At 33.0% G+C, this 530,067-nt stretch overlaps 51 protein-coding genes and 2 long non-coding RNA genes across 87 annotated transcripts; 27 read left to right on the plus strand and 26 right to left on the minus strand.

Moving 5' to 3' along the window:
• Positions 1-14,011: 14,011 nt before the first annotated feature.
• LOC109594315 (chitin deacetylase 1) lies at positions 14,012-17,458 on the minus strand. The gene is made up of 5 exons (XM_020009525.2): positions 17,307-17,458; positions 16,681-16,829; positions 16,356-16,605; positions 15,281-15,602; positions 14,012-15,151 (listed from the first exon to the last, which is right to left on the minus strand). Exons 1-5 carry the CDS (start codon positions 17,359-17,361, stop codon positions 14,323-14,325), a joined length of 1,605 nt encoding a protein of 534 aa, XP_019865084.1. The 5' UTR covers positions 17,362-17,458; the 3' UTR covers positions 14,012-14,322.
• An 8,195-nt stretch (positions 17,459-25,653) lies between these two features.
• LOC109607702 (chitin deacetylase 1) lies at positions 25,654-29,384 on the minus strand. Of its 2 annotated transcripts, none has more exons than XM_020024177.2 (5): positions 29,228-29,384; positions 28,384-28,504; positions 27,875-27,987; positions 27,012-27,161; positions 25,654-26,945 (listed from the first exon to the last, which is right to left on the minus strand). In XM_020024177.2, exons 1-5 carry the CDS (start codon positions 29,277-29,279, stop codon positions 25,789-25,791), a joined length of 1,593 nt encoding a protein of 530 aa, XP_019879736.1. In that variant the 5' UTR covers positions 29,280-29,384; the 3' UTR covers positions 25,654-25,788. The 2 variants fall into 2 exon arrangements, with proteins under 2 accessions (XP_019879736.1, XP_019879735.1); XM_020024176.2 differs by lacking the exon at positions 27,875-27,987 and adding an exon at positions 28,141-28,274.
• A 1,846-nt stretch (positions 29,385-31,230) lies between these two features.
• LOC109594257 (general transcription factor IIE subunit 2) lies at positions 31,231-32,330 on the minus strand. Its single transcript, XM_020009463.2, has 5 exons — positions 32,253-32,330; positions 32,100-32,201; positions 31,880-32,042; positions 31,625-31,825; positions 31,231-31,572 (listed from the first exon to the last, which is right to left on the minus strand). Exons 1-5 carry the CDS (start codon positions 32,312-32,314, stop codon positions 31,246-31,248), a joined length of 855 nt encoding a protein of 284 aa, XP_019865022.1. The 5' UTR covers positions 32,315-32,330; the 3' UTR covers positions 31,231-31,245.
• A 2,269-nt stretch (positions 32,331-34,599) lies between these two features.
• On the plus strand, positions 34,600-35,840 carry LOC109594258 (ionotropic receptor 75a-like). The gene is made up of 4 exons (XM_049966275.1): positions 34,600-34,612; positions 34,656-34,939; positions 35,123-35,397; positions 35,510-35,840. Exons 1-4 carry the CDS (start codon positions 34,600-34,602, stop codon positions 35,787-35,789), a joined length of 852 nt encoding a protein of 283 aa, XP_049822232.1. The 3' UTR covers positions 35,790-35,840.
• Positions 35,841-35,929: 89 nt separating this feature from the next.
• On the minus strand, positions 35,930-38,175 carry LOC109594279 (hsp90 co-chaperone Cdc37). Its single transcript, XM_020009485.2, has 5 exons — positions 38,025-38,175; positions 37,293-37,580; positions 36,956-37,234; positions 36,594-36,818; positions 35,930-36,526 (listed from the first exon to the last, which is right to left on the minus strand). The coding sequence occupies exons 1-5, from the start codon at positions 38,055-38,057 to the stop codon at positions 36,245-36,247; spliced, it is 1,107 nt and encodes a 368-aa protein (XP_019865044.1). The 5' UTR covers positions 38,058-38,175; the 3' UTR covers positions 35,930-36,244.
• A 264-nt stretch (positions 38,176-38,439) lies between these two features.
• LOC109594284 (exocyst complex component 8) lies at positions 38,440-41,743 on the plus strand. The gene is made up of 13 exons (XM_020009490.2): positions 38,440-38,702; positions 38,756-38,911; positions 38,990-39,183; positions 39,236-39,378; positions 39,453-39,606; positions 39,701-39,818; positions 39,937-40,136; positions 40,191-40,328; positions 40,451-40,631; positions 40,747-40,877; positions 40,934-41,156; positions 41,217-41,404; positions 41,465-41,743. Exons 1-13 carry the CDS (start codon positions 38,642-38,644, stop codon positions 41,651-41,653), a joined length of 2,076 nt encoding a protein of 691 aa, XP_019865049.2. The 5' UTR covers positions 38,440-38,641; the 3' UTR covers positions 41,654-41,743.
• Positions 41,744-41,798: 55 nt separating this feature from the next.
• LOC109594259 (transcription termination factor 3, mitochondrial) lies at positions 41,799-43,087 on the minus strand. Its single transcript, XM_020009465.2, has 3 exons — positions 42,422-43,087; positions 42,151-42,365; positions 41,799-42,092 (listed from the first exon to the last, which is right to left on the minus strand). The coding sequence occupies exons 1-3, from the start codon at positions 42,988-42,990 to the stop codon at positions 41,815-41,817; spliced, it is 1,062 nt and encodes a 353-aa protein (XP_019865024.2). The 5' UTR covers positions 42,991-43,087; the 3' UTR covers positions 41,799-41,814.
• A 3,579-nt stretch (positions 43,088-46,666) lies between these two features.
• Positions 46,667-48,480, minus strand: LOC126265332 (uncharacterized). The gene is made up of 2 exons (XR_007547837.1): positions 48,295-48,480; positions 46,667-46,868 (listed from the first exon to the last, which is right to left on the minus strand). It is a non-coding gene; the product is annotated as an uncharacterized LOC126265332 (long non-coding RNA).
• Positions 48,481-50,940: 2,460 nt separating this feature from the next.
• LOC109594328 (WD repeat and FYVE domain-containing protein 2) lies at positions 50,941-53,142 on the minus strand. The gene is made up of 5 exons (XM_020009541.2): positions 52,942-53,142; positions 52,542-52,889; positions 51,962-52,208; positions 51,346-51,677; positions 50,941-51,215 (listed from the first exon to the last, which is right to left on the minus strand). The coding sequence occupies exons 1-5, from the start codon at positions 53,094-53,096 to the stop codon at positions 51,080-51,082; spliced, it is 1,218 nt and encodes a 405-aa protein (XP_019865100.1). The 5' UTR covers positions 53,097-53,142; the 3' UTR covers positions 50,941-51,079.
• A 187-nt stretch (positions 53,143-53,329) lies between these two features.
• LOC109594326 (histone H4 transcription factor) lies at positions 53,330-56,100 on the plus strand. 2 transcript variants are annotated; one of them, XM_020009539.2, is made up of 7 exons: positions 53,330-53,765; positions 53,910-54,103; positions 54,158-54,314; positions 54,369-54,692; positions 54,753-54,905; positions 54,960-55,288; positions 55,344-56,100. In XM_020009539.2, the coding sequence occupies exons 2-7, from the start codon at positions 53,942-53,944 to the stop codon at positions 56,031-56,033; spliced, it is 1,815 nt and encodes a 604-aa protein (XP_019865098.1). In that variant the 5' UTR covers positions 53,330-53,765; positions 53,910-53,941; the 3' UTR covers positions 56,034-56,100. The 2 variants fall into 2 exon arrangements, with proteins under 2 accessions (XP_019865098.1, XP_049822341.1); XM_049966384.1 differs by lacking the exon at positions 53,330-53,765 and having other exon boundaries at positions 53,794-54,103.
• A 247-nt stretch (positions 56,101-56,347) lies between these two features.
• On the plus strand, positions 56,348-60,573 carry LOC109594260 (sodium channel protein Nach-like). The gene is made up of 12 exons (XM_049966276.1): positions 56,348-56,564; positions 56,615-56,821; positions 56,883-57,197; positions 57,243-57,519; positions 57,577-57,763; positions 57,820-57,967; positions 58,018-58,118; positions 58,189-58,268; positions 59,841-60,027; positions 60,100-60,244; positions 60,303-60,400; positions 60,458-60,573. The coding sequence occupies exons 1-12, from the start codon at positions 56,458-56,460 to the stop codon at positions 60,571-60,573; spliced, it is 1,968 nt and encodes a 655-aa protein (XP_049822233.1). The 5' UTR covers positions 56,348-56,457.
• Positions 60,574-60,929: 356 nt separating this feature from the next.
• Positions 60,930-63,849, plus strand: LOC109594283 (ADP-ribosylation factor-like protein 5A). The gene is made up of 4 exons (XM_020009489.2): positions 60,930-61,331; positions 61,392-61,600; positions 62,731-62,966; positions 63,444-63,849. The coding sequence occupies exons 1-4, from the start codon at positions 61,286-61,288 to the stop codon at positions 63,490-63,492; spliced, it is 540 nt and encodes a 179-aa protein (XP_019865048.1). The 5' UTR covers positions 60,930-61,285; the 3' UTR covers positions 63,493-63,849.
• Positions 63,831-65,171, minus strand: LOC126265371 (uncharacterized). Its single transcript, XM_049966544.1, has 3 exons — positions 64,738-65,171; positions 64,503-64,681; positions 63,831-64,447 (listed from the first exon to the last, which is right to left on the minus strand). The coding sequence occupies exons 1-3, from the start codon at positions 65,123-65,125 to the stop codon at positions 64,076-64,078; spliced, it is 939 nt and encodes a 312-aa protein (XP_049822501.1). The 5' UTR covers positions 65,126-65,171; the 3' UTR covers positions 63,831-64,075.
• Positions 65,172-65,819: 648 nt separating this feature from the next.
• LOC109594308 (voltage-gated potassium channel subunit beta-2) lies at positions 65,820-88,544 on the plus strand. Of its 3 annotated transcripts, XM_049966271.1 has the most exons (12): positions 65,820-65,955; positions 71,612-71,938; positions 73,254-73,417; positions 79,582-79,820; positions 79,876-79,986; positions 80,043-80,139; positions 80,295-80,422; positions 80,850-81,211; positions 81,269-81,478; positions 81,538-81,668; positions 82,829-83,861; positions 88,284-88,544. In XM_049966271.1, the coding sequence occupies exons 2-10, from the start codon at positions 71,936-71,938 to the stop codon at positions 81,637-81,639; spliced, it is 1,416 nt and encodes a 471-aa protein (XP_049822228.1). In that variant the 5' UTR covers positions 65,820-65,955; positions 71,612-71,935; the 3' UTR covers positions 81,640-81,668; positions 82,829-83,861; positions 88,284-88,544. The 3 variants fall into 3 exon arrangements, 2 of the variants coding, with proteins under 2 accessions (XP_049822228.1, XP_049822229.1); XM_049966272.1 differs by lacking the exons at positions 65,820-65,955; positions 71,612-71,938; positions 73,254-73,417 and adding exons at positions 74,978-75,550; positions 76,177-76,456; XR_007547824.1 differs by lacking the exons at positions 65,820-65,955; positions 71,612-71,938; positions 73,254-73,417; ... (6 more) ...; positions 81,538-81,668; positions 82,829-83,861 and adding an exon at positions 87,018-87,300.
• Positions 70,597-71,382, minus strand: LOC126265302 (E3 ubiquitin-protein ligase SIAH1B-like). Its single transcript, XM_049966277.1, has one exon. It carries the CDS (start codon positions 71,380-71,382, stop codon positions 70,597-70,599), a length of 786 nt encoding a protein of 261 aa, XP_049822234.1.
• Positions 88,545-88,955: 411 nt separating the features above from the next.
• LOC109594281 (RNA-binding protein 45) lies at positions 88,956-92,265 on the plus strand. Its single transcript, XM_049966546.1, has 8 exons — positions 88,956-89,273; positions 89,333-89,447; positions 89,500-89,694; positions 90,454-91,049; positions 91,107-91,230; positions 91,304-91,460; positions 91,514-91,620; positions 92,084-92,265. Exons 1-7 carry the CDS (start codon positions 89,099-89,101, stop codon positions 91,616-91,618), a joined length of 1,467 nt encoding a protein of 488 aa, XP_049822503.1. The 5' UTR covers positions 88,956-89,098; the 3' UTR covers positions 91,619-91,620; positions 92,084-92,265.
• A 194-nt stretch (positions 92,266-92,459) lies between these two features.
• LOC109594307 (cdc42 homolog) lies at positions 92,460-97,253 on the minus strand. Of its 2 annotated transcripts, none has more exons than XM_049965968.1 (5): positions 97,018-97,253; positions 95,208-95,284; positions 95,034-95,146; positions 94,871-94,980; positions 92,460-94,243 (listed from the first exon to the last, which is right to left on the minus strand). In XM_049965968.1, the coding sequence occupies exons 2-5, from the start codon at positions 95,270-95,272 to the stop codon at positions 93,956-93,958; spliced, it is 576 nt and encodes a 191-aa protein (XP_049821925.1). In that variant the 5' UTR covers positions 95,273-95,284; positions 97,018-97,253; the 3' UTR covers positions 92,460-93,955. The 2 variants fall into 2 exon arrangements, with proteins under 2 accessions (XP_049821925.1, XP_019865076.1); XM_020009517.2 differs by lacking the exon at positions 97,018-97,253 and adding an exon at positions 95,575-95,699.
• An 86-nt stretch (positions 97,254-97,339) lies between these two features.
• On the minus strand, positions 97,340-98,852 carry LOC109594294 (cdc42 homolog). The gene is made up of 5 exons (XM_020009504.2): positions 98,560-98,852; positions 98,169-98,281; positions 98,002-98,111; positions 97,747-97,944; positions 97,340-97,689 (listed from the first exon to the last, which is right to left on the minus strand). The coding sequence occupies exons 1-5, from the start codon at positions 98,634-98,636 to the stop codon at positions 97,558-97,560; spliced, it is 630 nt and encodes a 209-aa protein (XP_019865063.1). The 5' UTR covers positions 98,637-98,852; the 3' UTR covers positions 97,340-97,557.
• A 1,201-nt stretch (positions 98,853-100,053) lies between these two features.
• Positions 100,054-100,448, plus strand: LOC109594312 (uncharacterized). The gene has a single exon (XM_020009520.2). The coding sequence runs from the start codon at positions 100,159-100,161 to the stop codon at positions 100,393-100,395; it is 237 nt and encodes a 78-aa protein (XP_019865079.1). The 5' UTR covers positions 100,054-100,158; the 3' UTR covers positions 100,396-100,448.
• Positions 100,449-100,610: 162 nt separating this feature from the next.
• LOC109594310 (tyrosine-protein phosphatase non-receptor type 11) lies at positions 100,611-111,776 on the plus strand. Of its 4 annotated transcripts, XR_007547798.1 has the most exons (10): positions 100,611-100,830; positions 101,011-101,133; positions 101,190-101,384; positions 108,252-108,420; positions 108,480-108,795; positions 108,857-109,477; positions 109,533-109,684; positions 109,741-109,964; positions 110,107-110,216; positions 110,635-111,776. XR_007547798.1 is itself a non-coding variant. In XM_020009519.2 (9 exons), exons 1-9 carry the CDS (start codon positions 100,817-100,819, stop codon positions 110,732-110,734), a joined length of 1,914 nt encoding a protein of 637 aa, XP_019865078.2. In that variant the 5' UTR covers positions 100,626-100,816; the 3' UTR covers positions 110,735-111,776. The 4 variants fall into 4 exon arrangements, 3 of the variants coding, with proteins under 3 accessions (XP_019865078.2, XP_049821913.1, XP_049821914.1); XM_020009519.2 differs by lacking the exon at positions 110,107-110,216 and having other exon boundaries at positions 100,626-100,830; XM_049965956.1 differs by lacking the exons at positions 100,611-100,830; positions 101,011-101,133; positions 101,190-101,384; positions 110,107-110,216 and adding an exon at positions 104,943-105,125.
• Positions 111,777-111,984: 208 nt separating this feature from the next.
• LOC109594313 (actin-binding Rho-activating protein) lies at positions 111,985-114,783 on the minus strand. The gene is made up of 5 exons (XM_020009521.2): positions 114,643-114,783; positions 112,960-113,099; positions 112,652-112,841; positions 112,476-112,568; positions 111,985-112,396 (listed from the first exon to the last, which is right to left on the minus strand). The coding sequence occupies exons 1-5, from the start codon at positions 114,673-114,675 to the stop codon at positions 112,250-112,252; spliced, it is 603 nt and encodes a 200-aa protein (XP_019865080.1). The 5' UTR covers positions 114,676-114,783; the 3' UTR covers positions 111,985-112,249.
• A 5,006-nt stretch (positions 114,784-119,789) lies between these two features.
• Positions 119,790-123,286, minus strand: LOC109594261 (transmembrane protein 26). The gene is made up of 7 exons (XM_020009467.2): positions 123,093-123,286; positions 121,923-122,082; positions 121,670-121,820; positions 121,040-121,133; positions 120,892-120,981; positions 120,449-120,835; positions 119,790-120,396 (listed from the first exon to the last, which is right to left on the minus strand). Exons 1-7 carry the CDS (start codon positions 123,284-123,286, stop codon positions 120,024-120,026), a joined length of 1,449 nt encoding a protein of 482 aa, XP_019865026.2. The 3' UTR covers positions 119,790-120,023.
• Positions 123,287-128,411: 5,125 nt separating this feature from the next.
• On the plus strand, positions 128,412-132,718 carry LOC109594305 (sorting nexin-13-like). The gene is made up of 12 exons (XM_020009515.2): positions 128,412-128,515; positions 128,572-128,733; positions 128,783-129,106; positions 129,215-129,603; positions 129,661-129,833; positions 129,933-130,049; positions 130,102-131,145; positions 131,200-131,415; positions 131,480-131,647; positions 131,704-131,918; positions 131,972-132,084; positions 132,138-132,718. The coding sequence occupies exons 2-12, from the start codon at positions 128,621-128,623 to the stop codon at positions 132,347-132,349; spliced, it is 3,084 nt and encodes a 1,027-aa protein (XP_019865074.2). The 5' UTR covers positions 128,412-128,515; positions 128,572-128,620; the 3' UTR covers positions 132,350-132,718.
• A 359-nt stretch (positions 132,719-133,077) lies between these two features.
• On the minus strand, positions 133,078-136,507 carry LOC109594262 (nucleolar protein dao-5). 3 transcript variants are annotated; one of them, XM_049966919.1, is made up of 6 exons: positions 136,354-136,507; positions 135,101-136,204; positions 134,850-135,044; positions 134,614-134,793; positions 134,441-134,530; positions 133,078-133,647 (listed from the first exon to the last, which is right to left on the minus strand). In XM_049966919.1, the coding sequence occupies exons 1-6, from the start codon at positions 136,453-136,455 to the stop codon at positions 133,495-133,497; spliced, it is 1,824 nt and encodes a 607-aa protein (XP_049822876.1). In that variant the 5' UTR covers positions 136,456-136,507; the 3' UTR covers positions 133,078-133,494. The 3 variants fall into 3 exon arrangements, with proteins under 3 accessions (XP_049822876.1, XP_049822875.1, XP_049822874.1); XM_049966918.1 differs by lacking the exon at positions 134,441-134,530 and having other exon boundaries at positions 133,413-134,268; XM_049966917.1 differs by lacking the exon at positions 134,441-134,530 and having other exon boundaries at positions 133,413-134,274.
• Positions 136,508-137,521: 1,014 nt separating this feature from the next.
• Positions 137,522-143,407, plus strand: LOC109594285 (uncharacterized). The gene is made up of 5 exons (XM_020009492.2): positions 137,522-137,825; positions 141,954-142,102; positions 142,171-142,331; positions 142,711-142,880; positions 142,936-143,407. The coding sequence occupies exons 1-5, from the start codon at positions 137,799-137,801 to the stop codon at positions 143,140-143,142; spliced, it is 714 nt and encodes a 237-aa protein (XP_019865051.1). The 5' UTR covers positions 137,522-137,798; the 3' UTR covers positions 143,143-143,407.
• A 308-nt stretch (positions 143,408-143,715) lies between these two features.
• Positions 143,716-145,734, minus strand: LOC109594286 (zinc finger protein OZF). The gene is made up of 2 exons (XM_020009494.2): positions 145,491-145,734; positions 143,716-145,438 (listed from the first exon to the last, which is right to left on the minus strand). Exons 1-2 carry the CDS (start codon positions 145,623-145,625, stop codon positions 143,981-143,983), a joined length of 1,593 nt encoding a protein of 530 aa, XP_019865053.2. The 5' UTR covers positions 145,626-145,734; the 3' UTR covers positions 143,716-143,980.
• Positions 145,735-145,795: 61 nt separating this feature from the next.
• On the plus strand, positions 145,796-148,288 carry LOC126265419 (uncharacterized). Of its 3 annotated transcripts, none has more exons than XR_007547905.1 (4): positions 145,812-145,970; positions 146,031-146,062; positions 146,140-146,409; positions 146,469-148,288. It is a non-coding gene; the product is annotated as an uncharacterized LOC126265419 (long non-coding RNA). The 3 variants fall into 3 exon arrangements; XR_007547906.1 differs by having other exon boundaries at positions 146,153-146,409; XR_007547904.1 differs by having other exon boundaries at positions 145,796-145,970; positions 146,031-146,409.
• Positions 148,289-148,300: 12 nt separating this feature from the next.
• On the minus strand, positions 148,301-150,194 carry LOC109594288 (cysteine desulfurase, mitochondrial). Its single transcript, XM_020009497.2, has 6 exons — positions 150,022-150,194; positions 149,889-149,962; positions 149,581-149,835; positions 149,110-149,437; positions 148,733-149,029; positions 148,301-148,673 (listed from the first exon to the last, which is right to left on the minus strand). The coding sequence occupies exons 1-6, from the start codon at positions 150,119-150,121 to the stop codon at positions 148,387-148,389; spliced, it is 1,341 nt and encodes a 446-aa protein (XP_019865056.1). The 5' UTR covers positions 150,122-150,194; the 3' UTR covers positions 148,301-148,386.
• Positions 150,195-150,671: 477 nt separating this feature from the next.
• Positions 150,672-154,295, plus strand: LOC109594276 (gamma-tubulin complex component 3). Its single transcript, XM_020009481.2, has 10 exons — positions 150,672-150,822; positions 150,877-151,040; positions 151,101-151,355; positions 151,468-151,857; positions 152,001-152,165; positions 152,222-152,534; positions 152,601-152,793; positions 152,847-153,184; positions 153,263-153,483; positions 153,542-154,295. Exons 1-10 carry the CDS (start codon positions 150,723-150,725, stop codon positions 153,893-153,895), a joined length of 2,493 nt encoding a protein of 830 aa, XP_019865040.2. The 5' UTR covers positions 150,672-150,722; the 3' UTR covers positions 153,896-154,295.
• A 150-nt stretch (positions 154,296-154,445) lies between these two features.
• LOC109594290 (ras-related protein Rab-30) lies at positions 154,446-156,026 on the minus strand. The gene is made up of 3 exons (XM_020009498.2): positions 155,830-156,026; positions 155,533-155,777; positions 154,446-155,479 (listed from the first exon to the last, which is right to left on the minus strand). Exons 1-3 carry the CDS (start codon positions 156,007-156,009, stop codon positions 155,278-155,280), a joined length of 627 nt encoding a protein of 208 aa, XP_019865057.1. The 5' UTR covers positions 156,010-156,026; the 3' UTR covers positions 154,446-155,277.
• A 118-nt stretch (positions 156,027-156,144) lies between these two features.
• LOC109594277 (activating signal cointegrator 1 complex subunit 1-like) lies at positions 156,145-157,829 on the plus strand. Of its 2 annotated transcripts, none has more exons than XM_049966860.1 (5): positions 156,145-156,519; positions 156,572-156,966; positions 157,076-157,233; positions 157,290-157,465; positions 157,550-157,829. In XM_049966860.1, exons 1-5 carry the CDS (start codon positions 156,414-156,416, stop codon positions 157,801-157,803), a joined length of 1,089 nt encoding a protein of 362 aa, XP_049822817.1. In that variant the 5' UTR covers positions 156,145-156,413; the 3' UTR covers positions 157,804-157,829. The 2 variants fall into 2 exon arrangements, with proteins under 2 accessions (XP_049822817.1, XP_049822818.1); XM_049966861.1 differs by having other exon boundaries at positions 156,584-156,966.
• A 387-nt stretch (positions 157,830-158,216) lies between these two features.
• On the plus strand, positions 158,217-161,331 carry LOC109594278 (uncharacterized). Of its 3 annotated transcripts, none has more exons than XM_049966864.1 (2): positions 158,217-158,231; positions 159,488-161,331. In XM_049966864.1, the coding sequence occupies exon 2, from the start codon at positions 159,499-159,501 to the stop codon at positions 160,807-160,809; it is 1,311 nt and encodes a 436-aa protein (XP_049822821.1). In that variant the 5' UTR covers positions 158,217-158,231; positions 159,488-159,498; the 3' UTR covers positions 160,810-161,331. The 3 variants fall into 3 exon arrangements, with proteins under 3 accessions (XP_049822821.1, XP_019865043.2, XP_049822820.1); XM_020009484.2 differs by lacking the exon at positions 158,217-158,231 and adding an exon at positions 158,978-159,130; XM_049966863.1 differs by lacking the exon at positions 158,217-158,231 and adding an exon at positions 159,172-159,382.
• A 791-nt stretch (positions 161,332-162,122) lies between these two features.
• LOC109594316 (eukaryotic initiation factor 4A-I) lies at positions 162,123-165,803 on the plus strand. 2 transcript variants are annotated; one of them, XR_002191205.2, is made up of 5 exons: positions 162,123-162,277; positions 162,819-163,570; positions 163,756-164,098; positions 164,448-164,653; positions 165,718-165,803. XR_002191205.2 is itself a non-coding variant. In XM_020009526.2 (4 exons), exons 1-4 carry the CDS (start codon positions 162,258-162,260, stop codon positions 164,590-164,592), a joined length of 1,260 nt encoding a protein of 419 aa, XP_019865085.1. In that variant the 5' UTR covers positions 162,123-162,257; the 3' UTR covers positions 164,593-165,803. The 2 variants fall into 2 exon arrangements, 1 of the variants encoding a protein (XP_019865085.1); XM_020009526.2 differs by having other exon boundaries at positions 164,448-165,803.
• Positions 165,804-167,074: 1,271 nt separating this feature from the next.
• LOC109594323 (profilin) lies at positions 167,075-170,957 on the plus strand. The gene is made up of 4 exons (XM_020009536.2): positions 167,075-167,350; positions 170,177-170,348; positions 170,620-170,719; positions 170,791-170,957. The coding sequence occupies exons 1-3, from the start codon at positions 167,240-167,242 to the stop codon at positions 170,715-170,717; spliced, it is 381 nt and encodes a 126-aa protein (XP_019865095.1). The 5' UTR covers positions 167,075-167,239; the 3' UTR covers positions 170,718-170,719; positions 170,791-170,957.
• A 3,522-nt stretch (positions 170,958-174,479) lies between these two features.
• On the minus strand, positions 174,480-281,562 carry LOC109594264 (uncharacterized). 4 transcript variants are annotated; one of them, XM_049966889.1, is made up of 18 exons: positions 281,282-281,562; positions 258,641-258,697; positions 210,945-211,002; positions 184,674-184,767; positions 184,440-184,623; positions 184,224-184,377; positions 183,706-183,883; positions 183,402-183,605; positions 183,131-183,329; positions 182,572-182,947; positions 182,156-182,518; positions 181,774-182,096; positions 181,327-181,587; positions 181,024-181,272; positions 180,433-180,633; positions 180,185-180,379; positions 179,082-179,150; positions 174,480-175,500 (listed from the first exon to the last, which is right to left on the minus strand). In XM_049966889.1, the coding sequence occupies exons 3-18, from the start codon at positions 210,995-210,997 to the stop codon at positions 175,415-175,417; spliced, it is 3,189 nt and encodes a 1,062-aa protein (XP_049822846.1). In that variant the 5' UTR covers positions 210,998-211,002; positions 258,641-258,697; positions 281,282-281,562; the 3' UTR covers positions 174,480-175,414. The 4 variants fall into 4 exon arrangements, with proteins under 4 accessions (XP_049822846.1, XP_049822843.1, XP_049822844.1 ...); XM_049966886.1 differs by having other exon boundaries at positions 182,572-182,959; XM_049966887.1 differs by lacking the exon at positions 258,641-258,697 and having other exon boundaries at positions 182,572-182,959.
• Positions 281,563-282,083: 521 nt separating this feature from the next.
• On the minus strand, positions 282,084-286,205 carry LOC109594301 (major facilitator superfamily domain-containing protein 1-like). Its single transcript, XM_020009509.2, has 9 exons — positions 285,825-286,205; positions 284,840-284,990; positions 284,662-284,787; positions 284,401-284,606; positions 283,651-283,861; positions 282,974-283,187; positions 282,802-282,899; positions 282,533-282,745; positions 282,084-282,476 (listed from the first exon to the last, which is right to left on the minus strand). Exons 1-9 carry the CDS (start codon positions 285,976-285,978, stop codon positions 282,353-282,355), a joined length of 1,497 nt encoding a protein of 498 aa, XP_019865068.2. The 5' UTR covers positions 285,979-286,205; the 3' UTR covers positions 282,084-282,352.
• A 728-nt stretch (positions 286,206-286,933) lies between these two features.
• On the plus strand, positions 286,934-287,842 carry LOC109594302 (chromatin complexes subunit BAP18). Its single transcript, XM_020009510.2, has 4 exons — positions 286,934-287,036; positions 287,086-287,177; positions 287,354-287,452; positions 287,521-287,842. Exons 1-4 carry the CDS (start codon positions 287,019-287,021, stop codon positions 287,738-287,740), a joined length of 429 nt encoding a protein of 142 aa, XP_019865069.1. The 5' UTR covers positions 286,934-287,018; the 3' UTR covers positions 287,741-287,842.
• LOC109594265 (probable RNA methyltransferase CG11342) lies at positions 287,840-288,818 on the minus strand. The gene is made up of 2 exons (XM_049966890.1): positions 288,576-288,818; positions 287,840-288,524 (listed from the first exon to the last, which is right to left on the minus strand). The coding sequence occupies exons 1-2, from the start codon at positions 288,804-288,806 to the stop codon at positions 288,000-288,002; spliced, it is 756 nt and encodes a 251-aa protein (XP_049822847.1). The 5' UTR covers positions 288,807-288,818; the 3' UTR covers positions 287,840-287,999.
• Positions 288,819-302,764: 13,946 nt separating this feature from the next.
• Positions 302,765-316,217, plus strand: LOC109594317 (tribbles homolog 2). The gene is made up of 5 exons (XM_020009527.2): positions 302,765-302,936; positions 302,998-303,369; positions 305,872-306,161; positions 313,311-313,499; positions 314,958-316,217. The coding sequence occupies exons 2-5, from the start codon at positions 303,073-303,075 to the stop codon at positions 315,205-315,207; spliced, it is 1,026 nt and encodes a 341-aa protein (XP_019865086.1). The 5' UTR covers positions 302,765-302,936; positions 302,998-303,072; the 3' UTR covers positions 315,208-316,217.
• Positions 316,218-319,845: 3,628 nt separating this feature from the next.
• Positions 319,846-321,036, minus strand: LOC109594266 (sperm-associated antigen 1). The gene is made up of 2 exons (XM_049965960.1): positions 320,753-321,036; positions 319,846-320,705 (listed from the first exon to the last, which is right to left on the minus strand). The coding sequence occupies exons 1-2, from the start codon at positions 321,017-321,019 to the stop codon at positions 319,902-319,904; spliced, it is 1,071 nt and encodes a 356-aa protein (XP_049821917.1). The 5' UTR covers positions 321,020-321,036; the 3' UTR covers positions 319,846-319,901.
• A 70-nt stretch (positions 321,037-321,106) lies between these two features.
• LOC109594321 (uncharacterized) lies at positions 321,107-322,175 on the plus strand. The gene is made up of 4 exons (XM_020009533.2): positions 321,107-321,246; positions 321,295-321,491; positions 321,545-321,692; positions 321,745-322,175. The coding sequence occupies exons 1-4, from the start codon at positions 321,175-321,177 to the stop codon at positions 322,081-322,083; spliced, it is 756 nt and encodes a 251-aa protein (XP_019865092.1). The 5' UTR covers positions 321,107-321,174; the 3' UTR covers positions 322,084-322,175.
• Positions 322,176-322,269: 94 nt separating this feature from the next.
• Positions 322,270-325,035, minus strand: LOC109594320 (NADH dehydrogenase [ubiquinone] flavoprotein 1, mitochondrial). The gene is made up of 7 exons (XM_020009532.2): positions 324,758-325,035; positions 324,398-324,625; positions 324,052-324,344; positions 323,249-323,479; positions 322,961-323,193; positions 322,737-322,909; positions 322,270-322,682 (listed from the first exon to the last, which is right to left on the minus strand). Exons 1-7 carry the CDS (start codon positions 324,834-324,836, stop codon positions 322,447-322,449), a joined length of 1,473 nt encoding a protein of 490 aa, XP_019865091.1. The 5' UTR covers positions 324,837-325,035; the 3' UTR covers positions 322,270-322,446.
• A 142-nt stretch (positions 325,036-325,177) lies between these two features.
• Positions 325,178-326,450, plus strand: LOC109594322 (immunoglobulin-binding protein 1b). The gene is made up of 3 exons (XM_020009534.2): positions 325,178-325,341; positions 325,397-326,105; positions 326,161-326,450. Exons 1-3 carry the CDS (start codon positions 325,192-325,194, stop codon positions 326,379-326,381), a joined length of 1,080 nt encoding a protein of 359 aa, XP_019865093.2. The 5' UTR covers positions 325,178-325,191; the 3' UTR covers positions 326,382-326,450.
• A 256-nt stretch (positions 326,451-326,706) lies between these two features.
• Positions 326,707-328,016, plus strand: LOC109594292 (protein D3). Of its 4 annotated transcripts, none has more exons than XM_020009501.2 (3): positions 326,707-326,832; positions 327,318-327,655; positions 327,706-328,016. In XM_020009501.2, the coding sequence occupies exons 1-3, from the start codon at positions 326,743-326,745 to the stop codon at positions 327,908-327,910; spliced, it is 633 nt and encodes a 210-aa protein (XP_019865060.2). In that variant the 5' UTR covers positions 326,707-326,742; the 3' UTR covers positions 327,911-328,016. The 4 variants fall into 4 exon arrangements, with proteins under 4 accessions (XP_019865060.2, XP_019865058.2, XP_019865059.2 ...); XM_020009499.2 differs by having other exon boundaries at positions 326,716-326,832; positions 327,315-327,655; XM_020009500.2 differs by having other exon boundaries at positions 326,831-326,971; positions 327,315-327,655.
• Positions 328,017-332,854: 4,838 nt separating this feature from the next.
• Positions 332,855-340,063, plus strand: LOC109594282 (uncharacterized). The gene is made up of 3 exons (XM_020009488.2): positions 332,855-332,964; positions 338,032-338,592; positions 339,731-340,063. The coding sequence occupies exons 1-3, from the start codon at positions 332,944-332,946 to the stop codon at positions 339,746-339,748; spliced, it is 600 nt and encodes a 199-aa protein (XP_019865047.1). The 5' UTR covers positions 332,855-332,943; the 3' UTR covers positions 339,749-340,063.
• Positions 340,064-343,371: 3,308 nt separating this feature from the next.
• On the minus strand, positions 343,372-399,818 carry LOC109594267 (whirlin). The gene is made up of 14 exons (XM_049966279.1): positions 399,497-399,818; positions 399,073-399,435; positions 397,762-397,892; positions 392,281-392,508; positions 389,680-389,805; positions 387,660-387,832; positions 387,175-387,364; positions 385,621-385,749; positions 384,867-384,926; positions 383,976-384,088; positions 383,626-383,686; positions 383,047-383,166; positions 344,775-345,035; positions 343,372-343,888 (listed from the first exon to the last, which is right to left on the minus strand). The coding sequence occupies exons 1-14, from the start codon at positions 399,816-399,818 to the stop codon at positions 343,667-343,669; spliced, it is 2,499 nt and encodes an 832-aa protein (XP_049822236.1). The 3' UTR covers positions 343,372-343,666.
• Positions 399,819-406,892: 7,074 nt separating this feature from the next.
• On the plus strand, positions 406,893-408,737 carry LOC109594268 (uncharacterized). Its single transcript, XM_020009474.2, has 8 exons — positions 406,893-407,106; positions 407,165-407,319; positions 407,372-407,580; positions 407,640-407,705; positions 407,762-407,913; positions 407,966-408,139; positions 408,196-408,408; positions 408,469-408,737. Exons 1-8 carry the CDS (start codon positions 406,946-406,948, stop codon positions 408,677-408,679), a joined length of 1,341 nt encoding a protein of 446 aa, XP_019865033.2. The 5' UTR covers positions 406,893-406,945; the 3' UTR covers positions 408,680-408,737.
• A 4,270-nt stretch (positions 408,738-413,007) lies between these two features.
• Positions 413,008-435,556, minus strand: LOC109594318 (ral guanine nucleotide dissociation stimulator-like 1). Of its 6 annotated transcripts, none has more exons than XM_020009531.2 (7): positions 435,207-435,556; positions 419,897-420,007; positions 416,658-416,917; positions 416,067-416,373; positions 415,186-415,472; positions 414,171-415,126; positions 413,008-414,110 (listed from the first exon to the last, which is right to left on the minus strand). In XM_020009531.2, exons 1-7 carry the CDS (start codon positions 435,225-435,227, stop codon positions 413,974-413,976), a joined length of 2,079 nt encoding a protein of 692 aa, XP_019865090.1. In that variant the 5' UTR covers positions 435,228-435,556; the 3' UTR covers positions 413,008-413,973. The 6 variants fall into 6 exon arrangements, with proteins under 6 accessions (XP_019865090.1, XP_019865089.1, XP_019865088.1 ...); XM_020009530.2 differs by having other exon boundaries at positions 419,897-420,010; XM_020009529.2 differs by lacking the exon at positions 435,207-435,556 and adding an exon at positions 429,163-429,535.
• A 38-nt stretch (positions 435,557-435,594) lies between these two features.
• Positions 435,595-437,751, plus strand: LOC109607199 (protein ITPRID2). 2 transcript variants are annotated; one of them, XM_020023719.2, is made up of 5 exons: positions 435,595-435,730; positions 435,798-435,867; positions 436,187-436,476; positions 436,530-436,597; positions 436,785-437,751. In XM_020023719.2, the coding sequence occupies exons 2-5, from the start codon at positions 435,855-435,857 to the stop codon at positions 436,831-436,833; spliced, it is 420 nt and encodes a 139-aa protein (XP_019879278.1). In that variant the 5' UTR covers positions 435,595-435,730; positions 435,798-435,854; the 3' UTR covers positions 436,834-437,751. The 2 variants fall into 2 exon arrangements, with proteins under 2 accessions (XP_019879278.1, XP_019879277.1); XM_020023718.2 differs by having other exon boundaries at positions 435,604-435,730; positions 435,783-435,867.
• A 180-nt stretch (positions 437,752-437,931) lies between these two features.
• LOC109607198 (maternal protein tudor) lies at positions 437,932-445,970 on the minus strand. Its single transcript, XM_049965920.1, has 14 exons — positions 444,954-445,970; positions 443,279-444,249; positions 443,086-443,220; positions 442,850-442,918; positions 442,566-442,793; positions 442,422-442,493; positions 442,091-442,367; positions 441,668-442,032; positions 441,302-441,607; positions 440,807-441,245; positions 440,455-440,754; positions 440,020-440,276; positions 439,071-439,957; positions 437,932-438,760 (listed from the first exon to the last, which is right to left on the minus strand). Exons 1-14 carry the CDS (start codon positions 445,881-445,883, stop codon positions 438,114-438,116), a joined length of 5,883 nt encoding a protein of 1,960 aa, XP_049821877.1. The 5' UTR covers positions 445,884-445,970; the 3' UTR covers positions 437,932-438,113.
• A 1,492-nt stretch (positions 445,971-447,462) lies between these two features.
• Positions 447,463-463,675, minus strand: LOC109594298 (polyhomeotic-like protein 2). Of its 6 annotated transcripts, none has more exons than XM_049966963.1 (15): positions 463,494-463,675; positions 453,851-454,404; positions 453,442-453,788; positions 453,127-453,384; positions 452,658-452,807; positions 451,712-451,928; positions 451,477-451,652; positions 451,131-451,291; positions 450,604-450,857; positions 450,333-450,547; positions 449,803-450,070; positions 448,606-448,938; positions 448,379-448,523; positions 448,178-448,316; positions 447,463-448,117 (listed from the first exon to the last, which is right to left on the minus strand). In XM_049966963.1, exons 1-15 carry the CDS (start codon positions 463,526-463,528, stop codon positions 447,905-447,907), a joined length of 3,465 nt encoding a protein of 1,154 aa, XP_049822920.1. In that variant the 5' UTR covers positions 463,529-463,675; the 3' UTR covers positions 447,463-447,904. The 6 variants fall into 6 exon arrangements, with proteins under 6 accessions (XP_049822920.1, XP_049822919.1, XP_049822918.1 ...); XM_049966962.1 differs by lacking the exon at positions 463,494-463,675 and adding an exon at positions 456,353-456,522 and having other exon boundaries at positions 450,333-450,544; positions 451,131-451,276; XM_049966961.1 differs by lacking the exon at positions 463,494-463,675 and adding an exon at positions 456,353-456,522 and having other exon boundaries at positions 451,131-451,276.
• A 3,187-nt stretch (positions 463,676-466,862) lies between these two features.
• On the plus strand, positions 466,863-468,518 carry LOC109594270 (uncharacterized). The gene is made up of 2 exons (XM_049966285.1): positions 466,863-467,194; positions 467,408-468,518. The coding sequence occupies exons 1-2, from the start codon at positions 466,863-466,865 to the stop codon at positions 468,462-468,464; spliced, it is 1,389 nt and encodes a 462-aa protein (XP_049822242.1). The 3' UTR covers positions 468,465-468,518.
• Positions 468,519-492,589: 24,071 nt separating this feature from the next.
• On the plus strand, positions 492,590-529,448 carry LOC109594299 (D-2-hydroxyglutarate dehydrogenase, mitochondrial). 2 transcript variants are annotated; one of them, XM_020009508.2, is made up of 9 exons: positions 492,590-492,833; positions 526,825-527,004; positions 527,348-527,495; positions 527,705-527,902; positions 527,955-528,148; positions 528,330-528,498; positions 528,551-528,837; positions 528,892-529,057; positions 529,112-529,448. In XM_020009508.2, exons 2-9 carry the CDS (start codon positions 526,885-526,887, stop codon positions 529,360-529,362), a joined length of 1,533 nt encoding a protein of 510 aa, XP_019865067.1. In that variant the 5' UTR covers positions 492,590-492,833; positions 526,825-526,884; the 3' UTR covers positions 529,363-529,448. The 2 variants fall into 2 exon arrangements, with proteins under 2 accessions (XP_019865067.1, XP_019865066.1); XM_020009507.2 differs by lacking the exon at positions 492,590-492,833 and adding an exon at positions 505,635-505,810.
• The last annotated feature ends 619 nt before the right edge of the window (positions 529,449-530,067 follow it).

Consider the following 530,067-nt stretch of genomic DNA (forward strand, 5'->3'; position numbering starts at 1 on the left):
ACCTAACCTAACCTAACCTAACCTAACCTAACCTAACCTAACCTAACCTAACCTAACCTAACCTAACCTAACCTAACCTAACCTAACCTAACCTAACCTAACCTAACCTAACCTAACCTAACCTAACCTAACCTAACCTAACCTAACCTAACCTAACCTAACCTAACCTAACCTAACCTAACCTAACCTAACCTAACCTAACCTAACCTAACCTAACCTAACCTAACCTAACCTAACCTAACCTAACCTAACCTAACCTAACCTAACCTAACCTAACCTAACCTAACCTAACCTAACCTAACCTAACCTAACCTAACCTAACCTAACCTAACCTAACCTAACCTAACCTAACCTAACCTAACCTAACCTAACCTAACCTAACCTAACCTAACCTAACCTAACCTAACCTAACCTAACCTAACCTAACCTAACCTAACCTAACCTAACCTAACCTAACCTAACCTAACCTAACCTAACCTAACCTAACCTAACCTAACCTAACCTAACCTAACCTAACCTAACCTAACCTAACCTAACCTAACCTAACCTAACCTAACCTAACCTAACCTAACCTAACCTAACCTAACCTAACCTAACCTAACCTAACCTAACCTAACCTAACCTAACCTAACCTAACCTAACCTAACCTAACCTAACCTAACCTAACCTAACCTAACCTAACCTAACCTAACCTAACCTAACCTAACCTAACCTAACCTAACCTAACCTAACCTAACCTAACCTAACCTAACCTAACCTAACCTAACCTAACCTAACCTAACCTAACCTAACCTAACCTAACCTAACCTAACCTAACCTAACCTAACCTAACCTAACCTAACCTAACCTAACCTAACCTAACCTAACCTAACCTAACCTAACCTAACCTAACCTAACCTAACCTAACCTAACCTAACCTAACCTAACCTAACCTAACCTAACCTAACCTAACCTAACCTAACCTAACCTAACCTAACCTAACCTAACCTAACCTAACCTAACCTAACCTAACCTAACCTAACCTAACCTAACCTAACCTAACCTAACCTAACCTAACCTAACCTAACCTAACCTAACCTAACCTAACCTAACCTAACCTAACCTAACCTAACCTAACCTAACCTAACCTAACCTAACCTAACCTAACCTAACCTAACCTAACCTAACCTAACCTAACCTAACCTAACCTAACCTAACCTAACCTAACCTAACCTAACCTAACCTAACCTAACCTAACCTAACCTAACCTAACCTAACCTAACCTAACCTAACCTAACCTAACCTAACCTAACCTAACCTAACCTAACCTAACCTAACCTAACCTAACCTAACCTAACCTAACCTAACCTAACCTAACCTAACCTAACCTAACCTAACCTAACCTAACCTAACCTAACCTAACCTAACCTAACCTAACCTAACCTAACCTAACCTAACCTAACCTAACCTAACCTAACCTAACCTAACCTAACCTAACCTAACCTAACCTAACCTAACCTAACCTAACCTAACCTAACCTAACCTAACCTAACCTAACCTAACCTAACCTAACCTAACCTAACCTAACCTAACCTAACCTAACCTAACCTAACCTAACCTAACCTAACCTAACCTAACCTAACCTAACCTAACCTAACCTAACCTAACCTAACCTAACCTAACCTAACCTAACCTAACCTAACCTAACCTAACCTAACCTAACCTAACCTAACCTAACCTAACCTAACCTAACCTAACCTAACCTAACCTAACCTAACCTAACCTAACCTAACCTAACCTAACCTAACCTAACCTAACCTAACCTAACCTAACCTAACCTAACCTAACCTAACCTAACCTAACCTAACCTAACCTAACCTAACCTAACCTAACCTAACCTAACCTAACCTAACCTAACCTAACCTAACCTAACCTAACCTAACCTAACCTAACCTAACCTAACCTAACCTAACCTAACCTAACCTAACCTAACCTAACCTAACCTAACCTAACCTAACCTAACCTAACCTAACCTAACCTAACCTAACCTAACCTAACCTAACCTAACCTAACCTAACCTAACCTAACCTAACCTAACCTAACCTAACCTAACCTAACCTAACCTAACCTAACCTAACCTAACCTAACCTAACCTAACCTAACCTAACCTAACCTAACCTAACCTAACCTAACCTAACCTAACCTAACCTAACCTAACCTAACCTAACCTAACCTAACCTAACCTAACCTAACCTAACCTAACCTAACCTAACCTAACCTAACCTAACCTAACCTAACCTAACCTAACCTAACCTAACCTAACCTAACCTAACCTAACCTAACCTAACCTAACCTAACCTAACCTAACCTAACCTAACCTAACCTAACCTAACCTAACCTAACCTAACCTAACCTAACCTAACCTAACCTAACCTAACCTAACCTAACCTAACCTAACCTAACCTAACCTAACCTAACCTAACCTAACCTAACCTAACCTAACCTAACCTAACCTAACCTAACCTAACCTAACCTAACCTAACCTAACCTAACCTAACCTAACCTAACCTAACCTAACCTAACCTAACCTAACCTAACCTAACCTAACCTAACCTAACCTAACCTAACCTAACCTAACCTAACCTAACCTAACCTAACCTAACCTAACCTAACCTAACCTAACCTAACCTAACCTAACCTAACCTAACCTAACCTAACCTAACCTAACCTAACCTAACCTAACCTAACCTAACCTAACCTAACCTAACCTAACCTAACCTAACCTAACCTAACCTAACCTAACCTAACCTAACCTAACCTAACCTAACCTAACCTAACCTAACCTAACCTAACCTAACCTAACCTAACCTAACCTAACCTAACCTAACCTAACCTAACCTAACCTAACCTAACCTAACCTAACCTAACCTAACCTAACCTAACCTAACCTAACCTAACCTAACCTAACCTAACCTAACCTAACCTAACCTAACCTAACCTAACCTAACCTAACCTAACCTAACCTAACCTAACCTAACCTAACCTAACCTAACCTAACCTAACCTAACCTAACCTAACCTAACCTAACCTAACCTAACCTAACCTAACCTAACCTAACCTAACCTAACCTAACCTAACCTAACCTAACCTAACCTAACCTAACCTAACCTAACCTAACCTAACCTAACCTAACCTAACCTAACCTAACCTAACCTAACCTAACCTAACCTAACCTAACCTAACCTAACCTAACCTAACCTAACCTAACCTAACCTAACCTAACCTAACCTAACCTAACCTAACCTAACCTAACCTAACCTAACCTAACCTAACCTAACCTAACCTAACCTAACCTAACCTAACCTAACCTAACCTAACCTAACCTAACCTAACCTAACCTAACCTAACCTAACCTAACCTAACCTAACCTAACCTAACCTAACCTAACCTAACCTAACCTAACCTAACCTAACCTAACCTAACCTAACCTAACCTAACCTAACCTAACCTAACCTAACCTAACCTAACCTAACCTAACCTAACCTAACCTAACCTAACCTAACCTAACCTAACCTAACCTAACCTAACCTAACCTAACCTAACCTAACCTAACCTAACCTAACCTAACCTAACCTAACCTAACCTAACCTAACCTAACCTAACCTAACCTAACCTAACCTAACCTAACCTAACCTAACCTAACCTAACCTAACCTAACCTAACCTAACCTAACCTAACCTAACCTAACCTAACCTAACCTAACCTAACCTAACCTAACCTAACCTAACCTAACCTAACCTAACCTAACCTAACCTAACCTAACCTAACCTAACCTAACCTAACCTAACCTAACCTAACCTAACCTAACCTAACCTAACCTAACCTAACCTAACCTAACCTAACCTAACCTAACCTAACCTAACCTAACCTAACCTAACCTAACCTAACCTAACCTAACCTAACCTAACCTAACCTAACCTAACCTAACCTAACCTAACCTAACCTAACCTAACCTAACCTAACCTAACCTAACCTAACCTAACCTAACCTAACCTAACCTAACCTAACCTAACCTAACCTAACCTAACCTAACCTAACCTAACCTAACCTAACCTAACCTAACCTAACCTAACCTAACCTAACCTAACCTAACCTAACCTAACCTAACCTAACCTAACCTAACCTAACCTAACCTAACCTAACCTAACCTAACCTAACCTAACCTAACCTAACCTAACCTAACCTAACCTAACCTAACCTAACCTAACCTAACCTAACCTAACCTAACCTAACCTAACCTAACCTAACCTAACCTAACCTAACCTAACCTAACCTAACCTAACCTAACCTAACCTAACCTAACCTAACCTAACCTAACCTAACCTAACCTAACCTAACCTAACCTAACCTAACCTAACCTAACCTAACCTAACCTAACCTAACCTAACCTAACCTAACCTAACCTAACCTAACCTAACCTAACCTAACCTAACCTAACCTAACCTAACCTAACCTAACCTAACCTAACCTAACCTAACCTAACCTAACCTAACCTAACCTAACCTAACCTAACCTAACCTAACCTAACCTAACCTAACCTAACCTAACCTAACCTAACCTAACCTAACCTAACCTAACCTAACCTAACCTAACCTAACCTAACCTAACCTAACCTAACCTAACCTAACCTAACCTAACCTAACCTAACCTAACCTAACCTAACCTAACCTAACCTAACCTAACCTAACCTAACCTAACCTAACCTAACCTAACCTAACCTAACCTAACCTAACCTAACCTAACCTAACCTAACCTAACCTAACCTAACCTAACCTAACCTAACCTAACCTAACCTAACCTAACCTAACCTAACCTAACCTAACCTAACCTAACCTAACCTAACCTAACCTAACCTAACCTAACCTAACCTAACCTAACCTAACCTAACCTAACCTAACCTAACCTAACCTAACCTAACCTAACCTAACCTAACCTAACCTAACCTAACCTAACCTAACCTAACCTAACCTAACCTAACCTAACCTAACCTAACCTAACCTAACCTAACCTAACCTAACCTAACCTAACCTAACCTAACCTAACCTAACCTAACCTAACCTAACCTAACCTAACCTAACCTAACCTAACCTAACCTAACCTAACCTAACCTAACCTAACCTAACCTAACCTAACCTAACCTAACCTAACCTAACCTAACCTAACCTAACCTAACCTAACCTAACCTAACCTAACCTAACCTAACCTAACCTAACCTAACCTAACCTAACCTAACCTAACCTAACCTAACCTAACCTAACCTAACCTAACCTAACCTAACCTAACCTAACCTAACCTAACCTAACCTAACCTAACCTAACCTAACCTAACCTAACCTAACCTAACCTAACCTAACCTAACCTAACCTAACCTAACCTAACCTAACCTAACCTAACCTAACCTAACCTAACCTAACCTAACCTAACCTAACCTAACCTAACCTAACCTAACCTAACCTAACCTAACCTAACCTAACCTAACCTAACCTAACCTAACCTAACCTAACCTAACCTAACCTAACCTAACCTAACCTAACCTAACCTAACCTAACCTAACCTAACCTAACCTAACCTAACCTAACCTAACCTAACCTAACCTAACCTAACCTAACCTAACCTAACCTAACCTAACCTAACCTAACCTAACCTAACCTAACCTAACCTAACCTAACCTAACCTAACCTAACCTAACCTAACCTAACCTAACCTAACCTAACCTAACCTAACCTAACCTAACCTAACCTAACCTAACCTAACCTAACCTAACCTAACCTAACCTAACCTAACCTAACCTAACCTAACCTAACCTAACCTAACCTAACCTAACCTAACCTAACCTAACCTAACCTAACCTAACCTAACCTAACCTAACCTAACCTAACCTAACCTAACCTAACCTAACCTAACCTAACCTAACCTAACCTAACCTAACCTAACCTAACCTAACCTAACCTAACCTAACCTAACCTAACCTAACCTAACCTAACCTAACCTAACCTAACCTAACCTAACCTAACCTAACCTAACCTAACCTAACCTAACCTAACCTAACCTAACCTAACCTAACCTAACCTAACCTAACCTAACCTAACCTAACCTAACCTAACCTAACCTAACCTAACCTAACCTAACCTAACCTAACCTAACCTAACCTAACCTAACCTAACCTAACCTAACCTAACCTAACCTAACCTAACCTAACCTAACCTAACCTAACCTAACCTAACCTAACCTAACCTAACCTAACCTAACCTAACCTAACCTAACCTAACCTAACCTAACCTAACCTAACCTAACCTAACCTAACCTAACCTAACCTAACCTAACCTAACCTAACCTAACCTAACCTAACCTAACCTAACCTAACCTAACCTAACCTAACCTAACCTAACCTAACCTAACCTAACCTAACCTAACCTAACCTAACCTAACCTAACCTAACCTAACCTAACCTAACCTAACCTAACCTAACCTAACCTAACCTAACCTAACCTAACCTAACCTAACCTAACCTAACCTAACCTAACCTAACCTAACCTAACCTAACCTAACCTAACCTAACCTAACCTAACCTAACCTAACCTAACCTAACCTAACCTAACCTAACCTAACCTAACCTAACCTAACCTAACCTAACCTAACCTAACCTAACCTAACCTAACCTAACCTAACCTAACCTAACCTAACCTAACCTAACCTAACCTAACCTAACCTAACCTAACCTAACCTAACCTAACCTAACCTAACCTAACCTAACCTAACCTAACCTAACCTAACCTAACCTAACCTAACCTAACCTAACCTAACCTAACCTAACCTAACCTAACCTAACCTAACCTAACCTAACCTAACCTAACCTAACCTAACCTAACCTAACCTAACCTAACCTAACCTAACCTAACCTAACCTAACCTAACCTAACCTAACCTAACCTAACCTAACCTAACCTAACCTAACCTAACCTAACCTAACCTAACCTAACCTAACCTAACCTAACCTAACCTAACCTAACCTAACCTAACCTAACCTAACCTAACCTAACCTAACCTAACCTAACCTAACCTAACCTAACCTAACCTAACCTAACCTAACCTAACCTAACCTAACCTAACCTAACCTAACCTAACCTAACCTAACCTAACCTAACCTAACCTAACCTAACCTAACCTAACCTAACCTAACCTAACCTAACCTAACCTAACCTAACCTAACCTAACCTAACCTAACCTAACCTAACCTAACCTAACCTAACCTAACCTAACCTAACCTAACCTAACCTAACCTAACCTAACCTAACCTAACCTAACCTAACCTAACCTAACCTAACCTAACCTAACCTAACCTAACCTAACCTAACCTAACCTAACCTAACCTAACCTAACCTAACCTAACCTAACCTAACCTAACCTAACCTAACCTAACCTAACCTAACCTAACCTAACCTAACCTAACCTAACCTAACCTAACCTAACCTAACCTAACCTAACCTAACCTAACCTAACCTAACCTAACCTAACCTAACCTAACCTAACCTAACCTAACCTAACCTAACCTAACCTAACCTAACCTAACCTAACCTAACCTAACCTAACCTAACCTAACCTAACCTAACCTAACCTAACCTAACCTAACCTAACCTAACCTAACCTAACCTAACCTAACCTAACCTAACCTAACCTAACCTAACCTAACCTAACCTAACCTAACCTAACCTAACCTAACCTAACCTAACCTAACCTAACCTAACCTAACCTAACCTAACCTAACCTAACCTAACCTAACCTAACCTAACCTAACCTAACCTAACCTAACCTAACCTAACCTAACCTAACCTAACCTAACCTAACCTAACCTAACCTAACCTAACCTAACCTAACCTAACCTAACCTAACCTAACCTAACCTAACCTAACCTAACCTAACCTAACCTAACCTAACCTAACCTAACCTAACCTAACCTAACCTAACCTAACCTAACCTAACCTAACCTAACCTAACCTAACCTAACCTAACCTAACCTAACCTAACCTAACCTAACCTAACCTAACCTAACCTAACCTAACCTAACCTAACCTAACCTAACCTAACCTAACCTAACCTAACCTAACCTAACCTAACCTAACCTAACCTAACCTAACCTAACCTAACCTAACCTAACCTAACCTAACCTAACCTAACCTAACCTAACCTAACCTAACCTAACCTAACCTAACCTAACCTAACCTAACCTAACCTAACCTAACCTAACCTAACCTAACCTAACCTAACCTAACCTAACCTAACCTAACCTAACCTAACCTAACCTAACCTAACCTAACCTAACCTAACCTAACCTAACCTAACCTAACCTAACCTAACCTAACCTAACCTAACCTAACCTAACCTAACCTAACCTAACCTAACCTAACCTAACCTAACCTAACCTAACCTAACCTAACCTAACCTAACCTAACCTAACCTAACCTAACCTAACCTAACCTAACCTAACCTAACCTAACCTAACCTAACCTAACCTAACCTAACCTAACCTAACCTAACCTAACCTAACCTAACCTAACCTAACCTAACCTAACCTAACCTAACCTAACCTAACCTAACCTAACCTAACCTAACCTAACCTAACCTAACCTAACCTAACCTAACCTAACCTAACCTAACCTAACCTAACCTAACCTAACCTAACCTAACCTAACCTAACCTAACCTAACCTAACCTAACCTAACCTAACCTAACCTAACCTAACCTAACCTAACCTAACCTAACCTAACCTAACCTAACCTAACCTAACCTAACCTAACCTAACCTAACCTAACCTAACCTAACCTAACCTAACCTAACCTAACCTAACCTAACCTAACCTAACCTAACCTAACCTAACCTAACCTAACCTAACCTAACCTAACCTAACCTAACCTAACCTAACCTAACCTAACCTAACCTAACCTAACCTAACCTAACCTAACCTAACCTAACCTAACCTAACCTAACCTAACCTAACCTAACCTAACCTAACCTAACCTAACCTAACCTAACCTAACCTAACCTAACCTAACCTAACCTAACCTAACCTAACCTAACCTAACCTAACCTAACCTAACCTAACCTAACCTAACCTAACCTAACCTAACCTAACCTAACCTAACCTAACCTAACCTAACCTAACCTAACCTAACCTAACCTAACCTAACCTAACCTAACCTAACCTAACCTAACCTAACCTAACCTAACCTAACCTAACCTAACCTAACCTAACCTAACCTAACCTAACCTAACCTAACCTAACCTAACCTAACCTAACCTAACCTAACCTAACCTAACCTAACCTAACCTAACCTAACCTAACCTAACCTAACCTAACCTAACCTAACCTAACCTAACCTAACCTAACCTAACCTAACCTAACCTAACCTAACCTAACCTAACCTAACCTAACCTAACCTAACCTAACCTAACCTAACCTAACCTAACCTAACCTAACCTAACCTAACCTAACCTAACCTAACCTAACCTAACCTAACCTAACCTAACCTAACCTAACCTAACCTAACCTAACCTAACCTAACCTAACCTAACCTAACCTAACCTAACCTAACCTAACCTAACCTAACCTAACCTAACCTAACCTAACCTAACCTAACCTAACCTAACCTAACCTAACCTAACCTAACCTAACCTAACCTAACCTAACCTAACCTAACCTAACCTAACCTAACCTAACCTAACCTAACCTAACCTAACCTAACCTAACCTAACCTAACCTAACCTAACCTAACCTAACCTAACCTAACCTAACCTAACCTAACCTAACCTAACCTAACCTAACCTAACCTAACCTAACCTAACCTAACCTAACCTAACCTAACCTAACCTAACCTAACCTAACCTAACCTAACCTAACCTAACCTAACCTAACCTAACCTAACCTAACCTAACCTAACCTAACCTAACCTAACCTAACCTAACCTAACCTAACCTAACCTAACCTAACCTAACCTAACCTAACCTAACCTAACCTAACCTAACCTAACCTAACCTAACCTAACCTAACCTAACCTAACCTAACCTAACCTAACCTAACCTAACCTAACCTAACCTAACCTAACCTAACCTAACCTAACCTAACCTAACCTAACCTAACCTAACCTAACCTAACCTAACCTAACCTAACCTAACCTAACCTAACCTAACCTAACCTAACCTAACCTAACCTAACCTAACCTAACCTAACCTAACCTAACCTAACCTAACCTAACCTAACCTAACCTAACCTAACCTAACCTAACCTAACCTAACCTAACCTAACCTAACCTAACCTAACCTAACCTAACCTAACCTAACCTAACCTAACCTAACCTAACCTAACCTAACCTAACCTAACCTAACCTAACCTAACCTAACCTAACCTAACCTAACCTAACCTAACCTAACCTAACCTAACCTAACCTAACCTAACCTAACCTAATTAAAAAAAGACGTTAGACCATGGTACAAAATAACTGAGTCCATCCCAGATATTACCTGAGACCACATCATAAAAAGTATACCTGGGACAACACCGAAAAACGCCCGAGACCACAACAAAATATTGCCCGAGACCACACCTGGCAAATACCTGAGACCACACCAGTAAAAACCTGAGACCACGGTACAAAAAACAACTGACAAGACATCAGATAATACCTGAGAACACTCCACTGAACACCTGAAACTTCACCATTAAAAAGAGTCATATCACCACATTACATAATATCTGTGACCACACCGAAATATACCTGAAATCTCCACCAGATGATACCCGAGACCACACCAAGTTCACACCTGACAATCACACATGAAACTATATGAGACCACACAAAAAACAATTATTTATCAATAATATACATCATAGAATTCATTTTACAATAAATGATGGCTTATCAACCAATAATAATGTTTATTTATTATTAATGTACAACATTTTACAATAAATAATAGTTTATTATCTAATATTAATCCTTAATTGTTATTAATGTACAACATATAATCAATTTTACAATAAATAATAATTTATTATCTAATAATAATGCTTATTTGTTATTAATGTACAACATATAATCAATTTCACATTAAATAGTTCTTTATTATCCAATAACAACGTTTATTTATAAATGTTTACTGAGCAACACATTCAAAACACTATTCTATAATGGTCACAGTCACCATTAATTCAGATGGCATTCATAATTTATTTTTAAAATATATAATAAAATATTAATTTTATTAAAATCCATAATACATTCTTGTTTTATTTGACAGTTAGTTACACTAATATAACAATCATTTAACATTTTAAAACTAATTGATAACACTTTTCTAACAGCCAATTCAACAACTCAACAATTCAACAATTCAACAATTCAACAATTCAGCAATTCAACAATTCAACAATTCAACAATTCAACAATTCAACAATTCTACAATTCAACAATTCAACAATTCAACAATTCATATATTTCTTACCGTTTCATTTGTTTGCTTCTTTAAACAAACAAGCGGAGGTGAGGTTGTTTAAGAACTAATCCTCTCGTGAAATATAAATTTCACAAACAAACTCTAACCTAAAAAATAAATTTCGATTTAATTCTTCTATTAAATATACTTAATTCTGATACTAATACATCAATAACACTAACACTAAAACTAAACTCAAATTATCCTTCATTATTACTATTATTATTACTAAAAAAACTTCTGAAATATTATATATGAACACACAGAACAAAATTTATTAATAAAATTACCAGCGCAAATTCATCACATACAACAAACCGTCTGTGACACCACACTTCAGTCATTTCAACTGGAAAAATCATTTATATTAAATCTCCACTTACTTACTTTCTTTCTGCAACAATAGTGTTTTAAACAAATTATTATAATCACTTCTAAATACTACTCAAATATATAAATAATTGTAACAATAGATGTCGTTGCCGTAAAATATAGAAATGTTTAAGTTCGCTGCACGGCCAAAAAATGTTCAGGTATCTTCATCGTTAGATGGCGCCGGCAGCAATAGGGAGGACAGGGCGGGGGAGGATGGGCGGCTGAGGCCGGTGGTTTTATTAACACGCTCCAAAAAAATTCATGATTTAAGAGATTTTTCCTGCACAGATTGTACTCATTTTTCACACACATATGCATAAGGACCTTACTCACGTTATGGTCTTTGAACGAGATAAATCCCTTCAAAATTCAATGAGTTTACTTACTTTATTCTTCCCTATCTGTACATAACCTATACATCATGGCATGGCGGCTTCTCGTTTCACAAATCATTCCGTTATTAATCATGCACCTTGCTATTTTCGTTCATTTCTTATTCAACTTTACTTTACTGATATTAATCAATCACTTTTTCATCCTTTTCAATATCTACCCTTATTGCACGTCAATTATGGCATACATAACCTATTTGACGTGTCACATTAAATTTCTTTTACGACGTATCGTACCTTTATTTATTCATCTTACTATTTTCGATTATAATATGGTCAATTTTGCCTTACTGACTTTAAACCAATACATATTTCTTACTTAAGACTTTCCTCTTTTCATTTACGTCGATTATTCCATACATAACCTATAAGTCTTGTCATACATACACATAGTGCCTGTGTTTATCAATTTTTATATGTTTTTATTTAAATTGTCATACTCACATTAAATTATCACATTTTACTTCAATTAGACTTTCTCGTTTTCATGTACTTTAATTAATTGCATTTAACAACCATGATATTCCTTAATACTGTATCAAATATTTACAATCACTTTGTGTTTATCAAACTGCATGCTTTATTATTAATACATTCATTTTAAATTAATTATAATTCTGATACTAATATTTATTAAATTGACAAATGGCTGTGAATTTTTCTTTTATGTATTATAGGCAACCCAGATTACCTCTTGTGTTGCTTAAGTATTTATTGTATTTGTTACATTTGTTCTATTTGTTGTTTTAATGTAAAACAAGCAAAATATTATATATTAATTATTTCATTTATTTATTATATTGTATTTATTCTTAATGCGTTTAGATTCATTGAAATACGATTTTGATACAGTTACTATGTGGTTTTCATAATAATTTATATACCACACCAAGCATTTATTTATAATCTTTTAAATATGATGTGATAATATTAAAATATTACAAATTCTTGAAATTCATTACATGTTCCCTTGAATTGAAAATTTAGATATTCTGCTCTTATCATGAGTTTTATTTGTCACTTTCCTATTTTATTCATTTAACAGACTATTGCTTCTTTGATGCCGCTTATAATTATGATTTTTCTAATCAATCCATTATCTCATGGTTAGTTTCTCTTAATAAATGTTAAAAACTACATCACTGCTACAATATGTAGTGTTTTCATCTATTTATTTTAACATTTTATTAATTAATGGCTCTCTATATCCATATAACAATATGTTTATCTATCACCACTTGTCATATTCAAAATTTAATCTTTTTATTGATAAATTACATTATTTACAATTACAATTACAATTATAATAATTCAATCACATATCTTTATTAGTTAATGCCTTAATTAAACTTCTTATATCAGTAACAACATGCTTATTATACAACGATCTTATGAGTCTCTATTTCTTTCATCATGACACTTTCTTCAAATTACCAAATTACCAAAATACCAAACTACCAAATTACTCTATTAATTTAAGAGAAAATCTTTAAAATCACTAATAATTAGATGACCATTGTTTATTTATTATTTATTATTTATGATATTATATACATTTTATTTAAAATGAAAAATATATTTTATTACAATATTTTTTTATTAAAAACCTTGCTATATTGATACACTATTGATTTACATATGTCAGTTATGAGGTATTTTACATTTACATAACGTAGTGAAAGTCAAATTTTGACTATCACCTAGGATATTAACAGTCTAATTTGGTATTTCAAGTATTTTTATTACAAAAAAAACAACAAAAATAGATCACTCATACAGTCATTAAAATAATAAATATAGTATGTAAGGTAAAATCACTAAACCCGATCTTCAGCCTAATATTTCTGTCGAAACTATTTTTAAACATTTTCTTCTTTAACTTCAACTTCCTTTTCTTCATAGTCGTGGTCGTCCGTCATTGTCAAATAAACATAAACATAAACATAAACATAAACATTAACATAAATAAATACGATAATAGGCCGGGCTAATGATTTACAGTTCCATATAAATTAAACTAAATTTTGTGACTTAGAAGAAACCGTCCCCTGTGGGATCGTTCACCCATGGGTAGTTGTTTGGACACCTCACGCATGTTTGTAGATTTATAGTTTCTCCGGGAACCTCCTTTGACGTCAGTTTGCAGGAGTGTGGTACCCAACAGTGTGGAATTCCTTCGACGACACATTTTTCCCTCCACGGTTCGAAGTTCTTCGATTCTGAAATTGTTCTTGGGTTTTGAATCCATTGAATTACTTGGGTCATCGTCACGAAGTATACGTCGTTGTGGTTCGCCAGAATTTCGTCCATCCAATAAAGGAAAGCGTCCAAGAATTCGGGGTTGTTCTTTAGCCAGGCGGCGTGGAAATATAAACCGAGAGGAGCTCTGTTTTCTTCGTAATGACGATCGAAATTGTGGTTCAGGAAGTTGTAGAATTGATCTCCGGTTAATATGTTTGAACAGGAGTCCACCATGGCACATCCTGGCAAGTATTCGTCGTTTGCCGGATCCTCACGACGATCCAGTTCGTTCAATACCATTTCCCATACGGCGTGAGATCTGGTTGGACAACTTTGCAGGTTTCCGTGACATCTGTGTGGCATACGGAAGTACATGGTGTAAGGCCATAGTGGAGGGTTGCTTAAAGGAGCGGTAATGGTGGAATCGTACAGGAACGCCTCCTCTTCCATCATCGTGAATTGATTGTTTCCACCGACTCGCAAGTAAGGTGCCCGAACGCCCACCACGCTGTTGTCAGTGATGTTTGCAAACTTTTCTGTAATTATTCTCATGCCACCCATCTCCTTGACCCAATCGTTCACTGTTGCGTTGGACCAGAAACGTTCGTCGTCGTTGTGACTGTAAATATAAATAAAAAAATATTCATTTATTTCAATCCTTCTCCCTACTTTCGAATACCCAAACCAAGGAACTCGACTTAATTAAATTGCACCTACGTATTAAATGATTTGCTCAATAACTACTTACGTTATCGAGTGAACAGCAATTTCGTGACCTTTACGGTGCATTTCTTGCACTGCTGAATAGTTGGTGTACTTGTGGGATACAAAGAAGGTGGATTTAATGTCACAACCGTTTGGATTTTTGCGTTTTCCGTTAAATATTTCCTTGTATAATTCGATATTGTTGTTGTTGATCGCGTCGTCGAACGTAACAGTAATCATTTGAGGCACGTCCTTGGCTGGTAGATCTCCAGGAATGGTGGTACCATCTTCGGAACAGAAACAATCGGGAAGGTTGCAAACAGATGGATCGCATGGTGGCGCACGATTCGGGTCGTTATCGATATCTAGAAAAAAAAAAACAACAACAACATTCAACAATCGCATCCTTTAAATAATATACTAATAAAAAGTTAAAGTTAAAGTTAAACTTAAAGGGCGTTAGTTGTGTTGCAATAACAAGATGCTGTAGTTTTAAGGCGTAATGCATTCTTTGGTTGGAAAGTGGGCCGGCAACTTGAGAGCCGCACCCGGTGTAGTCGGACTCGGTACGATACATCAAGGACAACGAAAGTTATTTCTTAATATTCACTTTCGTATTAAAAGTGTAACCTCTCAAGGTCCATATGTAGATTCTTATACCACTGTAAAATACCACTAGAAAACATTATCGAGTCTCTAACCAAATTTATTCACTCTTAAATCTTGCTGTTGCTGAACTCGCTTCATTCACTTTCTAAATTTTACTAACTTTTATTAAATATTCTTCTCCCGACTTTTATACATGTTTAATCTAAATTTAATCTGCTCATCAAGAATTTGCGACGCCATTGTAAACAACATGCATAATTGATCTGCATTCCGATATATGAAAGGGAAAGTACGCACCGAATAACAAGTTTGCTAATACTTGATTATAGAGAAGCACCTGATGATATTATGCCATTGTGCACACCTTTACCATATTGTGACGTTAATCACATTAATTAATTCTTCATCTTTTATTTTTTTAATTATAATATTTCAATATTAAATGAGATAATGGCAATAATTGTAAGTGCGGTGTAAGTGGAATGAGTGGAATAAGTGGGAAAACTTACCGCATGTGTTTTCATCTGATCCATCGGAACAATCCTTTTCTCCGTTACAGAACAATCCCCTTTCGATACAATTTCCATCTCCACATGCCAAGAATCCATCTTGACACAATGGTTCGTCTGTTACCAGAAGAGGCTTAACTTTTCTTTCTTTGTTCTTCAGTTTGCAATTTTTTACGGAATCTTTCCAATCGCACGTCTGTTTGTCAATGTCAAAGTATAAACCTGCTGGACAACGGATGGCTTGAAGACCCTGTGAAATGAAGAAGTGAATAGATGAAAATGTAGTGTGCAGGTCAATTTGTCTTGGGCAGATCGTTTAACTTACGGAAGATGTACATTGAATTACATCACGGCAATTATCACCTTCACCGGCGACTAGTCTGAACCATTCACCAGCGTCTTTGTCTTTACACAATTCAGCCTCAAAACTGTCTTCTTTCTTTGGCGCAGCATCTTCACTTTGTTGTGCATATGCTGCAAAAATAGAAAAATTATGTAATCCCTCTTCGATTATAAATATGTATGTGCATAAAAATACGCGCTGCAAATGTATCTTACATAATGATTTAAAAATAATTTCAATTTCGTTAACTCGAGAGAAAGTTGTGTTGTGTTGTGTTGACCACTTAAAACAAGAACATCATGGGAAACTGATTGACTGACTGACTGACTGACTAATAAATAATAACATATAGACGCATAACAATGCCCATTATATTCAATGATTTATTGCACTGCTTCCTACTGATTTTTAATTACGACAATAAAACTATAATAAACTTTCACACGCCTGATTTACACTTTGCAATCTCTTTTTATTAGAATTTAAGTAAAAAAGGTGTTAAAAAATGAATAAAAACTATCGTTTGTGTGAACGTTTGAAGAATGACCGATTGATTGACTGACTGACTGAGTGAGTGAGTAAGTGAAGACAGAATTGTTTTGACTTACCATGGCATGCCAGAAGTGCAACGAGTAACAAAAGCGCTGTGTTAGAGCGCGCCATCACAAACAAGCTACAAGAACACGCGCACACCGCCGTTCGAACGAAATGACAGACCGTCAGCAATGCAGAGAGTACCTTTTATACTCGGCCTACATACCAGTCCCCCATTGGTCGCTTAACGCTCGACGGTTACCGTGGAACCGAAGACTTCTTCTCAAACACGATCAACGTCACTTTATATTCTAAGAATACTGGGATGATCATTTTTTTTTCTTCCTTTTCTTAAATATGTTAATCATATTCTAAACTATATAAATTAGATACAAATTCACATTTACATACTATGTATATTAATACGTTTGACGAATAATATTAATTTGCTCGCTGTCAAAATACTTTCGTTTGGAAAATTTAGAAGAGTCTCGTCGTCTCTTCCAACGATTTAATTAATTTAATTTCATTACTTTTAATATGTATCTAAATACATACAAAATCTCCGTGACATGTTTTTTCTACTTCAATTCCTCCTTGTCGAGACATTTTATCAATGACAACTGCTAAAATAATTCGCTAATATATGGAAGAAACTTATTTTATTGAAAATAAATTAATAACGTTTCTTTGAGAGATACAATCAAAGATTTCATTCAAGGTGACACATTATGTATTCGCAATCGTCTTTGTTGTTGATGCATCGGCCTTTTGTATACTTCCTTTGTTTTCCAACTATCGAGTTTTATCTCATATAAAAATATTTTAATTATTGCCTTAAATATCTTAATTCTAATTTTATATAAAGCGTGTATGAAATTTCTCAAATGCTTTTGAAATATTTAACCAATATCAGAATAAAAAATTATATATTTTATTCAGGGCTAATTTAATCAATTAAATATGTTTTTATTTGTTTATTTGAAGTTGAACGTTTTTTGTATTTTTTTTTTAATCTATTATTATTTAAAGGTAATTAATTCTATTAATATTTGTGAATAAGTGATATTTGTGAATTATTTTTAATTTAATACAAGTGCTTGTTATCATTTAATAATTATAAAGAAAATATAATGAGTTTTCAATGGGTGCTTTAAAATTCATTTTAGTCATTATTAAATCACGAAATATCCTCTATTAGTCATTTCAATATGAATAAATATATTATAATATAATACGTTCTTTCCCAAAATTTATATCTATATCTAATATATTTCTTTGGGCGCATTCACCAGATTACAGAATGGTGGTGGAATCATTCGTACCAAAGAGAAGTGGGAAAATGTCTTTAATATTACTGAAAACGTGAACTGAACTTCACATTTGTATAACGTACAGTGAAATAGAAATTAATTATAGAATTTGTACATCATTTTTTTCAGCCATATAATAATATAATTCATTAATATTGAATTTACTCATGTAAGTAGTAGAGGTGTTTGTTTTTCTTCTTCAGCGTACGTTTGATGGGTCGATGGACTTGGAAAACAGTCTTCTTGCTGTGGATCTTCCTTACGATATTTTATTAATATCACTTTGTTATTAATAAATTTATTCTATTGTTAATATGGTCTTGTAGTACCTAAAAAATTAATGTACTGATTGTAGATTAATATTTACAATTACTAGTCATTAAATAAATATAAAAAGTAATTTAATTTTAATTATTTTGATTATTCATTTTAAAAATATAAACATATAATATTTATATAATAAAATGAATTGGTAATATAAGAATATTCAATGTATAACATTATTATAACAATAAATAAATTTAAGTTAATTGAAAATTGCAAATTAAAAAAAAAATGAGTTTTATAGAATATCTTGATACGTCCGGAAAAAAGTGAATTAGGTACAAGTTGCAATTTCGTTTAATCAGGAGTCAGATCCTGTATTTGATGGAGTCGATGCAACATTTGTTCTGATCGATAACTATTGTTTGGCTACTGTTGCGGTTCTGAATAAATTATACATGTGAATTGTAACATTCTTGTATTTTAGAATTGTCACGTATGATAAATAATTATCAGAAATAATTTTAATATGTTTCAATTAAATGTTTAACGAATATTATATTACTTTATAATCAGTCAATAATGGTAATGGTAATACTTGGTAATTAGTTTAATTTTCAGTGCAAATCTTTTATAATATTTATAAAGTAACGTTTCAAACTTTCAGGTGTTCTTCATTTCTTGTGTGATTTTTAAGAAATGTGTGATTAGTAAGGTTTGGGAGTTGGAGTGGGCAATTAAAATTTATTGCATTCTTATCTGGTATGTCACCGATACATTTTGACACTCCTGTTATTTTTTAATGCAATATTAGTGTTCTAAATAAGTGTATAAGAAGAATAAAAGAGGGCGTGGTGAAGCAGGATGACTCTGATTTTCTGCTTTCAGGCAGAATTGACTTTTACCAAATGTAATTTATACTGAAAACACAATGTGTGAGTGATGTTTAAAATTAAACAATTTCTTATCGTAGATTAACATTTGAAATCAAATGTCGTGCGGAGTATAAAGTTTTAATGGTTACGAATTGCTGCTACATGCTAATTAAAAAACTTAGAAAATGACTGGAACAAAATATCATTCTATTGAAATAATCTAGTGAGGCAAATTTTAGAACTGTGAATGTACTTTTAGTCCTAATTTTAGAAAACGTGGTATTTTGAAAATGGACTTAAACTTTAATTGTTTTGAAGGTTAAAGATCATTAACATTTATGAACAAACATAAATGAACATATTTTCCTCTATTGCATATGAAAGTTGCCTTCGTGTAGCACCAAGCAGGAAGGTGCTGTTTATTATTCGACTTTTAATTTGATTTCGTATTTTAATCATGAATGTGAGACGTGACCGGGTTTTATTCTATCGGTAAACTGACATTTCTGTATTCTTTCATTGTTGTCCGTCAACACGGCATTCTAGAATTATTATTTTATGGAAAATTCACTGAAATATAAATTAAAAACTTCTGCTCTTGAGTTGTGCGTACGTAACTATGTAACTTGAATTGTATATTAAGACTGTGTTCTTTTGAGGATATGAAAAAATACAATACAACTGTTTGATGTTAAGTATAATATTAACATTGTAGGTGTGTTGTTTATGTTTAATAGGAATTCTTAAACGACAGTGAAAGTAACTAAATTAACGTAAATAAATTTAGTCGAAAGAGAATTTAAGTGAACGATTATGAGTAATATTTACTGTGTTATATTAAAAAAAAAAAAAGATTATTAACTTTCATTAGACAAAAAGATGAATGATATTGAAGAATATGTAATGATTTTTCTGTGATTATTAGAAATATAATAACAAATAAATAAACTAATAATTTATTGTTATTGTAGTGATATTACCAAGCTAAATAATGACTAAAATTTTAATTAAATAGTTGAATATTGAGTGTTATAATAAAAAAATGTTATAATTCTTTGCATGTTTTTAAAAAATTGACATAATTGATCGAAGAGTATTTGGAAATTAGAAAAACAGAGTATGTGGTCGAGTAATGTGCCAGTAGCTTTCCCGGAAAGGGGAAAGTTGAGTGGAATTTAGAGAAATTATAAGAAAGAATTTGAAGAACAATGAACAATATCGAAAAAAATAAGTTGAAATAATTTTTATATTCAGGAGATGTTTGTAAAGATAAAAAACATCAACTATCTGGTTATCATCTGTCGAATAGAATTTTTTAAACAAATGTTCCTCTCGATTTTTATGAAATTGATTCGTCATTAGAAGTAGAAGCAGAAGTCATGTGTATAGAATATATCGAAAGAGTGATTCGTATATTTTCGATAATTTCAGTTTGTAGAGCAATCGTGGAGCAGTCTCATGTTTAAGCAATTCGCATTTCGCAAATTGCAAATCGAAAATCAGAGAATCAAAAAGTATTTATGATCAACGATGAGACGAGAAAGGCAATATGACCTTGCGATTTTGTCATTAGAAAGAGAAATCGCAGATGGTTGGGATTTTAACCATATTGAAAAGTTTATTATTATGAAAAGTAGAAAAATGCATTTCAAACAAACACGTTGCAATTCGTTTTGATGCTGAATTCATTGTCTATTATGTATACTGACTAATTAATTCTAATTAAATAAAATTAGAAAAATGAGCTGTGTTTAATTCTAAAGTTAAAAATGAATTAGTTTTACTAAAGAAATAATTACGCCGCCTCTGTTTATAAGTAATTCTATTTATTTATTAGTGTTCATAGTGCAAACTGTTCGCACCGTTATCCTGTCCTAAAAATTACTGTCAAAATGGCCAATAATGTAAATGATATTCTTATTATTTTCTCCCTATTAATTCATGTAATTTTTTTTAAATTATATGTTGTAGATTATTGAAGTCAGTATCAATTACACTGACTCGTAAAATTATAAAAGATTCATTAATAAATTGGCACTTAGTCATGATTCCGTTATCAGAAGGAACATATAATGAATATAAAATGCGAATAAAATTGAACAAATTTATGGTCTATGAAGGATATTTTTATCAATAAATAAGTAAAGAATTTAGGACCGTCACCAGTTTTATATATTTATTCTGCCACACGTAAATTATGGTATAAATTACGTTTGACAGTGGTGTGAGTATGTGATTACTTCCGCAGAAGTAACCGGTTGTAGTTTAAACGGAAGGTGGCACAGATTGTCTATTTGGGTGCGTTACGGACTACGATATATTTTGCTTGTGCAAATTGAGAAAAGCTTTCACTCAATAAAAGTAACTAGAGAAATAAGACTTAGATTTCGTCAGTGGAAATATAGTCAGAATAGAATGATGAGATGCGATTGACTTTCTGCAAAGAAATAAAAATGAAGAAATATCACATACATACTGACCAAAACACAAAAATATATATGAATAATGCTTATTTAACAATTATTTTACAGCTCAATATTCTGCCAATTTATTTTGACACCCCTCAAGATGGTATAATATAAATCTCTCTATGTTTTGGTTGGTCTCTTCACATAGAAACGCTAAAAAGTATGTTGCTACAAGTTTTCTCTCTTTGGAATGATTGATTTTAAAATTAATTTTCAAGCTAAAGTTTCATTTAAAAAATGTGTTGAATATAATTGAAAAGTACATTCATGTCAATTAAAAGCTCAGATGAATTATCTTCTGAGACGTGTATAAAAATGTTATTTTTATACACGTTTGTATACTTTCAATAAACTTTCCAATCACATTAAGGTGTTGCATAATTTAGGGATTTTAATATAGCTATCTCTTATGTCATTTCAACTTTTTTCATGCTATTTGGATGGAAAAATGTCGAAAAAAAGCTGCAAAAATTATGTGTATACACATTTCTCTTAAAATACACATCTGTGGTGTCTGTCTGAAAATTAATGGAGTGGATTTATATTCGGTTTGAAAGAAAATAAGGCCGGTTTGCCTTCGCCAAAAAGTCGCAACAGAAATTCCCACTTTAGACCATGAACTCACATGACCGTTCCGGAATTATTTTATTTTCACGTTTTTAAATATTATCCTGGAAATAATCTGGTAAGATATTGATACATTTAAATTTGTTGCAAATTTAAAAGTAAATCCAGTGAAGAAGATTGAAAGTAACCAAAAACGATTCACGTGTTTGGTATAAATAAATAAATAAACGAGGAGGGCGGAGAGGAGAAGACACCAACAGTGGAACAATCAATTTAAGAGCCATTCCCAGAAAAAACCCGTTCAGGAATTCCAACAAAGTGAACCATCGTATTTTCGAAGAACTAGGAGTGCGGCCTTCAAGGTCAGTGAGCAGTAAGTAAATGGGTGGATCAGACAAACAACACAAATATCCTTTTGCAGTGGGACAGAAACAGTCCTTCGCTGGTCAGGCGTGAACCAACGGAAGGGCTGTTTCCAATTTCGGTGGTACGTATTTGCCATTCGAATGTTGACGTGTGGGACTGATTACATACGCAATCTTGTTTCGCAACTTGTTGAAAATAACAGTTTTCTAATCAGCTGAATCGTAACGAAGGGAAATTAATGTTGTCAATGAAATAATATGGAATAATTATTTAGATAATGCACAAAGCGAAGGAAAAAACGTGAAAACACAGCATAAATGAAATAAGAATGGCAACAGTGGATTATTTGCATTCTTTTCACAACCACTTTCCATATTAAACAAGATTAACACAACAACGCGCCGGAATGTACCTCCTTTTAGAACCTCATTAACAGATCATTTGAATACAATTTATTATATACAGTTATTTTAGTAAATAATGCGTTTCCAATTGCACATTATTTTTTGGTGACCATACTATTCTATACCATCCCGTACAATTCACGACATACCCGTTCATTACAATATTTTCGAGGCAACATAAAAAATGTTTAATATGTGTCAGATACAAAATAATATTAGGTATATTATAAAACTGTATTATATAAACACATTTTTTAGCTTGATTTAAATAACTTTACATAAATTATGCAAATATTAAAATTTTCGTATATGACATTTGGCATTATAAAAAACTTTAGTAAGTAATCGATTTGTAATAGAAACTGTTTTATTTGTTGCTGAAGTACTAATTTCTATATTCTCAATTTAATAAATGTGTAAGAAATTATCAGTAAAACATTTTACTTTCAGCCAAAGGAAGAAATGTGTTACTGGAAAAACATGTTTCTAATGTCAATGTCAGATATATGAAGGAGCTTTATACTTTTACTTCCATTAACTTGTATACAAATATGTCTCACTATATACAAAAATACTATATACTAATTATCAAGGACCAGAGGAAGTGACATATTTTGGACATCTCAGAATATTCAGTACTTATTCTATTTATGATGCTATTTTTTAAAGCCACTTGACCTTGAGACGGTATTAAGTTTTATTTTTCATCAAATTATTTTTATCGCTAACATATTTTAGATACTTTATACCATCTTAGTTTAGTGCAGCAAATAAACTTAAGGCTTTTTAAACTTTTGAAATTGCGATTATACGCGAAATATATAATGACTAAATTCAATAGAAAGTAAAACGAGAAAAAGGTTTCATTAATATTGGATACTTTCGAAGATATATTTAATACGTAATTCGTTTTGAGTCGAGTTATTTTAAGTGATTTATGAGCTTCTCAAATGTTAAATCGCATTTATCAGGACTGATAAGCGAAGAAAATGATTGAAATGCAGAAAGTGCCGAAAAGAAACACTTGTTCCAAAATACGATTGTAATTACCATATCGTAAGTAGGTAACTTTTTTCGTAAATCGTTAGTTAATAAGGTAAAAGTCATTAGCAAAGAAGCATTAAATTTGAATGAAATTCTCGTTGAATTTAAAATTAACGACACTTTAAATATTCAAAGTGACAGATAGATGATATCTTCAGATTTAATCGATACCGATAGAAAAGTTTTAATCTTAAAAAGAATTTCGTGGATATAAAAAATGTCAAGGAATCTAAGATAATAGACAATCTCTGTAATTTCACTTTCCGCAACTTTTATTGGTTTATATCAAGGTAAACTGGAAATGCTATGAAATATTATAGAACACTGCCATCAGGTTGAGGGGGGCTTAAAGGATTTACTCTCCGTGAGTGACATTAAAAGCAAGGTTGCATCAAATCGATTAAGACATGATCTTTCATTTTCGGTGACTTGTTAACCGACTCCATTCTTACTTCCTTCTAATCTCTCATGTTTACATTTCATGCACTGTTACTTCTTTTAACATCCTGCTTTTTTACAAGACTGCAGTGATAAATTGATAATTAAACTACGCAAAAATTCAAAGAATCCAACGACACACAATTAATCAAATTAATAATTGTAATAAAATCTAATCGACATAAATAATAATAATACAGCAATGAAGGATTGTTAGTTGGGGGCAAAAAATATGAGGAAATATTTAAACAAGGTAGATATTGCTAAAATTGGTAATATGATTTCCAATATCGCCGATAACCTTTCATACTAACAAGGTCAGCTAAAAATCCTCGAAATATGTGAATCATTTATGGAAAGCTACAGCCCGTGATATTTTAATATAATTTTAACATTTTAACACGAACATTGGCCAAGAGGTTTATATAATCCCCACGTAAAAAATTAGGATTTGTTGAATTTCAATTTGACGACCAATTATGTTGTAACTGATCTTAGATTTGTGCAACAAAAATGTTACACTGCTGATTACTATGCTAATGCTTCAATCGACAACTGGTTTCTAATATTCTCATAAAACATTACTTATTCATTTATTTATTTATTTGTTTCATTTTACATTACAGTGATACTTTCTTACACATGTAAACTTTTACGTACGACTCTGTTAATGAAACGATGGTTAAATTTTTCTGGTTTTTTATTTAATTACATAATAACATTGTGGTAAAAATGCGTGTAATGATTTTGTGATTCAGTTATAAAATTCAATTCAACTATTTACAAAGTCTTTTAGAGAAAATTAAAATAAATTAATTTACTTCCTAGTGTTAAAACCATCTCCTGTGGGATCCAGAATCCAGGGATAATTGTTGGGGCACTCCATACATGTGAAGAGACGCAGAGTTTCTCCCGGGAGTTCTCTGGTGGTCAAAGGACACGAGTTGGGAAGAGAACAGAACGGCTGTCCCTTCACGTCGCACTTCTCTTTCCATTCTTGGAAGTCGCGGAGTCCGTTCAGTTCGGTTGGATTCTGCATCCATTGAATGACTTGCAAGTTGGTCACGAAGTAGACGTCGTTGCGGCCCAACATCTCCTCGATGAACTTGATGAGCTCCTCTTTGAATTCTTTCTTGCTCTTCAGCCAAGATGCGTGGAAGTTGAGTCCCAAAGGAGCACGGTTGCTGTTGAAGTGGCGGTTGAAGTTGTGTCTGAGGAGACGGGCGAATTGTTCTCCGGTTTGGATGTTTGAGCAAGAATCCACCATGTGACAACCGGGAAGAGATTCGTCGAAGGTGGGATCGTCTCTTCTGTCCAATTCGTTCATGACCATTTCCCAGACGGGGTGAGATCTGGACGGACAGTTGTGTGCGTTGCCGTTGCACTTGTGTGGCATTCTGAAGTAGAGAGTGTACGGCCAGATTGGGACACGGCCCAGAGAGGCGGTGATGGAAGCATCGTAAACGAAGAACTGGTCGGCCATCATTTCGAATTGTTTGTTGCCTCCGACACGCAGATATGGGGCACGAACTCCAATGATTGAGCCGTCGGTGATGTTGGCGAAGCGTTCGATGATTAATCTGGCTCCGGCCATCTCAGCTAACCAGTCGTCGTAAGAACCTTGAGTCCAATAGTTGGGATCTTCCTTGTGAGTGAGAGAAAAGACGGAAATTTCATGGCCACGTCTGTGCAAGTCTTGGACGGCCGAGTAGTTGGTGTATTTGTGCGAGACAAAGAAGGTACCCCTGATCTGACATCCGTTGGGATTGGCACGTTGCCCGTTGAATATTTCTTCGTACAAATCGATGTTGTCTACATTCACTGCTCCGTTAAAGCTAAGAGTGATCATTTGTGGGACGTTGGCAGGTTCCAATTGTCCGGGAATTCTGGTGCCGTCGGCGGAACAGAAGCAATCCGGGAGGATACACTGGTTGGTGTCACAGTCGGGGGCGCGGTTAGGGTCGGTTTCGACGGCTAAACAACAGGACATTACCAAAATATAATGTAATAAATTCATGAAACAAGAGTCGGACAACTTACTGCAAGAGTTTTCGTCTGATTCGTCTTTGCAGTCAGGTTTGCCATTGCAGAAAAGATCTTTGTCAACACATTCGCCGTTTCCGCAAGAAAGCTTACCATCTGGACATACGGGTTCGTCAGTCTTCAAAATTGGAAGTACTTTTCTTGGCTCTAAAATTTGTCAAGTGCACATGACGTTATTGTTTAGACTACAAACCACATTTTATGTACAAGGTGTATATTGTTGTATGATTGGCGTTTTGTACACTTAAATTAATATGTATATACAATAATCCAATTTAAATTTATACCAAACGTACGAAAATAAAAACAGACAGAAACAGTAGAAGAAATTGAAAAAGTGTGTTTATGTGAGAGTATAAAAAAAACTAAAGTGTTAACTGTTAATTAGACAAAACATGTTGAGAGTAATAAAAACACCTGAGGAAGAGAAGTCAGGAATCATAGTGTTTGTTTGTATGTAAAATAATGGTTAGTAATAAATTAAATGTTAACTTTGGGTTAGTAGAGTATATATAGACGATTAGTAGAAAGTCGATGTTAGTACGAAGCAGTATAATTTTGGCTAAATACAAAACTACTAAAGCAATAATAGAACTCGTTTAAAATACTATCAAGTAAAAATTCAAATTATATTTTTGTCCCCAATTTTGAATTGAACTCGAATTGAAAAAATCTGACTTAAATTTTTAGACTAATGACTAAATTGTTCGTAACTCGAAACGGTCGTCATTCAATCAATTCGCATCATCACGATTTAGTATTAATATAAAAACTTCAGATTTTTCCTCGACTTGTTCGAATCCTAAAACCATCATCCATCACCGCACGACGCAGGAATGTGTGCTGCGTCTGCGACTTACTCTCTAGTTTATCACAGTTTGTTACTTTTCCCTTCCAGTCGCAAGTTTGTTTGTCGATATCAAACGCCAATCCACTCGGGCAAGTAATCTGTTTTAGACCAGATTTTGTACACCTGTACATATCAAAAATTTCTCCTTAATAATATTATTTTGACCGAGGAATACTGACGATATTAAAAAGGAAACGGATCGGTGTGTGGTTCAGAGAAAATGAGCTGTGTCTGTGATTTTTAATATCGGTCAATATTCCTCCAACATCCACTTACTTTCTAAGCGATCACAATTTTTAACGTTTGTTTTCCAGTCACAGGTCTGTCTATCGATGTCGAAAGCAAGACCTACTGGGCAACGTACTGACGCTAATCTTGTGACGCCATTGTTATCAGAATTCATATCACACCTAGATCACATAAACATATCACATGTAATGAACGGTAATTGAGATTGGTACTAAGTATATATATATATAAAAGTGAGAGAGTGTCAGTCATGTGAACGCCTCGTCTTACCTAACAACATCTCTGCAGTCCCCTTCCGTCGTCAATCGGAAGTATTCATCTGCAGGTCTGTTTTCGCAAAGTTCTTCCGCAGATGCGTCGTCTCCTCCTGCATCCTCATCTTGGGCGCGGACTGCAATTTTAAATCATTCTTTTGTTCAACAACAACAACAACAACAACAACAATCATCAGGAAACAACGATGTTTATTTATTAAATGTTAATCGTATTACAAAATTTCTCCAATTAGATCTTTAAGGCATCTGGGTCAAACGAAAGTGATTTTTCAAAGGATGTGGAACGAGTTTCTACAATATTGTTTACATAAGAAATCAGCTTATGGCTGCTTTTTACGTTCGATTAATTACAAAGAAACAATAGTTATACACGTAAATTTATACACCGTTAATAAGAGAATATATTCAAATATATGCAGACTCGAAAGTGAAAGGGATTCCTCACTTAGAAAACGAGAAGGTCAACAGGTGTAACACCGATCCTGATGTTTCTTCGAAAGTAGTTTTCATCTTGAATATTCGTTACATGTTTAAGATTTGTACAGAATATCAAACGTGCTGTTGCTGCTGCTGCTGCAGCACCTATAAAAACTGACATTTGACCTTAAAATGGTGCCACTTTAATTTTAAGGCTTGGCAAAAGGGTGAGGTTCTAATTTAAATATCTAAGGATATCAACTTAATCAACGACACTCTGCAAAATTGTGCAACAATTAATCTCGTGTTAGTACACATATACCGTTTGCGAAACCTGCAAAACATCCTGCTGCGCTTTGGAGACACATGAAATGTCGTTGTTAAATAAAAAATAATGTTAGTGGACAATCTGAAGTACATACCTGCGCCAAGAATGAGAGCTGCAAAACACAGCCACAGGAATTTGTTAGCCATGCTACGTATGTCTACACTACTTAAGAAACGACAAAGAGTCAAGTTATATATATATAGTCGTCCTTTTGGAGGTGCGCATGCGCCGGATTTAGTTCTTCGGAACTGGCGCTAAATGACTACACACTTTCACTGCAAGAACACTACTGACTCTCATTTACTACAATCTACTTATATATTTCATTATTTTTGCCATTTTCTTATCAAACTTTTCTATCTAATGACTCCTTAGCTTTACTTTCTATCATTCTCGGAATTATTTAAGCCTACTTAATTGTTCCTTAACCACCTAAAGGATTACCCAAATACCTTCCAACTAAATAACAATCATTTCTAAATTAACAGTTACCTGAATTTTTGCAAACCAATTTCCCAATACCATACATTAATCTATCATTGTTTTCTACATATCGATATTACAATTAATATTATTAGAAACAGAAAGAATGGACAAAATTAATACTGATTCATAATAATATAACAGAATTATAACATTGTATGTAAATACTCGAGCTATTCACGAAACGAAGAAATTGATTTAAAAAACTACTCAGTGATGTTCCTGCCGAAGTATGTGTTAAGTAAATTAATATGTGAGACACGTCCGACGCTCTCTCACTGACGAGTCTCAATTAAAACTTGCAATTTTACCAATTGAAAAAAAACTAGAGAAAAATTTGTTTAGAAATTTCAAAAAATATTGAATTCATTAAATTTAGGAAGATCTTTCAAATATTAAAAATACTTTAAATAAAATAAAATCAAATACTGTGAGTTATCAAAATAATGAATTTGTTTCATTTTGTTATTCCAAACTATGAAATTTTATTTTATCTTTTATTGAACACGTCTACAAAACGTCCTTTTCTCCGTACAAAATATAAACCACAGAAACCATGATGAAAGTCACAAAATGTCAACAAGTATTACTGCAAGAATTTAGAATTGTAATCACTTCCAAATTGAATAAAAAAATTAAAAAATAAATATCTCTTAATTTATTCTCTATGGCGAATCCAGTCAAAGTCCAATTTGGACATTAATAATTTTCTATTCACAGTATTGACCAACGCAAAAACAAATTGCTAAGTTTGGTAACAAATACAATTGACGTCAACTGATATTCAATCATACCAAAATATTCAATTTCGAATTCCAGTTTGAAAGATTCATAAATATTCAATTACAGATCAAGGATGCTTTCCAAGTATGAATTCTCCTCCAATGACCGAATTGAAGACAAGAATTAATCTGAAGGATAAAAAATCATCACTTCTCTGAAACAGAGATGGTTATTGAAGAAATGAAGCTTTAAGTGAACGAAACATGTTGGATGGACTTAAAAAGCTTTAGAAAGACTTTTCGACAATTCACAGTCTGACGTAATTGGGATTGGTTTAGGAAGAATTTTGTTATAATATGATGAGAATGCGAAAAGAAACAAATCTGTAAGCCTGCTGAATTGTAAATAGGTTCAGGACCCACTAACGGGACTGTTCGGTCGATGTTAGACGTAACATACACTCCAAAATAAATGTACTAAATTTATTATAACAACATAAAATCAAATCACACATAAGTATGCTTTTTCAGAATTTCTTTTTTCTACTTCTTATGTACAACCAACCTTTATTAGTAATTTTTTAAAAAGACATCACACAAAAAAATTCAAATGTGTGGTTCCCCTTTTCTCTCTATAAACTTTCGATCAGTTTATTAAAAAAAAAGAAAAACATATTTCAATAAATGGTGAATGCTCTTTACATACTTCTTGGTCCTGTTCCACACAACACGGAGTTACTGCATAAGAGGGATGATACCATTGTATTAGACACAATAATTTTACAAATTGACATGAATAAAGATGAAAAAAGTAAAAAACTTATACTCACTAAAACAAAGCATTTTATTCATGTGAAAAATAGTACAATCATAATTGTGAGAATAATCTCAAACAAATTACTTTGCTTCACTGCATATCCTCATAAGTTTCCAGGACGTTCGCCAAATGCTCGTTGTCTCTCGGTTTCCTATATTTCCTTTTCCTTTGAACCGCTTTCTTTCTTTTAGGTGTCACCAGTTTTTTAGGGCAGTAATTCTTTACCGAACAGATCCCCTGTTTTTCTAAATACTCATTAATTTTTTCATCGTCCATCGCATCCACTGCAACAGATCTCCACAGTTTTTGAAAATCTTCATCTATATACAAATTTGCAGTTCGGTCGTTATAAAATAAAACATTCTTTTTATCAATTGGTCTGTTGATTAAGAATATTTCATTTTGGTTTTGCAACATCTAAAATAATATCGGTCACTTTTGAATAACTAATTCACCTCTCGATGCTGACCTTTAATGCTTTCTCGCACTGAGGCAGTGACTCTTGTACGTCATCTAAAAGAATCCCTCCCAATCCCTTCAAATCCTGCTGTTTCAATAACTTCAACAAACTCTTTCTATCTTTAAGTTTGTATAAAGGTTTAAATTGAAATTTCCCATCAAATGACACTTCAATTTTAGGATTATCTGTTAATGCCTCGGTGGCCAACCACTGTGTAAAACGTCTATTAACATTATTTCTATATAAAATATGAAAGTTTTAAACCTGCTTCAGCTTATTTCCCACATCTAATTGATTGGTTTCATCTAATATTTCTTCCAACGACAATGGATGAGTCTCTCCTTCGAGATGTCTCGTTTTCATATGTTTAACGATTTTTGTGAGAACACCAAATCTATACTGTGAACTTCCAGATGCGCTTTTATATCTTCAAAAAGTAACGTACGCTGTAGAGAAACAACAAGTACTCGTAAACAGAACTTACGCATTTAGGTCTTGTGTGGCTGTGCTATTCGTGTTGCTTCTCTTGCGATCTTTAGATTCTCTTTTCAGTCCTGATTTTATTTCTGTTTTCCTTTCTTTCACACTAAAACAAATTCGGCATAAAACCTTAAAACTATTATCATTTTATTTTTACGTAGGTATTTTCAAAAGTTTTCGTTTAAATAATTCTTGTTCTTGTAAGAGAGCTGGATCCATTTTTGTGACAATTAGACCTGCGATGACAATTCTGACAACAGGTCTGCATAAATCAGTTGGTATTATAATACTCGTAATACCAACCATGAGTTATTTAACAATATACAAACAACATTGGATAAGTAGAACAAATAGAGAACAACCTTAGAGATACATTGCCACAAGAACTATTTTTCAGTTAGGACGTTAACTGCAATCAGTTTCTTCTTTTTGAAGTAACAGTTGAATGTCTTCTCTAATTAGAATATTATTAACTTGGTTTTATAGATTTAATCTTATATGTTACATCAAGATATTTAGAATCATTAATTATCATGAGAGAATATTTAAAGGTGTATTCACAGCTACACTTTTAAAATAAATGTTTAACTCAGAATGAAAATTATATAGTCATTATGATTTCAATAAAGCTTTATTTTTTATAGAAATTAATTATGTTTAATTAATTTATAGAAACAAAATTCCCCATACAAAGATTGAATGAATCTCTTATATAAATCCTACATTTCGGGATATGGTCTTTGAACATTTATATTAGGTGCTAATATTCATAGTCATTTTTTATTTCACGTTATAACTGACTCCTGAAAAAAATGTTAAATTTTTGATTTTGTAAACGTGGGAATAATTTCAGATGATAACAAAAACGAAAAGATTAAATATGTATGTTCTTTAGACGTCGTAAATTCCAACTTGAAAATAGTATAAAACATGTATGAAAAAATACATATTTCTAGAGGCAATTTGTGGTTAACGAAAGTAGTTGAATCACGAAACTGATATACTTAAGTTACATGTTCCAAATAAATATAAATAAATGTTCAGTTCATGATTACTGCTGCGTATATCCGCTTAATAAGTTGGTCCAAAATATTCATGGGAAAACTATTACTAATAATCCTTATGATGAATGTAATATTTAACGTAAATGGAACTATAAATTTAAAACTTCTAGATGCATATTTTAAAGAAAAAATGGTATCATTTGGAGTGGTTATTGGTTGTTTTTCGAAATCAGGTACACTTGTTTGATTTACTTAATATTAAACATTTTAAACAGACACATTTTTAGAGAAAATTGAATTGTTACAGTCTTTAGCAACTGATCAACGTCTGATAACTGTTTTAAACATGAACAAAATCAAAATAAAAATGGCTTTAGCCAAAAATTATAATGTTGGAGTAATAATAGATGGTGACTGTCATGATGCTGAAACGATTATAAAAATGGTAATTATTAATAAACGTCTCCACTGTAATTACTCTATTAGCTATAATGCATCATAATTAAATTTTAGATTGGAGATTTAAGATATTTTGATGTTACTCATCACTGGCTTGTAATGACTTCGTCCAATAGCATTCCAGAAATATTTAAACACGCCAAAATTTATGTAAATGCCGATATAAATGTTGCAACATTAATATCCAACGATACTCAAACATATCAACTTTTGGATTATTACAATCCTTCATCTGAATACGGTGGCCAATTTATTCGTACCACTCTTGGATTCTTTGATAAAAACAACAAGTATGATATACAACGTCAAACACCGAAATATTGGCTTAGGAAAAATATGACTGGAATAACATTTAAAACTATGATTGTGGTAAAATAAATATTTAATGACATTATTATCCTCGTCAACCAGTTCAATCTTTTAGCTTCCGGAACATTTTAAAGGAACTCTTTCAGATTACTTAAAAAACGATGAGCATAGGGAAGTAAATACATTTAATAGATTTCACAGCAGTGTATTACATGTATGCAAATCTTATTATAACTTTTCGTAAGTATACATGTACAATGCGATTAAAATAGCAACTCCATTTCGTATGATTGTAGCATGAATATACGCCTGTCTAATTCTTGGGGTTACATGGATTCAGAGGGTACTTTTGATGGTATTGTTGGAGCACTGGAAAATAGAGAAATTGATTTTGGTTTATCTCCACTCTTTGTTCGATCAGATAGAGCCCAACATATGGAATATGGGAGATTGACTTGGGTATTAAGGTACTTTCTCAATAATGCTTGACATCCGCAAAAAGCAAATCAAAATCATTTTAGAGCTGCTTTTATTTTCCGTAATCCTAAAACAAAAACTTCAGTAGAAATATTTTTGGAACCGTTATCTGCATCTAGTTGGTTGTTAACTTTGTTAGCTGGCACAGTAGGGGTGCTGGCACTACGAGTTATTATTAAACAAGAAAAACTTGTTAATAATGATAATACATTGGATTATTCCTGGAGTTTGCTTCTGATATCTGTAATTGGTGCAATGTGTCAACAAGGTAAACTATTTTTAATTTTTTTTATTAATTTAAAATTTATCAGTCTTAATTTGGGACGTGGTCGATATGATAAATCATACACTCTTAAAATATGAACTCAAAATATCTGTTTTAGGTTTAACCAAAACGCCAACGTTAATATCTGGAAGAATCCTCACACTTTTTATTTTTCTATTATTTTTGTTAATATATCAATTTTATTCTGCCAGTATTGTTTCACATTTACTTATGAAAGATACAACCACAATAAAAACAATTCATGATATATTAACATCTTCGTTGGAAGTTGGTTGTGAAGATATATTGTACAACAGAGATTATTTTACGGTAAGACGTTTTGTAAGACTTCTAAAATATTGAATTAGGAAAGTCGGAGGTCGCACATTCTGTAAATTCCACGTTTGATATGTCTCGATTAGAATCCCTAATTAAAAAATGTAATATTATTTAAAAAACAATTTCTTAAATCATAGTAACAATCAACAGTATGTCATATGTCATATGTTGTAGTACACAACAGACAGTGCCTCCAATGAATTATACCTAAAAAAGATATTTAAGAAAAACAATAAATCCAATTTTTTATCGGTGGATGATGGTATTAGATTAGTGGAAAAAGGAAATTATGCATTTCACGTCGAGTTGGCCACTGCATATCCTATAATTGAACATACTTTTGGATTAAAAGAAATTTGTCAATTAAGAGAAGTTCAAATGTATAAAACCCAACCGATGCATGCAAATTTTCAAAGAAATTCCCCATATCGTGATCTAATAGACACCTGGTAAGTTCTCAACATTCAGTTTCAATCACAGTTTCACTGTTACTGGAGAACAATTTTAATACATACTCTCAACATTATATACACCTATTGATTATTGATTTATAAATTTCAGTCTGCAAAAACTAGCAGAGGAAGGTATCTTGTCCAGAGAACTTCAACATTGGCATCCAAGAAAACCAGGATGTACCCAGTCTTCATTATCCCGACAGTTTAATGTTGGATTGGAAGATTTTTACCCAGCCCTAATGACAATGGGAATTGGCATTTGGTTAAGTCTCACAGTACTCTTTTTAGAAATTTATACATACCGAAAATTCAAATCCTCTTTCCCAGTAAATTTTACCAATAGAATTCGAAAACGTCATTTTACCTATTTGAACTTTAAATTGTAAATTATACTTGTTAATTGCACCGCTTCTATTATATCACAGTACAAAGGTTTATATTCTTTTCTTATGGTAAATAATCCGTAAAAATTGATTGAAGCACTTTTACTACAAAAATAAAAATCATATTAAAAATGAAAACAATATTGATAGTTCATATAATGTTTATTTAATACCAATTTTTATTTATAACAACCAAATTGCAGTCATGTAACAATAAGTATAAATATATAAATTTTCTATTTTCCTTCAGACACATAGCAGCAAAGATTAGTTATTCAAAATTGGTTACAAAACAATGATTCGTTAAAATAAATTCAGTGAAATTACTAATAATATGTATGAATGAATACGCCAATATTAATTAAACATAAAACACTGAATAAAGATCTAAATGTAAATAGATATAGTATCATATAATAATATAATAAAATACAATAACTGATTGCAAAATGCTTTAATTACGCCTCGTTTTTTTCATTCTCCTTTTCCTTTATTGAAGAATCGGATGCGCCCGCTTCATCTTTCTTTTTAGCATCTGGAACCCAAAGGCCAGAATCTATGCATCTTTTCATATGGTATTTGGCGTCTTCTTCATTCATTTTTTGAATAGTGTCTTGTAATAATTGAACATCTTGGCTTTCAAAACATTTTTGGAGTTCTTCAGGAAGGCTCTCAAAAACTTCTAGAGGATCTAGACCACCTGGTCCTAACCTTTTTTCTCTTTCTTCCTCCTCAACTTCCTAAAATTTATTAAATAATTATCAAGTTTATTATCATTTATTATTAACTGCGTGTGCGAATGAATACCTTGATTGCCTCTTCTATTTTTTGTGCAGCACGCTTCCTAATGCGCTCCTTAAACTGATTTAATTCATCTTGGAATGATTCTTTGTATTCAACTTCAGCAACTTGAATTTTTGAGAAAAATGCATCCACACATGCACGAGGATCAGTATCCAATTGTTTTGCCAATTCAAGGATATACTGCATGCAGATGGTTTGGTGGGCAACATGTTCCATAAGATCATGTTTCTGAAATATTATTCATATATTAGCAGTAGCACTATAAATTTGTAATGATAATTCCTAATAGAGCAAGAACAAATGTGCATCAGCCTATGCACCTTCTTGAGCTTAGTTATTTATAACATAAAATATGTCCAACATACTTCTTCCATTTCTAAATTGATGCACCAAATGACAAGATAATTGGCTGTATCTTCACAAACCAGATAGTTGTGATCTTTCAAATAATTTTTAGAATCATCATAACGCCTCAACATTCCAAAATGCTTTAGTTCCTTTTCATGTTCCTTTATAAATTTCTTCATTCTACTTTCACGTGCCTCCTCTGACAAAGATTCATCTTTTGGGTAAGCTGGTTTCTTATTAATAACAGTTTTTTGAAAACCTGGTTTACTAATGGTGTCAACATTCCATGGGGTTAACTAAAACAAATCCAATTTTTCAATACAAATTATTATAACTTAACGTTAATTAAATTACTTTATCTTTCTTTCTTAAAGCCTCTTCCTCTGACTTTATCAGCTCAGATTGTTTTTCTAATTCAGCTAATGATGCTTTTAGTTCATTTAGAGTGGCCAAATTATCCTTTTCTGCTTCTATTTTCGATTTGACTTCACGTATTTTTTCACTGTTCTCATTTTTCTTTTTGAGTATTGCATCTTCTTCCTTTTTTCTCTCTTCCATACGTTCTATTCTTGCTTGATGCCTCCAACGAAACAGCGATGGTGTGTCAATGTTTGGATGCGTTTCATCCTCATCATCGGATATCTATATTTATATATATATATATATACATTAAAAGAATTTAAAAGTTGACAGCAGGACAACGTCTTAAAACAATATTACAAACAACAATCAACAAGTTTATGACAAATGATTGCCAGGGAAGGTATTACTTCTATTATGTCAATCAAACTCATCATAATTACAAGAGTTTAATACAGCCTATTCATTATATATTTGATATTGTAATGATATGTACAAACAGTGAAATAGCTGAGAAACTGAAAAGTACATACATACATTTTAATATGGACAATATAATTTTTTAATTACTAAACAAAAACTTATTTGTTAGAAAAAACTAATAATAATTATTACTTAAAACCTATCTAATCTGCAAAAATATTCCGGAAGAATATATGAGAAGTTTAATAAAAATAAAGTAATTTACTGCATAATATGTACCGTAAAAACAATGAAATTACATACCTCAATGTTCTTCCACTTACTATAATCTACCATTTTTCAAAATTGAAATTTTTCACTACGTAATTTTTTTCCTTTAAAAATACGGTTTCTAGAAACCACTAACCTGCTGTCAATTTCATTTAGTGACAACGGCTAATACCAGTGTTAACAATCGTAAATGTTTCACCGCCCTAAATATACAATACAGGAAACTGTACAATTTAAATATGTAAATAAAAAATATGAGTACATGCAAGAACTCTATAACTCTCTCTACGAAAGAAGATTTCATTTTTTGTTTTAAATGAGTTTATCCATAAGTCCCGATAGATGACATCTAAAAAAATATTAAACTTTTTTTAGAATTATCAAAGTACAAATAAAATACAAATATTTTGATATATATATATATATATATATATATATATATATATATATATATATATCTGTTACAACTAGGAAAATATAATTTGCTAAAAGCTAAAAAGTCAAAATTGTGTCTGTGTATGTTTGATATTGATAATTTTTTTATGCTGACAGCCAATCTAACCTTACTATAAAAGTAGTTGGGTGTATTCTGATTCATATTTATTGCGTGTCATAACATTTAATATTTAAAGAAAATCATAAACATCTAAATGGATAATAAAGAACCATCACTACACTTACTCAGCTCAGAGGAATTTTCTCCTGATAGATGTAAGGTAATTAATTTGTGATGATTCTGGTTTGTTTATATATGTAAGTTACAGATGTTAAATGCTTGTCACAAAACTATGTGGGAGGATCTGAACTACAGGCAGTAAGGAAGAAAATACAATCACTTTCAGAAGATACAAACACAAATCTTAAAAAAAATGTTTACCAAAATTATGTGCAATTTATCGACACTGCAAAGGAAATTTCTCGTATCCTTTTTTAATCTAATACTTGGCTTGCTAAATAAATTAATATTCAATTATATATTTCTTAATGATTATTAAAAGATTTGGAAAGTGAAATATATCAATTATCACATCTGCTGTCTGAACAAAAGTCTCTGCTCAATTCATTAGCGACCACATCAGTAATAAAGGATTCAAATCATTTAAACACAGATAAAGAAGAAACTGAAGAAAAGAATGTAAAAGAAAATAAACAAAAAATAGATAGCATTTTAGAGAAAGTAGAAGGTTGTAAAGTATGTAAATATTCAGGTTATTTATTCATATAATTTACAAACAATTCTATAGGGTTCTCTAGATATTCTTGATAGAAAGTTCTTATTTGAAGGTGATCTAACTGAATTAGATCCTGTTGATAATGTCCCATTGAAATCTGTCCATGCATATTTGTTCAATGACGGCTTTATGTTGTGTGACAAGAACTCCAATATGTAAGTATTCCGTATATGTATATGCATAAAGCAAAATGTGAAACCTATTAAAGAATAATTTATTAAAATTGTAGGCATGGTTTAACTAAATATTCATTTGAAGTTATCTATGAATTGGGAAGTTTGGCTGTAGTAAATGTAAAAGATCTTGGAAATATTAAACATGCTTTTAAGCTTCTTATTTTTCCTGACACCAGAGTTTTTCAATGCATATCAAATTCAAATAAAGCAAGTATATGTATTTCATTATAAAATCCAAGTAATTTTAATCTATAAATCACAAAATTCCTAGCTAAGGTAATATATATTTTAATATTTTTAGAAAGAGTGGCTGGATCAATTTGATCAAGCTAAAAAAATAAGATTTACCCAAGATTGTCAAAGAAGAGAATCAATTATTGAAAAGTCACCAACAAAATCACTGGGTGATGGAAATGCAGGTTTGTTATCGCACGTTTTCGTATAAATTAAAAATACATATCTGCATTAAATTGGTATTTAATATTATTTTAATATATTTACGTTAACCGAAAAAATAAAATTTCATTTTTAATATAGGAATGGTGGAAGCTGAAGAAGATGTAAGTCCTATTCACCCAGAATGGTTTTTGGATTTACCTGAGGAATTAGATGTTTGTGTTGCTCAAAGACATTTTGAAGATGCAATTGTACTTCTACAGAAAGGAAAGGATTATATAACTCAATTGAATACACAAACTTCAAAAGTAGATCACATACTTATGGATGTACAGAGAAAGGTAAAGAAAAGTAACCAAATATAATTGTAGATAATAAATTATACTTATTTGAAGATTAATACTAGACAAAATAATTTAACTGAAGTTTTGATGAAAGAGTTAGAGTTAAATCCTGACAAATCTTTGCAAGGTGGATTAAGAGCGGCGAGAAGAGCAGTTCGGTTGCTGAATAAATTAGGTCGTTCGACGCAGGTAAATATGTTTTGAAAATGTGTAAGACACGACATTTTGGGTACTAAAAATCAAAACACTAATTTCTATTCACTATTATATATTTTTGGAGTGAACTGTTTAATTTAATGTGTATTTTTTAGTCTTGTGACCTATTTCTGAAACTTTGTACAAGCATGTTAAAAATTCAATGTAAAAGAGTTAAACGTGAGGGTTCAACGACAACGTACATCAGACTTTTATCCAGTGTTGTTTTCACAAATATGTGCCACATGACTGAGGAATTTTTGAGGGCTTTTGCAGAATCATCAGTATGTACATCAGGTGAGATCATCATACAAGTACTATTATTAGTATAATTAGGAATTTGACAAAACCTTTTAATATTCTAAATCATGTATCATGTATTATTATGTAGAAAATTTGTTTATTATTTTAGCGTATATTGTATGGGCATCCAGCGAATTATCCGTATTTTTAACCCACTTTATGAAGCAGGTGTTTGTTCCTCAAACTTCTCTTCCTACAATAACCGACTGCGTTTTGATTGTTAAAACACAATGTGCTCGCGTAAGTACAATTTATTTATTAATTATCTTTTTAAAAATGTTTTGTTTATTTTTCAGTTATGTTCATATGGTATAGATTTATGTTATCAATTAGATGGCGTTTTAATTACACCTTTAATAAAAGCTTTATTGGATACTAGAGATAAATTAATTGATTCAGTTAAAGTTCGAGCCCTAGAAGATAAATGGATTCCAACAAATTTGAACTCAAAAATAGGTTTAAATAGATGTTTAAGTGAACACAAGGAAATGGGTCTTGAGCTTGAACTTTATATTACTGGTAAATATTCTAAAATATATTCAATTCTTTAGAAATAATTGTATGTTTAAATAACTTCAGGTGATACTTGGCTTCAGCTTACACAAAATACTCTTTCATTTACAAAGGTGATTTTGGCATTACTTGAGTGTTGCCTTAGATTAAAAACTACGGAGCTACTTTACACAATAGATATTATAATGTGTGAAATATACACAGCACAATTGAAACATTACGAAAATTCATTATCATTGGATGTAGGAACTGATGTAAGAATTTGTCCGTATTATTTATTTCCTATTTTATTTTGTGAAATGTTTCTGTTTCAGGAAAAACATTTTATTGTAAAGAATTTAGAATTTTTGTTAACAACCCTATATAATCTAATGCAGAAGAAATATATGAAAGCTAATGGATTTGAATGTAAATCTCTTAGCAAAGTGAACTCACAATATTTATCTTTAATTAAAATGAGTTCAAGTACTAGAAGGACCAAATACTCCTCCGATTTACTTTAATCATTTTATTCTATTTAATAATTTATTATTTAGTTAGTATTAGTATGTATAAAGATGTTATCTATGTTAATATTTATATATAATAATAATTTTGTAACTGAAATGGGAGTTTTATTTTATAATAATATATTCCTAAAAAAAAGACTATTTTTCAAATATATCTATATTGATTTAAGAAACATGTTAAATATTTGAATAGAAGATTTTGCTATATCAGTGCTAAATTCTGAATCTGTCGCATGTACCAGACTATTTAAACTAACATAGTTTGGTTTTAAAGGGTTAAATTGGTCTCGTCCTAGTTTCTGTAAAAATCTGTGACGTTGTCTGAGACGGTTAAATCTACACAATAAAATTCCAGGATCTTGAATTATTTGTTTAGGTTCAATGGACATTTCATTCACCAGATATTCAAATGTCTTTAATACACATCTTTGATCTGAAAAAAATATATATGTATATATGTGAGACAACAAGTAACAAGTAAAAAATTTTACCCTTCATAAATAACTTTGGAACATCTAGTAATAATTGTTTTACATCAGTTAATTCAAAACCCATTTCTTCCATCAATGTGAAAGTATTCAATTTAATTTTGCTCTGGTCATATGTAATTAATTTGGGATTTTTAACAGTTAAGATACGAACATCATCTCCACTTAAATTAAATCGTTTTTGGAAGAATCCTAACCTTTTATCCACATCCTGTGTGCTAAAAAATTTAAATTTCTCTTAAACAAACCCTAATATGTTCCATGTCTTAATTACCTGTATGATAACCAGAAAGGATTCCTTTGTATTATGCTTAATATCATTTCTTGATTAAATTTTTTACACATTAAGTAATTTATACGAATTTTGAGTGATTCAGGATCTTCTTTAAGAATTAGTGGATTTCTTGTTAAAATATAAGCTATTTCTTCTTGAATCAATCCTAGTTCTTCAAAAAATGAAATGTACTTTTTGACATCATTTTCAAAATTTAGAGACAATATAAGATTCACTGCTTCTGGATTTTTTTCAATTTTATGCAAATTTACTCCTATGGTTACCAATTGTTTTAGTGTTTCTGATTTATTTATATATGCTGCAAAGTTGAAGGAAGGTTTTAAGTATGGAGCAATATCATTTAAATCTTCATCCGGCTTTGTATATATTACATTATTCGGGTCATAATCTTCTAAAATGTTATTATATTGTTTTTCTTGCAAATTGTCAATGCCATCCGTCTTCTTAGTAAGTGAATTCTCTTGCGAATGCAACGTATTGTTTATAAATAACGTTCTTGAAGATACTGGAATTCTGTATATAATTCTGACTTTTGATAACATTTTCATTACATTAGTGAACAAATTTTGTATTTAGTTCGACATACAATATTTAATATGAAACAATTAATGAGATGGACATCACCTGAACACAGCAAAAGCAGCAATCTAATAACAATGTAATCTAACCTAACAATCTTCTTCTTCAGTCATTGTTGCGTCCACAAAGGTCATACTTAGTTTTCTAAGCCTATAACATATGGAAAATAATATTTATCATAGAGGATTATGATAAATTTATCAAATATGGTTTTTCTCAAATTATTATCATTATTAACACATTTTAATTATTAATTATATCACAATTTTTTATGTGTGTGAATGTAAAATTAAGTTTATTAAAAAATAAATAGAATAAATTATCAATTACATCCTTTTTATTTCAAAGACAACAGTATAGACTACGCAGGTCAGAGTCTCGATACGGCCTAATGTCTGGGATAAAAAGTGAACTGGCCACCAACGAAAGAGGAAATTGATCCGGAGTGGATCATAAATTATTTTAAGGATTGTAGAGCTAACTTAAATGAAGAAAGATTTAATTTTTCAACAACTTTGAATCTATGAATATTATCTTGCAAAGGTTTGGTATTAAAGATACCAGCTGTTATCATTGGAAGATGCAGACAACTTGTCAGGGTGTTCTTGTTATTGTGTTTAATGTTGTTTGCCCGACTCTTGCGCCATAAGACAGCTAAGTCTCAGAAAGGTCTGCTTCTCAGTATCTTAGTGGAATGAATGGAGATCGCGCCGTGGTAACGGAACTTGTTGTGAATTCTACCTAACATATGGACCGCCTCAAACATTAGCCAAGTAGCTTGACGAAAGCAAATATGGTTAATATAATACACTGTTGAGAATAAATTTCTTAAAGAAGATGTTAATTAAAATATTTGAATTTGAAGTAATCTATGTATATAATTGGGTTGGGTGTCTATATATACCATTTCTTACGGATTAATATATTCCAAAGATTAAAGTATTAAAATTTTAAAAACTCACATATAAAAATGTTACAACCGCATCGAAATATGTTTAATATTTAGTATATCCACCGTTAGAGTCTTTTACGACTTGGAGACGTCGGCCCATGGAGGCAACAGGTTAGTCTCGGTAATTGCGCCTTCTTGCTTTTTCTCAGGCCTTCGGGCTGTAATTCTGCGTCGCCTGGGAAATACGCAAATTACTATTTTCCCATAATCAAATCATTAATTGACAAAAATTCTCGACCGGGTTTAAAAAGGGAGATTTTGGGAGCGACGACTTCAGCCACGAATGGAGTTGAAACTAATTTTTCAATTGTAAGAGTCTTAGTCGATTGTTGGTGGTGAATGCCCTTTATTCTAAAAGCACTTCAAATAATCCTGAAAGAAGTTCGTCTTAATTAATTGCCATAAGAATAACCATAGAGAATTTGGCAAACGATGATTAAACATCTTAACATTACATTACACGTATCGTAAAAAGATTACGTTAACAAAATTTTAGAAAACCGAACAGTTTCGTTAAACTTCCTCTTTTCTGTTTCAGTACGGAGCATATTAAGAGGTATGATAATGATCTACCTGAATGAAATTCATCCTTCTTTGCCATACCGAGTCTGAGACATTTTGGATGAGTTTTAACCCAAGGGTCGTCAAAACCTGCATAATGACATTCCACATTCAGGTCACAACACTTGGCCCTTATTCTAGTAATTTAAGAAATTCTGCTTACACATTATCTTTGGATCGTACGTTAAATGAGAATTTCCACTTTTCTTCTTCTTACTGTATGGCAAAGATGGTTCTAGTGTGTATTTACTATAGGAAATGAGCTTGGAACAATTTTCGCGCGTAATGAGATGTCAAGGGAGATATGCTCCAGTGAATTGGAAGAAGCAATGGCTTAATGCCTTTAGTTAAGATTGTATCTAGTATATGCACCATCGACAGAGCGTCTTAGTCTCACCCCAGAACCAACTGTCTATGATTTTAACATGAGTAAAAAGCACGCAATTCCTGCCGTCAAAATTACATAAACACATCACAATCGTTGCTAAAAACGAACTTATTGATCTCTGTCGATGTCGAAAGTGTTGAAAAAGCAAAATAATTGTTCAGCTGGTAAAGGAGACTCATACAAAAGTGGACCTTTTCACACAGCTTAATTCTCAAATTTGAACAACATAAATTAAATTAATTACTAAGGCCTTGGGAAATGCATGTTGGTATGTACAATACAAGACACGAGTTTTGTTTTAAAGAAAGTAATATAAAAAGTCAACGACTTCTAACTTGCTACAAGAAGTATAACTAGTTACCCAACAATATAATTAAAATGCCGACTTTTATATTTTTTACTTTGTGTGTTTCAACCCTTTACATTTCCACTGTACCACTTGAAGGTATTTCACTTTGTAATTAATGGACTATCTTTAAATATTTCAATTCATATTTTAAAACAATTCAGGAGAGTATTAAAATGTGTATTAATTTTATTATTTTATTCTTCTATAGTAGAATAAAGTTTGGACAGCAACTTATGGTGGGAGCTATAAATATAAATTTGATTTCATTTAATTTAATTTATTTAACACACACACATTTATTTACAAAAAATGATCGACATTTAAAAGATATTTATTTGTTATATAAAAATTGTGGAGCAATTGTATTTTTATTAGTAATAGAATGAACTTTTCATCTTCTGTTTGGCACATAAATAAACAATTGATTTGTGATTTTATGTATTTGCTAAAAGTTTTTTGTCAATAATCAATTATATTTGTATAATTGCAGTAAAATGTTAAATTAACTGTATTATTTACATAGTCGTTTCAAAAACGTGGCAGTACTTTTTTGTTCAGACTTCGTCTAGATCTTTAACTCAAAACATTCGGTTTGTAGCATAATTCTCAAAGACTAACCTTACAATGTTCAATAATCTCTTGTTAGCAGCATCTCTATTATCTGGTGGCATGAGTTTCCCTTTCAATGACGTCTCAAGTTAATAATAAGTCGACATCATTTCAGTCACATCATATCCATACTTTTTCTTTCAATCGGGGTCTGATAGACAATCAAGATGAAAAATTGACTATATAAAAAGTCTAGTTGTTAAATTGATATGTGGGAAGTTACAGCGCAAATTAGAAAAACTTATTATTTTAAGTTATTTAAAAATTCCTTGTTATATTTCTGAAGAAATCATGCATCGATTTCAATCAATACAAATTTTATTTCGAATTCATCAAATTTATCAATACTTGATAAAGAGTTTATTTTAGTTACTGACACACATTAGCGAAAACATTCTGAACCATCTAACTAATTTCAACAGTAAAAAAGGAAGGTTCGTTACAAGGATCGGTTGTTTAGTTACAAATAGTTAATAGTTTAAGGGAAGCCACTAAACACTTTATATTCGCACCAGGATAGAAATTGTAGAATAAGTTACCTCAAAATTGTTTTCACATTAATATAATATTTAAAATTATGCTTTTGTAAGTAGATCAGAAATATTGGTTCTACCTACATCTTCGTGTATCTATAGAGGGAGATGATGACCGACTTAATCAATTCAGAAGTATCCATTCATAAAGCTTATTCATGTAAGAAATGGAATTCCTTAATATTATTAGGTTATCAAGAAACAAATACAGATTTATCAAACCTTTTTAAAAATTTAATAAAAAATAAATTAATTCAATAAATGTATTTAATGGTTAATATTTTTTACACAATTTATTTTATTTACAATAATCGTTGTTTATATATAAAATTTTTGCGATTCTAAATTGGCATCGATAATAAATGTTTGTTTGTTCCTTTTTCTTGATGTTCGTCTGGATCCACCAAATGAAAATCCGAAGGGGTCTCCTGAGAAGTTGACTGATTTGTCGTCAGCTTAAACAATAACATTCATAAAATAAAATTACAAAAAAATGTAGGAACAGTAGAATGAAATAAAATGTATAGAAGCTGCACACAGACCGAAAGCAGTGTTCAGCCAACCGAGTATAATAATGGATAATGTGTGGAAGCCAATCACAAACCGTGAAATTACAGTTGACCGAAAAACCAGAATATTCAGCCCGTAGAATATTCCCAACACTCGATTAGACATCCTAAAACTAATTGAAATGTCGCATGATGAACATGCCGTTTTAAAATTATGAGCCAATATGTAATTAGTTAATTATTGGCCTATGATGTATTGTTCTAAAACTGTGAATTACATATTAGAAATGTCGAATGCAAAGCTAAGGTCAAGACTACCACCGAGGTTCTAAGGAATATAGTCATCTGAAGGAACTCTTTGAGACTGATATATTTACCTCTTGCACTTTGCCAGCGACCGGTGGGAGAATGAAACTATCAACTTAAACAATAGTTTTCTATGTTGTAGCTCGAGATCTTCAAACCTAATACACACAGAAAATATTTACATTCATCAAATAATTGCAGAAGTCTAATATTTATTAGTTCTTTTGGAAGCCTCTTTCAATGAACTTTACTCGAATCTCCAATGTTACTTTTTGATTATGTGGTCGTGTTGAATTGCCAGAGGATATCGGTTCATAAACATTTTGAAAGGTTGTAGAGAATTGAAATGTCACGTGTCGGAACAAATGTTTATGAAAGTATACATTAAAAATATTTAGCTCATTTTGATAAGATACATATTCATACGTAACATGATCGTGTGGAATTGCTGAGCGATTTCTCACCGACTACTTAAGTAAAATATTCGATTTTTAACTTGACAAGAATGGTAATTAAGTTTATTATAGAAATATTACGGCATAATCCCTTATTTCTGTCTGCCAAGGAGTACCCAACCTTACTGAAAAGTACCCGACAAAATAGAAACCAACGCGTTTTACTTCCATGTGTGTTACATAAAGAGAAACATCAAATTAACATCGCACAGCAATTAAATTTAATATTTAGTTGGTTGCGATGGCATCTGAAAGAAAATAATTCAAATACTTTTAGCGGTTACAATTTTAAATATATACATGCGAAAATAGTTTTTTACAATTCCATGTAATACAAAATTCATGTCTGACAGCAATAAAACATGTCGGCAGTGGTATAAGCAGATAATTACTTCCTGTGCATGTTACATGTGTAAGGTTATTGAAATTTGGATGGCCACACAATTATCCCAAGCTCGAATCACAAACGGAATAGATGGATAACTTACTGTTACTGCACATCAGTCTCAGTCCGTTAGTTACAATAAAAGTGAATAATAAAGCCCATCTGGCGTTAGATAAAATAATAGTCCAACCTGAAGATTGTGAGCAAATAGTATCTCTTGTAGTACCTTGTGCAGATGGCCACATCACGTATACACTCACCACAGTTCCTAGAACAAGCGGCAACAAATTCTGACGTCAGTTAATCATGAATATCACACGTATTTCAGATTTGCAAAATAATCTTAATGCAGCAGTAGGTAACAATGGCTCCGTGGATGGCACTCAAAGTCCACGAGAGACCTAAACACCCCGTGAATTCTTCCAGTGCCATTCTCAGACCAATGTTCAACACTAATTTGGACATGCACACACCACAGCGTATTGACTCATACTGTATGTTGTGGCTATTGCCAGAGCGACAGGTAGGTTCCCCTGCCCCGCACCTGCGAGGACATTGCACCTGTAGATCCTTTGGTCGGTACCATGACACTGCTCTGATGGGTTATTAGTCATCCACTCGTAACAACACGATTGTGACAAGTCGCTCGGAACAGTACCATCATCAGGTGCCAATGGTTTTGCCTGAACTGTAAAAATAATATAATTCTTTAGTGTTCATGATTGATTCGAAAGAACGTTATTAACTGGAAACAGTAAATGGAAATTATTACGGATTTCAATTTTCACCGCTCTGCATCACGGAACTATCCAGAAGGGGTTATAATTCTGCGCTAGCACCACAAACTATTTTTTCCATTCTATCTTCACTTTAATATTTTATTCCATCTATTCCTTTTATAAGAATCATGATAGTGCTAAAAATGAAAATAATTTATGATTATAATCCCCTGTTTCTTCTATACAATAAAAAACTTGAAATGCACATAAAGATCAAGTTTCACATTTAATTTAGAATATTATAAAAAATCATTGTTGCCATGTCTGACGTCTTTTGATTCCCACATAAATAATTAATAATGTTAAGTGTTAAAGGTAGTACTCATAAGTATAATCGTAAGAAAACAACACTGACTAAATTTTGCTGGCTTCTCTCTCATTTAAAAAAAATGTATATCGCCTTTGGGTTTTTAAGAGACTCCGGATTGTATAAGAAATTTGATCCTTAACCCATTATAAGAAACAACTATCATAATAGAGCCAAAAATTAATTAAACTTTGGGAGCTCGAAGCTCTCATAGAAAACTTTTCAATGTGTTTCGGAACTATTAGAAAAATTGTGTTTATTATAATGGAGAAATATTAAGTGAATTTAAAAGTCTTTATACGTAGACCTGGTTCCAAGAGTCAGTGGCGTGCGCTTAGAATACCAGCATTAATTATTTACTAGATCATGTACTCACAAGACCAACAGAGCGTTACATGGCGGGGAGCTGGTTGTTACGGACTGACAACTTCGAGTTGTGCTTCCCGGACGTTCACCGAACGAAGCGTAACGGTTGAATCAAGTACCAATGCCAAGACCATACTTTCTTACCTCTGACATGTTTTCTTCTAATCATTTCAAAAATTATAGTAATATTATATTTAATACAGATATCAAAGTATCTCGTTTAACAATTTCGAAAAAATGTAGATCGCCACGTTAACCATTAACCATTAGTGATGATCATTAAAAATTAATTTCTTTCATTTTAATATTATATGAAACCAGCAAAAATGTTTTAATAATACTGTATATAAGAAATAATAAACATATAAGTATCCATAAGAGATACTGATATAGTTTGAAAACATTTTTTGGGATAAGTGGAGCAAAAATTTGAGAAATTAATTAAAAATTTTATTTTGTAATTAGATCATCATTTTATTCACACTAAATTTATTTGAATTGTTTAACACGATTATTATTATGTATTTTTTTAATCTCAAAATTATAAAACATATAGCTTCTAAACAATCCCAATAATTATAGTTTCTATAACTTTATCTAACAAAATAAATAGATCATTCCAAATCCTCTAATTACTCCACTTTTTAACTTTTAACCAATAATTTCATTAAATGCAGAATAAAAAACACCTTTCAAATGAGTTATCACAAGACCACCCTTTCCATTAAAAAATAGTTGATAGTGCCCATATAGTACTAGACAATTTGTCAATTTTATGGCAAAATTTACCTAGATTAACAACATATTACATTTTTATTTGAGGTCGGTATCTTGTTCCACCCAAAGCATATTAGAGGGGACTTTTAACGACCTCACGTTGCTCTCACGAATAGAAAAGCAAATTCTTGTCAAAAAAAAAAAATAGTAAAACATTATATTATAAAACGTTTTTAATGACAAGTTCTCAGTTATTTTGATTCACGAATCTGGAAGACTGCAAACATATCCCCGTATATGATATGATCTAAGATTTTAATAGCTCTTAGACTAAATCACCCCAAGCTATAGTCTTCGCAACCACGCTTACACCTGCAACAGTTTCTGTAATACTTTAGTACTAGAGGCAATACTATTACTAGGATGTATCTATAATATTGGAGTTAAATAGTCGAGGAGTCCAGTAGATTCACGCTGTTGAAAAGCAATCAGCAAATGAAGCTTTACTTTCATAGTAATTAGGAGCAGAAAATAAATCTCAACAAATGAACAGGATGTAGGATGTCTTTTGTGTAAGTTGCCAATGTGGAATTTATCGTCAACTCCGGCGGGATAAAAGATATTTTGTCTCCTAGATATAGAAAGTTAATCTAAATAATAGAACAATGCAATTTAAAAAAAAAAAAATAAAAATAAATACAAGTTAAATTAGACAGTACTTTAATAATGTTTATTAAATATTATCATATAACATATACATAACAAATCTATTTTAACAAATCATGACTGATATTAAATATTATTAATAATAACATAAATCACTTATGAACAAAATAGTATATTTAAATTAATGAAGAAATATCCCATATTTTAATTAGACGGTCCTGTCCAACTGTGATAAGTTTTTTAGATGGTTCATCTAAATCCATTGCTACCACAGCATGTTTAACATCATGGAATGTAGCTAACGACGGTCGCCTGAAAAAGACCACCTTTATACAAACAAAGATTTAAACATCTACTTATCAATAATCCTAATAATATTAGAAATTGGTAAAAGTATGAAATACGAAAAAACTAAATCATTTTCCACTTGACATTTACTTACTCTTTGTCTTTTAATAAAGCATTACACGTGTCGCATACTCTAACAGCAAATTCAAAACCCATAGAAGGAATAGTTAATCTATGTAATGAACATTTTTCACACACAGCTTTTCCACAGTGACGGCAGTGGTGCTGTCGCAGACCTAGTTGGCGTTGATCCATCATGGCACGGAAATTCCAGAAGAAAGGTCGCCCACACAACTGACATAAATCAGATTCTACCCATTCAGGTGTTTCCTTTCTGTTCTTAACCATATCCCAGAAAACTAACACACTGTCTTCTCCAGCACTTATTAATTTTTTTGAAGTTCTAAGGTAACATAGAGCAGAGACCTTAAAAGTATTAAATATTATTAATAATAATTAATAAATTCAAGACTGCAAAAGTTTGATATAACAATCTACAGTTCTAGCAGAACTTTGAACAGATGTAGCTTGTAAGACATGCATTTCAAGACACTTATTTTTAGGAACTTTTCATTAAAATTCCACTTCAATATTTCCAAAAGAAATTTCCTTTAATACAAGTACTAATATTATCTCTAATATTTCTTTTTCCAGAAATGGCACTTGAAACAGTTTCTACAACCATTTCAAATGATGTAATATATTCTCACTTTGTTATGATGTCCCTGTAGTTCATAAGCATTTCCTTGTTGGCCTCCAATGTCCCATATTATTATAGTTTGATCAAAAGATCCGCTAAATAACATCTGTCTTTCCATATCCCAGGCTATAGATCGTACAGAACCAGAATGTCCTTTTAATGTTGTAATAACGCTTGCGCCATTGTTATCTAGTTTTAACATTGTAATTTGCCCGGAATAATCTCCGATGAACGCATGTTTGGTTTGACTATCAAATCTGAAACAAGACAAATATGTATTTTTAAAATATTTTTTTATTTAATAATAAGTAAATTTAACAATTTTCAAAATCTCGTTCTACACTATGAAATTTAATGTTGAAATAATTATTTAAATTGATCAAGTTTAATAAAAGTATTTGATATTTCAAAAGGAACAAGAACATGGATATCTCCAATATGATAATGACATGACATGATAATTTAAGAAGCTATAAACAATTTTATCTTCCACTTGTTTACTATAAATAAAATAAACTGTCCAACTGGACATGTAAATTGGCAGATAAATTGTCTAATTTAAAATTACAAATAATATATTAAACACTTACTCTAATGATGTACACCAGGCCTCTGGCGTGTATGTACCAATATTACGTCCTGTCTGTGTGCAGTTATAAGAAAACATCTTATCACAGCTGACACTTAAAACCCATTCGCAGGTGATTGCAAATATAATTTGCGTAACTCGAGCTTGATGAGCCAAGTATTCTCTTACTGGCATCATACGATTAAAATCAGAAGCCAAAGAAAACTCTGATATTGTTCCATTTTCTTGGCCTATAAACAGTTGTCTTGTTTCAACTGTATAATAAACTGATGTTGCTCCACTAGGCATATATTGACAAATACTTGGCCAATATTGTCCCGAATCTCTTTTCAGCCATACTCGAACAGTTCTACAATAATGATTATTATTACATTATTAAATTGCATACGAAAAATACGAACTTGTCATCTGATACACTAATAACTCCATCTTCTCCAGGGATTAGAACTGCTGCATTGACGTCGTTGTTGCATCCATCTAGCTTTGCTAAAAGTGCGGGCTTTTTCGGACTAAATTGATCGTTTGATTGTACAGCAGGTTTAATCTCGGCTGCCATTTTCCGAATCGTTGTTAAATTTCAGACATCTGTCAATTTTGTTTTTCTAAAAATGCCTTCCTTACTCTGTTGCCAGATTGCAGTGGTACAAAACAAAAATAAAGATAATTCAAGTTCTTCAAAGTTGTTAGGTATGTCTATTTATATATAATATATATATATATATATATATATATATATATATATATATATATATATATATATATATATATATATATATATTAAATCAATCAATTAAATTAAAAAAAATAATTGACAACATTGGATCGGTGTAGTTCTATATGAACATTCTGCGTGGTAGTTCAAATAACCACTATAGTACATACAAACGACCCATAGTAGCTACATAGAAAATCTAGTAGATACTGCTCACCAACATAACCATAAACTAATTTGAAAATACTAGAATAATCTGTTTAACATTTCATATGATAAGCAACATAAGTTTTAGTTTTAGTATTTCACATTAAGTGTAAAGCTACTTACAATCCATCCATGCTGCTACCAAATTATGGCGCGATCGATTCTGTGAACCTGCAAGAGTTGTGATAAACATTGGTGTTTGATACAAGTTATGTATCTTTTTAAAAATGTATAATTAAGTCTCGCAAATTGTTGTGATATGTTTTAAAACACTTTTGAACATGTGAGACAGGAGGAATTTTTACTGTAAGTAAAATTATTTATTTAAAAATGACTGACTGATTACAATCAACAGTTTACATCAGCTTTTTGAGCACTATTTTACACATACATTCGCATTCGTCGTGTCAATTACTTTGGTAGAGTAATAAATGAATTACTTATCCGTAGTATTAATATAACAGAAACAAAAAAGTTTTGCGATGGCTAAATTGGATTGCGGTATAAAAAGGAACAGTACAATAGCTGTGTTTGAGCATGTCGTTGAGAAGAAGAAGGAGCAGAAACCAAAAAGATTTCGTACAAATAGATTCTTAGATGACGATTCGCCCTCAGAGTCGGAACTCGTGATTGATGAAAAACCCGTAAATTTTTCTATTTCGGTTGTCTGTACACTTTTTGAGAAAATTTGATTTTAGGCAAGAAAAAAAAAGTCTGATGCCATTAAATTGTCTGAAGAATCTTTAACGTTGATTTGTCAGTGGGAAAATTGCGAGGAAGTTTTCACGGATTATCAAAAATTTCAAAAACATTTGATGTTTCATTGTAGTGAGTTTTTCAAAGTTCATAAACAAGGTAAGAATTTGAAAAAGTAAATTTGTGTATTCGTTTAACTCACCACGTACACAGATATCGCAGATTGCCAATGGAATGACTGCGCCCACAAACAATTAGCAAAGGCATATTTTACGCAGCACATGTCTTATCATGGTTACATATCCAAGTTAAAAAACATTGGCAACAATGAACTGAGCAGAACCAGTCTTCCCGACTGCAAGAAAATAATAGCAGACGACGAAATACCAATCAAGTACAATTGGTACATGTGTGAATACGAAGATTGCGACAATCAGTTTGAAACAATATTTGAATTTCACAATCACATCATTGCTCATGTTAAAGCCAATCCCAGAGTTGCATCCAACGATGAAATAATTAAGTGTTACTGGAAAGGTATAAACTATAATTTAATATTCATTCATGATAAATATGTGCGTCTCATTGTTTTTACAGGTTGTAATAATAAATTTCCCAACCAGTATAAATTAGCAGAGCATTTAAGAGTCCACACAAAAGAAAAAATTCTAGCTTGTCCAACATGTCTTAAACAATTTTCAACTAAAACCAAGTTTCGCGATCACAGAAAGCGTCAACTCTCGACGGATCGTAAGTATAATAATAATGCCGCATAATTTATTATTTTATTATTGGTCATTTCAGTTCAGAGCTACCAATGTTCCCAGTGTTTAAAATTATTCGCAACGGAGCGATTGCTTCGAGATCACATGAGATCGCACATCAACCATTACAAGTGCACAATGTGCGACATGACTTGTCCGAAACCATCAAATCTAGCTACACACATACGCCTCAAACACATCAAGGCTAAGCCATTCAAATGCGTGACGTGCGATAAGTCTTTCTTTTTCAAAACAAATCTTCGACAACACATTTTAACACATAACAATAGCAGTTATTCTTGTAACGAATGCGATTTCAAGTGTAAAAGCGCCTACGCCTTCAAACGGCACTGTGCCAAACATAAACAGGTAACAGATCCCAAAAATTGTATTTTCATTCATTTAATTTTGATGAGATTTTTAGAAAGTGGCTGTCTATGAATGTCACAACTGCAAAGATAAATTTAACAGAGGCGGACATTTAACGAAGCATTTGATGAAGAAGCACAATTATCATTGGCCTTCAGGTCACACCAGATTCAGATATCGCCAAGATCAGGATGGTATTTATCGATTGCAGACTGTAAGATATGAAAGTTTGGAAGTGACTGAGGAAATGATACGGAGTGAGACTATGCAAAGTTCATCAATACCTCAGTCTACTAGTTACAAGATCCAGTATGAGGAAAACAATGAGACAATTGTTATGTCAGTTGCCGCAACTGATATTGAACCGGTGGATACAGATGCAGATACTACAAACAGAACGAGCAACAGTGTTTTGATTACGATTCAAGATGTAGATGAGCACGGAAACGTTCTGAAATCAGAAACTATAGAATCATCTGAGATTTTTCTAAATGATGAAATAAAGAAGTCTTTGAGAAATAAGTCGAAATCCAAGTGGAATGGCGAAGTGAAAGAAATTATTAAGAAAGGTGCTAATAAAAAACAAAAGGTTAAAAAAATGAAGTCTAGTGGTACTGTTAAAAAAGACAAAGATGAAGAGAATACTAAGAAATGTCAAGTAACAAATGATATCCATTATTTTTCGGAGGATATAATTTTAAATTCAGATATATTCAACATTACGTCCACTACGAATTCACAGTAACATTACGATTTTTATTATATTATTTGTATTTCTTTTTGCTTTTAATAAATAACTTACTTAATTTAAACTTTTTTGTTTTATTACATTACAATTATACAATCAGGTTAAATATTAAAAGAATTCAGTAGTTTAATTCCGTTTCATAAATATATAAAAACTACTATTTTCGACATGTTAAATTGAAAACAATTATAATAAATAAAATAAAAATTAAATATTGTATTTTTAAATAGGCATTTACGTGTTATTCTTAAAGATAATTATCAAAGTAGTGCAGGCCACAACATGTTTTATATTAGTTATAATAGATTAACTGCAACCATTTTTTATATTTCCTGTTTTCAAAACAAATTAATTATTTATACAAGTATATGAAATGATTTAATGCATATTTATTTACTTTGATAAACAGACACACAACATTATGAGTTATTCTAAAGGATTCTCAAAAGCAATGCAACTTTTTTTCGTCAATAGTTCTTTAAGTTCTCTAAAATACATTGCTGAAAAAAAGAGAAACAAATTTGAGAGGTAAGTTTATTTTTTTATTAATTCATTCATTAGAATTCTATTTTTGGTAGATTTCTATGGATAATATGCAATGTTGTATTCCTAATCGCCACATCATTAATGATTAAAGAGCTGTGGCTGAATTTCGCAACGGCTCCAATAGTCACAACGTTGGAAACTCACCAATTTCCAGTGGAAAATGTACCATTTCCTGCTGTTGGTATTTGCAATATAAATAAAATGAGTCTACAAAAAGCAAAAAGTTATGCTAACTGGCTGTAAATTCGTTGTAAATCTATCATTATGCGGATTAGTTTTCATCACTAATAACTATTTTAGTTCTTCAGTCACAAATCTATCTTCAGAGATGTTGTGGGAAGATTTAAAATTATTAGGACAACTGAATAATTATGAAATCGACGACGTGGAAAATATATTCAGGTTCCAAGCGATATTGGACAGGGTTGCAGTGCAACATAAGAAAAGGGTACATCCCCGAAAAATAATTGAGGAAACATCTCTTTCTTGCGAAGAATTACTTGATTCTTGCTCATGGGGCGGGAAAGTCGTTAACTGTTCAACAATATTTCAACAGAGATATACTTACGAAGGCTTTTGTTGTACCTTCAATTATATCAAACCGTTTTACGGAATGTAAGTGAATTGGTTTTAAAATCTTCCTCTGATTTATGATTTTAGGCGGAAAGAAGTATTTTTTAATAAAGCTCAAACTCAAAAACCTGGATACGAAGTGGGTTTAAAATTAGTCATCAACAACCGACCCGAGGACTACTTCTATTCCACACTTTCGACCATGGGTGTCCAAGTGCTGATATTCCAACCAGGAGATTACCCAGACAAAGTCAGTGGTAGTTTGGTAGATTTAATAGCTCCGATAGAAACTGCGACTTTTGTTGAAGTTACCAGCAGTATTGTAAAATCTGAGGACTCTATTAAAGCTTATCCACTTGAAAAGGTTTCAAATTGTTGTTTTTTAATAAAGTTATAATTATCCTTATAAGTGTGGTTTTAGAGAAAGTGTATTTTTTCAGAAGAAATAAAGACGAAATTAGGAGAGTACTCACAAAGTGATTGCTTTGTTGATTGTGTAATGAAAAGCATGAATTCATTATGTGAATGCATTCCATATTATATGCCTCCAGCTTACCAGGAAAATGTTTGCACGTTAAGTGATGTACCTTGTTTAAACAAATACATGGGTACATTGGTATACAAAAGTAAAGTTTATTATTTAAAAATGCGTTAACATTTGTAGAAAAATGGACCACTTCAGTACCGACAGATACGGTACATCTAAGTCTGGTAAAAGAGAAAGAGAGTGGTAGAACTTGTTCACCAATTTGTTATCCAGCTTGTGACTATGTTAATTACTACGTTTCTTCAAATTCATTTCCACTCGAAAGGTGACATATTAAAAAACAGATAATTCAAAATGACAAATATTGTTTTTCAGTAATTCATATCCTAATAAAAGCATTGTACGAATTTACAACAAAAATCGTTTTGTCAATGTCTATAAACAGGACGTACTATATTATTGGTTTGAAATGTTTAGTAAGTAAAAGATATTATTACATTACGTTACATTATTAGTAAGGTATAGAATAAGATTATGAAATTTTAGGTAATTTTGGTGGAATTTTTGGTCTCATGCTTGGAATAAGCTTTACTTCGATTATCGAATTAATTATGTATTGCACTTATAAATTCTATTTATATTCCAATGAGAAATAGAACGATAAAAGTTTTAGAAATTGTATGTTAAGGAAAATAAATTGCTCTTAATGAATCATATAGATTTTTTAATTATTACTCTGACTGAATTAATACAATGTGTATGTAGTACATTAGATGACAATCAACAACAAATAATTTATTTAAGTAGACCGGATATTTGAACATATAGAAAATTAATTCAGACACATTATCTATTCATAAGAGAAATCATTTCCGCCAGCAATAATTCTAGAATGTTGTTTCCATTCGAAGGATTGCTGAAAGATGGTTTATGATTTAGGCAATGGAGCCGAAAAATCAATCAAAACACTATTTAAAAACACCGATCTTCATGGATTTAAATACATTGTTGAAAGTACAAGAAAATCTTATGAGAGGTGAGTTACATATTACTGAAAATAACGTTCAATTAAAATGATTCTCTTTAGAATATTGTGGTTCGTCCTCCAGACTCTTGTAATATCTGTTTCTGTATATTTAATTTTGAACTATTGGTATGGATTTATGGAAAATCCCACTTTCACGGCCAGACTAAGTCGCGATTTGCCTATTCAAAATGTACCGTTCCCGGCTGTTTCTATTTGCAGTCTCAACAAAATTAGCAAGAGAAAGCTTGCTCAATTTACTGATTTTTTGTAAGTTTACAACAAGTTTTACAAAACGTCTTAAATGTGTTAAGCATTTGTAGGAAAACTCAAAATTTGAATTCTACAGCCGTTGATAATTATACAAAGCTGTTGGGATTGTTTTTTGTATATGACGTGCTACAAACGAACGATTTGTTTCCATTGCAGCAGCTTTTAGAATTGTATATTAAAAATGTTCAAAATAAAACTACAAAATTTAATTCTGAGGAATTTTTATATGAGGCATGTAAAATATTTAACTTGTCTTACTATTGAAACTAGTTTCTTGATTAACGTTTCAGTTAACTCTGCCTTGTGATGACTTACTGCAGACTTGTCGTTGGGGTAACGAAGATGTAAATTGTAACGTACTTTTTGAATTACGATTAACTTTTGAGGGCCATTGTTGCACTTTTAACTACCAGAAACCGTTAAGTAATGCAGAAAAGTAAAAATAAAAATAGCTACACATATATATGTAAAATTTAATTGTTAAAATATGTCCTAGGAAATATGCAAACATCAATAAAATTCGAACAGATTATTATCAACAAGGAGGAATTAGTGAGGGCCTTACAGTTTTAATAAAAAATAATGTAAGCGATTATTCTTACACAATTCTGGCCGGCGTTGGAGTTAATGTATTGTCGTATTTATATATGGCATCTGTGTTTGTTGCTATTGCTGAAGTTTTAGGTACATGTTTTCCACCCAGAAGATTATCCTGATAAAAATAGCGGTAGTTTAACGGAAGTTTTTGTAAGCCAAGGAAACGAAGCTTTTATTGAAATATCACCAACCACTATTTTGGCTGAACGAAGCATCATGAAATTTTCTTTTGAAAAAGTAATCATGTTAAAATCAGTTTTATATTTGTATACTTTATTATTATTAAATGCATTATTGTTTCTAGAGGAGATGCGTTTTTGCAGACGAAATACTCACAGAATTGGGCAACTACACTCAAAGTGACTGTTTCGTAGACTGCAGAATAAAAAGTTTCCTCGGTATTTGTGAATGTGTACCCTATCAGATACCGGTTTACAAACATTTCGATTTTTGCACCTTATCTGACACGGCATGTCTCAGTAAATTCAATGGTAATGAGAAACATGTGGTGGTATACTCCTAGATATATGTATTCATCATTTTTCGATTGTTTTATGATTTAGATAAATGGAAAACTGCTTTTCCGTATGATACAGAAGATGATGACTTGTCAAGAGAGCTACAAAATAGTTTAAGATGCGAGAATATTTGTTATTCAGCTTGTGAGAATACTATATATAGAGTTTCATCTCATTACTTACCATTAAGGTAAATGATAACTCAAAGCACACAAAAATTTTTCGTAACTATTGTCCTATTTTCTTAGGAAAAATTCGAATGATACATTACTTCATGTGTACTATCCAGTTCAGAAAAGTAGCTTGTATAAAATTGATGTAATGTACCATTGGTATGAGATTTTAAGTGAGTATTTATTAACATATAATCTTTTCAAATTAGTACATAAGACCGAGTATTCAGGTAGTTTTGGAGGACTTTTTGGTATAACGATGGGGTTGAGTCTAATCTCAGTGGTTGAAGTGATTTTATTTTTATCATACAAGTGGATATCATATAGTAAAGAGGGTAATCGTTAAATGAGATCATATTATATATCACGCACTATAATATATAATGTATAATAAATCAATATGAATTTTTTTGTTATTTTAAATGTAATTAAGGTAATTTATTTAAATTTTTAATTAATAAAAATAAAAGGATTATTTCACGTCTATGTTTCGTTCCCCACAACTTCCCTACTCCTCGGTAACGTGGGTTGCGTTTAAAAGTACTCTGAAAGATACAGACCCGTTTTAAAGAACATTTTAACCTAGATCCGACTCTGTGTTGAAGGTTCAATCTGTCACCAATAGAAAGCAGTACTTGGCACTAATTTTATTTAAACATTTGGATTTTAAAGCTCAATGTTAACCATGTAAAAAGAATTGTCTAACACTTGGAATCACGTTTGAACCGATATTCCAACCCAAGGTTGAATCCATGACGTATATAGATTAAACGTCGTGGGAAAGTGCAGTGACGTCACGTCGAGGCGCGTCATTCCATATGATCCCGATCAAATTATGAGCTTTCACAAGTGCAAAGTATGACAGCAGATTGTCAGTAGATTAGTGACCGCAAGGCGACTCAATTAAAGAAAACAGTAAATGAATTAATTGTGGTGTGACAGTGTGTGTATAGTATGTTGCAGAGAACCAGTTAAAATTGTGTGATCAAATCATCAATTTGTGATATTTTTGTTAATAAAGACAGTTGAAACAATCATTGTTAAAACAACTTTCCAAAATGGGATTATTGTTTGCTAAATTGTGGAGCCTTTTTGGCAATGAAGGTAACAACACTTTTTTTAGGTTATATTATTAATTGTACTATTATATTGCATTTTCCCTAGAGCACAAGATTGTTATTGTTGGACTAGACAATGCGGGAAAAACCACAATATTGTACCAATTCTTGATGAACGAAGTAGTTCATACAAGTCCAACAATAGGCTCAAATGTAGAGGAAGTTGTATGGAGAAACATACACTTCTTAATGTGGGACTTGGGTGGACAACAAAGTCTTCGGGCAGCTTGGAGTACTTATTATACTAATACTGAGGTATGCTCCATTTTCGTGATTTTGTTTCCTTCTTGTGCTTCTATTCATACACCAAAAATATACTTAAAATGTGAAATTGAACGAAAATTATAGTTAATTTTAAACCTTGCATGTGAACTCAAACGTATTTTCGACTACAAAGCAAACATATCATTTTTATTCTTTGTTCTAACATAGTAGATGCTGAATATACTTTATTTTAATCTCTCTTCTTAAAATAAGATGTTATTTGAGAACAAATTGGTAAACATGTTTGAGAATTCTTAAGATTAACTTTTTTCGTTATTCGCATGTCTTTGTTTATGAATCACATTATCATTTTTAAACTTACTGATTAATCATGTTTCACTTGTGTCGTGATCCGCAATGGAAATACGTGCACACTGTTTACAGTTCATTAACTGTCAGTGATTAGTTTAATTGTATAATCGAAAAAAAAAAAAAAAAAAAAAATAATAGATTAGGTGAGGTATAAACCAAAAGTATATGAACTTTAGTTAAGATATGTAAGTTTATAACATGCATAGAACTCATTTGATAAAACAAATTAATAATATTAGTAAAGTTTAATTGAAATTGTTGTTTAAAGATCTCAGAAAAACCATTACTAATAAGCAGGTCATGTACAAGGTTAGTTCTTATGGAATTTATAGAAATACAGTTAAATTGTCTAAGGCTTCTGACTTGATACAATTGTAATTGTGTTAGCTCTAATCTTGCTACGTAAAAAATTACAATACGAATTGATAAAAACGTATAAAAAAGTTAGTTTTAATTAAATTTTACGTATAAATGCGACAAAACAGGTTGAATGCAGGAAACACATTTTGACTAGAGTGTGACCTTTAGCATCATCTCTCTGTTTAGGATAGAAAATAGGTTACTACGATTTTATCACATGTGTATCGCAATAAGGACTTGTTAATGCTCTTTTGCTGTTTGAGTATCAATATTTACCATTAGCATAAATATACCTAAATAGATGAATAATGAATTAGTCCTGGTTAATCAATATAGACATAAAATAAGTTTAAATAAATAAAGCTTTCGAATAAATTAAATGAACACAAAATTAGAAATGAAGAAACGAAATGAAACACTGTACGTAATTGTTATTATTACTTTTTTAGTTTGTAATCGTGGTGATAGACTCGACGGACAGAGAGCGACTGTCCATCATCCGCGAGGAGATTTACAAAATGTTGGCGAACGACGAACTTTCGAAAGCGGGAGTTTTAGTGTACGCCAATAAACAGGACGTTAAAGGGTCGATGACGGCCTCAGAAATTTCGAAGGAGCTCGATCTGACATCGATCAAAAAGCAACAGTGGCACATCCAGTCTTGTTGTGCGCTTACAGGAGAAGGGTAAGTAAAACGCACGCGGTACTCAATTGCTTCCACACACTGACTTGATTATGGGAAATATCGTGTACACATAAAGTCAATTTACATTTATGGTCAGTTGTTGCAATTATAACTTCCTATTACTTGCTGAGCTACATACTTCTGGAATGTAAGCAACTTTCTAAATTTCGTCCACTTATACAATTACGTAGACCACTTTTTCTATTTATTATTACATGATTTATGTAATTTGTTTAAAATCAACTTATTCTATAAAATAAATATCGAGATGTATCGAGGTAAGTTGAGTAAAACCAAGAGAAAATGAATATACGTGTTTCAATGACGCTTTTATTACTTAATCTAGCTCGTATGAATGACGTCAATTCGTCGAGTAAATTTTTATGAAATTGCTTATGCAAAAAATGTATCATTATCGCTTTATGTTTTCCATGTGATTTGGTATTGAATAAAATTTAATTTCCTTTTCTTTTTCAGATTATATCAGGGACTGGAGTGGATAGTGAGCAGATTAAAGAAGAAATGACAACATTAGAATATTAGAGAAATAAGGTGAACTTTAAAATTGTAATATAAAGATCATGATAATGGAACAACATATTCTCACATTGAGAATTATTATTACTATTTCCTTATGAAAGGGCAAATAATTCATAATTTCGGCATGTTTATAAAAATTATACATTCTTTTGCTTTTGTAAATATATAAATATATTTTTCGACATTTCGTAATTTAAAATGTAATTTTGTTATCCTGCAATTGTAATTCGTTTACCTCCATTTAATATTCTTTTTGTAAAGTGTTTAGATTTAAGAATATTTTTTTATTTAAGGCTAAAATTGTAAAATAAAAAATACTATTAATAAATTGTATATAAAACAATATATTTTTTATTTAGACCCATTTTTATTGTCTTATTAGGACATCTCTTCCTTCCCCTTAACTCGATAAGAAGTCTAAGTCTACGAAAATAATTAAACTAACAGATCCAGTACATTAAACAAGCAACCGACAAACATTCTAGAGTGGATATGGATGGAGTATCTGACTGACTGACATATAGTAATATTTTTAGATATATTAATCGTTATGAAATAATAGAAATCTACTACTGATCCGTGAAACTTAAATTACAAATAACATTATTAACACTTTGTAAGTTGTTTAGTGTAAAAATATGTATGTCGGTAAATTCATTGAATAAACTTGTAATCAAGTCTTGAGCTAATTTAATTCCATACATTGTGTTGTTTGTATTGTCATCATTTTTGTGTGTTTCCATATTTTTGAGAATGTCATTCGGTACTTTAACACCACAAAAAGTAACCATAGCCAAAAGAGATTTATACGAATTAATTATGAATATTCCTGGAATAATTGGGGTATGTATGTTATAAGATTTGCACGATAATGCAAAGTTTTTGAATAGGTCTTGCGAAAAGCAAGCTTGTGTGAGAACGAAATCAGCACCAGCATCAACCTAAAATTAATAACATTGTACAGTCTAGTACGGATATAATCTTGGTACAAACCACCTTATTTTTAAGATGTAACAAATCTTGATGCTTATTTATGGAATTGGGGTGAATTTGAGGATAACCTGCAACTCCAACACAAAAAATATTCTTATATTCGTTTTTAATAAATTTAACGAAATCTGCGGCGTAAGGAAAATCGCATTTTGAATCGTCCTTTTCCAGAATTTGTGATGGATCTTAAAACAACAACGTGAAGCAAGAGAATCTATCAATAATTTATTGAAAAACTCACCACCTTGCAAGGCTAAAATATTCACAATTCCCACGTCTTTGACATAATTCAAAATTATTTCAGCTTCAGTTCTATTTAAATTTCTTCCAGTAATATGTAAAAGTACATTATAACCCAAACATCCCAAGTGATTTGCTAATGAAATCGCTGGAATAGTATTTGGCGTATTGAAATTCTCTTTAGAGTTTCCCAACCAAGTTACTGAACAAAATTTAACGTTTAGCTTTGACAACAACTCAAAGTCTATTTCTCGATCGGGGCATAACTCCACGGAAACGCTTTTTCCGTCCAAAATTGTTGTTATACTCTTTTGCGCCTTCAATTTTGTCATTCTACTGTTTGATTTTATTGATGGAGATGATTTGTGATCTATTAAAAGTTCTCTCATTTTACCACGGTTGTTTACTGTTCACTTTATGACAATATTATAGACCAAGTAAACTTGTCAGTCAGTTCTTTATATAAATAACGATGATCGATTTAAAGAATGACGTACGCATGTCTGATTTAAAGTAGTACTTTGGGTTGTATACAACCACTGGAGTTTAAATCATTCATCTTAAAAATTGCTTATTATAATAAAGTTTCTGTTGAAGAACTAAGTATAGTAATTATACGCCCTCTCCCCTCCCCTTTAATGTCTACAATATTTAATGCAAGTAGTGAGCTGCCTCATTTTTGTTATGTTATCATTTCTAAATATTCGCATATCGATTAGAATTTAGAAAAATATTTCTCTTGTTCGAGTCACGAGGACAAATTGATTAGGATCAGGACAGGAATAGGGAGGCTAAGGAAAGCCAAGAGGAATTCACTCCGTTACCTGCCTGTCCACAGTCAACTCTCCAGAACGGTCGCGAGATTGCAGTGGCCGCGACTCGCGACGATAGTGGCCTACATCCCTCCTGAAGCCATTGTTCCCGAAGTGACCGGGACGGGCGCTCGCATCGCTCTCCTGCAGCCGACACCGATCCGCAGGAACAACCTGAAAATGAAAATTAGTTATTTTTGAACCCCACAGCGGTAGAGACGTTACACCAACTAAAGCCTACATTTACCCACAATGACGCTAAAGCATTGCCCGTTGCTTAGATCAGACTTTACCGGTGTTGGACCCAATCCCGTGTAATTTTTTCATGTGTTTGTTTTATTTGACAACCTTGACCCTAGAGACCCGACTGTTTCTAACCTATTTGTCGAGCCATGGACAAGACTAAGGTATATGGGTGTTGAGTGTTTCCCACCGTACTTGAATCTATCCCTGTTTAAATGAATGTTCCATTTTTCAGTTTGATTTTTGACCCATATTTGATTTTACTAATGCATGAAAATAAATGTTGTATGCATTCTCTAGATTTGTTTCATTTTTTGCATTTTACATTTTCCATTTTTGTGTAGTTCTTAGTCTTGTTGTTGTTGTTGTTGTTGTTACTGTTGTTGTCATTAAGTACCACATGTAACTGAAGAATAAAGCAAATCAAATGAAAATGTTCCCATGGTCAAAGTCGTGACAATATGTCTGTTTTCTGAAAAGAAACTTGATAATCAAAATAAAAAACGGCAGATTAATATGAATGTCGTAAAATTGTCGTGACTTTATGTGAAAAAAACGCTGAAATTCGAAAATCATCAACAGGTCATGACAAAAAGGGTTTGTAATTATTTAATGTTATTATTTGTTACATAAAATAAAAGAAATTTGTTGTTTCAATCATAGCAAAAATTTTGGCAATTATATATAAAAGTTGCGTGTAAAATGGTGTCTTGAGGTTCTAATTTAGAATATGTTTATATGTATATAAATCTGATTAAAACTTAGATAATCAACAACAAAATGCATCAGGATTGTTAAGAGTATTGGTGAAAGAAAATTACACTACAAAAGTTTTAGTATATTTTAGAGAGTGATTTGAATACTTAGTAGAATATAAAATTTTGAAGAAAATAAACAATATGAAAATTATTGTTTTTGTTACATAATTTGCACAGGTTTGACCGTATTAATTTACAAAGGACAAAATCTTGTAACGGATATTTCCTTTCTGCATCGGATTTGTTGACCTGGTGTAAAGCATTGAGGTGTATAGGCTTGGGTACGATGACCATCAATAAAATTAACATGGAAATAATAAAATCCATCCGACTACGTTTGAAGAATATGAAAAAGAAGCAGGAGGGGCGGCGAGAGACAAAAAAGAAGAGGAACGTTTTTTTTTTTTAATATTTTTAATCGAAACGTCGATGACACTGTGGCTACTAAATAAATAAATGTCACTCGTGTGTTCTTGGTCCAAAAGTGAGAAAACATTGAACGTCGTAATCCTTAAAATTAGGAAAATCATTAAGATTTATATATACAATTTTGTATTATGGGAATATCTTGTAAGTATAAACTATTGTGACTCAATATTCTTAAAATAGTAATGTGTTATTGAATTTTCAATCTCTTTCTTATTCATTGTGTGTAGTTGTGTGAACACGCGAGCCCAACTTTTTCAACATCATTGCGTGGAAAAATAAATGATACTTTCAAAGTGACGTGTTTAATCAGTTCTCCTGTAACATTCATTTCTACCAATATTAAATCCTGTTTTAAGGCTACACTTGTATGTTAAATATAATTTAAATTGCTCATCTAATGTCAAATTAAAGCACTACCAAAATATCTTGAGAAAAACAATATTATTAATGTTACACTTTAGGCTTGGCATGATCATCCAAGAATAGAGTTATTTAAAGTCACGTCCTTCGTTTTAAGCATGGGATTTTCTCTTCGAATAATAGACAAATGAAATGTGTGAAGAAATAAAACATAAAAAATGTTTAAGGAACAGCGGTTCAACATTACATTGAGAACGTCCAACGCGTCAGAAAGTTTGGAACATAGTCAAATAATTGTATTACAATGCTAATTTTGCGAACGCTAATGACTCAATTTATACCACGAAGGTTGTAATAACAAATAAGTTAATGCTCACCAAATTACATTGCCATTGACGTGTGCTTTCGATAAACATGAAATGTGTGATGCACATATCAAAAAATGAAGTTCAAATTATTATCCGATTTTAAGCACCAAAGCAATATTGAATAGAGGACCTTTTATTAAAAAAATGTTGATTTCGATAAACGGAATCGATTCGTAGTGGTTCACTTCAATGCCTGTCCAATTAATAAAAATAAACAAATAATTAATTAAATGAAAAGTAATTGCAGCACTTTGTTACGTGACACTTGAAAAATTTGTTTGTTTCCAACGTTGAGAATAAAAAAGACCTTTCCAATTGTATGAGTTATTTTCCTATGACGATTTATTACTGCTATTTATAAGACTACAATACACCTCTATTTTTTGTCACAAATATATTTTCTAATATTTTTAGAATCACAAATATTTATGTTTATTTTTATATTTTGTTTACCTACTTCAAATACTGTTTCGCTGGAAAAGTATAGTAATACCCATGTGGGTAAGACGTATTTAAATAGGTGTGTGCAATGGTCTCACGTTATATGGGTTAGTGTTTACGTATCGATTAGACAACTGACCAACAATGCCCAGATCAAAAGTGGAACATAAAATGTAAAGTAACCAAATTTTTATTGATCTTTTAGAGACGTGGACCATTAGAATTGTCATAAAATGAAAAGTTGGCACACCTTCAAAAAATTGTCCTTCAGCAAAGAGTTGCTTGAATTATTTTACTGCGTTATAAAATAGTTTTTCAATAAATTATTATACCATTTGTACATAAGGTGATTCAGACTTTGTCAAATCACAATCATCATTGAGATGAAGATGTTGTGGAAACATCAACAAGAGAGATGGAGTTGAATGATATTTATTTATCCATAATAAGGTTTTACTGATCTTTAATGTCCAACTCGTTTGATAGAAGAAGTTTTTAAATGAAATTGTCATAAGTGACTTTTGTCTAAAAATATATTATTTAGGTTGTAGTTTTGTCCAAAGACACGTATAGAATATCAAGTGGGATAAACAAATGATGGTCAAGGGTCTTTCGAATCCGTCCCTTTATATATCCTCGGGTTAGTTGAACGAGAAATGGATATTGCGTGAAATACGTGAAATTGTCGCAGAATCTTTGACCACATCAATATATCAAAACTAATGCTGCAAAAACGATTTGAATATCTGAGAAGATTTCTTTTCGTATAATTCTATTGAGAGGATGAGTGGAATAAATAGTTTATCACAATCATCACTGTACAGATTAAAATAATAGAATACGGGAGCAGTTCTAAAGGACTTAATGAATTTTCTAAAAATGGATAAACACTAAAATATTGAGTTGGTTGAGAATTGGTTAAAAAAATTCAAGTGGTTTCAAATGATCGTTGACTGAATGTGTGTGGGTCATGAGTACATTTTAATCAAGTGTTTGGTCATGTTTTGCCATAACAAAACCAAATTTTTACATCGACTCGTACTATTGAAAAAACAGTTAATGTTTCATATTTGAGAGTAAAAAGCTAAAACAAAGAAGATTGGGTCCAGTTTCAAATAAAATAAAAATGAAAGGATAATTTTTATTGTTTCATTCTACTGTTAAAAATTAAAGTTCGAACTGTTTCCTCGTTCATTTCAAAGTTAACTTGTCGGATTATTCAGTGGTAAAAGATTTGTTGACAATAAGGAGAAGAACTAAATATGTTTAGTGGCAACTATAAATAAATAATGTAACAATTCATTTAATTAATATTTCAGTAGACATTATCGATTTGTTGAAAAGAATTCATTTTGCACAATGTTTTTAATTCAATTTAAATATTCCGAAATTCCTTTACGACTTTGCAGGATCGAACGAATATTGGATTGGAAATTTGTCTGAAACTTTCGACGTTTCACAAAAATTAACCTTTTTCAAGGAAAATATTTCTTTTATATTTCTCATGTTTGAGCATTAAATTAGATACATATAAACTAAATTACACACGACATATATTAATCTGAAAGAAATTCAGTAACAATTCATAAAACAACAACAACGTAGAATAGAAAAAATAGAAGTAAATGGAGGGTCATAGGTTGGTTAGAACGTTTGGAATACCACTGTTAAATATCAAACCATAATCGTTGGTGAAGAGAAGTTGTAGTCGTTAATTAGAATTTCAAATTAACTTAATAAGAGTAATTCCTTAGAGCAGTTCGCAGTGTCATATTCGTGCAGAGCCATTATATTAAAACATTGTTAAGAGGAGTTACTTGAAATTTATTACTTTGAAAATGTGTGTTGGCGTAAACGTGGAATTTATTTCCCTGTCCTGACTTCTCTCGTTTTGCAGAGGTCCTTTCTAGTTAAACAACTCGATCATGTCCACTCTTAAGTACCACTACAAAGTACTGTCATTTGTTATTAACAATCAATTCTCATTCTGCCGTTGTTATTTTAAAATCATGTGAAAGAAGTAAAACAAGTACAAAATGTCGAAGTTTCCTGCAGTAATGTGGCAGTGGCGGACTGAAGTTAATGCAGAAAGACAAAGGACGATATTTGAATAGTTGGATGGAAATTCCACAGTCGCATTTTCCGTCAGATTAAAATGTACATAATCAGGATAAATTGTCACTCAAAACAGTGGCTTTGACTGGAACCCGGATTACGATTATAAGCAGTGAGAATGTACGACAAAATGTCCCACAAATCAGACATCTCTCCTATTTCAGTTCTGTTAACAATATAAAAATTGTAACACAATTTCTAATTATTTTATTTATGAATTTGTGTAGGCACATTTATATTATCTATGCTTGATTGAATAGCACATTTAAAATAAAACAATCAAATGTGTATGTAATAAAAATGTATTTAAAAGTCGTGCACAATGAAAAGATCTTTAATACATTCCACCTTGGAAAAATCTTTCGTTTTGATATATATCAAACTTATAAACTAGAGAATAGTTGCAGGCAGCCTGCTGATCTAAAATGTGAATTGGGAATCCAACGGCATTATTTGACGCATGATTAGTTGTAAATTCCCGAAAGGTGATGCATTTGCCAACGGCTCCCATAATTTTCAAATTGGTGCAACTTAATATATCGATTTTAAAAGTGTAATCAAGTTTGGAATCGAAGAACGACACCACATCCACTCCTACACTTGCAATCGACTTCTCAATTACAAGAATGAAGTAATTCCCAAAGGCTGTGTACACGTATTTCCAAATGTTGTTGTTGTTGTCTGTCCAATTATCTAGATATTGAAGTTCCGCAACATCAAGTTGTTTCACTGTGTGGGATTCAGTGTGCAGCAGATGATCGCTGAGGCTGTATCTGTTCCCGACCCATTCACACTCGGGACCAAAAGGGCATCCTGTCTCGACACTTGCTGGTCGGAAGCTGCAGCTTTTCTCGTGCAATACTATTTTGGCTCCTAATTGTTGAACGTCACATCCGAGATCGTTAAAATTACATCTAAATGTTAATTTATCGTGAATGGCTTCCAGGGGAAAGTTCCTTGTGAACACTTTGTGGCCCTTACACAAAGGGCACTTCTTTACAATGTGAAAGCAGGAGTCGCACAAGTTGTGGCCGGTTGCACACATCCTTATGGGCGGTCGCATATAACAAATGCAGATGATGCATTCGAATTTCGCAGCAATTTCTGAATTTAAGTCCATGTCTGGTTGAATTTGCGTTATTTTCGTAACACGACGAAGGGAGATGTGCGTACAATAAATAGTCCAAACGCAGGTGCTCCAGGTATTATAATAATATGAGTAAATCTAATCCTTTTATTACTTCTTAGTAAACGTAATTGCTTTTCCTTTGGTAATTTAATAGTATTAAGGTGTAATGTGTAATGTGTAATGAAGTGAGAAGGATAACGAAAAGTGTCCTCTATTCCAGAGACTCGTATCGTGGTAGAGCGTTGAGCGTCGCCACCCTTCCAAACTGGCCCATCAATTTTGGATATCGTACCCGCCGCCGGGGGCGGGCAGCTCCACCGGTTCCAAAGACAAGGAGAAGGACAAGTTGCAGGAGGAGGAGAAGCGTGCCACCAGCAGGGAGCAACGCCAAGCTGAGTACGACGCCGCTGTTAAGGTTAGAGCACCTCCACCACCACACCACACTGCACCACCTGAGCGGTCGGCCACTAACATTACTACTTCTATGACTACTTCTACTTCTACTTCTGTCTAAACTCTCTCACACTCACTGGCTTTGCGGTCCATGGTATGTTCGCTTCGAATTCTCTGTGTACGTAGTGTTGCTGCTAGAGTAGGCTTTCAGCTTCGACTTTAGGTCCATGTTTAGTATATTATGCTCCACATTTTATTTATTTCGGATAAATCGGTTGAAGCATTAAATATGTGCATTGAGAATTTTGATAAAAATGTAATTATTAAATCTGTCTTATTCAAAAATTTGATTTCTCCATTAATATTTAGTTTGGAAATAAAAGTACGACATGCGCAATACTGTTAAAGCATATAAAACATTAACGAACTCTCTGTCTCTGCATACAAACTAGTCCGTTAATGTGATATTCACAAATGCGCATGAAATTACTACTTATTTATTCACGTAACAATTATACGGTTACGCAACGCGATCTATATTTCCGCTCACAATGGAGCTGTTTTTTCAAAAATTCAGCAGTGCAGCTCCGTCCTGCTAAAACTAACAAAAATGTCTGTCTGACATGTTTGGTACGGTGCTTTGGCTGTGTATGAAAGATTTAAGCTGCAAACAAAGAATACTGTTTCGAGTCGCGACTTGTTTACACTTTTGGGACGCGATCAAAGTGACTCAATGTATGAATCGGTCCTGTTGCATTGCAGGAGCAGCACAGATCTCAACGGGAACACAACGAGATCAGACAGCTGGATAACGACCTTCTGCTGCAGAGACAATCCAATCGGGACAGGGAAACGAAACACAAAGTAAATTAGTCTAACTAATAACCGTTTTAATGTTGTATGAACGAACGAACGGGATACTCGTACTGTATTCTTCCACCTTTGTTCCCGGACAATCGAATACATATCGTTACTTGTTAGAATAAAAGAACTTTTCGTTCCTCCCTTTAGGACGAGACTTTATGGACAATAGGGCATGTCTGTAGTTACACGCACTTCTGCTCGAGCAAACCTTGGTGTAGATTTAGTGCTTCATTTTAATCGTTTAAAAAGCATCTGTAGAAATGAACAATTAATATTATTAAGAAAAACATTGTAGGAATAAATTGATGTTGAATATTGAGAAATATTCTTCATCTTCAGTAATATTTAGAAAATAAAAGCCAGTTAAGCAGTTTAGAGGTAAATGTCAAAGCACAGAAATGGACAACGGAATTTTGCATCAACGATTTGGAACAGGATTAGGATTTATAGTATTTTTCTGTGATTAGAATGCGAATTTGTGAATAGCATGTTGAACCCCTTAATCATAGATAGATATAAAAGATCGTAACTGAACCCGCAAACTATACAATCAATCGGTGTTTTTAATCGCATAGTTTCCTGAAACGAACGGTGTTACGTTGCAGGAACACCACAGGTCTCAGCGGGAACAGTGGGAGATCAGACAGCTGGATAACGACCTGCTGCAACAGCGACAATCAGAGCGGGAACGTGAAACGAAACAAAAAGAATTAGCGGAACAGAGACTTCTTTTAGCCGACGACCACGATGACCCCACTCTGAAATCTCTGTAAGTCACTTTTAATTTTATACCTCAATAATAATACTCTCCTCCAATCTTAAAATAATTATAATAAAACCAAACAAATTTACTTTCATTTAAATTATCTCTACTAAACCCTTATAAATCCTTATAAAAAAATAACATATAATATTAACAGTTTCAATATTTCACCGATGAATTTTTCTAATTTTACAACATCCCTTCTTTCTTTTACAAAGACGACTGACGTTTACTTCAACAGGGTATATTTGAAGTGGAAGAGAATAAGTGTTGTTGCGACGTATGAAATGTAACACACCCATCTATGTTTTCACGTGAATATAAAAGTGTCGCCAAGTTATAAACAGTTCATCTTTAAATTGAAAATAAATAGAAATCGATCACACTTTTATGTGTTTTCATTTCACTCATATTTAGGTATTTACGTAACAAATATTTGCTTACTTTTCACCAAATCTATCCACGAAATAGCAAGAAAATGTCTCGAGGAGCGTTAAATGCAGCTCATTTCACTTTATGTTAATAATTAATCATTAACGAATTTATACAAAATGAACTTAGTCTTTTTCATTTTTATAACAAAAATTAGGTAATATTATCGGCACTGCTGCACCGCTACTTTAAAATTGATCGTGATCTGAGCATTGTCAGAGAAAATAGAATCCATCGGGCTCAACTCGTATTATAACGTCGATGTTGGAAAGCAATTTATTTTATAATAAGTCTTCTTCCCTTTATGGCTCGATGCCACGATTGGAAAGTCGTCTTCTTGATAAAAATTATATATTGTATTAGGAGACTGATCAAATAACACCTCCTTGGCCCTTTCTTTATCGTTTCCACAATGAGTCCGTTGATAAGCTTTTTGCTGACTCAGAAACAGTATTGCAATAAATGTGACGAACCGTTCCAAAAATGTTAATTTTGGGGAAAACGTATTTCCCTATTGGGCACAGCATCTCCGGCATCGAGATGTCCCGCTTACCGGTTCCGCAGCAGTTTGCAAACTGCAGTGCGGCGGCCTGTAAAGGCGTATCGATGCCGGTTTGCCGTCTTGACGTCACGCGTCGCTCCGTGACGTCACCAGGCGGTCCCTTAAGTGGCATCGTGTTCACGCAACCCTTCTTCGCCTGTCCACGTCCGGAGTGCCTCGCTGCGGATGCTCTTCAGAGCTCCACTAATGCTGATGGTGATGTTATGTACGGTTCATAACTTTTTACTTACTTACATCAGTATGAACGTGAACGAATGAAAATACATTTATCAACAATGTGTTTAACATTACCACGACATTTATCATAATTATGATATTTTACACAAAAACTAATAGTAAAAATATACGCAACTTATTTCAGGAAATTTGAACAAACAGACCTTGACACAAAATCTGCCACCAAGTGTACTTACTTCTTCACACATTCAAATAAATGATTCTGAAAATGACTGACTCCATTGAAACTTGAATTATCTTAAAAGTAGTTTATTATTTATAGAGTACTCAGTGTCGGAAAAGAGCGTTGAATTAAATTATAAAGACGCGTCGAACATACATACCTCCATCAGATTCAAAAGATCGCGCCGTCTCCTCCCCATAGAGCGGCATCGTGTCATCGTGCAGCTTACAGAGCGCCGAACAGCGCAAACGGCGAACGGCGCGTTTCAGCGTCAGCGGGAGAGAAGAGTCCTGACAAGCTGAAAAGCTCTCGGAACCGGTTCGGCCTTAGTCGTGTCGCGCAGCGTATAACTGCAATGACGACACACAACTGCCCATATTATAACATCGTCCCTGTAACAACAGTTAATTTTATTATTAAAATGGTGTGATTAATATTATGTTTTCAATAAATTAACGAAACGACGAAGGTTGTGAGAAGGGAAGAAGTTCGCGAGTTCATATTTCCCCGTATAGGTTATAAAGGTTTAAATAATTAGCTAACGACTAGTGAAAGAGTAGTGATAAAGATATTTTAAGTTAAGCAATAGCGACCGTTCTACTCCATTTACCATAGTTCTTCCGTTTAAAAGATAGTGTGATATTCGTAGTTCCAGTTTTCTACCCGAAATCTCTCTCGTCATTCGATAAAGGATTCGTGTCAAACTTTTACAATGATATGTTTCATTTCAGTACATAAGAATGAGGTTAGTTAGTTAGTTAGTTAGTTATTATTTTTGTTTGTATTTTGAATGACTGCCAAACGCCATCAAAAATAACCAATCCAAAATACCACTTCGACTTCCTAAATTTGTTAAAATGTATTCTTGTCCTGCGACATGGTCCTTTCCAGCAAGTGCTTCAGCTTTCAACTTGCAGGTGTTGTTTTTGTTTACTAATTAAAATCAATAATCCTCAAGTCACCCTATCTACCCTAACGATCTCTAACATAAATGAAAAATGACTTCAAATCAAAGAACTTTGCCAAACCCTTTGTCAAAGTTCTTTGATTAATGTGCACACGAAATGTTTCACTTTTATACTGTTGTTTTTAGATAGACAAGTTAGATATTTATAAAATGTTGGATTAAAAATTTAATGCCATATTATTTTAAATGGATTATTAACATGTTCATAAACAAATTTTATGTCAATGAATCGGAGGCATTAGTTCATTATTTTTGTTTATTTGAAAATCAAACAACGATTCTGCAATTGTAGTGAAAGAGTGAAATAAAAATATCCCTCCAATAAAATGTTATGGGCTCAAGAATACATTTGCTCGTTTCAAGTTGGCAGTTAGTTAGCGTGTTAATGGGTTTCTCTCTTTTAGTGGTATTTGATCCAGAAGAAGGACGAAAATTGCTTGCCTTATTCAAAAGATACCTTGTAGTGCCTACTGCTGCTTTAAAAAGACAGATTTAAACGATTCCGCAATAAGTCGTCAATACCAATAATCCTGAGTGATATTATTATTAGTTAGAAAAATCGAGCTATTACCAATTCTAAGTACATAAGATGTCTCACGTTGCTTTATGTAATTATACCAACAACGATAATAATAATAATGACAACATTAGTGAAGATTCCAGCCAATTGCCCACAATTTATAGGTAAATGTTACAATCCTTTTATTTGCATGCTCTTCTCATTTCTATTTGCATATTATGATTATTTTCTTTTCGACTTGAATAATTTCACATTTCTCTTCCCAATTTTAACACTTCTATTTTAAGACTTGACCACAAATCTATTCATAGCTCACACTTAATATCCCAATTTATTTTTATTTCTGCCAATTTTATTTTTCAACAATTCTTCATATTTCTTTTGTATTTCTTCAATTAGGTAAATAGAAAAATATGGAGTAGACAATTTAATATGAAATGAAACATTCATGAGACTATAAAGCACATGTAAAAACGAGCTTTCACATTAGATAGGTAGATAGATTTTTACTTTCTAATTTATTTCATTAACTATAAATGTAACAAAGTCCCAGTTTTCCAAAGAAAAAGTGACGGGAGACAGAAAATTTCATTAAGCGAGTAGTGAAAGGTTTGAGACAGTGGATACCAAATAAAATACATGTGTTGTATGGTAACAGTCGATATTTACACTGTGTTGAAGGAATTGATCTGATATGTTTGATTTGGAGATACGCTGATCTAAATCACTTGTAAGACATTTAACGTTAAACAAATAGTCAGTGTTTTGTTTGGAAGATTAATCTGTTTGCAGGAATTTCTTTTACAATACAATATCGTGAAAATATTGGTTTTTCATTAATAAATAAAACATTGAGTGTGTTATAAATATCTTCTTTGAACAGAATTGGGTCTATTCTTGAAATACTTGTTTGTATTTATTATTAGAGTGTTAAATATTCATTTATTCTTTCATAATTGACCGTTTATCAATTTGGAATATTCATTGCAAAATAAATAATTCTATAGAAGGACAATAATAGAAATAAGTTTGGTAAATTTCAAAGAATAAATTCATTCTTCATTAAAAGTATTCTATTGAATCTCGTAAGACATAAACTGTTGAAATGAACCACAGCACAAATACAATAAAATAATTCTTCTCAAACAAATACAAATTAAGGTTGGCTTTCGTATTGATTTTACACATTAATAAATGCAATAGATTACATTTAAACAACACAAATAATCAATATTTATTATCATTGATCCTTTTCCGTCTTTAAAAGGAAATACACAACGTAAATAACAATGTGACAACAGTGAGTAAAACATAGCAATGGCATCAGGTAATATTATTTGTAGAGTGTGCAAATAAACCATATTTGTGGAGAGAGTTGGAGAATTGCACCGTAGTGAGCTTTGTATTAAGTAAAGTATATGTGTAAGCATGTTAATATTCTATAAATTGAAATTAACATAATGCCCTGTTAAATATCCTGATATGATATTCTTTTATCAAGTTGTGCAGAAAGAAATTGTTTCCATTGTGAGTAGCAAGCAACGGCAGGAAATATAAAGCAAGAATATTTAAATTTCCGCTGATGTTTTATGAGCAGTATGCCATTGCCAAACCGCAGTACAGTATGTTAAGTTAATCCAGACTATTAACATTTTCGATCAGTGCCATCCTGGTCGGTTAGGACTCAGTGTTCGGTTCATTTTAATGAACTGCACCAACATTTGTGGAACATTTCGAATAAATAATTATCGCTTTAAACTTCATTTTAAGTTTGTTCTCGGTTCTTCTCTTCTTTTATAAAAAGTAAGTGTAAAATCCTATTTCTATTTATTGTTATTCAGCAACAGAACTGTTACTCTCAATGCGGTTATTTTCAACTGAAATAGTTTTCATTAATAAGTTTCAGATTGGAAAATAAATGAGGTGCACATCTGCTGTTTAAAATTATATTACTCTAAATTATGAGCTGCACGTTTAAATGCGACATTTCAATTTAAATGGACTTGATTTAGTTTTATTTTTCACATATAAATTTAATAAAATAGAAGAAGAAGCATAAATGAACAAATAACCATTTAATACGTAATGTGTAAAGCTTTAAAAACATTTATTGAAGGGACTATTTGACGTGAAAGAAACGATGTAAATTTAGAAAAATGGTTGTCATTAAAATAACAAGTCGCGTTTCAGAATGACACCGCTAACACGGCTTGAAAAAGTTATTCATATTGAAATGGTCGGAGGAGAGTATGCAATAAAAACGAAAAGATTGAAATAAATAAACGCGAAGCTTTACATGAAGAACGCTTGAACTGATATAATGACCTCGTCCTGAGGAGTAATTATTTTCAGGTGTCGGGCACAGATAGCGGTGCTCCCGACTCAAGAAGGTGTGTGTCATCATATTCTTCCTAATTGCTGCGAATTTAACATCCGACTGGCTTCAATTACTTTGACCCTTGATTGCTGCCTTAATCGCTTCTGACCGAAATCACTGAAATAATTTATTAAAATTAGTAAAATTACATATTATGTAAAAAAGTAGAAAGATATTCAATATAAAATTAATCAAAATAAATAAAATATTCTACTTTGATGTTCGATATTTCATCAAAAAGATATTAGAGGTGAAATTTTATCAGAATCTATGTTCATTCAATTCCTGAATTTACCATCTGAAACCATAAATGATTTCATAAAAATGTTGATGACGTGAATGTGATGTTACATTCGGAAAAAGCCAAAGTTTTAAAAATATTTGATGAGAACCGAAACCGGCCCTAATCTTGGCAAACATTCTTTCCAATTTATAATCCAATCAGGACACGCGTAGATAACGCAGTTTTATTGCACTCCGCAGACACAGAATTTTGATTCGCTACATTTAGTCCCATCATTTATTCTTTCGAACAGTAAATCACTGCCGATAAAAATAGTGTGTTGGATGTCGCGAATTAGAGCATATAATTAAGAGATACGAGTTGGGAGGCTGCTTTAAATTCATCCCAATCCAATCAATATTTTTAACCACTTTTCAAATTATACGCAAGAAAAAAGGAAACAATTTCAAAGTAGTAAATAATTGATAAATGGACTGAATTGACTGTCACAACTAATGGGTTATATGGAGAGAAGATAGACGAGCGTTGAATTACAACACATAAGAGGATTAAACAGAAACCTTCCAAACAGATTTTGCACGATCCAATTTGAGTGCCTTACTTAAATCTTTGGTTGGCAGTAAAGCATAAAATTTCACGATCATCAGGGTGTTTATTTGTAATTTCAGGTGTCGGGCGCCGATAGCAAGTTTGGACTGCATGGAGGAATTTAGCGCCGGAAGCGCTCTGAGCGCACTGGGCGATCGACCCGGTGACGGCATTTCCAAGGAGCAACTGCTGCTCAGCGGTCTGACCCACACCGCCCCTGCGGCACCCCTTCAACTGGCGCGACAGACCTCCGTGACACCCGGTCTCAGGTACAGAAACATGGGCAAGAGCGGACTCAGAGTCTCCAACATCGGATTAGGTACATTAGATTCGATCGTTCAGTTACATCGTTTCATATTGATGATCTCTTTCAGGGACTTGGCCCACGTTCAGTCCCAATGTGACTGAGGAACAGGCTGAGCAGATCATCACGTTGGCTGTGGAAAGCGGGATTAACGTGTTCGACCTGTCCGAAGCGCACTCAGGTGAGATTTGTGTTGCTGTCGACGCGACTTTGTTTCACATTTATGTTCAACTGCAGGTACAAGAGCAGAAGTGGAACTTGGCCGGATACTGCAGAGAAGGGGATGGAAACGAACCAGCTTTATCGTCACCACCAAGATTTATTGGAGTACCAGGTGAGTGTCTGTCTGTTTTACTATTTTACATATTTCTTTCTTATTTCACCTGTTTTTATCTATTTTCATTTTTACCTCTATAGACGTGGAAACGAAGTACCAGTGAAGGTATTTTGTAAGAAAAATGTATGTAACGTAAAATTTGTTGGTTACAGGTCTGAGGAAAGGGGCCTCTCTCGGAAACATATCATAGAAAGTGTAAAGGCGAGTCTCCTACGTCTGCAGCTGTCGTACATCGACGTCGTCATCGTCCACAAAGCTGATCCCATGTGTCCCATGGAAGGTACATATTAAATCACACTTTTATTTTACACTTTGATAATAGACAAAAATTACAAATTATCGAAATAGAAACGTTATAATAATCTGCAATTATTCTTAAACACATTATTTTGTATTGATGAGAAATGAATTCCTAATGAATCTCACATTTACCATAATGAACAAACAGTCCGTTTAATGGGACCACCAAAATCCGCACTGCGACCGAATTCTCAACATTGCCTTGCGTGGGTGGGATTCATGAAAGATCCCATCCAATTCAATTAACTTCTGAGGATCTTGATAATTAATTCGTGATTAGGAAATTTCTATTAAATTTTTATAAATTTATTATAAAAATATCTTTGTGTTTATAAAGAAAGCTTAATTGAAATGTTTTTTATAATGATTCATCACTTCACCACCGTTGGTATTAATTGAATTTTTAGAAGTGGTGCGAGCCATGCACTATGTGATATCTCAGGGATGGGTAATGTATTGGGGGACGGCCCGATGGTCGCCGGTGGAAGTCATGGAAGCCTACACCAACTGTCGCCAGTTCAACTGCGTAACACCAATTGTGGAACAAGCCGAATACCACATGTTCTGTCGCGAAAAAACGGAACTCTACATGCCCGAACTGTACAACAAAATCGGTGTGGGTCTCATGGCTTGGTCGCCCATCTCCATGGGCTTCTCTCAGGGTAAAGACGACGGGAGCAGCATCCAGCTGTTTTCCAGAGCCAGTTTCCGGAACAAGTACAGCTCCTTCTCTTGGACCGAAGATGAAACTGCGGCCGCAAACAAAGAAGTAACCGCTACGAAGCTGTGCACCGCAAGATAATATAACAATTTCGGTTTTTTTCAGGGTTACAGTTGGATGAAGGACAGAATTCAGCCGGAGGAGACCAGAAGACACTCGGAGCGAATCAGAGAACTGAACGCGTTGGCCGAAAGACTCGGCTGTTCCCTCACCCAGCTTGCTGTGGCGTGGTGCTTGAAGAACGAATCCGTGCAATGCTTGTTGTTGGGAGCCAGTTCCACCGATCAACTTTACGACAGTATACAGTCATTACAAGTGAGTGCAGTCTGTTGAATAGTTGTCGTTATTCACATGTACAACAACTTATGTTTCAGTTAATTCCTAAGCTTAACACCAACATGATTGCCGAAATCGAACGCATCTTAGAAAATAAGCCAACTCGACCTCCCATGGTATCAACGTTGGCGCTTAGATGACAATCAATGTGCCCCCCTGGATCCATCAGGTAATTTATGGTCAATTCTTTCATAGACGTCAAACAGGAATTGTATCAATAGTATATATACAATTACATATATTTTCATTTTATACTAATCATGTCAAAACTAAATGAGTTTATTCATTTTGAAGAGTAAGTATCTTCTTGATCTTGAAAATTACTCAAAATGTCTCGATTCTTTTTAAAAATTCACTGCATTAACTTTAAAATAGGTAGAAAAGGTTAGGTTCAGTTTTGGTGAATTTTTAAAAAGAATCGATGTTGTTATTTACTAGAGTAGAAGTTGCTGATACTGATTTGATTTTGTACTACATACAAATGTTGAGAAAAAAATAGTGAAGATACTTTTATGGTATGTACAGTTTATTGCTCGACACTTAAAACGCTTTTGGAAGAATCCCGCAGAAATTAATTATTTAATTGTTTGTTACGATCAAGGTACGCATATCAATGTACTAAATGGACAATCAATCAGAGGTGTCAATCCTCTGTTCATTTGAGTTGATAAATGTTTACCTTGAATTTTGCGAGCGCAGATGCTTTTAACATAAAGCTTAAAACTTCATTCAAACTTTAAGGACATCGTTCTTTAGTATTTACTCCATTGACTCGAGTTTAAGAAAGCGAAGGCTTCGAATTGTAGAATTTTGGCAGTGGTAAACTTTATAAAAACTCACAAAATACATCGCTTGGTTAACACGTGCTACATTGTATCTACTCCGATTGTTTAACATCATTGCATGTGTATTTGATTGAGACAAAATTATAATTATATTCCTTTTACAAATTCGACGTTCGAGTTTGTCAAATACACAAAAATACACTCTTGAACAACAATTATTGAAGTGTTATTCGATTTTTAGTCATATGAAACAAATTTAATAGAGGATGGATAGAAGAAACCTAATGAACTTTAAGTGTTATATTCATCAGCAGTAAATGAATCAAAGTTGCATTTAATTATGAAATTCGTCACGTTGTATTGTGTCTCTCTGTATGAAATAATAATAACAACAATAATTTTGTTCAGGAGATTACGATCAGGACTTTATTTTGTAATTACTTATTCAAAATCACGATTGTAACAATTATATCACAAACAAAAGGATAATTACAAAATAGGAAAGGATTGTCTACCGTTTATAACGAAGCCTTTGCCTTTGCAGCGGTGGACAGGGAGGCACGAGCAACGCGGAGAGCCCGAAAGGAGACGATCTGAGCAACGCGGACACGGAACCAAAAGAGAGCCAGAAACTGCCGTTCTGTGAGATTCAGTGACAAAAGGTTACCGAGTTTGTAAAAACTCGTAAAATAAAAACTCCAGACGAAAAGCCGGCCAAAGAGAAGGTGCGGTGGTCGTACAGTCCGGAAGAAGGGCCCAAGTGCACCACGGAGCCGTTCGTCAGCAAAAAGAAGGACAAGAAAGCGGCGCACAGTCCGGTGCAAGTATGAAACTCACAAATTCACGAAATCCTGATCTGAGGTGACTCTTTTGCTGGAATACGCACGTATTCCCTTTGTCTGTGCGTCCAAGTCGCGGACAGGACCGACTTTCGCTACATGGCATCCTCCTCCCCACAATATCAATATCTTATTCGGTGCTCGTAACACTCATACACAAACATCTAATTTATATTTATTCTGTATGTGTACTTCCAGTTTGACAAGAAATGATCGATTCTTTACCATTTCCTTACTACATTAAACAAACACTTACTGAAGAATGAAAAAGTATCGCTTCGAAGAGCAAATCAGTATTAATAATAAGTTTGTGGGTAAATAGTTGAACAGCTCTGTTACATTTCCATTTGGCAAATTATTCTAGTCATGGTAGTAAACATAATAAGTTATATGAAAGACGAATGAAAATTAATTTTAAGTGAAGCGGACGGAATACATCAAACTTGGGTGTAAAACTCGTGAGGAGCGTTTGACAGAATGTTTTTACTGTTACTACTTCAACTAAATCACCAACGCAAAGTGTTTTGCTTTGAAATCACTTTCACAACAGTGATTACCTTAATACGTTCCGTACTAATTTGGAAAAGAACAGAACCAATATTCAATTGCAGACAATAATTAAAAGTATATTCAAATCGTACTGTTGTACTGTTGTACTGTTGTGCTGTCGACTCGAGTGAAGATCAAAACTTAGAAAGTACTAAGTACTAGAACAACAACTGTGATTTTGGATGTGAGGTATGGACTTTTATAAACGTTAGTGTGCATTAGTTGTAAGCATCAAATGGAAATGTAAGAGACATCGTAGAGTAAAATACTTCCAAAAGACCATGTTGCCTAACGTAAGTTGCAAATTAGAGTTTTCTGAAAGTATGGCGTGTAAATTTTGCACAAGAAATACGAAAGCATACCGTTTCAAGAAACACTGCGCCGCAAAATGGACCAAATCTTTTGATCGTGTGTGAGTTAAAATTTCCGAGTGGCGTTCGAACGGTATGCTTGGAAGTTTCGAGTAGAGCTTGAAATGCTTCTAAAACTGTGACTTAAATAAAATAGTGCAAAAAGCGGCCATATCTCGAATTACCTATGTTTTAAATTAAAACTTAACAGCGATATTTGTACATAGAAAATCGTATAAAGCATTTAAATTGTATAAATGAAAGTCTCTACAATATTTTCTCGCAATACTTTATACATATATATATATATATATATATCTAACGATAATAAACTTTTTAATTCACATGACCAACATTTCTGTTGAGAAATACGTCATTTAGTACTTAAGAAGCGTTTACAATATGAATGCACGTCTCAAAAATTTTACTATATACTATACAATAATGTATAATATTCACTTCGACTTAGAACTAAAGATGTACAACTTGAATTCGGTGACTATTGCGTCGGTCGACTCGACTCTGCTCTCCTCTTCTCTTCCCCCAATTCAATTTGATTACGTCCATTCCACTGTTGGGCTGAATCGATGCGATGCATTGGTCGATAATAATGCGGATTGTTAATATTTCTTTTGACTATTCATTTGTTTTCGTACGATAGTGCCAAGAAATATTCGCAACAGTAATATTATGGTAGGCATATTTTTAAGTAGCATTAGTTTCTTGTTAAGGAATTTTATTTAGGAGCTGTCCAATTTACGGTTACCCCTCGAATTTAGCGTACGCTGAGACACTTGAACAATGTTTGTTGCTTCGCAAGTAACGCAAGAAAATGTCCCCATTTCCTGCTGAAGGAAACAATGGCAACGCTTAATAATAGTGAGATTATATTTTACAGAGCGTCCCCAAAGTGCTCAACGTTTAATGAACGGTTTTAAAACAAAATTATATTTACATTCAACAAGAACAAAATCTATATTTACTAATTTCAATATGTCTAAAATTGTGTCTAAAACACCAATAAAATTTTGCTTAATCTTCATAGTTTCTACATCAGTTTTCAGATGTGATAATTTTTAACGTCTGAACGTTATTTAGAAAGACGAAACTGAAATCAAAATATTGAATTGTTAGTTCATTATAATAATTTGAATGGTTGTGTTCCTTTAGTGCATTCGTTATTATTCTACGTGCCTTAATATTTCTCTAGATGACGACGTTCAGTATTTTTGTAGAATTCGACTCATTCCTAATAGCAATGAGCAATGAGCAATGAGCAATGAGCAATGAGCAATGAGCTAAATTTCGGGGGACAAGCTTGCAAGCTTTTGTAGTCTTAGATAAAATTCCAGTTATCGATTTTTTAAAACGATATATTGTATCTAATCTCTATTACGCTCAGTCTGTTATACATTGTATATTTTATTTTTTAGAGTTACATCACATTGTTAAATTTTCTAGTTATTATCATTGTTTTATGCGGAAAGCATACTACAATATGTGATTACACTACTCTTAGACTTTGTAGATACATTTACTATCGATCCTGACAGGTCAGGAATTAAATAATCCCAAATCGGGGCTTTACACCAACAAATCTGTCACATATCTAGACCAGCAATAATCTGACTTGACGAGTGATTGTTGATTGTTTTTCACTCTGCTTTAGGCGGGAGTCACAACATCGGGAACGTTCCAAACATATCAGTAAACCGTGTCAATTTCCTAATAATTCCTAAATAATCAGAACATTTTCAGAACGAGGAGAATTTAAAGTAACATTCCTCGATCTCAGCTTTCTACTCACTCTAATTGGGCACATTCTAATTTTCGACGTACACAACGTCTTACTTTCATATAATGGAACATTGATCAGAGAACGTTACAACGATGTAATTGGCAGATCTCGGACGGACGGAGTCTGTAATTATTGGTAAATATATTTGCACAAATTGCCCAAATGTTTGTACAAAGTATCCATTATCGAAGAGAAAGCCTCAACTCCACCATGTTGTGACTGTCTGTCTGTTACAAGTGCTTTCGTAAACCATTTTAATCCCGATAATAAGTCGTAAAACCCCGATTTGTACCACCAATAAAAATGGAATCTGGTAAAATAAATATGTCCTATTGTTACTGTTGACTTATGTACAATCCATATAGTTTATGTCAGCCAAATTCTCGTCATCCTCATTTCCAATCAGATATTTATTTTACCACGACTTGTAATAAAAAGGGGCGCAAAGGCCTATTTGTTATGTACATAAATTCTAGCCAGAATATAGCTCAATCATGACGTCTTGAGAAACAGTTGTTTTTAAGAGTTTTTTAATCTTGTAAATACGTTCAAGGCTTTTAGACAATTTTAATACCTAATACTAATGGAAATTAAATTATAAAACTACGTCTGGAGTTCGTTGTTCGGAAACCAGTATCGAACAAAGAATTATATTATTTCGTTTCCATTGTTGTAGTAAATACGACAAAATCACCTTCGCCTGTTTTCGAAACGCAATAAATTCAAAATTCAATGCAACTATGCGAGACGCAAATACTTTTACACGTTGCGATACGTTTCCTACTTTGAAACAACAATATGTTTTCGATATTTTTTGGAACCGTAAAGATATTTTCGTCGGAGCAACTGTTATCGAGTCCACCAATTCATTTACACAAACATATTAGATAATTTATTATCCACCGAGTAAAAAACGGTGGAACTTTTCAAGACGTTATCTCGTTTGATTATGAACAAAACTGCGATTTCAATCTACGTCTGAGTTTTTCCAAAACCTCAGATGCATTGTGCAATACTGTAAGCTTATTTTTTTTCTTAAAAAATATTAACCAATTGAATTACAGTTGTTATTTTTATTACCCAACCCAACCCAACCCAACCCATTTCTTCTTACCTTTTTTATAACAAATGGACAATTTAAATCAAGTTGAGCATTTAATAAAAAATAAAAGGCAGGTTTATGTTTTTAAGGTGACTTCCGGAAGACCGGAAAGGCACGGATTTTATTGTTACCGGCGACCAGGAAGGAAACAAGCAGTGATACAATTAAAAAGAAGTGCGAAGCGGTGCGGCGCGGTGAATGTTCAGCCTCGATCGTAATTTTGATGTATTTTCGGTCAGTCGAGCGACGACGTTCTTCTCAGATGGACACATCGATACCGATCCATTTGTAAAATGTTGCGCGTTTTCGGCATAGTTTGTCTTCTCCTCTTAATGATGGTTTATTGTGTGTGTGGATACTCAATCGCCTCTGATCACAGTAAGTATTATTCCGCACTCTCTTTGAATCAACTGAACCTATTTTATTATTTCTTTCCTCCTTCTTTCTCCTTAAACACAAACTATTCACTCGAACTAGAACTGGAACTGATGTTACCTCACTTCACAAATGTGTTAATTTTATAAGTATAGAACGTCAATTGAGAACATACGCATAATTATCTATGGTACGTATAAATTTTGTACTCTACGTTGCCTTCTTGTGAATATTATAATAATATGCTGACTGTTAACGTAAATTTCGATAAGAAGAAAACAAAACATGAATAATAAAAATAATCTAAATATCCCACATATAATTTTTACATTGATTCCTTAAAAACAAACTTGTAACAATTAATTATTCAGAATATTTAAAAATGGATGTGAATACATCAAACTGTTGTGATATACAGAAATAACAAAATTCATCGAGAATATTCTGTGGTACGTGGATGGGATAAACCGGAATTAATTATAATTTTTTCCGCGATACACATTTCGAAAATATTGAAGTAAATTCCAAATGATGCAATTGTGTATAAAACCATTTCAAAAGTGTGACCTTAAGATATGTATTCGCCAACGTAGTACATAAATCTATTGCTCAACGATAAGTTTTACATTCGGGTCTGTTGTAAACGCTTCTTGACAATTTATTTATTGTATTTCCCCATCCGTTTCAATATGATACTCATATTCTTATCTTTCTAAGAACGGATGTTGTTTCTGTCTGTCTTCAGTGGTTTCTCCAACAAATACACCCACTGTGAAACACCGTGTTCTTAGAACTCATTCTGCTAGTTTAATTATTATTTTTGATTTCATTTTTAAAAGATATAAACACTTTTATTTTTGTAATTTACTTACAAATATATATATATATCGGTTATCATGTTTATTCATACATGCTAATATGTGTACACATTGCTCAAAAACGATACGTTTACATTAAACCAATCAACTTAATTGCATTTGTTTCAGTTATAGATACGAATTATTTGAACCAGGCCAACAATCCTTCGATAGAATATAAATACGTGGTAAAAGCAATCGTCCCGAAGGACAACCGATGGTGGAGAAGAGGAACGCACAGATTGTACGCCGACGTTTCTGAACCGAAAATTATAGAAGCATAATATATGTCTAGTACGATCGTTTTATAAAAACCTAGTCGAGATTTTGGACTGAATAAATTATTGACTTAATTTTATTTTATTTTATTTAATAAATGTGTCTTTTGTATGTTGACGTTTCATTTTAATTGTTATCCCTTTTCCTTGCTCCTGTCCTGCTCCTGTCCTCCAACTACATATTAAAATTATTTCATTGATTATAGATAATTCATTCATAATGTTAATAAATGTTTAATTATTCAAATTCACTATTACAGTATACGAGTGATTTTCAAGTGTATGTAGCTTGTTTGTTTCATTTAACGCCCAATATAATGACGGATTTCATAAATCCATTTGGTAAAGTACCTCGGGGAATGAAAAAAGACGAATTAATTCACAGTGAAACTAAACGAAAGTTGTTCTTCACGTTTTACCACATCAACCATTTTTCTCCTAATTACTTTTTCTATTTTTTTCAACACGTAATTAACGTGAAAATTATTTTAAACACGTAACACTCATCACACCCAAATAAATTTTCTCTTGGATGCGATTTTTAAATTTAGCGCCTTGTAGTTCGCAATTTTACCACCAGTGGCTAAGAACAAAAAACAAATGTCAATAAACTCACATATTTGTGAGTTGATTTTTAATACTCGCACGACATAATAAACAATTACTATGGCAGATAGAAGGTCTTATGGTTCTTCTTCGGGCGATGATCCACCGAATTCGAGGTTGTTCATTGTAGGTAGTAAAATGTTAAAAGAGGAAGATTTTAGAAATGCATTTAGTAAATTTGGAACTATAGAAGAATTGTGGGTGGTAAAAGACAGATCTACAGGTGAAAACAAAGGTAGAATAATTATAAAATAATATTATACTACAAGATTTAAGTCACCAAAAATGTTTCAGGAGTCACTTACATTAAATTTTCCAAAACTTCAGAAGCAGCAAACGCCCTAGAAGGTTTAAATGGCAAACATATAGGAAATTCCAATAGGACTATTAAAGTTATGATAGCAGCAAGGTATATTCATAAAAATACATTATTATGCTGAAATTAATTTGCCATATTTCAGTCGAGAAGAAGGAGCCAAAAGGGAATCAAATGAAGAAGAAAAAATGCTGAGATTATTTGTGGTGGTTCCCAAAACAATGACAGATGAACAATTGTATGAGGAATTTAAAGTATTTGGCAGTATTGACTATGCAACTACCATTAAAGACAAAGAAACAAAAGAGAGTAAAGGTTTTGCTTATGTTAAATTTCACAAGTAAGAAAAAATCATATTAACTCATTACCTAACACTAAACTAAATCACATCACACATAACAAAAACCCACCCAAAAAATAATAATACATGATATTTTACTTTGCAACTTTTAACTGCAATCCTTTTGAAAATACAATATTATAAAAAACAAACCTAACATAACCCAAGATTTAATTTCAATTTTAGATTAAATGTTCTTATCAATATTTGTTACTACATTTTTTATATCTTAATGAAAAAATAATGTTTATGTACACAATCATGGCTGTGTTATGTCTTTTGAGACCTCCAGATTATTTTACCTTGGCCAAAAGTGACCTTAGTGATAGTAATTTACTTGGAAAAAATATTATTAATTCAATTATTGATAATGCAAGACAAAATAATTTTGTAAATAGTGTTAATGTTCACTTTGTAAATAATCATTTGTATTATTAATAATTAATCATCATTAAAATCAGTAAAGTATTTTTTTAACTAATCTTATCCAAATTTAGTACAAACTTACTGTGTGACATCTTAATTTCAAATTATTACATTAAAGATTTTCAATAAACTCAATCTCCAATCAAATCATTGCTTTGGGTCAGAAAATTTGCATAAACTTTCATACTTTTCCACTGTTATCTGTATGGAGTAGTAAATAAATAAATTTTAATTAATAATTTAATTGTTGATTATGTATCATGTAAAAATTGAGTGAATTTATAATTTATGAAAGTTTTTTATTTGCGCCATTGTAATTATGTAAATTTCCAGGTTTTCTCATGCTGCAAAAGCATTTGAAGAGTGCGACAGAAAATATCGACCTGTCTTCGCCGAACCTAGAAAATCTCAACAAGAACGAATGGCGGCTCAAGAAACATTCGTGAAAGGGACCAGCAACACAACCTTGAATCTCTTGGATTTACCTGAAGAAGGTTACACACGTCTGATCGTGATTGGTAGCCCTTTCATCAACCAAGACCAATTCTGGAGACTGTGCGATCTTATTCCCGGTTTGGATTACTGCCAAGTTAACTATGAAGGCAGACCTAGGCCTACTCAGGCAGTTGCAGAAGTGGTTTACACGTCGTCACAAGCTGCGGCTTATGCCAAAGAGAAACTGCACGGTTTCGAGTATCCGATCGGTCACAGGTTGATCGTTAGACCTGATCATAGCAGTAGAGCTAATTTGGATGTAAGATCGTCGGGTTTCGATAGCAAGCAAACCTTCGATAGTCGGAATTTGATAGACAGGCCCGGTTTCTCAAATAGCAGCAAAATAATGGATAAAACCAAACCCGATATTTTACAGATTGCCGAAACAATAGCTCACGCTTCTAGTATTATCCAAGCTGCAGCCTTATCTCCAGGTAAACTATAACTGAGACATAATAAACCTATTATTACTATTAACAATAAAACTACAGATCTTCTTCAAGCAAAACTAGGCTTTGGAAATCTAGGAATAAGTAAAGAAGTTGAATCTAAATGCAGTGTGGAATTACCAGAGGTGCACCAAATGGCTGGGGCTGATGATTCTGTTGTCGCTCGGTAATCCCAACTAATATTTCACATACACATACACACACACACACAAACAATGTTTTATCTTTTCAACTTTTAGATGTTTTATAGTCTGTTATCCAACTCCTCTTCAAAAAACCGTTCTGAAAGATGTGTTCTGTAGATTTGGAAATCTTATCGACGTGTACCTGTTAAATAACAGAAACTGCGGTTACGCAAACTACGCAAGCAAAAAATCGGCAGATGATGCAATTAAAGTAAACTTTTACCAAACACGTCATTATTTTTCTTATTTTTCGTACACTTTTAGTGTTTACATGGGTGTGAGATAATGGGCGTGCGATTAAAAGTAATGGAAGCGGAGGAGAAGCCGGATCCGCAAAGAAAACGACAAAGGATAGAGAGCCCCTTTTGAAGGTAATTAAAGCAATCGTTGATTTGATTTTAGCTCACAGGACAGGATAGGACAGGTAAAAGATTTGTCTCTGGTTCGTAACTGAATGAAATTTGCACGTTAACTTTTGGTAAAGGGTGTATTTTGTTTATTTTTTCGTTTGAGTAATCAATAGGTTTGAAGCAAAAAATAAACGTACATTTGAAAGTGTCTGATATCCAAATGATTGATATGTAGTTTTTTGAATAGATAGTTTGAGGTGTCACGCGAAAGTTGCGAACCCTTAGAAAAAGCCTCGTATTTAATTTATTTTAATGAAATTATATATTATTGATATACATACAAACCACTGACTGAGAATTAAACCGACCAACGACAAATGTGTTACTTTAGAATCTTGACTGTTCAGTTTATAAGACATTTTCAACACACCCACAGCAAAGGACAATACCTCCAAATTAATACAAGTTTATTTTTCCCCCACAGTTTGACCTATTTGACGTTGGACAGAGACTTACCAAGTTTTATATGCATTATTTTAATTTGGTACAACGTATGACAAGAAACAATACGAACAATACCCATTTTATTTACTTTTAGATAGGATCTTTGCCTTTTGTATAGTTTTTGTTTGTGTGTTGTTTTTAAAAATAAATTTCTTTAATGTATTCGTAAAGTTTTAATTATTATCCCTTTCCCTTACTCCAAAACATTTAACATTAAATACAAAAACAATAGAAATATAAATAATAGAAACTCACCATCTGTAAAACAAAGCAAAGCATATTACACAAATAGAAAATTTTTACCACAATCTGGCAAAATAATTAATTTAATTAAAGAAGAAGAAAAAAAAACACTATTACATATAAACGTTTATTTCATTAATTTGATATTAAATAATATTTTATTAATCTATTTTCCCCTTATGGTGCGTCCAGAAATCGTCTGTTTAAGCAACAAATAAACATATTAACAAATCTAGTAAATACTAATAAAATAATAAGTACTTACTAAATTTTAATGCATGTTCAGTTATCAAAGGTTTGGGTATTAATGCACCACTAGGAGAGAATGTTTGTTTTAAACTTCTCAGTCACTCTTTACGAATACTTAAAACATATATATATATATATATATATTAGTAGTTATTTTTGAAACAAACATATCCAAATCGATTTGGAAAACTTAAATGCAATAATTGTAACCCATGCACTCACTAACAGTCATTCATATATGTATATATACAATTATGCCGGTGTAAAAAATTATTAAATATATTAGTTAAAACTCATATTTTATATTGGTTAAATTTAACTGGAGATACAAAGTGAACAAGATGAGAGTTAACTATATTAAAATTGTTTTAAACATACTTGTTTACTTCATTAACATTTAGCACCATTTTCAAAATTTAATGAAACCCAACATGGTAGGCAAAATGAAGCTATAAAAAATACAAGGCAGGCCCATATCGCTCTCAATACATTTAAAACAATTTTCAAGTAGAGTTTGATATACTTATTACGACTTTCTTCTCTACACTTATAAAAACCTATTTACAATAATATTCCATTTATTAATTTGGCAGTTACACTTCCTTGTGCTCTTAAAGCCTGTTAAATATACACGTTGTTTGTTATAATCAAAAAATTGGTTTACATTTATATTAAAGCTCATTAATATTGACATTTTACTTAAACAAAAATCTTTGCTGTGTACCATTTACCACTAAAATTTCCAGGGAATGTTTGAATACGTAGACAAGTTGTTCCCGTTAATGTGTTTCCGAATAAATTAAACAAGACCAATTAGACTACCATACTGTATATTATTTAGAATGATTATTATTTTTGCGTTGTTTAAACACAACGCGAATAGCCGAACAACAATAATAATAATACTCTTGGCCTTAAAAAACCAAATTTACTAGATTAAACTCTTACATCTTAGTGTACAATAATGAGCATCGTTTGTCACTAGCAGTGTGGACAAGACCATTAAATACATCACACATTAAGGCCAACCTGATAAATATCACGTTGCTAGTAATAACTGTCCGAATACTTATTTTCTTTTAAAAGCATTGGTAAATAATGATTTTATAAATGCAGACAGGTTATTTTGAGCTTAGAGAGTGGAAAACTTTGTTATGGTGTTTTTTTTTTTTTTTAAATCAATTTGACGAGACTTGAAACTAAACTCTGAAAACGAATCTAACAGCTCCGAAGAATCGGCGCCGTTAAATTCCGGCCATTAGTGTACATCAATAAAATAAATAGTAGATAATTAGTTAAGTCTTCGTCATACTTTACATTTTTTTTAGAATACTAGCATATATCTCACGTCCTCCCCAACTTACAAGATGACGCACTTTTTGCGCTTGACCGGCTCTGGCGGCTCCAATGCCGCCAAGATCGCCTCGTCAAACACGTTCTTGAGACCCTTCTGCGTCAGGGCAGAACACTCTACATACTTGACTGCCTTCAGTTCTTTGGCGAGCTTTTCACCCATTTCTATCGAAATCGGTTTCTGTTTGTTCTTGGCCAGTTTTTCGATGGTTGCGCCGTCGTCCCTTAGATCCACTTGCGTGCCTACCAGTAGAAACGGTGTCTTCTGACAGTGATGCGTGATTTCGGGGACCCACTATTAATGATATTAAATTTTAATCTTTTCTTCATTCGACTTGCAATTTTCATTAAAACTTGGACAGTTTGAACTTGATGTTTGGTAATTTGAATGAAATACCGTTCATCCAGATCGTGTTTGTCGTTCATTCTCGACATTATATATCGTTTCTTAGACCCAAATGATAATAAAATATATGTTTAAAATTAAAATTTGTAAAGCAGGGTCCTTGAAATTGTAAATAAACTCAATTAATATAATTGACTATGTGTTACACATAATATCCATAGTATAAAGTATAAAAATTGTAAAAATTATTCCGATTCCGAAAATTCTTCTAAAAACAATAAATATTGAATTATTAACCTATTGTACTTTAGATAGTAGCAATAGTAAACATGATTATCATGAGAAATAATAATAATCAATATTATTTACATGTTCTATAAACATTACAATATTTACATAATAAATGTAATATCCATTACAATCCTATTGGTTTGAATTTATTCATCATAATACAAAGAATGCAAATATAAACAAATACAAACAATATGTATTTGGATTATGATCCAATCTATCAGAAGCAAATTTGTTCGTTTAATAAATTATTCAGTAACTCAACAATTGAATTAAATCACTTACTTTTTCTTTGACGTTTTCAAATGAGGATGGACTTACGACGGAGAAACACACCAAGAAGACATCAGTTTGGGGATAACTTAATGGACGTAATCTATCATAATCTTCCTGTCCTGAAAATACAATTATGTGACCCAAAACTTTTCTCAATTTACAGAAAATTTACCTGCTGTATCAAATAAACCCAAAGTGTAGGGTTCTCCACCAATCATAACAGTTACAGCATAGTTATCAAAGACAGTCGGTACATACTCTGAAGGGAATTTGTTTGTCGTATAGCTGGAGAAGACACAATTTATATGTAAAGATGATAATGGGGGCAAAAACAGGAAATCGTTACCTGATTAAAAGGCATGTTTTACCGACAGCTCCATCTCCTACTACCACACATTTAATGGTCTGCATTTTGTCCGCGTTCTGGAAAAAATACAAATGTCAGATGCAAATGTCAAAATTGACAACATATTTTCGGTCAATATTCGTTGCAGTCGTTCTTAAAACGCACAAATACATGCTCAGTTAAGTAAGAGTGAACCTCAAAATTAGTTCATACGCATTTAATGTACCGATTAATCTTTATATCAATTTTTGCTGCCATTTTTGTATAATCAAGCGTCAGTCTCACTTGTAGATGCACCCGGATATCGAACAACCCCGTATGCATATAATTTTACACGAAACAGAACAATTCTATAACCGATACGCACCTGATAATCTAAAATATCGTTCAAACCAACATAAATGTCGCAAAAAACTATAACAAAACCTACACTTTTGGGTTGGGTTCACGTACACACTTTGGAATGCAAGTACGGAAGCGACATCTTTCCGTTTTTTTCACAACTACGATGGTTACTTATTCAATGCGTACAGTTTAAGAAGTATTGACACTTGGCTTTAAAATTTCTTGTTATAATTGTAAAACATTAACTTGTGCCTTATAATTATAAAATAGAAACAATAATTAATGACGGAGATGGGTAGTGTAATGAAATATTTGAAAAATAGGTTTAAATTTATTTTAAACAATTGTTTATTTGTTCTAGTAGTACTTATGGTCAACAGAGTCAAGTAATTTTTAATCATGAAATTTTCATCATATAACAATAATAAGATATTTAAATCCAATTTTGGATATATTTGAAGATTTTCTCCTTTTTATTAAGATTTCTGAGTTTAACTTACACCTATATGTTCCTGTTGGTCACGACTCGTTTAAGTCGCTACTCTAATCAGGAGATGCCTTTTGAAGATTTTACGCTATTAATTACAAAAATAATATTTTGAGGAAGTATTCATTAAAAATTAGACATAAACTGATGTAAGATGTCGCCCTCTCTCAACCAATATTTCTCACCGTCGTTGAGCGCAAAATTTACAAGACATAGGGGACATAGAGAGTAGTACAGTTTCTATTTTATCGAATCAAATCCGGGAAAATCTAATAAACGCCTTTGAGATGAAGTTCAGAGGCAAGTGTGAGATTTACACAGACTAAAAACCAACCCTTCTCCGAGCACCGATCCAAAGATATAGCGAAAAATGTGTAAAACATATGGGGGAAAAACACTACGTATATTGTGCAGGGGCATAACGGGTTTACTGAACCAGAGAAGTCGCAAGGATGTCAAGGCCCGAAAGAGCAAACAGAGATCCGAGAAGGGGAAAAAGGATTTTGGACTAGCGCGGTTGGACCGTTAGCTTCACACAGTTCCCATTCTGGTTTGTGGAATGGTTTTAGCTGCTTTAGCTGGACATCATACTCATAGCGGAAACCTTCCTCAGAGGACCTTCCAGGACCTGGGGCACGGACGCCATCTCCGTAGTAGAGTCATCTTCAGAGGATCCCCCCAGGACCTGGGGCATGGACACCATCTCCAGAGAGTCCCCCAGGACCTGGAGGATGGACATCATCTCCGTAGTGGAGCCATCTGCAGAGGATCTCCCAGGACCTGGGGCATGAACACCACCACCCACCATAGTAGGGTCTCTCCGTAGTGGTGGCCGCCTTCAGCGGATTCTCCAGGCCATCAACCTTCGACCTTCGGCAAGCCCTCCAAGATCCTGAGCGGATGGCCACACCATCCTTAGCGTGAACCTCTTCACCAGGTCTTGGGGAAAGGGCCTTAGAATAAAGGTATGGGACCTACCTGCGAGGGGTGAGGGCCAGAGGAAGTGGAACTGCAATGGTTCACAATCACTTCACATGTTCACTCCGAAACTTGTAAAGTGGAACAACTCCTCCACTGGCTTGCGGAGTCGCACCGAGCCCATGACCACGACAAGGTGGAGCCACCCAGGTGATGCATTTCAACTTTTTGTTTTTTCAACAATTCCAGCCTTTTATATATATTTGTCACAGCAACATGAGTGAGATGTTTCTATTGTGGTTAACAACTGTTTTACTTTGAAATTTTATTAATAACACATTTATAAGTTTACACATTCCTATATAAATAATAAATATACTAATAACATACAAAGCTTTACTTTAATCCATAACCATTAAACAAAACAGTTTTCCCATTTGGTTGAGATTTCAATTCTTTCATTGAAAAATGAGTTTTTTAAGGTAAGAAATTTGTATATTCAAACATTAATTATGTATCACCATTGAATATTCTATGGATTATCAAAATCCTGACTTAGAGTAATATTTATAGATACACATAATTTATTATTAGATCTTTTTAATATCTTCTGCAACAATTAACTTTTTGAAGTAGCCATGAAATCCATGTGGGATGAGTAATGCATGTATTCCGTGCGACATTCCTTTCGAACAATTTTATTATGGTCTCCTTTAGTAAATTAATGTTTTCCTGCAAAAGAAAAGCAAATTACTATCGATACTCTACTGTTTACAGTAGAGAAATTACATTTTTTAAAGCTGATGTTTCTACATAATCAATTTTTTTCTCTCTAGCGAAATGAGCAATTTCCTCATTTGACACGAAAGCCTCTTTGCTTATATTCAACCTATCTATGGTTTCATTATCAGTTCTTAAATCACTTTTTGTTCCAACCAGTATAATTACAGCATTTTTGGCAATGTAGTTGGTTACTTCGGAATACCACTGGAATTGAAAATTAATTAATTAAATCCTCCAACTGTTGTACAGTAAAATACTTACCAGTGTCCGAACGTTATCGAAAGAAGTAGTATTTTCAACTGAGAAACATATCAAACACACATTTTTATCGTTGTAAAATTGTTGTCTGAGTTGGGCATAATCCTCCTGTCCTACAATAATGAAATATTCATAAAAATATTTGAAAATGTTTGTTGTTCAATACCCACCTGCCGTATCAAATAAGTGAAGATTGTACTGTTTTCCATTATGCGACACAGTCACAGCAGTATTGTCGAATACAGTGGGTATGTAACCATCTTTCATTTTCTTCCCTTCAATCCTGCAAATGTATTATTGTCAAATGTTGTTCATATCAGGTGCATGATAAATCGTTATTTCAATAAGTTGATCACTTTTATCCGGATTAAATGTCTTGATTCGCGTTCGTGATAAAATTCTAATTATATCTGAAGCATTTTACTTTTTATTTCAGTTACGTCATTGTGCAAAATGTAAACTGTACTATGACAGACATTAAATATTCGTAAAAATAAGGTTGATATTGCTTTAAATTCAATATGTTATTATTTGTGAGATGAGATGTCAAAAAATTGATACCTGCACAACAGGGATGATTTTCCGGTGCATCCGTCACCAACGACGATACATTTTATTTCTTGGAGAGCGTCACTCATTTTTACACAGCAACAAAAATGCGTTAAAAAATCCAAACGTTATCGATCACGTCTTCATCACAGCAACTGTTCTAAATACCTAGTGCTTTTAATTTAGACTGTTATCATTCTATTATCACTATATAAATGGAGATAGCACGTAAAAACAAAAGTTTTGGTATATATGTATTAGTTCCCTCTTATCTCATCTTGATAACAGATACATTGATTGCGATCGTAATTTGTAATAAAATATTTTACAATAATATTTAGTGGCGCTCCAAATAGGTTTTATTTTATTTTTCAATTTAACTACAACTATTATAAGTTTTCCTCTCGCTGTTAGCAACTGCCTAGATGGAAGCTAACAAATTATTTCCCTATAATCATAATACTACAACAATAATCTGTCTGGTTTATTGTCATTCCGAAGCAACTCAAATATCATGTTACATAGATTAACAATAAGAGTATTATTTTAATTTCCTATGATTTGAACATTAGAATAATCCGAATATTTACATTATAATCATTATGATAATAAAATTCATTGATAGATTACAGGTATTCAAGATAATTATTATATAAATGCAGTGCTTTCATTCATTCATTCATTCATTCGTTCGTTTTATTTTACATTTACTTCGACTTTACGTTTACAATATTTGAGTGAATTTTTATAAAATAAAAGTATGAAACTAGTAAAAATAATATTCAATCTAACTATAATAAATTTCTACCTGGAGAACATTGTAGGATTAAGTTTAGGTGAGTTTTTAAATATAATTTTGATAAGAGGGTTTATTTAACTCATCTTTAATAACAAATTAATTAAATTAAAAATCTTTGTGTGTGCAGATCAAAATTGTAGGAGGACTTATTCTTGCGTGGGAATAAGAGACTGCGAACCCATCATGAATTTACTGAATGAACTGGAAAAACCATTAAGGTCTTCAGTTGTGGAATTCCTGAAAGCTCAACAATGCGGATTATTGAATGGGAGTCCCAAAGTTTGTTGTGGTCCATTTCCAAAAAACTTGAATACTAAATTAAAACAAGCTTCTCATCAGATATCTGGACGACTGAAGATAAATACTGTTAGAAAAAGAATTTCGGAGGAAGAAAAGAGAAGACGAGAGGAAACACTGACTCGGGTCTTAATTTCGGACCATCTGGACGACGGATTTGACCTTTTTAGGAGAAGAAAACGAGACAAAAACGATCAATTAGATATTGAGATAAGGTGAAGTTAAACCATTAATTTTTTAAACGATTGATTTGTATGTATGTATATGTAAATAAATGTTTTAATATAAGATAATGTGTAGTAGCGATAATTATTCTTATTATACGTCTGAAACGGGAATATTATATTCAAATGGTCCAATTATTTCAGTGTTGCCAACTCCTATATATTTAAATATATTACCAACTTATTTTGGCATAAATGTCAAAATTTTAGGTTAACAGAAGAAAAATAAAAGGAATTATAACTACTATAATCTATGATTATAGGTAAACTGGCTTATACATTAGTTACAATATGAAGAAAACACCATCCAGAAATAGCGCGTTAGTGGACAAGTTGCATAAAGGTTTCGTATTGACATGTATTGGCGTTACCATCTATGGGTTTTCCATGTTGGGTCTGAAGTATTATAATTATTTGACGAAAACAAAACCTCTATTGGATCAACAAAAGCTAAAAGAAGCGGAAGGTCTTCTAGCCGAGGGTTCTTCCGATTTGTTATATGATACTGCAAAAACGATGAAAATGTGAATTTTAATAGGTTATGTTGTAAGATTGTAGATAATAAATTTGTTATAGACTGACGTTTAGTTTAATTAGTGAACACAGTGCAGTTATAAGCGAAGGGTTCGGCATCAGAGCCGGTATTAAAATAATTAGTTTGTGCACCTAGGTGGGGTATTTATAGGGATTACTCGTTAAAGTCTAAAAATATTTTCAATTTTTCTATGCATTTCTAACGAACAATTAAATAAGTGCAATTAAAAAACAAGTTATCCTTCAATAAATTATACATGTTCATTGTCAGAAGGCGACAATGAACAAATCATTTATCCAATAAAAATGTGTTCAGGTAATGTGATGAGTTCTCGTACAATTCAAGATGGCGTAACTTATCCGATATAAGAATTTTATTTATTTCCGACGGAACTAGGCAGCTAAATGCGGAAAAATGAGTTCCCGAAGGTAAGTTAACAAGTCTGTAATTCATTAAATATAAAATTGTGTAGTACTGAATCGAATTCAGCAGGATTTTTATAAAAATATGTGTGCTGTCAAAAAGTCAAATTTACACAGCAACAAAGGCAATTTTGTTTATTTTTTATTTACTACGAGAATAAATCCATGGTTAACTGATTTTTTCAGGTGGTTTTGGCCCTCGATCAACGGCATAGAAGCCGAAAAATTGCTCTTAGAAAGAGGTGTCGATTGCAGTTTTTTGGCGCGACCCAGTTTCTCTAGTCCGGGAGACTTTACACTTTCCGTCAGGTAAAACAACCCTCGGATCGTTCACAAAACGTTCACTTATCGTCTTGAAATTGCAGGAGAAATGGGAAAGTGACACACATTAAGATCCAAAATTCAGGAGACTTTTATGACTTGTATGGGGGTGAGAAATTTGCTACACTGTCTGAATTGGTGCAGTATTATATGGATAAGCAGGGACAGTTGAAGGAAAAGAATGGAGAAGTGATCGAACTCAAGTATCCTTTGAATTGTGCTGACACCACCAGGGAACGGTGAGTGTTTAATTTATTTGTACATGTACATTTCGTATTCTTTGAATTACTTTGATAGAATAGTCTGTTATTCAACAGGTTGTCAAAAAAGATTTATTAACATTAATTAATATTTAATTTAATATTTGTATCTAATTTTTTATAAACAGTATTAAAAAATGTTTTATAAAACTTAAATATTGGACTATTAAGTTAAAAGTGTTAAAAATTTGTATTTTTAAATACTTGAATATAATATAGAATATAATTGTGGATTAAATATATTGATAAATATTCAATCAATCAATCAATTTAAATAAAATGTGTTTGTATTCTCCTTAGATTATGCAAGCCAAATTACAACTTTGGTTACAAGAGCAGTTTAAATTTAAGTGAATATTATAATTAAAAACTAATAAGGTGTAATTATTATTCCATGTTTCAGAAGATATTAACCACAATAGTTTAAGTTGTGTGTGTAGATTATTAAGTTTTCGTCACGTAATTATTATTTTTTTTTTGGTTTAATAAAACAAATTTGATCCTCCAAGTGAAGGACTTTAAGTTATTTTAATAAATATCAATTGAATGATTAATTAGACCAAAACCGCAACCTTCTATTATGTTAATTATGAAAAGTCATGATTGTGGTTGGAAGTTCTTCGTATTATTTGAACCGTATCGCAACATTTGTTGCGATATACATTTATTATCTTTGATTGTTTTATTAAATGTACATAAAATTTGAACTATATTTAAAATGTCCTTGGAAATTTTATTTATTATTTATTGTTTGTTATTTAGAAAAATTATGTACACACAATCAATTAGAAATGTGGTCGTTCGTCCCACTTAATCGGACCATATTCATATGGATTTGTTTACAGTTTTTGTTTTGAAAACCTGTTGATTAACTCGTTACCAAAAATGTCAGAGCAGTGCAATAACGTATTTTCTTAAGATCAATAGTCGATTAATTAATTGTAAATTTGCGTCGTTTATTTTGTTGAAATGAAAGTAAGGTTTTTTAATCGCATGTTGCGTAATTATTAATTATGGAAAGGTAATTAAAAATCTTGTTTGATGTTGCCAAAAATTAAGTGTAGTTGAGAATTGCATAATTTTGAAAAATTAGTGCTGATCGGAAAGATATTTTCTACTAAGTGTGTATAATACAATTGTGGTTAAAATATTAAATAATATTAATAACGTTTAGAGAACGTCTTGTATAAATATATAAACAACAATAAATATTGTAATATCTAGGATATAATCTAAGTATGTATTGTATTAATCAAGTCAATGATTGTTATAATTTTAAACGAGTATAATTTCCAAGAGAGCAGATTAAACGGATCTATAAAAAACAATAGGTATGCATTTGTTTATAGAATGATGCAATCGATATCAAATTTTAAACGATGCGAAAAGGTTTTTTACTTTTTATGAGTTTATTATAATAAAATCCCTGACTGACCACTAATATAAATTATTGTTTGACCTCAGATCAGACATTTGCAACGTTTTTGCTCAGTTGAGAAATGTTTAATACGTCGTTTCTTAAATAAATATGTTGGATATTTAAATATTCAGTTATTGATAGTGTCAATTGAGTTGGCTGTCCATATTAGGATGGAAACGTAACATGTGGGTGGGTTCAATACGAAGAAAGATTACGTTGAATGTATTATAGTTACGTCAATTTGTAAATTCGGTCAGAAAAATAGATACGGAATAGGCAGCAGCGTTTAGCAGGAAAAGTGCAACGTTTAAAATGTCAGGTGCGAACAGTTGATTTTTTAGAAATTCGAAAGAATTATATTCAGAGCACACGTCGGATTCAATGTCACCGTAACAATACGTTGCAACCTTCGACAAGGTTTTGTGTCGGGTAAATACCGGGAAAGTTCAATGCGGAAATGTAAATGAAAAATACGAGAAGTCAACAAACACATTTATTCTTTAAATGTTGTTAATTTGACGGCGAGGCGCCAACAATGGAGTATTCATTTTTTTGAATCCTCCTGATAATAAGTAAGTAGCGTAACTAAGAATTTAGAAGTAATTTAGATATGAGATAGCTGTCTTTTGAAGGAAGACTTTTTAAGATCTTTTTATCTGATAAAATATTTCGAGTTAAAATAATGCAGATATCATCTGAAGTTTATTCGTTGATTTCGATTTCGTTTGCTGATCGTGTTCATTCTATCCTTCAATAGCGACAACACCTGTATAAATTTTCAATTCCGGTCTCGTATACGTTTCCTCGACGAATTTAGATGTTTTCGTGCGTGTCACATTCAAACAAAACAATGTCAAGGATTGGTTCAAGTCACATTATACGTTTAATTCGAAATGAATTTTTTGCACATTTTCTGTTGTGTGTCGACTCATGATTTATTGCAAATTACAAAATTATTCAAATTTTCTTTCATTATTACCCACGTGTTTGTTAGTGGATATTTAAAATCCATCGCTAGATATTTTATAGTGTGTATTGAATTAATAATGTGGTTAAAACAATATTCATATCTGATTATCGTTTCTTACTTTTTATCAGCAAGTAATCAGTAATTTTTTAATTAAGGCTGCACAACAGATGAATATTCAATTACAAATTGTAAAGTGGATTGGGACAACGTGGTGTGTCCGCGGAAGTGACTAAGCTCAACGAAACTAACCTAAGACTAAGACTAAGACAGGAACCAAGTGTGAATCATATTCAGCATGGCACACCGGCGGCATACCAAAAACGCCGTCACCCGATTCCACCCACACTCATTAGTACTAAGCACTCTTTGGTCGGTTGCAACTCAGGTATTTTTAGAAGATATGGAAACTGCATCTTTTCTTAGAACCGTAATACGAAAATGGTTACAGATTGTGATCCGATGATTTCATCGTTAACGTAAAACTGAAAATGATTCAAATTTGAGTCGTGAGAGAAGTTGAACAATAAACATGTTATTTGTTATTGAAAGATTTTAAATTCTCGTCGCACGATTAATATTCGTCTCTTGAAATTTATATTTGAAACAATTGCTATATTCATTTATCAGTCACGACTTGAAAGTTGTACGTTTTGAACATACAATAGAGCTGAGCACGTGGCTCGTTATTTAACGGAAGGAAGGAAGGAAGATGAAAAGATGTTTAGTATTTATGAGTGCCATCAAATAATGATTAGAAGTGTTATGGTTTGTGGTGCACTCGGTCAGTAACCGTGAAACCGCCAAAGATAAATGCTTCTTGTTTTCAATATATATATATATATATATATTTATCATTGAGGCGACTGAAAATAAAATTTAAATATGTTAGAAAATAAGGTCAACACTGACCGGCTTTGTAAAGGTTTATGTGGTTTTGTGTGTGGTACATTTACCGTTGTTGACTCAATTCTTTCTCGATGAAAATGATAAAAGGAAAAGGAAAAAGTGTCGCATTTTGGAGGATATTCAGCAGTCAGGTGGGGAAGTGGACGAGGTCTTCGCGGGGAGCACGCAGGTGGGTGCCGGCCGGTTCAGTCAGTCTTAATCGTTGTTTTGAGCGAGTCAGAGTCAGAGTTAAGAAAGTCTACATTAATTTCTACTTCAGAGTAGTAGTAATCGTAGAGTTTGCAGTAATTGTTGTTGTTGTTGTTCATGTTGAGATGACGAAGTCCACGTTACATTCGGCGGCGGTTTTGGCGGTGCCCACGGCGCAGATCCTCATTTCCACTGCCATCGGGGAGTTCAAGAAGGCTCTTTACTCCAATTTCAAGTGAGGCAATCGGCGCATCCACCATTATTTATTTTAGTAACATTCAAATGCTTTTTGATTTAGTAATTTTAGTAATTAACTATTTTTAATCGCACACATTAAGGTGACCCCCACTTATTCGAACAAGTGACGAAAGTTTCTGTGGCCAGACTACAGATTCAGTTTTGTTTGTTCGTTCGTCGTTTACGAATCCGTTTAATTGGTGTGAATTGAGATGAAAATCATGAAGAAGACACCGTCATCTTCGACGTCAATTGCTCAAATGTTAATTGTTAGTGCCATTGGGGAATTTCGAAAAGCGATTTATTCAAATTTCAAGTGAGTACAAATCGTCGAATTAATTCGATCGGAAGTGATTAATTAATTCAATCGATTTACGGACCATCATTTGTCCTGTAAAATTATGGTTCGTGCTGACTGGAATAATAAGATGGGTTTGCCTTGTTTTCAACTTGACAAGTATTTGGGGTAAATAATTATAAAATTGTTTTATTTTTATTGTATCCCTTCGCAGCAACAATAAAACATTTCTTGTGCAGGATATGTATTCTTTAAAAAATTGTTCAAAATTAATAATTTATTATTTCATATATTTACCCATAAATAATTAATAAACATTTAACATTTTCAAAATATTGAGATTACATAAAGACGTGTGCAAACATTAAGTTTAGCAAATTTCTCTCCACTCTTCCATACAACAGACAAATATGTTCGATTATCATTTATGTAGTTGAATTTCAAATGATTCGATTCAATACATATTTATAAGATAAAATAAAATGGGGATTTTCAATAAAACAATGGAAACAATCATATCCTGTTACGATTGTTACGATACTTTTCACGAACAGATTATAATTATCGACGAATGGTTAATTAGTTCGGTAATTCGTATAATTGAATAAACGCTGCGATTATGGATTTTAAAATGTGATAATTAGAGGTAACGCAATTACGCCTTTGTTATGTCGCGAATGTGACCCACGATGTTGGTCTTATTGATTATCGGTCACAAAATGCCCACGTAAACACTTTTTATTAAAAAATAATAATATACATTTATTTTTCAAGTTATTACCTCTAATTATAAATGATATTAAATTGAACATTCACAGAATGAATAATATTGAAATTTTAATGGGTAAAAGGTAAAAAACAAGTTGTATTATTTATGAGTATTTAGGAAAAAGATAGATTTACGTCTCATAAGTTGACCATGAACACATTTTTATCTAACCTATTTTGTTTATGCATTCCGTCGCCACACGTGGATTTTTATTTGCCCCACACACTCCTTTTTCTTTTCATCATTCTCAGGTTCTCTCATTTTGGCAATTACTAATCGTTTCCCTATACCTGTTTCAAAGTTTACAACGGACAATGTTCATGCAAATCAGATGCAATTAAAAGTTTTCTTGGAATTATCCAATCAATGTAAATCTCTTCTCATCCATTTTATGAACAGTTGCAAATAAATACATTGCAAACTTTTAATTAAAAAATAGTTTCTTATTCTCATATGTATGGAATGTGACCGAATTAAATAAATAAAGTTATATCATTGAGAGAGAACAGCAATAAAAGTGCGGCCGTCGTTGAAATTAGAATTTCTAATCGCCAACTAATATGTAAATATTGTTTTTGCCGCAACTTCGAACAATCAGTCGCTATAATGGTTTTAATCGCGGCGGTGTTCGACCGACGCTGCTCAATTGGGTCAATGCGTAAGTACCTCCGTTTCATTTGCGTTTTATTGCTCCTCAGATTTTGGTTCAAGGATCGCGAGGATATATAAATAAATCACTTCTTAAATGTTACATTTATACACAAACGGAAGTCGCATCACTACAACTGTTTCATGGGTGTTCCTCAAGGTCTCCAAACCACTTCAGGTTTTTGCAAACTTACAACGCCATTTCATTCCCGTCGGTTGACCCAATTTACCGAATGGGATGCCATTTTAATATTAATTCATGCGTGATATTGACTTTGTTGTTTCTTTTCCTCGAGACATTTAAGGCATAACTAATACACATTTTACGTAATGCTTCCACAGACGGTCCGAATAAGGCTCTGGAATTTCCTAAACAAATCAAACACTCCGTAATATCTTTGCGTTACTCTTTTTTATTATACAGACTGGTTATAATATACGGTGTAATTTAAATTGTTTAAAACTATTTTCTAGAAAATAGTTTATGTAATGCAAAATTGTTTTGTTTGTTTAAAATATCACATGTCTCTAACGTTTATTTTTTATTTGCCTACTTAAACAGGAGACCTGTTTTTTACAAAATATCTCACCAATTTTTTTTCATTACTATTATTAAATTTTACATTTTAGATAGGAAAGTGGCAGTTATAACTGGTACAGTTAATTTATTTGAAACGTGTTTTCAACAAAATGGTTTGTTTAATATTACACCTATTTCAAATCAATACCAACAATTTACTAACTACAATCTGAATGAATTCGTTACACATTAACACAGATATTTTAAAAATCATTCGTTTTTGAATTGCTTCTTATTTTCTAATTTGTAGTAATACTTTTAAGTGTGTTTTCTAGAAAATGGTTTATGTAATGACAAATTGGTTTGTTTGTTTAGAAATTACATGCCTGTAATATTTCTCTATAACTACCGACAATTTATTAATTGGAATCTAAATAAGAATAATAAATAGAAAATTCCCAGTTTAGTCTATGAAATGTTCCATAACATGATTAACACATTAATATTTAAATACAAACCTCTATTTACTTCACTTTTAAAATTCGCCACCTCAATTTTCTATATTTAAACATCAGATTACTCACAGGGATGTCCATGTGACCCGACCGCAACTTGTTTTTAGAGGCTGACTAGTAATGATTCCAATAGACAAACGACAATCACCTCGATTATAATAAACAGACGTGACACGAAGTGCTTTCATTTCTCATTCTCATGTTTTCTACTCAAAATACGAATTTTATCAAGGTATTTGCATTGGAAATAAAGCAAATTTATTTTTAGACACGATTATGTGTAAGAAACTCACATTTTAACATCTATAATTTTATCCACTCAATCAATACATACTGGAAACACGTAAATAACTAATTTTCATTGTTTGTTACAGATGGTTCCACGGACATTTGTCTGGAAAAGAAGCGGAAAAACTGTTACTTCTAGATAGAGGAAAAAATGGAAGCTTTTTAGTCAGAGAGAGTCAATCCAAACCAGGTGATTACGTACTCTCTGTGCGGACCGACGACAAAGTAACCCACGTTATGATTAGGTGTACACCAGTAAGTACAAATCAATTATATATCATTCAATTATTAAAATTACTTTGCTTATGTTTTAGGATAACAAATACGACGTTGGGGGAGGAGAAAAATTCAACACACTTGCGGATCTCATAGACCATTACAAGAAGAATCCGATGGTTGAAACATCCGGAACGGTCGTCCATCTGAAACAGCCCTTCAACGCCACCAGAATTAATGCCTCCGGCATAGATTATAGAGTTACGCAGTTGCAAAATGATAAGCATGGCAAAGCGGGATTCTGGGAAGAATTCGAGTCGCTGCAACAACAGGAAGTTAGAAATTTGTACAGCAGAGACGAGGGCAGTAAAAACGAAAACAGGCACAAAAATCGATATAAAAACATTTTACCTTGTAAGTAATGGTGTTTTACATTTTTCAAACGCAAATCACTAACCCTTAAAAACTGTTACAGTTGACGACACGAGGGTTAAACTGAAAGACGTCGACCCAAAAGAATCAGGCGCAGACTACATCAATGCCAACTACATTCGATGGAAGGCAGACGAAACAACCGTCGACTTGGGCTCCGATCCTAGCGGCAAGTTATACATAGCAACGCAAGGCTGTCTGCCCGGCACCATCAACGACTTCTGGCAGATGGTATGGCAGGAAAATTGCAGAGTAATAGTCATGACCACCAAAGAAATTGAAAGGAGCAAGAATAAATGTGCGAGATATTGGCCCGATTTGGACGACGTCAAAGACTACGGCAAAATCAAGGTGAAAAACTTGTCCGAGACGCAGAGGCCACATTACACGTTACGCGAATTCTCGGTGTCAATGGAAAACGACGAAACCGAAAGAAAAGTCTTCCATTATCATTTTACGGCCTGGCCCGATCACGGTGTGCCCTCCGATCCAGGCTGTGTATTAGAATTCCTGCACGAAGTCAACAAAAAACAGGAATGCCTACAAATCGAACTGCCCGCTAACCAACCCCCCGGTGCCATTTTGGTCCACTGCTCCGCCGGCATCGGCCGAACGGGCACATTCATAGTTATAGATATGATATTAGATCAACTTAAAAAGAATGGTAATCAACGCAGTAACTTATAATGAAACATTCACATCATTTAACGTGATTTTAGGTCTGGATTGTGAAATTGATATTCAGCGAACAATACAAATGGTTCGATCTCAACGTTCTGGAATGGTACAGACTGAAGCCCAATATAAATTTGTGTATTTAGCTGTACAACATCATATACAGGCTATTCTAGACAGACTGAAGGCTGATCAGGTATATCCTTAATAATATTTTTTAAACCGTTCGAATGAATATTTTTCTTTGCCCAGAAATCGATGCAGTTCGGAAGAGAATACACAAACATCCGGTACAACAGCGATTTTGGAAACGCGACGCTGCCAAATCCTTCTACCAATCCGACACCGTTTGGTAGCGTCCTGAGTTCGTCGCGGTGCAACAGCGTATTCTTTCCCCCATCGACCCCCAACAATCTCACCACCATACGAAGTCAAGAGGTCAGAAAACCACCTCGAGCCGTCTCCGATTTACCACGGTAAGTTTCTCCTCAAACTTATTACGGATACGGTGATAGTCGAATTAAACGATTCAAATTTGAAAAAATTGAAACAAGATGACGAATGAATTCACTCGTTTTTTTGGTTATAAAAATACTGTAACGCGGTGTGTTGTTGCAGGCTCATACTAGACGTTGAGTGTAGTGTGTAGTGTTCGCTAGCTTAGAACAAATGAGAATAAACGTAATTGACGACTTTGAACCCGCCGGGGTGGCCGACTGTTTCGCTTTGTAAGTTTCCCACATTTTTTTCTAAATCAAAAATCATCCGAATCATTTTGACCATCAACCATTACTCTGTGTCTTGATTAATTATCATTGAGTGCAAAGAAAAAAAATTAGTGACCTTGAAATTGTGCTAATTAGTGGTTTTTGAGGGGTTTAAAGTTGTCAATTACATGAATAAATATTTGTGTCAATGTCCTCATAACTGGATTATTAAATGTGACAATATTTTTAACAATTTAATTTATACAAAAACATATTTACTGCATTCCTTTATAAACAAACAGATTCTAACAGTGGATTACCTTTATTCATTTTTTAATGTAAAAAAACTATTATATTATTGTTTCATTACTATTAATTTATATAACAATAATATTTAATGATATTGTTAAAACAACTCTGTTATTATTATTTTTTTCAGACCACCTGCAGAATTAATGACCCCGACACTGTACGCAAACATTCCGGGCAACTCGAACCCGGCAGTGGCACCGACGCCACCCCCGAGGAAACCCACGTGACGTATGAGCCATGCCTACCAACAATCTATTCCAAAATTTACTGTGTGTACCTTCTAAATGTGTTAAACGTAAACTGTGTTAAGATGTTAATCATAGAAGATGATAGTAATTAATATATTTAAAAATGAAAATTGAAAAATGGTGCTGATGTATCTGAGTCGGAATCTCGGGCAATTTCAATAGGTGGTTCAATTCCGCGTGGTTAGGCCTATTGAAAAGTGAACTGAACTGAACTGAACTGAACTGAACTAAATGTACATTGTGTTAAGAGGAGAAATCGCAATATAAATGTTATTATAATTACGCCGTAAAATCCAAATGAATGGAAGATTCTATTGAATTTTATTTGAAATTCTAAATAATTATTACATGGTTGTAGAGAGTTTATTAAATAAATATTACGTTTAATAAAAACAAACAATAGATTCTTCAGAAGGTACTTTTATGTGAAATATTTTAATTATACGCACATCAACACTTTTAATTTTAAGCTCCTGTTATTATATAAATAATGTATTTGTAATATTGCTGTGCACTATTTTAAGTTGTGTTTATAATCGCTGTAATAATTTAAAAAGAATTCCATTATTATTATTATTATTATTATTATTAATATGTTGTTCACAGTTTAATGTCAGTATTTCCAAAGAACAAAAATAAAACACTTTGTTAAACTTTGAACGACGCATGGTGATTTTAAATTTCGTGATTTGTTTTTAAGTAAATTTTGTGTATTTTTATATTTTTGCTAAATTATTTATATATTTTGCACATATATTGTAAGACTTGACAGGTTTTCATTTATTTGCGTTGCCTGTACGAAATATTTTAAAACTGACAATATTGTTAACGATCGAGTGAAATATATATATATATACAATATATTGTACAATTTCTAAATGCCTTTTTTTCTTTGTATGTCCAACATGCATTGGTGCTAATATTTTCGCTTATTGGCAGTGTGATTATTATACGCACAGAATTGCATTTCGTGTAATGATTTGTCACATTTTGTTTAAATTAAACGTTTATGAAATGGTTACTAATTGTCTTTTTTTTTTATAATCAATATTCTGAATGAAATTTATTCGGATGATAATGAGATCCGATTAAATTTAAAATTGATTGATATACACACATCCTAAAAAACATCATAGAATTAAATCTTTTCAGATTGATGTTTTCCACAGAACCACAAGTTTTTATTTGTAAAGTTGTATTTAATGTAATTTAAAAAAAAAAAAATAAACATGAATTTTTTTTATTAAAAATGATATGTGCAAGAAGACATTTTCACATGAATACAAAACAAAATTTTGAACAACAATTTTAGGTATTACAATTAAAACAATAAAAATGTCACCTTCCAATATAAAAAATATGTACAACTTAAAAACTAGCTTAATACTAATTACATGTACGGAATTGTTTTAGAAAAATACGTTTATATTTTATTTACATGTTTATATGATTATAGAATGGTCCTTCTTCCTTATTTATTAGATTCATACACATTTATTCCAAGTATGGAGACTTCTCCCTTTCATACATCTCTTCATTCTCTTTCAATCCTGCTTTTGCCACTTCAATTTTTTCGTTAAGGATCTTTCTTATTTCACTAATTGGCTTAACCAGAATGATTGGTACATGATCATCTCTTCTCTGAAACAGAATAGAAATTTTAGAAAATGATCTGATGGCATGAAATTATATTGTTTAAAAAGATAATATAATAACTTACTTGGAAAAGACATTCTCCCTCGAAATCTACCAATTTGTGTTTCCTGGCACGGATAAGAATTCCTACAACTTTGTCAGAAATTGCAGTGTATATCTGAAAGTAAAAAATATCCGGTCATCACTCCGATATTAGAAGAGGACGACATGTATGTAATATGTAAATAAAACTCTACTTACGGCGAATAAATTTCCGAAGCTGATAACAATTCTAGGATCGTTTGCCAGAGTGGGATTTTTTCTAACTTCTTCTTCAGTGAACAAAGGTTCACCACATTGATTAATAACGTCACAAAGTTCCAACATTTCGCGACTCACAGCAATGGTAGCTTTAAAAGCACGGGTTTCCGACAGTGAACCTTTTGCTGGTCTAAAAAAATACACGAGATACGAATTAACTTTAAAATTGCATAAACAGCACTAGTAGTAATTAAAAATTATTTTCATCGTAGGTGAATAGAAAACAAACGAAATTGACTCCGACTCACTTTCCGTAATCTTCTTTAGAGATCACCGGCTTGGGCATCAGTCCAACTTTCCCCTGGGAAAAGGGGTTGACTGCCTGACCAGCCATATGTTTGTCGGCGACTTTATTGAAAAGTGCCACTTTTCCTTTCAATCCGGCATCCTGTAAAAGCAAATAATGTATGAGAAAATTATAAACGAAATACTAAATAATACTAAATTAAGATGAAATGGGTTATTTCTTCTTTTAATTTCTTAGCCTGATATTCTTGGTAAATATAGTATACTAATTACTCATGCAACAAATGTAGTTTTAAAATCGTCAATTGACGTAAAGTATTCGTTGGCATAGGAATATTGTGCGTCTTTTCCACCGATTTAATTCTGGTATCAGACCGTCATTAACCACACTTGATAATGACCCGTGTCGCAATCCAACATTGAAAACTGGAAACGTACGCGCCGCAATTTTGGACCGGTGCCAAGGAATGCTCGGACTTTTACTTTGTCATCACCTTTACGTCACCGGATTAGTCAACCAGATTTGGGCTTCGGGTGTGCGGGGATAAATATAAACAGCAAGCCCCATTTATTTTTTATCGCAAAACAAAATATGCGACTGTACGTCATGAATGGAAGCTATTCTTAGGATGGATGGTACTCTGTTTTAAGGAACGTGTAAGCTGAGGAGTCGAAAAATTGCATAATTCAGCGTGGCAGTAAATATTTAGGAATATTTATTCAATAGATCAACAACAGATGTTATTCGTCTGTTTGGATGTTCTTCATTTAATGATCCATCTGTTTAACCTCTCATTAAGTTAATTACCTCCGAAAGCGAATTAGTGAATTTGGCACGGTGCGAAGATCGGGTCCGGAAAAAGTGAAGAGGGAATAAATAAATAGTTTCGTTTTGGAAGCGTGTCAAAATCGTAATTTATTGCACAGTTGTAAACTATTTTGTCTTTGAGATTCGGTCGGTAGGCGCAGCTTTTTCGATTTGTATATTTCCGACGACCTTTTTCAATGTCAAGTGTGTCGAAAATAACTATAGGCCGACATGCCAAACAAAGTGCAAATTTGGAGTTGTGCGAAACATTTAACTATTAACCGGACGGAACATTTTTAAATATTTTACAAAACAATTTTCAATTGTGTAAAAGAAATTTTAAGTCTGTGCTGTACCAACAATATAATTCTTTCATTATAGAGATTTTGTCATGAGTCATAAGTAACAGCATTAATTCGGCAACTTTTATAATAATAGTTTATTTATTTTATAATAAAATCTTTTTGGCAATTTAAATATCCACTTAAGAAAGAATAAAGTATTTGATTTGATTATTTTGAAGATATTTGTAATTTGAAATAATGGTGGATGCGCCGGGTAAGTAAAAATAAATTAATAGTCAATCAATTGTGACTTATTTATTGATAAACAATTATTATTACATATTTAAAATAAACTTAATGTTATGTAATATCCTGATTAATGTTATAATAAAATTAAGATGTTTAATCATTTAAATTGTTATTTTACCTTTTAGTCATTCATTAAAAAATTCAAATAACATGAAATTATGTGTGGTATTTAAAATATTTGTGTAGTCCATTCAATTCAAGAATAGATTAGAATTCAATTAGATATTTAAATGATGTATTAGCAGTATTTTTAAGTCAATGTTAGTAAGTTTTAAGTAAATTACCAAATATTGCCTATTGGCTACGTTGACAGACATGTTGGAGTTGTGGCACGTCAACCGACAACACTGATCACAATCACTGTATTACTATTACTGCACTTGAAGGAATAAGCGGTGAATGGATCGGCGAGCGGAAAGTATTGGAAGCATTCGGGAGTTGGCGCTTATATTATATCGGGACGTAACGCACCAACTGATCCGACGCTAAGCGTCTTGACACTACGTCACACGCCCATGCAGATTTACGATATTTTTTAATGTTTCTGAGCCGATCCACGCTCCAATTGTGACTTATCAATCACTATCGCTTTTAACGATCCTTCGTTGGGAGTTCACAGTACCCAGCAGCAATGAAAGCGCCAAAAATATCCGTTTTTTAAAAGTCTATTGTCAACATTCGATATAATTAGCTTAGATAGTGCTTAGTGTTAGATAATAAATGCTGAGCGTTCCAACCGATTTAGGATTCACAGATAAAAATATTTCAATGCTCAATTGGTTGGCAGAAAAGACGAAAAATCTAAATAAACTGATGCAATTTTAAATATGTTCTTAGATAAACACCAAATTTTCCTATATTTTATAAAGTTGAATTTAAATTTTAGTGAAAAAAGTAAACACGATCATTATCAAGTGAAATGTGAGCTCATCAAAATGGGAAACCTTGTTGGCTTGGGTATTTATCTGATAAATAAGAATAGTTATTTAAATCTTAAAAATATAACAAAGAAATCTCTTAATACTGGCTGAATGATGCACATCATCACCAAATGGCACATGGTATTGTATACACCTAAAAAGATTAGTTGAATACGACCAGAAGCAGACCCCAACAACAAAAGGAATACTAGTACGGCAACAGAATCAATAAAATAGATCCTCTATGGTTGAGTCTTGAACCTGAGATGGAAATCCCTTTCTACACTCTGAATTGATCATAACAAAGAATCAAACTGACTAAACCAAAAAGAAACAAACTAAGCATACAGAAACCTAAATAGACAGATCTAATATAAGAACTAATTTAATCTGGATTCTGAGGAAGTTTTTGGATTATCCACAGAAAGAAGATATTTTAGTTGGAAAACACATAAAGTTAAGACAAGGTCACATACAACATAAAATCATATTTTTATTATTAGTTTATTATCAAAATAAACATTTTGAAGGAATAAATCAAATTGTTCACAAAAAGAATGTTGATAAATTACATCCTGTGTTGGCGCAGCTTATTTTTGGAGCTCAATTAATGTATATGCAACTAGACACGTGTAATTTCAGTTACACGCAGTGACACCGGCGTATTTCAACTATTCAAATAGCTGCGCAGTTTAGAATTCGTTGCAGCTCTGTGGTAATAAATCTTTGCTGAATTAATAATAAATCGGTTTTGTAAGAGTTCATCGAACAACTGTTTTTTGTTTTTTTAGTCTGGTTCTCACCAGTTTTGTTTCGCAATTTTATTTGATTGTTGTCCAAAATGTGGACAATATATCAGATGCACATGCAGCGTGCACGCGTTCACATGTACACACATGTGTTTTCTCAAACACATCAACTGCAAAGACAGAGTTTGCGACGCATTCACCACCTGAGAAAACCTAATTACCCGAACAAATATAGAACTGTTTATTTTTACAATTGTGAATCATTTAGGATGAGACTCACAAAAGTGCTACTGATGATTAAGTAACATTGTTTTTGAACAGCCTCAAACTGCAAACCACATATTATACATTAATACGCTCTCCATTATCTCCTGGAATTCCTTCCTCCTCCTGCCAACTCAGACAGACACCCTGTATAATGTAAACAAAACAAAACGTAAAAATGTTGTGTGGGCATATAACATTTGAAATGAAAAAATAAAAAGGTGTTATTGCGTGTTTTGGTTTTGTGTGATTTATGTAAAATATTTATAGTTGAAACTTTGGCCAAGGCCATCTTTTGTGTAACGTGAAAATTGAACAGTTCGTTCGGTCCACAATTAAAACTAAAGACAGCAAAGAGCAAAGGGAGCTTATATTAATACAAACGTTTGGTCAGCTATATTTAGCAGAGACAAACTTGAAATTCCGCGCACTTTTTGATCTCTTTTCAATTCGGTGCATGTCTGTCTCTAATTTTCCTTTTCCTTTTGCCTTTTCTTTCAATTAATGAGGTCAAGTCGCTTTTATTTTAATCTTGTTTAATGGGGAGTTTACTTTACGGAGTGTTAAGAAAAGGCCACTTTTAAATAGTCCGGCTAATTTGTTTACATTATTAAAAGCAATGTCACTGCATTGCATTTATTTTCTGACACAACAAACTCGGAGGAATTGTTAAAAGAAACATTTTTAAACTTATTTAAACAAAAAGGTGTTTTTAAATCCTTTTGCTTAACGCATCTAAAATGAAACTAAAGATATAAATAAAAAACATTTAGGGGTTACATCAATAAACGCTCAAAGGCATTTTTAAGCGTAATTATCCAAAAATTTGTGGTCTTAAATTTAGCATATCGATGCCAAATATATTTTGGAATTATTTCAGTAACTCATATATTTAAAATTAGAATTTACCGGCAAAGATTATATTTAAATAGCGTCAATATTTTGCTCACATCCTGTTTTGATAAACCATAAATCATTTCTTACCACGAATTATGAAACAACCAATATTATTTGGGAATGGTATGAATATGGGGCAGTTCACAATTTAAAAATAACTTATCTTCTGAAGACAATTAAGATCTCATAAGGATCTCCAAATTCCGCCGTTATTTGCACAATTATCTAAATAGACTTTATATTTCCTTAATTAATTGTTATGACTGACTTAAAAACTGGCGCATCCGCCAATTTTAAAACTAAAATGTCCATATGCAAAAAGTCTCACCTGTTTTTCATTATTTAAAATATTTTTTCAGGTTAAATGAACCAAATTGTGTAAAAGACATTCTTTTATCTTCCCAATGTCGTCATTAGCAACCGTTATCAAAATATAACCTTGACAATCAAAACAATAGAATATTGTGACAGAAAAGTATATATAAAAACTAATTGCCATAGAAATTGATCATTCGTGTGATTTTTAAATTCATAAAAAATTTATAATAACTTATATAATTATGCAATATTTTATCAATGTTTTAAGATCACAAATATCAAAAGTACCTTCAAATTGCTGGATTTTGGTATTCAATTATTTATTTTTCATTTTTGTAATTATTTAATAATATGTTTAAAATTGACATTTTAACAAAAACTTCAACAATCGTGACCATTCCAATCACATTTGATAAGTAGAAAACTTTTGTTCAATAGAATTTAGCCATCAGGTATTTAGCAAAATGTACATGTAATAATAATAATAAAAATAACAATCAAGATAAAAGTTTTAAATCTTTTCGTAAATTAATGTTATACGATGCTGAATCAGAGGGAAAAAAGTAATAAGAAAATGTTGGCTTGTAAACATATGCTGTGTGGTTTAATGTTACTCTTTTAATAGCCACAGTGATTATCATTCACATTTGTTTCATTGTTCAAAAAAACGTTTTAGGTCATAAATAAGAAAATTCAAAATCTTTCCTCCTACTTCTGTTTTTTTCTATCAAAAATGATATTGAATATAACTATCACAAGAGAAGTTGTAAATGTTCTGTGATAGTTCATTTATCTACAATGCCATACTGAACCAGGTGAAATACCAACTAGAACAGTCGAATAACACCACACAAAAGTTTTTGGTAGTGGCAATAAACATCGAATTCGAATCAGAAGATGAAATGATGAATGAAAGTGAGGCAATGGAATTTCTTTATAACGACGGAAAACAGCTTTTTCCCCAGTTTGATGACATAGAAAAACTGACATCCAGTTTTTCAATGCAAGAGGACGTCGTATTATTGAAAATTAATGGCACTAAATATGGAGAAATTTATAATATTGAAACTCAGAGAGACGACCAGAATGCAATAGAAGAAGAAGAAGAAGGAGAAGAAGAAGGAGTTATTTTTGTAAGGAAATATAAAGATTTAGATGAGCAAAACGGTGATCCCAAAAGTATGTCGAAAGAAAGTGCCCCCATGCCATTAAGGAGAAATCCAAAAAGAAAGGCAAGAACATGCAATATGAAGGAAAATCTCTATTTGGATGATACTGATCTTCTCGACGGAATGGAATATGTTGACAAGAATTACAAAATAACTGATTTACCTCGTAAAACACATACAGTAAGTACATTAACAAGGTTAAGTAACTAAAAGTTATAACCCTACTTTAATCCACAGTCTACATGTCACAATACTCCGATTAAAAATTTGTCAATGGACGCACAAAAAGGGTCCGAATATATTGAAGTTACTGAACAACTTGGACCACTTGATTCCCCCACGAGAAAAAGTGAAGAACATCCGTCACACAAAAAATCAAAGTTAGTCGAACCAACAGTGAAGAAGAAACCAGGTAGAAGGGGCAGAATTCCTAAAAACGTTAAAGTTCCCCTAAGTGATTTAAAATCTGTAGTAACCGAAACATCAAATCTGATGAGAGAGTTTGAATATCAGCAATCATTAATGATTGACAAGAATTCAACGGAGTCAGGAGCAGCAATTAAACTAGAAGAACATAAAGGCAAATTTGTAGATGTGTCGTATTTTCAATCAATTTTACACGCTGTCGTAAATAATACTGACGAAGATGATTTAATATCCAAGTTCAACGAAGGGATATTTTGAATGGTTATTGTTATTTTTAGTGTTTTTGTAAGAGTTGAAGTTTATTGTTGTTTAATACAAAAAATAATACGAAAATTGTGTATCAAATTGACATTGGCAATGTGCGATTGTTAAAATTTGTATTTGTTAATAGCAAACTCGTCCTCCTGAGATTTACTTCTTCAGTCTTTCGTAAATATCAAAAAATCTACTTACATTCGTAAAATCATGTTTAAGGACTTTTCAGCACGACACATTGACTTTCCGAAACTGACATAAGCATATCGATAATATCAATTGATAGTAAATGTCAATTATTTAAATTTCATTTTCATGATCTTGTCAATTTATTTAATATTTGAAATAACATTTTAACTTCGTTTTCTAAGATATCATCATGTATCCCAGAATCGATCACCGCAAAATAAAACAACTTTAATGTTTTGACATCACGAATTTCAAACATTTTATTGACGTCGATACAAATCCACAACACATAGACATATTTTCTAGACAACGAATTGCTATTGTGTACTACGAAAAGTTACACTTGTGTCTTATTAGTTCTGTGCACCTTTGCTATAACTAATCCTTCGGAATTAATTCCGCAATATATGAAAAACAGGCAACAAACAAAGATAAACAAATACAAGCAGAATATAGCCATAATGGCTAGTTGATGGCGTCATTCCGATGAAGCATCACTGCTAGACACTGAAACTGTGGCTTCCCTTCCGTAGTTCTTCGATTTACCACTCTTCTTTTTACTCTTCTCCTTTTTAACTTCGGTTTCCTCTTCTGCACACGACAATATCTCACTTTCACTTTCTTCAGAAAAGGCGTCCGCGACTTTTCTTCTGCCCTTAGTTTCTTTATCCGTTCGTGTCAGTTTTTTCTTCGATGATTTTTTCTCGTCCAAACGATCTTTGGAGTTTTCGCGACTTTTCGAATTTTCTCGGCTTGATTTTTTTATTTGATTTTTTTTGTTCATGTTTCTGGTGCTGTTGTGGGAACTGGCAGTTGAATAACCTGTATCTTTCCTGCTGTTCTTCATCTTCCTGAAACGGTAGCACGTAATTAACGTATTTTATATTTTGGATGATTACCCACTTCGTTTTGCTCCTATAATCGCCGTTGCTGTCGTCACTGCTAAAACTGTCCGAATCATTATAACTTCTGTTCTCTTTACTTCCGTTTCTTCTTCCTGTCCTGCGTTTTCTTCTGTCATCAAACAACTCAGATTTTGATATTATGGATATGTTAGTCAGTTCGAAATTGTCTTTCTTCTTCGACTTACGGTGTTCACTATAAACGACATACAATCTGTAAATCTGGAGCAGTATGACCAAAGTGTTTTTGCACGTGAAGAAGATATTCATATAAGATATTATTTGGAAATGAGTTATCAATAACAATCTGAAGACCAAAAATGGTGCATCTTGAAGACCAATATTCAAAGCAATTCCCCAAACGTCAATGGAACAACAACTTTGTGATCTGGAGGAACACTATGTTAAAACTATTTGATCTAAATTGAAATATAATATTCTTACTGCTTAATAATAGATCCCGTCGTGGTTAAGCGGGACTTCCTAGACTTTGTAGCAGTTAGAACGACAGTAAATTGCATTAAGCTCCACGACCTGAAATATACTCATACTTGTTTGGTCTACATTTTCAAATGAACATTTATGGTAATACCAAATGGCCAATGTTAATAGAACTAGAACAGGTTCTGCAGCAATTTTATCATCCTTAAATGAATCGAAGAACTCAATTATATCTGCAGCTGTACCTATAAGTAACAAATGTATCGTTAGAATAATAATCAGAATTATATTGGACTTCCATTCTGCTTTTGATTCATGAAAACGTCGCACAGAAAAACATATCAATGAGTTAAAATAGGTATATAAACTAAGGAATTCCATTCATTTTGGCAACTGAAGCATTGAAAAAATACACGTCGATCTGTTTAATTAAACTAGGCTAATAATAAAACTTTTCATGCGTAGTATCTGATCACCATTCATGCTTAGAAACACATAATTTGTTATTGTTCTCGCTTATGTCAGAATCGCGTCAATTGGGCCAAATTTCGGTGCCAATCCCAGAGCCTATTACCTATACACATACCAACACCCCCGAAAGTTCATCATTCAACATGATTCACATTTTATTATTAACGTATCCGTACTAGAATGTTTAGATCAGGTAAACAAGTTGTACGTGGGCGATGGATAACATCAGTTTAATTTCGTTTAGTTAATTCTTGCCTCCACAGCGATTACATAATGATTATTACCGAAAATAGTAGAGCGCCACTCTTACCAATATAGACGAGCAAGAGTTGGCTTAGTTGGTCCCGGGTGAGATCGCCTTTTGGCAACATCCACCTTCCAATAATAAGAATTAACATTAAAAACTGTTCTATTAATGTAATCCATGTTTCGGTGCTGAGAGAAATTTCTGGCAATTTATACTGAAACAAAAGTTGCTCACATTATTCATTTGTTTTTCACAATTTCTGAAAACATTTATCAAAGTGGATTTAAGTGTGACACACACTTTATATTAAACGTACCCCAATTAGATTGTTGAGTTCTTTGAGGTTTGCTCCTGCGGCCGATGTTAAATTGAACGTTTCTTCTTTTACTTTGAGACGTCTATCGACTTTGTCCAACTCCAGAAGCCAAATGGCAGGGACTATGCTGGATAAGTATAAAAATACAGAAGGGCAGAACCTTAAACAAAGAGTTTGTATTTATTCAACTCGAACCCACAATGTGGCTTACTGCAGCACATTCAAAATTCGGAGATAACCCACGTACGTACAGAAAAAATCCTACACTTTTATGATTGTTTAAACAACCCTCCGGTTAAACATTCTATTTGAAATCTCGTTGAGAAAGTAGTTCTATTTAAATAAAGAATGTGCCCAATCCCAAAATAGCAGTTTAGAAAAACAGTCATTACTAATAAGCATCCTACTAGTATTTGCCAAAAGAAAAATACACATTAATCTAAAAATTTATCGTGTCGCAGACGAGGATTTATAAAAGCACAATTTATATAATATTCGCCCCAAATTCCAACATAAAAGCATTGAAATTAGGACTCGAGGTTGTAAAAGCCACATTTCATTTGTATATCATTCGGAAATGAGTTGAAAAATGACGGTGGTGCGACCACTTAACGCCGCCACCGACGTCAATACCTTATTATTTCCAACAGTTATGGGCCCGACCCACTTTGTTTTGTTATTCAGGTGTGAGGATGACGAATTTTTGTCTTTCAAACTGCGTTATTGTCACTTGGAAACGTGCCTTCCGTTTTTTTTAAATTGCGACTGATTCATTAGGTGTTTACCGGTTTAAGACGATCCAAATCTCGTCATACACGTGTTCCTTCATTGAATTTATTTAATTTTGGGTTTATGTAATCACAAAATTGTTCCTAATATAGACTAAAATTTATGTAACAGACTTAAATTTGGCAATAATTATTTAATTCAATTATTAAATGTATACTAAACGTTTATATTTAATTATAATTTACATATGGAATTTTATCTAATTGTCATGTTTATCATTTTGATACCTAACTAACTAACAAATTTTTACAAATAAGACATGCTCGTAAATAATTACGAAGAAAACTAAATTAACAAAATTTATTAATTTAACTATGGTCACTTACGTTTAATCATTAAAATTAATTTAATTTTTAAGATTTATTAAATAAATTTTCATACCATTTCCACTCCTGGTTCTCCTTAATAGTGAGGGTGAAAATACCTTCAAAAAATAACAACAAAATAGGTGAACTTAGGTACCAATAAAAAGAATTTTTCTTAAAAATCGTGACCTGCCATATACCAATAAAACCATGTGCGGCAAAAACTAAACGCGTAATAATGGCTTTAATTGTAGCTAAAAACTTTGCCATATTTTTTAAACACTCCACGTGCTGAAAAACAAACATCAACTGGGGGTAAATGCTGGCTCATCTGCGCAACCCCATAGATACATTCAATTCATATTTTCACCCCATCAACTGCTGCTATCTATGTGGGGGTTTAAAAACCACACACACACACACATATATATATATATATATATATATATATATATATATGTTAGCTTACGTCATCACCTTCACCGATGGACCGATGCGACGTGCTCACATCTATTTAGACTAGTTTTGTTTTATAAGCAAATCTGAAGTATTTGTTTACATTTAATAATCGGGGCAGTTCTTAAGAAAGAACCAGGCAGTCAAGCTTTAGATGTCGAGGGTTAAACTACGTTTGTTGTAATAAAGCGTATTGTTGTGAATTTAGTGTTTTAATCCAACTAAAAAGACAGATTAACAGTCGCTAATCTATCATCAGAAGTGGGATATCTTCTCGTGAATTATTTCCGGAAGAAAGGACCTAAAATTTTTTTTTTTTTTGTGTTTCTTTGTGAACGAACAGACAATAGTGAAAAACACAAACGCGCAGTGAGTCCGAACGTTGTGAACATTACCGAAAGTGCATCGGAGAGAGACTAGCAGCAAGAAAGTAACAACAGATTCCAAAAACAAAACATGGAAATTTTATCGACAATGGCCAACGCCCAAACTACTCAAGCAACATTGAAGATGACTGCGCAGAAGGTTTAAGTGTGGCTGCAGCGCAGTTTCGACTTTTAAGATTTAGAAATTGCATTTGAGGAATATGACTTGAATTTGTCAGGAATGGACGAGTGGGTTACGAAAGAAATAAAAGAACAACCGAATGCCGTTTGATCTCATAAACTCTTCATCAGATTATCAGAGCGCCATCGTTAAAGCCCTTGGACCACTTAAAGACGATATTGCGTTTGTTTATGTTGATGATGTGTTGTGCCCTGCTCGACCCATTCAAGAATGTCTTAAGAATTTAAGAAAGGACATTGACGCCCTTAAATATACAAAAATGTAACTTTTTCCAAACATCTGTGAAATATTTAGGTGTGATCGAAAAAGGACTGGCTGGATATTTTAGACATCTTGTGAAAAACTTTGCAACTTTAACAGCACCGATATCTGCACTGTTACGTGAGGGAAAATCTTTTGAATGGACATATAAATGTGAAAATGTACGATTGACTTCTTATCCTATTTTCAACATTTTTGATCTGGAATTGTCAACCGAACTACATACAGAAGCAAGTTCGTTAGGATTAGATGTCGCTATTAGCTGTCGAATGGAGGAAAGTTGAAACCAAAGTATCACGGACCCTTTGAGGTAACGCATTGTTTACCTAATGAGAGGTACGCACTCCGAAGGATTGGCAGCCGAGGTAGAACTACAATAGCAGCGCATGAACAGTTACGAACCTGGCCAGATACAGAAATTCTATAAGGTATGATGGATATAGATTTATTTAATAAGATTGATGTGTGAATGTGTGTAAAGGTCCCTGCTTAGTAGGCTGTTTAAGGTCCCTGTGTATCAGGCTATGTGTAAAGGTCCCTGCTTAGTAGGCTATGATTAAGGTCCCTGCTCGGCAGGCTATTTTTAAGGTCCCTGCGTCGCAGGCTATGTTTGAGGTCCCTACTTTGCAGGCTATGTTTAAGGTCCCTACTTTGCAGGCTATGTTTAAAGGTCCCTGCTCGGCAGGCTATTTTTAAGGTCCCTGCTCTGCAGGCTTAGATTGTTGTGTTCTGGGTCTGTGAGACAAGCGGGTAATAGACCTGGTAGTGGTTGAACCGCCTCTGAGCTCCTGGCTAGAATATGGTATCTTTTGATAGCACTTGAGAGTCATGGGTGTAACAGACCTGTTGATGGTTGAGCCGCCTCTGAGCTTCTAGTGGTTGTTAACTGTGCCACATAACAGTCTATTTTGTTAAATGAAATAAGGTTTAGACTTAGTTCTTCGAATATATTTTGAGCTTGTACTGCTGTTATAATGTTTACAGATTACCGGTGTCAGGTGAATCTTTGCAAAACTGTGGAAGGGTCGAGGACGCCCCACATGTCAGGAAGGCCGTGTTAGCTTACGTCATCACCTTCACCGATGGACCGATGCGACGTGCTCACATCTATTTAGACTAGTTTTGTTTTATAAGCAAATCTGAAGTATTTGTTTACATTTAATAATCGGGGCAGTTCTTAAGAAAGAACCAGGCAGTCAAGCTTTAGATGTCGAGGGTTAAACTACGTTTGTTGTAATAAAGCGTATTGTTGTGAATTTAGTGTTTTAATCCAACTAAAAAGACAGATTAACAGTCGCTAATCTATCATATATATATATATATATATGATAGATTAGCGACTGTTAATCTGTCTTTTTAGTTTGATTAAAACACTAAATTCACAATAATACGCTTTATTACAACAAACGTACTTTAACCCTCGACATCTAAAGCTTGACTGCTCGGTTCTTTCTTAAGAACTGCCCCGATTATTAAATGTAAACAAATACTTCAGATTTGCTTATGAAACAAAACTAGTCTAAATAGATGTGAGCACGTCGCATCGGTCCATCGGTGAAGGTGATGACGTAAGCTAACACGGCCTTCCTGACATGTGGGGCGTCCTCGACCCTTCCACAGTTTTGCAAAGATTCACCTGACACCGGTAATCTGTAAACATTATAACAGCAGTACAAGCTCAAAATATATTCGAAGAACTAAGTCTAAACCTTATTTCATTTAACAAAATAGACTGTTATGCGGCACAGTTAACAATCACTAGAAGCTCAGAGGCGGCTCAACCATCAACAGGTCTGTTACACCCATGACTCTCAAGTGCTATCAAAAGATACCATATTCTAGCCAGGAGCTCAGAGGCGGTTCAACCACTACCAGGTCTATTACCCGCTTGTCTCACAGACCCAGAACACAACAATCTAAGCCTGCAGAGCAGGGACCTTAAAAATAGCCTGCCGAGCAGGGACCTTTAAACATAGCCTGCAAAGTAGGGACCTTAAACATAGCCTGCAAAGTAGGGACCTCAAACATAGCCTGCGACGCAGGGACCTTAAAAATAGCCTGCCGTGCAGGGACCTTAATCATAGCCTACTAAGCAGGGACCTTTACATATAGCCTGATACACAGGGACCTTAAACAGCCTACTAAGCAGGGACCTTTACACACATTCACACATCAATCTTATTAAATAAATCTATATCCATCATACCTTATAGAATTTCTGTATCTGGCCAGGTTCGTAACTGTTCATGCGCTGCTATTGTAGTTCTACCTCGGCTGCCAATCCTTCGGAGTGCGTACCTCTCATTAGGTAAACAATGCGTTACCTCAAAGGGTCCGTGATACTTTGGTTTCAACTTTCCTCTATTCTACAGCTAATAGCGACATCTAATCCTAACGAACTTGCTTCTGTATGTAGTTCGGTTGACAATTCCAGATCAAAAATGTTGAAAATCGGATAAGAAGTCAATCGTACATTTTCACATTTACATGTCCATTCAAAAGATTTTCCCTCACGTAACAGTGCAGATATCGGTGCTGTTAAAGTTGCAAAGTTTTTCACAAGATGTCTAAAATATACAGCCAGTCCTTTTTCGATCACACCTAAATATTTCACAGATGTTTAGAAAAAGTTACATTTTTGTATATTTAAGGGCGTCAATGTCCTTTCTTAAATTCTTAAGACATTCTTGAATGGGTCGAGCAGGGCACAACACATCATCAACATAAACAAACGTAATATCGTCTTTAAGTGGTCCAAGGGCTTTAACGATGGCGCTCTGATAATTTGATGAAGAGTTTATGAGATCAAACGGCATTCGGTTGTTCTTTTATTTCTTTCGTAACCCACTCGTCCATTCCTGACAAATTCAAATCATATTCCTCAAATGCAATTTCTAAATCTTACAAGTCGAAACTGCGCTGCAGCCACACTTAAACCTTCTGCGCAGCCATCTTCAATGTTGCTTGAGTAGTTTGGGCGTTGGCCATTGTCGATAAAATTTCCATGTTTTGTTTTTGGAATCTGTTGTTACTTTCTTGCTACTAATCTCTCTCCGATGCACTTTTGGTAATGTTCACAACGTTCGGACTCACTGCGCGTTTGTGTCTTTCACCATTGTCTGTTCGTTCACAAAGAAACACAAAAAAAAAAAAAAAAAAAAAAAAATAATAATTTTTTTAGGTCCTTTCTTCCGGAAATAATTCACGAGAAGATATCCCACTTCTGATGATAGATTAGCGACTGTTAATCTGTCTTTTTAGTTTGATTAAAACACTAAATTCACAATAATACGCTTTATTACAACAAACGTACTTTAACCCTCGACATCTAAAGCTTGACTGCTCGGTTCTTTCTTAAGAACTGCCCCGATTATTAAATGTAAACAAATACTTCAGATTTGCTTATGAAACAAAACTAGTCTAAATAGATGTGAGCACGTCGCATCGGTCCATCGGTGAAGGTGATGACGTAAGCTAACATATATATATATATATATATATATATATATATATATATATATATATATATATATATATATATAATTATAACTCCAGAGAATGTTAAAAAGGCTTTTCTTTAACATTGTCGTTAAAAGAATTATTAACGACTAATTTGGTTAAATGAGTTATGATAAAGTGATTTCAGATGAATGAGTCCTTTCATTCTTCTGAAATTGTTTTTGTTGAAAAATTACTGCATTTAATATCGAAATTAAATACTTTGCTATCAAGTTAAGATAAAGGATAAATAAAAATTAAATTAAATTAAAATTTTTATTATGAATTTAGGATATACTACTTAACAAAATCTATCAAGGCAAATTAAAATTTTGTTTTTCTATTTCTCATAGATTTAATTTTGAATTTAAACATAGAAAGAATTTAAACATAGAAAACCATAGAATTTAAAAATGTTGCCATCATTAAAAAAATTACATACAAATTCTTATTAAATTTCTGCATCAATAGTTTTTAATAAGAAATGTTTCATCATTTATTCATTGTTATTACTGATAATATAAAAAAAAGGGAAATATATAAAACTAAACAAACGTTTATTTATCACGTGGTGGTAAGCCTGAGTTTCGTATATAACCTCCAAACAATGACGTTTCAATAGAATATGATAATGATCTTATTGGGATTTAATTTAGTTGTACAACTTAATAATAAATTGTTTGTTTACGGAAACTAACCAGAATGTTCTGTAGATAAGTAAGTCGTTAGTCAGATTTCATTAATATATCTGTACACACTTGTTTGATTTTTAGACCTAATAAATAATAATGAACTAAAACTAATACATTTAATAATAAAGTAATGGAAACCACAACACTGGGATGGATTGGCCTGATTTTTATTCTTTTCGTAACGACCTTTGGTCTATTTTGGTTATTAACTGCTTTAACAGGTCTCCTGTTGCTATTGGCAGGGTAAGACTTTATAAACTTGTCTAGGGGTACTACTAATACATAATTTTAGGGCCTTATCATTTCTTTATATCCAGCAGGGTGACATTATCAGTTTCTCTAACAGATGCTCTGGTAATCCATTAACAACTGATTGCACACCAGAAGGAGGTTTACAACAGTTTATAAAACAACTTGGCAGTCCTAAAAAGATTCAAAAATCTGATAGTAGAGTCACAGGTAGTGAACTAATAGATAGTTCACTGCAAGAAATTCTAGGTTACATTTTAAGAGATTACATCTCAACATGGTATAATGTTATATCTAAAGACAAAGAGTTTCCACAAACAACAGTGAGAAAAACAGCACAAACTTTTGCTATTAATATTTCTAATAAGTAAGTAATAAAGAACAATAAAACATTAACCAAAAGTTTACAATTTTCTATATTTATAAACATGATTTATTATACTAAACTGAAATATTGGTAACTTTGTTTTTCTAGAATTAAAGAGATAGATTGGATCCCCTACATAACGACACGATTGGTGGACGATGCCGCCACTCATTTGAAACTATTTAAGCAAGCTCGAACAAAAATGAAACTAATGGAGAAGCCAAAATCGCCTCGAAATTCCCCAATGCGCGAGAAAAATTCCCCCAAGAAACCTGCTCACAAACGTAATAAAAGTGAAACTGACATTACCTGGTACCATGGAAAAGCAATGGAATTAAAAAGGGGAGATACTGAGAAAGCAGTTGGAAATTCCAAATTCTATTCAGGAGATAAAATGGCAACAACACTGGAGGACCACTTTTTTTATTTAGAATGTCAGATGGAGAATAATTTAGTTTGTAGAGATTATTTATGTACTGATACCACAACTGAAAAAGGTACTTGTTTCAAAGTAAATTTAATAACATTGGTTGTTTTTATTTATGTAATTGTAGAGTTTTTATCAGAAGTAATAGAAGTTTTGTTGTATATTTTATTGCCAGAAGAAGATTTTGACTGCAAACCCCTTACATTTGTATTAAGAGAAATATTTGCCAACTGTGTAGTTTTACCATTGTTTTCAATGATGTCTGATCCTGATTATATTAATCAAGTGATTATTTGGCTGGTAAGACCTCTTTATGCAAATCTCTTCCCAAAAAATTATATTTTTAATTAAAGTGTTGAATTTTTTTTTGTATTTTAAACATAACTTTTTGTATTTTAGTGTCTACGTGAAGTATCTTTGCCAAGTGAAATTTTCCTAACAACTCTGAGACTTACAGATAACTGTGATGAACTAAAATGTACCAAAGATTTGGTTCTAAAAGAGATCCAACTTTTGGTATGTTTCCTTCACTAATGTACTGTATAAATTGATAGAGTCCTTCTTGCAGAGATCACGTGATTCGGGTGGTGAAAGCGATTTGTCGATTAAGCAACAACTCAGCAGCTTGTACTACTTGCAAAAACTAATAGAAACCAGACTATCCAAGATGGAGAATCTGGATTCGTCAGAAAGTCACAGTTCATTGGATTACATACAGCTGGAGACTGTAAAAAGAATCGACCTAAAACTCGACCAAATATTAAAAAACAATGTAGCACTGTCATACTTTATAGATTTCGTTTCTAGTCAGGGAAAACATGCGGAACTATTTTTTTATTTAAATGTCGAAGCTTGGAAGATTTGCGTGGAACAACAGCTTATGGACTTGGCCAAATCCAAAAGTTCTGCAGATACTTGTTCAATCTATGAAACGATTCGATCTACAGCTTCTAGTATTTTTGAACAGTACTTGAGCGATAAAGCCGAAGAAAAGATACAAGTTAAACAATCTTTAGTACAGAGTCTCTATTTTAAAATTATCAATTTGAGTGAAACACCAAACAGACAGTGGTTTGACGAAATTCAAAGATCCGTGTACGAAAAAATGAATAACCACGAGGATTACCTCACAGCTTTCAAAAGAAGTAAGGCTTATGTTAAGCTGCTTCAGGAGTTGGATTTAATCCAACAGAATAACGTAGATGAGGATAGTGTAAGTCTAAATAGTAATGATGGTCTTGAAGCAACTGAATCCACAGTGCCCAAAAAAAGTGATTATTTAATGGTGGAAACAATCCAGAAAGGCGTGAAACACGCGAGATCATTTAGTGATGTGCCTCTATTTTCCGCCAAAAATGAAGACTTAAGTTTCCAGTTAACCAGTGAAGAGTCTCAGCTGAAGGCGGCACAGGATGCAAAGAAATGTAAAACGGGAAATTTTTCCCTGCAAGTTAATATAATTGAAACTGGTATTGTTTGCGAAAAAGGCAAAACTTTCGGGATTTATGCTATAAGCGTATCTAGACAATACGAAACGGATTTTTTAGAAGAGTGGCATATTTATAGAAGATACAGCGATTTCCACGACTTGTACACGAAAATTAAGGATAAAGTATGACCTAAGTTACATATTTTAATAAAAATACTAATTGTTTTTTTGATGCAGTATCCTGATCTTGGGAAGATACCATTCCCTGGTAAAAAAACATTCCATAACATGGATCGCGCAGTTTTAGAGAAACGAATGAAAATGTTGGGCTACTATATGCACCAAGTTTGCCAAAGCACGGTTTTAAGTTCTCATCCAAAATTGCGAGATCTTCTGATGACATTCCTTGAGCAAGGGGAGTACGACCGAACTGGGGGGCCTATTTCTGGAGCCGTAAGTTAATAACATTTTTTTCCTGAAAATATTTATTAATATTTAATATATTAACATTTTCTAGATTGAGACCATCGTTAATCCTTTGAAAACGGGCATGAAAACGATAAAAAATATGCCTGAACAACTCATCAATACAATGGATGAAGTGGTGGAAAGCATAAACAAAGTTTTTCATCCGAAACCGGTTAATTTGCCGGAAGCCAGCAAAGTTGGAGCTTCTATTGAAGAGGTCTTTTATCTCATTTCTATTTAATTATTATAATATATTATTATTTGTTATTTTAGACTGAAAATAACATTCCCTTAAGAATCATGCTGCTATTGATGGATGAAGTATTCGACTTAAAGTCGAGAAATCAGTGGCTGAGAAGACGTATTGTAACTTTACTCAGACAAATAGTTAGAACTATGTTCGGCGATATAGTAAATAGAAGAATTTTAGATTATGTTTCCGTAATAACCAGTCCCAAGAACGTTGCACATTATTTATCTGTTTTTAAGTAAGTTTAATTTTAATTTTTAGTTAGTAACACTTTTACATGTACCCTTGCAGACAATCATTTTGGCCAAATGGAGCTCCATGTGAGAAAAAACCCCACAGAGATGATGATGTAAAAATACGTACCAGAGTCGCAGCAAAAGTAGCGTTGTTATCTTGTTTGTCAGGTAAGCTGTATAAGACAACAAAAATTGCAGTCTTACAAATATTTTTTTTTTAGATGAACTGAAACATATAATAGGGTCTGAGACGACGAGGAGAGGATTGCTTACAATTTTTGAACTTTTTCAGAGACCAATTTTAAATCGCCGATTATTGTATGTGTTGCTTGAAGGTGTCTTGTGCACCTTGTTTCCTGAAAAGGACATGGTAAAACTTTTTCAAACTTTACATTCTAAGTCAAAACGGATACAGGATAATAAAAGTAGGTGATTTATATAGTAAAAAGATGTTTCAGATTTATTCTATTTTCTTATCTACAATTTCATTGGTCCTAATTTTAATTAAATTATTAAATTTTCTCATAATCATAAATATGCGAAAAGATAAGAAACACACGTGTTTTTAAATGGATAAAGTCTCAAAAATTACAGTATTATGTATATTAACTACTTTATCTATAAGAATTATTAAATATGAAGCATCTTATACATACTTAGTGCCATTAATTTATTTCGTTTTTATTCCACAAAAAAGATTTATATATTTATATGAAATATTTATTTTCTTACATGCATTGTTCCCTGTGCTTACGTTTTATTATTTGTTACGCATTGTTTTAAATAAAATATGTAAATTCTACTTCTGATTTCATTTCTTTACCCTTCTTGTTATGTAAAGAGGAATACAAAAAGGTATTATTATCGGTAATCGACACAGGTAATACCAAATTCCTTCTTCATCTCCTGAATATGACGATCTTTTTTTAATTTTTGAATCGTCATTATCCATCCGTCGTCGTTAAAAGATGGCAATGGTTTTTGATGTAGGTATGTTGTATATTTTTATACTTGTAATGCACAGGAATTTTGGTTGAAATTTTATGATGGGACGAAATATTTTGACATACTGTCAGTCAGATATTTATTTATTCATACCCAGTATACTCCAAGTAAATTGACTGTACCTACCTGTTTAGTAAACAATAAAATAAAAAAGGGTTAATGGTTTATAAACATTTTATTAAAATTTACTAACCAAATAATGCAATACTTTTTTCAATATAAACTGAACATGAATACACAAACTTATGTCAAGTTAGGTTCTTCCATTAGGTTATCACAGATTTATTTGAATCTTAAACACTAAAAAGACCACCCACATTTTTATAAACATTTAGAATCAAAATATTTACAAAAAGTCAAATATTAAAAATATGACTGGTCTTATACAATACGCAAATCTATGAAGATCTAACAGAAGTAATTGTATTTGAAGAATCTGTAAATTATTCTGCATATGTAATTCATTTGACATCATTTATACAAAAATATACTTAAAATTATAAAATCGAAAGTTATCAAAATTAGAATACCTACGTTAGGTAATGACAATGAAACAACAATTTGGATAGGAAATTATTCGAATTTGATTGAATTTACAGACGTGTCAATAGCTCCGCCGCGATACGAACCTCGCTTTTTCTTCGTCTTTTCATGTCGGAACGACTTCCCACGAGTGTGTTTAAGATCTATATTGGCTCTTTCGCCCCAAGATCCACGTGCATTACGCTGAAATATTAAAGATGAACATGACAGGATTTACCAAAAGAAAAAAGTTAAAACTAAATTGAAAGTTTGTTCCAGATGGTTCTTTAAATTTCGGCGATTATATCCATTACATGAAAAGGAAACAGAAATCTTCACTTGCTCTTGATACAACTGTAGAAAAATGTTTTCCAAATAACTCCAGTCTCAGAACAGTAAACTTACAACTAAATAAAAAACGATAGATATCTAATCAAAAGTAATTTTCTTGTTTTCAGCAGGCTTCTGTCCGCCAAAACTATCTCTCTTGTTAAAACCTCCTCCGCCGCCACTTCCAAATCCGCCGCGACCACCCCTGAAGCCACCCCTTCCGCCTCTATCACCTCTATCGCCACCATCGAACGACTTTCTGAAGCCACCGCCTCCGCGACCACCCCCGCGTCCTCCTCTACCGCCGCGATCGTTACCCCCGAAGGATCTTCTGAACCCACCACCTTCACCGTCTCTGTCCCCTCCCTTATTGAAACCGAAACCGCCGCGACCGCCGCGACCACCGCGACCTCCTCTGAAGCCGCCGCCGCCGCCGCCACCTCCACCGCGGCCTCCAAACGAGTTTCTACGTTCTTGCCAACTATCATTTCCGTTCTGTTTCTGGACAGGAACAAACATGGAAAAGAAAACAGAGAATTAGTACAACTGGCAGGCGATAAACGTTTAAACCAAAGAAACGTGCAAAATCCATCAATCAGAATATATTTTAAATTGAACCGCGTGCCCGTTGCACCATTTCTCATCTGGGAATGAAATTGCACGTTACCTTTGCTTCAAACGAATTGTTGTTTAAGCGTGGATCTATCTCTACTTCCTCGTCTTTTACTCGACGGAATGGTGTGTTACGATTACCGTTCTACAACATTCAAATTTATTTATTGATTAATGTAGAAAGAGGTCCATTATTTGTAATCTGGTAATATTGTAAATTACTCATACCTGCTTTCCATTGAAGCTGTTATTTTGTCCAGCTTTAACGAAGTTGTCATAATTGGGTTTTTTAATTTTTAATTCTGACGCTTCATCTTCATTATCCTCTGCTTTCCTCTTTGTTCCTTGAGGAGCCTTTACTGTTTCATCTGAATCTTCTTCTTCAGATGATTTTTCCTTAGCAGCAGCCTATAAACAAAATAAATTGTAACTACACATTTTCAAAAACTCGTAAAATTACATACTTTTTTCGCAGGTGCTGGCTTTTTAGGTGCCTTTTCCTCCTCTTCACTACTGTCTTCTGAAGAACTCTCCTCTTTTTTCTGAACAGGTTTCTTAGCATTTACTTGTGGCTTGGGTGGCACTTTTACAGTGTTATCATCTTCATCACTAGAATCTTCTGAACTGCTTTCTTTCTTTGCTGCTACCTTAGCAGGAGCCTATACATAGATGATTGTAATGAGAACATATCCTGAATAATAATTTTAAATATTACCTTTGTTGGAGCAACTTTTTTTGGTGGTTCATCTTCATCAGATGAATCTTCTGAACTACTTTCTTTTTTCTTGGTTGCTGCAGGTTTTACTGGTGTTTGATTAGGTTTGGCCACTTTAGACTTAGGCTCATCATCAGATGAATCCTCTGAGCTACTCTCAGCCTTCTTCTTAGCAGCCACAGGTTTTGCAACTGGTTTCTTGGGGGCTTCATCTTCTGAACTATCACTTTCACTATCCTCAGAACTGGCAGGTTTCTTGGCAGCAACCTTTGCTGGTGTTGGTTTAGCAGGAATCTTTTTGGGGGCCTCATCCTCAGAACTGTCTTCTTCAGAACTACTTTCCTGCTTTTTCTGAGCAGGTTTGGCAACAGCTTGTGCAGGTTTAGCAGCAACCTTCTTGGGTGCCTCATCCTCAGAACTGTCTTCTTCAGAACTACTTTCCTTCTTTTTCTGTACTGGTTTGGCAGCACTTGGTGCCGGTTTTGCGGCAACCTTTTTTGGGGCTGCCTCCTCCTCTGAACTGTCATCTTCAGAACTACTTTCCTGCTTTTTCTGAACTGGTTTTACTGGAGCAGCCTTCTTGGGTGCAGGTGCTTCATCCTCTGAACTACTTTCCTCAGAACTGCTTTCTTTTTTAGGCGTTGATTTGGCAGCTGGTTTGTTAATGGCTGGTTTTTGTGGAGCTTTCTTAGGAGGCTCTTCTTCATCTGAACTATCTTCAGAGCTACTTTCCTTCTTCTGAACTGGTTTCACAGGAGTTTTAACCTGTGCTGGTTTTTTTACAGCTTCCTCTTCCGAACTGCTTTCTTCCGAACTACTTTCAGCTTTTTTCTTAACTTGTTTTGCTGGTGTTGGTTTTGCCACAGGCTTGGCTGGTTCTTCATCTGATGAATCTTCTGAAGAACTCTCCTCTTTTTTAGCCTTACCATTGAGTACTACTTTCGCTGCCGGTTTTCCATTTACAGGTTTTGCTTTGGGTGCTTCATCCTCTTCACTACTACTATCACTGTCACTTCCTTCTTTTAGTTTTATTGCTTTGGGGTTTGTTTTTAGATAGTTACTTAGAACGTCATTGAATGTCGGGGATCCTTTCACCAGTGGGACCTAAAATATAATATTGAATTAAAAATTACAAATAACTCATTGAACATGGTTAATGTCGGACCACGTGGGGCAACACGCCGCTTATAGATATTTCGAAACGTACGCACTAATAAACAATTACAATACAAACAAATGATTGTGGTACTTACAGAGTTAGTCTTAGTTTGAAATACTTGTGCAAGGCTCTTGTCAAGTTTCAATAAAGCATCATATATCAGAGAATTCACCACAGCACTCGTGTTGGCCGCCATGTCTGAATGTAAAAGAAGTGCGGCAAATGCGAGAGTACACAATTTCAAGCCAACTTCATGCGCATGCGCCAAAATTCAAGATGAGTTGATTTATATTTTATTTATAAGTTTTTTTTATTAGTAGATTTTTTTTTGAATGTTTAGAAGATTTTGTTTTGTTATTTTCTCGTTGTCAACAGTTTTATTATATAATCTCAGTGTTCATTTTAAATAAAAATTTATTAGGCAACCCACATTACTCTGTACAATATTTACTAGTTAACTGGAAATTATACATATATATATATGTATATGTTTCGGCTGGCTTCAACCACATAGTTTTCAATGCTGCAAAATGTATCTACAAATATTGTCTAAACTGTGGTGCAATTTCCCCGTTAAATTTTAAATTATAATCACATACGTTATGCATCCCATAATACACAGGTGCATTAAGATTATATATAAATAGTACCATGATTCGGATATATATATATATATATATATATATATATATACATATTTGTTTTTTAAATTTTTCATTTTTTTGTGTGTTAATACCCGTTAATACTATTTAATAATTTTGGGATCTGCAACACCCCTGAAAACTTCCTGAAGATCTTCCACCCTTTGGTCTTTTCATTATACTCCTGTAGACGGAGATGAAGAAACTATATTTAATAATATAGTACGATTATTAGATTAAATAGATTAACATTATTGTGTTGTCAAATCTTCAAAATTTATCATTAACAATTGATTGATTGCCCTATAATTAAAAGAAAGCAGTTTAATATATAATATAATACCGTTTTTTAATATATAACAATATGATTTTTGTCAATATTTATTTATTATTTATTTAATTATGTAAAATATAATTGATGTGAATATAAAAATGATAAAAAATTAAATTCGTTGATTAATTTATAAGAATGTGTGTTTATTTTCCTTCCTTTTCCTTTACCATCCCTGAAGCACAGTTTTGGAAAAATAGGAGAAGCATAGAAGAAACTGTCGTTATAATCGTAAGCCTAGTTTATGAGCCCCAGTCATAATTATAGAGAAGAGGTGCCGATGTGAGTTCTCCCACCCATCTTCACCTGGTATACCCGTTCTTTCGGCTCCCACCAGGTACTTCGCATTATATCATTTGCTCCTAACAAGTTCAAGAACAGCTCGGGCATTCTACTGGCACAGTTCGTATCACGGAAAATCGAATCAGGAACGCGAAGAACAAGAAGAAACGGAACGGTGCCGCAAAGTGGTCATTGTGTAATATGGATTGGATTTGATTTGTTCGGAGTTGTGGAGTTTAAGCTTCTGTAAAGTTAACATTTTGGTACTAGAAAATCACAGTGAAAATGGCCCGTAATACAGTATTAATCACAGTAAGTACTTGATTTGCTCTGGTCGGGTTGGGTTTGTGATTAGTTTAGAAGGTCCAGGTGAATGGTAATTGGTCTAATTCGATGGGGCACGATTTATTGATATTCAAAATAATATTTGCCCTCCGTCAGCCCACATAATACTTCCCATTTACAGTTATTCACCGAGGTCAATGATCAGCGATTGCTCTTGGACAGGTGGCCAATATATAAGATATGGGTATAAAGTGAGATGTTTTAATTGACATTGCAATTTCTATAAGAAAATCGAAAATAATCAATTTAAAAGTCTATTTATGAGCCACATTTTATGGCCAATTCAATCAATCTGTCTTGGTGGTTTTAGTTCCACCAGTACTCAACAGACTGAATCCACAGGAAATGGATGAGAGAATTAATTCATAATCATTAATCAGTTTTGACTATTTATGGTAAATTTGATTCATTTACTTCATTTTTTTTCAATAATTTTCTTAATAAAAAATAACATAAACTGACCATACCCACGAACAAGATCATAAAATATTATTATTTTAAATTATTTTTATTCATACGTTTGAAATTAATTTCTTTATGACAGCATATGGCTTACATACTAAATAATATAATTAAAAATGTTTGCTTAACTTTCTAATAACACATTTGCAACTTTACAATTGTTTGCATTTAATTAAAAGTATGTTTAACTTGACAAGAAATAATTAATAGAAAATTAACACAGTTTTAGGAACAGTGACACCTTTTTGAGATAAGTAAATCGACTTATAATTTGTACCATTAATAATCCGAGGTTTATCAACCTAGGAAGAACAGTAAATGGTACACTCATTTTATAAATGTGTCACTAGGATAAACATTAATGGAATTCCGGCCGTACAAAAAATACCGGCGACGAATATTAAGCAGCAAAAGTTGTTTGGGTATGAATTAATCCGATTTGCCGATTGCAAATTTGCAAATGACATTTCATGTTTAAATTGCTAAACTAGGTCTATATCATTCTGTTTATAACAATTATATTTTATTATTTTCCACTAAAACGAAATGATATATTGGAGGATTCTCAAAGCAAAATATTGCAATAAAAATACAAACATTTTAAAATTTAGTTATTAAAAATAAATAAACGTTAAATTATTAAATGTATTTTTTGTGTCAATAGGATGCATTCAAGGAAGCGTACTGCTGAAGTACCACTGCAGAATACTAAATGACTTCCTCTTCAAATGCATTCTGTAGTTATTAATATGGTCAATTACCCTCTTGATTAACAAAAACAATACAAATCCGTTGACATTGTACCAATCAGAGAGGAATGGAAATTCAATTTAAGAATGTACAGTTAGTTGTTAAAAAAATAAATGGAGATAACTAAATCATAAAAGTTTTTTATATTTATAACTGTATTTGACTCTCAAGATGAATGTTTATAACTTGCCAATGTGCAATACAAATTATGAATATATTTGTATTTCAATAGATTAATTAAGTCATCTTTCTGGTATAAATATAAAGCAAGCAGTTTTTGTGAACAGAGTAATTTCCATGTTAATTAACTATGACAACGTTTATAACAACTTAATTGTGGCAATTAAAAATTTGACAAGTCTAATTTTTTAATTAAGATGAATTACACAAAAGAAAAAATGTTGAATTACATAGAAACATTGCAATCTTGAATAAATTCATAATTTAGCCAATTTATTGTATCAAAAAACATGTAATGACTTGAGGTATGCGAAGCAAATATTAATCCACTGTAATTGACCGCTCTTGAACTTCAAAGCTACAAAATTCATTGTGTCGAAGTAGTTGAATGATCTGTTCACAATCAGACGAAAATCACGAAACACTATTTGTTTTACTAATCACTATTTGATTAGAGAAGAATAATTTAGAATTGTAAGTAACAATACAAGGACATTACGGAAATTTTAACAAAGAACTTGATATTGTCATATGTAATTTGTATTTTACAGTAAAATTTTCTGAAAAACTATTTCAACAAATGTCTTTTGTTCACGTAAATAGTCAATGAGTCACTACTGCCAGAAGGTTTTTAATTAAACAAATTGTTAAAAAGTCTGACATCTTTTGGAACATTTAATTTCACTTTATTTATTCTAATCTAATTGCATTACAAAAAATTTCACTACTAAACACATACAAAGACAATGTACAATTGATCTAGTAAAACACAAAACTGAAAACTATGACACTTTCTTCGCTTTATTAAAAACAGCATGAAATGACAATTAATTAATATTCCACGACCAAAAATCCGTGTAACTGTACCAGTGGCCAAAACCAGTATAAGAGACTGTCACAAGATTTACCGACTTCAGGATTTAATGCGAATCTTTGTTATTTCTGTGGTATTATTCATTAGGTGTACCGTTTTCTGTAACCTCATTCCACTCGTCTGACGCATACCAAAGACGCATTTCAGCTAATCAAAAGACAAATAGATGGTTTTAAATACCATCCTCACGACCCAATTTTAATATGTACACTTTGACAAAATTACAAATTCCATAGTTACAATTAGAGTGTAATGAGATCTGAAAGTAGAGATCAATCAAACCGCAAAACAGATTTTCCTGCGTGTCACATTCATTCTTTCCGAATATCTAGGCAACGAAAGTCATTTCCTTTCAATACCGGCACATGAAACCACCGTTCCAATTTCATTTATTTCGACTATTGTTTTTTCCTTTTGTTTCGCATGCACCAGGCTCGGTGGCATTGGAAATCCTGCTCCATTCTCAGACAGATTCTTTTGTCCCCGATCAATGGTTAAATAAGTATCGAGTATTTTACTTTCAGCGCTAAGAAGAACGGAAATTTGCATTAGTAACGCAAAACCGATGGTTTCGCCCGATACTTTAATCATACGTTTCCATTTTAATTAGTTCCTTGAATGATGACTGGAGGAGAGTGGACTGAGAAAAAAGAGAGATTACCTTAGAATTTCTTCCCTCTTTATTTATCTATTATTGAGAATTGGCAGAACCTCTCATGGATAACGAGTCGACTTATAACCGTATTAACGCCATCGCGATAAAGTAAGTCGAAAAATGCCAACTAGAAATAGGCATGATTAACATCGATCAAAGAAAATAAGAGAACCGTTAATGCCATGCCCTCACCAAATACATCTACTACGTAACCGGCACGACTTGCTCGATGTTTTTGTCAAATTGCTTGAAATGCATTCGGAACGATCTTCAACGTGGAAACCACATACTAATTCGTTTTGATTGAAGGTTGATGCACCGTTTTACATCGCCATACATTATGCATTATTTCAAATTGTGTATGCCTTTAAGAACTTTTGATTTGCTCACGGAATGGCATTGTGTGAAAATAAACAGAGGCATTGATAAACATAAAAATAATAGGATTCCCATGGACATGAAATGAAAATAACTTCGAGAGGAAACATGGTATAACTAGCGTTATGTCGTTATCTGCCATTGCAGAATGTAGGCTAATGGAACATGAACCTATTAATAATTCTCAGTTTTACACTCCGTCTTCTGAAATTATCGCGGATACCTAAACAAGACTTTGTATACTACGAAGACGAAGACGACACCGACGACGGATCAGACAATATCCTACTTAGTCAGTGAGTGTGTTGGATGACATTTAAAAACCTTTTGGTTTTCCATTTAATTACTCTTGAAATTACTTCCTCATTTTTATAATCATAATTATTAATTTTAGCTGTTGGCTACAAATGAATTTAGCATCCTATACTGTATATTATACATTTTTAATAACGAGTATGTGGACATAACATGTGTTAGGGTCAAACGCATCATTTTCCTATGCAACTTCCTTGCAAAAATTACCTCGCAACTTTAAGACCTGTTTACTATTAATATACATAAGTACCGATAGCTAATAAAACTACTAACACATTTTACTAAGACACGCATACTTGAACATATTAGGAATAACGTTATATTTATAGATATGCTAATTAAAATTGAAAGTACCCACTGAATTCGTATCATCAATCTAATATATATTTTTTTAAATGTAGCTGTAGAAAGTTTAATGTAAATTGAAAATAGAAAATAGGCGGAAAAACGAATATAATTAACAGTTTCATTTTTATTACAGATTACAACCATATTGTGTTCGCTATTCAGCTCTAGTTTATCTAAAATACCATCGAAATGTGAAGGCGGTGGACAGTTGAAATATTTATGGGGAGACGCCCTAACAGACAGTCCAGACTGTATGGGTCCAAATAACATGCCCTATCCTACGTATGTACATCTCACTTTACCTTTTAATTCATTTAAATCATAAAATGTTATTTATTGGTTAATGTTAGTGCAGCCATTGAGAGGTCGTTCAGAAGTTCGAACGTATGGACTGGTAACCATCGAACGGGGAGGGCGAAGAAAACAATAGACCCATTTTTGACTAGAAAGGCCCTTCTGGCAGCCCACGAGAGCAGTGCCGGGATGGAACCTTCGACCATTTCCAGGATGGGTAAGTACCCTAATTACACGTGGATCTTTCAAAAATTAACAATGCAGAACAGTAAGGTACTCATTGTTCGTAAGGTTTCTCACTATTAACCATACTAAATTACGAGTTAAGCGAGAAAGCACACAATGCTTAACTTCTTCGTAACGGATTTTAGGTGAGAACTTAATTTATAACAGTTTTATTAACGAAACAGGTCGTGCGGTTGCACTTGGCTAGACAAAACATAAATAAATATTGTTTCCAGCCATGAAAAATTATAAATCAATTAATGGCCTTACTTTAATCTAATGGAAAATCATTTAATTATTTATTTAAGAGAATGGTTTAATTTTTAGTCTTTTTCTTGAATAAAAATAATACAATATTTTTTGTATTTTAGGTCGAGCTGTTAATGTATCGCCAGCCAATACATGCAAAGGTACGCCTTCCAGACTATGTAAAACTAGATACAACACCACAGCTCCAATGTACGGGGTTTCACTTACTTCTGGACAACCAGTCACTATTGTGCAGAAGTTTCCTGATCTCCTCCAACAAGTAGTTTTCGAGGTACGTATTTTTTGAAATTTGAAAGGATTAATTATAAAAATATTCTTTTCCTTAGGTTTGTGAAAGTTCAGAATGTGATGTGGTTCGGGGCGAATGCACCCAAACCTACGTTCCGTACCTGTTCCTGGTGATTCCCCTAGGACCAGTCACATTGACCGGCCAAGATTACGTTCTAGTGGAGAGTGGTTGCGTGTGCAGACCGAAATACGCGTCGCAAACTAACCAGGAGGCAAGTGCAATGTCGACGATACCCAGACTATGATAAAACTGGTGGAGATTGTTGTGTAAATGAGTGGGTTTTAAAGTCATGTGCACAAAAGTTTACGGGACGCGTGCCTGGTTATTGTCCGAAAAATATATGCATATATCATAATATGAGAGGATAAATTTGTGTTCATGAATTCCCCAATGGCAACGCAAAAGTGCTCATAATTATTTAAATTAAATTTGTAAGATATTTATTATGATTATTTTTATAGAAAATTTAGTATTTAAATGTATTTATAATATATTTAATAAATTGTTTTATTAAAATATGCTATTTATTATATTAATTTACCCAATGATTAATAATATTAATAAAAGGTTTTTGAAGTTGCAAGAAACTAAGAAACACAGGTAACGGTGCGCTTAGCCGTTACCTTGGGGTCAAGGTCTGTGGATACTTAAAGGTCAATTTGATAATTTTCATTTGATTTTCACCTTATTTTTGGACGATTCGTTTTTATTCACTCTTACATACTCATATTTGTCTCTCTATACTTTTTGGTAAGATCTAACAAATTGGATAAACTGGATTAAAAGTATATAGATTAGTGAAGAAAATAAACAATACTTCAGATATGAAAACTTTATTAAAGTGGAATGTAAAGTGTATATCCCTACTATAAGAGAAAAAACATAAATAAGTCGGAAACAATCAGAACAAAGATGTGAACGATTATTTTTTCAAAACAATAATTAAAATATATGTTTAATTTATTACTTGCTAATATTAATTAAACTCTGACATTTGCATTTAATCAGATCATTTAATAAATCAACACAATCGTGATATTAAGGAAAACGTTTAACGATACTATTGAAACATAATGAAATTGTTATTCATAATTTACAAAAATATTATTACCCTCTTCTCTATCTACAATCACTTCCTCAAGATATTCAACATCTTTCACATGCTTATTTTTTACATGTTTGTTTAAAATATCCAAAGTACTAAATCTCTTATGACAATCTGGACATGTATATGCCTTTTCATGTATCTTTAAATGTCGCGCCAATCTGCAAGCATGGTAAAATCTCATTTTACAAGATGGATAAGTACAAACGTAAGGCCTGTCCTCCTTTTGCTGACCTGTGGTACCTACATGAAGCCTGATATGACTTCGTAAGTCGTTCAAATTGGAATATGCCTTTGTACAATGCTGACACTGGTATGGTTTAAAACCAGTATGTACCCACATATGTCTTGTCAGACGACTTGAACTTACAAAACCCTTACCGCATACGTTACATAAATAAGGCCGCTCTTTTGTGTGGTAACTGCGTATATGCAGAAGTAAATTATCTGACTGACTGAAAGTCTTCCCACAATAACTGCAACAGTAGGGTAAAATATCCATATGCAAGACTTTGTGTCTTTCTAAATTTGAGGAGATTTTAAACGTTTTTCCACAGGTTTCACACTTGTAGGGCTTGTGGGCTTCATGTGTTTTCATGTGGCCTAGAACTCCACCCCATCTCACAAATCCCTTATTACATTTCTCACATTTAAATGGTTTTTCACCAGTGTGTGATCTCATGTGTACCTGGAAAGTACTATTGTTTGGATAACACTTGCCACAAAGTTTGCATTTGTAATCTTTCACAACCATGTGACCCTTTAAATGACCTATTAATTTTTTTGATTCTTTGAACTCTTTTCTACAGATATTGCACTGCAACGAATTTTGTTGACAAACCTTAGACTTGTGCTCTTTCAATTCTGATAGGTTGTCAAATAATTGCATGCAATTATTGCACTGCAATTTTAGAGGATTAGGGTCAATAACATTGGTTAAAACAGTACTGACATCCAGAATAGGTTTAATTGGAATTAGTGGAGGAGTATCTTTGGGAAGTTCTAGTATTGTATTGGTTTCTCCAGTTTTATTAACAGACTCCAAAGGTATCAAAGGTGGAGGTTCTGCAGTGAAAATGTCACATATGTTGTTTTGATGTATTTGTTGTACTTTTATTATTTCTGTATCTGACAACTGCATTTCACGAACCCCACAGTCATTCGATGGATTACTTTCAGTTTTTCCTTGCTGTAAAGGTTTCTTTTCTGAAGCAGTATCTTCATTGCATTGTTCCATTTTCATTTCTATAATTTCTTCGATTTGAGCGTCGTTTAAAGCCATATTCAAAATATCACATTGCTTTGTTTTCTGTTTCAATGAGTTTCGTAATATTTTATCACTATGTTCAATTTTTTTCTTTAGAGTATACAACTTAGCAATGAGATGAAAACAAGATACACAAATTCTTTTTGGAAGATTGTCGTCTTCAGATATCTAGAACAATTGTTATAGGCAGAAGAATAATTAGTTGTAAGAAACTTATTACCTTTATTGATGTAAAGCTTTCAATCATTTTCGGTATCTTCGTCGAAAATATTTCTCGCAAGTGGCCTTTATCACTTAAGCATGTTCTGCAAAGGTTATTAAAATTTCTTTTTCCTAATTTCAAAGATTTTGCCATTATTTTGGGTAAAATGCAAATCGTAAACAATTAAACGTCAAACGAACATAACCTCAACATAGTTGACAATTCGACTCTCCCCAAACGATAGTCAAGGGTATTTGATTATTTGAATGGTAAAACTGCATTATAGCGGCCTAAGATTAAGTTGGCAATTCTGGAACCTCGAAATTGGACGCAACGTTGCCGCTGTGACTTTTTATATTTTCATTCAATATTTTGTTTCTAACCTGTGTTCGTGTTTATCCTTTTGTGTAGTTTTATCTTCGTGTTTATTAATTTGTGTTAGTTTGATTTATAGACAATTTTTATTGTGTTTGATTTGGTATTATATTAAATTTGTTGGTAAGTAAAAAATTAATTTAAATATATATTATATTATTAATCTTATTTCAACTATTTCAGATTGTGCTATAGCTTTAGTTTAGTATTTTTAGGTATTCATATATTTATTTTAATTATAATATTAGCTATTAGCTATGAATAATAATAATTTTGAAACAAAATTGTTTAGTTTTTTTTTTAAGGATTTGAATATAATGGCGCCAACAGAAATTGTTGACGAAGTCCTCACTGTTGAGGAAATTAAAATTGAAAATCATTGTTTAAGAGATTTCCCCGAATCAAAAAAAGAGATGATGGAGTGGTTGGCCAGAAGAGGCTTAATAAAAAACCATTTCACGTGCGATGTGTGTGACATTCCTATGTCTCTAAACAAATATTCAGGTGGAATAGACGGTTTTCGGTGGAAATGCCGATTATGTACCACCCGAAAATCGATAAGGTGAAACTGGTTCTTTTTTTACTGAATCTTATTGTAAATTATTAATAATTTTTATTTAGGCATGGCTCATTTTTTGCTAACAGCAAACTTAGTTTGCTGCAATCAATGATCATTATTTATTGTTGGAGCATAGAAATGCCACACGAAGACATTAAGAGGGAGGCCCACCTTGGTTCAAATTCCACCCACACAATAGTGGACTGGTGTTCGTTTTGCCGGGAAATTTGTGAGGTGGACCTCATAAATAATCCGGACGTTATTGGGGGTTTTGATGAGGAAACTCTCGAGCCCAAAACGGTGGAGATTGACGAGTCCAAGTTTTTCCACCGCAAATATAATAGAGGTCGGTGGACTGAGGGACAGTGGGTATTTGGAGGAATTGAAAGGGGAACAGGGAAATGCTTCCTTGTTGAAGTTCCTGATAGGACAACTGCAACCCTCCACGAAATGATTCAGAGGTTTGAATGTATTTCTGATTAGGGCTTTGTAATAGCTTATAATTGATGAATGCATGCTCATTTCCAAATAAATCGCAGATTTTCCATGGAAATTTCTCGATTTATAAGGAAAATTGCACTGTAGTTACTATTTTTAGACAAAAAACAATTTATGGTAAGTGATGTTTTAAACAAATATATGCCAAACCAGATGGATGACAGGTAACATTAAGACAGGTAGTATTAAGATTTTATCAATTATGATTTATTATTATTTTACAGAATACCTTTTGAGTTTATTTTATTATTATCTTACAGAATACCTTTTGAGTTATTTTTATTTATAGTTTCCTTTTTAAAATTAAAAGTGTCATGATTTAATAGGTATATTTTACCCGGATCCCATATTATATCAGATGGATGGAGGGCATATGATGGGGTAGATACAATTAGGGATGGGATCTACACTCATGATAGAATTATTCATGAGAGAAATTTTGTGGATCCTGATGATGCCACCATCCATACACAAAACATTGAAAACATGTGGATGAGGGCCAAAAGAAAGTTGCGGCGCCAATTTGGAACGTCTGAAGCATTATTTGTTTCCCACCTACATGAATTTGTGTGGCGGAATAAATATAGAAGAAACGGAAATTTTTTTAGTTCAATTTTAGTTTGTCTTAGGACACAATATGTTTTTAATTAGAGTGTTTTATTTTATATTTTTATTTATGTTATGAAAAAATTTTTCTATATTATATGCCTATTTTTTTCAAAATTTCGTTAAAAACCCACATTTTCCTTTCTTATATTTTTTTAAATGTTTTATTTTTATTCGTAATGAGAACTCGGTGTTGGTCAATCAAATAATTTTAAATTTGAACAATACTTATTTTTAAGGTTTTCCCTTGAAATTTTTGTAGAAAAAAATTTCCACTGTATGCCTATTCTTTTTTCAGAAAGTTTATTTAAAAATTGAATGTTTTCAAAAAAAAAAAGAAATACCTAACCGAACCTAACAGTTCATCAAAAAGAAAGAATATTTTTAAAATAAATAAACAAGATAATAAAATTCCAAAAATATATCATAAAATAAAACAAACAAGCACCAACGGATATCTCGTAAACTTTCAGTAAATTTAATCGATAATAAATGTAACTTTATCTGTGATGGTAAAATTGGTAAAACGGAAGTTTACATATTTGATTTTTTTTCAATCAAAATTTTCCGTAAATTATTGAAAATATAAATTAAAAAAAATTAGGTTACGTTATAATGTACATTTTTTGCTCGTCGGAATGTTACAAAATATCTCACTAAGTAATAAAATATCAGATACGGCAACGTTGTGAGAATTCTTGACGCTAATGCGCCTGCGGGAACTACCAACATAATTTCAGGCCGCTATAATGCAACTTTACCTAAAACTGTATGCATATAAAAATAAAAGTTAAGCATAACATGATTTTATTAATATTTCATTTATCTAATAAAATAATAATTTTGAGTATATACAATTAAAAAACAAAATACAAATTAATGTTGCGACCATTGAATCGTTTTAATATCAACCCCTTCCTGGATCATTTCCCAAAGTGGGCTCATCTCCCTTAACCTTGTAACATGCTGAATACATTTCTTAGCAGTGTAATCAACTTCTTCTAACGTTGTAAATCTACCTAAACCAAACCTAATGGAACTATGAGCCAAATCCTCGTCCGTTCCGATGGCCCTCAACACATACGACGGTTCCAAAGACGCTGAAGTACAAGCTGATCCACTAGATAACGCTACGTCTTTCAACGCCATCAACAGAGATTCACCTATAATACAAAATAAATTGGTCATTTAATATAATCAACCACGACATTACGTTACAAACCTTCAACATAAGCAAATGATAAGTTGACACAACCTGGATATGTATGAATTGGATCTCCATTCCTTATAACATGAGTAACTTTGCTAGTAATTTGATCAATTAAATGTTTGCTAAGTTTTTCAACCCAAGCGTGATCATAGGCCATTTCTCTTTCGGCTATTTCACATGCAGCGCCCATTCCCACAGCTAATGGTGTAGGAACGGTACCACTTCGAATGCCGCGTTCCTGACCGCCTCCACTTTGTATAGCCTCCACACGGACACGAGGTCTTCTTCTAATGTATATTGCACCAACACCTGAATTTCATTTAAATTTGCTTAGTCAAAAATAATTTGCATAAAAAAGAACAATTCACCAAATGGGAAAATAAGTGTACCTTTTGGTCCATATATTTTGTGTCCACTAATGGACATTAGATCAATATTCATGTTTTGAACATTTAAAGGAATCTTGCCAACAGCTTGGGCTGCATCTGTATGGAAAAACACTTTTTTGCTCTTGCACAGAGCACCAATTTCGGCGACGGGTTGTTTCACTCCAATCTCATTGTTGACAGTCATAATAGAAACTAAAGAAGTTTCTGGTGTTATTGCTTTGTCCAATTCTTCTAATGAAATTATTCCATTGCTTTGAACTGGTAGATAAGTCACTTTGAAACCTTCAGCTTCTAGAGACCGACAGGAATCCAAAACACATTTATGTTCCTAAAAATACAGGATTTTTCATTTCAATTCAATGTGCAATTAAAATTTTAAAATTTTCTATCAAACAATCTTATGAGAATTGTTTCCTTTTAAATTCTTAATATTAAGATGCAATATGCATATAAATAAATTCATAAACTTACTGTCTGTGTGGTTATAACATGCTTCTTTTTTGAACCATAGAATCTAGCAACTCCTTTCACTGCAATATTATTACTTTCAGTTGCCCCTGATGTAAAAATAATTTCCTTTGGATCAGCCCCAATAATATTTGCAACTTGTTCTCTAGCTTTCTCCACTGCAGCTTCTGATTCCCATCCATAGGCATGGGTTCTTGAATGTGGATTTCCATAATATGAAGTTAAATAGGGCAACATTAAATCCAAAACCCTGGGGTCCTAAAAATTTAACATTTAAATTCAGTTTATTTTGTCCAAATCATATGTTATACCAATGGAGTTGTGGCCTGTGCATCCAAATACAACGGTCTGCCTTCAAATTCTTCCCGTATGTTATATTTCGAATCTAAAATTAAAATAAAAATTGTATATGAAATATTAACCTCAAATATGATGAATCGTTACCGGTAGTTAATTTTCGGAAATTCGATGATGACACCCCTTTATTAACATTTATTATGCATTTTGGTATATTTAAATAGGTTTTGAATGCACTACGAATCATTGTAACTGTTTAATAACAACACCAATTAAAATATAAAAATAAATTATCGCATATTTTAACTCTTGTCTTCTTCTTCTTCTCAATCTCATGTCATAACCTCTCTCATGGCGATAAACATCAAATACGGTAGAGGTCCGTGGTTGCCAAGTTGTGTATAAATAGCACAAAGTAAATAAATTGTTTCTTTCTTGTATCACGCAAGTCGAATTGTTAGAATTTGATATTAAATCATGTTTTATAACAAATAGAAAAGTATTCTTAATTATTGCTATCATTATCTATTCACTGTATATTCGTCTGAAGTTCCATCATCAATGGTGGCCTGGCAACAAACATTACATTTTTAATTTTTTCCAATAAGACTAGGTTCTATGGCCGATCGTTCCATTTATATTAAATAAAAAGGTCCACAAACAAATTAACATATTAATAAAACTGGGACATATTTATAATAAATAAATAGAAAATTGACACCAGGTGGCAGCAATTTAAAATTTAAATGTCAGTTGTCATGTAGTGTAAAATGTATAATTAACAGATTATACTTTTTTAAAAAAGGTCCAAATTTATATTGAAACTCGATAATAACAAATTAACAAAGATGAGCTCTCAGGGCTCCAACGCGTTGAGCGGCGTTGATTTGAACAACGTGCCCGAATTAATTTTGGCACTATGCAAACATCTTAGTCGCAATGATCCAGGTAAAAAGTCTTCTTATCTTCTAGGAATGTAAGTTTTCATTAATTATTTTTTAGTTTTAGTGTCGAAGTTGTATAAAAATGCCTCTTTTATAATTAATTCATCTTCATATACAACAGAGCCCACTGAAGAGTTTCTCATAGCTAATGCAATGAGAAAATTGTTGCCAAGCGAAAATTTACAAAAATTTGAGCTACAGTATATCACTATTTGCAAGACTGTAAGTTGTGAATAATTTTTTTGATGATTGTTCTTTCCAATTGATTGTTTACTTTTTTAGAATATCTTAAAGCAGAGGGCATCTGTCCTATCTCTGCTTTTGTCCCTGGCTGAAAAACCAAATGATCCTATGAAATCAACATCAACTTTTGATGTCTCAAGTGTCAGTCAAACAAATTTGAACACCAAATCTCAAGGGGATTCAAAGGACAGTTTAGTCTCGACAATACTCTCAAAAGATAGTTTAGGACCAAATGAGCCATTAGTCAAAGATACTAAAAGAAATAATGTTCTGCAATGTCCTGCGAAACCTACTGTAAGTTTTGATAATAATTATTTAATTAATTAGTAATTTAGGTGATGCACAGTAGATATAACCATTTTTTTGTGTCTGTATAACCAAGTTTGTTGTGCTCCTTTTCTTTCAGATGTCTCAAGCTACATCCTTATTATCTACTGATGTTTGGTCTCATGAAACCATCCCTTTAACAAGCAAATTAGAATGTTTCCACCCCATCTCCGAGTCTGAACTATTACAGGGAATAATTTACGCCCTGCAAGGCATTGAGAGCAAGTACATTAAAAAAGAAGTGGGAAGCACTGGATTTGTAGTCGATTACAAGGCTGGGAAAAGTTTAACGGCCGTACAAAAGGGCCTGGTCGATCGATTGCTAGGCACCAGCTTCCTGTACTCTCAGCTAAAGCAGTATTGTGAAGAAAACCATAAGCAGAGTGGGATCATTTGTCAGGCTGTTGTTACAGCACTCAGGGTGGAACTGTGCGAGTATTATAGAACACTTGCCATTCTTCGGGCTAATGTAAGATTTATCAATAGCGAAATTCAGGATTGCGATGCTCCCTCCAAGTTACAATTGAAACAATTTTGAATATTCCTGTTTAATCACAAATCCGTAAATATACATATTTAGAGTAAGTATTTAATGAACTAATGTTGTTGTAGATGCCAGATATGACTATGAGAAAGGCGATTTACATTATGTTTGATCACCATCAAAAATTTGAATGGCTTGCTTACATGGCTGAGCAATGTTCTGATAAAAAGGGTGGAGCGATAATTTCCGCCATTCATGGTTTCCTTCAGCACGGCTCGCCAACGGTTCAAGAGGTAGAATTATTATATATTAATTATATTAAATACTTAATTTAATTTAAATTTATTAGGCAGCAACAAAACTTTTAACAGCTGTATGCAAGCCATTATATACCATGCTAAGTCGCTGGCTTTTGGATGGCGAAATAAACGACCCTTTTAACGAATTCTTCATTGAAATTAAATCAATATCTAATGCTGAAGAGTTGTGGGATAACAAGTACTTTGTGAGAAAAAGTATGGTTCCTTCCTTTATACACATGAATCAAGCCCATAAAATTTTGGCAACTGGCAAAAGCATAAATTTTCTTAGACAGATTTGCAAAGATAGTGGGCAATTACCGGGTAGAGAATCGTTACAAAAATTGTTCAAAACTACAACAGGTAAGAAACAATTTTTTTTGTATTTTTTCAAAGCCATAATTGTGATTTCTTTTTGTTTTATTGTAGCTGAGGCGCTGTTCGCTCCAGAACAAAACTTGGATTTTCACGAGACGTTGGAGGATGTTTACAGAGAGACATCACTCAGGGTTTTAGATCTGCTGAAATATAAATTCAAGCTTTATCAACATTTGCAGTCGCTTAGACGATATTTATTATTAGGACAGGGTGATTTCATACGGCATTTAATAGAATTATTAGAGTAAGTACATGGTAGTAATTATTTCCGAATAATATAATACATAATTGTTTCAGTCCGGAACTGAGCAAAAACGCAAGTGACATTTACGGTCACACCTTAAGCGGAATATTGGAATCCGCCATCCGAGTGACGAATGCCCAATATGAGGATGTTGATACGTTGAGGAGGTTGGTCGTAAATTTCGGAGGCAGTTCTCATGGCGACAAGGGTTGGGATGTGTTCAGTTTGTGTTACGTGATAGACGGACCAGTTGGAACCATATTTCAGCAAACGTTGCCGACATACAAGGCCCTTTTTGGGGCGTTATGGAAGGCGAAACGTATGGAGTTTGTGTTGGCCAACATGCGCAAACAGCAAATTACTATGGCAAAATTGTTTAAAAAATTAAAAGGTAACAATGAAAATTATAATCTATATATATTGAATATTAATATAAAGAATTTTCTATAACCATAAATTATTGTTACAGATCTGAGAGTAGTAACACATAGGATTCACATTTTAACTGGAGAAATGATACACTTCCTCCATCAGACTCAATACTATTTCTTGTTTGAAGTTTTAGAATGCTCTTGGGCAGACATGCTCAATCAGCTGGAGAAGGCGGAAGGTTTGGACGACGTTATCATTGCTCATCGCACCTTCCTGAACTCGGTAAAGAAAGGCGTTCTGCTTGAACCTGAATATAGAGTAAGTAATATTGTATATTGTTACTCAACAAATGTTTTATGTGCACTTAATTTTTCAGGAAATTTTCATGGAATTAAACAGCATTTATACATTGATCGTTGAGTTCGAAACCTACCAATCGAGTTTGTATGTTGCTTCGTTAAAAGAACATAAAGCGTACACGGAGTATTGCGAAAAGCGTGACTCCACAGAAAATTTCGGCTTGACACAAGATGACGAGAGAAAAGAAACCCAACGTAGGATGGCTTTCCAAGCGTACCTCAAAAACATAAAATATAACGTGATCTCGGTTTCGGACAGGTACACTACATGCATACAAAAATATCTGAACCTTTTGTCGTCCAGTTCCAACATGAATTTGCAATTGTTGAGTGTTAGGTTGAGTTTTAATGACTATTATCGAGTTACATGACAACGTTTAGACATTGCGCCAGTAAATAAAAGTGATTACGGTTCAGGTAATGCAATCACTAATGTTGAAGTTGTCTCGAATAATTTTTTTGTTGAAAGTGTCTCTTCGTCCAGTGAACTAACTCCCACGTTTAGCTTAATGAATGATTTCGAATCTTCCAGTAAATATGGCAGCGTCAATTCTCTTTTGCATAATAACGAGAAAAAGAAAACCAAGCAAATATGATGTTGTATTGGATGAAGGGTGTTATTATCACAAGTATATCTTTTTTCTAGACACCTTTCATCCGCCATTCCTATTTAGTATACAATCAATTATAATTTTAGACTGCTTACATTATTTACATTTACTTTTACATTTTATGTTAATTATTGGAATAAATATAAATATGCTCTCTGTATTGCATTATTTTTATTTTCTTGGAGAATTTATCCGACGACTTTTGAGTGTCATAATTTTAAATTTATGATTTTTCTTCACAAAAGGTTCCCATTCTTGGAACACTGTGTATTTAGTAGGTAAATATACGACTAATACTGAAAAAAATTGCCACAATGAAAATTAATATATTTGTAAATAATTACATCATATTAAAATATGTATACTACTTAAATAGTGTAGTTATATTTCAGCATATATACATAATAAATATGAATCATATACAGAAGGACAAATATTGTCTTAAAAAAAGTCCATAATAAATACAATCTCAATCAAAATTAAAAAAAGATACCACTTTCAAATTATATTGTATATATGTATATGTATTGTATAACACAAGCTTAATATACATTGTTTATTCTTTGGCAATACTCACAATAAATATTCAACTACAGTGTTTCACTTTTGAAAATTTTCAGTCTCCAAAAAACATCATTGTATATTTATTTATCTTATATAATTAACTTAATACATCATTAAAAAAAAATCGAATTCATAAAAAAACAAAAAGCAAATGTCACAATATTTGTATCTGAGGTATTCCACACCAAGTCGGATAGTTCAGAAAATACTTTATTTCAATTCCTAAAATTCTTTAATATCTTTCTGTATATAATTTGAAAAAAGGCCCCAAATATGTTTGTTAAACCATTAAATAACATGCTTTATTAGGATTTTTCTCAAAACTTTAACAATAATTAAATCTTATTATTTGTATATATCCTTAATTAATAATTAAATAGGGCTTAAAATTTTAAAACATAGAAAGACATTAAAAAAAAAGGATTTCATAAAATATAGATTTTACAAACCATCTGAGAAGGGTTGAAATGTTCAATATGTAAATCACTACCTTAAATCACAGATTAAAATAACTAATAAGTTGGTAGTTGAAATTGAGTTTTCAAATTAATCTTCTTCAAGGACTAGACTACCAAAAATTAACACAAACAACTATCCTCATCTGGAATCTCCTCACCGTTAGTAATTTTAAATCCATGTTTGTCCATGGATTGTAACTCCAAACGAGATCTGTTTGAATGAACCAACTGAAAGGCAATATCTGAGAACATGTCTTCTATCCCCTCATTTGTTTTGCAAGATGTTTTATAAACTCCAGATATGAGATTGTGACATTGTTCACTGAAAACCATTCGTTGAAAAGAAAATTAAAATACTATTAAGATTTTTCTTACCAAAATGCTTCAATTTCAGAGTCTGTTACTTGAGGTACTTCTTCCAATAAATCAGATTTGTTCCCACATAAAAAAATTTTGGCGTTTTCAGCATATGTTACTATGTCTAATAAATGCTGAGACAGAATGTGAAATGATGTGGAATTATCTAATGAAAAGACCAAAATTGCGGCCTCTGCAAACTTGTAGTAACTTGATGTAATAGATGCCACTCTTTCCATACCTCCTGTATCCCATAATTGCAACTGGAACAATAATTATGTAACAGTTGTTAATTGTAAGAAAGTCTAATTTTACTTTAACATCTCTATCACAAACATGATATGTTTTATCATAGTGATCCAATCCAAGTGTTGATTTTCTGTCTGTTGCTGTTACGAATGTATTGTTGGTGAACCGACGAAATATCGAACTTTTTCCAACTCCATATTCGCCACAAAGTATAACTTTTTGTTCTGGTATTCGTACTGTTGCCATTGTAAAAATAAACAAGACTTATTTAGGTCCAGTGTTGCCAACATTTGATACAAAAACTAATTAACAGGGTTGGTTATTTACAAAACCTAGTTTGCTCTAAAAGTAATTTAGGATTTTGTATCTGTTCAGGAATCATGTTAAAATAGTTAAGAACAGATGATGCTTTTATATATACTGTTAAAAGACTTCTGTTATTTATTTATTTTTTCTGGCACCGAAATAAAGTTTCCCATTCTGTGCCATGACGTTTTGTAACACCCATGTCAAGAATTTGTTTACAAACATAGAAAAAATAATAGAAACGACGCAATAACTCTTTTTAATGAATTTAAACAATCACAAAGTTACAAAAAGATTTTACAGGAAAGTTATATTATCTAACAGAACATTAAAATTTAGCGACGATGTTTAAAAATATAAGCAATAAAAAACCGATTCGCATGTGGATTGATGGAAAATGCTTCAACATTAAAGAAATTAAGCGAAAATCTAAAGAAACTACGGTGACAGGTAATTAAAAATAAAACTATTCATTTAGATTGTAGACCACCTAATTTTTCAGCCTTACATTCAGATACAACATCCAGTTCAAATGAAACAAACACACAAAGCATACAAGAAAATGAGGAATTCAATGGAAACATGCAAATAACTTGTGATAATGGAAAATTTACTACCAGTTTTTGTTTACCCAAGTTATATTATGAAAAAATATTCAAATTTCCTGAACTTAATCTGAAGTCATTGTCTGATGAAACAGAAACAGAAATTCATATTCCAACAAAAAGTGAAAATGGCAAATTAATGATCAGTGGAGCAAGTGAGGAGAATATTAAATTAGTATTGAAAGAATTACTCCCTTGTATTGGACAAATTCGTAAACAAACTGGACCAGTGCAATTTTTGGCCATAAAAACCACAAATGAAGAAATTATATGCAACTTTGAGAAATTTAAAGTTAGTAAATTAATTTTATAGAAAATTTTTTCATTTATACAACAAGCTTTGGGCAAAAGATTTGACACAATTTTTTAAAAATGGTAAATAATATTTATACAATTTGTAGAGTGAAGTTTTATCACTTGATGGAATAAAAGGCATGCATGAATCTATTTTTCAAAAAGCAGAAAAATTACATTTGACTATTGATGTTTTATCTTTGCTCAATGAACAAGAGATAAATGAAGCCATAACTGCTTTAAATGAATATAAACATAAATTGAAGTAAGTTATAATACAGTTTAGTCAGTTTCTAATATTGTTTTTATAATATATTTTAGTGAAATAATTGAAAAGTTTGGTCCCTTAAAAATACGAATTTCTGGATTGGATTGCATGAATAACACCACAAATAATGTACATGTCATGTATAGCAATGCTGAAATTGTGAGTGATAATCAGGAAGCTAGTCTGCAAACAATTGTAAATAATATTGCAGAATATTTTTATGAAAAAGGTAAATATTTAAAAATAAGTAATTTACCCTTATATAAAAGTAGTATAAATATGCCAGAATAATTTCAAATTATATGGTTTATAGGTTTGCTTAAATCATATTCAAACCCAGTAAAACTGCATATGACTGTAATAAATACAAAATACCGACAAGGAACGCCAAAAAAAGGATATAATAGAAAATGGCAAAAACGAATACCCTTTGATGCTACCAAAATAATGGATAAATATAAGGATTTCTACTTTGGAGAGTGCATTTTTGATTCTGTATATTTATGTCTCATATCGACAAAGGGCGACGATGGATTTTATAAACCTATACATGCAATACATATTTAATAGAATAAATTTCTTTTTTTTTTTGAGTATGTCTTTTAATTTATGTAAATTTTCATTTCAATACTTAGAGTAATCAAAAGACGACACAATTTTAAGATCGTTAAGAATTTCAATATATAATAAATATATTTTTCAATTTTGGTTAACTAATAGTATATCTTGGTAACATGTTTTTCACAGTATCTTAATTATAAAATGTGTACAAAAGATAACACTATTTAAATTTTACTTAAAACGTCATTATGTTACATGTTTGGAATATTTTAAATTAATTTTTCTTTAATATTTTTAAATGTGATCATCTAGAATAATTGTATATTTGATGTGTACTTTAATTTCATTTAATCTATTCTATTAAATTTATACATGTTATAATTTATAATTTCTTACCTTTCAACTCAGTTTCTGCAGCAATATCAAAAAATAAGGTACTTTCAAACACTGTAGAATTTCCAGACATCATAAAAATATATATTTTGAAAACTATTAGCATAATTTCGTTGTAATATGTAAATTCTTCAAAACATCCTAGAAATAAAATATTTACAAAAGATTACTTCAGTTCAGACGTATTATAAGTTACCTGTGTGGAAGATTTTGAGCTAATCTTCGAACTTTATTGATTTTAAATGTGCTTTTCGGACCCTTAAACTTAATGACCGGATCAGGAATTATACTATATATTTAAATAATTCATAACAGTTCCATAACATTGTATATTTGTACGATTTAATTGAAAAATAATATTTTTTTCTAATTTATTTTATTTAAGAGGAGCTTTAATATTTTTATGTTACTGTTATCGCATCGAGAAATGACTCGGACTATATCTATTATTTAGTTAGTATTAATGAAAAATACGTCTTTGTTGCTTGTTTAATTACGTCACATGCATATTGTAAAATTTGTAGTTTTCATAAGTGAATTAGGTAGAAAATTTTCCTTTGATGTTGAATGCATTTTTATAATCTACTAATGAAATGAAATCTCTGCGTGTTGTCCATTCATTAATTTGTTTATTATAAATCTGCTTAAGCAGAACTTATGCTTATTATCAGTTGTTGATACAGTAATTAATTAAAAAGTAGTTAGTGGAGACAACAAGTTAAATATAGCGATATCTACCACACAACAGAAAAAACTCTACGAGTAAATATTTAACTTCTTATATTGATAATTCAAACAATTCAATATAACAGTGCGTCAATCAGAGTCACAAGTGAAGAGTATAATTAAAGATCTCAAAAAATGGTTTTTACAGAACAAACTAATGATATCCAAATTGGCTATTACAATGCATATTCTAGTTCTTATTCCGGACTTCACAGTAAGTGTTATTTTTGATTTTTCGAACATAAGATAAGACTCAAGGCAACTTTTTAATTGCTTAATCTTTATCAAAATTATTAGTAAACATTTTAATAACCAAATTGTAGTTTTACATTTGTAATTTTAAATTTGCCGGAATTTCGCAAGGGTGTCATCTATATTAAACTGTAAGAATTATTGGATAAAAATCATTTAATGTGCCTAATTAAACGTGCACATATAAAATGCATGAGAAAAACGTAAATCACAGGTGATAATCACACTAATTCGTTCACATGACATTTTTGAGTCGTGTGCTTTTCATTATAAAGCATTAACAAATCGCAGTTTTAAGGTTATATTGTTGTTGTTTCAGAAAAGCGCAAAATGCACGGAGTCAAAAGAGTCATTGTCTTCTGCTTAATGACGGTTATCATGCCTACAATTCTTATCACAACACCGCTCTACTTGAGACACAGTGTCTTTGCTGATGTGATTTATAAGGTGGCAGAATCTGATGTTCTACCAATTGAGGATGGGATTTCTTCGGTGTTTTGTCAGAGTCATTCTCTTAAAATGAATTCATCATTTAATGCTTTCCAAATAAAAGGAGTGCCGCAATTAAGCAAGAAAAGAAAGCACATTAGATTGAAGAAATCAATGACTTTGCCCGATGATACCTTGGAATATTGGGGGTTTTACTTATTGTCTGGTGCATTGGTGAAACTAAAAGTGTGTTCCAGATATAGCGGATCACGACTACTGGTAGTGAAGGGGGATAAAAATCTCAGAACTTGTGGATTATTAGAACATAACTTGAAAAAAACTGGGGCAAAGTATGATGCTGATTTCAGAAGAGTTAAAGTTACATTTGAGAATGCAGCTGAGGTCATAGGACTTGTTGATGATAATTCAACTGACAGAAATACTGCAGCTGAAGATTTAACCATTGAAAAGACTGATTATATCAAAAGAAGAGTGGAGAAAAGCAGAAAACGTCTACTTGTACAAAATACCACGACAAAAAATCAAAATTCACACAATAAACGACATGTCCATAAAAAATTGGAACACAATAAACAAATAAAGAATTTACAGTCAATACTTGAGACAGACAGTGATATAATACCTGAAAGGAAGATCAAAAAACGAGCAATTGGCCCTTTTGATGCACATATTGCTCATGGAGGCAATGCTTTTAACATAACTAATGTGGAAGATGAAGAAAACAGTGTTTCAAGTTTTGAAACTGATTTGTGGGCTTGTTATACTGGACAAATACTTTTGGCAGAAGGTTTTCCACACAGTAATCAATGTGATGGTGTTGATTATTTACAAAAGGGACATCACATGATCACAACTCATGAAGTTGCATCAGATGGTTACTACTATTACATCTTTTATTCTGATAATGATCTGACTTCTAATAGCATACATGCTATTTTTGACATATACAAGCCAACATACCAATATGCAAATTCGTCTTCCAAAGAATGTGTAAATCAAACAGAATGCAAATTTGACTTGAGTTTTATGTCAGATGAAAAAATAATTGTTGAAGTTACCACAAGAGATGGAATAGAACATGAGACTGATGATATAACATTGTTGACAAGTACTTGTCATCCTAGGATGGCTGTATACATGTTGTTTCCAATATCAGTTTTGTTTTTGATATTGGGTTGTGCCTTTTTGTAATATTATGATGTGATATTAATGGGTTTGTTGGGTTGTCCAATAAATGCTGTATAGAACAATTTATTTAAGACTGGCTGTTTTGTTTTTTATCAGTATACAGGGTGAATTATACTAGAATTTAGTAAATTAAGTTTTTAAATAATGAAAAATTTTGTATTGCAAATTGTTTTGTTTTTTTTTTTTTTAATTTACATCCTGTATATTTAGACAGTGTATAAATGGATATTTATTTATGTATATTACATAGTTGTTATGTATTTTATGTCAAGATTGTTGTTAATGTGTAATTTTTTATAATACGATTGTACTTATTGTATTAATTTAAAGAAATTTGTGCAATACCTATAAATAATTTTTCGACTTATTATTTTAAATAATAACGTTTGTACTAATATTTTTTGTAGAATAGAGATAAAAAGATATTTTTATATATCACATACGTTATATGTAACTAAATAAGTTGTTTTATTTATATATATGTATTTTTTTTTGTTGCGTTATAAAATAAAACATTTTATTATACTTATTTGTATTTTTAATCTTTTCCTTTCTATAATATATGCCTATTACATTAAAAAACTAAATTGTTATTAGTTGTAATTACCCATTTTTTTCTTGCAAATTTGATATTAATGTTAAAGAGAAAAGATTTATGATAACATTTAAAAGTAAAGCTAAAATATTTAATTATTGTTGTTTTTATACACTCATATGTAACAATTATCAAAACTATATTTATTATGGTTCAAATACTGTACAGTACATACATTATACAAAATAGAAAAAGTAAAACATACATACAAATGTTTTCATTTTTTCAATTGCTTTTTTTTTTTGACATCACAAGAGAAATTAAGATATATATTAATACTCATTTACAAAATTATAAAAACCATAACACAAGTAAATAATAATATTACTATAGATTATTAATGTTTAAAATGAAAAATAATACTTTGTTTGATTAGTCAGCAATTGATAAAATAGTCCGGATTAGGAAATATTGTATGAACCGGATAAAATATATTATCTCAAAAATTTTTAGTGTTTTGCTGCCTCAATAAAAAATTGTTATGTCAAAAAATTGAAGTTAATCAAAATTCCAGTGTCAAACCTACAGTACACCCGAAATCCACTATTTCAAACCTTGGCGCGAAAATTGACAGAGTACCCCTACTTCCGGAGAGGACCCGACCAGCCATGTTAATCCGCCATATAAATAATCACCATTTTCAAACGTAATCAGCATAGTCACCAGACCATTCATTGTTACCTGTTGTACAGTTCAACAAAGCTCACTGTCAGAACTTTTGATATTTGCATGCAACATTTCAGTTTGTAAACAAGCATCCAGAGGTTATTTCATTTGAAGTTTACCTCGCGTAGGAATATAACACCTTGCAGCCGACATTAGCAGTCTTTTCCGTTTAGCAAACGCGGAGTGAATCATGTCCGTACCCAGTACAAGGTAAGTTTTGTTTTTTTATATGAAATTAGTGTGTGTTTTTACCTAAATTCTGAAAGGGAAGATGTCAGTGTTCATGCTACTTTGAATTTGTTCTAAATCAACCCTGGTGTGTGTGTACTTTAACAAAAAATCGAGTGGTTTATCGGCGAGAAGTCGCACAATTTCTTTGCCAACATGGCGCGTGGAATTCGGGGTATTAAATTTAGATTTACTGTGCTTTTCCGGGCGTATTCGACCGGCCGCATAAGAGGAAAACGCCGCGTTGCATTTATAAATAGATATACACGTTAAGTTTTAAATGGGTATGCCATAAAATGGCAATTTTCATCGGGACGTATTCATGAAGTTTCCACGTGAATTTCGCACGTTACATTATATAATATTTAAAGTTGTGGGGAATTTGTTGCAGTGCCAGTTGTGTTTACACAACGAATCCGACCAGTGGTCGATTTAAAGCAATTATTCGTTGAAAACTAAAAGCATATGTCAAAAATTAAATATCTACATTTGAAGGTTATCATGAGAAACTTTGTTATTTTAGGAATGAAGAGTGGGAAAAAAATGGCCCGGCTTCAGACATCGACTCAAAACCCTACGAGGGCACAGTTCGAATGGACCCTGATGGTGTCATTGACTCGAACTGGGAAGAAGTTGTGGACAACTTTGATGACATGAGCTTAAAAGAAGAATTATTGAGAGGTATCTACGCTTATGGTTTCGAGAAGCCCTCTGCTATTCAGCAAAGAGCCATCATTCCATGCATCAAGGGTCACGATGTGATTGCCCAGGCACAGTCAGGTACTGGCAAAACTGCAACCTTCTCTATCTCAATCTTGCAACAAATCGACACCAATCTCCGCGAGTGTCAAGCCTTGATTTTGGCCCCAACCAGAGAATTGGCCCAACAAATCCAGAAGGTCGTAATCGCCCTCGGTGATTTCATGTCAGCCCAGTGCCATGCTTGCATCGGTGGTACCAATGTTAGAGAGGACATGCGAAAATTGGAAACTGGCGTCCATGTGGTCGTTGGCACTCCCGGCAGAGTGTTCGACATGATTACGAGACACGCCCTCCGCACCACCCACATCAAAATGTTTGTTCTGGATGAAGCCGATGAGATGTTGTCTCGAGGTTTCAAGGAACAGATCCACGATGTGTTCAGAACCCTTAACTCAGAAGTGCAGGTTATTTTGTTGTCTGCCACAATGCCACAAGATGTCATGGAAGTGACTCAATCATTCATGAGAAATCCAATTAAGATTTTGGTCAAAAAGGAGGAACTCACCCTTGAAGGTAAATAAATGTCCAATTCTCAAGTTGAACATAAAATAGTAAATATAATAAGCTAAGAATGTATTAGTTTATATTAATATTGAGTGGTATTTAAATTTTATTTTAAATTTTATAAATAATCAAAAGAAATCATTTAAATCATTTGTGTAATATTTGTCACATATTTATAATATTTTGTGTTTCAGGTATCAAACAATTCTATGTGTTTGTGGAAAAAGAAGAGTGGAAATTGGAAACTTTGTGCGATTTGTACGACACTCTCTCCATCACCCAGGCCGTTATTTTCTGTAACACGCGCCGCAAGGTCGACTGGCTCACCGAGAACATGCACAAGCGGGACTTTACTGTTTCGGCGATGCACGGAGATATGGAACAAAGGGAGCGTGACGTGATCATGAGGCAATTCAGGACCGGATCGTCCCGTGTCCTCATCACCACAGATTTGTTGGCCAGAGGTATCGACGTCCAGCAGGTTTCGTTAGTTATTAATTATGACTTGCCATCCAACCGGGAGAATTATATTCATAGGTAAGAAATAAATTATGTCGGATGATGATGATGATGATCAGCAATCATTAATTAATTAGATGTGATAATCATATCTAGGTCATTTTTCTTTATCTCAACTTGTCGAAATTTATCTGTTGTTAAGTAAAGTCGTCCTTATAAGTTGAGTATTTTTAATTTGTAACAGTCTAATTGCTTGATTTATGATTATTATTGAGGAGAAGTGCGCATTGTATATGATGATATTTTACCACCAAGATCTCTGAAGATCCTGAAGACAATTTACAAGTCTGAGTAGCAGTGTTGTAAATTTATATTTGTACATGTGTAAAATTGATCGATTATTTAACGAGTCTTGTTTTCTGTTTAGGATTGGACGTGGCGGTCGATTCGGTCGTAAAGGTGTAGCAATAAACTTCGTGACGGATGATGACAAGCGCGCGCTAAGTGACATTGAACATTTTTATAACACAAAGATCGAGGAAATGCCTATGAATGTTGCCGACCTGATCTAATAGAGCGTGGTGGGTGCGTGTGAGCCGGACGCTTCGAAGGCGTTCTCGACCTAGAGTTGGTGTGAGTATTAAGAGTGCCACTGGTCTCCTATCGGTGTCTTCTAAATGCGAATTCTGTGCGCCCATTAAGTTACTTTAGGTTGGCGCCGCGTGAGTGTGTCGACTCACAATACGTTATCCAAAACAGCAAACAAATTTAACCATAAACTATTCTGTGTGTATTTTATATATAAATATTTATCATTTTTTTTTTTTTACCATAATTTTGATTCGGTTGGTTAACCCTCATTAATTAATATCTGTATTTACGGCATAGATTTAGTTGTGTATCCAATATTGTAGTTAGTGATATTTATAATTCAGGAGGCGTGTTACTGTTTGGAGGGCCGGAGCGGGCTCCAGGAAGGCCGGCCCTTTCTTTGGGGCCCCTTACGGCCGCCGCGAAATGCCTCCCACCAGTACGTTCGTCTCTACAGGGGTTTAGTTGGATTCTGGAAAGGTTATTATATTTATAAGAGGTCTCGAAGGAAATTCCTCACTCCCTCTCCACCTATTTTTATTTACTACTTTTTTGACTTTTTTGACTTTTGTATATTTAAATATTAACTAATAAAAAGTGGTAAATTATAATATTGACGGCTTTTTCTTTTATATAAAGTCTACTAGTGTGTGTGTGCGTCTATTATTTGAAGTAGAAGTTGAAGCAACAAGGCTATTGTAAAGACTGAAACGTTTATTCCTCCCGTCACTACAAATTTTCACACCTCTCCAAGAACCCAAACCCTGTATTGAGAACTGAGGTGATTCATACACATTACACCACCAGTCACTTGCTGCGGAAACATTGTATGTTGAGATGTTCAGATGTTCAGACGTCACCTTGTCGTTCTTTGATATGTGGGGGTTCAGTTGGAAAGGTCAATTTAGAACAATTAGTTTTAGTTTAATTTTGTTTTTCTCCGACTCGGAAGTTAAATGAATAATTTTAGATTTATATTATTATTTTTATAATAAAATGATGAAATAACGAAAAATGAAAAAGTTGTTTACGGTGTAATGTATATGACCCACTATATATGAGCTGCATTGTCGGATTTTAGTTTGACTTTGTTATTAATTTTCCAGGCAGCATCATACAATTACAATCAACTATCAGCAAATCTGTGGGCACCATAAAAATGATGGAAATAAAGATCTTTATTCCATTTTAATTATTGTTGAGTGGTTTTCGTTCTCTCGATCCTATTTTCCATTTTTCCATAATCCTTGACACTGTATCATTATTTTATAATTTGATCTTCCTCACACGCAATAACTTTGCAACTTGTAGCATTTAGAACTATCTATCTTTGAGCAGTTTGATTTACAAAAGAGTTTGGCTTAAGATATTGACATGTGAGCGAGAGCTCTGGAGTGCTCAATCGATCTTGTTGATCTCACAAGCCAAATTTTAAATATTAGATAATTTTAAATTTTGTACAGTTACGAAAATAATTGAGTATTATAATTTAGTTTTTAAAAAATAAGTTAAATTGTAATTATTTTTGTTAAATAAATGTTTTTCAATATTTGATATCTTTATTTTTTGAGATCGAGTTTGTTTTCTATTTAGTCAGTCGGTTGTTAACGTTTTGCTACAAGTGATCCAGGTGAGTTTTTAAAATGATCTTTCGAGTATAAATTTAACTGTTCAATTGGAATACGTTGAAATTTTCTGGAACGATGATTAATTCCGAATTTGGTGTGATGAGTCATGCCTGGTCATTTTAAAATTTTATTACGAAGAGAAATATTTAATTATTTTTTACGAAACAGTTGAATAGTAATAGTACACGAAGTGAATCATGATTTGAAAATTCTACGAGGATGAATAATAATAATAATTGGCATAAAGAGTGCGCATAGAAACAGGTACGTACATATAATGATAATCATTTATTACTAATTCGATAGTTAATTTGTGATTATTAGGTTTCTCTCGTCACAAAAATATAATGTTTCAAATACTTGTAAAAAGTAATAAAAGATGGAATGTTATGGAATTTTCTAGATGTAATCAAATTAATATGATGTTTATTAGTTTATAATGTGTATGTGTGTTTATGGAAGAATAGTTAATACGTGATAAATTGTATATTAATGGATATTTCTGTGTTGTTGTTCTTAGTTTGTAATAGTACTAAATCTGTTTATTAATGTAAATAAATGAAATTAATGTATATAGTATATTATTATTGTTTACATGAATATATTAAAGTTGAATAAAGTGTAAAGATAAATTGAAATGTTAGATAAACGTGATAAGATGTCAAGGATGACTTTTGAAAAGTCATCATTTCGGTCATCGTAGCCGTGCAATTGAAAGGCGAAAAAAAAGACAAATGAAACAAATCAAATTTGAAATTGTTCTAAATCTCCCGCGTTACATAGTGTCATCGATGCGCGTCACGTTGGCACCGGTCGGTTTGAATGCGCATAGTCAGTTGTCAGCGAACGGCTTCCGCTACTGAAATCCTGCCAGACCAGTATTCGGCATCAGTTCAGCTGTGGCTGTGCGGCAATAACTTGAAATCGCTGCCCTCAAGTGGTTCAGGCTCCGTGTGTGAGTGCATTTTTAATTAATTTTTCACAAGACCATTTTGCAAACATGAGCTGGCAGGATTACGTTGACAAACAGCTCTTGGCCACCCGATGTGTGACCAAAGCGGCCATCGCGGGCCACGACGGAAATGTATGGGCCAAATCGGAAAACTTTGATGTAAGTGCCATTCGATATTATCACTTTGTTCGATTTATTGTGTGGCTGTCCTGTTGTGTGGGTGTTTGAGTGTCGCCTGGCGTCGCACTTTTCGCACTTTTTGCCAAAAGTTGCAACAAAAGACGAGTTGGGCTTGGTCACTTTTAGCGACGTTCCGCCGCCGGTTTCCAATTGGACAAAGTCCAAGTGGTTGTTTTTGGTCGGGAGGAAAGGGAATGTTGTACGTTTTGTGGGCGAAACGGCGTATTTTGCCGGTTTGCAACAAGATTTCGTGGAATCTGCCGGCACAAAAACAAGATGGCGACCGGCCTAGCGACGTGTAGCAATTATCAGTAGCGATCGCGATTTTGTCAATAAAAATTTATAGGTGCCAAGCCAACCGCGTCCGTCTTATCACGTTTGATCGCGGAACGCATATTGACATGCCGAAAATGACATGTTTGCTGTTGAAAAGTGACTTATCAACGACGGACGGACGGACGATTAGTCATCAGAGTTTGAGTCAATAAGATTTTGGAGGTAGTCGCCGCCTCCTTTGTTCGCACCGAACCAGTTCTCGAATTCGGTACGGTACGGTACGGTGGAAGGCAAGAGTCGTTGCAACGTCGCACACGCCTCATCGTCGGCAGCTTCAGCCGCCCCCGACCGACGCATATGAATGAACAACCGAAACGTCAATGGACAAAAGGGGGGTTGTTGAACGGTTACTACATGTACAGTCTGAAGGGTAGTTCGGAGTATTGATCCGGGAACGGTTTTCTCTCGACGGGGGAGACTGCGTCGGTTTCCCTGTCGCTCGCGCTGTTCAATGAACGGAAAACCGATGACGGCCTTCACCTTCGCGACCGATTCCATTCGCTTTTTTATTCTAATCTTGTCTATGGTTTTTCGGGAAACGGAAATCAAACTGACATGTTCGATGTGTGATGTACAGGGTGTCGTGTATTTCTTTAATCTTTTGTTCTGATCTGTCAAAATTTGTTCAGAGCCTTGACAGTTTAAAGTTGATTTTATTTTAATTTAAGTAACTTTTTTTTAATAATAGAAATAAGAAAAGAAATTTATTTCTTTTTAATTAATTGAATTGAATAATTGGTATTTGTTTTGTGACGGTAATTAAATATTGTCTTATTTGAATCAGAAAGATTACTGTTGTCACTTTTTCTTTCTCGAGTTTAAAACTATTAGTTTAATTTATTTGAGCTTAATATTGGTAAAGTTAATTTAACAAATGTGTTGAAAAGAAATGAATGATGAATGGCATAAATATTTTTTCATTCTACAATGGAAAGGGAAGTTTAACATGAGTGAGACAGATATTCTGTCTATGACAGGATTGTTTAATCATTCGCAAATGTTTAAAATAGTTGTGTTAGTAACGTAATGTTTATTGCATTGTAGGAATATTTTGGACAAATGTTATTTTAGCACATTTTTCTCAAATTGGATAAGTTAAAGGCGCCTTCCGTAATCGGTATGTTAATCCGACGCCCACATCATCCAGAAATTCGTGGTGATAGGCACTTTTAGGAAGTATCTGCCGACAAAACAAACACATAACAAATGGACGACACGTTTGTTATGTCTATATTCGTCTATTTGTATATTGGAAGTATTGCAACTATTCGTTACACAATTTTCGGTTTTATTTTTAGGTTTTACGTCGGCTAATGTGCCAATTTCACTCTAGTTGAAATATTTGTTTTTTTGCACTCTTTTTCACTCATCTAATCGAAATTTGGAACATTCCTCTTAAACTTTGGTTAATTAATTAATTTGAGCACAGCAGAATGAATAAAGTCGATGTTGTAGATGCGTACGTCTCTCGGCCCTTTAATGAGGCTGGAGAGGATGTAAACTGGTTAGTTCACTCACACTCACATTGATTTAATTTATTATAAATAAACGCCTCACTTTTGTTAACGATACGCTGCGGAACGTATTTGTAAATAAACATAAACACACAGACATTGTGGCGTTGGTCGTTGGTTGTTGTTTTCGAAGTGTTATCGCCAGACTGGAGACGGTTCACTTGCGATAATGAAACTGGGCCCCCACCTTAATGTTTCCTCTCTGTCTTTTGAACAAAACCTTTGAACAAGGAAGCAAATTATTAAGGAGTTGCAGTAACTAACGGTTGTTTAAAAATGTTATTGCTCGGGGTTTATCCTGCTGAAGAGTCGGAGCCATTGTTTCAAACCGTGTTAACGTTACCGGTTTTACAGCAGGACTTTTGCACGTGGTTTACATACGAGTGCAGCTCTCTTTCTGTGTCTGCGTTCCAGATGTGTGATTTATTTTAATGCCTTAAATATATTCAGACAATTAATTACTTTTAATCTGATTTGAAAATGAGGCTTCGTATTTCACATCGGCATCGAACCAATAGGTCAGTCGAATTGGGTGACCTTTTGGCTTCGCACGATGTGAGTGCGCCTTCCATTTCTATTCTACGTTTCCAATTCCGGGGAGCGGTGGCGGTGGCGGTGGCTGATCAATGGGACTGACGTTGGAATTGTGAGGCGGTTGTCAAACAGAAAGTGAGAATGCAGACCATGAATTCAAGGTCGTCGACGAGGCCTGCTTGGCATTGTTTAAACAAACGACCGACACATTGGGAAAGTGTCTCGTCCGAGAGATTATCTGAAAATGTGATGGCAATGCAAATTTGCCTAATATGGGTGTGGACCTTGAGTCGCGTAGGTCTGTATTTGGGAAATTGTGTTGGTGCTTTCCAAAAAGGGAAGGGTGCTTGTGTGGCTGATGTGGCTGAATGTGTCGAGTGTTGTCATCAGAGGTATGACCGTTGGTTCCATTGCGTTGCAGGTTTCAAAAGAAGAGCTGGCAAAAATCGTGCAAGGCTTCGAGAAGCAAGACATCCTCACCTCCTCTGGCGTGACGTTAGCCGGAAACAGATACATCTACCTTTCTGGCACAGACCGCGTCATTCGCGCCAAATTAGGCAAAGTCGGCGTCCACTGCATGAAAACGGGACAAGGTTTGTACAGCACCGCTCTTCTCTCTTTATCCTTATCACGGTGGTGACGTGAACGAGGCAGAGATAACTCATTGTTTCCAATTTTATTAACATTCATCCTGAGTCACGGACACATTGGTGACTCATTGGAGGAATTTTAATGAGGCGCAGCCATTGTCCAAGCTGGTGTCTCTTATCTTAACCCATTGTAACTGCCAATTTCCGCGTCACGCACTTTTCCGAGGATATTGAGATGTGATGCATCGTCTGAAATGTGTTGGTTCTGTTGCAGCTGTCGTAGTATCTCTGTACGAAGACCCGATCCAACCTCAACAAGCGGCGTCAGTAGTGGAGAAGTTAGGAGATTACTTAATTGGCTGCGGATACTAGAGGTAACAACCACCCATCCGCGGATCAAAGTGACCATGCGAATTAACACTTGTCGTTGTTTGGTTTGTTGCAGGTAGTGTGGGGCGCTGCGTGACCCAAAAATCGCCGCGCAGCGACAAAAATATTACTATAAAGTTGTATTTTTTTTCATTAATTGTAACAGCGAAACAGCAATGTGTATATTATCGAATGCATCATCATTAATATGTATAATTAACATAAAGTTTTTTGAGTAAAATACATCCAAGTTTTATTAGACGTTGTTCAACATTCATGTTCTGAATCATCGTTGCGTACATTACTTACCATCAATCAAATCGGTTCCTCTCCTGGAACCCATTTTTAGACTGTGGTCTCAATTTTTTTTGTTTTGTTTTTAGAAATCTAGGATATTTTAAGTTTAGGATGTGTGTCTTCGGATTTGCGGTGTTTTAAACGCTGTGCGTCTCAAATCGCAGGATCCACGTCTGTATTTTTTTATTTGATTTTCGTGTCTAGCTTACTATACTTATACCATTGCTATCTCTTATAAAACAAACAAACTATTTGATACTGAAACAATTACGTTAGGGTTTTTTAATAAAAAATCTCTAGTCCCACAAATACTTTTCTTTTCTCTCCTTTTCTGTCCCTCGAGATGCCAAAATAAAGCACAACAGCTTCTCTCGACTTTCTTTCACTTCGGTTGCTTAATGTGAGAACAAGAGCAATGATTGGTGTGTACTAGTCTGTCAAAAGAAACCGCACTAGTTTTTGTCAAACACACTTTCGAAAATTTGTGATATAGAATCGCCAGTATTGTGTACTTCCTACGTTCAAGCGACAGTTGCACCAATCAAAATTGACTTGGCAACAGTTTTTGTTGTCCGCTGGCTGTAATATTGTTGTAACGCGTTTTAAAAATGCTCAGAATTGTCTCTATTAATAATAATAATAATAATAATAATAACAATAAAGTGACATATTTTACCTCTTTAATTTTTAAACAAGTAAATAGTAGCTTTGTAAAATTTTTCTGATTATTCGCAAGGGATTTTGTGTATCTAAAATGAAAACATAATAAATTTGTATTATAAATTTACACGTTTTATTTTATCATCAATCCAATCCCAAACTAAAACAAGAAGGTAAGTCCAAATTGTTTGTTCAGTGTTCCGCTGAACGTAAAATAAATAAATCAATTATTGTTTTTATCTGACCAAAACGTTCCCCTGGTCTCGATCTTGAGCACGTCTCGAGTGTAAAGCACGTGTGAACCACAATCCAATTCCCATCAAAAAAGCGATGGCTGAATTTGACATGTGTCCCACGGAATATTGGTCGGAGGCGGCCTCGCCCCAAGTCGGTGGTGTCTGTGAATAAGAATTGGTCGATTGCAGGGTACGGAAATGCAAATGTGATTACTCATTTATTTTACATCCGGTTGGCCAAAAAGGAAACGTGTCTGGGGTTTTAACTTTCGACTTTGGTTTAACGGAAAATTTTATATTTTATTTTAAATTATTATATTGCAATAATACTCAAAAATAACTTTTTTACAACCATTTATCTAAAGTGATTTCGATAAATCGTTGTGTACATACTTAAGTACACATAAATAAAAAAATTCTAATCAATACTTCTTATCTAAAAGTTGAATCAAAAATAAAATTCACCTCATCACTTTTAGCAGCACTGCATCTAGATATAATACTATAATAAGAAATTAACGGAATTTTTTTAAAATATGATGAAAAATAACTCTCTTGTAAACATTTACACTAATTAAAAACCTTTTAATACAATACAATTAATAATACATCAGTTTCCATCTATTCAAATTAAAGTAAATACAAACAAGTCAAATATTTTAAATAGATTTTTAAGCTTTAAAAATTTTAGAAAATGGAATTAATACAACAATTTTTGTTGTTGTTACATTTGCAAAAAATCCTTTTATATTGTTTATTTAATTCAATTTCAGTATTTAATAAATATCGTACTAATTTATTCGTAAATTGGATTACGATCTTCATAATCAAAGTTTATTCAAGTTTCTGCTTTTAATTTTCAACACAAGTCATTAATAAAAATTGTAAAAGAGTATGATTACAAATCATATTAATTTAAATCGTCAAGGTCCCCTTACAACTAACTGTTGGTGACCAAAAGTTCACCGACCTACCTTTCAAACCTGATCTAGACAAAGTCTTGAATCGAACAAGAAATCACTCTGTAACTGTTCACTAGTTATTCATTTCGAGATCCCCGTCGCCATCCTTTTATTTGGGATTCCATCTGGAATCTGTAAATCGATAATTGAAACGTTGTGTACTTTTTGTGTTTTTAGCCAAAACGAAGCTAATTAAGACGGATTCGTTTCCGTTATATTGCTACAAGACAAACAACGGTTAATCCGCAGTTCAATCAGTCGATAATCTAAAACAATTCAACAACTTTACCGTTTAATTCGTCCCGTACCGACGACGAGACAGACTTAAAACAAGAAACGTCTGGGGTCGCCCATCAAAATAAACTATTAATTCATTTATTTTGCCAAACTTCAATAACTGCGTCTAGAGAAAGTGTAATAATAATAATTCCTCTTCGGGAACACATCTGTACACAAAAGGCAGTCACCGTGATCGATCCAGACTGGATTTTACACAGTTGGGCGTAGTCTTTCTCGCTTTTCCTCCTGTTCTGTCACTGACCCTTTTCCACCCGCGTTTCTCGTCGCTCATTCAGAAATTTACGCCCGACGTGTGTTCAGTTAAGTGAGGCGGCTTAATCGCTTATCACCTGGGTGATTCACTCCGAGATTATTTCATCTTGTAATTCACGGTGAATTTTAGAACGGGGACAAAATTCTCCTTCATATACGTATACGTGACTTAACATCAATAAAACTATTTGCGTTACTTTTCTAGAAAATTATATTTGGACTTCACCAAGGGGTTGTTTTATTGATTTTAATTAAAATGACAACGTGACATTTGATAGTCATCATGCCACTCACTCTTACTTTTGTGACTCACATTTGGCAACATTAAATTAATCAAGAGGGGTACACAGATATCATCAAAAATTGAGCACAAACTTAGATTAAAAATACTATTTTTAATTTATATATAAAATTTATTTTTAACTGTTCTAATATTACCATCAAACTACTTTTAACATATCAATTGCTTAGTAATCACACACACAAAGAAATTCATACTCCGTATCACGTTGTATGCAATGTAATTTCATTAATTTAATAAATTGACCACAAAAAATTAAGGAAAATATTCGTTCTTATTAAATATACGATGATGTTAAACATTTTAATTAAAAAATGATTTGATATGGTCATTGACTGTTGTAAAATTTTAATTGCTATAAAACAAATTTATACGCCTTTAATGTTGTAACTAACTCATTGACATTTTTATATTAAATTTGTTTCGATATCAACATTGTTTATTCATTGATATGAAAATGTAAGTTTGGTTTGTTAAGGGATTTCCCAGTTTTATTTGTTGGATTAAAATGATATAAAAACTCTTAATAACATGATAAACTTACCTTGATGGAACTCTAAATACAAATAATATTTTATTATTAAACAAATTTTATTTGCTGAAATATCAAATTCCTCTAAACGATTACACAGAAATTATTTAAATACATTTCCAATTTTCTCTATTACATAAAATATTTCTAAAAAATAAATTGAATTAATGAATTTTATAAATGGTTTAAATAGAAATTGAAATTATAAAACAAAAACAATACATATACTGTTAAATAAACTTTATTAACTGAAACACTCATTCACAAAAAATATTTGCATAAATTAAAAATCAATATACAATTATACATGGCTTTAATGAACAACATAATAATGAATAAAAGAACAAATGAATAAAATCTGCAAATCCACAACGTACACAGAAAATTCTAAAATTTGTCACACTTAATATATGTAATAAATTAGTTTGTTTATCTACACCTATGTACTGCCTGTAACTATATATTGGCGAAAATTATTTCCCTAAATCAATCTAAATCCGTAATTCCCGAAACATGTTTGCAGACTCGTTCCCAGATAAAAAGACAAACATGTTTGGAGGAATACTCCCAAAATCTGTCTGTTGGTTTGATTGTCAATGTGGAACAGAGGGAACGCCAAAACCGAAGAAACCGCTGAGAAGTTTAGTATAATTTTTTAATGCCTCGTACAATCTAAATATTCACACAAAGCCCAACACTTACGCATTCTCTATTGACATGGTTAAGTTAGATTCGCCGGATACATTATAAGCCATCACCTTTATTACGGGTATACGATAGTTCAGAAGTTAGATAGAGGTATAAATATTTAGGTAATATAAAAATAACAAATGTTTCCAATTTTCTAAACTAGTCAAACGGGTACGATTACAACAATTTGGATACATCGGATTTCTTATTACTTTTGTTAGTTTTACCGTGGTTAATAACATTGAGTATGGAAACTAAATGCTCTACGAATAACATATTTTTCGCCAAAATAATATATACAGACGACGAATATTAAGGGAGTGCTTTCATTTTCTGTTAACCGTATAAATAATAGTAATACTAGTTCGGTTAGAATTGTTATCGTTAATATTATGGTGAATTATTTATTGTAGATGTTATATAAAATGTACACAAAAATTATAATTATTCTAAAAGGGTGACGACCTGTCTTATTGTTGCTCTAAGGAGTAATGTCTGGACCTCTTCCAGAAGTTCTTGAAGAAGCCTTTCTTTTTCTGCGTTTCTTCCCCGGAAACTGAAAAGATAAAATTGCACGTTAGGCTTTTAAGCATGTTACATTTAAAAAAATAAACAACTTCTCAGGATTTATGAATAATTGAAATGAATGATGGACGCGATAAAATCTCAATAGGCAATCTTCCCCGTTTATTGCGTCGATAATAAGCAGAAGTCATAAACGTAATTGTTTATCGAATATATTTATGAGGCGTATTTACGGCATTGTTTATTAATTACATTTGCTAAAGAACATTTCGAGGAATGTTGTTTTCAATATACCGTCATTAGTTTATTTCATGCCTCGATGACACATATCCTGCTGGCAACCAGTTGTTATCCAGATAAGATAGCCACGGACACTCGAACCCGAATATGGATACTTCCAATTCCAATAAACGTTGAACAGGGATGAACATTATCTTGACCACTGCACTCTATTTCTATTTAAAAACGGAAATATGTGCGTTATGGTGAAGTTCTTTGGCAGAATTTATCAGCCCCGTTTCCGGATGTCCATTAAAACCGTCTTATCGCACCAACACGAACGACAATTCGTGGTGGCATATTTCTTGAACAAAACAAACAGTCGGCAATCACGAAAGAGAAAAATGCAGGTACAGTTAGTGAAGACACGCCATATGGGACAATAGCTGAGCTTCGGTGCGATTTATCAGACGGCACTAAAACTAAATACAAAAACGTCAAAAGTTCCAATGGACCTAACTGTAAAACCACACGGTTCACATTCGATTCGATTCGGAGCCAAATAATTTGTCTGTCTGTGGTAACAGCTATATCTAAGGAATTCCCACACAAACTGTACTGTGTTGTTTTATAAATTTTATATTTAGTATCATCCTTAAACTTCAATTTAGTTGGTTAATTCTAAGAAAATGATGCATTTTTATGTTGATATTTATCTAATCTTGCATTAATCGCAGTTTAAATCAAATATAAAATCTAATGTTCCAATTTACAACTTTATTAATTGACAGTTGCCAATAGAAAGGTCAATATTTCAAATGAATTTAATTAACGTTGTCTATAACACCACCATAACAAGGAGATGATTGTTTAAATAGCAATGGACACGTTGAGGGAATGTAATTCAAACCTGCCATAATTAAACATATGTTATGTGGAGAAAAAAATGAAATATTGCTACCGAATTTACATATTATTAGATAATTAACTTTTTACAGTTGTCAGATTTTAGAAAGCAACACAACTGCTTTTATAAATCAATTCGAATTGAACTTTGCTTTGTTTTGATGCAGTTTATCAGATAAAAACTATTAATAAAAGAAGATATCGAAAATGAATACAACAGTCTGGCAGCGAAGTTTTAAATTGAATTTGAGTCGAGTGATTAACAAATGATACGAAGCGGACATTTTCCAATAAAGGGCCGTTCGAATGCGGCATTTTCTTCCGACAACGGCGTAAGCATTGCGAATTATCTTGCCATCAATTTTCTCATTCGTTCCCTGTTTTCGTTGTACGTGAGTCGCCGCGGGATCAATAGAAGGGACTGCTTCATGTTAAACTCTCACTCCTACTTTGTATTTAAAGTACGCTGCTCATGACTTTAACTTCGAATAATGTATTTCGATAGAAGAAAATTGGATTTTATAATTTGAAAGACTCTATGAAAATATTTGTATAATTAATTGATTGATTAGTCTGTGGGCGGAACAGACTAATTTCCAAATTAATTTACCTCAGGTGAGACAGAGGGTAACTTGAAATCTTACTACTCTTACTTTTTTCTGAAAATTAGGATTGTACGAATGTGACTAAAACATTTGAATTCATGTTTTTGATTTTTTATTTACATTTAGGTTAATTTAAAGAAAAAGTATAATGTTTGATAAAAACATAATTAAATTTGTTAAGTTTGTGCTACACTTTAAAAGCGAAGGAATAATCAATTTGTTTTTTATCACCAGCCGGAAATTATGATTAATAAACTTTTTGGAATCATTATGTGGACATATTATCATTAATAACTTGCTCAGAGCGGTTAAAGAGTCAAACAAACAGCGTTATTGTTAAATTGGCCAGTAGCAGCAATTAAAAGCAAGATTCTCTAACGAATGGCTTTTTGGAATAACTGTAGAAACCGATGCGTTTTCCAATTATTGCTAAACCGTGCGGGTTCTTCGTAACAAAGTAAAAAGCGGTTCGATCACGGACCTTACTCGCGTGAATTGCGAACAATGTGTATTTGAAACTGGGTCATTTGCATAATAATGTTAAATATAAAAGTGTGTGTTTATCGTGACATTTGGCACAAGTGTATTCTTTAGCGTTATAAATATAAAAACGGAATGTTATCTTTAGATTGTCAAGATGTGGGACCCCCGCATGGAGTGCGCCTATTTTTATGAACCATCTCCCGAAATAGACTTCATCACGGGGCGATCTGAGTCACGGTATTTCCGACTTTTCAGAAATAATAGTTTTGGATATGGCCGGTGTCTGTTTAACACTCCCACTTTTGGGCGGATGCAGACGGAATTGATTTGGCAATGGGGATGGTGTGCGGTTGTGGGGTATGTATGTGCGGGAGAGATGCGGAAAGGGCGAGAAAATCGATCGTTGCGAACCGGCGTTGGTCGCATTCACTCTGAAAGGATAATCACAACGTGTATCCAATGGGCTAGATAAACACAATGGGCTATTTGCTTCCTCATTATGGATTTTACGCATAATACAGGAATAGAACTCGTGACGGACGCTTTTGCTTTGTTTGGGCTATTTACGTCTGTCTGTCTGTCTCTACACGCGACATTTATGATGAAAATGTACTTATTTTAATTAACGGTTTTAAAATAGGTAAATTATAGACATTTTTCTTAATACAATGTAACATTTAAAGGGTCTAAGAGAAGAGTGTCTATGCGAGGGTTAACATACAGCTGTTTGGGTCCCTCTAGATTGCCTGAAATTATCTAAACATTCTGCTGGGCATTAAACCATGACAAATACTACCACAGCACATATAAAATCTTGTCACGCACAACAAAATGAGTTAGACCATAAAAATGTCTAGCACTTAAGAAGTTCATTTAGAAAATACTCCAAGACGATGTTCATTTTAAATATTATAAGGTAATTAATTTTAATTGGTATGTGATATTATCAATTATTATTATTAACGCACTGTTCCTCTTTAAAATAATTATTTATATGTCGAAATTGCATCGTTGCATATCGAATGTAATTTGATGAATATGCCAAATTTCATGCAGACAAGTTTTACTGTATTAAACTGTATTATTTGACTTTTCAGTCTACAAAAAATAAACGGACGTTTTTTTTATAATAATAAGCACATGATTTAAAAAATAAAACTATACAATACCAAATATAAAATATAATTTTGGTATTTTTTTTTTAATATTTTTTACAAGCCAATTCAAATTTCAGTAATAACACCTATAAGAGATAAAAATATTGATAATACTATATTTATAAATGTTATATATATAATGTAGGTCAAATAAAAAAATATAGATAATACGTATGCGATATAGATAAACATAAAATAAAATAATAAAACATAATACGTATAAAATGGAATTGTTTTCTTACCATTGGCGTTTTCGTGAATCGTTGGAGATACTATCTCTTTCTCTTTCTTCGGTTCCTTACCATTGTTTCCTGTAACAATGATTAACAACTGATAAAACAACCTCGATTTTACACGAGTTATATTCTACTTCCTTTCCTCCTAATATGAATTTATCCTCGACTCAATATTTAATTTTAAATACTACGAAATATATTTATTTTATTTATTATTTACAGACTTAAAGTAGGTAAATAAACGAATCCCAATAGTAATAGAGAATTTTCTTTATACATAGAACGGTTAGTCATTTTTGAAATAAGACCACATTGTCAAGGTTAAACATGCAGATGTCTGACAAATTTTCTGTTGTAGATAAGATATAAATATCAAGTTAAGTTTGTTTATAACAATACAAATTGCACTAGGTGTGTACTTTTGATATACATATCAGAATATTTTTCTTACAAAACGGAAAAAAAACGTAATAATAATAATAATAATATCAATTAAACACTATTTCGAATATCCTAGTTCTATAATTTATTAAATATAAATGTATATATTATTCCAAAAATATTGTGTTGTTTTATAATATTAATAATAAAAAGTAAAAATAAAGTATTTCTGAAAATATATACAAAATAGTACATTGTGGTGCCATCTGTTGGTGGTTTAAGGAACTACTTATAGAGTAGATTTGGTTTCTGTCTTAGCTTCATATCGTATTTCTCCTCCATAGATGGAAGCAATGTAGCAGAAATATTCCCACTTTTCTATAAATCTTTGAATTTGAACATTTACTATTTAAAATAATAACTCATTCATTACTAAATTTGAATAAATTTCACAATGTGTGGCAACTGATGTTATGTTATCTGAATATCTGTGACATTCTATATTGTTTAAAGATAACATAAATAATTGAATATCATATTATATAGAGTCAAGAGCGTCTATCATAAACACATTAATAATAAAATAATCTCAAAACAAATTCAAATTAAAAGATATAAAATCTTAATTATAATTCTAATTATCCAAATAAAATTAATTTGTATGAAATTCAATGCATTATATATTTGAGTCCACGTTTTGAGTGTTAAACATTTACATTAAAACTCACCTTTTCTAATCAATAAACTTGTTACTCTTCTAAGAGCGTCTCTGGGGGACCTTTGAAAGAACTTTGGGGTTAAATTCGGTGGGAGTGTAAGCGGCTTCCTGTTCGATTCCCAAGGATTCTGGCCAGGAGCTAACCTATCTAAATGTTCAATAGATGCGGGTCTCCTGTGTCTTTGCTTCGGGTACCATCCTCGACCTAATGAAAATACATTTAGATAACAGAACTACATATTAATTATATTTTCATACCGGGTCCTCCTGCGAGCCGCAACAATTCCGCTCCAACCATGGCTTGTTCGAGTCCGGAGTGGGACATGCCTCTTCTGTAACCGCCGGTCGACAAGTTACCTATGGTGTTTAAACTACCCATAGTGTTGCTCTGTCTGGGGGCTGTCTGACTGCCCGGAATATCTGGTGCCCTTCTATGGGGTGTTCTTGGAATGTCACAACCTAAAACAAAAAGATTTTGTTATTTCAATTAACTTTCTACAGTATTATTATTATTATTATTATTATTATTGTTATTTACCAGTACTATCTAGGAAATGTACTGATTTCGAGATTTGTTGGTGTCTAAACATAGTTATCAGTGGAAAGTGAATAAGTCAAATGCATGTTTTTAAATTAACGCATTTTAAGTAATTTATTTATTTATTTGTCGCCTCGAATACTTGAGTCACGGTCAAAGCGAGTAACAATAATCAGTATTTGCAAGTACTGAATGTAATTATTTTACTTTTAACCCATTGTCTTTGTTCAAGTGTTTAATGTTTAGTGATCTAATTTTAATTCAAATGATAACAATCTTTAACTAATGGTATTGCTGTATTTAATGTATACCTCTAGCAAATATCGGCGTTTCGGGTAAACTGCAGGAAGTCTGCATGTGCAGCTCCTCTTGTGGTGAATGTGATGACCTCTTTTGATAGGCTCTTCGTTTCTCCTGTGGATCATTTGGCAAAGTTCTTCGTTCTGGCGGTATATTTCTATTCGAACTGTTGTAATAATTGCTTCTCCTACCACGGTTATAATTAGCGTCCATCGAGCGGGTTTTTAAACTACTTGAACTAGGTTCACGATGGGGAGGCACTGCAAAAATCGCATTTAAGACATATGCAATTCAATGGATTCACGAAAATATACCTAAGGGTGCTTCATGGTTTTTGGGAAGGCTTTCAGACTGGACTTTCTGACCTGGAGCTAATATCTCCGAATATTCATCCTCATCTTCTTCGACAGGCGACGGAGGAAGGGGAGGGAATTCATGCTGGTGGATTTCCACACGAACAGGAAAATCGGCAGAAGTGGACGTGGTTAAAGGACGATTTTCTCTATGGGCAATCAACATTTCCTTGGCGCTTTCTGATTTCTGGATGCCGTTACGTTTCGGAAATGGTGTACCACCTAGAAGAAAAGTGAAGTTTAACAGTTCTAAAAAAGGTTTGAGGCAACTAAAAGGAGAGACTTACTGCGGATTTTTATAAAGATATTATTGACAACGACTTGAGGTGCACAGGGGTTAGTTTGGTTATGGTAACTTTTAAAAAAAGGTTAAACTTTAATTTGAGGTGCTGTAAACCAGTTGTTTACCTTCTATCAGTAGTTGCCTATAATAATCCTCCGTCTTCTGTATCTCATTATTACTGCTACTCTTTTGTAAATCGTGCATTTTGTGTCTATCTGCAATTTTTGATTCCCTCACGGGTTTGGACGGAGCTTTCTTCTTACCCTTTCTATCTTTAGACAAGTTCTCCACTCCATTTAAAATAAATTTGTCACCCTCCACCACTTCGATATCTCGTCGTTCCAGCAGTTCCGAGATGTTTTGTTCGATTTTTCTCAGAGGAGAAATTTCGGCGCTTTGCTGGGACGTTTCCGTGTCCTCTTCCTCTTCCACTGTTGTATCCAGTTGCCTAGAACATGTTTTGAATGTTAATGTTATGTGTATTTTCTAATATAGTACCATATATACCTGGTAGGAGTAAACTCCTCAGCATTGAGACTGGGCAATGACACAACTCTAACAATGGGTGTAATCTGAGGCGATAATTCTGTCACTTTTTCCTCATTAGGCGAAGAATAATTCTCGATTTTCCCTTCTCTTATCAGCGATTTTATGTTATCGAACGTAGTGCTGTGTTTCTTGTTCTCGCCGTGTTTACTGTGGGGAGTGCTTGATCTAGAGCTAGATAAATCTATGCTTAGTCGTGAGGGAGAACTGCTTAGTTCTTGGCTCAGTTGACGTGCATTTGTTAAATCCAGGCTCAGTCTTGACTTTGGGGAGTTCAGTTCCTGACTCAATCTGAAATGAGGTGTGCCTAAATCTACGCTGTACCTAAAAGTTGCACGAATTAAAAAATTGTAAAAAACCAAATATGGAAAAACTACCTAGAATTTGGAGTGTTCAATTCACGACTCAGCCTCGAGTTCAGATCAGTGCTGTACCTCGAAGCTGGTATACTGAACTCAGAACTCAACCTCGAATTGATGCTTGAATTCGAAGTACAGGAACCGGCTACATTTCCCAACGACTTCCTATCTTTTTTCCCCTTTCGTATCACATATGTACTGGTACCACTCAGATTTGAATTAACCTCCGGAGGGAGTATCACGTGATCGTCGGAATCCGAGAAGGGCGACGTGACTTCATCCTCTGTGGTACAGTTTGGAGGCGGATCAGGCCAGTCATCCAATTCTTTAAGTCTGTTCGGTATGGAACTGGTACTCGAACAACTTCCCGATTTTCGTCTCCGACGACCTATAACTTTAGTACTTCCTACAATTAAATGCATAGGCTAGTACTTCATGCATCACAATCGGGTCATGATCTTTAAATTACTACAATGAAATGAGGGGAAGAAAGCAATTATGATTGCTGAATAAAAGGGGAAGGATATGGAAGGTAATGATGTTGAAAATGACTCTCGATATGTGATTGAATAATTACCTGGGCGAAGAAGGGGATCGTCATCCAACGGAACTTCCCAGGCAATGCTTGCTCTTTTATTACAATTGGGAGGAGGTGGTGGTAGCATTTCCTCCAACGAATCGTCGGAGAAATGTTCGTCATCCGCTAATTCACTCAATGGTCGCAAAACATTGTCTTCGGTATCACTTGAAAGATCTTCACTACAACTTCTCTTAACCTGAAATGTTGTGTGTGTGTGTGTGTGTGTGTGTTAATTGATGATTATTGAATCAACATTTTTAATAAATACCTCTCGCCTTCTCTCCATAGAACTTCTTTGAGATATTCTTTGAGATGGTGATATTCTTTGGGGTCCTCTTGTGGGAGAAGTAAGGGGATACATGCCATGTTGAAAAGGTAAACTACCAAAACGATAACCTGGCGGAGGTGGAGGAGGACTCAACGTAAAATCGTTGTTTTCCCACCCATATGGACGTTGATGTCTCGTTTTTGGCTGAAATTGTAATAAATTGAAATTTTTCTAATCAATTGGACATGTGATATGGGATTATAACGGATTTCAGTCGGGGTAGATTATTATACTGGTGGCTTACCAATGTCGTTTGTGTGGCAGTGTGGATCGGATCGGGCAGTCCATTGATAATTGGATTATAGTCCCCAATGTTCTGGAATTTTTGCGGCGGCGGTATGGTATCCATGCGGACCGGCAACTGGGACATTTGGAAACCCTTGTTCCTGCTAGTTGATTTGGGTTTATGTGATGGAGATATACTAAAAAAGATTAAGTTAAAATAATATATTTAATTATAAATCTTTGTTTAAGTGTGTGAATAGGAGTAATATAATTGCTTTATTATTTTCAAGTGATAAGTTTAGATCTCCAGATAAGACTCTCTCGGCTGGAATATCCTCTTGGACATTGTATGAGGTTAAAGACACTTTAAAAGAGAGTAAACCCACGAAACAAGAAATAGGATTAATAAGAGTTGAGCACAGCAACGTTGAATGATACTTGTAAACGGTTCCCGAACGATCTTTATCAAAGCACAATGCTTTTAACAGAACAACTAAAAACTATATAAAAATATTTGAAATTTAATAAATAACTTACTTGGGCAGGAGTGTTGCTATTAGTCTTTCTGCTTCCTCCGGTGGTGGAGGAAAATCATCTGGAGGATAATCATTTATGTCAATTATGTTGCCGACAGTTTGAACCTGTTGAATGGTCTCGTGGTGCACTGGTATTTCTGCTAGTGCTTTGAAACCTACAAAAGGAATTATCGATTTGATATGGTAATGTTGTCAAGTTGCACAACGACTGATTTACCCAGGTTGAATTTAGCCTTTCTCCCGTTCATACTCATGTAGCCGTCGTCTTCAGATTGGTGGCCCAGAGATGGACTCTCGTCGTCTGGCGTAGAGTTGATGGCCGCCGTGTTGGTACTAGAATTTGGTGTGTTGTTTTCGTTGCGGAGTTGTGGAGTCGACGTTGATGTGGTAATTTGTTGAATCTGTTAAATTAACCGTATAAATGAATTATCCAAAAAGAAATGTGACTTACATTCTGAACTTGATTCGCATTTTCGACGTCATCAAACTCCGAAAGCACCCGATCTAAAAGTTCAATAGAACGTTGAACATCATCGGTACCACCACTGAAAATAAAAACATCTTATTAATTGTCTGTGTTATTCAATTTTAATATTGCAATATAAAAGTGTGAAATTTCTTATATCAGATATTTCTCAAATCTGAAATAGTTTCATTTCGAATGGCATTACGTGAGGAAATAGGTATCATAAGTTATAATATCTTCTCTCACTTCGTTATAATTTATAATTTGTTGAGAAGTTTACAAAAATATTTTCCTTTGAAAATACCAATAAATTTAAAGTTATATATATTTTACAAATCTTTTCAACTTTAAATTTATACGAAATTGAGTTAAGAAAGTTATTTCGCATTAATCGCATTACATGAAAAAGATTCAAAGAATTTGGAGTGTATTTGAGCTGTTTAAGAAAAGGAAATTTAATCTTTTATTATTAGGTAAGAAAATTCAAATTTGTTGTTGGATTTACCAAAATAATATATTGCATATCTATATTTTTGATGCATTTAAAGTTGATGTTGATGGAATTTCGATGCAACTGTTAGTTGTAAGTAAATAATAAAAATTTCGTTTTAACTGAAGGTGTGAATTGCTCAAATTAAATCATCGCATTTATTTTACGTTTATAATCTGCAAAGTGTACAGAGTCTATTTGCAGATTCGTTCGTGTGATCGCTTCTCAAATAGACAGTTGTTTGAATGTTAACAAACAATGGCTAATCACAAAACCGCCAATGCGCCATTTCCCGTCTCGTATCGTTGTCCCAAAACATGTGCACATTCTGGTGCCGACATGAGGGCAGCATAAATCGAAACGGTACATCATAAACGCACTATTGCGGCAGATTTTCCGATAACTAACTTGCTAATAATGTTGTGGTCTGTTAGAAACTGTAATTGGTAACCATGTTGTGAACTTGGGATGTATCGACAGTCCCGTATAATGCAATTTTATAATCAGCGATCACGGCTCAAAGCAATTTCACCTCTCATTACGACAATTATCTAAAGGGGAACCGTATTATTAAAATTTCGCATTCGCCATAATATACACTCTTTAAATTTTGGTGAATGCGCGGTTTAAGAATAACGTTAAGTGTTGTAATACATGAGTTACATTATTATACAAAGTTATGCGGTATTTTACGCAAAACCAGTATGTGTTTGTTAGGGAGTGTAGCCAAATAAATCATGAATAATGCACTAGTAACTAAATTAAAACTCGCACTCGAATTATAGATGCATTACTGCACAACATGAAAATTCAGTTAAAATTAACAAATACTCTAAGGATTATATGTGTTTTCGGTGGTTAATAATGTTCCCTTTATACACCATTACATTATCATTTGTTCTTCTTTCGAAATCTGTTAAAGCTAATACACATTTGTGGAAATCAATGAATTAAAAAATGAAATTAAGATATCAAAACGGTCAAAATCAAACAAAACCACCCTAATCGGAAAAGCAATTATCAAGACATTAGTATTAGTGTCACAAGACACATTCACCGCAATAAAATGCAACGAATCCGAATAAACAGACATCCCATTAGCATCCGGGGCGGTTTTGCGTGTTTAAAACGCGATTAAGTTTATTTTGTAATTCACCGGAAAATGTATGTCTCAAACACTGATGAAATCCACACGAACCTATCGTTTGATTTACATGTGTTTCAAGGAACATTTTCTGAATGTGAAATGAAATCAGTATTTAATTTTAATTATTTTATTCAAAATAATCTAACTTTTAGTGTTACTTGTGAATAGAAGAATATAGGTAAAAATAAAAGTAATCTGTAGCACACACATTTGTCAATCGACCAATGCCATGTTAATAAAATAATAACCGGCGACGATAAAAATAAACAAGTAATGCAGCAGCTGCTGAAGCTACAGCTGAATGAACATTTTAGCCGCATACATCGAACAATTTAGATGATTTATGAGTTGAGTTGATAGATTCAATTATGACGATTAATTGCTCGACGACCAATCCCAATCACAACTTGTAAACATTTCCGATGCTGTTGGATTAAGGTTATGATTACGACGAATCTTGACGCTCCAAACAACAAACTTTAATGAATCTAATAGTCAAGATTATTCCATTTACACTGTGTCGTAATATAATGAGTGAAGTATTGGAGGCTATCTCTGAAAAAAAACTCAGAAAGATTTGGTTTCTAAATTAAATCATGTTGAGTTAAATTAATTTAAAACATTGATTGATTACACAGTTTTTTTTTTTAATTAATCGGAGTTTACAACCCGAACGAATAAAAACTAAGTTGTCATCGTAAATAATGACATAACTGAAAACGTTATAAATTTTCCTCGCGTTCTGGTACTGAAATTTCCCCAGACACCCAAAAAAAAACCATGCACAAACATTGATCGCAGTGGAAACGACACGATCATTAGTCCGGCCTTTCTCTATTTAATTACTCGACCGCTTACATTTTTTTGGCGATTTTTTATGGTTTTTCAGAAGAAAAACTGAGCTCGAGATTGATGGCACACGAATACCGCATGTGGTTTGAAGTCTCATCTTGTTTCAATAAAGAAATATAATTATGTTATGATTTTCATCAAATTAGCAGTTGGTTGGATTAAAAATTGAAAGAAGAACGTAAAATCGAAATGTTGTTTCAGTGGAAGTTCGGCGAGCGACACAAACAAGTCGGAGGCAAACAAAAAGGCTTTCGAATGACACTGCAATCGTGGGCCAAAGCAGAGCACTTTATATTTGTTTGCCAATACTGTTATATTTCTGTTCAGCTTTCCGTGCAACTTGTTGATTCAAATATGATATTCCCGACGTGCACAAAGGTTCGCCGGATAGATTCTTGTTATCTGAAAGTGATTCATCACGGTTCCCGTCACCGACACTGACGCGACCATCTGAATTATCTTAACCTGACAGTTGAGTTCGATTTATTTCCAAGCACATTTCTACTTTTAGTTGGTGGTTATGCGGCATCTGGATCATCAAGAACGCATCCGAGGAAACGGTTTAATCTTATAATTCGTTCAAGCAAACTCTAATGGAATAAATCTCTTGGTGGTGGGAAAGCTCTAATCTGCGCCGCGAGCATATAATGCAGATATAATGAGATACATCGAGATGCACTGCCTCAACCGAGCCAACTAGAAGAGATGCAACCTTTATTAGGCAGTTTGTGCATCGTCTTCATCGCACTGACATACACTGAGTTAAGAGGTAATTGTTCAGCCGTCTATTAATAATGCTCAAAACCTCCGAGGCAATATTCGTCCTCATCGTTATTAGCCAATTTCAATCCGCCGAACACAAAATGAAATTAAAGTTACCGCGACGATTGAAACATCCAGAGTAAAAGATTTGTTTCGCAGTCAGTGCCAGGTCAGTTCACTCGAGGGATTAGTCAAAGGGGCGGCAAAAGGATCCGCAATTGCCTCGGGCCTCCGAAAAGTATTCCTTTTTATCGGTGCATCTGCGGCTTTATCTCGCCGACTCATTTATTGCACTCAGGTCGGATCGGTGAAATGATCCGCGCTGACTCATCGTGGGAATTTGAATAACGTTTTCCTCAATTTTTAATATCGGATCTTAATATATTTTAATGGGTATCGGATGATTCGAGGAAGAGAATAAACTTAATTTAGAAGTACAAATGTAAACTGAATTAATTCTTTGATACATTTTAAAAATCTATTAATTTTACGCAATAAATACTTCAATACTAAATAATAGTCTCTGACACGTCTGTAATTCATGTTTTGGCACAAAACTGTGCAATCTAAATGTAACATTAAGGAATGAAAGGGAGTCGGCAGCGACAATGAAATTCATTAATAAAATAATTCATCATCCTTTTAACTGTGATCTTATAGATGGTGCAGCTTATTCGGAAATTTGGGGCATGTTCATCAGCATTAATAGGATTCCAGTACGAGATAAATGAACTTGGTGAACATATTTAATCGCTTAAATGGTTTAGTTCATTCAGAAAGAAAGGGTTAAGTGTATTATTATTATGATTATAAAAAAGCGACATTTAAGAAATATTACAAAATTTAATAACAGTTTTAGTTTTTCTGTGTTATATGACAAATAATAGAAATAATGGCGTATCTTATGTTGTAATAAATCGAGGGTCCTCGTACAAAACGCAATAAATTGTCCAAGTGACACGAAGAGGTCGTGACCATGTCTGGAAAAAAGGAACATGCGAAATAAATTGTAAAAACTACACAGGGGGCGAAACAGACTGAACGTCAAAAAAAGAAAGGAGGAACAGAATAGCGAGTACACGGTAGATTCGATCAATCTTTTGGGGATGGGTATGGTACACCATATGCGGCCTTTAATATGCTAAATAAATAAGGCAACATCGAATCGCATTGAATATTGCACGTCAGAATGAAAAATGGGCGCTCAACGTTTTGCTCTTTTCCGAATTCATCAATTACCATTTATTCAATAAGGACGAAGAAGGCCGTGAATTAATTAATATTAATTCTATGTAAATTTTATTTTAGGAAACAATACATATTTTATACAAATATATGTCCCAAATATGATTGATAGTGTAAATTTAATTATCTAATATTTTATATTAGCTGTCACAGAATTGTAATTGTTATAATATAATTATAATTCTCTTTTGTTAATATTGATTAAATTCATTCGTATGTATTAATAATATTAAATTGATTTTATGATAAATTTGTTGGTTTTGACTTAATGTTAAACACTAATTATTAAAAATGATACAGTTTAAAGCAAGAATTGTTTATAATTTCCTGTTACTTAGTTTAAGTAGAATAAATGATGAAATAATGATTGGTTAAAAGTGGAAATAGGGCATCACGCAGAGCCGCAATTCATAATGGCAATTTTCTTTGGAATTAACACAACCCGTATAACGGCCGTTAATATTTCATACACAATACACGAGCGGGGTCGGGAAAAAACTGCAATTTCTAGTTTCATAAATATTTCATTGCGTTTTCCGTATTCCGTAATAAATAGTGCGCCGACAAAAAATCCGGGAGCATTTTGTCCGGATTTTAATTCGAAACACGTACCAGGTGAGCGTCCCCGATCCTCCTGCTGAAGATTAAAAACTTTAAAAAACATTTTTTCCATTTACTTGAGACTTTTCTTGGAGAAAAATGAAACATAAAGATTTAACGGTGCTATGAAAGACGGCTTCTTATCCAGTTTCCATAAAGGAAAGTTTATGGGGCGCCGAGGCCAACTTTCGATCCTGCTCTCCGGATTACTTCTTCATTCATAAAGGACGCCACAATTTTACAGGAGACACATTATAAGTTATTTTTATTGCAACGACATTTTTTGATTGATTCTGTCTTTTCTATTATGTATTGGACTAATTGCGCATTCGCCATTTTTACAACAGATACAAAAATGGCGAATGCGCAACAAAAAACTTGATTAAAATATTCAGTTGAATTAGGATAAGATATTTGAAAACATAAAATGAATTGCCTTTTGGATGTAGATGTAATTAAACAATTTGTTTGCGTATTCACGATGTTTAAACATTTATTAAACATCAAAAACATGTTTTTTATAGTATTTTGATGGTTATTTTACTGATTAATTGAGAAAATTTAAATAGTTCCTGTTAAAAATGGATCGAACAGTGGATAAAATAAATTACTTTTAATATAATCAACTTATTCTTAGAATTTGTTTAATAACAACTAATTATTGAATTGGTGGCGCATCCGCCATTTTTAACAACAGTTACAAAAATGGCGAATGCGCAACAGAAAAATTGATTAAAATATTCAAATGAATTAGGATAAGATATTTGAAAACATAAAATGAATTGCCTTTTGGATGTAGATGTAATTAAACAATTTGTTTGCGCATTCACGATGTTTAAACATTTATTAAACATCAAAAACATGTTTTTTATAGTATTTTGATGGTTATTTTACTGATTAATTGAGAAAATTTAAATAGTTCCTGTTAAAAATAGATCGAACAGTGGATAAAATAAATTACTTTTAATATAATCAACTTATTCTTAGAATTTGTTTAATAACAACTAATTATTGAATTGGTGGCGCATCCGCCATTTTTAACAACAGTTACAAAAATGGCGAATGCGCAACAGAAAAATTGATTAAAATATTCAAATGAATTAGGATAAGATATTTGAAAACATAAAATGAATTGCCTTTTGGATGTAGATGTAATTAAACAATTTGTTTGCGCATTCACGATGTTTAAACATTTATTAAACGTCAAAATCATATTTTTCATATTATTTTAAAAGATACTTTACTGATTAATTAAAAAAATTTAAATAGCAACTGTAAAAAATGGATCTAAGTTTTGCATATATTTATGTAACAAAACATAAAAAATAATTCAATTAATGAATTATTCAATTAATATGGTTTCATAAAATAAATTTCTTAATGCAATAAATAATCAATTTTATTTATAGTTTTCTGAACGAGTTCCATTCATATGCAGAGAATAACAGAAAAATAGGAAAACCACTCCAGAAAGGATCGTTCCTGCGTACGTCCTTGTCAGCGCCGCTTAATTCTGAGACAAATAAAATTTGCATAAAAATGCAGTCCCCCATTGGAACTTGAGCAATTTTCTCTCCCGTTTTTTCTGTTTTCTCCGCTCCACTCACAAAGAAGAAAAAGTGTATGCTGCGAACCATTTAGTCGAGAGATAGGACCAGTAAATCTATCAAGGACCATCAGACGTCCGAACTGCAACGAACAAAACCAGAATGGATGAATGGTTATTAGTCGTTCTTGCGGACTCTCCTTTTGTTGATCAAATACACTTCGAATGAATATTCACTTTTCACGATAATTTAAATAAATGATAAATAAATAAATATATATGGTGAATTGTATGTATGTAAATTGAATGAAGCAAGATACAATTCTGAATAGGCAAATATAATATGTATATTTATTGATTAAAGATATATATTTATATTATTTTTGATTGATTTAAATGTAAAGAATTTTAATGAAATAAATAAGTAAAGTAAAAAATGAGTAATTTTCTTAAAATAACATTTCGATTTTCAATTATTGTTTTTAACGTCGGAGAAACCGTTGGATTTCGTATTAAGATATTCCAATTCAGTATAATCGAAATATCAACAGGATTTGATTTACGTGTGTGTGGTTCGTGAATCGAATAATCTGATCATTTCCTATTTTAGCTAACAGCTTCCTTTTCCCCTGCGCCCAGAATCAATCCTGGGGAATTTTAAACTTAGACTTAAATTAAGATTTATCATTTTATATATTTAATTAAGTAATTCATTATTTTTTAGAAAAAATCAAATAACAAATAATAAAAGAAAATGAAACTTATATGATTAGTTAGTTATCTTAGGAATTCAACATCAAATATAAAATTGACGTTTTTCTTAAGATGCTCATAAAAAGTCTCCTTATCCCATATTCAGGAGAATACATCTCCTGTGGATACACATCAATAATATGATATGCCGCAGGAAGTTAAATATAAGGATAAATTGATGGTCCTATTTTTAGAATGGAAGGAAAAGTTTCCATCAGTGTGAGGTTTCGTAATCCCTCAAATCTGCTTTTCCGATACTTCTAAAATAAATTTCGAGACATATTTATGCAAGAAATGATGTTTGAAAACATAGTTGGAGACATTGGAATCGGGTACAGTGAGAATATGCGGCAATAGTGTATCCCATAAATCGCATCTCCATTGTCTTGGCATAGTGAAGCGGCTTCCAATTGTTTTCATTGTTTGCCGAGTTTATTGTACTTGTTGCGACACGAATTTCATATGATTTAGGTGTTCCGATGCTGGTCGCCGCCGGTCTAGTTAAATATTTACTGAACTGACCGTTTAATGATTCGAGAATCGTTCGTCAATAATTGAGTCAAAGTACGTACTTGTTCGGGGGTGGATATTTCGTTAACGCCGCTCATGTTTTGTTTGATATTAACAAATAACGATGTATCGCATTTCCATTGTCTCCATGCTGTCCAGTGATTAATAAGCAACGAATTTCAGGAGTGAAAAATATATTTATTTGATTAGTAACTACTGAAAATTGTATCGAATAAACGTTTACGAGTTCAACAAACAGTTTTATCACGTACATATTTTAAAGGCTAGACTATTTCTTTGAGTAAATAGCACGTTTTATGTTCAATACAAGCTGTAAACACGCACACTGCAAATGTGGTTATTATTTCTTCATTAGTTTGAAAACAATTTATTTATTCATGTTTAAAATTGGTGCACGTCATATTTCAATATTTAGTTATTTTTTAATAAGATGAGATTTACATAAAAAATTCTATGCTCGTAATAGAGGGTAAGTAATTGTCTTAGTTATTAACATAAAATTCACTAATTTACCATAAATTATGATTGTCTTAAAGACAAAAGGGCTGTGTATAACCTTTAACCCTCTCTCTCACGAAGGACACCTTAATTGTCCTAAATCGCAGGGAAAAACATTACGGTACAGATGTTTCGCGGTGCTTTTAGTAATATCAGATTTCGTTGAAAGAGTGAAAAAATTGATCAAGACAGTATTAGTAATTACCAATAAATAATTTTTATACATATTTTTATTATCGATTTACTGATGATTACAGTTTACGTTAACTTGATGAACTGATTAATTCTCTTTCACAAAAGATTACACAGTTTGAAACTTTTATAATATGTTTACGAAATGTTCAACTAACTAACTATTTGAATCACTTCATTGTTTAACAAACACAAAACCCTTTTTCTGTATTAGTTGAATAATTTTAGTTAATGTTAATGTTGGTAAATAGAAACACATCGATTTTAACAAATAGAAATAGATGTAAAATGGGAAAACATTATTCACCACAAAAAGCAATAATGCAATTCAATAGAGTGCATTTGCAGTATTTTCTAAACAGGCCATTTCGAAAAGAAATTTATGCAATTCACTTTTAAATTGAATACCTGCATTGCTGGAATATGATACACGCTTCCAACATGTGACACTGTTACAATTTCTTTTATTATAGAAACCTCTAGTCACAGTCACAGTTATTATCATGGGGGTATCTGAAATTGAAAGCGTCGTCCACTTACGCAGTTGCAGGAACCAAAATAATTTGTTTTTTTTGGTAGAAATAAAATAAATTCAGATGGGTGTCATACGTCGCATGGGCGGATATATCGGATCATGTTGCTGCATCAGAAATACATTGTCGTAACGTTTTTCATAGCTTCCGGTTATCCCTATTACTCCATCTAAATAGCACGAATGTTAACCAATGGACTAGAAACATGCATCGTTGTTTGTTTAGTTCTGTTTTGTTGTTATTTCACATAATAATTTGTTGTTGGTGCAGAACGTTGAACCAGACCAAGCCTAGCTAGAGAAGCTTGTCAATAAAATTGGAATTTAAACTAAGTAACTTACACGATAATATTTTTTTTTTAATTAGTTTTGTCTGGAAATTTGGTGTAATCCATTTTAATAAAGTTTTCGTTGGAAAAACCGTCACTCAAAATATTTATACCCTTCATAAAATTGGCTGAAACTTGATTGTATCCCAACAAGTTGAGAACAATTAAGTTTTGATGTTTGTGTTGATTTATCTGAGAAAATCACAAACTAAAAAGAGTTTAAAGTTTCTTTGGGCAGAGTGTGATTAATTAAAGTTCGAGAACTGTTTGATAACTTTTATCAAATTAGAGCCAAAGTTTTGATTCGTTTAATGCGAGCAATGATTTCGGAGCGATGGCTTAATAAACAGTTCATTTTCACCACAAACTAAAACTGAAATTGGTGCTTAATTAAAAATAATAATCATAATAACAAGTAGTTGGAAGCAATGGAACGTTTAAACTAACCAAACGAAGCTGAATTCAATGAGTGATTATAGAATATATTTTAAACCAATATTCAGTTAACAACAAATAACGAACGAATTATATTAATAAAATTGTATTTATATTTAATGAATGGAGATAATAAAAACAAACATGAATTTGAGTGTGCATAATAACTGACTAAATAAAGATTAACGATTAATCAGGGCCTGTTTGTTGGTCGAAATTTCGCCAATTAATAATAATACCGTAAAACGAATAGTTATTACGTTACAGAATCGCGCCCACAAATTTGATTAATTAATGTGGTGCTGATAATGCGCACTTTGACACGGATTCGCTAATTATTCAGTTTCATGCTGTCGACTCCGAAATCCGCCTCGCTTTGTGAATGGTCAAAGGCACATTTCCACTTTCTGCTCATTTCCAAACTTAACTCTTTTCTAAAGGATTAAATAGAAATTTAACTTTGGTTCTTCTTAAAATTTTTCCAATTATTTTATTTAAATTAATTGTAACAATATAATAATGGAGAGATGTCACGAGAGAATTATGTTAAGTTGAATAAAATTTAATATTTATCTCAATTTTAATATTGTTATCAAAGAAAACAAAGTCTAAGTCATAGTTAAAAGCATTAAATTTAAATTGATGTTTTCATTTAAATTACCAATTGTTACGACATAAAATGAATTTAGTATGATTTCCATGTTAATTGATGTTAGGTTAAAATGTCACAAGTGCACATTCACATTAATAAAACGAAAGTAGAGAATGAGAATGCATTTAAAATATGTTCTGGTGTTTCTTTAGAAGAGCACATCTGTTTACAGATGCAATATCTGAGTGTTTACCAAACGTTTCCAATATTCCGTCATTTTCATACACATGTGCAACATGCACCCACATTGTGCCACTACTATGATTTTCTATTTTATATGCAAATACAAAGAGGGACATTTTTCAACCAAGTCGCATCCCATAATATTATCTATCCTTTTTTGACATTTAATTTGTAGAAAATAAATTGGATGGCGTATCGTGTTCTCATCGTGTTTAATCGCATATAAAATGGCAAAGTGTGCGCCCATTTTTGAGGGGTTTCGTGGGGGGAAATAGAAATAGTACCTCGAAACGGGAAACCTTGTTATAAATTATACCGTCCTGAGGGTGGTTATCTATTGTCGAGAAGGGGAACTAGGCCCTAGTGGAGAATAGATTTTAGTGTCGATACTATTCAGTGTTTAAGGAGAGTATATTTCACGTAAGCACCGGAGGAAGCCAATCATTACCTGGATAACGCCAGTAATGGCCAATAACAACTACAATTTCAAATTTTGATGGGCTTATTATACTTCATCCACACTGTTTACTCTTCTGGTTCTAGTGCTATATGGGATGTTGCTGTTTCAGAACGTTGCCACTTCCTGAACACAGCTTTTCACTCTTCTTTTCACTTCGACAACTATTAATATTAATTTATATTGGTAATTCTTCTTCCATGGTACACTTACTTTGTAATGATTACACATATCATTTTGCCATTTTGTAAAGAAAAAAGGTTTCTCTCACTAGATGGAATGCAGATAGAAACAATGGGATTATGATCGCCGAAACTCCTGTGTGATTGATGACTTTCGTCACATGTGCCATTCGAGATGAAAAACAAAGCATTCACATCAACATTACGCAAAAATCTCTTTGGATGGGAAATATATTCACGATCGAGCTTTTGTGAAGGACAAAAGAATCATTTTATGTATTCATTTTATAGGTTAAATGTGTTTTATCTAAAAAAGTTAATTTGTTGCAGCTTCCGGACGAAAATAATAAACTGTTTGAATGATAGATAACTAAATAATTTGTTTTTTATCGAATAATGTTCCAATTTGGGCAACAGGCCCAGTTCAAAGACCTAATATAAAATTGTTGTACGTTTCCAATCGAAACATTACAATACAGAATCCTTTGATGTGACTGGCAAAGAAAGGTCCTTGATGCAGCACGTATGAGTTAATGTTTTTAACCTAAAACAGCGTAATTTTCGCGTACTACACAACAATGTACTTTGGCGTAATGGTGAAACCTGCTTTTATCCAGATTCAAATGTAAAATTTTAAACGGTTCACTTCGTCGGGCACGTAACCCGCAGAATGAGCCACGTTTTAAAGACCACTCAAGAACACGGCGGCACCGACAAACGGCTGCTTTACACATTAATTCTACCTTCAAATTTTCAAATAAAAACAAAGGAATAGGCTGCAAAATAGTTTAAAATAATTTCAAAGTCTCTAAGCTTATTCTTTAGTAAATAATTAATTCAAACCAAATGTACTTAGTTGCATTGAATTTAACATTTGATAAAGTTTGAAAATGTCGGTTAAATTTCTGAATAAAACATCATCTTGTGAATAAGCCTCAATCAAAACAAGACGTTTCAATTTTATCCTCGGTTCGTTCGCTTTATATTTCGACTAACATTAACTTTAATTTCCTTTCTCAGCCATCAAAAGCAGACTTTCGACGTTCAGAGGTAGATTAGAATCAAGTCGCACTTTCATATTTTAATTCGCCGCACAAGATGATATTTTAAAACATTTCGGCTCATTCCTGTGTAACTCGGGAACTTTTTCCTGCCGTAAATCAGGAATAGAGCACAAACTTCTGTTCTGTTTTGTGTATGGGGCACCAGATGTGCCCCTTTTTTAAACCTTAGGCAAATGCGGAGCCCTTGTTGATTTTCCTAAGAAAAAGCGTCATACATTTTCATTTTGTATGGTACAACATGATAAATTAAGTTTTCCTTTAGTATCAAGGGTGGAAACTGGGTTGAATGCAGACGCAGTTTACAAAAAATATGGGACACGTTACGGAATACTTTATGATAACGTGCGGACCCTTTTTAACACTATAAAATAAATTTAACTTAATATAATAAAGATTTGTTCTCTCTTTTATGTTTCATCGTTCTTTATTAATGTTTTGTAGAAAAGCCAAATCGACCAAACTGACATTTTGTCCATAATTCTAAAGAGAGATTAAGTGATTAGTAGTTTGTTTGGTTAGTTAGGTAGTTTCGCTGACAATTTCGTTGCACGAGAAAATGATAAAGCTTAAAAAAGTTCGTCATTGTAATAGATTATAATCACGTGGAAAAGTGGGAGTTTGAATGAGATTTCCAGGCATGAAAATCTCGTTGTCCAACTAATACAATAATATTGTCGGCGCAGTTTTCAGTTTGTTTAGTTAACAAACTGGGCTGCGGGAAGTGCATGTTCCAACAGTTTTGTTTTTCAATTTCACTAATGTATTAATTGTGGCTGCGCAGGAATTTTACTCTAAAATGTTTCGCAACTTAATTACCGTATTAATGTGACAAAATAAATTGCACAGAGCAGAAATTATTAAACTATTTTATCTAATTATGTGTGCACTTTGTCTTTTAAATGCTTTGTTATTCTATTACGGCACTTTAAATCAGATTAATGATGTAACATAAATAATATTGAGAAATATGATGCTTGAAGAGAACCGCAGCATCGCAGCATCGCAGCATCGCAGCACCGCAGCAAAATCCAAATATAAATTAAGTGGCACTCCAGCTTTTAATTATAGATACTTAAACGTTAAACACTTTGCTTTGACACATAAACTTCGTGATATGATTGACGATTATTGATGTATTTTGCTGCAATTTCTTTGAAAATTTAATTAGATGCGATTAACAAAAGTAATACGTGCTCAAAATTTATTGTCTATGGAAATTTAGTTGTTTTCAAAACATGATGTCACAATTAAACGTTACATTGTTTCAGACATACCGTAAATTATTGATAATAATCATTGAATTGATTGAACATTGACCTGCAATTAAATTATTCTCTAAGGTCTCAAGAAACAGTTAATTTTACCTGTTGTTTAATGATTTTAATTTGAAATTTTGGACAGTCTAATAAAGAAAATATTGTATGAAACAATGGCAATGTCAATTATTAGTTACTCACTATCGCAAATTGGAGATTCGATGCTTACCTGCAAAGAGAAATATGTAATTAGCATCTAACAAATGTAAATTGGTTGTAACGTTTATTGATTTCGTGAGTGGGTGTTGAGGTATGTAAAAATAACGGCGGTCAAAGTAAACGTACCGGTATTTAAAAAGTATACACAAACCCACGGTTTATTCATGTAGAATATGTGTTAATTACATTCTGATCGATTTAACAAAAATACAAATCGAATTTCTGTCACTATGTAGGAGGGAGGTCATTAATCTGTGCTAAAAAATTTAATCACACGAAAAAGAACTAATCGGCGTTTATGGAACGGTCAATATTGCAATTATACGATGGAAACGAAATGATTACTGTAATTATGTGCTGTGTTTTTATGTAATGGAACACTCGAAATTGAGTTCTTAGAATGTTAATTATAAAACACCCATTATCCACCACATAATTATTATTAGAAATGTTTTTTGCCTCACTCCTATTATTATTATTATTATTATTATTATTACTATTAAGTATTGTTGGAATTTTACCGATCAATATATTCTTTCAATAAATATTTATAAAGGAAGGACTTGTTTTTATATAAAAACGAGAAGATTAATGAAAAATGTGTGCGTGTGTGGAAAGAAAATCATTGCAACGCGTTGACAGGATTCGATATTTTCGGTCGTAAAACATTTCTCAATAAGAAGATTAGTTTTTGGGTTTGGCCGACGAGATATAGAAAAGTTGAATATAAAGACAAGTACATGATGGGATTTGCTCTTGGCATGTTTAACAACGATGTGAATACGCGAGTTTTATTGCCTGTTAAAAATGATGTGTAATCTTTTATGTGGGAGAGATGAAAGAGCTAATCCTGCGACAAATATGTGCTAAAATGGTAAAACGGTGGAATGGCTGAGTTATCACATAAAAATGAGAGATTAACGAGTACGAATTGCCCCGAGGCAATAAAATCTTGTAGTCTACGATCCAGAAATGAATAAAAATGACCAATAAAATAGCTCAGGAAAAGGGAATTGGTCAATAGTGACGCGAGTTAACCAAGTTATGATTTCATATAAAATTATAAAAGATGGAATTTATTTTCGAATCATTCGAATTCGAGTTATTGAACTTTTCTCGGAGCTCATAAGTAAAATGCGGTGACATTAGTTACGTGGTTGATACATGTAGGTGTACCTTATCCAACGAGTGCACTAAAAGAATGCTGAAAAACGAGTTGCTCGTATGAAACGCATTTAATAGTAATGAAAGCCACTTGATTTAATTAATTTATTGTAATTGTCTCAATTAGATATAGATGCGATCAATTACATTTATGTATGCCAATTAAGCAGTTTTTGAGTCAATTGTGGTTCAATTTACTTTACTCGTTTCGTAACGGGTCATGTTGGAGGAAACAACGATAAATATTATCTTTAAATTACATCTCAGTCCGTCCATTGTTATCAGATGAAGTGTGCGATTGCAAAATGGCAAAACGCGACCCAGAAAGGTAAAAAACAATTAACCGATGTAAATCCGAAAGGAACAGTGAAACAATGGCCATATATTCAAATAAGGTCGATCCGAATGGCGAGAGGAAAAAGTTGAGGAAACCATTTGTACTGGAATCACACTTTCTGCTCATTTAAAAACGATTTGGTCCGCCTACGGCGTGTTGCCTCTGCAGGAACATTACCATAATATCTTGACTTCATTTAGCAATATCAGAACAATCGGGCACCCGTGACACATATCTTTAAACAGACTTAAAAGCTGCCAAACATGTATGGGGAGTAACAAAATATTTATTTTTAATGAACCATCATGAATCACAATTAAATACATGGCCTAACTGTCAGAAGAAAAATTATAACATCTCCACTCCCATATTAGAACAGATTTCAGACGTACCCCACGTCCTGCAGTCAGCTAAATGGTAGGCAAAGGCGAAAGTCAGTGAATCCAACCCAAAACCGGATGAATAATGTATGCTGACGACGGGGGATACTCCTTAACAGAAATTTATCGATAGTGATTTTACTTAATTATTCTCCTGCTAACGATATAGCGCGGATAGTTCGTGTATTCCTGCGATCAATATTTCTTAGCCCCGAAGGACTTTCTCCCGCGTCTGGGGCCATCGTAAATCGGACGGGGGAGAACGAATAACAGACGAAAACACGGCTGTTGACTTTATAGTGGACGTAAAAAAAGGAAAATTAAATGGACAAATGAAATGGAAGTCCTGAGGTTTGGACGCACGGATATTTTTAGCTAAATGACCAGGGAAGAGATTAAGAACAACAATCAATATCAATCAAATCTTTTCGTTTGTGAATTACAATGTAAAATAAACGTGGAAATGAAGGGATTCCTTAATTTAATTTAATAACCAAAAACACATAAAGAGTTTCATCGCGTTTGAAATTCAGGAAGCAGCAGGAATACCTTGAAATACAATAAACCTATATATTAAGGGGAGTGGAAAAGTATATGAAAATGATTAGCATATACTGGGGAGCATTTGAAACGCTCTACTTCGGTCCCGACACTCATCTCATCGAGTGTATCAACATTTTTATGCAAATACGACTCAAATTTAATAAATCTCGTCTATATTACCACACGCTTTAGGTCTTTTTTGATTGATTGCGTGAAATTTTGGCTAGTCAATATTGCGCCCCTGAATAAATATGTAAAACATTTTTTCCAACTTAAAATGCACCTGGAAAGCTTTCAGATGTTTAAGTAAACATTATTTTTTAAATAATTGTAGGACTCAATTTACTAAGAAGAAATGTAAAAACATTATTAATTCCAATAAAACTCTAAACTAAATAGTCCGTTGGAGGGTATAATTGAGTTATAAATAAGATGAGTTTTCTAAATGTTCATTTTACAAATAAAAATAACGAATTTAGGAGGGGGAAATGTAGCAAACTAGTTATAGTCAGGATCGTGCTTCGAATACAAAGTCCTTTTATGACGGTCAGTGTACGGAATTAGTCCTTAATAGAAAGTCAAGTCTGTTGGCGTGCTTATCTGCATTTTAAGCACTTGAACCATCCAATCGCGTTCGACTTCTGGACCGTCGTCTTTCCTAAATCTTATTGAATAAATTTTGGTCAGGTGTTCCGCAAAATCCGATTAAATTCGCCCGATTATTATTGTTCGATAACTTCCAGATTGATAAAGTGGACGTTTCCTAACTGGCCATTATCATTCTCTGAAAATTTAAATTGTGCCTAACAATAAAATAGTGTTTGGTTAAAAATGATATTTTATACAAAGGATCAATAATGTTGATTAAAAATAACGAACACATTTATTATCCACAGTTGTTGGGGATGTTCGTGATAATTGGGCTGTCAATTTTGGTGTCTACTTTTTTATTGATCTGGGGGAATTAAATAATATATGTGATGTGAAAACTTTATTGGGGAAGATCACGTCACATACAGAAAATTAGACGATAATTTTATTAATCTTAAACTTAAGCCGTAAATTTGCCAACACATCAGAAATATCAATATTAATATTATATTAAGTAAAAGTACTTTCAAAACGTTCCAGTTTTTATAGGCTCGTAAAATTTGTAATAAGTGAAGTTAGGAAATACATTTTAGAAACGTTTCCTGATGAATGTGAAATGTGAAATATTGTGCAGTTCAATTCTTGAATCTTTGGAGAATTTTGCAAGAAGACGATTATATTAGGAATTCCAGACGGGTGATGGTGTTCGGGGCAATTTGATACTTCAGCAGATAGGTAAAATCGACTAGATAATGTATGCGTCAGTTACTGCAGTTCAGCCTCTGTCTGCATGTTTTTGCATGGATACCAATCTGAACTGTACATTTTAACAATAACGATTTTTTAGATGCTTTTCTTGTATTTATAGATTTAAATAAACCATATTATTAGAGGGAATACAAAAGTTTCATTTGTTCAGTCCTTTTAATACACAATAAAATTGTGGCTATTTACATCATGATCTTGGTGGAGTTAAATATTCGTCGCAGCGTGACGCCTACACGAACCAATATTTGCCATAGATCGAGGATCACTAAAAAGCAGCTCCCAGCTCCCTCTTTTTGCCAAGTGGCAGCTTATAGTGCAACAACCCTATGTTCAGTAGCATTAACAGAATTTCAGTGGTTTCTTGTCGAGCTCAATGAATGCCTCCTTCAGCCGCTCTCACTAGTGTCGTTCACTCGTCGATTTTTACACCCTCTAAACTCCATATTGATACTCGCATTTACAAAATATCGGTCACATTCTTTTCCTCTTCATCTTTTTTCTCATCAAGCAATGCATTGAGAATTCAGTTAAACGTATGATTTTCTATGTTTTATTCGTTAACATTTCTTATGAGAAAAATGGAGATAAACAGAAGATGAAAATGAGAAAAGGAAAGTGTGAATAATACATATACACATACGAATTTCGGTAAAAGTCATAAAACAAAGTCGTAAAGATGTTTCACCTTTTTGAATGAATTTTATCTTCGTACCCTCGATACTCCCATTTTCTTTTATTCACGTGGATACTTTTCAATAATAATAAAATAATTGTATTAATTTTTAAATTAAAATTGTGGATTATTGGGAAGTAAAATATTTATGGAATGTACCCGAAAATACCGTCGATGACAACATAGAATTTCCATTAAATTAGTTATGTATGTGCTTTTATTATTAATTAAATAATAATTTAATTACATTAGATAAATATATATATATATATATAAATTGTCACATATTTCCCTTCATCATTGTAATTTAGATTTAATGAAAATAATATCCAGCTCGTTCTGAAGTCTGAATAAAATTAATTATTAATAAAATTATTACAAGTAACAATTAATAACAAGAAAATCAATCTATCCTTTGTCGTTAATAGTTAATAATGTTGATAACGTCGTAAAAGTTGATTTATTGTCAGTGTTGATTACTCATTTGTGTTTTTATTAGTGAGATTTGAATTTGACAAGCGATCCTCACGCAACATAAACACGACAAAGCAAAAATAAAGGCAGTAACGAGTTGCTTTTATATTTACGATCTGCAATTTGCGGTACCGTAAAATGTAATGAAACGAACTTAAACAATATTACACATATACTTTTTTTATTAAATATATTACTTTAGGGAAATTTAGACTTCCTTTTTCCATTGCTTTTCGTGATTCTACATGTTGTTCTTTAAATGCTCTCCAAAGCCTATTTGCTATTTTTCAACAAATTTGTTTAAACTATTGCCGAAAGTTATTAAATTTTATAAAAACCAGGCAGAATTAAATTATTAATTGTTAATGATGTCAAAACTATTATGATGTATCATGTCAAACGAATCTCGTAAACTTTTCATGTAAGGTCTGTCTAATCTCATGAAAATTTAAACCTGACTCATATTTCATTTCCTGCCGACACTTTTGTTAAAAGATCTTTTATTTTTCAGTTTCCTCTGTCCAATTGAGGGCAACTTTACAATATAAGAACGATCAATCAAAAGGAAATGTAATTAAAAAAGCTTTTTTCAATTTACATTCTAAACGATACCGATGAATAATTTTATTGTCTGCTACCTTAGAGGGAATAATTTGAAACGAAAAACTATTCAGGCAAGAAGTGATTTTGTAAACTGTTTAATATCAAAATATTACATTATACGAAAACACAAGATTCTTGGGGGTTTCAGCTTTTCCTTTTCTTTTATATATAGAATGTTCGTTTATATGTTGTAATTCTCCTTTGAAACTATGAAATTCAATTGAATTCAATAAGCCATTAAAACAAGAAAAAGTTCCTTTTCCAGATTCAAAATAAGTCTTAAATAAATCTTATTATTGATAGAACACTTCCTGAAAAAGATTTCTGGTTGTAATTAAATGGTATTATTGATTAGTAATTAAATTAAAATAAATTAGATAGAAGCTATAAAAATTATTCTCTTCTTTACTCATTTCCAAATTTGATTTGATTTAAAATATAATGAATTTAATTTTTTAAAAGTAGACAAAAAGTCATTTAGTTTTAGGATATCGTTTCAATAACAGGATGTGATTGGAACATCCACAATGGTCACCAATCTTACAACAAACGAGCACGACGGCTAATTAAATGCGGTACCGAGAGATTCGATCCGAATTGTTACAAACAAAAGCTGTGTGCAATAAAAGCTTAATTATATAGGACAGTATAGATCGATAGTAAATAAATAAAGTGGATTACGCAATTTGACCTATATAGAGCGGAACGTGCAGGCCTGGATTCCTGCAGGGCTGTGTAATGTAGGTCAAATTCCATTCCTGTACGTGTCATTCAAATTGATAGACACATGGATTTTTCAAATTTCATTCATCCTGAATAATCCACGTGTTAATTAAAATAAACATTCGGTATTTTCTAATTTGACAATTCCAATTTCAACAGTTTTAGATATACACACATTCTCCGAAACAAACAAATATTTCATCACATGTTAATCCTTAAAAATAAAACATTTTATGAAACTGTGCTCTAAAAATATATTGACAACAACACAAGTTAAGATAAAGAACGACAACAGAGTCCAATAAGATACAAACCCTATTTCAGTCAATGACCGAATTTCTTTCCAGAAAATCCGAGGCCTGGATTTCTAATATGAAATCTTGTTCTATTATATTCCTGATTCCCCAAAGAAATACAATGCAATTCTCTCGTGTTTCCCCCGAGACAACGGTAAATATTTAACACCCAATCTCATATTCTATTAAAACATATTGGATATTAATTTTCTGTCACCACGTCGACTGTCTTCGTTGCTCCACCATAAATCCATACGAGCAAAAACATCAAATTCCGCCTGTATGAAATTTAACACACGAGTTTTCCCATTGAAAAGTGTCCCGCTTTTGTGTAAGCTGTAATGGAAAGAGATTTCTGTTAAGAAAAGAATTGGAAACAATAAGCATCTGCACCGAGGCCCAGAGAGCTACTTCCTTTCTGATTTTTTTCTAAACGACAACGAAGACAAAACGCCAAGTAGCAGTAGCAGCAGCGAACAAGAAAAAATGAGAGGATGTGAACATGTGATAAGCCGAGACAATGTCTTTAAAAATAGTCACTATTTTAACTCTGATGTGTTAGTTTAAATGGGAGCGTTTCAAGTGCACTCGTTAGGGAAATTATTTTAACGGCTTAGAAAGTAAAACGGCCTTTCGGAATGATTCCCAGGATGAACTTGCAGAATTGCCGAATGCACATTAATTTAACATACAAATAGCTTTTTAATGAATACACGAATCCATATTAAAAAAATATATAAATTAACCTGCTAATTTGCATGAGCATAAACTTTAGTTGGTGAAACCTTCGAACGTTCACTTTAATTCAACGTTTTCGTTTTAATTTTTCACACCGATTTGCTTAATTCATAATGGAAGTGTAAAAGACGTTACAATGAAAGTTTCGTTAGCGTGTCAGCAACAATAAAAAGGCAACGAACGTCTGCGAAAGGTTTAAAGTTACAGTTTCTGACATCCAATTTCGCTAATTGGTCACATTAAATAAAGTGTTGCGATAAATTTATTCCTATAATATGGTCCTATCACACGATAGCACTTCCAGCCTCTATCAGCCATAAGAAATATTTGGCACACTCATGAAATAACTTAATTAAAAATTCGTTAATAATTTATTAGAAATATAAAAGATGAATTTATAAAATTTTATGATTTATGTATCACAAAGGATTTAGAAATTTATAGAGTAAATTTTATTATCTCTTTTATGTAGTAAATTAACAATGAAAATTTTATTATCTGATCCTGCTAGATTTTCAAATTAATTTTTAATTGATATTTAAGAAATTTATTTCAAAATTAATTATTCCAGACTGAACTGGGAATTGATATATTTAATATATACACCAAAAATTATTATTTCCATTATTTAATTAAATTAAATGAAATCCAAATTAAGTGAAAGTAATAAAATTGATTTAGACTGTCGTTAGAGCGCAAAAACCAAGGGGAGAAACAATTTACAACCCTTAAATCTTATTAAGGCACCATGTTAAATGCATGACCAACCAATTGTATTGATTTTATTTTTTCTCACGGCCAAAAATCAGATCGTCAGTCTTTCATGGCATTAGCCACTTATTTATGGGAAGAGAACGTATTGGATGATGTGTTTATGACATCTCTCTCTCTCTCTCTCTCTCTCCCCCACTTTCCAATAGATTTATGCACTCCACATTAAAATAGTCCATATCTGTTGAAACAACTCCGAGAAGTTATAATTTAAAATAACACTAGGGTAAGTCACTTTCAAATCCGCCAAGATTTATACTTTTTATTCAGGACAAATTGCTACAAACAAGGAAATAAACTGGGTTAGTCTCACATCATTTAACGTTATTTGACCTAAAACTCAACTACCTAGATCTATTTATTCCGTTTGCCCTCCGTTTTACAGCTGGAGGGGCAGAAGTTTTGCAAAGGAAATTTTAAGCAAACAATAATTTAAGTGTAATATAATAATAACAATTTGTTTTAAATTTGTTATTTATTTAATTCAAGTATTTTTTGAATAAATTTTAATGTATAAATCATATTTTCAATAATTATTTTTAAATCTTTTTTATAGTTTATTGGACATTATAATTTATTATTATATTCAGAATAATAAGCAAGGCTTTGTATCTTCTGTAAAATATCACCAAAAACTTTATGAATTATGTTTCCTGTAATAAAACGAGTTTCTTTAAGGACACATTTCCAATTCTTTTCACATCTGTACAACCTTTGAAAATGAATTGTGAAACTAATAAAGTAACTTCTTAGAGTAAATCTCTGTTAAAATAACAAATAAACTTTACAAGTTAAGCAAGCAGTAAAATAATATTTTCAACAGAACCTCCCTCTTATCATCACAAACTTTAGTTTGTACTGTGTATCTGCATAGATTCGAGTTTGCACAATATTATTAACGAAGCCGGAGACCTGTCTCTAATTTTCATACAGTCCCGTATTTAAACAGAGTGAGGGCGAACTTATGCAAATAATAACTAAGGATTTGCGCAGATTTGTACGGGATCCGCAGATGGTCGTGGGGATTTGTCTGTCTGTGTCTGTGTCTGTGCCTGTGCCGGATTCGTTCAGCTGCGACACCATCTCTCGTCAATCCTATTACTATTTGGTGGCCGAACGATAATAGTATAAGGAGTCATGGAAGATAATAAGTAACACCTGAGTAATCGAATGAGAAAAGTAAAATGTACCTCAGGGAAGCTACGTCAAATTTTTACCAAATGACAATATTAAAGAATGTTGTATATGATTTCTTGAAAAGTGTTCTGCAAATTGAATATTAAAAAGTAGAAAGAGTCGCCTTTCATTTCAGTCCTAATTAGGAGTAAATGAATTCATCATTATTTAAACTTTGTCACCCCGTGGAGTCGTGAGACGGCGATATTTTAAGCAATTATTTATGTAAATTTTGCGGGCCAACTATCACGAACTAGTAAAGTTTAATTGGTAACTTTCACGGCAGAAATGGCATGAGTCCCCGTGTCACTGTTATTAATTCCGGCGGAGTTTTAGGGAGCTGAACGCGATTAAAACAAAGCAACTCGCCGCTCACCGCTCACAGCTCACGGTCGCTGTTTACGGGGCTGAATTAGACACTAGATTATGCACACGTTGTTACGTAACCCCGATTATATTTATAAAGGATACGGTTAAGACCCGGACCAAAAATAAATCACTGTTTGTGAGATTAGTCTAAAGTCTGATAAAATGACAATTAAAAGACATGCGTAGAGCAGGAGTGGATGAAAAGAAAAAGTGGGGGTGGAGTTGGTGAATTTCATTGAGGAATCCTCGTTAAGGAATAATTCGCGAAAGAGCGAAACAGAACGGGTCTCATTTAAAGTTTTCGTTCTGGATAGTAAATTGTGGACGAAGTTATGTTAACACAATTTTCCAGAGGTAATTTATTTTTCGCCGTCTAGACGTTTATGCCATTCCCATTTTTACGTTTTATTCTCAATCTTGTCGCTGCGCCAGATAGGGTTAGATAAGGTACAAATCAACCAATAAAATATCTCGATGGATCTTTCAATATTCTCTATTGCACGACGAATTGACGCATTGACGGCATATCGGTTTTGTGTTCACTGTGTTTCTTTACTTGACACCAACATTACACAACAAATTTCTCAATTTCACCATTTACAGTCTCCAAATCATAAACTAACTCACCAATATTAATATTATTTAATTAAAAATATAGATGCGACATGTCACAAAATATAAAAAGCTTTTATCTAACTAAAATGGGGAGACTTTATGTATTTTTACCATTCTTTTATAAAAAACAGATGTGTGCATTATTTAATTTTCATTTATTTGGAATTTGGCAGATGGCGAAATTGGAAATATGTATGTACATTATTTGATGATTTGCACTCCTCGTAAATAGAGTATTTAACACACCGACAGCAGAGTAAGAATTTTTCCCCCAGGGCCAGACAATTACTCAGTAACAGAATATTTAGGGGACCGGATGAATTCGTAGTGAATATCAGCTGTCGCGGTGCCGCACACGTGGGGAGTCAAGGACGTTTGGCACGCGTCGAAATCCATTGTGCGTCGACAGCCCTTGGCGACTTGGAATTCGCACGGATCGTTTATTAAAAACGGCCCTAATTGGTGCTCACAACAGTAATTCGTGAACGTTTTGGGCGAATGAGGAAACACCTCAAATACACCTCGTTCAGTATTTATCAAGTTGTATTGAATTTCGGAGATTAAATAGAGCTCATTCATTAAGCATTAATCATAATTAAATACAAATAATTGAATTTTGCATTGTATCTCAGACTAAAGCTTTTTTGGATTGTTTTATATACAATAATATTATTTTTAGATGAGTAGTAGTTGTTGGGAATCATAAAATAAACCAGCTAATCAATTAATAAATTATATTTTAATGTTGACTTTATAATAATAAATGAAATTTAATGTGGAATGATTATTACTAACTCAAATTAGAAGAGATACATTATTTTTTTAAATAAATAATGACTGACAGGTTTTATGAGAAGAGTTGTTTCATTTACATTCCTGAATAGACACTATTAAGTTGAACAGCCATCAGAAAATATTCATGTGTGCCATGTTTTATTCATCAATAGGAGACTTGAATTGAGAACACATCTTCCAACGGAACATGTAACATAAAAACATTCATATCTCGCGATTATCTGCGTTGCAGCGAATATTCATTTTACATTTCCATAAACGGATTTTGAATTGGCGCCAGACCATTTTGATTTCCAACGCTCGAACAAAATGGCATGCAACCCATTTTTACGGCGTCTAATGCTGCGTTTTATTCCTTCAATTTCTACGTTAAATACTTAATATCGTCACACATCAAAACCGGGAAACGTACACGTTGTTTACCGCTCGTGTTTCGGATACGGTCGTTTATTTGGTCTTGTTCTATTTCAGGTTGTCGCCCGCGAACTGAAAAACGAATAAATGTCAAGAGCGTTTCAAAGCAGGAAATGAGTTTTCAACGAAAAAACCAATCTTATTACGCTACGTAAGAAAGTAGTGCTCTTTTTAAACAGGTAATTCTTCATTTCGATCCGAATCGCAACAAGTAATGCTTGGAGGGTCGTACAATTAAAGTATTCCGGCACAAAGTGCGAATAATTGAATATTCGACACGGCTATGCAAATGTATTAATTAGAGTTTGTTAAGGGAACACAAAAATTTAAATGATTAATTAGCATTGGGAGACGTGCGAATTTTATATTCATACGGGAGGACGGTGCTTTGTATCTGCAAAAAGAGGAACAGGTCCTTTCGACGTGTCTGCATGCACTGCATTTATATGAATACATTATGGACCTTTCATCTTTACACGAGGGCAAATAAACAAAAAAAACATTGCCTCTTTTCGTTCCTAGGATAGATGAAATTAAAACAGTTATCGGTAATTTATTGAAAGAGGTCTGCTTTTAATGGTTTATGAATAGGAAGGTAAGAAGGTAAAGAATATTAATGGGCGAATATAAGGAGATCAAAACATCACATTTGTCAGATGTTTACAAATTGGCGACGCAGGAACGTATGTCAGAGAGGTCTTAAATAATGATAGATATTCATGATCTGAAACTGATTACGTTGTTTCCGCAAATGTTATTACTGTTTGGAACAGACAGGCCTCTATTTATCACGTAACTCAATTCGTTTCAAGAAACCGGATTCGTAAAAATGTCTGCTACATGTAGACAAATGATGATTTAGTTTCTAAATAGATTCGTTGTAAAATTTAGTCCTACTTACTCTGTATTTCCTTGATTCTGACCCCTTCTTAATGCCATCCCGGCCCTAGCCATCACACCTGCAACGCAAATACACCAATGAATGACTGACATTCAATATTAATTACAGGTTTCATAAAAATAGAAATAAAAAGATACTTTCATAATTAACAGAATTAGAACTTGCTTATTTTCAATTCATCAATAATTGATTTCGTTTTCATATCCTCTTTTAATATTTATGGGTCGCCTATTTCTCGATCTGTCGATCCATTCGTCCTTGCTGGTATCTTTGGTATAATTTGGACATACAACAACGCGTAGACACAAATCCGATCTTTCAGCAGTGCTAAATATTTAATTGTGCACTTTTGGTCGGTGATCGACCGAGAAGACAGACGGACGTGTGGTTTTTGTATCGACGGCATATTTGTGTGTTTGGGATGGAGAAGCATCGACCCGTTAAATGTTTTAAGTACGTGTCGGTCATTTCCCGACTTAACATGTTTGTTAGTTCCGTCCGCTTTTGACTCGACGAGTTTGTCTGTTTTGTGTGTGAATTTAACGTGGCGAATGCGAAAAGGGAAATAAATAATTTCGAAATTACCTTTCGCTAACAAAGTCCACTCACTTAAATCACTCAAACACTAACTCATTTCAAAACGGTTCAAACAAATTGTATTAAACACACACAGAGGACACAAAGAGTGTGTTGGTGCGTTGGAAGTGTGATTTTCGGCATGGCATGGGAGTCCGAGTTGACTTCAACCCTGTCAAAAGCACGCTTCCAGTCATGCTTCATCAATTTGTGATGGTAGGTCAGTACGTGAAAAATGGGGTCCAATCCCCCAACCACTTTTTTCAGCTTAATCACAATAGGACCCCATCCCTCTAAAATATCGGTCCTGCTTTGTAATTCTGCATTGAATATTTAGCGTTTGTCAAGTGTGTTACGATTTTGTTACGAACGGTCCGTCGATCTAAGCGCTTTTGGGTGTGCAGGTGGAACTTTTACAACACTTCCTGCTTCCTGAATATACACCTTAATATTCTCAGTCGGATAAAACTTTTCAAAACGGATTAAATGTGGTGTGGCGGTTTAATCTTACACGTATCGTCGATAATCAATAAAGGAATTTAATTAAGACAGTTGTAAAAGAAAGTTTTTCGATAAAAGCGATTGATTTATGTGTGGCAGTACATAAAGAAGTTTGGAAGTAGTTTTATTACAAAGTAGAAATTGGCATCAGCAATGAAAATAGTGCACGAATCCCGCAACACATTCAATATTCCACTCTGCTGAATTAGAAGAAAATCTATTTTGGGATGCAAATACCAAAACATAAAATCTTGCGTGATACGCAAATAAAATATACGACTTGTTCTCTTTCGGGATTTACGTGACATTTTACAAATTTCTTTAGAAAATGTAACAACTCAATTACATTTGTGATTATTATGTTTCTAAAGATATCACAAAAAAGAAAATAAATCACTTAAAAAAATTCTTTAAAAGAAATCAGTGTCTATTTACTATTTTACATAAAAATGTGGTAAATATCTAAAATCAAGTTTTATTTTTAATTTAATATTTATTGTATAAAATATGAACAATCATCAGGATCAATATTAAACATAGGGTATTTTACAAAATATAATTATGTACTATAATTAATTAAATTATAATGAATAAAAATTTAATAAAAAATGCTTTAATACTTAATATTTTAAAAGGTTTTAATAGCTAAATGATAATGTAAACATCAAATATTGCTTAGTGTTATATGAAATTTGAATTCATGTTATAATGTATGTATATTACGGTAAATTAGTTTAGGACTTTGTAAAATATTTATTTTAATTCCCTCTATGTTGTGGTATTGTAATTAATTATAAACGTTTTAAGTTTACATAATTTTATTGTAATTTTGTCATTTGTTTGGAAATTTATTTATAATTAGTAAAAATCATATCGGTGATAATGTAATTTTGAGTTTGACACAATATCAACCTGTCCGAAAATTCACTAAACATTTAATCCATTAATAAAATGTATTTTTATTCCGACACGTTTATCGACGTTTGAATAAAACGCACCCTCCTCCCGATATTGGGGCAGACGCCGTACATTTTGGGTTCGCAGTACGTACCGCCGACCCGCCGCAACTCACCCTATTCCGTCTGAAAGACCGCCGAACTCCGGGCGCTCCGGTCGCTCCGGTCGCTCCGGTCGCTCCGGTCGCATTCTTCCTAGCCCGCTTACAACACCGACGAGACAATTTTTTTCCAGGCTCCCGCACTCGAATGGCCACCAGCCCCGATGCGGCCGCTTTTTTTCCTTTTCGGTCTGATCCAGGATAGGTGCATGATTTATGGCGTCCTCCATCAAACTATTGCTGCTGTTACACGTAAGTTACGTGTGATTTTGGTCATTACGTAAAGAAATGATAGTTTTTCTTCTCCTATTTGTGTAGTTCAACGGCAAAAGTCACCATTTGCAATAACGATTATTTCCCGAAGCGTTTTCGGCAAAGTTTGTAACGATTTAAACAATAAAAATTTATTAGGGCCATCAAATCGATGAATGGTGGAGTGTAGGTACACCTGGGGAATTCCCCGGACAAAAATACTCTCCCGTACTCGATCTGCCGGATACTTAAATTTAATAACTTGTGCACAACTTTATTGCCTCCTGTTTCGTATCGAGAGCTTCTGCCAAATGAAAAGAGTCGAGACTGACCGAAAATATTCAATTTACGAGGCTGCTAATGGCTTTTCAAATGGAAAATCAATTAAATTATGTGATGGGGCATTAAAATTAATATTAATTCCTAAGTATTTAATTTTATGTATAAACCAAGCCAAACGTAAACAAGTTGCTAATATTAAGTAAAATTCTGTATTATAAAGTGGAAGGATAATTTTGCAAATGATTTTGACAGAATAATAAATTGGACAATTTCACGGGGGTGCACTACAAATCATCAGGCAAATCCATAGTTAACAACGTCTGCAAACTCCTCCGTGCCGTGGTCCAGACTCCCCCACACGATCCCCGAAAACGTTCACACAGACCCGCCCCGAGGCAGCGGCGCCCCACGAAAGAATTACGATGTGAAAGAAACAAAGTTTGCGAATTAAAACGGCCGTTTTGTGCGCGCGGTGTATTAACCGCATCAAAATGATGAATTTATGGCGGAGGTGGGACGACGCCAACAAGATAATTTGCTTTAAAAACAATCCGAAGTTAATGTTCGGTGGAACGGGACACGCGGAACATGCGTCGCATAAATTACTCCATCCATACTCGATTTAATCTCCGCAAAATTATCGTTTTTTGAGATTAGGTATTTCATACATGGTTATTTAATGGGAATACTTGAATCCTTTTATATATATATTATTTAGGCTTTACTAATTTCATACATTTTTAGGGGAATTTGGAGTGCTTAACTCATGAAAAACATATTATTTCTTGTATCAAATTAATCCCTTTCAGAATGAAGAATAATTAACTTGATTTGCTGAAAGTTCCAATCTTATTCAATGTTTGATAATTTTCAGTTTCTTTCTTATAGAAACTAACAATACCAATTTGCCAAGTTTTACATTTTTAAATGATATTTTTTTTAATTTTCAACATGTCCAAATGCTATTTAGAAAAAAGAAATTAATATATATATAATTTGTTTGATAAACATTTCCTGTAATTTCCTGTAGTAGTTTAAATGATGGACTTCAATAACATCTGTCTCCCAAAAAATAAATAAATGTAAAGCTTTGTCATAAATTGGTAACAGCCATATCTTAAACGTAGAAAATTCAGTTCCACCCCAGTTACTTGTTCGACACACACGAAATAAATACAACTAATACCAAAACTGTCAGTCCACATTGGCAAACTTTGCTCTGGCGTAACGAAATCACAAAAATATGACAGGCCAGAGAACAACGTTCGGGTATAAACACAGAGTTACCATTCCTATTACGTGACCACATTTACAAACCACTCCACAATAAAATACGAACAACTGCTTTTCCACTATTGTGCGACTAAAATTAAATGGCTTCAATAAATGTGATATTCTAATGATGTTTACTGAATAAAATGTATAAAGAAAAAAGCACTCTGATAAATGAGGAAAGGGAATATTTTGTCAATAGATTTTTATTCAAAAACAGTTTATAAAGAATGTAAATTAAGTTATTTCGTGAAACAAACTAAGATGCTTTATCTGAAGAAACGTATAACAAAAGTAACATCAAATAAAGAAATTCTTAAGAATCCTTTCAAATTCTAATGAATCGAGAGAATTTTTCATCACGTCGCTTAATGATACCACAATATAACCATAATTACCGGACGAATACCTGTTAAAACTATTGTTTGCATCACTGACAAATAACTAGACAAAAATTTAATAGTTATTGTACTCGAGTACAATCAATTGTTTTTAGTTAATTAATAGGTAGAATTTTCATTCAGAACGATCCGTCGCATTGGATGAGAATCTAATTGAATTTTGTTTTTGGAACGATAATGAAAAAACTTTCCAGAAACATCCAGAGCTATTTGCGATGACAGCAGACACTAAAGTGAGTTTATGACATTTTTAATTACTGACACAAAGCTATTTTACTCCAATGCGAAGAATCTCTTTTTTCAATTAGACTAAATTCCATTCCTTAATACACAAATACACCAAAAGAGCTTTTAATCATTACAATTATGAAAAAAGGTAATTAATTAAAAGAATAATTTCTCAAGTTGTCCCAAGGAATTTAGATTAAAAATTTAAATCTGTGCCAAATATATAATTTGGCGTGTAGGGGACTCCCGAAAGAAATATTAAATTCCGCGTCATTTAAAATACTTGAGTTATGTTTTATGATTAATAACGGGAAATTGCTGTCGTATTTGAACGACTAAAACAGTTTAATCAAACGGGGAGAACGCGAATCAGTGGTGACCCGGTGATATTAAATGGGGGGAGGAAACTAGTTATAAAATTGAGACCGCAAAAATTGGGAATTGGGGCTTGTAAATTAATATTTCGCGGGCTTAAATGCTAAACATTCCAGAAGTTAATGTTATTATAGGAATAAATCATTTTTTCGGGGCAATAGAAAAATTTAATAAAGCTCCTGATCATTCTAAACTGCTGCATGCGTCGACATGTAATGCCCCCCCGGAGGAATATGAAACTTGTTCATGACTGCCGTGCAAAACTAAATCAAATTATGCCGTCTACAAAGTTTGTCGGACATTAAAATGTAGTTCTGAAAGATTCCATTGCTGTTTTTCTGCGATTCTGTTTACTTAATTCACTTATAAAGTTTTTGATTTAATAACGCGTCGGATTTGCGTAGAACGCTTACCATTAAACGGATGAGGATTTTTAATTAAGAAATTTACCCGCACATTATTTTAGGGTGTTTGTTGGTGAGGAATTTTGAATTTTCTGCATTCCTTAGGCACTCCTTGACGTTGTACACGACTTTTTAATGGGGTTCTTTTGTATATTTGTACGAAGACGCTCTTTATACATTCCTGAGGACTTGGTTGAAATTTTACAAGATGTCCAATTTATTAGCAGGCTGCTTTAACTAGAATTATGATGTATTTTCAGGTATCTGTAGGGAATTAAATTGGCCTGTTTCAATTTAAATCTGCGCTCCGTGACTCGAATTTAATTTACCACTCTCTACACTAATAATATTTTAATCTTTCAAACGTGAAAAATAGAGAATCCTCTTAAAATACCCGGCGCATCCACCCATATCGTAAATGTTTTAACATATTTATTTCAATAATAATGATGATTTCGTTAATTAATTACTAAATTTATATGCCAATATCAATCAACTGAATATAAATAAAATTTGAAACAAGTATTTATATTCTTAATTTTAAAAATAAAAGCCAATTTAGTAAATAAACATAGGATTGGAGACCACAGCCGGAAGGCCAAATAACTGTTTTGGGTAAATTACAAGTTTTACGACTAATTTGTAGTTTGGCAGTGATATTTCCACGGCCGTAAAAAGCACATCGAAAGCATGCGAGCGATTTAATTTCAGATAAACTATCGGCATATATCTGCGGGTCTGGCATTAACTTATTCTCCGATTGGGCCTAAAAGCTCGCCAACTCACCAACCCACCGTGCTCTACACATTCCAGCTAATAATCTTAAATGAGATTGTGTTGCGTCCAAGAATCCTGCAGCACCCCGAAACAATCTACGAACACTAATCATTACGAACATCTCTATTTATCTATCTCTGGATTAGTTGTGATCACTGGCCGGATAATTGTGTTGGGAAAAAAATATGCCGAAGAGACTGAAGGTTCAAATAGATTATGGAGACGGGATTATTGCTTTTCCTGTTCGAGGATGGCAGAATTAATGGCTCGTTCCTACGATATTTTATGATACATTAGGAGAAAACATCAAAACTTTTATCTCAATAAATTAGGTCGGTATAAATAAAACGTTCGTCTTGAAGAAGAAATATATTTAATGTCATTTTTAATATTAATACTGCGAAGTTATTAGTACGTGTATGATAGAAGGAGGGCTTGGAGGCATCTGGTGCAATATTTACCGAACTGATTCCAATTTCACCTGTCTGGATACATTGACGGTGGGGGGAATCATACCGTCATTCCTATGACGATGACGTGGGAGTATGAGAATCGTCTGGCTCCGGTTGGCGTTTCTAATTTGGGCTGGCTCACCCTAAATTATGCTCGGTTCGACAAACGTAATTATCATTTATTCCTGTCGGGCGTTAAGAAACACGTCGGGGCGCCACCCCCAACGAAAACGGCTTCGGTAATTGACCCGGAAATGCTAATAACGAATGCCGGAACTTGCGAATATAAAATTTATTTGGAAAAATGAGACTTCCATCGGGGCTTTCAAAATATATTTTAATATCGGAATGAATTTCAAAAGTTTTATCGTGTTTTCCATAAATTGATTGATCATTTTTAATTATTCATAACAACAACAATAACATGTATGTTGTATGTTATGTAAGTGTAAATTATTCATTTACATGAACATTTGAAATGTCTGTTCGAACGAATTCATAAATGTGAAATTAATAAATCAAAAAGCAGTTTCCGTTGAGCAGTTGATATGATTATTACGATAGAAATAATGAATTTCTGAGATAAAGGAACAAACATGACTGGTTAAAATAAAGTGATGTAGGTGCAAATTACAGAAAATTGATTGCGTGCATTGAAAAACCAGATTTTCAGTGTGGCATCACGAAAAGAGCGAAGATCAGTAACCCCGATTAAAATTGTAGGCCCGTTCAATCATTCATAGAGATATCGACTTATCGATCCATGATTAGAAGAGCCACACTAAACTCAGTTTGGTGTTCGAAGCCGACACGAACATTGACTTTCATTCAATTTAGGACGAGCGATTCCTTTTAATTAATTTTATGTTTTACGAAAGATTACACCTGATCAGAGCTTTATCTGACGTCGAACACGTGACATAAGGAAAATTGTTTTAACTTTTTTTCAAAGTTGTGCACAAATTCAAAGTGTGAGTGTGCGTGTCAACACTTTGCAATGGCAGATTTCCATCGTCACGTAACTAAAGATCAACAACCTGAATCGCTTAAAATTCATATTTTTGCAGACAGATCGATTATCACACAACGAATTTCATTCAGTTTGGGATGTGGCATTATTTTTAATTAAATTTTTCAAATCCTGCATATTCCACGTACATATCCAACTAAAATCAAACATTTTCCTCCAAAATTCTATTATGTTAAAAGCACGTGTTTACTAATTATTCTAAATAATGTACATAGTTTAAATTCCAAAAGCCCATAATGATTATATATTAATATTTAAAGTATGCTATGTAGAAATTTAACAAATATTTCTTTATGATGTACATATACAAGAAAAATGTGATATTTGTGAATGGTTTATACATTATTTATATCAAAAGTCTTACTACTTTCAAATTTTTCTGAATAGATAAAATATTTAAACATACTGAACAAAAAACGTAAGATAAAAACATCCTGTTCATATTTAACAACTCTCTGAATTTGTTTCCTTATAACAATTTTGTAAATTGAAAAGCTATTATCGAATAAAATAACAAATTGATTTGGATATCATAACTGTTTTCTGTGAATCAGTTTCAACTAAAAGCATTGCTGGCTTTTGTTCGTGTTTAACAAATGAGTCGTCTATTTGCTCAATCGCTTTCAATTACCACGAGCTTGCATGTCTAACAACTATTGAAAAAATATGCTTTTTTATCAGTTAAATTTGAGGCACGTGTATGCAAGTGGAAGGAAAAAAGACAGCAAGACAGAATTGATAGGTAACAAAGTTTACTAATAACGTTTTTGTCTTTGGTCCTGTGGTTTCCGGTGTCGTTGGATGTCGAAATTGGTGCCCGTGGGCCGCACACGGCACATTAAACTGGCTGATGCCCCACCAAATTGTGAATCATACGCAACGGTGAATCTGCGGCGTCGATCCGGCTTCGAATATATATGCCATCATCTTCGGATCACGGATTGCTTGTGATCCAATTGCTGTCACTACGGTTAAATGGTGATTGGTAATTTCGGTGATGGAATCTGCGTACCAACCCGGTAATAATTAAAATTACATTTTTCCCAATCCTGTTGTGCCAACTATACTGGATCCACTTTATTTTATGTATTATGATGTTTGAGTTTTATTAGGGAAAGTAAAAATAGTCACAAATATTTATTTATTGAAATTGATTTCAGGACATAAACGCAGAAGGAAAGCCACAAACATTTGCAGGACTTAATACAGTTGTACATATGTTGTGGTGAATGATCCAGAAAATTATTCATGAATATCATTAATAAGGTAAATATTTGCGTTTTGCTTCTGAGCCTCCGCAAAACAGAGGCCTTGAACTTTGAGTCGATTTGCTTTTTCCATTTAGCATATGTAAATATTTTCGCAATTATCCTGAACATTCTTCAAGTAAAATATATGAAACACAACGAACAGAAAGAAACCTGACTGTTAATCAGAAAATGTAACATGGCTGAGGGGATATTTTTGGCAAGTTTTCGGAGCGAGAATTCAACCCTTATCAAGACGGTGTTTAACAAAGCAACAAACGGACCTCAAGGGAGTGCATCGGAAACGGTTTCGTATGTGAATTTCTATTAAATCGATGGACGAAACTCCCCGAGCAGCTTTTAAACAACGAAAAACACTATAAATGATTCCGTTTTAATGTCGAATATTAAATTCTGTTCATCACACACTCACCAGAGTGAAAAAAGACATAAAAGAAGGAGGAGAGCTTTTTAATCCATAAACAAATTTACATCTCCGTTTTGGACACATTTACGGGACGTTTAATTTACGATCCGAAATATTTTATTTGCAGGCGTCTAGACAAATACACATTTCAATTGGACAATCCACCTTTTAGTTCTGCTCAAATGTTTATACTGTCGCTTATTGGGACGATCCGTCCTTCATATTTTTTATTATTAGATGTGACATGCGGGAAATGGAGGAAACTGTCTATATTAAATATTTTCCTTTCTCTCGACATATGAATTTTTTATCTTATTATTACTTATTATATTTTATATGGAGCTAGTGGAAGTTCTATGCAGTAAATTTAAAATATATTTAAAATACAATTGAATTATATTAACATGTAATTTATTTTGAGGATTTATAAGTGAGTTTTACTGTACAGTTTAAATATAAATGGAAAATTAAAATAATCGTTTAAATTTTATTATTTTACAACTTTTATTTCAATTTTATATTTGTAATTAAACAATTCACTGAAACGAGCTTATAAATCCCAAAAATAAATTTCATATAGTTAAAATGGATGTTCCTGTATATATATTTTTTTGTTATTTAACTTAAATGTATAAAATTCCCGAAATATTAATGGCATGCGTTTTATAAAGAGTTGAACTAACGTTTAGATACATATTCCGTTAGGCAGAATAATTTATAGACTATGTACATTACGTTATTATATCTTATCTAGAGAAAAGTTAGCAAAGTCCGGCAATAACAAGCAAAGCCGTACGTGCCGCAACAACTCCGGCACCGACTGCGTACTTTCCAGACAGTTACAGTTACACCTTTTTATTTTACTGGTTTATTGCCCGGACTTTATGGCGACTCTAACACGGCAATTAATCAAATTCGTACGTGTCTTAACAAGTTTTCTTATTAACGCCGTCCAGACTCACAACTGAATTATCCACCCTCGGCCATTAACACCCGCTAACACGGTTCCTTTGCTTCCTTACTAAATTACAACACTGGACTCGTGGGATTATGCCACTAAAACACCACACCACACCACTGCCCCGACTAACAGGAGAGTTTGTCCGGATTATGGCCCATAAACACAAAACGGCTATTTTATGTCATGTACAGAAAACATGCCGTGTACTGTCTTATTTTTGGTTAACCGCATTATTTCGATTATCGATTGACAACGTGTGCAGACTTAATCCTCCCTATTGGGATTCGCTACATGAAATTAAGTTACAAATTGTGGTACATATCAAACACAATTACCTAATTATTTTGGATATTACTCTCTAATGTTCACAAAGGAATTTACGTAAAGGGAGTTAATCCTTTTTGCATGTAACTGTGTGCTCAGATTATTCGAGGTGTCTTAACTTAATTATTAAGCTGTGGGATAATTTTAGGTCCGAACAACTATATTCTACATAACTTATTGTTTATATAATACATGTTTCTAACAATTGACAAGTTGACGTTTGCGAATAAAAAGAACAGTTTACTTGTGAAAAATTTAATTATCATAAAGGACGGTTCAATTACTTTACATACCCAGAAGTGGTTATCTGTAGCTTCTTGTTGTCTCCTCTTGATCGTGATTTACTGAATATTTTTCGTTTGTTCTCTTTAGAATGCAATAAATCTTGTCATTTATGTAAATGTAGTTGCGAAGTGGTTATTGATTTAAATGGCAAACGGTCAGATGAAAGACCGAAGAGAAAATAAAGGGTTCACCGTCGTCCTCTGTCACAAATCTAACATCAGTACCGACTATTTCGACCATTACCGTGGTAATTATTGTGTAAAGTAGAACAATAATTGGATTAGCATTTCGTAGGATAAATGTGTTCGGAATTAATTGACAAGTTTATATTAATAGTATAACATGTTCGTACCAATTTTGGAACCGATGCATAATGCAGTTAACAGGTTTTTATTGACAAGGACGAATATTTTTTTAAATGTAAATTGTGGGTGACAACTTTTTGCAAAGCCCAATATAATGTCTTCCTTATTAATGTAATAAATCTTCGTGGTCAATTTTAAAGGTCATTATTGTTGGCCGTACATGGAAATAATATTGCAGTGTTAGCCTTCTCTTCGGGAGGATAAAGAGCAATAATTCTTTCATCGTGGACATTTTTCCGTCCAATCATTGGCGGCTGGACGTGTGAAATACTGCTGTTCACTGACACACGACCTATCTCGAATGAAATAATGAAAAACTACTCATTTATTAGGTATCTCGCATCGACCATTTATTTACACCTGCTTTGACAAAAAATTAAAATGTGCATATGTGCAACATTTAGTTTTGTTGTTTCACACATAAATTCATTAGCCTTCCAGATACATGTACCATTAATCAATCAATTTTTAATCTGCTGCTTTTCACACACAGTTTTTAAAAAATATATGTTTTTTCTTCATGATTATAATGAAAAAACTGATTTGTTACACATAAACTTGTTACCATTGACTATCTAATCAAAGCAGAACGTCTTAATCCATCAGTCTCTGTTTGGAATACTTTCAAATTTAGTCCTCGCAATTTCGGCGACGTTTGCAAGTGTTAATTCAGAAAAGTTTGAGCAGGAGTGAAGAGAAAGCGGCATAAAGTATCTGCAGTGACAAATGAACGTCATTAGACGTGTAACGCATTCCCCGAAAAGCTAAAGGAACTGCGAAAGATCGAGATGTCGTTAAATCGGAGATAAGAACCATCGTCTTAAGCGAAGACAAGAGGGAGTTTTGCGTGATTTATTCAAATTAGTCTCTGAGAGGTGTCATTAGTTATGTGCATTTTACACCTAAAATAGTTCGATATGACGTTTATTTAAATTAAGAAGGTGCAACAAGAATTTAAAACAATTATTTTATAACAACATATACACCACAATGTATATGTTACTTCGAGAGATTGCTTTTTAAAACAAGACTGCAGTGTTAACCTATTAAGAAGTCTTTCAAAAAGGGAGATACAATGAAATTTAAGGGTAAGACACGAATTGATAAGAAATAAATAAAAAATTAAATTAATTAAAAAATTTCAAAAGCATATGTTTTATTAGAGAAATCGTTAAATGAAATGTCAATTCAATGGATTAAAAGGTATGCAAATAAAGTAAAATGCAAATATATTTGTTTAATGAAAAGCTCGTTTATTAAATGATTATAACTTTAGTTATTACGAGATAAAAAATAAAAACATGAAATTGAAATGTAAAATATGCAAATAAATTTATATGTTGCGGAATTGATCATTCAGAATCACACTCAAAATGATTTCAATACAACAATTAAATTATTATTTACTTTTTTATTAATTAAATTCAGTCAAAATGAAAGTATTGCAATTTTTAATTTTGAGGAGAAGTCATCTTTCTTTGCGTTTTCTAATAACATATAATTTTAATGATATAAAATATTAATCATTTTATTATAATTACTTTTCAATAAAATACATAAAATTGTCATGTTATTGTCTTGAGTTTCTCATATAAGTAAAAAGTGACTGCTTTACTCATTTAATATATAAATTATTAACTTTTGAACGAACATAAAATAATCTGAAAGTACGTAATGTAATATTTACTTCGCTCTCAGAGTCACTGAGATAATTACAACATTTGCTTTGTGTATATTAACCATTATTACACGCTCGTTGAATAATATATTATTATATGAAACAAATTTGATTTAAATTGTGAGTGAGAAACGTTCAAATTTGGAGTTTAACTTTATAAGTGAATGTAAAAGGAAGTTGGCTAATTAGTAATGTGCACAACCTGCATTATTATTATTAGTTTAATTGCACCTAGACGTTACATTCAGGTTGACATTTCGGTAATTATATTATTTTTGCATGACTGAATTGAAAAGCGTGAAACAGTTTCTCTGATATCTGTTGATTTTCCCAACATGTATAATTTCAGAATTAAGCATCCTTACGAAATTATAAATAGACAATTCCATACAGCTGTAACTGTGTGACAATACTTTTAATTGATTTTTTATTTAAAACTTTTAAATTTATGATAAATTTAAAAGCCATTATTTAAGTCATTTACAATGAGATGAAAAAATTTAAATCAAAATTAAATATAAAATTTGCATAGTGCTCCACTATTTTTCGGAATAAAAAGTTTTAATTGGGTTGCGGTTAATTAATTTAAAACCTTTTAATCCACTAAAATTAAATGCTGTAATAGAATAAAACAACTTCCAATAATTAGTTTAGTCAACCAAAAAAATAAAATAGTGGAAAATTAAAGGACGTTTCACAACCACAATATTCACATCGTTATAACGTGTTATGTATATACGTATAGTTTCTTTAATAAATTCCCCGATTATGTTCCTATATTAGAAGATTACGTGTATTAAATCAGGAGATTACACGTAATAAAAACGTTATAAGCTCACCATTCTAATTAGAGGTCTTTTATATGAATGTTTCTACATCAAATATTAATTTTTAAAGTTGGTGAACGTACGGAAGACATTTATGTAGGAAAAGTTTGAAGTAGAAATCTGTTTAGCAGCCTCGACACCCGTTAAGTGAAGTGGACGTGGCGTTATCTGCGACGACGTCTGGAAGAAGTAGATTTTCGCGACTTTCCACAGCGATATTTTAGACTGCAGTCGACATTTCATTTAGCCATTATGCCCCGTCAAAACGGATTCCTCCAACTCTTGCAAGGAGAGAGTTTGGGGGTTTAGGGGGGCCGAAGTTAATCCGGTGTTTATAGACCGACGTTATAGATTGCGCCGTTAATCCGACGCCGTTCTCAAAGGACAAAAGCGCCGTTATATACAATTGCTTTAATTGAAACTGCTTTATCAAATCAAAGGTAGTTGCCACTTGGCACCGCGGTGCTGAATCTCCGTGTCTCCGCTGTCAGATGCATTCCGCCTTGTCTTCCTAATTAAAGGGAAAGCACTGGATAAACAATGCCGAGATGCAACTTTATCACAACTTTAAGCGACACTCTCTTATCCGAGATCTCGCTAAGACGCTGTTGGCTTATTTCAAAATTTAATTGGACCATTTAAACTACTGTTTACACATTTAAACTCCGACGCTCCTAAATTACGATTTATCCAAAAATTATTTTATGGCTAAAATTCTCACGAAACGTTATTTTTAGTTAATGCAAAAAATGAATTAATTAAGGAGAAGGGCAGGGCAAATAGAAGGGAGTTAACAAATTTGTTTAATTGGCTCCAACTAAACGGAATAAATATAATTTACATACAAAGTATTTATACAGTTTCACGCCGCAAGATTCTCCTTGCGTTTAGGCAAATTAGATGTTTTTATGCTTTGACTTGATGAATGAATGTTAATTAACCATTGGTAAATGTTTGAATTGCGAAACTGTTAAGTGACAAGCCATATTATATGTAACTTTTTATTACTGAAATACTGAATTTCTAAGATAATGTGATCAACAAATCAAGTAGAGACAATAAATTGCAGACAGTTTAGTTTATGAAATTAAACACTTAAACGCAACTTAAAGTGAAAAATGAGTAAACATTCGAGTAATGAATTAATTTTTCAATTTAATGCGGTGTAGTTTCAGCACGACACACACTCGGAGGATTAATAGGGGCAATTTCGTTAGAAAAGTGCAGTTGTGGAATTTAAAACGACATCCGTCATTGTTTTATTGCTTTTACCATTGAAAGTTGCCGGGAGGCAAATAAGTTCGGTTCTTCTTTGCGGGTATAATGAAAGGCCGTATCTGTACAAGTTTCCGCTCCCGCCAGTCGATACTTTTTCTATCACGCGGTGCCACAACTAAACTTATGTCGTGAAGAAATAGCGACTTAATGGACGCGGTGCGTGACTGTCACCAACACTGTCACACCTAAACACTCTTTTTTCGATCAATCTGAATATTTCAAATGGATATTTTTATTTCTATTGTTTTAGCATTTAACAGGAATTTATAAGTATCTCTTCATTTCATTTCGTTCTGTTTGGCCATTCGTTTTTGTGTTTATGAATAATAATCCGGAGCGTGGGTTCCATTATGAAAACCATAATTTAATCCCGAGCCGTACAATAGCATAATTAATTTCTTACAGGTATTCTGATAATTAATTTAGGCGAATTTCATTAGTTCGCTAAGAAGGAGAATTAATTGTTTTGCTGCTTTACGCCCGCCACAATGTTCCACAGAAGTAACGGACGCTTTGTTCCCAAAGGACGTCTTCGAATAAATGAGATTCAATGTAATACACTGAATTCAATTATGATACAGTCGTGTGGCGATGTCCAAAATTTACTCTTTGACTGTCACGTAAATTAGATGGTTATCGAGGTTTTCGAATGAAGAACACGTTCGGCTTCAGGAAAAGGAATTCCTCGGTTCGAATGAGAACGAGGGGGCGTAGATGTGAGGTGCAGTCCGTTTGACACCATCAGGTTTGGGCCCAATTTTATTAGAATTGATTACTGTTCATAGAACTAGAGAAAGTACTCAAAAAGAGAGCAATTTAAACAAGATTAGTAATATTTTATAGAAATAAAGGCTGAAACAATACCGTCGGAGTTAAATAGACGTCTATTTTTGCCATCAACAGACGAAGCGGTTGCTCTCAATTGGGCGCAAGACGCCTTTTGTGCTGCAAAGCGTGCTACACTCAACATGTTTATTGTTTGTCACGTAAACACAATAAATAATAATAAAAGCGAGTTTACTTAAACGACAAATATCAAGGAGAGATTGGGCGCAGATACTGTATTCCACTTCCATGACCTATATTGCCCGAACGGATTCCGGTTTGGTTTCTCTTCTTTCTTCAACATTTACTCACTTACTGTCATTCTTTGTCTGAATAATTCTTGTGAGACAATGGAATAGAATAAATTCATTTATTCAGCTTTAATATATCATTAAAAAACTCTCTTCATTTATATTTGTATAAATCACTTTGATAAGCTTTGTGTTATTAGCTCAAACTAAACAACAAGGAAAATTCATTGGTTTTGAAAAAGTTGCAGGAAAAAGTAAAGCAGTAAAAGCAGGAAATGTTTGAACCTGTTAAAACATTCTTTTAGGTTTACCGATCCTCGAGATAAAAAATTTAACGACGTCATTCAATAAACCTTTGCCGAATGGACTACTGCCACTCTGCTACAAAGTTAAAACCTTCTTTAAATCAACGATAAAAACACCGTTTTACGACCCAAATTTGCAGTTTTCCTGACAATATTGACCATATCTTAGGATCGTCTCATTTCCACCGTTCCACCAAACACATTACAGACTGAATAACGATTGAATTTTCTTAGTAGATTAAAATTGATTCAAAGCGCCAACGAGATGATTAATGATGTGCACATGATCAATTTCACGAAACATAAATCAACTTTTGGACGAAACTACCATTTCCACCAGATACAGCGATATTTTATCTTTCGGAATCGCCAATTTTCCCCCTTTTATGCAGTTGTATATAATCCGGGCCCTTCGGAATCATTACACCGTGCATTAACACCGATAAACAGGGCACAGTGATAGATAAAACGTGCACTATTATTACCGTCGTAGGGGTAGATAAATGCCCCCATAGATTTGCGAAACGGCACAATAAATAGAAGACTAATAATGTTCTTTGTCTTCTTGGTGGTTGGCACGTTTCACGGCAGAATCACAGCATCAGCTTGCGCCAAGTGTCCCTGGAAACTCATCAACATAACGCATAATATTGGGGAAATGATTGGGGAATATTAGAAAATACGAAAATTACATTGGCTGCGAAACGAGAAGAGAAACAAGTGGCTAAAACCGATGGTAGATTATTTTTACTAAACAAATCTTGTTGTTGGTTAGATAAAATAATTGATGAATATCGAGTGTTCACGATTGGCGCAGAAAAACAATCGAAATCACTGTTGAGTAAAAGCAAAAGAGGCAAAAGGTTCTTTCATTAGCCGTATGTTATTTGAAGGAAAGTGTATGTATCAACAGGTATTCATCGATCTTCCAGTTACAGAGCATATAAATAAACGACGGATTGCTGGAGTCGAAACGTGTTGTTTAAAATACGTAAATATAGAGACCCTTAGGCACTTTTGCCCAATTGTTGTTTCCACCCCTTTGCAATCAATCCCATTGCGAAATGAGGAAAATATATTAGGCACCTCCAAAATAAATGTTTTCGAGGAGAGTGTAAATATTTTGTTGGAGCTTCTGCGTTTTATTGGATTGACTCGTAAAAAGGTGACGTTTCCAAAAATGAAAACACTTAATTTTACATATAAATCATGTAATAAAATATGATGTTATTAATAAATTAACCAGTGAACATTTCTGAAATTGTAAGTAAGTGTGAGTGACGTAATTAAAACCTAATCACTTAAATTAGTATATTTGTTGTCAATTAATTCGTCGCAGAATTTACTTAGTGAACATAATGCAGAGGACTTTGAAGCAAACAGGATTAGTATGAAGTCGGAACTTAACTAATTAAGTATTCATTGGAACTAGCGGTGATATAAGATTTTGAGCCACTAATTAATGCACTATTTGCAATCAGGAAATCAAATTTCTATCTGATTTGCGTTTACTTCTTCGCTAATTGACTTTGATTGCAAATAAAAATGGCCGTGTATGGAGTACGCTAATTTTAGAAACTGATAAAACGGAAATTATCGCACCAGATTATACAACGACGTTCTATTCAGAAAATTGAAACGGTTAAATGCGAGTAAGGGCCAAAATTGGATGCCAACTTGAATCTTTCATACATGATTAAACAAATCCATTATGTATAGTTCGACTGGTGAAAATTGCATACTAAAATTTTAGGAGTTAATATTGGACGAACCGTACAAGTTGAGATAATTACTACTTATCCCGAAAACAGGATGCTACACTTAAGGACGTTTCAAATTATACGGTACACGTGAAGGTGAAAGAGACGGAGGATACAAATTGTCCTTGGCTTCTCTCTGAACAAGAATACATATTATCAATATTTCGCTTCTTCCTCCGTTAAAAGTGTATTGTCATTGTTTTAAGTCCGTTGTGAAATATACGAAATCAATTTAAAAGATTCGCAAGTTGATTATATTCATGAAACAAACCCACACCCACACAACAATAAAATCCGAACCGTTTTGTGTTGAATAAGAAATTCAATTGGTATAACTCTAATCCGGAAAATTAATTTCGCTGTGCCAAATCCTGATTCAGAGTCGACTCAGAAGTTTAGCAACGCACAGTTTAAAGAAAATCCTCCGAAATAATATAAATTTAACCGATAATGGATTTACTTGAGGAATAAAAGCATTTAAATGAACTCGAATCTGTACAGGATTTCTTCATTCCATTATAAATTTACTCTTACGTCTTTAGTTTTAATTCCAAAATTATTTACTTATATTATGATATATAAATTTTTGATTATGGGACTGATTCGATCAATAATTAATGGTATAATTCGTTGCCAATATCTTAGAACTATTAATTTTATATGCTACTTGCCAGTTTAACTTTTTTAAGTGGCCATAATTACCTGTAACAAAAACAGTCAATTAGTTTCCTGATCCTAATTAGTTTTCTCATTTTCTCAACTTCTATTCTAGAGTCTATCCAATAATAAATTTACTACTGCTTAGCCTGAAAGAGAAGAAAAAACATGTTATTTACTCGCTTGTTTCACATACAGCATCTCTCTCCTTCTCAATCATTCGGCCCGGTTTTCCCAAGTGGTCCGTCTCTCCTCTTTCTCATAGCCGTTCCCAAAACTAACGAATGTGCCGACAAATTGAACATAAGATCGAATTTTTAGCTGACGATGTTTGAATGCGGATGCGGGGAGCTTATTATAATAAAATTTGTCGAGCAAAGCAAAATATTGTCCCGATCGGGCTTTTAAGACGACGGTTTATGTGTGGTTCGTTGACTTGGGATAATATGAAATAATCAAGCGGAAAACTATTATCAAATCAAATGAATGAATTTCGTTTTGTCCGTCTCGTTTGCTCGATGTGAATACATCCATATGTGAGCTTTTCTACTTTGTATTTTCCACTGAATTGCTTTTATTTTCATTGGGTTACGAGCCTGATTAATGAAATTTCGGTCAGAAAACTGATTCTACTGTTTTTCTAGATTAACATATTAATAAAATACATACATATTTCTTTTCAATTAAATTTGTACTGATTGAAATCATCCATCCAGTGCGACAGTATATGAATTAAACAAATAACAAGCTTATTCCTTATTGCTGCAGATAATTAATTGAGACTGCAGTGATTGAAAGTTCATTAGAATCGACCGATCGTGATTGAACCAAATTTACAAATTTAACTCAGCATAACGAGAAGAGTAATCTTTGCCAATCTTCCTCTCATGTTTCTGAAAATTGTACAACATATATTATTCCATTTATGAACAACGGAATACACGTGGTTGTAAACAAGGAAACGAGAAGAGCCGAAGAACATTTTGAACATTTTTGCGTACGTCCGGACGGACAGTCTGGCGAGGAAATGGAGGAATCTGTTTGCGTTACGTTATTACGGCAGTTGGACGATTAGATTTATTAAGGTAATTAGTGTCGGTGCTTGTCTGGCGAGACACTTTGCCGTTGGCGATGCTACGTGGCATCCACCCCGAATTGCTTCTGGGGATTAAATGCTACATAATTACGTCATGTCCACCGTGTAGGAAATAGTTTTTCCCTTTCTATCGGTCTTCTGCACCAATGACAAATTGTAATTTCAGATAAAATCATTCTACTGTACTCCATAATAATAAAACAACAAGAGTACATTTTCATTTAAGTGAAATATTTTCTTTCTTCTAAATCATCATCATCATCATCATCATCATCGTTATTTATTTTAATGTTTATAATTTTATTAGACACTGACCGATTAAGTTTTCCCACAACTTTTCTAATAAAAAAACACTTTTTCTAAGCCTAATAAATCCCTTTTCAAAGGGATGAAAACCCTTATCGTTTGTTTACTAAAAATAATAGTATATAATCATTTTAATTATATAAAATCAAATGGATTGTAATTTTAAACCAAACATTAAAAACCACGAGCGTGGAATAAAATTAAAAATCTTTAATATATTCAATAAGTAAGTGATTATTAAAAAAACAGATTGGATTAAATTTGCACAACGTCAATTGTGTACACAATGGTTGCAAAAAAAAAGCAAAAATTGAATGTTGCATTTGAAACTAGAGTATTAATAGCAGGCAATCGTTGGACGTGAAATTTTTGAATTCGATTAGGCTAGTCAAATATTTGGCTGAAAGTGGGTCACGCCAGTTTCCCCAACTATCATCCACCACCAGCACAATTCACGAATGTAAATGTTGGCCATGCAAATTGCATTGCACACGCTGCACTTAGTACTACTCCAATTTATTATATTAGTTCGGATCTCGGAGTTCCTTCCATTGGATGGGTTGAATGCATTCTTCGTAGAGGCATTCCATTAAGATAATACATTATCGAAGTATTTCGATTGTTTTCCTATATCCAATGGTTCAGGAAAATAGAACCTGAATATATTTGAGGAATGTAGCTTAAACCCAGCTGTCAGAGAGTTTGTCAGAAGTTCTAACGAAATGCATATTACTTAACAATGTGTATTTAACACAAACAGTTGTTTCTATCAATATAATATTTAAACTGATATAGTTCTCAATCATTATTAACAATTATTGATTGGTTATAATCAATAGCACTACTAATTTTCATTAAATTAATTAATTTCTAAACAGTGGCAGACAGAAACATGTCGAGAACTTTAATGGCAACATTTCTCAATTAACTGAAGCTCAGTCCAAAGCTGCAAAGGAAAAAAGATAATTATAAAACCGAGAACATCGGTAAGCCACAAATTGACCCAATTTCAATCGGAGACACGAACAAGTCCTCCCCCATTTAATGCCCACGTCAAATCAGCAATAATTCCAATTTAAGTGTTTTTACCCTTCGATCCGCTTTTCGTTGTTTCTTCCGCTTATTAAAAATCCTCCAGGTCTGATTTAGGAAGCGATTTACCACGTTTCGAGATGCCGGTTCAATTTCCGTGCCTTTAAGGGAAAAAGTCTCAGGTAATTAAAATTTTTAATTATCGGTTCGGCGGCGTATAATTAGCATTTTATTTATGGTACACCCAACAATTAAATTCAATAAGGAAATCTTTTGTATTTTCAAACAATTTTTTCAAAACAATGCCTTTCATTAATCCACTAATTAAACATTTGTTTTTTTATTTTTGGTTCTTAAGTTTCAAAAAATTGTTGAAAAAGTGTACCTTTAATTATTTGTGGTGAAAGGTCACAGTCAGTCAGTTATAGCATCGTCTAATGATTTCTCAAAAGCCATAACAGGATTTTGCATAGAAAAATAGTCAGAAGCGGAATAACCTAACTGTTTATTTAATGATGGCTAAAATTTAAGTAAGGAAAAAGCAGTCGTGTTACGAAGTATAAAACAGAAGAGAGCACAATCATGCCGTTATTAAAGTTGGCTGGCTCTGGCTCCAAATAAAAGTGCGTGCCACAGAATAATACAGAGCTGCATTAAATTATTAATTATATGACGTCTAGCAGCCGTACACGAATTAAATTATTCAACTCGGTTTCGGGATATTTCACCGCTTATGTGGATTATAATTCGACAAACTAACATTAAATTCTAAATAAACAATTCACATCCCGTGACGAATCAAACAAACACACGTTTTAAATATCTTAAACGTGCTTTGTTTGTATTTCACTGCACCTCACAGAAACGTTAATAATGCAACGATTAATCACTTTTATGCTGATACCAATCAGTATTTTGACTGCATCAAACACAAACCAGAAAAGAGAAAAATTAACCATTTTGCCTTTGTCGCAATGTTGAAGTCAATTAGCTGAAATGCATATTGATACTGATTAATTATATCCGGGCCGCATAATTGGAAATTTTAGAATCTGTAAAATTTGAATCAGCCGAATTCAAATGATTTTTGTCAACACTAAAATCAACCGAATTATTCAGTAATTAAGTAATTAGTTCCCATAGACTAGATCATGAATATTTTATGGCATTACTGCTGTTTGAAATAACAATTGGTAACGCAATAAAATTTATTAATTGAAAAATTATATTAAATATAATAATTAGAGTTGGTTAAATTGTAAATTGTTAAAAGTAACATTGTGTAACAGAAGAACAAAGAGAAAGAAAGAGCTGCAAAGGATCGTCGTGTAAGCCAGGAGGCACTTTCAAATCCGGAGTGGGTTCCCATTCTTCATGTCTATTCCGCAAATCCTGATCAACGTTTAAAATGTAACAAAGTGTTTTTAACGATTTATTGTTTTGTAGTTTAATCAGTAACGAAGATCATTCGGTGAATAAAACAAACGAATATCGCAATTTCATGGGTTGTTTATTTTATGGGCATCCGTTCCGTCTATAAATATCCGTGGTTTGGCTGTAACGCGTTGGATATTGATCATATAACCATTCTATTACACATAATAATTTATATTCTATTAAATTTCCATTATTTATCATTTACACATCGACACAACATTGGACAAAGGGTCTGAAATAGCGGCTCCGTTTAAGTGACAGAAATAGCAAGAAACTACATTTGTACATCCTTCAACACGTCATCCGGTAGTTGGGCGAAATAAATTCGGAAAGGAAACATATTTGCGTTGTATTGTGCATATTATTAAATTTCAGCATTGACGTATTGGCATAATATTCGAGGGAAACCTCACACGAAACTTTGCTTTGCTTTTAAACTTATGAATAATTTATTCGTCGAAAAGTGCATTCCGCATTGGTGGCAAAGCGACTACACATACAAAACAGAACAGAACAGAACAGAACAGTTTGATATATTTGCTGGCGATGACTATCAAAAACATTTAGATTCGCATAAGGAAGATATATGGCTGTCTGTGTACGAGATAACAAAACAAACTTTCTATCTAAAATAAACTTGGATAAACTGGAAATTATGCGGAAATATTACAAAAATGATGCTCTCCAATACTTCAACCATATTTTAATATATTTTAAAAGCAAACAAACACTTTTCCTGTATTCTTTTTATGATAATAATTACAATAAATTTACGAGTATTGAAAAGAAAGTATTCCAGTCTAGTTCACTCAATAAAAAATAAAATTTGATAAGAGTCGGTTTGAAAAAGTTGCACAAAAAGGGACATAAATCCCCTCATAAGTTGAACAAGTTTTTTTCTCATAGACAATCAGTGTGCAATATGAAAGGCATATTTTCAGTTTTCAAGTTTTAAATTGAATGTAGGGGTTTGTTGACATAAATCTAACTAAAAACTCACCGATAGTCCAACTTTACAAGCATGACATGTTTCGCATACCTGAAACAAATAATAAAATGTCTGAAATTGGCTGTCCCGTTATAAAATAAACACAGAATCACGACTGACGTTCTTCCAGCAAAATTATCATCTCAAATTAATTTATTTATTATATTTTCAACTTTGGCATTCTTTATTTGTGTAAGCGTAAAATCCTGAAACACGTCATATTTATTTCGTAACGCTGTTCAGAAAAAGCAGAGCGAGGCATTAAAAAGGAATTATCCCGCGGAAGGCGTACGATTATAGAACGTATGAAACGTGCATTGTAACGTTATGTGTAAAAAAAGTAAAGGTGAAATTCTTATGTAATAAGATGAGAAGTGTTCGTGCTCGAGGCGGAACACCGCACGTATATGGAAATACGAGATACACAATAATAAATTATGCCCCGAACTTAATAAGTTCGGTTTCCTCGGCAACATGTGAGGAATAACCGCACATCGAACGCCACAACTTTATGAATTTTATCTTGTTTATGCAATTTAACATTGGAACTGATAATCATCATCATTCTTCTTTAACATTTTTCAATATGCATTTGTTGTATGGGGATATCTGCAGAACATGAGTAAATTCATTTAATTTAGTATAAAACTTCCCAAATGGATATATCTCATTATCACACATCATCAATTTAAATTTATAAAATATATAAACGCTTTTGACACGTCTCATTATGCTCGTGATTTATAGAACTTCTTTAGAAGAAAACCTATTGACATTACCAAAACTAATTACATTTGTGACCATACTGATGTAACTAACTATCATAATAAATCAGGAACAAATTTTAAAAATGAAAAAATGTACGTTTATTTAATAAAACAGTAAATTAAAAGAGCCACGCATCAGATTTAGTTTTGAATCTAACTTTGATTATCTATGATGATCAGGTTTGTACCATGGATGCTGTACTCGCCTACCTTCCATCTTCACCTTTGATCTTCCAACAAAGAAGCAAAACTTACACCATAATAAACATAACGACTGAATGTGAGAAATGATTTTACCATCAAAACTTTGCAATTTAATTATTTAACAAACATGTCAAGGTGCATCATTAGTTTGGGTGTTGGGTGGTTCAACATGATTAATTCTCCTTATATTATCTAAGTAATTCATGTCAAAATGAACTTTATTACATTTTAAATTATATATTAGTCCTACCTGACACGCGTCACAGATGCGTGTGATTAAATTTCCTCGGAATAATAAATGTTAGACGTGGGAGTATCAAGTAGGAGTGTGGAACTGTGTCAGCATCATTTAAAAATTCGCTGCTTTTAATTAATAAATTCATATCAAAGTGTTCTTAATGATGCAGTGTAATGGCTTTGTTCGGAAATTAATTACACTGATGAGGAACTAATCTTCTTAATTATGCTGACTTCATAAACACATTCATTCATCCATATTTAAGTTAAAGACCTTATCTAGAATAACTAAGTGATTTTATCGGTGCAAACTAGTCGAGAATAACTGGTGTGTGTTCCAAAATTAAATTGCTGAATTATCCCATGGATTTCTTCAATAATTAGTACCATTAAGGACTTCCCATCATTGTTTCGAGGAGATGAAACGTTTGATATGTGTCTCCCATCTAAAATTCGTCTCCGGAGCCGGAGCCGGAGCCGATTGCAGCAATCCGGCGGTTCGAGGCTCGCCTGCAACAATATTGTTCACAATCTGGATTCCAATCACGAATCGCGACTGGATGGTAATGTCGCCGCGATGTTAACAGCTCTAATAGTTTCAGTTGAGGCCGGTTTACTTGACTTATTCCCCATTGTCTGCGTTTCGGCATAAATAACCAGACAGCCTGTTCGAATCATGATACACTGAATGTAAGGTAGGATATTGCGCATGGTGGGCGGTGCTTATTTTAGCGCGAATACGTCACGCGTAGAGTAGGTTTTGAACTGAACAATATGATTTTGACCTATAATCTGCGAATTACTATGCCCTTTGGCAATTTTATTTCAATAAGCATTATTAAAAGTAAATAGTTGAATATACATGTTAGCTTACGTCTTCACCTTCACCGATGGACCAATGAGACGTGCCCACATCTATTTAGACTAGTTTTGTTTTATAAACAAATCTGAAGTATTTGTTTACATTTAATAATCGGGGCAATTCTTAAAAAAGAACCAGGCAGTCAAGCTTTAGATGTAGAGGGTTAAAGTACGTTTTTTGTAATAAAGCGTATTATTGTGAATTTAGTGTTTTAATCAAACTAAAAAGACAGATTAACAGTCGCTAATCTATCATACATATACTTATTTAACATATGTACGGTATTCTTTTCGGCGTTTTGTTTCTGTGTGTATTGTTTTTTACATAATTTCTGGATTAAATTTGTGTATTAAAGTGATAAAAATGCGGTGTGCTGTTGTAGGATGTAATTCTGACAACCAGTCTAAACGTAGTCCTATCGGAAACGTTAGATTTTTTAGATTTCCTAAAGACAATAATCTATGCAAAACGTGGTTACATCTCACAAAGAGAAAAGACAAAGTAAACACAAAAAACGCTGTAATGTGTTCCAAACATTTCTGTGAAACTGATTACAAAGTTATCTTAAAACATATCCTTCTGGGTTACACTCCTAAAAATTTTCGCGCACTGAAAGATGATGCTGTTCCTACGCAAAATTTACCCCAATCAGTTGTACAATCACCTTCAACTTCTGGAGCTGGAAAAAGAAGAAAAGTTGCGTACAAAAAAAGAGAAACAGCACGTTTTATAAAGAACATGCTTGAGGCTGAAAACACGTAAGTTTTTGAAATATCAAATTGTGGTGGTGTGTTGATTTGATTGTATGAGACTAGCTTATCTTTTTGCTTAACAGGGTTGGGGAAAGGGCAGCTCAGCCTGTAGTTAGTAATGATTGTAAGGTGGAGGAAAATTTAGATAATAATATGGTAGTGGAATCAAATATTACTTTGGAAAAGGGTAATGGTTTTTCTATAAATCATTTATCATATCATTTGCTTATGTGTTAAAAATTTTAGTGTTCAAACAAACGAAACATGGAAAAACTTAGATGACCTCGCACTTGAAAATGAACAACTTAAAAAACAACTTGCTGCAATTAAACGGGTTTTTAGTGAAAATGACGCTTTACAAAATTTGGCAGGGTTTGTTTGTTACAAGCTAAAAGATTCCACCTTACAAAGTCCAAGTCAATCATGGTCATGGATTGATCACCTCACTGAGGGTGGTTTATCAAAACCATCGTTAAGTTTTATGTCTCAAGTTGAAGAATTAAACAAAGTGTTTCTCGAAGTTAATGGTGAACTCATAGTAACCGAAAAACAAAATTTTATCCATGATCTTTTAATGAAAAGTAGTAAAATTGATTGTCCTATACAAGCAAAACAGCTTTTTTTTAGAACTAGAATGTTCTTCAGAATTAAGGAACTCAACAGGGCTTTAAGAGACAAATCAATCGGCAAAAGAAAATGGAAAAAAATTGTTTCGTAGATTCAAGTGTTAGGTTTTTATGTTTTTTGTTCTATGTTTACCTGTCAAAATGTATTAATAAAAATTTATATTTAAAACCATGGTTGGTTATCCTTATAAACTTTAATAAACTTTATTGTAATAAACTTTTAAGTAAAAATTTTTTTACGGCAACAGTAATGCATCTTATAGCACAGTTACGCTAAATTTTTTTATCTTTAATTTATAAAATATGGCATAACAAGCATTTTTTATATTAGATTTTTTTGTAAACTATGAAAATAAACACATTTCTGAGAATATTCGTATAAAATTCATATCTCCGTAATGCAAGTTACTCTACGCGTGACGTCATGCGCGCGGCCGACCTAAAATTGAACACGGGAGTATCCGGCACTGTGTTCGAATGAATGACGATTAAATCAAGAATGTCATCGACTGCACTGTTCGAATCGTTGAATAAATTATGGAACGAGCCGGATATATCGTTTCACATATATGTCGATTTGCTTCGCTCTTTGCTATTCTTCCCCACAATCGATGAACAATCGATATTAGATCGACTGCTCAATACACACGTGAGGATTCCATTGAGAAACAAAAATCGATACTTTTATTTAAAATAGGTTAATCCCATTACAACATAAATAATTCAGTAAAAAATCCCCTTCAGAGAAAAATATCTGCCCTCTCGGTTTAGCGAGGATTACCCTCCAATACAAATAATGACGTGAATCGCAAACAACATGCATAATTAAAGCAAATCCACAAATCATCAATCCCCTTTTGTGGACTGTTTTAAATAAGAAACGCACACAAAAACTATAAAACATAATGGGAGGACACATAAAAAATTCCACGTCCCATTCCTTGGATCTGCAGGTATGCTGGAAAGGAATTAAATTGCTTTTGGGAATGTGGATATGGGAATTGAGTCAACTAATAATAGTGCACTTCTTGAATCGATTCTGTTTACTCTCCGTTATTACCAATATCAAAAGGTACTTAAAACTGAAATACATCAAATGTAAACATTTATTTGAAATTTAATAAAAAGCGAGATTCATTTGGGAGATAATGAAGCGTATGTCCGGTAGAGCGGAGTTTTATCAAAATTAAATTAGTGTGACACGTTGTTTGGGACCCTTTTAATCTGTTTTTATATCTAGGAAAACCCGGCGATTTTGCATAAGTGCGTACCTACCACTTTTTGGGGAGCATCAGCCATGTCGGGCATAAATTTCGCTGCACATGGCTTTTACAGATAAATTACGGCGATAATGGTTTAATTAAATTAACTTAAAACGTTCATGTCTACGAAAATTTTAACGTTTTATAATTATGGCAATGTTTATTATACATACATAAAAATATATCTAATGCCAGTTTTCTATCGTACATAATGTAATATTATTAAATTTAGTACAAAATATTGAACATATCTAATAAAAACAATGAAAAAAGCAAATTAATTCAAATCAATTTTTGCCAGTAAATTTAATAAACTCTTACAAAATTGTTTTAAATTGTTGGCAATATAAAGTTTACGACATCCCCAATATTTGCCATGGTTACATTTCATGTGAAAATTGCACACAACGATGTATTAATGTTTCGTTATCTAAACACCGACAAAATTTCGTCAATGATTTATGACTTGCAAACAGCCAGGTACTCAGACTACAGGAACTTGCACTTTGCATAACACTAGAAAAAATTAAAAGTCGTTAGTGCAACGTTCGGGACTTTCAACTTTTACTGCACAAAAAATCAGGATAATATTTTGTGTACAAGAATGTTTTACTGCTCCGGTTTGTTGGGTTTAATCGAATTTTCACTCATTTCATGCCATTCCTCAAAAATAATATTATTGTGCAGAGGAAACATTACAAATGCATTTTTAATTCCCATTAAAAATTCCACGAAGGGCGCGACCCTTTCAACTGATGAAAACTTGTCCAGAATATTGAGTTTACTTAGAAAACAAATCAATATATTTAAATGAAAGTTCATAATGAATTTTTATTATTATTGCAAACTGGGCACGTCCCATCTCTAGTGTGTCATTTGACATGTAATTATTGTCATTTGTAAAATGACAAAGAAATAATTACGCGTGTTATAGATTTTCAATTAGCATTGGACATTTCAACAAACTGCATCATTTAACCAAATTGCAAGTTCCTTCGCCTATGCATAATAAAGCCTTTGTGACCACCAAAGAGATTTGCAGCACAAAGTTAGGGCCGCACTTTTTTAAAAAAACGAGGACAACAATTTCATTTGACCCCACTGACATTCTCTGTGATGGCAAAACCCGCCTGATGAGCTGTATCAACTTCGAGTTTGAACACAAAGTAGGAGGCTCATGGAAATCTCAACGTGCCAACCATCATTAACATGATTATTAAACTTTTAATACTGCATTATTCAAAATATTGTTTTTTATGTTTACTTGAGGAAAAAGAAAATTGGAAAAGACATGTTATGTGTTCCATTTTGAGAAGCTATAAAACATAAAATTACTAATAAAAGTTATATCTTTACAATTACTGGAAAATAACAAAGATAAAATATGTTATTAAAAACTGTAAATTATCAGTTTTAGTTGACTCAATATATTTTAAATTGACAATAAAGTCACACAAGAGTCCTTTCTTCTAATAAATTCTAAACGTATAGAAAGCATGTTTAATCTGTCAATCGATTAATAATTTTCGATATAATTTTGTCAGTTTCATAACTTATGGTTATTAAATGCATTAAAACGATTTATTTATTTTTAAAACTATTTATTAAATACCATTTTATTTTATTACATTTGTTTAAATTTATTCTAAATATCCATCCAGATTTTCTTAAGTTTCGTAGTCTATCTTGCTTCTAAGTACTTCAAATGGAGTAATCTGCATTACAAAGAGTACGAAGTGCTCCTTCACAAAGTGTTTGTGTAACTTGTTCAAGTTTTAAACTGAATTGATGATAATTTGTTTTACGAGTAGAAAGTCACCACGTTTGTGAATCTAATGTGGTCTTCGAGAATAAGTTAGTCCAAGTTAGAAGGAATATACACATTTTTGTAAGCCTCAAATGAATTGCTGTCATTGAAATATTTTTGACATTGAATTCTGAGACAATAAATTTACTTTTATATCAGCAAATTCAATAATATCATACTTGAAATTAAAATTAACATCTGGACATATCTAAGGCATAAAACGGCACTCAAACACACCTAGATGTTACTATAAAGTCGAGTATGATAGCATTGAATATGCTTATATAAATAATAAATTTATTATCTACACATTTTTATATGAGTCGAAGACTGATAAAATATTTAATCAAACAGATCAACACTTAAAATATTTAAAAGAATTCATCCCTCAATGTGATAAATCACAATGCACCTAAAATTTGAAAATCTTTTGTTATCATACCTTCTAAATTGGACAAACTGATTGGATCCATCTCTTATTGGTCTTGTGACTAATTTTCGTCTGATTCAATTTCTCAATTTTGGTTCTTCAACGTGCAATTCTTTATTATCGTTCATGTGAGGAGACATCAAGCTGCTAATAAAATTTGTTTATATTTTTCAAATATTTTTTGTCTTGATAATTGTTAATATTGTTTCTAAGGAACCACATAAGTATCTTGATTTTCTTAGCAGATTCTGTTGCTAGGTTACCTTAAACCTTATCCACATCAAAAAATTTGTTATATATGGCCAAAATTTTAGACGATTCTGTGTATATGGTCTTGAAATGATCAGCTTACAAATAATACTAACTGATCCTCCATAGGATTTTGTAAAAACTGGAATCCTCCTCTTGCTTATCGGAATCAGTATGAATTTACCAAATTACAGTCTATCTGAGATTAATTTAAAAACAGTTTTCAGAAAAATGTATAACCACCAGCCAGATACCAGTTCCAAATTTTCAACATAATGCACCACTGAAAAACAATGTACATAAAATTCAGGAAACATACCTCTTAAATTATCCAAACCTATCGGTTAGTGACCATCCAACTCTAGTTCCTCAGCATTTACTTTCATATACCACCACACCATCTAAGTACGAAAACGTCAGCTTCAATTTATGAGACCATGTTATTGTGGTTTGGAGAAAACTGTTTTGATAGCTGTTGAAATCGTTTCCAAGTAAACTTTTAAGGATACCTTGATTTTTCTAATTGAATATGTTGCTAGGTAAATTTATTTTCTTTTGTTATTCTTCTACATGCAATTTTTTTAAACTAGGCTTTGTTTTGCAAACAAACGATCCAATAATTAAATTACTCTTTTTATATATTTGATTTAAAATTAAAGCCATCAAAAAGTTGAGCCAACCATTAACCATTAGAAGGAGAAGGTGATCCCCAACGAAATCCATATTGGAAATAACCAAATTTGAAGCATGACATAATATGTCGGGTCGAAACAATCGCTTGTTACGCGGCTCATTAAATCATTGCACAATCTCCAACCTACTTTTCCCCATTTTCGCACACACGTATTGTTTCAGTGATCTGCAAGATGTTCCTCGCCGACAATCGCTCCGCCATCCCATCAGTTTCAATGGAGACAGCGCCCATTGAAAAGGTTTTATTTATATTGTCAGACAGTGTACACGTACCGTATTAACTCAGTCATTGTGTCTGGAGTAAAAAACGGTTTTCATAATCATCGTTTTTGCGCTTCATCTGCGCTAACCGAACTCGCAGATTCACAACAATACGTCTGCAACTGTAATTTGCTATTTTAATATGCCGCACATTGTGCTTCTTCGCCATTAATTAAGACGTGTTATGCATTGTTTGTTGCTAAATAGGAAGTGTGTTTATAGATCAGTAAATATTATTGTAACTTTACGACTGGTAAATGCTTTAAACGTATGGATTTATCTTATTTCAATCTTAATTTGAATCTGTCACCGTGTGTCGCAACTGTCTGGAACCTTTTGGGCTAAAATGTACAGTTCTAGTTCTTTGGGAGCGGTTAATAATTTAGTTTCTGGAATAATTCAGAAATCGGCGACACGTAAATTCTGTCGTTTATTTTAGGGAAATGGAACAGATTTTACCAATTTAATATTTAACGTGGTAAAGGTCGACCTGGGTTTTTTAAAAGGGTCACAAACGTCATGTTGCTGAAATAATTATAATTCGGGGAGGGAATCCAATTATAAAGGTTTTTTAAGTTGACTAGGTTTGTGAATGTAGAAACACGTGGGTCATTCTACATGAATGGATTATTAAATTAAAATTTTTACCGAGAGAGACTATTAAAAATTATCCTTATAGGTAATATCTAATATTCATTTAATATTTGCAAGTTTATACCATAGTAAAAACTAATTACATATTTATTTTTATATTCATAAATACCATGCAACACATTTATGCAAGTGACGTGTTTGAGATTTTGCTTAAACAACAAACAATTACCACTTTTACACAAAGTTAAAATGGTGATTTGAGCATTTTTATAGAGGTCGTCCTTATTCTTTCAAGTGTGTAGGTAGAACTAGCACTGAACCGAGTTTGGTGCAGATGCCAATACTAATACAAATAAATTTGGAAAGTTTCAATTTATAGTACGGGAAATATCAAGTATTTACGTGATTGCAGCTGAATCCCGGGTATTAAATATTTAGGGGAGTTTTATATTATCTATGCGGAGGTGCCGAAGTAAAATCTAGGTTATTACAATAATAAAGCCCCACGAAAGTGGGCTGAATTTTAGATGGGGAACTGCTGAAATGTCCGACGATGTATAAACTTCTGATGATTTTACGAAAACGTCATCCTTGTAATGAAATATACAAACGGTGAGATTGAGACAAACGCTTTCAGTTTGCTTCATCAAGCAAAGTAATGGAAAGACAAATAATGTATTAGATCCTTGCTACACTCGAATGGCAACTTACATTGTTGAAGAATATAGTGGAATTTAAAAAGCATTCCCCAAATATTATAAAACTCCTTCGGGTAAATATTTACCCTGACGTCGGCATGAAATGATTAGCAGCACGGAATATTCGTCGCTGATTCACGGACACCTTGATAATCCAAAAAGTAAACACAAACAAGAAATAGTTAGAATTTAAGTTAAAAGTTATAATGGTTTTAAATTAGCAAGTAAAATTAAATAGCTCCATCGGGATGGCCATAAAGGTGTGCAGCGTATTCAACGCTCGTGTGCTTTAAATACGAAATTAAACTAACTTTCCGTGCGTTTTCGTGCTTTTATTTCGCAACTTTGCATCCACAAACAGTAAACAATGTGCTTTAAAGCCTTGCCTGTCCTGTCACCCAGTTAGGAACAAACAATTCAATTTCGCCACCAGGATATATCAAAGTTTAATATTGAGTTACACTCTCAGTTTTGAGTAAAATGAACTGTAAATATAATTAATTAGGACCGTTCTAACATGTGTCAAGTAACTAAATAAGCCTGGATAAGTCTGCAAATGGCCATCATTAACCACCACTTCCTATTGTGGCGAACAATCAAAAGTCTATCCAATTAACATAATCACGAATAATTATGGACGGTATTATAAACTAAAAAGCGGGTCACAAAGGCACTTCAGAGGCGACACTTGAAGCTACTCCGTAAAATAATTAACAAAGAGAAAATCCTAAGTTACACTCCAATGCACTGCAAACTCCATACCACTGTGAATTAAATAGATTGTGGAACAAGTGTTCTTCAACTTTTTTTCTCTATGATAAAGCGAGTTTGACAAATAATGCTTTGATGTATCATTATATACTGAGATGTATTCTTTTTCTTTAAATCTTCCAAAAGTAGTGCTACAAGCTTAAGCCAACTTAAAAATCATTTGTTCACATTTCAATTCCAACGTCTTCATCATTCACAACTTATTTTTGGAAACACATTTAAATGTTCTAGTCCCTAAATTAAGAAGATATATGTGACAAATAGATATTGGAAAATATATTGTTTTTAAAACTAGAAACACATTAACAAAACTGATATCGTGGAATTTAGTTGAAAACTCCTCAAGTATATAAATTAAAGCACACAACAAATTGTTTTCCTTATTCAAAATTATGGCAAACCTTTTACCTTGAAATTCCCGACAAAAAGCTGTTCAAGGGTTGTATAATCCAATAAGATATGTACATAACACACCACATCCATATTCATTTGTTCAAAGCTCACATTTTTCACAACGAAAAATGCGGAAAAAACATTAGTTGCTTTCCGCGTAACTCTGAAATATGCACGACCGTTCAAAAAGTGACTGACGAAACGGCTTGCCAACTTCGGTCTAAATGGAGCGAGCGGACAGACACAAAGAAAAATAAAGACCTGTTTTGTAGGGGGTTAGTGATTTTAAAAAATGGGGTGCTAAGAACATTAGGGTTGAATGACAAAGGGTGGTCACCATTAAACCATATGATAATTATCTGGAATTAAACCGGCTTTTTACCTTCAAGTCAAGGTTAGCTCAATTTACACTGTTTTATGTCGTTTATCTCAAAGAAAATGTGATTTTTTTGGAACCACACACAATTCGTTACTAGTTGGTTTCATTTTTCCTTTTTGAAAATATTTAATCAACTGAGACAAAGCGTCATATGAATACAAATGATCGAATTTATGAGGAAATGCTGCGGAATGTTCGTAGTTGATCTCGTTGAGAATTTTCTTTGCGGTAAAGTTAGTGAGGAATTTAAAGCCGCACTATAAGTTTCTACTCCATATAATTAATTCGGAAAGTTGCAACTCGTCAACACATCAAAAGAAGCCCTAACCAATCATTTGCTGTTTACAAACATCGATTGGACTCGCAACAATATTTTATTGCTCAGTTAATTGGAAATTTCTAGAGCGCAACTTTATGACCTTATATAAGTGTTTAAAATTTTCACATAAAACTCTTCATAAGATATAGTTTTACATAAAAATATGTTTAATTAAGTTCACCGACATTGTCGCGATGAAGTCACATAAAAGTGGAGAGTTAATAACATTCAAAATTAAATTTTAAATTATTAAACTATTTATACATTCTTTGTATTAACTTTTTTCATAAAGGTAGAACTGGTATAATTTATTCAAAGAGTGAGAAGCGTGAAAACTACAATTTCCTCCGTAGTCTTTATTTTACGTGGATGTATCAGTTTTAAAGTTTTGGATGCAACGAGCAGAAGTCGTCATAAAAGCGAGGAATTTAAAGAGGTCGTAAAACCCTGGAGGATAGCGAAGACAAACCTTTAAATTTAACGTTGGAAAGTTGAGTGAAAGTAAAGAAAAAACAGTTCGTTAGTAAACTTGAGAAGTTGAAGAAACGAAAAACAGACTGGCCTCAGGTTACCTACACTATTTTTACTTACTTCGAATGCGGGCAAGTTTATCACTTCTCAGCAATTACCTTTATTTTTTTTTAATCTTGACCAAATAAAACTTTTAGAATGTTGTTTTTCGTAATTGCTTTTTTGTATGAGATCTCTGGAAATTTCAAGTTTTAATTAAAAAGCACCACTTCGGGAAGTTTAATTTACTGGTTTATACGATTTTCAGGCTCTCTATAACAATTTAAATGTACATTATGTGTAGGTGTATGGTAACTGTGTCGTCGTACCTTTCTCTTATAATTGTCCACAAAACAGATTAAGAAGTAATTTTACTTCTTCTATGTGCAAGGAAAATTTTCAATCAGTAACTTTTTATATCCCTAATAAAACCTGCTAGATAACCTCTAAAGGTTATTTATACGATTGTATTAAAAACTTAACGTAACATTGTGAGCCATTAGATTAAATGTATGGCTACAATAGACAATTTAACTCATTAAACTGTAGTGTTTAATAAAATTAAAAATGTAATTCACAAATGAAGATAATTTGTTTTTCATATCGTAGCGTTGCAGTTTAATGGTCATTCGTTTTAACGAGACTGCCTAAAATAATTAAAGTGAAGTTTTGAAGTGCTCATTAGACAGTCCCCAGTGCCAATGAACAGAAATATTCAGACATGACCAGATTGCATCTTCAATAATTCACACGTAAGTTTCGACACAATCCATAATATTTAAATCCAATATTTATTACAAACGTAAATTAACAAAATGTTGACAACAACACAGAAAATTTAAGCGGAAAATCCCTTATATATTGTATTGAGGGAGGTTTCGGTCGATTGTAACTGGTAGGATTTAAATGCATGAATTCCATTCGAAGCTAAAACTGAACGTTTATGTATTTCACTTAATCCTCGTAATTGTGTTATAGATATAGGCATGTATTCCGCATAAATCTCACGGAGATCCATTAACACCGGTACGATTCTGAGTTATATTAAATTTAACATTGGAACGGAATAATCGAGGAACAATGGAAAGTGTGGAAATTGATATTCGATTTCCATCGAAACTCAATGTTATTTTAATCGTGATTCTCCAACTTCATTTGTACATTCATTTGTATATTCCTAATTCTAATTATAAGATACAATTCAATTTTCTGTTTTCAGAAAACTAATTAATGAAACTAGTTTCTCATATATGTACTTCAAGACGGAATCTGTTTCTTCCCTTATGAATAGTATAAGCAGCAAAATGGGGCAATAAACGACGCCTACCAATGGCGTATAGGTTACGATTTCCTAATTCGCGAAGAGTAGGTACGTCCTGCCCCAGGACCTGGGCATGGACACCATCTCCGTAGTGGGAACCTTCTTCAGAGATGTCCCCCAGGACCCGGGGCATGGACGCCATCTCCATAGGGGAACCTTCTTCAGAGGGTCCCCCAGGACCTGGGGCATGGGCACCATCTCCATAGGGGTACCTTCTTCAGAGGGTCCCCCAGGACCCGGGGCATGGACGCCATCTCCATAGGGGTACCTTCTTCAGAGGGTCCCCCAGGACCCGGGGCATGGACGCCATCTCCATAGGGGAACCTTCTTCAGAGGGTCCCCCAGGACCTGGGGCATGGACACCATCTCCATAGGGGAACCTTCTTCAGAGGGTCCCCCAGGACCTGGGGCATGGGCACCATCTCCATAGAGGTCCTTCTTCAGAGGGTCCCCCAGGACCCGGGGCATGGACGCCATCTCCATAGGGGAACCTTCTTCAGAGGGTCCCCCAGGACCTGGGGAATAAATATCTCTTCGCCGAGGACCCAGCCCTGGGAAGCCTCTGAATAGGGGTATGACCTACCTCTGAGGAGTGAGATGATCAGGACCATGGAAAGCAGAACTCCAATGGAATCACTTTACATGTTCGCTCCAAAACTTCTAAAGGGGAACTGACTGTCCATGGTGAGTGAACGGTATTTATATGCGCGGGGTTGCGCAAAGTCGATGTGCATTAACCATATATACATATACTATATATACGTGCAGAACTGAATGCGCGTGGTAATCAGCCATTTTTACAAAATAAAATGTTTCGTTGGGCAAATTTAGGACCTTTGAATTATTTTATCCTTCCAAATAGGTATTAATAGAAGATTAGGATGAGTAGTAAAAGTAAAACAAAGTATGAGAAAGCAATAAAAACCTTAATGCATCTCTAATTTGATATATTCTAGAGAAAGGCAAATGCGAATATTGTTAAATGCACAAAACAAAACAAGTATTCTTATATAAAATACAAGTGGTGAAGTGTAGGAAGCCACATAAACCGGTTACTCGGCCGACTTAACTCTTCCTGGCAATATACCACAATTTTAAGGAACAACGTAATATAATAATAATAATAATGTCACAGATTATGGAATATACTCCAGCAAGCAATAGCTTATATGTAATGCCATTTCTACGGCGCTGCCGGTCATAGAGAAGACATTACACTGGCGATTTATTTCATGTGTGACCCACATTGTTCGGTCGCAGATGAAAAACTGGTCTGAAGATCGTTGATAGCACAAGAAATATTGAGGTGCAAGAGCTGGCAAACTGGTGTTGCGTTTTATTGTTTTATTGCCATCGATGATTGTGTAATGCTGATTGCACCGATTCATCATTGGCTTTCGTGGAAAATAGTGTCATGTGTCTTATGGAAATTGAGTTTATTGAACAAGATAACCGAATGCAGTGATCTGTTGGCATTGCCATTTTTACTTGCACAAATTGTAATAAATCAAAAATATTCATTGTCATTATTTCGAAACTAGGAAGAACAATTTATGGATTATTATTGATATATTTTAATTATTAAAATGTTATGACACAACTATCACCACATACATATATGGATTTCTATTGTCAGTAGACAAGTTAATCTAATTATGTAATTGCATTGACAATAAGTATTAATAATTCAAAAACTTTCGAACCAATAACGAATATGAAAGTTTATAATTTGCAATTTTATCACTTTTGTGTAGTCGTGGTGGTTTCGAATTAAAATAAAATTTATTAATGTCAGTTTTTAAAAGTTTCTCTTATTATACTATTTAAGTAAATTTCATATTTTGAAAAACACACCCATTGTAAACATAAGATTTAATGAATTGTGTCAGTTGATAATAGTTTTCCTCATCTTCACTATTTAATCACTTCCTATATATAGATTAACTGTCTTTACTGGGTGATAAATTCAGGGGAATGTCGTTTAAAAAATATGTTGTGACTTTTGGTTTAAAGTTTGCCGGCACATGAGAGCTATTAATAAACATCGAACATAACCAATGCATGTTTAAACATTCATTCAAAATTCTAACAGTCTGTAAAAATAAATATTCACTCATAAAAGTCAATTATATGTGGTTCGAAGAACTCTAAAAATAAATATTAACCACACGCCAACAAAAGTGATTATTACACGTGCACTAGTAAAACAAGTATGCAAATTTATTTTTCATTTTGAAATTTTGTTTATTTTTCATTAACCTTTGAGAAAATATTTTGTATTATTCATTATTTGTTGTCCAACTTAGAAACATTAAATTGATTAAGAAATTGATCAATTTACTGTCTAATTTTTAATTGACCCATAAATTATTGGAAGGCAGAACAACTTAACTTATCAAATATTTTAGTGTATATTTTAGTTTAATGTACAATTTTTCTGTCATGACAATTTTATAAACGTATTAACCTGTTGTTTTTAATTCTTTTATATCCATGCAATTTCGATTGAATGCCAGAAATAATAAAAACCATGTTAAAAAATATTCATTTTGTGAATATTTCATATGAAATAAATAAAGTAGTTAGATTCAGTCATCAGAATTGATTTAATTCATTGAACGTTATAATTTAAAACCCCTTAATTACACATGCATTGAATGATCGATCAACAATAACTTTTATACTGCTCCACACAACGTCAACAAGCTAAACCTGTTTAACAACATCCTAATTGTCTAACAAAAGTACAGTTGTAGTGTGTCATGGATCTTCGTATCTCATACGATCGGCACGTTGGTATAATTATAATTAACCAATTGAAAATAAATAAAATTGTTCGAGAGGTTCTATTTATTTCTATTTTTAGAAACAGTCAGTTAAGGTGAGGACTTGCCCGGCATCCGCAGAGTATCCATTTTACGACGTACTTTAGAGCATTTACACAGAAACAATTAAACATAGTCAGACATCCACTTATTCCAGTACACTCAAATTAATTAGTACATTCGTTGGCCGTTTGACAACAAACTTGCAGACGAACAAAAACGGCGGAATTACACGTCAAATTGTCTGTATCGCATTTTATGGATGTCTGTTTCTAAATTAGTTTTCGCCGTTGGAATAGTTATGTTATGTGAAACTTGGCCTGGATTAATGCTGCGAGATGAGTTATCTGAAAGGGAGCAAATTTTTAGTTCCAAAATTGTTGGATGGAATATTTCAGTTCATGGTTTTATACACTGCTCATAAATTTTATTAATTAGAGTGTCGAAAGTAAAATATGAAGAGCTCAAAGTAAAGTCCAAGAATTTAATTTTGCAGTACGTCATTATAGTTGTCAGAATTATCGTTAGTCATGTCCAAGATAAGATAAAAGTTTATTTCCTGTTGAAATAAAAATAAGTAAAATTTAAATTTTTATTTATACCCTTTTAAATGAATAGTTGTAAGTAATTTTTTGTAATTTAATCAATTACCAATTAGTACGCCTTCCTTGATAATTGTATGCCATTGTCAGACACATTTCATGTGGAATATTTAAAAAAAAATGTTTGGTTGATGTGAATGTGATGATTTTAAAATTGACACAACGGACACGATCGAAATTGAAAAATTGCTTCCTTGATTGATGGATTCAAATGGTGCCATAACAATACTGAAAACTTCAGATATCCATCCAGACTTCAGGAAATCAGATTTATTTTGGTTTTGTGTGTTGTATGCTCCATAAATAGTTACTTACTTACATTTACTAAATGACCTGGAATGAGTAAAATATTTAAGATTAATTACCACAACACAATGAACTGAATCAACTGAATTTTGGTTAGTACGTTGGGTCAACGTTCTCGTTGCCAAATTCCACTTTTCAGTCCGTTTTAATGGATAATCAATCTTCCTATCTAATTGATTAATTGTGGCCTGGCCGGTGATAAATGTAATTTAAGAGTAAATAAATCGATTATTGGCGCTAATCAAGACTCGATTCACGGAACCGTTGGGATTGCTACAGGATATGTACGAGCTTGTGATTTGAAGCAATAAAAATTTGAACTCAGCGGTTGAAAGGAATCAAACCACCATAAATGGCACAAATCTAAAAAACGTGTTTTATTTTAATTCCACTAATGTAAACTAATATATTTTTTCAGTAAAAGATACCAACATTCAAAAGGGAAAGGGAGAATTGAGTATATATTTTTACGAGGCCTCTCCTCTATTATATTTAAAGATACGTCTAAGTGGAGTGATTCTTTTTATCGTAATATCATGCAAACCAGCATCATAAAAAGCGAGTATTGTGTACGAGGATTTTTTCTCCGTTTCGCAACAAAGGCACGAGAGCAAGTTGACGTTCGAATCCATGGAGAAATGGGAGCAGTAACAGCGGGAACAGCAGAAATGTTTTAAAATAAAATGGAAACTATCAAGTGTACCATGGAAATGAGTTATTTCCACATTAAAAAGCAAAGTATTGTTTAATCAGATTGAATTATTTATTTATTTATGTTCTGTGTGTGAGACATAAATTTTACCAGTCTTATACGTGCAATAAAAATTAAAATTATCAGAATTTAGATTATTCCACTCAACTCCAAACCAGCCTATGAACTGTGAAAGGGATCTTCACTCCGGCGTCTCCGGCAATGAACTTTTGGGTGGCTTATCCCACTCGTTGTATAATTGATGTTTGAAGAACTCACACTAAGCACAATAAGCAATCGAAAGCCTATTTAAGGTCCCACCATGGCTACGTATGCAAGCCATGATGCTTCTAGTTTTAAGTCCGGAACTTCCCCCGACCTCTTAGTTAGGAGTCCGAGGCAATTTCCAAGAAAGTTTCCAGTGTCTACTTTGGTGAAAAGTGAGTCAATACAACTTTAGTCGACCGTATTTCGTGCTAGTTGGAATTTATGGAAACTAGACTTCGGTAAGGAGCACATAAATTTTAGGAACGTTTGCAATCATAATAATAGCTTGTATCCTAGTCAAGCCAAAAAAACTGTTCTGAGAATTTATGACAATTTGAAATTTAGTAAAAAACTTACACATCTGGTCAATACATTTTACCGACTTCATACAAATCTCCACTTTCCATTTATCCTTCTGCTTTTGTGATTTCAGTACTCAATTTTCCCTCGACAGAACTCATAACCGTGGTTGTAAAAAGGGCGTAATTTTTGTTTCACGTACAGACGGATCTCGTATTTCTGGTTGGGCTTTAAATTTTCATTATTTACATTCTGAGCAATGGCACACTGCAATGTAACGTGTTAAGCACAATATTTAACCGGACATTTCATTTTAGTTGTCACATTTCACGAATTAACAACGGTGAGTTAAAATGCAGAAACACCGGAAAAAATATATTTTAAATAAGGATTATAGTGATTCAAAGTACGTTTGTTAAAAGTTGGTCCACTTTTGAGTAAAAAACCGTCGCCTCGAGTACAGTGAATGGAACTTCTTATTAATACTCCTAAATAAATCTTGTTCTGGTACACCTGTCAGTATTCTATATTGCTTTCTAGACGTCCATCATTTCCACGGGAAATTATTAATTTGACATGAGATGACCGTAGTAATTGGCTTTCTGTAAATCACTATTTATGAAGGCCGAGACCATATGCCGAAGCCATGCATTACTAAAGATTTATTGTCATATAATACCAACCACCAGACCTAATTATCAGGCGAATATGTATATTACTGTATGTATATACTAATTACTATACCTTTTATTTTTGATATAATTATTTGTATATTTACAATCGTTTTCTTAATTGTGAAGTGATTATAATAATAATGTCTAATTGCTTGTTGCTTCGAATACGAAGAGGCCCATTAGATAAATTTCCTTTATAATTGTTACTTAACATAGCTACACTTTTAATCATACCATCCAGAATGTTTAAAAAGCATTCTGGGAAGAATATAAAACTTTTGTATTAGCAAGTTTCAGTAAGTGTTGAAAAGGCTAAGTAGTCCTTGCATTTAGCAAGTAACATACAGCCTGGTAACAACGTTCTTATTCACTTATGCATTCTAAAGGCTCTTCCCACATAATAAGGAAAAGTGAACTGATAATAGCCACTATAACTAGGTCTGGGGTCGCTAACATCACGCCCTGTTAATATTTTATTACACCATACACACCGGCGTATAATGTCCTACCTATACGAATACTTGTATGGAAGTAACGGAGAGGCTAAATTACGAACGGGCATTGTTTACAGCGAGTTTCCCAGCCCAGTCAGACTGTTTTAAAGAACGCATTTACTAATATCGCTTTTCTGTGAACCTTTAATATTTACGAGGTTGTTCCACTATGAATATGGATTAATTAGCTCCATATTTAGCAGAACAATAATGTCATACAGACTGGCGTAAAGCACACATCCCCATCCATGCTTCTAGTAACAGGTAAAGTTAAGGTAAATAAATCGAGTAAATTATTTATTTATTTGGGGAGGATCGAATAAACCAAACAAAAGTGGTAAGTAAATTGATCGGTATTGTTCAGGCCGACAAATGGGTAACAATTGTGTCTGACAAACGAATTGTCCTCTCATCAAATCACTATTGCCGCCTCTCAGGTTTTTTCTTTCGAACATATTGCTCCTCCAACAATTCCGTGTCAGCGATCCTATTGTTGAAAACTGGAACCTTGCAATTAACTGCAATAACACCAAACTGAAGCTCGACGTAAATAATGAAACAAACATTTTGTCGCCAGTTCCATTAACATTCTACGAGTATTTTCACATCTCGGTTTCAGAAAATATTTGCTCCGTCGAAGTCGACGAAGTTTCCCTGATTTATAAATTATCTTATTGGGACGAGTTTTGGAGTTTCGTCCGTTCGAATTGTTTTATTAAGCAGCCTCGTTTCGGGAGTGCGAAGTAATGAAGTGGGGTCCACAGTTTGGCGTGGCTGAGGTCCCATTGTGACGCCGTTTTCATAAACTTTTGCGAAGTATGCGCCACTCCTAATTGACACCATGCGAACTTACATGTTGGGGGAACTGCCGCATAAAAGGCTCCTATTGATGAGACCAGATGCTGATGAGTGTTGACAAATTTTACCTCGGATATTCCATATTGAAGGGACGGATTAATGTCAACTTTGCATCCAAGTTCAATTTAATTTTCTCGGAGTATCAAATTGTGAGGAAACACGGATTTACGACCTAATAAATAATCCACGCAATGAAAATCCTTCAAGTATACGACGCTGTAAATAAAAACGTGGGGTGTAAACTGCTACAATCACTTTCAACAATTGTGGCGTATCCGCATTGCACACCATTTATCCCCCTTGAAGTTGTGATATATGCGTAGGCACTTATTCCAAATTGAATAAGCAACATTCAGAGATGCAGAACCGTTGTTTCAAATGTGTTAAAAAAAATGGATAGTCAGGAAATCAGGCAGGAATCACTAACTGAAACGCATCAATGTTCCGCAAACACAAAAAAAAATAAACACAACCCCGCCTGAAAGCATCCAATGATCGTAAAAAGAAACGGTTAAACGCATTAACTTTCCATTCCGGCAAAGAGTTGTAATCCTGAAGTTTCTCCCGGCGACTTTGAAGGGAAATTGCTCAGCTGGAGCCATTGAAATGCACACCCGAGATGCAGGTGAGCAAAGTGAGAGCTTTACTAAACCGTCTGAGAGCTGCACATAGATGAAAACAGGTGTAATATAAAGGTAAAAGCGGAGTGCCTGGATGTAACACTATACATAAGTTATATTGGGATCAGATCATCCACAAATGTACCAATCGGTGCGATAAGTGTACAATCATTCGAATATTCATTCATTCATTTGACATTCAGTTGAAGTGTTGTTTAATTAATAAAATAGAGAATTGAGTGAGTAACCCAACAATTCAATATCAATTAACTGATGAATAATTTGGAGTTTTAAAGTTGAGGATGTGATGTAATTTACTAAACTCTTTATGTTTCATTAAGTCTAAAACTATTAAATGCAAACGATTCTTGAAATAGATGAATCATGCAAATTATTAGCAATATTTCATCACTCAACTGGCAAATGTTGTATAAATGGAAAAATATTCGTATAATACAACAAGAGGAAGAGACATTACGAGTTCAATAGTTAATTCCAGTACTTTATCATAAACGTCGCCCATTTCAAAAGGATTTTTAATTAAATTTAAGTAAAGTGAAGCAGCTAAAATAAAGCGTAACCAAGGGAGACATAATTGTACCAGGAAGCCATTGACCTACTTCATTCCCTTATGTATATTTATAGAAAAACACAATTGTACACCTAAGGGACGTACGCGTATTTTGACATCTAAAACTTTCACGACTTTGAATATTTAATATTTCTTCCAGCTATTTCATGATGCTCCTTGTGTCAATTATTTTCCTAGACGAAGCAGATGAAAAAGATTGCTTTGTACTGACTCAGAAAAAGAGGGCACAAACCGCAGAACAAGAAATCTGAATTTGTAAGGTGGTAAGTAAAAATAATTTGCGCCAGTTGAATTATCCGAAGCGCAATTATTCACAGTACCCACTTCTGAACAGAAAACGTTACTCAACATCTCATTGCTTATGTATAATCTCGCATTTCCGCGCCACACCTTTAATCTTCGATTCAGCAATTCTAAATTTAGTCATAAAATAATTCACTCGCGTAAATCTCAAACACAAATGGAATTGAAACATTCATTAACGGTGGGTGACCTATTGAGCGGCTGCCGGTATCAATATTTATATGGCGGACTCTTTCACTCATAAATTATCTGAACACGCTAAACATAATTCGCTTTTAATAAAGCCTGTATTTACTTAACACTCGGCCTATTAGTCTCCACAGGCATTATGCATCAGTGCGAGTTTAAATTATTGATAAATATTCAGTATGGTCCATTTCACTCGGTAAATGGACCATTAGTAAAAGCTTGTTATGCATAAGCTGTATAAGCTTCATGATACCATCAATCGACTTTTTTCAATTTTACTAAAATATGTAATTGCCGAGATCCTCGCTCGTTTATCTTAATAATGCCAGTCTTTGGCCTGGCTACGTTTGAGCTCTTACAATCAGAGAGAGGCTTTTCTAGTTCCCACTCCGGCCAATCAAAAACAATGCAAAAGACCATTGCACAGTGATGGAACATATAATTTTAAACTTTTATAGTAAAACTTGATAAAAGTAAAAGTAAAAGTAAATGATGGTAGACTTTCATTTAATTCACCAATTTCTAAAGCCTTACTTTTTGATTTATGTCTAAAGTTGGTGACCTCACGTACACATGTTATTGTACATGTGTGACTTGAAACACATAAACAGTTACTTAAAACTTGCTAGTACCCTTTTACCAGAATCATTTGTTGTAATCAGCAAATAATGTTCATCCATCCCTTCATTCGTAATCTTAAGGGACTAAAAGACTAAAATCAAACGATCCTGGGCAATGAATCCAATAAAGCGACAGGATCTCCGGTTAGATTTCACTGTGCGCCCGAAACTCCGCAGACTGCGTAGCATCGTAATAAGCCCCCGTGAAACGATGGAAAGGGGTAGGGTGCAGGGAGGGTGCAGGGCCCCACATAAGTCCGTCTGGTCCTTAACCCTGCCTTTGTGCGCGCCAAAAAGGGTTCGAAAACCGTGCACGACGCAAGAAGCAACTGCAGAATGTCAGCAGGATCGAGATGAATTCGAGAGTCCTGCGGGATCGATTGCAAACAATTAATAGCGGTGCGGTGCGGTGCGGTGCGTCTGGACGCTTCGAAAACATGTGTTGGGTTTTAATTTGCAGTTGTGTTTCGTCCCAAGAACGTTATTAAATTTCCACTTGAATTATGCATAAGCGGTGCAATAAAATGGTGTTTGCAGCAGTAATACCTTAACTTATTCAATTATTTTGGTGGTGCCGCGAACGTTGTACGTTGTACGGTACAGGGTAAACGAATAAATGCAAATGACGCATTTCGTAAGTACACATTTAATATGCTGCCATTTATTGTACACACAAAATGGTTTTCACAGTTATTACCGTATTAAATTGTCCAATATTGACTTTTCTAATTGAACACTCTTATGTTTGCATTCCCGACTCTGGGAAAATATTTCTGTGTGGCAACATTGAACAGATAAGAAATTGCTTTGCGTTTACACACATTTTATTAGTGTTATACAATTGTTTGTATTGATTGTTTGAGAATGAAAAAATTACATTTACTATACTAACAGTAATCAAACCGAAAAATACTTTAAAATTCGAGAGCGAAAGGTAGCAGAAGTGTACTTGTGTTTTGACCAAACGGGAACAATCCCCCACATGTGAATATCTCTCGGTCTGATGATTTGCGTAAACTTTTAGTGCCGTCTGCGTGTACTCTACGTCGAAGGTGAGTGGAGGTGAATGTTTGCTCCCCGCCACTCTAGAAAACTACCCACCGCAAACCTCTCTTGTGAATATAAATTAGGGATAATCAACCACCGAGCCGGATATACTGGGAAATCAAAAAACGTGGCTCCGTTTCGATTTAATAACATATTTGTGCGTATGAAAATAATTTATAAATTATTATCACTTTTGATGTTAACGTGATTTATTGTAACACCAGATCTGTGTGCCATTATATAAAATTACATTTTATTATATAGGTTATTAATAATAATTTATTTTTTATTATAAGTACTTAAATACATTTATTGTTTTAATCATTTATGAAATGTGAGTGAACATGAATGTGTTATTGTTGTTTGAAAATTAATTAAAACATTTCCGCATAAAATAAATTTTTTGCAGTGGACATTTATCCTATTTATGTGTAATTTAATTGCAATAAATTTATGATACTGACTCAATAGTAATTTAAAAAATGATATTAATTAATTTTAAAAACAATGAACTAACCTTAATTGCAACTTATCCTTATTACATCCATCTCAGCTCTAATCCAAATCTTTGCAGCTGAAAAAAATATAATTATTAATTAAAATACAACATTACATTGTGGATTACACGGTAACAATTTACTTCAAATACAGATAATTTTTAATACTTACAGAAAACTTATTCAGGTTCATATTTTAATTATAAATTTTGTTTCAACTTTTAACTTTATGGAGTTTTAAGTTAACCGAAATAAAAAGTTAAGACTGCATTATTCAATTTTTAACAAGAACTCTGAGAAATTTGCCATTTAAATCAACAATTCATTGAAATCATTATATTTTTTGAGATAAAATAAACTAATCGTGTAAAATCAAATTAACGAGGGTACATGATTTTATGCGTGTCATTAATACAATCAATAGAATGTAAATTACTCGTAATTAGTCTAGAAAACGAATCGAATTTGTGAGACAATTTATTATTAAAACGACAAAAAATTCGATTGGCAAATTGCGGCCAATTAAAAGGCAAAAATAGACCAACCTGAAACTAATTTATAATGAATTTTCATATTAAATGAGCTAATTCATAAATTGCCGTAAAAATATTTTATTATACTGTTCTGCCTTTTAAATGATCGAGCTTTTTGTCTAACATGCTAAAGTTTTTCTGTAATAATTTACTACAAGGCCCTTTATTGTAAACGTGAGTCATCGACTCCGAAAATCACAGTTTATCCATCACTCCGACAACCATATAAAATTAAAAACGGCGTATTAAAACCGCGTCACTTATCTCCAACAAAACAATGATGACATTTTAGATAGACGCTGCTGCTTGAATGGATCCCGGTCCTTTGAAGCCGCCCTTAATATTTTTTCATTCAGCCTACTTATCGCCTCTTTTGATCAGAATTTTTCAAAGCGCATTTTCACCCTTCACAGGCTCGGCTACATTTCGATTTTCGCAGGAAAAGTTGCAAATCGCACAGCACGGTTTATTAAGCACATTTAGTTTTTAGTAATAATCACTTTGATCCAGTTTAAGTGGTGGAATTTAATGTGATTCCCGTTTAATCAACAACTCTCGTAGTGTCGGGACGAAAAAGGATTGTACTACAATATTGCCTTACATGGTAAATTGGCTTGGGTCACCAGCGATTTATTAGGTACAGCTGCAGGCCAAATATAAAAACACTTGTGTAAAACTATTCTACAAATAGGCTCCATTGTAAAGTAAAATTGTATCATTTCTCAAGAAAAAACCGGGAGGGAGATACGGACGGTTCATAAATGCGGCCGTGAAAGGAGATGCACCCCAATTTTGCAGTGGCAACAGAAGAAAGGAAACGCGTCGTACAACACACTTTAGATTAGTCTGTTCGTGCTTTGAATATACCATAGTTCGGGTCCCCATTTTTATCAAATTTGCCAATCAATCAGTTCATATTGAGGCGTTCCCAAAGGCCCCATCGAACTCTGATTCAAAACAAGAGAAAAATTGCTAGTTTTATATTTATTCCGTAGAGCTATCAAGCAGGTAGCTTTCATAATTACGTATTGACTTAATGGGAGTATTGCGTGGGAATCTCATCCATCGCATCCTGCAAAACCAGCTAGAAAGGAAAATCGTGAACACTCCTCGATTAACTAATAACCGATGAATGAAAACGAAATGCTGAAATTAATTTTGCTTTCATAGGCATTACGGAAAGAATGCAGATGCCCCAACGGTCAGTTACTTAACGGAAGCAGTTGTTTAATAAAGGCATACGGATAAATGTGCGTGGACTTTATTGCCAATCGATTTGCATTCCTATTCCTTCCTCGCTGTGCCTTAAACGATCAATTAACGCTGCAGAAGAATTATTAATACAAATTGTAACAAGTTATAGCAAATATAAATAAGAAGTAAGATGGTGAAAGAGTGAAAGAGTGAAATCATTGTAAAACAGCATATAAATTTACTTCAACATTTCGTATTCTTTTATGGATCTGGTGGAAAATGTGCAGACGAAACGTGGTTTTATTTATTACTAACTGGCAAATAGAAGCAGACGTGAAATGTGTACACGGAAAAGTCACTAACCCTTATTGTTTGAGAAATAACTCGCATGTCCCGACCATAAGGGATGATCACCATTATTCTCTCAGCCAGTTTTTTTTCTTGGTTTAATAAAAACGCATGGCTACATTTCCCCCATTTGCATTTATAACAAAATACACGACTGTCCTTGTCAATACTCTTAATTTTATGGTGTGACATTTTAAATAAAAAAAGATTAAATGGCAGACAAATTGTTAAGATTTAATTTGCTATCGAAAAATCGAAAACAATTCCATATATTTTCGACTTTCTTTGTCACAGGAACAAGTGTAAATATCAGACGGATCAGGAAGAGGAAGTTAACATCGTTTTACACTTTTGACGATTTACATTGAATGTAGATCACTTGTAAACACAAAAAACTACAAGCACTTTCTATCCCATATTAGGATGTTTTTATTAATACTACAATTTCACTATTTTGCATTTATTCATTTATGTTAATTGTTTTATCGATTATGGTTATTTAATAACAAACTAAAACATTCATAAAAAACTGCGGATTAAATGAATCAGCAAAGAACTGGCTTTCTAATGTTACGGGATCTCAACCAATTTTAATTTCTCCGATATAATTTTATTAAAGTTATTGCTACGTATTATCCTGGTTTCCTTGACTCCTTTGATTAATATCAATCTAAAGAAGAGCTTTAAGGTGACACTGCAGGAAGAAATAAAAATTTGCAAAATAATAACGTCACAAGAGCTCAATCAATTTTAGTCAAGAGAACGCTGTTTATTAAAATTAAAAAGTCAGGGGGTAAAAATATATAGAACGCTTAAAAATTAATTAAAACAATGTCGAGTAATTAATTTATTTAAGTTGGCCACGTTTAAAGATACGGTATAGCCATTGTTTTACTAATTTTCTCGGTTTCCTTTTGTGCTTTGGGTAATATCTGTCACAACAGGACCTTTAAATTAAAAGTAACTTTAAACATATAAAATAGAAGAAATATAAAATCTATAAGGATTTTTCAAAAAGCGAAATTGATTTTTTGCAGTTCTCCACGAAAGCCACGCTTGTACAACAAAAACATACATATTACAAAGGTAATAATTTCATAGGGATCCATTAAATTATGGGTTGCGTGGAGCATCCATAAACCCCACACAAAATGGTAATTATATTCCTTATCCTTTGTATACAGTTGGTTACTAGAAGTCTGGAATATAAGCTTCGTCTTGTTATTTGCACTCAGAATTATTATAGTGCCAGAGTTATATATATATATAGTAAATTTAATTTCGTTTTATTATTATTGCCTCCAAAACTGTGCGTGTTGGGGAAGTAATACGGGTCCAAGAGCCACCATAGAATGTGATTCGCATAAATTAAACATTTTATTACTGTAAAGGGCTGCAAAACACCAACATATACTACAAATTAATTTCTTAATTATGGGAATAAAAATTATATTGACACAATGAAACAAAGTTTTTCCTTTAATATTTTTTAGATCAAACATTTACTGATAGAATAAAATAAAAATAATTCCTCTTTGGTTTGCAGTTGATTCCTTTTAATTCCTGCTTGAATTGATGTGATGTTCGATCCTTTAAAAATTCTCATAAAACCTTTTCCTATTTTCAAAAGGATTGCTCACTGGTGCACGACTTCCTTTGAAATAATATCAATGGTATTTTCGACTTGTATTAAAATGAATATTTTGTATTTTTCCATATAAATATGATATTCCGACATCCTACGATCTATAGATTGTTAAATTGTCAACAACTTTCTTTCTAGTTTTACAAAAATGTGTTGCCATGGAAAACCCTTTGACCAATTAAATAAAAGAATTTTACTTTTTTAAGCTTTGAAAGAAAAATTTTCCAATTTGTGTAAATTACACCTTGGGACCATTTAGGAAGAGAAATACTTGCAATAATTCGTAAAAATTCCTCTTATCTACATTATTAACTTGACCCATTTCCTGCGTTTTGTCGGAACACTGGCGGCCAAGATTTATTCGAAAAAATTGGCCGACATTTTTGAAGCCCCGCTTGAATGCCACCACAAATATTGCGATCTTTTTCTGGATAATTGAATCATATTTAGTATGACAAACATTTACGTTGCTCAATTATTATGGTCTCCGCCAAACAATGCTCATTTTGCATCTAATTTAAATAAAAATTTACTCATTTGAATAGCTTTTATTCACCACTAGAAGTTCCTTTAATACAAATTAATATTTACCTCATTATCATTATTAATATTAAAGTATCCAAATTAGAAAATAAAATCTCTTGTGTGTGAAAATCAATATCTGATTCAGTAGTTGAAACAATATAATTATGAATAACTAATTCCCATTTGAAAATGTTTATTGCAAGTTTGAAAAGTAAAAAACAGTTATAACCATGGTTGCGACACCACATTACAAGCCAATTACCAAGTTTCGCCGTGGAGAATTAACTGTGGTACAAAACAAAGCGCTTTAATTAATAATTCATTTATTAGCGAGTTCTATAGAGGCGACAACAATAAAACGGCAGGACAAAAATGTGTGTGCTCACAAAAGAAAAACCCTTCAGTCTAAATAGGAGAGCAGAAACGTGTGTATATTTAAAAAAAAACACTGCAGGCTTTCGAATGGATGGATTCGATATTCTTTTCATTCGCAGCGATGACTGTGGTGCAGGGAAAAAATGAAAATGAGAAAAAAATCTTTAATCGCCGAACTCTGCCCTGGATCAAATCGAATTGGGGCGAAGGAAGATTTTATGAATTGCTAGTTTTTGTAGTATTGATCCTTTGTTGTTTGTACAAGCTACCTATATTTATTTCTTTGTTTGTTAACTAATTACATCTCAATTTAATTATGTTATGTTTGAAAGCATCACATTATTTAATTTTGATTCTGGTTCAGTCTACTGATACAAGATGAAACAACAATCCCATTCAGAATAATTTCATTACTTTTTTGAAAAGTTTTAATTCAACACCGAGTCTTATTCTCTAGTTTCCGTGAAAGCCATTACTAGATTCGTTATATCTTGGATCTTTGCAAGCTTTCTGTTTTCTAGGCAAGGCTGTTACTATACACAAGTCCAAAGGATAAAAGATGTATTTTATGGATGGAAGAACTCGTTTTAGATGGCTGTAACATCTCTGGAAATATTCCTCATTTTGCATGAATATAGTTGTGAATTGTAATTGTATCAAAATAAATTAGTTGATGTTTGGAACATCTGAGTAGATAGAAAATGAATTAAGGGTACAAAATGCAGCACCCTTCAAACAAAATACAGCAAGAACATGAAAAATTTAGGCAATGCACATAGATAACTGTCAGCCATACATATTTACCCATACAGGAAGGATATACGTGCAATAATACGCTAATACCGGGCGAAACAGAATATAAAAGTAGGTCAAACTAAAACTGGACAGTCGCCATATGGCCACAGGCTGCAGCACAATATCAAATGGTCGTTTGTGTATGCAGACTGAGGTGAGTAAACTGGAAACGTGATCAATTTACAAACGTTCGCTGCGACGTCATCTGTCGATGTCTTCCTTCTCGACGATCCATCATAAGATTTTGACTGACTGAGATCTGAGTTTCAGATTAATGGATAGGAGAGAAATCAACAGCCAGTAATGGGACTAGTGGATTAAAATTCTGAATTATTATGAAGGGGTTTCTTTTTCTGATTTTTACCAAAAATTTTGATAAAATTCTTTACTGGCAACTTCCTGTCTCCCTCAATAATATTATGAACATAAGATGAACCCAATTATTTTAATTAAATTCAATCAAATATGTGACTGATAAATGTAAATATGTCCGATATTGATAAAAAACAATTACCAATTCAACCTGTCTGTCTATAATAATCATGTGAAACAATATGAAAAGAGAAATCCACGTAAGTGATACCGAGTTCTTTATCACATAATCTGTACGAGAGATTAAAAGCAATTAACGAACGGATAGAGACGAATATAGACGTCATGAAAGAGACGGCTCAGCGTCTATTGTTGGGAAATAAACAGAGCAAATATTCAACTCAATTGAAAGGTTGACTGGGTACGTTAACGTTCGATTGTTTTTCTCGTATTTTAAATTAACACAGCTTTGTTTTTTTTAATGGCACACTGGTAAAAATACATCCAGAGAATTGCATTGGGTTTCACGAGATAATCAACCCAGAAACCCATTAAAGTTATTTATACGTAGATACGGTAAAGTACGAGACTTTTCTTTAAGCAGACGTTTTTTCCAATTTTCCTTTGCAATTTGTAAGAGATAAATTGTTAAAGCAACTCACACAACAGTAGACAGTAAATAAATTTTGGGCATTTATCCTAAACGAACTACCTGATTACACATTTAATTTTTTAAACTTCCTGCCCACTTTGTACCGCATCCTCTCAATGGTTTCTCACTTCTTCCCCAACTCCAAGATGGTTTTTTATAAGTGGCGAAAAACCCATTAGGTTACTGCGTTAAATTAACTATGACGTAATTCCATTCAGAGTTGCCAAGTGTAGTTATTGTTCGAAAGGGAACGACTGGAAGATTAAAAGAGCAATTTCCCTAGAGCGCCCCCCAGTACAGCTCAATAATTTTATGTAAAAATCATAAACAAGGAAGTTCCATGTAGTGGCAAAGTTTTACACGTTGTAGGAGTATAAAACTAACCTAATTATCTTTTAATTTTATAATAAATATAATTATAGGATGTAAATATTTGGTCTAATGCAATTATTAAGGATGAGTTTAGTATCCAAACAGTGTTATTAACTTTTACTTTCGTCAGGTGCGTTAAAATACTTTTTAATGAATTAATTTTACTTGTAAATTATTATTTTCTCTCCGGTAAAAGGGGATATTATGGAAAAGAGAAATTATTAAATAATAGGAAAAAAAGTAAATAAAAAATAGTTCCTGCTTTTTATATAAGTATACAATTTAAGTAAATATATGTTATAAAGTTAAATCTTGTCAAGGATAATGGATAATATTGAAGATATTAATTTTATGACTACTTATTCGATAAATAGAAATCAAGATTCATAAACAATGTGGTATTCAAGAAATCCAATAATAGACAGTTATTAAGGGATTCTGTCATGTTCAACACTTTCATTTTCCCTTAAAGCAAGAAAAAATTAAAAGATACTGAATATCAGTTGGTATCCGGAACATGTAGAAATCATGCTCCGGAACAAGTCGGAATTACATCCCGAAACAGGTTGGAATAGGTTCCCTGAACCCAGATGACCTCTGTAATTGTGTAGTCACAACATTATAAAATTATATGAAAATAACCAGCAACAGTCTGACATCCTTATTCTATTTTCATCAGGAAGTGTTGAAGGAACTGTTTACCCACTTTACAGTTTGGATCAGCCAGACTATCTGTAAAAAATGCATATAACTGAAGAAAAAAAATACCACAATTACTAGTTAGAAACAAATATGGCCCATGAAAACACTTGCAAGGAAAATGTTCCCCATTTTTCAACCGGCCTATATCACTCGTTATTCGATTAAAACGAAATATTTAAAATTCACGCAGTGGCTGCACCACGCACGCCATTTTTTATTAATCGCCTCCGGCGGTACGCAAGACATTGACAAATTCGTGGGTTGTAGGTGCCTATCTTGGAATTCACACTTGGCGTGCATTTATGGCCTGTTTGAATTGATACTGTCGCTAGTATTAAAATTGCAGATAAACGCCGCCGATACACAATGATTTATTACACTCAGGCCGAGACACACAGTAATTAAAATTATTGTACATCTTTCCTGCAACAATTTTCATAAACATAACAGTCTCAGTGTGACAGAAACTAATATGCATTGCATTATACACATTAACTGTAACTGTTTTAACTCATGTGACGTTACCTTGTTGTTTATGAGTAGTTAAAGTTTATTACCAACATCTTAGAAGCCGTAGGTGGCTGATTCTTATATCATCGTTGAACGCACTAATTATTTTACACTATAATAAAGACATTGCGAATAGAATTGTGTGAGAACTTATTAACTAACAAAATAAAAAATGTGTAATCAGGTAGTAATTAATTATAATGCACAATTAATTACTAATTTATTATATTCAATTAATTATATTGGAATATTCAGAACAACTGACGTCAAGTTATTTATCTATAATCCTTTCCTTTATTAAGGAGCACACAAATAATTTACCATTAGAAACAAAGAATTATTAATTGGTACATTAAATCAGATCAAAACATAAACATAAAAGTATATACAGATTGAAAACCATTTGATCCTTTCTGAAAATTGAGATGACAAAGACTGTAAAAGTCCCACTTCATAGAAAATTGATAAAAATACAATAAATATTATAAGAAATAATCAAAATCCTGATAAGTACGACAGTTTCAATCAAAACAGGTGTTTAACATAAAATAAATAAGACAAAAGTTTTGATTACTTCACACAATAACATTAGTTACAAAGTGAATAAACAAATATTTACGAAACCTGTTTAAAATGTTTACTCCATTCATATAGATGAAGTCATTTATAAAATTAATATCTGGTTAATTTCACTCCCTGCTTTTTGCGCCATGCACTAAATTACTTTTATTTATAATGCTATTTTTATTCAAGTATGTACATGTCGAGGACATTTATAAAATTTAATTACAATTTATTATATGCACATTGGAGTGAGCACATAAATAAAATTATTGAATTATGAAATATTTGCTTTTTGTCATTGGCATGAGTCATTGTGTTTAAAAAGTCTGCAACACAAATTTTAACAACAGCGTATTAGAGCAACCTCAAAGCTTATTACTGAAATTTAATTTTGTCGTGAGTCATAAATCTGTGTGTCTTTGGTGGGCCATAACATACGAAGGAGGCAGGCATTCTTGCAGTCGGTCTGGTGCATAGACAAAACTCCTCTGCGCCATCACATAAATTAAACCGGAATGTTTTGTCATATCTTATGGAATTGCTTTATTATTATAATGTTGCAAGGACCGAGCACGTATGCAATCACCAGACGAGTACGGGGATGAATATTTTCCGGAAGCGATTTCAATGTTTTCCACAACCGGGAGACGGAATGGGGAATGGTGGAGACGTAAACTTTAACTGTTTTGCTTGCTTGCTTGCTTGCTTGCTTGCTTGCATCATTGCATCAAACGTCATCGCTTACAAAAGCTCAAGATAAGCCCGGTTTGATGCTTTGACTCAATGTTCATTTCGAAAGATTTTTACATAAAAACAAGTCAAGTTCTTCTAGTACAATTTATGTAACGAGTCTGTTCAATAATATCGAACCCAAGCCACACCAATTTATGGTGGGTTTCGCCAAGAACAGGCCTCCTCTAGTTTTTATGAGAATGCCAGTCACGAAAAGCACATTTATGCGCTGCTCCCGGAAAAAAGTCCTGCGAATAGGTCACATCCGAAGCGTTTAGGTCACTCCAAATGTCATCGTAGCAAAATAATCAGGTCGAGAAACACGATTTACGATCACGATGATATTTTCCAATTTTTAAATGGCATCGTGCGATGTCTGCTTAATGACTGGAGTCAAACAATTCCATCCACAGAGATTCTGATCGAACAACACCATTATAAATTTGTTAAACACAATGTATTGTATTGTAGGTTTGAAATTAGGGCACAATAAAATAATCCATCGAGATTAATTCGATACACGCACACGAAAACGTGATACGTAACCCACAGATACGAATCGCCGGTATTTCGGCCCATACACAAATGACCCTAAACGAAATACCGGTCCGTTTGTATAAATCACGTAGCGATGTTTTTACTGAAGTTTCAGGCGCTTCAAAATGCCCGAATGCCGACATTTTTTAGCCATTCCCCCGGAACGCAACAAAAGGGGAGAGCAGGAGCAGACAAGACGAGTTGTAAATCTGTCATTCGACACTGTTTACAGTGAAGAAGTGCTCGTGTATTATTTAATGGAAGAGATAGGGGTCGGGACCGGGTAATTGTCGTGTCATACCACCCGCGTAGCTGCGTCGACGACTTTTTTCATTTCGCGGGGTGGTGAGCTTACTTACTTGGGGCTGTGTCAATATAATGACGAGATCTTAATTAATATCGGAAACCAGGTTGAGTTGGTCTTTTACAATTGGGAGTCGTTTTCATTCAAATTTTTAACAAATACTCATTTTTATAAATTAAACTTTTAGTCCACTGTTTTCGTAGTATAATTTTTACATTCATTCATAACAATAAAAGTTTGAAAATATGCATAAAATAGTACTCAGTCTAAATTTAGTTATACTAATTTCATTTAATTAGACTGTTTACTTATGAAGCAAATCAAGAAGCTTATTCAGCTGTAAATATCCTTCAACTGGTACCGTAATATGCTTTAATTAAAACTTATCAATTAACATAACAATAATTAGTTTTCAGTTTATACCTTGGAAGTAAAATTAACTTTCTAAATATGTCTAAGCATTAAAATGTGAAATAATTGAAAATAATGAAGAGTAATGGAGAATGGACATAAAGTTAACAAAACCCTGAAAACAATTATAAGACGAGTCAACTCATCCGGTTAATAAATCTAAATTTACTGTCTGAATAATTCGTTGACTATTGCACTTTAATTATGATTAATACCATTTATTTAGATTTCCTGTAACTGTGATGTTCATAAACACTGTTCAGCACTTACCTTACCTTCTCTTATATTAATGGAAATATCAGAAAACTACTAAATTAAAATTGTGCGACGTCAATTAAGATGTGGACCATTAAAATAACAGAATTGTTTAAGAGACAGGATCTGTGGTTTTGGAAGGTTGTTGACATGAAGCGTGACAAATAGTGTGGTGCGACGTAAAACAAGAAGATATTACTGTGACTTTCTGAAAAGGCGGTTTCAATTACTTGTGTTACTGTCTGTATCTCAGAGAAAACTAAAGAAAACAAGTTTACATAAAAATGTAATTAAAAATGGAAAACAAGAATAATCATTGAATGATATCAAATTAGCTGTGAAAATCAAGAGGAAGTCCAAAGAATAAATTATGATAATGTGGTTTTATAAACCACATAATATAACCTTCAACCAAACGATCAAGAAGCAAACTACTAAATATTCAGGCCAATTCCCTTTCCTGGTTGTAAATTGCTCCCGTCGCAGTTTCCCTTAAAGAAACAATTTAAAAAAAGTATTTATATTACGAAAATGAATATAACAGGCTCAATATTATCGCGTTTTCGTAAACTCAACGCTGCGCCAGCATATCTAACGGCCATTATTCTTTAAACGCCCCTATAAAAGGAGAAGTTTGCTGAAACAACCTTATATTACAGTTCACAAAATATAATGCCACCCAAGTGCAGCACTACTGCTTCGGACTTTTTTGTCCAACTTTTATCTATTTGCACTGGAAAGTTTGCAAAAAGGGCGTTTTATACGAAATATTACCCGGGGTATTAAGAAGGGATACGGGCATTGTGGCAAATTCGAAATTTTTAAATATTGATTCCCCATCCATTATATGACGGTTATTACATGAAAAAAGGGGAACCATTCAATATCATAATATTTTATTAAGCAAGGGAACTGAAGCTTTTTTAATCATTGAAAGGAGTTTGAATATCATACCATAAAAATGAGAAAATTAAACCAATAATTCCTATATTCATCGCACATATTAATTTAACTTTTATGTTCTCCATGAAAAATAAGACTCTAACAACTTCAATTAATTTATTGATCGACTTCAAGGTTATTTAGTTTTTACTCTTTTGTTCATCCCTTGACAGCATTTTGTCCATGGTTAAAAAAAGAGACTAAAAAATGGATTTAATAATACATATTATAAAACTCATATTAAAATTAAAGTACTAATTACTTGAATAACTTTTTGTTCTTTTTCTAACAAGCAAGGAATAACGTCTATGCAATTCACAGTTTATTCAGTAATGATTAATTCATCAAGAAGATAATAATTATATGTTAGAATATTTATTAATATTAATATTGAGATTCAGATACAACAGAATATAAATTCACCATATGAATTTAAAACAAGATCGACGATAACATAAGCACGTAGCGACTTTAGAAAACTTACATCAGACATTAAAATTAATTTAAATTTATTGATTTATTATTAATTGAATCAACAATATTAAAATTGTCATCAAAAGTTATTTAACCGCAATTGCCATAGTAAAATCTTGATAGACTCGTTGAAAAATGTACATACATTTCAACTATTTGTTTTCCAGATTACAGAAGGTAACAAACTGAACCGTTTTTATTCAGAGATATTAATGGCCACTGATAAATGGTTAATTAATCTAACCAGATAATAAATCTTGAAAAATAACGTATCACTTTAGGTTGCAGTTTAACATAGGTGACGTGATTTACTGTTGACTATACATTTATGACGCCAGTCGATAAGGTTAATTGCAAAATTTTATGTGCAATTAAAAAGTTAAATAAATTACTTGAGGTTTAAAAAATATCTTGTCCTAATCTTTAACTTGTAAAATTGTCCGTGGTCAGCAAATAAGGTGTTTGGAATATAATTACCCCAACTATCCAGACGACTTTGGCAAAGGTAAAAGAATATAATTAGTCCGGAACTAATAGTCTCACATTGTCGCCCCTAGACACCATTTATAAGGTATAAATCCTCCCAATACGGTTTCGATTTGGTCGTTGTACAATTTACTAATTAACCAAAATTAAAAGGACTCCCTGGAAAGGGCCACACAATTAAACTGAAAGCAGTGGTAGTCCATTGTCACCCGGGAACATTTTGTGATTTTCCAATTGTACGTATCCTTGAAACAGATTTAGTAAAGCCTTTCGGTTTTGTCGATGGCAGTTCCTAAGTCCTCATGATCGATTTATTCGGTGTTAATTGAAATGTTCCTTCCCTAATTTAAAGCCAGTACGATTCGACTGTTTATTTTTACAAATTGTTAAATTTATTATACGATGTTTTGAAGAAGGCATCGAACATGCACCAGTTATGAAAGGTAGTCAATTTCAGATTCAGTCCGACATTAAAAGTCAATTAATCATTTGACCTGGTTGTGTTAAAAAATGTTAATGTAACTTACTGATCACATCTAATTTTATTAACTTTACGTTATGTAACTATAACAGTATATTATTAAAGAAACGCACTAGCCATGTGCGTAACTATAACAATTAAATAATTATTTTAAATGTTACTGTTTGACTTTAAAACCAATTGAAGCCACACATTCTGCAGTATGTACTTTTTCTTTAAACATTATAATACAATGTCAAATCAATAGTATGTATGAAAATATCAAAGTCCAGTTTTATATCGCTGACCTTACCAATTGGATTTCCCACATGTACAAATCGACAAATTCGAAAATTTCACGACCGAAAATTAACTTTTATACTCAATAAATTCATGAAATGTGTATTGAGTGAGCCAGACGACCAAACCAATTTTATTACCGTAACTAATAAATTCGGAACACACTGATGCATCAAAGTAATAATATCTTACATTGTATTAAATCATGAGAGGAACAAGTCCATAAATTGATCATCCGGCTTTTATCAATATCGTACTTCAAATGGCTGATTAACAAAGTTTCCCAATATCTTCACTGTAACTTTGATGGTAGACTGAGATTGCTGTTAACCCAATTTTTATACAAAGTAGACTATTAATTGCTTTATTTTGAAACAATATAATTTTGAACAGCATAGATCTCCCTGTAATTAACTATTATCTTGTGGTGTTTCTGTGTCAACAGGTAAATGAAATGAACAAAGAAGGAACATCCAACACGACTGATTTACTGGTTAACACACTTTGCATGAGAAAAACGGTACCGAATTGTTTTATTTCCAAACTAAACAATTGTCTTTAACAACACGCATGCAAGCATAAAAATAGCATTTTATGTATCACAGTTTGGATAAACGAGCCAACTAATTGTTAAGTGGTAAAAGCAAAGGAAGTAATTTAATTCAGCCGAATAAGCCCTGTGTCTCTTCCTCAATTGTGATTTACCACATCATTAGCATAATAACAATTTAATTAGTCTGTTACTGTTGCTAAATTTACATAATCACGAAAGAGAGAAAATTGGTGAAATAACAAAAAAATTAAATAATCATTGTAAGATTGAAATGACTTTTTGCGCGACGTTTTATCTGTACCAATGACGAATGAATTAAAGCGTGGAATCACTAACCCAGAATGAAATTGACGACGATTAATCACAAGCAGTGACATCACGCAACGAACAATGCTATAATATTATTACTGTACCTATCATGTTCAATTTGTTAATGAATATTCCGTCTTTCAGTTCTTAATCAGTTTGTTTGACTTAAGTTGGCCCACATTTCTATGTGACACGGCAACCTAATAATTGGCAGATTAATTGTCAGATAACCACCCACCGCGATGATTAATTAAGAGCAGAAATAATCGTTCACTGTTTCAAACTAGTCAGATTTCTTTCTTAAAGATTGTGCGTTTCTCTGAATTTATGCGCATCGTTTAACCACTTTTTATCTTATTTATATTTCCAATAATTCATAGAACATGTGGACAGTTTCATGTTCAGAGGGATATGTAGTTGTCGCAGTAAAAATAACATCAAATAATGATGTTAATATGATATAAGGAACATTTGATGTCTGTTTCATCAGAATTTTAATAAAGCATTATCAATTTTACTAGTTTAAATTATCAAAACACAAAATATTTGAATAATTAACCTGTGAGAGATGCAAAGGTAAATTAAATGTGTTAAGCAGCAGTTGTTATTTTTATTTTGATAACAAACTTTTAATAGCTAATTTAATTTACGGTGCACATGGGCTTGCGGTTGGCATTGTAATATTTTCAGAAATAATTATAAATATGCACATAATTTAATTAAACAACTTCATTAACACACACACACACACACACACACACACACACTACGTGGGTAGGAGAGGTGGATATTAATTCCGGTGCTGGAAAAAAAGTAAATCAAGGGACGGGCGACGTTTCATTTACCCACGTTACTTAAGAAAACGTACTTATCCACCGGCGGACTTTCATTCTCATTTTCAAAACCAATTTAAAGTAAAATACCGTCCGCATTACCCGTTGTGTATTCTTTTCATTTTATTTTCCCCAACTGTAACCCGGTATAAAATACACTTTCCATTTCAGTAAACAATCGTAAATTCGCCAAGTTACGGCGAGATATGACTTTAATTAAAACCACCGGTACCGTACGAGATACACGGTTTAAATTTCTAATACCTTGAAATCGTTTTTGCCATAAAAGTAGCCAATGATGTGTAATAACTAGGTAAGTAGATTCCTTCTAAACCGCAGCATCCCGAACAAACACTGATACATTTTATTAGAAACGACTCAATATCGGTTTTTCTAATAAGAATTTCAATGTTAAATTTTATTTTAACTGACAAATTAATGAACGTTCGTGACAAATTGTTTTAATAAATTATAAAGTTAAATTGTACGAGCTCAATTTTGATTCGGAAGCACATTAAAAGATAACACTTTTCATTTATCATCCGAATTAACTGCTCTTGAAAATGTAGCCCATGAACAGATTACAAAACGATCCTTAATTAAAAGATATCATTTATTTATCTCAGTTTATGTACTCATTAAGCCGGCTAAAAACAAAACAAAACGAATTAAATCGTGGTCGGAATGAACTTGCCATAATAGGCTTCGTTACTTACCAACAACATTAAAATTATAACATTTTCATGTCGGCTAAAAGAAACAAGTGCTCCGTTCTAAAACCAGTAGGTGCACAATTTAATATTGCACTTATATATACAGTTTAAATTACACTCAAATATCTTGTTACCAAAAATGCTAGAATCTACTTATTTTTATTTTAATCATTAAGCTGAAAAAAATTCTACCAAATAAACATTAATTAAAGATTGTTCAGGTTAACACCTCAATTCTCACCTTAAAATTGAAGGCAATAAAGAGCAAACGAAATAAAAAAAAAAAAGAAAAAACCAAGTTCTCGTTTAACACTAGATTGTTATCAGACGTAAATCACACAAAGGGCGCGATGCAGGTTAGAATTTATCACTCCCCAGTGTCTCCCTGTCAACGGAGCTATAGTTTTACATGGGCCACGTTATGAAAATGCGCACAGGGAGGAACTAACTCACAAATTTCCCTCCTTGTAGATTTGCTTTGTGTTTCATTTGGAACGCGTGCTGTTTCGTTTTTTATGGAAATTGACGACATTTTTTGCCTTTTACTTCGTTTGGTATCTAGTTTATCTAATCGATAGGCTGCAAGTATTACTCATGACTCATTATATATCGAGATTAAATATTGATTTATACTGAAACTTTGTTGTTCCACAAGTGGAACTAATTATGATGGTTTTATTATAAATATTGGTTTCAAAAAATTTTTTCTTCCCACGCGCATTCAGTTCTGCGCACATATAAATATATAATATATGTATATAAGGTTAATGCGCATCCAGGTTGCGCAACTCTGCGCATATAAATATTGCGCACTCTCAAGAATGACATTTAGTTCTGTTTGGGATGTTTTAGAGTGAACATGTCTGAGATTTTAACCTTCGGATTTCCAGTTCTCCAGGTCCTGGCGAACTCCTTGAAGATGGTGTGATGGCGTTCACCTCTTGGAGGTAGGTTATACTTTTATTCAATGACTCCCCCAGGTCCTGGGGGAGTGGCTGAAGAAGATATCCTCTATGGAGATGACGTCCACTCCTCCAGGTCCTGGGGGACCTGCTGAAGAATGTACCTCTATGGAGATGACGTTCACTTCCCCAGGTCCTGGGGGACTGGCTGAAGAATGTTTTCACTATGAAGATGATGTCCATGCCCCAGGTCCTGGGGAATCGACTGAAGATGATCTCCACTATGGAGACGACGTCCATGCACCAGGTCCTGGGGATCTGGTGAAGAAGGTCTCCACTATGGAGATGATGATCACTCCTCCAAGATCTAGAGGGAGAGAGACATCCACTAGATACTCAATGAGCACTAGGCGACACCCTCGCGTTCCTACCATTTATTAATTCCAATGTTGACACTCATTAACACTCACACGCCTTTAGTAGACTGCTTTTTGATCTACTAATTTCCCTGATACTTAAATATCTATAACTAGATCTAGGTAATTTCGAATTTAAAAAATTATATTTATGTGTAACCCAATTTTTAAATATAAGCCCCACGTCATAATATTTTTGCCTTATTATTAATATTAATAACACTGAACTTAATTAATATTTTATTTTATGTGCATTGCACATTCACGTAAAAAGTCTTTATCTTGTAAATGTTTAGTTTCATCAATAGACTGTCGGGGCGCTTTTGTAGCGCCGTGTACGAAAGGTCATACAATGAAATGGAGCTGAGTTGAACTGTGATGAGCGAACGTGGTTCGAACAACAATATCACCTCAAGAGTAATGATACGCATGTTTTCATTATTCCCGACGAATTGATCCGTTGGTACGCGTTGTGAATACAAGTCTCTATTCAGCACATTTTCATCATTTTTAATATACATAACTGTAACATTATTAAGTACTTTGTGCCAAGAATAATAAAGAAAAATTAGAAATTACAAAGTTTGCCTATTTAATTTTTAATAGCACTGTTCTTATTGGATTTCTTGAATCAAGTCGTTTGGATTCAAATGTATAGGAAGTCGAGTGGTATCGTACCCTTTTTTATTTTCCTTTACACCGAACTCAATTTTACAGTAGATCATCCTCTCGTTTTCCACAGCAAATAACTCTCGAATAAACAATACAAACAGGATTAGCATTGATTTTACATTCTGGCCGACTGGTGTTGGCACAAACGAGACAAATCCCCAACATTCCTCGCATTTCTATAACTGAAACGCGTTTCCGTCCCCTTTCAGACGATACCGTACGATTTTTAGTGCTCCCTCCAGTTGCTGAACTATTTGCGGCCGGGAAATTGGTGGCCGTCCACCTCTAAAAGGTGGACCTCCTAGCCACTAACCGTTGACAGCTCTCGGGGACTTATTGCAATTTAGTGCGTGCACGAAGAAAATAAGGGGACCCCGGAAAAAGCAATTCCCCAATTCTTAGCGATATATTCGACGGTGAATGGTCCTGGGAAAGATCCAGACGTTACAACCTGCAGACATTGATAAAATTGAGCTCTTATCGCCGGGCTGATTGCGGTCTGTGCATTTCTGCTTTGTGTGCGTCAAAACTTCACACTTTCATAGAGAATTAGTTGTCACAAAGAACGCTTTATCGCCACGGTTCGTTCAGAAAACGTGTGATCATGAGCCAGAGATAGAATGCATATTCTAGGATCATATGATATGATTATATTAATTTGCATAGCGACAAGGTTATCCATTTGTATTGTTATTTCAATGTATTATACGTAACATTCCTGACATTGGGAAACGTGGGTGTCACATTTTTAGAATAAATTTCGAATAAAGCAGATGCTTCTTGGTCTTTATCATGGAAATCAGATATCACCTCAAAACTCGTATTGCATTTATTACCATTTAACATGTATATGTTTATACAAGGAGATCCGAATAGAGATATCCACTTTCATTGATGTGATTGCCTTCAGGTATTACATTCAATAATTATTTATAGAAAAAAAAATGTTTGAAACTTGGTCATTTGCACTAAATGGTCCATTGTGGTGCAAATGGACATTGGCACACGATACGATTTGATATCGCATCAATTTATTAACCATAGCCATTGTTCCCCCGATATTATCAGACCATATGACTAAATCGACACATGAAACTGGGCGATAAAAGGGATTTTCTCCCGTGTTCGTTCACGAAGTGCGTCGGTGTTTAAACAGCCTCGGGCCTGTTGTCGTTTCAAAAGAGATAGCGCCGTTCGCGTATTAAATATAAAAGACCGAAGCACGCCCACTATTTCACTATAACGTTTCATTTCTAGCGGTATGTCCGTGCCTTCTGGTCAATTACACCCATTGTCTTCTGGTTTCGCGAAACAGACGGCGACGACGAAAGGGAACGCGATCGGTGCAAAAATTTTTACTCAATGGTTTGTTTGTTGTTTACGGTTTGTTGATGGCGTAATGGCAAACTACCAACATTACGGTGGTTCGGGCTAATAATTATTTGTATCGTCTTGGAGCACTGCCAGTATTTCCAAGCAGAATGAAATTTTGGCTTCAAAATACATAATATTACGTATCAGTCATTAATAAACCATGATGGCTGTAAGAATAAACAACGCATTCTTATCCACCTTCATTCAAACCTTTTAAATATATTCACTTTTAATCCATTTAACACGATAATCCTAGAGGTTTGGGGCTGTTTTGATGATAATGAGAGAATGGACGTATCTGCAAACATTATTATGCCAAATCCTATCACACATTACTCAATTTCGGCGTATTTTCTAAGCAATGAGTCAGAAGTAAGCGGCCCTTACGCCTCCACTATGGAGATGATGTCCATTCCCCCAGGACCTAGGGGACATACTCGATAACGGAGATGACTTTCACTCCCTCAGATTTTGAGATAGCAAGTCCCATCATTCATTGCTCAATTTTTCTACTAATATACGTAAAATAATAGGAAACAAACAAGGTGGGATGAAGAAAGTTTTAAATATTCTTAAAAAGTGGGGACTATTAGATAAAACTAAGAGAAGAAAGGTGTGACAACGTTATGGTTGGATCGCTGATGACGCCGTTTGTCTTGCAAACGTGCTTAGTTGCATTTTTTAATGATCGGTGTGTTTCCTGAGCAATGAGCCAGAAGTAAGCGGCCCTTACGTCGTATCGTATACATAATAAAATTCCGGCCCGTTACGCCCTCCTCCTTTCGCCCGTTTCCAATCCGAGACTATGAAATGCCGCCGCCGCTGAATAATAGGGAATTGTTAAAATTTCATCTCGAAAAAACACGACGTCATGAAAAAATAAAGGCAGGTTAACAAACTTTGAGGGCGTACGTGTATAGATGGAGGCAAGCACTCGGAAAACTTTTCATGTCACCCGTCATCGGGGTCCGGATTTTTTCATTTACTTGAACACGTTCTGGGTGAATTATGTATGTTTAGTTTATTATGCCCGGAATGGAATTCAAGTGGACACTTTCATTCGGTTTAATGGAGTTCATGGAGGTGGCAAAAGAAATGTTTTTCAAAATAACTCACTAAAGTTGCTGCTGAAAATAAAGCTCTCATATATCACATATAGATTTAAAATGTGATTAAAAGCTCCCCGAATCTAAATACAATCTAATACAATTAAATAGAGTAGAGTTATTTATAGTTCTTAATTTAAAACACTAATTAATACCTTAATTAATTATATTTTTAATGAAAGGGAAATATTTAAAAATTTCTTCCAACTTTATGTGGGAATTTTTCAGTGAGAAAGGAATGTTGATATCGAGGAATCTAATAAAACAACCAAATCCGCAGCATAATCGGTCAGTGAGTAGAAAAAGTCCCATTATTCCTACCATTTCACGGGGATTAAAATCATAACTTTGAAACTTCCACCTATTAATAAACCGGACACACCTGATTCTAATTAGACGTTAATTAAATATCAGCAATAATTTAGTTTGGTTATGTAATACGAGATTCAGTGGATCAATAAAGTTAGTAATTTTTTATTGTAAGAAAGTCCGTCATCTAGAACCCACTAATTAACTAGTTAAATATTAAAATGGATAATGATTTAAATTCTAGTCGAGGCATGATAGGCTTCTTGAACTCCGTAATACGCTGTAAAGGACAGTTTTGCTTTTATTTTCGGCGTTCTCGTTTCACCAACTTAGCCACAAAGAGGGAAATGGAAATGAATGAAGAAATTGTTTTCAGGATTTATTATTTTGCTGGATTAGCTACGTTTTCCTCTTTTTAAACAGGACCTTGATTCTTGCATTCCTTTATCAAAAATTTTTATGTATAATTTTCTATTTTTAAAATTAATTAGTATCTCCCTCAGTTATTTGTAAGGGGCAGTTATCTCTTTAAGAGAACAGAGAGAACAGTGTTCAGAAATGATTTACTGGATTAATTATCAGTTCTTTAACAATCATCGTAATCCTTGTAGTTTACACATTTCTATTGGATGAATGGATGGATGGATGGATCTCCTAATAACAAAACCCCGACCCAAGTAGACTAAAACTAAGCCAACAACAATAGCATCGTGGCTATTAATATCCCGTGGGCAGTCCCTGAGAACGCGGAGCCTAATAAGACAAAACGAGCAAAAACCAATTACCTGCCATATGGTTACGTTTTGCAAAATAAAGAAGATAAAATAAAACAAAATGAAAACGGCGCTGTTTTGCCTGTGCGGGTCACGAATCGTGTGGGCGTCTTACTTTGCCGCCAACCAGTTTGGCCTCGCACTTCGAACTGTTCTTAACAACTATTATTCTGTGCTTCGATTTTTGGTTTATACCTTTTTATCTTGATGATGGAAGATGACGCCGTCAATCCTTGTGGGACTTGTAATTGATGGGTGATTGAAATGTACTCTTAATTAGGGATAACCAGTTATGCGAATGATATCTATGCAAATTTTATGGATAGTTGTCTTAGTAGTTTCACCTGTAATAATGTATAACGAAAAACAAACATCAATAACCAGTAGTTTTTAATTCATTTCCACTTGCAACTTATAAGCAAGTTAAAAGTACAGATGATTAGAGTCTTCGTCTTTTTCCTCTCATATTAGTATTTATTATTATGAACAAAAATAAAGATAATATCGTTAATTAAATTTAAGTAGATATTTTGATGTTATTTAAAAACAGTTGATGCATTAAAAGTTCAATGTTCACTGTTCTATATTTCTTAAATTAAGATTCAAGTATCAGCTGATTAATAGTTATTAAAATATACCTACATTCAAGCGATTACAGCGGGTTTCGTCACTTTTAACATACGAAACAACTCATTTGTCCTTGGAAAAGATGTTATTCTGGCTAACACTCATAAATTTTAGTCTGGTTTGCTGTGTTGCACCAAAATAAAATAACAAAATCATTGATCTGACGTCTCAGTTTTCCAATAAGAAAACACACATTTAATTAAATTTTCAATCGATGACTCAATCAACTCATACAATTTTCAAAATGAGATTAAAGAAGAGCGTCTAGTGATATTATAATTTCCAAAATCTTCTGTAAAATAAATATTTTATTTTAAAAATTTACATTTTTAGGATACTTTCGATATCTTTATTAAAAAATCAACAATTTATATTGTTTAAAAAATATTTACCAATTAATAATTTATATTTTTCAAGGTGAAGTAAATATTTATATTTATTTTGATTAAAATTTGAGAATGTTTTAATCAAACAAAAAAATCTAATAATAAATGAGATAATCACATATTAAAAAATAGAATAAAATCACTTAGATATGGGGTCAAAATATTTTATTCTAAATAACATTAACATATAAACAATTTAAAAATTAATAATATTAAAAATATGATAAAAGTATTTCTAAAAATTGTGGACATAAACTTACCTGATTGTCCCGAATCAAAAACGGCGTCGATATCCCAAAAACGTTTAAAAAACAAAATAAAACACAAAACCGGCACCGGACAACACAAAGTAAAAGAGCATCAACAAAAATAAACCCCCGTCCACAGCACAAATAAATAACGCACAACGTTTGCACAGATGAAATCGGTAAGCAGCGTCGTCAATAAAAACATAAACACATGGTCGGGACTCGATCCGCTGGTCTCGTTTCGTCTAACATATACACGACGTCACCCCCACAACAACTCGGCGCACACTGCGGCTTCGCGGCGGTGGTGCCGCGCCGATCGCGGGTCGCGGGTCGCGGGTCGCGTCTTCATCTGATCGAAGCGCGGATGCGGTCCGACGGCGCATGCGCACCTGTCTTACACTTTTCACACATGTCACCGTTTTGCGATATTTTTTACACACAAACGGCGATATTTCATTTTTTTCACGGGCTTCGAACTCTTTAAACTGTGATATCTGCATTTTTGTGGATGCTCTCGCTTTCTCGCATTTCTGCGCACAATTAACTTGCTCTATCGCTTGGGAACCCACTATCCACTAATGACATTTTAGAGTCTTCGCCCTATTACCACTTGGTGCCATCCTCCAAAGTCTCTTCAAGTGATGGAATATATTTTATAATTAATTTTTGTAATTACTTTCCCCTAACACAAGACACCTACTAATATCATTTGCCCCCTCTCACCCTTTTACCACTTGGCGTCATCCTCCAATGTCTCTTCAACTCGCATTTTTTATAGAGAAGCGGAGGCTTTTTAAATAAAATCAATTTTTCAATTTTAATATATATTTGTATTGTAAACCCTAATTAGGAAATTAGATAGAGATAACCCTCATATATCTTTTTGTACAAAATATAACGATTTAAGTACACCTATATACAAAAATAAAAATGGTCTCTATCACATTCAACAAACCTATAAATATATATATATAAAAATTCTTCATAGATCTAACTTAGTATTTATCTAAGTTTGGAGTAGTCTTTTAATCTTAGAATATCACGTCATTATATTATTTAAATTGTCTTAAATTGTACTTTTCATTCATTTGCACTGACCGATTCCTTTGGAGGAATGCTGTGTCTCACATGAAAATCGCTGTCAGTCAAATTTTCGGTCGATGTACAACCAACTATGCTTTGTCTTTCCACTATCACAGGATTCCTGAAACAAAATAATAATGAGAAGTTTTACATTGTTATTTCCAATGAGGAACTAACCCGTCGTTTAATAAAGCCTGTCGTTGAGCTGGTGTCATGTTAAGTGTTCCGTGTTGAACCCTATCGAGGACAAACAACCCAATGGTCGCCATTAAAGAAATAAATAAGCAAATCATAAACAATATTTCTAAATTTTTAAAACCAAAGTGGTCGATGATTGTTCCAGCGACAATCGCCATAACCGCAAGACCCAAATTTTGGACGGATTGACACCTGAAACAAAAATAGAAGTGCTTTAAATTGTATATTTCCTCCTTATAGTAACCTACACTCCGTAAGCCGTTCCTAGCTGATGTTCAGGAATAATTTGAGATACCAAAGGCCACAAACTGCTAGCGAGTGCTGAATATGATACTCCCATTATACTCTAAAAAATAATATATATTAGACTTATAATAGTAATTTTAAAGTTTATACAGTTTTGTACAAGAATAGACTTACCAATCCAACGTAAGGATCAATTGAAGTAAATGTAATAATTGAATGTGAGACAATTGTGAAAACGATAGCCACCAAAATAAAGACGATATTACGCCCGATTTTGTCAATTAACAATCCTAAAATTGGAGATGCGATACCAGAAATCAAGTACACTATACCAGCCACTGAACTTGCTTCGTCTTCCGTCATGTGGAATTTTTCTATAAAGTACTTCCTAAAATCAAAATAAAACATTTTAAATATAGACAAAAAATATAACTAGGACAATTAAATGTATAAAAATTAGTAATTAAATTACACATTGTATATAAGAATTTTAAATATTATTTTTTTTTTTAATATTTATTGAACAACATTATTTTATGTTTGAGACATGTGTTTATGTTATCATCTTAAATTCATAATACTAAAATAATTGATAAAACCAATTAAACGTATTTATAACTACCACTATCAGATACACATAGTGACACACTTAATAAAAATACTCAAAAAAATTTTAATACAATAGAATATACTTGAAATACAACGTGAAATGGAGTGTGAAGACCATTACTGTTTTTGCTTATTCAATATAAATATATATATACACAAATAGACACAGACAATATATATATATATATATATATATATATATATATATATATATATATATATATATATACAAATCTACTCACTGTACAAAAGAAACAAAGGGGAAAATAGCGACATAATACGCTACACAGATTACTGTGATAAACCAAAATGTTGTTTTGAATGTAAAAACATCAGTTAATCTAACAACTTCTCCTGATCCACTTGCATTCCTGTTGGTCATTCTTTCAGCCCTTTTATCAAATATGCTCAATATTAAAGAGCAAAACATTGACAAAACACATGTTGCAGAAGCTGAAATAAATTGTGTGTTATATATTTGTTGAATAAAAATAAAACTATTGAATTACAATGTTGTATGCAAAACTATCAATTTATACCGTTGATTACAATTTTGCAAAACAATCATTGAATTTAAAATGAATATTTATCATCTCTCATGAATGGTGAATCACATAAAAGTTTTATCTGAATTACTTTCCTAAAGTACTTAAAAGATCTATGTATCTTGTTCATACAATGTAAGATACTCAACCAATTTTGTAATTTACCGTTGAATTTATTCTAATAAATTAATATCAACAACATAAAAATTATTTATGCATATCAATAATGAGAACTGAAAATATCTAAAATTATTTAAAAGTTAAAATTTAAACGTGAAATAAAAACAGTAATATCAATAACAGTGATACTTAAGATTAAACAAGTAATTTTAAATCTGCAATTCACGTTTTGTTATTCCTTAGCAACTCAGATTATAACAGATAATATTATTAATTGCTCTTGAAAAGTAATTTGGTGAAACTTAATGGAATAATATAATTTTTTACCAATAAATAAAACAATGCCCATGCCCTCAGGACCGCTAAAAGACTTATGCACCCAATTGTAAATGGGACCCATAACTTCGTAGTTAACGGTACTTCCAACTCTGGCGAAGCTTAATTGCAGACCGAAAACCATATTTAATTCTTTTCCCTTAAACCACAGAACAGCATAGTTGTTTTGTCCTACAGCCAGCGATTCAGCGCCAATACTAAAATTCATCACATAAAATAAAGGTAATGTAGGAGTAAGAGATATTTTATTACCCAAAAATGAATCTTCCAACCAGCATCATCCAAAACCAATTCAAATACGTTGCTAGAGCAAAGACAAGTTGTCCTAAAAGAGTAAGTCCCATGAATATATTGGTACCAAGCCTGATACCAAAAACTCTGAAACACCAAGAGATTAAAATAGTATTTTATTTTGAATATCTTATTTTACCTGTCAATAAGGTAACCACCAATAAAGCACATGAAAACATTGGGCCAAGAATAAAGTGAGTATAGAAGGCCATATTCAGTTGAGCTTAGATGCAAGTCATTCAGAAATTTATTCTCTAAAGCCCCTGGATTGTCATAACAAAAATATGAACCTGAAAAAGATAAAAAACATTGTTAATATTGGAATATCAAAAATTATTGAAATATAATTAAGTATTGAGAGCAATATTGTAAATTGATGCATTTATCTTCAACTTTATCAAAACAAATAGTTACTTACTTATAAATATTATCACTTATTTAAATATTTAATGAATATTAGGAAAATTTAAGAATTTAAGTATTTAAATAATATTTATGATCATTATTACATAACTATTTTTCAAAACTATTGATCAATAATATCAAATTTTTATATTGAAACATTTTTTTTATTTTATCCATATTGAACAATATTTTAATATACATAACACTATTATGTAAAAGTAGAAGTATGTTATGTATATTCAATGTTTTTATTTTCGACTGAATTGATACCTTTTAAATGTAAATATTTGCTTAATTTGTAAATATTTAATGTACTTTTTTGCTGATAATTTCAATTGACATAATGATACACAAATACATAAACTTTATCAATATTTAATATGCCAATTAAGATTTCTTTTCACCATTTCTCTTATTTGTTAATAAAACAATGTAAATAAACTCAAGTAAAATGTGTCAAGAAATAGATGTCTTCAACATAAGAATATTGTACAAATAAATATTATAAATAGACATATAAAATTTATTGTAGCAAGCACAATACATACATCATAAAAATATTTTTTAAGTATGTATCCAGTCATGCAAATTATGAGTCACAATAAAAAATGGGAACACAAAATAAAAAATAAAATGTACATGCGCCAATTTAAAACATTTTAATGAACAAAGAAAACTTATTTTTTATAAATAACTTAAATAAAATAATTGTTACTCACCAAAACCTAGAAAGCACAAAAAGACAAGCACAATGAATCTATGTGCCCCGCGTCGAGGATGGCAAAAATAGTTGAAACAGCCCCTTGGCAAGTCATCTTCAGTTGAATCCCTTGTAGAGACCTCAGTCTCCTGAATGTTGGGACCACCCTCCATGTCTGGCTCTCAAATCGAACTGATTAAATGCGGGAGGATATAAATCTAGGAACCTATTGTGTTACAATAATGGTAATACGCCCCACTTAGGATGTATCTATCGCTACATGAGGTCAATTGATAGTATGATTTTGAAAAAATGTCAAGTGCACACAACTTATTATTCACAGTGGTTTTGTAGTGTCGGATGTGAACGTCTATGATGGGACAATACTATCATTACAGCTGATGCATCTAATCATCATATGGATGTGGTAAACATAAGTCGGCGTTGTCACGTTTAATTTTAGAAGCGTTGTTTTAAATTTTTATTAATTTATAAAATTTAAAAGGTATTATTTTATTAAGGTGTCATTGTTAAGTATTTAAATTAATTTTATACGTGGCTCAATTATCAAATTAGTCACTATTGTTGATTACCACAGAGATTAAATAAATTCATTTAAAGTTAACATCTAATCTTTGATTTGCTAATAAAATTTGATTATTTTTTCTTGGAACCTCCAAGTTTTTCACTAACCAATATAATCAAAATTTTAAAATGTAATATATATAATATAAAATTAAAACTTCTAATTAAGATATTTATTTGTAATATTGTATTATTATTTATTAATAAAGCTTTCTTAAACAATAAATATTAATAGAATACAAAATATGTGTTTCATCTTTTAAATTATGTTATAAATACCTGGTTGAAGGAAATAGTTAATAATATCACAACATTGTAGCCAAAAGTAAGCAATCCTAGATTTAAACCTAATTTTACAGATTCTTCTATAACATTTTTTAATTTTATTTGAATTTTATGAAAATAGTTAAAATTATTTTACTAACATTAAATTAACACCATAAATATTACAATGATGAAATATATGGGTTTATTTTAAGTATTTTTATTAAAATAAAAAATAAAAACAAAGTGCCATCTATGTTACACTCATCGAATCTTCAGCCGGGTCACAAACCTTCAAAGAAATCAAACATCGTCATATAGGTTATGTTTGCAAACAACGTCTGAAAGACCAATATAAATTACAATGAGTTCCGCCAGCAAGGTAAATTTAAAATAATCTGGAATACCAATTTGTAATTTTGGCGATTTAGGTAGGCGAGATTTTCACCGCAGCCGGACAGGCATTCAATAGGCTCGGAGATTTGACAATGCAACTACATCCAAACGCCGAGAGTCCCACCGGGTAAGTTTTGTTTGTTTAACGCGACAGAGCTTATCGTTTATCTTTGAAATCAATGGAGTTTGACTCAAGGTCTTTATAAGTGTGTCATTGAAGTATTAAGAGTATTATTCACAATCTATAAATAATAATTTATTCAATGCACTTAAGCCATACTTCAAACTGCCTTGCTTTTCTAGAAAATGGACAGACGAAGAAATTGAGATGCTTAGACAAGTAGTCAAGCAATTTTCAGATGGTTTAGAACAAATAAGTGAACACATTAAACGTCGCACTGTGTAAGTCAATATCCCAATTTCTTCTGAGTTTGAACATAACTAATATGTTATTCTTTTACTAAAATCAGATCACAAATTAGGACGGCACTAAAGAAAAAAGCGTTTGAAGATGCTGGTTTACCACCTGTGAGACAAATTAACACAGTTCAACAGCAAAGTCAGCCTCTTATGAAGCAAGAAGTCACATTAAATATGTTAAATGCAGCAGAATCAGAAGTTGATGTTGAAGGGCTTCATGAAGATGTAAAATTGGAATTTGATGGGGAAAATGAGGAAGTTTCATCTTAGTTTTGTACATTCAAACACAAATATCAAATTGATATTTTACTCATTATTTAGAATAATTTAATTATAAAGTAAGATTTAAGTTAAATAAAAAAGTAAAATAAATTTTATGTTGTTTATTTGAATTTAATTATGTACCAATATTTATATAGAATATATGTTTATAAAAAAATTCTTTAAAAATATGTTATTTCTTATCAAAATATAATTTTGTCTTCTGTGATTAAGTGAAACAAAAAACATATACATTTTATTACAAACTTTATGCATGTTTAAAAAATAACAATTTTCTGCTCCATTCAGTTCTATCACTTTCACATAATTTTATCATATTACAGTGGTTGAGTAAGTATTTTTCTATTATGTCCTCCACATTTTCCCGTATTTTTAAATCTTTAAAACATGGGAATTCCTCTTTTGATTTTCTTAACCTTTTCACTGCTGATTTGTAGCACTTCCAAGGTTGTGGTTCTATTACAAGTATTTCAGAGAGGTTTGAAATGTAATTTAAAAATTGTTTTAGTCCCTTATCCCCATGATTAATGTGTATCCACATTGTTACAGAGAAACAAAAAGTGGTGGTAAAATGTTGGATATTATGTGCAGTCATAATTTCCTTTATGACAGTATTATCTTTGAGTACATCAGCACACTTAAAGTGCAATTTATCTTGAGAATAATCATGTACAGCTCTTTCAATTAATTTTGGATCTATATCAACTCCATAAGTTGTTGTGTCATTGCACACGTTTTGCGTAAACAAATCATGTATTACTTTAGTTAAGTTCTAAAAACCACTATTTAAATTCGTTGGAACTGAATTGTTTCATTAAATTACCCCAGCATTGCATCCGATATCCAGCAGCACTTGTTTCTTTCCTTTTTCATGGTCCCATATGTTCATCAGAAGATGCTCAACTCTTTTTTCAGGCGGATGAAATTGGTAATAATTGATGAAATTACCGTAACGAACTGATCCTGGATCATCATTTTTATACTGCAGTTCATTTTGATTTAAATTAGTATTTACATCGGTATTCATTTTATTTAGGTTAATTTTTCTGTACATCAAGTCAAGAATAATTTTTAAAAATATAGGGATCTATAAATGCGACACCTATTATGCCAGGGTGGTACGTTATTTAATTTAAATTCATATTTATAGATGGCGACACTGCTTCCATAAAAACAAATATTCGAAATAAAAAATAAATGCATAATATTGTTAACTACGTTAATTGCAGTATTGTTTATATTTTAATGAAGTTATAAAATATGATTTAGATATGGGAATCCTCCCCAAATAATAATAATAATAATAATAATTATAAGTATAGACAAACCAATGTACTTTTTATTATATGATTTTTAAATATTAAATTATAGGTTTTCTATAATGTATTGTGCTGAACTGTGATCTAAAAAATAATATCTTTTTATTTGTACGGTTTTCAGTCGAATTAAATATTTGCAATTCTTGTGAAATTCGTAAACATTAAATGCGCACAGGTGTTAATTATTGTAAAACTAGTTTCTGAAAAGTGCCATTTATTTATAAAATACATTTCCAAGACCTAATTTGTTTAATTAAAACTGAAACAATCCAAGAAATATTTGTAAAATTTTGCAAAAAAAAAATGTACGATACACAAAAGAAGAAAACAAGTCGGTATCTCTAATATTTGCTTTTGCAATAATATTTATATTATTGTGACATTACATTTGCAGTAGATCTGAGTTTTGTCCCCGACCTGAATCATGAGAGGGGACCTTGTCATTAGTCACCTAGCCCAGTTATACTTGACCTAACGCAATCCACAAATTTTATAATTGGATTTTGCTCACTTTTAATTGTGAATTACTCGCAATGAATCGATCTCTCATTTGCATATATAGTACGTGTAATATTGCCAGTGCAACAACAAATTGGTTTAATTGGATTTTAAATGTGCAAAAAATGCAAAAGAAGAAATTACGAGTGAGTCATGTGATTACATAGTTCTCGATGTTTTAATTTAATTGCATAATAATGTTTGTTAGCTTAGAATTAATTTATAACTTATCTACTGCTTCCAAACTACACATTTAAAACCAAACAGAAAAAATAGAATTGGTTATATATATAATTCAGGATCTATGCGTTGACATTGAAGATAAATTTTGCAACGAAATAATCGCAAACGTCCGGCTTTACATGATCACTATTTACATTATTTATATTGTCAGTGTTGGTCCATATTTATTTATACATTTGCGAACACGCGTAGAACAGTGATGGATGGTTATTATACGACTCCCTCCGGGATCAGTCTCTATCTAAATTTGAACGAAACAAATTAGTGGCGAATCCAAAACGATTACAGAGTATTGAGGAATTATTATTATCGACATGTGACAGTTTTATGCAACATTGTGGCCAATCGTCGGTTATCGTGCAGACAAAAACTTCTCTTTCGTAAACACTTGTTGCACTTTGAACCAAATTATTATCGGGGTCTTTACAACATCCTCTGTTTGCACTGTCGATCAGGAACGTGGAAGCGTTCTTGGGAATCTGCATTCGTTCACTGTTTTTCGCTCTACTGTTTTTATTCTCCTGTTTACGTCATGCGAATTAGAATGATTATAATAATTGTTGTTACTGGTGTAGGATTACCAATTTATTATACTTCAAAGTAGTCTAGCAACTCTATGTGATGTGCTGGAACGAATTTATAATTAACACAATTAATTCCTTGGTCTTATCCACTTATCCTCAAAACATTTTTACTCTAGGTAAAAGTTGTAATTTGATTCAATTGAAGTGACTCACTCTTTGATCACCAATGTTGTTTATTACTCGCCTGTTTACATTCGTAATATCAATAGAATTATTCACTTAGAGCAATTCATTTAAATTTGTCAGTAACAAACACATTTGAAGTATTATTATCCATAATGGTGCAACTTGGACTATCTGCCAGTTTGCACGTTCACACATGGCAGAAAATTCTGCTTCGTGATCAGGGCGTTCTGGAAAATAATCGCGGTTGTAAACAATTAATAGAAAGTGAATGGGATTGTGTTTTGGGATAAGTGCCCAATAAAAATGATTACGCTCACTTTGTGTATCTTTGTCTGTCTAATCAGAATATTGTACATGTTGTTGAAAAAATCTCTTCCTCAGGGAATATGATATATACAGTAAAAGTATGTAAATTTGCTTCGTAGGATCAGAGGCTTCCCAATCGGTATAAAAATCCTTGTTGTGTTTCCTGGAAACAGTTCATTTGTTTAAAATTGTCTCTTTGTTTAATAATGGTTATTCCCAAGTTTGAAGTTGAATATACTTGAATTTTGATCATATTTAAGATATAGTTTTTCGATAAATTAAATGTACACATACAAATGCAAATGAATTCGTTAAAACAATAAGATAAACAAACAAAATTTGATATGTGTTCCATCCTTTGTTGTGTTGCGTACTGATTAAAAATAGTTATCACTTCGGAATTTAAATTAATACGAATACAATATTTATGACATGTTTTATGATTACGTGACACTTTGCATTTATTTTTATCATTTGAAAAGCCACAAAATTATCTGAGGCACTGGTCAGAATTTCATTCGAATTAAATATTTCGTAAATGCGGTTATCAATATCTTTATCGGCTTTAGTTAAGTGAGAGATCAACGTGCTGATGAAATAATTGATAGATAACGTAATTTCAAAAGTTGCGAAAACTTTTAGCCATTAAGATTGTTTAAAGTAGCAAAATGTAAGAGGACTTGTAGCAACCCCATATTAAATAACCAGATACGTGTGCTGAGGTTTCGTCACAACATAAATTTGAGAGAATTCCGCAAGGGAATAAGTTTCAAGAGAAAGAGGCGATTAGGAAAGGCGATTAACAAATAATAATAACGGATTCGTTTGCATCACGGCGGCAAGACAGTGAACTGGCGAAATGGAATTTCTAATGGATGATGCAAGAAGAAATTGTACGGTTTAGCGTGGTAGAAAGGAGGGAACGAGTGTAAATGAACTTTGGCGAATAGGCGAGAGATTTTTTTGAGGACTTTCACCACGGTCATTCAACCAGCCACTGTCGAGTCAACATCATATTGACCTACCGCAAGCCTATTTACAGTATTGATACGCTTTATTTACCCCACATTCATTGTTTATTGTAAATAATGCCGCTTTTACAGCCACCACGAACGCCTTGCTTTGAGGAATACAAAATTCTACTTACAGGGCAAAAAACAATTTTATAAACAAACGTGATCTTGTTATCTTTTCCTAAAACAGCAGTAAAATTATCGTTAACCTCATGCTTAGAATACAGGTGCAATTATTTGAAATTTTATGAATGTTTGCAATTATCATAAAAATAGTAATGTAAATGATAAAATGTTATGTTTATTAATACACAAATGTTATCTCTAATTGATTATTTTTTACCAATACATTTCTTCACATTTAGAGATTTAAATTAATTAATAGTAATTAAGATTTATAAAACATATTTTATTTTTATGTGTACTTTTTTGACTTTTTTAAAATTTAACAAACGATTGGAATGCCTTCGATCCCATTGAATTTTGAGAGAGATATCATGAATAGAGTAAGAGACAGTAAGTTTGCATCTTTTACTGTCTCTGTCGGGCATGATGCCTCTCTCAAAATTCAGTTGGATCAAACGGTTATATTATTTTTATTTATTTATTTTATGTAAATCTACCATTTTAATGATGACAAATACTGTCATTTAAAATGTAAAATTGCTAATATAAAACTTTAAATAAAAAATTGGAATTTTTAAAATTTAAATTAATAGTGAGAAATTCCTGAAAAATGCTAATTTTAATAAATAGTTTAGTAATTATTTTCTAGAAATATTTTCAAGATTCACTTTGATGGTTGCGGCGGCATTTCTTAATGTTCAAAAAATTTATATCAAACCACATTTAACAAAACATATTTAGTTACCCTGAAACAAAAACAAGTTGATAACTTGTTACCGCAGAAAACAAATTATGAAAATATGTTTGTTTGTTTTCGTCTTACAAAATCCGTAAACATCCTCTTCTATTTTTTTTTTTGTTGTGTCAATGATGTCATTAACACCACAAGAGAAGTAAGTAGGTGTTTAAAATCTGTTGTCATTCTCACAATCAGGTTAAAATAATTGATAAGGATGTGGTCATCATTCTTGGAAGCTTTTTGCAAGAGATAAGCTACTTTACTCATACCGTTTGCATCCATTTCTTAACTATGTAAGATTTGTTTAATTTTATTTTGAGTATCAGAGCAATAAATAACATTTAATGAGGCTTGATTAATAGATTATTTTTTATAAGACTACTTCGCAACACGTACTCCACAATCTTCTTCTCATGTCAGTGTATCTTCAGAGTTGCATCATCTTAGTGATTGCTACCAATTATTAGTAATAATAATTATTAAACTTTTATAACTATGTCGTCGTACTATCAAACAAATTGTACTGATTTATTTCATTTTTTGCGACCATTATCAACAATTTGTTCAATTGGCTAATTAAGATTTCGTTGCAAATTTTAATTATCCAACAGTTCCGGAAGTTACGTCGAAAATGGTAAATTGTTGCGGCCTTAGATGAGGAGTGAGTCAAAGAGCGGCACAGGATGAACCCGCGGACTAGACAAAGATTTTGCCAGCACCAAAACCGTACGAGTGACGGTCAACATTACGTTCACATTGAAAACTTAATCCATTGACCTTCGCAGCCATAACTCACTCAACACTCGATTCTCTTCATCGGCGTCATTCTAATCGCGACCACAACGAAAAAAAATGAACGTGCTGAATTAAATCACACCGTATATTTACATTTAACCGGTTGTTGATCCTGCGAATTCGCCATTTGTTAACTGGACACCCAAAATCATTTGCATGAGGCCGTTTCGGTTCGGGGAAATGGACGGACGACCGTGCTCTTTGGGTTACTCGAGTTTCTCGGGTTTTCGTTACTCAGAACGCAGATTGCGAATGCGGAAACTATCCGGTAACATTTTAGATGGTTCGTTCGTTCTCTGTGATGATATAATCTGCTTCTGGGATTTTGTCGATGCTGTCATTTTAATATGGATTGTTTACTGATGGCTGCTTCTAATGCGTCTGGTCACACCAGTTCCACTAATTATTTCTACACAAAAATATGTCTTAAGGAACTCTGGTAATCACTGAAAAGTATTTTATTCAATTAATTATAAAATATTGCAATTAATATAGTCTTATGTACTCTTTAATGGAGGTAGGGGGATTCAAAAATGGCAAAATCATCCGTAAGTAATTGAATGGCCCCCAAGAATAACAACTTACTACAACATATAGGTTTGAATTTACTTTATCATAAGTAAATCATTCACGACCATCAGTTTATTATATAAATAGAATGATCATATTTACTCTGATCGAGTTGTGAATAAATATCTTGATGATTTTTTTTGGGAAACTCTCTTCCGAGAATATGTTGCCATATATTTACGTGTTTTTAAATAGTTTTTTAAATGTTTCGGCGAACTTTTAGTAAATATTATTAACGTATAGTAAACAAGATAATTTATCTGGAAATGTAAATTCCACAACGTAACCTGTTAAGCGGATCTTTCTGGTAATTTATTCTTGTAATTCCTCCAGCAAAACTCGTGCCCATTTTTCGTCAGCACGTTGGAATGATTGTTAATCATGTTTGTTTCCACAAAAATCGATTAATCACTTCAATCACTCATAAATGCTCAATATTTAAAATATGACTTTGCTTTATAACTCATAATAACTTCTAAATTAGTTAGGAATGGTTATTTTCCCTCTTTAAAAGCAATATCTGAATATCTTGCTCATTGAGAAATGTAAATATCTTCCGGGAACATTGTTATAAACATTAACAATAACTAATTAAGTGTTCAAGGTACAATTAATTTGTTACTGTGATATTATAAACCAATTTATTTTCTTATTATTTTCTTGATGTTTCATGGTTAATTTAAAAAAAAAACTTTACTATTTGAATAATTGTAACTGTATTTACAATTAATCGTCGTATGAATATTTTTTTTTAAATTGTTCAAATTTTTCAGATATGCCCATGACGGAAGAACACAAGAAAGTAAGTTTTAGATTTTTACTTTAACTTAAAAAAGAATGGATTCGATGAACAGCTAAATTTTGTGTAACATGTACCCTTTTTTAAATTAAAAAGTGTGCATGTTTAAATAAATGAGTGAATTTCTCCAGCTACATGATGATACAAATAGCTTAAATATTTAAAGAAAAACAGTTTGATGGTGTAAATTTTACAGGCAATCATTGCCACACAGTTACAACACCTAAATACATTTTGCAACCGCACCGTTATATATTTAAACTTTGGAATAATTGCTATGTAGTATCATTTCAAAGTTAAACATTACGAAACTAATCACACATTCAATTTAAGGTTTTTGTTTGCAAAAAGTACAATGATAGATAATATTTTATACCTCTGGTGTCCTAAACGCGTGTTATTGCTAAATCTTGAATGGACCAAAAGATAAGGATTTGTTTAATAATTATACAATGTTTGTTTTATTCATTTTTGTGTTAATAAATCACGAGAATCATGTGGTCAATTGCGCAGCAACCATCTCACCCGATAACCATTCGGAGTCCAAATTTTGAACATCCATGAAAAAAATCCAAACCATTTTTATTTAATTAACATGTGATGAAAACAGTGATTCATTACAAGTACAATAACTAAGAGCCAATTAACAATTTTTAATCGCGAAACAAGTGGAATTTCCAGTCAACAAACGCTTTCCATAAAAATGATTAAACATAATTTCATCAACAAATTACTGATTGAATGTTTAGTATAAATCGTAAAATTCCCATTTATACATAGTTATTATGTAGCAACGAATTTCGACATAGTGCATGTCGTTTCAATGTCGGAATTTCATTAGTTTTAGATAAATCCGTTACAATTAAACTCAATGCGCAATTGTACTAATCGACATTTTTTACATCACATCTATTGAAACGTTTCACAATGCCAAAATCAACCGTTATCATTTTTATTATTAGGACGGTGATGAAATTGAAACACATTGTGGGCAATAAAATAAAAAACTTATTTGTATTTTTGATAAATAAAAATCAATCCCGTAAACGAGTGAGACAATGGAGATATTCTAATTTATTGGCAATTGTCCCTAGCCTATTTTCTCAATGAATTCAACATTGAATCTTATTTATTTCAGTCGTGTTATTAAGGCCGAAAACAATTTGTAATGCTAATAACAACAGGAAAACGAGAGCGTTGCAATTGCCATCGATAATTTATTTTTAAATCGTATCAACTAAAAGGCTCTTAGTTATATTTTAATGCTTCTTATTAAAAATAATATGGCTGCTTATTTTAGTTATAATTGAAGGTTCTGTGCTTCATTATTATGGTAACAAGCACGTTTAACTACTTCATTATTATTACAGACAAAGGTAAATAAACTCCAAAAATGGAAATTTACTCCGATTTGTTGGTGGAAACTTGTCCTGTTGGAAGATAACACTAGTTTACACAGAAAACTAATGGAAATAAAAATAAATTAATGTATTTTAATACGTAAAACTAGTTAATAACTTTATAATTCAATATCTTTTAGAAATAAGCTTCTAAAAAACTAAAGGAAATTTGTTTCACTTGAATTTCAGCCTAATAAAAATGTGGAGCACAAACGGTTGGAGTAAAATGTAGGATAATAATAATAATAATAAGAAAGGACGGTGTAAAAATGATAGAGCAGTTGTTAAAAAATTGAAATTCCAAGAGTAACATTGTCCTGCGCGGAATGATCTCACTGTGAAACACTCCGCTGAATGACAATGAACAGTATACGGTTCGGGATTCAGTTCAGTGGCTTTATCTCTTCTTATAATGCTCATTGTTTGGGTGCAACAGCATTATCGAATGGTAATTGCTCAATGTATTTGTAAAGACTTAAATACAAATAATGTCAAGTTGATTAGTTGGTCTGTGTCTTGAACCATTTTATTTATTGATTCCAATATCCACTGCTTCAGTCAGAGAGCAAATATTGATAATTCGTCGCTTTCATAAATTTCACACTACAAACTATAGAAAAGAAGTGATAAGAATTAAGGACGTGCAATTTTTTTCAGTGCTGTTTCACAATGGCAGAAGTGATAGCGTCGTCCGGCATATTGATAAACTGTCGCTCAAGTCGAATTTGTGGTGACTGATTAAGCTTAAAACGAGTTAAAACTGAGTCAATGTGATGTAAGTACTCGTTTTGCTGATGATAAGTTTGCAGTCACTCAATTACTCATGGCTTTAAATATCAACATTTCAATGTTTAATTGACTCACTTGTACCGGGATCTAGCTTACCCACCTTCTGATAGTTTTAATAAACATTTATTATTTTTACAAATGAACCCACTCACAACATATCTTGTATTCATCGACTCAAAAAATATTTACAAGCAAAAACCAATTAACGAATATTAAGATAATTTAGACCACCATAAACTATTATTTTGCTACAAAATAATGCTGTTACAATTGTACAATCGTGTTTTTAACTCAAGAAAAATATTTACTATAACATTTTAAGTTGATGATTCTATTAAAATTAAATGTAAACATTTTTTATCGCAATGAAATGTGAAAGGTTCACCGACCACGTTTTCGATCCAATTTCGTGTGCATATTTTCTAAATATTTGACATTCAAATGCCTTTTAATTTCTGCAATTTAGATAAGTTAAACAAGTGTTGTAAAGAGACTTGGCCCTTTAGTAATAAATTGATGGGTTTGTCGTGTTATCTTACCCTTTAGCAGACGCAGGACGACGTCTGCATCACAAATACACCTTTCGCAGCAGGTGCCTGACATTCTGTGCATTTGTCGTGCTTACATCTGTCTCCAGATACTCGAAACCTCCTCCTCGTCTCTCTGTTTAATTGTTTGTCTTTGAGGATCTTGTCAAAACACAGCTGATGTTTGTTTTCCTCGAGTTTACAGGGTTTATCGGAAATTCTGGTGCAGCCAATGAGTAATGTGAAGATGACGCAACGTAAAGGATAAGACTCATTTTGTTGAAATAAGACTTTTGTGACGGAAATTTACGAACAAAAATAAATATTAAAAGTGCATCTTACTCAGAAAACGGATAATATCAATTGTTTACAATGATTATAATATTTTTTATATGTATATTTTAATATAATTATTGTAGTATACACATATTAGTAAATAAAAACAAATAAATCTCTATTTATTATATTGTTTAAATGGAAAAATTAATTAAGCCACAGGCAAGTTAAATCAGAACAAATAAATACGTAGTGACCTCATATGAATGTCACCTTTGGCGAAACTAAAGTTATTAACCCGCGTAAAATAAAATTAATTTCGACATAGAAAACATTGATTAACAATTTGGTGTCTGCAATATTGTATGAATTATTAATCCAAAGTAAACAATATATCGACTTTTAAAAATTACGAAAGTCAACGTACAAAGAAAGTGATTATTCAAGAATGACCCACGAAACTTACCAATCACCGACTCAATTTTAATTAACATATATTTAAAATTATTTCGGATCTTTTCCGTGGACATTCTTGCTTGCCACATGCTCCGAGAGCAGATGCGGACCAAGACCAATGTCAGTAACGGAGTAATCTGATAAAAAATCATGTGTCGTCAGCTGCCCCTTTCTTTGTTAACCCAGAAAGGAGGATGTAGTTTTTTGGGATGGGTGGTGTAGAGTGGGTGGCAAGCTGGACCACCTCACCATCACAGGTAAAAGATGATAGACCTCAACTTTTACTACTAGTGCAGACTCGTTACACTTTAATGTTGTATCTGAGAGAGTCAATATTTGCTGTTACTATCAATCATATTTTTTTATTGAAAAGTACATAATAGTACATTTCGCACGAAATCGTCAACATTCCAACGTCTTTTAAAAGCCATTTAAATTTTTTGTGGCGTATTGCAATGATAAAGAAATATTTATGTTCCAGATAGAGTTAAACGTTGGCTTATTGGCTTTTTATGGTAACGAATAGAGGAAGCAGTGCGCGTTATCATATCAGGTCGTTTATCACCCCATATGGTACAACCCTTGATAAGCCTTGGCCTCGTTGGGTATAATTCGTGACAGCAGCAACGGATTGAATATCGGATTTCTAAGCAGCAGTGGTCTCTAGATACTAAACTGGGTTTCTGTGCGATATTTACACTATGTTGTGTAACATGGCAAAAGAAAATTAAATCGATACTAATTAGACTACTGATTAGATTAATTAGATAAAAATATACCAATTTTAGATCAATAAACATAAATTACTGACAAAGGAGGTTCATTAATTTTAACATTTTGAAATTCTTTACGTTTGTCAAAAAATATATGTTTAAAGTATTAGTGTTTATTTATTGTGGGAAAAAATCCAATCAATATTTGCACATTGTTATTTTGCAAGATTATGTAGTTTATAAACATTTGCTAATATAAAATATTTGAATATTGATTATAATATATTTTTAACATTTCCATCTTAAATATTTAAACCATTACATTTATATAAATGTTCAAAAATCTATAAATAATTTATACTGATCTAATGTTCAAAATAAAAACTTAAATACATATTTGTGAAATTTATTAATTTCTAAATCAATTCCTATAAATTATAAATATACTCTATTTTTATTTCCTTTATAAATACAATAAGGACAAATATAGAATTTTAATGTGTCGTAAAAACTAATCAAATGGATTTATTGTGAGAATTGTATCCTTAATCGCATTCCTAAAACTTGTTCAACTTTATTTCAACAATGTGAGCCAAATTTAACCACAATTGTGTAATATTGAGCTAACAATAAACGATTACTAGATGCAAGTCATGGTACTTTAAAAAAACAGGAATGACTGTCCTGTATTGTTATGTTTAAGCCTCTCAGAAACCGTTTCATTTACAAAATACGAACGGGTATTAGCTAAATATTCGTAAATAAATGTTTAGATGTTACTAAAGTATAGATAAGTTATAAAATAAACAGAGTAATGCTGAATGACACTTTTTCTCAGTCAGATATTGTTTTTTGTTTTATTATTTATATTTAATTAATCAATCAATGTTAAATATTCATAACAATTACATGCATGCATTATTAAAAATATTTAAATTATAGAAGGTCACAACATCCATTCCCAGGAATAATCTATAATGAAACGAGTAACCATTCCGACTAACATTTTACATAGGGAAGTGCCAAACGAGTTTCTAGAACCAAATTGATACTTGATCAAACAGAAATCCCCTAAACCAGCACGGAATTTAAATTGTAAAAATTAAGAGCTAATCCAGTTTATCCGGGGCAAGTGGAAAAATATAAATCTCCCATAAGTGCCAGCTGGGCCATTTAAATACGTCAGTTTATTTAAATTTAGTCCGTGAGTAAGTATATAAAATAACAAAAGGTAAATATTTAACAACCAATTTGGTAAAAGTAGTCCAAAAATGGTAGGCCATCCGCTAATGACACTAATGTAAATGAACCGCTAAACAACATTGCACAACATTCGTAAAATTAAGAAAACTTTATCACCGCCATAGAATATTCATAGTCAAAAATTTGCACATTACACAAATTAACGCAAAAAAAATAGTTTTTTGGCATTAAACATAAAACAGGCGTGGAGTTTCGTAAATGTGATAAAAAATTATTTAATATTGCAACAATACCGATGATTTTTCGAAACAACTCACATTAATTGGTGCCTCCCACACGAAAATCTTGAGTAATTTCTTCATTGCACAATGTGTAAATATTATTGAACTATATTGTGCTGTATGCTGTGTGCATTGTGAACTATAAATCCCACATGTGTACTATTTTTAGTTTTAGTTTCCCGCTAAGGACAACCATAAATTAATCCTTTACTATTTTATATAAATTGCTTTGGCAGATGCAAGTTGTACCACTTCGACTTCCCCTAGGCACCACAATTATTTTATATGTAAATTATATAAAATAATCCTTAGATTTGTCCTAGAAGAACAAAGGGTCCACTTTCAGAATACTTTTTCTTTGAACCTGTCTCTACAAGTTTAACACGTTTCAAACAAGTTTGGCTATTCTTTATCCCAAAAAGATGTGGAAGATCTAACACCAATCTTAACCCGGAATATTTTTTATAATTTAGCTTATTTTTTGAACAGATTTTATTAGTCAGCATTATAATAACAATATAAGTTCAACATTTCATCTAATTTTGCATCTGTCAGTTTGGCTTTTTGTGGAAATTGTTTGAGAACGTGCCAAACAGTTGACAATACAGATAGTTGATTTTTATTTTGTCCACAAATGGTTTAGTTTTCTCAAATGTTTATTTTCTCCTCGTTCCACTGCCATCTTTAAATCGATAAGAACAAGGTGAATGACTCGTTTTATTTGGCTTTAGATTTGCTGTTTCACTTAATCCACAAGAGTGGAACGTGATCCTTAACAAAAATCGTGGACAGTGTAAACAAACCCATCGATTATTCAGTGATACTGAATTATTGCACAATTGACTAAAAGAATCTGTTAAGAAGCAACGTGGTGGTGATCCGGGGTATCTGTTGGGAACAAAATCGACGTGTCGAGCACTAAATTGTAATAAATGATCAAAATAACGGGGGGAAAACATGTTTATCGGCGATCTTCAATGAACTATGAAATTGAATGCGAGGCTTCCTCTATCAGTATTTATTACGTTATTCGGAAAATATTGATTGAATTTGCGAAAGTGGGGACAAAGTGTGTTTTCGACGTGTCGTAATCCGCATGTGTCTAAGGGCAAGGTCAGTCCATCAACCCCTCAAGTGTGAGCGAACCTGTTTCCAATAAGAGGGTCAGGTTCAAATTATAAAAAATCCCCCCGAATTTCACTAAATTTGCATACCGATAGTTTTTTGTGGCATTTGCATTTTGATACATATTTATAAAGTGCTCAGTAAGAAAGAACAACAGGATCAACAAAATATTGGGAAAAATACTGTATAAATAAAAACATAAGAAACAGTAAATATTTAAAAGCTACAATGAAGACGTCTATAAAAATTTAATAATTCTATTATCTTGCTCTTATCTGTTACTATATGTTTTAAGAAAACAAAATTTTATATGTGGTATTTTTGTGTATTCATGTATTTTATCATAATTTATTAGGAGTAAATATACTTATAAGTTATTTCTACACACATAATGAATCACAATTAATAAATGAAATTTATTAGTTTATATAGAATGGTTGTTAAACATTTTATTTTAGAACTTAAAACTCTTTTTTAATCATATTTTATATATATATCCAACAGATAGAAATTTGGAAAATACTCTTATAAAATCTCAATGAATTGACAGAAATATTTCCATCTTTTGTGTATAAAACCATTTTAAAAATAATAAATATTAAATAAATATTTTATTAAATATTTTTTGTATACAGTGAGTATCATAATTTAATAAGAAAAAACCATTTGTCTTTATATTTATTAATATACAAAAATGTATGTGTGTGTTTATAATTATAAGTTTGCATAAAATAATCATACATCTACATTTAGTTTTTTATCAACCTGGTTTGAAAATCTAAAAGTTCCAGTCTAGAAGCCCGTACTTTCTATACATCTTTCCCATTGTTTGTTACGACGTACTCCTAAAAACAATATTCCAATTTAATGACGGTACGCAATCGAAGGTAATCCACAGCAACGTAAAGCAACAAAACGAAATCACGTCAAACAACGTGAAGCAATCGGATTGGTGATGACGCGTGCACGAACGAATAAAATCCACTCGTTTTTTTTGCATCACCAAGCGTGTGGAACTTTGATCAAGCTCAGGGACTTTTGTGCCACGCGGCAACTGCGCAAGCCCCCCCACCACCGGTCTGGAACACGCGGACCGTCCACAGAATTCACGTTGTCAAAATTTCAGTAGCACAATGCTATTCGAGGAGTGAGCGCCGTCCGTAGTTTCGTCTTTGCTCAGTTTACGTGTCTGTGCGCGACCTTTTCGTTCCAACACACACGTGCTTACCGATTCGGTTGACATTATGAAACTGTTATTATTCATCTAATTTCAAGGATTTTTTTCAGACTTTCAAGGTGGGTACCGCACTGTTCCTTTACAAGACCGGTTGGCTGAACGTTCAAATTTTTCTTACAGGTTTTAGCGAACCAGGATTTTTTTAATTCAGTGTGAACAACATAGTTAAGTGATTTTTGTGATAGTGCTAAAATAATGCAAAACATGACGGAAGTTGTTACGTCCGGTGTCGGCGAGCTGTTCCAAAACAAGACCCTCGGCGAGAAACTGCGCCTTTCCCATCACCAGGAGGTGGACTTTTCACCGCCGTTCTCGAGGGTCTCCAACAGGGGTAGGATCCCTTCGTCGTACCCCCTGTGTGCTGCCGCACAGCAGAACAAAACTATATCGTCACCCATTATCGCAGAGAAGTACCAAATCTTCGAGCAAGTGGAGGGCAGCTCTTTGTATCGGTGCGTCAACATCGAAACCCAGGAAGAACTTGTGTGCAAGGTAAGCTAAATCGGTGGGAAACAGTCACGAATAAAAATCACCGTCGTTGGTCACTCATGGACACGTCACGTTAGGTTGATGTATCACGACTTTGTTTTTGGGTGGTTTAGTCACTTTTGGCCATTGTTTTAGCAAAGTTGTTTTTTCAATAACAAGTATCTTTTGTACTTAACTTAAAGTCATCACTCTTCTTGAGACTAGTTGATTCCCAACAAAGACCCCATCATCATTGGTCATCAAAGCGGGCGATATTCCCTCGCCGAATTAATCATATGCAACACTTTCCGTGGGCAATTTTACGTAAACCAACCCCAGTTCTCACAATTCCTCCGGCCCCGAAAACAGGTTGGGGAGGATGGTGATTCTGCATGAGAATGGCATCCCCCAATTCAAAAGGGTTGATGCTATCAGGTGGTCAGTCGTGAGAAGATACTTAGATGCCATTAATTAGGGCAGTCAGTCACATGGGAAATTTGTCTGCACTTTACGGTATTACGAAATGGGGGAAGTGCACATGCTGTGTCTGGACGTCATCGCGTTTGTTTTGCTTTTGACTCTCAATTAAGTACCGGTCATTGCGTCACTTTAAGATGCAACTTTTTCGAGTGTTACGGTGACTCATTGATTTCGCCGTAATTAATATGTTTGCGTAGTGGCGATGGATATTTCCAAATCAGTGGAGTTGTAAACATATTTATGGCGCATTAAAAAAATGCAAGAATAATTAATGGAGGTACGCTTCCTGAATTGACCATTAAAACTTCATCGTCAAAGCAAATTTCCTGTCCTCATTAAATGCTAGTTATGTTTATGGCTTGCTTATTGCGTCTCCGAGAATCTCCGGTACCTCTTCTGGTTAACCCTTTATGGGTGAGTTTTTTAGGAACACGAAGGTGTCAGTGCCACTTGAACGCACAATACCTGAGCAATAAACGGCAAATTCTGCGAATAACACCTACAATATTTATTGCGCCTTGGTGAGGTTCATGAACACAAAGCGGTGGGTGTGAAGCCTCCACTTGACTTTATTACACCACCAAAAGGCTTAATAAAGATTCGGGTGTTGGTCAAGCGGTGACCTTTGGCGGTTCGGGAGGACCTTGTCGTCGGTTTTCGCATAATTAGTGTGTTTTGTTTGGAGGCTGGAACAATTAAGACCGAAAACCAGTTAAGTGTGCGCACACGCCACATGACGTGGTAGACCGGCTACGCTACCTGCATTTATCGGTTACGTATTTCCAAGGCCGCGTTAACTTAAAAACGCAGATATGTCTGAGCCAGTTTAAAAAAATTCTACCTACGAGTCGTCAATATTGGTCTTATCTATTACTGGCGCACCAGCAGGGGCACCCAACGTGTGGATGGTACGAAGGTCGTCAAGGTGAACACCATAAAAGGTGAATGTCAAATTTAAATCGAATTCGACCTTTCAAATTTTCAATGTAATGGTAATTTTTGTTTACGCAACAGTTTCGTTAAAAATTCATATCTGGTAAACAACAGGATGTTCGCGTTGCTACTCGTGTAATTTGATATATCGATTCGTTCCTAGACCGCCACCGAGAGTCTCCCAACCGACCCAACTATGGTGCCGGGCACGTCCTCCGATAATTCGGTAAATCACTTACAAAATTATGCATTTCATTATTCCCATTGTGGAGCGTGTGCCTCTTATCCAAGGGTTTCGTAAGGTCTTCACTAGATTAGTTCAGACATTCTTAGCCTTATATGGCTTATAACTCACCAACTGCTAATACATATCGATTTAATTGTGCTGCAGCAAATCAACCTAACGCTGTTAATTTTACGTTCTTTATTATTATATTTTACCTTGTGTTTATTACATCACCGCGTTAAGCAATTCATTTAAATAATAAAATACTATTTCTATGTCACGGACGAATCCCGGAGTCCCAATCGGAGACGTTAAGAGCTCCAATTAGCACCAGAAAACTGCTGAAACTGAAGCCAACAACGCCCTTCTGGCAACAAAAAGCCAACAAATTGTTTCGTGATACCTAAATGCTAATTTCATCACGATCCCTGACATTTCTACACCTTCCATGTGGAAAAAAGTCAAAACAAGGCCAAAAAGCCGACTTTTGCAATGATTTGCTTTATCAATTTGTTGTGTCTATACCGTGTTACAACAGCACTTCTTCCACTTTGCTTATACAGACATATGTGGACTCATTCCACCGTTTAATGGCTCGAAGGAAAACAGACGTGTGGAAATGAATGGAGGAACTTTAATTAGATTTATGATCCAGTTGTGGGCAATGGGTGTTGCGAAATTGGCCGTAAAACGCAGAGGATTTTTTAGGCAGTTTTCGAAGTGGCCGACAACAAACATGACCTATGCTTCGAATTGGGTGTCTTTGTTTGGGGTCATCGGTGTACCGTTATCGCCACATGAAAACCAGTTAACGATACTTGTTTACACACGATTCTCACCCGGCCAAAACAAAGATAACATCTTCAAATCGTTTTTTTCGCTTGCAGATATTGCCAAAAAACAACCACGTCCTCGTGTCGGCGCACTACAAGTTGGATTCGTTGACCAGGATCAGCCCGTTGCACGAAGTCATCGTCCGCAACACGAATCTGTTTCTGTTTTTTCCCAAACCTCACGGCGATCTCCATTCGTACGTGAGATCGAGGAAAAAGCTGCGCGAGTCCGAAGCGAAGAAACTGTTCCGGCAAATCGTCGAAACGGTCCAGATCTGCCACAACAACGGGATAGTTTTAAGGGACCTGAAGCTCAGGAAGTTCGTGTTCGCCGACAAGCAAAGGTAATTAATTCTCTAATTGGAAGGAAGCTTTTAGTAGTGGTTTGGGCCGATTACGATCTGGTGCGACGATGCGAGTAAATAATATTTCTCTCCCTACACGTGTTCTCAGACATTGAGCAATGTCGTTTCGAGCCTCTATGTCCGGTCGTGGTTACTTCACGTGTTACGACAGTGTGTGTATAATACTGTAAATGCCTATTACCAAACATCAAGTATCTTTTGATCAGCTCGTTGTGGCATTCCTACGGTTCATTTGTAGGTGTGGCGTCACGAAAAAATCGCTCTTCGAACTGTTCCAGCAATTAAAGCACAGGAAATCCAACAGCTGCGAATAGCATCTCGTGTTTTGCCATAACTGTTCTTCTTTTACCTGCATCCAATCCAATCGATTTCCGTTCCGCACCCGACACTATTTCTTTGCTAACCGTTTTATAATTAGTGTCATTGTTTGGCCATTAAATTCGCCTCAGTGGCTCATCAACAATTGGCATCAACCTGCGCCAGTCTGCGACCTCCGAAAGCAGTCGCAACGCCCAGAATTTAGCAAACGCAGAACGACCGGGGAGATGATAAAATACACTTGATGAAACATCGCCTGTAACAACAAGAAATGCCGCAATTATAAATATAGTCGTCGTCCAACAGATTTGGAAATCGGCGCTTAAGAAATTTTCTATTGTTCCTTCGAATGTATCTCTCTCTCTCTCTTTACGTGGATTAAAGTTGCATTACAAAATTGTTACAAAGGTTTTCGACTGTCGCTGATTAAATTTGAACCTAAATATTTTGAAATTTCAGATACTAAATACACACACACACACACACAGGAGTTTCGAAATGTGTACAAAAATCGTCTCGAAATGTGTGTGTGTGTGTGTGTGTGTATGTGAGATAAGGGAGTTATGAAATTGATTTTGTTTTATTAGTGGTCTTACTTATATCTGGAGTGCCCCGTAAAGGATCTGTATAAACATTATGAAATCCATCCGACTTGTTTTCGTGTTTTATTGAAGTTTAACCTAGTTTTGTTTCGTGTCCACTTTTCGGTGGAATAATTCGTGAAGGTGCGACCTTTAAACTTGACCGCCAATTGTTTTTCTCCCATTATCGAATCTGGACAATGTCCAGCTACACAAGAGTTTTAGTGTCAAGGCGCGTTTCGTTTGCGCAATGTCATTAAATTATTCGATTTTGCATTATACAACGTGTTGCAAATTTATCTTATCAGACATTTACCAATTTCGTGTCTGGCAACGCTTCCTTTTCTTTTTTCGTTGCCCGGCACGTGTCCACTTAAAACAAAAAGGGGTATGGTGTGAGCTAACTCATTGAATCACCCAATTGATCCCAACATCTGCCCCTTTGTGGTGACAGGAAACGTGCTGCAAAGGAGTTTTGTTTTTGTCGACTCCCACGGGTCGTTTTTTATGGTTTTGACGTTGTAAAAATACACATTCCGACGTTGTAGAAGTATTTTTAAAGCGATTCGCAACTAACCAAAATAGTCAGACGGATGTTGTAGTCATACCGCCGTTGACGTCACTTCAACCTTTTATCTCCGTTTCCTTTGGTCGGCCAAGCCGGAACTGGCTTTGTGTAGTTGTGTGACCTGCGGGAACTAATCCTATTATGCAATTGAATTAAAGATTATTTCAAAAGCTTAGGTAATCGGCAAGAAATTGCGAGCCGATCCCAATTTTGAAATGTGCTAATGCTGCGACATGGCGATATGGCGATATGGCGATATGGAATAATCAGGTTGCCCAATATCGAAGTAAATGTGAACTGGATGCTGAAACGTTTCAATCTAACGTTATTGCTAAATGCCGATTTGTGTGTGTGTGTGTTTTCCTTTGGTTTAGGGAGCTGCGACTGTGACCTTTGTCAGGTCTGCCCGTGTAGTAAATAATGTTTGTTTGAAGTTGCGCAAGCCTTATATAAATACATCGGCGGACCGTCGGAAATGATCCACGATTCTAAATTATTATTTATTTAAAAACGGCGACCTTGTCGAAGAAACGAGCGTGGAGGTCGGCATTTCGCAAATGTCGTCCGTTCCCAGAAAAACACCGCTTCAATGGGCCATTCAGTGTTTCTCGGGGGTGCAAGACACCATTCTTCCACACACAATACCTGTCTTTGTACCTCGGACAAGTTCAAAGTGTCAAATCAATTTTATTTATTAAAAAGCCGAAAACCTTTTTGCTCCGTGTGGGCTTCGCTTGGTAAGCGAAGCACAAGGTAAACCATCCCAATGATAAAACAAAAAATAAACTCAATGACGTAGGTGTGAGGTTATTTTAAAACAGTCGAGCAATGTTGTATTAATTCATATTTGCAGACGACCTTAAAATCGAGGTTTTCGTAACGCTCATTATTACATCCCCGATACACATACGTGTTAACAGTTTATCGAAACCAAATAACTTTATAAACGTTACAAAAATGAACTTCATCTTTACATCACACGGTTCTGTGTGTTGAAAGAAAAGTTGTTTCTTACATCAATATCGAGGCGTTGCATCACAAATTGCGGTGTTCACTGCAAAACATTTAGGCTCATTAACTGAACTGGGACTGAAATTCTTCACTTTCTGCCTCAGGGATGGAAATGTAAGTAACTGGTCTAGCTTACAAAAGGGGGTGTAGTGATGCATGGGTGTATAGATATTCCGATCCCATTCTATTCAAAAACCAGGTGCACCGTACACCTACAATAGTACAAAATTGCATAAAAGACACGGCCTTTGTTGTGCCAACCGTATAAATTTTCGGGGTGCAGATGTGTCCACAGCGCCCCATTAGAATATTCCCACTCAAGTTAAGGCACCAACTGCATTAGTTGATCTGGTCCACCACGGTGTGTGACACCTTAATCTTCCGAAATTCTGCACATCTGTGTTTATGTTAGCAAACTCCGTTTCTGGTGCCACCGAACAAATTCTGGAGAAGTTGATATTATTTCGTTAATTAACGATTGACCATTAATTTGGTCCGGACGTTCCACATCTGCCGGGGTCGGGGTTAAATCTTTTTTTACCTGTGAGTAATCAAGAAAAAAACGCATCGCATGTACAAAAAGAAAGAAAGAAAGAAAGCCATCTTCGGAAACATCTGCCACGCGCCCGGCACCACGTGACGGTACCCCGTAATTTGATTCCTTTTCCTCTTGTTTCTTTAATTTTAATAAAGCAGTTCAAGGCCCGGCGACCCAACAGCATTTATATTGATTTACATCGTCCGAAGTAATTTAGGACGCAACAAAGATTATTGCATTACGAAAAATTTAGCAACGGCAATGATCACATCCGACGAAATCGGAACTGTCGGCGTTCTCCGTCTCCGTCTGGCGCACGCGAGTGAACGGCATCGTACGTACGGTACGTCGCAAACGAAAAACAGCGTTGGAACCTTGCGTGGTCCTTAACCCAGTTGTGTGAGAATACCGACTGCATTTTGTTAGACTTGGCCTTCTTTAAATATAAAATACCGACTCCGACTCTCTAGGTTACCACGACCGTATGTAGTCGCTTTTCGGGCTTCGGTCGGGGCGAAAATACTCTTTTGGCGGACTTTCCTCACCCGATTGCAAGACGGTAATTAAGTTCAGCCTGTGTGGAAAATGGATCGCGTTTGCTCAACTGCGGATTTCAAAACGCAAACAAAATAAACTCTAAATACTCCCGTTGACGTCGTTCATTATATGTTTTTACTTTATTGGGCAACCGATTAATTGGTGATCAGTGAGGATCCGGCGTGCGAGATCGAATGGATCGGTTAAATGTCAGCAAAGTTGGCTGCGTTTAATTTTAAAACCGTGTCGAAATTGAATTTAACCAATCTGTCAAGAATTATTGCACAGCGGTTGTTGGCAATAATCTTGGCTGGTATGCATTTACACACACACACACTCGGACGCCGACACTTCGAGTTTTGGCCCGAAGCTCGTACACACACAGAACTTTGCAACTATCCGTGGATTTTTGTTGCCCAACCCTTTTTGTCGCAACTGCGCCGACTGGATGGACATGGACGCAATAAAACAAAAATTCGATAAATTGCTTATTGTTCATTATGGCACCGTGAAGGCTTTCTATTCGTTTTGCATACGGATTGTCTGCTTTAATTATGCATTTGTGCAATTATCGGGACTCCGTTTTAATGTCAACTCTTGAATTTCTTCCTCTCTCCCACCCACTCCAACAATCAGCATGATGGAAATCAATTTTTTCTTCCATCATTTCCGTTATGTCTGCACTTCCAACGGTGCACCACACACATACACACAACAGTTCATGAAAGTGATTGGTTTTCTAAACAACAAAGGTGAAGGTGCTCACCTATTTGTAACTCACATTCTTTTTCATTTTAAATACCACATTTACTGCACTTTTATGCCCATTCATCCAGTAGTTTCAAATTAACATTCCAACTGTTACGGCAACTCATAAAATTTAGTGGGTGATCCTCTAGAGTTGCGTAAGCAACACCACCACCACCACCTTATGTTCAATTCCCTAATTGGTGCCCGTGGTATTTGTAGCAAAACAGTCGAGAATAAAGAGGCAAAAACGAATTGCGATAATCAATAAACACACCCAATAATAAGCCTGGCAGTAAAACGTTGCAGCCCACACCTTCACTTATTATAATATTGCGACCGGTACTTTTGTAACCTGCGTCCAATGCGATTTCGAATTGGGAAGATTTATTTTGCCGGCCGTAAAACAGATCAATGAACCGGCCCCGTGAAAAAGGTGGGAAAGTGGCCGGCTACAATTACACCTACTAATAGAAATGAGGAAGTGAATGCACCTTGCAACTGTTGTCGAGACGACGAACCGACTAAATCTGTGGGTGTTACGTGGGTCCCAATGTAATGCAACCAACCCCTGCGTCCAAACATGTAATCGTTCGGTGTGATTTGATCACATTCGTCTGAGGGATTATGTCACGTTGGATAATGTATTCAATTAGTCCTTTTGCAATACGTATAGTTTCTTAACAAGCAGGTTGCAAATTTCATTTTTGCTCAAATTTTACAGCCAGTTACCAACGTAGGTAACTTGCCCAAGAGTGTTGAGAACGAGATGGAGCGAGCGTTGCATTATTACGGAAGAAACACATAATCGAAATATCGGTCAAATTATTTATTTAATGCTTATTGCCGGCGTTATGCAAAGACACTGGTTGCATACACGTGCATTGCCTCAAATGTGTGTGTAATCGACTTAAACTGCAACAACGTTGTTTCGCGGATTCTCAATCTAATTGAGGAATTTCATAATTGCCTTTAGGAAATCGCCGCTTACATTCCATCCAACGCTAAAACCGTTTTGTGTTTTGCCATTTTTGCCGCCTTACTAAGCTCTATTTTTAATTGTTGGAGTTGCTGCCTTTGGCTCAACATCGCACCTATTTTTGACCCATTCAATGTTACCGTTGTTGAACAAATAAAACTGTCAATAAGTGTCATTCAAGTCTTCATTGATTCGAGTCCGTCGTATCGGTGGTGTCGGCGATAGTGGTGCATGCGGAACACATGCACACCACGAAAGCCACGCTCCGGGCAGTCAATGTAACACACAACATCGCAACGTTCAAAGAGAGTTTATCTGCACTTTGCGAAATCGCTTCTAGAAATAATCGAAACGGTTTCACAATGGTTTTTTCCGGGGTTTTTGGCACCACTTGCACTATTATGCGACCGACGGTTCGTCGAACCCGGTGAAAGCTTTCCCAACTTCGAATGAAAGTATTGTTTTTGCAATTTCTCCGCGGCGTGGTGTAACGCCATCCTCGTTTGTCCGTAATTGATTGAAAACTGTCGCATTTCGCTGCGATTGCCTCATTGTTCCGCCTACTGGTGCGGCCGTGTCGGTGCCTCATTCCATATTCCTTTGCCAAAATCTGAGGTCAACAGAACACTTCCAATTGGGAAATATTGCGAATTGCGTCCCGAGATTTGGTGTGCCAAGTGTGTGCCAATGATTTAGGAGACAGAAAAAACCTTAAGTTCAATTATCTGTAATACTCATGTCTACTTGGTACTTGGTTGGTTCTAGACGATTTGCTCTAGTTTTACTCATCCTTTACATCATCCCAACACATCCGAGATTTAGTGTAAACAGCCGAAAAACCTGAATCTGATTCCGACAAGTGAGGAAGCGGATGGTGTCATGAATGTCGCAACACATTCCTACCTGGTAGTTGTTCTGTGTCATTAGGCCTAACGTTAGCCATCCCAAATAACGCGTCCACGTCCCAGTTAGGTTTTCGCACGGGGTTACCTTGGGTCAGGCAATTATTTAATAACGGAGCCCGAAGAAATTTCTCCAGAGTGGCGAACCGGAGGAAAAAAGGGGGCCACAGATAGACGGTACATGTGACCAATATAACACTGTTGCGTTAAGATTGTGTGTGCAAGTTGAACGACCGACCGGGGGCCGCCACTTTCAGACCGCCGGTTCAGGCATTTCTTTTTGCATTGATTGCATCACCGACTTTCTTTGCATAAACAATCCGTGGCAAAGCGAATCTGCGCTCATTCACCGGCCTCAAATTTTTACTGTTAGATCCGCGTCGAGGCGACGCTCTTGCGTTTCGCAACCGCCGGAGTCTATGACCGACAAAGGAAGTTCACAATCGTGTGATGGCTCATTCAGTCCGCGGTCGATTCATAAAAATTGGGAGTGTTGCCCATAAATACTCACAAATACTTTATGAAGCGATTAATTATTACCACTCATGTTCAGTGAGTGTGTGTGTGTGTGTTGTAAACCGTTGCAAATAAATCTTATGAAACTAAAACAGCCAATACACTAAACTTGGATAATATTTATATATCGCAACATTCGGCTACACTTTTGGCAACGCTCTTTCGTAAATCGTAAATAATTAAGCAAGACAACGTGAGTTTATCATCGGCTTTGCCCACATGAGCCTCTTGCAGGTTTAATTTATCGAAATTAAGCGGTATGTGCAGTTGAAAAGGGTTCCGCAATGATCTTTCGAAACGTGGCACGTCAGTGTTTAAATTGCGTCGGATAAACTCTCGGCTTGCCTCCTCACGTCGACCTCAAAACGGGATCAAAAAGGAAACCTACACATATGTGAATATTCACATTTTAAATAGAATCTTTGTTACAGAACGGAGCTCAGACTGGAGTCATTGGAAGATGCTGTGGTGTTAGAAGACACGGACAATGACTGCTTGCACGACAAACGTGGGTGCCCGGCTTACGTCAGCCCGGAAATCCTCAAAGCGGGCCACTACTCCGGGAAGGCCGCCGATATGTGGTCCTTAGGAGTTATCCTGTACACTATGCTAGTCGGAAGGTGTGTATTCATATTTTTGGAAACTTTTCTTAACGGCAAAGGGTGGGCACCACGTCAGGTGGTGCCCGGGCCTTTGAACCCCCTACAATTTTAATTTAATCGATGGCCAACTGTCACGTAAACGGTGCTGAGAAATTTCCACCTGTGCCTGTAAGTTTCAACTCTTCTTTAAACGGCATATGGTAGATCCGTTACGCTTCAAGGCTTGGGAAATAAGAAATTTTGTAACGTACACATAGCGCACCGGAAGTGCTAATTTTGCATACGAAGATAAAACAACTAAATTTCTTCTAACGGTTTTCCCTGACACATTTATCACCCCCACAATAACTCCTATCATAAAATCACTTAACTGACCTGCCAAAATCTTAATCATTCACTACTGCACTCATTGTCATCCATGGTGGACGAATAGTAAAATTTACACCTTCTAAATTATATTTTTATAGCCCCAGTCTAAGATAATTTACTGCCCAGGCAGAGCCTACAATAGGACTGAAAAATTCGTCAAGATTTCGTACACCTGCCCTAATTAATGTTAGCCCGTCCGATTTTTGGTAGTAAAAAAAATCCGAAAACCGGGCCCAAGAGATAAACCCTTAAATTCTGCACCTGTCTCGATTTTTAACGCAGGTATAACCGCTTCGAGGCAGACACACAAAACGCAATAAAAACTGAACGAGCACAGATAACCATAATTATATACCTAAATGAAGCGCTATTATTTCCTATTGGTTCCACGAACACAAGGATCGCATTGGTTCCATCTCTACACATTTGCACAAAAGGAATAAAAATGTTTATTATCCTTCAATAATGATTGAACAACCTTTTTCTATATAATTTAGTTATTCATTACAATTTGTTTAAAACCCCAAAATTTTGTCCGTGCTGTACATTAAACCAATGGCATTTTAATGGGTCAGATGTACCTGTTGCACCCTTTAACAAATCGTAAAAAAACGAGATGGGCCGGCGAAATAAACCATAAACAGCGACAGGTTGACGTTTCACCTGCTGCTGCCCTCATCACGGTAGCGATAGCACTGCATGGGGGTAAAAAAACAAAACAAAGGCAAATTGAGTAGCAGGTGCTTCTTAAACTTGGGCTTTATGTAATATAATAATCGAGTTATGTTAAGTGGTGAACACAGTGGTACAACCGCGAGCGACGAAAAAGTTTACAGTTCATGCTTCAGTTACCCAGACTGGGTTGGCGCTGATTTATGGTGATATATTTTGTTGAGGTCTAGATTTATTCGCTAATAAAACACCTTGAACTTGGCCTTTCACCGCGTTTTTTTTTTTTTTTTTTTTTTGTCTTTTTTTGAATGCCGGGCTTGATAACCGGAAACAACACTAGTAATAGTTTTAATTAACTCACAACTAACGACTTCCTTAATTTTACTTAATTTAATAATAAACGTGCAAAACTAAACAAATGCTTTTTTGTTACAGGTATCCTTTCAGCGATTCGGAACACGCTTCCTTATTTGCAAAAATTTCCAAGGGTAACTTCATGATTCCCGACTGTATATCACCAAGGGCACGATGTTTAATTAATTCCCTGCTGAGACGAGACCCAACGGAACGTTTAACCTCCGAAGATATTATGTATCATCCTTGGTTGGCGAAAAACGACGAAGATTGGAACAACAGACTCAGTTGTGACCAAGTGGTGCCTCAGAACTGGACGCTGTTCGATTAAGTCCTTAGAGAAATTGTCACGGGGAATATTGTGCAAAACTTGTGCTGTGTTCTTAGTTTTTAAGAAATTGAGCCATAGATACTATCGTGGTACTGTTTTTAATTGTCAGAATATTTATTTTGGTTATAGAAATTAGGACGCAATTACTGTATCTGGTTGAACTGTATCAAATACGGTTCAATCATTTATAATACGATTGTTATAGTTTGCGTAGCAAAAGATAGATGATTGCCAAAGTTTTCCAATCCGTTCTTTCATTATTTATTGATCCGTTTTCTTCCTTTTAACAGGTTCGAAAGCTTTGGTGGCGTTGTTTTGTTTCGAAGGTTTTATTTTATTTTGTTAATCTCAAAAACCACCAATTGGCGATTTCTTCGGACTGATTTGTTGTTTTTAATGTTGATCTGTGAAGGGGCATCACGATGTATTGTAGAGTGATTAAACGAAAGACTGATTATATTAAATTCCTATTATGTTCTTGAAGATATGCCTGTTTTTTTAAAAATATGAGTTGAGTACATGAAGGGCGATTTATTATTAAAATGAATATTTTATTCTGGAAGGTAGATATGCTTTGATAATTTGCATATTTATCATCGATTATAAGATATTTGTCGTTATGCTTTATATATGAGTATTATATGTTAATTCGATTGTTGAGCAATTACTTATGAGGCAACTAAGTGTTTTAAAATAAAACCGATAGTAAACTATTAATTGTAGTGTTGAAATAACTTTGATGTCGTGGTGTCTTGGAACAGATTTTTTAATGTAATTTTTTTAATAAGAATTTGTGATCTCGGTGGGGTTTTCGTAAAATCCTCCATCCATATGACATTTGTGTATAATTTTACGAACTGAATATATGTATATAAAAGATTTCCTAATGTATATGCATAAGAATTAGGGTTAGGTCTGTGTAAATATTGTACATAGCTTCGCATTTTTGCAGATCAAGAATTCGTTGGTTTTTTGCTGTTGTTCCCAATAAATATTATTTTTAAAAATACCGTTCATTTAATTTTTATTCCTGGTGCCAAACAACGAACAATAAATATAATTACAAAACACTTTAAATAATAATACACACATTCAATGCAATGTCCCACTTCGAAAAGAGACCTTGACGCTTTTTTGAACGAAACAAATTTACAAATCAAGGTTCAGTTTAAATCAATTTATTATGTACAATTGTCAACCTTTTGTTAATTAAGTCTGCCACGCTTTTTCAACAGCCACAAGACTTGACACTTTGGACCCATTTTTCTAATAAAACTCAATTATGCTTGGAACTGCTTAGCTTAATTTCTACAAAGACTCGTCGATTAAATTCTTACTAATAAAATAATATAAATTTTGTCCTGCTTTTCATATGGCTTTACTGAAGACACATTTGGAATCTTATAAATGATTTCAAAAGGTTCTCCATAGTACCATGTCGTAATAGAATGTTTACTAATTGCTTTTATATAGACAAAAGAAATTATTTGTCAAGAATGTTTCATTATATCTTATTAATTCCTATTTAAGGAGAGTGATAAAATAATAATCCACGTTTAAGGAAGGAGGTAAATTATCACCAGTAATAGATTTAATTATTTATTTAACAATTAAATAAGATTTTGTTTACTAGAATTGATCTGAATTGTTTACATTATGTTTCTTCAAACAACTCTAAAAATGGATACATTTGGAACCCATTGGGAATGATTATAAGGTTCCAGAAAGTATCATTGACGCGTGGGGGTAGAATGTGTTTACTAATCTTTCATATAAAGAAAAGAAATCAGCCATCAAGAATGTCTTATTAATTCCTATTTAAGGAAAGTGATAAATTAGTATCCATTTAAGGAAATAGGTAAATTATCACTGGTAATGGGTTTCATTTCAGATTTAATAAATTATTATTTTTTATTTGGCTTAAACTTTTTTATGTGTATGCTTTAAATATTCATAAAATTATATTACATACGTTTTATAAATACAGATTTGCTAATAGAAGTAAAATTTCAAAAAGAAGACATTAAAAAAAGTAATTTGAAATTTATGTTGGCATGTAGTTGGATGTTAACATATTTCCAGACGCAGCAAAATGCAGAAATGCGGAATATAAAAACAAACCGTCCGGTCGCAAATGGGAAGTTCTCAAGTAACACACACCGAGTGGGAAAAAACGGACACGTGCATATAAGTGCAGAAAGCAGGTGCTATTACCGGATAGATATATCTACCATGTAGCATTGCGGCATTATATTACTTAAACTTGATGTTTGCGCAACAGTATCGCAATGAAAAGGTTTATTATATCGGCTTGCACACACACCTTTTACCTGTCAAATTCGGAATATGTGCGCAAAACCGTTCGGATAACGCGTCAAATTCGTAATTGCATCGGAGCGAATTAAGCAATTGTGCGTCACAGGTGCAGCACCGGTCAAACCGACATTTCAATTGCTACCGATGAGAACACATCACTTGAGCAACAAAGAACGTTTTCATTTGGACAATCATGACTTGATTTTTGTTTATTTGGATGCACCATCATTAATTGTCTATTCCCAAATGAACACTTCTACCAGTTTAACACGCAAGGGGATCCTTCATTACTAAATAGTCATCAGAGTAGTAATTAAAAGCCAGTAGACCAGAAATAAACTATTACTATTGCAGGAATATACATTTCATATAATTATTATTCCTTAGATCCATTTGTGTCCAGTAACCAGCAGGAATGTAGCAAATCTGTTTAATTGAAATTCATCATGTGCATCCAAACAAAGCTAGCACCACTGAAGATGCAAGTCCAAGTATAAATGTGTACATTATAATTCCTATAGAGGGTTTTTAAAACAAGAATTTGCAGGTACAGTTTTGGCCCATTGTATAAAGATAACTTCTGTTTTACTATGTGTAATTTACTTATAAATATATATAGGATGTCTACATCATATTTCACATACATCGTTAAAAGCACAGCTCATTAGAATTTCACGCCAATTACTTTTAATGGAGTCACGAAAATAATAAATATTTATTTTAAAGCTAAACATATAGTTCAAATGAAATAAATGATCCGAAGGTTCTCAAGTGCTTAATTTTAATCTGAAGGTCTAGAATACATCATACAGTATCACAGAATATGAATAAATTTAAATATTAATAGGCACTTAATAAAAATGTAAATATTTTATAAATTATTTTAAAATAAGTAGGTATTTTTTAATTTAAAATGTTTATTGATTTTAGTATTTTTACAAAAATTATTATTATTTATCTAATCATTTATAATTTTCTGGAAAAAAAAATGGGACACTTAAACACTATTTTTTCTTTAAATATGATTCAGAAAAAAGTTGGTAATTACCGTTGACTAAGATCCATTGATTAAACAAAAAAATTAGCCAGAAAAATCCATTTCACAAGCATATTTAAATTTAATTACTTCAGCATTTAACAATATTCACGTTGAATATTACAACATATATATTGTTCATGTGATCCCGACCTTGGAAGGTACAAATGAATTTTAATCGCTCTATCCACGAGTGCAGAAAACAACAGTAATCAACTTTTGTTGCACCACATCGCGACGGCCCTGCAGAGGTGACGCAATTAAAAATGAACCGTGCCCTGCCTGCCTCCGCGGATCGTATTTATTGTGCAATTCAATGTTTTATGCACTTGTAACAATCTGTTAGCTTATTAACAATAAATAAATGTTGATTTATTGATTTTTTTGTCTGATAAAGCGATCTGAAATATTTATTATAGCCTTGTCGGTTTCAATTGATATTAAAAATGCATAACATAAATTATCTTCTGCTCCGTTCAAGGAAAATTATATAAAAAAAAACTAATTAATATTTTTATCATTCGCTTGAATTAATGTCAAGATGTTATTTTTATCGCAAAGTATCTAATAAGTTTCAAATATTGATGGAGGGTGAGAATGGGGAGGACACCCTTCATCATAAGGAAGATATTTGAAAGGAAAATGTGTCAATTGTACAAATTAAAACTGTATTTATGAATTTATATTTTTTATAATTAGAGCAATAAAATAATGGAGGGAAAGTTTCAAGTTTCATAGCAATTATATTTATTTAATGTATTTAAATATAAACATATTTCTGTTCATACATTTTATGGTAAAAGTTACATTATATTACTTAAAAATATGTGCTAACAGATATTTCATTAACACGACGTGCCATGCATAATTAAACCAAGTCAGATTGATTTCAATGCATGTGCAGGTACAGCTGCATAGGCAGTAAATATCAATTTTGTTCACATATTTTAATATATTTCCAATTTTTATAAAACCTTTTTGGATGTCAGTATTTATGGAGATATTAAAAGGTCAATGTTGTTATGAAATTTGTATCACACTTTATCAAGTGCGAAATTTAATGAATGACCTATATTACGAGCATCGTATCACGTCAGATAACAGAAATCTGCGGATGTGATTCAACATTAACATAATTGCAATAATTATTTTAAAAATAAATACTGTGTAATAAGTTTTGCAATAATGAGAAACCCAAATTAAATTATGTTACAATGTCATTAAAACTTTTCATCCAATATTTATATTATAGATTACATTAACATTTATGGAAAATAAAGCACAAATCTTGGTAAAATTTTATTGAACAATTAGGTATAACATAAAAATAATATTAATTATATTAATCATCATCTTCATCATCGGATACTTCTTCAATAACCATACGTGTAGGTCTTTTTTTCTCTACCACGCATTTTGCCTGTAAACTGTTGGACAATTCTTGAGCTCTAACATTATTGGGATTGACCCTTATCAAAGAGTTCACTGTTCCATTTGCTTCTAGGTGCTTTCCTAAACAATTTAAAATTTCAGCTTTTCTCAGTAAAGCTTTCTCATTGTGCCCGTCCAAAGCTAGGACAGCTTCGCAATCTTTTAACGCTTCGTTGTAATTTTTCAATTTAAAATAAGTGACGGCTCTGTTGTTTAAATTGTGAATTGTCTTTTTACATTTTATACTGTTATTGTAACATTGTAGGGCTTCATCGTAGTCGCCAACTTTGAAATATTCATTACCCTTTTCCCTCTCACGATTCGACATAAAAATTGCTTCAGCTTCGGTAGAAAATTTATTGAACGTAATAGATTTTTTCGGTTTTGCCTTAGCCTCCTCTTCCTTTTGTTTCATTTCCTTTTTAAGTCTTTCTTCCTCCAACTCTTGTTTCATAATCTCCGTATCGGGGTCGTATTTATCCCAAGATTGGTAATCAGTGGAGTTTATACGTTTCTGGCTTGGTTTGTTGTTCAATTGATTAAATTTTAAATCTTTGCATTGTCTAACATCAGTATCACAATGTATTGTGTTGGATTTACGATTTTCCAGCTCTTTGTTGTTTCTGGAGATATCGTTAAGCCAATCTTTCAAATCTGAAGATATCGCTTTTTGCTCCTCTGAGTCTAACTCATGTAAATTAATTATTGGACATTTCTAAAAAATAATATTTAGACGAATCTAACTTAATTGTCTAATGTTACCTTTCTTAATAGGTCGCAGTTTGGATTAAGTAGTGCCAATCGGTCTTCAGCACATTTCATCAGCTGTGGATAATATCCCTCTTCGCCGGATTGCAAAATTTCGTATATTTTTCGTAACTCTTTAACATTTTCGCATTTGTTGATGTATGCGAAATCCAGATTTTGTATTGGTATTCCATATTTGCTTAGAAGATTTTGACTCGAAGACTCGGGCTCCGGTTGATGATCTTGCGCCAACTTCCTTAAATCTTCCGACAGCTGTGTCATTTTTAAAACTATTGATAAAACTTTTAGATAAACTTGGAGACATCTATTGATGGAAAATGACCACCAGTAAATTCATTTTGTTGCTTAGCAACGTAGATTACAAACACCAGGCATACTGAGATCTCTTATAATTTATTGTTATACAATATTTTAAGATGATATCCAAAAAAGAATATATTTTAACACGGCCTTGGCAAGAAAGAAAATACGCATATCACAGAAGAAAGGTAAATTTATGATATTCCTGTTCTTCAAATTTATTAATTTTTTGTTAGGTCCAGAGTGCGGTCCCTGCTATTGATAATAAACCTCCTGCAATGCGACCTCATGTTAGTTTAAAGTTGAAAAAGCAGCAAAAGGAAAAGGAAAGAACGAAGCAAATTGAGTGGGAAAATTTCCTTTTATTGCAAAGGTTAAATTATATCACACGTACTAATCGCGTCGATAATTATTGGAAAACACCTCAACCAGGGTATTATTTGTTAAAGGATTAAGTTATCTTATTATAAACATTTTTTTATTTAGATTTTTAAACCGAGTTGGTTTGTACAATAATGGAATTTACACCATTGAAGATGAAGATTCAGGAGTATCGGATATTGACTCTGATGCAGAATCTTCAAGAAAATCGCGATGCTCCGCTTGTAGACCAAAAAGGGAGAAAAATATACAGGTAATCTTTATTAACACAAAAAATCACATTTTATTAAATATCCGTCTTCCAGATTCCCGAGGAAAGGATACCTTGGGAACCAGAAAAGAAGCCGACCGGAAGAATTAGAAGTAAATCAGTTCCTGCAAGAAAAACAGGCTTGCCCTCAATAAAAGAAGAACAACCACAGAAACATCGTCCAAAAACTACTTCTCATAAAAAAGACGAGTTAGTTGAAATTAAAAGCGATTTTGACAAAAAACATGGGCAAAGTTTAATAATAACCAGAGGATGTTTGAAACTTTGTGTCAAAATTCCTCCAGATACTACTGTCAAGTTCCAAAATGGAACAAAGCAACAAACTCTATCAAGAGGGCTATGCAGTTGCAAAGCACTTTCTGGTCCTCATTAATATTAGTAATTAAGTATTTGCATACTATATTATTATGTGTGAGAGTGTCGTTTTGTAACTTTTGTAACTCAATAAAGGTTTTGATGGAATAATTATTTTTGTTTCATTATCTTTACTAAATATATTTTGATGAAAAGTAGTATTAATCAATTAATTGAATGAGGCTGGGAAGCTAACTGTTGAAAATTCTTATCAAATTATTTATTGGTATTTACATAAAACAAAGGACACAATTCAAATATTTACATAAACTGATGTTTCTTAATTAAACGTTATGTAATAATAGACCTGAAGTTAAATCCAAATACTGACTTCAGCATATAATTCAATCTAATAATATAAATACGTTTAATATAAATTTAATTAATTAGCACATTCCTTTGCTTCTGGGTTATTCTGTTTGAAAATCCTCATTCTTTCCTCCAATTCTGGTCTAAAGTGTCTGATTAAACCTTGCACTGGCCATGCTGCACCATCACCCAAAGCACAGATTGTGTGTCCTTCAATTTGTTTGCTCAACTCCCATAACATGTCGATTTCTTCTGGTTTTGCATTGCCATCAACGAATCTGTACATTATCTTGTTCATCCAGTTGATTCCTAGAAAAATGGATGTAATTTACATTTTTAAGAACTTAAGAAGAGATGTTTTACCTTCTCTGCAAGGAGTACATTGTCCACAAGATTCATGTTTGTAGAACATGATTAACCTGGCAATTGCTTTAACAATATCGGTTTGTTTATTCATGACGATAATGGCAGCAGTTCCCAAACTGGTTTGAGCTGCTACTAAACCGTCAAAGTCCATCAACACATCCTCGCAAACTCTACAACAAATTGAATGAACACTTTGAACACAATTTAATTTGATGTGTTACTTTTTTGGGATAAGAGGTGTTGAAGAACCTCCTGGAATGATGGCCAAAAGATTATCCCAGCCCCCAGTTACACCACCAGCGTGGAGTTCGATGAGTTCCTTCAAAGGAATACTCATTTCCTCTTCAACTGTGCAAGGTCTATTTACGTGCCCAGAAATGTTAAACAATTTCGTTCCAGAGTTACGGGTTCTACCGAATGAGGCGAACCACGTACCTCCACGCCTACAAATCGTCTGAAACCGGGAAAATAAAATTGATAAGGGATCGAAAAACACAAAAATAACTTACAGGAGAAACAGCGACCGTTTCGACATTGGTTACAGTTGTGGGACAGCCAAAAACACCGACATCAGCAGGGAATGGAGGCTTTAGACGTGGCTTACCCTGTTTACCTTCAATGGACTCGATAAGGGCGGTCTCCTCACCGCAGATGTAAGCGCCGGCGCCTCGATGCATGTACACGTCGAAATCGTAACCGGAGCCGCACGCATTCTTGCCCAACAGACCAGCTTGGTAAGCCTGAAAGTTATCAAGACACAAAACTCAAATAGGGAAACAATGAGAATCGTCGCAGTTCTATGCTAGTTTAAATTCATCAATACTGATATAATTTTGAAGGTGGATTAACTTCAAACATCAAATATGAGCATTACAAATTTGAAACGAATCAAGGGCCGAGTACATTTGCCGATCGCAAAATTGGTGAGTTTTGACGTTTGTCAATATTTATTATGCCATAGACGTACCGGATCTTATAATAAATTATGAGAAATATGTATAAATATATTTCTTAATTTACATTGTAACTTACCTCAAAATAGATGATTAAAGATGGTTGAAAATATGTTATAAGATCACTAACAAAATATGTTTAGGAAACTTAACTTACAAACATTGATAAATAGAAATTACTAAAAAGTATACAAGACGTCGTTCCACGTTAAAAGTGTTTAATATCCAACAATTTGTATTCAAATTGTTGGTGATATAATAGTTATTAGTATTTTTTTCAGTTTAATATATTCACTTTGAAATATTTTAAATGGAATAAAGGTTTAATCATTAATGGTAACCTGTTACTAAGTACTTACCTCTGCGATGGCTACTTGCATGTTTGAAGCCTCATTATAAAACTCTCCTCTAATATAAATATAAGCAGCTTTAGCCCCCATAGCTCTGCCAGCAATTAAACAACCTTCAACCAATTTATGAGGATCATGTCTCATAATCTCTCTGTCTTTACAAGTTCCAGGTTCACCCTCATCAGCATTTACTACTAAATATTTTGGGCGGCCGTCGTCGGGTTTATTCATGAATGACCATTTCATGCCAGAGGGAAAACCGGCTCCGCCACGACCTCGAAGACCAGATACCTTAATTTCATCTAAAAATTGAATTGATCATGCACTGATTCGATTTATAATGAAAGTCTCTTACTAATTATCCAGTCTGATCCTTTAAGTAGGATTTCCTTGGTTTTATACCAATCGCCGCGTTGCAAGGCGCCTTTAAGCCTCCATTCATGTTTACCATACAAGTTGGTAAATATACGGTCTTCATCAGCCAATGGTCCAAATTTGGTTTTTGTCTGGGGTGGTGGTGTTCCTGGCGGTGGCGCTGAATAGAATGCCACTTGGCCATTTCCAAGAACTGGAGCTATGGCCCCTACAATTTAATTGTATATTATGTAATCGAATTTAGGTTATATACAATATTGATTATATCATACAGATGAGAATATGAAATTATTCTTAAATGAGTGAGAATTTGAAAACAGTGGTGGATATAAACAATTACCGTAACAATTTTTCGTTAAATTTGTGAATCGAACTGCCATCCCTGCCATCTTATTTTGACATTGGCAGACAACTGTCATAAAGTGAGGTTAAGTTCCGTTACAGGCGAACTGCGTTCCGAAAACTGTAATCAAAACAGGGTTGTGTAATTCATGTTTGTATTTTTTATAAACTAGATATGAAGTTAATGTAATTTTTGAATAATATTATTTATAACTAATTTATAACGCAGAAAATTTTGTATACACCTCTTGGGTTTTTTGTATTTGCAGTTTATCAACGTTCAGTGTGTCAAATGCAGACCAAATTTTAAAATGTTTTCCATTCTGTCATACGTATAAATTTAATTGTTGTCTATTGCAAATATTTACAATAACATACAACAATTAGTTTTTATTCTTTTGTCACAACCATAACCTAAAATTTACAATCAAAATGGCAAATAAGATTGATTCTGTGTCAAACCAGATCAGAGAAGAGAATTTGGAAGATGCCCAAACTTTATCTGCGCTGTTTGATGAAGGTTTGGAACTCTACAATCAAATAGGAAATAATCAAAAACCTTCCAACAGTCCAGAATTCCAAGTAAAAATGAATGAATATTTATTAAGACATTTTTCTTTACTATTTTATATTTCAGATGGATGTGAAGAAGGCCATAAATATATTTGAAAGATCTACGAGATTAGTATCAATAACAGATTTGTTCAGTTCAAATGAAGGTATTGAAGAAATTGCAACAAATGATCTGAAGTACTTTTTGTTACCAGCATTATTAGGATCATTAACAATGAGAATTACTTCTGGGGACCGAAAACAGATAGTCTTCTGTTCAGAGATTTATTTCAAAGATTTTCTAAAACGAACTAATGACTATGGTTTGAGTAATTATGCTTTTCACAGTCAAGATCCTGATACAAGTAAATCGAATACCCCAAAAACTGAACTTGAAATTATAACAACTTCAGTAAATGTTCGTGCAAATAAAATCCAGAGATTTAATGAACAAAAGGAACTGAAAGCAAAACTGGAAAATTTGAAGAAAAATATGAATAATGAAAATATTGATGATGAAGTAAAACGAAATTTCTATTTAACTTTAATTAAATTGTTTATACATGAGGCTACAGATGAACTAGACAGTATTGAAATGGAGAAACCAATCCTGGAACATATGGCTAATTTGAAGGATGAAGGCTCTTCAAAACCTTTAAAGAGACCACCAGCTCCACTAATGCCCACAATTATTCTCACCAGGGATCAAGTTCAAAAAGCTGTTTATGGGGCTGGTTATCCTTCCTTGCCAACTTATACTGTTCAGGAATTTTATGATAAAAGAGTTGCAGATGGTATTTATATACACACACATTGCACATGTGATTGTAACTGTAAATTATTTTGTAGGTATTTTCCCTGATCCCAACAAAAAGAAGTCACCTGAAAACATGAGTCTACAAGAAAAAGCTCTGGCAGGGCTCTCTATCACTGATGAAGATAAAGAACAGACTCAAGAAGAGAAATTAGTTGAAGATGATGATGATGAAAACTTGGCAAGAATGAGGGCAAGAGATGAATTCAAGGATGATCATAGAAGGGGATGGGGAAACAGAATGAATAGGAGTTAGATCCTATAATTTATTAAATATGTACTTGTAGAACTCTTACTAACAAATACATTGTTTTTCCATAAAGAACTTGCTTTAATTATAATACCATATCATAAGTGGGAAATTAAATTGGCAACCCAGTGTGCACCTTATATTTTTTTCCTCAGTTATTTTACCATATATCCATAATAATTAATAATTAAAGAGTAACAAAAATCGATATAGGAACCTAAGTTATGTAACTTTTATTATGTAGATTTGGTTTAAAATATTTATCAATTCCGTTATGTTTAATTAAGAAACTAGCTTTTAGCCTGCGGATAAACGACTTTCGACTGAAGACTTCCTCAGTTGTTCAGTTCGAAATTATATTTGCAACATGCATTTCTTTAGAGAAATAAGAAGTATTTTATTAATATTTATTTTAACGATTATATTTAGTTGTGCACCATTAAATTACATCAAAGAGGTATGATATTTATTATTGTGGTTTAGACTACATCCGTTATCACAATACAAAATGTTATCTCATACTTATTTGTTGTGAGACGTAATTATAATTTAGTAAAATTGTTACTGTATATTGGTGTCGACTTGGTTCATCAAATGTAAGTAGCTAACTGTAGCTTTTAGATTTGTATACCAAAATCTATTGAAAAATTTTCAGTATATTTATTTATATACCAACAATATATTATAATATAATAGAAAATACCCCTTATTTCGAATATAATTTGGCTTAAAATATTATGTATTTATTTTTAATTTCTTAAATCATTGAATTAATAAAATTAATTACTTAGTAATTGATAATTAATTAAATAATTATCAAATAAATCAAAAAAGCATTAGAAATTCATATTATAATAAGATTGTATATATATTTTTAAATAACAGATCTCGGATTATCAAATTAATTTTATATCAGATTTTTACATTAACTTGTTCCAGAAGATGTTGGATGACCATATCGTTCCGGACTCGATTGACGAGGCTCCATCCTCGAAGTTGACCATAACTTTCGACAACGACGTAGAAGTGAACTTCGGCGAAGAACTGACACCCACCCAAGTCAAAAACAAACCTGAAGTTTCATGGGATGCGGATCATTCCAAATTCTACCTTTTGTCAATGACAGATCCTGATGCTCCAAGTCGTGATGACCCAAAATTTAGAGAGTACAATCACTGGTTGGTGGGAAATATTCCTGGAGATGAGATAGATTCTGCTGCAGCAGATGTCCTGCATCCATTTCAGAGCTCGGGACCCCCAAAGGGCACGGGATTACATAGGTAACAAACATTATTGAAATTTACTTAAAAGTCATTAAACTTATTTTCAGATATGTCTTCTTGGTGTATGAGCAAAAGGAAAAGTTGAACTTTAAGGAGCCAAGAGGTACGGAATTTTCGAGGGCAAATAGAAAAAATTTCTCTATACGTGACTTCGCCAAAAAATATAAATTGGGTAATCCAGTTGCTGGAAATTATTATCAGTCGCAATGGGATAAATACGTCGAAGAAAGGAACAAGAAATTCAGTGACTAATTATTAAATTCTCAACTATAATATTATTAATTTTTATGTGTTCCAATATTAAATATACACTGCTTTATTTAAGTATTTGTTTTTCTTATAATACAATATATATATTTTAAAATGTGGATGTTAGTTTTATTAGAAGAAATAAATAAAATACTTAAACATTTAAATGATTAAAACACTATTTCAAAAAATTAAATATAAATGTATACACATACATTAAATATTTATTTTAAATAAATACAAATTGTGTATAGTCAGGAAATTGCTCAAAATTTTAATTTCTAATAAATTTCCTCTTCGTTACATCAAATATCAATGGCATTTGATAATGGATATGCGACCATGAGTCTATACATAAAAACAACAGATTATAAAATGTTTCATCCTAATTACATAAGCATAGAGAACTTTTGAAGGTTAATTTTTTACACGACATTAAAATAAAAACATATACGTATAATTTAGATAATTAGTTATAGTTTTTGATTTTTTTAAATACGAAAATCTAAGTTATAGACAAATGCATTGGTTCATTGATCTTTATTAAATTGTGATTCCTAAGTTATAATTAAAGTTTTTTGCACATTTAATTAATTTGGTGAAAACCAGGTTAAACAAGGTGTATAATAATATCTGCATATATATAGTTAAGTCACACGTAACGATTATTAAAAATTATATAACCATCTGTAGGTTAAGGTTAAGAATTGTTGTAGCAAATTCGGACAAACGAATTTCACTGCGATTGTGGATTAAGATTTATTTGAGTTTCTCCAACCAGTTGGCAACTCGAAGAGATTACAAAGAACTGGTAGGAAGCTACATAATTTAAGAATTGAATCATCGGATCCAAATATTGTTTATTGTGTACGAGAGGATAAAATAAGAGAAACTGGTCTCATTTCAATAAATCTACTTCCCCACTAGAATTAAATAACACCGTTCAACAATAAAATATTTCATGCCGAATTGGATAGATTTGGAAACGGAAATTGAGTACATCCGGTAAACACTTTTTTAATGGTTCAACTAAAATAATCAAAAATACAGGACACATTTTTTTAGATTTCCTGATAGACTTGAATCTCAACGATTTGATCAGAATTATTTTATTATTCTCTAAACTAATGAAGTGTGCACAACTTTATACACTCTATTAAGTTAACTATCTATTGTCTATAATGTTATATGACCACAAAAGCAATAAAACCTAACATTAATACGGAAATATCTTTCACATTTCGCCGTTTACTCTTTCTTTGATCGACGACGAGACAAATTAATAGTAAAAAGAAGTACTCGAACATAACTTTCTAGTCCAAGTGTTACATAAACTTATTTTTAATTCACGTTTCCTTTTGGTACGAATTTTTGTAAACTAATAAATAACGTAGTACGCAAATCTGACTCAGTGTATGATTAGCTTCAAGGTTTTTTGATGCCTTTAATGTTTTTTCCGCGATCACTAATTACGTTTATCTTTTGTGCTTCGGAGTTGTGCGGAGAGCACACACATACAAATGGAATTATTTTGAAGATTGATGAAGATTAAACGATGACCTTGGATCATTTTATGTAACAAAAGTACATTAGTGTCCGAAGCATCTGCATCAGAACGTGCCCGAGGCGAATCTAATTCAAAACTTTTTATTGATTTTAATCGCGTGTTTAACTATTTCCTTATTTATGTAATTGAACAGTCATGAATGTAACATTTAGATGAGAAAAATTGCGAATAAATAACTAACAAAAATAATTAGAAGGAAATGTTTTTTTTTTATTACCTATTAGGCTTAAAGTATCACGTTAGTTAATTCATTTACTAAATAGCACTTTATATTAATGGGACAACAATTTTATATATGCATGTATGCATATATAGTTTCTCGTATAACTAAATATACAGCAATAATACACTGGCTTTGATTGTAGTACGTGCTGTGGATTCTGTGTTTATCTGAGCTACTCTCAACCCCCAATAAGTCACAGGTGTGACGTGTGGTGGATGCGCCGGGCAATAATACTGATATATTATTTGCATAGTAATTAAATTTCACTCTCCACGTCTAAATTAGGAGAAAGGTAATCTAGATGAGAGTGCAGTATTTTTAAAAGTAGTAAATTTTTGACAATTTTTGAGCGTCATAATTTTTATGTGAAAATAAAAAACATTTTAATATTTTAAATAATAACAATGTTTGTTTGTATTATTAAATGATGAAATAAATACCCAATAAACCAAAATTAAACCTGATTAAAATAATTTATTTCCATTTTATTTTTGTGTAATATTTATTAAATTGACAGTTTCTTGTTGTGAATACTAAAGTTGTTTTTATTTAATTAATAATTTAATTAATATAATTATTGTACGTTTATTTTAGGTTTTCTTTATAATTTTGGGAAATTTGTTAATTGTTTCATGCGCAATAATTTCTTATTTTATTTATAATATAAAATTCCCCTGTAATATCGAACACAATAGAATTTGGTGTTTGTAAAAAATATCAATTAATTATAGTAATGAAACCTATTGCATAATCAATTGTTATTTAAATATTGTTTTGAAACTTCGGTACAAATGAAATTCACAAAACATGACGAAAACAATAATTTGCCCAGCCACACTCATAAATATCATATTGATTTATTACAAATTACACGAGAATAATAAAGGCAATTATGAAAACTGAGCAATTTAAAAAAAGGCAAGTTTTTAACAAGACCAGTTAACATAATCGCGGCTGCGAAATTAATCACGAAAAGCTAATTATAGTTATTACTAGTAAAAGTAGTGTTGACTCTATTAACACTCCAATTTTCCTAGTCGCATGAGTCATTTCCATTTGGTGCAAGTTTATGCTTTGTGTAATAAATAACAAAATAAGAAAGTCTCGTGGATAATTTCGGTGGGTTGACTTTTCGCAATATTTGTGCTTAAATTAAGAATACAAACAAAATTGCAACAGCTATTTTGATTTAGGTTTATTCCTCTATAATCATTTTTATTTGTATGTTACTGTGTGTTATTTGGTGGTTATGTAGGTGGCAATTAATTAACTTCACTTTTACTTTTTGCATTACTAAAGAATGTCTGAGTGTAGGTGTTTAATACAAAATTAATTTAGTCTTCTCCCTACGGTGTTAAATTATTGGAAATCCATGGTGGTACCCTCACGTATTTGTATTCCTTCCACACCTGTTTTGTTTATTGTATTAATTTGCCTTTCATTGTTCTGTTCTATAAAAAGATTCCTGCCATATGATTGATAAGTGTATCGGCCTTCCACAACTGTATCACAAATAGTACATCAAGGTTTAAAGATCTGAATACAAATATACATATTTGTTTTATCAGCAAAATTTCCAATTTCAAGTTTACACTACCATTATTTAAATTAATTTTATGTCGTTATGAAGGAAAACACTTTTATTACGTGTCTGACATTCAAAAAGTATTATATGTATTAAATAAATAAAATCTTCCGCTTAATTAAGTTTTAATTACGTTTAATTAACATATTTTTGGCACGTGTGAATAATCATCCGCGTTTCTTTGTCTTCCAAGTATAGTATGTGTTAATGTGGCAAGAGTGATGAATTAAGAAGAAATATAATTATATTTAAACATATGTGAAATGTCTAAAGTACATACGTATAATTAATATACGAAAATAATTTAAACGAATAAAAATAATATTGTAAAAGTTGTATAGAAGTTACATTTTTCTTAATTAACAAGTAGTTTAAAATAACTAACACAAATATATTGGAATGTGGTGTGTGCAACTTCCTCTTCATTCCTTTTTTTTATAAAAATTAATTGTATAAAATGTTTAAAAACAAGGCCTTGATTTTTAATCTTTTGTGAAACAATTGCACATTACAAATATCATTAACAGGGAGTATATACATAAAAGAAAATTAAGATATAAATAAAGATATGTTACTATAAACCACATTTATTAACATTTTGAAACAACCAAAAAATTCTAAGAATGGGATGAACTTTAAACTTAAAATTCATTGGGTGAACTTTCTAAAGTAGAACTGTATCGAATAATAAATGAGTAGATATTAAATCTATAATTGGGTTCAATCAATTTTTAATTTAAATTTAATAAAACGTTTTTCAATGGCTAAAATTATTTTAAATAATTAATAGAATTCTGTTGTTCTGGTGAAGCTGGGATTTTCTTAAATTTAATTATTGTACTACAATTTATTAATAATAAATTCGCATTTTGTAAATATTGTTTATGACTATTTTTATAGATGTTGGGTGAAAGTAAAAAACAATAATAATTTTTTAGAATCATCAAGTACAATAAAAAGTACAGAAAATTGTTTTTCTATGAATAAGTATTTATTATTTGTATTTTAAATTATTTTTTTAATTTATTTAATATTTAATTTATCCATTGTAAAGATAAGAAAGCAGTTTCTATATTGTATAGACTATAAATTAATAAAAAATAATTATTTTTGACTCAATGAAAATTTAATTAGAAATTTTCAATTATCTGTCCTAGAACAAATAAGATTATTTAATTCACATATAATATTTTCGATATAGTAATAACAATTTATTATCTAAAACTATTTAATTGTCTATTTTAATGAACGTTGGTGCAAATTAAGGATGTCAGTACATAAAAAGCCTCAGTAAAAATTCATCAAACATTCTTATATTCAATTTGTATCTTTATTAATATAATATTGTAAATAAAATTTATTAAATGAGACCTTCAAACATATAACACAAGAAAAAATAAACAAGTCAATTTAATAAGGCAAAAATCAATTTTAATAAGCACGGTAAATCCAAAGAGAAAAAAATGGCAACAATCTAAGCAACGAAAGAAAAAAAAAAAAAATACAATTGGTACAGCGCAAAACGATAATGGTCGAAGTCTGTTCGTCTGGCGTCCAACCGGGAGAAATGCCGTGGTATATAAGTGAGTATAGAAAGCAAAACTTATATTTATATTTTGTTCGTTTGTTGTTATTAGTGTTTGTGTTGTTTTCGTAGAAACATGGCGATTACATTGAAACTGGTGAGTGGCTGTGCTCTTAACATTCACCTAATTGGGGTGAAAAAATTTAGTGGTGACAAAAATCTACAATCTAGGCTGAAGAATAGATTTTTATGTTTTGAAGGACAGGAATAAATTATCAATGAAGGAAACTGATCAAACAATCTCGATCATATTGTAATTAATATTAACTTTTAATTAATTTTTTTTATTCATTTAAGTTACAATAATTTAGTTTATCTAATTTTCTTACTTATGAAATTAATTATTTCCTTCTTTAACTTTAATTAAACACGTCTTACAAATGTAAATTTTGTTTACGTAAAACATTTACATTATAAATAGAATGAAGAGATGCATTTTTAAAGTAGAAATATTTATATAACGATAGTTTCCTTTCAAATGCATTTTAAACACAATTTAACCGCAACTTAAGCCAGGAAATTGCATTTAATATTAACAATTATGAATAAATTATCGGTATTTCATAACTGCGCAAAATGTACACATCAATAGGTTTTAAAAATTCATGAAATGTTTGCTTTTAAATTGGATATTATTATAAATTATAATATGTGTTACTTATAACAATTTTATTATCGTCTAATTAATTTTCTCTTTCAATCTTCAGCCTTTCTGCTTTCACTGAACAATCAATACATTTTAATAATATTTAAATAATTGATTTTAATGTTGCATTACAATTTGTGTATTAATAATATCATGAAAGCCACAAAATCCCATTGATCAATGTCTGATGTCTGATGTAAATAGTTTAAGGTTTCCATTCCACCCCCACAACTTTCACTTTGTGCATCTTTGTTTCCAAATTCTCCAATCTTGATTGCTTTATTACCACAGGAAATATTATGTTGTTGTGACAATAAGAATTATTCGTGCCTAATTAGTCGCAGTAAGAACAATAAACTGCGTCTCCATATTTGCATTTTAGTTTGTTCAGGCACCTAATTAGTAAACCGGCAGCAATTTTATCGTTCAGATCATTTGAATCAAGGATGCGACTGATCATTATACTTGTAAATAAAACAAACAAACGTCTTTATTCTTTACAGGAATATTTGCGTATACAACGAAAATTTGTATTATTTATCATAACTTTAAATTTCATTTACTTCACGATAAGGTAAATATTAATGAGTTTGCAATAAAATTTAAATTGATATTTAATGACTAATTACTTTTGCTTACTACACATTTTTTTCTTTTTTAGCTAATGTCAAATAATTATTTAGTAGTGTAATAAAATGGTAATTAAATAATTTATTTATATTTTTTCCTTTGTTTTAAATTGAGAATTGTATTTTTAACATACTCTAAAATGTCAAAACTTACATAATTATTAAAAAAATATTTTTAATTTAATTATATAATTATTTTTATTATTAGTTGATAATTAAATTCTGTTGTTAAAAATCTTAATGATGTTTTCAGGATTAAGGTATTAATTGTTACAAAATGTCATTAGTTTTTTATTTGATAAAATTTTTAAACGTTGGTTATTGAAAATACTGATTGTTATTGTTAAAACACTGATAAAGTACTTAAGTCATTTTTATTTTTTAACATTTTGAAATATTACCCTTTCCATTACATCAGTTAGTTTCATTAGTATGCTGTTGTTCAGTTCTATAAAAACCAATCTACAATATATTGGACTTTGATTAAATGTGCCAATAATTCAGCTGCAAATAACAATGGGGTATTAAAATAATCGCACATTGTTTCGCAACGAAATAAATTAAGCAACGCAGATAAATAAATATCTTTTTGAATAATCTAGATACACCAACCTCGCATTAGAGCCATTTCCTTCCGCATATTCATTAGATCACAGTGGTTTGGTTACTTTCTTTTCATTTCTCAGCATTCGAAACAGGAAAATGTCGAAGTTGCGTAGAAATGCAGCGAATCTAACATCGATAATTTAAGGATAAAAGAAAGTAACCGGGAGACTTCGACGGCTGCACAGAAGTGTAACCCCGACCCGACGTGCGGACCAAAAAACTGAATTAGTCTGACACGCTTTTGCGAATTCCCAATTAACAACGGTGTTAACATTAAACTGGAGCATTTAATAACTTCCTTCCGCGTATTTAACAAATTAACACCGGTGTGCGGTCAGTTACTTTCTTTTCGTTTTACAACGATGTAAAGCAACATTTTACAAAACGTTTAAACAATGCCGTGGTCATTCAAGTAAGACAACTGCAAGTGGTATTTTTTCGATCGAGGCCTCGTTTATAAATGAAAACTGTAATTTTCTAAAAGCGACTTATGCAAACTTTGAATCATGCGTTAAATTACCCATAAAAAACTCACATTAAACTTCTGATTACGAAGAATTCCAATGTGTCAAAGGTTTTTTAAGGTAGCTCCTGTTTTTTTTGTTATAAATTGTGAGGAGGAAAAGATGGATGAACACTTTGAAGATGGTAATAGTACAAAATCCTTTGGTTTTAATTAAATTTACTTAATAATTTAATAAATGAATTGATTAAAATTTCCAATTAATCGTGGCACAAACAAAACAATTATATGTATTATCTTTGTATTTTTATACACTCATTATATTGAATTAATCGCAAAATGCAGATTTCTCCCATTAATTAACAAAAATGATTAATTATTATTTGCATTGAGGTATTAATTTCCTGCACTCCTGCGGAAATTAAAAATAAATCTATTATATTCAAGCATTAATTTGTTTTTAGAAAAGGAAATTTATGATTAGCTTTTTTCCATTTTAAATCATTTTAATGATTTTTTTAAATGGCTCATTTCCCCACTTACACACATAAAAGTAGGACTTATTTATTAAATAATAAATGGGTAATTATTAGTTTATGTTTACAAAATTTTCACCTAATCATTCTTTATTTGTTGTCACTTTAAATTGCATTACAATTAACGTTTACAAAAACAACAAAACAATAGCTATTGTATGTGGCTCGCTTCAAATGTGAAACAATGAATATGAAATCCTTTATTGCCGCCTATTATCCACTTGAATGATTACAAATTTTACTGAAATCGATGCTGATTTCTGTTTTTATTGTCCTTTATGCGAAAACAAGGTCAATTAGAGAAAATCTTTGTTAATAAATGAAAACGAATCAGCCCAACATCCCAATGTTTTAAAGTTAATGAACAACTCTCATTGTTTTGTCACACAATGCGAATTCGAGTTACGTAAGTTGCGTCCCAAATGTCACACACAAAAGAGATTCCACGTATTTTTATCGCAATAGATACCTTTACCTATATTGTGGTATCGGCGATTTAAATTTTTACTTTCGGTTTCGTTTCCTTTCACTTTTTAACAGATCTTCTAGTAGACGACGTTACGCGTGGATCGTAACAGTGAACTTGAGACTTTCTCCATTTTTCATCCGTAAAAATTTCTCATGCACGTCTGGTACGGTTTTTGGATTCGTGACATTTTTTGGGAGACAATCACCTTTGGCCAAACTCTGCTCAGGGGACACTTGGGTGCAGTTTCATTATTCAAATTATATAATGGAAATTAAACATTCCCGAGGCACTGCCAAATGTAATCAGGCTTGAATATTTATGACATGTGTTAATAAAATTAGATAATGCTAAAAAGATCATCAATCTACTTGCCCAATTTTATAATTTCTCAATTAAGCTTACACATCATTGGCATAAATTAATTCAACATGTCAAAACACCGTGAAAGATTTGTTTGAATATTGATTGCTCACGTTTTTTATATAAAAATGAGAATGTTATGCAATATTTAGTGCAAATTAATAAATGAAATCCGTGTAATACACCACTTCCTTTAATTACATAACATTTGCTGAAAATATCTGATTACAGGGAAATGTTGTAGTATTGTAGTTAAGTGTAGGAATTTTATATTTAATGTTAGATATTAATCGGAATATAAATTATGTTTTAATTAACAATAATAATGAAGACATAATTTTGTTACTTTGTATTGAACATTCATTTAAAAGTATACATATTTATTAGCCTCTGTGTTAAGTTATTTTATATTTTTTATGATAATTTTATGATGAAAACAAAAGTTATATTGGCTATTTATTTTTTTACTAGTATTTTTATAATATTTTATTACCCTAACCTATATAGAATTATAATTTTTATTATCTAAAATATTTTTTATATAGTTTTATATATTGAGTTATTTACAGTCACTACTTTCTTTTCCAGTTAATTAATTAATTCTATAATAACTATAATATATTAATTTGTTGGAAATTTTGATCATTCTTGTTTTGTTAAATATCAAGGTGTTAAATTTATCCAAATAAAATTTTGTATATATTTTTATGTGTTTAATTGCATATATATTTACTTAATTTTATATTACTTAACTCTATAGTCATAGCTATTTTTAAATAAATCAATTGAAAAATGCTCTAAATAGTTAAGAAGAATGTTCTTCGTGGGTGGAGACATCAAACTGACGGAAGAAACTGCCACATTACAATATCCAAGGGAAAGGCACATATTTATTTAACCTTTAGTCCAGTAATTACAATGTAAATCATTTTTACATCTAGATTAACAACCGTCCTACGACAACATAACAGCGATAACTCCATCATCGCTTCTGTTTACCAACGCTAATGACACATTATACATTCACGTGCTCATTGTTAACTATTTTTTTCACAATTTTATACTCAATTCGCCTCCGTCATCAGTGTCAGCAGGAAATCGTGCGGGAAAGTGGAAAAAATCAAATTCAAAACTGCGACCTTCGAACGTTTCTTAAGGCGTTTCTTCGCCTATTTGCGAACATGAAACTGGGAGTGTTTTAATAATTTTCATAGAAGAAAAGTGTAACATTAATTGTTTCCAACCCATGTGATTTATGTAATTGGATCAAATCAGGTATTAGAAAGGTCAGTTCGGTTTTCCATAAAGCCATATTGGGATAATTAGAATATTTCAATCATTTTATTTAGCATTTTGATATAATTTATTACACTTAATAGTTTAGATTTTAATCTACATCTGCCATATCGGTGATTCTTTGTAAGCTCCATGATTAACTGATCATTTTAATTGCAGGTGTCAATTATAGGGATAATTTCTGTAGCAAATGCCGCCGACTCCTTCCACTTAAGATACCGAAGAGAAGCAGGGGCAGTCCCCAGCTACACTCCAGACACTTACGAGCAGGCTCCGGTGGACTCCTACGAATTACCCCCACAATTACCCTTAACATTCGAACTTCCGAGGGAAGAGCCGGCGTCCGTTCCTTTCTACAGCCCCGAACCCAGCACTGATCTCAGGGCACCACAATACGTGGCCAACGTGCCAGATTATTACCAATCTCCCATCCCATCCCAAGAACTGGTTGCCCCAGTCGAAACCCAGTGGAACCCAAACAACGATCCCAAGTTTTACTACGAAGTGCCCGCCTTGCTGACCAAGCAACAGCTTCCCACAAACGCCTACCCGAAGAAGTACAACAAAGACCTCCACAGCAAAGAAAAACCATACTCCTCAAAACCCAAAACGGAAATCACCTTGGAACCGATCAATGAAGCCGAATACATTTTGAAGCAGAAAGATCTGCATAAAAGTTTCGAGAAACTAGCCAAAAAGGAGAACCAAAAACAAATCCAGGTACAAACCACCTCAAATCCGGTGCATACCAAACTCAATTTTAGTGATACTGAACCGGACGTGGCTGCTAGTGATGACAATGCTGCGTATCAGACCGGTCTGAGTGCCGAAATCGTTTCTTCCGCAGGTATACCTGTGTCTCTTGCTTCTGGGGAAGAAAGGGTGGACTTTCATTTGGTTGGCCATGCCGGACCCTACAGTTATAAGTGGGGTTACGATACTGGCAAAGGGTAACTAATACTAACTTTCCTTTCATTCTTCCATTCACACTAACTGTTTATAACAACACTGCGTGTTGGGTAAGAGGATTTCAGTTCGCCGTTGACAATGAACGGTGGTTTAATAATCCTTCTTCATCTCTTCTAGTATTTTAACACAAAATCAACATTCCGATTGTTTACCATTTTTATACTTACTTACAACTCTTGCATAACTAACATAAACCATGTCATTGTTAACAAAGTCGCTATTTATTTTGCTCTCGATTCTTGACAGGATTTATTACTAATTCTTACACACATGCTTGAACTACTATTTCCTTTTTTCATATGAAATTTACACTAATATTGCGTAATTCAGAGTTTTATTGTGAAGCCGGTCAATGTCGGTACATATTGATCTAGATTAAATAAGATTGCATTTGCATTATTTATTGTAATCATAAAGTTAACTGTCTTCCTGATATTTCTTTAAAGGTTTCTGATTTAATAACAAAATTGCCAAGGCAATAGATACTTGATAAATATTCTAAAAGTTTTCTTTAGACAGAACGGTTAACAATCCATTAATACTCTTGAAAAATGTGAATGTTCAATTAAGTGAACCGTAAAATATGACGCAGATTTATGTTTTTATAGATCACCTTAGTTATTTTACTTCGTGATTTAGCAATATCAAATGACAACGTTTTATAAAAAGTTACGTTACGGGTAATCAAGTCTTATAATTAAAAAAGTAATTTTTGAAATTGTATCTATCTAACTATTATAGTCTATTATGAATGAATTTAAGACTCTTATTTATCTTTAACAGCCTTTTGACAAACCAAGAAATATTTGCCTTTTTAAAAAGTACACAATAATTTTTAATAATTAATAACGTTTAACCTGATTAATAAATTATTTTTAATTAATTTTAGCCACAACAGGCAGTTTAGATTCGAAGAGAGGGACAACGATGGGATCGTCAAAGGTCACTACGGTTTCTACGACAAAGAGGGTAAACTTAGATTAGTGAACTACGGCGCCCATCCCGACCAAGGATTCCATTCGGAGGGCAACTTTGGAAATTAAATTAATAATAAATTTTTTGCGTAGAACACACTAATGCTCAATAATATTAAATTATTGTATATAAATTAATGATCAATGTTTTATATTGATTTTTAGTCGTAGCTTTAATTATTGTTAAGAATTGTGTGATTGTGTTGCTCTCTTGTTATATTTTATTGAATAAATAGTACTAATTTATACTGTTTTGGTATTATTAAAGTAATTACGTTTGTGGTACTCCATTTTAAATAATTTTATGTTTTGAGTGCCTTTGTTATCAATATTTATGACAATTTTTAATAACAATTAATAATAAGTATTAACTTAAGTCATTAATATTAGTTTATAATGTTATTACAATTTGTATTTATAAAAGTCGAGAGTAAACGTGGTTGTCTACTGATGAATATTAGAGTGAACAATATCTCTTATATTTGTTGAACAATTTTACTATAAATCGTGTTCTGAGTAATATTTCTTTATTATATTAAACAAATAAATTTTTTAGTATCTTTGTTATACAAATTTATTTAAATGTGTTTGTTTAAAATTATAAGAGTTTGTAATATTTAAACAATTAAACTTTTTGATAAATTCAACAAAAGTAGTAATCCTCAAAAGTTTTGTGAATTTTCAATAATTTTTGGAAATAAATGAAACTAAATGGGGGAGAATAGGAAAGGTAAAATTGAAATGAAACAATTTTTGAGTTTATTTGTTTATTAAAATTGCGTATGAATAGTGTAAAACAATTTTAATTCAAGTGATTGTGGCTTTCACTTAATTTACGTATTATTTAAACAAAATTCCTAACAAATAATTTCAACAAATTTAATATGCTAACAGTTGTAAATAAAGTAGTAATTACATTAATTCAATTTTTTAGTTATTCAAGTATTTATATAATTTTATTTACAATTCAGTTTCAACAATATTTTTATTTAATAGGTTATTCATGTGCATCGTAAAGTTGAAAATGGGTCTATAGAAATTTGGTGACGAAGCGATTGTTTGGTAATTTTGCAAATAAATTACTTAGTTTAAATATTTTAACGATTTTGTAACATGAATAAATGCTTTTTTATTCGGATTAATAAAATGTTTGATTGAAAAAATTGCTATGTGATTAATGTCGTAATTAAGTAATTTTGTGGGTTTATTATAGCGAAAATCGAATGGTTGCAAAATCTAAAACAATTAAAATCTTAACAATTATGTGTATAAGAAATATAAATAATTTTATTGCCACTATATTATGAATTTAATTTAATATTAATTTTATAGCCTTCATCACGTTATTAAATTTCCTGCTTATTCTATTATTATTATATTCTCTTACACACATAGAACAAAAATTATGTTTTATAATAATATGGATTTTTATGTATTTTTTAAGTCCCACATTGTTTATTCAATTAAATTATCAGCGGCAAGTAAATTCTATTTATTGGCACACTACTTTGGTCATAGACGAACTAAAAGTTTCACATATAATACAGTAACCTTAAGAAAATTCAAATATTTTGTACTGTTAACAAATGTAATTTTTTTAGATTTAGGTGGAAGACTTTTAAGTTCTTACACAAAATTAACCATGTTTATATTATCATTATTATTATTATTATTATTATTATTATAATATTAGTTGTTTATGCCTCGTTACTTCAATACCAATTTTTTCTTGTCTTAGGTTACTGATTATTAATTATTTGACTAATTATAAAAACTAAACAAATAATATACACACTAACATTCAAGGTAAAGTGTTTATAGTACTCCCTGATTTGGTAATTATTAATCGCATATTATCAACAACAATATATAACATTAGCAAATAGACAACTTAATACTAGTAATAAAGTTAATAATAACTATATATAAATATATAATGCAATAACTTGAACAAATTAATTATGTTTAGCACCTAATTTACTATTTACAGATAATTTCATTTTTATATTTTGCTGGAATATGCACGAAACTTTCAAATTTCATACAAACATACGATTTATTGTGATATGTATTTAAAGGAGCATTATCACCAGAACTTAATTGTAACACGTCTGAAACATAGACAACCAAAAAATATTATTAATAAGAGGAATTAACTCTTTTTAGCTGTTAACAACGTTCATTTATTGACAGCGAAATAAGTATGTTTGTATAAAGATTAAACAAATTTCTGCAACATTATATAAGCTCTATATTTCACTACAGTCGTTCTATTCACAGTAGATAATCATCACGCTTTAAAACTTTAACAGGCCCCAATAAAAACAATCGCAGACGGATTTTCACTTGGGTATGTCTCCCCAGATCAAAATTTTCGCTATATATTATGTACATATTATACATGGTGTTGTATATAACATATGTATAAATATATTTGTATGGTAATTGTACTCCAAAAATAGATGGTTATCAAATTTTAAGGGGAGTATTCCTGGAAAAGGTATCCTTTCTCAAAATTCAAGGATTGATTGGCGTCTTCGGCGGTTTTTGACTGGTGACTGTTAAAATAACAGTACTTATATACAATAGCGCACAAATTAATAGTGCTTTGCAAATTGCAGTGAAGGCAGACATTGAAAACTTTTTTTTTAGGTTTAGTCTTAGATTATGCATGATCCAACACAGAAATGATCACTGATCGATCGATGTATTGCTATAAGATAACTTTTGATAACTATTCAAATACAACACAATTTACTTGAAGATTTTTATTAAACTGAAATAGCTAAATGTTATGTCGTAATCAAAATTTGATGACGTGTGATGTAATGAACATTATTTTATAACAATACATACAAATAAAATTATCTACGTTTAAAAACAAAATCACTACAAGTGATTGTGTATAACAATCGAATAACAATTTTTTAAAAAGCCATATTTTTAGTTATTTTTTTTTTGAAAATGTCATGGTATTAAGGCTATATCTTGCATGTGTAATATTATTTTGGCACAGCTAGGTTAGCTTCATATTTTTCTTGTTTACAATGATTCCTTTAGTTGTATAATACTGCATTTACAAAATAAAAGTTCCATCATTGTTAAAATATATTTTTGTGTATGTACAAAAATTTGCAGTTTACTTATCAATTTTTTTCTAAAGTGCCTCACCCTCTAGATTTCGCTAAAGTGTCACCGATTGTCGCATTTGAAACGAAAATGTTTTCTAATGGTTAATTTTCGTTTCAAACATAACGTTTGTTATAATATGCAAAACCATTTATGCTCACGTCGAAAGCATTTACTAAAGCTGTACACAACAATTAACGACTAATGAAATTTTTTGATGTTTTATTACAACGGTTTAGATGCATATTATAATGAATCTTCTACGAGGAATTTGTTTCCGAATTTTGTTAATATGTTAGAACTTTTATCTCAGGTTATGGTTCTGCATAAACCTGAAGCGTTGATTGTATTTCACAAATGTGGGGTTATCACATTCAAATTTTATTTTTTAACAACTGAATTAAACTGAGAATAAAGCATAAAATAATATAAATAATAATTTTCAAAAAAAGTAACATATGATCATAAAATATTTAAAAAACTAAATAAACATTATTAAAAAATAGCAAAGATAAACCTAAGGAGTCGAAATCCGGAAACAATTTCCCTTCCTTCTACAGCTACAGTCACAAAAGGACGATTTGGCCTCCAAGCCGTCCAGACTTGGGCGCCCCAGATCGTCCTTCGGCGACATTATGATACATGATATGTAGCAGTTGTAGAGTTCAGTCGGCGACTTGTCCAGGCCCCGGGGGGTCGCTAGGGGGGAGGCTCAGCAAATGTTAAGCTTCCAGGAAGATGAGGGCCGTCGGCTTTGGCTCCATGTTGGATTTCTTCGCCTCGACCACCAGGAACTCTATGTCTTCACGGTCACGTCTCGCGAACGACTCGGCGATGAGACGCGCGACGTCTTGGTGTTGGAGACCCTCGACGCGGGTGCCGTCCACCTGCAGGATCAGCTGGCCCACTTCCAGGCCGCCCGCGCTGTACGCAGCACCGTTCTCCTGCAACATCATTTCATTTCACCATCCCTAAATTGGCAATTAAAAAACTGTTTTCATTTTGATCCGAAGATGAAGGATGGCTCAGCCGAAATTGTGTAAGAATTACGCCACCGATATAAATCAGCGGAGTTGACGAGCCGTTGGACTGGAACAGCGAGACTGATCGTTGTCTAAATCCTCACTGACACGACGGCGATTTGGGCAAAAATGGTCCGCGTCTCGGCCGCGATGAACCAATGAAGACCACCATGTTAGTGTAATATAAAGAGTGGTAAAAAACAGTGAAAAATAAACAAGAGCAGCGCGTGTATTCGGAACAATGGACCGCAACGAGCCTAAAGCAAATGTGTGTTTCTTTATATTGCAATCTGTCGGTGGTCGTGACCTACCGATAGCAATAAAGGAACTTCATTGTTTTTCTCCATTTTTTTATGCGTTCTTTCATCAGGCGGCTTTTATTAAGTAGTTCGATAGCATTGTTCTCCTGCGGAGATTCGAAAAAAGCACCTCGTAAGATCATGAATGATTTAATTTGGGTCAACATGAAAATGCAGCGTTTATTGTTGGCGTCTACGCATGGAATTCAATAGACGCAAACTTTAATGTAATCGTATTTACATAAACTATTGTCGTTGCTTGTGAACAACTTGTTTTATGTACGGGTCTTAATTTGTGCCACACACAATAAATATGAACTGTTAAGTGTAATCTTAACCTCGATGTAGTATACGCCGATTGTAAGACATTAAAACCGACTGTAAATTCATTGCCATAAAAGTAACCGGCTTTATTGTGATTAGAATCACTATCCTGCAATGAATAGTTAAACAGTTTTGTCGATGACAACTTCAAACGGAGAGGATGAAGGGAAGTCCAAAATTCTTACGTTAATGTTGATGATCCTAGGCAACGGGTGTTTGGTGTTCGCACCGCCTTCGATGGCGATTCCCAGAATGGGTTTGGTCTTCTTCACGGTCACTCGCAGGTTCCCTTCCTCGTCCTGAACCACCCTCGGACTCTCCGGCGTCTCAGGAATGCCATCCCTTCCGATCCGACTCATCGATTGGTGTCTTCGCATCGAATCCCCTTCGCCCAGTGTCTGTTCGTCCTTCATGTCGAAACTGCGCGACAACTTCTGGGCCAGCTCCTAAAACATTTTAACAGTCCATGAGCAAACCTTTTTTGCTTATAAAGTGCACCTTTCAAGAGACTCTGGATGTCGACTAAAAACTAATGTAGTGACCATGAAATCTCACGGTTCATCTCTTTAATAAAGCTGGCGTTTCCGGTGCTGGAACACCTTTATAATTTAACCATTTTTAATTACTTCTACTCTTCGTTTTATAATCAATTTCCTCTATTAATTACAGAACATGAAAAATGATGTCTGGCAAGCACAGGTGTTCGTCGATTTATCACATCTCTGTTATAGTAAGTGAATAGACAAGTTTCCATTCTGATCATGATATAGAGGTGCATAAACCATCCGGAATGAGACTTTACTTGGTACATATTTGACCGAATTAATTACGGCCTATGTCGTAAAATCAGAAGTACAGATGCTTTAATTGTATGTGTGTATGTATATAATCTGAAAGATATTGCCCAGAATTAACTGTAATGTAATGTCAAGATTCTGACTGTGATAATGCAAACAACAAGAGGGATTTGTCAGCTTCAAATTGACCATGAATCTCATTCAGTTATAATAAGATTATTTTAATGCTATTTTATTTACTTTCATTCTCAGTCTGCAACTTTAAATCACTTCATATTGTCAGACCAATAAACTACTATTGTTTATTTATGATAATTATGGGAATTTATATAAAAAGTTATGAGTGAAACTCTTTAATGTTCTGCTAAATGAATCGTTAAATGAATTAAGACTCTAGTTAGGATAAAAAAGTATTAATAACCGTATGTCTTGTACAGGAAAGTGAAACCTCTTTCACACTATTATTCAACAATAAAATTGCAATTTAACGTGTAATTTTCTTCTTCGAATCACTAGTTTAAGGTAATTAAGCGACATATCGACTGTCACATGTGACATACTTTTATTATTTCTGGACAATTATTGAATAAATAACGCATAGAAAGCTAATAACAAAAGAGGTATTGATAATTATTTTCAAATACACCTTTTAAAGCATTTCTGAGTATGAAGAAACTGTAATTTAGTAAAAATTTATATATTCTATTCATACTTATGAAAATAATTACATTGGAAATAGTGTGGGTAATCAGCTAAAAGAAAAATCAATTAGTTTTTCTTAGAATATCTGTCAAGGTTGACAATATTAACTGAGCATAAAATCAATAACTGCCGAAGAAGAAAAAAGGCCCATTGAAAAGCCGGCATCGCAGCAGAAAAAGTGAATCTCGTCGGCAAAAAAGTCGCAAATTATCCCGAGCCATGAAGCAGTAACATCTTTGAACGTCACAAAAAAACGCGTTTACGCACAACGATCGCATAAACACGGTCTAACTTTGTAATCAAACCGGTCATTAAGAAACGTAAAATGATATTGATTAAACACGGTACTTTTTGCCACATCAGTTCTTAATTCATGGCCTGGCCACTCCCAATTATTAATTGTTTCTCTGTGAGCGTCCATAATGCAGCCTCTGCACGAAAATACAATGGTCTACACATGCAGTAATATTCTCGGCTTGCACATACATTGTGTTACTTTGATTTGAATAAGAAGATTGTGTTTGGGAATAATCAGTGGCGTATATTGCTGAAACTTGGCACTAGGCAACTAATCGGATGTTGAGCCATAATTAATTATCTGCATTGTCAAATTTCAAAGCTCATATGTGCTGCAATCAATTAGGAACACAGTATGGAGAAAAAATAATCCTAATTGAATATGGTGTTAACATAATTTTCATGAATACTGCTTCGTAGACACCTCCTTTCAATTGTGTAAACAATCAATTAGTTCTATAGAAGAGGAGGTTCATGTATTAATCTCTTCTTTGTTTGACTCTAATTCACTTGTCAATGATGTTTTATAAGACGTACTTCAATAAAATAATGGGTCTTCTTGTGTCTGGTTCCATCAAAAGGTTTAATTGCTCCAATATTTTCTCTTCACTGTCATTCAAATATTGGAGCCATAGTTATGAGTTAATGAATTAATTTAAAGTTTAGTTCTCCCGCCACTGGCTGAACGCAGGCTACAATTATAATGCAGAAACCATTGTTTACGCTCTCCTACACAGCCGATGTCTCACGGAGAGAAAACATCTGCACATGACAGAAATCTCATTCTACAAATTCATTTGCATTAGTTCCATTATTCTAATCAGATCCATGATCAATTATACGAGTCCGACGTGCCTCTATCTTATATTATTTTGCGTTAAGAATGTTTATTTAGCAACGCGAGAGTCTCGTCGAGAGTTATTTTGCTTCGCTGCCCAGCCTCCACTCCTTCCTTCCAACCGATACTTTTGAGATGTTTATTGCGAGACAACGCTTCAACTATATTCAAAGTCTTTGTTGTTAATTATTATGGGAAAATTATCTGTTTTGTTATGATTTATGTCAATGTTAAACATTGGTACTTCAACTTTTTATATTTTATGATACTTCTTTCATTGTTACTTTGGCATTCAGAAACACTTGGAATTGTTGCATGTTAATGGAATTGTAAAAAATTATTGTAATTACTTTGATTTTTAAATTATTGGAAATACGAGGATATGGTTGTTGTTTGAAAAAATGCATTCATCATATTTTTATTTGAAAGGTTTCAGTCCAAAGAACGTCTGTGCTTCATTTGCAACAATAAAATATTGAGTGATTGAATTTAATCGAAGCTGTAGGTATAAATTGTATGAATCACCAAGGCTTTAGACTGGAATTGCTTGCTCTAGAGGAAACAGCATTTCAAAAAATGCTGAATATCCCGTATCGACTGAAAATTTGTATATAGGAAACGTGTGTATGATTTGGGTGCCACGTTTGCTTACAATAGAACAATGTCAGCGTTGCGAGAATGTTTCAATCAAGTATTTGACGACGTATCTCAGCAATATAACCGAGTTTCTGCATTGATTCATAACCATGGATGAAATGAAGGTGCTTCACACTTCTTGTGAAAGAATATTCAGAATAATTGGCTCAAAGGCAAGGAGTTGTTCGAGAAAGACGAAAACTATACAACACAAAAGTATTTTTCTTGATATTTATTAAGTAAAGTTAAGTTTTAACTTTATATTTGTTGTTATTTTCATATGGAGTCTTTTGAGAGTATTTTTAATAAGACAAAGAAGGTGTAATAAAGACTCTTGTCGTTGAAGAGCAGCCTCTCAAAGGATAATTTTTATTCAGCATTATTACATACATACTTTAGCAGAACGAGTTTTGAAAAGTGATCTGTAAGAGTTATCATCTTTATTATCATAATACGGTCGGGCATATTTTGAGTCGGGCTCGTTCATTTAAAATAAATATGCTTATTAAAATCCCATTTTATTTTTTATCGTGGAAACCTATCTGCATGAAAAGCATCCCGAGAAAATTACAAAGAAGCCACAGCATTCATACATCATTAAGATCATTTAATAAATGCGGCAATTTCATTCGCGCTGCGCCTCATTTAATAATGAATTTGATTTTAAATTACCAGCCCGATACCGTAATTACTTAATGATGAATAACTGAAAGAGCTAGACATGTTCAAATCTGATATAAATCGTTATTAAGGGATATAAATTATCCGGCAAGACGTCTCGAGTATTAATCCGAGACGCATTGTGCTGCTCTAACCCATTTTAATCGCTGAAATGCGCGAAGAATTATTACTTACCCTTCTTTTCAACAACAAATTGCCGAGGACACCGATCGTCTAAAGCAGAATAAAAGTTAATAAAGGCATCGAATGCAGTGCAACTTTCGTAACACCAGATATTGAGTCGACCTGCCCAAATAAGAGTGCCGCTGAAAATTCCGAAGCGACTTTCGACGCTCGTAAAAATACGATTGGCTGCGAAAGCAGGAGTCTTCTGTACACATTTAAAATGGATATCCAGAGCTCTTGAACTGTGCAGCATTTCTCATGCATTCAACGTCGGTTGATCAGTTTCACATAATCAATACAAGAAGAAATGTACAAATTTATACAGATAATTAACTTTTAAACAGGTGTTCTAATATTAAATATTAACTACAAACATACTAAATATATAAAAACTATGGTTAACAATGTTAAAAGTGCAATTACACGTTGTTACAAATAAAAACTGCCACCAAACGAAACTAGGCGTTGTGACTATGTAAATACACCTAAATACAATTAATTTACTCTTTAGCTTGCGAAACTTTTCGACCAATTGCTCAGTCAAAAATAGTTTCATTGGGTGAATCACATGTGGTAACTGTAAAACTGTAAAATTATTGGTGTAATGTATTTACAAAACCCAGATTAGTGCTCGATGAATGTTCAAAAGCAAACGATCTAGATGAACCCCGAACTCTACGAAAGTCTACGTAAAAAATAAGCGATTAAAATTCGAACCAAAGCGTTTGTTGCCGTTTTATATAGCTACCATCGCATGCTTGTTTTAGCGAATAATTGTCCAGTTTTGTAAATACACAAGTAGACAATAGACAAAGTCGAGAGGACATACTTATAATTATTTATTATTAATATTAACATACATTAAGTACATAGATAGGTTGGTCAAGCTTACCTCCATAACTAACAATTGTCGTAGCCTATAATTTTTGAAAGTTATTCAAGCTTGCGTCGGTACCTACATTTTCAGTGCTAAGTCTAATAATGAGTAACTCTAGTTCATAATAAAAAACAACATGCCCCATGCTGTGTGGACTAGGAAAGTTCTCTTGATATGGAACATACCTCGTTGTCTAATTTGATAATCGTGTAATTTTGTGTGGGCTGTAAAGTGATTGGACAATTCACAACACTACAACATTTATATAAAAAATTTAAAATACAATATCTAGAGTAAACCAATCGTAAAATTCCCGATTTATTAGCTTTGTGTATTCGAGTTCAGGCAGCTTCCAGACGCACGAGGAAGTATTGATTCTTTACATTAGCTGCTTATTCACTCTCAAAATATTATTCATTCTCTGCTTAATACTCATATGGGACATGTCACTGACTTTGGCTGACGTCATTTTTCCTTTACTGGATTGTACAATAAAATAAATCAAAGATAGTGACAAAAACAATAAATTAATTTCTGTTATTTTCTGTTCAAGTTTATAAGTTTAAGTCACGTATTCAATTTTATGAAAAAGAATTATATTATTGATAAAATATTTCAGGATAATAACAAAATAAACAATTTAAATAATTTATAGGTCGAGAAGAAATATAAAACAATAATTGTTTCAATTTATATTTCATAAATGATAAATTATTGATCCCTGAAAACAGTAATTCCAATATTACCTACAATCTTTTTCCAGTTACCGTTTGGTAACTGTTAAAAATAACTGGGCCATGCAGTAAAGACAATTTGGCGGTGGTGAATAGTTGGCAATTACTGAAATTACAATTTAAGTGTAATCACATTAAAAAACTCAAGTACATTTTTGACTTCAGCACATTGTGAAATTGCAATTTGGATTACTGCGAGTAATTGCAATAATTTTAAATGAACTTTAAGGATGTGTACATTTTTCTCTTGTCTACGGAATCTCAAATTGCGTAAACGAGGTGTGTTATGCTAAATTTATCTGTATTGTACAGATATTGTCAGAAGAAACCACTGTGATTAAAATATCCATAAAGAAAATATACAAAAGTATAAAAATAATATAAATGTTAAAAATTTTAGTAATTAATTAACACTGACATTAAAATAGTTTCTTCAATTCTTCAAACATAAAACCTGAAATATATCTGAAACTACTGTAATAATCAAAATTATTCAAAAGTATCTTTTTTTTAAATTGTGCACAGAATATGAAATGTTTAGAAAATATATTTTTTAAAAACTGAATAATTTGTTGATTATAAAGAAGTAATATTAATTTAAATTTAAATATAAAAAATTAATTAAAATTTCAATGAAAAGAATAAAATTAATTAATTTTTACAACGAAATTAAAGAATCATAATTTGAGATAATGGTGGTATTTAAAAATATACAACTTATGACTGTAATAAACTAAACGTTAAAAATTTTATTATAGTCACAAATTTTAAAAGAAAATTAGATTCCAAGAAACTTTTTCTTTTGTAAAAGATAAAACATATTTAATGTCCATTAATAATAATCATATAACTTCAATTAAGTATAATTAAATAAATATTGTTGCTCTAATAAAAAACAAAAAATACAAAATGTAGCTTAAAACAAACATTTGATTTAATTAATATGCATATTTCAAAGGCCATCTGTGATGGAGAAATATAGTAAAGATTAAAAAATAAAATATAAATCAGTGAGTCAGACACTAATTACATTAAAATGACTTTTGCTTTTCAGTAAGTTCATGTTGGTGTCATTTTTTAGGGCCACATAAATTACAGGTATGAGTAGTACGATTTTCAGGCGTTCGATTTTTGCTGCCATCCAACATTATTAATTGTCGCCGACCTCAAAAAAGACCAACAAAGAAACTCATTACGACGAAGAGCACCGGACCATCGGACCACCGGACCACCGGGTGGAGTCGCAAAATTAATAAGCCGTTCATAGGCAATAGCACGGAACATGACGTACAAGTGTCACGAGAAAATAGGCATAAAGTAATAAAATACATCAACAAAACATATTTAATATCTACATGGTCGGACTGCCCACTCTTCCCTCGTGTAGGAAATGCACCGGGCAGATTTATCGCCGCGTTGGAAATTAATGTTACGTGTACACTCAAAGACACGAACGCGACCGGAGGAAATGCTTTTCAATTCCCGAACGGCAACGCGATTATTAAATTGTGTAAATAATTCACGGGGTTGGATTAATTAAACGGACGCCGGGATTCGTGCCCACCTTTTTTTTTCTGGGGACTTTACAATCGTAAAATAAAGTATTTATGGCGTTCCGTGTTTACGAGGTACCAAACGGCATCGGGATTGTTTGGTGTGAACGCGAAGGAATTTATGCGATACACAGACAAGGAATCTTGAATGTGAGACAAAAATCTTTTCGAATCGTCAGTTATTCAAAGGAAACTCACCAAACGGAAAATAAAACTAATTTTGTTTTTATTATTAAATCATTTGTCGATTATTTTATGTACATGAATTTAAAACTGCAGCTGAAAAAATGGAGGTCTAAAGATGCAATGAAAAGTTCAAAATATAAATTACACTACTTTTGAAACTGAAACTGAAAGTTTTGAGTAATTCAATTCAATTCAATTAATTAGTCTATCCTCGTACATGAAAATTAATTCATTGTACAGAGAAATATAAATAAAATTAACTTTGACTCTTTTATTATGAAAGGGAAAACCTATAACAAGAAATTAATGAAGAAGGAATCCTTAAGAAATGATTTTCAATGACTTATTGTTGTGAACAAAGTAGAAAAACGAACTTAAATGAAAATATAATAGGTATAAATAAAAAAAAATAACTAGTAACTAATGAGTAATAAGGAAGAGAAGTTTCAACACTACATTAAAGTAAGTGAGTATAAATACAAGTGAGCTAAAGCATTTTACCATCCTATCAAGATATTGAAAACGAAATTTACAAACAGTACATCAGTTTAAAATGTATTTTTTGTAAATCCTTTCATTGTATTAACATGTGCTGTGCTATTTCGAAATCAAGCAGAAAAAGAAAGCACTGAAAGTTTCGCTGAAAATACCCCAGTTCCATATCACAATACTACATCGTGTGTCTCTTACACAAAGCTATTAAAATGTAAAATTCCATAAAAGCTTCAATAAATCGTGAATTTTCATGCCAAGTACGAAACCCTCGAGAACACAGCCTCCAATTTGATATCGCTTTTAAAAGGGATTATGGATTTGTACGTTTGTATAAAGAAGTGAGTTTGTACTCGTCCATAACATTAATGCGTATTGATCGTATTGATTTGACAAACACAGCAGGATCGTGAACATCTGTTTCTAAACTGGGACACACTTTGTGCAAATAGTGCAGTCAAGTGACACTGTTTGCTTTTGTCGAACAAGAACAGCTTCGACCACAATACCACTGTTGCTCAACACGATATGGTAATGTCATCGATTGCTATTTCCAGTTCACGTTGTGTCTCAATGACTTATTTAAACCAATTAACTTTAATAAAAGAGATGGACAACATTTTTCCGAGGGGGATCGTTTGATATGCAAAATTGGGATTTAAACATTGGATGAATGATTAATATTCATGGTGATCGTGTAATATCTGGAGCGAACTCGATCGGAGGCTGGATCCTATTAAGTTGGGCTACTTGGCATTATTGAGATACAGGAACGTCCGCAGAATCTGATTATTCGAATTAGAGATGGAAATGAGATGTATATTGTCATTTGATCTTCCACTTTATGTACCACAATTATCTTACATTATTAATTTTAATCAAACGGTTACCAACCTATAATTATAGATGGTTATGATATTAATATAATGCCACATTAAAGTGGAATATTATTAATATTATACAAAGATCGAGAGATTTCTGGGTTGTTTCTTATCAGAAATAAGTTTCAGATTATAATCTTCATAATTTCCTGAATTATAACTTAATTATGAAACACAAAAATACACAGTACAACCAGTAATTAATTAATTAATAGTTATGATTATTTGTTTTCTATTGACTGTCGAAGAATTGTTGTAAGAGAAACTGTTCTTACAATTACTGCAAATCTGTATCAATTTAGAAAGTATTTTTTAAAAGGGTACTACTTCTTTTGGTCATATCGTGGTACTTATCTAAGATGGCTTCGTCTTAATGCCATACACTCTCTGAAATAATTGCAACAACCATTTCTGTATCTGATTGCGTACTGAAGTTGTATTTGTGTGTTTGTAACCGTAAAAAAATTGCTGTTATAAACCTATAATTAAGTACTTGTTAAATCTGGTACTATCTAAAATGTAATCGATAGTTAGTGGAGTATACATATCCTGAAGATATATGAATATGTAAGTACCACCCGAAATCATCTGATAAATGTAATTGCTGTAAGTGCCTCGGGTACCAAAATGTAATTTTAAATATAAACGGTGTTATGCTAATGTGTTTTGGATTTTTGCTTCAGGAACCACTTAAAAATTAACATTATGATTAAATATTTGCTTAATGAATTTATTAAAGAGGCCTTTGTTTAGATTCTAATTGCAATTCAATGTATATTGTATCTTTTTGCTGAAACACAATTAATAACGAGTCCACGTGAACAATGGGTACCACCTCACATCTCGCATCTCGCATCTCGGACGGAGCAGATAGCAGTATAATAATTCACATCTCGCTCCCCACATAACTCAGACAATCGATTGCTGCGGGTTCCCCGTACCAAGTTCCAAGTACTATACAGAGACAAGACGGTGAGCCAACAAGAAATATAGATAGTAGTGCCCAATCTATATAATAATATATAATGCCGCATGCGGAGTGCTTGAGGGCCTAAAACTTACAAGAGGTCTGCCCCAGTACCAAGACTTGACTTTCTGTGTCCACCCTCCCAAGCTCGAGCGTAGACCACCAAGGTACCCGCTCTGGAAACACACATCGACCTGTTTTATGCCACTCTAGCGAGGTACCACCGAGCGCGGTACCGACGTCACACAACAACGGGTCGCTTTCGGTACGTATGGTGCGGTCGTGGGTACCGTGAATGTCGATTATTTTTTGCTCCGACTTTCAGGCGAATCAGCGGTTAACAGACTTATTGCTGTAAATTAATGGACGTGCTGGACGGTACTGTCGTTCCTTCACACAACTTCGGACTAATTACGAAAACCGATTCAACAGTATTAAATTCAAATCTGCCTCTATTTACACATTTATCAATTTTTATTATTTAAGATGTAAGTGTAAGATTTACAAAAACCACAATAATTTAGTTATATTTAACTAATTTATTTGATGTGGAAATTTCGGCAATTTTTTAAGAAATATTTCCAATTAGCTCATAATCAATTATGATTATAAACGAAAAATGGGCAGTAAAATAAACTTAATTAGATTATATCATCGTTAGATCTCGAATTACCAATAAAAATCAATTAAATTACAAAAAATTATCATCTATCTACTTTAATTAAGTAATAATGATCAATTTTATTGATTAATCATTAACTAATCCCAATTTTATAATCTTAATCAGAGTCTTTAGAATTTTATAATCGATTTCAACTTTTAATTATCTAATCCACCGAAACTTTCAGGAAAATTGCTTATCACCTGAAACTGAAACTATACAAAGTAAATGTGTGGAGATTAAATTTGAATTTCAGGCTTCCAATATTAAATTTATTATTCAGGGATAAGAAGTAATGGACAAATTGTTAAGCCACTTAGAAGTTATCGGTATAAGTGAATTATAGACTTCTTATTTCGTAGAATTAAAACCAGAAGAGCAAGACTATATATTAAGACAAAAAATTGATGAATTTCAAACTGTTTCATTGTGTTACTATGTTCAATTTATAGTGTTCCTAATCAGGTCTGTGAAGACAACGCTGATAAATATTCATTTTCCATACGTCATTAAAAAAAGTGTTAAGTAATAAATTATTTCCATTAACTTTTTATTTATAAAATAATGAGAAAAGCCGTGGTGTCCCGAGTTGCACATACATATGATATGAGTATCCTTGAGTGGAAACAAAGTTTAGATTACACCGACTATTAAAACCACGACTAGACATCATCCTCATAATTTTTTTAATTGCCGCTTACTTACATAGCCGACCACAGCCATTAAAAATCATTAAGCCCAATATTTATGGTAATAGTCTGTTAATCCGCCATAAAACAAAGAGAGCCTTATCGTAGTGGGTACCACACGGCAGCGGTACCTGTCCAAGGGATATGGTACCCACGTCATACGTACCGAGAGTACTTCAATTAAGTATTGGTTTTATGGAGGCATCTTTTAACAAGGCATTTTAAACATGGACTTAAATCGATAATAATCGCACTCACTCATGAAGATGAGGATGAGGATGAGGATGTTTCCCAGACCGTAGCTGGGGACTAAGAAAAAAACAGTGAGGGATTCATATTGATTTAAATTTGTTGATTTTAGTCGTTGTTTTAAGACCACTCAATTAATTTTATACCATAAAATATTTAAAAATAAAAACTGTAAACATAAATTTATTTTCATTATTATACAATAACATGTATTAAGTAGCATCCTTCAAAAGTATCAGGGTTTAATAAAAATTTATAAGACATTACAAGACAATAGAAATAAATATTTAAGGAATTGGGTTGGAAAATTTAAAAAGCTTGTATTCAGACAGAACGTTTAAATGCGGAGAGCTGGAATGGAATGGAATGGTTCATATTAAAATTTTCGTCTGAACAATTGTAATTGTTTTTAATATTTCTAGCTTTATCCATTTTTTCATTCTGCTTTTACTAAATAATATAATAAAAGTATAAACTCCTGCTAAGAAATAATTTTCAGTTTATTGCTCAATTGAAATAATAAAAGTTCAAGATAGGTTTCTCATAAAGAGAAAAAGATAATGGAAACTTCAGTCATGATATAAATAAAATAATTACATATTTTCATTTCATCTTTAGGTATCATGAATGGACTGTATTATAATTCATTTAGAAACCTGACATTTTTTGAAGATGCTACTTTTGTCAACTAATTATAGTAACAGCACATCGCCGCCATCGCCGCCATCGCCGCCATCGCCGTGGACCCACCGAACCGCACTAGTTACATAAACGCGTCACTCACGGTCAAGCGTCGTACCCGCCAGGTAAGTACCGTTGATTCGGACACGTTCACAGGTGGACAGGTACACACGAAACCTCCTTTTCCGTTCTGTTCGCCTGATACCGGGGTACCACTTCAAACCACTTTCCTGTAGTACCATTGCTTACCTTTCCTACCATAGTGGTACCAGTAACACACATACGCCCGACGGGTACCCCAGGTACCGAAGGTACCTTCGTTGGCTTCGCGGAGAGCGATGACGTACACAATTCGACCGTGTTTTATGGCTTTTTAGAGAGAGAGCGGTAACAATCTACAATATAATAATGGGTGTGTGGGTCTGTGTACACCAGATTCGTATTTATTACCCATTTTAAGTCAGTCAGTTAAACGTTTATAATATAATCTGGTAAAATTAATTTAAACAATATTTTGTGATATAGTTTTTAAGGTACCTGTGTATTTAATTAATAAAATCAATGTTAAATTAATCCCAATGAAGTTGTGTTGAATTTTAAAAATGAAAAGATACTTTTTAAACACAAATAAGTAAACTTTTATTACTAAGAATGAATTTTTGTAATAAAAATATTTTATATAGAGCAACCGAAAGTTAAAATAAAGATATAAAAATTTGACATATTAATTTCAGTAACCAAAGAATAAAAACACCGTATTATAGAAAAAGTGACAGTTTTATTGATATAAACATAAAACTAAATCGATTTAGGGACGTTATATTTGAATACAAAGTTATAAAATTTTTACTGATCTATCATAAAGTTATGAAAAGCTGCTGAAAATAGATTATTGAAATGTCATAACATTTATGCTTTATATTTTAATTTAAGAATAGTTTTCGAGTTCAAAAATATTTGTAATATGTATCAATCAATCAATTAAATTAATGAGTAATTTAATTTATTAAAAATACTACTAAAATATTTATTGTTATACAAAGTTTTTGTATAAATATATTAAATTATTGAATTAAAAAACTATTTTTAAGTTTTTAACATTAAGGTACCAATTAAAATAAAATAAATGTTATTTTACTATAATAAAAGACTTTAAGAAAATTAGAAAAATATCTTGGTAGTTTAATTAATAAATAGTTTAGGATTTAACAAATAAAATAGTATAAATTGTCCAGGACAGACATAAAGATTTCCACATAAATATTAATGGGGCGATTGGACCGGAAGGCCCATCCGAAAAATACAGTTAACAAATTCATTAATAAATTATGGTCGGCCGAGGATTGTTGAAGTTACATTTCATCCATCAAACTATTTTCGTTCATTACATAATCCAGGACGTATAAATTTCCGTATGTGTAGACACATCTTGATGGGTCCAGTCGATAAAGCTTCTGCCTTTACCAACGACCAACGATCAACGAATAAATTAACCGTATCGTTTTAATTATCTTCGGGAGATTCACCTAACGAATCAATATTTAACCAGATGGAATAACGGAAACGTAAAAGCCAACGATGCTTATCGTTTTAAACAACTGTTACTGATAAACGTGGGACTTATTAAGCGGCCGCGTAAAATCCCGCTCGCGATTTTGCTTTTACTTTCTAACTGAGGAAAACCGAAACGTTGCGAAACGGGTGAAATTGCGTCCAGTTATCCAAGGTGGGCGCCTGCTCGAGTTTCTTCCAATCGAGAAAAATCGCTCGACGCGTTTCAATGTCGCTGAACTTTATGTAATGTTAATTAGCTTTGTTTTAAAAGCATTCTTTATTAAATGATTGCAGCTTTGTCCCTGTCGTTACCACACACATCATGTAACGTGTTAGATAACTGGGGTGTATGAATATGGAACGTTTTTTATCATTAAATAATGTAATTTCTGTATAATGATTTAAATGTATGTAATTTGTGGCATCCATCAATTATAGACCTTAAAGAGCACTCGATTGTGGATATAACATAACCATGAAATTGAATTAGGAGGGCTTTTTCCAATATTTTGATAAAATGAATGATGAATGAATATTTTTAACAGCATTCTCAAAAGTGGAAGTTGAGCTTCTAATATTAATCAGTCTCTAATGGAACAGAAAAACATTGAACTTGTATTCTATTATACAATATTGAATAATAAACAAAATGAATATTAAAATTCACAGATTGTTCTACTTACTACACGTTGTAATTTATAATAATTAGTATAATAATAATTAATTTTTAAATCCGTATGTATAATTTACTGCACTGTTTTCTTCATAAATCAACATACGTTAAATAATTAAAATAGTCATTTATAGCACTCACTTATTATTATATCTTTTGTTATTTGCTATATAATTAATAAATATAAAGTAATCATTATCTAGGCTTAGTTATTACTTTTACTAATTGGGAATTTCCTGTAATAAGCACACAATATAATTAAATATATAGTAAAATGTCATAATGGCTCATAAAAAAGTTAATGACAAAAGACAACAATGTATAAATCTTGTAATATTCGTTTTTTTTACTAGTAAAAAGTTTTACAGTATGAGACACGTACATGTTTAAATTAGTCCTAAATTAAAACTGTATAAATTTAATTTGAATTAGGAATTTTTGAACCTGTGAAAAGATTTTTAAAATTCTCTATTTGTATTTATTGTTTTGTATTAATTAATGTTAGAAATATTAAATTTTTTATACATTTTATTTATTTATTATTATTTAAACTACATAATATAAATTTAATTAAATACGAAAACATTGTATTAAACAAATTAAAGCAAATATGTATAAAAAATAATAAAATAAATATTCTTTATAATTTTATTAATATTCAAAAATTGATTGAATAATTTTTATTTTTTATGAAAAACATATGGTGTACAAGAATTAAATTTTAATTAATTAACTGACCCACAATTTTGATGTTAAGGATAAGTTTCGTTTAAAAAAGTGTTAATATTTTAATGGATGAATGATTGCCTTAACTAAATTTGTTGTATACAGTCTACAATAAAATGTTTAACATTGACAGTATATCTAATATGTAAATTCCAAGTAGCATTCCACTTAAGTAATAAAATATGCAACAGAAACCATAAAAAAACGATGTTATGAATATAAAATCAGTTGTAAAAATCGTGTAATTGCATAATTTTTCCACATAGTCGTATTAATGACCATTTACTTGTGTAACACCTCGGAAAACACACGGATCTAAGCATAAACAAATCAATAACGTTAATTACATCACGTCGAACCGATTAAATTTGCAAACAGTCACCATATGATCCATATAATTATTCAGTTATATAAACCTGACGTAACGACTGAACGACTATCTCAAAACCTGAAACTGACTAACGCTTTAAATAAACACTAATTGAGCCCGATCTGATCCACAGAGCCGATTCGTTCCATGGGAAAAAAGCTGAACGAAGCTCGGATATACACCACGACCGCAAAAAATATTTCCCGTCATTATTTGCCGTAACTGTAAAGCGAATTTAATGCGACTGGTTTTGATTTAATAACACGGGTGGACTGAAATTAATGCCTTTAATATTGGTCTCATTAAATTTCGTGCTTATGGTGTAATTAATAAAAAGCGAATTAAAGCCGTTGCATTCCTTAATTAATTTCGTGTCTTTTTTTCGAGCCGAGACTTCGGAACAAATTCCCTTATGGAAATGTTTCGAATATAATCAAGCCGTTGTAATTAAGCGGCTCCAGATTAATTATATCGAATGTTGTACATGGTACATGGTACATGGTACATGGTACACTACGAGTTGTATCGCAAATCCCTCCCATTAAGTCGCTTCAATTAAGCGAAATTTTAAATGATGTGACTCTTCTCGTCTTTACATTTCAACAATTTAATAACGGTTTTAACGTGGTATGTTGCCACAACAAATCTCTCGATAAATATTGGTTGTCGTTAATTAATTTGAGCTAACGATGATTGTCTACGAAGCAAAGATGGCCTGAGCCAATAATTAGTTATCTTGCTCTCTGTTCTTCAAGAATTGGATGGTAAAAGCTTCTTTTACAGACAACTGAAAAGATATTCAATTTAAGAATACGTTTGAAAATAAAAATGGGAAGCTTGGACTTGTAGATATTGTTGTAATGAAGAGAGTTGGCATTATTTGATTCTACTGAAGACGACGATTTGTAAACACTCACTAGAAATGATGAGGTATTAAAATGATAAACATCTTTGGAGTTAAAGATATTAGTTATATAATATAAGTGGACCCTTGATTGATTATCTAAATGTTAAGTACATTCAACCAACCATCTGTTGTTTTGGCAAACACCTTTAGTTTTTAACAAACATGTATTTGCAAACCTATTAATTAATTATGAAATCTAAATATGATTTTGTAATCAGCTTTCTACAATAATGTTTCCAATTCTGACTTCTAAATTTTTTACTATTACAAATTAACTACATATTACTCAAAAAAGCTGACGTCATAAATTGGCATTAAGGACATTCACATTTCAATGCAATATTCTTCACTCGTTGGCTTTAATCTTTGAACCACACCAACGTAAAAAAGAGGTTTAATTTACGCGAATAACTTGAATTTCATTAAGTTTTATGAGGAAGCTTAAAAGTTTGGGGACACGATCACCGTCATAACGGAATAATTAAAAGGGCTTGAGCAAAAATAGGAGTCCGACTTGCCAGGATAGTGTTAGATATGCAGGAAACTTTCTGCATCCCAGCGAATTTATTCCGCTGAAAGTTGCAAATCTTTCCGTCTCACATTTCTAATGAATAAATAATTTACACCGGATGATTTTAATCTCGAGCTGAATTTACATCTGGGAAACTAATACGGGCTCGGGAGAAAAATCGGTTTATGGTGGTGTAACTTATTGCCGTACTTTCACTACTTTTAACTGATTAAATCATATTTTCTAATATGATTTTCTTATTTTAGACTTTTCAATTGAAAACTTAAGTATGAGCTTTCAGTTTTTCAATTTTATAATTACGATTTTAGAAAGGTTTAATCAATTTTTTTAAATTCACATCACGTAAGATAAATTTTCTTAATAAATAAATATACAATAAACTTCTGAAGTTAATTAATTAACAATTATATTCTAACGTCAAAGCTCAGTATTCTGGTGTTCTTTAAACTTTATTTTACATTTCACATCTATTGTTCTCAGTCTTGTCTTAAATGTCACAAGATAAAATTTAATTTTATGTAGTTAAATAACGTTTCACAGAACTAAGTCCCATTGATAAATAGTCATGGTTGCGTTGTCATGAGTGGGTGTTATTCCGTCCCAGCAGGAATTTATGAGTGCTGCTTTGCAAATAGGTCTGATATCGCTTCACCCCGGAACAGATTTACGAGTCGCATCCATTCCTCATTCTGCTGCAATAATAATGTTGTGACCAAGACGTTTTAAGGAGATTTTTATGTCAACTCTAAAGCTTTTATATATACAATAATCCTCGGAAAGATTTAACACTTAACGTTAACGTTGTTGACGCTTTTTAGCTTAACAAAAGAAACTTTAGTAAATTAATTCTGGGCCATTTAAGGCGTTTTAAAAACGTATGAACCTTGATGCAAATAAAATCCTTGACTTTTTACCAAACGACCGATTTAGCTGAGCTTAATCAGCAGTAACCATTGCGACTAGTAAAAACAACAACAGTGAGCAAATTTCTATAATCATCGTACGTATCTGGAGAACTCACACAATTTAATTCGTATTACGGCGCATTAATAAAAATGAAATAATAAGAGAACCAATACCGCTCAACAATTATTCAGTCAATTAAATATTATTCGCATACGCATCGAGTTGAAATTATAAAATTGCCCCACGACCGCAAAAAGGAACGAACCGAGCCGTAAAGTGTTTTCGGTTTAAACACATGCCTCGGATCCGATTCGGTTTATTTACATATAAAATAACAAGCCACTTGTCCGGGCCGGCGTGGCGCAAAAAAATGGCCGGAACACCAAAGCAGCAGCAAAGCAGCAAGTGAAAAATAATTGCGGCTCGGCGGCCGAAGAACACGATATTTTCACCTTGAACCATTCATTGGCTGATAGCGATCGCGGCGAATATAGAAATTAGTATTGCACAGCCGTTCGCAACTTATGCAAGTTATTAAACTGAGGCCGACTTAATTGTGTGGTCTCGATGTTATTGCCTAGAATTATCTCGGGCTTGCATCGGGCCGAATTAAATTTTATGTGGGTTAGCTTAAACAAACGACCAATAAGTGATGTGCACACTCCCATTTCAATTGTAATTCGCATTTTTTTGCCATAATTCTGTGCCATTAACATTCTTTTTTTATTATTTAATGCACCAAGTAGTAGGGGTCATTAAAAAATATTAGTTTACCATAAATGAGGACGTTGATGGTGTTCCTTTTTGAAAATAATGCGACAATTATTTCATATGTATCACCTTTCCAATTTTCATTTTCTTAAAGCTCATTCACCAATTTTTGAAAAGATAAATACATCCAAAACCATTTTATAGATATTTCAACAATTTGTGGCTCATTTATAAACGAAGAGTAATCATTTTCAGGTACTAAATTAAGAAGAAGAAGAAGTAATTCTAAAGAAAAAAGATCTAATCCACCAATTTATAGTACAATATTGTACAAATCTTTCAGGGACACTCTGTATAATGTGTCTAAGTTTATGCCTATTAAAGTGGTTAAAGATATTTGTTGGTGAGGTTTTTGCGGCTTTCTTATGGGTTAGTTAACATGGATTTTACTGCGTTTTAATTTATGCTTGGGATTGTCCCATAGTTGTTGCAAAGTATTACTTCTTCTTTGGATTTTAATACCTATAAGCCACGTTATTTCTAGTTCACGCCGGTTCAGACACGATTAGCAGTATCTTTATCAAGATTTTTCATAAACAACTGTACCTGTAAGATGAGACTGGGGATTTCCTGCTGTTCAGGAAGGTGTGAAGGAAACATCAACAAAACTTTGTCTTTATTGGCTCTTAAACTCTGACACACACCTTTCACAATCCCTATTTAATAGCTTCCAATAAAATAGAAATGTTATCGATTGACTGACTTTTTTCATATCAATAACACGTTACTTTCTACAATACACATGGACAAGATAAAGCTTAAATGACGAGAAGAAATAAAATCTGTCGACTTTCTCGTTTCAAGTTCCCTTCTCGCTCCCGCAACACGCCGCGACATCAATCAACTTGGAGACGTAACAAGACGCTTTAATAGTTTGGATTGCTCCTTTCCGAAGACTTAAATAAATAAAATAAATGTCCGTCTTTCATGTTAGGCGCCGGCAGCTCGTTCCATTTTAGGAACAGTTATGTTCAAAGGGAAATGCGCATTCAAATGTCATATAAATGTTTCGGAATAATCATGGTTGTGTCATACAAGACGTACGGTATTGTAAAGCGATCTGTTTAACAATTGTTTGAGATTTTTATCTTGGAAATTTATTTAAATAGTAATATGGAACGTTGTGCTTGAATTATTATTCTTAGACATTTATGAGCATTCATAGAAAGTTCCCAAATACTGTAATGTTTATTCATCCACAAAGAAAACTACATAATCATCAATTTTACACACACCAAGTTAATAAGTATACAACATTAAAACAATTCTACGGTTTACAGCACGATTAAGCTACTTAATAACTAATACACCATAAAACTTCAATCAAAATTGGATGAAGTTTAAGTATTGAAGTAGGAGTTTCCGACTACTGTCCTAGAGTTAGATTCATAACTAGATCATATTATAAAACAAAACCTATGGTTAATGTTAATGAAATATGCTTGATTCTCTTTGTATCAACCCTTTTGTGAAGTTCTTCAGGCTTAATGTACACAAATTAGGCAATACCATCTTTTAAATATTTCTCATTGGTCTTTTAATGTTCTCATATCTCTCTCAACTATATATCAATATATTAATTTACTAAAAATAATTGTAAGAGTATAAATTGTACGTCCAAATATAAATTTTATTATTATAATCAATTAATATATTTAATAAAGCAAGGTTTCACTCTACTTATAAAATTAATACTTTTATTAATTAAAAATTTAATTTAATACAAACTATTTTTCGTATTAATTTTCAGTAAGTAATGAAAATGTAATATATAAATGTTTTTTATTAGTTTGACGGTATCATAAAATAAAGGTATAATTTTTATTATTATTAAAAATTTCCAACTTTCAAATATTGCAATGCTGACAATAATTTATGTTCTTAATATCTTAGGAAAAGTTTGTGATAATTACTTAATATTTAATAAGAGTGTAATAATAATAAATTATAAATAATGTTAATAGATTATTACAATTAATAAATTTAAATGCAGTAAAAAATTTAATTTATTTTATGCAGCTATTAATTGTTATTATTTGCGACTAATTTTAAATAGGTAATGAAAATGTAATATAAAACTAGTTTTTAATAGTCTACATGGATAATAAAATTTATTATTATTTTGCTAACATAAAAATTATTAGTTGTACTATAACATAAAAGGGCCATGAATTATATTTTTTATTATTATTCATTGAAATATATAATATTACAAAAAGCTCAAGAAAACTTCATCACAGTTAAATGTGTAAATATTTGTAAATCATGACACAAACACGTTGATTGCGAATAAACGAAAATACAATTAACTTTCAATAATATTTTCCACATATCCTATAAAAAAATCCTTAATGATTTATATATGCAATGGGCTTGAGTGCAACCTTTCACGATAATTATAATGCGCCACACCCACAATAATTTATTAAAAATGTGTTTCTTCTTTTTCCAGTACGCCGTACAAATTTCTTGAAGTGTGACAACACAGCTCCTTGCAGGAATAATTGGCCCAGACTTTTCACACATCCCATAATCACCTATTCAAACACAAACAAACCGACTTTCTAGTTTGGGTTCGAATCAGTTTATTTACGAAAAATAATAAATCGAAACGGTTATGAGTGAAAGTCGACGAATGAGTAATAAACGGGATTAATTTCAACGTGTTAGTCACTAATTGAATCTATCCTGTTATACCTTTGTAAGATTCAAAAAGTTAAATTCACTGTGACTAATCCACCCACTACATCCAAACATTATTATCCAACAATTATTATTAGATCGCCGACTTTGGTTCGGAGTTCTCGTTCCAATTTCGTTCGAAATTAAAAATCACTGCATCTAGTTCGACGACTTAATTTCAGGTCTTTTTAATTTGTGTATCGCCTTGATCTTTTCTCAGCAGTGTCTTTTGTTTGATTGTTCATCTGACATGGGAGTTTGATTAATTTTTTTCACTTTCACTGAGTCACTAACAGATTCGTTCAATCAATAACGCATTCGTTTTGATTCAAGGCCACAGTTATCAACCATTTGGTGGATGATTGAACTATTTTCTTTGTTTTCATTCAGAAGTCACGACATTTTAATGTTTAGATTCACTTTCTTTCGCCAGAGAAAATATAAATATAATTTTCGAAGCGATTAAAATAAGACTTCTTTGAAGTAGATGTAGAGTGAATTAATTTAATTGAATAAAAATGATTTCACTTGTTCCAGATGTGTAATAAAACTGTTTCTAATAAGCACCTGAAGAAAATGAAAAATACAAATTTGATTGACGTCAAAAACCGTTTCATACATGAACAGTGATTAATAGCTTCGGATTGGATATTTTATAGGTGAATAGCTTTTTATATTAAAAAGTTTACTAATAGCATTATTATAGTCTATAATTTGAAAAAAAAAAAATAAATTTATTAAATAAAATTTAAAATAGAATAATATAATAAATATAAGAAAATGTTAATATACGATTTAAATTGTCAAGATAACCTGATGATATTCCTAATAACCTTCCATATAACAGTAAAGGAAGTGATTCTAGTGGAAACTATTTCTACGATTTAGTGGAATTAGACTGTTTATTCTTTATAATTCTAACAATCTTAAATTTTTAGTTTCTAGACAAAGGAAAGTTGTTTCTTTGGTGTTAATGACACCAAACATTATAAAATTAGTAAAACAGTTAAATTATAACTTATCTAATTTAATTTTAATGAACCATTGCTGAGGAATCTATTTAATTATCATAATTTTATAGATTTGTTTTAAGTAAAACGTAGTTTCTCGAATTGATAAAACAACATTTGGCAAATTTTGGGTTTGTATCACAAATATGATTAACAGAAATAACTGTACCACTTTTCTGTTGAATAAGTGGAAGTCTTACCTTAACCGATTTTAATTGGCCTACAATCTTACATCCATCTTCCACTCGTGACACATGTTTGAGTTTGTGTCAGAAGACAAAAAGAGAGAAATTTGATAAACGTCAGACACAAGAAAATAAATAAATTGGTCAAGTTTAAACATCAGATAATGGTAATATTCTGCAAGTAAATGCTTCGGAATAACTCTTCACTAATAATTGTAGGAACCATTTTTCCTTTTTGGAGTTATTAATTGGGTTTTCATTTCTATTATAGAGAATTCTGGTAGCGCTAATTAATGACTCTGTCGCCGCCTTATAAACTGGATATTTTAATTGCCTTGCAGTCTTTGTTCTTTTCCATTTCTAATTAACGTCAAAATAAACTTAATTTCGTTTAATTTGTAGCGAAATTATCTAATTCAAAATCGTTGTTGCGAAATTTGAATTGCACAATTGTTTATTTTCTTTGCTGTTAATTAATACTTTCTAGTTGAAATTTCGTTTGCAGCGGGTTTTGGTTCATTTTGTGCGTCATCGTCAACTCAGAAACGGATGTGAATGCCAAAAATCGGAAGCCTCACACAATGCATTATTTAATGATATAATGTTAAAAATCATTGATAAATGCATGTTGTGTAAAACGTATAATATGCAATTAGCTCATACAAGGCTTGTTATTAGGTTAAGCAATATGCTGTAAAAATATAGAGAAAACAAGTTTTGTGTTGTATAATATAATTGAGAATGGGAAACGGGATAAACTAATAATTTTTACAAGAAAATAATTGATTCGAATTGAGACTAATCTAGAAATACATTTATGGTTAGTTTATATTTAATGCTGTAATACTCAAGAAAATATGGAACAAGATACTTGTTTAATAACATGCTTGAACATGAAAAATGAGATGAGATTGAAATTATAATTTACTTTAGTTAGATTTAAAAAGAAGAAATATCCTTCAGCTAAAATAATTCGTTGGCATCTCAGGAATAACTATGTAAATTTTGCTTTGCTTAAAATATGATTTTTATAGTTATGAGAGAGGGAACTAAAAGCAAATAAAATGTTAACTACAAGGATAAAACAATAACATTTAAAATAAAGAGAGGTTTGTTAAATGTAACAAACTCCATTTGAAGCTGAATGAACAATTCCAACTTACTTTATAAATTCTCGATTGAATAACTGGAATTTAAACAACATTGAAAAGCTTTTGGAGCTTTATTGGCAAAACATTGAATGTTTTCATTAACATCAGAGACAAATAAGTGGCACCGATCAGGATAATACGTGGTGGGAGTTCGCTACGTATGCAATTTCCTACAAATAGATCAATGAGGCTGATAGTGTCGGTGAACCAGCAAATTTAATTACTCCGTATTCCAATTAAAAGTTGCGTTCGCGGAAACATTGGTAAATCACGTACGCAGCCACTCGGTTTATTTATAAAAATTCAATGCTGTGTTCATTTTGTGCTTGTTTTCATCAAAGCGATGGAAAATTGAAACGTTATTTTTTTTGTTTTTTTCAAGAAAATTGTACTGTTCCATTTCAATATCTAAAAGTCTACAAACCTAAAAAGTCATACGAAAGTTATGTTAGTTATGTAGGTATCATTAAGTAACTACTCGTCTATTAGGACTAAGGCATCCTAAACATTGGACACTAAATGGATGAGAAGAAATCTATAAACTAATACGAATCAATGTGTCACAGGAAAAACGCACGCTCTCTCTAATTTCTGACTAAATAAGTCCACTAATGACGAAAATAATAGTCCGGTGTAGGTCATTTCTCTCTAGAAGAAGGCTCATTTCGTAAAGCTAGTTTCTCTAGCCTATTAATCGTAATTCGCAATAACAACACCAAAGAGTACTACGCTAATTTAAAGCTACAACATTCTAAACTAACGTCGAGAAAAATATGCGTCTGTTGATCAAACAATTAGATATATGGCGAGTGGGTAATTGCACTTGTATCGCCCGCAATCCGTTCAAACTGACGGCGTTAACTGCATAAACCATGCAAGGCATTATGAGGCATTAAATATGTTAACTACCTCCATTCAGAAGCAAGCTGAATTAAATTCCTTGCTTGCCCCATGGATAATCTCCATTAGCAACGAGTGCGATTACACTCAAAATTCTCAATGCTTTTATTGACTAGAGAGATGAAGAGGGAAGAGGTAAGTGGACTCAGGGCTTGTCCATTTTAGTAGAACATCTTGATTAGCTGAGCACAAAGCAAATATTGATCTTCCAATTAAAGAAATGGGTTCCATTTTTAGATATTCGCTTTATAAGTAAGTAGGCACGTATTTAGCATGATGTGCCCGGTTATCGGCTGCCTAGGACTGCTTGTTCAAACACATCCACCGCTAACGACCCTCATCGAACCCGAGGAGAAACAAGAGCAGAAAAAAAGGGAGAAACAGGCGATTATCCTTCACCCGTCGATGCGGGCACACCATTGACATTGACTCCCGTGTAAACAATCGTAGAATCGTAATTGAATGATCAACACACACTAGCAACTACCACTACCACTACCACTACCACTACCACTACCACTACCACCACGACTAGAAACTGCTGTAAGATTTGTGGCAACATCGCGTCACTTACCTGATCCTGAATCGAGGCGGGCATGGAACAAACAAAACAAAGTACAATCAGACCGCTGCAGTCAGTTTGTTGTAAACAGTCATCGAGCTGACAGGCACTCTCTCGTTCGCTCGCTGGCGCACACAAATAAAAAAAAACAACACCTCAGACCCAAGTGAACAGGGCTTATGCAACAAGTGTTTCCGGAACTGTGACAAGTGAGTGTTGCGGTCATTCAATCAGGTGTGTATGACAATATTCCTTTTGTCTTTTCGAAACTCTGACTATGGGATATTTTTTATTTTCATTTTATAAAACATAAATTGTTTCATAAATTTTCTAAAATTATTCAAAAAATATTAAATTATTGTGTTAAATATTAGAAAATATTATTAGAAAAATCAAAAATATCTTATAATTTAGAAAATTTAGAATATATATTTTTTAAATATAAATATTTAAATTAAATTATATAAAAACTTATTGATTTATAAATTTCTATTTTAAATTATTTAAAATCCAAATGTTAAATAAATAAAAATAAATCAATTTAATTATATTAATTAAAATTTTTAGTTTTTTAATTTAAAAAAAAAAATGTGAAACTGTACGTTTATATTAAAGGTTTAGTAATTAAATAAAATATATTTTTTTAAATTAATTTTAAAATAATATAAATTAAAATGCTAAGAAATTATAATAATATTTTAATATTAAAAAAATATATACATTTTTATTTAATTGACATTTAATTAATTAAACATTAATCATAATAAATACATATACTTCTAAACCAAATTTACAAATTGTAGATTCTTTTCGAAATTAAAATCCATTATTAATTATTTTTAAAATTGTATAATATAATAAAATAATTAATATTCATAACAAATTTCTTAATTAATTAAGTATATTATGTTTGTTTTATTGTGGCATAAATTTTATATTTATTTATGCCATAAATCATTTTTAAAAACAATTATTTTTTTCATTACAATAATAAAATATTAATTATTTTCACAATTAAACTAGGATAGAGTTTATTCCGTGAAACATGAATTAAAAGACAAAAATTGAAGAATTTATTATTGTTATTTATGCAAATAACACTATAAAATTAATATAAAAATTTTAATTAGAAATTTATTCATAAATTTTCATTTAAACATGTAATTTAAATTTATATAATAAATATGTTTACAAGTATACAAGCTTAAAAAAATAATGGAACTGCGTATTTTATAAAGCATAAAAACATAAAATGTTAAAATGGAATATGTAAATGTTTGAGGGTCAAGAGCAATTTTTATATATTATAAAATCGTTCTGAATTATGTGCGTCATAAAAGTTCTTTTGAATTGCTTGTTGTCATAGTTTTAAGAATTTATTTTTTATTATTATTATCATTTATTCTGTATCTGTATCTCATTATTTTAAATATTACTTTATTTCATTAAATAATAAATTATAAATAATTTGTTATTTTTTTTTGTAAATTATACTAATAAAATAATTATATTGATAATTAACTTAGAACATATTTTTTTTCACATAACAAATGAATTAAAAGACAAAACTTTTGATATTAAAAATACATTTCAATTGTAAATCAATATGTGTTTTATAAATTATTAAATATGTATTTTAAATAGGAATATGTAATTCGTTGCAGATCAAGGTCAATTTTTATTTGTTATAGAAATATTCTAAGATAGGTCATTGTTTTCTTATTATTATTTACTCCATAGGTTATACTAATAGGTTCCTGCCATTATCTTAAATACTCTTTTTTATTATCTGCTATATTTATTATATTTATTTATATTCTTGCCTCATAAATAAAATAAATAATTTTTTAAACTAAAATAAATTATAAAAAAGCTTCTAAAGGGAAAATAATTTAATACACACACCAACTTTAAATAGTATATTTATAATTTATAAATAAAATTTACAATTATTTTAAATAATAATTCAAATTGGGTCAAAAATAAGCATAATTAATTAATTTATAAATATTAAAAAGTGATTGTATTTGCACTAATTGTAATCAAAATGATATTTGCCCAACAGTTTAGAAACTGCACTTATTTTTCGTTGTGGCGATTGCCAAACAGCAACATGTGAAACAATCTTGGTCGAAAGCAATAGCGTTGCACAACCATAAAATAGGTTAGAAAAAGAAGCAATCCATGATTGATAAGCATTGTCTGTCGGATTGGCAATTAAAAAAATAAAAAAAAAAAACACCATTTCCATCGTACGCATACGAGTAAAACACGAGACTCACACTCGCAGAATTTACTGGAGTATGTCTCGGTAATTATTACAAAATTATGGTATAACAGTCCGTTTTATTTCGGATTTAATAACCGCTCATTAGAAACTGGTGTATTTATAATTAGCCTCACACGTCTGCCTATAGAATTAAGCCATTATGCCATTTTACGTTTCGAATGAGGTAATTAATTGTTCGGCCACTAATGAAAATAATTATTAGTGACGCTTTTTTTATTGAACCATATAATATCATTTTTTTTTAATAAAGTGGTTCTTTTTTTCAGCTGCGTTATGAAAGTGTTATGCATTACAGTTATTACATAAAATCGCTTGTTATTCGAAAACATTACATAAAACGCAGCTTTACCCTTTTGTGTTTGAGGTAATTTATGCGAACTTTAAGTGTAGGCATTGTGTAATAGAATTTACAAGTAATATGGTGTGATAATTTGTTTAAAAACACATCCATTATTTAATGATTATGGTCATAATTTTACACAGAATTAATTTGCATTTGTTGTTGCTTTCTGATGCGTAGTAATGTACATTATACCTATCTCAACTGGGAACTTTATGAATAAATATTAAATTATCAAAAAATTGTTTAAAAAATAACTTTCTTAACTGTTTTCTCTTAATTAGTACGGAATTTATTAAATTTTGAGAAGAAATGCGCAGAAATAATTAAAAAAATTGCCAAATTAAATTAAAAAATAAATAAACTTAAAAATTAAAATTAACCAATTAAAAAAATAACAATAAAAGAATTAAAATTAATAAGATAAACTATAAAATTAAAAAAAAATTAAAATAAACTAAAATTAGTAATTTGAAAGCAAATTAAATAAAAAGATAATTAGTAAGTTAAATTAGTAAAAAATAAAATTAGTTATTTAAATTTTTGGAACCAAAAAAAGGGAAATTCATAAATTGAATACTTTTTCTCATAGAAAGTTGTCTACATTTCACTATTTATAATAGATGTCCGCAAATAAAAGCATCAGTATTCGATAAATCACAATCAATGTGGGTTGATGCGATGCAAATAAAAGACCGGACCCGGTTAATTCGGGTTCGTGCGTCGCGGTCGCATCGTGAGTGTCACAAATTGTGGATCAGTGTTGCAGTGGGTCTGTGGGACCGTTTGCAAATCGTGCATCACACACACACACACACACACACACACGTACTCCACTACAACACACTACGTGGAATACACATTCGCATAAACAGCGGAGATTTGAAAGGTTCGCCGTCTGACTCACCGTCGGGGTCTCCGCACGCAAATAAGCCATAAGTCGGTGGGGCCCATGCGGTCCACTTTTATTTTTCCTTCTCCGTTTGTTTTTTCCGTCGTTTTGGCCGTTCCGTTCGCGCTTATCGCCTCGGAATTGTACCACAGGAAATAAATATGGTGGCCGCAGGTTTTATGGGCACCGGACGGTTTCGAATGTCGAACCGGGCTAAATTTAGACGGGATAAATAAGTCCAAGGTCTCTCTGTGATAAACTGCCAGATACACGTATTTTTTTTTTATTTTAACTTAATCATATGTTTGGACTTTTATTTTCAGGGTTCCTGCTGAAATACCCTGAGAAATATTACTGAAATTTATATCTTTCATAACTTTTATTTATTGATTTTATTTTTAGTTTATGTATTCAGTTTGAAATTAGTATAAAAACGATAAGAGGTCTGAAAGGACAGAGAAATTATATTTTCAGGATTACTACTGTAATAATATCTTGAAAAACATTACTGAAAATTCTCATCTCACAATTTCATAAGTTTTATTTTATGAATTTTAAGAATTCATTGTCACTAACTGTCAGAAATTTTAAAAATTCAGTTTCAAATTATTGTAAAAACTGATTAAAAACATGAATGAACAAAAACTTGTAGTTATTTGAATTTAATTTACATAAATTATGTAACATAAGCCAATAACCAAAGACCTAAAACGATTCCCTTCATTGATTGATGTAATTCGATGATAATCTCCATCCAGATTAACTTTTACAGTTACTTTTGTTAACGTTTATTGAACGGACAGATCGAAACCCAATTATCAATTGTGGGTCACAAATTCAGACCAAATACATATTCATATTAAACGATTTATCTCTGTTTCGAATCATAATCGTTTGTTTAACTGACAGGATGTTATAATTAAAACCAAATAAAAAATGAGCAAACGTTTTGTATCTCACAAATTTGTCTTTGTTGGTGCTCTTTGTGTCATTATTTTTTAGAAAGTATGCAAAGAGGTCGAATCGCTTACTTACAGTTTCTCAAAATTGGCACAATTGCAATAAATTATCCTTATTGTTGACTATTTTGTTCATCGTTGTGACATCAATTGAAACAATCAATTCCCAATATTTTTGAACACGGTTGAACTAAATATATAATATAAAAGGGAGAACCCTTTCACTCAGTACCTGCGACATTGGACGGGCATTTTTACGAAGGGAAACACGAACCCGCAAAGTAAAAGTAATTAAACGCTAAAAGTACAATGTCCTGCGCTGAACTTCAATCTTTTTACTTTCTTCCGCACGTTTCCCATATGCCTTGGCGGCCACGTGAAAAACTCACGATGCAGGATATGCCAATTGCGACGGTTGGAAGGCTAATTGTCACTGAAAAAATTTTATCTGTCACTCGGCTATTTTTAATGGGATTCCTCGTGCAGCTGGACAAATGCCATTACGTAATGGCGGTCTTAAAGTTGACGCCGAACAATTAGAGGATATTTTATTATTTGTTGTTAATATATTGTTTAAAAATTGAGGAGGAATGCCGCACAGTTGTGTATGTGGGGAATGCGAGAGTCGTGTATTAAGAAATGTTTATGGGGATTGAATAAATTCATTAAGAAGTATTTACTGAAAATAAATAATCAGAATAATTGGCTGATGAAAAATTATTGTTTTTTACCTATGTCATTTGTGACATAAATGGTAAATGAAAGTCGAATTAAGGACATCTAGTGTTTCCTGGCTATTATCATTAAGGACGTATCATTTTACTTTCAAATTAGTTGTGTCCGATTTCTATCGTAAAGAAGCAGTGGCTATTGTTGTACGATTTAAAAGTGTTTAAAAATTCATAGCTAAACAATAAATGTACAATAACATTAAATACAGGATATCCCGAAATTGGCAGTTCAATAAGAATGAAGAGTTCTAAAATTAACTTGCCTCATTTTTCATTTCATTTTTCAAAACTTTACAAGTAAATTGTACATTAAAATTGAACAATTACAGTAGTTTAGTTTATTTTTACTCTTCAAAATATGCTGTTATATTATTTAAAGTATCTATTGTATAAATAAAAAATATAAGCACTTAGATAATTGCTACTCTTTAAATATGAATGAAGTAATTTCTGCAGATATAATATTTTATTATTTATTCTACATTACACTTACAATTTATGTAAAAAATAATTATATATTATTAAATATTAGTTAGGAAAGTAAAATATTCAAGATGCCTTATGTTTGATAATGAATTAATTTAAATTTAAACAAAATTTGTAGTAGTTATATTTTATTAAATTAATATTTTATAATAGTGTTTTGTAACTTGTAATAACACACGAATAAATTCTTATTTACAATTAATAACATGGTTGTTTCATAATTTATTTGAAGTGGTGGAAGTCTTATAAATAATAAAAGTGGATTCTTCTGAAATAGATACTGGACATATTTTACAATAAAAGAAGTGTGTAGCACATATATTTTTTTGTCCTCTAAATCCTCAGGAATCGGCAGTAATACACATTTATTTCCAATGAAACATGTTCCCTTACCAACTGACTGAACACGATTGTATTGTTCCAAAGAAAAATTCCCACGTTGCAAGTTTAAATTGGAAATTTTTCTCTAAATATACGATTACATTGTTCAATGATCATGGAATGAATTTTACATTTTCACTTGAACCGACATTTCTCCCATTCTTTCATGTGTTTTATTTGACTAAAACTGACTTGAATGTTTTAAACAACAACAAGCGTGATATAAACAATAATTACACTCATACTTGACCGGTTAAGTTTAGCCTTAGGCCGATAATAAATAATTCTAGGAGTATCAAACACAAACACATTTAAATATTGGTTATGTATATTCATTAACAATAGGAAACTAATTATGTTCTCGTCACGTTTCAATTCTGCAAATTTACCCGACATAAAAAAAAAGATAAAACCTTGTAGCCAACCGTAGTTTGATATTGAAGTAACCTCAGGGGTTTAATGTAGGTTTTATGAATCTCCTGCGAATTAATGTTGTAGGAAACACAGATAAATTTCTAAACTATAATTTATGATGAGTAATACGTTGCCGGTGTCTTTAATACGTGTTTTACGTTTCAGATCCATCCCAGTTAAACATTGTAGGTAAGTAAAGGTAACAACAATACACTCTAGGTCAGTGAATATCAGATAAACCGTCACAAGATCGTAAACATGATCAATCCAACCATTAACCGTGCGTATTGTGCGGCGTGGCCGATCCAAAACCGTAATAAATACAAACGCAATAAATTTCGTTCGTGCTAGACGGCAAAACCGCGACCTTATTTCATATTGTAACATCAGTTCTGGTCCGACCTCTTCGGTGTGCGCGAAACGAAATACATCACGACTTCGAACCAGACGGGGATAAATACACTCCGGGTCGCAAATATCACACCTACTTTTGTCTTGTGTCCGTGAGTGTTTGATAAACGGTTTTCAAATTTATCGGTTGCGCCGAGCCACACTTAATTTACGGCCTTGCAAGTTGCAACTGGATCGAAACGCATTTGTATCGATGTGGACAGATTTTTAAATTTATACATGTTTGAATTAATGTTTTTTTCTTTTCTTTTTAATGTCACCAATAAGAAAAATAATTTTCAAAGCTTTTCGAAACTGAAATGTCTTGAATTAAAAGTTCCTCCTCATATAAATAATAAAATGTCTCATATATACTAAAATACATTATTTGTGAATGTAATTATTAATAAAATTCATGTCCAAAGTTTTTTTTTTGATAAAAAAGAGAATTTTAATCATATACATATTCAAATGAATGTTTCTTTCTTTTTTTTTAATATCACCAATGAAAAAAATAATTTTCAAAGCTTTTTTTACTAAAATGTCTTGAATTAAAAATTCCTCCTCATATAAATAATAAAATGTCTCATATATACTAATATACATTATTTGTGCATCTAATTATTTAATAAAAATCATTTTCAAAGTTTTTTCTGATGAAACGGAAGAGATTTTTAAATATATACATGTTTAAATGAATCTTTTTCTACAAGAGTGCCTTAAATTAAAAGTTTCTCCTCATATAAATAATAAAATGTTCAATTTTTAAATGTTTATAATAAATTATTAAAACGTTTAAATATATTTTAATAAATTATCATACAAAATATTGTATTCTATGATTAATTAATACATTTATTAGCTAACTGACTGTGGGCCCAATAAAAGGAAAAATCAGCTATTTCTCCTTGTCAGTTTCCTGATCGCATAGCAAAATTGATGGTGCGATAATTCTGTTCATGAGTGTAGAACGCCGTAGGTTCTGCCGAACATAATGGTAGTAATTAATCTAGTTACTTGACGATATTAGTTGGCACACCTGGGTGACCCCGCTGACTTGACCGCAGCGTTGCCATCACTCCTCCATTTTCCCCTCAATCCTTTTATTAACTTAGCTCCAACAAATTAATCATCGACAGGTGTACATAATCCATTACATCGATTTAGAAAAAAACACTGATAGAGTTTCGTTAAACTGTTCCTTTTACTTTGGCATAATTGAATCACTATAAGTTTGTACCATAAACTTCGCAGCATCCAACACAGAGCCAGATGTGATTCGATTCGATGGCAATAATAAGTGTTTATAAAATGCCGATGGAAATAGACTCATAATAGAGCAATTACCGTATGACATAATATATGGTGGTTAATGTCTGCCATTGTTGTTCAGGTGGAGTTTAATTGTTCGTAGAATCTGGGTGGTCTTGTAACTAAAAAACCAGTAAACTGCGTTGGAAGAACTAACGATTAAATTATGTCGTATAATGACCTATTTTTCTAACGTTGCCTTCCATGTTTACTTACTCATACAATCTTCGAGTGTCTCACCAATTAAGTCGAGGTACATCAAAACTTTGTGAATCAATCAGAGTTTAAACTGAGCTGTTGTGAAGCAATTTAAATAGAAAGTTATAAATTAATCTAATCGGAGCTTATTTATCCGTTTTGCCCGAGCAGTTAGTTGTCCTACAAGCTCTTGCCCAATTATTCGCTTTTTATTCGATAACGATTTCGTGCCGCCACTCGACTTCCATCATTGATAAATCACCGCGGCGCATTTGGGCCTTAATTGGACTCCGTTACAAATGACAACAATAATAAAAAGCGCATTTAACTTCGTATATAACGTAATCAATTTGCAGGTATTGAGTGTGGGTCAGAGGTGAAAATGCTCATATTGGGAACGGTACTTCTGCCCGTTTTACGGTTGATCAAGATGTTTTAAAACATTTCCGGCAAGACGATGATTGCCCGGTCGGGCTCTTTGTGGGGCTCACCCGAGGCGCGCCCGTCTTTAATTAAATAAATCAACTTCTACACCTTTTTATTTGTACATTAATCATCAGCGGTACGACTTACGTTACATTTAAACGGTACTAAAGCGGTGATGACGGTGCTCGGTTAATTGTTCTCTGGATGCTCTTTCTATTGGAAAAATGGGGGTTTACGTAAGTATATTTATTGTTCTATTGAAGTGCTAATCAAGATTTGAGGCAATGATTCGTTATTATTGGGTCCATCAAGATTTCATCGGCACCATTAAAAAAAGTCATATTAGTAACTGGGCAAATTGAAAAGTCATTATTCCATTGTCTGCAGGTTAAGTCACTTTTTGTTATCTGATTTCTTCTGATGGCTTAATTGTAGAGCGAAGCTGCGTTATAAATATAAAAACACTAACTTAAACGAGAATTTATTGTACAAATATTATTATGCTCAAGTTGAACTTTGTAGGTCAAGTTAAAAACATTTTAAGTGTCTTGTTTTATGTCATAATGAAAAATTATGAGATATTTTATTTTAGTACCATACATTAAAATAAATTGGCCTAGTTTAACAAACATTTTATGAAAAAAATCAGTTTTAAACCATAAGTTATTTATATTTTTATTTTATTTGGAAAAATATTATACATATAATATAAATTTATAATTATGTCTTTTATATAATTTTAAACTTAACCTGAAAATATGTATGTTAATAAATATATTTATATATATATGTTTATCATAATAAAAATTAACCTGCTTTATGATTTTACCGTTATTTGACATTTATTTATTTAACATATTTTGTCATTTAACACCCGTAATTTTCTTAAGTTTAATGGTTTATGGAATATTATAGAAATTAAATAAAACATATTCTTTCTAATTATCGACTGGTAACGCTTTAACGTCAATTATCAAGTGAATACATACATGTACTACGGTCAATATTATTTATATTTAAAATTCAATCTTACATAATTTTAAACTTAATGTAAAATTATAAATGTATTACAAAAGTTCAAAGATAATCACCTGGTTCAGTACTATATTTATATAATTATTTACATAAATCACTATAAATTTGTTTAAAATGTCCTACACAAATCATAAAAAAATTATAAATATATTATAAATTGTTAAGGCATTGAAAAACGATAAAATTTGGTATTTTTTGTTAACAAATTATAAAAATAAACTTAATAATTCCTTATTTTTATTTTTAGTAGAGTAAAAACAAAAAAAAAAATAGTATTTTTGTTGATAATCGAAATTCGCCAGAAGAAAGCTGAAACACGAAACAAAAACCGCATGGCATGGCCCTGTTTGCGTTAGTTAACGAAGCCGGCTTCACTATTATGTCACTGGTAAATTGACATAGAATCCCATTAATTTGGAAACCTCACAGAACCGTTCCGAAAACCGAACGTACAAAAATAAATGTGTGTTTTTTCCTGGTGCCCTGCATTGACCTTAACGTACGTAAAGGGAGACAAAGGACTGAAAATAAATAAGCGGTAACGTTGTTGTAAACTGGCGACCGTCCGTACTTATAAAATATAAGTCATATCGCTGTTAACAGTAATGACGTCTAGACCACAAAATATGGCTGACATAAAAGCAGGTCATGAGAATATACAATGGTCAACCACTTTTCAGGTACGACTTATGTACTTAAACGCCATAAATTATACGAGCTGTAGGAAAACAACCATTTTATCGGGACTGGTTTTTTCTAGGTCTGATAACATTATGTGTAATTCATTAACACAATGATCCGTTGTTGCTGCATCCACAATTTTGTAACGGTTCAAATTCTGTTACAAAAATGGTATCGAAATTTTATGGTATTACATATAAGTCTTTTTGAATTAAATTTAGCGTTAATTACCACTAGTTTACACTATTTTGTTTCACAACAAGTAAATTCTTAACAATTTTTACATGATTCTTAACTTTCTATTTCCAAAAAAATAATGAACATTAGTTTTAATGACAATCAAGATAATTTGATCATTTTTATTTTTCTACAGAAACTTCTTTATTTTATTTCAAGGATTAGGAGACCTCTATACTATTACTATAATGATTTACTTATAAAAATTAATAACTTAAATTAAAAATTCTACGTAAAATTTTATAATTATTATTCAACATTCCAAATTTGCACAAATTTTAATAACAATAACTTCTTTTTATTGTTATTAATAGTTAAATAACATAATAATAAAAATAATAGTTTTGTACAAATCTGGAGAATTTTATGTAAAACATTAATAATAGATTTTTTATGTGTATATTAAAATACATGTTAATTACTAATTTGTAAAATATAATAAATATAAATAAAAATGTAAACGTTAAAGTAAATATTTATAATTTGCATAAAATTATAATAAAATAAACTAACTAAGCATTAGTAATTAATGACTAAAATTAATCCTGAATCCTTTGATGAAATGTTATTGGTGTGCAGATCCGAAGCCGATTAATTTCCATAAATCGATTCCGATACCAACAGTTATCCTTTTGAACGATACAGAGCCATAAACCAAATTCATTTAAGAAAAAATAACGGTTTCGCAGCATCTTATACGGGCAAAATTTCATTTCATTTCATTTCATTTCATTTCCTTGTAACAGTATACGTGTCGTTGACTTTTGACTTCAATTAATTTATTTTATGTGGGGTTTACAGTAAATCTGAATGCCGATTATTATATTTACGCGTTTGCAAAAGGCTTTCTCCGGCAACGGGTTTAGCTCCGGTATAGCACGTGAAGGAAATGCGAAAAAACGAGTTTTAAAACTCGCGGATGTGATTTTCGGTTTTGGTCACTTACGTAGGCGTAGGTAATGACAAATGAACGCGGTGAAAGTGCCGACTTTCGTTTTCTGATTTATTTCACCGGTCAAAAGCGTTCCACTTTAATGGGTGTTTCTTTTTGTTGGTTTCAGATCGACGTGAAAATGGAGTCGTGGTTGGTTGATGTGAAACGCGTCCGCATCCCCAGGCCCAAATTCGGGGGCAGCAGCAGATGCTATCCTGCTGAGCCGCCCAAAGACTACATCTACGAGGACAGACCGGAAGAGCTAAAGTTAAAAGCTGGCACGAATTTGGTCAAAGCCACGGAGGACCTCAGGAGAGCCTTACAGGAGAAGCTGTAAACCACTCTTCGATGGTTAATTTATTGACGTTTTAGTTGTAGTTGAAGATATTTATAATAGTTGGCTATTGTAATGGCAGAATTATTTTTAGTACAGGGTTTGCAATAACTAGAAATTAAAAACAATATACATAATCTGACTTAACAAGTTTTAAAATATTTTATTTTAAAAATGTTTTAAAACTACAATATTATCATATCTCATTAAATTTAATTTAAATCATTTTTCATAATCATCTTTCCTTATAATCGCCATTGTATTATATTTTAACGCATTCTCAGTAGCTTTTTATTTAGTTGTAACATGTATATAACTGTGATATTCATATAACATTCAAATAATTTTACGAGTCATGATATTAACAAATATTAAATACTTATTTCTTGCTGAAATAATTTGTTTAAAATTTGTTGGTGCTATTCATGATTTTTAACAATTGTATTGTTATTTTTAAATAAAATAATGTGAAATAATTGTGTTATTTTAGTCCTATATAAAAATATTAATTTTCATAATTCATTATTAGAAAGTCATCAATACTATATTTACCATCGGAGATTTATTGTGGAGAAAGAATTACAAGTTTTAAAATTCGAAATGAATTTAAATGCAGAATTGCAATTTCCAAAGTGCTTTCGAACGTTTTATTCAGTTGAAAGTTCTTTGCCAATGTTAAGATTTGAATTTCACAGGAACTGAATAATGCATAAGATCATTCTCTCAAATTATGCCTTTATTGAGCATTTTCTCTATCAAGATTATTAAGAAATGTATTTATTTTTCTACTGACAAAAATTTACATATATTTTTTTAGTTTTCCTATTATATATTTACTATTGTAATTAAAGTAATAAAATAATTTAGTTTATACAGATTAAAGCTAATTCATATTTTAATACAGCAATAAAAATATTAAACAGTAAACATATATATTTAAATTTCATTGATATTGGTTGTTGATACTTTTAATTAATTTATAATATATTTATAAATATTATTTATTTAACTTTAATACTAAAAATGTGTGTACATATATAAAAATATCCCACATAACTTTTTTACTAAAGTCATAAAACTTTTATGTCGTACTATAAAATTATAATTTCTTGTTATCTCAACTTTCACTCAAACACTAATTTTTGGCCTTAATTAATGACATCGAACACTTCTTACGCATTGAATGAGCTCTAAACAGTAAACCGATTAGAAAATTTACTCTGAAGGTAAAACACCGAATAGAACTAATACGATTAGTCCGTAATACTCGCCCTGGGGCATTCAATTAAACACGCCTTTGACGCCATCTGATCCCGTCTTTGTGCGACAGTTTTAATTATCCTTTTACTAAAGTCCGGTTCACTTGGAAGGTGGTCAATTTTTTAAAGAGAAACTCCACTTACCGAGTCCGGATAGTCGGGCTGGTGTAAGGCCGTGGTGCTTCCAGATCTGGATTCGCCGGGACTTGAATGTCTACGACTTCTTGTTCCGGGTGGATTGTCCTCGTCTCCACTCACATATTCCTATAAATTTTGCATTAGTTCGCTGTACGAAAACCACCTGGGTGTTCAAAGAACTATTCTAGATGTGTGTAAATTTATTTATTTAAGAAGTACAAGAGCTACTCTAAAAGAGATTGTTCTAGACTGAAGTGTCGACTATGAGACTGAAGTAAAACACTGACAACAACGATAATAGTGAGGTTTATTCTCATAGTGACTCAAAACTAACTAAATACTATGAGCGGAACAACAAGCATCATCTATAAAACTCCTAGAATGTCTAAGTAACAGGTAATATAAATAAGAGAAGGTAAATACAGAAGTGCAAGGGGGATATGATAGAGATATGTTGGTGCCAGTGCTCTAAAAACGCCCGACACAAATCTAAGATCCGGAGATCGAGATTTGTCCCGTGCGAACTCTACAAGCCTACCAAGATAATAGATAGAAAAAAGAAGATAGGATGAAAACACAAGTCACCTGATTCTGGTGATCTTCATCGTTTACACCGATCTTTTCTGTGGCACTTGGTGGTCTAGTTCTAGAACGCGAAACACTTTTGGTTATTGCTTGGTTCAGTCCCCTTCAGAATGGTGATGTTTTGTATGTAGATCTGAGTTGAATTGTCGATATAAATAGGCTAATTTTAAAATTCTAAAAATCCCATTTTGGTTTCGTAAAAGGACTATACAACTAACCCAATATTTTTTTATAGTTACAGATAAATTTAAAGATAATATGATTCAACCCAGACCTAAAATTTAAGAAAATCATTTCTTCATCACCATTGATTGAGCCATGATTGGTGATTGAGATTATTTAGTTCTCACCTCTGGTTCTTTTCTGATATACCCATTCCCAAACCAGAATCTTCGCTGGGAGAACGGTAATCATCCTCGTTATAAACGCTAATACCGGGAGGCTGTTCACCCGGACCGAAGTCCTGGAATCATCGAATCCAATCGTTAAACACTGAACTGGGCCCTTGTCCAATTATTAACCTCGCATTTAGGGAAACGTGAAACGTGAAACGTGAAACACAGCACCACGAGGTACTTGGAAATTATTTCATGCGAATTGTAATCTGCTATTTCAATGATGAATGTTTAATGAGTTATTACTAATCCTTTAATGAAATACTGCTGCTAATAATACTACTTCATTTTAAAATGAGAATGATAATTATGATAATTGGCTTAATTGGATTTTTATTTTATTATTTAAAAAACTCAATTAAATTTTAAATAGCTGTTTAAATTATTTATTAAAATAATTATTATTAGCTGGAAATTAATAAAAAAAATTTTATTGTATTTATCTTTTAGCATTAAATATTATTAATTTCAAAAATAATTAAATAAATTGTAATTTTAAGCTTTTTATTGTCATAAATTATTGATTACGTAATTAAATTTTAATTAATTTAATTATTAAAAACAATGAACAATATTTAAATTAAATTGTGTACCTAATATGTACGTGGTGCTATTTTCACATAAACCTCGATGTAAGTTATTTAAATTGTTTATTATTTAATAATATTTTTAACATTTTATTTAGGTTAATAGTTTATTTAAAAGTGTTTTTCATGTGTCGGTTTACATTTACATTTAATTTGAATGCATCAAGCACCACATATATCTATCAATATTTTTACGGATTATCCGATCGAATGTTAAGTTGTCATGTTTAGGAAGCAAGGTCACAACACGAAAACTTACCTCGTGGTAGCCCGAGTAAATTGAATGATTTGCGTCCGGTACTTGAACACCACCTTTTCTCTGAAAAAAGTTTTTACACTTTTAGTTTTTTACAAAGGAACTTAAATAAGTTTAGTAGAAATGCATGACGGTAACAATGGAAAAGTTGTCTTACTTGCAAAGTTAGGAATAAATGATACTGAGTTAAGCAAAAGTTTGTTAGGGTAGGCTGATTAATTAACAAAACAAATAGATAGAGATAATGATGTTAAAACAAATTTTCAAACTTCACAGGTACTCAAATACATTTCCGATAAGATTTTGTAAGTTAGAAAAAAAAATTATCAAATATTTGAAAATTGAATGGAATATTTAACATGTCTTAGAAATGTTTGGAACACTTCCCAGAATATATTTTCCAGCGGTAAAATCCAATTATAAAACATATTAAATTCTTCTAACAGATTTATAAAATTATGATTTATTTCCACGGTTTAACCGGAGTAATAAATCCGAATTCCGGGTAGGTATTGATTTTAGTCAATTCCATTATTCTAGTTTTGCATCTGTGTACAATAAACGATAGTTTCCAAAAACTCATTGGGTATTCGAATGGCTTTTATCGAGGGATTTAAATTATTATCAATTCTGTTTCGCTTTTAATCAAACGAAATTAAATTTTCTCCTGCACAATTTATTTTATAAACAAAAATATACGTTTGGTAATTACCTGGTTTGTTTGAGGAACAAATATTGTTAAGTATTAATTACTTACCCTAGAGTGTCGGTAATCGTGTTCCCTAGGATCTCGTATTCTGTCTGCGTCTCTTCTATAAACTAATTCATCGAATTTAACGCGATCATCAACAGCTACTATTTCCCTTAATTCGGTCATAAGAGTATACTGCAACAACAAACAAATTAAAGTGTACAGGAAACAAATAGATTACTCTAACTACCAATCAGGATAGTAACTTATAGATAGAATAACGAACGTAACATTACTTTCTTTTATACAATAATAATTAAAATACTAATTATAAACCAAGATATGTAGAAATTGGAGTAGACGAATATAATTAAATAAATAAATAACATTTATTATATATAATACATAAGTATAAAGGACAAATATTATTTAATAGGCAATAAAATTGATAAATAATTCAGAAAATTATAAAAAGCATTGAAGTGGATTTTGTGATAAATGTGAGATAATTACGACTTCATTAAGAAATCACCTCAGGGAGCTATTTTTAGGTGTAGCAATTTGCAAACGACGAACAGGATTAGAAACTGAAAAACGACTTGTCCGCCGGAATAATCCGGGACCATTAGTCGGCGTTGATACGCTCCAAGAACTGCATTATGTATTAACGACAGTAATTCCATCATTAGCTGCATTCATAATGTGACACGTATGTTTCATACTTCACTATTTAAAGGTCTAAGAAATGCACTCCCGACGTGGCAATCGAACTTTTTGCAATGTTCAAAGCTCTACAACTTCTTTGTCGGTTTAATGAGTTTATAAAATTCTAAAACACGTTTGTGAAACTCTCTATAAACTTAAAGATTTTTCAGTAAATTCAATAAATACTGTACTATTAACATGATTTTACAAGCACTGAAAAGAACTATGCAGATTTGTAGGCGTATGAACTTTTGTAAGGGTTAATTTTATACCCACACTGTATATTTTTTATACAGACGATTTAACATGAAATATTTGATAGGAGTTAAATTGCCATGAATGATTCAATTTGTTAGAAACTCGCCTCCGTTTGTTTGACAGTTCGTTAGCCAAATTGAATTGATTATGAATGTTGAGTTTGATTACACAATGTTTCGAGATAATAGATTGGTCAATATATTAATTCTGTAGCGTCGATGCCTTCTCTTGTTAATAGTTATCTTTATGACAATATAATACAATGATTAATTAATTACATGTCAATAAAAAGCTTTATTTATTTATTATTGATGTTATTTTTACGAAAATTAATTATTTTATCCCTCAAACACATAATAATTCCGGAATGTAGTGCAGTTTAATGAAGGGTCGTTAACAAATAATGCAATTTGGAAAGTTACAGCACATATTCTACAAGTAAGGGGAAGTTGATTGTTCCCGAAGTTTCAGCGGTAATTGTCAAAAATCAAATCGAGGCTAAATTATTCGGAATGATTAAGATTGTTGAGAATTCACGTCTCGTTTATTCGAATATTCGACGACTTAATTGATTCAATTAACTATGCAATTTTAAATTGAACATTTCACGAGTCGCTACACTAACCCAGTTAGTTGAATATTAAGTAATGATCGTACCTTATCTGGAGTGTTTAGTAGTTCAGTCATGACTTGTACGAAGGCATCTATGGTCATATGTCTGGCTGCGTACTCATCGGTGTAGTAACACAGGGTGGTGAATTCGGGCCGCGAGAGCAGACACCTCGCCTTTTCTTCCACCATTTGGAGGGCGGCCGCCCACTTTCGCGTCGTTTGTGCCGCCCTACTCCTAAAATATCAAAGAAAATCCATGTTTCTTAAGTACGTAGATTAAGAATTGTTTTCGACTTTCTCTCCTGTAAATTTGTCTCCCTAAGTATTTATTATTCAGGAATGGCAGTCTCCTAACATAATTTGATCCCAATTTACCCTGTAATACTATTTTGTTCCTTCGATGTCATTGGAGCACCGAAACTCAAGATCCAAGAGACTAAAGTTTTTTCAAAACTCTCACAAAATACATCAGGACTTTAAATGTTATTTCTAGTTTCTAATATTGATAGAAATAATTAAGACGAACTTACCCCGGACTGCAAAGGTCCCAGTCTCTATCATAGGCAGTGCAAGAATGGGGTACTTTACCGACATCTCGTACGAGCAGTGTCATCCTCTTGTGATACTTCAATTGAGCAACGGCTTCGTCGTGTGTTACATCCATGAACGATTGTCCGTTCACTTCTAGAATTTGGTCTCCAACCTGAAAAAAAAATCCTAATTGAATTACTTTGATAATTTTATTTTTATCTGAAATATCATCTATTGATAAACGTTTTAAAAATTCATTGATCATTTGAAAATCACTTAACAATTAAGCCCGCAACATTTACACCACCATCCAACAAACAGTGATAAATTACATTCGGATTGATTCATTGAGTGAGCAGTAAAAAAGCGTCTATTAGCGCACCGAATGTAGATTTAATTGGCGTGTCTATTACGTTAGAATCGTTATCGGAGCTGGGTCGGTTTCGTGGAAAAGGAAAATGCCTCAAGCCATTGATCTGTGCCGGCGGTTTGTGGGCGCTATCAGCAAGTCGGACGTCAGAGAACCTACTTCCACCCACGTCGATGTTGGCGAAAAAAAAAGGAAACTGCTTCAGTTTAAATCTGATGATGGCATATACGGAGATAAGTCGATTCCTGGTAAGTCAATATAAAGGACAACTCGGTTAAAGGGAATTCTATTTAATCATTACGTTCCTTTTAGTTTTGTTGTGCTCCAAGCTGGGGAGGTGGATTAAAGAAAATGTTTGAGAGGAGTTCAGTAGATAAGTTTGTTTGGCTTAATACGAAGATGATGTACAAAGGTGTGTCCAGTAATTGGATCCTTTCACAAAAGGACAGTTTAGTTTCCATCAAGGGAATGCCTCTTATGTTAAATAATGGTAAACATTATGAATGTAATAATTAAAAATAATTTTAATAAATTAATAAATTTATATAACAAAGTATATTAAATAATTTAAAGAATAAATTCACGGATCTAAAGAAATACATAAAGAAACTTCAATACTTTATGGTCCATAAATTTAGTTAAATTTTATTGGCCACTTGACTGAAAAGATTCGAAGTAAACACGAATATCATTTTAAACAAATCGAATTGACCTCAGCTATTGCATTCATCCTTGTACGACAATAACAATAAAGATCAATACTCAGTCAGGTATTCAACAAAATACGTTACACCATCGAGTGAAGCTCAATCAAACGTTGATTGGGTTTCTCTAAAAATACGGCTGTTTCTATTTATAACTGAAAAAGAACAGTGGTTGGACAATGAGTAGGCGTAGCCCCGACATTTCAACCACTAGATCGATGCCGACCTTAAAACGCTCTCTTTTTCAGTGTTTTTTTTTTTCAGGCCGTCTCCGGTTTTTTGGTCTAGATGACACAGAATGCGTTATTAAGCTGAAACTGATGGACTTGTTTGTTGAAAGGATCCGTAATAAATGTGAACACAGACGTATGAGTAATTTATAACATTTTACGAGTGTATTTCATGAACTCTTAAAAATATATATCATCTATAAAATTTAACAATTTACACAGTATTGACACAACAACATAGTAATTAAATGACACAATACGTATTCACTTAAGTGGCAAAGGTAGAATAAAACATTAAATCCGATTATGATTGAATTGATGTACTGAATTTCCACTTTACGGGATTATATTGCACATATTGATGTAAATACTATATAATATTACAAAATTATCTCGGCTAAGTGCAGTTTGAGTACACTTTAGGACGTTTAATGCAAATACTCGTATATTTTAGCACCGAATTTCAAATAGTGGGAGTTCATAACTTCATAGGTAGCATCCGGACTGGAAACTGGGTCATCCGGAACATTAAATTAGCCTCGCAGCTTTTTCTGCTGCGATGCTATTAATAGGTTTCGAATTTAACACATGAAATAATCCGATGTCAATGACAAAGGTCTTTGTATCTATTATAGATTATGTAATATTGGGAAACAAAAAAGAGTTGATTGTATTTAGTGAAGTGTAGAATATTTATGTTGTTTGTTTGACTTGCCATGAGACCCGCTCTGTCCGCCACGGAGTCCTTGTCCACCCCGGTGATGAAGATGCCAAGGTTGTACTCCACACCGCCCCGGATCATCAGCCCCAAACTTTGACCGGGCTCTATGCAAAGATCAACCTGAAAAAAAAAAACATTTAATATTTAATTTTATGAAATTAAATTACTGAACTGGATTAATATTAAATATAAAATCCTGAGCTTGGTTTAATTAAATTCAAAGCTTTTAAATCAATATTAATTACGACCAACGTAATTAATTTAATTATAATTCTATACATCAACATGTACAGAAATTATTGAATTTTATCTAATTAGTTAGACGTTTATTAATATAATCCTCAAAATAGCTGCAACTAAACCACATTTCCAATTTGCATTAATTCCATTACAATGCATTTGATTAGTTTACATAGTAAGTAAATAATTAAAAACAATATTTTCAATGTAATCCCACGTTTGGTAAGGATCAGATAATGTTTCATTTGCCAAATATGCTGATGGAAAGTTTATCAATAATAATAATAATAATAATAAATTAATAACTTGTTATTTATTAATATTTTTGTCTGTCGAAACTGGCACCACTAGTTTTCAGTTTCATATGTTATTAATGAACAGAAAAAGTTTAAAAAATGGTGAATGCGCAAAATGATAAAGATGTTAATAATTATACAATTCGATTCATTTTATACAAATAATCGGATAAATATTCATTTATATTTTTAATTCTTAACAATTCAAATTGTTATATTTGCTAATATAATATAAATATTATTATTTTTATTACCAATTTTGAAATGTTCAAAAATGGTGAATGCGCCAAAAGACATTCAATTCAATTTATACAAACATTCTAGTGAAAATTTATTTATTTTTTCATTTAAATCAAATTAAATTGTTAGAAAAAATATATTATTATTTTTATTATCAATTTTAATTTTTACTATTTCAAAAAATGGCGAATGCGCAAAATAATACCATTAACTTTTAATGTAAAAATAAACAAATATAGAATTATTATTTTTATCAATTTAATAATTAATTACGTACATGATATAAATTTATAATGTTATAAAATTATTTAGTTCTTTATTCACTTTAATGGTTGAAAAAAGAGTGTTCAATTGTTTTCAACTCTAGCTAATAAAAATAATTATCACATTTATTTTCAAATTAAATTGTGTTAATCGGAATTCAATTTGTGTTTTGCTATAGGCGAATTGCAATAAATTAATAAATCAATTATTGCCAATAGCAGTACATAACTATCTAATTTTAATACAAATAATTCAAAGTTAATTAAAATGTTTTAGCAATGAAAACTATTACATTTTATTTTATTGATAAATAGGGTAAATATGTATTATTCATGTGTTGTTCATTTTCATATAAAATTCTGATTGACTCTTTATTTAATGAAATAAATTTTCATTTTACGGCTTTGATATAATCAAATCAAATTGTTCAACCCCAGTTTTAAAATATATTTTTGAATAATGACTGCAATTTGCTGACACAACGTTATGCAAAAGGCATAATTACCATACTTTTAAAGTGAGCCATTGCAAAATTTGTAGGAGCATAAGTTCAGAATGTAGGAACAATGAATGCCTTTGACATAAATGATAGTTTTCCGATACATGCCAATGGAAAATCATTTTCCACGTCATTAATACATTAGAGCGAGGCCCCCTTTATGGGCATCCACAGTTCTGATCGTTGGTCTATTTGTCAACGGGTAACCGTGAAAGCTTCACTGCTATCTTATTTATGGCTGCGTCAAGATAATTTACACCACCAAGGAGCTAATAACGTCTATTAGGATATCGTGTAATCGTGTAATCTAGAGTACGTAATTTACGGACTGTTTTCGGTGGTTTTAATGGAATTTTAATATTTTAGTTTTTTGCTGGCGTCGAACTTTTCCCAAATGGGAATTTTTCATACAAGATTAAACAAATCCATTACTTCCATCTACCATTACTATTTCAAAATATTGTGTATTTGTATTTCAATTGTAATTTGTTGCTAAATTTGTGCAAATCCTAAAACACCGGACAATTAATCATGAATACAATAGATACCATTGTGTTCCAACAATTGTTGATGTTATTGATTTATACATATATAAATTACGTACCACGTGAAATAAATTAAAATTTTTATATCACTTCCATTAATGCAAATGAATTTTGGGCAGGCGGTTTTATTTATTGGACGATTAAGCGCTTTTTAATATATGTCGGCCACCCATTAAATGAGATTTGCCTTTGTGTCCCTTTGTGTAATTTAACAGTTAATTTTCAGCTGCACACGCGGTTACACAAATTTAATAAAGGGCCTATACAATATCCACGGACCAAATGGGACCGTTTGACTTTGAAACATAACTGACACTATTACGGGACTCGTAGATTAGTCAAAGCTTTAAGCGTTTTATGTTTTATGAAACATTTAAAGACAATATTGGTTTATATTTTTAATTTTCTAAATGAAACAGTCTAAAATAAAAGTGTAAATTAAGTTTCAGGAATTGTTTTCAACACATACGTCTTACAATTAGAGCAAAATATAAAAATAAACGATTCTTACTCTTCGTATACTCCTGTCTTTGCTGGATGCCCTTCCATAGCCGTACCTCTGGGGTGGTACTTGGCCAGTCCGGGTATATTCTAGTGGTGGTGACACTGGTCTACCGTGCCGGTCCATCCATGAGCACGTCTGGCGCAAATGCCACGGTGCTCCTCCACTCATCACTCCACCGGAAGGCAACGTTGGTGATCGAACAGTCATACTTAGCTTTCTACAAGACTTTAACATCTGCAACAAGAATATAAGTTCAAAAGGATAAATTAACACAAGAATTGTTTAAACACACATTCGCAATACAATAGATATTGTTATGAAGTTTGAATTGGAAACTTTGGCCTACATTACATTGTTGGACATTACGAAGTTTTTGTTTGCGTACCAAACACACCGATAAATCAACAGCGTAAGCTCGTGGCTTACAGCCCCGACGCTGCGCCCGCAAAACTGAGATAGACGAACTAATCTGATTTGCTACTTTATTCCGTACGGATCAGCTACTTCCGCGAAACATTTATGGTGGAATCTTTAAGCAAAGTTCACGATTTTTGCACATCCAGCGAAAAATATTAATGACGCCGCCTAAATTGGTCTTTTTTGTGTCAACCTCGTCAAATTAACTCTTAAGCCTCATTAAAATATTATACTAAATTTCAGTGCTTCAGCCGGCCAATAAATACAAGGTGAATAATTTATTTAATTGGCAGTGTCCATTTCTGGAAGACGCCCTTTATTAAATTAAAACGCAGCAAAATTAGGGGAGGAAATAATTCATAAAACGAACATTTTTTCCGTATTTCCCTGATTAGAAAAAAACGTTTTTATTGTCGGCAGTCACGAACTGTTACCGGTGACTTTTACGACGTTGTTTTCGGCTCAACTTTAGATTTTTAAAGGTACAATTTCCCCGTCTTTACGTATTGATAAATAACCTCTGGAACGTTTCCGCATTTAATTAATTTAAGTTTTTAGTGGAGTTTTATAGCGATTAATCCAAGTTTATGGGTTCTTCGGGATTGGCAAAGTTTGTTGGCAAAAGGAAAAATACTTTGCCGTTAATCTACTCTAATTAAGGTATGTTTAAGGGCATGAACCCCTTTAAAAATGTCCAATTAAGAGCAATTTTCTTATTAAATTAAATTATAGTATAATCCTTTTAATTGATCCATCAATTAATGCATTGGAAGTAACCTATTTAATATTTATTTGAACTCCGGTATTTCGTGTAAAAACCTAGTCACGATACTCCACAAAAAAATTGGTAAAACACCGCCAAACTGTATAAAAAAATATGGGGTTGAATGTCCTGCCAAGAAGTCGTGCGATGTGTATTGATGGCTCCATTTTTCGAAGCGTGGTGCCATAAGACTCAACGTTTTGTTTTATTAACGATCCCCGAATGTGACTGTAGGTTGGTAAATTGATGGTAATAAAGATATTGGGAATTTACGGTGATTGTGAGTGTCTGTAATTTGCGGTAATGTCTGTTCTGGTTCTGGTCATAAAAATGCACGCCAACAAAATACCTCGTTATGACTTTCATATAATTTTTCCTAAAAGAAGGAAACCACATTTCTAATTATTTTTTAAATGTTAAAGTTTCATTCTTAGTTTCATCTCATAGTTTATATTTTCGGTTTAAGAGTAATGTTTGTTTAAATAGTAAATTTATCATCATTATGTGATTCATCACTTTCATTTGAAACGAATATCAAAGCCAGATTAGACTCTGGGGAAGTCAAAAATAAAATATTAGATGCCAAAGCTTAAGCGACATCACTCGATCTGTCAAACAATATAGTGGTATTATCCTTGACAAAATGATCTTATGTCACAGTTAATCGAGCTAGTACGTCATATATTGACTGAAATTTTGGAAGTAAGAAGCTGTACACAAGATGAATCTTTCGTGTCATCAAAAGGGATTAAAGACAGTGTTAGTAAACGTTTCAGCAATGTCCATGAATGAATTCGTGTGTATTATCTAAGATGAAAGACAAGTGGAAACAACAAAGGAGTCAATCTATTCCTCCTCATACAATTTTCATTGATCAAAAAAGAAAAAAGTAATGGTAAGAAAAATACTCCGAATTAAATTAAATAAATGTATAGTTAATATTAATTTATTTGTTTATTAATCATGTAAAACACATTTTTCCATTCAGTTGCAATATTGTGCACACACTAAATCACATTTTCAGCTCTGTTGATGGCAATTAATATTCAAAATCAATGAAATATTGAATGCACCCAAACTGACAACCAATACATTATTAAAGCTAATTTGTTGACGTTTTTATCAATTGATTAATTTGCTTTAATCACAGCAATATCTTTAAATTATTTTTCAGCATATCTGCAGAACATTTAGCACTCAATTTGCTCAGTTACATCATTATGGGCAGCATTGTGTTGCTGATTACAATTATGTATAATCTCGATTACTAATAATGGTTAATAAACAGAATTATCCGAAGTCGGTTAAGCCACGAAGCTCCTAATTAGAGTAATTATTCTCTAAGTCCCGAAAGCTTAAAATTTGATCTGATATTTTATTAATTAACGTCTTTGTTACGTATACGTAAACTTATAATTTTATTTAAGCACATATTAAGATTTATCTTAGAGCATTAAAACAAAAGAAATAAGATAAATGCTGCAATAGTAGTAAAGTAAAGATTCAACACAGTACAAGTCTCCTCATAAATATTTGATGGTGCCTTAATTAAGTAACATTAATGAGTTCATTACATATAAAATACTGCTTGTTTTTGAACTAGTTACCCGCTTCTGAAAACTCGTTCATTTTTGTTGCCTTTTAGCGAAAAGATTCCATCTATTTAAAATTAAAATTTATACGTACTGTAAATTCTCAAAGAACCAATTTTGTTTTGCAATTTTTCATTGTAAATTTAAATTACGAACATAATTGTAATAACTCAATTTAGTTTCAATCCAGTAAATATAAAAGTCATACATATAAATTTTGTTTATCATTAATTATAAATAATATAGGCCCAAAAAACTTTCAGTAATGTCTTTTTTTAGCTTGATACATTGTTTCAAATGTTTCTAATAAGTACTTCTAACTAATGTTTGAAAATACAAAAAAACCCTCTGGATTTATGGTTGAAACTAGTCATTTTCATCTTGAAACAATGTTACACTTTAATGACTGATTTTTCTGGATTAGGCTAGGCTAACCTAGTTTAGTATAGTCCAGCATGTTTTATTAATCAAAAAATGGGTAAACACGAGGCGTTTTAAAAATAGTGGGCGCACACAATTTGTTATTTCATGTATTATCGCGGATGAAAACAGGAATTTGCTGCAAATCAAATTTTCAGTTTTGTTCAGCTACATTTATCATGCAAGTAAAATTCGCCTGTGCAAAAAAACGTAACACCCCGGAACAAGATTGACAGACGGATCCGGCACTATGTTTCACGTGTCAGCGTCGAAACTTTCGGCGTGCGATACCAAACAAATGAACTTTTATTAAAGTTTTTGCCAAAATTAAATTACAGATCCGTGATGTGACTGAAGTATGAAACAGTCACACGCAAAACAACTTTAGTAAAAACAAATTAAAAAAATGATGAGGAAAAAATTGTTATAATAATAATAATATATAGATAGGGTGTCTTCGAAATGTTTATCTCTTACTATTTTACTACTTTAATTTTTAAGTGAATTAGCGTTATAATTAATTAAAAGATAATCCTTATATTCCATTAAATGTGTGCAATAAAAGATCTTATGGGAAAGGGAAGTAAAATGACTGTTATTGTAAGCAACGTACATTAAATGAACTAATTTAATTGGTATATTATCAGCATCAGTCGCAACGCTTAATTAGTGAGCTAGAACCAATTTGCCGTGTTCCCAGAGCAGCTAGTATTAGGTAAAATGCGAAATTGGAACGTATTATTGGCCGTGTTTATCGATTTGTTCCTACAGGCAAATGAACTGGAACTCGATACACAATACAAAACCAGTAATGAACAATAACACACATTATGGACTAAAATACATACAAGATAACTGCACTAATTCACCTGTCACACACGATATCATGTCGGCGTTCCGATAATCCGACACCCCTCACAAAAATGACATCACGATTGCACCATTGCACACACGGAAATGTACACAACATTGACAGGCACTTTTAACTTTTTAAATATGCACGCTGAGAAACCCGATTGGCAAAATGGTCGATAGTGTGGTGGCGTGTTCGGTCGGATTCGAATTCCAACCCCCGGATTAAATATTTATTAATGTTATTGCTTTTCTATGGACAATCAATACTGAGGAAGAGGAGAGATCATTTCAGGAATTAGGTAATTAATAATTGTAGACGACACCAAGATGTATAGGTACAAGTTTTCTAAAAGAATGAAAAGGTAAGTGGGTATGTATATCTTTAATCTCACAAAGAAATAAATAACTTTGCCCATTTAACGTCGAGATTTAATCGAAAAATTCTGTAAGAACTTTTGGAAGACACCCTATACATTAATTTATTAATCTTTTTATTGTTGAGGTAATTTAAGAATAAAACAAATAAATAACATAAGTAGTTAACAAAGTAGGTCCGAAAAAAATCGTTAAAATAATGACCAGAACATTACGACATAATTAAAAACCAATAACTTTTCCCCGCTTAATAGCTTGGCTTCGTAAATGACCCAATTCACGGTAACCTTTTTACCCATCATCAACTTCCTTGTTCCACAATTAACACCGAACCTGCAAAAGGTATACCGAATTCTAAACGTGCCTCGAGCCATGAATACCGACGACAAACTTTTTCTTAGTCCATTTTCCCCGCTCAGTATTCCGATATGTTCGGCCATTCGTCAATTTGCACTTTCCAGTCATCCGTGATGAAAATTTCTAGCTGGTATTTTCTTGGTGAAAAATGACCCGAACAAAACATAAAACAACATCGGCGTTATCCCGTTCGCATCTGACTGTGATCCGGGTTCTGAATATGAAACGTCTCGGGAGATCTTGTTTATTAAAAATCTGGGCGGGTACAAGAGAGAATATGAGATATGATATTAAACTTGGCTAAGGAATTTCTTTCGTAGTAAAACTTGAATATTTATATCTGGAGGTGCTAGACTATTACAAGTTTTGATTAAGAAATCATAAACTTACTTGTAAACATTAATAATTAACTGTTTAATTTAAAAAAAAAGTAATAATAAACAAAAATAATTAAAAATAACTACTGTTAAACTTAAAAATCAATAGTATTTTACTTTTAAATATTATATAGATCTAGTAAACCTTTGGATGATTATTGGATGGAAAATATAAAAGAGCTGTCGGGTCGCATTTCATTGAAAACATTCAAATTAAGATTGTGGGTTTTCAGGGCAGGTCGTGGACAAAACGCAGCTTATTCAGTGGCGCAGAGCCTTGACAGATTTCATTTCCCCTCGAGTTTAAACAATAAATAAAATGTGAACTTACTTTGAGCGCTTCTTCATGTGAAATCCCCGTAAATGGAGTACCATTAACTTCGAGTATTGAATCTCCAGGTCTCAGGCCGGCCCTTTCAGCCACACTTCCTTCCTCCACTCGAGATATGTACACTCCTACTCCTGGAAATAACGTTACGTAAAAGTACGGGTTTTTCAAATTTGTCTATTGGACACATTCACTTCATCATTCATCATTCTTTACATATACTGATATATTTATTTAGGTTAACAGAATGTGTGATTACGCCCAAATTTATTTCGTTTTCCTAAATTGTAATTACAAAATGAAAGCGTTAAACTTTGTGCTCGTTTATTCCGGACGAACGTGCCTGCGTTCCATAAAGTTTTTACTCTAATTTTGAATGGTCGATTACATTCCAGCACTAATCCCGCAAAAAACGAATGCTAAAACAAATATATTTATATTATATTCGTGCTCATAGAGGGAATGTAGAACAAACATTTATGGCACGCATTGCAAAATGATTTGAAATTCAAAATAGTCGGTGGTTTTTCAGCTGGCAAAGCCGCACACATTAAAATGAAATATTACATCAATTATTGCAGACATTTCCAAACAGAGAAACGGAGAAATATGTTTATCAAGACCGAACCGTCGAAATTATTTTTCTCGTTGGTTGCAGTTCATTTTCCGCAGGTTAATCACCAGAGGATATCGGACGTGATTGTTACTTTATTGCGGACGTGGTAATAAAATCAACTGTTTAGTTACTGCTTTTTGCATATTTATGAAAGCTGACTGAGAAGATAAGGGAGGGCGTAGTGGCTATAAACCAGCCACATACTTGTAAATTATAACGAATTAACGATTAAATGGATAAAAACCACCAATTTCAAACATTTTTATAACTATAAAAAGTGACGCATTAAATTATTTTTAGCATAACATTATTTAATCACAAGTGCAGCAAAGGAAAATCTTTAAATCAATGTATATGCATAATAAGAAAGCTTACCACTTGTTGTTTTCCCATTTTATTATCAAAAACATTAATTTTATATGTGTGATATATAATATATAATATATGAGTTCATCAAAATGAAATATTCCTATAAAAGAGTTTAAATAAAGTGCGCATTCGCCATAATCATAACATCGCATTCGCCATAATTTTAACTCCGCATTCGCCATAATTATAACTACGTACTTGCCATAATTAACACAGACATATCACATGGGCGCATTCACCAAAATTGTAAACTATTTTTATTTGTATTTGTAATGTTAAAAAATATGTTATGTGTACAGTCCCCACAACGTCTACGTTCTAATTCTTACCAGCTTCCTTCCCGCCCTTGACACAAATCCCAAATCCGTGCGTCCCGTCCTGCGGCTCCCTGACCATCGTAACCGTCCGCGTGGCCAGCTCGTGGATGTTGGGAGTCGCGTAGGTGGGCACCGCCCGATAGTTGACCTGGTGCGTCGTCGAGGGTGGACTGCTGGCGGGCGAGCGCCGAGGCCGTTCCGGATTGCCACCGCCCGTCTTGACACCGCCGCCCACAGTCGATCCGGCGCCCGTTCCGCCACCGCCCGTGCCGAACAGCCGCAACACTTGTTCGGGGGAGATGGGGCGCTTCTTATTGTTCGTGGCGGACGGGGTGCGACTCGACGAGAAGTTCGGGTTCGAACCTAAGTAGGTACCTGAAAGTGATTTAAAAAAATATAACTAACCATCTGGTTTAGTTATTAGTACGGGGCGAACCTCTGGGGCTGGTGAGGGAGTTGTAGTGGGCCTGGTACTCCCGAGGCGAGTGGTGGTGCATAACGGATGACGGCCTCTCGACGATGGTGTAGGAGGTGCCGGGTGGCGAGTAATAGAGGCCGGAACGGCCGCGGCTGTAGCCTCTGGGACTGCCGTTCGGTCCCAACACGTCCTCGGCCTCGGCGGCGACGGGCGCCGTGCGGCCGCCCCGTCCCGGCGTCCGTCCCCAGCCACCGCCGCCGCCGCCGCCGCCGGCGTAGCGGCCGCCGTAGGGACCGCCGCCCAGGTCGGCCAGCTCGCTGTAGTCCTCGCCTGCGCGCATCCCGAACCGGCTATTTGGCTATAGCCCACGCGCAATCGTCACGAGTACGTCAACTGAAAGTAGAAAACAAATTTAATAAATTGGTATTCATTATTATTATCATTAATAAATATGTCACTGCTACTGTTGTTAAATTTACTGAAATATTTTAATATGCTCAGTTCACACCAGATTAATTATATTGGAAATATTTGTTTTTTATAAAATATCCTGGAATTATTTAAAACTGTAAGTGATATCTTACATCATTAGATACACTAAAAGATAAAATATTTAGTTATAAATCACTGATCATTAAAAAACGTTGTCAAGTTCAGACTTATTGGAGCAATTAATTTACTGAAACAGCCTTCGTTGTTTCTGAAAATTATAATTCCGTATATTCATTCGTGCTTTTAGGAGGTGATTGTTCATCTAGATTACTTCCTGGGACGAGAACAAAATCATTTTAGTTTTAGCTCATTTTTCCACAATTCCACTCCACAATTTATAATTTCACGGAAATAAGGGAACAGTTTCGCATTTCTTATTTCCGTGAATCCAACCACGTCGAGTTTAATTTGAATAAGAAACGAACAGATTCCTTTGGTCTTTTTTTAATAACGAACAGAGCTTGAATGCAGCTTGTAAATTCCAAACAATTGTTTTACAAATAACTGGAAGATATCAAGTGCTTTCATAATTGACGCAGCCCATTTTCCAGCAATTAACGATACAAAAACAACATGACAATAAATCAAATTGAAATGCCATTTATCATTGCCAGATTATAATTAATATTTGTTGGATTCGACCGAATAATGTGGCATGTGATGACATATCCGTGCATCAGTCAATTATGTTATAAGACAAACAAACTTGATTTACTTGATTTATATGTTGAAAATATTACAGTACAATTAGACATTGAATCTTTGCGGCTTTGCCCTTTAGCCAATAATACTGTAACATGTTCCCATGTCGTTTCAGCAGTTAACCGCATTAACTGATTTAAAACATCAAGCTTATCGCTGTCGTTTAACGCAATGCGTGTTGACCTCGAAAGTGTAACTATGGCAATACATTTTCAGTTCATTGAAACCATAACTAGCCATTGTACTTGGTAATTGATTTTGCATTTAATTCAGTAACACATCAATATAGACATATCTATTGGATTTGTCGCGCATTCGCCATTTTTAACAACAGTTGTAAAAATGGTGAATGCGCAACAAAAAACTTAGTTAAAATATTCAAATGAATTAGGATAAGATATTTGAAAACATAAAATTAATTGCCTTTTGGATGTAGTTGTAATTACACAATTAGTTTGTGGATTAACGATGTTTAAACATTTATTAAACATGAAAATCATGTTTTTTATGATATTTTAAAGGTTACTTTACTGATTAATTAAAAAATTTTAAAGAGTGCCTGTTAAAAATGGATCTAAAATAAATTACTTTTAATATAATCAACTTATTCTTAGAATTTGTTTAATAATAATTAATTATTGGATTTATGGCGCATTCGCCATTTTTAACAACAGTTGTAAAAATGGTGAATGCGCAACAAAAAACTTAGTTAAAATATTCAAATGAATTAGGATAAGATATTTGAAAACATAAAATTAATTGCCTTTTGGATGTAGTTGTAATTACACAATTAGTTTGTGGATTAACGATGTTTAAACATTTATTAAACATGAAAATCATGTTTTTTATGATATTTTAAAGGTTACTTTACTGATTAATTAAAAAATTTTAAAGAGTGCCTGTTAAAAATGGATCTAAAATAAATTACTTTTAATATAATCAACTTATTCTTAGAATTTGTTTAATAATAATTAATTATTGGATTTATGGCGCATTCGCCATTTTTAACAAGAGTTGTAAAAATGGTGGATGCGCAGCAAAAAACTCAATTAAAATATTCAAATGAAGTAGGATCAGATATTTGAAAACATAAAATGAATTGCCTTTTGGATGTAGTTGTAATTATACAATTTGTTTGTGGATTAACGATGTTTAAACATTTATTAAACATGAAAATCATGTTTTTTATGATATTTTAAAGGTTACTTTACTGATTAATTAAAAAATTTTAAATAGTGCCTGTTAAAAATGGTTCTAACAGTGGATAAAATAAATTACTTTTAATATAATCAACTTATTCTTAGCATTTGTTTAATAATAATTACTTATTGTATTTATGGCGCATTCGCCATTTTTAACAACGGTTGTAAAAATGGTGAATGCGCAACAAAAAACTTAATTAAAATATCCAAATGAATTAGGATAAGATATTTGAAAACATAAAATGAATTGCCTTTTGGATGTAGTTGTAATTATACAATTTGTTTGCGGATTCACGATGTTTAAACATTTATTATACATGAAAATCATGTTTTTTATGATATTTTAAAGGTTACTTTACTGATTAATTAAAAAAATTTAAATAATACCTTTAAAAAAATAGATCTAACAGTGGATAAAATAAATTACTTTTAATATAATCGACTTATTCTTAGAATTTGTTTAATAGTAATTAATTACATAATTATATTTCACTCAAGTGACTCTAAATAGATCTGCAAATGTACTTCAATGTTTGAGCTTCAAATGCGGGTTTCAGGTTTCAGTGAAACTTTCCGGGGTGCATTACACTGTGTAAATATGTAAAAGGCTTCAGCTTAACTTCCTTTGCTGTGAGGACTAAGATCTAAAAAGGAAACAGAAACGACCAACATGGCGTAATTAAATTTTATCGGCACAAATGCACATTTTCAATTTAAGGTTAATCTGTTTTGTGTGTAAAACGGCGGCGACACAGTGAAATTTTACTTGTAAATGTTTTTGTCAGTCTGCAGATTGTAAACAGATAACAGTTACAACTCGACATTGTTATAAAGCTGGAATTATTTTCTTCAAGCACGGCAACTATAACGTGGTTTCATACAAATTATTCTACCATGGCACACACTATTCGTGTGCTGAAATCATTTTCTTTCACCACTTTTTTAACTGATGGATTAATAATAAACGTATTTATTTAAACGATTTTCCTGGTATAATTACTTCGATTTATTTATAGACCCAAGTTAGAAATAAGTAAAAAAAATAAGAGCCGGGTCGAAGCTTTCCGGCTTTTATTTAGACATCACATGCGAAAATGGCACGCTATCAGCATGCTTGTTGCGCATTTATCAAACAAATTGATATATTTAACCTCAAACATTTTCCAATATTGAGTCATGAATTTTACAGTTTGAGACCTCCGGTCTGTCACTATTCAAAATTCCTCACTAGAAAATGTATTGTTGATTATGTGGGCGTTAATCTTCATTATTCTCTGCCAATTGGAGCTTTTCAAAGTTTTTGTCACTGATCAACCAATCAACCTCAATATTTTTAATAGTGTTAATAATTTTAAATTGGCTAGTATTATAAACAAATTATTTTGTGGATTAATTTTATTATAATATTAATTAGACTTTTCTGTAAAACGTAAAACAATAACATTCTAAATTTTATTTATTATTTGACGTAGTTGAAATATTTTATTTATGTTCTGATGTGTAAAATAGTGAATTATGAGACAAATGTTCCATAAACATGCAGTTTTCCCAATTTGTGAAAATCGATCCTATTTAAATCCAGCATAAATTGAGGAATTTGATACATATGTATCTAGACATCCAATATCCTGATGAAAAGTTAACGGGATTAACAGATTTAATCAAAATCGATTAGTGTGCAAAATCTACAAATCATATTCTCCCATTTTCGAATTATAATTCACATAATATGAATAAATGGTACAGAGCAAAATATATATTAAATATTGATCGTACTATAAAAAGTTTGTCAGATGTATCTCACTATTTTTGGTAAGAGCACTGGAATCGATATTTCGATATTTAAATGTCTTATTGACCTAGTTATTCTCCAGAACTTTTCGGCAATTATTTATGTATTGAATAATATATTTATGATCACTTATAATTCAAGAGTCTTCCAGTAATAAAATATTGACATTTCATTAATACATAGGTAGTTCCATGACTTTAGATATATGGAATAGTTCATTATCTAAATAATTTTTTAATTTCCTCTCTCATTTTGTAACAGATAATAAGAAGTTATTAACGTTTGAAAATGTTGCCCAGAATTTCTCAAATGTGGAACAATGGACATGTTCTTCAGGTTTACCAATGGGCAGAAGAAAATAATCTTCCCGTTTAAAAACTCAAAGACAACAATTAAATTATAAATAAATAAATAAAAATTGATATAAAACTAGAATAAAAATTGATTGTTTAGTACAACAAAATGCTTGAAAGTGATCAATTTTGATTATTTCAAACAAGAAAAAACTTGTGGTATAACATCCATCCTGAAATTTCAGATGCAACAGGACAATAACAGTTAAAAATACCTACAGTTCCATTCAACGATTCACCGCTTGTCATATTTGGATCGCGGCCACTTTGGCAATGCCAGTCCCCAATTGAATAAACCGTTTTCAAGAAGCAATTCCCCTTTTTGCGGCCACGTAACAGGTCCGTCGCGTCCGGGAACAATGAAATGTACGGAGAACGTAGTACGGACCCGATGCAACTGCACGTAATTTATAGGGGGGAAGTTGCAACGATTTTGGAAGCAATTCTCTGGAAATTCCTGCCGTGTTCCCTTATATTCCCCTGTTGTTCTCTACGCTGGAATTGCAAATTTTACAGGCACTCAACCTAATGGAACTGCATTGGGTTTTTCGAGATGCGAACAAAATATTGTTTCCATTATTTTTTCTTTTACTCCTTCCTTTTTATAACTGTTTTACAAGTCAAGTACTTCAAGTCCATAAACTAACGTAGACAGGTGATAAATTGTAGAATTTGCCAAATATTTTTGTTATAAAAATCTTTTTCATGTATGTAATTTGTAAGATATGTTGGACACAACATCGAATCCATTTTTATGAAATACGAAATAAGTTATCAACGTCACGTTTTATGTTTCCACAATTTTGATGTTCCATAATAACACATAACCGAATATTTTTATGAATTTATGAACAGATAAAACGTATGTCCTGTTTTATAAACAATTACCGGAATATATTTGCATTCCGTGTATTATTGACGTACTTGACCTACAAAAATTCCGACTTGGAATATTGGAGTGTAAAATTTCAATATGCCGAGTTAGGTCCGTATTATTTATTGATCGTTCCAAAAAGAATTCCAGATATTGCCTGTTTGGGGACATCCAGTAAACCTTTATGAAGAAGATTCAATAAGGTGACACAGTTTACAACCGCAAGCTGCAACCAACTGCCTTATTAAATTCCTTGGCTTACTGAGCTGAGCTTTCTACGAATATGGAAACATTCCAGTCAGTAAAGATGTTGTAAATAACCATAAGAATATGTATGTATATTTTAAGGTAAGTCGTTATCAAATAATTCATGAACGCATTATTAGTTGTTCAGGAATATATAAATAAATATTTTTGTAATGTGATGAACCCAGAATAAATATTTTTATTCCAAAGGAAACTAAGGAATTACCTTATATCTCATGTAATAATGAAAATGTAAAACAGAGGTTTGCTATAAACTTGTCTGCTTAATTGTCAAATTCAAATATTTCATTATTTTATTTTGTTATTTATTAAGAGGTAGTTAAATTATAATAACATGTAAATCATAACATTGTTTAAAATTTAGTTAGGTTAAGTTAGGTTATGTCAAATTTTTTGTATTCATATCAACAAATTTAAATAATTTATAATTGACAAAATTTTATTACGCCAATATTTAAATTAAACATTTAAAAAATATTTTTCTACTATCACTCACATTTAATTAATACAATAATACAAGAATCTACCTACGTATGTGATATTTTGTTATTATACCTATACTTATCCGCAACCACATACGACTTCTTAAGATAAACACAACCTTTAGCATATATTTCCTTGAGACACCATTGTAAATTGTACGATGGGCCCAAACCGATCCTTCCTCTACCAAGCCTACAGTAAAACTGGTGACAATCTAAAAATGCCATCTATTATGATTATCTTAGTGGTTCCATCTCTTGCAATCTTAAGTAACATAGTAGAGAACACGCCCGAAGGTCGAATAGCCGCAACATAGATGACTCTGATGCCGTCTAATTTCTAAATTATATTGTTTATTTATATTAAATTCAAAAGTTTAAGGAAAATATTGTTATTATTATTATTATTCGTTGAAGAATCTAAGGGATATATTTCGAATTAAATTCAGGTTCGTAAAATCTATTTCTAACTCCAATTTGACTGTTTAGGTATTGTATATGAACACAGACATTAATTTTATTACGAGGTATTATTTCACTGTTACTATGTGAAATCATTGGTCGATTAGCGCCAAAACTATTGTACGTTATTCTGCATTACCAAGTGGTGCTAGATAGTTGATAAAATTGCCAGAAAATGATTTGGAATATAAATATTCTGTTTGAAAAACGTGGTGGTATATTAAAACCTACTAGATTGGGATTGGCCTGGATTGCAGGGACTCGAGGGACTAGAAAGATTACCAAAAAGGAACTGAAAAATATTGATATATGTGCCACTTGGTGATTATTTCATTTATATTTATATATTTTTTATTTTTAAGTTATTAAACTAAGCATAAAATTAATTATAAACAAACATTCATAGTTAGAAGCAACTTTTAGTCAACGTCAACATTGATTATTTGTTTTTTTAATGAAACTTTCAGCGAGGATCTGATAAGAACTGTTAGGACTCAATCGAGATCGCCATATCAAAGGATGTCACTACGAATAACTTCAATTTGCCTTCTGGGGATCATGAAAATCTACGCAGATCAAGTTACATTCACGAAGAGTAAATATTTGATTAACTTGAAAATTAAATTACTAAACATTAATATACTTTCAGACGAAATTCAAGCCATAACGACACAGGTGCATTATCCACCAACAAGGTAGAGGATTTAATTACATACGTATTAGTTTGTACTAACAATTACAAATTTTCAGAATGATTGAGATGAATGGTGAATGGAAATCCAAAAAAACACCCTCACCAAAACCAACAGCGAAAAAACCCAAGACCAAGAAAGTTGAGGAGATGGGCGAAGAAGCAGAAACGTCCAAAGTGGAAGAACAGTTTAGAGGCAGTGTTGCACGCTCCGACGACATAACAATCAGGGAGGTGGAGCCGAAAGAAATCACGCAAGAGGCTATGGACCTTGGGATGACCCCATTGCCTCCCCATTTGATTAATCTAAGGTATAAATTATAAAAAAATATTTCCTATAATTTTTGATAATAAATATAATTTTTACAGTGTATCTGAAATTTTGAAAATCGATTTACCCATGTTTGATGAGGATCCGTCACAATCGGTCTCGATTTCTAGTGAAGAGATACCTCCAGAACAAATTGTTGTAAATGTCCAGGTTTTGAGGAGTGACGAACCTCAAGAAACACCGGCCCCACCGGGTATTTAATTTATTTATACATATATACAGGAATTTTATTTTACTTTTTATAGTAATAGTACCTATTCAACCAGAAGAACCTACAGTACCTGTAGTAGAACCTTTGGAAGACCAGGCTGAGTCAGTCATCGAAAAAAAATCTGAACCTACTCGAGAGTCTGCAGAACAAAGAGATGTTGGGGCCTGGGAATTGGGTGTGGAAAAGACTAGACAAGCTATCGTGGGAATGCAAGAAAAGTCTGCTCCTCAACGCCCACCAGTCGTAAGTTATTAAAATTATACACCACTTAAAACATCTTTAATTTTTTGACAAATTTTCAGAAAATAAGGAATAATTGTTCGGCTCCTATGATTAATCGAATTGTGAGAATAAACAGACCTTCTCCTGTAAGTTAATTGGTTTGTACGTTCCTCAATATTTATAATAATCATTTTTATTATAGCTTCATGGGAACGAACATGTAAAATTGTTCTTTTACAAACCAAAACCGAAAAAACTTCAAGAAAACATAAGGCTTCGTACCGTCGTGACGTTCCCAATGGTGTCCTTGGAAATTGATGAAGAAGTAATCGATGAAGAATATGAAAAAATTAAGTTTGTGTGAATTGTATGAATTTGTTTCTATATATTAATGTTTATACCGTAGGGAATCACGAACGACTTTTGAGTCAAAACACACTGCATCTTCAATGGACGTTTTAAGAGGTGCAGTAGATTCATCAGCTTCTTACTCCATTCCCACAATCGTTCAACAAACAAGTATACCAAGAGGAGCATTGAGTAGTTTGGAAACTCCCTCAATTAATATTTCCAGAAGAAGGTAACATTTTCCCTTTAATACCAATTACAAAAAGTAAACCATCGTTTTTGTAACAGCATTGTATCTGATAAGAGAATGGCGACCTTATCTGAAGAATCCGCATTGGAGGCAACTCAACCTATATTGCCAGAAGAGGTACCATTAGAAATTCCACCTTTGGTGCCAATAACATCCACAACATTCGAAATGATTTCACCATCTTTTCAAAAAACCCTACCGGATGCTCCTCCATTAAGCCGTGAAGAATTTATTAAAATTAGGCAGAAGAGGTGAGTCTGACTGACAATTTTATTAATAAAATTGTTTTCATACACTGTTTTTTTCTGCAGGCAAAAGAATATTATTAATATTGTTAAAAATTGCGATAAGGGTAACTTAACAATTGATGATGTAGCAGAAAAACCTCTTACAAAAAGAAATGTGGCTATTGCCTTTGGAGATTTGCTATCCTTATGCAAACAAAAACAAGTTATACTAATAACCGATGAAAATTTATATTTGCAGACAATTGAAAAAGGTTCTGAGATTGGCGAGTATTGATTATAAAATATGTAACCAATCTAAAAACAAATATGAAAAAAATTTATTGTTTATATTTTAATTTAATTAATGATTGAATTTTTTAAATATAATATTATCTCATTTTATAATGTTTATTATTCCAATTCACGCAAAATGTAATTTCCATAATTATTTTAAGGGAAAAAATATATTTAAAAGCAACTCTTTGTTACTTTATGAAACATGAAGACGAATTTTTCCACACACACATATAGTTAGCATTATCGATTAAACTGTATACAGATAAGTGCTTTGGAGAAGAGGGTTCTGTTTCCAATCAGCGAACAAGAAAGTAGAAAGCTCAGAACAGAACAGCGTCTGTTATGTGGCTTCTTCCTTTGTCGGCTGTCTTATGGCCTGTAATTACGCCACTAGTTCGTGAAATTTCAGCCTGATTAAACATCAAATGTCACTCAAGTAAAGCCATGCCCCTATTAATTCCTTGGAACGTGTTCTAGTCCAGACGTCCTAGAAAACCAGTCGATAATGCCACGAAAAATTTAAACGTCGACCGTATTTACTCATTGGTTATGTGTGGGATGTTGTGTGGAGCTTTAAATATTTTTTAAGAATATTAAGCAAATTATTGGATTGGGATATTTTGGTTTTTCAAGTGACTTCAATAAACACCGTCAACTGAAATCAGTGTGGAACTAGGTTTGCATAAAAATTGAGAAAATCTTTTAGAGGGGCGAGGCAAATGTGCCAGGGAATATTATTGTGTTTTGGCTTTGGGCAATATCTTCGAGATTGCGGCCAGGATTTGTATATCTGGATTACCGCCGTCTCGAAATTCAGATATTGATTATGTCTGGTGGAGATCGGTTTGCATATTCATGTTCAATGCTGTACAATTTTTCATTCTAGAAATTGTCGGGAAGAATAACGGTCTGTTTATTTCTAGATGTTTGTAATAATTAATTATATTATAGATAATCAAAAAATGTGTTATATTATACAGGATGTACAAAATTCTGTCACCAATTTTCAGATACAGTGAATAGACACATCTTGGGGAATATACATCTATATTCAAATTTTCTGGATAAAATTTTAGATTTATTTTCGATCGTAATATAATACAGCTGACATGAAACAACCATTTATCAACCGAATGAATTTCCTTTCTAGCTTCCTATTAACAAAAGCTTCAATTAAAAGCACACAATGATATATCTTCCAAAAGCAGGAAATTCACGGCGTCCAGCTTTGTATGGATCACAACAAAACGAACACAATGAGAAAGTAATGTAAAACATACACATTACCTCTATTTGTTCACAGTGTTGCATTCGTTCCTCGCATAGACGTGGAAACGACGAAAGAAACAGGAATGCGATCACATCTACCCACAATTAGCATAGCAATTCCTTTATCAAAATTATGCAATGCGGATTTTCGACCTTAAATAAACGTTTCTTTTAGTTACGCGCGTTTTTGATCGCATGTCAGCCACCACTGAAGTCAATAAAACGTATTTAATAACAGCTAATTGTGCCACTCTCAGTCGAAAACTGACTGTATATGTATTTGTGTGGTTTCAACCCCATTCAACCCGTTTAATTTTCAAATGTTAATCGAAAATCGAATGAGGCGATTTACTGGCAAATAACTGTTGTGGGCTGCTATGTACTATGTAAATTTGTTGCTTGGGGGCTGCTAAAAATAAATTAATTAATCGATAGCAGTGGCACGAGTGAGAATGTATGTTTTAAGATAAAGTAAGAGTCCATTATTTCTAATTTAATCAATTCAAATCCTGTTTTAATTGTTTAGGTAATATTAGACATAAATTATCAAGAAGTACCTAAATTGACTGATAACTAAGAGGAGCTAAAAGTCTTAATTTTTTCTTACCATATATGATTGGTTCTAATTGGGTACACATTAATTATTCGTTCTTTTTAACTAATTATATTCTTATATTTTGCCTTAGCATGTAATTCATTGATTTAATTTACTTAATTTGCCTTAAAATTATTTACAAGTCCCCAATGTATATTTAATTTGAAGTACAGCCAACAATATTTATGGATAGTTAAAAGTAATCCGTTGACACTAACTTTATCAGTAACTCACGTCCAATGTGACATAATCTTTTTATACTAAAATACACGCTTAAATTGCATTTAGCGCCTTACTAAAATTTTATATTATAATTTTTATTCTATTATAACCAACAAATTTAGATTTAACATAAATAATATTACATAAAATAATCAATGTGTATAAAATTTACGCATACATTTATGTATTTAATCAAATTTATATTACTATAAATGAAAGAAAACATTAAAGTTAATTGTATATAATTTTTAACAATGGAACAAACAGTTTAGGAACAAAGATTATGACATTTTAAATTGAATTAATGTTATTATAGCAAAAAGAAAATTATAAGTTTACAATTTAATCATTATTTAATAAAAAAATTAGTTAATAATAATTTAGTTACTTGTATGTATTTAATTAGTTGGTAAATTCAGTAATATATTCAAGAGAATGAAGTGTTGTAGACTTTCATGTTCAACAGTTCTTTGCATAATTATGCATGCGATTAAAATTCAACTTTCCGAATCAATTACTTGCATCTCACATGCTAGAATTCTCGTGTGTAACACTTACAATTTGCGTACAAATCCTCATGTTATCTGAGTAGTCTCCATTGACCGTTGTGGTGGCACGAAAACATTTTTCAGTTCACTCTCTTAACACAACCACTAAAATAATAAATCACATGTTCGCACATAACGTTTCAGAAATTTAAAAAAGCTGCAGCGTCATTCATTCAAAACGCACCGGACGAGCGGACGTAAACGGACATGTCTTAGTGAAGAATAAAAAAAAAAAACTAAACTTGGAATTATTTATTTTTGCGTGTGAGCCAAACCCACATTTCGGTCAAGGGAGAATCCGCTAGTGGAAGGGTGAAAATCGTTGGTAAAAATGATGAGGGGCGGCAGGAATGCAAGTGGTGTTTCAGTGTTACGGACCAGCAGTGGTAGTCGGATTGCAATTTCTCGTATGCATTTAGAAATTGTCGTCGGTGGGAATCGGTCTTCCGCGCGCACATGGGCTCATATCATCGGACGGACCCAACGAGTACTGAGTGGAAGCCCTAGTGGCGAGTTTGTACGGGCGCCATGTTGGACCTGCGTTTTCATATTGTTACGCTACAATCAATATAGAGGTTGAACCCAAAGGTGACACAACACTACTTTCGGGGACAATTGATTATTTTTTGAAATTGCCAGGAATTACTGTTTACTACCGGATATCAGTCAGCTGGCTGACGGTGCACAGGGTGTTCATCACATCCGGGCTAATCAACAGTTCAACAAACATAGCAACGATCGGATTAAATCTGATTAAGACATTCTTTTATTGATTTAATAATAAATTAATACATAATAGTATTTTGTCTTTCATTCATTTGCATTCGCCATTTTTTAAACATTATTAAATGATAAGAGAAAAACTAAAATAAAAGTTTATTTAGTAAAATAATTTTATTTATAAATATTCTCTAGAATATGATTTTACCGTCATAGGCACATGGTTTTTATCTAATTATTCATACGTAATAATAATATATTTTATCGTCAGTACTTGTATTATTGATACTGGCGCATTCGCCATTTTTATATAATAATATGAAATAGTTTAATTGGGGAGGTCTTAGAAAATTAAATTATTGCCCTCTCATTTTGTATGGTAAAATAATATGTAATAAACAATTTTATTCATTATTATGTTGATGTGGCGACACACGAATTTTTTTAAATAAACATATATTAAAAGCCAATATGCGGCATATCCACCATTATCAATAAGTCATAATGTTAATAAACAACTTAGGGGTGGTAGACACAAATTTACGAGCAGAAGACTTTTGTAATTACCACTGTCATATGAAATCTTAAATTATTTTAGTTGTCTAACAAAAGAAAGAGGTGTATTTGCTTATAATTAAATGTTATTAAATAATTATTAAGGTTTTATTGAAAACAAATTACAATTTAATAACGAATTTGTCGATCTAAACAATGAATCATAATGCTTATGAGTAAAATTGTATGTTATGACATAATCGGAAGAGTAGGAACAGTTAATGAATAAACGTGCTACTGATAAGACGTGTCTTATTGATGTCGATCAAAAAGTCGTAATAATACACATAAAACTAAAAGTGAGTCTATCCATGTGATTAAATATTGGAAGATTTATTTATCTTTTTATTAGTTAATTATTGAAATAATCCATATGATTTATGTAAGGAATAAAGATATAAATAAAACAACAGGTAATAAATGTTATATAACGTTTTAATACAAAAATATATTGACAATTACAAAAATGTATGCATTTCTACAGTTTTAAGTACCAATAGGGGTTAATATAGTACATCTACAAATTTACAAATATACGGAAAAATATACACTATGTATTTGTCACTGGTATGTACGTAAATCCTATATATTGAGGGTATATGTACATTATCTATTTCCACTTTCCTACAATTAAAATATTTACATCGGAAATATTTTGGAAAGTGTGTGATGATTATTAGAGTATTATGATTTTAGTAATGCAACAATACAAAAAGACAATTATAAAATCAACACATTTAATATAATCTATAAATTGTACTTCATGAGAATTTAATTTAAAAGTTAAAACATTATTAGATTAGCCAAAAATTCTTGGCTAAAAATACCCCAAATATCCTAAATACTTGGTTCAAATATATGTAGTATTGTAAAATTAGCCAAAAATTTAAGACCAACAGTGAAATTTGTGCCCAATAAATATTTTCAGGATATAGTCCTGATATTAGAATAAATTACTTTGTTCAGTTAGTTATCTACAACGTTATTCAAACATAACAATCCAATTGGTGATTAATTCGAGGCCGTCCCCAGCTCATACACAACTGAGGTTCCGTATACTACTCCTAAAATTGACATATTGACTATGAACAAATAGCTAAATACAATAAATTAACATTCTTAGTAATATGCTTTAAAATAAGCACAGCAGCTATAAATTAATTAAGATATTGCATATAAAAAAAGGTTAAAATCATTTACAAATAAATAAAAACTTTAAAAACACAAAACGTGATGTTTTAAACAGTATTAAAAGGAAAACTTTGTGCTTTTTATCACAGATGTTATTTGTCATAGTTCGCTCGAAACACGAAGATAAAAAATCACTAGAAACCTACATAAATAATTTGCTACTTAAATTATGTTAGAGGCGTTCAAATTAAGCTATGACTTGTATTTTCCCTTGGGAGTTTTCATGGTACCTTCACCGTCTTCCGGCTTCTTTGGACGCAATATGAAGTTTAGGTTGTATGCGGTGTTGACCGCGTAGTAAACGTTTGCGTTTGGAGGTAGCACCATTTCTGAAAAGTAAATTAAGTATATAATGTAATGTAAAACGGTTTATATTAACAATTAATTACCTTTCTCAGGCAAAACTTGTGCAAGAGTATACTGGTCCGGATTGCCCTCCAGACCCAGCTTGTACATTGCGTTCCTGATCACCTGGGGCGTCCTCTCATTGTTACTTAACATAATACTTTTGTACAACACTATTCCATCCGTTTCGACGCTACTCGTCTCGTACGTCACCTTTATAATATAAAAGTCGGGGCTGCTCTTCTGTGAACTCATACTTAATGTTCCTGAACTATTAAGGGGAACGTGTAGTTTGTTTGTGGCACTGCCTGAATGCGAACTGTTTAGTGATGCATCCAAGGATGGCAGTGACGAGCTACTGCTGGAGTTGGACATCTGTGACGGGCTCAGTTTGCGGTCTATACTGTTGTGAGGTGAACTAGGTGTGCTATCTATGTCGCAGTAAAACTGTGAACTGTTGCTGCTTGAGGTGCTCGCAATGGAATCGTTTTTCTGGTGGCGTTTTTTGGTCTTTAGATGGTTAGTTGAGGGTTCTATTTGACAACTCAGTTCGTAAGCTACGCGATCATCCAGCACTAGGATTGAATCAAACCACCTGTTGAAGCTGGTGTCTTCCCTAAAATGGTAAGCGTTGGCCGCACCCTGCAAAAGTTTAATCTGAGCCAGGACCTCGAACTCTTTACGTCTCTTATCGAAGTTTATGAGCCCGTCAGAAATAATATCGGGGATTGCGGTGTCTATAAAAGTGAGATCGGTGAGGAAGGTACCCAGATACGGTATCGTTCCGAATGAGATGTTGGCGGAATGGTTGTTTTGTATCTGAATAACCTTCTTGAGCTGGCGGTCGTTCTCGCCGACCGTATCGGCGAATTTGGCTGTGCCTTCACGCATCAGCAGCTCCCGCTGGACCATCTGATTGTTGTCCTCGCTGAAGATACGTGCCAGTTCGTCGAATACTTCGATCTTCTCTTTGGGCACCGACGCCCACGACTTCTGCAACCTGTAAGAACAATAATGTTATTAAACTTACACAAAATTTACAATTTTTTCAAAACTTACCTGTATATTGGATTACTTTGAAGTCCACTAATGATCGCCTTCAAACTAGAAAAGTTCTTGATAAGACGCAGCTCTTGGGCCATGTCTATCCAACAGCTTATTATTGCGGCTCGATCGCTTGATTTGAGTGTAGGGTCGACTAGAATTGATGAAATTACCCTGAAGGAGACGGCGTTGAACTGGTTGACGGTGGCCAAAACTGTCGCCGCCTCGTGCGACCTGCTTTTGTCTCTCCTTGACCACACCGCGCCCAAACACTGATGTGGGACCAGTTTTTTGAAGAGATCCTAAATAAAAATAAAATATATTTAAATAAATGTTCAGTCCCTTTGTCACTGACTATATTGATTGATTTCAAAGTATTCAAGTTAAGTCTTTCAAGTTCTTCAGGTTCTTTCAAGTTGGATATAAATTTCAGATGTCAAATAACAAATGCTGAATTCCCGAGACAATGTCTAGTGAACTGGAAAACGTTTCCACTCTGAACCCAGTTCTAAATATAAATTCTGCATATTGATTTATTCTAATCTTGAGACATATAAATTATTAATAAAGTAAAGATACAGGACGAACTGACGATGGCATAACATTAAGGTCAATAGAATTTTAAGACGTTACTCTAATAGGTTTAATAGACCGTCATTGAGCAAACAAAGGCTTAAGGGAACTCTTCAATTAGGTAAATATAATCTTACAGACACTATTATAAATGTACATTGTTCAACATATCAACAGCTATTAATGTTATCTTCATATTTTCTCTTCAGGCTTTCTAATATAAAAGAAATCAATCAACTTACTAATCAGTAGTAATAAAAGATTGATACACTTTCAATTTTTACATAAAATGGCAATTTTCAAATGAAAAGTACAAAACCTACCACGTCCATTCTGGTGAGCTGTTCGGCGAAATGTCGCACGGGAACATCTGGCAGCTTGTACAGCCTGCTGTACTCGGCCACCGGCATCGTTCGCATGGCGAAAGCAGCCGGTGGTGCCAGAATTGGTTCGCAATTTGCCTCCTGACTGTATCGGTGGAGACGATGACGCACCTTCGCCTCCAGCTCCGTGGCGGGCAGGTGGTCCTCGCAAAAATTCAGGAGCTGGCACAGAGCCGGATGGTTGGGTGGGTCGCGGAAATCCTCCGGGTAACTGTCGAGCCACACGTGCAACGCCGAAATGAGAGTTCTGCGAACAAGTTTCAAAAATAAAAGCATTTATTTGTAGATTCATTGACGGAATAACATTTGTGTTTTTAATTGATACATTTTCACGAAATGACGCTTTACATCTTTATTTTTCACTTAGAATAATCAAATGTCAGGCGGAACCTAAATAAATCTTGCTATTTATAGACCATTGTTATAGTTATTCCAATTTACATTCGTAGAACTTGCTTACTAACAATGAAACTGAGAAAGATACAATTCCTGTTTTGCAAGTGAAAATTAAATTTAGTATTTAATTCTTACTTTCTGTGTTGTTCATGCTGGTCCGGCTTTCCATTTTGGGGGCCATCGGACAATTCCTCGTACCGTTGCAGCAATAGCTTAAGTACCTCTTTGGGGGTGGAGAAACTCCGGTACGTCGCCAAAAATACATTAATGTAGGTCGTCTCTAACTCCCCGTCGTCGGTTGAGAGGGCTTCGACTAATTTTTTGAGGGTGCCCGCCTTCACGAACCGCACTCGTACTGTTTCCCATTCCAGGTGTGATATTTCATCATCTGAATCCTGAAAAATATTATTAAAATTAGAATGTTTTATTATTTAAATGGTACAACAAAATCAGTTAATTATACTACAACAAAGCTAAAAGTATTTCCATTGTATAGTGTTTTATAAATATAATAAATAAGTCATAAATGAAACCAGAGCAAGACTGTATTATTATATTTGCATATAATGAACTATAAAAAAAGAAATTAATTGAACTGTTCTTAGCATTAATAATTTCTTTATTATTTAAGATTTACTAAAATGGAAAAGCATTTTCTCAATAAAATAAACAAAACATTGAATTTCAAATACATTTGAGGAGAATTCATTCAAAACGATTTTCCCGGATTCTGTCAATCTCCTCTATCAAATCTCTTAAAAAGCAATTCAATTCCATTTAAATTTATATACAAATATCGACAGTTCAATCAAAGTCAGACATATCCAGATTTATACTCAGTTTCAGCGATTGGATTAAAACAAAACGTATTCAATCACATTAAGGCCTTCGTAAATTAATTTTCAGATGAATTATTCATATCATTTAATTTTTTAACTTTAATTTATTTTTAATTTAATATAATTATTTTCAAACTTAGGTTAGGTTGAGTTAGGTTACGTTAAGTTAGACTAGGTTAAGTTAAGTTAATTAATATTAATGATCTGATATATTCAGATCAAACATTTCTCATTTAATGAAATGTTTTCTAATTTCTCCTATATATGAAATTTATTTAATGTTTTTATTAAAGTTTATAATTTCTAAATTATAGAAACAGGCGATTAAATTAATTTAGTTTACTTCGGATATCGTTGAGAATTTACACAATGGGATTTTGGCATTCATTTCACCCAAAATAATTTCATAAAATATGCACTCCACCGTTCCCGTTCCTGACAATAACGACACTGAACCATAAGCTTAAATATTTAGAACCACTAACGGCTCTACTAAATATTTAATCCATACCTTTATGGCTTTTTTTTAGATACAATCAACTTAAATTGATGCACCTGGATACTTTGAAACGACTTTAGAAGATCAAATCTTATTTGGAGAAAGAACAACATATTTCAAATAAAAATAACGATGAAACTAAGTATTTTTTCAAAGTTAAAAATATACATTTATCTCATAAAGATTATTAATATTTGTTAATAACAACTTTATCAACAAATATAATTTACTTAAGACACAGTATTTATTTTTTTAAATACCACAGTAATCATATTAATATTTAATAATCATAATGCTAGGAATTAATTGTTTACAACAATATTTTAATAAATAAACAATTAAAATACTTGATAAAATGAACTTTTGTTTACTTTCATGTATTTATATGTAAAATTATATTTTAATAATCTTTTTTATCCAAATAAAATAAATTCCCAAGACTGCTGTAGTCTCTCCCCTTGTGGTGGTCTCAATGGTAACTCAACGCCCACAATCATCAAGCGGAAACAAAACTACATTACCACGTATATTGTGTTTGGCCCTCGACAATTGTGCATTGTCACCTTCTAGATCAATACCTTTTAAATGACGCTCACGTAACAATAGATTTTCCCTTCTTGACGCCATTGTAAACAGTCATAAACGTTCCTACTGCTTTAATGGTGGATAATTAATATTTTGTTGTTCTGTTTCAACTTGATAAACGTTCCCTTGATATTTAACATAAATTTAGACGCCACACTAAGAGTAAGATAAGTATTAATATATGAGATAAGTTAACTGGTTCAGTAGACGCGGAGTCTGCAACTTGGAAGAAAATTGAAAACTTGCCAATTTCCGCTGTTACTTGCTTACCAGAAAACCGGATCAATAACTTATTTATTCCGAGAGTTGGGTACGTAAATTAAATAAAAGGTGCATTCTTCTTCTTAAGACTTCCTTTTTTCAATCGCGTTCGTCGCGTCCTCCGCACGCACACGCACGCCCAGATGTTGCCAATTGAATAATTACATCCGTCCGACGAAGAATACGAGTTGAAGTTCCGACGACAGAAATACACGTCGCGGGGTAAGAATGGCGAAAGAAACGTGCGAAGCAACGACCTACCTGAAGCGTAATTCACATCGACCCGGATGGCGGTCTTAATGAGACGTCGCACCACGAAAATTATCACGCAAACAGACTTAGTACGTGCTTCAAGTGCACACTGCTTTTATCATTAAAAAGTAAATTGGATTTTTCAGACGTTGCTTTGTTCCTTCAGTTAACACTGCATTTTATCTTAGGCTTAAATTAAAATTTAAGTTTTATTTTAGGTTTTTTCAGTTTAAGTTTGAATTAACCTTAATCGGTTCTTATTTTAAGGTTTAAATTTAATTGTCAATAATTATTAATTATATCTGTATCCTTATACAAATAAAATTATCTCTCTTAGTATCTTTATCTGTTATTATTATTATCTAAAGATCCTAATCATGGAAGGTTTTAAAATTGAACAAAGGACGTGAACACGAACTTCAGTCGTTCTGTGAAACTAAGTGATTTTTCAGTCTGCTGACTCCGGTTAATAACAGTCTTATCTGTGAACCGGACTCGCCGGAAATCACGATACTATTACTTTTCGCTCCGCGTTATAAATAATGGAATACTGTGGCGAAAAAAAACCGATCCCAGGGCGAACGACCTTTGCCACTTATCTGGTGGAGTGCATCATCAATACGGATAAGACAATTGCTCTTTGGATGAGAAATTGTTATTATCAATTGTTTGATGTGCATCTTTGCCTGTGAAAACACAACGTTCTAACGAGTTGTGTGTATTGGGACATCTGGAAACACTTCGCCTTGGATCATAAACACATGAAATTGTTTCAGAGCCTTTACTAATTCAGTATTCGTAAACACTGAGAGCATCATTAACTTTTCACACTTTCCAACACATGACATTTGGAACAAGCATAAACTGAACTATCAGTAAATGTCAACGAACAGACGCAAATCGGTCAATTTATGCATTAAAATATTGATGGATCTTACCGAATGTGATGAAGAAAGGCTCCGTGTTGGTCGATGGTAACGGACTTTTTTGAGGTACACGGTATACAGGGCTCCATCCGCCTTTTCCTCGCCCCACAATCGCCAAGTGGGCTGCTGGAAGAAATACAAAGCTACAGATATGCATTTAAATCAAACACATTAAATGGACGAAACATTAAGTTCATAATTGGATGGCAGAACTTCGAAACTCAATTATGACCTAAGAGTCGCCAGCTCCAAGCAATTCCTGAGATAAAATCTGTTCAAAACAATCGTTTCCCAAAACTCAAACGCACAAAACAGACAAACAAAGATAATATCGTTATAGTTAAACGGAAATTGTAGGATGGTATCTCATTTTTATCGTATTTAAAATGTGACCCGGACAAACTGGGACAATAGAAGTGCTGCTGGTCACAAATTTAAATATTCAAAAATGTATATTTTTCTTTTACGAAAATGCTTCGACATTTGCAATGAATATTTATCTATGTTTAAAGTATGTTGATTGTGAAGTTTTACATATGTGACGCAAATTGGACAAAAACATATTTTCAGGAAAAAATCCCATATTTATCTTGATACAAATAAACAAACAATTGCCAGTTTTTAAAATTCATTTAAATTTCTATTCCGTTTTTAATTAAAATGGGAAAATTTGTCTAAATTTTTTATTATTGACATCTGGTTCTTTATAATACTTATATCAATATATTTGGTTGTTAATTATTCATACTAATGTGATTAAAGTTAAACCACAGTTTTTGGCTTTGCTCTCTAGTAAATCACAGTATTTTTGATTTTTTTAAATTCCCAAGTCGATTACAACAACTATGTCTTGATGACCCAGAACACCCACATGTTATCATCAACCGGAAAACATTTTCACGTTTGTTATGTTCGAAAAGCCCTTGACAATTGTGCATTGTGCCTTTTTAAACAATGCCCTCGTAACAAACATTTTTTGTTATTGTCCCATTGTCCCATACATTTTTACTACCAAAGAATATAAATTTATTTATGTCTTTTAACTTTACACAGATTATACATTATTTAATAAAATATTTTGATATTAAGACAGCTTATTATTTCTTTCCAGGAATTGTTTCAGCTTTTCTTATACCTATTAATTATTTAATTGAACGGTCCAAACTTTAAAGTAATAAAAATCAGTTTTTAAAATGTTCTTTTCTTAATTATATCCAGGGAATCCCCTCTGTACCCCTCTGTTCTATCACCAATACTCTTTATATTATGAATAACAGAACAGATAACAGAATGAAAAAGAAGTCTTGGAGCAAATTAAATATGTCTGGCTAAAATATGAACCCAAAAAATTGTTATATTTCATAGTTTTTGTAGCTGTCTTAAAAAACATGTAAGAAATAAATTGGTGTCATTTTTCCTCGAGTTACAGAAAGCCGATATCCGATTACAGACATATTGACTAGGTCAGAATTTCAATCACGGAACGAATCCGGCCAAACAGGGAAATCACAGGACGTGACGAAATCCACTTTTCACCGTCGAATACCGTATAAATAAAATAAAAAAGATGCAACTTACATCATCGCAGTAACACACAAAAGTAGCAGAGAATTGGCAAACCATACACATTCTAATTGCGACAGTGTCAAAACAAAACCAATTGTACGGTTTCTGTGTTGTCGGTGTCCCCGTCTTTATCGCTCATTTAGCATATTCGTTTGGCTGTTATCAGCTAAATACATGCGTAAAAAATAAACCGAGCTGTCCACGGACGGGCGGAAAACACGATAAGTCACAGAATGATTCAGTGGACAGACTGCCCAATTTAATAATTAAATATGTTTAATTTCCAACTTTGGAAACAAGAAATATCAGTTATTTAGCTTATTTCTTTCAAAAATTTTAATTTAGCAGCGGTCACACTTGTATTCTGAATGAACTCGACCATGAAACTCCTTTGAGAAACACACGTGAAGGCTTAAGTTGGTCCCCTCAACCCAAATCACCACTTAAAACCGTTTTCTTCGCCCGGCCTCGGACGTTCCACGTGAGTTAATTACGTACGACCATGCACCGCGATCATTCCGATTAGATTACGACCATATGAATGGGTATTTTTATATTTGCTCAATGCACATTCAAAACGAACGTTACTACGGATGGCTGGCCGTAAATACTACAATTTGCACTGTATCATGACCACGATAATAACTGGGCAAGTATTGAGAGTTGTTGTGGTGGCATCATACCACATAGTAAGCTCCGTAATTATTGGAGGGATATTTAAAATTAACAACCTGCACAACTACGCATAAAAATGTCTGAGGAGCGAGTTTCTATTAAAATTGTTTTGTGTTTGTTTGGCTGTAAAAGTGCAGCCATCTTCTCTTCTTATCACAGAAACGATAACCTTTTATGATAGTTAATCCTTGCTCCGCAGGGGAGCTTTCACCTTAACGTAAGAGAGATAGGGGTAGGTTGGCAACGTTATGAGAAAACCTCAATAAACTCCAGTTATGGAACGAAATAAGGAAAATGTACGAGGATCCAGTATTTATTGTATATTATGTGATTCTTTCCGCTGGAAGAAAATAGTGAAAGGAAATCAAGAAACCAATTTGGAAAAGTTGTAAAATTTATTTTGTTTTTTGGTATAAACTCAATTTTTATTACTTTTGTACGTTGTTTACAAGGAATTTAATAATCACTGTACGATGATAAATCTATATTTTTACTACGCAATTCAAAAAAATAAATTCTGAGGACTTAAAAAGGCATGAGCATTCTTAAATGTTTCAGAATAGGTATTTTTGTACATCAAGTCGGAATTCCAACAAAATGAAACGACCCGAATAACGACTTTTCGATTTATTTCGTCGAGATGCCACATAAGTATTGCAATTTATCATCGTCAGTGAAGTTGGCGAACCGCACGAGCGACTTTCGTAAAGTTCAAGAACCAATTTAACAGACGAAATTAACACTTTCCCATCAACGTTTGACGGATCGACGAAGTAAATACTTTCTAATTAGCTCTTGTTGGTAAAATAAGGCATGTGTGGGAAGTACTTGTTTATAAAATGTTAATTTCTAACATGATCTGGCGTTTTCATATTATATTCGCCTGCGTGTGTGCCCCGACTGGAAACATATAATTACTTATAAATGCCATTAAGTGTTCACGGTTGAGGGAAAAACGACAAAGGTTCTAAACTGGCCAGGATGACTAAGACTTCCTTTGGCACCTGTTTTTTGCCCGGCCAAGAAACAATTCCAACAACTATTTAATTATCTTAGTTGGACGAGATTTAAAAATTCTACAAATTAGCCTAATAAATAGTGGTAACAACATAAACACACACGTGTTATTGCCAGGTGAAACATATAAATTGACCTAAATGGGTTCCTTGTTTTAAATTGGTGTCCCCACTCCGACCTGTCCCATTGTAATCTAATCCAATTAACCAGAGTCAATATAGTAGGGGGGATCATTACAAGCAATTACTTGATGGTCTACATTTAATTGAAAGAGTGCTCGGACTATTATTACAAAAGTCGTCGGAACATCTTTTAATTAGACCAGCTTGAACTACAAACAGTAAACGTCAAATGGTACATGGCAATTTATTAAATTGAATGTCGTAGACAAAGCACGACATTGTTTTACTGATTAATCACCCTATCGTTTGTTGTTGTCGAATGAAATGCTTCATTTAGAACTATAAATAATATTTATTGTAAAATATATTTTTTAACTAGGAAATGTATTTAAATATAAAATGAATTAATTAATAATTTTATTTTAAATCAGATTTCTTAATACAATTTCAACTATTCTGAATAATAACAATTATTATTATTTATATCTGATCAAACATGTTGAATGTTATTTTAATTGCTCTCTTTCAACAGATTATAACATTGTTTTATTATATTTATCGAGTAGACAATTTGTAATACATTATAATTAAATAATCAGTTAAAATTGGAAAGTTAATTACATATATATCAGTATCAAAAATACGTAAAACAATACATTTCGATAAACATTGTTTCGCCAATTGATTAGTATTGTTTTTTAATAAATAAGTTCGTATATATTAAATTAAAAGAAAGATATATTATTTATTAATATTATTGTTGCCAATTTTGTTCAAAATATCAAATAATTTCATATTTTTCCATCATTTAATGATTAAAATTCATCATCAGTATCTAAATAATAATTAATTTTTTCGTAAACTTTCTACAACATTATTAGAATATGAATTTTCAGTTACATTCACTTATTTAATCTTTTAAAATACAAAAATAATTACATGTAATTTTAAAAATAAAATAATATTAACTATTTAATTAATTAATATTAAATATTGAAATCTAAATCCAAATTTCCATAACACATTTTTTAATAAATATTGAATGAAACAGTTTTGTTGAGCCTTTTAAATGATTTAAGGTCTAAAAATACAGAATAACAAAAGGTACTAAACAATTTAAGTGGTTGGGTAAATGAGAACGATGAATCAGGTATATTATCAGCAATGTTATGATGTGCAATGTATTTTCCATTATCAATAACACCAATCTAGCTATTGACCAATTTTCATTGGCAGTGAGTCACGTTTGTGTACGCCGCACCAAATAGTAAACATCGTAAAGCAAATTTACTTTTATTGCGAACCATCGACTGTACCTGTCCAAATTTTCGTTGGAGCCAGGAGGAATATTTGCCGTCGTAACTTCCGCCCATTGATTGTCCCCGATCCCGTAAAAATTTAATCAAAACCAATTACAGTGCGAAGGTCGCAATAAAACCTCGATTGTACGGAGAAAAAAAATGCAAAGTTCAATTACTCAACAGTAATTATTCATTTCCTTGTAAAAACGCCACGTAACCAACGTGTGACGTGAATTTCCCGTGTGTTGCGCCCAGTTTTAGTTTGTAGGGATGCGCCAATTGGAAGTCAAGTTTGATAAATTCATTAGGCACGTAATGGAGTAGGAAATTTAATTACCCCCAGTAACGTGGCACTCAATGGTGCTGGTTGAAATGTTTATATATTAATTAATGTCGAAAAAGTTGCCGAAAGTTCACATTGTGTGCTCGAACATAATGGAATATTGGAGTATATTGTTGGAATGGAAAATTTAATTATCACGTTCGTTTATGTCAAAGAGAAACTTACTCTGGATGTTTTTAATGAAAGGCTCGGTTTTCATGCAAATTAACGCAGACAAACGGTTTATTAGGTCATAAGTATCGTAACAATTTCATTCATTATCAACCTTTTCGTACATCAAACTAATCCATAACGTCAAAGCTCGTTACAAAACCATTTTTTCGTCTGAAACTAAATGATATTTAAGTCTTGATAAATAACAAGGGATGTTCAGTTCTTTAAAAAATATATAATCTTTAAGTTGCCTTTGTTGATTTCAGAGTTTCTCTATTAAAACTCAACCCTAGTATCAATCTCAAGCAATTTTAGGGGTGGAAATTTGTGATACATGGGTGGAACAAATTGCTTTGGAAACAAGTTTACGATTTCCTACTGTGGGGCAACGAACCAACAAACAACAACAAACCAAATGTTTGGTAAACTGTTCTAGGCGATAAAACATAAAGCCTGCCCATTCAACAATATCTGGCCATTTTATGACACGACCAAATGGTTGGAATATGTTCGGAGATATCGTTAAGGGGTTCTTTGAAATAATGGCGTGCTGTTGACACGGACAAATTAGAGGCGTCAACAGAATTATTCTACTGCCACATGTTTGTTGGTCAGTTCTCAGATGTGATAATTTTTAATAAACATTGCAGAAATAGTAAACTTCTGATACCGCAAAGCTAAACTGCATTCCAATACGACCGGCTATTTTAATAGATAAACCAAGGCTGCGCTTATCTCCGATTTTTATTATCTCAGTTACGAAAAATATGTGAGAGACTTGAGATTTTTTATAAACAGTTTATGTAATTTATTTGCACAGCTTTCCTTACAAATGTGCTGAAATCAATACTGATAAATTCTGTATGTGTTACTCTCTTTATCACGTTAAAATTACAAATTTCAAGCTCAGCATTCAAGTGTAGCAGTTTTGGACTTTTTTTAATTTTACGGTGTGTATTAATATCCTATTTTCAATTTCTTTTCTTTTTTATTTTCGGAGACACCCTGTGTGTGACACAATAATAATCTGTTAGTTAAAATAAAAAACAATAGCAAATTGTCTCAAAGGACAAAAAACAAGTCAATCAATGATTGAATTAATAATAAATTATTGATTTATAGTTTACATCAAATCAATGATAACAATGTAATTGCAATGTTGTTGTGAAAATCTAATAATAGACATTTTAATAGTCTATAAATTAATTGACAAATATTTTAAACAACTGTAATTTAAAATAACTTAAATTTAGGATTACATCAATAAAATAATTAAATTATTGTCATTAAATGCTTATCTTGCATATTTAATAACCTTATTTGAAATTTGCGTACAACAAATGATTCCAAAGGTACAATAATTATGTTTTATGTAATTTAAAATTAATATGCAACATGCTACATAAACAAAGTCTGGAATTTATTTGTGGTTTACCACAGTATTGCACATTAATTTATTATTATTGACCGTATAATATTAAACAGCAGAAATTTAAAGAAAAAATACCAAAAATAGCTTTTAGAGCCTCATAATATTAATAATAATATAAATATAAAATAAAAAACATGTATGCTGAATATTGAGAATGGAAACCAACCGATGGGGCTCAAAATACCGCCACTAACCGCACTCTAAAAATTGTAGCACCTCAACCCCATATCTTACGACCCAACAACCCCAGGGAGAAACAGATGTTCACACCGCCGTGACCTTATCTCATAAGAAAAAAATGATCTTCACGTGTTCCTTACTCAGTCCCGTCGTCGTTTGTTCGGCGCTACTTTAACGTACATTTCTCGTATGGGAGTGTATCTCGGTGAGGGATGACGTTCGTAACAAACGGAGTGTCAAATTAGACGTGCCAGGATTAAATATACTACCTCTGGTTTCGAGGAGCAAATCCACTTGAGTTTAATAACGTACAAAGAATTTCTACTTAGGATTATGTCTTGGCACATGTTTGCCAGGATAAATGACAAGTTAATTTACTGTGAAGTAAACTAGCTACTTTTCACTATTATTTAATTAAAGTGCTTTTAAACCTTCATATGGTTGTTTAGTTCTTTTAATTAAGAGTTAAACTAACAGATCATAGTAAAATGTTGTATTTTAAAAAGTAGTATAAAACTTTTGACACCTAGAATGTTTTACAAGATACACCAAACTAAAACTAAATAACAAAGTTGTCATTCTGTCAACCCAAAAAATTAATAACAAATATCTTGTCAAAAAGATCGATGTATTTATTAATGTAAATATTATAAGAAAATAATGATCAAAATCTATTTACTTAAGTCACCATTTTAACCAAATATTGCTCAAAAAGATTTGTTCAAATAGAATTTACTTAATCACAAACAATGACAAATCACTTTAATAAAAGAAATTGAAGATAAATATAAAACTTATCACGTTACATTTTGAATAACGCTTAGATTGATAGATACATTTTTCTTGGCACAAGGAAATGAGAGCCTCTAATTTGAGTACCATTCCCTTTATTTCCTCTGGGCGGAGTAATCTGAACTGTAATCCAAATTGTGGCTTCAGTCGCAAACTTTACTAAAGGCATAGCAGGGAAAATATTACCGCAATTACAGTGTGAACACTCGTCGGGAAAAGGGAAAACGACATTATTCCATGTTCCGAGGGGGTGGCGCAATTTTAATGAGTGGCTCGTGACATAAAATTCCTTGAAAGCATTAGAGTAACGATTTTGTGGAAGCATACAATATTTATCGGTCACTTCAAAACATATTGATTTGAAATTCATTCTATCAAGTCAATGACAAATTTAAATTTAAAAAGGCTATTGTTGAATATTCCATTAATATTTCATATTTTAATTATCCATTGTTTTTGTTAAACGATCGCAGAATCAATTCAAAGCCACATTGGAAATTTAAAATTTCATTTAAATACGCTATACAATTTTATTAGTTGGCCAGATGGAGGATTTAAAAATACTTTTACTCGTTGACAGTCTCCTCTTAAGCTTTTACTTTTCACTCTTTGATATCCGTAACATATAGTGGTAATTTCAAAACTTAATGGATTTTATGCCACTTGATAATGGAATATTGCACACTCCACTGTGGAATTGTTGGAATTTTTTTTCAATTAATACTCGATAATAAACGTAGTTTGTTTCGATAAACATAAAACAAACATGTTTGTAATTTCAACACTATTTACTCAGTTGATTGTCTATCAAAGGTTTTTAATTAATTACGAATTTTAGTTTTATGTTTTGGTTGAGCCAAGAAAAAAATAGATTAATATTTATTAATTAAACACTAATTATTGGTTTTATTAATTATGATTTTCAGTTTTATGAATTGATAAAATTGGTGAGCTTTCAAGACAAGCATTTTCTTTAATTATTACCAAAAATAAATTTATATTATGACAAAAACATCCAATGAAACAATATTTATTAATTAAACACTAATTAATGGTTTTATTAATTACGATTTTCAGTTTTATTACTGGTAAAATTATTGAGTTTTTGAGACAAGTATTTTGTTTAATTATCACCAAAGAATTTCCTACAAAAATAAATTTATTTTAAGACAAAAACATCCAATGGTACAATATATATTAATTAAACACTAATTATTGATTTAATTAATGACGAGTTTTAATTTTATGTATTGCTAAAATGATTAGTCTTCCAAGAAACACAAATATTTTTACAATATTATCAGGGAACTCCCAAAGTAATAAAATTATTGTTAAAATCTCGGTCAATGAGTTGGCAAAAAGGGCATAATTTTGTGTCATGCCACCAGGACGCTGGTGGTGAAGTTGAAACGGCCCATGAAATTGAGGTAAAATTCAATTTACAACAGTTCGCTAAGCGCGAAAATCAATTCGAAACTTGAAAGGGAATAAACTAATAAAACAATTGGATCGACGCCGAAGAATAGAAAATTCAGTTCCAGTATCAAACGCAGAAAAGAACGAAACGAAAACAAATCGCACATAAAAAGAACAAGACTTTTTACTCGTGTCTTGAATAAAAAATATAAAGTGCTTCTTTGACTGATCACAACGTTGATGGTTGATGGTTGATGGTGGGCCCCGTTTTCCTGCCTTACCTTCACATACCACTTGGCGGTCCTCTTATTCTTCCTCGGGCCGGTACACACGCAAAATCGGAACCGGCCCCGCAACGCGTCGTAACTCTTATCCTTGATGGGGCTCAAGCTGCGGTTCATGCATTTGGAGGCGAACAGTTTGGTCTTCTCCGTAACACTGTGGTAGAGGTCCTGCTGGAAGACCGGCGAGGACGAGTTGGTCGGCAGCAACATGTCCAGCCAGTGGCTAGCAGACCCGGCGCATCACCGACCCGAAACGAGACTGGAGGGATGAATCAGCAGCGTGCGACAGATGAGTCCGGGATCGATAGACGGCCGCGTGCGAACGTGCGAACGTGCGATTACGGAGGAGAGATGCGCCGCCGAACGCATTGATCTCCAAGCACGGACTATCCGTACGGACGACAACAAATGGGATGCACATTCCACGCATAATTGACGTTTGAGTCGCGCAGGCGCCCGCCGTGCGCGTCCGCCGAATCAACGTGATGCGGGGGTGGTTTTCGATTACCTGGACGCGAGCCGACGGACAGGTACATCGGCACAACCCCCTGTCGCCGGCCGGTTTTAATTTAACTGCGCTAACAAACGTCCCTGGGGAGGCCGGGGAAATGTTTTCGGCGTTGGGGGATCAAAAGAAAATTCGGGATTTGCTTTAATATTTAATCTGCGAATGAGTTTTGCTAATGCATATTTTTTGGGCTTCCGAACTTTAAATGTTACATTTAAATAATTAAGTTTTCCTTTTTATTTTTATATGAAAAAAATAATAGTAGTAATAAAAATATAAAATTATTAATTATCTTATTTGGAGTTAAAACTAATCATTTGAAAATACAATAAATAATCTCTAATTATTATTATTAATTGAAACACAGTTGAGAGGTTATTAATAATTAAATTAACAATAAAATATGTAATAATAACATATTTACTTTGTAATAGGAATGAATGTACCGGAATCTTAACCGAATCGTCCGGAACTTCAAGATCATGTTTAAACTTATAAAGATTTCAAAATTGGATAACAGTAAATAAAAAACAAAGATATATTTTGTAGTTTATTACTTAAAAACATCAGAATACATACATAGAATAATTAACAATCATAATTTATATCATTTCTGTATTTTCAGAACTTTGCCTACGTCAGATATATATAAATATATTATGCCAATTTCTAGAATAATTTTTCTGAATAAACACTAATTACTGGAAAGAATAAAAAATGCTGAACCAAATTAATTAAGAAATATTTCACCATTCAGAAGAATCATTGTTTATAGAATCATTCAGAAACTATTCAAGTGAAACTGGTACAAAATTAACAAAGCACTCTTATTTGTTTTTGTTCTTGTTAACGATTTTTCATCCCCATCCTCAGAAACAACCCTCCTATCTTCACCATTTTCTCTCTTTTTATGATTCTATTTTGTTCTTTTTACTTTCTATGATAATTTTTTAAATCATGAATCACAGCATTGCTTGAATTTAATATCTAATATGAATAAATATGAACATGAACAAGTCCTTAAACTCTTTCTTTTATTACTCCAACACCATCAGTAAATTTTGAATATTTTGAACAAACATAAATGTTAAATACCTGATCTAGTTCAACTATACTATTCTGTAAATTTAAATTTTAAACTGATAAAATAAATTGTATATAAATTGTAAAATTTAAAGACATTTAAATTTATTTTTAATATTTTTTTAAAAGAAATATTATGAAGGAATTAAAATTTATTCTACTTAATATACCTAATTTAATTTAAAATGGATATATCAAACAATAGAGGACTTAAAATAGCATATCTCCAAGAAGATATGAAAAAATCTTGATGAAAAAAGATGATGAGGAATTTTTAATCACATAGGTTGTAATTCTACTGTAGATTTGATAATATGCTAATTTTTTTGAAGGTTGAATCATTGTGAAATATTCTACAGGGAATCCCTAACTTACACCCACAATGTTTAACTGTCAATTTAAAACAATAAATTAGGATAAACATTTTAATTCTCTGTGTAATTTAGGAACTTGATTTTGTTTAAATTCTTCTTCTACCAAATTTCAACAAATTTTATTAATAAAAAATATTCTGAATGTTATAAGTTTTATAGATATTTCTACGTGTGTGTTCAAAAAATTTAAGTTTTCTTACATCGTTTCTGAATTCCACGTTCCAAGAGTGCCTTCGAGTCCTGTCAATCCTGAGGTACAGGATATATTCTAATTAAAATATTATCTAATTATCTTAATTTTTAGTTATTTATTATTTTATGTCCAGTTTTACATTATCAGTACTCCACATAATTGAGAGATTCAGGTTAAAAAAATCACCCTGCACATTATAATGGGTACCATTAACTCTACTTAATTTTTTCGTCTAGTTTAATGCATTATCCAAAATTACAAGTTGAACTGAATAACCCACAATTCCGAAAAGTGGCAAACTGGGAGAATTAATCCCAACGGTAAATTACAATATCTTATTTGGGTCAACATTAATGAACATGAAAATTAATAATTATTGTAGTTTCGTAGAAACTTTGTGCAATTAATGTTTACCTAGAACTGTTTTATTTTTAAATCATTTAATTAACCTCAGCAGTACTTGCAAAAATATAATAGAAGCAATGGAAACAATTGAACATTGTCCCATTAAAAATGTTCAATGTTTTTATAATAATTAAACATTAGGATCGATTGCCATTAAGACTAATTGCTTTGACATCACGAAATATGATTGATTTTTTAATTTGATACCAGTGCAGCAAACACGTAATGCATTTCCCTGTAAAATTGCACGAACAAACCGACATTGACATCGCTCCAATTGTGCACTAACATAATGTCGTAACAAAGACCCGTTTACGTCCGTCAACTTTGTTTGAGGTATTACGAGAGTTACGTGCATCGCAAATGTGGGCATATCCACAAGAAAACACTGCAAATGTCACTCTCGTTTACTTTGTCGACGACGTACAATGCGATTTCCACAATTACACGTGTATGCTTCATTAAATTTCCACGCAAACAATGGACATTATTGATTTTTACTGTTTCATTAGTTTTTACTGTTAAATCGAGGTTTTCTATCCATGGATTGTTGCATTAATTGGCTGCCTACTGTAAATTAACAAGAACAAATTGCTCGAAGAACTTGGATTTAATAGAATCAATGACTGGCACTGACTTTTTTTAATGTCTTTTATTGTGCATTTGGACAATAATAAAAATCGATCTCCATTCAACGGTATTAAGATAATGAAAAGTACGGTACTACAATAATTATCTTCGACAGTTCGACCACCTAACGGTAAACCAATGGTAATTGACGATACACAGAAAAATTTAAATATATGGAAAGGATATTATTATTATATTGTAAGGGTTAGGTAAGTACCTTATTGTTTAAATTCTGGTCACTGTCTAACACAATACAAAATATACTTTAATAGTCCAGAACCAATTGGGAAACGTCGTCATCAAGATAGACGTTCAGCAGCGATAGGATGACGCCAGGAAAGCGATAATCGTGCGGGTGTACCACGCATTTCCTAACACGAATCATTCGATACCGTCCCATTGACTCTTCCCAACGGGAATTGGTGCCAGTGTCAATGTAACGCAATCGGAAAAACGATATCACTCAATGAAAAACAAATGCACATACGCGTAATACGTGCACAAGTAACACGAGAATAATGTTTAATGGGCTGACAAAGATTTGGCAGAGGCAAGAAGATCCACCATATATTTATTTAATTTTCTTTCTAAGCACAAGCCATTCACTTTTTACTTTGTATATGAATGAAAAATCTGTACAGTGTGGTCCATTTGAAAGTAGGACACCCCCATAAACTTTATATTTAGTCTAAAGAATGAAAATATGTGATTAAATATTAAAATCATTTTGGTAGAATTCAGTACAGGAAACACCCTGTATATATCTATATATAAATAAATTTGGAGAGAATGTAAAATACAAATATTTTGGTTATTTAATACAAAAATTAATTTTAATTTTAAAGTAAAAATAAACTCTGGTATTATACCAACGGTTATTTAATAATTAAAAAACCTATACAGTAAACAATTTGATCAACAGCCGTAAACAATGTAAACACATACTCATCAGCATAATTTGAAATTTTAATGAAACAATATTAATTAAAATTAATTGCTCTAACGACCCAAATGATTTACTGATAATTTCTTTCATTTTTAATTATACCAAACAATAATAAATCTTTAGACACGAATAAAAAATCATACATCCTTTACTTTTCTCTTTAAATATCATTATTTACTGTTACATTCATTGGCAAATGCAAATTTGAAAATCTTAATGTGATTATGTAACTACGACTGATAATAACAATAAGGATAATTAATCATTAACATTGTATTTGCGGAAAAAGTACCCCAATTAAAACGGCATAATAATGCACAATATGTACTGTGTGATTTGTATTATCATCTATTGTTCCACCATAATTTTATGCCAGTAATAATTTACGATTTTATATCAAAGTGATATAACAAGGTTTTAAATCAACTATAACCTCGTATGTATTTGTATTTCCAGAATATTTATACAAAATATATGTTATATTGATTTTTGTGGTTCAATTATTATTTTTATCAAAATTTCTTAGATCTTTGATTAATCTAAATATTATTATAACATAATAATGAATATGCCTAATAAAACTTATCCTATAAAAATAAGCTGTTCCAATTAGGCTTCAAATAAAAAAGATTTATTATAAATTGACTTTGTTTTTTCTTAATTTATTTTTCTTCTGAAAATTATAAACATTGTACATTTATTATTTCAATAAGGACAAAAAATAGCTATGAGATGTGTAATTAAAATATGAAAATTGTAATCAGATAATTAAGTCTAGCGTTGTTATTAATATTAAACATCTGCAGCATCAGATGAAATATGACGTGAAATATAAAGGTAGGCATCTCGATATGGAAAACAATAAAATTGAATATATCAGAACGTAGGTGACGTTGAAGACTAATTATAGATCCGTTTTCCAGGTACTGATTTACCATATATTGTGCGAAAAATCTACACAATACAAAAAACCGTTGCGTCCCCAAAAATAATTTTACCTGTACCGCCTTTATTAATTTGTGTGCAGGTTCTGCCAGCCATAATAAAAAACGGTGCCCTATAAAACCTTCAATGAAATTTATATGCCTTGGGAAAAATACGACAATTTTCCAAATTACCCATAAAAAGGAAAGTGTTTTTACGAGTTGGTCGTCCTTTTCTCCAAATTACAGCTTTAATAAAACAGGAAATTTTCCGCAGACGAGTAAAAGACCAATGTAATTCTGAGTGGAATAATAATAATAATGACAGATGTTGTTCTGGTTATTCAAACCACAGAAAAAGGTCAAACTTTATTGACATCAGTCTGTGACATGTGAAAGATGTGGTTTCAGATTAATTCCAAAAATTTACAGTTAAACCTATACAATATTATAAAATATTGGATTTTCTGTTAACTAACTCTACTGTAACTTCAATTTATTATATCCAGGTGTATAAATTATTCATCCTCCTTTTAACATAAATATCGAATTAATTAATTAGGTTACATTGTGGCGCGTTAGATACATATAAAAATAAACCAGTATAAATAAATAAAGTGACATTTCAAACACTTTCTAATTTTAAAAGTTCGACACCAATAGATGTGAATAATTAACTTGTGTTATTTAAAAGTCGACAATTGTAACTTGGCGAAACTCGTATTTTCAAACGGAATAATATTAAAAGTGTAAAAAAATAAATAATGCGTGCGGAGATTTGCATTTGTACCACGTCAACTTATTTTATATTCTCACGGAATAACGGAAGTAATTAACTGACTGACAAGTACTTTTTCCCATCGACTCAAAAAATTAATTGTCTGTATCCAGCACAATTTCTAATCATAAAATTATTTGGAAAGTAACTAATAATAAATGATAATGGGATGATGATGATAATAATAAGAAAAATACTGACCAAGCTATCAGCATCGTTCATTTTTTTCTCGTCATTTTGGCTGATCTTCCACTTCGTCAATTAATTCCGACTCAGTCGAACTGACTCCGTTATCACACATTTTCACCAATTTTTACAAAATCAACCACTAAAACCAATCAAATCTCTATTCACAAACAAAAATCTGTCATGTTTGACACTTGTCAAAATTTTTGAAAAAGCCCAAAACTACCGCCACGTCCACGCCACAATAAAACAACAAATATTTATTATTCACTTGTCACGACGCGACAAATCAAATAAATAAGAACGAGATAAGAGAAATGTAATGTATTTTCTCCGGTAGATCTGGTATGTTGTCCATGGTCTCGCACAGCTTTCACCTGCGAAACGTCATGTTGTTTTTCAGTGCTACCAAGCTGAAGCACATAAACTTGGAAATCCCTATTTTGAATTTATAGACGTCAATTGATAAATCAATTCATCGAAATTATGCCATTTACTTTATAACACAAAAGCTGAAACATGCATTTCGTCACACTCAAGTGAGTAATAATCGTGTTAAGTCAACAGTCCTGGTTTAATTATTGATATCAGTGTCGCTCGTTTCAGTTGGTGCATCGACGAACAAGCGAAAACAACTTGTTGATTCCAATTGGTACAATATTAATGGATCGCCAATGTAAGTTAAACAGAAATTTGTTTTAATTAAATGTATTGATTTGTTGTCGCTGATTTGTTGTATCATCCAATTTCGCTGCGGTATAAATTTGTGTGATTGGGCCATCTGTAAGATTTCTTTCACAATGATTTATGTTTTATTGTAGATCTGGATACATTAACACAGTTTAGATCGTCATGAAAACTTGTATACATCATCATCTTATAAACATTTATAAATGATCTAATTTAAACACCACTTGTAATCTGTTCCTGGCAACTATTCAATACATAATCCAAAGTCTTCAAGCTTAACCTAATGAACAACGTGAAATCTTCAGCGACAATTCAACAGTGGATTGACACATTGCCAGCTTCAAGTAGTGCTGCTCAAGAACCCACAACAACGCCGGCACATAACAAAACACCAGTGCATCAACACTCTCGGAAGTTGTTGAGAGATATTTCTTTGCAATCAGATGATGCAAGCAGTCACTGTTCAAGTGTGGAGTCTGTTTTAGAATTAAGGAAACCCGACCCTGAAGCAGTGCTTCTGGGACTTGGATTCGGGCCTAGCAAAAACACTAATATTGCCTCAAGGATTCCCCAAAGGTTTCTACAGCCATCTAAAGTAAGTAATTCAGTTTTACAGTATTTGATATTAAAATTTATTGTAAATTACAGTTGCTAACTCAACTGGATATTAATAAGTTCTTAGAACAATATGGAAATTCTAAATATAATTCAACTAGGTAAGACTAAGAATGTGTGAGTATGCCTACCTCCCTCTCAATGAAATTCTCTCTAAACTATTGTCCTTTTTATCTTGCGCATCTTTCTGCACAATAGGGTTACTAGCACTAAAAATTTCTGTTTCGACACTATTAACCAGTTAGAAAACGTATTGGGCAACACTAAATTCTTGTTTGTTTCTTTTAGGGAAATACCAGAAAGATATAGCAATTCTAATCAGAAATATGCACCCTGATGTCCACCTATTACCTCCAAACTATCCTCTATTTTTGTTATGTTGATTGTTGTGTATGCGATTCGCATAAATGTTGTGTGTTTTAGTTCGCCTCCCCCTTCACCGGCGAGGACTCAATCGAAAGCATTGTAAATAGCTTTAAGGAACTCAATTAATACAGCTTTAATGTAATTTTAGTCACTGTGATAGATTAGACACATTTTAAACCGAATATGAAACATTTAAACTTAACTTCACTTATACAATATATTAAAAGCAAACTTTATTTCATCGTATTAAACTATTTACCTAATTAAAACAATTAAGCGTATTTTTTGTAAAATATTTTATTAATATCTTTTGTTATCCTAGATTGAAATTGCCATGAAATTAACATCAAACTTTATAGACTGACAATTAACTAATATTAGTTGTAATAATTATTTTAAATGAGATTCTTAGTTATATATTGTACTATTATATTCACGTTAATTAATTATTCCATGTCGAAAACTTTTAAATGTACTTTGTAATAGCAGTAACTTTTCCTAAATCTATACTGTGCTGTGTCTTCTTCCTGCACACTGACCAAACATTCCTCTTACTTGGTTAATGTGTATTATTTATAATCAAAACATCTATTTAATATATATTTTACATCTTTTTCTGATAAATTTATAAACTTGTATTAATATATTTTCAAAAAATTAATGTCTAGATATTAATAATGCAAAATTTGTGTGTATATTCTACCTGTAGTTTTGATGTATCTATTTATGAATATACATAAAATTTATATAACAAGCTTAAAACACTTCAATTTTTACTAGGAGGGTTGTAATTAAGTCTTGAAATGTAATATTTTCCATCCATTGTTTTACAATCAAAATATTCCATGTTTATGTTGGACCAAATTTTATAAATAAATCTTATTTTGTAGTCGTGTGCTTTATTTGTAATTTCGAATTCCACAGATTTATTATTATTAAGTTATTTTTGTTCTAGCATTTCAATAATTTTGTATCGTCGTAAAATCAAAATTAATTAAGTACACAATTATTCAATTTAATAAACTAATTAATTTTGATGAAGGTAATAAAATACTGTTTTATTAAAGAAATATATATTTGTATTAAAACAAAAGGTTTAACATCAGCAAACATTTAAAACAATAATATCCTTGCAATAAATTATAACAACTTAATGAAAATTATGTATTAACACAGTTAAAATATTCTTGCCCTAACGAGTATTTTACTGTTAGTTCACTGATAATAAAAAATTAACACATATTCAAACTTCTATTCAGTTTTACAACCAACATCGACAGCTTCGTCAATGATTTTATCCAACAATACCTTTACTTCACTCTTTGGCGAATTATTAATTTTTTCAGTTGATTCGCTTGAGTAGACGGATGTTTTAGATTTATCGGTTTCAGACGAACTTACTGGTTCTAAATTTTGTTTGTTTTCAGTTTTATCACAGTCTGGATTTTCTTCCTTTTTAGGAATACTTGTAGAGGTAACTTCAGACACTCTGGCAGTCACGTCGTTAACTAATTTCTGAGATATTTCACTAGCGACCGATTCAGAAGTTATCACGTCTTCCGTTTTTATCTTGGGCAATTCAGGAGGGTTGGATATTTCACAGTTAAGTTTTGGAATAGTTGTTTTATCCTCAGACAATTTACAATTGAAGTCTGAGCTGATTGTTACATCTGATTTGGCATCTTCTTTGTCCTGAGGTTCTAGGTTGTGTTCTTGTTTTAACACTGTTTCTACTGGTTTTACATCAATTGTTTCTTTAGGTAATTGCGAATGAGAGTCTTGTTCTACTGATTTTTCAGGCTCGTTTTGGAAAATTTTTGCCAAAGAGACGATATCTTTTCCGTTTAGGAAAAGACGCACAGTGTTTTGCGGAAGAAATTGAATTTGTAGAGGTTCTCCTGAAAACAAAATAAATATTAATACCAACACTAAGCTAAGAAATTTACTAATCTTAAACAAAAGCAAAAAATTTAACTGAATAATGTTAGCACTTTTTATTAGGGATATAAAAAAAGGCGCGAAATTTCAACATAAATTTATTGTTGTAGTTGCGAATTAAATGTCGTGGTAAAGTTAACAAAAATCATAAGAAATACTGTATAAATATAAATATAATTTTGTCTTTGTTTTAATAATTAACTAAATAGAACCCAGAGAACAAAAGTACGTCTAAAAAATATCACATTAAACTTTACTGGCTTAATTTACCTTTGGAGCAAACAGTTTTGAAATACTCCTCACTTTCCTCACTCCATGAGACTTCTGAAGGATTCTTAATCTTAAACTTTTCTAATAATAATACACCATTCTTTTCAATCTGGAATTCGGAAGTAGAATTATAATTCCTGATGATCCCCTCTTCTGTAGTTGGCACCAAACAATTTAAAACATTCTCGCCGTTCACGAATAAATCTACCACAGAAGTTTCTCCCGTGGTGATTTTCTGAACCGTGAATATCGTCTGTCCATCAGCCGCAACTTCTGAGAACGCTTCGACGGCAGCTTGAGACCATTCAGTCACATTGTCGGGTTTTTTCAGGCTGCACTTTTGAGCCAGAGGCGCCGTTAACACCAGCTCCTCCGGTATCTGTCTGAGGTTCGTGCTTATGCTGGAGTTTCCATAGTCCAGGAACAGTAGCTCGATGCCGGCAACCGTGTTGGACAAAATCCTCGCCCTATACCACATACCGTCCTCGTACTGCGCCACGCACAAATTCCCCGGAGTCACATCCTCCAGCTCCGCAAAGTTTTCAGCGTCGGACAATTGTTCTGCAATCCATTCCAACTCGTCGGCACAGTTCTCCAACTGGATCCAAAATTCGGACGGTGAGTTAACGTGACTGACGAAACAGGTGGATTTACTATCCGGCACACAGTCTTTGGAAATGGTGGCTAGATTTTCCCGCACCAAGGTGTCGGTGACTTTCACACCTTCGACGTACAGTTCGATATAGTTGTTTTTTTCATCCTGGTCCAGAAACTCGGCAGTGATCTCGCTATCTACGAGCTCAGCAAATCGATCGTGGGACGCAGTGCTCCACTCGCCTTCCACAGGTTTAATTTTCAGGCTGCACCTGGTGGCGTACACCTCCAACCTGTCGGGTAAAATGAGCGAATATTGTTAGATATTACAAACTAATTCAGTGTTAATACTAACGTGAGAAGATTCTGAGGTAGAGTCTTGATTTGAGTGGTGCTATTATCAATAACGTCCGTGTTACCGAAATCTATGAAACGCACGGTTGTTATGTCGTCATCTGCGTCCAGAACTTGGGCACGATACCATTGTTGGTCCACTGAGTACGGAGCTGCGCACAAAACTCCAGCTGTGGGATTCTCTAGAATGGGCATTTCTGAAACTGTTGCCTGAATCTTCGCCTGGAGCTCATCAATGGAGTTTAAGGAATCCTTCCACTAAAATTATACAAAATACAGATAATGTTCATAATGAGGTGAATTATTTACGGTTTTGTTCATAACTCTGGTCACATTATTCTTCATTAATAAACTGTTTAGTCAATCACCTAAATGTGCTGAAGCTCAATTGATTCTAACTAATATAAATATGCACAGATGTTACATAAAAATGTACCTGAATATAAAAATCATTAGGGCTGTCGATATGACTAACCACTACCGAAATTCCAATTGAATATGAGGTTGGCAAGTTTTCTTGGGCAGATGCAACTTGCTCTGGAATGCTGGAACTTTGTCCTGTGGCCGATGAAATTCCGGACTCGTCCACAGTTGCAGTATCGGCTGCCTCAACTGCAACCTCGGTCTGAGTAGGTTGTTGTAACTGCACTTCACCTTCCCATCCTTCTTCGCCTAATGATATTGTCGCTACTACGTCTCTCTCGATGAACTGTTCAGTGGGAATCGTAACTTTCACCTAACAAGCGTATACATTAGTAAATTATAAAGTGGTTAATTGTGGAAATTACTTCAAAACATAACATTGAGTACGCCTGGAACTGTGGAGCCAAGCTCCTTAAAGCAGTAAACTGGACACTTTCGCTGTTACCATAATCGATGTATATGACCTCCGCCTTCTCGTCATCAAAACTACGCACTTTTCCTCTGTACCAATTGGTGTCCTCACTTAAAACAGCATAAACGTACTCCTCTTCTGGAATAATGGGAGATTCTTGCGTTTTTCCATCGTAAAATTGGAACATCTCTTCTAACAAATAGTTGACTCCTTGCATGTACTCAATTGGTTGGATAAAAACGGATGATTCAGTCACATGAGGTACGTAACCGTAAACGGTGGTATACAGAATTAAAAGGGGACAAATTGATTCAACAGTATCGTACGCTCCTTCATCCGGACTCACAATTGGGAGTTTGTTGCCTTCTACATCATAGAAAGTTACCTCCAATCTAAAAACATCTATACTTAGAGTAACTTTTTCCAAGGAATCAACAATGATACTTACACAGACTCGCACACATTATCCACGTATATTATGACAGGTTGCTCCAGATATTCCTTGAGTTTGTCCTCGCGTGTCTCAGACGCCACATCCAAATTGTGCGCCTTGCAGCTCAGCGCCACACCAGAGTACAAGGCCACAATTATGTCAGCCAAGTTGTTCACACTCTTGAGTATGACTTTGAACTGCTGGCCGACCAAAATCGAGAAATCGATCGTCTGGACCATCATGGCGAGATGAACAGCTAAATTGTTTTCGGCCAGCTTATGAGCAATGTTTATGCCTGAGTGCAAGAGGTTCACCTGAGTCCTTAAATTAAATTAAGAAAAGTGTACTTTAATATACACATTGTTTTAATCTAATACTCACTTTCCATTGTTAGTTGAGACAAATTTGCAATCGAATTCCTCCTTATCGAAGAACGCTGCGTACATTTCTGGACTTTGCCACTGCCCTTCGAAGGGTTGAACGTCAGCGAGTTCACAGCATATCGCCTGCGCAGGCAATTCCATAAATTTCTTTTCGATCGGCCACACTTTCTTGACCACCGAAACGTTCCCAAAGTCCACGTAGTAGACCTTGTATTCGTTGCCCAACACTTCTAAAACTTGTGCCCTGTATAAGACGTTGTCTTCGGGGAAGAGCCCGACGACCGGAGCACCACGTTTGGCTTTGTCCGGTTTACGTCCTTTGTATGCTTGTTGAATGTCTTCCATGAGTTTCTTGAACACGTCCTAAGAAAAGCTTAACATGTAGACTTCAACAGAACAATTTTATAAACAGTTAAGGCACCTGGTGTTCTTTCTTCTGGCAGTAAAAGTGGCCGGGGCTGTGGAACCAACTGATGTGCACCTTGGCTTCCGTCCCCATGCAATTATACGTCTTAAACCGTGCGTCGGAAGGAGCAGCGTCGATGCTCACTGCACTCACGTCCCACGAGTCGTTTCCGAAGGATAGATTCTTGGGTTGTTGGTCGCCACGTTTTGTGAATCGGTCGTTCCTGGAACTAGTACGCGGGCCCTTGTGGAGGCTTTTTTCAGATCCGCTTGAGCTCATCTCACTTCCTTCTCTGCGTATTGGAGGTTGTTAATTTTTTTTTGATACAATTAAAATAGAAACAAACCTAGCAAAATCACGCTTCTTGAAGTTGCCTTTTTGTGGGGAAATGGAGGTTCCATCATCCTTTCCCTTTGGACTAGAAATGATTAATGTATTATCCCTTTAATCCATGTTGAAGCCTACAAGAAAACAATTGATAAAGTAGTACCTGTTGCGATTTTTAAAATTGTCCCTATTGTCCTTCCTAAAACCGTCTCCTTTACTTTTGTCCCAGTTATTGTTCGCAGCAGCCGATTTAGGGTGGTTCCAACCAACTACGTCGCCGCCTTCCATTGACGAAGAAGCTCGATTGTCAGTACGATTGTTCTTTCGTTCGAAGCCACGGTTTCCACGGTTATCAGTCCTGTTCTGGTTATCGTATCTGTTTTCGTTTCGACTAATACAGAAAAACAATTTAAGTAATTAAAAAATAAAACAACAATTCGGTCTTACTTGTTAAATCCTTTGTTGGTTTGGCGCCAGGAAGCTTGGTCGCCACCATCGTTCGCATATTTGTCGTTTCTACAAGAATAAAAAATTAATTAGCAATATTCCCCTCTCACTTTTAGGAATTTTTATTTTTTGATTATAGAATAAAATTATATACCTTCTCCAACTCCTTTTGAACAAGCTTATAAGACATAAAAGTAAAGTTTAAAACATAGACAAGTGGAAACTTGAGAAATTACCGTGTATTTTGGTCATCTTGCCTCCACGGTTTGTCCGGACTTCGTTCAATATTCCGGTCATTCCATTGCCTGTCGTTATTCTTGTCGTTCCATGGTTTCTCGCCGCCTCGTTCGTTATTCCACGGCCTATTTTCGCTGTAACACAAACCAGAACATAAATTAATGTCCAGACGCCTACCATGTAACCAATTACCGTCCCGGTTTGCGGTCCTTGAAGTCTCTGTTATATCCGCCATCCTGCTTCAACGATTTTCTGTGCTCGATGCGATTGTTGGCTTGAACAAGCATGGGACTGACTTGTGACGTCGCCGAAGCTATTTTGTCCAACAGCAGGGAAGCCACGTTGTAATTAGAGCTGTCGATCAGTTCAACCAAAGCTTTCGTTCCTATCATTTCCACAACTTTCATGGTGAATTGTTGTTCGAGAATCAATTGCTCCAGCAGATTATCCCTTGCAGTGTCCACTTCCATGTTTTGGTAACCATTCAGACAGCATTCAATGGCCTGTGGCCTGAGCACCGTCAACTGTTCACCCTCCACCAGTTTCAAAACTGTGTTAGGTACAATTTCCTCGTTGCCATAGTCGATGTAACGAACCTTAACGTTTCCGCCTTCCAAAATTTCGACAATTTGACTGCGATACCACTTTTGATCGTCCTCATATAGTGCACAACAAGGCAAACCCACAGTTAAACTCGCAGGATCCATGGGCTCATTGCTCCGACACGAATCTTGTAAGTCCACCATGAGTTTTTCCAATTCGGCTTCTTTGCTGCAGAGCTGCACGTAAAATCGGTTACAGCTATACACATAGCTGACCTTTACGGTCTGGCTGAAACCTCTATTCAGCGACATGGGATCGGGATAGGCGTTTCTGGCGGCCCTATTCACCACATCCAAAGCACTGGTTTCAGTCTGAGGGTCGTAGAGCTCGCATTTTGGCACGGCTAGTTTCGTGCGTCCGGACAGAACGGTCATATGTAATAAGCGGTCATCTACGAACTTTTTGAAGGCGCACTGCATTTCTAGGGTCACCGTGGACTTTTCGACGCCCGCTAATGAGAAGCGAATGGCCATTACTTTTGGGAGGACGTACTTGAACGGAATCTGATACAGTGACGTTAGAGGTACTATTTCGTAGTTACCAAAGTCGACGTAGAATACCTAAGTGAAAAATAGGTAAATGTATACTCCGTTAATTAAAACAAATTAATAAAAGATAAAGACAGATATATTGAAAAAAAAATAATAAAATCCGATTGACAACAAAGTGAATGAATAACAAAAAAAAATCAGAATATAATGGAACATCCATTTATTAAAATTTATTCTATTAAAAGACGCCAAGAAGATGCGGAGGCGTTCATATATATGGATATAAGATCAACAGAAATATGTGATGATTTAACACACATTATTAATTAACAAATATTTGCATGTTATTTTTACACATATACCACTATCTTCTAGATAGGGAATCACCTTCAACCTATACTTGTATGAATAATACATATGACATCTCTTGAGTCATATAAGACAGTTACACATACTAAAGTTATTCTTTCTTTCAGTTACAACAATTGACAAATTTTTGTAGAAAACTTAAAATTACTGCTGAGTTGTCTATACAAAATAACGTCACTAATAAAAATAGAATGATAAACAATTGATTATAAAGTCTTTGCTTTATTCTTGTCTTATTGGATTCCAAAAATCAAACTGATATAATATGTCAAATAAATTGATATTAAATTTCTGGATCTACATGTTAAATTTTTAAAAGAAACTATTTTAAGTGCATTCATCCACATACACACTTATATTTTTAGATAATTAGATGTAGTTGGATTACATAATTTGTTTCTTACCTTGAATTGGTTATCCACTTCATTAGTGACAACAGCCCTGCAAATATTCCCATCATCCTCACATCTGGCCAAGCATATTGTGCCTGGTATTGGCACATCATCCAGCATTTTCAAATTAATTGAATTTACCTCCTTCATTAGCTTTCCTAAATTGTCCAGACTAGACTCTAGCTGTATGGAAAAATGACATGGTCCATCATTTACATAAGAAACAAAAACTGGATACTGTTTTCCTGTTTCCAGTGTAACTGCCTTGTAGGTATTTAACTCTGCAGATGTTGCAATTGGTGTTGGTATAGTTTGTTGTGGCATCATTACCGGCGTTTTAAGGTTCAGACTAATGAGTACGGCTTGTTGTACTTGTATTGGGATGTGTTGTATGAAGCCACTCAAAAGTTGAGCCAAATTGGTACCATTATGAGTGAGAGCTATTAATTGATACTGTCCAGCTGGCGCCACATAAGTTGAGAGCAATTCGTGGTACTTCAGTTCTTTGGACAGGTGTTCTATAGTTGTTGGATTCCAATCACGACCTCCGGGTGCATGGGCCTCTGCAAAGATGAAAGGATGAGCCAGTGGTGGAATGGATGCGAAATGCGGAGGAAACAGTTGTGTGTGTCGCAAATCGTTGAAGGCAACAAATTCTCTGTTACCGTAGTCCAGGAACATAACCTCTACGAAGCCTGAGGGCAACACGTTCAAAATTCTCGCTCTATAATAGGTGTCATCTTTATATTTGGCGCAGGCTAGCTGACCCGGTGCAAGGGACTCCAACGCAACATTACATAAACCTTCTTTGAACTGTGGAATCGCGGATCTCATCAAACTCTCTATCAGACCCACAGTGTTTTTGTCAGTTTGGCCCCATATTTTTAAGAAAGGACCCTCGGGTTCAATGTGTGTTACGAATAGGGGCTTTGAAACATTCATTTTCGCGGACTATGCACGTTAAACGACATTAACAAAATCTAATAAACACGCAAACCGGCATTGACTTATTTTTTTTTTAAATAGAAGAACTGTCACCTTATAGACCCCCTGGCGGTGTGAGCTCTTAAAAGTCCGCCAAATTCAAATAGATAAATGAGTTAATAATGTATCATTATTAGTTTCAGGAAATTTATCTACTTACTCTTAACTCATTTGTCTTATCGAAAAGGACGTAGAACTGTTTGTTGGTGCCTGTCAGTCTGTTCAGATTTTTAAGGTAACTAAATATTTTTCTTTTAATAACTTCATAAATGCAAAGAAATCTAAATAAAAAATACTTTTGAGCGCACTAAGACTACATTTATTAATATACTTATAATGTATATCAGATCAAATTTTAGATAATAACCAGATTTTTTTTTGAATACGTTGCAAATTTTGAAATATGATTCACGGTGTTAATATTCTTGTTGAACAAATAAAAATAAATTTGATGAAAATCAAAATTTGTCCTTAGTAGCTATTCTGTTAAAAACATACTATTCAGATAATTTAATTTAATACAACACCTACAAAATTAATATGCACACACTATTAAAAACACTAAAAACTAAACTATTTAGATATTATTTGAACTTGTTGCTAACGCAACAGAATACAAAAACAATAGCGCGAAATTTAAAAATCGGGTCATTGTACTGGTGACTGAATGGTAACGTGAAATTGCCTGACACCATTCCTCACATTCTTCGATATAAAACGTGAAATGCGTTACAATTTTGATGGAAATATTTGTTAGCCATTAAGTTAGAATAATAAATAAATAATTTAAATTTAATTAAAATTAATATGCGCTTAACTGGTACCAGCATATTTGATACATTGCATCATTTAGATAAAATCAAAGGGAAATCATTGAATAAATTAGCATATAAATCATATAAATGAACATGACTAACACATAATTCAGTAATTTTCACTGTCACTTGTTTACTTACCTTAAAGTTTTCACATAATTATCACAAGTAAACTGAACAACCAGACGTTCATGGCTGGAGAATGGCGATCGGTTGGAATTCCGGAGATTTTGTAACAGTTCTTTCTGACGGATGCGTGTTATGTATTGTAGATGAACTTGAACCTAATTATTGGGTACTTAAAGCGCGATGCGCGACCGTAAATCGTTGGGAGTGGAGCGTGTTTATGTCATCGGTTTTCCGGTTTTAATTTTAGTGGGCCAATAATTTATTAATTTTTACGGGGATAATACACGTCATAGTCTAAACAAAATTTTTAACTAAAAGATTCCATGTGGAAGACTAATTAGTACATGTCATCATAGTTGACAATTAATTAAGATCATAAAATATTAATAATTTTATATAACTGAACAAAAAATTAATATTTATTTTATACTAATTTAAATTATTAATAATATAAAATATAATATAATTTAAAGAAATTAATCACTTTCATTTTCTTGTTGAATATCTAAAATAGAATAGAAATTAAAATATCAATTTTAAATATATTTTGTTTCTAGGAAATTTATACTTTAAATGAAAAAATAAAAAACGACTTAAAAATTTTATAAATTTTTATTATCAAGTACAGTGGCAGTAAAATATTAACAAATATCATTAAATATCTACATCTAACAGTGATTTATGAGGAAAATACATTGCACAGGCATATAATTTTTTTGTAAAAAGACAAGTTTTTGATCACATCAATGATATTTGCCATTACCTATATTATTAATATAGTAGATATAATTTATTTAGTATTTACACATGAACTACTAAACATAGTAGAAAAATATACAGTATATACAGCATAACTAAATTATAAGAAAATTTTAAATCATTTAAACTCAATTGAAATGAAGATTGCATTATCGTATTCCCTAGGAATAATATTGTCAATATATTAAATACATTCTTAATTTTTAATAAATCTGAAACATATTTACAGTCTTAAACAATAAAATAAATTAATTTATGTACAATCAAACAAAAGTTTTAATTCTGTTTTGGAGGTTCTTTTTCGATCCTCATGTCGTCTATTTTGGCGACAATCTTTAAAGCCGGTCCCAGTTTCATTGCCATCGCCGTCATCAAATGATCTTCCTTCAGCAACATCAAAGCTTGACCATCAATCTCTTGTATCAAGAAATCTTCAGCGTAATCGGAACAGCCTGGCAAGTTTTTGATGAATTCAAACACTTCTTGTACCTGAAGAAAAAAAAAATATATTGTCATATTGACAAAATAAAAATTGCTAATCGAACTCACAGTCCACTTGATGGGGTCAATCTTAGGAGTGTCGTCGGCATTTCCATTAGGACTGAGGCTGCTTTCTGCCCCAGATGCTCCAGATTCAGTGTCAACTTCCATGCTATTGTCTTTGTCCCATTTCTTCTTATCTTTGCTACTGTAAAATAAAATAAACGGTCAATTAGTAAAGGTGCGGTGTTATAAATTTTATTCAATTACCTTTTAGAGCACGATACGGAACAGAAACGTTTGTTTTTCTTGAACTTAGACTTGAGATCCACTGTCCCGCATGCTTCGCACTTCGCCATTTCTCCTTTTGCTGACATAATACCGTTAGTTGAGGGAGAACTCGCATGTTTTTTGCCTGTAAAGTTACATATTGTTACTACTGAACTTATAAATATTTATACACATTTAATCGCTTAAAAATTATATTAGTTACTTACGGGGCGGTTCATCCTCCTTATCATTAGAAGACTGTGTTGGTTTTAGGTCTCCCAACAGACTGCTTCGGGTGACTGGGAAAGGTTCAGAGGACTCTTGTATAACAAAATCTTCAATGACATGGGTCAAAACTTGAGGTTTAACCATGGCTTTCGGTGGACAACGTTCTTTAACCTCTTCAGCCGTGGCGGCTATTGGAAGACCATTCTCATTAGATTGGCAGTTCGGTTGTGAGGGAACAGTGCCAGGAATTGGGGCAGGCAGAATGGGACTTGGTTCCACACCATTTACTTGTTTTATTTCTACGTCTTTTAACGAGTCTTGCGATGCGGGCGCTGTAAAGGAAGAAACACTGTTACTTCTTGTTTTTGAACTGTTTTTATTATTTTTCTTATTAAGTTCTGAAGATTTGGAGTATCTTTCTGCATTTGTTGGGTAATCACAACACATGCATTTTTTAACAATGATTTTACAAGACCGCCTTCTATCCATAACAATAAAATAATATTATATGTAGTAATACAAACCATTTTGACAATTATTTTTACAGCCAACTTGATTCACTAGTTATTTGAATACTTATAGTATGTAATTATATGTTTTGTTTTGCGTCAAAACAATTCACACTGAAGGAAAATTTTAACCTTACAAGTCGGAAAATCCAAATGACGCATTAAAACTCAAGGTTATATATTCAAATTATATTTCGCGCTACCTCTACAGTGTTGCCAATCGAAAAAAATAGGGGAACTATGTTGAACAGTTGGCAATAATTTTTTGGTGAATTAATTGTTGTGTACTGGAATATAAACAATGAAAACTCATTTGAAGAAACATTTCAACAATTCTATGACACTTTTTTAAAATGTATAACAATTTATTCAACTTGTAAATCTTTTAATTTACAGATTCTAACTATGAGGTTTACACCTCTTTCAAAATTTTTATCATTTTTAGAATACAATAGAAGTGTTAAGTTTACTAAAGTGTAATTATTTAATAGCAAATTTTTATATTAATTTACAGTGAATGGTTAAAATTTGAGCTCCACCACAATTCTTGAGGTAAAGTTATATTTATTTTTAGTAAATCATAAATTTATTATAATTTCATATGTATCTTAGAATATAAGATTTAGTTTTAACTCCTTTTGTATTTAACTACTATTATTTAACTCATAATATATAAACATGTCTTACCATCTACACCATTTTCTTTGAGACCATCTGAATTCTGCGTGCCCTCCTCCGTGCTGGGTTGGCTGGAGGTGTCTTTGACTTGCGGTACGGTTGGGGGCAAAGCCACTTGTTGTGGAGTAGAAAGGGTGATGGTTTGGGGCGAGTTTGCTTGTAGCTGGGTCTGTAGTTGTGTGGGACTTGCTGCCACTTGAGGTATTGCCGCCGGTTGTGTGGGTGTCGTTTGAATCTGCCCGATTATTGTTCCGGGAGGAGCCATTTGTTGTATTTGCTGGAGCAAATTTAAATGCGCCAATGAGTAATCATTCAATTATAATAATAAGCGCCGCTATGAGTAACGACGTAATTTGTGGTATGATAATTGTATTCTGAGAAGATTTCGTTAATATAATTATAGATTAAAATGTACGCAATTGATATTTACAGTTAAAGGTAATGTCAAAACGATAAAGTTAGAATTTAATATTACTATCAATGGACAGTTTAAATTAATTAAAATCTTATAAAATATTATAAATTAAGGTTTTATATACCTGATGGAGTTGCATGCCCATTTGCATTTGCTGCTGGGTGACGGCCAGATTGGGATGTAGTTGTTGTTGGAGTGTTGCAGTAGGGATTGTCTGTTGTAGAGTCTGCTGCACAGACTGCCCATTCTGCGCAGTAGACATCGAAACAACAGGCATTATTGGACGATCTCCGGCCATTTGGAGCTGCTGCTGCGGTATCCCTTGCAAGGTTTGGACTGCTATAAACAAATTACGTTACAGTTGGTCCCTTGCAATCATTATGATCGTGACTTACTCATCATTGGTTTGGGTTGGATGTGTTGAGGTTGTTGTCCTTGTTGGATCTGGAACTGCTGCATGGCCTGTTGTTGTTGTGGCTGTTGTTGGATGGCTTGTTGTTGCAGAGCTATGACCTGTTGGGCTTGTGTCTGCTGGGCCTGGGCGACTTGGGCTTTGTTTTGGTTTGCGAGTTGTTGGGCTTTTTCCGCAGTCATCGGTTGGGCGGCTGCCATGGTTGTGATACCGGTTGAAGTATTCATTACAAGCATTCTAAAAATAATTTTAAATTATAATATAAAATTTAATTGATTAGAACGTAATTATTTATTATAATAAATAGTCTATAATAATTGTTAGGAGGGGAACGAAGTCAAAGCTATTATCTTCACACTTTGATTCAGAGATCTCCTGGTTAATATAGGAAACAGCCCAATATTCCAGTGAAATAAATTACTAGAACACGCGCAAACTTCAAATTTTACCAAGAAAAAAGTGAAGTTTTTAGTTTCCACATCTTGTAATAATATGAAGGATTTCACTTACTTGTTTGGCACGATGTGGTGCTGCTGGATGTTGCCGTGGGGCTTGTTCTGCGTCTGATTGGCCGCATCAGCTTTTGGAGCTGGGGAAGTACGGATCTGCGGAGCTTTCGTTCTTATCTTGGTTCCTGGTTTTCCACCCATGGAGGCCTGCAAATAAACCAGCTGCTCATAGCACTGAATTCATATGTGTTACCAACAAATGCCAGATATTATCAAGCGTTATACAAACATTCCCAGCAGTTGTGTTCCTTTAAACTACTCAAAAATAATTAAATATTACACCTACTTTTGAGAAACGGTTTATATATGGCTTGAGGAAACTTAGGTAATTATGTGAATTATCTTACTTGTGTTTGGGCTCCCATCATTGTTTGTGTTGATACTGAGCTGGCAGGTCTGATGTTGGCAGCGTTTGAGGGCAATATGTTTAGTGGTCTTGTAACTTGTTGTTTAGGTTGGATGTTTTCATTAGCTGGTCTCGGTTTAGCAATTTGTTGGACGGCTCCTTGCGTAGCAATCGTTTCTGCATAATAAACACCATTGAATCAATCTGTATTAATTGAGTTATTAGTTTTTACTTACGGTTCTGTTGAGCTTGAATGGCAGTGGCTTGTGGACTCTGTTGGATGAACATTCCCGGTCCTGGACTGCCGTCTGGCTGCGTTCCCCGGATGAATATCGGCGGGTTCGTTGGCGCAGTCAGTAAAGTTTGAGACTGGAGGCCATTGGTGGTCCAGACTTGAGGGATTCCGTTAGCTGTGAACTGCCACGGTGCAAACTGCATTGGTTGGCCACCCGGCTAAAAGAGAAAAATTGATATTTAGTTAATTATTCACCTAAATTCTAATATTTTAGTATATATATTTATACAATACTCAACGCTAAAAATTATTATTATTTCTCATCATATTAAAAACTGTATACACTGGAATAACAAAGTTATAAGTGTGTAGTTTAAAATTCAAGGGTTTTTTTATATATTAAATCATCATGCATAAATTACAGATAATACTTTTGTTTCTGTTGTCAATATTTTGTAAATAAATTAAATTATATTCAAGTACAAGAAATTCTATTAATTGAAACATTGTAATTGGCAAGTTTCATGCCAAATGTAATATTTTACGTTGTATAACATGCAACTAGATACAGCAAAGTGTTGTGCGGCAATGTAGCAACGATATGATTAACACTTATGCCACGATAACTTTCTCAATAATGGTAGGCGACGTTATACGCAACCTATCCTGTACAATCATGCAATACCAGCTTTAAAAAGTTTTAAATATAAATGATTAATACATCAGACCAATATATTAATCGTACTAATAATATTAGTCACAATAAAAGTTAAAATTATTAGCAACAATTTCTTTTTTCATTCTCAAAAGTCCTTTTCAATTTCGGCACATGCAAAATATAATGAACAACTATGCGAAAGCAATAAATATAATAATGAAAATAAAAGTAAAGAGTAGCTACATCAAATTCTACGATATCATTCAAGTGATAAAAAGGACTTTCTTACTTGCAGGGGACTGATAATTTGAGCAGTTGGTTGTGTCCCTATCATCGCTTGGGACACTTGTACACACTGTCCCTGTTGTTGTTGTTGATTTTGAGCAATTGCGCCTGTACTATTAGCGACTTTTTGCATTACTTTTTGGCCGCCCATTACCTAAGCAAGTACAACATAAATTGGAATAATATTTTTTCTTTAACATGCATAATTATTAATTATGTTTTTCAATAGTACAACGCGCATGTGCCCCTTTGTTTTAATGTATATTGTAAGTCACGGTCACAAACAAAAAATATAAATGTGAAAAGGCTGACGTAAATTGTGAGAAATCGATTATTTAAATTTTTAATTATTAATCGTCACATTTATATTTTAGATTGTGACTAATCGTCTAACGAAGCGTTACAATTAATAACAACAATTATTAATCGCAGCCACATACACATCGCACACCGACTCCAGTCTTGGCACTTACCTTGTGCATTTCCTGCGGTTTCTGCTGGGCGACCTGGGCGTTCGCCTGCGAATGATTGGGCAGTATGTTGGGCTGGGAGCTAATAACTCCTAATTGACTGAACACCAAAGTCTGTTGGTTTTGGGTAGTGGGAATCGTTGGAATAGTTGCGTAGCCAGGAAAAGTGGCTGCCTGACTTCCCTGTATCACCTGCTTACCGTTCGTCGTAAGCATGTGAGGCGTCGCTATCTGATTACCCTGGAAGGGTTTCGCAATCACCTACAACAATTAGTTAGTTAGCACACGTGTCACCGAGAAATTAGTTTGATTACTCACCTGAATTTGTTGTGGGTTAATGCTGGGATGTAGGGCTATGTTGCCGGGCATCAGCAACTGTCCTTGCGGGTTGTACAGCTGCGGCATGAACGTTGGGTTCTGGAGTGGCTGTTGGATAACTTGCACAGCCCTGCCGTGCGTCCAGTCGGTGCTGATGGGCTGGGAGTGAGCCTGGTTCTGCTGCAACGGCGACATCGTCGTAATTGTTGTACTGCCCGACTGAGCAGTTGCCAACACCTGGCCGCCTTGGGTTTGCAGCACTTGTCCCTGTTGGGCCACCGCCTGATGCATCGACACTGTGTGCTGGGGCGGGCCCATCGAGGTGGCGGCTTGAACGCATTGTCCACCTGAAAAATATTCAGCGAGGTGAGAATTGGATTTTCACATGACGGATTGTTAGTTAACTTACCAACAGCTACTTGCTGAAGATGCGGGCTCTGCGCAGGTACCAGCGCTTGCTGTTCCTGCTGTTGCTGTTGTTGCTGCTGCTGTTGTTGTTGCTGCTGCTGCAGCGCCACCTGTTGCATCTGCTGTTGTTGTTGCTGCACCGCCTGTGCTTGCGCCTGAGCTTGCGCATTGGCGTCAGCAATTTGCTGTTGCTGCTGTTTATTTAAGTCGGCCATGTTGTTGGAGTTAATACTGTCCACGCTTTGCTTGATGAATTCGTGCCCTCTATCCAAATTCAACAGAGTATTTGCAATGTCATACTTGCAATCATCCGCAGTGATGTCGTGAATGCCGGCCTTTTGTGCAAGGGTCTCCAGGCACTGCAGAGACCTGCTGCCCTGTTGGTTGGTGCCGGATTCTTGTTGTGTGGACTCGGGCTCTTGGTTATTCTGTTGCTCCTCTTCGTTGTTATTGTTGAGTTTTTGCTGCTTGGCCGGCGAAGAGGTGTTGGTAGTGTCCTTAAGGGGCTGCTTATGGAGACTATCAGCTTGTTGAAGATTGTCGTAGTGTTGAGATCTGTAATGACAAATAAACATCAATGTTGGCCCACTACTTAAGTCACACAACTAATAATCATGCCACACAAATTAAATAAAAATGGCAATTTAATTACAATTCAATTTGCTGTGACTAGTAATATACAAAATAAACGCATTGGTAATTGTTTTACGGGCACTCAATTGGGAGTAGCTGCATCTAAAATTTTAAGCCGGATGTTCTTGAATTACGAAGGGTGGAAATTAGCACCACTATACGTAATGAGAAAATACGAAACCCGCTCCTTCCTCACTTATCATCTTGTCCTGGCTGGCACTCATAAATATTACATAAAATATAAATAAACGAGGTGCCATGAGCCGAATATTAATTATTAAGTGCAGGTGGGTGATTAATTGTGTTTGCGTTATAAAGTTATCCGTTTAATATGGTAATAACAACATAAATTGATTGTTTGAAACAGTCCCAGTTATCGGATGTTGATCCCTCAACACACACCTTCTTTATCGCCTCGGGTATTTGTCGAAAGGCAGTCAATGAAATCCCTTTCTTAATCTTGGATCCTCTATTGAACGCAACGCAAACACTCCGGGTAAATATCCCATCCACTTGAATCGTTTGATTAACGAGTAACACAATATGGCCAAACAGCACCATATCACAAAACGAGGAAACTGTTGTAATGAGTTTTTTTGCCAACGCCGTCAATAATTATTAAGCAGGCACTTTTTTGTTGACATAACAGTTCGCAACGAACCCAGACACAACAAAATCAATTACCGCATTCAGCGGATAAATCCGGGGAAAAAAGAAAAAACCGGATCGATTAGGAACGGATGCGGAGGTCCGCGTACAAATCTAATAAGGGCTGCTTTAGACCCTAGACCGTTTGGATGTGGAAGCCACATGGCCGGGGGGGAGGTAGCCGTTAAAATGGAAAAAAGACCGGCAACCGGGTTTCGGTCTCTGGAGGTCGCTGTCGTAATTGCATTGCGAGGAAATGACACTGATAGCTCCGTGAGCGGGCGCACTCTGTCCTGTGAATACTAAGTTTAGTTAACATATAAAAAAGATCCAATTTGTAGCTGGAACGTTGTCGCGAGAGTGGCATGTATGCTTCTGTCAAGCCAGCACAATCAAAATTTGAATTTTACATTTAAAAACAAATTATTATAGCTTAAATATTGTTGGAAAAGTGATGTATATACAAACAAGGAAAATGTTTAGTATATATAATAAAAACATAAACAAATTTCTCAATTTTATAATTAAATTAAAATATAAAAATACTTACAATATATAAATAATAATTATTGAATAAATAAGTTAAAAAATAAAAATAATCAATTTAATTAAAAAAATAAATTATCAAATTATGTTAAGGAGAGAAGATATTTAAAATAACCAATGTTGAACCAATTATATTTAGACTCTAATTAAACATAAGTTTAGGACTGTGTAAAAACAATTCGTAGCTTAAATATGGTTGGAAAAGTTACAAAAGCTTGAAAGGAGAAGCAAATTATCTTCGAATATTCTCAAAGCAATTAAATAATATTTAGACTTTAAATTACATAAAATAGATAGATGCTAAATTAATTAAATATAAAGAATTAAATTGTGAGTGTGAAACCTTTGTTTTTGTAGCATATAGGTACTTACTGATGATGTCAAGTGAGCTTAATTGAGATGGGACACTTAACTTTTGAACTGTGCTTAATTTAATTTGAACGCTCCACTAATAAAAACACTCATTGTACCCCGTAGATAACAAGTGGAAAAACGACCACCTCCCACCGCAGTTCCTCAGGTGCAAGGATGAAACTTGGCCTTTGGTAACCCTTATTGAAAAGAACGCAGGTAGACAACCTCATAACTTCTCGGAATTTTATGTTGCGGAGGTTACAGTTGAGTCGCCTATGAACGCAATTCGTGCCCAACATGTTTGGCGGTGTGTAACACTTACTCGTCGTCAATGAACAGTATCTCTTCGGTGGAGTCGCGGAGGAGGATGCGACTCCTGCGCTTCTTGTTCTCCCAGTAGTACTCTTTCAGCGTTTTCACTTTCAGCGGCTCCTTATGTCTTACTTTGAACACTCCGCGGATCCGTCCAATTTCCATTATCATCACAGTTCACTGGTTGTGCGTTGGTATCACACGAAATATCACAGACGCGGTTGCTCACTAAAAAGTTGACGTAGGAAAGACGTTGTGGCCGGTGCCCGCAACAGTCAGGCCATCCTATCTGGAGGCCGCGAGGGTCAGTACTGAATTCCTAATCTTGGCAGCTCGTTTTTATGATTTAATGGCCTTTTGGGAAACGTGAACCCGGCTGGGTTTGGTCCGATACCATTTTACTGTGTGTTCCAGTCTGTCACACACTTATAAATGTGGTGTCGGGTAAATGGGGGTCGTCTAGGTAGTTCACAAAGCACCGGAGTGCATGAGCACTTCCCTCTACCTCCCGTGTGCCCGTGTGCCCGTGTGCATAAGGGCACCTCATTGGTCCGACAATAAAAGGAGAATTTTTCTATGAAACGGCCATAACAGCGTTCGGGCACGGTATCGCATGGGCGCATGGGGTGGAAATTACTGTGCGGCGATCATACATCAACTTTTGCAATCGATCTTCCGTTCGTTGCATGCACGGTACTTTGCGTTTAAACGTCCCGCGATAAAGCTCACACAAAATGTGATTTATCAAAATACGGGGGAAACAATCGTGAACGGTTTTTGGCTTTAATTAATAGATTCAAACTTGTTCAACCCTCACAAGAACAAGAACCAATATTATTTCCTATCGACTTTCAACTGCTCAAATTATTAAAGTTTTAAATAAACTAAGTCATTTTGATTTTGAAATTGTGGGTAATAAAAGAGAGGTAGAAATTTATTATAATCCAACCTACTGTAAACTGTTATACATATACAGGGTGTAACTAAAATGTTACATACCGGAGTCATGGATAAATTAACCAAAAGATAATACAGTAATTTTGAACATTCAGTATTTTCTAAAATATATTTGACACACAAATATTTAAAACATTGTATAAAATTAATAAAAATACGACCACAAATGTTTCATTTTGTATTACCAATTGCTTGATAAGGTCATTTAAGTAACCCAACGATTTATTAGTCAGTATAAATCTAATTACTGGACTATTATTAGGTTTATCTCTATTTATTTCTATCCATCTATTTTTAGAATTATAATTATAACTAGTTAATTGTAATTGTTTGTTAATTTGTATAGAGGATTTTTTGAACTAATTAAAGTTACAGCAAATAAACTATTGAATAACATATAGTTTTTTATTAAAGACACATAAATAAAGAGGGAAGGAATGGAGTGTTAGACACAGACAAATAAGATAAATTATTAATTCGATAAACAACAAACGCTGAAAGTAGTATGGAAGCCAACGCCAATTAAAACGGATGGGAACATCAATAATTAAAATCTTCACGTCCAATTGCCGCTTCATTCATTTAACGTTTTCGTATCGATTTCCCGGGAATTAATCTACGAATCTATTGTTCATTGTGGGGAATTTTAAAAAGAAACCATATTTCCATGAAACAACATGCTTCAAGGGAGACATCCTGAATTTCATATCGATCTATCTCGCTACGCGGGCTTCGGTTTCTCAGACTATAAATAATGTACACGATATGGAGTGGGACTTTTACTTTTAGGCCCTTTCGGATTATTCGAAGATGCGGAGGGAATTTATTTTACGTCTGGAATATCTCCAAGATATGGGTTTCATTCTTTGAGAGCAACAAAATTAAATTTCTGACATTTAGATTGAGCTAAGGTTCCCTTAATTAGGAAACTTTAACGAACGTTTTCAGAACAAATTAATATTAATCTCAGTTAAACCTTTTATAAAATAGGTATACATTCATCTGGTATTAAATACAGATTATAGGAGATTAAATATTAACCAGTGTTTTGTAAAAAATGACAGTTTCAAGTTTTTATATACTTTTGAACTTTGATAACTCAAAGATCTTAAAGTTACAATCAAATTGGTGACTAATAGTGTCAAGAGTGGCTAATAATCTTTTAAGAAAATCTTTGAAAGAACGTTGGGGGACAATAAATAAACTAAAATCACTAAAATTATATGTAAAAAAATATTAAATTTAGAAGATCAAAGAAAATATATTCTTTTCACCGACTTCTGTGCACCCAAACTGAAGATATAGTGTTTATCACTTTATTTTAAAAGATATGCCAAGAGAAATTTAATATAAATATGGCAAATGAGGTCTCCCAGAGGTAATTATAGAATATTTTGCACTTCTTCACTTTTTTATACACCAATTTATTTAACAATTCATACTTATTTTGTAGTAATAATGGACAAAAAACAAATATTAATGATAATGTTGCAAATAAATGGTAAATAGTGTTTAAAAATCACACATGTCTACTTTCAATTTGATTTATAAGCACTTAGAAGCACTTCCTCTATTAATATTTAAAGAGAACTTGTTCACATTGTTGAGCACATTTACAGTTAAACTATTACTCCGCTGTTAAAGTGAGAGCGCAGCAAAATGTGCAAAACAAACTTAATTAATGCCTGGAATAATTCATATTTATTAATGGGGCACAAACACCGGCAATAATTATTTATTTAAATGGTCGTCTGGTAATTAAATATAATGATGGATTTGCAAAAAGAAGTGCAGCAGCAAAAGGAGCATGATTAATCCACATTTTAATAGTAATTAGTTCCTGGGGAAATTAATATGAATTGCCGCAGTCATTGGCTCGATGTGGACCAATCAATTTAATTAAGATAAAAAATGTGGTCAGGTGCCGTCACATCGTTAGCTCTTAATTAGGATGTGCAAACGCGAACTGGATTGTCAAAAATATGGCTCAAACTACATAGAAAACAGCTGTTTTGTTTTTGTCTTTATTGGCTTCTTTTCTGTAACTGTAACTGTGCTTATAAATAGAACGCACAGGAGGCATTCTTATTCACACATTTGGTACATTTATTCTCTGTGCTTGTTTTGTTGTTGTTGCTGCTGCCGACTTTTCGATATTTTTAACACACTGAACTAGTTTACATATTTTGGCCTTCTACAATAAGGTGTCTTTGATCCTCCTTCACCTAACTGGGCAACTCCATTTGAGGGATGACTCACTGAAAACCGAAGAGGATGGTTGTGGTTGTACAAATCAGCCTCGTCTGTTTCTTGTGTCTCTTTTCTTACAGATAGACGTTTACCCTCGTCAAAGGCCGAAACCTTAAAAACATCTTGGCAGCAGGTAGTGGCGATCTCTTCGTCGATCGGTCATGCAAACTGGCCGAGGAGTTCCCGTTACGGCCACTCTCCGACGACGACGACGACGACGACTCCGAACAGTGCAAGAGGCAAACTCGTCCGATTTCCATACAATTCCGGTCGTCCTCCGCCTCGTCCCCCCTCATCCCCACACCCGTCCTCCCGCTTTCTCCTGCCTTCCCCCGTGCACCGTGCGTTCGTGTTTCGTGACGGCGCACCGCCTCCCGGGGCCAACCTTTGACGACCCCCGTCACATACCCGGTGTTTGACCAATTTGAACCAGACTAAATTGCATGCATCACAACAGGCTTGTCCAAAGATGATAAAAGAACTTTTTGGGCTTAATCACATATGGATCCAAAGTTTCTATCTTCTTCCTAAAGAGTGGTATAATATTACACATACATTTAGACTTTGTGAGTCAATAGAATACAAAATAATGGTGCTTATCGGTTGAAAACGAGACAAACAACAGCTACTAAAAGTTTCATCAACTTTTATTTCCTCCACATCAGTGAACTATAACATGCTGATGCTGAGTATTGTCTAGTTTTTTCGTGATGAAACTGGCTGTAACTGGGTATGCAAATTGGCCGCCAATCGCCAACATTCCCATCATCGCACCGCACAAACTCCTTCCGCAGGTCCCAAAGGGGCCCTAGCACCGGCACGAAATATTCAACGAAAAAAATAGTCCCACTGATTGGCAGAATTCGCCGTTAGAAACGTTCCCCGGTCCCCCACCCGACGCCGCATCGCACCCCTTCGCAACCACCGCCACTGCCACCCCGAGGGAGGTTTTCGTGAGCACCGGGTGCGACGGACAGGAAAATAACGAGGGTGGAAGGCTCGGAATAGGGGGAGAGAGATGCGGAGCGAGCGGGCGCAGCATAACCGGAGTTCAGTTCCGTACGGGAACTGCGTAAATTGCGAACTGGATCAACAAATTACTCGTGAGCGTTCCCCTGACGGCGCCGGGAATGTCCGTACTTAGGCCCATGTGAGGTCCAGGTTCATTGCCGCACTTTGATTCGATGCATTATTATTTATCAGGAAAAACACACACAACAAATTAAATTAATGTATAAAATTATCTTCGTTTTTTAGGTTCCAGAAAAGTTATTAATTAGTGTTGCTTTTATGTCGGATAATGACATCAAATTTTGCTTGTGGTACGTGCCTGATAAATTCAACCACGTCACATACATGCCCGTCCGGATTCCTGATCAAAGGGACACATTAAATTCACCCTTCTTTGAAATCCGGCGCATATTTTAAAAGAGTTCCCGTCATGTTTGGTTTAATTACACATATACATAATGAAGAAGTCGAATTAATATGTATGGTTCTAATTAAAAATTATTTCAACACTTTCCTCCATCCAATAATAATTCCAACAATAATTTTATGGAACATTATCTTTTAATTTAAGGAATCCAAGGATGAGGGAGATATCGAAAGCCACGAAAAGAAATTTAAGCTTTAAATTACATTTAGGGGATTATTTTCTACTTCTTAATAAGACAACGAATCGATTGGTTCATTTTTCTGGATCAAAGATTTTTGATGGATACTTTAATTTAGGCCTACACTTTTTTTGAAGTGTTTTATTAAGGAGGAGTTAAAAAACTTCTGTGAGAAATGATTGATTGATCCTTGAATAACTACTTATTACTTCTACAGAACACTTTCTGTCTATGAATGGATATTTTTTTAAATCAAAATATATAAAATTTTAGAAGTTTGACATAGTTTGGATAATTTGTATTAAAGATGAATGAAGTCCAGATGTTTATGGAGATAAATGGTACCTAAATAGGATAATTTTTAATTGATTCATGCATCAACTAACAATCATTTCTAATTTATATCATTTTTTGTTTGTAGATGGGATAGGATCTAATCAAGAAGGAATCATGGAAGATGTAGATAATTTCTATAAAAAATGATGAAGATTAATTTCTGCTTATGAATGAGGTGGTTCAACAAATTATGATGGGTACCTTAATTCAGATCTACATATCTTTTGAAGTTCTTCATGGAAGGACTTCTCCAAGAGATGATAATTCCTAATATTTATAGATAGAAACAATAATTAGAATATTCAATATGAATTAATTTCTTTCAATACAATGATGAAATTGATTCATTTTTTTTTTTGATAAATAGTATTTGATAAATTAATTCCTTACAAGTTTGTTGTGAAAGTATTGGATAATATGTGCCAAAGATAACAACTTTGGAAGTTTATAGAGATAAATTGAAAGAATTATGCATTGGCCATTATTACATTATCATTTCCAATACATATTACTTTCAACCTAAGATAAGACAATAGATTGATGGGAGCATTTCTTTTGATCAGTGATTACTTGAGGCCTACAACTTTAGAAGTTTGCCGAGGAGGAACCACAGCTAATAACTATAATAATTGGAATAATTTTTCATCGAGTGGGAATAATAAATCCATCATCCCCAATATCGAGGAGAGAGGAGACCACTTATTGGCGATTCCGCAACAAGCCAGTAATCTTTGAAATTACCTAACAGTTAATCAAGCCGATATCTCGAACTGTTCTGAACCTAAAACGCGACAGACACGCTCCTCGCATCGCAGGCAGCGGCGCTTAAAGGCGACCTACTTTATCGACGGTGTCGCCGTTAAAGGGGATAGACCGAGAGCGAAGCGTACGCGTGACCATCGCGTCGTCTCTTCGAGGAGGGGGACTGTTGATTATTAATAATATGCAGTCATACATGAGCTGCGCCGAGATAGTGGGAGAGAACGTTCCACGTTTTCTTTCTAGGTCGGTACGGACTAGGTCAGGTTTTTTTTCAGTTTCGAGTACCGCAAATTTAAATGGTGGAAGGCGGTTTTCCGACGGCCGCCACGGAAAGCTTTTCTTGGAAGTGCACGAACGTGTAGGCTGTGACATTTATGGGACTGGTTTAACCGACCGTGTTTTTCGCTGGAACTTACGTATTGAGTGGTACCAAGACTAAATGAATTAAATATTGGCTGTTGGGTGAATCGGAGGAAGACTGGCACATCTACGTGCTGGCCAATTGCCATTAGATGGTAGATGATTTCTACCATGAGACGCCCAATGCTTTGGAAAGCTTTCTCTAATGAAAGTAATAACTTGGAAACCCATCTAGCATGCCGTGTAATGAATGTGCGCCGGGCTTTCCTCACAAAGGCATGCGACAACCCCTCCGAGTTTGCTCCCCCTGTTAATATAAATTTTTGGGGTGCGGGCTCGATAACTTGATAGGCTTATGTAGGGGCGGTTCACCATTGGTTCTACCCCTGACGAGGGTATTGTAAGAACGCAATAGGGGAGATAAATGCGCCTGGCTCTAGGGTCTGCTGCCGAGACAACAATTGCAAAATTCAGGTACTTCCAAGAAAACTCAACAAACAAACTGGTCTAGGTAGAAAAATTGCAAATGGATTTGGCAAAACTTTCACCAACGTAATTGATGGAATACCCAAGCAGTTGGAATACCATTGGTATGCGTTTTGGTTGTACTGGGATATTTTTCATCGTGGTGTTGTTTTTTTAAGAGTGGCGTCAAAAAAGAGTGGTAACATACGAGTGTAGCGTGCTAGACAAAGACAATGCAAAATAGAAGCCACATAAATCGCCATTTTGAAAACAAAAATCAACATGAAGGGCATGAGAACGTACCGTTATAAGTAGATTTGTAAAGTGACGAAGGTTCCTCTTCTAGAAATGCACTTGAGTTAATAAACTAAAGAAAAACTAAAAATAAATCAAACAAAAACTGACCTTTTGGTAAAAAAACCGAAACCCCTCCGTTCCATATCACAAAATCCAACGGAAACAAACGAAAAGGAACTTCATGAAACCAAAATAAAAACGGAAGCAGCCAATCACCAAAACTAAAAAAATCGACACAGCACTGGCCGCAACACAGAACACTGCGAGTCCTCAAGGTAAACTTTCCATCTGCACTGTCGATCGGGCAACTGCGCCTCTGAACTTGGTCGGACCGGTTGTCCTTCGCGGAGCCAATGGGGTCGCCGCACACCCCACCAACCTCGCCATTGGCTGCCATTCGAAAATGACGCCACCGCGACGTGAGGGGTCGCGGCGGCGGAAGAGGGGGACCATACACGACGATTGTTAAATGAAAAACTTCAAGTCAGAGACATTGACGGCCGACCATGCCATTTTCAAGGATCCCCGGCCCGCTCGTGATGGCGAATGAATGCGGATCTCGGCCACGTACCGTAATGGCGACTCGCATCCCCGTAAATCACTCGATCCTTCCGGAGATTATCGCCGCAGCCGTGAACCGAGATATGGCACTCACATGGGAATGTCCGATTAGATGCCGCAGTCTCCCAGAGATTAATTGACGTATTCGGTTTCTTAATGAGTGTCGACCGTTTGTTTACTAAGTTGCTAACCGTCATTATCGCTGTCGGGCTCATTATCTGCTGTCCGCAGAATGCTGATTAGTCTCTCTGTGAAACACTGATATTGCCAGTTTGAGTCACCACTCGCAGGATTTGCTTAATCCACTTGGTTCTAAGCAGCTCTTGCTCTTGGAGCTCGTCAGACTTGACTTACTGAGTCATCTATTGGCTTATTTCGTCCAAACTTATGTGTAGCCTGAGATGCTTACCCATAAGACTTTTGATTAGGACAGCATTGATCCCAACGAAAGTAGGGAATGTATCTCACTAGTGTAATAGATACTGAATGGTAAACTCTATGATGATTTTAGTAATTCACGTATCAATTAATTATACATTAGGCTGCGTCCCCCTTAAAGCAATCATTGGAGGGTCATTTAGGACCATCCTCACCTGCACTTACTGAGGCGAGCCCCAATTAATTCTAAACATATTTTAGTTATCGAAGCGTACAACTCCACTTGTACATACATGAAATCACCCCACCACTGCACGACTAATAACCTAAACCAGATCCAAAAGATAATGCTGCATCCATAGAAAAGTGTACTTTTACAACAGTGCAGCATTCCAATTAGACAGTGGAATCTCCTGTCATTGGTGTGACTGATGGAGGGGAGATATAATTCGATTTCGATAAAATTCAGCGTTGCACCCACGAGATACCATGATGCCCGTAAAAGGCGTAACAAGGTTGCCCCCACCCAAGGGACTTTTGTATGGCAGGGAGATTCGAAAACCGATGGATTACACCCAACACAGTTACGTATTTATTGTTGTGCTTGTTGGGTACGACTACCTAACGTTAATCTTTATAATCACACAAACATTCGAGTATGGCCACTATTGGCCAGGTGTTGGCAGTTGCCTTAACGAACTTCATTAAAGATCCTTCTTAATTATATACGTTGGTTCTGATTCATTTCAGATAGTAAATGCCATAAATCACTTACTATTAACAATATTGATTGCAAATCAATTTTGTTTAATTATTGGAAATTATAATTGCCCACAGATGCAGCATTCACAATTAAAAAAAAAAACAGATGAATAACATTTAGTTAATGAATATTGCAATATTAATTATATTGTGGTTCATGACATTAACATGTTATTGAACATCTTGTGGGCAAGCTTAGATATCGCCACTTATCGAACAAGAAAACACAGATAATAAGCAACAGGTGGCCAAGATTTACTAAGCGTACAACTCTTTCGATAAAACCAATATCGCAGTTCACTATTGGTGACATTATCACAATAGTGTAGGAAAGTTTATTTGATTATTGAAGAAAATTATAAACAAATTGACCTTACAGTTGGAATTTTAATTAAAGTATTTAAGTTGGCAGTAAAATTTCGTGAAACAAGTTAAAAAGTCGTTGTTGAATTGAGGGAATAATAAAGAGGCCACTTTATTATCAATGCTTACTTTATCCATCCCCTTGTGAGCTTATTGAAGATGCCTTTGCCATGTTTTGCCTTGTCTGCCTGTTCACTCGTCGACTTTTCAGGAATTTTAATCAAATATATTCTGACCGGTTTATCCTTCCTGCTGGCTTTGTGCCTTGTTTCTACGAGGGTTTGTTTTTCATTTCAGAAAGCCCCAATATTTCATTTTCACAATTAATCCACTTTTTTAAAAGCCAACGATTTACTTCTGCTTCTCATTAAAATGGTCTATGACAAAAAAATATTTGGTCTGGTCCTTGTTTTGTTTAGAAATTGACATCGTTCATTTAAGTCAATCATGTTTCATTACAACCTCATCTGGGCACATTGTGCACCCCCATATTAGTTTTAGAACAAGTGGGACGCTGAGGGACCGTGGCATACGCCGCACTTGTTTTATGGGAAATAAGGGGTTCTTCCCTTTCGCATATTTTAAATCCTGTTTAATTTTTTTATGAAGTAGGTGTGTCAAGCCAAGTTAGCCCTTTTTGCTATATTGGGTTTGGCGTTATTCCATAAGTTTAGTTACTTGAAGTTTGTGTGAAAGTTTGTCTTAAATCTGAAGATACTTTGTACACTACTTAAGATAATCAAAAAAGAGTTTAAAGAAAAATTAAAAAAAAGCTGTTTATGTCTCTACAGGTAAATGCATAAACACTTGTCATGTCCAAACTAGCACATTCATTTCTTGAATAAATATAAACAATATTTTGGTTACTCTATTAATATTTTAAATGTCTTCCAATTTGATACCAATAGATTCAATAGGATGGTGATACAATGGATCATTTGAGGAGCTATATAGATTTATTTAAAAGTTATCTAAACACATTTTAATAACCAGGGAAAAGTACTTTTAAATCTTAGCACCTGCTCATCCCCGAGGATTTACTAAATAATATTAAAAAAATTGAATTATTTTACATTTAAGAGATATTCATGGTGTCCTAAAAGGCTTGTATAGAATTCTACCATCAATCCTTGAGGTGAAATATTTTCAATTTTCTTCATGTTTTTATTAATAGAAATATGTTAACCTTATAGAACTTATAATATACAAAAAGGTTTTTGTTCACAAACAACATATAGAAGGTTTGCACGAAATAAACAGTAAAATTTATATGGTGAAATACTTTGACACCCTGTATCTTCATAATAATTCGACAATTAACAAGTCAACTGATCTTAGTCTCCACTGAAAAACTAAAACAACCGTTTCCATGGAACCCACGAAGATATGTTTATGAAAACAAGTTAGTGCGAAATGTTCACCTCAGATCTGCACCTCGTCTGCACACTGCACAAGGTAACAGATGCAGAAACAAACCGAATCATCAAGTTCTACGCCGAAGAGCGAAAAGTGCCGTTCATGTGGCTCAAATTCATCACGGCGTCCCACAAAAGTGTGTACGCAAAGAAATTTGTATACGGAAAAGACCAAATCAACACCGAGATTCACAAACATTTGTCGTCCCAGAATTGGCACATCATTCATCCCATGAGTATTTGCAGCCAATATTTTGATTATGCGGTAATATCGAATATTATTTTGAGCCTGATCGTCGTCCCTGTGGACGACTTTATTGCCTTACACTGGTACACGTCTGGATGTGCTTTTTATTTCTTCTGTTGCTTGGAGCAAATTTTGAGCATTTTCGCGTTAAGTTTTGGCTTTATGATTGGATATATAAGTGAACAAGGCAAAATTTTTATGGAGCCCAGGTTAATATTTAAACAATGTATGAAGACTTATGTGTTGAGTGAGACTCTTGGAACCATACCTGGACTTGTAACGTGTTTGTGCTTTAGTTACGCATACACACCGTCAATGTGGTTCTTTTCGATGTTGCTCAAATGTTTCAAATTAACGCGTCAAACCAACTTGTACAGATTGATTTCAAAATACCATGGAGAATATTACGTGAAGACGGTTCTTCTTCCAATAACTTCTTGCTTTATAATGTCTCATTGGCTCATATGTTTAATGATCTATATGCCAAGAGTTGATAGCAACGATATGAAACCTTTGAAAGGGTCATGGTTGGAAGTAAATAAAGTCAACGAATTATCATATGCTGAACAGTATTGGCTATCGTTGTTGAGATACGTGGGATGTTCATTTTGCGCCATAGATGCTTTTGAATCGGAGGCCGGCTATGGAGAGTATTTCACTATTTTGATAGTATACATGTTCGGAGTTGTGATGTGGGCTCTCATCGCCATATCCTTGTATCATTTCTTCACTGAGGGCTTCCGATCGGATACCCAATACGGTGAGATAATGGATCAATTGGAAGGCTACATACATGTAAAGCAGTTCCCTGCAAAGACCAAAGAAAAGCTTATTTTATGCTATAAGAACAAGTTCCGTACGAACTATTACAACAGTACGTTATTAAAGGCGGCCCTGTCGGAAAATTTGCAAATGGAAGTCAACATTTACGTGTTTAGGAGTCTTATAGCTGGCATGCCAGTCTTTGCACAAATTGGCATCAAGGAAGCCAGCGAGTTCTTTTTGGATTTAAAGACGGAAATCTACTTGCCCAACGACGTTATACTGAGCCCGTTAACCAGAGAAAAGTACTTTTATATTTTGGCATATGGAACTGTATGTGTCACTCATCACAGTGGCAAAGAGATTTGTCATCTGGAAGGAGGCTCCCACTTTGGTGAAGTGGAACTGTTGCTGGGTACGGAAGTTTATATGTACACGGTGACCGCACTTGAAGTTTGTGAGATTTATATGCTGGAGTCCACCAAGTTTCAGTCATTTCTGAACAAGTTCCCAAAAACAAGAGAGTGTCTGAAGGACTCTGTAAGGGCAGTCTACGGGATAAAGCTTAACGAAAACGAAGATATTAATTGATTTCTTTTATTTTTATTATATGTTACGTTTCTAAATAAAATATATTAATAACCATGGTGAAACCAGTTTCGACTTGCTCTCTTTTTTGTTGTCATAAAGAATATCATCCCTGAACCCAGTTGTGGTTCTGATGCTTGATTTGGTTGGCGGTTCAGAATCACCGAAAGAGCTGATTGATGGCTGTGTTAATGACGCCGCGTGGTCCATTACCAACCTCTGCCTCTGCCGCATCACTGATGGCTGCATCACGTGCAGGATAAACCACGAGACGGATCCGTATCGCGGGAACAATCTGCTTTGTCGAATGCGATTAACTGGAGCTTAATCATCTCGACGTAACTGAGAAAATATCGATACCGTTCCAAGTTTTTAAGCTTTCATCTTATGTTTACCTTTATTTTGCTAATAATTAATGACTTCATTACTTTTTAAAACGTTGTTTTTTTAATCTGGTAATATATTTTAATATTCTTCACTTGTGGTACTATTTACTCCTTTTACAGACAGATAAATTGAAAAAATTAATCTTAAGAATGTATTTCAATGTATCAAAAGTCCAATAGTACAAGATTGGAAAGTAACCAACCTAAATAAAAGTTTAAATCTACAAAAACTTTTAAAAGTGATGGTAACATAGACCATTTCATATACAAAGATATTATGATTCAATCATTAGATTAGTTCATTACATTTTTACAAACACAATTATAATTAATTATGACCCTTTGTCCAAAATAATGAGTGTATTTTAGGCATGACCAATACGTAAACGGTATTATGTCCTTTTCCTCGCCAATTAGGGCAACAAATGTTGAAAACAGGGGTTATATTTATGGCACTTAACATGACAATTCCGGCAAAATTTTTGCCATTCGAACCCTTTCACCAGAGGAATCAAACAGTAAACGGCCGTTGCCATATGATGCAAATTACATGTTGTTTTTTCGAAGCTTGAATTAGTCACATAAACAACATGCCGACATCTGGTCAACTGTTGTCGTTTCCCTATTAAAGAGGATTCGACGCAAAGCCATCCATCCACTAAATCTTCATATTTCATAATCATCTTGAAGCTTGAATTTGAGTCATACGGGTAATATTAATACATGAATGATATTCCGGGCATAATTGACATTATAGCGAGGCACGAGGATTCCACCAACATAGTCCCCATCGGTGCAATAAAGACGGTAATAACGCCAAAGAGCTTTCTCTAATACAATCCTGGCTTCGAGCAAATTTTCATATTTTACCATTATTTCTATGGTTCGTGATGGAGCACGTGGGTAATGCGTAGACGTAAATGTAAAAAATGTTATTGTGTATTGTTTCCTTACATACTTATTTTAGAATTTTATAGTTGGCTCACGTTTGGCTTATTTTGTGCCAGGAAATTTGGATAATTCCCAATTACGTGAGAATGGAAAGGAAGAGTAAATCGAATTAAATTTTATACCCCCAAAAATTGCTAATTCCGGACCAGCCACTTTGAAAGTGAGTCTAATTTAGTTGTCTCAAGAAAATTTACGGTCCTCATTGATGGTGGTACACAGTGCGTCTCCTATTTGAGCGTATTGATCCTGCAAAATGTCGCACAGTAATCCACGTTGCCTCTATCCAAACGCAGATCCAAATGGGGAGAGGCTTGAACACTCCCAATTATACAGTGCAACACGATAGTGGTGTAATTCGGTTAGTTGGATCTTGGGCTGGTGGCGGAAACCGAACTTCACGAGATCAGATGCGTGAACCGACAAATTTCAGACAACAGATTTTACGGAGAGTTGCGCGAGGGAACGTGTATAATGTCATTACCAGCCACTAATTGAAGCACATTACAACTTCGCTGCGAATCCACGTCAACAGTAAATTAACACGGAGGGGGCTCCAAGAACTTTGAACGTTCACTTATTTTCCTATTCTTACCTTCAGTAAGTATTTTGTGTAGTTGATTCCGTGATACTTTTAGGAAGGCAACAACAATAACGGGAACCGCCTTGGAAGGATCTAATGAACGTTTTTCTTTTGTGCTACGGAAATTTAATATCGGCTGAGACCACTCCACATTCCTCGCCCAACAATGTTAATACCTTTGATGTGTACGTTTCTCAATTTCAGCATTGGGGCAAGGAAGAAAGGAGGACGTGGATTTGTGCCTGTTCCGTGCGAGAAGTAGGTGGAAACCGGGTTTCGAGCTTGCGTCTATTTGAAAAAGGGATTTTGAGAGGCCTGAGGGAACGTTCCCCGCTCTGCCGGTTAAACCACCCGGGGTAAAAATGTCAGGGGGGCTCGAGCAGGTTGCCTCGAAAACGTCAATCTCCACACTTTTATTTCAGCTGCAAAAAGTATCCACGTAAAACAAGAATTTATGGTATTTGTTTTGTGCTTTTCGTTTCCGTCTGCAGGTTTAATACCTTCATTGTAAAGCCTCTATTAAAATTCCTGTATAATTAAAGCCTGAGCTGCTAATTGATGCTAAGTGGTGGGATTTTGATTTCGTACCAGAACTGATTATCACGTTCCCTTTAGTAAATAGGGTTAACAGGAAATGCCATGTGATGTGCTAATACGACGAACACCTGTAAGACCCGTCCATTTACTAACTTTACGTTTCACTGGGTGCATGTTTGCTCCTCTGGTGGAACCTCCACAAATGCAATTTAATTCCTACCGAATATTTGGTTGTTTCATTGGGCTTCTTGTCCAGCCTTACGTCATAAATTTGACAAATGTTTACGTTCAATGTTCCCTCCAGATAAACAGGGTTGTTTAGTCAGTAAATTATACACAAACACAACGAATATTAAAACGATAATCGAATGAAATGTTACCTGTGGAAAACGAGGACGTCAGCCAATTGGCAAATGCCCGGCCAGGTAGAAATATCGGCTCACTATTTTCCCTGCAACAATAGGACAATTGATAAATAAATTGCTTTTGACAAAAAAATTACGCTGCTGGCAACAATGGTTCACATTTCTCTCGTAATGCATTTTACAATGAAAATTGAACAGTCGATAAATCGCAATGCACGCAAAGGATAAACTTGATATTAGCTTGTTGCTGTATGAAAGCTTTTAGATACAATACATTGTGGATCTTCACAGGAGATTGGGGTTCGAATCCTGGCAAGGGTAAAATATATTTTTCATTTTTTTTCTTTAAATACATACACCACTTGTGGCATGGTTGCTTGTAATCATTACTTTAGATTGTACTATATCTTATTCACTTCACTCATTTACAACATAACTCTTAGTTTAATTGAAATTGTATTAAATACCTTTTTTTAATGAATAACTTATTTTCTTCCAGTGTGAAGAAAGAAATATTACACTAGGCAAGAGGGAAATAATTAATTAACATGAAGTATCCAGGTTTAAGTGTTCTAAATCCAGTTGGAAACTTATGGAAACAACAAAAACCATCAATTTTAGATGAATTTTATTATTCTTTTTTTTTAATGGAAGGGTATCCAACAAAGGCTAAAACTGTAACCAACCAGCCAGGTGTGAGTTATAAAAGACTAAATCAAAAACGTTAGATTTAAAATAAAATAAATAAACACCACTTAGTAAATTAAAAACGTCCCAAATATGGAAGTACAATGTGAGGAGTAAAATATTGGTTCCCATCGACCGTATCAACTCGAGGGCATCACCGTCATCGAAAAGGTAAACATGCCCCAGGGACGCAGCTCATACAGCCAACGTTGGGCATATTGGCGTGCCATGAAAGCGGACCGAAGACGACGCGAAAAGGGAGATCATGTAATATAATACAATGCGACATCCCTAATTCTCCGATCTAATTTAAACTTTCCTTATTTTTACTTATAAGTTAGACATGTTACGTGAAAGTGTCACTCCTCTTATTCCGGGTCCAAGTTTCCTATCACGATTTCCAATATGCCCGGTAATGCGATTGCACACTGCGAATTTGATTTTGTTTTTGTGCGAAGTCTGGATGTTAATATTAGTCGAAAATTGGATTCTAATGCACCGAACAACAAGAATACCCCGGACGCATAAACAGGACTTGATCGAAGTAATCTAGGAAAAAACTCATTTCACATCATCTTCTCTTTAATATTGTCCTTAAGGGGACGAGACAGCCTACTGAGTTCCTCCGGAATTATAATGAAGATTTGATTATGTTTATAAAATATGCATGACTGTGTGGGTGTGCATGTCTTAGGAAATAATCTTTTGATTGAGGGGATAAACCTTTAATAAACTGACACTACTATCACTACTAGTAGTACTGTTTAAAGAATTAGTGTTTCTGAAAAGCAAAAGCAAAAGAATATATCAGTTTATTTAAAATAAAATAGAACATTAGAAGCTTATTTTATAATTTATTCAATCCAATTAATTGTGTTTAATCTGAATAATAGTGAGAATCTGTAGGTCTAAGATATTACTATGCTGATTATTCCCATAGATAAGTTAAATTAGATAGCTAACTAACATTTAATTAGAATTTCTTAATTTAAAAAGTAAAAAGAAACTATTTTAATTTTGACGAAGCAACCATCAGACATTTCCAATTTGACTGGACTGGTGAAAAATCACTGTAAATTTTAAACAAAATGAATATTTGAAGTTGTTATTAAATCTGACTCCTAAAATTTATGAAAGCTTACAAAATACAATACATTGTGGATCTTCATAAGAGACTGGGGTTCAAATCCTCGCCAAGGTAAAATATATGTTTCCTTTTTTTACTCAACATTATTAATTAATTCATATACCAATTGTGAGATAGTTGTTTATAATCATTATTTTAGATTGCTCTATATCTTGTTCACTTCTCTGATTTACAACATAACTCTTAGTTTAATTGAAAGTGTATTAAATACCTGATTTATTAAAATTTGTTTTCACCATATTTATTTACTTTTACATTTAATAAAGTAAGAAAATCTTAATCCAAAATGGTCTATGAAGTTGAACATAAACAAGTGATTAATTGGAATATTAGAGTGCTTAAGCAGCAGCATCCACAGATGTGCGCCCAAGCCTAAAGACGTTTCAAAATCTTGCAGTGACAATGCGGATAATCCGGTGATTATTGTGAATTTCTCGACCATCATTGCACTTTTCACCCAAGACCGATGTGCCACAAATGCGTACGGGCTGTTGAAAAGAGAGGAGATTACATTTCCGAGGCCATATGTCTCCCGAAACCGTACAGTCATGATATGATGGCTTTCGACTACCTGGGGTTTTTTATTGTTGGTCCGTGGTAGGGGTTTCCATGGCCATTATGCGGGTCTAGGCAAATTAGAGACGCTCTCCGATAACTTATTTAACATTTTAATACCATGCCAACATGGTTTATTGCCGCTGCGATCATTAACAAAATGTCTGGCAACAATCGAAGATTTATTTGTCTGAATTTTCACTGGTCCACCGTGGTGCTGGGGGAAAACATTTAACTCTTCTGACGTCTTGAAATATCTCTCTGGTGATGATCCATTTGTCGGTAACATTAAACAAAAATCAATCAACTTTTTTATAAATGTTTCCAAGCCATTAAACATCTTAGAGATTATTCTGAAACAAGGACCACATCTGGTATTAATGTTTTGTTTGGACAGATAATACTTGTTTGCAAATTAAATAAAATAAGAAATGAATCTGTTGTAGCTGCAGTTGGTCCATTGGTCTTATCCACTCCAGAGATGTATGGCGACCGCATAACAAACATAATTAATGAAATTCGCAGAGGAAGAAAAAGAAAACGGGGGAGTCCGAAGGCAGAGGTCGGAGTGGAATTAAAAGCCACTCAGAAAAATTAAAAATGCCCGGAGGCAGACTGCAGCAAGCCGGACTAACGGGACCGTAGAAAGAGAAGTAAAAAATCTCGACCAACAACAACAAAACGATAAGTCGGCGAGTTTTTAGGGGGGAACACGTCGGAGTTGGAAAGGGGGCCGGGGAAGCGTTGATCCTTTGTGCTGTTAACAAAATGAAGCCCGGTACAGGCGGCCATTTTTAATGATCGATGTTTATAGAGCCGTGACAAGGGTTCGGAAAATGATTAGTATGTATTACCCACCCTAACCGGGACCGGGCCATGTGCCCCTCTACACAACTTGCCGCGCCACTATGTTTTCTTGCCTCATTTTTTTTTTCTTTCTTCGTTTTGTGCTGACGAATAACTGAGTCGGTAATGCATTGCTCCTGTCAATATTTTCGGTACAATTAATTGTTCATGGAAAAAGGTCTTTTATTAAACATTCTACGCTTTTCTTCGTTTCTTTGAATTACAAACGTATTTTTAATTAAGGAATAAATTAATTTACATAAATTTGGCTTATACATAGAGACATACAGAAAAAAATAATTATTATAAATTCTAATAATATATCATTATTAGGAAATTTATATTTAACATCATTGTTAAAAATTTAATTAGTAATTATTTTTAAAATAAATATAGGAAGAAAGTTGATGTTTTACATACAAATAAAAGAAATCTGGATATATAACTCAATTTTTAAATATAATATTATAATATAATTAATAATTTGAATATAAATTTAAAAATAACAGTTTTAATAATAATTAAATATTAAAATTATATTTCAGGTGATATTTTTTATTTCTATTTAAATTTACTTAATTTAATATAATTTTTTGAATATATATTTGAATAAATAAAAAAATATCATTTTTTTGAATATATATTTGAATCCATTCATTATTAAATGATATAAATTAAATTATAATTAAGAAATCATTTAAAAATTGGACTAAATTAAGCAGAAAATCTGTAAATTGAACGTAAATATTTTAAAAATATTTCTCAATTATCTCATTAAATTTTTAAAAACTGACATATAGCATTTTATTTGAAAAAACACCAGGTGATAACCATTCAAAACTCACACCTGGACAATTCATGACCTGTCAGAAGTCTATTCCTTTCGGAAATTGCTCTTCTACTTTTACAATTAATTATAATATACCATTAGAATAATCTTGACCATTAATTACTTTAATTGTTACCTAAACACTGCATGAATTTATTTATGTAGAAAAGTTAATATTAATTTCTTTAACAGGAACATGTTATATTAAATTGTCAAAAAATAACTAACTAATTAACAAGTCATTTTAACAATATTTCTAAGAAACACAGTAGAGACATAACAGAGACCACTGGTGGTCCGCAGATGACGGTGCTCATTATAAACTCTCAAAAACTCTGTCACTTCTATTATCCCCTGAATGCATTTCATTAACCAACAAAAGAAGGCCTTTCAATTGTTTTAAAGAGATATATGTCATGGTCTAAAATTGAAAGTGGGAGTGACAAGAAGTGCAAGGATTAAAGACGATGACAGGATACAAATTAGACAATGAAACTTGAACAAAATTGTTCTAAGGAACCGTTTAAAGGCAATCCAATGGAACCTCAAAATGATTATTAGTTTTAGTCCAAATTCGTCCACGGTGTGGAACCTGTTTATTATTGGATTGGCCCGTAAAATAAAGAGACGTTTTATTGGATTTTTATAGGCAATGAATTGCAAAGCACAGATTGAAAAAGTGGAAACAGTATTCCTGGACATAGATGTAATAAACCGGGTAATCGTTCCGTCATAAAATTGAACAACACAGCGGTCAGATAGGCAAATATAAATTCAGCAACATAAATGCGGTTTTGTAAACCAGTTCCGATGATAACAATCGAAAACCGTAACTTTAAAATTTAATTGAAACGCTGGATTTTTGGGGTCGGTGGCGTTCCGCCTTGCTTCGAAAGAGGGACGGACCTTTAACGTGCGAGTGTCGAAAATCAATAATCAATTCAGAATCGAACGCGTCGTCCCCTCAAAATTGTGTTAGTACGATAACGACGCGACACAGTAATTCTTTGTTTGATGACCAGGTGCAGGTGATGGAGCGTTTTGACGAAAAGCCCGAAAAAGGGTTCGATGTTTAAAAAGCCGTCGCCCATGGATTACGTTCCGTTCTTTCTATTTCAAATTCGCTGCCTCCCAAAGCCTGATTGATCAGCTTTTCAATTGCACAACAGAGAAAGTTCGTTTTAAATTTGTGTTGTTGTGTTCGAAACGTTCCCTGACTTGCTCTCAATTCCCTGCTGATTGGGAGCCTAAACTAAATTGAATTTTTTACATTAAATCAAATCACTTGACTCACTTTTCACTTTTATTTCGATGCATTCTTGTTTTCCCTTATTAGTAAACACTAAAATATATTTATACACAAATAAATTATGTTAAAAATAATTAGAACAAGAAAAAATGTATAATAATATAATACTAATAGTTATATTTTGAATAAATTAATAAATATTGATTAAAACTGATTAAAACTTAATTAAAATTATAGATAAAAATGATTTGAAAAAGAAAAAAAGTGTAATAATACAAAAATACAAAAATAATAGTTACATTTTGAAAAAATTAATAAATATTGATTAAAATTAATTAAAAATTAACTAAAATTATGGATAAAAATGATTTGAAAAAGAAAAAATGTATAATAATATCAAAATTGATTAATAATTGATTAAAATTATGGATAAAAAAGAACAAAGTATAATAATACAAAATTAATTGTTTTATTTTGAAAAAATTGATAAATATTGATTAAAACAGATTAAAAATTAAAAAAAAAATATGGATAAAAATGATGATACAGAAAAAATGTATAATAATACAAAAAAAAAAAAAAAAATAGTTATATATAAAAAATTGATTAAAATAGATTAAAAATTAATTAAAATTAAGAAAGAAGAGTAATTTAGACAAGAACAAATTTACAAATTAATTAAAAATTATTGAAATAGGAATTGTTCATTAACAGATTGAAGAGTAAAAATATAGAAAATGAAATGTGCACATTTGTAACACGTGCAACTCTCACTGTTTGGAAAGTGAAGACGCGACACGAAACTTTGTAATCAGAAACTGTGAAGTCTCGAGAAAAGTTCCCGAATCGTTGTTACGCTGTTGGAAAGAAGAGAGGAGACCGAGTTGTGAACACTTTCAGTGCTCGTGAGGTACTTAAACCGGCCGGCGTTAATCTCTTTTCTGACAGATAGGTAATAAACGGGTCTTGTTGAGCCGAGGCTTAACAATAGATGACTTAGGATATGCAAATACTTTCTATCATTGTCTTCGCGTTTCAAGTCTCGTTTTCAGGGAAAACGAAAATGGTCCATAAATTTAAGTACGCCTCGTTACAACTTTTACAATGCTCGTTTGTAATGAGTCTTTCCTTTTTAGAGGACGAATGGGACGACGTACTGTTATAATGGGAGTTGTGGACTTTAATTTTTTGATGTTTAACTGCTTCAACTTTACCTATTGATTTATCTCTTCAAAGTTTACTTTAATGTTTCAAAATTGGGCACATTTATGGGCTTTGGAAGAATAAATCAGTGACAAATTGAAGAAAGAAAATACTCAACTCGACTCTAATATGTTAATTATCAAAGAATAATCGTTAAGTTGATTGAATACAATCAGTTTTATTAAAACTTACTCTACGACATAAACTGTTAGATACAGACTAGCCATTTACTGGTTTCGTTAGCTTAGTTATTCCAATAATTAATAGTAGGAAGGAGAAGCCACACATACAAATCAACGTCAAAACTGTATTTTCCTTCCATTCCACTTCTAATCTACATCAAAGTCGAGCCCAGACCGAATCCCAAACAAACCACTCCAACATCGAAGCTCTAAAACCGTCAAAGCGAATATGAGGGACTTAATGGTTGAGAGAAAAGCTAATACAAATATTGTTAATCCGGTGACTCTCCGTGTATGTACATAATAATTGGATTTAATGTGGATTAGCCCTTTAAAGATGGTGGCCCAATCAAGAATAGATGATGGTTCAATCGGGAACACGTTGGTCGGTCGGTTAAAGATGGTGGAGGCCATGGGCAGAAGGGAAATCAGGCAGCGGTGGCACAGTCGGGCGGCGACGTGAGTTCGCCTGCGCCCGGCACTGGGTCACTGGCCTCAGTCAGCTGATCAATGATTGCCGCTTGTCGAAGCCGGTTCTGTGCCCAAGTAAATGTGTCTGGTGAAGCTCTCGTTGCGCGCACATCGTCTCGGGTTTCCGTCGTGGTTATTATCGCGTTTAGTTTGGGTTTTGTTCGATTTGTGCGTGGTGCGGGTACAAAGCATTGCTGCCACAGACCTTCTTCATCATCGGATTGTGATTAGTTAGGTTAGGTTCGGTTGGTGCAGTGGAGGAGGCTCGGGTGTCCGGCTGGGGTTGAATCTACGTCAACGAGTCCAAAGAGTTCCAGAACAAGGAACACGTGAACATATACGCAGTGTCTTAGTTAGTGTTTGTTTGTAGTGAAAATACTAAAGATATACTTCAGTTGTTTCCTCTGGCTCCTTACTACTTCTTGTAAATGTCTTACTTTCAAAATAATTTGATGATTTTAAGCTTCAAGCTACTTTAAGTCAGTTTATTATACTTATAATCAACCTTTCCATGACTACAAAAGATAAAAATACTCAAAGTTAGCATTTTATACACTTGAAGAAGGTAAATACAGTGTGATTGTTAAAAATTCACAATTTACAATTTGGTTTTGACCCCTAAATTGATATTCATAGAGAAACTCTATTATTCCCATAAATTAGTCAAACACTATAAATTCTTTCTATTTTCAAAAAGTGTTCTTTGCTTTGTATTTTTAACTGTTTAATGTACTCTCATTTAAATAAAAATGCTGAAATCAATGTTCTTGAAGTTCCCTTGTATATTTAATGATTTTTTGTTTAAATAGAAACAGAAAGAATCCATCTGCTTGAACCTTCTCCATTTACTTGGCTTGTAAAATTGTTTTTAGATGTTTTGTATGAAACTAGACATTTTTAATATACTTACATAATTTTAGAATAATATAATAATAAGAAATCTTATTCTAATATCAATTGATATCTAATTGAATTATATTTAAGATTCTTTTAATACTGCTTTATTTGTATAAAAAATATCATTAAATCATTTATATGTTTAATATTCGTTTATTTTACTTTAATTAATAAAAATTGTACATCAATACAATAGTTATTAATAATTATATCTATAACAAATTGGTATATATTGATTAAAATTGATTAAGTATTATTTAAAATTATGGATAAAAATAATTTGAACGACATAAAATGTTTAATAATACAATAATAATAGTTATATCTTGAAAAATTTGATAAATATTGATTAAAACTGATTAAAAATTAATTAAAACTATGAATAAAAATGATTTGAAAAGGGAAAAATGTATAATAATACAAAAATAATAGTTATATTTTGAAAAAATTGATAAATATTGATTAAAATTCATTAAAAATTAATTAAGATTATGGATAAAAATGTTTTGAAAAAGAAAAAAGATTAATAATACAAAAATAATTGTTACATATAAAAAAATTGATAAATATTATTTAAATGTCCTAATTAAAAATATAATTAAAGCAATGTTCTTGAAGTTCCTTTGTCCTGAGCATTTATTTATTATTTTCTAGATTTGTTTCTTCTTAGTATATTTGAGTTTAGTTTATGGTAACCAATTAACTAACCATTAAACTGTACTTAGTAGTCACATTGGAAGGTTTTATTAAAAAACAATAATTCAGACAATTCCTTTCATTTTGGAATATATTTGTTGTTCTGTAAGATGAAATGAATAGTCTTGAAATTCGTTTATTTTGCTTGTTAATGGTGGTTTATTTAAGCAAAAATATTAAGAAATCAATCCCCTTGATAATACCTTGTTTGTTGTGCTGTTTTCTTTAAGTGTCATAAAACTGTTGAAATCAATCCTCTTGAAGTTGCTTTTAGTCTTTTAATATTTTCAAACAATTCGACGTTTTTGTTTATTTTAATATACCAACTTGTACTTTATTTGTAGTGTTGAAAAAAGTGTGGAGACCAGTAAGATAAACTCTGAATTTTTGTAATATTTAGATTTTAAATATCTTCTTGGAAAGTCCCTAAAAATTTTTAAATGTGTTTAGGAATTTATACTAATCTCATTCCACTTAAGTCAATCAGTTTAATTTTAGTTGGCTTATTTTGATTGTAATGGGGAATTAAAATTCTTTTTAGATAATTTGAGTATCTATTAAGTTTTGTTTTACATTCTCATTTATAGTTTTATTTATTAATTTAATTTTAATTTATGGCAGAGTGTTCCAAGTAATTTACCCTCAACTATGAGTGTGTTAATATGTTGGAGCAAAATAAGTTTGTTGTAAAATTGTATATTTATTATTTACGAAAATAAAACAATTAATAGTAAATATGTTTATTTATTTTTGAACATTACACAAGACATTTACTATGAGCAATTTGATTATAAGATATTGGGCTTATACACCTCGAAATCTTCCCTTTATTATAGAGGGTAAGAGAGAACAAATCCAAACCAGCATCTGTCTCATATTTCATGCCCCCTTTTCTAATGGAACTCATCACCAGTTCGAAGCCTGAATATATTTTTATTTTTATTGATTGGAAACTAATCTGACATAATTACTTCCCTCATTCCATCTCCATCCTATCATTTCTAGTGTAATAAAAAATTACGTTAATGTCATTAAATCAATAAAATTTATTATTTATAAAATTGCTCGAGCCACTGCTTCCGGGTTTTGTTGACTTATAAAATTAAACTATCCATTACTCCATTCCTTCATTTTTTAATAAAAGTGGAACCGATTACCATAAGAATAAAACGAAGGTAATTAAAATTACAAATGCATCGATTACATTATTCAGTATCCATTAAATTCCTGAACTAGGTAAAAATAAAATGCCCATTTTTGCATTGAAATAGAAATCGGTTATTTTCTGCTTCGTCGACTTTTTGTGCATGTCATGAATAATAAATCTGTAATTACGTCTTTCAATAACGGTAAGGTCGATGGCCTGTGACTTCCAAAAAGGATTAATTTTAATTTCCCCTTGTCCTTGGAAACTTTTAAGCCGTGATAAATGTGGAACAGCGAAGTGGTCCGGGGAAGGCTCTCTCCAAATTGAAAAACCAAAGTGGCGTCGTATAAGATTTTATGGATCATTTCTTTGTATCCCGGTTGGAAGTATGTTGCACCACTCGAAAAAACCAAATGATTAATGATATTAGTAATATCTCAATCTAGCGAATGCGACTCAAAGAACCCGACTTCCCTGGAAACCACGCCACTCATTTATCACCACTCGTCAACGAATTCCATACAACACAACAAAAAAATGCGGAATCTCTTATTTATTCAGGAATCCGTCTGAAAATTTATCAAAGGGAGTGCAGGACATACAGCACAACCTCATTGTCGGAATTAAAAGAACGGCGCACCACAAAAACGTGTTTTTTATTCTTTCGGAGCTTGTAATAAACTGAATTTTTAAAATAATGGCTCTGGAAAGACCCTCAAGCGTAAATATCTGATGACAATCATTTGATGTCATTTTCAACACATCAGTCACTCAGATTATCTCCACCTTAATGTTTAAATATTGGTTTAATCTGATAATTTATTCGGAAGTTTCGTCAGACAAGAATCTATCAATCAATAGTTAGTTCTTCAGCCGGCTGAAGTTCACCTCACGACAATTGCATTAGTACAGTTGGACGGCCAATCGATGTATTAATTATTCAGGCAGGAGCCGGACAACGTGGAACGGCCTGCGGTACAATTAGAAGAGCCCTTGTGATTAGTGCGTCGTCGTAGAATTTTTCTCATCGGTTCGTTAGTCCCGTTGCCGGGCTCCGTCCGCGTTCGACCGCACTACCACTTTAATGACACTAATGGCGGTTGTTTTTTCCTCTTTTTCCGCCGTGCCGCATCACGTTTCCATTTATATTTCACGAGCGAAACGCCGACCCGCTTTTGCCCCGATAAATTACAAATGCTTAATGAGTTTCCAGATTAAGGAAGTGCAACGAATAAGGAAGCCACCGCCTGTGTCTTGGTCTTAGTGGGATGTGCCGCCACATCGTTTTTCCCTTTGCGTTGGGGAAAATGGCTGCTTCGCATGAATATATAAACCTCATTTAACATATTTTAAAGAGAAAGTGCCAGAAGGAGGCCTCACTGAAGCGTTATACCCACACCAATGTTGGAAATGTACATATCAGTCTAAGAGTTTTTTAGCCAAATGTATAAAATAGTTAACGATTAACCAGAATAATGTTGAACTGAAGAATTATCACTGAATTTCATTTATCTATTTAAGAGAATTTTTTGTAAGAAGTTATTTTCCCACAACAAACAACAATATGAGTCTTTTTAGCTAAATATAAATAATTAGTTGGAACCATGTTTTTATTCAAATTCCTTAACAAAGTTTAATAAAAATAATATTCTACTGAAATATCTTCATTGATTCACATATTTCTTCAGTTAATGTAAAAAAAATAATTAAAACTTTTACTATAGATGTGTGGACATTTATTTAAATGTCCTGAAGAAATGTTAAAATTAACATAGAAACGAAGAAGCTTAATTTAACCTTATTTGTCACATTTTTAAGAATACAGAAACTTTATAGATAAATGAACATTAAAGTTGTTAATACAAAATGATAAAGATCAATTAAAGATTTCACACATATTTCTTCAGTTAAATTTAAAAGATTAATTAAAAACTTATACAACACATGTGTGGACATTTATTTAAATGTCCTGATGAAATTATAAAATTAATATCGAAATGAAGAAGCTAATTGAACCTTATTTGTCACATTTTAAAGAGAAGTACACAGAAACTTTATAGATAAATGAATATTAAAGTTTTTTAATACAGATTGATACAAATCAATTAAAGATTTCACACATATTTCTTCAGTTAAATGTAAAAAATTAATTGAAAACTTATACAACACATGTGTGGACATTTATTTAAATGTCCTGAAGAAATGATAAACTTAATATAGAAATGAAGGATGTGTTTAGAAAGAATTTTTATACAGAAACTTTGTACTTTATTTTATTTGTATGACTTGAAAAAATTCATTAAAGATTATAAAGTGGTAGAATGAACAATGGTCATTGCTCTATAATGAATAAAAAGTTTAATTTTAAGTAATTGGAAGGTTTAATTGGCGAGGCAACACCAAGAAGTTTGGAAGACAAATATGCAATAAACTCAAAGTGTAAAGCCCTTCAATAAGTTCCTTAAAAGTGGCCAAACAGAAAACGGCGAATTAAACGGCCCCAATAAATTTTAAATACCGTCTGGCCGCAAATTAGGCAATTCCGAGCGTTGATTCGAAATGAATTAGCTAATGAAAATTGCAAACATCCAACACACAAAAACGGGGAAAATTCGAAACCGCGACGAATCAATTACCGAAATAATTCCGCTTCACACATTACAATTTATGTTTCGCGTTTCCAGAGAGGGAGAGGACCGTAAAAAACGTGACGGCGATAAAATACGATACGATATGAGAGAGCCGTGATCGGACGGATTGAATAAATAATGAAGTGTTTATTTCGAAGTAATCGGGCTGCGTGGAAAGGAAAAAGCACAGGAAGTCTGCGTCTGGCCGGGCACAATAAATAAAATTTGAAATGCAGCAAACGCTGACACCCCGGGTTTATTAATAAGCCTTTCTTCTCGCAGACTCCGAAGCTCCCCCGGCTCGGCTGCAATTTTTAATTATTAAGCAGTCGGGGCCCGTAAATTGTTCAATTTTTGAGAATAATTTCATTTGGGCGCTGACGCTTCCAGATATTTTAATTAATGGATTATGCGATGCGATGGTCTGTGAAAATGATAAATTTCGTCTTTTTACTTCAACAATTTACTTTTCTTCCTTAAATTACTATAATTAAATTATTTCTATTACTTATAATTTACATTAGACCTCACAAAAAATTATAATAAGTTGAATTTTCAAGAAACTAATGTCAAAAAAACTTTACAGCTTTGTTTGGTAAGAGAAGCTTATTAATTGAAGTTAAACTCTTATTGAAAGCTTTTCAATACTTTCTTTGTTGGAGTGAAAACAAATTTAAGAAGGCTTCTATTACATTTTAAATCGGTATTAGTTGTATTATAATTTCATACTGTATGTTCCCAAACTTCTCCTTGATCAGATTCTCAGATACTTATCGTATTTTCTTTACACTTGTGAAGTTAAGTAGACTTAAAAATAATTTCAAAGTTTCTTTCTATGAAAAAATTAATGAACTCACATAACAGATATTTTTACCATCGTAAAATAAATAATAATATCTTAAAAAACATAATTAAAACTGTTTATCTTTTATTCTTAATTATCTTCTGGATTATTATCTATTTTTTCTTTGTTTATTTTATTTTTCCAGGTGTACAGTAAATTTACAGATAAGAATTTGTTTATAGAGTTCTTCCTCAGAAGATTATAAGCTTTGTTAATCTTTCTGATTAAATCTTTTTGTAAAACTATAATATAAATCTGTTTTCGCGTTATTTTTGAATATTTTGTCATTAGATTACAAGATAAATGATAAATATAAAAATAAAAAAGATTTTTTTTTCAAATTATTCTTTTATTAATTTTACATTTTTTCATACAATTAAGTGAAAATATTGAAAAATATTTAAATATTTATTTTTTAAATATGAAAAATACCTTTTTTCAGTTCAAATCTTTAATAAAAATGAAAAAATTTGATTTTTTAAATGTTAAATTAAATATAAATCACCCTCATTTGATAATTTTGTTTGTTTTTAAATTTTTATGTCCGTTATTTTTAAAATTGTTCAGGAAAATTAAAAATACGACCTTTTTTTCATATAATTAAGTGAAAAATATTAAAAAATATTTAAATATTTATATAAAAAATACCTTTTCTTAGTGTAAATCTTTAATAAAAATGAAAAATTTTGATTTTTCAAATGTTAAATTAAGCATAAAATACGTTTATTTGATAATTTTGTTTATTTTTATATTTAAATGTTTGTTATTTTTAAAATTATTTAGTAATTCTACAAATGTGACACTTTTTATATGTAATTAAATGAAAATTGCAGTAAAATTTTTATTATTTAAATATTAAAAACCTATTTTTTAATTTTAAAATGAAATTATTAATTTTTCCAAATGTTAAATTAGGTATAAATCACCCCTATTATATATTTTTTTTTATATTTTCATAAAAATTATATAAAAAAATATTTGTCCCGTGTTTTTTGTCACAATTTGGGGTCAAAAGATCGATTTCCCGTATTTATTTTAATTAAGCCAAAGCATATAATAAAAAAACCACCGACCCGCACCACCCCACCAGACCATTCAGCTTAATTGCAATTTCCGAAGAGAAGCGGTCCGTCCGAAAGAGTCGGGCCGCAGAGAGAGCGATGTGTGTCGTGGAGGGTGTCCGTCGTATTGTTGTTGGTCGCCCCCGCCGTCCCCCGGCCCCCCACGGCCCTCACTCCCGGAGCGAAAAGGAGAGGAACGGAGAGGGAGAGCGAATCCAGCCGGCTCGTCGGCGTGTCCTTGAAGCCTGAAACGTGAGCCTTCACCCGCCCAACCCCTATTATTCACCGGACCCTCTGCCATCGGATGCGATGCTCTCTAATAACGAACGTACGAACGTACAGCCTGCCTGTGCCGCACGCGGTGTTCCAACCATCCGGAATACCATTTTTAACAGCCACCACCACCACCACCAAATTGGAACACCAACAAAATTGAAAATACACCATTTTTTAATTACTGATGGTGATTATAATATTTTTAAAATTATAGAAAACTTAATTAATTTTGATTTAATAAAAAATTATATGAATTAAATAATTAAAATGTAAATGAATAAAATAAATATAATTTAATGACAAAATATATGATTAATTTTTGGAATAAATTTAATCACTATTTTCAATTAATTAAAAATATTTTTTGTTTATTTTATAGGGAAGATTTAATAAATTTAAAAAATACATACTTTAAACTATGTAAAGAAATTTTTAAAAGTATTTTTATCAGAAAGAAATGTGAGGTATTAAAAAATATGGATGAAATTCAAGAAAAACACGTAGATAAAAAGCTGATGTCGATCAGTGGATGACGCCACACAGAAAAGAGTGGAAAAAACATGGAGAACATCTCGTAACGAGTTCCATTAGCCTTTATTAGATGATTTCTAGACGGCGATCGTTCCATAAAAAGAAAATGAAACTGGCATCATCCGCAGCGAATGGTGTCCGTAACTGCTGCATTTAAAAACCTGTTTCGATTGTCCTTTTTATTATCCACTTTTTAATAATGCGCTCATTTTCCACCGTTCATAAATCAATGGGATTTATGGAGGAACGTTACACTGATACATTGTTACGTAAGTTTATTTAATGGCTGCACTTACCTAATCGACAATTTTACAATTCCTGAAACATAAAATAAATTCATTTAATATTAATTTATAAAATGCAGGAATGTTTCACATTTTTTTCATCAAGGTAACTTAACTGCCAATTTATCTTCGTCTTTACTCAACATAAAACAATTATTTATGTTTTATATTTGGTTAAAGAACTTTAATAATTAATTTTCTTATATACACACTATTTAGTATAAAATTATGTTATTTTTAAATAAGAAAAATGCCTTTTTTTTAGTTGTAATCTTTAATAAAAATGAACAATCTTGATTTTTCGAATGATGAATTGAATATAAATCTTCCTAATTTGATAATTTTGTTTGTTTTTATATTTTTATGTTTGTTATTTTCAAAATTATTCAGGAAATTAAAATTACCACATTTTTTCCATATAAATAAGTAAAAAATGTTGAAAAATATTCAAATATTTATATTTTAATTATGAAAAATACCTTTTTTTAATAAAAATGAAAATTATTGATTTTTTAAATGTTAAATTAAGTAAAAATATTATTTATATTTGTATAAAAAAGCTTTAAAAATTAATATTCTTATTTACACATTATTTAATATAAAATATTATAAATTTGTATGAATTACTTATTTTAGTTAAAAATTAATTGTTTTTCCTAATTAATCCAATAATTTTGAACAAAATATTGTTTCCTAAAAATATAACATTCATTAATTATGTAAAAAAGGTTGAAAATTAATAAAAACAGTAACAAATATTACATTTGAAGATTAAAAGTAGTAATATTTATTATTTTAACATTTTAAACAATGTTATTTAAATGAAAAAATATATATTTATATTTAAATATAAATTAAAATAAATTTTAGATAATGAAACTTAAACAGCATTCGTAAATAAATTAATTTGTAGTTTTAAATGAAGCTTCAGAGGGTGTTATCTGTAACCAAACATTGAGTGCATGAACTGCATGTTTCGTTCGTCCTCTGAAGCACCATCCACAGTGTTCAGTTGGGTAATAAGAACACCCCCGTTGCCTGGCAGTGCGAAACGCACAGGACAAGGAGAGCACGAGAGCCGGTCGATGTTGAACGCCACGCAGCGAACAAAGAAGGGTATGGATGCCTGTTGGGCATAATGGCCCACCATAGATCGTGCGGATGCTCAGCTGTTCCACACACAGACACCGCCAGTGCATCTCTGCATCTCTGCGAGGACCACATGCCAATGCTTTCAGTTTCATGGGATGGATTCGGCGGAGTGTTCCGTGCTAATAGTTTTACTCTTTTGCTTTTCTGTTTTTGGTTTTGCTGCGGCCGGCTTCGATCCGGCTAATTGTGATTTAGATGTTTTGGTGGCATCACTGATAAGCCCGTATTTATGGTGGTGATTGTGACTATGCGGTGCTAATACATCCCGTGTTATGACTCTATGTCATGGGGAAATGTTTCCTTTCCTACGCTAGTCCCGGTTTCAGACAAAATTGGCTTAGGCTCATGTTGAAATTTTAATTAATTTTAAAAACAGGTGAAAGTGAAACTTTAGATTAGGTAAAGACTCAATGAGTTAACGTAGATTGGCTCTAGAAATAAAAATATTAAACAACTACTTATGTTAGTTATCAATATAAACAAATGGTAAAATGAAGAAAAACAAATAAAAATTAATCGAAAAGCATTTACTACGTCTGAATCTTGAGAGAGACATCATGCACGACAGAGACAATAAAAGTCTCCAGTATGGTGGGAGACTTTTACTGTCTCTGTCGTGCATGATGTCTCTCTCAAGATTCAGACGTAGTAAATGCTTTTCGTGGGCATATCTCATATTTTTAAAAACAATAAATATGTGTCTTATATAAAAATTGACGTCTAAGTATCACTTTATAATTTTGTTTAGCTCATTATTTGGATAATTATTGGACAAGATATTAATGTTATTATTATTAATTTCTTAAAGAAATTAATTGGGCTGATTATTTTTTATGTAATTAATTATAATTAGTTTGGTGTATCCTCGAAATTCGTTAATTTTTAATGTTTAATATCAATACTTATTATTTTTCACGTCCTATTTAAATATTTTTATGTGATTTACATAAAAAATTGAGTTCTGCATTACGAGAATAATAAAATTTAGTTAAATTTTAATTATATGTAGGTAGGTGTATTTTCTTAATTACATTTTAAATTAATATCGAAGAACACACTGCCAACTGTCCAATTAGTACACATACATATTTTAACGAATCTAATTTGCACATTCATACACAGAAGCAGCTCAAAACTGAAAAACTAGCCCCCGCGACCCTTTCGGAATCCATCATTCCGCCCGACGACCGGAATTTTATGTGCATATGTAAAACCGTACCCCGTAAATATTTCGTGTTGCGAAATTTTCAGAGTTACGTCTCATTAATATTTATACGTGAAGGTCTAAACGTGGTGTTTTCGTTGCCCCTTAATTTAAAATTAAAATGTCTGCAGCGCAAAGGTGTAACAGACCACTACAAAAATTATATTTCGGATTCCGCAATTCCCCCGGAAAATTTAATAAATCTGCGAAACCGCTTGTTTTTTGTCGGCAGCGAGTTGGGGGGGAAATTGGGAATGGAAATTGCAGTGAAATTTCATTAATTTCCTCGAAATGCTGCGTCGAACTTACCATAAAACTGATTGTTATTGTTATGGAGGTGTTTTCAAAGACAGGGAATATTTTTATGTTGTCTGGTTTGGTGTGAAATCTTGGAAAATACATACATAACATCAAATGAGAGGTTTAAAATAACCAGTTACTCCGAGGCGTCACGTAGAGGCAATTTTGTAAACAACAACGGGACGTGTGGAGGTATGGAAGTAAATTATGTTTGGGAAACCTTAGAAAAAGTGTCCCACGAAACGTCACCGTAAATTTCAATTTGAAACGTACACTCCAAGTGGATGTGTAGTCGTGCCTCGTAGGCCTAATTCGTTGGTTATTGATTGCAGGAGCAGCAGGTTCAGTCTTGATGGAATTGCTTAATAAATTTAAGGAGACCATTTTTCGGATACCCTCCCAAGACAAAGGGCAACCGATATTGATTTCTGCAAAATTGAACGAAGAGGCGAATTTATTTTGGTCTCCTTTATTAGATTATACAGGGTGTCGCAAATTGTCCCATTTGGACTATTACTACTGCAGTCCAAATACTTCATGAAAAGGTTTCTACTTGATAAAACTTTATTACTAAATCCACTATAAAAAAATTAATTAATTAAATGTTTTTATTTAATTTAGACTATTATACAACGTGTTACTAGTTACCAGGAACGATGTGTATTCAGAAACACGATGTGAAAAGATAGCAGCAGACAGCATAATTGAACAACTTCTTGATAAAGCAGCCCTTTTCATGCGTCCACAACAAAAGAACTAATTTTTGTGATTTCAGTGTTCCTCCCCCACCCAAACATACACATCCAATAATTGCAGCGCCCCGCGGCGAAACAACAGTTGCGTTTCCAAATAATTGCGTGGGGAACGACGCCGCGTTGCACTGACGATGGATTGATCACGCACGTCCGTACTCCACACTTCTCCGATATATTGAATTCGTTTCATTGTCTCAATTCTCCACATCCGATTGTTCGCCTCTTGTTATTGCCCACTTGTCCGAATTAAAGCTCCAATTCAAAAATGCTTTTGTTGACGGAATCGTGCCTTGCCCTTACGTGTCTTTGTTGGAACTTGCTGATTGTTGCAGTTATGCCGCAGTCAAAGGAAAGCCTTTCTTCAAAGGTGCATAATTATTCACAACCGACTATTTTCTTGTTAATTTGAGAGCACCTCAACACCTGATTCTTGTTTCCATTTAAGAGATTAGCCATAGATAACATCCACCGCAATCGTGGAGAACGGCCGAACGGCTCACTTAACGGGGACCTTCGCATTCCTCTAATAGATTTCTCTTCCACCTTGAAAATTCGCAGGCAAATAACAATTAGAGAAATGAAAGTCGGGGGAGCCATTTGAATAAATTTCTCTCTCTCGACTTTTCCGTTAACATCGGCGCTCAGCTGGGAGCAACCTTGAACGGTGGTGAAATTTGTTTGTCGGGTTGGAAAGATTTATAGGTTTTTTGTTGAGAGGAATTTTCTCTGGGAAGGTATTTGCATATTTTATATGGGCTCCTCTCCAAAACCCGTTCGTTTCGTTTTTTTTTTCCTTTTTGCACAACTCCGCGGACACAAAAAGGCACTGGCCGTTTTTTCCTTCTCTTTCCGATGTCAATCAACCTGAGTTTATGTACGGGTCGGAGTCTGTTGAATAATATAAAAAGGAACGTTCGACGAGATAATGTCGGTCTGATGCGGACTGATCGATTATGCAACGTGTTATTTATTTTCGATTTCGATTTAAATTATTAATCATAAGTGCACTCACAATCAATTGGGACGCGCACGTTGCCACTGGCTCTCCCACTGGCTCTCCCACTGGCTCTGCCATTGTCCGATGTTTCTTCCATTGGGATCGCAATCCTTTTATACAGGGTGTCCTAATTTCATTGATTTTAGGTGTTATCAAAATATGTACCATAAACATCAGAATGTAAGAATGTATATTGTATATTGGATACTGTATACTGTGGACTGTATACTGTATTCTGTATACTGTTTACTGTGTACTGTATAGTGTATACTGTTGTCTGTGGATTGTATACTCTTTATTGTATACTGTGTACTGTATACTGTATACTCTGTAGTGTATACTACTGTAGTTTGTGGACTGTATACTGTTTACTGTGTACTGTTTACTGTATACTCTATAGTGTATACTGTAGACTGTAGTCTGTTGACTGTATACTGTTTACTTTATACTGTATACTCTGTAGTATATACTGCATACTGTGAAATGTCAAATGTTATTTCTAAATTAATATAAAACAAAATTAGAAAAAGTGTGTGAAGAATTAATAAAATTCTTTGTAATATTAAATGATAAGTTATAATGAACCATATTGGAAAAGGCCCTGGGCCAACGTTAGCAGTAATATTAATCAAAATATTTGACGCCCCATTAAATTGTTAGGACAGCATTATAAAAATCCGACTAACGTAAATATTTTAAAGCCCCCCATTCCTTTTATCTCCCGTTTCAGTCAGTAATTGTCGGCTGACGTAACAGAACGATTGAAAAAAATGAAAAATGGAACATTGTCGGAGGTGCGAAAGTCCGGCGATGCATAAAATTTCATAATTGATGCCATCGAGCGTAAATAGTAGGCAAAGGGGGGAATGACAAGAAAACAATTCAATTGATACGTGCAGAAGCCGAAACGCTAATGACCGCGGCCTTATATAATCTCTAGTCGCGTTTCAAGGACACCAAACCAGGTCCGCATTTCAAAGATATTTGTACATATTTTTAACAAGCTCAAACAACTGTAAATAACATCTTCCCTTCTCTTAACTTCTCCTCAACACTGAATGAAGAAACCTCATTAAAGATCGAAGAAGATTTCTTGTAGAGTTAAAGGATTATGTGAAAGTTAAGATCTAACGCCAAAGCTTTAAAAAGAGACAAGATCAATCATGAACGAAAGAAGAGCAATCAGAGGAGCAGAGTAAATTAATGGACGGAAACGTGCAACTAAAAGCAGAGACGCGCATCAACAATGGAAAAAATGTAAATAGTTGGCAACGTTACAAAGCACTTTCATTATCATTAACAAAACCCAGCCCGTTACGGATCTGCAGTTCAACATGTTAAATTCCTGAGTCGTCGAATAGGTTAAGTCGTTTTATTTTTATAAATCATAAAGACACAAGTCCGCTATCGGCCGTCCCGGCGATAAGCAAAAGTTTATTTTCGTTGAGCGAGAAGCGCATAAAAGTGAAACAGTGCCTTTGTAATTAGCAGTGTGTTTAGCCAGATGATCTGCATTGTGCGCAGTGTGGGATTATTTTCGTTGCGTCCGTAGTGGCGGTGGTCGCAGTACCGAGAACACAAACACAGGATAAACGGGTGTGGGACGTGGGGTAAGTAAACACCAAGATGTTGGCTATCGTGTGCGTGTGAACAGGTTAAAACTGTCGACGTCAGGAAAATCGTAAACTGTTGAGACGTGCTCACCACATAAATACACGTGCTGTCTGCCTGGCCGGACCCGGAGCGGGAGATTCAACCGAGAAACTGATCAATAACAATCAACAGCGTAATATTTATTATTAAATCAACTCCACAAGATATTTATTATTTTGGTTATCAACACCAGTTCCAAACAATATTAAAAATGTTGATGAAAGTAAATAATCCAACAAATTAAATGTAAAAACAATGAAACTTTCAAAGAGATTAAATAATTCAAAAGTATAAAGCACAAACTAAATTAATTTGCAGCTTTTTACGAATAAATAAAAAATAAAATATAATTTACTATAACTATAAGAAATCAGTATTAAATATAGAATTTCTGTTTGATCTGTCAGAAATTAACTGTAAAGCTTTTAAAATTCATAAGAGATTAAATAATTCAAAAGTATAAAGCATAAACTAAACTAATTTGAAGCTTTTACAAATCAATTTTGCCAAAGCTTAAACTTGATCTAACATACATTAAGTTTAGATATGTATTATTGTAATGCAGTTTCACTATTTAGTAGATAATACAGAATTTGAAGTTTTTGAAACTTTTAAGTTTAGAAATAAACATACAGGAAGTTTGTTTCAATTTCCACAACCTTCATCATTTGGAGGAATACTTCTTAAATTAATTTCCTTAATCAAATTATGATTAAATGATTAATATCAACCAGGAGGTGCAAGGGGAGTGAATTTCTTGAAGAAATATGTCTAAAACTTGACTTTTAATGTAGTTATAAGTTCTCAGAAATGGGTTAAAAAAGATATGGAATAGATTTATACATTTTTTTAACCTAAATATTGGGAGAAATCAAATCATGGCCATATGCAAATTTATTGATTTACATTTGAAATCTTCTTAAGATTTTATTTAATACAACTGAATTTATCAGCTCACTTAACAGTGAGTAAAAAGTTGTGCGTCACACTTGCTGTGTCAAACGAAGTGAACATAATCTGCGGTGTTGGTTATCTCGCCAAGAAACTTCACTCGCAATCTGTACCCGGGAACATTGCTCGTCCCGACTGATAATCCGAAACGGATGAAGGAAAACCTCTTCTGGCGTCTGTTGGATTGATTATTTGTTTATCTCAACGCAAATATTTGCCTATTTATCTGTCGGACGTCGAGCAACAATAATTACGAGCCTCCCTCGGCGTGGAAGGCCGCAAAATTGGATTGCCGACCGGCGACACGGAATTTTTATTTAGCATTAATAAAATAGCTGCGGGCTTTTTACCTCGTAGCTCGACGCTTATCACGTAATTCGGTTACGAGTCAGACAGGCAGTTAGTTCATTGCACACCGCTCTCGCATCATGCCTCACTTCCCGCCGATGTTATATTTAAATAAAATTGATGGGAAAATATCGAACCGCACCGAACACCGAACACCGTCATCATCGTCATTTGATCAGGAGCCCGTGAACATTTCACCCATCCACCAGCTCCGCCGCAGACGCTGCCTACTTCGAAATTGCCTTTTGCCGAAGAGGAAATTGCCAGTTACTGGTAAAAAGCACCGGCTAATCGGGATATCGAACGGCTATTTAAATTTGGTTTTTATTCAAACGACGAATAAGTTATTAGCTACTTTAAATTAGAAGTCCATACAAATGTCTAGAGGACTGAATGACAGAAAGTTCTATAGTTTTTGAACGAGTAATAATTAATAAATTTCCACAATATATTAAGAGTGATTTTTATTTGTTTATTTATTCTAATTTTTTGATACTGACAGGACTGATAATAAAATAAGAACCTATACAAATTTAGGCTCACAATATTTCCATATAACATTTTATAGTTTTTAACAAACAATAATTACCAAAATTACAAAACAGGATTCTAATATTAATTCATTTATTTTTATTCTAATTTTTTATTTCAAAATGACTGATAATAAGATTAGAAATTGATCTATGTATTTTAATTAAATATCTTAAGCAAAATTCTACAAATTTTAACGAGTAATAATTAATAATTTTGGGTGATGGAATAAAGATACTAATTATAGTTCTTATATATTCAATTTTTCCTTATTTTTTGTTACACACATGACCAAAAACCATTCAGATTACTGAAAACAAGACAGATTGAGATTCAAGAAAGTAATTAATTATTACCATTAATTTAAATAGTTTAAATTTAAATAAAATCATTTGTAAATTTAAATAAAAGGTAATAAGATAAAAGATATTATTAATAAATAGATGTATATTCCATATTTTGCAGTAATTACAAATTTCTTCCATATGAATAATGTTAGTAATTCACTTTTATTACAGAGTTCGATATGTCGAACACTAAACACGTAATTATAGTTTTATAATACAAATATTAAAGCTATCATTAGAAGTGAATGAATACATAAATTGAAGAATTTGTATTAGGTGTCACGTACACACGTGTGACAAATAAATGGAAATGTGTGACGTTACTTCAGCACTGGAGGAAGTCAAATAACAATTATTAAACATTAAACAACAACAACATTAAATTATATTCGAATGCACCAATTAGAAATTTAGGAAAGTTAAAGTTGTTGTAGCGTTCATTTAAACTTTGGCAAAGCTCACTTCAGAAAGTTTTTAACGATCAAAACGCAACGAGAAAAAAGTTAAAATCGACAAATGCCGATAAAAAGTGCTGTCAAGATAAAAGTTGACGACGTCTCCCAAGAGCAAGTCCTCGAATACGTCCAGAATAACACTTAGCATGGGGCATTCTTATCGCACAACAAACTTTCAGTTCCCCGTTCCACGTTTCCATCCCGATGAAAATGATTTTACAACGACTCGTCGCAGATCGTAAAAAAAGTATTTTGTTAACCCGCGTGCTAATTAATTTATAAGCGGCCTAGTTTACGACAATAATAAATTTGTGGGCGATAAAAAATAATTGGATAAATTATTATCAGCTGAACGTTTGTTACCTCATGCCGAGTGCTCCGCATTTTCGATTAATGGGGCGGCTCACAGTTTATTGGCTTGTGCATCTGCCTCAAGAAAATGTTCGATTACTATAAATTAAGTTAACTCAGTCGATTGCCAAAAATGCGGTGCCACTAAAACCACCTTGGAAAGCTGAAGATTCATTAGGTTAATATCTAATTTGTCTTTTATGGTATTCTACATATCTGGGCCCTTATTAATTCTACGTATCTATTGCATACCTTTATTTGTTTCTGAGGTACTGTTCACACATGGAGTAAGTAATTAAAACGTGTCCATCATCAATAATTGTGAAGTTAAAAAGGCCATTCTTGGTACACAAGTAAATAAAATAGTATCTCACCAACAGCTATTTATAGCATTCTAAAATATTAAACAGGGTGTTTGGTATTTCCTGTTGTGTCTCACATTAAATACCAAAAAGTTCAGCAAATTAAATAAAGCCCTCACCAACCAACAATATAATTGGTGCTTGAATATGAAGAAATCTGAAGATTTTGTTGGAACCCTGTTAGTTTATTGTGCATGACGCCTACAAGGCGATGTATCGTAAACTGCAATCCCAGAAAAGTGTGCGGTGTGCCGTAATCGGAAACCGGATATACAGTAAGAAGGCGTTAATCCTTCCGGTTTAGTGATATAATTTAAATAATCTCGTGTTGCCTGTTGCGTTTAAACTAAACAGGAAGTTGTCCACTACGATTTTTCCCTAATTAGAATTTTAATTATTTTTTAACAATAATCAGTCCGGACAGCACATTTTCACGTCCAATTGATCGGACCGTCGTAATTCAACTTTCCCATTATCTTTGACGTTCAAATTACAGGGGGTGACTGTTTTACATCACAACCGCATTTTATTGTAATTTTTTATAATTATGTAATGGCGTATTAATAATATGTGTATTATGGATATAATTATACACCAACTTGTGACAGAGGTAGGTAATAAAAATGTAAATAAATCCAAACCTTGCTGAATCAAGTTAACCTGATTTATATATTTTTTTTGTACTACAATTTTATTCAATTATTTATAAATTTAAAAAAAAAACTATTCATATTATTTATGTTATAATACAAAGTATTTAATGGTTTATAAATAGTTTAGTTAATTGATCCCACTTTAATATTTAATTGAATTTTTTTCTCCAACACTTGAAACTACAATAAGTTTTTTAATTAGTAAAATAGGCGCCTAATCGCTGACGTCACCGGTGCCCATATAGTAATTTATTTGTCTATTTGAATTAGCTGTAGTTTTCAATCCATAGAAAAAATGTCCCCACTTTTATATAAAAGTATTTTAGCAATGTTGAATAGAGTATAGATTTGTTGTCAGTGTGGAGAATTTTGGTGAAAATCGGTGACGAAATATCGAACAAAAATGCAGCAGTCTCGTCCATAAATCCCACTTACGCGACCCTTTTTCATTGTATCATCCCCGCGAGTTTGGACTCTCGGCTCTCTGTGCACTCACCTCCGGAAAATACAATCACGCCAAATGTAAAAATCCCCTTAACCCAGGTCTGAGTGGCTGAGACCGCCCCGCGAACTTTCCTCTTATTATTAAGTTTGCGCAATAAACTTTTCCGTCGTTTTTAATAAAGCGGATTTCTTGAAAAGATTTAATATGGTTGTAAGTGGCCGAGGTCTGGTCTGGGCACGATATTAAAATTTTTATGTACACCTATGACTGTCTCAAAGGTAGACTGCTACAAAGGAAGGGAACTAATAAAGAAGCTGTGATGAAAATTCACGTTATAAGTTCCATGAAAATTTTATGCACGTACGAGAAACACAACGGTGTGAGAATTGGGGCAATGTTAATGACGGGCAGTAAAATGCTGAAATATTGCTATCTAATTGAAAGAAACTTTGAAATAACGAAATAAGGAAGTTAATTGTGGGTTAATTAACATTATTTCACACCTTGTTAGGTTCTCCTATTCTCGTATAACCATTCTTTTGAAATCTGAACAAAAAAGATTGTGTAGTGTAATTTAATTCATTAGTGCATATGGCTTTCAATTTCTCCTGCAATTTAACATATTTTTGTCAATTAATTGTCATATTTTTAATGTATTATCAGGTTAATAATAAATAAAATGAAGGCTTATAATTTTAAAATTAATTGCCTGTAACTTTTGTTAATAAGCTTTTGTACTTATAACTTAAAATTAAGGACTTATAAGTATTGAAAACTTAATTTAAAATCTAAATTACATATTATTAATAAATCATAATTTAATAAATTGGTTGAAATGTCTCTCACATTAAATATAAAATGGTTTTTTCACTTAAATATTGCATTTAAATTGGAATCGATAGTATAAGTACATATAATTTTTTTAATAATCTTCAGTAATTTTCAAAAGTTGATAACATTGAGTAATATTAATAAATCATGGTGTGTATTATTTATCTTTAGGTTAAAATTCAAAAGGTTACAGATTCCAAATGCCCAAATTATTGTTGTTTTAATCCGTTTTGTTTAGTTCCCTCTGGTAACATTAATAAACACAGGACGACCTTTCGTGAAGACCAGATGAAACTCACAATGGTTTTTACTCTCACAAACTTCAATAATTTATTTATATTAGCCCAAAGCCATATAGAAATACATATATTTATTTCAACACGCAAAATACGGTTTTAAAGCTTTCAAGCTACATACACGGAGTATTTGACATGCGAGATTTATTCCCGAACTGGTTTTTTTCAGCACGTTGACGTGGCAAATATGCAGAAAACTATTTCGCAAAAGTGTAGAGAAAACAATTCGTGAACATGTCGAGGAAAACAACAACGGAACGGACGCCCCTCTGTTTGCACGCTTCATTTACAAGACAAACGGTGCAATTGGCAGATCGTGTCCGAAACAAAGCGTTTCCAAAGTGCAGGGGTGAACGGGCAAAATTAAACGATAAATCTCGGAGGAGGACTTTATTAAAATAACCACCGTGATGTTCACTTATATGGCAAAAAAAATATTAATTAATTAGGGAAGCAGTGGGAAATTTTGGAAACCGCAGTTGGTGGTCGCAACCCTCTTCTCGGAGTGCATTGGATTTCGATCCGTGATGGATATCCCGATAAACCCACTTTCTCGGCATTGTTATCGCCGACATTACCATGATGGGGGGTGCGTTTCGAGGGAAATCTATGTCGGGCTGTTCACGACCCGATGAATTCGTAAAATGGGGATGAAGAAATCGATTGCGATTCCACCCGGCGGCGAGCAAGGAACCCGCGATAAGAAAAACGGACTAATGCCTTCAAATCAGCGGTCCATGACTCTGCACCATCATCCCGGCGTTTGCGATTTCTCTTTCCACCGGGTTTTTTGTTGCCATCCACCGAAAGGTATGTCGGTTTAGATAAAACGTGACAGTATGAATTTCCAGCAGGAGTGTTGACTTACTGCCCATCTAAATCTTAATGAAAACAATTTTAACAAAGGCAAAGGATGTTATCAACTTGAAATCATCAAATTTTACTTCGGACGAAAATTTTGACGTTTAATTGATGTTTTAATTACTTTTTCTTTCGCCTTTTAATAAGTACAGTTATTTCTTGTCCTGATGGTGCGTCGTTGTCCTAAGTTTATCACGCAATATAGTCCAGTAATTAAATTCATAAACAGTCGTAAAAAGGGTTTATTCGCATTGTATCTCTATGAATTGGAATTTTCAAGTATCTGTTATACTGAGGCTCCTAAAATTTACGTCCTGGAAGACAAGGTCGTAAAACTTTTGAGTTATGGACTTTAAATTTGTCCATTAAATTTTTTAATTGTTGTAATCATGATGTTAATACATAAAATCGTCAGTTGTGCAAACTTAGGAAAGACCTTCTCACTTTGAAATTATGGCGGAAGTGTTTCCAGCCACGTATTACAGCGAAATTTCTTTCCACTCGACGTTCGACGTACCAGGGGTGGATATCTTCGACACAATAAAGCAATAGGCGTAGGTAGTTGCAGACACAATAACCGTCCCGAATTTAAATTCCAAATGTGTAGCGGATCCAATATAAAGTGAAATATGTGGAGCGAGGAGCAAGGATAACGGACACGTTTTAGCACTTGGCTGCTCCTGTCGAATTGAACAAGCCATAAAATACAAATGGCAGCAGAGTCGTCGTGTCGCTCCAAACTGGCCCGATTCTTCTTTTTACATTTTTTGGTTGGGCTGCACTAAAAATTATGTACACGATGAAAAGATCGGTCGTATGTCAATACCGGAGTGGCGCAGGAGATCGATAAAACGTGAGGCGTGATCAGGAAGTTACGGTTATTTCGTTGCAACTTCTATTTTTATTTTATTCGATCCCACAAAAGATCTCGAAGATATTAAACTTTAATTTGGCGTGGATGTAATTAAAAACAAAATACAGGTTCTTGAAAACATGCACATGATTGGAATCCGTCCCCTTTAGGTTGTGAGGCACCTGATTCCCGATTCAGGTAACGGGAATAGATAGAATTTAATGACAGGTTAAGCCCCATCATAATCACCGCTTATAAATATACGGCATCGACGCCAAAGTGGCAATTTCGTCCTGTGAACTTATAATATCGGATTAATGGTTATAATCAAGGGTCGTTATTTTGTGTCATGGAATATATCCATTTTTCTATGGAGATAAGGCTGTTCAGGTTCTGCGAAACATGAATGATGAATATTTTCTTATCTTTTTTTATACACCGTTTTTTAAGACTCGTTTAAATATTTAATTAATATTTTATGTTAAAAATACATTCTGAATTTCTGTTTGATATTGATTTTTCTATAGTTGTATCAAAATATATTATAATCTTGATTTACTTTGGGATGAGGATTAAAGTCTTATATGAATTTGTACATGTTAAAAATTGTCTTAGATATATTTGGATCAATTTATCAGTTTCAAAAGTTACATTGTAATTAATTTGTGAAGAGTTTAGATTTTGACTTAATTACCTTTTTATAAGGAAATTAAATTATTAGTTTGAACAAAATTTAAAAAATGGCTATGAAAGTTATCTTACAATCTTATCTTTATAAACTGATTTTAATATTTAGATAACTTTATATGATTGTTAGAAGACCAAACACTTATTTTATATTGATTTTCTCATACATATATTAAAACACAATTTAATCATTATGTATTTTCAGATAAGATTTAATCTTTAACATTAGTCATTTGTAAACGTTAAAAATTAGCTTGACACTTGTGAATTTCGAAAGTTTCACTGTAATAAAATCAAATAAAAGTTGTACATTTTATATTGATTTCTTATAATTACATTAAAATATTCTTAAGACGTCAGACATTTATGTTAAGTCACAATAACACAGTGTCTTACTTATTGTAATGGCACATTTTAGTCATAGTGTGCTCCTGAATGTTCCCTTGACAACACTTGATAAGCCCATAACGTACCATCAGTGAGAGATAATAAAAGTGGTGCAATACTCAAGAAGCATTTTTGAGAGCCAACCTAAAGGTACCAAAGTAATCCCTTAAACACATAATTCCGCTGGAGATTATGAAATCCAGATTTTTAGAGCGTCTCACTGGCGAAATTCAAATTAATTAACGTAAGCCGTAGACAGGCAGTCAGCGTCATTATATCAAATTCCATATTGTGCGGGGGTCCTTATTAGCGTTATCTTATTACGGCGGTTTCGGGGTGAAGGAGGACTCGTCTTGATTTCAAGGGAGAGCCAGTCGAGGCGGCGGTGGCAGTTTTCAAGGAGCTGAACACTCGTTCGCTTTACACGCCCCCGTACTCACAATTGTCTCACTTCGCAGTTTCAGGTTTCCATGGGGATGCTCGGAAGTTCGTTAGTGTCTGATGACATGTTTCGTTTGTGCACGGTGTCACGCCACGCTTGACACTCGTTCCATCGATTAATATCGTTGCTACAATCGAGTCATTCCTAGTTTTTCGGGCATTAAAATTTCATCTCCGAAGTGGAGAGCCCCACCCTCAATCTTGGACCGCCGATAAATATTTCAGTGGACCAACCCGTGCAGTGAGAAATCACATGTCAGAATAAACAGTAATCGGGTAAGATGTGTCGGGGGGCAAATTACTAAGTTTCCACTGGCAAACTTGGACAGTTAGGAGGATCGTTGGGCCCGCACGTTTGCCGTCAACCCACGATATACGCTCGCAGGAGAAAAGGAGGAGGGTGAAGGCCAAAGGGACAGGAAACAGTGTGGAACACTCCGAGCCACAGATAAGACCGGCTGCGTGGGTTATGTGATTATCTCCGGCGTCTGCTTCGGCATTGCAGATTATAAGCTCACGACGGCCTCGTGTTTGCACTGGCGGCCGGAAATTTTCCTTTTTTCGATTTCGGCTGTTCGCCTTCCAATCAATAAAAACGTTCATGAACGGAATACAAGGGGGAATTCGAAAAATTTAATTAATCTTGGCCGGGCTCCGAATTAACACTGCTTCTTCAGCCGTGTAATTCTTAAATTCTCCATTGCATCGCTCTTTTTGGCCTTTCTTTGTGGATGTTGAATAACGATAATAATGGACAATCCTGGCATTCGATGTTTCCTATTCCCATTTAATAATTAAACAGTTGATTTGACGAGTCAATTGTTGTGCCACATTACAGGATCAACAGGAACAAATCAACGTGTAATCTCGTGCCATTGTGCCAAGTACATGCCCAAAACACAGCAAACATTAATCAAATCCCACCCAGTAATTACAATTTAATAACTCCCTGCCAGTTATTTCCATTTGAGCAATCCCATGCCTCCATTCTTTCGGCAGTGCATCAATAGAGCGTTCTCTCTGCACGCCATTCATGCGTTATCAATCACTTACACACCATTCGCGGTGCGTTCGTTCATCAATCCACAAAGGGAAGTCGACGCATCGCTTTTTCCCAGTTTTCCTTCGATTTCCTTGGTCCCCCAGCTCTCCGGAGTCAATGTACTAGACGTAAGGAGAGTGTTTTTACGAAATATATTGACATACACTGATGCTTTCATAATGCTTCTTTGTAATCTGGTAATGTGGTAGACGAGAAACTTTGTGCTAGATGGATTCTATTGAGCAAGCCAAACTTTAATCTTTATACTAACACAATACAGGAATCGTCAAAAAACTTGGGAACTTAATAAACAACTATGATGATGGTGTTTCTGAAGTTGAAGTATTAATTCACATGAAAAATGTCTTTCCTGGGGACATGGTTGAGTATTTCTTTATCTTACACTTTAGAAATATTGTCTACAAGCAACATTAATGCATAATGATCGCCATATAAGCGAAGCCACAGTTTCAGTAGGCTTAGATCCTCTTTAATCCTTCAGGTGTTCCTTTCATTTCAGGATTTGGCTCGTTATATTTTGAGGGAAGTCGACGCATCGCTTTTTCCCACTTTTCGTTCGATTTTTTTGGTCCCCCAGCTCTTGGAGTCAATGTACTAGACGTAAGGAGAGTGGCGTGGGTGATTTTTACGAAATATATGTGCTAGTGGAGCTTTCATAATGCTTCTTTGTAATCTAGTAATGTGGTGGACGAGAAACTTTGTGGTAGATGAATTCCATTGAGCAAGGCCAAACTTTAATCTTTATAGTTCTTTACTTCACAAAACAGGAGTCATCAAAAAACTTAGGAACTTAATAAACAACTATGATAGTGGCGTTTCTGAAGTTGAAGTCTTAATTTAGATAAAAAGTGTCCTTCCTGGGGACCTGGTTGGGTATTTCTTTATTTTATTCTCTATAAATATTGTCTACAAGCAACATTAGTGTCTAATGACCGCCATACAAGCGAAGCCACAGCTTCAATAGGCTTAGGTCCTCTTTAATCCTTAAGGTATTCCTTTCATTTCAGCATTTGGCTCGTTATATTCTAAGGTGGAGTCGCGGTCGAACACTTTCGTTATCTCTGCGATATGCATCCCAATTATGCAAAACGGGAGCTTAACGCAACGTTTGCAAAAGGAATATTTAAATGGAGAATATAATTGGAGTGTTGTTTCGGGGGCTTTGTCGAAGATTCGTTTCTGTGGCACCGACCGACGAAAATATAATTACTCCCGTTCCGAACTTCTGAAAAGGAGTATTAAGCCCCCTCCTGAAAGTGTATCGCACGAGAAGAAAAAATAATTGCGACGCATTTTCGATGCTAATTCTGGATGGGTTCGACGCCGGCGGCGGCAATTAGCTAAAAAACGGGGACGTGTTTTTTCGCACAGCAGGATTTCCTCTCGCAAAGTTTTCACGTAAATCTCCTGAAATGTGAAATGGTGTGGTCTGGAGTGTACTCACTCTAATGTAAAATGATTATCTACGATAGACAGGGAAGTTTTTAAATATGCTGAGACTAATGTTGAGCTTGAAACTTTAGTGTTTGCTGTAAGTTGTTTTTCAATTCAGTGACTGACATTTTCGCTTTCTGAAACCTTTTTCTGCTCCGCTGGATATTAAAACAGCGTCTCTGTAAAGGAAAACTTATAAAATATTAAAGGGCCTTAAAATTCCCAAAATTCACGAAACACTCTAAAATTCTTCAAAAGCAGCAGAATAAAGCCTGGCAAAGAAGTGTCGGCTTTGATTTGGCAGGGTCGAGGGAGGCTAAATGGGAAAATGGTGAAATGATGTAGGAGAGAAACGAAAATGAAATTCGAACGAAATTATGAGGGTTAACCATAAGTACAGGGGCATAATTCTCCTTCGCCATAAACTCTACGTCAAAGTGGGAATGATTTAAAGAGAAAAAATTCATTTTGTGTCAAAACGATTGTCGAACGTTCATGTAACAACCTGAAAACTAGTTGTTAAAATTAATTAACTTGCAAGTGTTCTCGACCACGTAAAATATCAATCACTGCATTCAGATCAAGGCAATCGATGCCGTGGCAAAACAGGAAACTAATTAATTTAGTTGGACGTAAATTCGGATTAAAGCATAAAGTTAAGGATGGAGAATATGAACAAGTGAAACAGTGTGATTTATATCGGAAATTCAACTATAAAAAGTTTATTTTTATATTGACATATATATAATTAATTAATGGGGATATCACAGCTGTGAGTAATGTGTGGTACTCAGCACACGTTCAACAGGAACGCCAAAACAACAAGTGTACCAAAAACAATTTATTCACGGCATCTGAGACCGCGAACGGCTCCGCCACCCCCAACATTTGGCGGCGACAGCACAAGAAATAGTGGTCGGACAAAACAAAACGGTGCGGCGTGCAAAACGGAAAAGTTGATAATATTCACCCGATGGTTATAACGAGATATTGGCCTGACAAAGAAACGGAGCGAGGCCAGGGCCAGGGTCGACCCCTGGGCCACCAGAGAGACGGGGGTGTGTATTGATCGGAGGGCCGGCCGGCATCTCTCCTCAACAACGTGGGTTCGCCCTGTAGTCAGACCTACGCGACAATCCCCGCGGAGGGAGAAAAGAAACCCATTCTATTTTTGGACTCGATCTTAGTCCCAACAAAAAAACTAACTATCAATCCTATATTTAGTTGTCTTCGGTTTCTACATTGTGATCCAGAAGATGAGCTGAAGCAAGGCCCATTAAAAGCTTTAAAAGTTATGCCACAACAACAATAACATCAGTTCCTGGTGGTGCCTCCCCCACAAACACTGGTCGTGACTAATCTTTGTCAAAGCTGGGACTTATGGACGGTTAAATTTGGCAACGCCTGCGTTGTTTCTGTTTGCAAGTGCACGAGTGACGAGCGAGTCTCCAAAATAAAACCTCACACACAATGTGGAAGCTTTTCTCGTGCTTTCAGACGCCGCACTGAACGGTTTGTTTATTGTTTATGGGATGCGCGATTCGACCAAGTGTTTTGCCAGGGTGATGTTTACGTTCTGTGCCAGTTCTGTTTTTGGGCATGACCGACGTGGATTATTAAACGTGATTACTTTTTCGAGTGAGTATGCTCGAGACATGTGCTTGTTTCTATGTATAAATGTGTGTCGAGGAAAATACAATAAAGGCTGTTTTATGTGTTGAATTCGTCAGTTAGGATTATACATGTGGGACCTAACCCAACTTCTGAGATAAATTGGAACACAATGAATTAGATGATCTAATAGGTTTTGATTGGTGGAGCCTTTTAAAAACTTCATACTCATCCTTCCTAAGTAATTAATTTAATGCAAAAATATTAAGAAAGAATTTGACATCTATACACTACCACACCAAAGTATATGAAATTTTACATGAAATGTCACTAAATTTACACGAATTTCTTGAATAATAACAAACAATTGTCCTTCTTTATTGACTTCTTTTGTTTCCTTTTGGGTTTCCTCATTCTCTTGTTTGTGTTGAGTGTCATAAAGTATGTTTCGTGTTCTTTTCCCTCATTTGTGAGTTTCTTGCTTTGTATCTGCAAAGGTTGAGTTTTCCCTAATGGATTTCGCAGTCGATTGTGTCCTTTAATGAATATTAAACTCCATTTTTTATCGGTCGTTAACATTATGAAGATTACAGTATGCAATATTCTTGTTGTTTACTTCCAAAATGAGCAGCGAGGAGTCTCAGTCTAGTATCCATCGTAATACTAAATAATTTTACAGCCTTTAGTTTATTCTTATCTTACTATACTGAGGATATAGTTATTCTTTCAATAACTATAAGAACCTTATTCAATATAGTTTAAAACTACTATTAAAATAATGACTTACTTTTATAAACTTTAGTGATAGTTTACTCTTTTATTCCTCCAAATAATGAGTGAAAAAATTGAAACAAACTTTCTATATGTTAAACTTCAAAGCTCCAAAAACATCAAACTTCAAAAATTAGTACAGTAAAACCTACATAACTAAGTTATAAGGTTTATGTTGTTGTTATGTTATACTTGATGAAAGAAAAAAGTTTTGTGTCTATAGAAATTTATTGGTTACATTAAAAATAAATACAAAATATAGTTTTACTAGTACATCATTCCTCCCTAATTACTTCCAAAATGACCCCCGGATTGTATTGCCTTATCTTCTTTTGCTTCTTGGGCACCTCCTTCTTTTCAAACTGTGGTGAACGAGCATCGACGTCCCTCTTCAAGTTGGAAGTCTTCCCTGCCAAATTCCTCAACCGATTTTGTTCCTTAATATCCTGAAGTTCATCATGGAACTCCTTGAATTCCTCGTCGGTCGTCAACGTGGTATAGAGATCACAGCTTTCAATATTGTTGGTATTGTTTAGTTCTAAAATGAACAGCAACCACTGCTCGATAGTTTCAGTTTGGTGAGACAACAACCTCAGTCTGACTTCCATCAAAATGCTGGACCACTTTGTTTTACATTCTTCTTTGAACGTGTCTCCGTTCAATAGACACTGCAAACTGAACAATTTGATGTCCTCCTCTTTGGGGGAGCTCACTAGTTTGAACAGGAGATTAGTAAGTGGAACCAGGAGGAAACTATCCTTAGTTTTGAAGTAAAAGTAACCCAGGATCTTAATGAAGGCACGTAAGTCACTGTCGCTGTTTTCAATTTTCCTGCTGGCGTCTATAAACTTCTTGAAAAGGTGCTTGACGAAGGCGTTCCTTAGATTTTCGTCGTGGACGCTCTCGTTAGTAAATTTGTCGTTGCTCAACAAAATGATGGTTTTGGTTGCCAGTTCATTTTCGTCCACGCACCGGCGGTATAGTTTTTTGACGCTCTTCATCACGTCTTCCTTTTTGGAGCATGTCTTTTTCCAGGCTTGAAGAATCATGCCGGCTTTTAGGTCGAAGAGCTTCCAGTCGTCGTCACGTTTCAGCATCTTGATTTTGGTGAATAAATCTGAGTAGTCGGTCTTGCTTACTTGTTTGGCCATTGTTTAGGTGTTCGGTAAAGTGTTTGGATATTGAAATGTGTTGGTTGTGATTGAAGCAAAGGTTTGACATGATTTTATACACGAAACATTTTTACCTAGTGGTTAATTCGTCTAAAATTATATTTTTTGGATTAAATTAAGCAAAATATGTTTGAATTACCAGGTAAAAATGTTCTCTTAAATTTTATTATGTGTATTAGTAGTAATTCTTCTTTTCAGCAAAAATTATTTGCCCCCATTTCTTTTGAAATATTTTTAATACGGTCTTAACAGTAAATAATTTACATACAGTTTCATAATTAATTAGAGACTTTCACTATTGATTTATATACGACTAATATTAATTACTGTTTTGATTGATTAAATTGTAAACGAATAATTAAAAGGTATTAAGCAACAATTTATTTTAATTAAATTTTATCAAGTTAATTAACACAAGTGGGTTCGGAAAGGAAAAACTGTCACTGTCAAGTCTATTGCAACCTACTAGATTAACTTTTTGTCCTTGATTGTCACCAAGGTAACTGATAAAACCAAGAAATGACTCCAAAACTCAAACAAAAAAGCAGAAAAAAGCGTAAGTTTTACGAGAGTGACCATAAATCAAAAACAGGTTACTCTTCTTGTTAATTGCATTTTTCCCATTAGCATTACGGTAATAACAGTACATTTAGCTGACATCAAAACCATGACGAATTCCAACAAAAACGGCCCCATTTGATCGGATGTCGCAAGGTCGAAAAAAATGCAGCGTGTCGCCCCCCGAAAACGGGTCGCAGGTAGAAAAATTCTGGTGTTTTTGTTTGTCCCGTTCTTTTTGGGGAGACGAAAACGGTCACATGACGGCAAACAATGCGGCTTTTAATTTAAAGGCCGGGACGGCCGATGGTAAATATTAACAGAGTTTTGTGATGTGCAATTAGCGAACCTTCGGGAAATTGTGATGACTGTGGATAAACACGGTGATGCGGATCGTTCAAATGCACAAAAATGAAATTGTTCCGAATCTTTGTTTGTCTTTCGTGGTCTGCAAGACGAACAATTCGGCCACAAAGTGAAAAAGTAACAGTAATCATTTGATTATTTAGTTTTGCCATGTCAGGTTGTGGTTTAATAATAGAGGCATATTTAATTAAGTATCATATTATGCCATATAATCTAATTTTTTCATCATTCAATCATTTAACAAAATTTAAATCAAACAAAAAATATTAAAAATATTCTATTCAAATTTAATACAAATACATTTATTTTAATTTATCACAAATATATGTTAATACACTGTGTATAAACTTTTTCAAAAATAATAAAAACATATGAAAATATAACAATAGTCTTATTCTTTTGTTGTCCAAAGGCTGACATTTTTACTAAATTTTAAAATAATTACACAGAAATATAAAAGAATATTTCTAAATAAGTTTTCAGAGCCAAACATTTTTAATTTCATAGTGAAAAGATTACTACACTTCTTATTTTATTTAATTTCTAATGAAAAATAATATTGTATAAAAATATACAATATATAAAAAATATAATAATAACAAAATTAATATAAATATATAAAATTATAATAGTAATACAAAAAATAAGTTATTATCTATTCTCCATATTACTTAAAAAAATATAGCACTTAATTATTATCATATATTTTTAATTTTATTACATACATATAATTAAAATTAAAATAGGTAAATCTTAACTTATTGTAAAAGTTTGTTAATTTTATTTGGGAGGATTTGATAGAATTGAAAAATGAATTAATAATAATAATAATCTTATTATTTAATTTCATCTCATGAAAAATTGATCATTAATTAAATGATGGACATTATTTATTTAATCAAATAAAAAATATATTTTTATAAATAAATTATTCAACAATTATTATAATAAATATTAAATAATATTTAAAATAGTGAAAAGTAAGTTTATATATAATTAATTGATTTATTTATATTGCATCTTTTTATATGTAAAAATAGTAAAAATAAGTGATAGTAATAATTAGGTACTATTTTTATTAATAAATTACTAATGAAATAATCATCAACCTAAAAAATAGAGTGTATGAGATTACACATATTATAAAATTATAAATTTTCCAAATATAAGCAATTAAACATAATTTAATGTTAATAAATTAGTATTTGTAGTTATAGGTTTTTTATAAATTTATTAATAGTCAACAAACAGTCGTTGTATCGTCGCAAATAATGTCTCTGTTTTGACTAGCAGTTCTATTTTCTATATCCAGACCATTTCTAATTAAGAAAATTAATGATTTTATTGTTGAAACGACTATAAATAGAACTCAAGATAGGGTCAGTACTGATTTAAAGCAGCGCCGTTTCGGTTCACTTCAAACAATGTCCATTATGTTGATACCAGTGGAAAAAATAATCCCTTCCCTTTGCTATTTGTTGTTGTCAACTTAACAAAATCCTTACTTGGTCTGTTTCTACAGCAATATTTTCTGATTTGGACGTGTTAATTAATCAATGGGTGCTCGTTAATCAATCAAAATTATGCAAGTTATTGCACGTTGTGAAGGCGAATTTGGTCTAGACTTGGTTATCCATCATTTGGTTATTTTGATAGATGGAATTGGAGTTAAATTTGTATTGATGGGATGAGTTACTTTCACACAAGTGATCCACATGTCTCTCAAATAATATAGTATAATAGTACAGGGGCATATTTGAAAGGAGTAGAGTTCAAGTAATTAATTATACATTATTTATTAATAAAGGAAATATAGATATTGTTTACCACAAAAGGATGTGGTTTTTATCTCAGACAAAATATCATTTACTTAATGTATTCGATGGTTGTTAACAGTCAAAGCTTTAATTACAGCTTGAATTATTTTTGTTGATAAAATTTCAGCTCAATTCCTCAACATATCCACAGAAAAAAGCCACGAAAAAAGAGCCATCAATATTACTAATTCCTCAAGTGCAGTTAATTGGCATCAAAACAACCAAAACGACACTTTAATGGGGCACTGATACATCTTAATCGTTCGGTCGCCGGAGCCGATTTCCTCGCAGTGATCGGCCGTCAAAAAATGAAAATGGGTCAGGAAAAAGGCGACCTTGAAAGTGATTCGGTCGGATCGACGACCCTCATTTGCATCGTTTGCATCGCAGGACAGTTCTGGTTAATTTAGCGCTCTGTCGAGAATCTCTAATGACTGTGTTGGATCGAAAGGAAACCCTTTTTACGCCTTTGCATTACAAATTTTACTGTCGTTTTATCTTTTTCGTGTTTTTACGGCGGAACGCCCCTTCTAGAACGACGGTTTCGACGGGATTGGGGATTTCGCCTCACTAAGAAGCATTCGCTTTTAATCATTCAGATGAAAGGGTTGCTCTGATTCAAACTTTTCTAAACTAACTTAAAATTAATGATTTATACTACATTCTAACGTATAAAATAAATAAATAATAAGAAAAATATTATTTACACATATTATTACACAATTTAAATTTTAAATATAAGCACCCCTAATTTTAGGAAAGGGAATAGTCTAAATAAAAAATTACTAAATAAATGAACTCTTCAACAATTTTTATAATAAATATTAAATAATTTTTGGAACAGCTTTCAGCAATAAAAATATTTTAAAATTAATAAGAAATAGTTTTTTTGAAAGAATTAGATTTTAAACAATATGATATATATATATATATATATATATATATATAATATATTTAATATATTTGATAATTAAAATTTATTACTTTTTTATCAAAATCAGTACATAAATTTTATTACAAATAAATCTGACAAATTATTGGTAATAAAACCTTAATAAAGTTATATTATTAAATTTTATATATTAATATTTTTTATATTATATAATACTAAATATTATATAATATACATTTTTATTTATTACAAAATTAAGAATTTTCATATATAATATTATTTTTTATTGTGTGAATATTTATGTTTAATTTTCCTATATTTTTATTAATTAAAATGGTTTCAAAAATATATTAATAAAATTGTTTTGTTAATTATATAAAATAAATTAAAGTTATACATAATATTTATTATTAAATACGTGAAAATTATATTTTTAATATTTATTCACGTTCATTATAAAGTAAATTCAATTATTTTATTTTAACACAGTGTTTAAATAAATATTTTATACATTAATAATTAATAGACATTATTAATAAATAATAATTTATTTATTAAACAATTTTAAATTTAATTTAGGCCTAGTTTGGGAACAAATTTTGAAGAAACACTTTCTAAATACCGTAAAAAACATGCCCACACTTAAAAAACTTAAAAAAACAACAAAAATAAAAACTATAACTTTCATTTTTATATACTCCATTCAACTATGCAGTAATAAACCTAATAAAAGAAATAAAAATGCAACGCTCCAAGTACTATTCCACCAAGAAAGCATTGTAAAAACCATTTGCCGACGGTAAAAGTTCGGTACACAAAAACCAGCTGTTCCCCACAGTACCACTCTTGGCAAACACTTGAAAAAAGGTCCGTAGAAATCGAAAGTGGCCGAGAAACGAACTTTGTAACGGCCCGATTGTCGAACGGTTTCCTCTATTTAACCACAATTTCAAAAGAAAACATTAACCTTTACACACAAAATAAATATACATTTATTTAAATATTAACTAATATGCATACAATATAGATTGTATGTTGTTGGTTGGTAAACTGTAATTCCAGTTCAAAAGGACTCATTGTTGTTTCTGGGAATTTTACATTAATGTATGTAGGAATTTTATTAGAAAAAGGTTAAAACGTTTGTTTAGAAATCTAAATGGGCCATAAAATATCCCAGTAACTAAAAAAAAATATAATACTACACAATTAATAACATTACACTAATTTAATAAATTTAGTTTATTTTTAAATTATTTAAATATTAGACTAATTTGAAAATAATCTATAAAATTTACTAGAAATTATTAATATTAAAAAAATAAAGTATTAAAAAAAATTATTTTATTAATTTAATAAATAAAATTTCTTTTATATAAAAAAATAGTTTATATAGTAAATTAAAGATATTTGAAAATATTCTATAGTATTTTTATAAATTATTAATAATATTTAAAAAAATATTATTTATTTATTTAATTTAATAAATAAAATTAAATAAAAAGAACATTTCATACAATAAATATTAATGAAATATAAAAATAATCCATTATATTTCTATAATACTTTAGAAATATTCTAATAAATATATAATTAATTAATTTTTTAATTGGTTATTTATTATACTAATATTATATGAATAAACAACATTTATTTTACATGAAAATAGTAACTTTTTATGGAATATCTAATAAAGACATAATTTAGTAAGTATCTATTAAGTTAGGTTAGAGTAATCTAAACTAACCTAAATAATATTCTATTAAAAATATATTCTTTAATGAATATAACTAATTTTATTGTTTTAATAAAATATATATTATTATTATATAAAAAACTTTTTAAGAAGTATTTATTAAAGAAATAATTTAGTACGTATCTATTTAATTAGGTTAGGTTAAGTTAGGTTAGAGTAACCTATCCTATTAAATAATAGTATATTAAAAATATATTCTATACTATATATATATATATATATATATATATATATATATATATATTGTTTCAAAAAAATATAAATTATTATTATTATTATATAAAAAAATAATTAAAATAGTACCTACTTAATAAGCGGCCAACATTGTAATTCCCACTCATAAATAAAATAGAATAAAATAAGTAATAAGTAAGCAAAATTAATGCCGACCAATATAACAATTGAAATAGTTTATAGCAAGAATCATGCGCCGGGATCAAGTATCATTGCGCCGCTGATTCGACGAAACCATCCTTCATTAAGCCAAGAGACACGATGCAATATGATAAAAGTAATCTGCAAATAAACACGGAGCAAGCGAAAAAAGCCCCAATGTCGCCACGTCCTACGACCCACCTCCAACCAACTAATCAAAACGCTTAAAGTAGGCACACACAAAATGGATTCTGCGTATTATTTTGCATTAGTTGTAGGCATAATTATTCGTTCGAACGTCTAAATTTCCCATTCAGCTTTTAAAAAGCGGTTGGCGTCGTCTGGCCTGTGCCGCGGCCCGACGCTCAGACTGTGAACGCACCGCGGGCAGAGGTGGGGGACCCGTCACAGTCTGGCGTGGGAGCCGAGCGCGGTCGTGGCGGCCTCACCCGCCGAACAGGTTTGTCGGCGCAATGGACTCGTCCGCTTTTGAACACAGCCCCCTTTTATTAGTTCCCGGTGCTAAGTTACATGCTAAAAACTCACCAGAAGTTCGCACACGCTCGGAACACGGGCCGGGAACGGCTAAATCCAAAAATGCTCCGGGACACGGCACACAGGACGGTTCGCGTTTCGGTATTGTCCGCGTACACGGGTCGGGACTTGCGTGAAAAAATGTATTTGGTCTACTAGTAGGTATGTGCATAGGAGAGTGACCCCGAGCAGTGGAAGATTACTGGGGCTCGTGATTGGAGGGACAGACCGACCAGTAAGGTCGGGCTGAGTTGAGCGGAGCTGGGCGTGTTGCCGGAGCGTGGTGGGGGCTCGGGAGGGGCACTAAGGGAACGGATGTGAGCAGTGGCGCGCCGCCGGGCAGCCCCGGATAAATGACGCCATTGTTTGTGGGACGTGGGCCCCAACGAAACTGTCGGTTTATCGTACTTTTATACTACGCATTTTAGGTTTTTTGTATCTGATAAAGTATCCATTATTATTTTACTTTTAGTGGCCTTAAAAGGGTTAAATAATAGGCTTAATTAGTAATTAATTGATTAAACTGTATTGTTTATAAAACGTGATATTTCTAAAACCATTTTTTTAATTATGTGCAAAAAAATTGCTTTAAAATTTTAAGAAACTTTCTTTAAAATGTTAAAAGCAACTGCAAAGTACACCCTGTATAAAATATACAGGACATTATATTCAAAATCGTTAAAGAGTAGCCTCCAACAGTATACAAAATTGCTTAATTATTTATAAACAAATAATTGAACTAAATTGTGTTATCACAGAAGTTTAATTATAAATAATTTGTAGAAATTATGCTAAAATTTGAATTTAAAATGGACATTGTGATCAGTTTTTGAGTGTGATAAGAAAATACTCATAAATCTCCATATTAATAGCAAAGTAATAATGAAATTTATACTTTTCTTACAATCAAACACTCATTCATCGAAGCTGAAAATTTTGAACACAGCATTTGGACCACACCACATTGGTGACACCAAACTCACCACATCATTACAGAAAAATTCAGATAAAGCTAGCCTTGAAACAATTCAATTTACATTCTTCATCATTGTCTAGAAATTTCACACAAATAGCTTTCATTGTTTGTTATCGCATAACTTAAGATAACTAAAGAAATTATTAATATCCATAATCTTAAAAATATGTAGTTGGTAATTCAGAATAAACCTTAAAATCTACTAATTCTTTGTAAGAGTCTTGAGAGATGTGAACTTGCTAAAATATATTATTTTCACCCATTAATAATTGTAATCTTTATTTCTTAATTTTATACCCTTTGGTAAACTATAGGATTCTTGTCGACGAATTATGGCTTCTATTAACATTAGGATCTAAAAGCTACACCATGTCTTTTGAAAAAGAAGGCACTCTTTCTTTTGAAAATAAAAAAATTCAATGTTGATTCCAATATACTTACACCATATCCTTGCCAGTATTTGGAGCCAGTCCTTCTTCTAAAGGTATGGTTATGAAAGGACACAAAAAACAGTTTTTTTGTGCTTTTAGGTATTTATTCCATTGTCTATCTTCATCTCACAATACCTCATTTAAACTTAGGTCTGCAATATTTTACTCATTTGGACGAAGAGTCAAACTTCTCCAGGGTACAGTCTAGCTCAACTTCTTTCAAATGAAAAAAAAAAAGAAGTAAATTCTGATAAATACAAAACAAGGTAGTACCATAACTCTTAAATCTTATGTGTACAAGAGTCCACATCTTCAAAAAAAAATTTTTGAAGCCATTTACAATGAAGATTTAGATGCTAGGAAGTAGAGATTTTTTTGTGACTAATCATTTTTTTGTATCAGTTTTTTATTAGGCAGCATAGATACTCTGAAGGCCATTCCAAAAATTAAAAAATTATTGTCCGTATCATCTTTTGTCGACCAGTATTATCTTAGAAAAAAGTACCAGTAATACAACTAAACAGTATATTTTTATAAAATAAAATTTAAATTATGATTCAAAATGGTGGAATCTTCATAATTGAGATTTTAGAGTTAAAACTAAAGATTTTTTAATTTGGAATAGAAAGGAAATAAGGAATCTTAGATTTGGGTAAACCTTTTTATTTGACTGTTAAGTTTAAACATATTCTTCATAAATATCTTTGATAAAATACTGTTAAATTGGTAATTTTTTTGTGAATGACAACATTTTAACTAAAATAACTTTTTATATCTGAACAATAGAAAATATTTAAGAAAGTTTATGGGCACTCAGCATCTTCATCATCAACCATAAAATATTGAGCAGCCTAATCCAAACGTGGTTTTACAATATTTTTGAAGAAGATAGTCCAGGTCGTCCAAATGAGAGTACCACTTCAAAAATGCTTGAAAAACTCCATAAAGCAAGTCGTCGTCGATTCCAAAAAATATTAATGATTATATTAAAAATAAATAAATTTTATACAAAAGGTGTTTTTAATTTTTTTACATACACCCTTCGTACTAGTAAATAACTTGAGTATATAATTAGAGGTAAGGAATGCATCCTGTAAGCAGAGTACACCCCCTAATCACAGCCATTTTCGATCGAGCGTACCCGCTCATTATTCCCACGGACAGGTGGTGAAAAATGGCGCGGCGCTCGTGGAAGCACGCCGCCACTGATGGGCCGTGGTGGGGCGCCCGGACCAATACGCTCGTCCCGACCGCCAGCTGTTCCTCTACCCCCGCCCGAGAGTCGACGGCGCGTCCGGGCATGGCTGTTCGGCGCGACGCGTCTGCGCACTGCCGGCCGCACCGACCGATTGGCGAACGTGCGCGACGCGCTTTCTTTCGCACGGTGCTAATGGCTGATTGGGCGCGGACCGCTGCCCGAATGTCACAAATTGCCCTTTGATCCGGTCCCACCTTTGGGGAGCGGGAGCGGCGCCGGGAAGCGGCCGCTCACGTGACCGACGCGTCGGTTCCTTATTGTTTGCCACTTACGAATGCGGATGTCCAATCCAAGCCTCCGGCTTTTTGCATAATTACCCAAATGAAGTGCACGTCTTCTAACCACGGTGGTACCTAATTCTAAAATGCATAGGTGCATTATAATTAATACTTAATGGATCTAGTAAATATTAACAAATTATTTAAATTGCTTTATTATTAAATATATTCATAATATTCATAACTAATCAATCACAATTAATCAGTATTTTGTTAAAATTGTACTTCATTGTGGAAAAATCACCTAATTTAAACATTAGCAGCAGGAAAAACAAAGATAACTTGTTCTAAAGCAGTTAAACAATTGAACTTGAATGAACAATGATACCAGCATAATCTGCTCAAGCAAACAATGGCCTCAAAGTTTTCTATATAGTTAGGTATAGTTAATCCAATGACTTCTATCCTTTATATTCCCTCTAAATACACGTTTCTTCCAACTCTTTGAAACAAGTATTAGTTACAGTAATGACCTCATCATTGGAGTCAATTTCCTTTTTGTTGACATATTTGAATCAAAAGAATATAAAGAATGTGGAAGCAGTTCAAACATCCAAAAACTTCAATAAGATCCATTTTATTTAGATAATTTGCTTCCTTTTCTATCATAACTCCTTATAAATATGTGTCCTTGTTCTTTTCGTCTTTTTAGATGATGTGTTCCTTGCTGAATACTGAAACATCTTTGTGGTAGAATGTGCCAAATTGTTTAACTGCCATAAAGTGAATAAATTTTGTCATTATCTACCTCTTTCTAATAGTTTATTCTTCTCTAATTTCTTCCTTTTAGTTTCTTCTACAAGTATATATTTTTTATATTCTTGAGTTTCTTCAGAAGCTAACAGAGTTCTAAGCTTTCGTATTTCTTCCTGTTGAACTATTATAAACTGATCTTTTATTTTTCAGCTTCTTTCTTTAATTTTTTTATAATTATATACTTCTTTATATTTTTCAGTTTCTTCAGTAGCTAAAAGACTTCTTAGCTTTCGTATTTTATTGTTATAAAGTAGATATGTTTGGTGATTCTTCCTGTAGGATTATTATTGATAAATCTTTTTTTTTCTAGATTTTTTTCTTTTATTTTTTTATTATTATATACTTCCATATATTCTTGAGCTTCTTTAGTAACTGAAAGACTTCTTAGTTTTCGTATTTTATTTTCTTAAAGTTGGTGATTCTTCCTATAGAATTATTATAGATTAATCTTTTTTTCTTAACTTTTTATAATTATATTATTCTTTATATTCTTGAACCTCCTCAGTAGCTGAGAGACTCCTTAGTTTTCGTATTTTATCCTCATAAAGTAGATATGTTTGCTAAGTCTTCCTGTAGACTTATTATAAATTAATTTCTTAGTTTTCGTATTTTATTGTCATAAAGTAGATATGTCTCATGAGTCTTCCTATATAATTATGATAGATTTATCTTTCGTTTCTAAACTTTTTTATATAATTATATACTTCTTTATATTCTTGAGCTTCTACAATACCTGACAGACTTCTTAGCTTTCGTATTTTATCGTCATAGATTAGATCTGTTTGGCGATTCTTCCTGTAGATTAATCTTTTCATTTATTTTTTATAATTATGTATCTCTTTATATAAAAATATAGCTTCAATAGATAATAGACTTCTTAGCTTTCGTTATTTATTGTCATAAAGTATGTGTGTGGTGATTCTTCATGTAGATTAATCTATTCTTCTTAACTTTTTTCTTTTATTTTTTTTACAATTATGTATTTCTTTACATTCGTGAGTTTCTTCAGTAAGTGACAAACATTTTAGCTTTCGTTATATATTATTTATTTGATTTTTACTGTATATTAATCTTCTTTTCTTGTTTCTTTTATTATTTTATAAATATATACTTCTTACTATTCTTGAGCTTCTTCAGTAGATGACAGACTTCTTAGCTTTCGTATTTTATTGTTATAAAGTAGATATGTGATCTTTCTTTTCTTCTTGAAGTGGTGAGTCTTCTCCAGATTTTTAATGTCAAAACAATTTATTTAATTTTATCTACTACATAATCAAAGCTCTAACCCAAAATACACGTACAACATAACCGCCTTATCTGATTAAAATAATGGTAATTGTGGTAAAGTCCCTTTGTGCGATTTCCTACTGAACATAAAGCCATAGATCATTTGAGCGTTGTCAGAGGTCGAAATCCCGTTACTCGTATCGCATCGGCCCATAAATTAGATCGCTAACGAGGGCAATTAACGAATAAACGTCGCGGCGATAAGCAGATTTTTTCATTTTAATTGCACACATAAAAGAGCCAGTCAGCGAATGTGTAACGAGCTCATATCCTGTGCGGTCGGGCCCGCCAAAGATAACAGACTTTCACGCACGGTACTTCCTGTTTCTGTCCTACCGCACGTCCTTCTTGTTGCCTTTGCGCTTTGTTGCCTGCGATGCGGTTTCATGGCGCAATCCTCCGTGGTGATGTCAAATCTTGCGTGTTTCTGGCTGTTTGAATTATACATTTAACTTATCAGTTGCTGTTGTTCTTATTGTTATTGCTTTAATGTGCCATGCAACCACGCCATGCCTATTGTTTTTGCACGATAAAATACATCCTTGTTCAGATAAAAAATTTCATCTAGGTATTATTAACAATTCTTCAATTTTAAAGGAATATGATGACTTAATATTGACCATAAAATAGGACAAAATTATAAAGATTTATACATCTGATCCTGGTTTCTGACTTTATCTAAAATTAACATCCCAGCCTTCCCTCGGGACGTTCAAAACAACAAGAAGAGACCTCACAGTAACTACATATCTTCTTTATCAAATTCCCAGCTTTTAACATTTTATAATGAAGAAATGGACACCTTCCTAGTTCTTTGTTGCTGACATATCCTGTGGACGACTCCCAACACCATCATTTTATCTGGTTGTATCGAGTTTTCTTGGTTCCATTAGCAATTAGCGGAGAGCTGATCGGTGATCGTCGATCGGCCCCGATAGCGGCGTGCAAATCCCCAATTGCCCGCGGCCCCGCCAAAGACGCACCACCTCCTTGCCGAGGCCCTCAAGAAGCCAATGCACGCGACTCCCCGGGGCGCGCTTGCGTGCCTCTCCCCCTTCGCGTCCCCCTCGCGCACTTCCTCCCGTCATTGGCCTCCTCCGCCGCGTCCGCACTCAACTCTCCCACGCATGGAGGGGAACCGTGGTGGAAGCGCCTGTGAATGTGACATATGTCCGTTGGACGGGCCGCCGTGCCGTGCTTTTGGGGGGGCCCCCGGCGGAACGGCAATCGCTCCGCTCCGTGTTTGCGTATGCTAAGTGTCTTAATGAATGGGGGGATGTCACGTGGAACGCGGCCACGTGCGGCGGGCCCTTCGCTTTTTCGGTTTGCTAATCGACCGTTTTGATGGTTTCGGTTCTATAATAATAATTCATTTCTATGTTGCCATTAATTACACGCTGTTTTAATTTGGCATTACTCTAATTATATCTATATTATATACTTTTAGTTAATTATAATTTATATTATTATTTTTACAAGAATAAAAAACTAAAAATATGGAAGCATTTAACATTCCCTTCAATTTTCTAAAAACTATAAATTAGTACAATAAAGTTAAGAACAATAAGACTTAGATGTAGTTACTATAAACTATAAATACTATAAACTAGTTTAAAAATTAGCCAAAGATCTAGTTAACTATTCAAAAGAGTTTAGCTAATGTAAAAAACATCATTTTTGATATCATAAAGCTATGAATACTTCAGTTAGTTTATAAACTACTAAACTATAATTCTGTGGTTAATTGGATACTATAAATTAGATATTATTCTTATAAAATTTAATATATAATTCTCTTAATTTTTTAAAAATATTATTGGTATAGAAAAGTTCAGAACAATCAAATTTGGATATGGTGTACTATACACTATATATATATATATATATATATATATATATATATATATATATATATATATATATATATATATATTTAAAAATTCTCAGCTAACTATTTAAAAGAGTTTAGCTAATGTGAGAAACCTATTTTTTGATATTATGAAGCTATCAATACTTTGCTAATTTGTAACTACTTAACTATAATTCTGTAGTTAATTTGATACTATAAATTACATATTATTATTATAAAATTTAATGTATTTTTATATAATTCTCTTCATATTTTTAAATATTATTGATATAAAAAAGTTCTGAACAATCAGATTCAAATATGCTGTACTATACACTATATATACTATAAACTAATTTAAAAATTAGCCAAGGCTCTCAGCTAACTATCCAAGAGAGTTTAGCTAATGAAAAAAGCTTATTTTTTGATATTATAAAGCTATAAGTACTTTAGTTAGTTTGTAACTACTAAACTAAAATTCTGTGGTTAATTTGTTACTATAAATTCGATATTATTATTATATAATTTAATATATTTTTTAAAATTTTGTTAACAAACTTAGATTATAAAACAATTAAACTTTTTATTAACGTAGTTTTTTTATTTCAACAATAAAAAAATAATTAAAAATTACTCAATAGGAATATTGTTTCATTGTATTTGAATAATTAGTAAACTAAAATACATAATATTTTAATAATTAATAATAATTTCTCAAGAAAAAAATGGGGGAATGTGAAAAATTATATTTTCTGAAGAAAAAGAAAGAATATCAAGAACGAAAGAAGAATAAAAGTAAAAATTTAAAAAAAAATAAGTTTATCTTACATATCAATTTTCATAATATTTAAGAACAACATTTTTTAAAAAATTTCTTAAAAAGGTGAAGGAAATGTTGAGTACAAATATAATGTAGTGAGTAATATTTTTTTTATTAATAAATATATTTTATTTAAAATTAAAATGTTCTTATCAGGACTAAAAATACGTAACTACTTCAAATTCTAACGTTACTTATTTCTTAAAAAGCAGAACTATTACAATAATCAATAATTTCTATTATTATCCCTAATTTACTAATATATAGAGTATGACTAACAAAATATTTTTATAATGAAAATAGCATTTTTTAGTATTATTTAGACACACTGTATATGTAGTATACAGTGTGAATATTTTTTAAAGTTTAAAATTAAAAATCTAATAAATATTTTTGTATTTTAGAACTGGACTTAATATAAATTTATTTTATTTTATAATGAATAAATTTATAAGAAAACAATAATTATTGATGTCTTTTTAAATTAATTTCTTTCACTTATATTTAAAATATTTTGTATATAAATATAATTAATATAATTTTATTCAAAGTTTTAATATTATATATAATATTAATAAAATCTAACCACATAATTAATGTTATTTTTACAAATTAAATATAATAATTTGAAAATTTTATTTTATATAAAACAGTAAAATAAATTCATTAAAAAATGTTAATATTAAAAAAAATAGTTATTTTCTTGAATATATATTTGAATGATACAAATATTTTAATTATCTGTGATATATAATTAATCATTATAAAAGTCTTGAAGTTGTTTTTATCAAATATGATTATTTTTTGACTCATTAAGTCATTTATTTGTAATTAAAATATCCGTAGAAGATTATCTTAATGACACGTATATTTTTTAAAGTTCAATAGCTTTTTTCAGTGGCCTGTTAATTTATCGGGTGGTAATTAGCGTCGCGATTGGATGAAATTGCGAAGCCAGTCATTCGATTAACTGCAATAAAGGGGAAAAATGATTTTCCCGTTTCATTTTCCGTCAACTGTTAAACTGCACACGCTTAATTCGTAGATAAAACAACGTAAAACGGCCAATTGACTTTGATTCACCGAATCCGTTTTTTCACTGCACTAATGGTGGTCAACCGTAGACACGTGCCGAACAATTGTGTGACACGCGTCCGCTTTAAAATTACCACCCCGATATAAAACGGTTCGCGAGGGGTGGACTTTTATTATTATATCGAGTGTGATGTCGCCTTTACGGATTAGGGGTGACTGGGGACCCGGAAAGGGTTCGCAATTTTATGGGATAGGGATGGAAGTGGCAGTGTTTGCATTTGGTCGGATTAAGGAACTAATTTTGAAAGGATTTTTGATCGTCACAGTGTTGTATTCATTGCGGATTAGAATTACAGCAGCAATATTTTAAAATTAACATATTTACTTAGAGTATTAAAAATTAAAAAACTAAAATCATGATTTTTTATTTGAATTTCAAAACTTTTTTTACATTAACTGACGTTATAATACATTCAAGTCAGTCAATGAGAAACCCTTTCAAACCTGTGGATTAAAACAATCAGTTGAAACTTCATTGGTACAATTAACACTTCGATCAAAACCACCACACTTGGTTTGCTGTGTTTATTTGAGGGAGTAAGTTGTAATGGCGGGTCAAATTGCCATTCACGATTAGGAAATTGGAAATTTCTAAAGCCATTAACGACATCAATCGTGTTGGCAATTAAATTACTGGCCGCAACTGGGGAATGTTACACTAAGGGACACTAAATGTGCATTCACACACAAAACCCTCAGCTAAGGGTCGAGGACTTCTAAAATGACCCACTTCCATTTTGGTGAAATAAAGGAAGGTCTTACAAAATGAAACAAACGTCATACTTTTCAGTTTTTAATGAGTTAAATGGCTAAATAAAGTTACAAATTGGTCTTTCTTCATTATAAAAACATTAAAAACCGTCATAAATTAGGAGGGATTCAAGTGAAAAAATTGAAAAATAAAATAAAAATTGAGTTGAGAAAACAGAAAATTGACAAACCAATAAAAACCACCCCTTCGTCATTAATTAGATTAGGATGCACTGAGACCCAGTTACGCACCCCCCATTTCATTCATCGATATCCAATTTGACCCAATTCCAAATGTAGGTTAAGGGTGGATTTGATTTAGTGACATCGACAGTAGAACCCGTCCCCCGTTCCCCCAATACAAATCGTCAGCGATGTGTTGCGCAAAGGTTGGGGTGGATCGTACGAATTTGGGGGATGGGTCACCCTTTTCCGGTTGAGGGTGAGATTAATAATGTCGCGGGGGTTCGTGGCGAAGTGCGCGGGGCTGTTTACACATATCAACATTACGGTGATTTATCTCGCGGGGTGGCCCAATAAACACCCTCCGAATTACATTCCAACTCGCCCAGGGCGGGTTGTTTAAATTTTGTGTATGATATTTGTGAAATATTTAGGGGAACATCATTTTAAACAGAAGAAATATTTTTCTTTGTCTTTTTTTATATATAAATTTAATAATTAACTAATTACAGAAGTATATTTTGTATTTTTTAATATAATTCCTTAATTAGTAAAATACTAAATTTACCCTTTTAAGTAATATAAAGATAAAACAAAAATACACTTTTATTTCTTTTTTCATTGTTCCCAATTTAGTAATATTACCAGTATTCTATAAAGATTTAAACATAGAAATTAATTAAATTAATTAAAAAAATATTCTAAACTTTTAATAATAATTAATTAATGAAACCATAACATAATTATTGTATTTTAAACATTCATATAATCCATTCAGATAAGATTAATTAATATGATTAAATATTTTTCATTAAAATTCTCAAATACAATATTTTGAATTAGAAAATTAAATAATATATTGAATTTTTCAAAAAATTGAGATTAAACTATAATACAATTTATTTTAATTAAGATTTTGAAGTTTGAATATATGTATATAACTTTTTATTTAATTTTTATTAATTATTTAATAAATTCATTACTTCAATAATGTAAAAAAATCACTTTCCAAAATAAAATTGTAATAACATGAAAATATAATCTTTATTTCTATAATTCTTTACAGCAGTAATTTCTTAGCTTATCTTTAAAAGTAATATGTATATAATTTGTTGTTTTAAATTAATTAACTAAGATAACTAAAATGCCTTGAACAAGGCAGAAATACAGAAAAACTAATTTATTTTTCCCTAAAGTTTAGTTTGATTATATTTTTCAGACATCCCTTACTGAACAATGAATGTCTTTTAAAATATTTTGATTTTAGTAATCTGGTACTTTTAACCAAATTCCCTCTTGTGTCCTTTAAATAATTGGTACACTATTTATCTTTATTTCTTCCATTCCTTATTATAATAATTTCAGTTTCAGCTAATTTTTAATTTTGGTATTTGTCTAAAAATCATCTGTACATCAAAATTTCAAGTATTTCTTTTTTCCTGAAACTAAGAATTGAATATTTTTTATATTTTTTCCAAAACTGAAGAATTCATTTTTATCTTGTTGACCAACTTAATATTTGAATTGCCAAAGACTTTCCTGGATTATCATATTATATTGTATAGACAAAAACAAAGAATAAAGATTATTTATAAGCATTAATGAAGTTATACATTTACGTAAAGAATAGTAACTTTAAATAGTTGGTCAATTTAGAGCCTGAACTTTTGTTGAAGTCTTCAACTCACATCTTTGAGTTTTTATTAGGCATTTTATAATGATAAAGTGATTAATTAATTAAATTAACTTATCTCAACAATAGTTCATAAAGGTGACTCTTATCACTTAATAATTGTATTTAATTAAATGATAAAATAATAATATTATCCAAAAAAAGAAAATGTAATTGGTGAACAATTTATTTAAATCACATTTAGGATTATTAATGTTCCTCCAACAACCACCAATACTGCTCAGTCATTGGATTTAAGAACGGCAGCATCGATCCCTCACCCTTAACCAAACAATCGCAACGCACGTCCGTGATTGATGGGGGGACAGCGCGCAAGGAAGGACGAAGGAGTGCGGCAGAGGATGCCGGGGAAGTCACCCTCGCGCCGCCGGCAAGGGTCACGAACAACGGGTGCAGCCGTAGGCGGGGCCAGGGTGCGCATTTGTAAAATCCAACTTGTCACAGACCTGTTGATATCATAACGAATCATGATCTACTTCATTATTCTCTACCTGCCTACCATCCGGGCCGGTGCACCGCACGAGGGAGTGATGCGGACGGACATCCTCAAGGATAACGACACCGTTCACTCCCTTGCGCCCCTCTAATCGTGCGCGTTTAGACCAAATTCCTCAAATTATCTCACTCCATTGTTTTATTGCTGTGGATAACTTTATTCGAGATAAAACTGATTAAACTTTCAATGCACATACTTTTAAACTACGCAGTTTTTTAAATTTATTACTTTCATCTTGCAGGAGCACGTTCCTGCAAAAGCAGACATATAAAATGTTATATATTATAGCTTCAAGAGACAGAGGTAGATAATGTTGACGTTTAGAAATATGTCCAATGTTTTCTAGATTAATATTTTGATAAATAATTATGGTTGGACCACATCCAAACCCCTGTATAATTAAAGTTAATCATAATCATTTTACGCAACCATTAAATGAATAACAACGATAAACACGATTATTTTTATTGTCAATATTTCTAATAAAGTCTATTTTACTATTTTACTATTATAATACACCCAATAATTATTTTATGATATATATTTACTATTTTTAAACTAAGAAACACAATATAAACAATTAATGAATTAATATTTATGTAATAAAAAAGATAAGAAAAATATATATCCACTTTACTTAATATTTAGATAAGGATAGCCTCGTGTTGATAAGAATATTAAAATACATATATCATCGAGGCTGCCTTGATTATTTTAGTACAATATTTGGTGTATTTCTTGGTGAGCATACGTCATTACATACAATAAAAATTACTTATTTAATGGATTATTTAAAACAGTTTTTTTAATTTACTTTACCCAACAATAAAACTTGAATCAATACATCAGAATTTTCCATTTCCAAATTTAGGGGATGATTTTTCGCTACTCCACATTCCCCATCGAGTAAATATTTGTATTTTTGTTGCAGAAAACCGTAGATAGAGACGGAATCGTTGTTTCCGGCATCGGTCCAGCTTAAAGTGCACACATGTTGTCGAGGGGAATAAAGCAGTTAAGCAGGTTTCGGCCGCTCCCCCACGGGACTCAACCCTCCGTGGCGGCGCTGAGCAGGGGATACGCCGGCTCTACACTGCCCCAACTCACCAAGGTACGAATCGTGTTTAGATTAACTCTTTTAATCTCGTCCAAATTAATAATGATGGAGCGTAGGTAGGGGACGTGGGGTTGTTTTAATTAAAGGAACAAAATCAATAGGTTTCCCACTGACCTAGTAAAAATGGTATGCCGTTATTTTATTGGCAACATTCCCCTTAATTTATATTTAATTACGTCAATTGGCAAGCCCACCCCCAGAATATTATTAAACTAATAAACACTGTGCGTATTATTTTATGAGACTAAGATTCAATTGCCTTATGTAACAAATTAGAACAAAGTGATAAGAAACCTCTTAATAACAAGTATATAAATATTTTTTATCGTTGACACAGGATCGATACGCGGTCCAACGTGGAGACTTCGCCGAATTGACCAACGACCATTTGACCTTCTTCAAGGGCCTGCTAGGCGATAGTCGGGTGATCACCGACCCCTCAGAATGCGAGGCGTACAACGTTGATTGGATTAAGAATGTCAGAGGTATGTTTTGCGACCCGCCATCCGATCCTATCATCCCTCGCATAGATCGCGTCGCCGACATTCTTCGGATCGCATTTATTAACTATCGTGAAATAGTTGGGATGGGCATCAATTTTCCGAGGTGATGGGATAAATTGGTGTGGTAAAAATGTTGATAATTAAATTGAATTCTCTAAATTATTGGATACAAAGCTAAATGTTATTTCTAGGATACAGTCAGTGTGTGTTGAAGCCGAAAACCACTGAAGAAGTCTCAAAAATTTTGGCATTTTGCAACGACAACAAAATTGCTGTTTGTCCTCAGGGTGGAAACACCGGCTTAGTCGGTGGATCAGTCCCAGTTTTTGATGAAGTGGTCCTTTCCATGTCCCAAATGAACGAAATCATCAGCATCAACGACACATCAGGTTAGTTACACAAACTACTAATTAATCAATAATAAATGTCAATAATTTTAAGGGGTTCTTGTGTGCCAGGCGGGATGCATCCTGGAAGCCGTGGATGAGACACTCGCTGACCACGGTCTGATGATGCCCTTAGATTTGGGAGCAAAAGGGTCGTGCCATATAGGTGGTAATGTGTCCACAAATGCCGGAGGATTAAGACTTCTTAGATACGGTAATCTACAGGGATCAGTTCTTGGAATTGAAGCGGTACGTACAGAAACAACATGCAAAACATGTCGAATTAATATAGCTTAACAACAATGAACTGGTGATAAGATAAGTTTGTTGATGTTTGCTATTTGTCGCACTGATTACACTTTGATTTTTTCGATAATGCCCATCTGCTTCCAATTTATCCCTAATTGTTTTATATGATAATTGATTGTAGGTGAAAGCAAACGGAGAAGTCCTAGACTGTTTAAGTACTCTTAAAAAAGATAACACTGGTTATCATTTGAAGCATTTATTCATCGGTTCTGAGGGATCCTTAGGAATTGTTACCAAGGTCGCAATTCAATGCCCTCCAAAACCCAAAGCTGTAAATTTGGCATTTTTAGGTGAGTTTCACTTAAATCATACCAAACCAAGTCTGCAATTTTACGGTTTTAGGTTTAAACTCCTTCGAAAATGTCCTTAAAGTAATGAAGAAAGCTAAACACGAATTGGGAGAAATTCTTTCATCTTGCGAAATGATTGACGAGAGATCTTTGGATGTAGTGACTGGTCACTTGAAAGTAAAAAATGTGCTTCCAGACTATCCTTTCTACATGCTTATTGAAACTCATGGTAGTAACAATGATCACGATGAAGAGAAATTGAACACATTCCTTGAAAATGTGATGGATGGTGGTTTGGTTCTAGATGGAACTGCTACCAATGAACCAAGCAAAATGAAGGTACTATATAATAATTTATTTCACTCTTAGGTTTTTACTAACAATTTTTTATAGAATATTTGGGATCTCAGAGAGAGGATTACAGAAGGTCTGGTCCATGATGGATATGTTTTCAAATACGACATATCTTTGCCTATTGAAAATTTCTATTCCTTGGTACCTGTAATGAAAGAAAGACTTGGCAATGATGCTATTAGAGTTAGTGGATATGGCCATTTAGGTTGTCAAGTTTAAAATTATATAAATTCATCTTTTATAATTAATATTTTTTTAGGTGATGGCAATGTTCACTTGAACATTTCAGTTAAAGACTTTACTCAGGATGTTTATAAAAAGATTGAACCTTTCGTCTATGAATATACATCAAAATTGAGAGGAAGTGTGAGTGCAGAACATGGAATAGGTTTCAGAAAACCAAAATATATTAAGTATTCCAAAAGTCAAGAGGCAATTAGTCTAATGAAACAAATCAAAACACTGATGGATCCGAAAGGAATATTAAATCCATATAAAGTACTGCCCTAAATTTGTTTTGTTTATAATTCAAAATAATAACAAACGAAAATGGTTGTTTTTTTGTTGTACAAAATAAATAAAATATATTTTTATAATCAATTGTGTATTAATAATATCCAATAAATTAGATTTATTTTTAATGACTTGTAATAAATTTATCGACAACAACATTAAATTTATGCAATAATTATGTAAATATAATTAAAATATTAAGAGATAAGGTAAATGTCGTGTCACCTTATTAAGATAAGATTTCTGTCTACATAACGTCATTGAATTAATCCTTTATTAATTATTACATTATTAAAAGTTTTCTACCTGGGTTAAATATATTTTTAAACAATAGCAATATCGTATTTTTACAACATTCTTTTTGTATTATCTCCAAAAGGTAATTAGTAAATATTTAATATGTGAAGAGGAAACAATTGTTCATAATGAATACATAATTGTATTGTATCTAATCAATCTTGTTTTTATGATTTTATAAAATCCATTGATACTTAGCTAGATTCTCTTAAACATTGTCTAAAATTTCAAAACTAAATACTAAATATTGTATTGAAAATATCCAACCTAATATTTTAATATACTTGACCTCATGGGCCGATAAAAGAACATTTGCATAATTGTTATTCTTATAGATGTTTATATTTAACAATCGGAAATTTTTTATATTTTTAGTTAAATAATAAATATTTAAAACAATTCCAC

This window comes from Aethina tumida, chromosome 4 (genome assembly GCF_024364675.1).
Source record: "Aethina tumida isolate Nest 87 chromosome 4, icAetTumi1.1, whole genome shotgun sequence".
Classification (NCBI taxonomy): Eukaryota; Metazoa; Arthropoda; class Insecta; order Coleoptera; family Nitidulidae; genus Aethina; species Aethina tumida.

Excerpts from the sequence above, each read along its gene's own strand:
- LOC109607198 (XM_049965920.1), bottom strand. The coding sequence starts at position 445,883 with ATGAATGTTTCAAAGCCCCTATTCGTAACACACATTGAACCCGAGGGT. Across the intron at positions 442,494-442,565 it reads AATTTTAAAAATCGCAACAG|TCCAAAGGGAAAGGATGATG; the intron begins GTACTACTTTAT and ends AATCATTTCTAG. Across the intron at positions 442,368-442,421 it reads AAGAAGCGTGATTTTGCTAG|AGAAGGAAGTGAGATGAGCT; the intron begins GTTTGTTTCTAT and ends TCCAATACGCAG.
- LOC109594298 (XM_049966959.1), bottom strand. The coding sequence starts at position 456,513 with ATGATAATGGAAATTGGACGGATCCGCGGAGTGTTCAAAGTAAGACAT. Across the intron at positions 448,939-449,802 it reads CAAAGAAAATGGTGTAGATG|CGCCCGCATCGCAAGACTCG; the intron begins GTAAGACATGTT and ends CTTCCTTTACAG. Across the intron at positions 448,118-448,177 it reads TTGACCCCATCAAGTGGACT|GTACAAGAAGTGTTTGAATT; the intron begins GTGAGTTCGATT and ends TTTTTTCTTCAG.
- LOC109594276 (XM_020009481.2), top strand. The coding sequence starts at position 150,723 with ATGAGCTCTCAGGGCTCCAACGCGTTGAGCGGCGTTGATTTGAACAAC. Across the intron at positions 152,794-152,846 it reads CATTTAATAGAATTATTAGA|TCCGGAACTGAGCAAAAACG; the intron begins GTAAGTACATGG and ends TAATTGTTTCAG. Across the intron at positions 153,185-153,262 it reads ATTGTTTAAAAAATTAAAAG|ATCTGAGAGTAGTAACACAT; the intron begins GTAACAATGAAA and ends TTATTGTTACAG.
- LOC109594266 (XM_049965960.1), bottom strand. The coding sequence starts at position 321,019 with ATGACACAGCTGTCGGAAGATTTAAGGAAGTTGGCGCAAGATCATCAA. Across the intron at positions 320,706-320,752 it reads ACTGCGACCTATTAAGAAAG|AAATGTCCAATAATTAATTT; the intron begins GTAACATTAGAC and ends ATTATTTTTTAG.
- LOC109594299 (XM_020009508.2), top strand. The coding sequence starts at position 526,885 with ATGTTGTCGAGGGGAATAAAGCAGTTAAGCAGGTTTCGGCCGCTCCCC. Across the intron at positions 527,903-527,954 it reads CAGCATCAACGACACATCAG|GGGTTCTTGTGTGCCAGGCG; the intron begins GTTAGTTACACA and ends AATAATTTTAAG. Across the intron at positions 528,838-528,891 it reads ATGAACCAAGCAAAATGAAG|AATATTTGGGATCTCAGAGA; the intron begins GTACTATATAAT and ends AATTTTTTATAG.
- LOC109594307 (XM_049965968.1), bottom strand. The coding sequence starts at position 95,272 with ATGCAGACCATTAAATGTGTGGTAGTAGGAGATGGAGCTGTCGGTAAA. Across the intron at positions 95,147-95,207 it reads AAAACATGCCTTTTAATCAG|CTATACGACAAACAAATTCC; the intron begins GTAACGATTTCC and ends TGTCTTCTCCAG. Across the intron at positions 94,244-94,870 it reads TTGAAAACGTCAAAGAAAAA|TGGGTCCCCGAAATCACGCA; the intron begins GTAAGTGATTTA and ends TATCATTAATAG.
- LOC109594284 (XM_020009490.2), top strand. The coding sequence starts at position 38,642 with ATGGATAATAAAGAACCATCACTACACTTACTCAGCTCAGAGGAATTT. Across the intron at positions 38,703-38,755 it reads GGAATTTTCTCCTGATAGAT|ATGTTAAATGCTTGTCACAA; the intron begins GTAAGGTAATTA and ends TGTAAGTTACAG. Across the intron at positions 41,405-41,464 it reads CATTGGATGTAGGAACTGAT|GAAAAACATTTTATTGTAAA; the intron begins GTAAGAATTTGT and ends TTTCTGTTTCAG.
- LOC109594312 (XM_020009520.2), top strand. The coding sequence starts at position 100,159 with ATGAAGAAAACACCATCCAGAAATAGCGCGTTAGTGGACAAGTTGCAT.
- LOC109594288 (XM_020009497.2), bottom strand. The coding sequence starts at position 150,121 with ATGATTCGTAGTGCATTCAAAACCTATTTAAATATACCAAAATGCATA. Across the intron at positions 149,963-150,021 it reads TTTCCGAAAATTAACTACCG|ATTCGAAATATAACATACGG; the intron begins GTAACGATTCAT and ends TTTTAATTTTAG. Across the intron at positions 149,030-149,109 it reads CAAAATATATGGACCAAAAG|GTGTTGGTGCAATATACATT; the intron begins GTACACTTATTT and ends AATGAAATTCAG.
- LOC109594292 (XM_020009499.2), top strand. The coding sequence starts at position 326,743 with ATGCATTTCTTTAGAGAAATAAGAAGTATTTTATTAATATTTATTTTA. Across the intron at positions 326,833-327,314 it reads CATTAAATTACATCAAAGAG|AAGATGTTGGATGACCATAT; the intron begins GTATGATATTTA and ends AACTTGTTCCAG. Across the intron at positions 327,656-327,705 it reads AAGGGCACGGGATTACATAG|ATATGTCTTCTTGGTGTATG; the intron begins GTAACAAACATT and ends ACTTATTTTCAG.
- LOC109594259 (XM_020009465.2), bottom strand. The coding sequence starts at position 42,990 with ATGAAAATGTTATCAAAAGTCAGAATTATATACAGAATTCCAGTATCT. Across the intron at positions 42,366-42,421 it reads CCTTTCTGGTTATCATACAG|CACACAGGATGTGGATAAAA; the intron begins GTAATTAAGACA and ends TAAATTTTTTAG. Across the intron at positions 42,093-42,150 it reads TCCAAAGTTATTTATGAAGG|ATCAAAGATGTGTATTAAAG; the intron begins GTAAAATTTTTT and ends TATTTTTTTCAG.
- LOC109594286 (XM_020009494.2), bottom strand. The coding sequence starts at position 145,625 with ATGGCAAAATCTTTGAAATTAGGAAAAAGAAATTTTAATAACCTTTGC. Across the intron at positions 145,439-145,490 it reads AAAGCTTTACATCAATAAAG|ATATCTGAAGACGACAATCT; the intron begins GTAATAAGTTTC and ends CAATTGTTCTAG.
- LOC109594258 (XM_049966275.1), top strand. Across the intron at positions 34,940-35,122 it reads ACAACAGAGATTATTTTACG|TACACAACAGACAGTGCCTC; the intron begins GTAAGACGTTTT and ends CATATGTTGTAG. Across the intron at positions 35,398-35,509 it reads CGTGATCTAATAGACACCTG|TCTGCAAAAACTAGCAGAGG; the intron begins GTAAGTTCTCAA and ends TATAAATTTCAG.
- LOC109594308 (XM_049966271.1), top strand. Across the intron at positions 73,418-79,581 it reads GACCCCACTCTGAAATCTCT|GTGTCGGGCGCCGATAGCAA; the intron begins GTAAGTCACTTT and ends TTGTAATTTCAG. Across the intron at positions 80,423-80,849 it reads TCCCATGTGTCCCATGGAAG|AAGTGGTGCGAGCCATGCAC; the intron begins GTACATATTAAA and ends TTGAATTTTTAG.
- LOC109594265 (XM_049966890.1), bottom strand. The coding sequence starts at position 288,806 with ATGTACAGAAAAATTAACCTAAATAAAATGAATACCGATGTAAATACT. Across the intron at positions 288,525-288,575 it reads ATATCGGATGCAATGCTGGG|AACTTAACTAAAGTAATACA; the intron begins GTAATTTAATGA and ends AGTGGTTTTTAG.
- LOC109594260 (XM_049966276.1), top strand. The coding sequence starts at position 56,458 with ATGAGTTATTCTAAAGGATTCTCAAAAGCAATGCAACTTTTTTTCGTC. Across the intron at positions 57,520-57,576 it reads AAGCTTATCCACTTGAAAAG|AGAAAGTGTATTTTTTCAGA; the intron begins GTTTCAAATTGT and ends GTGTGGTTTTAG. Across the intron at positions 60,028-60,099 it reads ATGTCTCAGTAAATTCAATG|ATAAATGGAAAACTGCTTTT; the intron begins GTAATGAGAAAC and ends TTTATGATTTAG.
- LOC109594302 (XM_020009510.2), top strand. Across the intron at positions 287,178-287,353 it reads AACGCCGAGAGTCCCACCGG|AAAATGGACAGACGAAGAAA; the intron begins GTAAGTTTTGTT and ends TTGCTTTTCTAG. Across the intron at positions 287,453-287,520 it reads CACATTAAACGTCGCACTGT|ATCACAAATTAGGACGGCAC; the intron begins GTAAGTCAATAT and ends TACTAAAATCAG.
- LOC109594268 (XM_020009474.2), top strand. The coding sequence starts at position 406,946 with ATGGGCGAAGAAGCAGAAACGTCCAAAGTGGAAGAACAGTTTAGAGGC. Across the intron at positions 407,914-407,965 it reads GAAGAATATGAAAAAATTAA|GGAATCACGAACGACTTTTG; the intron begins GTTTGTGTGAAT and ends TTTATACCGTAG. Across the intron at positions 408,409-408,468 it reads ATTAAAATTAGGCAGAAGAG|GCAAAAGAATATTATTAATA; the intron begins GTGAGTCTGACT and ends TTTTTTCTGCAG.
- LOC109594323 (XM_020009536.2), top strand. The coding sequence starts at position 167,240 with ATGAGCTGGCAGGATTACGTTGACAAACAGCTCTTGGCCACCCGATGT. Across the intron at positions 167,351-170,176 it reads CCAAATCGGAAAACTTTGAT|GTTTCAAAAGAAGAGCTGGC; the intron begins GTAAGTGCCATT and ends ATTGCGTTGCAG. Across the intron at positions 170,349-170,619 it reads CTGCATGAAAACGGGACAAG|CTGTCGTAGTATCTCTGTAC; the intron begins GTTTGTACAGCA and ends GTTCTGTTGCAG.
- LOC109594328 (XM_020009541.2), bottom strand. The coding sequence starts at position 53,096 with ATGGCAGCCGAGATTAAACCTGCTGTACAATCAAACGATCAATTTAGT. Across the intron at positions 52,890-52,941 it reads ATTAGTGTATCAGATGACAA|AACTGTTCGAGTATGGCTGA; the intron begins GTTCGTATTTTT and ends TCATTATTGTAG. Across the intron at positions 51,678-51,961 it reads TACAGGGACATCATAACAAA|GTCTCTGCTCTATGTTACCT; the intron begins GTGAGAATATAT and ends AATACTTTTAAG.
- LOC126265371 (XM_049966544.1), bottom strand. The coding sequence starts at position 65,125 with ATGAGAGAACTTTTAATAGATCACAAATCATCTCCATCAATAAAATCA. Across the intron at positions 64,682-64,737 it reads TATTTTAGCCTTGCAAGGTG|ATCCATCACAAATTCTGGAA; the intron begins GTGAGTTTTTCA and ends TGTTGTTTTAAG. Across the intron at positions 64,448-64,502 it reads TGTTACATCTTAAAAATAAG|GTTGATGCTGGTGCTGATTT; the intron begins GTGGTTTGTACC and ends TATTAATTTTAG.
- LOC109594267 (XM_049966279.1), bottom strand. The coding sequence starts at position 399,818 with ATGCGCGCAGGCGAGGACTACAGCGAGCTGGCCGACCTGGGCGGCGGT. Across the intron at positions 384,089-384,866 it reads TTTACTCGGGCTACCACGAG|GACTTCGGTCCGGGTGAACA; the intron begins GTAAGTTTTCGT and ends CGATGATTCCAG. Across the intron at positions 345,036-383,046 it reads AGCCCGACTATCCGGACTCG|GAGCTGGCCCAGAAGTTGTC; the intron begins GTAAGTGGAGTT and ends AAAATGTTTTAG.
- LOC109594322 (XM_020009534.2), top strand. The coding sequence starts at position 325,192 with ATGGCAAATAAGATTGATTCTGTGTCAAACCAGATCAGAGAAGAGAAT. Across the intron at positions 325,342-325,396 it reads CCAACAGTCCAGAATTCCAA|ATGGATGTGAAGAAGGCCAT; the intron begins GTAAAAATGAAT and ends TTTATATTTCAG. Across the intron at positions 326,106-326,160 it reads TGATAAAAGAGTTGCAGATG|GTATTTTCCCTGATCCCAAC; the intron begins GTATTTATATAC and ends ATTATTTTGTAG.
- LOC109594316 (XM_020009526.2), top strand. The coding sequence starts at position 162,258 with ATGTCCGTACCCAGTACAAG. Across the intron at positions 162,278-162,818 it reads ATGTCCGTACCCAGTACAAG|GAATGAAGAGTGGGAAAAAA; the intron begins GTAAGTTTTGTT and ends TTGTTATTTTAG. Across the intron at positions 164,099-164,447 it reads CGGGAGAATTATATTCATAG|GATTGGACGTGGCGGTCGAT; the intron begins GTAAGAAATAAA and ends TTTTCTGTTTAG.
- LOC109594320 (XM_020009532.2), bottom strand. The coding sequence starts at position 324,836 with ATGACAGTTGTCTGCCAATGTCAAAATAAGATGGCAGGGATGGCAGTT. Across the intron at positions 324,345-324,397 it reads AGGATCAGACTGGATAATTA|ATGAAATTAAGGTATCTGGT; the intron begins GTAAGAGACTTT and ends TTCAATTTTTAG. Across the intron at positions 323,194-323,248 it reads AAACGGTCGCTGTTTCTCCT|ACGATTTGTAGGCGTGGAGG; the intron begins GTAAGTTATTTT and ends TCCCGGTTTCAG.
- LOC109594294 (XM_020009504.2), bottom strand. The coding sequence starts at position 98,636 with ATGAGTGACGCTCTCCAAGAAATAAAATGTATCGTCGTTGGTGACGGA. Across the intron at positions 98,282-98,559 it reads AAATCATCCCTGTTGTGCAG|GATTGAAGGGAAGAAAATGA; the intron begins GTATCAATTTTT and ends ATACATTTGCAG. Across the intron at positions 97,690-97,746 it reads AAACATCAGCTTTAAAAAAT|GAAAACATTAATTTACTAAA; the intron begins GTAATTTCTCTA and ends TTTCTTTTGCAG.
- LOC109594257 (XM_020009463.2), bottom strand. The coding sequence starts at position 32,314 with ATGGATCCAGCTCTCTTACAAGAACAAGAATTATTTAAACGAAAACTT. Across the intron at positions 32,043-32,099 it reads GCCACACAAGACCTAAATGC|ATATAAAAGCGCATCTGGAA; the intron begins GTAAGTTCTGTT and ends TACTTTTTGAAG. Across the intron at positions 31,826-31,879 it reads TGGGAAATAAGCTGAAGCAG|TGGTTGGCCACCGAGGCATT; the intron begins GTTTAAAACTTT and ends CGTTTTACACAG.
- LOC109594285 (XM_020009492.2), top strand. The coding sequence starts at position 137,799 with ATGGCCCGTAATACAGTATTAATCACA. Across the intron at positions 137,826-141,953 it reads GTAATACAGTATTAATCACA|ATTACAACCATATTGTGTTC; the intron begins GTAAGTACTTGA and ends TTTTTATTACAG. Across the intron at positions 142,332-142,710 it reads TTCGACCATTTCCAGGATGG|GTCGAGCTGTTAATGTATCG; the intron begins GTAAGTACCCTA and ends TTTGTATTTTAG.
- LOC109607199 (XM_020023719.2), top strand. Across the intron at positions 436,477-436,529 it reads GGTTTCTACAGCCATCTAAA|TTGCTAACTCAACTGGATAT; the intron begins GTAAGTAATTCA and ends TGTAAATTACAG. Across the intron at positions 436,598-436,784 it reads TCTAAATATAATTCAACTAG|GGAAATACCAGAAAGATATA; the intron begins GTAAGACTAAGA and ends TGTTTCTTTTAG.
- LOC109594278 (XM_020009484.2), top strand. The coding sequence starts at position 159,052 with ATGGTTTTTACAGAACAAACTAATGATATCCAAATTGGCTATTACAAT. Across the intron at positions 159,131-159,487 it reads TTCTTATTCCGGACTTCACA|AAAAGCGCAAAATGCACGGA; the intron begins GTAAGTGTTATT and ends TTGTTGTTTCAG.
- LOC109594317 (XM_020009527.2), top strand. The coding sequence starts at position 303,073 with ATGCAAAACATGACGGAAGTTGTTACGTCCGGTGTCGGCGAGCTGTTC. Across the intron at positions 303,370-305,871 it reads AGGAAGAACTTGTGTGCAAG|ATATTGCCAAAAAACAACCA; the intron begins GTAAGCTAAATC and ends TTTCGCTTGCAG. Across the intron at positions 313,500-314,957 it reads TACACTATGCTAGTCGGAAG|GTATCCTTTCAGCGATTCGG; the intron begins GTGTGTATTCAT and ends TTTTTGTTACAG.
- LOC109594326 (XM_020009539.2), top strand. The coding sequence starts at position 53,942 with ATGGCTAAATTGGATTGCGGTATAAAAAGGAACAGTACAATAGCTGTG. Across the intron at positions 54,315-54,368 it reads TTTCAAAGTTCATAAACAAG|ATATCGCAGATTGCCAATGG; the intron begins GTAAGAATTTGA and ends CCACGTACACAG. Across the intron at positions 54,906-54,959 it reads GCGTCAACTCTCGACGGATC|TTCAGAGCTACCAATGTTCC; the intron begins GTAAGTATAATA and ends TGGTCATTTCAG.
- LOC109594290 (XM_020009498.2), bottom strand. The coding sequence starts at position 156,009 with ATGGCAACAGTACGAATACCAGAACAAAAAGTTATACTTTGTGGCGAA. Across the intron at positions 155,778-155,829 it reads TTTGTGATAGAGATGTTAAA|TTGCAATTATGGGATACAGG; the intron begins GTAAAATTAGAC and ends TTATTGTTCCAG. Across the intron at positions 155,480-155,532 it reads TCTGAAATTGAAGCATTTTG|TGAACAATGTCACAATCTCA; the intron begins GTAAGAAAAATC and ends AATGGTTTTCAG.
- LOC109594301 (XM_020009509.2), bottom strand. The coding sequence starts at position 285,978 with ATGGAGGGTGGTCCCAACATTCAGGAGACTGAGGTCTCTACAAGGGAT. Across the intron at positions 284,607-284,661 it reads GTTGGAAGATTCATTTTTGG|TATTGGCGCTGAATCGCTGG; the intron begins GTAATAAAATAT and ends GATGAATTTTAG. Across the intron at positions 282,477-282,532 it reads CAGGCTTTATTAAACGACGG|GAATCCTGTGATAGTGGAAA; the intron begins GTTAGTTCCTCA and ends ATTTTGTTTCAG.
- LOC109594262 (XM_049966917.1), bottom strand. The coding sequence starts at position 136,455 with ATGGCGGCCAACACGAGTGCTGTGGTGAATTCTCTGATATATGATGCT. Across the intron at positions 135,045-135,100 it reads AAAAAGTTGCTCCAACAAAG|GCTCCTGCTAAGGTAGCAGC; the intron begins GTAATATTTAAA and ends ATCTATGTATAG. Across the intron at positions 134,794-134,849 it reads AGCCAGCACCTGCGAAAAAA|GCTGCTGCTAAGGAAAAATC; the intron begins GTATGTAATTTT and ends TTTTGTTTATAG.
- LOC109594310 (XM_020009519.2), top strand. Across the intron at positions 108,421-108,479 it reads TTATGATTAGGTGTACACCA|GATAACAAATACGACGTTGG; the intron begins GTAAGTACAAAT and ends CTTATGTTTTAG. Across the intron at positions 109,685-109,740 it reads ACAGACTGAAGGCTGATCAG|AAATCGATGCAGTTCGGAAG; the intron begins GTATATCCTTAA and ends TTCTTTGCCCAG.
- LOC109594318 (XM_020009528.2), bottom strand. The coding sequence starts at position 429,375 with ATGTTGCTGCCGACCAACTCGTCCTCGCCGGTCTTCCAGCAGGACCTC. Across the intron at positions 416,918-419,896 it reads GCCTTTCTTCATCACATTCG|GATTCAGATGATGAAATATC; the intron begins GTAAGATCCATC and ends AATATTTTTCAG. Across the intron at positions 416,374-416,657 it reads CAGCATGAACAACACAGAAA|AACTCTCATTTCGGCGTTGC; the intron begins GTAAGAATTAAA and ends ACTTGTTCGCAG.
- LOC109594261 (XM_020009467.2), bottom strand. The coding sequence starts at position 123,286 with ATGGCAAAGTTTTTAGCTACAATTAAAGCCATTATTACGCGTTTAGTT. Across the intron at positions 121,821-121,922 it reads AACTCAACAATCTAATTGGG|TATAAATTGCCAGAAATTTC; the intron begins GTACGTTTAATA and ends CTTTTGTTTCAG. Across the intron at positions 120,982-121,039 it reads CTATTAACATTGGCCATTTG|GTCGTGGAGCTTAATGCAAT; the intron begins GTATTACCATAA and ends AGTATATTTCAG.
- LOC109594270 (XM_049966285.1), top strand. The coding sequence starts at position 466,863 with ATGTTCACCTCAGATCTGCACCTCGTCTGCACACTGCACAAGGTAACA. Across the intron at positions 467,195-467,407 it reads GACTTTATTGCCTTACACTG|TTACGCATACACACCGTCAA; the intron begins GTACACGTCTGG and ends TTTGTGCTTTAG.
- LOC109594279 (XM_020009485.2), bottom strand. The coding sequence starts at position 38,057 with ATGGTAGATTATAGTAAGTGGAAGAACATTGAG. Across the intron at positions 37,235-37,292 it reads CTTTAAGAAAGAAAGATAAA|TTAACCCCATGGAATGTTGA; the intron begins GTAATTTAATTA and ends GATTTGTTTTAG. Across the intron at positions 36,819-36,955 it reads TCAATTTAGAAATGGAAGAA|AAACATGATCTTATGGAACA; the intron begins GTATGTTGGACA and ends ATAATATTTCAG.
- LOC109594313 (XM_020009521.2), bottom strand. The coding sequence starts at position 114,675 with ATGTCTGTCAACGTAGCCAATAGGCAATATTTG. Across the intron at positions 113,100-114,642 it reads TAGCCAATAGGCAATATTTG|GATGCCGGATTGAAAGGAAA; the intron begins GTAATTTACTTA and ends TTGCTTTTACAG. Across the intron at positions 112,397-112,475 it reads AGGGAGAATGTCTTTTCCAA|AGAAGAGATGATCATGTACC; the intron begins GTAAGTTATTAT and ends ATTCTGTTTCAG.
- LOC109594264 (XM_049966887.1), bottom strand. The coding sequence starts at position 210,997 with ATGGCTAGGGCCGGGATGGCATTAAGAAGGGGTCAGAATCAAGGAAAT. Across the intron at positions 183,606-183,705 it reads CTGCCACACAAACGACATTG|CCAAAAACGAGACATCAACG; the intron begins GTAAGCCACCAG and ends TTACAATTTCAG. Across the intron at positions 180,634-181,023 it reads AACGCCGATATTTGCTAGAG|GTTGTGACATTCCAAGAACA; the intron begins GTATACATTAAA and ends TTTTTGTTTTAG.
- LOC126265302 (XM_049966277.1), bottom strand. The coding sequence starts at position 71,382 with ATGGACTTAAATTCAGAAATTGCTGCGAAATTCGAATGCATCATCTGC.
- LOC109594315 (XM_020009525.2), bottom strand. The coding sequence starts at position 17,361 with ATGGCGCGCTCTAACACAGCGCTTTTGTTACTCGTTGCACTTCTGGCA. Across the intron at positions 16,830-17,306 it reads TGCACTTCTGGCATGCCATG|CATATGCACAACAAAGTGAA; the intron begins GTAAGTCAAAAC and ends CTATTTTTGCAG. Across the intron at positions 15,603-16,355 it reads ATCAGATGAAAACACATGCG|ATATCGATAACGACCCGAAT; the intron begins GTAAGTTTTCCC and ends TTTTTTTTCTAG.
- LOC109594283 (XM_020009489.2), top strand. The coding sequence starts at position 61,286 with ATGGGATTATTGTTTGCTAAATTGTGGAGCCTTTTTGGCAATGAAG. Across the intron at positions 61,332-61,391 it reads GAGCCTTTTTGGCAATGAAG|AGCACAAGATTGTTATTGTT; the intron begins GTAACAACACTT and ends CATTTTCCCTAG. Across the intron at positions 61,601-62,730 it reads CTTATTATACTAATACTGAG|TTTGTAATCGTGGTGATAGA; the intron begins GTATGCTCCATT and ends TTACTTTTTTAG.
- LOC109607702 (XM_020024176.2), bottom strand. The coding sequence starts at position 29,279 with ATGGCTAACAAATTCCTGTGGCTGTGTTTTGCAGCTCTCATTCTTGGC. Across the intron at positions 28,505-29,227 it reads AGCTCTCATTCTTGGCGCAG|TCCGCGCCCAAGATGAGGAT; the intron begins GTATGTACTTCA and ends TTAAAATTGCAG. Across the intron at positions 27,162-28,140 it reads AAATTGTGATCGCTTAGAAA|AGCCAAGAAAAGTACTTCCA; the intron begins GTAAGTGGATGT and ends GACAAATTTTAG.
- LOC109594277 (XM_049966860.1), top strand. The coding sequence starts at position 156,414 with ATGTTTAAAAATATAAGCAATAAAAAACCGATTCGCATGTGGATTGAT. Across the intron at positions 156,967-157,075 it reads GCAACTTTGAGAAATTTAAA|AGTGAAGTTTTATCACTTGA; the intron begins GTTAGTAAATTA and ends TACAATTTGTAG. Across the intron at positions 157,234-157,289 it reads GAATATAAACATAAATTGAA|TGAAATAATTGAAAAGTTTG; the intron begins GTAAGTTATAAT and ends AATATATTTTAG.
- LOC109594282 (XM_020009488.2), top strand. The coding sequence starts at position 332,944 with ATGGCGATTACATTGAAACTG. Across the intron at positions 332,965-338,031 it reads TGGCGATTACATTGAAACTG|GTGTCAATTATAGGGATAAT; the intron begins GTGAGTGGCTGT and ends TTTTAATTGCAG.
- LOC109594321 (XM_020009533.2), top strand. The coding sequence starts at position 321,175 with ATGATATCCAAAAAAGAATATATTTTAACACGGCCTTGGCAAGAAAGA. Across the intron at positions 321,492-321,544 it reads TGGAAAACACCTCAACCAGG|ATTTTTAAACCGAGTTGGTT; the intron begins GTATTATTTGTT and ends TTTTTTATTTAG. Across the intron at positions 321,693-321,744 it reads AAAGGGAGAAAAATATACAG|ATTCCCGAGGAAAGGATACC; the intron begins GTAATCTTTATT and ends TCCGTCTTCCAG.
- LOC109594305 (XM_020009515.2), top strand. The coding sequence starts at position 128,621 with ATGGAAACCACAACACTGGGATGGATTGGCCTGATTTTTATTCTTTTC. Across the intron at positions 130,050-130,101 it reads TAAAAGAGATCCAACTTTTG|AGATCACGTGATTCGGGTGG; the intron begins GTATGTTTCCTT and ends TCCTTCTTGCAG. Across the intron at positions 131,416-131,479 it reads GGGGGCCTATTTCTGGAGCC|ATTGAGACCATCGTTAATCC; the intron begins GTAAGTTAATAA and ends AACATTTTCTAG.
- LOC109594281 (XM_049966546.1), top strand. The coding sequence starts at position 89,099 with ATGGCAGATAGAAGGTCTTATGGTTCTTCTTCGGGCGATGATCCACCG. Across the intron at positions 89,274-89,332 it reads ATCTACAGGTGAAAACAAAG|GAGTCACTTACATTAAATTT; the intron begins GTAGAATAATTA and ends AAAATGTTTCAG. Across the intron at positions 89,695-90,453 it reads GCTTATGTTAAATTTCACAA|GTTTTCTCATGCTGCAAAAG; the intron begins GTAAGAAAAAAT and ends GTAAATTTCCAG.